Genomic DNA, 515110 nt, shown 5'->3' on the forward strand with positions numbered 1-515110 from the left:
CGCTGTGTGAAGATCAGCACCCCAATGTCCTTGTTGGGGTGTGCCTCATACACACTGAATATTTGTGTCCCCCTCAAAATCATATGTTGAAACTGAGTCTGGCCATATTAAACTAGATGCCTCTTGAATGTAGACTTCAGTATTTCCCTGCCACTAACTCTATCCCAATGTGATGGTACATGGACATAGGGATTTGGAAGTGATTAGGTCATGAGGGTAGAACCCTCATGAATGGGATTAGTGTCCTTCTAAAACAGACCCCAGTGAGATCCCTCTGCCTTTCTGCCATGGAAGGAAACTCCAGGAAATGGGCTGGCCCCAGATGCTGAATGGGCTGGTGCCTTTATTTTGGACTTCTTGCCAGAACTGTAAGAAATAAATCTCTGTTGTTTATAAGCCACCCAGTCTATAATATTCTATTATAGCAGCTCAAGTGAACTAAGAGAGGGCGAGTCTTTACCTGTCATTACTTCTTGAATAGCCTTGGCTAAGCTGGATTAGGCATCTCAGTTCTACTCTGCTCTGTTGTCCAGGCCCGTAGGATACGGAACAATTAGCCAAAGAAGTACAAATGCTGTCTGAGACAAAAGGACTGGCTGAACAGTGTAGACTCTCCACCCTATTTGCCCTGCACATCAAAGCAAGCTGTGTCTTCCCAAGTCCTCCAGAGAAGGACTGCCTGTCTCACAGAGGAAGGTGACCTTCCTAGTGGCCCAGAGCCTATAAGAAGCCCTGGCTCCAGGATACCATGCCTGGATAGCCCTAGCATGGAACTAAGTAAAGGCAACAGAGATCTCAAAAACCAAGACACCATCATGGTAGCAGGTTCAGGCCCTGATCTGCCTTTACTCCGCTGGCTGCCAATTTATTATCTTGGGGTACGGAGTGAATGGAGGGTAATTCTACCTGGTTGTGGTGCCGATGGCTCAGGTTCCTGTATCTTCAATGATTCAGATAGCTCCTCAAGATCTATTTGTCAAAAACATGTCTTCAAGAGGTTAGAGCTCAGTGGAGCTCTCAAAATACCTGGGGTCTCAGCAAAGTCAAATGAAAGTTGCCCTCGCATATTAAGCTCTATAGGCACCATGCTAATGTACTATATTAATTAATGGTTCACAGTTAATGTGCACAATTAATGTTTCAAGCATCATCCCAATTCGCAGTGTCCTAAAACAATGGCCATTCAATTAGGTGTCATAATTCTGTGGGTTAACTCATCTGGGTGCTCCACTGGCTCCATTCCGCCTGGGAATGGAGGCTGGCCTGGCTGGCGTATTGGGGCTGGGGCCCTGGCATGGACAGCTGGAAGGCTGGGCTGAGCTGGGATTCTGGGGTGGTGGGGCCTCTTTCTCTTCTCCATGCCTCTCCATGTAGCTTCTCCGTAATGGGCTTGCTAGTAGGCACCAGACCTCTTCCATGATGGCTCAGAGCTTCTCAAAGCGTAAAAGAGGAAGTCATCAGGTCTTCCTCTGGCCTAGAGCTAGAATTGCACAGCATCACTTCTGTTGCTTTCTGCTTCTAAGTGGGTCACTGAGGTGGAGTGGGAGGGACCACACAGGGCATGGGAAATGGGAAGGTGGTGCTCACCCAAGGAACTGAGGCACAGGCTGATGCAGTCACTGGAGTTCATATAGCTACTGCCATGATTCAAGATTCAAAGTCAGATCAGCCTAACTTCAAATCTACATTTTTGACTCCTATTAGACTGGTCATGAAGGAGGGGCAGATGCAAAACTGGTGTCAAGAAAGCTATAACAGCCACCAAGCACTACAGTTTCCCGGTGATGCTGGGTCAACTTTCTTTCTTTCTTTCTTTCTTTCTTTCTTTCTTTCTTTCTTTCTTTCTTTCTTTCTTTCTTTCTTTCAGATTTTATTCATTTATTCATGAGAGACACAGAAAGAGAGAGAGACAGAGAGAGAGAAAGAGAGAGAGAGGCAGAGACACAGGCAGAGGGAGAAGCAGGCCCGACATGGGACTTGATCCCAGGTCTCCAGAACCAGGCCCTGGACTGAAGACGGCACTAAACTGCTGAGCCACCCGGGCTGCCCTGGGTCAACTTTCAAAATAGATTTTAGTTCTGCTCAGAGAAACAAGAAAGACGCCCCCTACCTGAGACAGATGGCAAAATTTAACAGATGAAAACAGAGCTGCTGAACTCTTGTTTGGCTTCTATTCCATCAGGGCTCATGGTCTTCAAAGCACGAAGGCCAGAATCAATGCCACACAAAGGGAGGGTGCATTATGTATTAGACTTTGTGGGTCACGAGACGTGGGGTCTGCCCTGACTGGCTGCTGCCATGAGAGCGAGCCACATACACTCTCCACAATTATGTCCTCATCTCTGAGAGCAGATGATAAAAACAAGCACACAGGTTGTTCCGAAGGTTAAACATGATGTCGTGAGGATTAAGAGGTAACAGATGTAGCACTGTACTTTTAAGTTTTGTGGGAGGGATTAGGGGACTTTGAACAAATTATATTCCAGAGGATTAGAAAAGTATATAGAATACTTTTGGTGAATGTACCATTCACTGGTGAATGGTGAATGTACGATGGTGAATGTACGATGTGCTCAAAAGAATGTGGGAAACATCAGAAGTGCAAGGGGACTAAGGAGAAGCAACCATAGTCCTGAGCTCTGAGAAGCGGAAGCTATTTCCAGAAAATATAGGCCAGCACATTTGATTTTGATCCTGGACGAGGTTCTAGAAGAAACTTTTAAAAAACATAAATCAGGAGATCTCTGGGTGGCTCAACGGCTTAGCGCCTGCTTTTAGCATAGGGCATGATCCTGGAGTTCCGGGATCGAGTCCCACATGGGGCTCCCTGCATGGAGCCTGCTTCTCCCTCTGCCTGTGTCTCTGCCTCTCTCTCTGTGTGTCTCTCATGAATAAATAAAGAAAATCTTAAAAATAAAATCTTAAAAAAATAAAATTAAAGTTAAAAAAAATAAAAACATAAATCATGGGATGCTTGGTGGCTCAGTGGTTGAGCGTCTGCCTTTGGTTCAGGTCATGATCCCAGGGTCCTGGGATCCAGTCTCACATCCGGCTCCTGCAAGGAGCCTGCTCCTCCCTCTGCCTGTGTCTCTGCCTCTCTCTGTGTCTATCATGAATTAAAAACAAAACAGGGCAGCCCGGGTGGCTAGGTGGTTTAGCGCCACCTTCAGCCCAGGGCCTGACCCTAGAGACCCGGGATCGAGTCAAACGTCAGGCTCCCTGCATGGAGCCTGCTTCTCTCTCTGCCTCTCTCTCTCTGTATGTCTCTCATGAATAGATAAATAATAAAAGATATTTAAAAACAAAACAAAACAAAAACCCCAAAAAACAAAACAAAATCGTAAATCATGATATAGCCCTATAATGGAAAACTATGCAATCATTAAAAATTATGTTGCAAAAGCATATATTTTTTAAAGATTTTATTTACTTATTCATGAGAGAGAGAGAGGCAGAGACACAGGCAGAGGGAGAAGCAGGCTTCATGCAGGGAGCCCGATGTGGGACTCGATCCCAGGACTCCGGGATCACGTCCTGGGCTGAAGGTAGGGGCTAAACGGCTGAGCCACCCAGGGATCCCCCCTGCAAAAGCATATTTAATGACAAGGAAGAATAATCTCAGTACAGCAAGTTACAAACATGATGACAGAACAGTATGTATCTACAATTACCTCAGTTGGGTCGAGAAAGTTCTAAGTGCATCTCTGATGAACACCACCAAGGAGGTTCCCCATCCAGACTCTAGGAGCTCCTTCCACGGGCTCCTTTGCTGGCCCCCTCCTCATCTCCCTAACGTGACCACTTGGCTCACTCAGGGCCCAATCTGAGCCCTCTCTCTCCTCATCTTTCCCATGATTTCAAACACTGTCCAGATGCCAAGCACATCGTGCACATGGATACCCAGGCTTTTTTCTGCTTTCCAGGCTGGCACACCCAATTATTCTGCATCTCCACTTGGCTGTCTTTCAATATTCAAAAATGCTGGAGACAAAATGGAATTGTAAAGAAGTTCAAGTAACCCAAAGGAAGACCCAAAAAGAGTAACAGAAGAATAAGAAACTGGATCTCTCATACATTGCTGGTGGGAATGCAAAATGGTAGCCACAGTTACCGGTACCAAATGGCCAGTCTGGAAAATAGTTTAGCAGTTTCTCGTAAGACCAAACATGCACTTGCCTATGACCTTAGGCATTCATCCAGGAGACATTAAAATTTATGTTCACACCAAAATCTACATGTGAAGGTTCATAGCAGCTTAATTCAAAATAGCAAAATACTGGAAACAACTCAATGTTCTTTTTTGGGTGAATGGTTGAATAAACTCTGGTACATTTACATAGTGGAATATTCCTCCATAATAAGAAGGAATGAACTAGGGATATGCACAAGTTGGATGGACCATAAGGGTGTTATGCTTAGTAAAAAGAAGTCAATCTCATGGGGCGCCTGGGTGGCTTAGTTGATAAGCATCTGCCTTCAGCTTAGGTCATAATTCCAGGTTCCTAGGATGGAGCCCCACATCAGGCTTCCTGCTCAACAGGGAGTCGGCTTCCCCCCCCACCCCCACACACACACACATCCCACGCCCCCCTACACCTCTGTCCCTCCTCACTGCTCGTTCTCTTTCTCTTTCTCAAATAAATAAATAAAAATCTTTTAAAAAAAAGTCAATCTCCAAAGGTTGCATATCATTATACAACCTTCTCAAAGTAAAAGTACAGACATGGAGAAGAGATCAGTGGTTTCCAGGGCAAGGCATGAGGAGGGAGTGTAATACAAAAAGGCAGTTTAGGGGGGTTATTTTCTGATGACAGGACTGTTCTCCATCTTGATTGTGGTGGTGGACGTATGAGTTTGTTCTTGGGACAAAACTGCATAGAACTGCACACGAACCGACAGACACAAGCACAGATTTTGACACGGTGAGAACCGAATGTCTATAGTCCAATTATCAACCACGCAGCAGCATAGTTTCTATGTCCTAGAGCCATCAGGGATCCACCACAGGAAGATGCTTGGTGTGGAGTACACACAAGCTTTTGGGTACTATTCTTGCTACTTCCTATGAGTCTGTATTATTTCAATGTAAAAAGTTTAAAAAAATAAAAATATATCCTTAATAATTTTTTTCTAATTGTGAGAGTAATTCAAGATTGTATTACTCAGGAGTCATTTGGTTGCACTAATTCAAGATGACTTATGCTAAAAAGGGGAGAGTGTCACAAGACCATAGGGCTGAGAGTCAAGGGCATCTTAGGAAGGGGCTAGAACCGGGGTCTCTATGGACTTTGAGGTCGAGGGCCATCTCTTGTCCTATTTATTTCTTAAATTCCTCTTTCTTTGTTCACAGATATCTATCCGCTAAGATGGGGCAGCTTTCTCTGGTCCTGACTGAACATTCCAGGAAAGAGCATTTGGCTGGCCCAGCTCGTCTCTGGTCTCTACTCCAGACCAGTCAGTTGTCCACCCTTGTGGCTGGGCAGATGGTTCTCAGAGGAAATGAGGAGTCAGGAGTTCACTAGATGCCCCCAATGGTGACTATTCTTGAAAACCAGCAAATCACATGAGTGAACAACCCAAATGGGCCACAATCCCACAAACCTGTTGGCACCCACAACTTAGGCCACTTGGGAAAAGATTAAACATGAGTCCATTTTCAAGGATGTGGGCAGGATGTAGGGAAGCCCCCAAGATGGCACAGAACCCTGAAGTTGACAACAGCAAGGCCCCTTTCCTTCCGGGGCCTGAGGAGTTGCAGGCAGTGGTTTTCAGAACCTACAGAAGCCGAGATCCTTGGTAGGGACTGGAGACCAGCCAGACGAAGGACAACCAGCAGTGGGAGGGCAGGTGGAGCAGATTCCTGACCTCATTCTCCTCCCTCCATCCAAAGCCTTCCTCTGTTCAAGGCCAACCAGAAGCCAGAGGCCACACAGGTCAGCATCCAGGGCATGGGGCAGGTAGAGAAAGGTGGAAAGTGGATCTCAGGGTGGTGAACAGAAGATAGCTAACCTCTAGCAGGGTTTTGGTTTACAGATGATATCATGGGTATCAGAACCTAAATTCAGTTTTAAAGCCTCCTTTTTCACTGGGCTTCATATTGTGAACATTTTTCTTATGCTTCCAGAATCGGTATTTTATTTTTTTAAAGATTTTATATATTTATCTTCCTGTGGGGATCCCGATGCAGGACTCGATCCCAGGACCCCAAGATCATGACCTGAGCAAAGGCAAATGTTCAACTGCTGAGCCACTGAGGTGCCCCGAGAAATGGCATTTTAAATGGCCCATGAGCATCTTATTATCTGGCCATGGCAATGAGTTTCATTTGGCCTTTGGGCTGTTTCCAGTGCTTCACCCAGATGCCCATGGGTCTGGTTATGGGTCTGATGCCAAGTGCCATGTCATCACTCTGTGTATGGCTGGTTGCTGCCTGTCTATCTCTCTCCTCGCCCGTGACCTCCTTGGGTGCTTCATCTCTGAAGCACCAGCTCCGAGCACAAGAGTATTGCAAAAGAAAAGAAAGAAAGAAACAAAAGGAAAAAGAAAGAATGACAAGCCAGCCAAGTGAAGGCTGAGTACTGGTACGAGGTAAGGAATCCCTCTCATCTCTGGTGAACGCCAGGGATGCCAACGAATGTACCCTCGAGGGGAAATCAGTAGGACCAGTGTTGGGAAGACAGTGAGTTCTCATAGAATCGCAGGTATATCAGCTGTCCATGTTGGTGATAGTTGGGAATTGGGGAAAGGATGTTGGGTTTGGGCAGGGTGTGGTCATGAAGCCCGGGACTTAGAAGGAAGTGGAGGTTCCAACGACCCTCAGTAAGCAGTCAGGCTGTGTCGGGGACCATCTGGAATCAACGCAGGTGGAGTTGGGGAGTCCCAGGTTGGGGAGGAGGCAGCCGGCTACAGTTGGGCAAGGGTTGGGCTTTGAGCGCCCACACATGGGTGTGATTCTTGGCTCCTATACTTCCTGGGTTTTAACAGCAAGTCACATAATATCTCGGCATCTTCCAGTTCCTGCTGCAAGATGGGAACACTAGGGTCCTTAAGGGGGCCACCCAGGTTTCTAATCTTTGCAATCCTGTAAAGATTAATGTCTCCCCTTTCTCAGTAGCCACGATTACCAAAGATCTTGTCCACCCATCCATAGAGGGAGGAAAAAAGAGAGGAATGCATACCAAAAAAATTGTCGAGTTCTCACTCAAGGAAAGTCTAAGATTACCGTGGAGAGACACAAAAAGAATCACCAGAAGGAGACAGGTGTGCACTTGGGACTGAAGATGCCCCTTTGCCAAGACTAATACATCTGTCACATTCACCTCTAATTTCTACAAATACTTCATTGTTCACTGTTTAATAAATCCATGTCTTGGAAAAACCTGATTCACCTGGGGAAATCTTATCCAGGAAACTGTTTTTATATTGCAAGATTCATGATCAAGTAAAACAAGTGAAAGGGGCACCTGGGTGGCTCAGCTGGTTGAGCATCTGCTTTCGGCTCAGGCCATAATCCCAGGAGTCCTGCATCGGGCTCCCTGCTCAGTGGGGACCCTGCTTCTCCCTTTCCCTCTGCCTGCTGATCCCCTGCTTGTGCTCTTTGTCTCTGTGTCAAATAAATGAATAAAATCTTAAAAAAAAAAAAAGTGAAAATTTGTTTCCAGGGCCTCAGAAATTTTAAGCTGGCAGCAAATTCTCATTGGCTTTATTTTGAGAGGGCCACATTACCTAGGCCCCTTGTTCTGTTAACCCTTTCCCTCTGTTAATGTTTGGCTCCTTCATTCCTGACCCCATTTCCACCTCAAACCGCACTTTAGGCTTTTGGGTTAAGTCTCTTTCCAGTTGTTCCATTCTCCAGGTAAGCTGAGGGGCTTCCTGGGCCATCCCCCACTCCCCCCCCGCCACGCCCCCGGCACAGAACTCTGCCTTTGTGCGAGCTAGCAAGTCTGCCGACCTCTGTGCGGCCGCTGTCTGCCCAGTTGCTGGGCCTCCCACCCCCATGCAGGTAGGATTTACAAACGCCCCAAAACCTGGAGGTGGGAGAGAATACCGCTTCCCCAGAGACCCCTTTTCTCTGGCTTTTTGGTCCCTCGTTTCCTGGCACTGAATGTTGACTTTCTTACCTTTGCCTTTTATTTCCCGTCACTGAGGAGAAAAAAAAAATTAAATAAGCCAGATTTTTTTTCTTGCATTAGCACATTCCGGTTGGATTCCCACACTCTGCCTGGCCCCTTCCACTCGTATGGCCAAACACTAGACTCTCTCACAACCAAACACTGCCACTTCAGAAAGCTCAATTTCAAACACAACTTTTTTTTTTTTTTTTTAAGATTTATTTATTTGGGAAAGAGGAAGAGAGAGGATCCCTAGCAGACTTCTCCCTGAGCACGCAGTCTGATGCAGGGCTCGATCCCAGGACCCTAAGATCATGATCTGAGCCAAAATCAAGAGTTAGATGCACAATCGACTGCACCACCCAGGTGCCTCTCAAACACACCTTCCACCCTCATGGCTCACCTGCTCTGTGCTCCCGGGTCCATGGCTCTCCTCCCTAAATGGACTTCCAATCCACAGCCCTACATCTTTCCACCTGCCAGCATCCTCCTGGCTCCCACTCCTGCCTCATGAAGCCCACATCTCACTGTAACTGCTTCTTCAGGAACACCCTAAACCTCCCTTTCTCATTTTTCCCTCTGGCAGAACCCTAACTCTGGCCAAACCCAACCACCCCCTTGGCCTACATCTGCCCAAGTTGCTGCTCATCACTGGAGAGACCACAGGACACACTCCACCTGCGTTTATTCCAGATGGGCCCCGACACAGCCTGACTGCTTACTGAGGGTCGTTGGAGCCTCCACTTCCTTCTAAGTCCTGGGCTTCACGACCACACCCTGCCCAAACCCAACATCCTTTCCCCAATTCCCAACTGTCGCCAACATGGACAGCTGATATACCTGCGATTCTATGAGAACTCACTGTCTTCCCAACACTGGTCCTACTGATTTCCGCTCGAGGGTACCAAGAAACATTGCCCTCCCTGCTATTATATGACTGGCCCACCTCTGCTCCCATGTGAAGCCACTCCCTCCTCAAGCAAGGGAAACTCCATTCCCTAGAAGCTCAAGGACTTCACACTTCAGGTGGAACCACTTCTTTCCTGCATGGTCAGCTTGCCCCTGCTGCTAGGCTTTGGGGGACACCACCTGCATACCAGCATGCCGCCATTCCACACACATCTTTTTAACTGTTCCTGTCACCTACATCTGTGCTCCCTTCCAAGTTTCATAGAAAAAGATGTCTCTACTTACTGTTTTCATAGTTTCACTGTCCTCACTCTGTCTTCAGCCCAACATGCTGTTGCCCTACTGCTTCACGGAAGAGACTTTTTAAAGTTGCCCACTATTTCCACATGCCCAATGCCAAAATGTCAATCTGTCCTCCATCACCAAGCTAGTCAACCAGGTGAAATTAGTCAATCTCCATAACTACTAGCAGTGTGCCATGTTGTTGATACCTTCTTCACTAGAACGATGTCTCTCTAGATAGGAAATGTAGCTCGCACCCGTGTTCTCTCCTCTCTCGGTCTTCCCAATGCTGGGACCCCAAAGTTCTGTCCTCAACAGCCTTCTTACCCATCTAGACTCTTTCTCTAGGTAACTACACTGGGTAGAGCAGTGTCCCCACATGTCTACCTGGAACCTGGGATTGTGGCCTTATTTGGAAATAGAGTCTTTGCAAATGCAATCATGCTAAGGTGAAACCATACAGAAGTAGGCTGGGCCCAATCCAATGTCTGGGGTCTGCATAAGGAGAGGGAGATTGGGATGCAACCATGAGGAAGAATGCCATCTGGCGCCAATGGGAATTACCAATGGTAATGCAGCTAGCTATAAGCCAAAGAACGCCAGTGACACAAAAAATTGGCCAGAAGCTGGAAGAGGCCAGGAAGGATTCTGCAGTAGACCTTTCAGCAGAAGCATGGCCCTGCTGACAGCTCAATTTCAGACTTATGGTCTCTAGAATGGTAAGTGGCTTCTGTTGTCTGAAGCCATCCAGTTTGTGGCACTTTGGTACAGCAGCCCTAGGAAGTGAATACAGCAATCCTAGCCAGTTCCATGACTTCATCTACCATTTCTGCATGGATGGTTCTGAAATGTCTAACTCTAATACTAGCATGGGATCTGAGTCCCAAGAAGGGTTATCTATTTGCTGGGAGTCACCTCTTGAGTGACAAAAGGCATCTCAAAGGTAACATGGCAGAGACAGAACTATAGAATGCTTCCAGACATGCTCCCCACGTCTTCTCCCTACTAAATAAATGAAACCCATACAATTTCTCAGCCAAAACTTACTAACGTCTCTCATATCTTAGCTCTACCACCTTTAGCTAAACCTTAATCCTTAATGATTATTATTAATAATAATCCTTAGTAATTAATAACCCTTAGTCATAAATCTTTTTTTCTTAGTCATAAATCTTAATAAAGTTTATGAAAATAATAACCATCGCCTGAATATTAACCAACATCCTTGACGTGGACCATCATCCCTGACCTGGACCACCACCTCTGACCTGGACCATCATCCCTGGTCTGGACCATCACCTCTAACCTGGACCATCATCCCTCACCTGGACCATCTTCCCTGGCTTGGACCATCATCCCTCCCCTGGACCATCTCCTGTGTCCCAGCTACTGCTCTTATCCTGCATACATAGGGCACCCACAGCAGATGCTGGGGCAATTGATTTACAGAATTTTGCTGGACTCAATACTCTTACAGTAAAAGGCAAACTCTTGATGAAGGATGTCAGACCACGTACTGCTACTTCCTGCCTTTCCCACTATTACACTGTTTCTTGACAAGACAAAGCTGGTTCCAACGTTGGGGCCCGGGTATTTGGTCTTTATTCTGCTTTGAATGCTTCCCCCAGGTCATTGCCAGCTCCCTCCTCCTCATTGGTCAAGTGTCTTCAGAGAGGCTCTGCAGCTGAAGCAGCCACTCTGTGCCATGTTGCTGTTTTGTCTTCCTCATAGCCCCTGGCTGCATCTGAAATGGTCTTCTTTACTTACCTACTTACTTCCGTCACCCTCCCTCTACTGGAATGATGCTTCTTGAGGACAGAGACTGAGCCTTGTTCCTATGGCCTCTTTGCTCCCTTGACCAGGGCCTGAGCCCTGTTATATAGAAGGTTCTCAACACTTATTTGTTCACTGATGGACCAAGTCCATTATGAACACATACTATGGAACTGGACTTAGTCTCTGAACCTACTGTTCCATCTGAGGAACAACAAGGAAAAAATTCCACTTAAACACGGTTTTCCCTTGAACCATGACCATGACCTTCAAAAAAAAAAAAAGTGCTTCCTGGCCGCTGGACAGGAAGCGCCGAGCTCTAAACCCAGCCTCGTCTGACTTGAAACCTGGTCGCCGCCAAGATGCCGGTTTACCACTCTTCTCTCATGGACCCTGACACCAAACTCATTGGAAACATTGCATTGTTGCCTATCAGAAGTCATTTCAAAGGACCCGCCCCTAGAGAGACAAAAGATACAGATATTGTGGATGAAGCCATCTATTACTTCAAGGCCAATGTCTTCTTCAAAAACTATGAGATTAAGAATGAAGCTGATAGAATCTTGATATATATATATAACACTCTACATTTCTGAGTGTCTAAAGAAACTCCAAAAGTGTAATTCCAAAAGCCAAGGTGAAAAAGAAATATATACACTTGGAATCACTAATTTCCCCATTCCTGGAGAGCCTGGTTTTCCACTTAATGCAATTTATGCCAAACCTGCAAACAAACAGGAAGATGATGAGGGCCTACTTACAGCAGCTGAGACAAGAGACTGGACTGAGACTTTGTGAGAAAGTTTTTGACCCTCAGAACGATAAGCCAAGCAAGTGGTGGACTTGCTTTGTGAAGCGACAGTTCATGAACAAGAGTCTTTTAGGACCTGGACAGTGAAAGGAGCCTGGGCAGACACTCTCTACAGCTGTGGGTAGTGTTTTACAGCAAGATGTACACAGTTCTTTACCTTTATTTGATAAAGTTTTATACAGAAGAAAAAAGAGACCGTGTCTTCACTTGAAAAGTTCTTTATCAAGAATTTGGGTGGGGGAGGGAAGAATGGGTTGTTGAAGGGTGATTTGAAATTTTCTGCAGTATTAAGCTGGTGCTTAATAAGTAATAATAAAGAAATTTCTAACATTCCATGTCAAAAAAAAAAAAGTGCTTCCTCTGAGAGCCTCTGACACCAACAAGATAAAATCTAGGAACTGTATGCAGTCAAGGGCATCCTTGACACATCTGGTGGCCAGCTCTGCCCACACCACATGCAGCCCATCCCTTGCCCACAGCATTAGGGACGGATGACGAATGCCTTACCAAGGTTAATTCTCGCTCTGTGGATAGACTCTCTCTCCTGGGTCACTACTTAGAATTCACAGAGTGCTTAATGTTTACTCAGTGCTCTGTTCTATTTTACTGAAGGTAGAGCAAACATACATGTGTAGATAAAAATATTGCATCAGGAAACCCTGGATTTATTCCCAGGTTTGCTTCTGGCTTACATGGTTGCTATAAAGGTCATCTGATTTTTCGATGCACAGAGAGTAAAACTTGCCTTTGTTTTACTGCACAGGCAGGTTGTAAAATCAGGTGAGACTGTGAAATGTCTCAGGTACTTACAATAATAGGATGTACTGTTCATTCCCTGTAGCGTCTCACCAAAGATGTCACCACCACTACAACCACTTTATAGAAAACTATGGCGACCGTAATTTGATTTAAGCCTGGGGTGCCCATGGGCATGCCACTGGCAAGTGTGGGGCTTATTTTTGTGTTGACCAGGAAGGCTTTTGAGGGTAAATAGGGCCTGAGGAGTCCCTGACTCTGGCAATGCATTGTCAGCTGTCCACACTCAAGTACTGAGAGCTCGTCTTTAAGCACCCCTCTTCCTTAACAAGTCCTGTGTGCTTATGTTTCTGCACAAGTCCCCTTTGTCCCTTCCTTTTCATTTCATACCATTATTCTCTTGCTGCTACCTGGACCTCTGAGGCTGTCTCTTCAACAGATCCCCTAACTACCTTCTCTATATTCTGCTTGTTACCAGATCAGTAATCCCCAAATGTTGCTTGGCATGTCCTCTCTGCTCCAAAACTTTCTTTGGCTCCCCATGGCTTAAAGAGTAAAATCCACACTCCTTAGGGAGGACCATAATCTGGAAATAAGATTGTCTTCCCTACTATATCACTTCCCATTTCTCCCTCTTGGATACCCCTCTACCTTTTACACACCTGTGCTCCCTGTGTTACAGTTTTCCTGTCTTCTCGATGGCTCTCTTAAGCTCCACCTGGATGATACTGGTCCCATCTACACCTCAAGATCCAGCCAAGAGCAACCACCTCCCTTCTCAGCTCTGAAAATACCTGAGTCCCTACAGCTCCTTTTACACTCAGACAGGCGCTGCCTCCAGCTGTATGTGCACACACATGTGTGCGTCTATCTTTGTGCATGTGTGTGCACACGTGTTTTCTCTCTACTAAGACTAGAGCTCTTTAAAAGGAGATATGGTGCCTTGCACATGATTTCATCAATTCTAAGACACACCTCTTTGGGTACTATAACAACTCTGAAATTGGGATACACTTTAAGAATTGATATATATCATAGTTTTCAGGGTGTTTCTTGGAAGTACATAAAATAACGGTGTGCCATACAATCAACTGTATCTTAAGTTCAATAAAAGGAGATGCTTCTTTAGATTCCCTGCAGTTCTTAGAACAGGTCTTGCACAGAGAAGGTGATTTTTGAAAGTCTTATTATTGATGAATGGATGTGCCTTCAGATGACCAGAACTGAAGCAGCTTCTGGATGTGAGAGCCCACACCACAGACATAGTTCTATTCTCTTCCATTCTTCCTGAAGCAAAACCCAAAATGATTACTTGCTTAAATGGGAAAAAGGAAATGGGATGTTGGGGGTTGAATTATGTCCCCCCGAAAAAGATGTGAAGTTTCAACCCCTAGTATGTCAAATTGTGACTTTATTTGGAAATAGGGTCATTGTAGATGTAACTCGTTAAGATGAAGTTATCCTGGAGTAGGGTGGACCCCTGATCCCATCTCACTGGGGTCTGTATAGGAAGATGGCCCACGTGAAAACAGAGGCACACAGAGGGGACACCATGTGAGGACAGACCAGGGTGATGCATCTATGAGCCAAAGAATGCCAGAGATTGTCAGCAGAGCACAAGGAGCTGGAAAGAGGCAAGGAAAGATTTCTCTATAGGTTCAGAGAGATCATAGCCCAGCTGATATGCTGATTTTGGACCTCAAGACTTCACAACTATGAAATAATGCATTTCTGTTATTTTCAACCACCCAGTTCATGCTGTTTTGTTACAGCAGTCCTAGGAAACTAATACACAGAGGTACTGAAAAGCATAGGTTAATGCCTTAAAATACCTTCCTCCACAAATCATGAACAAACAAAATGACTCTAGAAGAGTCACTAGTGATTGATTAGAGGGAGACTTGATTTGGAGAGGTAAGGGATGAGTGAAAGAACAATAATGGATCAGGGAAGGAATAGAGACAGCTTTTGGGGACAGAAGAGGGGGTATAAGAGAGGTGGTGAGGCTGAAATGCTTAGGGTGGGGCTTGAATGCTTTGGGCCTTTAGGTTGGTTTAGGTAATGGGGAACCATTAAGTTTTAAAGCTGGGAACTGTTAGTAAAGAAGTTTTTTAAAAAATGTACTGGAAAAAATTAGAACTCTGAAATTTGGACCAGGTTCAAATTCTAGTTTCCCCACTTACTAATTGTATAACTTAAAGCAGATTAGTGGGATCCCTGGGTGGCTCAGCAGGTTAGCGCCTACCTTCGGCCCAGGGCATGATCCTGGAGTCCCGGGATCAAGTCCCACATCAGGCTCTCTGCATGGAGCCTGCTTCTCCCTCTGCCTGTGTCTCTGCCTCTCTCTCTGTGTGTCTCTCATGAATAAATAAATAAACTCTTTAAAAAAATAAAGCAGATTAGTTAACCTCCCTGAGAATTCATCCTTCTTGGGCCATAAAAAGAAGGTATCAGGAGAAATCTTAGGAGATGCACAGTAGGGGTTCACAGCATCGTCTCTGTCCTCCTGATTCCCCAAATAAAAATAACAACTAGATAGAAAAAAACAAAAACTCATGCACCACATGTACAAGATAATTAGCTGTGAAGACATCTCCATTAACTTCAAAATAAAAGCAAGTGGGACAAACCACTAAAGCCATGAGACCCACATAGTATTAGCATCTGTGGGAAGAACTCAGGGAAGTCACGGGGCATCTAACAGAACAACAGGTGGAAGCCAGAAGACCAATCTGCCGACAACGCATGAAACAAGGAGTGAAACAAGGAGATATATATATATATATATATATATATATATATATATATAGAGAGAGAGAGAGAGAGAGAGAGAGAGAGAGAAGGAGAGAGAGAGAGAGAGCATATGAGAGTCCTGCAGGAAAACCTCAAAGGCTGGATTAGTTCAATCTTATAAATGCTTGAAATGGCCTGCCAAAGTTCCCTGCCTGGTTGAGATCCCATACGATGAGACTGCTTGGAGTAAGATCAAGATTGAGGAGAATGAGGATAACAGAAGTGAAGAAAAGAGAACGTCGAGATAACTGAGAACCGAGCCAGTAAATGTCATCAAGCAAGCTGCTACATGAAAACAACAGAAGGATCTTTGTTAAGCTTGAAAAAAAAAAAAAAGCTATTAGAACGAAGCCTTCTTATAAAAGTTCAGGAAAACTAATTCATATAAAAATTAATAGCACAAAATATCAAGGTCAAATCTCATACAAAGTTACTATTTAGAAAAGGATGAAGAGAAGTAGAATGATATACAATCCACATAAACAATGAAAACATGCTGGAAAGACATGCTCAATGAACAGGGCAAAACTATAGTGGACCATGTTCATTTTCTATTGTGGCATAATGAATTATGAGCTTAGTAGCTGAAAAGATATTTATTATCTTGCAGTTTCCATGGGCCAGGAGTTCAAGCACAGGTTAGCCAGATCCCCTGCTTGGAGTCTCCTGAAGCAGAAATCAAGGTGTTAGCTGGGCTCTGATCTTACCTGAGGGTTGGGGTCCTGAATGCTTCCAAGCTCACTGGTGTTGGCTGGGTTCAATTCCTTGTGGTGGTAAGACTCAGACCCTCAGCTGCTAGAGGCCATCTATTGTCTCCACAACTTGAGGCAGCTTGCATTTTCAAGGCCAACAGGACAGTGTCCCTGCTGCTTTGAATTTCTCTGACTTTTCTCTCTCTGACCATTAGACTCTCATTTAAACAAGTCTCCTGATTAGGTCAGGCTCATCCAGGATGCTCTGCCTTGATTAACTTAAAACCAACTGATTAGGAATCTTAATTACAACTGAAAAATCCCCTGATGTTTGCCACAAAATGCAGGTTAATCATGGGAATGATATCCCTTATATTCACAAGTCTTGCCCATGACCAAGGGAAGGGGATTATACATGGATGTACAACCAGGTTGGCTGGACTCTTGGAGGCTACCTTAGAAGGTATTTCAGAAAAAGCTAAGAGACATGAAGAAAATGACACAAGATGAAAAAAAAAAAAACAGTCTAAGTCAAAATCAGAAAAATCTCAGAATTGTATTGACAGAAATAAAAAAGAATTAGGAATGGAAGGAACAAATCTTAGAAGTGAAAAATGAACTAGAAGGAACATAAGAACAAAGAAACACAGCAGACGTTGACAAGTACAAGGGAAGGGGAGAGAAAATGCCCAGAATCCAGCAAGGATAAGGAAAAAAGTAAATGGTAAATGTATTTAAGAGTGTAAAAATATTGAATAGACAAAGAATATTCAACACATGGGAACAGGAGTCCCTGATGTAGAAAACCGAAAGCAAGGGATCAGACCAGGTACAAACAACTATAACTCAAGAGAATGTTTCTCAAATTTCAAATATTTAAAACTACTTATTAAAAGAGAACACATTGTAACTTCTGGGAATATTTATCCATGAAGCTCAACCCAAAGCATATTCTAGGTAAAGTACAGGACTTAGGGAAAAAGAGAAAACATACTTCGAATATCCGGATAAAAAGAGAAAGTGGCTTGTAAAGAATATCATCGAGCTTTTCAACAGCAATGCTTCATGCCACAAGAGCAACATATTTGAGGGACTCAAGGAAAGATGGGAACCATGGATTTCAAAACAGTAAAATATTTTTCAATATAAAGAGCACACATTCTGGTGAGCATGAAGAACTCAGAAAATAAGTGTTCCCATGAGCTCCTCCAGAGGAATCCAGTAGAGAATGAACTTCAGAAAACTAAGTGTCTGCAAACATCAACACAAGGATGGCTGCTCAGCATTAAATATATAGTTACATGTAAAACTAAGAGATGGTTTAAAAGCAGAGATTATAGTACGTGATGACTATGTGGTCTGATGACATAAATCATAACAAAATAAATAAAATAAATCATAACAAAGGGAGAATGGGGATAGCATAGGCAAATAAGCTTGTTTTCAATCATAATTAATGTGCTAGGATTAGTACTGTTGCTCTGAAACTGTAGTATGTGCAATGTGGGATGAAGCAAGCTATGGGATATTTTATTTCTATCTTTCCCCATATCACTGAGAACTAAGAATCTCAGTGGGAAAGAAAGAAGAAACAGATGAAACAGTGGTTAAGTAAAAACCTTGTGTTCTCAATTTGAATTGAAAAACTATCTATGAACTCAAGATAGATAGTGGATAGATAGATATCTCCATAAATAGATAAATATGTAAAATTTAATAAGTATATGTATACATATATGAACAAAAGGTATATCACTTTGGTCGTAGTATGTAACAATTGGATGTACTATGGATAATCATTGCATTCTGGTTGGTCATTATTTCCACATTTTTGTTTCTCTCCCTATATATATTTATATTTTTATATGTATCCATAGCCTTTAGGTTATACTCTGAAAATATCATTCTCTATTGGGATGCGTGGGTGGCTCAGTTGGTCAAGCATCTGACTCTTGATTTTGGCTCAGGTCATGATCTCAAGATCGTGAAATTGAGCCCTGCCATGGGCTCCATGCTGAGCATGGAGCCTGCTTAAGATTCTCTCTCTCCCTCTGCCCCTTCCCCCTCATGCTCATGCTCTCTCTTTAAAAAAAAAATCATTCTCCATTGAAAGAAACCAGAGATCTAGGAGAGATAGCTGATTCTGGATTGGAGGTAGGAAATGTCCTAGAAAAGTCTAGAATATCTCGAGATACCAAATAGCAAAGAACTACCAAAGACTATTATGGCCATGTCCAAATGATTCAGGAGGTCCTGAATGGCCAAAGGTGGGACAATTTGAGACTCAATAAAGACAGAAATTTCAGTGGATTGAAATATGCTGAATATGTTTAAGTCTATAAATTTATGATGATATTTGAATAAAAACTAACTGATCACCTTCTGAGGATGATGGGCAACCAATTAATAATCTTGAAAACAGAGTAAACAAAAGCAATGGAAGGGAATTTACTGTTTTTCCTATATAAACAGCACCGTTGGACAACCAAATAGTAGACAAAGAGATGCATCACCTTGTAAGGTATTATAACTTATAAAAATTTTTAAACTGCAGAATTCAAATACCACCAGCTTGCAACTCCAAATGAATTAGTTAATGGAGGTGAGACCTGAACATCATTTGCTGCTAAATTGAAACAGAACAAAAACCATGTACTTCCTGAAAAAAGGGCAAGTCACTTACAGTGTTTGCCACAGGAAGGAATCTTAGCCTGACTAAGCTGCGGGATTCAGCTGCCAATTCACAGCACATCCAGAAGATGGAGGAAAATGTTCAACTGTGCCGTTAGTACATAGTTAGCAAAGTCCTGCCTTAGGAAACTTTGTGGGTCAAAGGCCAGAGTTCAACAGATACATTATAAGTAAAAGAAATGGATGGAGAATCCATTAGTTTTTGATTGCTGCTATAATGAATTATGATAAATATGGTGGCTTAAAACAACAGAAAGTTATTATTTCAGTGTTCAGGAGGTTAGAAGTCTAAAATGAGTTTTATGAGCAGGGCTGTATGCCCTCTGGAAGCTTAAAGTGAGAATCCGTTTCCTTCTCTTCCCACTTTCTGGAGCATTCCCCTCGCTCATGGCCTGTTGGTCTGCTAATGAGATGACTGGTGGGGGCTCCTGGAGATGGCTTCAGGATGACGATGGTCACCAGAAAGACCAAGGGTTGGAACTTCAGTCCCACCACCCCCTAGTCCCTCACCTCCAGGAACAAGGAGGGGCTGGAGAGTAAATCAATCACTAATGGCCAATGACTTAGTCCATCAGCCCTATATAATGAAACTTCCATAAACACCTTTAAGTAGGGAGATCTGGGAAGCTTCTGAGTTGGACGGTACATCAAGGGCATGCATGGAGAGGACTTGGGGGTTCTGTACACCAACACTCTCCACATATATCTTGCCCTATGCACCGCTTTCATTTGTATTAGGCTGCTCCTGTGTTGTATCCTTTATGACAAACTGCTCAGTGTATGTAGAGTGTTTTGCTGAGTTCTGTGAGCCATTCTAGAAAATATTTAACCCAAGGAGGGAGTTGTGGGAACTTTAGAGTGGGTTGGTCAGAAGAATGAGAGCAGCCTGGAACTTGTGCATGGTGTCTGAGGTGGGACTGAACCTTTGACCCATGTGGTCTGCACGAATTCTAAGCTGTTAATGTCAGAATTGAATTGAGTTGGGCAGCCTGGGTGGCTCAGCGGTTTAGCGCCGCCTTTGGCCCAGGGTGTGATCCTGGAGACCTGGGATCGAGTCCCACGTGGGGTTCCCAGCATGGAGCCTGTTTCTCCCTCTGCCTCTCTCTGTGTCTCTCATGAATAAATAAATTTTTAAAAATCTTTAAAAAAAAAGAAAACATTAAAAAAAAAAAGAATTGAATTGAGTTGGAGGACACCCACCCAGTATCTGGGGAATTAGAGAATTGGTTGGTGTCAAAAGATCCTATACATCTGGGGTCAGAGTGTTCTGTGGGTAGAAACAGATCACGCTATACACCTCATTTGAAAGACCTGGCTTTGGGTCTGCAGGCCAAGCATTCATTGCAAATATCAAGTCCCAGAATTAGGACGATGTGGCCATGCCCTCACAGGCCATGCTGGACATCCGAGGTCTCTCATGCAGGGTGCCTGCTCACTAGAACTTCTGGCTCAGGGGCCCAGAGCAAGAAGAATGTTCCCTCTTGTCAGCTGGCTCCCACAGGGAAGGGCAGGTAGAAAAAGCTGAGCTCATGGGTCAGGTAACCTACTTCCTTTGTAGGGAGCAAGAAGATGAGGCAAGAGGTCACTGTGCTGAAGAATCCCTCCTTGCGAAGCCCAGAGGACTAGGAAAGAAGTGAGGCCTCACTAACAAACCACCTACATCACAGGGCTAGTGTGATGATGAAATAAAATAACTTTGAAAGTGCTTCCAACTACCTAGAACAAGTTGACAGTAAATTTACATTATAAAATGTTATTTACAAGACAAGTGGTGGCTATATGTAGAATGGGCTTCTTTCTGCCCTGTTTCCCATGCTCTGTCTCACAAGTGTGGGAGGAAATGTCGAGAGTGAGCCAGGTCTAGCAAAAGCACACCCATCCTTGATTTCTTAGCATATGGGAGCGCCCATGGACAGCCCATCGTTCCATTAAGAACAATTTAAACATTAGACAGTCTGTAATGATCCTGAGAATAGATCTTACCCCTGGAACATCGCAAAATAAACCTGATCCCTTTTCCCTTGGGTAGGTGCCCAAGCAAGAGGCAGTTCTCAGATTTTCTCCTGTCCACCACCCTGCTCTTTCTGAAAGGGTGAAGTAACAATCAGATTTCTCAAAATGTGGAATATAAGCACCCTCGCTGGTGGGTGGTGTTGCTAGGCAGCAGAAGCAATGCCTGGTGCAGCCTGGCCTATGCATCTTCCTCCTCTTCCTCCCCTTCCTCCTCCTTCCTTCCGGCCCCTTTCTTCCTTTCCTCCTGCTACAGGGAATACTAATAATCGTAACTAGCAGTTTGGGTGTTTTCTATGTACCGGATACTGTTGTGTTTTATATGAATTAACTCATTTATTCCTCATCCCAGGCCTAGGAAGTAGACACTACTATTACCTCTGCTTTCTAAATGAGAACCCAGGAAACTTGCCCATGGTCATATGATTAAATGGTCAAGCTAAGATTCAAGCCCAAGCTCTGGAAGTTTGGCTCCAAAATATGTGTGTTTCAGCACCACTTTGATTGTACCTCTTGTCCTGGCACAATCAAGATTTAGGGCTGGGTCTTAGAGAGGTGACATGGAGGGCTTCGTGGCCTACTTTCATCAGAAGCCTAAATAACTCGGCTAAGGGAATGCTTGCTGAGGTCCAGCCCAGCTAACAAATTCTCCACACCTGATTAGATAACCGGTCAAGGCCACCATCAGAGGGTATTATTTTTCTTGATCTTGCCACTGTTCTTTGCATGTGAACATTCTGTGGGAACCTCCTGGGGAGTCGCTGACCAAGGTCTGGTGCAGAATCTGCTCCCCCTCTCCTCAGCCCTCACACCGCCACTGTATCTAACACAGACTGCCCTTTGGGATGTGAGGCCATCTGTCATATGCCCAATGCTTTCTCCCTCAGGCTAAACAGCTTCTGTTCCTTCAGATGTTCCTGGGAGTGGGGGGCAGTGGAGCAATGCCTCAGCACCTCTCAGCCCACCAGCCCAACCTGGGTCTCCGTGCAGCTCAAAAGCTGACCCTGCAAGCTCAAAATGGCTCCTGCATGACCTGCTCCTCTCTGGGCACAGGGCCTTCAACCTGGGCCTGCCTATTTTCTGTCCCTGGGGCCTTGTCAACACAGGCTCAGCTCGCAGGCACCGAAAGCAGCCCTCAACATGCAGTGACTGCAGTGCATGGACATGTGCTCCAGCCTCCCTTCCTTCAGGCAAATGGTTCTGGGAGGTTCTCTTTGCTTTTCAGAGGTTCCAGAAAAACCAGGTGTCCTTGGCAGTGACATTGATAACACACATTCATGTCAGTTTTTCTTCTTCTCCTGGGACTCCTTCCTGTCCTCTCAGGCCTGCTTCTTTTTTATTTATTAAAAGATTTTATTTATTCGAGAGAGAGAGAGCAAGCGAGAGAGAGAGAGAGAAAGAGAGAGACAGAGAGAGGGAGACAGGCCGAGGGAGAGAAGCAGGCTCTGTGCTAGGAGCCTGACTTGGGACTTGATCCCAGAACTCCGGGATCACACCCTGGGCTGAAGGCGGTGCTAAACCGCTGAGCCACCCGGGCTGCCCTCAGGCCTGCTTCTAAACATCAGGTCTCAGGGGCACCTGGGTAGCTCAGCAGTGGAGCGGCTGTCTTTGGCCCAGGGCGTGACCCCAGGGTCCTGGGATCGAGGGCCACATCAGACGCCCCGCAGGGAGCCTGCTTCTCCCTCTGTCTATGTCTCTCTGTCTGACTCTCTGTGTCTCATGAATTAACAAATAAAATCTTAAAAAAAAAAATCAGCAACACAACATCCTCATTTTTTTTTAAATAATTTTTATTTATTTATGATAGTCACAGAGAGAGAGAGAGAGAGGCAGAGACACAGGCAGAGGGAGGAGAAGCAGGCTCCATGCACCGGGAGCCCGATGTGGGATTCGATCCCGGGTCTCCAGGATCGCGCCCTGGGCCAAAGGCAGGCGCCAAACCGCTGCGCCACCCAGGGATCCCCACAACATCCTCATTCACCCACAAGGCATTAATGCCTAATGCCAGTGTTAGAATTCTTTAAAGGTTTGATTCCCGTTCCCACTATTACTCATCATTTTAACGATGACATGTGGTTCCCTTGTGGGGCCCATCAGGTGAACAGGGACCAGCCAGCAGCCAGGCTCCCATCCTCGGCTGAGGGACTGGAGCTCTTCTTCACCTTTCAGTTACTGTGTTGCTGGGGTCAGGAGGCACTGGGGGGCGGCAGGAAGAGCTAGGGACTGCCAAAAGCTGGTGACAATGACCTCACAGCAACCCAATACTGGGGAGTGGGAGACCAAAGTGGGGAAATGAGGCACCTGAAGAGGGTGTTATTTTTATTACAATTGTACACAAACAGTGCTTCAAGAGTCAAATCAGTTAAAAAGTCAAATAAAGACTCAAAAATTGGACAGACTTATTAAGAAAACAAAAAGCTACCTGTTCCCAACTTTCTCTAGAAAGTAACTATTGAAAATTGTTTTAAAATGGATTGTTGGGATCCCTGGGTGGCTCGGCGGTTTGGTGCCTGTCTTTGGCCCAGGGCGGGATCCTGGAGTCCCGGGATCGAGTCCCATGTCGGGCTCCCTGCGTGCTGCCTGCTTCTCCCTCTGCCTGTGTCTCTGCCTCTCTCTCTGTGTCTCTCATGAATAAATAAATAAAATCTTAAAAAAAAATAAAGTGTATTTTTGGTATTTGGCTCCGTATCACATATCCCTGTGGGCTTTTCAAGGTTAAGAGCCCCTACATTTGATAACCGATTTATTCGGCACGGTGGGATAGCCCATGATTGCTGAAAGGCGATTATCCGAATGATGACAGTTCATTACTTAACGCTTCCATAGCAGTTTTCCCTGGAGCAGATCTGACATGTTAGAGGCAATTTCCAGGGAATGTATTTTTTTAAGTTCTTCCTGAAAACGTTGCCTCTTCGCAGACGAATACTGCTACCTGCGGTAGTATTTGTCCTGAAAAAGCCCCTGTGAGACAGTCTTTGTAATCCTACAGCGAAGAAGGAGGGTGGCAGGGTGCATGGGGATAGAGACAATCCCCGCCAAGTGTTCAGTGTCCTCGAACACAGATGCTTCACACTGCAGGTGCAGGCTCGCTAAAATGCAGACCTTTCCAGGAGGTAGTCTGCTGTCCATGAAGAGCTGATAATAACTTTCCAGGGGTCCTTTCTGCAAATGACTTTTTTCCCCCTTACATTTAAGACAAGAAATACTTCATTCAAACCCATCAGAGAATCGGACAGCTTGGGTCTGTAACAGAGAGTCATGTTTTAAAACGCAGGCCAATACTTGTATAGGAGAGTATACGATGCTACATACAAATAAGCTGATCAGAGCATGTTTCAATATTTAAAACAGAAGTACTGTAAGGACAGTACCTTGTGACATTTTTAATTATAGTATTCCTCTCCTTCTTCTTCACCCTCTCCTTCAACAGAACCCACACCAACCTCCTCATAATCCTTCTCAAGGGAAGCCATGTCCTCATGGGCTGCAGAAAACTCTCCTTCCTTCGTGCCCCGACTCACATACCAGTGAACAAAGGTATGTGAACACTTGGCACACACAAACTTGTGGTCCAGGCGAGCCCAGGCCTTGGCAGTGGCTGTGGAGTTGCTTGGCATGCACATAGTTCACTGTACTTTGGCCAGGTCTCCACCAGGTACCTCAGTGGGAGAGAGGTAATTAATGCCAACTTGGAAGCCACTGGGGCACCAGTCCACAAATCGGATGGTACACTTGGTCTTGCTGGTGGCAGTGGCAGCAGTGACACAGCAACTTGGTTCAATAGGCAGTGAGTCATGTATTTGCCATGGCAAGGGTCCCATTTCACCCTCTCGTTGGCTGGCTCAAAGCACGCATCAGTGGTCTCTGCTACAGAAAGCTGCTCATGGTAAGCTTTCTCAGCAGAGATGGAGCATATGTGGCCAGAGGGAAGTGGATGCAAGTATAGGGCACCAGGTGGTCTGAAATCTTATCAGAACAGCATTCAGGGCTCCACCAAATGTGAGGGAAGCAATGGTGAAGGACACAATTTGACCTACCAACTTGCTCAGGTTGCGTAGGATGGGCGGTGTTTGATAGTGAGGTTTCTATGACAATGTCATACATGGCCTTGTTGTCTACCATGAAAGCACAATCAGAGTGCTCCAGCTTAGTGTGGGTAGTGAGGCTGGAGCTGTAGGGCTCAGCTACAGCTGTGGGAACCCAGGAGCTGTGTAAATGGAGAAGTCCAGCTTGGACTCCCTGCCATTATCGGCAGAGAGATGCCACACCAGCAGGGAGGTGAACCTGGAACCAGATCCCCCTCGAAAGCGTGGAAAATCAAGAAGCCCTGAAGACCTGTCTAGTAGCTCAGTTCAGTTTTCCAAATTCATTCCAAGACAAGGTCAATGATCTCCTTGTCAATGGTGTGGTGGCCTCGGACATAGTTACTGACAGCATCTTCCTTGCTTGTGATGAGCTGCTCAAGGTGGGAGAGCTGGTGGTGGGAGCCAGTGTAAACGTTAATGACCATGGGTTCTAGATCTACAAACACTGCCCCGGGCACATGCTCGCCAGCACTCATCTCACTGAAGATGAGTTCCCCCCCAGTGGTCTTATCACTTGGCCTCTGGCCAGGCTGGATGTCATGTTCCAGGCAACAGAGCTCCCAGCAGCCATTGCTTATCTGTACCCCAGCCCAGCCAATGTGGATGCAGATGCATTCTTACGTGGTCACTACTCTGCAGCTGCCCAGCAGACGGCGGAGAGGAAGGGGAGAGAGGTTGCTGCTCCTTTCAGCACGGCTCTCAGGTCGATGTAAGAGGGCCTCTCCGGAGATTACTTTTAACAGAAGACATGAGCAGGAGTTCCCATCAGGACGTCTAGTTCATCTTCCTGGGATCCAGAGGTTTCATGTTCTCACCTTCCTCCCCTCACCCCTTCCCATAACCTGCCTCAGAAGGAACCAGAGAAGCAGTGTTAACCTGCAGAAGTGGTTACTAGTAGTGGCTAGTGTAACAGGGACCACATTATTATCTAAAATCTATAAACAATTGTCCATAATTCAAAGCATCATGATCATCACCAGGGCTTTCCCTGACCTGCATGCTTCCTGCTACTACATCTTTTTTAGGTGACACTACGTGATATGCACAATCAGCTGAAGAAATTCTCTCATTACCACCCCACTAGACCATTAGTAGCTTTTCTCCTGCATTTATTTTTCTAGAGAAACTTTCAAATTACAGATCCCAAATTTTGAAATCCTCTGTGTGTTTGTGTGTGTGGTGGTGGTGGGAGCGGCGGCGGTGGTGGTAGATTTGATTCTTTTCACTGGCTGTGGTACTTGGGGAAGTAGCACTGGGTTCACTGCTTCAGGTCTATCCTTCTGGAAATGCACCTGCCTCTCCCTTCACGCCAGTCTTCTTCTAGCTGCCCACCCAGGTCTGCCGGGTCCCTGGTAAAGAAGCTGCACATTTATTTTTGTGAGCCACATCCTCCTTCCTTCGAATTTTCCAGCTGGTTATTGTTATCCTATAAGAAAAACATTACACTTTGAGTACTTATTTTCCAGCCAGCCACTTTATAGAATTAGCATACTAGTTCTAAGTGTTTTCCAGTCAATTCTAATTTGTTTTCTGGGTAGGTGATTATATCATCAAACAAATTCTTGTCTCCTTTTCAATATTTATAATTCTTGGTCCATTCAGAATTTAATGAGAATACCTCTCTTGTCCCGGTGATCTTGTTAGGTATTTCCTATTATGTTAAGGAAATAGCATTTGATTACTGTTTTACTATGGATTTTTTTTTCTTCTTCTGGAAAGAATGCTGGATTTTGTTCAGATATAGACTCTGTAGCCAGACGTCGGGGTCAGGTCCTGCTGAGTGGAATGTGGAATGCCATGTGTCAGGAAGACAAATCTGGTATCAGTGCGTACCCATATTTTAAATGTCCAGAAAACTTCAGTAGTTTACTGGGGCAATAGGACAGTATATTTGGAATCAGATTATTCCAGATAACCTAGGACTGCTCCCGGTGGGACCAACAGCATGGCGCCTCAATCACTTTTTGCTCTCCCATCTCCCCTGCGCAGCCTGCCCTGCCCTCATTGTAGGGACTACATGTCTCGGATCCCCATGAACTCCAGTCCCCACTCTGGGCCCTCCTAATGGAGGTGCTGGAAGAAAAGAAGTGGGGAACCAGAGGGGAACTGTTTCTCTGCCTTCTGGGTTGTCCCTGGAAGAAGCCACCATACATCCGTGGCTCCACTCCCACGATGCAGCCCTCCTTTGATGGCCAAGTGACAGATGACATTGGTTTGGGGGCTTTTGGCAGAACCTCCTGTCCTCCCTCCCCGTTGGAGGCCTGGCCCTAAGGGCGGCAGCAACAGGGCCAGCACCATGAGCTTGCCTGCCTGGAGTCCAGGTGAGGACTGCCTTGGGTTTGATGCTCCACATAAAATTCTGGCTGAAACAGGTGAAGTGGACCTAACAGATGGCCACCACAGTCATGCGTGGCTGCAGATGACACTCTGCCTTCCGGCCTGAGTCCCGCTGTAGGCCTGGGGCTTTCCTGTGCACACCTCTCTGCTGTGTGTGTGTATATGTGTGTGTGTGTGTGTGTGTGTGTGTGTGTGTGTGTGTGTGAACAGTCTTGAGTCCTAGCGCCATGATCTCTCCTTCCTAGATCTGCCTGGAGGGTTGAACCCATTCTTCTTACCACAGGCTCCACAAGGCTGTGCAGTTGGCCCAGTGCATGGGGGGCTTCCCACAGGCCTTCCAGCAAAGTGCTGGGAGTAGGGGGCGATGCCACCAGCTTCAGAGAGGGCAGATGGTCCATCCTCGCTAAAGGGTGTTAGATTCATGGTGACCAGTCCACTGGTCACCTAAATTCTTCCTATCTCAGCAGCCTAGCCACTATGTTGGGGGCAAAGCCAAGTCCAGCTTTTCTGTGGATCTCAGTTAATTATTCCAAGGTCCCTAACATGACCTCAGTCTCAGAGGCTTTTCCTTCTTTCCTTTTCCTGTTCAGCTGAAGGAAGAATAACCACTACACTGGTTAAGAGCTTGGGTTTGAATCCAGCTCTGCCATCTACTAACTATTTGGCCCTGAGCAAATTATTGAACCTCTCCGTGCCTTATTTCTATCATCTGTAAGATGGGATTAATAGCAGCACCAACCCTTCCGCAGCTTTAAATCTCTCCCTGACTCGTTGGCCCCCACTGGCCAAACTCCAAGTCTCTGGTGTGCAGCACCAGGATGCCCTCCCCATCTGCCCACCTCTGGTGTGTTTGGAGCTGACTGCTTTCGTGCCAGACACATTCACATGGCCAGCCTCACTGAGCTTTCAGCACTGCTTTGCAAGGCAGGTGGGCTGAGGTGAGGAGAGCCCAGCTAGACGATGAGGGAACCTGCCTATCATCCATGAGTGGCAGAGCCAGGGTCCGAGCAGTGTCTGTGAGTCACCGAAGTCCTTCCTCCCCAAGTGCTTCCACATTCCTTCATCTCCTTGCTTACACACTGTTTTTTCCTGGTGCATCTAGAAGATGATGAGTAAGTGAATTTGGCCAAGCCAAGTGGTGCAGATGTGAGGGGGTGAAGACAGGAGACAGGAGAGGGGAACCACAGAGGGGTGTAGGCGAAGCTGTGTGTTAGAGATTTCTGAGCAAGGGTGCAAATACGGCCCCGGGCCCTCCTGTTCCTGAAGGGGGAGCTGTGGCTTTCTCCTTGGGATCCTGGCATGACCTGTGGCTTCCACACACTTTGGGCTGAGGTGGAAAAGTGTGCACAGTGTGTCTGGCACCTGATACACTCAGGGAGACTGTCCACTTGGGCCTGACGATGCAGTTGTCACAGCAACACCCAATTGCACCCGCGTGACTGGCGACAGGAATGAGGTGCCCAATCCCTGACCACATATCAGCACAGCTTTCGTTTCTTCCTCCACAAAGAATTTCCTCCAAGACAGGTACAGCCACGGGAAACCACTTCTGCTGATGGGATTCATAACCCTCAACGTGAAGATTGTGTCTTCTTTTTTATTTTTTTTTAAGATTTTATTTATTTATTCATGAGAGAGACAGAGAGAGGCAGAGACACAGGCAGAGGCAGAAGCAGGCTCCCTGTGGGGAGCCCGATGCGGGACTCTATCCCAGGACCCCGGGATCACACCCTGAGCCAAAGGCAGGTGCTCAACTACTGAGCCACCCAGGTGGCTCCTGTGTCTTCTTGATTGGGGCCCTGGAAGAGGCACAAAGGATCTGCCATGGTGGGGGTGATGGGGGTGAGGATAGGGGGCCTCACGGCCCACTGCAGCACCCACACCTGCCAGGAGACTGCGACTCTGCCCCCCCCGGGCTCGGCTTTACATCCTGCCTCCTCACCCTACCTCTGGTGTGGCTTCCCCACGACTGTCCCTCACTCTGTGAGCAGAGCTCTGAAGAAATTGCTCCTAGGATTTCATGAGTCTTGTTGCTTATCCCAACTAATATTACTATCGTTCAATACTATCCTTCTTTCACGGTTCATCTCCAATCTTCTTCAAGAAGCCCTCCCAGCACCAAATACTAGTGATAACCTCTGTGGAACTGAACGAGGTCTTCTTCCTCCCTTTCACCATCCCCCACAGCTCCTGGGCTGCATCACATTCATTCATTCAACAAACACTATGACCATCTACTAAGCTCCAGGCACCATCCTGGATTACAGAGCCCTGAACAAAACAAACATCTCTAACCTCATGTGCAAGCAGACAGTCAACATAACATATAAGTAAATTGTGCATTAGGAGGTATCATGCATTAGGAGGTGACATGTGCCATAGACGTAAGCAAGCAAAGAGGGGAGATGCCAAGAAAGAGGATTTCAATTTTTAAAAGAGTGGTCTGGGGAGGACTCACCAAGGAGTGGCAATTGAGTGGGAATCTGGAGGGAAGGAAATGTTCTTTTCCAGCTATCTGGGAAAAAAAAATTCCAGGCAGAGGGAGTAGCCCATGCAAAGGCCCTGAGGTGAGAGGGAGTCTGGCATGTCAGAGCAACAGCTTGGAGAACAGCCAGCTGGTTGGCGTGGGGGCAAGGAGGAGATGAATGGAGAGTCCATCACGAAGGCCTTGTAGGTCACTGTGGGGACACGGGCTTTCCCAAGAGGGAAAGGTAGAGCTTTTGGAGGGATTTTGATAGAGGATCCTTCTAATTGTTTTGGGAAGAGACCGTGGGGGCAGGGTAGAGGTAGGAATCAGTTACCATGTGACAAATGATCCAGTTTGGAGCAGACTGGCATGGAGGAGGGGTGAGACGCAAAGGATCTGGAAACACTCTGACTCAGGACCACCTGGATTTGCTGATGGGTTGGAAGCAGGCATGAAAGAGGCGAGTAACCCAACACAACTCAGTTTTGGGCTTGAGTAACAGGAAGGCTGGCAAGGCCATGGTGGGGTGGGGTGGAAGGGCAGGACCCCAGTTTGGGGTATGTTCAGTTTGAGATGTCCACGAGACACCCACGTGGGGAGGCCAAGTGGGGGGTCTGGACACACGTGTCCAGCGTTTGGGAGAGGTCAGATCAGCGATCCGATCTTAGTAAATAGATGACTTATAAAGCTTGCAGGCTGAGTGAGCACAGCAAGGGAGGGGGGAGTGCACCCCGGGGAAGAGAACAGGTCCCAGCATGGAGACCTGGGCCACCAAGAGTAGATGGGGAGGAACCAGCAACAGCCAGTGAGGTCAATGGAGAGCCTGGGCCAGATGTCAGGGAGCCAGGGAAGTAAGTGCTTCAAGAAAGAGTGAGAGGCCGATTGGTCAGCGCTGCTGGAAGGTATGATGAGGACTGAGGACCCAGTGGGTCAGCAGTGAGGTGGCCCCAGCACTCTGGTGGTCTGGAGAGAAAAGGCTGGACAGTTATCGCAGGAGTTTGGGTGTAAGGGGGGTGGTAGGCGGAGAGGTGTGGGTGAGAAGGAGCGGGGCCCCAGGCAAGCTGGGTCTCAGAATCTTTAGGCACACTCCCCTCTTCTTTTTGTTTCCAAACTCACTCACCAGGTGATTACAATGTGTAGTCAAGAGGAAGAACCCGGGGTACCTGGGGGGCTCAGCTTGAGCATCTGCCTTTGGCTCAGGGTGTGATCCCGGGATCCTGGGATCGAGTCCTGCATCTGGTTCCCCACAGGGAACCTGCTTCTCCCTCTGCCTGTGTCTCTGCGTCTCTTTGGGTCTCTCATGAATGAATGAATGAATGAATGAATGAATGAATGAATAAATAAATAAATAAATAAATAAAATCTTTTAAAAAATAAAAAAAAAAAGGAAGAACCACTGCACGGGCCCAAGCAACATGGGTGGAGCAGGATAGAGAGTGCGTGATGGCGGGGCAGGGTGGGAGGGGGGGTGAGCAGAGGAGGGGCTTCTAGTGAAGACACAGTCAGGAGTCCTCTGTGGGAGTCCCAGTTGGTGAGGGCCGTGGGGGAGGGAGCCTGGCAAAGGTTCCCGAGAGGAGGGGAGAGTCTGGAGTGGTTGTGAGGGCAGTGGGAGAGGGAAGGGACCTCGGAGTTATCCTGTGGCCCCAGGTGGCACAGGGGTCCCTGTGGCGTGTAGCTCAGGGTGAAACCCCGGCCACCCCATCTCTGCAACTCCTTGGCTCTGGGCAGCTGCCTCGGGGGCCCTGCAAACCTTCTGGAAGTCCAGACTGTCCCGTCCTGGCTGAAGGTCTCTGCCCGTTGCTGCTGTGCCACTTGGCCACGTTTTGTGTCCTTGCATGTCCACTTCTGTGAAATAGTGACGCACCTTCCAAGGACATGTGAAAGGCCACAGGTGGCCTGAGAGCACCCAGTGCAACAGCCGGCATGGAACAAACGTTAGCTCGCTCAGGGCCTGGTGCATTCCAGCACCAGAGGCCCTCTCAGCTCTTCTCCGTGTGGCCGGGCCTGCACTTCCTCCTGGATGTCCTCCAGGGAGCATGGTCAGTCCTGGCCGCGTGGAAATGATGCAGTCAATAGATACCTTTGGCTGAACAATTAGCTACTTCCTGAGTGTTTGTCGGATAGAAGCTATGAGATCATCAAAACCAAGGAGGAGGCAAAAGCCAGGTTTTTGCAATGAGCAAACATCGGCTCGTTTCCCCAGCGTCTTTTCCTTGACATTCCTCCCCAGGTTACACTCTGATTCTGATCTTACCTGCAGAGTCATAAATAAAATGGGTGATTGGTACCTCCTCTACTTAGAAGAGAAACATCTGAGATCATGCACAGTAAGAGGCACCACGTAATAGAGCCACTACAATAAGGATAAGAAACATGACTGGACTACCAAGCTGGGGGTGGGGGGCGCTCCAGAGACCCCAGCACTGCAGACACCTGCATCCTGACCTCGGAAGCTCCTGAGGTTGGGTGAGAGTTGAGAACCGTCTGCCCTTCTGAAGACGGCACTGCTAATTTTGCAGGCATGTGTTTGTCTAGACGAACTGTGAATTTTTCCTGTGTGTTCTGGAAAATGACATGCTTCTTAGCTCTTTAAAACCCAACTTCCTCTGGGCTGGGTGGGAGGTGGCCGCTGGTTTCGCCACGCGCCGGCCCCCCCAAAGTCTCACTACTGGTGAAAAGGGCGTGTCTGTCCCTGGGCAGGTGAAGTGCAGCCCCCCGGGGAAGGGGCACCCAGTTAGCCACACACGGAAAGGCAGGAAGGCTGGGTGTCAGGGGCCCCGTCTGCAAACCTCCAGAACTGCCTGAAGTGGAGGGCTGTCCTCGTGAGGAGCCCCAGAGACCCCCTGGCTGTGTGAGGAGGCGACAGGGCTGCACAGGAAGGGGCCAGGCATCACTGCAGATTCTGTCATCAGAAGGATCACGAAGGACCCAGGCCCCCGAGGGCCGGGCCCCACATCCCGGTCCCACACTGCCAGCTGGGTGTCACTCCTGCCCATGGGTCTCTGGGATGTCCCTCCCAGCAGGCAAACTATGACGTCCTTGTGACCGAACCTGGGTCCTTCATTCCACAGACTTCTCTGACACACAGGACATGCAGTGACTAGGAGCATGCTCTGTTTAGAGAGGGCTTCACACTTTGCAAACTCCTCCTCCAAGCCTCAGACCAAAGGGCCGGGTGAGGCGGATGCCCGTTGTCTGGATGAGGAAACTGAGGCCGGCATGGTTGGCGGCACAGGGGTGGGAGGGGTGATGATCCAGAACCAGGCTCACTGGGAGGAGAGGCTGAGGCCGTGCATTAGCTTCTAGGGCCCAGCAGAGCGGGGGTGGGGGGGTGGGGGGGGGTGGGCTTCAGAGGGTCCCGTGATGAGGTTATTGCTGGGTGCTCAGCCCTCACACTGCAGGTCAGAATGAGTCCTCCGGGAGGCAGTGCGCAGCCATAGGCACCACCGACAGCACACCACGGGCTCCCTGCGAAGCCACTCTGCCAGATGACTCGATGTGTCACGAGATTGCGCTAATTCTCTGGCCTTGATTGGAGATGAGCCACTCTCTGCCTTAATTAAAATTAAAGCTTATGGGTGCTAAATGTGGCTGTCGCTAAATTCAAATCGTCTTTGATTTACATTTGGAATGGGTCCTCCTGTCCCCTTTCTTTGCATTAACTTTCACGTAGCAAGATCTGGAATATTCTTTTTTTCTTCTACTGAGAGCTATTAAAGGACCTGTGGAGTTTGAGGCGTGGGTGGGTTCAAATATGGGGCGTGGCCCAAATCCTCAACAGACTTTTTTGTTTATAGCATCTGCTGTGGTCCATGTGCCACTAGGGCTGCTTCAATCACAGAGAGTCAGGGTCCTAAAGACTGATCTTAACAGAGCTTCTGTGAACCCGGAGCCAGAAAATGGGCATGGTTGGGCCCCAGACAGGCCTGCCCCCATGTGATCTGGCCCCCTCTCCAGCAGGCCCTGCGGAGACCTGCTGTGTGTTCTTGGCTTGGAGGCCTGAGGGCAGACCCTACTTGATTCCAAAACCAATCGAATCAGTCTTGAAAAACACAACAGAAATAGCCTTTTAGCAAGCAATGGGAAGCAGCAGCTCCCTAACATCCTTTTATGGAGCAAGGTGAGAAATAAAAATAAATTAAGCAAGGCAGTTTATAATTAAGTGCTAAGGGGTGCAGCTCGGCCCACAGATGTGTTAAGAACACAGCTGGGCCCGCAGTGAGCCAGAGCCTGGGTGCCCCAAAGCAAATTTCAGTGCCCTGATGGGGACCACGGGAGCTGTGGTAAGTGGAGAAGGGTAGAGAAGGGGTGCTCCAGGCAGGAGAGGACACAGGACAAAGGGACGGAGGGACAGCTGAGAAAGGCGTGAATGTTAGTTTCCATGGTTGCTGTAACAAAATGTCACAGACTAGGGGGCTCACAACAGAAACTTATTCTCTTGCGGTTCTGGATGTTAGAAGTCTGAAATCAAGGTGTCAGCAAGGCCAACAGCAGAGTCCACGAGGCTTCCAGGGAGGATGTGCTCTGTACCTATCAGATTCTGGGTGCTGCTGGCATCCTTGGGGCTCCTTGCCTTCTAGATGCATCACTCCAACCAGGCTCCATCCTCAAGCGTCTGTGTCTGTGTCTCGTCTCTTCTCATAAGGACCCAGTCATCTGGATTAGAGGCCACCTTAATGACCTTAGTTAACCAGATGGCATCGGCAAAGACCTTATTTCCAGATAAGGTTGCCTTCGCAGGTGCCAGGCTTATTGCTTCAACATGTGTCTTTGGGGGCACAATTCAACCCACATAGCCTGCTTATGTGGCCACAGAGGCCAGCCTGCCCACCTCCTGGAGGAGATATTGCAGGTAGAACTGGGGAATGGGGTGGGGGGAGAGCTAAGGCAGGAGGGGGCTGATGTTGTGGCAGCCATGCAGGTGGCCACTTGGGTCTCCTCCCTGAGAACCCACTGCAGTGTTGGTGGCGTCAACAGTGGGAGGAGATGCAGCACAGAGGTCATGACCAGCCAGGGGAGAGTCCCAATGCAGCTCCTGGGGTTCTGGAGCAAGGCCATGCCAACTACAGCAGAGAACTACGCCCCTTTTTGAGAAACAGGTTCCTGATAGAGGGAACACTTGACGTTGGAGCACCAGCTGTCCATGCACCTGGAACTGTGCCCTGTGACCTAGGGCCTGTGGGACCCACCAAGTCACAAAGCTGAACAGACTAGCAGCAGTCCATGGCAAGAGGGAGATGGTGTATCTGGGATAGGGGCCGAGCAAAATCATAGGGCATTAAGACGCTGCATGAGTGGACTGCCACTTCACCTACTATGGTCCCACCAGCACCCCTTCCCCAGCTCACTTCTATGGCCACATGGGTAGTGAGGTGTCCTGTATGACCCACATAAGGAGCTGATAAAAAACAAAAAGAATCCAAGCTTGATTGACAGATGGCCATATTGGGGGAGGAACCGGAAAATGTTTAGCCACTGCATTACAGTCATGTTCTGGAACAACCCTGAATGACACAGGAGACAGCTTTTCCCAGAGGGCAGGGCTGTGAGCAGCACAGCTACTCATCCACATGTGTAGAAGGAGAACTAGACCAAGGTGCCTGGGCTGTGGCCAGTGGCCCAGCTAGCTGGCTAAGGGTCTGGAAGGAAAAGGACTGGAGGGTCAGGGACAGAAAGCTCTAGATAGAGGCACGTGGATGGACAGATGGGAGTGGGCACAAGGTGTAAAGATGTTTGAATCACACATTAGTGTCCACCAAAGAGTCTGCCATGCAAGAGGCACTAAACAGCCAAGTGTGCAAAATGACTCACTGGTTGATGGCAGCTGGCCTTGGTCACCAGCCACCCTGGGACTGGCACGTTGGGTATGTGGATGGAGCAGCCTGAGGGGCAGAGAAGGAGGCTATGCATGGGCCTAACAGCATGGACTCTCTCTGAACTTCCAACCAGTCAGCAACAATAATTCCAGTTGGTGCTATTCTTTGAGGGGACCATCTGCCTGGTCTCCCTTACATCTCGGAAGGGACAGCGGTTGATCCTACAAGGAGAGATACCTATTCCAAGTGTGGATCTGTCCTTCCTGCCCACAGAGAACTATGCTCAGCTATCACCACTGTCTGGGGGTTATGGGACACCTGGCCAGGAATGGATTCCACATGACACAGCACCCAACAGAGGGCTGGCTCACTTTACAGCTAAGAAGCTGCAGGGTGGGAGGGTGTGACTGTAGGAGGCACTGGCCCATCACACACGTCACACCATCCAGAAGCAGCCAGGCTTGCAGAGAGCCAGTAGAGTGCACTGAAGAAGTCCCTGAAGCTCGGAGGTGATGCTGTGCAGGGATGGGAAGGAATACCTTGCAGGAGCAGTGTGTGCTTTAAGTTGGAGAGCTCTCTGTGGCACTGTGTCTCCCGTGGGAAGAACACATGGATGCATGAACCATGGAGTCACTCCAATGACCTGCTGGCAGACTCTTTGCTTCCTGTCCCTGCAACTCCAGGCTCTGTAGAGCTAAAATCTGGGTCCCAAAAGGGGACACTGTCTTGCCAGGGGACACAGCCAGGGTCCTATTGAACGGCAGGCTGCAGCTGTCACCCGGATGCTTTTGGCTCCTCGTGGCCAGGGCCCAGTGTGTAAGGAAGTCACTCTCTTGGTGGGGTGAGTTGACCAAGATCAGCAGTTGGAGGTAGCGTGCTTTCATAGAAGGCATGGGGTTGGAAGACATGTTGACGCCAAGGGTCCACGTGGCTCCCCCTCATGCTGGCACGGTGTGACTGTAGATGCTGCCAGCCTGGCCCAAGATGGGTATGATTATAAAGGACTCAGAGCCCTCAGGACAAGATCTGGGTCACACTACCAGGTAGGCCATTTAGACTGGATACTGTGGGGGTGGGGGTGGGGGCAGAGTGGGCACCCATGTGGCCCCAAGACCGGCTGTAGCAATAGTGGCTTTCAGGTGTCAGACCTGGGCTCGGGTCAGAGACTCCCCCCACCTACTCCTGCTCGTTCCCCTCTATCTCCTGCACAGACATTACCCCCATTAAAGCTCTTACATGTCTAATTCTGTCTTGGCATTCACCTCCCCAAGGATCCCAGCTGACAAAGATATGCTGGCAAATGGGAGTCTCTGAAGTTACGGTTTCTTTGTTTAATGAGAGAGAGAGAGAGAGAGAGAGACGAACTGAGTGATCCCTGGGATGCTAGCAATTCAGCCCAAAACAGATCCAATTTTTCATTAATAAGGGTCAGCTGGAGCAAAATTCACTGGCCGGTGAGATGTCGACAGAGGCTACCATGTGGGAATTTCAATACTGCATCCTTTCTGTGCCTTGTCTATGCTGACGATTTGGCTTGGTGCTTGCACAAATATTCCATGGGAAGTCTATCGACTTTGGTACTTTTGCTTTTCTGCACCTCACAAACTGCCCTAAGTTCACAAAATATTTAAAAGGAGTTCCAATATATTTTAAGCAATAGGAAAATCAGAATAAATACTGTAGATCTTCCCAATGGGCTATTAGAAAGCTACTGTTTGTGTGCTGCTTCCTTGCTTTTTTTTTTTTTTTAAGATTTTATTTATTTGACAGAGAGAGAGAGAGCACACAAGCAGGGGAAGTGGCAGGCAGAGGGAGAGGGAGAAGCAGGCTTCTCGCCAAGCAGGGAGCTCGATGTGGGACCCCATCCCAGGACCCTGAGATCACAACCTGAGCCAAAGGCAGACACTTAACCAACTGAGCCACCCAGGCGCCCTTCTGTTCCTTTGCTCTTGATGAAAGCAGAACAATGGTACAATAGGAGACAGGGCATTTTCCGATCTCATGTAGCCCTAAGATTAGCCACTTTGTGAATCTGGATGTAAAAACACAAAGAGATACAAGGATTAAAAAAGAAATGAGGATGTGGTAAGAGTAAACGAAAAGGAAAGGGCTCTTTTACATCAGATCTTGGTAATTCTCTGAACCAGAAATCTGACCATGTAGCTCAACCCCACAGCCCTTCCCTTCCCGCTCAGCCCATCCTCCCAGCCCGGAGGTATCTGGTTACAGTGCCATGGGAGTTTAACCAGAAATAAGAAGGACGGGATTGTGCCTGTCCAAGTAAATGACCAACGTGCACTTGATGATGCTGGCCCTTGGCTTCTGTAATCACTGTTTTTTTCTTGCTCAGGTAACTTGGAAAATTTGCCAATGGAATTTGGTAATCCTAGTCATTAGCTTAAGCAGGCTTTCTTCAATCACAAAGGGCAAAGTTCCTTTCCTATGGGAGAAGATTTATGCACTCCAGTCCCATCAGAGATTCTCATCTGAGCCCCCAGGGCTCCGAGAATATCCAATGCTTGACCTGAGCCTCTGGAAAGGGCCACGGCACCGGCAAACACTGTGTGCAGCCAGGGAGCTGCCCACTCACACGGAGGGCGGGGCCTACGGCATCATGGAGCCTTCCCTTCCCACAGATCTTCTGAATGGGCTTGGGAGTAAACAGCCTGGTCCTGGACGTCCTTTGGGAGGCTGCTGGCCAGGAAGGTCAAGGCTACCTGACCACAGCAAAGAATGTGGCCAGGGTGGCCGAGGGGCAGAGGGGTCAGGCTGGAAGGGCCTGATAACAGGCACTCCTGTCAGCTATAAACTCTGCTATACAGCCTTCCTCTTTCTTGCTTCTCTTCTTCCTCCCTGGGTCCCTTCTTCTCCCCACCTGGTTCTAGAAAGAATAACAAAATTAAGTTAATTAAAAGTGAGAAGTTCCGGGATCCCTGGGTGGCGCAGCGGTTTGGTGCCTGCCTTTGGCCCAGGGCGCGATCCTGGAGACCCGGGATCGGATCCCACATCAGGCTCCCGGTGCATGGAGCCTGCTTCTCCCTCCGCCTGTGTCTCTGCCTCTCTCTCTCTCTCTCTGTGACTATCATAAATAAATAAAAATTAAAAAAAAAAAAGTGAGAAGTTCCTTAGTTAAGGCTCTTGTCTTGCAAGAGACAGAATTCCAACTCTACCTTTTTTTTTTTTTTTTTAAAGATTTTATTTATTTAGTCATGAGAGACACAGAGAGGCAAAAACACAGGTGAGGGAGAAGCAGGCTCCTGAGGAGAACGTACTGTAGGACTCGATCCCAGGACCCCAGGATCACACCCTGAGCCGAAGGCAGACGCTCAACCACTGAGCCACCCAAAAGATGGAAATGTTGTTGGCTCACGGGGAGAGGGAGAGGAGGAAGTGGTGTTAGGGGTGATGGGGGGCCAAGGCTTCCATGTCCCCCCTTCCTTAGTTCTTTTTGAGAGCTGTACTCTCAGGCTACTGTCCCTTGAGTGGGGGCAGCTCCAGATGGAAGCCTTCCAGCCTTTGGGTACAGAGGGAGAGAGCTTGGTCAGCTCCGGTTAGAATACCAGGGAAGGGCTCTGATTGGCCCCCAGGACCAACTCCCCATGTGAGGGAGGCTGTGACTGGCTGAGCTGGTGGGCAGGGACCAGAACACTGACTGGGAGTGGCAGCCCCTGCCAGCAGGGGAGGCAGGTTCCCCTAAAGAGGAAATAAAGCCATGAATGCACACCGTGTGTGTGTGTGTGTGTGTGTGTGTGTGTGTGTGTGTGTGTGTGTGTTACAGCCATCAGCTCTGATGCTCTGTGCACTGGCCACCTGTGAGAAGGATGTGAGGATTAGCTCCAGTGCCAACAAGGGAAACAGTAACCAAGAGTTCAGGAGAAAGACAGGAATTTCTCCCTGGAGATCTTAACACATGTCTTTTTTTAGGTTTCAACTATCAAATCCCCATGTTGGCCAGCCACATTCAGCCCTGGCCCTGATAGAATCAAGTCCTATCTCTTAGGGTTTCAGACACAGCTCTGGATGGAACAGTTCTAGGTAGAAAAACCCTCCTTCTTGGAACACGACCCCAAATAACTCTACTGCCCTCCTCTCTCTGGAGTCCAAGTCCAAAGCCCATCATACTTTGTAAACTTCCACGTGATCCCTCTTTCACTTTCATAAAAATCCTTCTTCCCACTTGGGCCTTAAGTGGTATCCCATTTCCAGGCCTCTGACTCATTCCCATTGTTCAATAATGTAAAAGTCATTCTAGAAAGACTTATAAAGTCAAACACCCTAAACTCATACAACATAATCTCTCTTCAGGGAAGGTTTGGTACAGATGTCATGTATGTAAAATGGAAACAGGAGGCAAGTTGGCATCCCCTGCCCCACATTTCCCTCCTGTTGGGACTCAGACAGGCCTTCAGCCCACACAGCTGGGAAGGCGACTCAGCTACCAGCTCCATGGGAAGCTCTCCTGGCTGGTGCTCCTGGGGGCCAAGCTATTCTCTGAGAGCATCCTCCACAGCCACACACATTCCGGTGGGTGACAGGCAGGCACCATGCCTGCGACTCTCTTAGCTAGAAAGATGGAGCAAAGTATGCTGCTGTTATGTCTCTGGTTCCTAAAATACTTTCCTGGAGAAGGATCAGAGGAAGGGTCGTTGCAGCAGGTCTCAAACTTCAACCCAGCAGGTGACATGGCCTACTCCAAACTGCCCGACCAGAGTGTGGGGAAGTAAGGAGCCCAGCACCTGAGGGCAATTCTGTGAGAAACCCAGCTCCATCTCTGAGGTGAAAGACAGCTCTTGGCTGCCCCTTGGACTGATGGCAACTTTGGAACAGCCTTCTAGGATATGAGCTCTCCTCTGGGGTGAATGTCACCTCTGAGTGCAGGGCTGGGTGGACTTCAGAGGGCCACAGGGCCTGTGCCCAGGAAATCACGGGCACTGTGATGTTCCAGAAGGATTCTGGAAAGCAGACAGCAAACATGCCACTGCTGTGTGCTCTGCTTTTGGGACTGACGTTGAGGAAGAGAAAGGAGCATCTTCCACGTGCAGGTGCTTACATGCTCCCAGGCATTCTCATCCCACATTTACCAAGTGGTTGTGCAACATCCTTGCAGATATACCACCAGAGAGTGACAGAGGCAAGTGTGAGCCCTGAGCCTGTGCCCCTCCCACCGCACTTCTCTGTATGTGACAGAAAATCTTAGTAGCCATAAACATAAATCAATAAAACAAACCATATAAAAAGGGGAAAATCCTGTATGCTAAAAAAAAAGGGCAAGATAAAAAAACTCAAAAGACAATTAGACCGGGAAGAAATGCTTGCAGTGCATGGCACTGACAGGGGCTAATTCTGTCAAGGTATAAAGAGCACCTGTAAGCAGGTGGGAGACAGACCTAGCACCCACAGGAGAAAGCACCGGCAACTAACTCACAGGAAGGTAACTGAACAGGAAGTGCAAATGCACAAAAGCTATTCTTCATTCAGAACAGGAAAATTAAACCATGAAAGTTTAGTTTCATGACACTATATTCACCTAACAAATCAGCAAATATCAAAAAGCTAGAAAAGCAACTCTGTTGGCAAGCCCAATGAGATGGGCCTGTGTGCCCACCCACCTAAGATGGACAGACTGGCTGCCTGTCCAGGTGGACAGTGCACATGAGCTTTTCTCCAACAATTCTGCATTGGAGCATGTGTACCCAGCATTCCAGGGCTGGAAACAACCTAAATTTTCAGCAGGAGGGGACTGCTTATATAAACAAATGCAATAAATAGCACATCATGATCAAATAAGTTATGGAGTGTTTCTACAATGGAATATCATGCCCATTTATCACTTCTTCCAGGAAGAAGGCAGCTCCCTGCAAACTGCTACACACACTCTCTGAGACCTATTGCTGAGTTAGCAGATGCACAGGGCATCCCTCCACTTGTGTGGGAAATGTCCCCCTGTGGCCCCTTACAGCTCTGCTTTCCCATCTGTCTCTCCTGTAGCCCCCATTCCATCCCCTCTATTAGGGGTGCCACTGATTCCCATTCTGAGGAGACTAGAACAGCTCCCTGTCCATGTCTCTGTGTACCCCTCCCTCCAATCAGGTGATGAGCCTCCTCTCGCCCAATGGACTGTCCTCCCTGAGAGCTGGCACACCTCACCCCTCTTGCCCACCTCAGCATTTTGCTCCCTTGGTTTTCCTTTTCTGCATCATGGATTCTCTCCCTGACCGGGACAGGGTCACGGCATCAGCACTCAAACATGCTAGAACATCCTGCTCCTTGAAAACCAACGTCTCCTAACCCACATTCCTCTCTCATCGCCCATCTCTGCTCCCTGTGCTGCAGAGCTCTGGGAGCTACCCATCCAGCATGAGCCACCTGCACGGCCCTGCCTCCTGTGAGTCCTCTGCATGACACCACTGCTCCCACTAGTCCTTGGCTCATCAAGGCAGCTGAGGCCAAATCCCACGGTCACCTCTGAGTCCTGTCTCTCACTCTGCACCTTCCTCGATGAGCTTCTGTCTCCTGGCTGCCAGATCCACTTTCTCTTGGTTCTCTTCATAATTCAAGGTTGCTCATCTCCCCAACTTGGAACTGGTAGAGGGGGGTTGAGGGGTGCAGTTCTGACCTCTTTGCTGTCTATGCTCATGCCTCCAAAGCTCTTCCCGCTTCTGGCCTGAAATGCCAGCTGGGCCGATGTCACCAGCCAGATGTCTCCCTGTTGCTAGAGGATCTTCCTTCCCTTAGGTCCCTACAGGCACCTCTGCCTTACTACAGCCCAGAGCAGACTGCCCATAGCCCTGAGCCTCTCCTCCTAGGAAACAGGATCATTCTAGCCTCTCAGGCCAAGACCTCAGACCATACATTACCCGTTCCCTTCTTTCAGACCCTATTCCCAATCTTTCAGCAAGTTCTGACATACATCCAGAAGTATGTATACTTCTCACCACCCTGCCTCTCCCCTCCTGTCCAAGCCATGATGTCTCGGTGGGATGACAGTGACAGCTCCTGACTGAGCTGCTAGTTCCTTCCTCTTACTCTACTTCACAGAGCCACCAGGCCAACCTTCAAAACGGAAGCTGGATCATGCCATTCTTCTGGCTGATGTTCCCCAATACCATCCCATCTCACTCACAAAAATCCCCACCTGTACTCCAGCCACGCCCCCTGCCACACTGCCCTCCTGACCTGTCCTAGAATCCTCCCCCAGAGCTGTCCACCTCCCTCATGCCCCCAGATTTCCAATCCAATGTCAAGAAGAACCCCCAGCCTCCCTCCTGCTCCCATACTCTGGGCTCCACCACTGCCTCCCTCTGGCCAAACCTGGCCGGACACCAAGTGGGATCAGTTGGCTAAAGATCCTGGGACTGCTTTTCTGGGCAACACAGAGCAGGGCGGGACACAGAACAGATCTAAGGGCAGAGGCAAATGACTCCCCCTGCCCCCTGGCAAAAGAGCAAATCTCTAGACAGGCTGAAAAACCAGTCTTTTAGGAGGGAGTGGTTAAAATGACACAATTCTCTAGCTATCTCCATTCTTGGAGAACAAATTGTCAGTTTCTTAAGGCTGCAAAGATCACAAAAGGACTTGGAACCAGCGATCCTACTAAGATATAGATTCTTCTTAAAGCTCTGGCCGAAGCAGCTGTGCTTGTATCCTAGCCACAAGACCAGATAGCTGGCCTCGATGCTGACCAGCATGGGCATGGAATCTCTTCGAGGGCTTCATATTTACAGCGAGCCCCACATGCCACCTCGTGCTTCATACAAGGTCCTCCTGGTTGCTCCGAGAAACTCTGCATCCATCTCCAGGAGATTCCAGGAACCTCTTCCATCATGTGTGAATAAGCTACAATGAAAGGAAAATGTTCTTTCAGGCTGGTCAAAGAACAATGAACTTTGTAATTATACTTTATATTTTCACCTAGAGGATAAAATGCTACAATGAGTGGGGAAAGAAAAAAAAAAAAAGAAAAGCAAGGTAAATCCTTTTGCACAATGATGCACTGGGGGTGTTGCAATGATTTGAAATGACCTTTTGCAAGCTCATGGGGGCACAGAGTTTCTCTCTCTCTCTCCATTCTCTCCTAGGACCTCATGCAACTCTTTGGAGCTTTATTTTATTTTATTTTATTTTATTTTATTTTATTTTATTTTATTTTATTTTATTTTTTTTATTTTATTTTTTATGATAGTCACACACACAGAGAGAGAAGCAGAGACACAGGCAGAGGGAGAAGCAGGCTCCACGCACTGGGAGCCCGACGTGGGATTCGATCCCGGGTCTCCAGGATCGCGCCCTGGGCCAAAGGCAGGCGCCAAACTGCTGCGCCACCCAGGGATCCCTGGAGCTATATTTAGGAACATTTTACAAAATACATTTCTGACCCGCTCTGCATAAGGAGGGTTGTCAAAGATCACTATATCCTTGACAGCCTCCCTGCACAGTCAGAGCCCTGGAACCGAGCATCTTGTAGGCTCTATCTGTGTACCAAATAGGCATTTATCAATTGTGATATAAAGTGCTAAGGTTCAAGGACAGGGATAGACACTGGCAAGTTTGTACATGGGTTTAACTCCAGGTATGCCAGGACCCTCCAGGAGGGACACAGCTTTCCCCAAGAGTCAGGAAGGAAACTGCATCTGCAGTGATGGGTGGATATCAGGAGGTCAAAGTCTATAACATACTTGAAAATCCAGGACACACAATGGATTTGGATCCACTCTCCAAACACTGCCCATCCCCAGGCACTGTAGATGTATTTTTTTTCTGGAGCCTTGTTAAAAAACCATAGCTAGCATTCTAGAGGCCAGCAGCTCTAGATGTCAGCTGCAAGTTACATGAATAAATGGTTAACAGTGGTGCCGATAAGCACTCCCTCGTGCAAGTTAATGTTCAAATCTGTACATGCAGTATATGCATTTTGGGGCTAGTGTAATCACCAAAGAAATTTTGCTTGCTTAGGAAATTATTATAATTAATTTGCATTATTTTATCATGCCCTAAACAGATACGTTGAGTGAGAGCAGAGGTCAGTCATGGCAGAGGTTCATGCCATATTCAGATTAACAGAGGAATTCCAAATTTCCCTGGGTTAATCTGTTCACGTCTAGCATGTTCAAAGCTCAGGAGGAAGTCGAGAACCAACATATACAGAGCTTTAGTGGAATTCTGCAGCCTAGGGAGCCCAAACCCACTCCCTGGCTGGGAGGAAATGCTGGACATTTCCAGGACAAAAGTCACATGGGAACTCTGTAACGCAGTTATGAAAGCAGCTATTGGCAGAACCAAAGACTTGATTCCCAACTAATGCTGTTTACGTGACTGCTACCCTTAGTAGAAGAAGGGGACATAATTGCTGGGATTACCTATTCTTTTATTTAGCAAACAGACGCCTCTCTACTACACAGTGCTGTGGGTCACACATACCCTGCTTGCTGAATCTGTCATTCTTCAGAACTGCTGAGTGTGTGTTTAGGCAAAGCCGGTCAAGACACCAGCCTATTCTCTAGAGAAAAAGAGTGAACAGCAAGTCTGTCCTTTGGGAGAATATTGCCACAGAGCTTACCTTTATCTTAATCCAAAGTACTTGTTGGATTGCATGGGCAGGATGACCTATGGTTAACCGGCATTACAGATGAAGTGCGATCTGAAACACAGATAAAGGGGGTAGCTTGTGTGGGTCCCCTGAAAAATCAAAAGGGACCCAGGAAAGGGCTATTGAGAGAGATGCTGCCCCAAAGCAGCCCTCCCCACTGCTCCTGCGTGCACCTCCACCACTACCCTTAGATTGATAACAGTAGCCTCACTTGTACCAGGGAGCAAAAGCTTTCACAAGGTTACATAATCAGTGCCCATGTTTAAAGGAAAATAAAAATTTGAATGTGACCCTTAGCCCTGGTTTTCATGATGGGATGACAACATCCTCTCCTCTTGGTCTCTAATGAGTTAGCAAAGCATTCACAGCGTCCTCAGCCCAGACCCTGTTCCATTTTTCCAAGAGGTGCTTTCTACCCAAAATGGAGTGACTGGTTTCCTAAATATACAGACCCACGCAGCTAAGATGTTGATGTCTGTCCAAGGTCACCCTGAAGGAGTTTCCTAAATAGTATTGCTAGCCTTGTACAAAGCTTTTAAAAGCGGAAGGGGCCATACTTTTTAGTTTCTTTCCGGAGGGCCCTGCAAATTAAAATCAATGGACAGAAGTTAAGTGGTATCTGACGGCTGGTCTCAGTTTCCCTCCTCTGTAAAATGTCTCTGACTGTTCTGGGGAATTTTAATAGAAAGAATTGTGGAACTACAATGACACAAACACAGGTGTGATGTGAAATGGGGTTAATAACGTCTCCTCATGTAGAGATACTAAAGCCTATAAAACGCCCCAGTGTTGGCACACAGTAGGTGCTGTATATGGGTACCTCTCGTTAGTACCAGCCTGGACAAATGATGCCCCAATGGAAACATCTTCAAGAAGCTCCCTTTCCCTTAGAAGCACTGTCCTAAATCATTGGTGGTGAAGAGATCTTTTGTTTGCTTGTTTTTAATTTTCAATTAATTGTGCAATGAGACTTCTGAAAAGTTAAATAAAAAAGGAATTACTGGAGGAATAAAATGAACAAATATGTACAATATATATAATCAAGACAAAATACAAGCCCCTTGTTAAAGAGGCCTCAGAAATCTTCAGAAGATTGTCTCGCAGAAGGGGGGAGGAAGTGACTGGTTCAGTGGCAGCACTCAGGGCAAATGGAGACTTCAAGGTGGTTCCCACAGCACCCCACAGTTCTGGCCAGCCTCTACCTCTCATCCTTCCATCAATTCGAAGGACAGGGCCACATCAGAGGGAGGCGGATGCAGCCCTGCCCTGGGTAGAAATTTAAGGGGGTGCCAAAACCCAGTCATTACGATAAGTAATATTTCAATGCAAATATTTTTTATAGGCAAGGCTATGCTGTGATCACAAGTAACTATCAAAATCTCAGTGACTTTACCCATCTCAATCAAGTCCAAAGCCAGTTGTCCAACCCTTTCTTCCTGGACACCGTCTGGAACACAAGGTCTCTAAGATCACGGCAACAGAGGAAAAGTGAGGGAGACATACCAACTCTTCACTGCCTGGCCCAGAAATAACACACACTTAATCTATTCACATTTCATCGGCCAGAATTAATTACAATTCTTAGCCTAACTGCCAGGGCACTGGAAAATGTAAAGGATCACATAGATATTTCGTGACCTAAGAGCCCCTGCTTTACTCAGATCCTGTGCACTGGCTTCACTACATATATATAGTGCATTACAAACATATATAAATTCATTAATAAACTTTATATTCAGGCACAAAGTTTATATAAATTATATATAAACCTTATATACAAGAACTTATTATATATATAATCTATATAAACTTCTATGTGTATAAACACTTTGTCTTATACCAAAAAAAGTCCGAATTTTTCATAAAGACAGGATCAGTAATGGTGTTGACCTTGGAAATATGAGAGCCAGGCAGAAGGCAAACTCAGTAATGCTTATCTTTATTTTAAATTTTGATATTGTGCTTTGAACAGATCGTATTGCGTTATCTTTGAGAAAGAAGTCATAGGTTAGTGCGTTCAGAAACAATCAGTAGCAAGGGTCAGTACATGGACACTGTTTCTTGGCATGCCACTTTTAGCTACTGGCTAAAATAACCATGTGTGCGGCAAGGTGGAGGGGAACATGGGTTTCAGAAGGCACCCCCAAAGCAAAAGAATTACAAAAAACTCAATTCTAAGACTCCACTGATTGGAAGATATATGATCAATTTAATATCTTCTCAAAAGGAAAAAAAAAAAAAGACTAGTATGCTTCTTTTTGGCACTGTCTATAAGAAACACCCAGATCTCAGAAATAGTCACATATGGAAAAACAACAACAACAAAGGCACTTAAAATGCAGGCAAGATGGTAAAACACTTTAATTTTGGATCCCTGGACACTGAAGTCTGTACTCCAACAAAATAAACAGAGAACAAATCGATTTTATTAATGATCGGATGTATTTACACCAAGCAACCAACAAAGTACCTATTATAAGAACTGCTAACCACTGCCCATCACCCAGGACAGGCCCCAGGCAAGGCATTTAGCCCCAGCAATGACACAATGACAGTGACCTGGTTCTGAATCCCTCCCTAGTGACTCTTCCTGACTTCCCTTCCTGTCAACTCCCTCCTTCCCACCTTCTCCATCTTTCCTTCCCAAATCAGTTCTAGTCAAACGGAGTGATTTCCACACCCTGGAAAATTATTATTACTGTGAGAGGGATTAAAAATGGGAAGCTAAAGAGATGAAGTTTAAGTGACACTTGGGGAGGAATTCTGAGCGGGTAAGGGTGGGTTCCCTCGGTTGCATAGGTAAAGAACCCCCCCCCCTCCTTTTCTGCTAACCAGTATTTCCAGCATTTAGGGAAATAAAGGGCCCTAAATGGGCAGTCTCATGTCCCCCCTCCCCCACCAGCCAGTCAGAAAAAGGTCAAAGTGTGAAATTCCACACCTTGCAGGGCCAGGTTGGCCACTTGATTTTGAACCCACACCCCCCCTCCCCCGCCCCGGGGCATTTCAAACTTATGTCAAGCAAGGAGTCCTCCAAGATTTTCCAGTCTGGCTTCATTCTGGCCTGAAGAGCAGGGGAGGAAAAGGAACCACCTAGACCGCAGGGGATTTCACGCCAGATGATGGAAGGAGGACTGGAAAGAGCACAGGAAAGATGGCTGGAACCACTGGCCGCTTTGGAACCAGCTGGCTGGCCGGCTGGGAGGCGCCACCAGAGGAGTGTCGTCTCCCCCTCCCCCGCCCCCCCCCCGAGGGCGGGCGAACCCCTCCCCCCCCCCCCCCCCGAGGAGGGGGCTCCTCAAGTCTCCGCACCGGGCAGGAGTTAAGGCCCGCTCTGATTTACCGCTTAGGAGGAGAGGCGGGACGACGTCAGCATTCGGGGCGCTCCGGGGACTTTCGGGGTCACTATGTCCTCAGAACCTAGGGCGGGAAAGGAGACGTCTGCACTGCGCATTCCCCCTGCTGCCGGCCGCCCGGAGGGAGCCGAGGTCGCAGCACCCTGGGGCGCTCGCAGGGGGACGCCACCCCCCAAGCCCCTCGGCAACGGGCCGCGCCCGAGCGGCCACGCGGCGGCACGTGGCGGCCTCGCCCGGGGCTGCCGGCCCTCTCCGCCCGCCGCCGCCGCCGCCCGGGACCTCCACGCTTCCCGCGGCGCCGGGTGGCGGGTGCTGCGCCGGCTCCAACCGCCCATCACTGCGCAGCTCTCGGCGAACCCGGGAGAAGCCGGGTGCCGGCGGGGGGCAGGCGGGACCGTGGAAAGCTGCTCTCCCCAGCTACACCGACCGCGCCCCGGGGCGCACTGGAGTCCGCACGCCAGGCGGAGCCGGACCCGGGGGCCGCGGGGGTCCCGGAAACAAGTGCGGGTCAGTGCGCGTCGCCCCGCCGGCCGGGGCTTCCGCCGCTGCGGGGGTGGCGGGGCAGGGCGCGGGCGCGTTTCAGGGGCGCTGGGACACGGGATGCATCAGACAGGCGCGCCCGGCGGGTCCCGCGCCGCCGCGGCCGCAGGGGAGGGAGGGGGGGAGGCGCCGCCCGCGGGGCCGGCGACCCGGGGGCGGCGGGGGGCGGGGGGCGGGCGGGCGGCGCGCGCCGTGCACTTCCTGTTCGGGGCACGCGGCCTCCGGGCGCTCCGCGCTCGCCGAGCCTGCGTCCGCGCCGCGCCGCCCCTGGCCGCCGGCTCCCGTCCCCGGGCCGCAGCGGGCGCGCCCTCCGCCCGCCGGGCCCCGCGAGCCCAGCCGCCGCCAGCCCTCGTGCGCGCAGCCGAGCCGGAGCCCAGTTGCCGGGGCGTTCGCGGGGACGCCTCCTCCCCCCCCCCCCCCCGCGCCCAGAAGGGGACGGGCCGAGTCCCAGGCTCCCGCTGGTTCACCCTGCGGCCGAGGATTCTCTTTGCACACAAACTGTCGGCTCGCGCCGGACTGTCCGCTGCGGCGCGGGCGCGGGGGGGCGTCTTCGCGGCCGCTGTCTCTACCTGCACCTGCCTTTCAGGTTACCGCTGGGAGCCTGCGGGCGGAGCCGAGAGCTGAGAGGGGGAAAATGTTGCTTCGCTTTGCAAAAGGAAGAAAACTTTGTCACCCAGCGGGAGACCTCTGCCTCGCGTAACCGGAGGGACAGCGGAGCCAGGACCGCCTTTGGCTTTGGTTCTGCCTCGCTGAGCCCGTGAGGAGCAAGGGGACACGTGAACTCGGCGCTCACGCCGCCCGCCATCCCTGCGGCGGCGGCGGCGGCGGCCGGAGGTACCTGCGCCACCTTCCCTCCCCGCGGAAGTCCCCACGCGGTGTCCTCGGGGGGGAGGACGGTCGCGGAGAGCGCGCGGCTCGGGGCCGGGCGCGGGGGCCGGGCGCGGAAGGAGAGGACGCGACTGCAGGACGAGGCACCCGGAATTAACTTCTGGTTAAAGTTATGGGAAGCGCGGCCATGGACACCAAGAAGAAAAAAGATGTTTCCAGCCCCGGCGGGAGCGGCGGGAAGAAAAACCCGAGCCAGAAGCGGCGTTCGCTGCGAGTGCACATCCCGGTGAGTGCGAGCAGCGCGGTCCCCGCTCCCGCCCCCGCGGCGCCGCCGTCCGCCCCGGCGCCGAAGCGGTTAAGGCGGGACGCCCCGCGCGCGCCAAGCGGGCCCCTCCTGTCACTTGGGGCGCTCGGGGCTGGGTGGCGGCGCGGGGTCGGGTGGGCCGCGGAGCCCGGGCTGCGTCTCCCTGCCCAGATGCGCGCGGCCGGGGCTCGGCGAGCGGCGGCGCCTGCGGCGGGGGCGCGGGCCGCGGGGCGCGGCTGGGGCGGGCTGGGCGTAGCCCCGAATCCCGCCCGGTGCGGGTGCTGGGGGCGGTGCGTAGTGTTGTTTTGTTGAAAAAGGACGGTGTGGACTGCGCTCCGGAGAGGTGGAGCCGCGCGCGGCTGCCGGGGACGCAGGGGAGGGGCGTGGGCGGGGCCAGCGCGCGGTGTGTGTGTGTAGCTGTGTGCGTGTGTGGCTACGTAGCTGCGCCCCCAAATGGGCCTTTCTCCTCTCGGATTCCTCTCCGAGTGTGCCTGCGCCCGGGGCCCGGGGCCCGGGGCCCGGGGCTGCTCTGACCACCCCCCCGCCCCCGGAAGCACATTCGGGCTTTTGGGGACTTGGGGTTCCCCCAAGCGTGCAGAGCTACAGCGAACTTCAGCCCCGGCCACGCCGGCAGCCCTGCCTGGACTTTGGTGGCATCGATCGGTCCGCGGCTACTTTGTCCGTCGCGAGGGAGCGCCGGGCGGGGTCGTGCGCCCACCCTGGGGTTTTCCAACCCGAGCAGCCGGTGGTGGCCTTCTCCGGCCTCCCGGCCTCCCGGCCTCCCTACGAGCAAGTCAGGTGGGAGGACGTGCGGCGCAGCCCTTACTTGGGCCCTAAGGAGACCCCCAACTGGGTCAAGCCCCTGGCCCCCACCACCACCCAGTGAATGTTTGTCCAAACAGGTACATGCAGATGCACACACACACACACACACATACACAAAGAGTAGAGGAATCCATGAAGAATGTGATTTTGTTTGTTCTCCAGCCTGGGCACGGGGTGGGAGTGCACAGTGGATCCCTCTCTCTGAAAGCTGCTGCAGACTGGACAAACTGGGCAGGACTGGGGTGGTGCTGCCTGCCTGTTCACTTCCCACTGCAGACCCCATTAGGTGCTTTGCTTCCGTGTTTATTGGTCGCAGCTCCTTTGCCTTCCATGTGTGCACACGTTTGGGTAAAGAAGGTCTCAGCCTGAAGATGAGGGGTTAGCCAGCCCTCCCTTTCACGGGGGGAGCTCAGGATGCAGGTAACCAGCTGCTGGGTGGCTACCAGGGTGGTGACCCAAATATGCAAGAATGAGCATTCTATTTTAGAATGAGTTGTTTTTGTTTACGTTGCTAAGATAATTAACATAACAGACATTTTTAAGCCATATTGTACATGAAAAATTAGGCATAATATACCAGGAACGCTGATCGCTTGAGCGAGCCCTTCACTTGGTTTCTCCCATTTGTCAGAGATAAGAATTTGCTTTGCCTACCTCATGGGGATGTCAAACTAAAATAAGTCATGGGAAAATTCTTGGAAATTTAAAGTATTATATATATGTATGGCTATCATGGTGACATCAGAGCAACTGGTTTTAGAAGGAGAGATCTAGAGAAAAGAAAGTGACACCGCCTGGTGGCAGGCCATATGGTACTGAGGTGGAGTGGCGAGGCCGGTTCCAGATGCCGCGTGGGGTGTGTGTGTGGGGCCCCTGCAGCAGTGGTGTTAGTGGTTAGTGTGAGACAAAATCCAGAACCCAGAAAAGGAGTAAGAGGCCATGCTGTGAGAGTAGAAAGGCCATAGTGTAGTTGGAATACACTGACCACCCCTCTTGCTGTTGGATGTGATTTTGGCTGCTTAAAACAAACTTCTGGCATGACCCATCCTTTACCGAAAGTGCTGTTCACTCAATTATCCCACAACATGTGTCTAGTACTCTGATTGGTAGTGAGATCTAGGGGTGCAAGGGAGTGGCTCTGCCTCCCTCCTCATAGGGTTTGTGTTTGCTGGTGGGACCAGGGAGTCTTCTCAGTGACCATCTAGTAATTGCCTGTTGCTGACTGTGTTGGGCTAGGCGAGAGCCTCTAGAGTTAGACTCTGGACTCTAGTTAGACTCTAGCTAGGTGAGAGACTGGCATTCAGACAAATGCTAGTACATGACCCAAGGGCATCAGATGACCAGTGCTTTTAGAGGGGAAAGTGGGTGAGATGACAGCAGACTGGCATGTTGGGAGAGACATCAGACCCAGAGGTGGTGGGCAGAGCAGAGACACATGTGAGAAGCCTGGGTTACTCCCATCAGGGAGCCAACCTGAACACCTCCATGAGTTGGGAGTTGGATGACTGCTTTCAGGTACAGCAAAGAGCCCAAGGGCCCCTTCCCCTACAAGAAACGGTTCAAGAATCAGGGTACGCAGAAATGGATGGAGGCCCAGGTCAAGGAGGACTCTGAAGTAAGGTTACCAAGTTTAGCAAATAAAAATACTTAATGATCAGTTAAATTAGGATTTCAGTTTTTAGTATATGGGTGTCTCATGCATCATTTGGGATAAACTTATACTATAAAATCATCCACTGTTACCTGAAATCCCAATTGAACTGGGTGTCCTGCGTCTTATCTGGCAGCTCTACCCAGAAGGCAGCCAGAGGGAGTGAGGACCTCCTCCTGAAGGCGCTGAGGAGCTGCCGTGGATGGGGTGGGGGGCCTGCCTCGCTCACCGGCTCACCCAGAGCCCATGGAGCCCTGCTGGACAGCTCCACTCCCTGCCACAGCTTGTCCCTCTGTTTCTCCAAGGACTCCTCTTGGATGGAGGCAGTTTCCTCAGCCCCAGTGCAGGCTGGGTGGGAGTGCAGGATTGGGACTTGGCTCAGTCCTTGGCTGAGGGATGTGGGTGGGAGGGCACCCCAGCCTTCCCATTCCCCAGGGGCCATGTGTTCCAGAGGAAGCCCCGGAGGGTCCCAGCAGTGTCCAGGTACAGTCATCCACACTGGTGGTCCATTCCTTAACGTACCCTTACTGGTTCATCTGGCTTTCCTGCCTTGCTTGCCCCAACTCCCTAGGATAAGGTGCTGAATCTGACTCACCGTCTCGCTGTCTTGGGGAGAATCCAAACTAAGAAATAGTTAAAGGTGATGAAAGCAACATCAGGAGACTTAGCCTGGGGGCAGCGCACAAAGTGGCTCCATGGAAAGAGGGCTGATGGCAAGGAGACCAACCCAAATGCCCTGCAGATATCCAGAGGTTAGGATTTGAGGGGCTAAGCATGGTACTGATGGAAGCAGACAAGTGAGCAGGAGGCATGAGACATTGGAAGGAAGAATGGGTGAGCTGGCATGCCTGATGGATGGGCAGGAAGCCACAGATTGAGTTAACCTTATGGCTTCAGGGTATTTGGTATAAGGAAATGAGGGAAGGGTGGGGAGTTCAGTCCCAGCCATGGTGAATTTGAGCTGAGCCCAGCAAATGAGGGGGAATTGTCCACTTCCTCAGTCATAGCACCAGTGACCCCTCACGTCCCAAGAACACCATGTCTGGGCTTCTGAGGAGTGGCTCCGGCAGTCCTGTGGGTGGCATCCAGTTCACTGGCATGTGTGGTCTCTAGTGTGTCCCATAAACAGTACTATGACCTTGGGTGTTGGGGTGTTGCATTATTGCAGACTTCCATCCCAGCCTGAGTGTCTCACCATCTTTACCCTCCTTGCTGCCAATAGCACCTGCTGTGCCCTGAGACACCAGCAAGGAGGAGTCCATTGTAGGGGAGGCACTTGGTCCTATGGGTTGTAGCAGGTAATGGGGACCTGGAATCACTAACTGCAGTAACTGATGAGTTGAATTTGATTGAAGGGAGAATGGCCATTGGGCCCTAATGGAGGATGGAGCAAGGCTTGGTGTTAGCCTCTTTCTTGGGTAGCTGGGATCACCTTTCTGGGAAAATGCTCTCCGGTCTTGTCAGGGAAAAGGGAAGATGGGAAGCAGGAGAGGAAGTGGACTCCTCTGGAGTTGCATGGGCCTTTAAAGGAACGGGATGGGCGCCATGTTTAGAGTCATGGTGGGTTGGCACCTTGTCCTGGTTCTCTCCTTGGAGGAGGACCCTGCAGGACTCTGTGAGGACACTGAGGCAGGCGCCCAACATTTTCCGCTGACAGAAGGAGCATGTCCCTGGGCTTCTTGGGAGTGGTGCTCCAGAAATCCTTCACAGTCACTGTAGACAAACTAAAAATAGAGCCAAGAGAAGCTGGCTGGTCACAGAAGGCTGTAGAGACACCACTTGGCTTGGACAGGCCTAGTACTAATGATGACTTTGCCTGTGAGGTCCCCAGGGGGAAGCCCTGCACTGGTGGAGGCCTGGTGCCCTCCACATTGGAGATGGGCCTCCATCCAACCAGATGCCCTCTGCCAAGGAACTCTGGAAAGGAGGGCACATGGGCTGGCTGCAGGTGGGAAGGGGAGCTGTCCTGTCCTGTGGGGCTGGAGGATTGAGTGCCAAGAGTGCTCACATCACCAAAACACCCTGGACCAGGCCTCAGCGAAAAGAAGGGGTGCTATGCAGTTTTGATCTTGGCCTTGACCTTGGTCAGTTTGTACCCCTTGGAGAACATTTGTTGGGTTACGGTTTCAAGCAGGCTTTTTCAAAGGGTGGTTCCTGCACCAGCTTCAGTACAAGTACCCAGTGTGTGTTTGAGATGTCAAATCCTATTAGCCCAGATCTACTGAATCAGGCTCTCTGAGGAGTGGGACCTAAGTTTTCCAGGTGACTCTTATGCTTAAAGTGGTTTATTTATTTTTTATTTTTTTATTTTTTTGCTTAAAGTGGTTTAAAAACAATTGGTTTCCAACTTCCCCAGTGTTAATACTGGTCTGTCTCTTCTGCCCCCATGAGTTATCCTTTATGTCTGTCTGTCTGCTTCGGTATTCATTCATCCATCTGTCTGTCCATCCTTCTCCTTGTGTATCTGCCTACCTATCTATCATGATCTACCATGTTCACTTTTCCAGTTGTCATTGACAAGAGATGTCCTTGGCTACTGACTCTTGAACAAACGTAGGATACTGCTGGCTTCCAAGTAAAGATGGGAGCCCACATCAGCCCCCAGCCAAGGCCACCCCGTGTGGCCTGTTAGGCCACACTGGAATGTTTCTTGATTCAGCCCTCTGGTGCATCTTGGGGGCCCTGAGTGTAGGCTCTCCTAGGGCCCAGGGTATCATATCAGGACCTTCAAGCTTCAAGTCAAGCTCCTTGGTGCTGGAACCCCCGGAATGGTCCTGTGGTTCCAGGGTTTGTAAATGAGGACTGGGCGTGCCTCCACAGCTCACAGGATGTAAATATGGCAGACCAGTGAGTAGGCTTCCCAAAATGTGGGCAGAGCATGTGGGCTGAGTGCCGGTAAAGCGCAGCCCTGCACTGAGCCTCTGGAGGGAATAGGCAGGAAGAGAATGGATAGAGAAGTCCCCTTGCTGGAAGGCTCTACCCTACAGAGTGTGCATGGACCTCCATGACCAGTTCCAGTGATCTACGCAGAGCATGCACAAAACTCAGGGATTTGCTGAATCACTGTTCTGTGCTTCAGGGTGTACCCTAGGGTTGGGCTGTACCCTTCTCTTGTCCTCTCGTTGGCCCCCAGATGGCCCAACTGAGAACAAGCACATTCCCCATCCCATGGTGAGGTGACATGGTGGACACGGAATATGTTCTTTATTCTAGCCTCGTCTCTGCCGCCCGGTTCTCACTCTGAGGGCCCAGTGGTGGAGGGGGTTCAAGACCCTTGTGCCAACAAGGCTCTGAATACTGCCTAGTGGCCTACTGACCACTGCTGACATCATGGATCATTATTTCACCAAAAGGACACCCCCAGTAATCCGGTAGCAAAGACAGAAGCAGCCACGATATAGTTTGTATGCTCAATAGTGCATCATTTCACATATCACATTAGGATTCTCGTTGCTTGATAAGTATCTCTCTCTGGCCTGGTTGTTTTGTTTTGTTTTGTTTTGTTTAGCTGCCCTCCTCCAATTCACCCCAGCAAAGCTGTATTCTGCTAATCTGCAACTGGGGATTGCACTTCTGGGTGTGCTAACCAGTCGATGGACTGGAGGAACGTGGGAGCAGTTTGTACCTGCCAGTGCCTTCTCGTCCACTCAGACATCATACCGTAACTTCTGACATGACTTATATCCTCTAAAAATATTCAGGCAAAGACATGTGCTCTTAAATGGTGCTGTTTCTTGACCATTTTACTTTTCTGGTTTTCCAGTTTTTATTTGTTCAGCTCACTGCCAAAGATTTGCTGTTTCTGGGCACCATTTTACTTTTATGGGGGCGACTGGGGCTGGTGAACAGGGCAGCGGGCACTCCTTAGAGCTGGGTTAGGATCCAGCACTCTTTTCCCTGTTCTCCTCCAGCCATCCTCCTTCTGACCCTGAACCATGAATATGATCGCACATGTGACACTGTGTCTCCTGCTTCTTTCAAGAGGATGGGCCAACCCATCTTGAAATGCCACGACATCAAACCAAGTGTCAAAAATTTGTCAAGTGTTTTAAAATGTAGGGCAAACAGAGGCCGATGAGATGCTGAGCAGGCAAGAGCTGAGGCAGCGTCCTTAATCTGCTTGGTTAGCTGACCCTGATCTTGCTTCAAGATGGGCAGGGGAGCCGCAGGAGAGTCAAGCTGTGTGTCCCTGAGGCTTAACCACTGGGAATCCTTAGACACCACACTGCATGGTGTATGTGAGAGGCAGAGGACGCAGTTGGGTCTTCGGGGTCCTGATTGCCCTCCAGGGGGCGGCTGTGTGGCCTGCAGTAGAATGGTTAATCCCAATCTCACTCTCTCTCTCTTCCACTACCTACTTTGAAAATAATTTGATCTCTATTCTTTTCCTTCCTGTTGACAGGAAACCCTTCTCTGCCAGCTCAGGGCTTGTCACAGACCAATCAGGTAGCATCCAGGCTTCGGGGCTTCTGCCAAGGGCCTCTGTGTTTTGATATATTCTGATCTGCAGCAAAGTTGTTGGTGAATGTACAAGAAAGACCAGTTTGCTCTTGGTAACCCCAGGGGTTCAGCCTTTTTTTCCGTGAGGCTGTGGGAAGCCCTGCAATTCTGTCACCCTCCCCACCCTCCTCCGGAGGGGGAGCACAGCGGGGACAGCTCAAGACCTCCATCTGTGCTGGGCAGGGGGGCGGGGTGCACACAGGAGGAAGGACACAACCAGGCCAGGACGAATTTTAGAAAGTGGGACACCTGCTTCTCTGTTTTGAAAGAAAAGGAGGACTGGGGAATTGCTGGGAATCATATTTACAGGCAGGGTTAAAGCTGACCCTGGGAAACCAGTCAACTCATTCCTGTCCGTTTTCCAGGTGATGTGGTGGCCCTGAGGGTACAAAGATGAACAGGGGTATGGGTTGAATTATGTCCCCAAAAAAGATACATAGAAGTCCAAACCACTGGTGCCTGTGAATGTGACTTTATTTGGGAATAGGGTCTCTGCAGAAGTAATGAGCCTAGTTTGGACAAAGCCATTAGCCTGGGCTCCGAATCCAGTATGACTGGTGGGTGCCATTGTAAGGAGAGAGGAATGTGGGTACAGACCCTGAGGGAAATACATGTGAGGACAGGGACAGAGCCTGGTGTGGTGCAGCCACAAACCAAGGCACACCTGGGGCCCCTGGGAGCAGGAAGAGGCAAGAGTGGATCCTCCCTCACTTTAGAGGATTTGGAGGGAGCAAAGCCCTGCAGACACCTTGATTTCAGACTTCTGCCCTCCGGAACTGAGAGAATCCAGTTGTGTTTTTTTAAATTTTTTTTAAAGATTTTATTTATTTATTCATAGAGAGGCAGAGTGAGAGAGAGAGAGAGAGAGAGAGAGAGGCAGAGACGCAGGCAGAGGGAAAAGCAGGCTCCATGCAGAGAGCCTGACGTGGGACTCGATCCCAGGACTCTAGGATCATGCCCTGGGCTGCAGGCGGCGCTAAACCGCTGCGCCACTGGGGCTGCCCCAGTTGTGTTGTTTTAAGCCACCTTGCTTGTGGCTCTGTGTTATGGTGGCCCCAGAGACCTAATACAGCAGGGTCCCTGCCTTCGAAGCACACTGGGACAATAGTCAACCAACTACCACTTGTGTTGTGGTGGGACCATGTGAGCAGGTGCTTCGAGGGGCCAGAACACCCCAGCACTGCCCAGAGAGAGTAGCCCAGGGCCCACAAACCTGTCTGGCTTTCTACCCTCCACCACTCATTGACTGCATTGCCCCAAGATCTGGGATCCCCTCCCCTCTCTGATGGCTCCTTTCCCGGGGTCCCCTCCCCTCTCTGATGGCTCCTCTACTGGAAATCCTAGCAGGTGGGTGGGCCTGGGCAAGGGCCTGAGAAAAGGCTGGGTGGCAGCTCCCGACCCTGCTTGTCGGGAGCACCTTCTCTTGCACCTAGAATGCAGAGCAAGGGGGAGGGTAGAGAATGGGAGCGGCCAGCCCAGCTCAGTCTGCTCAGCTTCCAGAACACTGGCCGCTCTCTGTCTGTTGGGCTAAGGTGGAAATGCCTGATTCCACCCTGCCTTGCAGTGTGGGCCGTGCACATGGCTTTTGGGTTATGGGCTTGAGCCATCATCACCTGGCCCCATTCTTATCTATAGCATTTGCTGTAAACAAACACCCCAGAGGTTCCTCCTCCAAATCCAGACATCACTCAGGGGGTGGTTTCATTCATAGTAGCTATGACTGATCAATATCATTGATTATCAGATACCGTCTGGGAGGACAAGGTTGTCATTAGATTTAGTTAATACTGATGGAGCACTGGCTATGTGGCAGGTGTGTACTTCTATATAAGCCATCTCTCTATCTCAAAAATAAGCCTGTAGATTATCATCACTCTTATAATCAGTGTTTCTAGCCTCACAATAGACAAAGGAGTGCAGTCTGTCTGTGGCTCACAACTGTTTTAGCCCAGCTTGCTTAGAAAACTCTCGGGATGTGTTTTAATCGGGTTTTGATGTCTCTTCTTGGCTCCACCCCATCCCCTGGCTTTTGATGCCCTGTGACCAGTCCAGGCAGTGTGGGGGCAGGAGGCGAGGACTGCTGGTGGGAGCAAGACACCACCCACATGATGGTGGTCTTCCAGAAACAAAACCCCTGGTCTGGCCAGCTGTCTTCCAGCAGTTTGCCCTTGGGGTTGACTAGGTCTCTGTACTCTTTACGTGGCTCCTAATTTTTTAGATGAAGGTTATTAAAAGCAATTCTCTATCCTTCTCATCTCAAAAATAAATAATCTGCCTTCTCTATTTTCATAGCTCTTATTATTTAGTCCTTTCTCAATTTTTTTTAATTAACAAAATCTTAGAATAAGCACTAAACCAAGAATTGGGAAATCTCGTGTTGGGTCTTTTGCCAAATAGCTGCAGAGCTTTTCTTACTAAGTTAGCAGACGCTTATTGAAGGCCTGTTGTGTGCCAGGCACCGTGCAAGGCTCGGAGAACCCTCCTGTGATGGGGCTGAGTCTATAGAGGAGCCTCGAACATCTGTCACCATATCAGTTCACCTTTGTTATCAAATATCAAAACACTCCAAAACATAGTGACTTAAAACAACACACATTTAGTATTTCTCAAATATATACAATATGTATAGTAATTAGTGTTATACATAACCAGTAGGTTGATTGTATTGTTACATAAATTCTTATTAAAATGTGGTTATGTATAAATGTAACCTATTAACGTGATACTAAATTGTAATGTGTAATAATATATTAATATCTTAAATAGGTTTATATGTTACATAATTAGTACCATTATTTAATAATGTTATATAATTAATACTTATTTTTTTTAAGATTTTATTTATTTATTCATGAGAGATGCAAAGACACAGGCAGAGGGAGAAGCAGGCTCCATGCAGGGAGCCCAACGCGGGACTCGATCCTGGGTCTCCAGGATCCCTGGGCTGAAGGCAGCACTAAACCGCTGAGCCACCCGGGCTGCCCAATACTTATTTTAATATAGTATATAGAAATATATATGTAACATATATGTATGCATAATTCTTTTTTAAAAAGATTTTATCTGTTTTAGAAAGAATGAAAGAAGGAGAGAGTGCCTAAGCCAGGGGAGGACAGAGGTAGAGGGATAAACAGACTCCTTGTGGAGCACGAAGCCCTACGTGGGGCTTGCTCTCATGACCCTGAGATCATGATCTTGAGCTGAATCCAAGAGTCGGTGGCTCAGTTGAGCTACTCAAGTGCCCTTGCATACGTCTTATATTCTGAGAATATAGGAGAGGATTGCAGGCTGGATCTCCATGGGGCTTCCTGTGGGGCCATGAGTGAGGCAGGAGCCATATAGCCTGGGTCCTTCCAAAGCTGGGCCATCCAACCTTCCACTTCCTCACCAGAGCCAGGCCAGCATCAGGGGTGCTGTGTGCTCCCGGGGAGAAGCCCGTGCCAGAAGAACAAAGAAGTTCCTTGTGTTGTCACTTTTCTCTTTTTTCGCTTGTTAAGTGTATTCTGAGATTCTGAAGTGAGTGTGGGGCACAGATAATAGAATATTCTCAGCTCGCTGATGGAAGGAAATGCTGGGCAACAGTACCAAACGGGTCTAAGGGAGTAACTCAGCCAGGTGACTTCTCTGCCAGGTGCCAGAGGAGGTGAGAGCTCACCGGGGACCCCTCAGAGTGAGGAGGTGGCCTGGAGGGGCAAAGGGACTTGCCAAAGGTCACGTGATTGGCCAGGGGCAAAGCAGGGATGACAACTTGGGTTTTCTCTGTGGGGAACATTGGGGCAGGCAGCATTCACCCCCGCAGGTGAGGGAAGGTTTCTGGAGAGCCAAGGTCCTGTCTATTCTCTGCCAGAGATACCTACACCTTGGGTTGAATCAAAATATAGGGGTTGCTGGGTGGCTCAGTCAGTGAAGCGTTTGCGTTTGGGTCAGGTCATGATCCCGGGGTCCTGGGATTGAGCCCTGCTGCATCAGGCTCCCTGCTCAGGGCATGGGGGTGGGGGGTGGGGTGGGAGTCTGCATCTCCCTCTGCCTCCCCCCTGCTCGTGCTCTTTCTCACTCGCTCTCTCTCAAATAAATAAATAAAAATCTTTTTAAAAAATGAATTCAAAGCAGCTCTGTTTTCAGTGGCTCAAAACCAAGGGCTGTGGGCGGCCGTGAGTGAGCATTTAGTCGTTTCAGAGCGAGGCCCTGGCTCCGGGCTCTGGAGCCAGTCCATTCTCTATCCATCTCCCGCCTTCTCTGGATGGGGCAACATCAGTTTTCAGGAAAGATTCAATACAAAGGGTAGGCTTGGCATGTAGACATAGAATTTACTACCATAATAAAATAATAATAAGCATAATACAACAACTTAAGGTCAAATGGACATATTTGGTTATATTCCTTGCTTCATGGTGAGCTCCCCTCAAATGATCTTTGTTACTGTCACCTAAAAATTATTCTTAGCTGGTGATTCTGTGCCTCTAGCTTTGGTCCATCAGTGGTAGGGGAAGGAAAGAAAACCCGCTGAGGCAGAGGGAGGAGCTGGACTGTGAAGCAGTCATAACAAAGACCTCCACTGACCTGCTCGAACATTCTGGAACTGGGATGGCCCTTCAGAGTTGCTTTGAATTCATTTAAAAAAAATATTTTTATTTATTTATTTGAGAGAGAGCAAGAGAGAAAGAGCATGAGCAGGGGGAGGCAGAGGGAGATGCAGACTAACACCCCTCCCCCCCGCCCCGTGCCTTGGCCTCCTTCAGACTGGGGCAGGGTGGCCAGACTCTTGTCTCCTTAATGAGACCACCTGCTCCTTGAGGTTGGCATGCATCTGCACCTTTCATCTCCTTGCCCCGGGAAACCACTTCCCACACGGCTGATTCTAAGATGATGATGGTGATCGTGAGGAAATGCAAAAGCCCAGCTAAGTGGGGGAGAAAAGAAAATAATAGATATTCTTTGAGAATCCAAATGCTTAGTCAACTCTGTGAACTAATTTTGAAAATCTGGATGAGTCCGTTCTCTTCAAGTCTTTTTTTTTTTTTTTTTTAAGATCTTATTCATGAGAGACACAGAGAGCGAGGCAGAGAAACAGGCGGAGGGAAAAGCAGGCTCCAGGGGGGGAGCCCGATATGGGACTTGATTCTAGGACCCTGGGATCATGACCTGAGCTGAAGGCAGACGCTCAGTCACTGAGCCACCCAAGCGTGGCTATGCAAATCTTATGAAAAAATATTTTTCAGGGAAACCATGTTTTGTCGGCTCAGTTAAAGAGCAATTTTTAGGAGTTGTTTTTTTCCCCCTTTGAGCAATTTTTAGGAGTTGTTTTCCCCCCCTTTTTTTTCCTCCTACCTAAGAAAGTTATTTGGGCTTTTGCTCAGGCTAATTGACTAGTAAGAGCATCATAAATATGCCAGGAGGTATTTTAGGTGGCATGATAATCCTTTGATTAGAAACCAGGCTGGCATTTAGACTGACAGAAGATGTGGAGCATAAACAGGGAGGGACAGGACGGTTGGTACAAGGCCAGGTGCCTCTGCCTCCCTGCCTTCACACTGGAGGAGGGGAGAGCATCCTCCCACTCGGGGGACAGACAGACAGGGACCTATCCGTCATTCGTGTGAAAGGCTCTAGAACACAATCTATGGTGGGAGCAGGGGGGCCGTGATGGTTTTCCTCTGCCCTATTAGAGGGTGACATGCAGGAGGGGTCAACCTTGCAGTGCTAGTGCCATCGTCTCTGGGGCAGTTTCCCGATATTTTCCGAGCCTCCAACTCCTCACCTGTTAAAGGTAGATCATCGTCCCCACCTCCCCAACGGGGCTTGGGGGGTACTGAAATGAGATACAAGGGGAGAAGCAGGGAGGTGGTGACCTAGGAATGTTGGTTTCCTCTCCTGTGGGTAAGGTCCCCCTAAGGATGTAGCCACCACCATCCCACTCCAGGTAAGATAATCTTCTTTTCATTGGAGGTGATTCTTAATGATACATTCAAATGGGAATTTGTTTTTACCCCTTGTAATGCTTTGGCTAAATACATGTGCATGTTTGTTTGGCAGATTTCCTTATTGGCAAGGAGATAGTCTAAAGGGCCAAGGCCCACTGTGAGCCCCCGGGGCTGTTTCTTCTCCCCTCCCCGCTGCCAGGAATGGACTAGAACACATTCCGAGAGTGAATGAAGGAGAGATGGCCACAGAGCCAGGGCAGGGGTGAGAGGAGCCAAGTGAAGTGTAGGCAGGGAGCAGAATGGGAGGGTCAGTGTGTTTTAGCAAATTCTCAGTTATCTTGGGCACAGAGAATGAAGGGGGGTGCCTTTTGCAGCCTCCTGGCTCCTTGAGCCTTTTGGGGGACCTGCTGGCAGTGCCTCTCCAGGCTGGGGGAGCCCTGTGGGCTGCTGACCACTAGTTTTATCTTAAGGGAGGGGTGAAGGATTTGATGGGGAGATAGAGCCTCAAAGGGACTGGAAGGTCCCCCCTCCCCCACCCAGGTCTAGAGGCCCCAATTTTGTGATACCTGTTGAATACAGGTATTCAGTGGCCTACTGTCCTTCCCATCCTTCAGTCCCATGAGGCAGGGCTAGGGGTCATGGTGGAAGGACCACATGGTGGAAGGGAGGCTACGACCCCAATCCCACATTCATCCACCAGCTTTGCTGACTTGGGTAAGTCCCATAACCAGAGATTTCCCTCCACTGCCACTGATGACTCCTGTCTAAGTGGGTCCAGGGCTCAGTGATTCATCACTCATTTCAGCACTGATCCTGGACAGAGATGTGCATGAGTCCCTAGTGTGCTGGCAAGCGGTCCTCACCTGGAACAGGCCGGTCCAGCGGGGCCAGTTGGGGCGGCCAGGCGGGTGCCCTCCTCCCATAGTTCTGAGAAGACCGACAGGGCCAGGTGGGAGGGGCCCAGAGTGATCCTGCTGACTTAATGGGAACTGTCTCTGTAAGGCACCCAGCTAGGGGGTGGCTGAGCAAGTGCGAGAGAGAAGCGTGTAGCATCATAAGCCACTCGGCTCTGACAAATCAGAGGGCAGCTCTGGGTGCTGGCACCAACTGCAGACCGACTTCTGGGCACAAGGCCTCAAGTGGGCAGGGACAGGAAGGCGGCAGCCCCGCAGCTGGGTGGCAAGTCACCCCTGGAAAGCCCTTCCCAGCAGCCCTTCCTAATCAAGCTTCCCTTAGCCCGGTGGATGAAATCCCGGGAAGGGCTGGGCCCCACCTGCCTCCTGGAGATCACAACGGGCCTCTGCCACCCTTGGCTTCTTTCTTTAGAGAATCACACATGTCTGAGGGGGGCTGTCTGGATCACCCCCTTGTCCAATAGAAGGCTGGGCTTCTGTTGAGAGGAGGGGAAGGTGGAGAAGATTGCCCCCTTGGTCACGCTGTGGCCTTCTGCCTTCCCAGCAGGTGCTGCTCAGGAATGGCCCAGTGGTCACCGTCCCCCAGGTTGGTGGTTCTGGGCAGTGCGGTGACACTGCCCACAGACCCTGCAGAAGCCTCAGGGGCTGCTTTTTCTGAGTCTGTACTGTGACAGACGGGAGAGGCACTGGCCTGAGTCCAGCCCCTGCTCAGAGGACTCTGGCTCTCCAGGTGGCTATGATCTGAGAGCTTTTGAAGACTCCCCTCGAGAGATGGAGGCCCTGGTGGCTGGAAGAAGGTCCCTTCTCCTCTGCATCTGGACCCTAGACGCATCGGTGGCATTTACGTTCTCTTGGTCTTTCTGGTCCCTGAAAACACCTGTGCATCATGCTTGGGTTCTTGGATTAGCAGACTCAGACCCGGGATTGAGTATGTGGATGTTTCTGGGAGCCTGAGGGGAGCAGGGAGCTGAGGGGTGCTGTAGTCTCACGAAGGCCTCCGTGGCCACTTCAGAGTTGTGCAGAGTTATAAGATCAGGGCTGCATCTGGGCCTGGGCACAGTGGCCTCCCAGCCTGGACACTCCTCACAAGGGGCGGGCAGCCAAGCGCCACCATCCTGCAGCTTTGCCAACAGCCGGGAGAGTAAGCCCTCCACTCCTGGGGAGGCGCATCCGGATGCTGGACTTTTCCTGGGACAGCTGAAAGAGCCAGACCTGCTACCGTGTCTCTTCTACCCCTTTCCCTTCTGGGTACAGGAAACAAAGGTCAGAGTTGTATCAAAGGTGGGAGGAACAGTCACGTCTGCCTTGCACTGTGCCATCTAGGTGGCATTTGGCTCAAATAACTCTCAAGGTCAGTCTCGAGAGAAAGGAAGAGAAACAGTGGCTAACAGAAATAGCTACTACTCATGAGCCGGCATGCCCGAGCATGTGTGTGCATTAGCTTACTTAAGCCAAGTGAGTCAGTGTCATTATTGTGCCCATTCTACAGGTGGGAAGATAGGTGCATAGAGGCCAAGCTGCCTCGTCCCTGAACCCTGTGCCGAACCACCACTGCGTCCTACAGCCCCAGGGTCTGGGTGGCAAAGTTCACTCTGAGGACACGTGCGGAAGGGATGAGAGTGACTGTGGACAAACGAGTGTGAAGGATGGAACCCCTGGGGCACAGCTTCTCGGAGGGAGGCGGACCCCCAGCTCCAAGCCTGCATGCCTCGGTGGTCTGCAGCAGGGAGCCAGCTGGCAAGAGAAGAAGCATTGTGAAGGCCACCCAGGACGGGCCCTGACTCACCTCCATGGCCTCCACCTCTGCCTCTCTTCGTCCTCAGCAAACACCCTTTACAGCAGTGACTGCTCCTTGGCTATTTGAGAATTGATGGGTCATGGGATTTTCCCTCATATTACTTTCCAGAATTTGCACTGGCTGGTGTCTTTGGGTCCAGGAAAGGGTGCCCTTGATATCAAAGCCGATGGATGTAGGTGGACACTCAGAACTCAGGCTGCAGTTGGGTGGTTTCTCTTTATCCCCAACTTTGCTTGATTTTCTCTCCTCCCTTGTGTTTCTCTTTAATTTTTTTTTTTCATTTTCATCTGTCTCCCTGCCCTGAATCTCTTCTCATCCTTTGTTTTGTTTCTTTAGAGCTAGGTTTCACTAGGCTTGAAAAACCTGCCTTCTGACCCAATTCTCTTCCTTTGGTCGCCACACCTGCAGAGAGGCACTGGCGAGCCAGGTTCCTGTGGGGACGCGGCCCCTGGTGCAGTGGGGTTTGTCTGCCTGTTCCTCTGACTGTCAGGTCACCTTCAAGTGAAATTGAGAGACACGTGTTGATGGGACACTCGGTAAGGGGCTCAGCACCTCGATGGCCTCTACCACGTATTCTGTCCCTTAACTCTTCATTAGCTCAGTCCAGTTTGTGTTCCTGCACACATTTCTTTCTTTTTTTTTTTTTAAGATTTTATTTATTTATTCATGACAGAGAGAGAGAGAGAGAGAGGCAGAGACACAGGCAGAGGGAGAAGCAGGCTCCATGCAGGGAGCCTGACGTGGGACTTGATCCTGGGTCTCCAGGATCATACCCTGGGCTGAAGGTGGCACTAAACCACTGGACCACCAGGGCTGCCCCCTGCATCCATTTCTACAGTTGGGGAAACTGAGTCGTGGGGAGACTGAGTGATTTGCCCACAAGACACAACTGGTGAGAGGCAAAGCCAACGTTGAAGCAGGTGTAGTTGCCTCCAGAATCTTTCCCTGTAAGATTTCTTCCCATTCCCCCTAAAGTCCTAGTGGGGGCAGGGGGTGTGTGGAAGGTTCTCGAAATGCCTGCCTGGGAGCTGCAAACATCACAGGATGGATGTTGCCTGTCACCTGTGTATTTCCCAAGGATTTGTTAGATTACGGGTCTTGTAAAGATTTCGACGAGATTTGGGCACCTCGGTTTCCCACCTACTGTGTCTGTACCTAGACGAGCCCCTAGGTACTGCTGAGTCTAAGCAGCTTCGTTTGTAAACCAGCAACAAGAATGTTAGATTCTTTGTTAGATTATGGGTCTTGTAAAGATTTGTTAGATTACGAGTCTTGTAAAGATTTTGACGAGATTTGGGCACCTCGGTTTCCCACCTACTGTGTCTGTACCTAGACGACCCCCTAGGTACTGCTGAGTCTAAGCAGCTTCGTTTGTAAACCAGCAACAAGAATGCCCACCTGAGGGCTGTTTTGAGAATAAAATGACCTCACCTGAATGCCCGGCATGCAGCAAACTTGAATGATTATAATTATTAAAGCATCTTCTTCATTCGTTGGCTGTGATGCTGAAGGAGCCCCAGGAGCAGATGTGCGGTCGGGCCCCACAGCTCCTGGTGCAGCGTCTCTCCACATCTGCCCTGCTTGCTTCTTCAGTGGCTGCTCTTGCTCCTTTTATATTGTGCTTTATCCTGCTGCATTGCAGCCTGCTTGGGTAATGAAGATAGGCTATAAATAAATATCATTGGCACTCGATAAATTCTTTTTCTTTTCTTTTTCTTTTTTTTGATAAATTCTAATTAAGCAAGCAAACAAACAAATCTCCATGGGGCCGTATGCCAGGTGGGGGTGTAGAGCTGGGCCTATTCCTCGCCCTTTTTATTTCTGCCCTCCTGTTTCTTCCTTCCTCCCACCTGCCCCACTTCCCTGTTGGCACATCCCACACGCACTGATCTTCCTGCTATCTCTTTGGATGATATAGTGTGGACCCTGGGATGTAGACAGTGGGGTGTGTGGACGTTGGGGTGTGGGCGCTTGGATGCATGGACCACAGGGCGGGGCGGGGTGTGTGGGGTAGGGGTGGTTGAGGGGGCGGGGCATGGGAGCGGTGTATGTGCAGCCTGTGTCCAGGCTCAGCCCAAGAAGAGCAGGGTCCCACAGCCATCTCAAGCTAGGCAGGGAGTCTGTCCCCCTCAGGAACTCTGTCGTTTCTTGCAGTGTGCCCCAGCACATCACTCGGCTCCATGGGCTCCCGTGGGCTCATCTCTCCCTCAGGTCAGTGGTTCGAGAATCAAAGGATATGGGACAGGAGAACAGGGGACTCTGATTCTTGACAGCCCCTGTGTCTGAGTGTAGGTGAAAATGCTCTTGTCCCCTGCCACCCAGCTGAGTCCAGGCTCAGTTGTACAAACTCCAATGGCGGTCGCCTAACCCCTGCAAACTTCATTCTGGAAGGTCTTTACGACCCTGTGAACCTTTGGGCTCAACAGGCCCAATTCCCCCTGCAGGAGTGGGGGCTGCATGGTTATGTCACACTGTTCTTCTGCTCAGGGGGGCCCAGTCTGCCTCCACGTGCCCAGGATGTGCGAGGGGACATACACAGGCGCTCAGGATGGGCTCACTTTGGGCAGGGGCTCCCCGGGCCCAAGCCTCACACGGCCCGGGGGGAGGTCAAGGACCATGCCACCCTCAGCCTGACAACCCGCAACACGGAAGCATGTACTCCTGGGCACTAGAGGGTCACACGCATGTGTGCCTGTGTGCATGTGTATGTTGTGCATTGAGAAAGAGATTGAGAGAGACACACATAGATCCAGACATATGGTTACAGACCAGGAGACACTGGTATACCGGGTTTGGTTTACTGGAATTTGCAAGTTGAATCAAGCTGCTTGGAGGTTCATTTTAATTTTATCTTTAGAAGAATAAACGACAGTGGCCAGAGGGACAGGAGGACTTTATGATCTGAGTTGGGCACAGCACGATGATGTCGTAGAATGAGAAGGGAGCTGGGGTAAAGATTTTGGCTTTGGTTTTGTGGTGGAAGATCTGAGTGTCCTCAGGCAGGTGCCTGTGACATGAGGGGGCCTGGATTCTGTCGTGGTTTAGGGCCCGGAAGCAATGCGACGGTTCTCAGGAAGAGCCTGGATTCAGAGGGGGAAGTCTTGGTTTGAGGCACATCCATCCCTGTCATCTTCGTGCCCCATTTCCTTGGCGGTGAAAAGCAGTTGATCATATTAGGCTAACCCAAATAAATTATCCCATATATGACCAAGTTTTTAACCTCAAGAATGATAATCTTAGAGTTTACCTAATATCTGGTTCATCCACCATATAAAATTGTTTAAATTGACATACAAAAAAGTATCCGAGAATCAGTTTTAAACAGCTAAGACTCAAAACTGCAAATTATTTTATTGCCAACCCTGGCATTTTGGTTTTCCACCCCCTCCCCCTCCCTTTGCTGAAACCCAGTGTTTATCTTCCTTTTTCTGGCCTCCTGCCTTGAGGCTGGGCTGCGGCCCGCGTGTCCCCCCTCCCCCCAGATGCAGGCCTGCGATTGGGGAGCCGCACGTGTTGGCCTTGTCACAGTCGTCACTGTCACCTATTTTTAAAAGGTTGTCATGTCATGGCTCGGAGGCAAGCTCTGAGAGGGATTCATGAAATCCTGCCCTAGGCTGGATTCCGGAAACACCCAGAATGCTCAGGAAGCGGTTGGAGGCAGCTGCCCCCTCCTCAGGGGGGAATTCTATGTAGGCCAGACCTAGAACAAATGGTCCAGATATCCCCTGCCTGCTTGGGGTGCCAGCCCAGGGTGGGTGTCTGCCTCCTGCTGGTGGATGCTGGCGGATGCTGGTGGATGCTGGTATGCTCAATCAGGACCACAAGAGGTGAAGAGGAAGACCTGGGGCCTGGCACTCTGGGGAGAGGAGTCAAACTCTGAGCTGCTTCTCTCCCTGCTTGCCCCCATGTTTCTGTGGGGTTGGGGTGCCTAAGCTGCTGGTGTTACTGTGGGAGCCCCGGAACTCGGGGGTGGAATCTGCAATCCTGGGGCAGATCCCTGTGTCTCACAAGCTGGCCTCTGTGGCCCTAATGCATCTCACAAGCGGTGGGGTGTGTCACGGGGCTTGGGGGTGTGAACACAGTGGGCTCTTACTCCCAGGAGGTTATACTCCTAGGGCTGCAGCCGCTCCTGTCCCCAGGGGCCAGTCCCCCACTGCTGTCTTTTTAGGCACTTATTCTAGTCTGCAGGCTTTGTGCAGGTGTCTGGGTTCTGAGGTGTCCATCCACTCATTATCACTATTTATTGGCAGTTTGCTTTGAGGCAGGTATTTCAGATGCAGAGGAGGGGAGAGGTGCAGGAGGGGGACAGGGCCTGGCTTCCCATGTTGGTCTGGCCCCACGTGGGGCTCACTGGAAGGCTTCTCTGTGCTGTGTCTGCTGCCCCTGCGCTCCAGCGGAGGGCCCAGGGGGACACGGCACAGCTCCAGGGCCCCTTCATGTCTACACCCCTGCAGAAGCCAAGGAATCTGAGCAGTGAGTGAGCTTCAGACGTGATAGGATTGAAGATGCACTAGTTCACAGAAGGTAATAATGCAGAGTAAGACATTTGGACGTGAGGTGTGGAGGAGGATCAATGAAAAGTAAGGCTTCTAGTGCTTCTCCGCCCCCCCCCCCCCGCCCCCCGCCCCACCTCCAGAAGCTCGTACCTCTGGTCCTCCTGGCACAAGGGGCCTCCCAGCCTCTGCAGCTGCCAGCCCCAGGAATGTGCCCCAGGCTGTTTCCTCCAGGGCTCCCCCGGGGTGTCAAGGGTTAATGGTTAATGGTTTGATAGTGATGATGAAACTGAAGCCTGTAATTTCTGCTGAACAGGGGAATACGGAAATTTCCACTTGTAGCAGGCTTTGGAGAGAAACATCTACATCAGAGAAAAACAACTCGCCCACAACTGAACTGTTTGTGATGCACATCCCAGAGCCCAGCCAGGGAGCGGGAGGCTGCCTTGCGGACTCAGAGTGTGTGTGTGTATGGGGGGGGGGGGGGGAGCAGTTTCCAGAAAAGGGGAAGCTAGCTTTGGCAAAAGCAGAAGCGACCTGTTTGCAGAGGCCCCAAATGTGCCAGCCTCAAACGGGGAAAACTTGTTTTTAGCCAAGTGCCCAAGCGCATTATGTCAGCAGGAAGACGCACTCCCGCTCCGGAAAGTTGTGGGTTTGGCTTTTCACAATTGATTGTCATAACCAAGCTGAACTCTGGCCTTTGCTGAGTGGTTTCCCCCTCCCTTTGCTCAGTATGTGTTTTGTGATATTTCCCTCCTAGGCCATTAAAAATCTGCTGGATGACGGTTGTCTCAGGAGGAAGAGTGTCAGTCATTTGTTTCTCAGAATAAGGCGTTGGGGCAGAGAGAAAAGAAGGCGTTTAGCACAAGTCCTGGCCATCAGGCTGGAGGCGCTGGGGCCCCCGGGCTGCAGCCCCACCTCTTCCTTGGCGTGGAAGCAGGTGGAGGTCATGGCCTCTGGAGGCCAAGAAACTGGCTCATGGAGGACTTCTGATTTGCTGTTGTCAGACTCAGGGTCCCATCAGATTATTGTCAGGCTCCATGAGAAGGGGTCAGAGTGCTTCCCTCTTCTCCTTGGCATCCAGTGCCCTCCTGTGCTTCACTGGCAGATAATCTGGGGAGGTGGGCAGCCAGTGCAGGCTGGGATGGGCTTTATTTCCTGGACACAGGACAGTGTGGGTGGGGTGAGTGGAAAGAGCTGGGGAAAACTAAAGGGTTTGGGAACCCAAGCACATGAGTTCAAATCCAGGCTCCACTGGCTGTGACGTTGGGCTGGTTCATCCCGAGAGGACAATTGCTACTCTGGCCCTCAGCTTCCCACCTGTAAGACAGAGGGAATATCCACCATGTCAGGTGATTGCAAGGCAGAGCACAGGACCAGTCCCTTTACATCTGAGATTCATTTCTTCCCTTTCTCAGTTGAAGTAATAATCGATGTGCTCTCTCTGGTCAGCTACTTTGCAATTTAAATAAACAGGCAAGTTGAATTTTCTTCCAGGAGAAACCTTCCGGCAGGGTGCCTTCCAATGAAATGGTCGAGAAACTCCCTGAGTCAGGGGACTGTCCCTGGTTTGTCTCAGACATGCCTGATTCACCTGCACTGTCCCAGGGTAATTGTTCAAAGTGCCCGGTATCGACAACAGTGGCTTATTTCTGTGCTCACCTCCTGCCTCATTCTGAGTCACTGAGCTGCCTGTGTTGGGGTCCCCTTGGCCTGTGGTGCCAGGAGTCTTGGCCTCACTGGCGCTCTTACCCGGGGCCTGTGTACTGGCCAGGGCCCAGGGTCCTGGGGCTGGGCACCCTGCAGCCCAGTGATGCCTCTTCTTGGGATAGCTGCACAGTCGTCTGGAAACCCATAGAGCACTGGGGTGTGAGCATGGAGGGATTCCCCAGATTGGTCACGCCCAGCAGTAGTAGGCGCTGTGCGCTGATCGTGTCCCCCCAAAAGATATATCGAGGTACCTGAGATTGTGGCTTTATTTGGAAATAGGGTCACTGCCGATGGAATTGGTTGTGATGCCAAAGCGGGCCCCTCATCCAGTAGGACCGTGTCCTTTTGAGCAGAGGAAGCACAACTACAGAGAGGATGAGGCAGAGACTGCCACCACCCGAGGCTGGAAGAGCCAAGGGAGGGTTGTCCCCTGCAGGTGTCAGAGGGCGCTCTGCTGACACCTGACTCAGGCCTTTCAGCCTCCAGGACTGGGAGAGAATATGTGTCTGTGGTTTGAGGCCCCCCTGCTGCATGTGGTGCTGTGTAGGGGCCGCCCAAGGATGAGAATACAGCAGGGTTTGTGTCTCTTCATCCCCTGTCTTTGGCTCTCCTGACCCTCTAGACAGAGACCCAGAGAAACTGAGGCAGGCAGTGCCTTGACCCGGGCTGCCCCACCCATCTTCTGGTCTCCTGAGATCAGTGGGACGCTAGCAGATGAGTTCAAGGAAACTGGAGTATTGCCAGCGCTGCCTGAGCCTCGAGGGTGGGAGAGTGCTCTGACCGCCAGAACTTTCTCCAAAGACGCTTCATCAGGAAATCCTTTCCCTAGGCAGCTTGCCTCTCAAGGCCTGAGAGCATGCCAAGGCGGCAGAGTGTGCCCGTGCTTGCTTCATGCCCTCAGCACAGCTAAACTATCCTGTTTCCACCAGGGATCACAAACAACTTCCTAAACAGTAATTAGTTTTTCTTCAGGAGCAGAAGCTATTGGGAAGAGCTCCGTGGAAGCAGGAAACTGGGCCCCGGGCCTGCCTAGGCCAGCTCTGGGCGGTTATGCCAGCCCCCGCCCCTTCTTCACCTGGGATGGGATGTGAAGGAGACACAAGATGATGTGTGCAAACTGAATTTGAGCTTAAAAGTTATTTGTTATCTTTAGTTTTGTTTTCTCATCTTGTGATGATCAAAAAATGTCCAAGGTTTCACCTGGTCGGTGCACAAAAGTCGTGTTCTGAAGCCTTGGCCTTTGCAGTTGGGCTTCACAGCCCGGGATGGGGGCTGGCGGGGGGCAGGTAGGGTGCACCCTTGCAGCACAGTCAAAGGGCCAGTGGGCAGCTGGTAAATGGTTAACGGCTGGCCTAGAAGAGCAGTCCAGATCTGTGGTGCTGGTTGATGGCCTGTGTGAGTGTCACCTGCCTGCAGGGGTTCCTGCTGGTGTGACGTGGGGGGGAAGGGAGGGTGCATACCACCTTTTCTCTTGACCTGGAACCCCAGAGGAAGGAAGCCTTGTGTCTAGAAGGAAAGCCACTTGCAAGACTTCCCATGCAGGGCAAGAGGGGGGATCTGCTGGGAGTGGAGAGAGGGCAGGGCCAGCCCATTCAGTTTACCACATTAGCTCATTGTCCCTTTGGAGGATCTGAGTCTTCAGAGGATGATAAGGCCCCTGGACAGGGATGGAGATGGGAAGGTACCAATCGAGGGGGTGTAGCCTGGGTAGAGTGTTCCACCAGAGTCTCAGGCTTTAAGGGCCTAAGAAAGAGTAGTTCCTGAACAGAGGCCAGCCAGGAAGTGCTGGGGGCCCACTGTCCCATGACGATGTGGCTTGAAAAAAGGACCAGAGCTGACAATGGAGAGAAAGTCACCTAAGACCAGCTCACCTAACTCACCTCTGCGCCCTGGCAGCCCCCTGCCCCTACCAGTTAACCACACATGACCCTTGGCTGAGGGGGGAATTACCCACAGGTCAGGGGCTCCCCTTGGTTGCTTTGCCAAGGAGGCATATTTCTGCCAGCCCCAGCCTGGCTGCACAGCGCAACTGCTGGTGTGCCCAGCGTGACACCAGGTAGCCAGAGGCCCCAGCCAAGGGGCACAGTCTTCCTGCAAGGTCCCGGCGGTTTCACAGGGAAATTCCGTAACCATCCCACCCGTTCTTCTCTCAGAGGCAGCCCCCTGCAGGCACAGGCTTTTCGCATTGTGACCTCTCCCCCACATTTTACACCCATGCCCGCTTTTACTATCAGAGCCTTGGTGATTTTGCAAGACAAAAATTTAATAAGCAGGTAGGGACTCACATTTGTGTCATTAAAGCACAAATTCCCTTGCAAAACAGCTGGGTCCTATTCCCAGTGGTGGGCTCTGGTGGACCTTCTCATCTATGACCATGTTTCACAGAACGGTCATGGAAACACCCGCGGACCAAACTTTGGAAATATGCAAATAGGGAAAATGTGTTAGTACATACTATTTCTTGAAACCTGTGGTGATTATAAAAGTAGGATTCATTTTTGCAAAGAAATTGGAAGAATAGGGATCCCTGGGTGGTGCAGTGGTTTGGCGCCTGCCTTTGGCCCAGGGCACGATCCTGGAGACCCGGGATCGAATCCCACATCAGGCTCCCGGTGCATGGAGCCTGCTTCTCCCTCTGCCTGTGTCTCTGCCTTTCTCTCTCTCTCTCTGTGACTATCATAAATAAATAAAAATTTTTAAAAAATTAAAAAAAAAAAGAAATTGGAAGAATGCTCACAGCTCCACACATGCAGATACATATATACACACACACACAGCTGCACACAGAAGTGCACGTATGTACATATACTCACACAGTTGCACACACATACACACATGCATGCAGCTACACACATACATACACACACACATGCAGATCCACGCACACATGTATTCACACCTCGGCAGAAATGCCATCTCCCTCTGATGTCCTAATTAATGACCCCTCAGGGAAACAGAGGCAGGATCATGGGACAGGTTAGTCCCAAACTGCATTCATTGAACCTGCACAATTTGATTTGTATCCTATCGAAGTATAATTTTTTAACTTAAATCTTTTTTTAAAGATTTGTTTATTTGAGAGAGAGAGGGGGATGAGCAGGAAGAGACAGAAAGGGAGGGAGGGAGGGAGGGAGAGACTCTGGAGCAGACTTCCCACTGAGTGGGGAGCTGGACGCAGGGTCCAATTTCATGACCCTGAGATCATGGCCTGAGCCAAAACCAAGAGTCACACCCTTATCCAGCTGAGCCATCCAGGCACCCCTCTTAAATATTCTTAAACATCCTAGGGGGCACCTGAGTGGCTCAGTGGTTGAGCGTCTGCCTTTGGCTCAGGTCATGATCCCAGGGTCCTGGGATCAAGTCCCACATTGGGCTTCTCACAGGGAGCCTGCTTCTCCCTCTGCTTATGTCTCTGTCTCTGTGTGTCTCTCATGAATAAATAAATAAAATCCTAAAAAAAAGATAGAGAAAGAAACATCCTAGGACCAGCAGAAATGGAAAGCCAGTGATGGCTCACCATAAACGGTGATAACAAACACGGAAGCATCAGAGTAGGTTATCTGTGAGGGAACTGTCACCACTGTGGCTTCACTGCTCCCTGCCTGCAGCTGGCTGGCTTTTCCGGAGACCCCTCATAGCCCTCTGCTGGGGTGACCTCCCATCTTTGCTCTGCTGGCCAGGCCCCCGGCTCGTGGGAGAACCTAGCCCCAGAACGAAGGCAGAGGGGCCCCGAGCAGCAGACTCCAGGGGTTGCTGGTGGTTCTGCGGAGCGGGTGAGTTGGGGAGCCCTACCACTGGGGAGCTGGAAGGCCTCTGACCCCCCAGCTGGATCCCTTGCCCTGTCACACCATTTTGGGTAAGGAGGGTGGGGAGGCAGGAAGAAACCTAAAAATGTCCCCACAACCCCTGTTCCTTTTATTTTTCCCTTACTTCTTGGTCACTGAACTTGCCTTTTCGTGAAACGATATGGATCCAGTTGTCCAAACAAATATTTCTCAGGCATCTGGCTGGTGCCAGGCACGGTCTGAGATGCTGGGCATATCAGTTAACAAAACTGTTGGAAACCCCTAAGTCAGGGGGCTTGCATTCCCATGTGGAATGGACACAATTGACCCCACATGCACACGTTACGTGTGCTGCTGCGAGTATGCTGCTCCGTGGTGAGGTTATGGTGTTTGCACCGAGGCCTACAGTAGAGATGATAAGAAGTAGGGCTTAACACTTCTGTAGTGCTTACGTCATGGCCGCCACTGTGGGAGGCTCTAGTCTGCTGTGTTTCATGTTTTAAAGACTCCTGGGGATGGCGCACTTAAAATAATTGTCTAATTTACGAGAGGTGTTGGAAAAAACTCCGCCCGATTAGGTACCCTCCCCTAGATGGAAGGGCCTCTTGCCTCGTCTAAGCCTGACCCTCTGTTAAATGGCTGGCCCTCCTCTGCCTCCTCTGGGAAGCCCACCGACCTCACAGAACCGCAGGAGCTAAAGGCTAGACTGGTGTCAGAGGTGAGGGACAGCCTAGTAGCATCTCCCCGTTTTACAGATGCGTAAGCTGAGGCCCAGAGGTCACCAGCAGACAGTGGCCCTGAGTGCCAGCCTCTGAGGGGAGCCACCTTGGCTTTCCCATGGCCCCGCCACACCCCTTTGCCTCCCCATCCTACAGGGTGTAGGGCTGGTGCTTGCCAAGCCCTTGGAAAAGGCTTGGTTTCTGTGCTTGCTTCCTCCCTGGCCTACCTCCGAACCCCGACCAAGAGTTGAGGTTCAGGATGAGGCCTTGGGATCTGAAGGCTGAGAAGCCAGTCTGTCTATGGCCAGATGTGGAGTCAAGGCCCCAGGTTGGAGATTTCTTGTGCTTACTGCTGCCCCCTTCATGGTCTGCTCTGGATGGCGCCTGTGAGCCTCCTGAGGCCTGAGTCTCATGTCTTCCCCTTGGGCTCCCTGGCCCAATGCTGAGGGCGGTAGTGCCTTAGGTCATAGCTCCTCAGCTGACAGATATGAAGAGGGTGGATTCCCATCTGCTCTTAATCAAAAAGAGCATTGGCTTTGGTCTGATGTTTGAATGGGGCCCAAATCTTCCTGACCTTGAGTCTGCTGATTTCTATGAATTTATCTTGTTAATTGTGTGGCAATAAGTGGTCTCCCGCTCCAGTCTAAGCTTCCTTGGGAGGCCTCACCCCAACGTGGATAGACGGGTCGTGTGATCTCAGATCCTGGAAGGAGAAGGACAAATCCATTCATTCTCTCTGGAAGCACACCAGTGAGATATTGCTTCAACTTTGCTCCAGAAATTTCTTTATTTTTGGTGACATAATTTATTAAACTTTTGGGAGAACAACAAGAGGGCAACACATGCGGAAAACCTAGCAACAGCCACAGCCGTGTCATAGTTCAGCCTGACCTGGGCGACTTTTCCAGGTCGCAGTTCTTCCACAGGGCAACCCATGGGCTGGGACGTGGTGTCTGATGTATGCAAGCTTCAGAACTTAACAAAATGACATATGGCTCTGCTTTTGGGTTCCATTTGTTTTCAGATGCCAGCTTTTCTTTTTTTAAAGATTTTATTTATTTATTCATGAGAGACACAGAGAGAGAGAGGCAGAGACGTAGGCAGAGGGAGAAGCAGGTTCCCTGTGGGGAGCCCGATGCGGGACTCCATCCCAGGACCCCGAGATCATGCCCTGAGTCAAAGGCAGATGCTCAACCACTGAGCCACCCAGGCATCCCTCAGATGCCAACTTTATGGTTTATTCTAGGTTCTAGACAGGTGGCCCATCCATTGTCCGTGTGTACCATGTGTGTGTGCACGGACCTGCATCAAAAGCTGTAGATTGGACACCTGCGTGGTTCATTTGGTGAAGCATCTGCCTAAGGCTCAGGTCATGATCTCAGGGTCCAGGGATTGAGTCCCATGTCCAAGAGTCTGGCTCCCTGCTCGGTGGGGAACCTCCTTCTCCTTCTTCTCCTTCTCCTTCTCCTTCTCCTTCTCCTTCTCCTTCTCCTTCTCCTTCTCCTTCTCCTTCTCCTTCTCCTTCTCCTTCTCCTCCTTCTCCTTCTCCTCCTTCTCCTTCTCCTTCTCCTTCTCCTTCTCCTCCTCCTCCTTCTCCTTCTCCTTCTTCTTCTGCCTCTCCCTGCTGCTCATGTGCTCCCTCTTTCTCTTTCTCTCTCTCAAATTAAAAAAAAAAATCTTAAAAAAAAAGCTGTAGGTGCAGCAGAGCATTGCACACATAAATTTACACACATGTATGTTGGCGTCCACACCTGTGTGTTTGCACAAATGTGGAAGCATCTCCTTGTATGTACTGGTATATTGGTATGGCTGGTATGTTGGCTCCTAAACCTGCATGGATGCAACCAGACTTGTCCATGTAGATGGAGCCAGGTCAACAGTGCTGTCCAGAATTGGACTTGAAGGGCATCCAATAGGTTACCTGTTCTCTGTCCAGAAGATGCACCTACACCTGAATTCTAAGATCGAGGAGTTGCATCAGAAGATTTGTACGTAGAGTGCTTGTAAGTGAGCTTTAGGGATGCATTAATGGCAGATGGAAGCTGCCCTCCCCTTCTCTCCCTCCAACCCCATGGCTGCGCTGTGCCACAGGCCTGGCCCCACAGCACCCCTCCTGGGCTGGGAGCCACACTCATAGCTCTGACCCCAAATCTCTAAGCCACATGTTCACTTGCACTTATTAGGCACTTTACGTTCTCTAACTTAATATTCGTATGTGACAGGTGAGGACCCGAAGCTCAGAGAAGGTAGGTGCCTGGCCACCACATGCCTCACTGGGGGGAAGCCCAGGCCCCCTTGAGCCACTCACCCTGCCCTGTTTTCCAGGATCCCTTGGGCTCGGGCAGCTTCCCAGGGCTCCTGAGAGTGTGCTCAGCCTGCGCTGCCCTGGCTTCCTGGACTGCACAGTGTCACAGGCTCTGCGCAGGGATGTTCCTGGAGTGCGAGCCACTCTCTGTGCCCAGTGACATTGCAGGTGTGACGGGCAGCTTGGGGCACGACACCTCGGAGGTCGGGGGCTGGGGGAGGGGGGGACGCCAATTGGGTCAGGACCAGGTCTCCCATCGCCTGCCTCCCTCAGTGGTCACCAAAGCACAAGGCAGCGTTTCTTCCACCCTTGTTCCCTCATTGAAGAATAAATGGTGCAGGTGAAGCATGTGGTAAACCGTAAAGCAGGACAGCGTCAGACATGAGAAGGTATGCCCAAAGCGTTTGGAATTGTAAACGCTGCTGTTCTTTTACATCATCGATGCCGAATACAACTTTGCTGAGTGAGGAAGAGCAGAAGTAACAGATTCATGGACCATAATTTTCCAGGTGCGAGAAGCTGAGGCCCAAAGAGCTGCTGCGGCAGGGAATTTGTGCTGCAGGCCACTCCTTAGCGGCAAACCTGCATGTGAATCCCAGTCCGATGACTCTGCTGTGCTGCACTGCTGGTCCCTCAACCATCATTTGGTGTCTCCTTTCTTGATCTTTTTTCTTTTCTTTCTTTTCTTTTCTTTTCTTTTCTTTTCTTTTCTTTTCTTTTCTTTTCTTTTCTTTTTCTTTTCTTTTCTTTTTCTTTCTTTCTTCCTTTGATCCATCCATCCTTCCTTCTTTCCTTCTGTCTGTCTGTCTGTCTTCTGGTCAGTCTCTGTAATTGACTCTGACTGAGAAAATTACTGCTATTTTGATTCTGGAAAAAACTGTTTTCCTATGCAGATTTTGGTCTGGTGAGCCCTGGGTGGTCGGGGTGGGGGGCATGTGAGCACACCATGTTCCACTCCCAGACGATTAGGAAATGGCCTGATTAATGTATCTGGCGGCTGCAAGTCTACAGACTTGGCCCTGGAAGAACCTGCTCTTTTTCATGTTGACCTTGCCTCCAATTAAGTCAAGTGGGACGTGTCCAGGAAACGTGCTTGCCTGAGACCAAGGTGACAGCCTGAGGCGGCTCAGGCTGAGTGCGCCGAAGGGACAGACGGGACAGACAGAGGCCAGCTGGCCCGAGCCTGGCCAAGTTGTGGTGTTGCCCAGGTCCAGGGTACATTGGGTCCACTGCAGCCCACGAAACCAGCCCAGCGCACTATACAGTTAGGAGTTGGCCTCCAGACTTCCTCCACTGGGTTCAGGTCTAGTGAGTCACCATTGTTGATTCTAGAAATGGAGGAGCCGCCTGGAAGGGGCAGAAAGGTGGACTTCAGGTTGTAGGATTTCCTGTTCCTTGTGCCCTCCTGCCTTGGCCCGTGCTTGTCCCTGGAGCCCCCAGCCTTCACGGAGACTCCCTTCCTGACGTTTACACCCGCCGTGCTCTCATCAAGGCCTATCCTAGGTCCTGTTTTGCCAGGAGCAGCTGCTGTGAACAACCCACAAACCATGTCTATTTGGTTGCAGGGAATGGGGCCCGAGGCTCCTGCAGAAGGAGGGTGGTCCTTCCTCCAAGGCAAGGTAGCTAGAAATAGTGCTTCATAGATCATTAGCACCTTCAAGGGAAGTGATAAAGGTATTTATGCTTAAAAGCTCATTGCCAGCAAGGTGGGCAGAGTGGCACTGAGCCTAAAACCTTCTAAAGTTTTCTCTTCCCCTCTTGACCCTGTGATTGCCTCCTTTCTCTGGACAGCTTCTGATCTTAATTCCGTATGGACTATTTCTGTATGATTATTAACCATTTTCCGCTTCTCTCATGACCCACGCTAAGCTTTGGGACGGCGGCGGGGAGCAGAAGATGTGGGGATGTCACCTTGTGGGGTCCCCTGTCCCAGAACCTTGTTGGTTTTCTCCCCTTTTTCTTCAATGATTACGGCTTCCTGCCCACTTCTCCTCTCCCTCCCCGTCACCCCTAGGTCAGTTCCAATCTGAAGTGAAGGCCATTTCCATCTTCGCCCCCAACTGTCTTCCCTGATAGAACCTTCAGTGGCCCCTGTCATGTTCAGAGTGCAAGTCCTCATCTTTCCAGTGACCCAAAGTCAGATGAATACGGCTTCACCACCTTTCTGACCCCATTGGTGACCTCAGCCACATGGGCCACGGCTCTGCCGTGGGCAGACCTGCCTCCTCCTGCCTCCTCCTGCCTCCTCCTGCCTTCTCCTGCCTCCTCTTGCCTCCTCTGGCCTCCTCTTGCCTCCTCTTGCCTCCAGGTCTTTGCACAAGCAGCTCTCTCTGCTGGAAACCTCTCCTGAAAGAATCCACATAGTAACGTAAGGAGAAGACCCAGTCCCTGACCTTAGGGAAAGACAGATCTTCTCAGTGCCTTTCCCATAATCACAGCCCATCTTCCCAGACACCATCCAGACCCCTTCCTCGTTCAGGCTTGTTTTGGTTTCCTGTTTCTTCCTTGCTTTCTGCATGACTAGGACTGACACAATGCATAGTCCTACTTCATTGTTTTCACCAGTCCAATGGGTGACAAATGGGTCTCAGTGTTGTGGCTATGCTGTTGTTTTGCTGGTTTTCACACTTTTTAAAACAGCTTTATTGAATATAATTGACAGAGCCACAATCTCCCCGTGTAAAGGGTACGATTCAGTGGTTCTTAGGATATTCGCAGATCTGTGCCACCATCACCGCAGTCAACCCGAGGATATTTTCACGCCCTCCCTGTCCCTCTCCCCGACCAAGCAACCACGACATGGCTCTCTGCTACAGATTTCCCCATTCTAGACATTCCTATAAATATAACCCGTATGATATATGGTCTTTGCTCCTGGCTTCATTCACTTAACCATAATGTATATAAAGTTTACCCATGTGGTAGATCCATCAGTAATTCATTCCTTTTTATGGCTTCACAATATTCCATGGTGTGAACACACCTTACTTCGTCTGTCTGTTCATCGGTTAGAGGACACCTGGGTAGCTTCTACCTTCACCTATTAGGAATAATGTAGCGTACATTATTTGTAATGTATTGTACAAGTGTCTACACTATTACTATTTGTAATAGTGCTAGTGTTAATAGTTTCCTGGAAGGTGCTAATGATCTATGAATAGTGTAGACATTCGTACAAGTGTCTGTGTAGATATGTGTTTTCATGTCTCTTGGGTTTATACCCAGGAACAGAATTGCCACTGGCCAGTGGCGTCACTCTGTGGTTAACTTTTGAGGAGCTGCTGGACAGTGGTCCACATGGCTCCCAACTTGGGCACGTCCTCACCAGCATGTGTTCCTGTGTGTATCTTTATTGTGGCTGTCCCAGTGGGAGCAATGTGCGCTGCCTTGTGGTTTTGAGCTGCGTTTCCCTGCGTTGTCTAGCATCTTTTCCTGGGCTTTTTGGCCATTTGTACATTGTCCTTTGGAGAGATGTCTGCACATATCTGGGTTGTCTTTTCACTATGGAGATGGAGAATTCTTTATATATTCTAGATGCAAATCTCTTATCAGATACATGACTTGAAAATGTTTTCTTCCATCCTGAAGGTTGTCCTTTCACTCTTCAGAAGCCCAATTTATCTGTTTCTGTTGCCTGTGCTTTTGCTGTCGTGTCCAAGAGAGCGCACAACGTGTTGGAGTGTACAGGGCACCCCCAGTGAGCACATGTATGGTCAGTGGCATGCCGACATCTCGTGAGCCTGAAGGCCCTAAGAGAGATGAGGAAGAGATGAGACAAGCTTATATGCTTCCCATCAGTTTGTATGTTTCCTAAATCTGCAGAAAATCCCTTTTTCCCTCTTACCTTTGCTTTACCAGACTTTCTATCACTGTCCTCTTTCTATCACTGTCATTTGTGTTTTTTTCAGGCACTATTCATTCTCTCTTTCCACAAATATTTGTCGAGCATGTACTGTTGTACATCAGGACCTGTACTAGGCCACATGAGTTGGGTATCAGCCCTGCTATCAAGGACAGCCCCACCCCCCACCTGTTCGGCTGGGATTTGCTGTCCATCCTGATACTGTCCTCTTCTCTGGAACCCTAGACAGCCACTCTGACCCTGGGGATCTGTCTCAAGGCTCCATGGGAAGGAGATGCAGGTCTTCCTCACAAAAGCGTGGAGACCCATGGATAAGGAATTGCATTCATTCCAAGGATCAGGGCTGGAGCTCCTCCTGGGCAGCAGGGGCCTGTTACTACTTGTTGAGTGAATAGGTGGTGGTGCCCATAGATTCACCCTCCGTTCTAAGTGGAACTTGAAACCCAGGCTCGTGTTGCCCTGGGTCACTGCTTCAGCATTTTTCTGGGCTGGATGAGCAGGGGAGCTACAGTGGTGTCAGGCAGGGTTCATTGCATCTGCTACGGGGCTGGCACGTGGCATAGGCTCCAAGTAGCATCGGGGAGAAGCAGCACCAGGATGAGTGCCCCGTGACCCCTGGGGACACCTCAGGGGTGTCCCAGTCTGGTGTTGGAAGCCATGCCAGAAAACGCTATGGTAATCCAGGTTTTACCCAAAACCAGCTCAAGAAATGTCTACGGGAATGTGTGTTAGGAAAAGCCATGCTTCTCCCCAGGAACTGGTCTATTCACTTCTTGCGTAAAATGGGCAACTATAACCCGTCGTGTTTTATTTTTCTTGGTTTTACTGCCGTGGTTCTCAAACGTGGCTGCATGTCAGGCTCACCTGAGGGGCATTTAAAACGCCCAAGTGCCCAGCTGTTCCCCAGGAGAATTTAATTAGAAACTGCGACCAGGTACCGGGCTTTGTGTTGTTTTTTTAAATTCCCCAGGTGATTTGTGTCTGAGGTTGAGAGCCAGTGGGACGCGGGCAGTTTAGAGCCAAACGTCTGACTTGACTTTGCTGTGTTCCCCCCCTCACCCCCCACTTTCTCTGTTTGTCTGGTTCCAGCTCCCCATCCTAAGCTATCTCTGATCCTCATTTCTGTTGGCTCATGGACAGTCGAGTGGCCTTTGGCTTAAACATGGCCTTTCTTTTTCTTTTCTTAAGATTGTATTTATTTATTCATGAGAGACACACAGAGAGAGGCAGAAACACAGGCAGAGGGAGAAGCAGGCTCCCTGCGGGGACCCTGGGATCATACCCTGAGGCAAAGGCAGGTGCTTAATCACTGAGCCACCCAGATACCCCTATATACATGGCCTTTTGTGGCTACAGTAGCTGCTGTAAATTGGCTCTACAGGGCTGGGAACACGCTGCTCGGTGAATGGGGGGAGTGAATGTAGTCATTAAAAAAGCAAGAGGCAGAATGGAATTGCAGTGGTGTGTTTTGTTTATCTCTAAAGCTACATTTTATGAAAAGTGGGTTTGTTCAGAGGAGGAAAAAGAGCTAAATGGAGAATGTGACAGGAATTCTGAATCCTTCTAGACATCCTCCATATACCCGGGGACGTGGGGACCCTCTTATTTAGGCTTAATTTCACTTTAAAACTTTTGTTTTCACTTATAGTAATTACTTTTTCCTGAGGAACACAGATCCCTGGCTCTCTTCTTATTCAATGATTAGCGCTAATTTTTACTAAATAAATGAAACAGAGAGGAAGGGAAAAGTGGGAGGGTTTCCTCCTTCACCAAAGGGCTGGAAGTCAGGAGAGGCAGAGAGGAAGCGGGCAGGGGTGTGGGAGGTCCGGCCAGTGGTGTGGACAGATGCACAGAGGTACACGTGGCCTCCGGGGTGGGGAAGTCTGAGGTGGGGCATAGGGAGGCAGCCTCTGTCCCTTGGGCAGACTGGCTGCCCGCATTCACCAGGGACTATAAGGATTTCTTGGAATGTGGGACTTTCTGTTTTAAAATCTGATGGGTCCTGGGCAAACCAAGACGTTCCGGTCACTGTAACTACTGGCCGAGGTTATAGCAGTTGCTTAGTTACTAATTTTTGTTTGGAGGCAATTGTGGGCAGGAAGGGGAAGTGAAGGAGTCCTGGGGTGGGGGCAGGAAGTTTGGCCTGGCAGGCAGTGGCATGGATTTGAAGCTCCAGGGTCTATACTCTGGGTATACCCTGACCTCACCCATTTGTCCTAATCCCTGGTTAAAGGGTGGGCCTGAGGAGAGCCCCCGAGAGAGAGATACGGCTGAGAACACAGGCTTTGGGCTTGTAGGCAAGAACACCTGTCTTGAATGTATTCTTAACCCCAAACCAGGACTTGCTTACAGGGCCGAGACTTAGCCTATCATCTGTGTGCCCTTGTCACTTGCGTGCCTGGTACACCATGAGGGTCTAGTATGTGTTTGTTGGATTAAACCCAGTCAAGAGAAAGCAGTGTTTGGTGTCTGGCTCTACATTAAGGGTTATGAGTATTTACAGAAAGATTGTCATCACATTATCTCAAGATATCATAAAGGACATAAAACATACAAAGTATTAAAAATTTGGGAGTAACATAAAGTGGATTTGTTAAATCGTGTTGTATTTGGGTTCAGAGCTGCCTTTCAGAGAGGCCCCTTCGATCCAGACTTGATTCAAATAGTGTAACGGGGGGAATAAGCCAGAATAAGCCAAAGAAACAACATTTGCAACTGCAGCAGGTCACACTGAGCTATGTAGGGAGCAAGAGAGGAGGCAGTGACGTGAGCATCAGTGAGCGATGCTGGGGTAACACATGACCCTAAATCTCAGTGGGGAGACATGACCGAGACTTATTCCTCTCCCAGTCTATGTGTCCATCATGGGCAGCTGTGGCCTGTTTGTTCCCGGGACTCCTTGCTGCAGAGGGTTAAGAGACGGTTTTGGAACACAGGGCAGCTTCCAAACCTTCCCTTGGGAGGTGGCCCATGGCCAGGTCTGACATTAGGGCTGGGGTGTGCAGGAGGGATGCCTGTAGGGAGGGAGGGGATAGCAGGAGACAGGCAGAAGGACACTGAGCAAGTATAGCCCTCGCTGGGGCCTTTGACCTGAGCCCATTACGAAGCTTCCAGCTGAGAAGCCTTCTAAGTCAGGGAATATTAGAAACATTCTGGAGTGAGGGCGACTGACTGCACTGTCCTTGAGCATCCAAAGTCCAAGTGATTGCTTCTTGGTCTACTTGATTCAAAACCTGATTCCTTCTTAAAGGGAGAGCACCCATTCCTGGCTTCGTAGCTCCCTTCTCAAAGGCACCTTTGATTTTGAGGACAAATGATGCCATGAACCACCATGCATATTTACTTGCCTCTACCACGAGGTGCTGGTTATTTTATTTTTTTCTTTTAAGGATTTTTAAAAGATTTTATTCGTGAGACACAGAGAGAAGCAGAGACATAGGCAGAAGGAGAAGCAGGCTCCCTGAGGGGAGCCTGATGTGGGACTCGATTCCAAACCCTGGAATCACAAACTGAGCCAAAGGCAGATGCTCAACCACAGAGCCACCCAGGTGCCCCCACAGGTTCTTAAATAGGGTGCATTTTGGTCCCCTGAAGTCCTGTTCTCAGCCACGGAAGTTCTGAGACAGTAGCTCTGCAGACAACTCTGGGCATCTGTGTTTTGATGAAACGGTGCCCCTGGGGCTTCTGATGGTCCCTCCAGGTTCCAAACATCAGACAAAGGATTTCACCAGGAGCTGACTTGACCTCCCTTCCAGCTCCCACTCACTGGAGTGGCTCTGGGCCTGCTTCTGGGCCCAGCCCTGGTGGAGGACCCCAGGATCAGGCTGAGGAAGCTTGAGCAGCAGCAGACTTAGGTGTCATTTGTTGCCTCCTCCCTCCCCAGTCTCTGACAGTTTGAGTTGTGAAGCTTCTGGGGCAGGTGAGGCCACTGAGAGTCTGACGGCCCCAGACTCCCATCTCCTCTGGTTCTGATCTCTGGTCAGACTGTATGTGGCAGAGGGCCCTGTGCCCACTGCTGTGCCCCGTACATGGTGAGTGCTCAAAAACCAAGGCAGGTCAATGTTACAGAGCTTTCCTGCAGCCGACCTGCCCTGTCTCTCCCACCTGTCACCACGGCTCCTGTCTTAGTCACTAAATCCAGTGATGGTGCTAGGAGCCCTCCCCTCCCCCCCACCGACCTGGGAGTTGGTCTTCTCTGCCTTGTCAGCAGGGCCGGTGGGGCTGTGGGGAGACGGTGAAGGTTCCCCATCACAGAGCTGGTGGCCAGCCCGCCACACACCAACTAGCATGCAGGTGATGAGCTGGCCACAGACCTGTGGACGGTGGTCAGGTTCCCTGACTGCTCACCGTGGCTCCTTCTGAGACCAGGCAGGGGATGAGAAGTCTGAAAACGAGAATGTCTTTAGAAGCTGATAGTGAGGAAGGGGCTGGAAGAGTCGAATCAGAACAGTAATTTGTGTGCAGAACCTGGCACTGGGCTACCCGACATAATTTTTTTTTTTTTTATTGGCTACTAGGAAGGCTTAGAGATTTGGGAAATTCCATGGGAGGGCCCACCAGGCCCTACCTGCCCAGTACCCCCAGGGCCATCTCTGCAGTAAATGACAACTTCCTTCAATAAAGTGGCAATGAGGCTTCAAGGCATGAGAAGGGAGCTAACAATGAATAAGACCAGGCCTGGCAGGCCCATATGAGCATTGTCACTGTACCCCTTCACCCCCAATGAAGCTGCAGCCTCCACAGATGGGGTTTGGGGTGGGGACTCTGGGCCCCACAGGGGAAGAAACATGGTCACGGAGCAAGAGAGTAGGGAGCAGATTCAAACTCTGATCCCCCAGCCAGCGGGTTTCCCCGGTAAGGTACGGACAGACTCCTGTTCAAATACCTGGGCTTATTCCGGTTAAGAAAGTGAGAAGCCATTCAAAAAGACCGCGTGATGAATGATTCCATTTGTAGGAAAAGTTGGAAACACACACAGAAAGTAGCTCAGTGGTTACTGAGGGCTGGGGAGCAGACAGGGAAATGGAAGTAACAGGCATGGGGCTTCTTTCTGGGGTGATGAAAATGTCCTAAAATTGGTTGTGGCCATGGCTGCACAGCCCTTTGAATATACCAAAAGCCATTTTATCAGGCACTTGAAATGGATGAACTTACTGCTTGTGAATTCTGTCTTAATAAAGCTGTTGAGAGGGACCCCTGGGTGGCGCAGCGGTTTGGCGCCTGCCTTTGGCCCGGGGCGCGATCCTGAAGACCCAGGATCGAATCCCACGTCGGGCTCCCGGTGCATGGAGCCTGCTTCTCCCTCTGCCTGTGTCTGTGTCTCTGCCTCTCTCTCTCTCTGTGTGTGTGTGACTATCATAAATAGATAAAAATAAAAAAATTAAAAAAAAATAAAGCTGTTGAGAAATGAAGGGGAAAAAAAGCAAGCGTCTTGGTTTCCAGGGGTGCATATAACAGAGCACCACAAACCGGGGGGCTTGGAGCCACAGAGATTGATCATGTCCCAGGTCTGGCGTGAAAAGTCTGAAATGCAGGTGTGGGCAGGCAGGGCTGTGCTCCCTCTGACAGCCCTTTGGGGGATCTGTCCCAGGCTTGTCTCCTCAGGTCCTAGTCACCAGTCTTCCCCGTGGCTCCTCCCTGTGTATATGTCTGTGTCTGTGTCCAAATTTCTGCCTATTTTTGTTTTTTAAGTTTTTATTTATTTGACATATAGCGAGAGTGCACAAGCAAGGAGAGTGGTAGAGGGAGAGAAGCAGGCTCTCCGAGGAGCAGGGAGCCTGATGCAGGGACTCGATCCCAGGACCCTGAGATCATGACCTGAGCAGAAGGCAGACGCTTAACCTGCTGGGCTACCCAGGCGCCCCCACACATTTCTGCATTTGTAAGGACATCAGTCATGTTGGAGCAGGGCCACCCTGGTGCCTTCAGTGTAACTTGATTGCCTCTGTAAAGACCCCCTTTGCAAATAAGGTCACGTTCAGAGGTGCTGGGCGTTAGGGCTCTGATGTCACTTTTGGTGGAGAGGACACGTTTCGACCCAGGAGAGTAAGGAAGGGTATAATGCATTCTGAGAGAGACTTCTTTTAAAATTGTTAATATGTTTGAAAAGTTCTAGCTCCAGTTTTTGTGTTCGTTTGATTTTCAGAAGAGTTCATTGAGATGGAATCCCTTTAGCAATGAACCTGGAGATGGGGGCCTTCCTGTTCTTCCATCTTTCATGGGGATGTCTGCAGGCAGGTGCTGTGCCGGGGCCACATCTGGCCACGTGGGGGCTACCTGCACCCCCACCTGCGTGCCCGGCTCAGGCCTTGGGCTCCTGCTTGTAGGTGACACGACACGAGGTCAGGGAGCAGGTTCTGCAGCTGAGGTGCAGAACCAGCTCTTGCTCTGGGCGAGGGAGGGGAAGGGGGTGGCGGGAGCTGAAAACCAGTTTCCCCTGAGGTGTCCTAAGGACACTTAGAGTTCCACAGTGGGGCCCTGTGCTTGGCAGAGGCTCAGCTTCCCCACGGCTGATAGATGCAGAAGGTTTGTTTTGTTTTTTTTAAATCAGGGCTGAAATTTTTCTGTTGTGGGTTCACTGTTCTTCACGCACCCAACAGCCATTTATGAGAAAAAAGGAAGCTGACTCTGCGGTGTGGTGGCTCTCCCTGTCCTAGGGCACCCCAGCACTAACTGGGGCCAGCTGGTCCCATCCCACTGGCCCACCCCCTGGTCCTCAGCTCAGAGCCTTCAACCCAAAGTGATGCTTCCTCCCTGAGCACACTGGACACCTATCTGTCGAGCTCATCACAGGAGCATGTTCTGGAGCTCCAGGCTTATTCCCGCAGTGGGACTCAAAAGCTTCTCCAGGGCAGGGCCTGTCGCTGGTTCCTGTTTGGCTCCAGTAGGGCTTGTACCGGGTAAGGCTTGCTGAACCCTGGTCAGTGGGTCTATTCAAGGCGGCGGCGGTGGCGGTATCCAAGCCCTCTACTGGCCCTTCTGCCGCTTCTTTTGCTAGAGACTTCCGTGGGATGTCCCCAGTTCTGCTCCAACCCCAGACCTGTCCCAGAGGTGGTTGCAAGTGTGTGTTTTCAGAGCTTTCTTTTGATTACCTTTTTCCCCTTCCTACTTTGTCCTGAGGTGCAGTCTTTGAGGCTCTGTCTCATCGTTGTGTGAGATGCCAGGTAGAGGGCTCCTTTTCACACCTGCATCGCATGTCATTACAATGGGCTGTACTGCTTCCCAGGCTGTTGGTTTCCATCAGTTCCCAGGTCCTGTTTACCCCCTTAAAACTCAGACCAGCACCCACACAGCCCACACTACATGCCAGGCTGTGTCTGTCTGTATTTAGAATACAGGTGTGTATATGCATGCACATGTGCGTGTGTCTCTCCATATATACATCACATACGGCAACCAGGTGGGGTACGTGTGGTTGTTATTAATCTCATTTTACAGAAGAGGAAATGGTGGTACAGAGAGATTCGGTGCTTGTCCAAGGTCACAGTGCTAGCAGACGGCAGGACTGGAATTGGAACCCACAGAACAGTAATGTCAGTTTAAAAGGATGAGTGAAGACTCTTCCCCATCAGAGTGCTCAGGAAGATGAGTCCAGCCTCAGAGAGGACATGCTTGGGGCCATGGTTAGAAAGGGCAATCTGGAGGGAAAAATTGCTTTATGCCCCAGTGTGATTTGTGTTGGTTTCAATTAAATTGGGAAGACTGGTGCGTGTTAGGCAGCAGCCTGGCTTTCGCCACCTGGGCCCAGAGCCTTCTGTTCAGTGGTGCCTTTGAGGCGCTTTTAGGTCACAGACGTTCAGAATTGGAGCACCTGCGTGATACAGCCAAGCTCAGCCCCTCAGCCAGCATTCAGCTGTGGGTGCGCTGAACCTGGCTCTGGGCTTAAAGGGGAGACCTGGTTGTTGTGAGCCTTCCATTGGCAGAATGTCCAGGGATCGAAGAGGGAGCCTCATAAATCCAGGGACTGTCCCACGCCTGTTTTTCTTACCCTGTTGCTGCTTACCTCTCAAACCCTCAGCCTTACTCTTTTCATGAAGCTCTTTTTCACGGAAGTCTTTTTTACAACTTTCTTCCAGTGCAGCCTCTCCTGGAAACTTCTGTGGAGGCTGCTGTCTGTACCACGTGAGGCACATCAGCCCTCAGCCTGGTGGTTCCTTGTGTCCATGATTCTCCTCCCAGCCAGGACTCAAGTTCCCGGGGTTGGAGGCCCCTGTGTTTCGTGTTCTGTAGTTGGGTGCCCCAGGAGTGTTCCTTGTTAGGAGATGGACCACCAAGAGGTAGAGCAAGACCCGGTGGGGGGGTGGGGAGCTGCAGGGGCTCTGACAGACTGAGGGGCCTGTATTGAGGCCCAAACCCATCCTGTTCTTGACTGCAAGAAAATGAAAGAGGGAAAGGAGGGCCTTTCTAAGGGCCATGCGATTTCTTTGCAAGGCAAGGACACTCGAGTCCCAGACGGTAGACACCCACTCCTGGGATCTGAGGAGCATTCTCCTTGGCCAGTCAATGGGCCTGGATGAGACCGAGACCGTGCAGTGGTGAAGACAGTGTGTGCTCTTCAGAGCTATAGGGTGGGCCTGGGAGTTAACATGATGGGCGCTGGAGGAGCTAGGGCAGGGGATACGGGAGAGGCTTTGCAGCCCCTGGGGCTGGGGTGGGCTCAGAGAGGAGCCTGGCAGAGGAGAGGTCCATGTGGGCTTCGGCAGGCAGATACCCGTGTGTGCATGTGTATTTGAGTGTGTGCGTGTGTGTGTGTCCTATTTACCCCCAATCCACCCCTACGCCCTCAGTGTGCATCACCGTTTTGGCTGCCAGCACAGATGGCAAGTCCTTCCTCTTCTACCATCTGTTCCCTGTACCTTCCACACCTAAGACTTGTTCAGACCGAGTCTGGAGAGGTCACCATGGGGCCACGTGAACAAGCCCAGCGAGCTTTCTGGCAGGCAGGGCTCAGCCCTTCCCTATCAGTTAGGGGGGTCAGGATCCTGGCCCCCTCCGCACCCAGCTCCTGGCCTGGGGCAGGTCACTTCCTGGTGGGCTGCCTGGGATTTAGAGCTGGTGTACTAGTCAGCGGAGCTGAGAGCTGCAGCTCTACAACGGGGGAGGCAGTGGGCTCCTACACACACATGCACACATGCACACATGCATAGTCTGCACACACACAACACTTCTGCAAGTGGGAGGCTCAGGACCTGCCCTGCGCTGGAGGCTGCGGGGAGTTGGAGGCCTGAGATGAGTGTCCACACCTGCAGCCCCATCAGGTAGTCTGAGTCTCTGAAGACCTTCGAGAGTCCAGAACTTGGTTGTGAAAGATGGAGAGTTAGTTACCCTTGGCAGGGTTGGGTTTGGTTTTAGCTCCCCTCCGTTGGAACCAGGGCAGGGGAGCTTGAGGGTTGTGTGCAAATGTGCATAGTTCAGAGCTGCTGGTTCTGTGTGGCTAGAGGGATCCTCCTGGGAGGGACCCCGGAAGCTCAGCTGGCAGACGTCCGGGTACTTTGTAAAGTGTGGCGGCCTCCAGCACTGGAAGTGAATGAGGCTGGGTATCCCCCCACCCCCCTCCAGCAGGTGGCATACCACCAGGAAAGGACTCTTATGCCAGAGTTTGCCAGACCCCCACAGACGATGTTAGGCCATAGGTACAACCTATTCCTGTAGCTCAAGGGAAGTCTTGCTGCTGCCTTGGGCCGTGGAAGGGGAGGGGTGGGGGTAGGGGGGAGAGGTGGGGGTAGGGGGGTGGGGATCTCTGGCGGGTTTATGCAGAGGTGCTACAGCCTGTGCCATCCCTTATGAGCCAGCCTGAGCCAGCACTTACTTACCTTGAACACTACGCACTCCTCCGAGGGAAAAGAGCTCAAACGTTTCTTGAGCTGATTCGCAAGTCTTCCAGTATAGACTTTAATAAGGATGTTGGACATGCTGAGTAGTCTTTGTCATCTTGATTCCCAGCTGGGATACTTCAGAAGCTATCAGACTGCCCCAACGTATTGCAGAGGGCTCATAGAGTCAGGAAGGCTGGCCTCAGGCTGTTTGTAGGAATGGGATTCCAGAGGGAAACACCATAGCCGTCGGCACCCCTGCGCGACCCAGGACATCTCAGACACTGTTTCCAGTGGACAGCTGAGCCAGCACCATGCTAACACCAGGCTGTGCCCCCCCTTCTGGGCCGAAATACAAGCACAGCCAGTACAGCCAGGAATCGGGCACTGGGCCCAGGGAACCCTTGGTTTCAGTGTCTCTGGCTTCCCTAGGCATAGATCTGGCAGCCGCAGGATCGCTGCCGGGAGTGCAGGGCCAGCAGTGCTGGCCACCAACAAAAGGAGAGCGATAAGGCTTTGCTGAGCAGCTGCTGTCGGTCTGCAGGATTCTGTGATTAGCGTGATACCCAGGCCTGGCACCGTGGCCAGTACGGATGTGGGGTTGTGGGTCCCTTTGCTGTTAGAGCTGTGGCTGTCATCAGGAGATGAGGTGGGCATGCAGCATTTGGTGTTTAGGCTCATGGCTGAAGATGGCATGGGATTTGGCAAAGGGTCTGTGCCGGATTCCTAGGATGCTCAGAAATCGAACCCAGGTCTGATACCCATGGCAGGCAGGCAGGGGCACCCTCCTTCCCCTGTGTGAGTGTGTTTTTAGTCTTCGGTGGCACTTGCACAGCTGAGGTAGTGTGGAGTTTTCCTTGCCATATTTCCCATGTTATTTGTAGTCTTTGAAGTCACTGCTGTGATTTCCTTACCCCGCAGTGCATGACTCCATCAGAGCACACGAGATAATCCCATTCCTGCACGTTGGGTGGCGTCAGAGCCTTCCCCACTGTTGCATGGCCCACCTCTGTGCCTAAACCTTCACTTGCCTTTTAGGACGGACCCCCTAAAAGGGAACCTTCCAACTTCAAGAGTGAGCATACCCTCTTATTTTTAATTACACGAGTAACAAACAATAGCCTGTGCTACAGAGAGACCAGAAGATACAGATAAGCAAAAATAAATAAGTAAATAAAAGGGAGTGGGTGTGAACCTGTTAAATGTGTGGAACACAGCCAGGCTCTAGAGGGGATGGACTTGTGATTAAATCCTGGTGGTGGAACTGATGTGTCTGTCATTTTGGCAACTCAGCCTCTCTGAGCTCCAGTTTCCTTGTTGATTAAAAAAAAAAAAAAAGTATTATTTTACCCATTTCCCTGTTGTGCAAGTTGAGACATTTGTAAATACCCAGCACTAAAAATATACTCAAGAAATCAATTCCAGGAGAGAGAGGCTGGGTAATAACTTACAGATGTTGGGAAAGCCTATTGAGAGTGATGGGGGACCCATGAGGACTGTGGGATACAAAACCAGGCATGCAAAACCAGGCAGAGTCAGTAGTGTGCAGGAATGGGGTGCTGAGGGGCCCATGAGGACCCTGGGCAACAGCTTTGTGCAAGCTGGAGCAGTTGGAAGATTGGGCAGCCGTGGCTCACTGCAGAATGTGGCTTTGTTCTGCAGGTAGCATGGAGCTAGTGTTCTGGTTTTTGTTTTATTTTGTTTTTGCTTGGTCATTTTTGGTCTGGTGAGGGTACAAGGGCAATACTCGGAAAGCAGTGTTTAGGAAGATTGATAAGTGAAGGGCAGGTGAGTCAGAGGGGATGTCCCACAGGCAGGAATATTCTCAAGGCCAAAGATGGAACCAACAGCAGCCTTAGGCTGTACAAATGTCCTCAGTCCACTGGGCCTCTCCTTCAGGAGAGCAGACCTCCACCCTCCACGGGGAATAGGTGGAAAAGCTGCAAGCCTGAAGAGGAAGCAGGGACGTAGGGTGCAGTGGAGGATTGGGGAGTGGGAATAGATGCAGGTGAAAGCAATAACTGTATTCGTGGTTGGTAGCTTGCAGGCTGGAGTGGGGTTGTTTATGCTCCTCAGTCTCTAACAGATAATGCCAGGTACCTGACACATGGAATCACTGGCAGTCAGAATTGCAGAAAGTCATTCACAGACTATAAGTCATTTGCAGGCGCTTGTCTCCAAGTGCAGCAGGCCTTTGAACGCTTTGGATGGCAAAGCCCATTTCTCTGGCATCTCCAGCATTCCAAGCAAAACTAATTAGCTTTTTTTCCCTCGGGTTTGTTTGTATACTTTGGAATAAAGCACAAAATAAAACAAGCCTAGCTAACCCAGCGAGGCTAGTCCCAGAACCAGCAGGAGAAAATATTGTGATTGGCTGGGTCTCTGGCCGACCCCTCGTACCACAGCCAGGGGGCTGGCTGCAGGGTGGTGGCGCTCCACTCATCCCTAAACGGCACCAGCTTCTTGCTAAGCTGTGAGTTTACACTAGCACAGCCCTCTGCTTCCAGAATTATCGTGTATGTCCCAAGTTGCTACTTGTTTTTGTCCAAAAGCTTGCTCGTCCATTATCCCAACAGCAGCCCTGGGAGATGTGCAGAGTGAGTGTTTTCCCTAAGAATATTTTCTCAGAAGAAGAAGACCTGAGGTTCAGAGAAATGGTTTGTATCTGAGCTGTTGTCACAAAATGTCTGTGTGTAGGTCTGAGAGGGCCCAGAGGTCCTTTAGGTAACACGTTGCTCAGTCTGCAGGCAAGAAAACAGGGTTCAGGTTCAGCATAACTGGTACCCGGAGAGATCCTGGCCCCATACCCATGCCTCTGATCCCTCGGGCCTCAGAATGGGTGTGTTATTTGGGTGAACAGTGACCAGCCTGTACCCTCTGGGCAGAAAGAAACCTTAAGAAAACCACAGACTTCCAACTCTATTAGGAGTTTCCCGAAGTCCCAAACTCTCAGTTGCCATTTTGTTCATGAGCCTTGGACGCCATGTGGCGTTCCTTTCTCCCCATGAAGCATCCTGCATACCTCCTCCACGGCTGTCCCACTCTACCCTTCACATTTGTCACCCTTTCCTGAACCACAGATCTGCCAGCTAAATCCTGTCATAGAATCAAAGAACAGATTCTTCCAGGAAGACTCCTCCTCCGCCTGAGTACCTGCTCACTGTCTTTTGAAGCAGTTTCTCCACTGCTGACAAGCTTAAGTCATTAGTAAGTTTTATTTAATAATGAGCATCGCAGGCTTCTGAAGTGAGGACACACATTTTCTCCCTTTATGAAGAAGATTTTAAAATATATTTTTAAGTAATCCCCCAACAGCGTAGGGCTCGAACTCACAATGTGGAGATCTAGAGTCACATGCTTTTAACCACTCCTCCGAGTGAGCCAGCCGAGTGCCTCTCCTGCTCATTTTCTCCTAATCTGTTTTCTTCCCAGCCAGCTTGCACACTCCCCAGGGAAGTGTGTGAAGGTAACCCAGGCTCTGTTTCAATCAGGTATGGGAAGACATAGAGACACCAAGATGACTGTTGCGAAGGAAGGCGTTTCCATCCTCACAGACCCCTAGAAATAGGAGGCTCAGCACACCAGGCGGGACCACGCAGAGAAGCCCCAGGCTGGGTCAGGAGGCGCAAGGTGTGCGAGGAAAATGTAGGCAAATGTAGGCAATTGTGGTTTGTGCTGGAAGGATCTGGTGAGGCAGGGCAAGTGGGTTTGGGATTGGCTGGTTGGCATCATTTCAGCAGGCTCTGGGTGCAGCGGTGCCCCTCGCTGTCTGGTGCTGCCCCGGGTGATTAATGCAGGGGGAGGAGGTCGGTCGGGCGTGCATGCGTGTCGGGGCTGTTTTGCATCTGAAAGTCTTGCTCCCAGGTGAGCTATTCACTCTCTCTAGGGAGGGGCTAACCCCAGGAGGGTGGTCCCACCTGGGGCTGCGGGGAGGCCACAGACGTCAGAGCCTCAGAATTACAGAAAACAAGACGCACTGGATACAGGCAGGGCCCATGGTGCCTTCCAGGTGTGGGCAGGGCGGAAGGGCTGTTGGGCAGGGCCGTGGCCAGAGAGCAGGATGCATTCCCGTTCCCAGGGCAGGGCTCCCTGGGGAGTCCGGGTGGCCGCAGCCACTGTGTCCTCTGAAGCCAGCCGGCCTCGGCCGGTGTAGATGGGGACGCGCAGGGGCCCTGCCGGCCTCAGGACCTCCGGCGATGATGCCACCGGCTGCTGCATCATCAGCCTCTCCTGCCTTCCTTAGCCTTGCCGCCTGTCTTTTTAAGAGCCCTGGCCCAGCCCCCCCCCCCCCCCCCCCCCGTGTAGTGGGACTTGCCTCCCCAGCAGCCCCGGGCACAGGTGGTAATGACAGCTGGCTGCAGTCCCGTCACTGAGGGGATCTGCCCGCGCTCTGCCTGCGTGTTGAGCAGCACAGCCCCTCTCGCCAACAAGACTGTCGCCGGCGCTGTCTCGGGCCAGCTCATGCTGTCTGCCGTCCGCTTGGTGCGCTGCTCTGGGGACTGGGAACACGCCCAGCCCCGGTCCCCATCTGTTGCAGACGAGCGGCGGTGGCGGCTCGGGGAGCGGCCGAGCCCTGGAACCCGCGGGTGCTGAGGGGGCTGGGCGACCCGACTCTCATGGGCCTCTGGAGCGGGCGGCAGGATCTGTCGGAGCCGGAGCGCTGCGCCTGCGGCCCCCGCAGCCTGTGGGCCCGCGCACCTGCAGTCGGCACCGCCACCGCGCCAGGACACCCCGGGACCCCCTGGGGCTGAGTAAGCCGACCCCTGAGCCGATCCCCGAGTGCGTGGTGATTGTGCGTTTCTGTGTGCGCCCCCCGCCCGTGCTTTGTCTCCTCTCTTTGCCAGACTGATGCTGAATCGTCGCTTTGTTCTGCGGGGGCCTCGTATTCAGTTGAACACCCCCAGGTGGAACTCAGCGTTCCTTCCCTACCTCCGGGCTCTGTGTTTTCTCCTTACCTAACTTTTCCTGGGGATTGAAAGAGGATAGTAGCGAAGGTGGTATGTGTGTGGGGGCGTGTTCCCTCTCCGTGTTGGCCCCTCCTCCCCCGCCGGGCCGCCCTGCCCGGGCGCTGGAGCTGCCCGCTCCTGAGTGCGGCTCTGCTCCGCGCCCCACCTTCCCACCTCGGAGACAAGTTCCCCGCTGAAATCTCAGCAGAGTTGGCATCCTCTGCCTTTCTTCTCCCACTTCCCGAGTCATCACTTATTATTCAATCTGTCCCCAAACAGAAAGGGTTGGGGATGGTGTGGGAACCCTAGGACCCCCCCCCCCATGTTGTCCTTTGCAGGGCTCTTGACCACACACCCCAGTCCACTGGTGTCCTGCCTGGCGAGGGCGAGCTCTAGGAGGCATACTTGTTGCTTTTACCTTATGGAGAAAATATTGAAGAAACAGAAACTGGGAGGGAGCAGGCAAGGAAGGGAAGGGGGAAGATGGAAGATGTGCTCACCCAGGACTGAGCCGAGGCTTGTCTGCTCTCTGGTCTGGAGGAGGCAGGTGGGGGCTGAGAACCCGGGTCCGCAGAGCTGCTGCTGGAAAGGACTGTCGCCCCTCAGCCTCCGCTAACACCCAGGCTTGCGGCTTGGAGCAGGCTGCTGAGTTTTTCTGGTTCCCCCAAAGCCCCCTCCCTAAGCCAGGGGCCACATTAGTCGTATGTGACCGAACTTCAGCTCAGAGTCTGAGATTGGTACTTGGGTCCTACCAATTGAGGCCAGGGGTTGGGCTGGGGGACCCGGCAGGGGCAGGGGCAGGTAAATAGAAGAATGCGGCTTGATTCTGTGCTTCTGGACTTAACACAGGAGAGAGAACAGAATTATTAGACAGTTTCAAGACTTGGGGAACAGTAGAGGATTGAGTATGGCATCATGGCAGGTGCCAAGCGTTGAAAACACTGGTGGGTCCAGGGGCAGCAGGGCGCAGGCTTACCTCCCTGAGTGTAGGGGAGACCCCAAAACATAAATGGAGGGCATCTCAGGTGCTGTCAGGTGTGGCTAGGGAAGAGAAATGCAGGGGTAGACAGGAGGGAAGTGAGCAGTCAACCCAGGAAGCTTCCTGAGGGAAGCGATGAACAGATTGCAGCAACAGTGCCTCATGGGCTTGGTTAGCCTCTCTGGCCAGGCTGGCTCACTTCCTGACCCCACAGGAGAGTGGCACAGCTTCACACCTCTCCTTTGCTTCTGCAGTTTGCACAGGAACTTGGCTGGAAAAATTTAAGGTGGGGGTTTTTGTTGGGTTTTGGGTTTTTTTTTTTTTTGTTGTCATCGTTTTGGCCCGACATGAGGTCTATGAGACAGGTGGAAGAGGACACTGAATGTAGCATTCATTCGGCAGAGGTCACTGAAAGCATCTGGCCTGCTTGCCTCACCTACAGAAGAGACACTCCATGCCCCTGAGGCCCAGCCTGGTCTTCATTGAGGCAGGTGTGGGGAAGAGGGAGGTGAGTAGAGAGGACAGCTATGTGGATGTCACCCCTTATCATGGACTCCAAAGCTCTGGTCCCCAGGCCAGTATTAAGTCAACTGTTTACTGAAACAAACTCTTGAGTGCTACGTGCCAGGCAGTGGCCATCCAAGATGAGCATGATGCTGGGTCTTGACCTCCTGGTCATTAGTTCTGGACAGCTGGGGATCCCTGAAAATGCACGTTCTGATTTTGCACCCTGATTTCAGCTCAGTGGTTAACAAATTAGGATCTTTCTTGGATTTTTCCCACCTCCTTACTGTTCTCTTTCAAACCATATATTTTTCTTCCTTGAAAAGTGTTGCAATCTGACCTCCCCAGGACACCCACACTGACAAGTCTTGACCCGTACCTTCCAGCAAACCCCCTTAGCACTCCCTCATACATGGCCTGTGGGCTAAGATGGTGGGTTCATGCTTATACTTTTTTGTTTTATGCATTATTTTGTATTAGGTTGTGTTCAGTTAGTTCTTGTAATGATACATTCGATTGATCATTCGATTGATCATTTCCTATGGTCAGTTAGGGCTTTCGTTTCTTAAAGGAATTTGTCTCCAAATCACCTGCTATTAGCTCTTCATGCTTTGGTAAGTGTTTATTGACTATGTATTAGGCACCAGGTGCCACAGATGGCATTTTCATGGACAGTAATGATGTCAGTTCTCATGACAATCCTGGACACGTCCCTCATTTTACACAGGAGGAAATTGAGGCTCTGTGAACTTCATCTATTTGCTAAGATTATGGAACCGGTATATGGCAAACTAGGGTTCGGATTGAGGCCCTCTGACTCCAAAGTTGCTGCCCCCACACCTCCTCCTCTGACTCCCCCTGACTCCTCCCCTGCTCCCTGTCTCCCTCCCTCAGACCACCCCCCAGCCTCCTCTCCAGTCCTCCCCTCCAGCCTCCTCCCCTCCCCCCCAAACCTCCCCTGAATCCCCCCCCCACCACCAGCCTCCTCCTTTGCCCCCTGTCTCCTCCCCTGACTCCCTAACTGGCCTCCTCCCTTACTCCCCCACCTCCTCCCCCCTCCTCCCCTGCCCCCTGGCTTCCTCCCCTGTCCCCCCCCCCACCTCTGCTGCCTCCTCCCCTGCACCCCACATTGCACTGTAGGAGCACATGGCAAACATCCAACAATGAAAATGTGTTTATTAGCCACCATCAGGTTGTGGTGACCAAGCAGGACTTACCAGCCAGTGTTTCAGTGAAGGCTCTAGGCTTCCCCAGCCCTGAGATGCTGAGGCCTTGCCTTTCTAATACCAGGGATGGCCAGCATGAATCCATGGATGTTCTGTGTTCTTGGGCATACCTTCCCTCTGCCTGGGCAAACTTCTTTTCCATGAGTGTGACTTAAGGCCGTAGAGCCCTAAAAGAGGTTAAGGACAGAGTACGGAGCTCTAACCTCAATGACTAAAATTTGGGGTTTTGAAAAGGGAGTAGTCATAAGCACCTGATGCTCGAGAACCTGGCGAAGTTGCCTCCTCAAACCCAGAGCCCCCTGGGCACTGGGCCTGGGAGTCAGACTTGACTTCAGGTCTGTGTCCTGCGCTCTACCAGCTGGGGACCATGGGCAAGTTATCTCACCTTTCCGAGCCTAATTTTTCTTCTGAAACTGGAGATAACCACAAGACCTCACAGGATTGGGGTGAGACCAGTTGATAAGGGCCAGCTCCCCACCTGTAATAGGTGCTCAATCAGCAGCAGCCTCCTGGTGGTGAGTGGTTGGTTGTGGAATGTGGGCGCCGAGCCCAGCAGAATTCCTCTCAAAGCAGGACCTTGAGGTGATCTGGCTTTCTGATAGAACTCTCTGGATCTCATCACTTTGATTATTCACCAGGGAGTCAAGGCCGGGGGGCTGGGGGTTCAGTTGGGCCCCTGTAGTTCCCATGCTGTCCCAGTGAGGCCAGTTCCCCACCTGTCTGAGCAGCTGGTCAGGCCCTCTCCGTCCCTCCTGCCCCACCTGCCCCACGTGGACATGGTCATCTACCATCTCGGCGTGGCTCCCCTGCCACCACCCTTTCCTGAAGGTCACAGTGGCATGTTTGCATCATCTTCCTCGGATCCTAAAACCCTTCCTTGATTTCCCTTAGCATCTTTCACCCTAAGATAGAGCACACGGAGGGGTAGGGAGAAAGTAGAAGAAAACAAAGTCAGACGTGGGTTCTTGTTTTGATTTTACTTTGCGAATGAGGTATGTGGTGGCATTTTATTGCTTCGTGTCTGCTTTTAAGGGAGTCTGCCATCTGCCTGGTAATAATGGTTTCATCTCGTTAGTCACCCGTGAGTTAGACTCACTGTGCAGATTCCAGTAAATAAGAGAACAGACACTTGGCGAGTCAGAGCAGAGCCAGCCCTGCCGCCTGCAGCTGCCCTACTGCCGTGTTGGGGGGCTGACCACACAATGCGGGGGGCTTCCAGGCAGCCCGAGGAGGGTGGAATGGAGAGCTGTGGAATTGGGGTTCCACATCCTCTCCGATGCTGGTCTACCTTTTATTTTTGGTTCTACCTTTCTATGGCTCAAGAGCCCCTAGGACAGGGTTTCGCTGCTTCTTGCAGAGAGAACCAGAGAATCAGGAGCTGAGGAGAGGTAAGACAAAGCATCAAGCCTCAGGAAGCTCTGTGGAGCTTTTCCTTTTCTCCTAACCCCAACAGCTCCTGTTGACCTTAAACACCGACGTTCTCCTTGCTTTCTGATCTCCATTGGCTGAGTCACATTCATAGTCACATTTTCATGGCTGGAAGTGAACTTGGAGCTGACACTTGTGTGGGCATTTGGGGTAGTGGAGATGGCCCAGGCAGAGGCTGTGCTGGGATGGCTTGTGTTCAGGAGGAGGTCGTGAGGAGACAGGCGGACAGTTTCCCTCACGTAGTGTAGGGACAGTGCACAGCCCACTCCCCCAACCAGGAGCAACAGAGTCTCCTGTCAACCATATGGGGTGTGGGACTCTCCAGAAGGAAGAAAAGGTGATGGAACACAAGGTACACAAAGACACTTTTCTGGAGAGTGTGCCTCTGCCCCTGCCCTCAGCTCTGGGAACCATTGAGGTAGAGGCCCTGGCGCTCCACATGAACCATGGCCATCTGATGCTTAAACCCTGCCCACCTCATGCTTCTTTTTTTTTTTTTTTAATTTTTTAAATTTATTTATGATAGTCACACACACACACACACACACACACACACACACACACACACACAGAGGCAGAGACAGGCAGAGGGAGAAGCAGGCTCCATGCACTGGGAGCCCGACGTGGGATTCGATCCCGGATCTCCAGGATCGCGCCCTGAGCCAAAGGCAGGCGCTAAACCGCTGCACCACCCATGGATCCCCCCACCTCATGCTTCTTATCAAAGCTCTGAGATGTGTGAAGACGTTTTTTAAAAAAATATTTTATTTATTTATTCATGAGAGAGAGAGAGAGAGAGAGAGAGAGAGAGAAAGAGGCAGAGACACAGGCAGAGGGAGAAGCAGGCTCCATGCAGGGAGCCTGATGTGGGACTTGATCCTGGGACTTCAGAATCATGCCCTGGGCCGAAGGCAGGCGCTAAAGTGCTGAGCCACCCAGGGATCCCTGTGTGAAGACATTTTTAAAAATATTTTCACCAGTAAGGATCAGAAGGGTGGGGGCACCTGGGTGGCTCAGGTGATTGAGTGTCTGACTCTTAATTTTGGCTCAGGTCATGATCTCAGGGTCATGAGATCGGGCCCCAAGTCTGGCTCTATGCTCAGCATGTTCTATGCTTGATAGTCTCTCTCTCTCTCTCTCTCTCTCTCTCTCTCTCTCTCTCTCTCCCTCCCTCCTTCCTTTTCTCTGCCCCTCCCCCTGCTTGCACACACTCTCTCTCAAAATAAATAAAATCTTTAAAAAAAAAAAAAAGATCAGAAAGGTGATTTCTGCTTATCCAAAGTGTCAAGTTAACTATAACTGTGATGATCCTTAAAGCGCCATCCCTGACACCTAAACCTGCCCTACCCAGCTTTGACAGAGAACAGGTATTTCTACAAAGGTGAATTTTCTGGATGACAGGATCTCCTCACCATAAAGAGTTTTTGACAGGCTCCGAAGACAGATGAGCTTTCCTATTTCAGAGTCAAGATGGAGCTGATAGGGAATCTGGATGTGTCCTTGGAGGGGTGTCTGCATTTTAGAGAGCAGGAATGATCTGCTGTTTAGGCCCAGCAGACAAAGATGACAGGGCAACTTCTAGCACCGAGATGCTGTGGGGAGGGCCTGGCACAGCACCCACACGGGCCCCTCAAACACATGGCTTCTGGCTTCTGACATGAGTGCTGAGGGCTTTTTGATGACACCGCTGCTGGTGCTGTACCAAGTTGGGGAGTCGGGGCTGGGTGGGGGGGCTGGACTGGGTAGAAATTCATCCTTTTGAACAGATTTTCCACTCAGTCTCCCAGAGCCCTCTGTCCCCTGGTGGGATTCGCCCTTCATGTTAGGCCCAGACCCAAGCCAGGCGCTGACCCAGAACGGGCCGGGCCTGGCTCAGAGCTCGCCGCAGGCATTGCCAGCATCTGTCACCACCCACTCACTCTGAGTCACCCCACACTTATCTGCTCGCATCACAGAGCCTTGAAATGCACTCACCAGTTGGTCTTCCAACACAAACCCTGGGGAACACTTGGAAAGAAGGGCGGGTCTTGGAGGAGGAGAGGAGGGATGTGCTCCATTTGGCCTGGGATGTGGGTAAGGGGCTCTGAGTGCCCCAGTCAGGACCTGGGGACACCTCTCTTCTGCCCTTGGGATAGTGTCAGGATGTCCCTTGGGCCTTGGTTAGCAGCCACCTGGCAGCTCTCCCCAGAAGGACTTGCTCCTTCTCCTGACTGCATAGAGAAAGGGCACTGGGCCATGCCGGCACATAAAAATTTGTTTTTCCTTTTTCACTTCTCTTCATTCTCAGATCTCTACCTGGTAGATGAGAACCATCTCCCCCCCCCCCCCCAACCCCCAACCCCGCCACACACATATACACACATACTCGCCCCTGCTGTCTCCTAAGTGGGGAGAAAAGATTTCTGCTGGTGGATGGGAGCCCCAAGTGGCCCTGGGGGCTTCTTAAAGTGTGTGTGCATTCTGGGATTCCACCCCAGTCTACTGAATGGGCTCCTCAGGGATTCTCAGCAGCATCTTCCATGCTCTGAGGACTGGCTTTGTACTTAGAATGGATTGAATTGGAGTCAGCATTTCCTGTCCTGCTCCTTTATGTAAAAAGAATATTCTAGGGGCACCTGGGTGGCTCAGTTGGTTAAGCATCTGACTCGATTTCAGCTCAGGTCATGATCTCCAGGCCTGGGATTGAGCCCCACATTGGGCTTTGCGCTCAGCAGGAAGTCTGCTTGTCCCTCTGCCCCCTCCCTGCTCATGCTCTCTCTCTCTCAAATAAATAAAATCTTTTTTTAAAAAAGAAAATTCTGCCTAGGGTCCAACTGAACACTGAGAATAACAATTTCCCCCCAAATCAGCTTTCTCTAGTTTAATTCATGGAGATAGAGAAGGAGATCATTGTGCAATTGAAAAAAAAAATCCAAAGAATATTATTCAATAATCCCAAATGCCTGGGGACTCTGGTTAACCCAGAGTTCTGAGAGCTACCAGCTATATCTTATTTAGAATGCTAACTGTTAAAAAAAAAAAAAATTAGAGTACTATAAAATGCACTTAACAATGAAACAAGACACATCACTCAGTCTCTAGTACATTTAAGGCCCCAGTAATGCCACTCTAACAAAATCTTGATGCCAGTGAGTAAGACGTCCGGTTGCGATAAGCTAGCTGTAATCAACCTTCTTCATCACGTTTAAATATTCACCATGTTCTTGCTTTTCGGGGATCCCTACACTTCCTACTTGGCTGGAGTTAATACAGGGGTGGTGGGGAATTGTGGCCTCAGCCCATGAGGGCCTCTGGGCATCCCCTTCCCCACCTCTGGGGCCTTCCTTTATGTCTAGGGTCCTCACCCCAGTGCTCCCCAAATTGGCCTTATCCAAGCACTTTTTCTGTCTGACCATCTCTACTCAACCAAAAATTTTTTTTTTTCCTAGGCCATCAGGGCTTTTTTCTGAGACTAGCTAATCCAGGAATCTACCAGTTCAGAGAAGGGGTTCATTTTGTGGGTTGTCTCTCATGGTTATCATTTAAATATTGCCTTGATCCAGATAAAGGCCTCAGGATAGGAAATTTTTTTTTTTAAGATTTATTCATGAGAGACAGAAAGAGAGAGAGAGAGAGGCAGAGACACAGGCAGAGGGAGAAGCAGAGACACAGGCAGGGGGAGAAGCAGGCTCCCCTTAGGGAGCCTCATGGGGGACTCGATCCTGGATTCCAGAATCATGCCCTGAGCCAAAGGCAGAGGCTCAATTGCTGAGCCACCTAGGCGTACCACAGGATAGGAAATTTAAGCACACATGTAGGATTGTGACACCTCACACTACTGGGGTTTTCACCCTTGGGAGAAATTGGGGTTTTGGCATCTGACACATCTCTCCTCCTATATCTGTAGCACCTGTGTGTCTGGACTGGGTTTTGGGAGGTGAAATGTCAGACTTTCAGATCCCAGGAAGGGGAAGAAAGGACAACTGTTCCCTATCTGATAAATGTAACAAGGTGCTTTGTCACCAGGAGGGTAATTGAAACCAAAGAATTTTGCTGAGAATAAAGTATAACCATCACCCACACTGCACAGCTGCTTCCTGAAAAGTCTACTCACATTGCATGAAAACGCACATTCAATATTCCGGGATTAATAATGTAGACACCTTCCCCGTGTTCTGTAGATGGTGCATTTTTCTTTTTTTTCTCCTACAGTATGGGGATGGGTGGTGGCTGGTGGGTCACTTCATGGTGGGGTTTATTGACCTATGGTTTACATACAATAAAATTCACCAATTTTAAGTGTGCAGCTAGACAGATTGGGCTAAATGTGTACAGGCATGTGACCACCACTTCACTCAGGACAGGGGTTATTTCTATCTCCCTATAGGTCCCATGGGGCTCCTCTGCAGTCCGTCTCCTCCCCCAAGCCCCATCCTGAGACTGAGGAGGGGCGTGGGTCTTCTCTCTGAATGCCCTGCATTCCACACGGTTCCAGACACAAACACAGGCAACCTGGCACATGTTTAAATGAATAAATACATAGTGGCTCCAACGTATTTCAAAAATCCTTCCAAGGCTCCTGTGGTTTCTCCCATTCATCCCATGTCTTGAAAGACTGTCTAATAAGCACTTGCTAACACGTAGTTTCTGTGTTCAGTCAGAGTCCAGCCCCCTGATCGGCTGTAGACCATCAGCATTACAGAGCCAATGAAATGAAAGCAGGTGGAAAGAGGGCCCGGCCATCCTCATTGCTGCATGGCCATCAGAGTGTGTGCGTTTCTTTTCCACCCCTTGAAAGACTGAAAACATGGCAGGAGCATCCCACCCTAGACCAGAGGCCCCCAACCCACATCAGCCCCGACTCCCTACCTTTCTCAGTAATAATAGTATCCTGTCCCTAATAATGGTTTTACTTGCCTGTAAAACCAGGAAAGTATCTTAAGGTAATAGGTAGCATTTTCCTATAATCTCTATGTTAGCTCATAAGTGTTATGTGTGTGCATATTTATATATGCCAGCTCATCATTTGATAGGAACTCCCATGATTCCCATTTTATGAATGAGCAAAACTGAGGCACTGGGAAATTAACTTTCACAGGATTGCATGGTTTTCTGGTCATCTGTTGCTGTATCCCAAGCCACTCAAAACTTGGAAATATGGATGCGGATCGTCACAGGTCCAGGGGTTGCCTGGCTCAGCCCAGCAGGGCCCGCCTGGTGTTGTGCTTATATTCTAGGCCGGATGGAGGCTGAGGCCGGAGCGCTCTCGATGTTTGTTCACCCTGTGACAGGTGCCTGGGCTGGTCGGCGGCTAGCTTGAGCTGCCCCGTGGCATGGTGGTCTCTGGGTAGTTGGATTTTTAATAGCTGGTTTCCCCCCATGAGATCCAGGGGGAAGTCACAAGGCCTCCAATCATGTGACCCTTCTGCTGCTTTTCTGTCGATCACAGCAGCCCAAAATCAAGGGAGGGAAGGATGGACTACCGTGCAGAACACACTGACTATGCCTGCAGCATCCCCCCACCCTGCCCCCAGCAGTCTGCTAACTTTGACCATGAGCTGTGGCTGGTTGGGTATACACACCATGAAACACGTTTCCTGGGGCACATGGGTGGATTGTATTCTGTTTTTGTTAATAACAACAATAAAGCCCGTTTGGACTGCATTGATGTCAGGACCTGCGTGTCCTACCTGCAGCTGGATAGAGACTGTCCCACATCATAGCAGCTCAGGTGCTTCCTCTGTGCTTGATGGCACAGCAAAGATGCAATTAAGCAAGTGAAAGGTAGGTGACACAGAGGCCATTTCTCACCCATCTGACAAAAATCTGAAGTTTAGCAGCATAATCTGTTGGTGAGCTCTGAGGGAGACAGACCCTCTCCTTTGCCATAGCGAGGGCAGAATGGCCCTGTACTAAGAGGAACATGTGGCAGTATTGTCCAGAAATCACCAACCCGTGGCCTTTTGAGCAGCTGTCAGACTTCTGGGGCTAACACATCCTAGAAGTAGGAAGAACGCACAATGTTCTCGTGACAGCCTTGTCCTAATGGCCAAAGATTGGACACTCGGACTGCCACAGGGGCTGGTGCAGCTAGAACATTCCATCCAAAGAAGCATGCCCCAGATACCAGAAATATCTCTGTGCTGATAGTGAGTGATGTCCTGGGTAAGCAAGCTGTGGGACAGAGTATGTGCATAGCAGGGATACCTAAGTATGAGAGAGACAGAAGGGACTTGGAGTGTGCAAGCGCATAAGGAAGCCCTAGTAGGATGTGCAACTAATAGTGGTTCCTTTGGGGGCACAACATGGATGGGGCCCAGGGTGGGACCCCAACTTTCCTTTCTTTTTTTTTCAAAAATTTTAAAAATATTTCATTTATTCATGAAAGACACACACACACACACACACACACACACACACACAGAGAAACAGACACAGGCAGAGGGAGAAGCAGGCTCCATCAGGGAGCCTGATGTGGGACTCCATCCTGGGTCTCCAGGATCACACCCTGGGCTGAAGGCGGCACTAAACCACTGAGCCACCTGGTCTGCCCCCAACTTTCCTATTATGCATCGTTTTGTTTTCACTTGCAAATCCCATGAATTTAGCTCTTATCCACCTGCATGCAAAAATTAGCTGGATAGCAAAGCCATTGCCCTCAGAGTACTCACAATCGCTATAGAGATAGCATTTACAAATAAATCATGGACAACGCTTGAGTATTTTAAATTCTTTTACTCAAAACTCTTAAAATTCTTAAGGGATAGCTGAAACTCTTGAAATGTGTGGTGTTTGAGATGGTGTCCAACTGGGCTCATTAGGAAGGGCATCACAATCTGTGGGGTTTGAGCCAGTTCTTGGATGAGTAGGTCCTCTTAGCAGTGGGTAAGAGAAGGAGGGAGGTCAGTCCAGACTGGGGTGTCCTGTCAGCTCGCAGGCCTGAGACCGTTGCGTGGGAGGGGAGGACGCTTGCTGGCCCTGACAAGGGGTCTTCGAGCTCCACTGTGGGAACTGCTGACTTAAAATTGTATTGAATCTCTACACAGTTTTCCAGAGTGGCTGTACCAGTTCACGCCAACCAACAGTGCAAGAGGGTTCCCCTTTCTCCACATCCTTGCCAACATTTGTTTCCTGTCTTGTTAATTTTCACCATTCTCATTGGTGTGAGGTGGTATCTTGTGGTTTTGATTTGTGTTTCCCTGATGGCAAGTGATGCGGAGCATTTTCTCATGTGCTTGTTGGCCATGTCTATGTCTTCCTCTGTGAAATTTCTGTTCATGCCTTTTGCCCATTTCATGACTGGATTGTTTGTTTCTTTGCTGTTGAGTTTAATAAGGTCTTTATAGATCTTGGGTCTTAGCCCTTTATCTGATAGGTCATTTGCAAATATCTTTTCCCATTCTCTAGGCTGTCTTTTAGTTTTTGTTGACTGCTTCTTTTGTTGTACAGAAGCTTTATATCTTGATTAAGTCCCAATAATTTATTTTTGCTTTTGTTTCCCTTGCCTTCATAGATGTATCTTGTAAGAAGTTGCTGTGGCCAAGTTCAAAAAGAGTGTTGCCTGTGTTCTCCTCTAGGATTTTGAGGGATTCTTGTCTCACATTTAGATCTTTCATCCATTTTGAGTTTATCTTTGTGTATGGTGCAAGAGAGTGGTCTAATTTCATTCTTCTGCATGTGGATGTCCAATTTTCCCAGCATCATTTATTGAAGAGACTGTCCTTTATCCAGTGGATAGTCTTTCCTGCTTTGTCGAATATTAGTTGACCATACGGTTGAGAGCGCATTTCTGGGCTCTCTATTCTGTTCCACTGATCTATGTGTCAGTTTTTGTGCCAGTACCACACTGTCTTGATGATCACAGCTTTGTAGTACAACTTGAAATCCGGCATTGTGATACCCCCAGCTCTGGTTTTCTTTTTCAATATTCTCCTGGCTATTCGGGTCTTTTCTGATTCCACACAAATCTTAAGACTGTTTGTTCCAACTCTCTGAAGAAAGTCCATGGTATTTTGATAGGAATTACATTGAATGTATAAAGGTTCCTCAAGGAGTTAAAAATAGAGCTACCCTACAACCCAGCAATTGCATTGCTGGAGATTTACCCTAAAGATACAGATGCAGTGAAAAGTCGAGATACCTGCACCCCAATATTTATAGCAGTAATGTCCACAATAGCCAAAATGTGGAAGGAGCCTTGGTGTCCATCGAGAGATGATGGATAAAGAAGATGTGGTCTATGTATACAATGGAATATTACTCAGCCATTAGAAATGACAAATACCCACCATTTGCTTCAATGTGGATGGAACTGGAGGTTATTATGCTGAGTGAAGTAAGTCAATCAGAGAAGGACAAACATTATATGGTTTCATTCATTCGGGGAATATAAAAAAATAGTGAAAGGGATTAAAGGGGAAAGGAGAGAAAATGAGTGGGAAATATCAGAAAGGAAGACAGAACATGAGAGACTCCTGACTGTGGGAAATGAACAAGGGGTAGTGGAAGGGGAGGTGGGCAGGGGGATGGGGTGACTGGGTGATGGGCACTGAGGGGGGCACTTGATGGGATGAGCACTGGGTGTTATACTATATGTTGGCAAATCGAACTCCAATAAAAAAAATATGCAAAAAAAAGAAAAGAAAAGAAAAAAGAAAAGGAAAAAGAAAATCAAGTGATTTTACAACTCCGGGCGGTGGGGGTGGGGGTGGGGGTAAGCTGGTTATCTGTATGATGTGTGATGATGATAGCTCCAAGGACTCATTTTTTTAAAATGAAACAACAACCTTGAAAAAAAATTGTATTCAATCAAAGTATGCTGAATTATAGACTGTCACTCTCAAGGAATTCTTGCTTCTTAAAAACTACCTTTAAAATCATTTGTGTGTGGGACCCGAGCCACATGTCCGCCAAAGATGGCTGTGCTCTAGTTAGTTGAGCAAAAGTTGGCGTGAGCCCCAGAGTGGCTGGAGGAGACGGGTGGAGGCACAAGTGTTGTGACAAGAGCATAAAGCTCCAGGTGGAAAATCACGAACAAGATGATACTGTTGAGGGAAACTTAATTTTCAGTGTCATCACCAGGAAAAATTAACCAAGTCCCAGAAGCAGAAAGGAATCTACTTGAACACGGATCTATATCTATGGAATTAACTCTGCCCTCTGTGGCCTAATGGCAAATAGTCTTTTTCAACCCATCTTCAGTGTGACACAGGCTCTTATAGGTGCGGTCTTATAATGATCCCAGTTTTGACTGCACACACATCTTACAGAATTTTTGTAGGTTTACCTTTGAGTCTAGGCGATTTGAGTTGTGAAATCTGTACCGTAACACAGGGTGGGTTGGTTGGTCTTGTTTTCGGTGGGCTATGCCCTGTATTCCTGGCTGTTGCTGGGCACGGTGGCCTAGCAGCCAGGTATGAGTCAGCCCTGCTAACCAGAGAACGGAAACAACTGACTAGATTAGCATTTCTAAGCCTGTCTTCTGAAAGATGTTGTTTCCCATTTTGCTCCAGACTGTGTTTGCAGCATACCTTGGATCTAGACAATATAAACTAATTATAAAGGCTCTTCTGTTACCTGAACCTGGCCTAGAAATTCCGTGACTGTTGAACAAATGTAGAGCCAAAAATAAAATGGTAATGCATAAAAAAAATCCTTTGCATGCAATAACATTCAAAGTTCTGGTGACAGTGTGTAGGCCGGTGGCACATGTCCTGGGTGTACTCAGTGCACCAGGCTAGGGATGTGGCGACCCTAAAGGTTTCAGCCAGGAAGGCTCCTGTTCGTTGTGATTTCATTCTCTAGGCCAGGGAAAGCTGGCCTGTGTGCTCTTCAATTCTGTCCATGAAACCACAAAAGTGGGGCCGTGTGCGCAGGAGGAAGGGCAGCAGGGAACGTCCCTGGAAGCTCTGGTTTCCCTCTCTGCCTATGGGGTTTCCCCTTCTTCTCTGTGGACCTCCCCAAGGATGTGCTGCTCCTGCAGATCATCCCCACGGTGGTCCTGGAAGGTCAGAGTCCACTCAGTTCTGGGCGCGAAGATCCGGAGTGGAAAGCTCAGTGCTTTGCACACAGAGGGAGGTGTCCCCCGGGGCCTCATATGTATAAAGGGCAGAGAATATGTGGTCCAGACGCTGCCCAGACACACTGGTGGTGATCACAAGTGAAAACAAGGGGCTGGCCTTGTTAAGGGACAGACAATCCCAAGGGATTCTCTGGCTTTAGGAATATCCCCACAGAACCCAGTCTAGCATCCTCTGTGCTTTTTCAGCAAGAGGTAAAGGTCCCAAAGCACTCCAGCAGGGAGTGGATGAGAAAGGCGGAGGACATGCTCAGGAACATGTTTCTTCCTAGCCCCATCCTGGGCACAGGGAGACAGGGTGGTCTGGGGACACGTGCTACGCACAGGGACATGTCAGTGACCGGGTCCTCCTAGGTAGGATATGATGACTTTTAACCTAGTTCTTAGGATGTGAGAAGCAGGCTTTTTTCCTTCCTTGAAAATGCAGAGCCTCAAACAACCCCTGTGTTTTGTACCTGACTCCCTGCAGTGGTAGCAGCTGATCTAGAAGTTTCTGCTGCTCTGGTGACTTTGGCCTCCTGTCCAGCATTTTTCTTCCCCCCTGTACTTATATAATGAGCCCCTCCAGAATGGAATGGGTTTGTTGGCAGCAAAAAAACAAACAAGAAACTTAGCAAATTCCTCGTTTGGCTTCGTTAGTACCATGCTTTGTGGCTTTGAGTCCCTGACCAGGGGCCATGTGTTTCTCTGTGTCCACTCAGTCTCCAGGCCGGTGCTGGGATTTGTCCACCCACTCCACACATTGTGCGGCTGCCTGGTGACTCCGGCTGGCACCTGTTTCCATCTGGAGCACGAAGGCCCGAGCCTCACCACTGGGTCCGATGTTGGCCAGCTTGACCTGACAGAGGGGACCTGGGCTCTCAGAACTTACTAGTGCTCTTGCTCCCTAACCCCACTGGTCACTGTATCCTCATGTATCTTTTCTGCTGGTCACTATATCTCCTCATGTATCTTTTCTGCCAGGAGCTTTAGACGAGATCCCCTCCGCTCAGGGCCCCGACTCTGGGCATGCACCTGCTCCCCTGAGTTCTGGAAGCCCTGAGGGCCATGGATGTCAGGTGAAGTGAGCACGCTCCAGCTCCTGTCCCCAGGTGGAGTGATGTGTGGGTCTCTCAGAGGAGCTGCAGGCAGGCCCCCTTAGCTAGACCGCAGGCTTCCTTCTGTCTCCTGATGCTAACAACAGAGGATGGATGCCGACCCTGGAGTGATGGGTGATTGGTTGGCCTGTGGTACTGAAGCCAGCCCTAGCCACTTGTTGCTATGCTTTTTTTTTTTTCTCATTAGTAGAGCTTTTTTGAGCAGTTCTAGATTTATAGAACAATTGTACGGAAAGTACAGAGAGTTCTCACACACCGCCTTCCTCTCCTTGCCAGTATCCCTTATTAACAGCTTGCACTATGAGGTATGTTTGTTACAATTGATGAGCTTTTATTAATACATTATTATTGTCATTAACCAAAGCCCATAGTTGACCCACCTCCCACGACAGTCTGTTTACTCCACTATCTACTGTTACAGTGTCAGAGCAACGGGCCCTAAAAATGCCTGTTTCCCCTTCTGCCACCCCATGGTGGCTCTGACTTACTGGTGTCTGGGGCCAGACCCCATGCCAGGTGGGGACGTACAGCCCAGGTATGTGGAAAGGCGTGCTCTCGTCACAGGGCTGGGAATAGGGATGGCCCAGAACAGAATTGGGGGGTTTGGGGGGTGCTTAGGGGATCTTTAGGGTTTGAGCCTGAACACCCTCTATCTCAAATGGGGGACTGAGGACGAGACACAGGAGGTGAGGTTCCAGTTGACACACTGGGTCGGGGCAGAAGTTTGTACCCAGGTCTATCATGGAAGGGGGCATAGACCCAGTTCAGCTGCTTTTTTAACAACAGGAACTAAGTAAACAGGACCAGAACGTAAATTGTAAAAAGAGCTAGTCATGTGGTCATTTTGGGTGTTATTAACTTACCCTGGGGACAACTCGGGCCCAGGATGGGGTCCCTGGGACCCTCTGATGTCACGAGCTCTGCATCTCGTTCTGCCTGAGAATTCTGGTCCTTTCCTGTGTGGAGCAGCGCGGTGTGAGCCTGATGTGGCCTCGGCAGGCCCTGCCCTGGATGGAAAGGGAAGTGTTGAGATGCCGTCCCCTGGCCCTCCGAGCTCCACTCACCCCCTGCGCCAGGCTCAGGTGGGCAGCGCCCAGAGCCCCTTTGTGCAGAGCACCCACCAGCCTTCAATCAGCAGGACATGGAGGTTTCTGTGGTTCCGGTAAGTCCTTGGTGCAGCTGCCCAGCCCGATGGCCGTGACACGGATGTGGAGGATTCCAGGAAGTAACAAATTCACACAGAGCCCAAGAATGACAGAGAAGGGCGTTTTGGAACCAGCGGGTTGGTCGCTGGAAGAAAGATGTGAAAATGCCAACACACTTCCCCTGGAGGATGGCCTCCTAGGCTGGTGACGACTGACATTTACTACGGGCCCACTCTGGGGGCTTATGCTGCACGGCGACTCTAAGATGGTCTTGCTGTCCTCTTATGTAATAGAAACATAAGCTAGAAAGTCAAAATCAGCTAAAAAGAGCAGAGTGTGACAGAATGATAATGTGGCTGGAAGTCACAATACTAGGATGTGGTTCATGATTGTGCCACGTGGCTTTGAGCAGCTCCATCAGATCTCTCTGGACACCCCACCTGGGCTAGAAGGGGATCCATCGACTTGAAGATTTCTGAGCTTTTCCAACTGTAATATGCTATGACTGCATCATTTCCCTGGGTTTAGGTGTCAGTAGAGCAGGGGCTCTGCAGCAGATCTGGCCCAGGTAGGTACAGGTGCTGACAGATACCTGGGGTAACCACCCACTGAGACCCCAAGGGCATAATTGCTCTTCTGGGTCCACTGGTGGTCAGGACCGCTGGGGTTGCCAGAAGCCAAGCTGCCCATGCTGGGTCAGAGCAGCAGTGCCTGCCAATCACAGGGCCAGGGCAGGCACACAGGTGGGGTTGGAGGAAAGGGAAGCAGGGAAGAAATCACCCTCCTCCCGCGACAGTAAAGATATGTGGTTCTCTCTCCGTCTGTTTACTCCATGCATATATCCGAGCGCAAAATACTAGAAGAGGTCAGAAGGCTCCAGCCAGGACAGAGGGAAATAGATGGTGTTCATGGTTCCCCACTCTCCTGACATCTGGAGGGACAGGGGGTCAGCCCCTCTGAAATTTAACTGCACTGCTTCAAAGATTATCCAGGGCACAACTGTGCAGGTCCTCTTGTCCATGGTGCAGTAAGACGCACGTTTTATTCTATGTCCGTTTGTGTGATCAAAACTTTTATGAAACAATGCAAGGCATCCTTATTTTGTTTAGGTTTATTCATTCATATTTTGATGGTTGTGTATAATCCACTAAGTTGATGTTATGATCTGCTGGTGGGTTTGGACTCTTCGTTTGAAAACTGTGGCCAGGTGCTTCTGGAGCAGCCAGTTCACCCAGGGATAAACAAATAAAAGCACCTTTCTTTATTATGCTTTAGTGCAGGGAGGCCTTTGAATTCCTTTTACGTCCTTGGTGTTTGCTGCTTGCTCTGAACACCTTGTACCATGCTGGCCCAGAGCAGGTGGGTGGCACAGCCAGTAGGCGTGGAGGAGGCATCCTTGGGCATCTGCGGAAAGTAGGAAGGAGCTTTTGATACATGGTGTTATAAATATGGATGTTTGATATTCTGGAATTTCTGAGCTGGCAACCTTTGTGGATATCGGCTCAGCCGCTGGGCCAAGCCCCAGAGCCTCGCTGGGGACGTGGTTGGGAACAGAAATGAGGTCTCTGAGCCTGACGCTTGCACAAGACCCTCCTGTAGACAGGAGGGTGTGTCTCAGGACCAGCCAGCAGCTCTGTGACCTTATAAAAATGTTCCCTGCGTGCCCAGTTTGGCTCTAATTTGCGGTGTCCCTCCTGCAGTTTGCCTTCCAGCACAGACCCAAACCATCTGGTTTTCCCTGTAGTGCCAGCACTGCCTGCAGGGTGCTAGGCCAGGAGGGGGTAGGTCTCGAGTCTGACACAGGGCCCTTTGGGTCTGTGGGACAGGGACCCAGCAGCACCTCCACTTTCCCTCGTTGTTGTTTTTCCTCGTGAAGGGAGCACAAAAGGGTGGGCGCCCCCGTGACTAGAGTCACCCAGCTGGCCAGGCAGTGCAGGGCACCCACAGAGGGTTCAATGCCACAGTGTTGGTCAGTGGTGTGGCATTTACTTGTGCATAATTAAACCCTCTTCAGAAACCCAGATTTGGTCTTTTCAAACCTCATCTCAAGATTTGTCTTAGCAAAAGAGTAAAATGTCAGAGCTGAAAACAGCCCTAGAAATGAAGGGCTATCCATCCTCTCCCAGATGGCTCACAGTTTCAATCTGTACTCACCCCTAGGAGGCCCGAGCAATCCAAGATATGCCCTGGGAGGTCATTGCCTTATCATAAGACCTTGGTGTTGACCATACTCTGAGCCGTCATAGTTCCCCAGTACCTCAGTACAAACGAGCCAGCGTATTAGCACCTTTGCCAGTATTGGTTTTGTTTCAGGGAAAGACAAATTCTCATTTGAGTCCTGCTGTGTGCCTGGCACTGTGGAGGAATGAGTCGCTCAAGTGACCCAGACAAGGTCCTCGCTGTCAACCGACTGCTGGTATCTGAGGGACAGGGGCCCGTAGACAAAATACAGCGTGAGCAGGTGCCTGGCGGGCATTTTCATGACACTCAGCCGGCCAGTGGCCTAAGAAGAGTGACTGTGTTCATGTCACAGGTGATGCCTGAGGGGATGACTGTGGGGCTTTCCTAAATCTGCTGCTCTTCGTGTGTGTGGCACAGGTTCTTCCTGGACAGTCAGAATGGGCCTATCGGGGTTGCTTCCTGTTTTTCACTCAACTCTGCTGGGATGGAAAACCTTTCCTATCTGTCTTCATCCTCTCGTCCAGGATCCTGGACTTCCTTTGGGGATTTCTGGTATCCCTTGGCAAAGTTAAGGCTCAGCTGTGTGTACAGAGACCCCCTCCCTGGGCCCCAGTCTCCTTCCTGGGGGTGGCCAAGAGTCTCTCCATAGCTGCCCCTGCTGCCTGGATCCTTATCTAGGGCTGGCCCCCCTCAATGACTCTCCAGGGAAACAAGAAGGAAGAGAGATATGTGTCCAATACATATTCTCTGTATACACATATTGACATTAACATTACATGTTATTAACTAATGTTTCATAATAATATGTTTATTATATGTCCTTAATATATGTATGTATGTTGTGTATCCTTAATATGGATTATTACAAGTTAATACAATAAGTGTACATAATATATAACTAATATAGAAACATATATAATATTCTATATATCCACACATGAAGGGGTTTGTTTTGAGGACTTAGCTACTGTGTGTGGGGGGCTGCCAAGCCCTAAATCCCCGGGGTAGGTGGGCAGGTAGAGGCGTAGGCAGGACCTGATGCCGAGGTCTTGGGGCAGGATTCCTTCTTCTTTTGAAACCCTCTTTTTCCTCCAAGGCCTTCATTTGATTGGGTGAAACCCACTCACTTTAGGGAGAATCATCTCCTTTATGTAAAGTCAGTGACCATAGATGCTTATCTCCAGGGACCTTCACAGCAGCATCTGGATTGGTGCTTGGCTGAGTCATTGGAGCTATGGCCTGGCCAAAGTGAGACAAGCCGTCACGGATTCTGTGATGGCACTTGGTTGGCAGAGCCCACAGCTCCCCCTTCTGTGACATCTCCCCCCTCTCATCCCCTGGCTTGGGCCAGAGATACCACCTGTGGAGATGTGGATTGTTCTGGACTGAGGAAGCAACCTGCTATCCGGGTCACACCTGTTGGTAGCCCAGGGGAGGTGGTTGCCCCAGACCTGAGCCTTGCCCCTCACCATCTCCGGGGCCTTCCCAGCCCTTGCCTGCCTCCTCCCTCCTGGGTTGGGAGAAGACAGCAAACAGGGTTGATTCTAGATTCTAATCCTCGACAGAAGTTTGCAGAGGCCAGATTCAACCTGGCCTGCAATGTGTGTACCTTTAAGGGGTTGCTCTGGGACCTGAGCAAGCAGGGGATGGGGAAGGGCCCCTGGGCATGCAGATTGGGGGTCTTCAGGCCTTCCAGAACACAGGTCCCTGGAGGCTGCATTGGAGCCACCGTCCCCTCTGCACAGTCCTCAGCTGTAAGGCCAGGAGTCCGTGGGGACCTTCATACTAGTCAAGCAAAGGCTGCCTACCTTAAAGCAGGGCGACGCCCAGCTACCTTTTGACAAGAAGAGAGCAAGAGCAGCTGGCCCTTGGTTATCCCTCTTTAGAACTGCTCACACAAGTTATCAATCACCCTGTCTTTCAGCATGAGGATGGGGTCAAGGTGGCTTTCTAATTATAAGGAGGAGCAGCTAGTGTCTTATTTATTATTTATTTATTTGTTTGTTTGTTTGTTTATTTATTTAAATAAGAGAGGAGGAGGCAGGCTCCCCATTGAGCAGGGAACCCAACGCAGGGCTTGATCCCAGAACCTTAACAGATGCTTAACCGATTGAGCCACCCTGGTACCTTGTCTTATTTTTTTTTAATTTAAGATTTTATTTATTTATTCATGAGAAACACAGAGAGAGAGGCAGAGACACAGGCAAAGGGAGACAAAGGCTCCCTGCAGGGAGCCCGATGCAGGACTCAATCCCAGGACCCTGGGATCATGACCTGAGCCAAAGGCAGACGCTCAGCAGTTGAGCCACCCAGGTATCTCTGCAGCTGGTATCTTTACAGAACGTTTGCAAATTGATTTCAGGCCTAGGTTGAGTGGGGCATAACAGACCACCCGGGCTTCCCAGGTTGTGACAGTTGACCTGGGACTTGGGACCGTGTTCTGGTGATGTCCCGTGTCCTCCAGTCGTGACTGCTGAAACCAGATATGTCCTTGGCCAATGGCCCTCACAAACCCCACACTGCACGGTACCTGCCATCCAGCCTCACTTTACAGATGGAACACCCACAGCTCCTGGAGGTGAAAACAATCCTCTGCACACGACAGCTGAGGGCGAGCGGAGGCTTCTTGGCCACCTCAGTGTGAGGGTGCTGTGAGAGAAGGCTTTGCTGTGTGCTGCTGATGTCGAGCTAGGGAAGCCACTGTGGGAGGTTGTGGGGGGGTGGGGAGTGGGAAGAGCAGCAGGACGAGGTACGTCCTTAGCGCTGGGGCAGGGCCAGGCGCCATACTTTGACCTTGTCCAGGGCCCAGGGCTCCTTCCTTTGGAGAAGGGCCAGCCCAGAGCCACAGCTGAAGTACTTTCCTTGGCACAGAGGCCCAGGGTGGTCAGTGGGGTAGCTCAAGCCGGCTGTGTGCCTCAGTCGGGACCCTCAGGTGGGGGGCACGGGGCTGGCAGGGTGGCAGCAGGAGTGAGAAATAGTGGTTTACTTTTCTCTTCTACATCAGGAAGTCTCTCAGACTGCAGTCAGAAACCACGAGTCCTCTGTGGAAAATAAAGAACTCTGGACCTTCTCCGAGAGTTAAGTTTAGGCTTTCCCTAATTTGGCCCCCGTCCCGCCCCTTTTGCCGAGTTCCAGCAATTCAGGGTTTGTTCCTTATTTTTCTGAGAGCAGTTATATAATGCAAATGTTTTTCAAAGGCTCCAATTGACCATGGTTCTGGCCACCACCCCCCACCTTGGTACCAAGAACTGCCTGTTGGGCGGTTTTGAGGGATTGCGCAAACCCGGTCCATCTGGAGACACCTTACTTGTGCCTTCCGCCTGAGCTTCTTGCCAAGGCCTCACTGCGAGGGATGGACCTCAAGCCACAGGACCTCAGGCTCCTGACGAGGCTGTCCCATGGAGTGATGGGGACAGGGACAGCCGGGGAGACCAGCGGGGCAGGGGTGTCCTGTGTGGGACCCAAGCAACTGTCTCCTGCTGATTTTGAGGACGCGTAGTCATAGCTTTCCAGGAAGCGTACTGAGCATCATGAGGATGCACCTGGCATTTGTGCCCATTACCCAGGTGCTTGAAATTGGGAGGACCTTAGAAACCCACTGAGTAACCAGAGGTCAGCTCTTAGGAAGCAGGTGAAGAGGTTCGTCAGGATAGAAAGAAGTGCAGCTGGGTCTTAACCAACTCATGGCTGAGGTACCTATAAGGGAGCACAGGACATGCCCCCAGCCCTCTAACCGGAGCAGCCCACATCGGGGAGACTCTGCCCCCAAACACTGAGCTTTGAAAGCAGTGGAGATGATTTGGCAGTCTGAGAGTAGAAAAAAATTATTTTTATGACTAATCATAGACAGTGAGAAGCTGCAGTTTATTTTCAAGCTAGCAGTCCTGCTCCAAAGTGCTCCCAGGGGAACACCTGGGTGGCTCAGTGGTTGAGCATCTGCCTTCAGCTCAGGGTGTGATCCTGGGGTCCTGGGATTGAGCCCTGCATTGTGCTTCCCTTGGGGAGCCTGCTTCTCCCTCTGTGTCTCTGCCTCTCTCTCTGTGTCTCTCATGGATAAATAAATTCTTAAAAAAATAAAATAAAGCATTCCCAGGATCCCAGGATGATGTTTAGTTCAGTGATAAACACCAAGACTGGGAGCTCAGAGGCCTCTTCTGGAATCTTCTAGTTATACCCTCTCACTTGACAGATGAAAAAGTGAACTCAACATACCTGAGACCGCCCCTGCCGCCCCCTCTCCCTGCAACTGCCCATTCCCGACAGTGAACAACAGAGTTGAGGCTGGAAGTCAGCCTCCTGGCTCCTTACTCCTGCTCAGGTGGTGTTCTCGAGTATGGAGGGATGCAGGACCCAGCTGTTCCCCTGACGGCGCCCACCATCAGCTGTCCCCAAGCCCGGGGTGGCTCCCAGTGTCAATGCTGCTCTGTGTACTCAGGTCTGCTCCGCAGGAGCGGAGAATGAAAACCATCCCAGATGTGTTCCTTCCGCAGTAGGAATCAGCCTGCTGGTAACTGCACTGGAATGTTCTATCATGACCCTGATATCTAAAACCCTTAGTCGGCCCTCAGGTGCAGGCTATGGGCCCCTGACATTGGCAGCCTTTCTGTTTGTCCTGTATTTGTGCTTTTGTCAGGCTTCTGCCCCGGGGCGTCCCAGCTGCATCAACAAAGGAGTTTTGTAAGATGAAGCATCAGATCAGGAATACTGAAGGGCCAGACCGCATCTGATCAATAACCACTTACCTCACACCTTCTCTCAAAGCTAAACCATGAGTAAGACAGCCTCCGTCCTTCAGGAGTTCACAGATCAGTTTGGGATAACTGCCAGAGGAGTGGGAGAGCTGCAAATAAGACCCCAAACCACACAGACTGTAAACCTGCCACAATGGGGAGTGGTGGCATTTGGTGGGGGTGGTTCTGCTATCAGGAAAATTACTTTTCATTTGGAGTAGGCCTCAAAGAGAAAGCATTGTAAGCTGTTTCGGGGAATGAATCACTGAACTGCACAAATCCTCACGCATCCTTGTCTTCCCCCTGAGGGTGTACTGTACCCACGATACCCATTTTGCAAGGAAGAGCTCTACATCTTCACAGCCTCTGATACCAAGTGTGGTTTTGGTTAATGGAGCTGAGCCATCCCAAGGAGGTGGTGGGACTTAACAGAAAGAGGTCTGAGCTGGGAGTAGGTGGTCCTGGCCTGCTTGCTGCTGTCTGGTTGTCCAGCTTGGCCAAGTGGTTTAGCCTCTCTGACTCTCAGCAGCTTTGGTTCTAGATTGGCATGGTTCTGCTTGTCCACCATACTGGTATGGGCTGCTTCAAGGACCAGGGGAAGATTTAATAAGGCACATTAATGGCAGATTAATGACAGCTCTGTTGCTGATATCTTTTTTGTGGTAGGATGTTGGCTTTTGCCTGAATTTCTGAAGAGGGTTAGGGATGGAAGGGTTGTTAAATGGGCTACTTGTAAGGTCCACTCACATCTCAGGAATTTTCTTAGGGCTTTTCTCTCTTATCCTTATGCTTTCCTGACAGGTGACTTTAGCGGCCCATATCCTGAAAATTAACTTTCCCCAAAGATTCTGATATACATCTCCAGAGCACATGGTCAAGGTCTAAAATAGAGTATGTGCAGCTGATGACAATCCCAGAGTCTCTTGGCAGCAACCAGGTCTTAAATGTCTCTTAGCGCCTCAACATTGGCCAGCAAAATGCCCACCCAGCGCCAGGACTGGCCTGGCTGGCAGACCAGAAAAGGAGGTTTCAGGGGTGGCAGGGAGAAGATAAATCAGTGAGGAAAGCACGGAGCTCTGCTGAGAGTTTAATATTTAGAAATCACATGAACAGGCCAGGCTCCAGGAGCCTTGGTCTTCTGGAATGAGCTAGGAGGCCAGGTCTCAATTATTCCACCAGCTAATAGCCTTGTGGCCATAGCTGCCATTAGAAATTTCCCCATACCTGGCCTCCAAGGTGTGCACTCTTTCTTGGTGAGCTCTGAGAGATGAGAGCCAAGATTAGAATCCTGGAATGTGGGGTGGAGAAGCCTTCCAGCAAAGCCCCGCCACTCATGCCAGGGGACTTCCCTGTAGGGATGCTCGACCAAGCAGGCATGCAGTGCTGGGAGGCAGGCCCACAGCCGTAGTTGGATGGCTTGGTGCTTTCATGAGCTCGCACTGGTCAGAAGGAGCTGCAGGGGACTGGCTGCAGCCCCTCTTCATGGTCACCCCGGGGCTCCAGGCCTCCTGCGATAGGAGCTGGACCAGCATCCCCATCTTTCCTCTTTCAAGGCTGTCTAACCTGAGTCATTTCACCGCTGGAGGCCTTGGTTGCTAGAGCATGATGGTTCTGTGAGGAACAAATGAGTATTTGTGAAAAGGCTGTCACGTGTGGAAACTGTTGTACTGCACCAATGTTCGAGGGTAATGGTTATTTGAAACCAGAGAAGAGTGTACTCATTAAAATAGGAGATAAGCACCCACACCTGGTTCCTCCTCACTTCCTGGTGAACTGCAGCCATGTGGGCCCCATTGGCACAGCCTGTACGGCCCCCCGCACTGGCTGGCCAGGGGAAGGGGTGCCGATTCGAACGCTTTGCGTGCCTGCTGCATGCCAGGCAAATGCAGGCAGACAACAGTAAGAGAAATAGGTCTCCCTCGCCCCTGATGAATTCAAAGTCTAGTTAGAGAAACAGACTGATAAAGGATCATAATAGGGCACGATAAGTCCGTCTACAGTTGTTTAATAAAGGTCCATCTTCAGTTGTGTGATAAAGCTTCGTCTAAAGATAAGAGAATAATGAATTCTGCCTGAGGGTGGGTCCCTGCCAGAGATAGTGTGTGAATTGGGCTTTGCCAGGCACAGAGAAGTTCACCTGTGAACCAGGATTGCTGGTTGGGGGAAATGCAGCAGAGCCCAGGAGGGCAAAGAGCTTGGAGCATCTGAAGGATTGGCAGCCAGCACTGGCCATTCATGCATGGCCTTGGGCCAGGCTGTGTCCTGGAGGGGGCTAAAGGAAAGCAGGGTCTGTTCTCCAGGGAGGGGTGGACGGTTGCCAAAGAGCAGGCCTTGAACTGAGGTGTGTGAGGACTGGAGATGGTGTCCTGTGTCCAAAGACACAACCGTGTTCACGAGAACCACAGCACCCACCGGGGGTGCAAAGCACATCAGAAATAAGACTGCAGAGGTCTCCATGGGGCCTGGTGGAAAGCTCCTGGCTATAGCTCCTCCCAACAGTCACCCAATAGGTAGCCATTGGCTCTCCACCTGGGCCATCAGCAGAATGATGGAGATGCCCATACCTCACAGTGGACTTATCAACTCCCTTCTGTGCTGGGGCCTAAGCTCCCCAGGTGCAACCGGGTCAGAGACCACTGACATAAACATGAGAGGAGGCCAAGTCTGGAATCTCACCAGCGTGTTCCAGTTGGCCAGGTATGGAAGCCATTGCCAGGTCCTCAGGGCATTAGGGGAGGGGCCGATGTAATAGAAGAAGACCCACACTTTTAGGGATTACCCTTCAAGCAGAGGTTTGGAGATGGCCTGAAAGTGACGAGTCTGAAAGTCTTGGGAGAACAATTAGGCAGCTTGAGAGAGCCGAGGGAAGAGGGACCTGGATCCTAGCAGCAGAGGGGTTGAGGGTGGGTGACAGAATGGGTTACAGGAAAGCATGGGTACACAGGGAGCTATAAAACATTGTTGATTGAAATTACAGAAGACACAAATAAGAGGAGAGATATCTCGTGTGTGTGGATTAGTAGATTCAATATTGTCAAGATGTCAATACTATCCAAAGTCATCTACAGATTCAGCACAATCCTTGTCAAAAATCTCAATGGCATCTTTTTCTTTTTTTTTTTCTTCTTTTTTTTTGGATAGAAAAATCTGTTTTAAATGGATTGTATGCAAATACCAGGAATCCTGAGTAGCCAAAACAAATTTTTTTGGGAAAAAAAGAACAAAGTAAGATGTTTCATGGTCCCTGATTTCAAAACTTATTACAAAGATATAGTAATTAAAACAATGGTGCTGGCATGAAGACAGACATATAGACCGCCCCCAAATAAACTCACATAATGTGGCGAGATGATTTTGTGACAAGAGTGCCAAGACCATTCAATGGGAAAAGACAATCTTTTCAGTGCATGGTGTTGGGAACATTGAAGATCAGCATGTGGAAGAATGAAGTTGGGCCCTAATTTTATACCACAGAGAAAAACTCAGAACAGGTCACAGACCTACATATAAGAGCAGAAACTAGAAAGTCTTAGAAGACAGCATGAGGGAAGAGCTTCATGACATTGGATTTGGCAATGAAGCCTTGATTATGACACCAAAAGCACCTGCAACAAAGTAGAAATAGATCACCTCAAAATTAATAGCTTCTGTGCATCAAAGGACACCATCAATAGAATGAAAGGCAACCTACAGAATGGGAGAAAATATTTGCAAATCATACATCTGATAGAAGGTTAGTGTCCAGAATATAGAAAGAACACCTACAATATCGACAGCAAACAGCGCAGTTGAAAAATCGTCAAAGGACTTCTTGAACAATTTTCCGAAGAAGATACACCAGTTGCCAAAAGCACCTGAACAGATGCTCAACATGACCAAGCATTAGGGAAATTCAGATCCAAACCACAATGAGACATCACCCGACACCTGTTAAGATGGTTAATATAAAAACAAAACTAAATCCAGACAGCAGCAAGGGTTGGTGAGGTTGTGGAGAAATCAGAATGCTCATTCACTGTTGGTGGGGATGCAAAGTGGGGCCCCTGCTATGGAGAACAGGCTGGCGGTTCCTCAGAAATATTAAAATTGAATTACTGTGTGATCCAGCAACCCCACTTCTGGGTGTTTACCCAAAAGAACTGCAAGTAGGATCTCAATGAGGTATTTATATATCTATTGTATTCAATAGAATACGCCGTTCGGGCTGCCATAACAGAGTATGCCAGGACTGGGTGGCTTTCTTTTTTCTCACAGTTCTGGAGGCTGGAAGTCCAAAATCAAGGGGTCGGCAGGGTTGTTGTCTTCTGAGACTCTCCCTGCCTCGTCGATGGCCATCTTCTGTCTGTGTCTCCACATGGCCTTTCATTTGTGTCTGTGTCCTAATCTCTTCTTACAAGGCCAATAGCCACACTGGGATCAGGGCCCACCCATATGACCTTATTTTAACTTAATTGCCACTTTCAAGACCCTATCTCCAAATACAGTCACATTCTGAGGTTCTGGCAGTTACAGCTTCAGTCTGTGCATTTGGGCAGTTGCGGGAAGACACAACACTTGTTCACAGACGGCAGCGTTATTCACAACAGCTGAAAGGTAGAAGCAACCCAGGTGTCGCCTGATGGTTGAATGGGTAAGCAAATTGTGGTACATCCATACAACGGAGTATTATTCACTTGTAAAAGGAAAGAAAGTCTGACATAGGCCACAATGTGGAGGAACATTGACATTAATGCTTAAGTAAAAATATTCCAGTCACAAAAAAGGCAAACACCCTGTGGTTCCACTCAGACAAAGTCCTGACCTTGTCATATCTGTAGAGATAGAAGGCAGGATGATGGGTGTCAGGCTCTGGGGGAAGGGGTGGGGGGTTGTCTCATGGGACAGAGTTTCTGTTTTGTAAAGTGAAAAAGTTCTGGAGGCAGACGGTGATGGTGGCACGGTGTGAGTGTACCTGACACCACTAAACTGTACTTAAAATGGCTAAAATGGTTAAGTTTTATGTTATGGGTATTTTACCACAATAAAAAAGGAAAAGAAGAAAGGTTAAGGACTCAGGCAAGTTCCCCTGGTAGACTTCCCAGTCTACCCTGGTGGGACTCCTCTCTGGGGTGTGGAGGGGGTCACCAGGTGAGACCAGGGGGAAGGAGGAGCAGAGCTGAGGCCCCTGTGTCACACAGCTCCACTGACCATTCCATACCAGCCACCAGCCAGGCACTCCTCCCCATGAGGCCCCCATCATCCTCTCACCAGGAAGATATGCTACTTGGACTGCTTCCTCCAGGGACCCATATTCTGTGCCACGAGATGAAGTCCTGCCCACCAGCTCTCCCAGGGTGCTGTGAAGGCTTGCCCTCCACTCCTGCTCTCCTGCTGGGGCGCCTTCCCTCCTGCCTCCAGTCCCACTTCTTCTCCTTGCTCCTTCCCCAGGGTGATGAGGGGCAGTCGCCTCAAGTTCTGAAAGGGAATGTGAGCGTGGTCAGGGTCTTTGAGGAAGCCAGCATGTTGTCACCCCTCCTTTTACTCCCCTTGCATCCACACCTCTCCCTGGTGGCCGAGGTTTATGGGGGACTCAAGATGGGGGTGTGGTATGTGCATGGAGCCAGTGCTGTCCCTGGATGAGGCTGGATGGGCACCTGAGGGCTGCTCCGTTGACCATGTGCTCTCTTTTCATCCTAGGACCTGAGTTCCTTTGCCATGCCACTCCTGGATGGAGACCTGGAGAGCTCAGAAAAGCATTCTTCCCGTAAGGTAGGGCCGCCTTTCTCATAGCTTCTCACAGCTCACCTGAGGTGCCATTGAGCAAGGTTCCCTCGGTGAGAACCCAGGACAAATGTCTACCCACCTCATCCTCTTGTGCTCCCACTTGCTCATCCACCTGTGTTCTCCCCTTATCCTCCTGTGCTCCCTCCTGCCCATCTACCTATGCTCCCCCCTCACCCTGTGTTCTCCCCTCATCCTCCTGTGTTCCCACCTCATCCTCCTGTGCTCCCACCTGCTCATCCACCTGTGTTCTCCCCTCATCTACCTGTGTTCTCCCCTCATCCTCCTGTGCTCCCACTTCATCCTCCTGTGCTCCCACCTTATCCTCTCGTACTCCCACCTGCCCATCCACCTGTGCTCCCACCTGCCCATCTGCCTATACTCCCACCTGCTCATCTGCTTGTGTTCTCCCCTCATCCCTCTGTGCTCCCACTTGTGCTCCCACTTGCACTCCCACCTGCTTACCAACTGGTGCACCCCTCACTTGGCCATGCCCCTTGTACCTGCGGGTGTCTAATTTGAGAGCCTCTTGGGCTTTGCTCCCTTCTCTCCTCCATCTGGGTTCAGCCATGGCCACCCAGGCTCCCCAGGGGAGGCAGAGGTAATGAGGAAGATCAACAATAAGCCAAGAGAAGAGGCTGAAAGGATGAGTAAATGGGAGGTTTGGAGACTGTGGCTTTCGGCTTGTCCCATCCTGGACAGGAGCTCCTTCTGCCCGCCCCCCGCCCCGTCCAATCCTTCCTCCCTTCTGGTCGCCAGCCACTTTTCCTTGCCTCTCCTTAGCTCACCACCTCCCCCCGCCACTGGTCGGCCTGTGGCTCAGCAAGGCTGGTGGCCGTGTCAGGGTCAGGCAGCCAGGGGCGTGGATCCCATGAGGACTGGTGGGCATGGCGAGAAAGGGGAGGTCAGGGCAGCCTGCAGTCAGGGGGGAGGGGGTGCAGAGAGAGGAGCGGCAGGTCCTGAGCCCCGGTGGGAGGTGGCATGGGGGGTGGCGAGCCCCCGGGTGCCCCGAACAGGGGATGCAGAACCACATGATCCCCTGGCTCTGGCTCCTGCAGCAGGGGCTGGGGCAGGCCTCCAGCGCAGGGAAAGCACTCTGAACTGCATACAGCGAAGGCCACACACTGGTTTGGGCCTGGGGGTTCCACTGGCCTCCACTCCCTGTCCTGAAGGAACGGGCGCCCTCATAAGCCGTCCTTGAGGCCTAGCCTGAAGGGACGCCCGGAGGACACCCTCAGGAAGGAGCCACAGAGCTCCACAGACCAGTGGGCAGGGTCTGCGCCTGCGGGGTGGGCTCCCCCTCCTCCTCCTTGTCCTCCCAGGCCGTCTGCTTCTGACGGTCTGACTCCGAGAAGCCCTTCCTTAAACCAAAAACCTAAGGTGGTGAACGTGGTAAAGACCCATGGTGAGGACCTGGACTCGTCCAGCCGCACAAGCCCCCACTTTGGGGGCTCCCAGAGGGTCTCAGAGCAAGGTCCCTGTCACAAATGCATGACTTCTGAGTGGAAGGGGACCACAGGCTTCCCTGCACCCCCCCCCCCCCCCCACCGTGCGTCCTTGGAACGCTGCGGGCCGTCAACACTGTGGGCCATTGGTGATGATGACATCTGGGAGGCAGGCCTCCCCTGCCTGTGTTCTCGCTGGAGAGGGGGGTGTGAACCCCCAAGGTGGCTGCGAGTGCTTCCAGAGGGTCTGGCTAATGGCACGGGAGACTGAGGGACCAGTCTTGGCTGGGAAGGTGTTTCTCCCCATCCTAGCCCCTGACACAGCCTGGAGCCCGGGCCTGGAGGGAGCCGTGCAGGGTGCAAGGGGACAGGAGGGAGCTGTGCCGGATGCAAGGGGATGGGACTGAGCCGTACAGGATGCGTACAGGATGCGTGGGGACAGGGCAGGGTTGCCTGGCATTCCCGCTCAGCCTGTTGCCCCGTGGCCTCCCTTTGCCTCCCTACTCCCAACCCCACCCCATCCCCAGGGGGCAGGTATTCCCTCCTCCATGTCCTTGAACCTTGGCCACCTTCCTTTCCATTAAACTCCAGCAACTTTGAATTATCTCTACATGAGGCTGGTCTTTTGAGAGGCAGAGCTAGGCTCCTCCCATGAAGAATTTCCACACTGCCTCTTCCCCTGCCAGGTTCCACCCCTTGATCTCCGGAATCCAGATCAAAACGTAAACACCCTCGTGAAGGGGGGTGTGGGTTAGGCTCCTGACAGCCAGTGCTTTCTGCCGATGTGATGTGGGTGGCCCAAGGGGGGGCATGGGCGGAGAAGCGTGGGAACAGTTGGATGCTTGGCAGCCGCCTCTGCATCTGAAGAGCCCAGGTGTTATTAGATGGATGGCTGCACCTGACTGGTGAGGATCCCCTTCCCGTGTGGTCCTCGCTGCTCCAGGCCACCCGCCTGGTGTTCTATAATACCAGTTCGTACCATCTCCCAGGCCCCCTCACTTTACCCCCATCTGAGCCCCCCCTGCACCCTGGGATGGCCGTTCTTTGTCACATACTGTTTCTCTGTGAGGAGCGTCTGGTCCCCTTGATGCTGCATAGTTGTGGTGTGCAGTTCCCAGGCCCGCATCTGGGGGAAGGTCCCTGCTGGGATCTCCCAATCGTTCGACACCATGGCAATCACTGTGGGTCAGCCAGTGTGGCCTCAGGGCTTCTGAGCACCAGGCAGCCTGGCCTTTGCCTCAGCTGCTCTCCCAGCAGATGACCCAACTGCCTGCCCCCCATTAGCTCCTGCACAGCCAGCATACACTTGGGGGCCACTGGGCCCTTTTGTGCATCCAAATGCAGGGAATGATCCAATAACATTTATCAGAGATTTGTTTTATTGCACAATTGCTCACAGGCTGAGCAGCTTCTCTTGGCACCAGGGTCTGCGTCACCCCCACCCAGTGGGCAGGGAGCAGGTGGTGGGTGTGCTTGGCCATCTTGTCTCCCCACTGCCCCGGAGGCTCAGGCTCTCATTGTCCCCCACCATGAGAAGGCTGGGCCAGGCTGTGTCCACCATAGTTTGGCCTTTTTGGGGAAAGGTCTGCTTTGTGTGGGTTCCTTCCTCAGTGCCTAACTCAGTTGGCTGGGAATCCTCAGACCAGAATGGAATCCCAGCAAATGAAGTTCAAAACAGCACTCAAGGGCCTCTGTGGTGGTGGCATTTGGTTGCATCTATCTGTGGCGGCCCGAGAAAATGGCTTTCTGTCTGTGCTTCCTGTTCTGTCTCCTTCTTGGGCTCTGGGTGCCCTCTGCCCATCAGCCTTTGCCCATCAGCCTCCACCCATCAGCCTGTCCAAGGCCCATCAGCTCTCAGGGTCGCCTTTTCTGACTCTGGGCCCCCATGGGACGCAGTGTTTTGCCCTTTCTTCATCTGCTTCATGCTCGTGGCAGCCATGTGGTGCCGTACCTGCATCAGGGTCCCTACCCTGCCCCAGACTTGAACGCCAGCACTTGCTCAGCACTTCTGCCTTCTCCCCACAGAGCTCCCAGCACCCTGCACAGCGTGGCCAACGTGGGGGTCACCTGCAGGGTTAGCCTCGCCAGTAGTTCCTAAACATGACTCTCCGCCTCTGTCCTCAGACTTGACCTTGACTCCATCTCACGTCCAACAGGCTGCTCCCCCTCCTGGCTATTTGTGCTACTCTTCTCTGGAGGGATAACAGTAGAAGAGTTCAGGCCATGGGCCCTGAGGTCCCCTGCCACCACCTACCGGTTCGGTGACCTTCACCCTGCCCCCAGCTGGCACCTCCTGGCTTCAGGCTAGTGGCGCACAGCAAGTGATGGTGAGAGGTTGCCAGATGGTCTGCCCTGAGCAGGTCTGACTGTGCCGTTCCCTTGCTAAAAGCCTCAAAGAAGAGTGAAGTTCTTATACCACGTGCTGTGTCCCTCCGAAACTCGGCCCTGCCTCTCTGATGTGCCATAAATATCAAGCAACTACCCATTCCAAATTCGTGACAAGGAGTGTGGATCAGATATGCGCAGGGTACTTCCTGTGTGCCAGGGATTGTGCCAGATGTTTCCCTGCTATGGACCCCAGCAGCTACATACCCCGTGAGCTGGCCTACGATCCCCACTGGATGCACGAGGACACTGAAGCTTAAGTCACTTGTCTACACTGCTGGAAACTGAGCTAGGATTCAAACTCCTGTCTCTGTGTCCAAACTCCTTGCTTGTACCACCCTGTTATAGGATCCTCCCCTCACTCGCACCCCCCATGTCCACAGGCATGTCTACCGCCCGGAGAGCTTCTCCTTGGGGTTCAGAAAAATCCCAAAAAGCCTGAGTCCTATAGGTAGGGGGTGGATAGTGGCAAGACCAAAACCTCTGAAGATGGGGATCAGAGGATTAAATGCTTTTCCTATTAAATGGGTAAAGAAAAGCTTATCCTTTCTATAGGGAAACTTGCTTGCGTTATGTAGCTGTTGCAATGCACTGTGCCTGGCTTGAAAACTCACTCACTGGAGGGCCCAGCAGGGAGCCAGCCTGTGCACCCCGCTATGGCCACCCTTCAGCAGAGGGGGTCTCCACAAGGGCACAGCCTCCTGTAAGGAGCTGCAAGCCCAGTTTGGGATGCCCTCTGGTGGTGGGAGAGCTCGCAGGGGCCCTGGGTCCCAGGAGGCTCCCTGTGTGGACAGAGGCCAGAGCAGCACAGATGCTGCCTCTGGGCGAGTATACTCACCTAGCTTAGTGCACCTGTGGCCACCTGCCGTGTGGCACCCAGGGTCTCAGTGTGCTGATGGTTTCCTGCCCAGCCTCCTCCCTGCCCCATGAGCCCTGTGGACAAGCCACAGTACTTCCCTACTGTGGGACCAGGTAGGCTCTGAGGTCCTTCTGGCTCCCTTGTGTCAAGTTTGCCACAGACCCAGCAGCAGCTGAATGTGCAGAGTGTGGTTCCCAAGCATCAGGGGTGGGCATGATGCCTGGTCTTACAGATAAGGAAACTGAGACACAACGAGACTAAGTAACTCAGGATGGCCCAGTGAAGGGTGAGCTGGGGTCACACCCATGCAGCAGGCTGCAGGTACCAGCCCCTGAGCCCACCAGCAGGGTGCATTTGATACTCCTCAAAGTCTGTGAGCTGTGTGCCTCGGCGGGAAGTTATGGACAGAATCCAGACATTTCTCAAACCATCAGGGTCAAGTCATCAATGAAGTGTGCCTCAGAGGTTTTTGGCCTTGTTCACTTTCTTCCTGAGCTCTGTCAGCAAACCCAGGCGTCCCAATGCCACAGCAGCTTGGAGGTGAAAAATTCATTCTTCCCAGCATCAGGCTGTCCTCCAGATGGAGCCCCAAGCCCGCCATGTTTCAGATCGAAGAGATACCAGTTTCTTCCTTCAATGAGGGCCAAGAGAACATCACGCCAGTGTAGTCAGACCTCGAGAAAGACAAATGTGAGGTTTTAGGACATAAAAGCCAGAAGACAGACCCACAGATAGGATAAAGGGGAAGGTGCATTGTCTTGAGCCATTTTGCTGCCTTTCCTGTCCTGCCCTTCTCTCCAGGAACCTATTCTAGAGAGCCAGATGTATGTCAGTAGACCTCTGGGTGGGGCCGACAAGCCTGTAGATGGGCCACCCTTGGGTCAGGTGCTTTCCTCCAGACCACGGGGTGGCCACCTATGTTTTTACAAGAGCTCAGGGCTGTTTCTGGTGCAGGGTGCCTGGGAGGAGCAGCCTGGTGATAGAGGACATTGGGAGCAACAGCTAGAGGAGGGAAAGATCCAGTTCAAGGCCGAGGTCTGTGTGCCTGTGCTCCGAGTGACCCATCCGTTTGTCTGTCTCTCCCCAGGTGGACAGCCCCTGCAGCTCGGGCAGCCCCTCCAAAGGGTTCTTCTCCAGAGGCCCCCAGCACCGGCCCTCCAGCCCCGTGTCTGCTCCTGTGAGGCCCAAGACCAGCCCTGGCTCTCCCAAAACCGTGTTCCCATTCTCCTACCAGGAGTCTCCACCCCGCTCCCCACGCCGCATGAGCTTCAGTGGGATCTTTCGCTCCTCCTCCAAAGAATCTTCCCCCAACTCCAACCCGTCTACCTCACCGGGGGGCATCAGGTTCTTCTCTCGCTCCAGAAAAAGTAAGACATTGATGCTATGGTTTCAGGTGGGTGCTGGGGTGCTGGGGGACCTCCCTAGAGCCAGTTTGCCACAGTGCCATTTGCAGGGTGCCCAGGCCAGCCAGGTCGCTGTCGGTGACTTGGTGTTGAGTAAATATGGCCTGTGTGTCCTCCAAGGACAGTTCTCTTTCCAGAACATTGTCAGTTTCCACCTATATCTTGCGTCCTACACTAAGCCATCGGTGTGGGGGTAACTGCAAACCTCCCAATACTCGCAGTGTGGCTTGTAAGGACAGCCACATGAGACCTTGGCCCATAGCCTACCCTGGAATCAGTAGCAGCAGCAAGCTAAGCTTTGGCACATACCCGGGGCCAGAGGGCCCAGACCTTGGTTCGCTCTGCCAGATGTGGCCCTCACTGCCTGTGACTTGGTTTTGCAGGGTTTGAATGTACCTGTTTCTAACAGATCCTGACTTTCCGTTTTGGGCACTGGGCAGCTGGGGTTGGTTTACTAGAGAAACAAGGAAAAGGAAGTGTGTGTTAACTGTGATCTAAGGATAAATCATATAAAATTCTCAGTTGAGCATGGTTGATCATATCTGGAAGTATAACAGGCAAGCCATAGAGTAGATGGAGTTTATTTTCTCCTTCCACGTGTCTTAGGGCATCTCCCCATGCCTTCTGTTTCTGTCTGGTGACGTAGAAAACTCCTACTTGGGGGATCCCTGGGTGGCGCAGCGGTTTGGCGCCTGCCTTTGGCCCAGGGCGCGATCCTGGAGACCCGGGATCGAATCCCACGTCGGGCTTCCGGTGCATGGAGCCTGCTTCTCCCTCTGCCTGTGTCTCTGCCTCTCTCTCTCTCTCTCTCTCTCTCTCTCTCTGTGTGACTATCATAAATAAATAAAAATTAAAAAAAAAAAAAAGAAAAGAAAACTCCTACTTGGTACTGCAGTGACTTGGAAAACAAACTTGCCTGGGGGATCAGAGGTTCCAGGTAGTCTTCCTTTCTTTCCAGATTGCATTTACACTCAGGACCTGCAGGTTAGAGTATCACCTGATCTGCATGGTCAGGGCCCGAGTATAAATCCAGCATCCATGACTTATGGAGACTGGGGGTGGGGTGGGGGGAGTATTGTTGACAGTACCTCTAAAGTCATCTCCACCAGTGACCAGACCTAAGCGTAAATGCACAAATGTCATATGACAGAGTGGCCCTCTAGCAGACATTACTGAGTGACATACAGTTGGGAACCATGTATACAAAGCCTAGGAGGATGGTGTGTGTCCTGGTGCTGATGTCCTAATGCTCTAGAGAGCATCCCCAGCTCCCTTGACAGAGATCCCAAAATTCTCAAATATCCCCTAAGAGGAGGGAATGTCAGACAGATCCACATCAGGGTGTCTCGTTTCTTCGTGGTGGCTCATGCCTGGGTTGGTTATAATAGAACTACGTTGTGTTAGCCTTCTGGGGCTGCCATAGCAACTGCGTGGTTTGAATAACAGAAATTTACACCCTTACGTTTCTGGAGGCCAGAAGTCTAAGATCAAGATAGTGCTCCTTCTGCAGGGTCTAGGGAAGAATCCCCATTCCATATCTTCCTCTTGGCTTCTGGTGTCGCCAGCAATCCTCAGTACCCCTTGGCTTATAGAAGCATCACTCCAATCCCTGTCTCTCCCTGTGTCATCACATGCCATCTTTCCTTCATGTATCTGTGCTCCTCTTCTTATAAGAGATAAATCTGGGATTAACAGCACGTCCTACTCTAGAATGAGCTCATCTCATCGTAATGAATCACATCTGCAATGTCCCTCTTTTCAAAAAGGTCAAATTCTGAGGCTCCTGGAAAGGCATGACTTTGGGGGACACTATCCAGGCCAGGACACAGGTTATATAGGAAAAGCCAAGATGTACAGTTCATACCGTGGGCTGGGGATGGAGAGGAGTTGTGGGTGTAAAATGGCCAGCCTGTGAAGACCAGGGTCGTTTCTGAAGGTAGAAAAGAGCAGTAAAGATATGGGATCTAGGAGGGTGGGGTGTTGGGTACTGAAGATGGACCAGTGTTTCAGCCCCCTGGGAAGCCCGAGCCCATGCTGCCTTTTTCTGTTTGGCATTTTAAAAGGTTCTTCAGTGTTCTTGGCCAGAAAGTACTGTTTCAAAGGTCTGTCTTCTAAGATGCTATGGAGTAGGCATAGCTTGTCAAGGCTCCTCTCTACCATCTGGCTAGGCAGCTGTAGACAGAGCTCAGGAAGGCTCTGATTGGCTGTGGCTGCACATGAAGACAAGCATTGATTAGATGGGGGTGGGTGCTTGGCTTCTCCACAGAAGCTCTCTGGGAGGGGATGTTCAGACCAGAGTTGGCCTGGTCCCAGGACAACTGACAGTGCTACTGCCCTTGAACCACTGAGCCTTGGCCCTTGGCTTTCTTCACATGGAAGCCAACCCTTCCAGCCCTGTCATTAATGAAGGGGAGGGTGCCCTGCTTCACTGGGAGGATCCTCTGGGAACCTTGCCACTTGGTCTTCAAGTGTGCTCGCAGGAGACTTGCTCAGGGGGGTATGCAGTCTGTTGCTTTTCCTCACACTTGAATCACTTCCTGGATATAGGTACCCAGACTCTGTCTTTCTCCCCAGTACTGATTTCATAAGATCAAGCCTGAGAGAAATGTCATTCATCAGTGTGCATGGAGAGTCTTTCTGAGGAACAGCCCACGAAACCCTCTGTGTCCATTGGAAGAGAATCACAAAGGGATTGTTCATTCCATGAGGCCCCTGGGAGACATTTCCTGTCCAGTCTTGGTACCAAGAATAGCTGAGCTTATGAGCACTTGGGTTGTTTTGTTTGTAATGGACACTGATCGTGTAACAGCTCTGTTGCCCACTGGAAGTCTCAGAGCTGCCTTTGTACAAGGGGCGTAGGGGGTGCATCTTCAGCCTCGTTTCTGAATCCAGTTTTGGTCCCCATCCTTGACTTTCATACCACTTTTTTTAAAATAAGGAAGACAACTTATTGGAAGGATTTTGGGGGTATTTATAGAATTCGGGGAAGAGCTGACTGCTCAGGACTCAGGAAGGGAAGGAACCGGGCTGGCTCTGTGGGCCTTGGCAGCAAGAATTCATGGATCTTTCCATGAGATCCAGAGAATTCCTAGTCTCTGCATCTCTCCACTTGCCATGCTCTCCACTTGTCATTATAGGCTATCTGATTAGCCCAGTTAGGGTCTCTGAACCAATCGGTTGTGGGGGGAGAAGGCAGATCCTGGAGCAAGAGCAGAATGACCAATGAGCCCCCTACTCCCCAGAATATGGTCAGGAGGTTTCCCAGAGAAGAGCCCAGCTGGCAACCCAATAGGCAGCTCTAACATTTTACTCTCCCAGTGCCTGGCATGCGTGGGCATGCGCAGCCTCCCTTTTTCCGAAGACACCTCATGTAATTCCATCCAGTCACCCTATGTACACTCATAAGTGTGCACACTGCTTCCTCAGCAGGAGGCAACCCTGTGTCATGTCCAGCCATCACAACTAAGGATGCTTTCCAAGTCCTGCATCTCAAAGCCATGCCCATTTTTCATCACATTCTGTCTGTAACCTGTCTTTCTATCATGTGACTTAGGGCCCATATTTCAGCAGCTCCCCAGGTGGCACCGACCTATACTCAAGCTTGATAAACACCGTTATCAATTATCAGGGACAAAGAAAGAAGACAGAAATTATGACAACACTCATCTTCAAGGGGGAAATAAATAAAGAAAAGGAGATAATTTAGTCCTGAGAACAAGAAAGGGATAGAGATGGGGGCTATAGTTCCACATGCCACATCTGGTCTTGGGACCAGTAATTTCCTAGGCTGGCTGGTGTTCCCAGGGAAGAGAACCAGATCTTTGTTCTAGAAGGATCTCACCTTGTGGAGGACCTGCTGGTCTGAAATGGCTCCCGTTTCCCACTCCCTCACATCTACTGGTCCAGCGGTATGTTGATTTGAGACACATCTTGGGGATTCTGGGTTTTTAATCATATTGCTTCCAGCCCTGCTATATAGTAGCAAACCTGTTTCTCTTCATAGCCAGGGTCTTAACCCCACCCAAAACAATAATCTACTTTTCTGCCTCTTCCTGTAATACGGTTGCTGGCAAACAACAACCCGGGGACAAAATGTAGCCTGCCACCTGGTTTTCTTTCTTTTTTTTTTTTTTTTTAAATTTTTTTTTTAATTTTTCTTTATTTATGATAGTCACAGAGAGAGAGAGAGAGGCAGAGACATAGGCAGAGGGAGAAGCAGGCTCCATGCACCGGGAGCCTGATGTGGGATTCGATCCCGGGTCTCCAGGATCGCGCCCTGGGCCAAAGACAAGCGCCAAACCGCTGCGCCACCCAGGGATCCCGCCACCTGGTTTTCTAAATAAAGATTCATTGAAACAGTCACACTGATTTGCTTCTTTGGACTGTGGCTGCTCTCATGTTGGCAACAGCAGGATTTGGCAGTTGCAGTGGAGATCTTATAGCCCACAAAGTCTGAAATGTTTGGACCTTGTCTAGTACCTCAGAAAGTCTGAAGTGGCCACGTGGGACCTTCAACTTTATGGTCCACTAATATTCGACAAAGGAGGAAAGACTATCCACTGGATAAAAGACAGTCTCTTCAATAAATGGTGCTGGGAAAATTGGACATCCACATGCAGAAGAATGAAACTAGACCACTCTCTTGCACCATACACAAAAATAAACTCAAGATGGATGAAAGATCTAAATTTTTTTTTTTAATTTATTTATGATAGTCACACAGAGAGAGAGAGAGAGAGAAGCAGAGACACAGGCAGAGGGAGAAGCAGGCTCCATGCACCGGGAGCCTGACGTGGGATTCGATCCCGGGTCTCCAGGATCGCGCCCTGGGCCAAAGGCAGGCGCCAAACCGCTGCGCCACCCAGGGATCCCTGGATGAAAGATCTAAGTGTGAGACAAGATTCCATCAAAATCCTAGAGGAGAACACAGGCAACACCCTTTTTGAATTTGGCCACAGTAACTTCTTGCAAGATTCATCCATGAAGGCAAGAGAAACAAAAGCAAAAATGAACTACTGGGATTTCATCAAGATAAGAAGCTTTTGCATAGCAAAAGATACCATCAACAAAACTCAAAGACAACCTACAGAATGGGAGAAGATATTTGCAAAGGACATATCAGATAAAGGGCTAGTTTCCAAGATCTGTAAAGACCTTATTAAACTCAACAGCAAAGAAACAAACAATCCAATCATGAAATGGGCGAAAGACATGAACAGAAATCTCACAGAGGAAGACATAGACATGGCCAACAAGCACATGAGGAAATGCTCCACATCACTTGCCATCAGGGAAATACAAATCAAAACCACAATGAGATACCACCTCACATCAGTGAGAATGGGGAAAATTAACAAAGCAGGAAACCACAAATGTTGGAGAGGATGTGGAGAAAGGGGAACCCTCTTGCACTTGGTGGGAATGTGAACTGGTACAGCCACTCTGGAAAACTGTGTGGAGGTTCCTCAAAGAGTTAAAAATAGACCTGCCCTATGACCCAGCAATTGCACTGCTGGGGATTTACCCCAAAGATACAGATGCAATGAAACGCCAGGACACCTACACCCCGATGATTATAGCAGCAATGTCCACAAGAGCCACACTGTGGAAGGAGCCTCGGTGTCCATCGAAAGATGAATGGATCAAGAAGATGTGGTTTATGTATACAATGGAATATTCCTCAGCCATTAGAAACGACAAATACCCACCATTTGCTTCGATGTGGATGGAACTGGAGGGTATTATGCTGAGTGAAATAAGTCAATCGGAGAAGGACAAACATTATATGGTCTCATTCATTTGGGGAATATAAAAAATAGTGAAAGGGAATAAAGAGGAAAGGAGAAAAAATGAGTGGGAAATATCAGAAAGGGAGACAGAACATGAGAGACTCCTAACTCTGGGAAACGAACTAGGGGTGGTGGAAGGGGAGGTGGGCAGGGGATGGGGGTGACTGGGTGATGGGCACGGAGGGGGGCACTTGATAGGATGAGCACTGGGTGTTATTCTATATGTTGGCAAATTGAGCACCAATAAAAAAAAAATTTATAAAAAAGATAAATAAAGTGGCCACGTGACAGTAGAAGCTTCCGAAATGGTGAATCTTTATCTTCGAGAAGATTTTTTTAGAACTGGATCTTGCCTTTGGAAATAAGGAAAGGAAAGCTCCAGTCACTATATTCATGAACTCAAATAATAAGATCAAAGTTTTTAAAAATGATCATAAAATAATTTTGCACAGTCAGCAAGGCTGGACCTCAAGAATGGCTTATGTCATGTCATTGAACTTCGTTTTCTTTTTTTTTTTTTTGAACTTCGTTTTCTAATCATCGTTAGTAATCATAAATATTATGCCTAACAATCATAAATAATTATAAATGCCCTTATTATGTGCATCCTAAGTGCATCATACATAACAATTGTTTTGATCCTCATACGAAGCTCTATAAAATTGTATTCTTACCATTTTTATCAAAATAAAAACTGAGCTACAGAGAGGGTAAGTCATGGTGCACAGGCCATACAGCTGGTAAGTGGTAGAACCAACATTTGAACTCAGATGGTCTAACTCCCGAATTTACTTTTAACCCAAATGTGAAAACTCTGCTTTGAAGGAGTATATTTGGGGAAATATATAAGCCAGTAGTAGGACAGCAACAGTCCATTCAGGAGAAAGGAAAAGAGAAGGGCTTCCTTGGAGATTCTTTACAGCAAAATCATTTCTATTATGAAACAAAACTTTATATGTTATTCAAATGTCCCCCAAAATGGAAAAAATATTTTATTTTATTTTTATTTTTTAGAAGATTTTATTTATTTATTCATGAGAGACACACAGAGAGAGGCAGAGACACAGGCAGAGGGAGAAGCAGACTCCATGCAGGGAGCCCAATGCAAGACTCGATCCTGATATTCTGGCATCACACCTTGAGCCAAAGGCAGACACTCAACCACTGAGCCACCCAGGCATCCTGGAAAAAAAAATTTAATCTTGGGGTGTCAGGCCTTTGTCAAGGGTGCAAAAAAATATGTTTCTAAATGTGTGGTAAACATTCACAGCTTTCTCATGGTTTCTGGAATTTTGTGTCTTGACTCTCAGTGTCAGGACATTAGTCTGGGTAGAAAAGAGCTGGAATGGTCTGTATGGGAAAAGGTAGGGAACGATCCAAGGGAGAAATGCTTACGTCATGGTGGGGGTCAGATGAGTGAAGGCAGACTCCAGGAGGAGGGTTTGAGCTGGGCTGGACATGGGAGCTTTGGCAGTGAGACCAGAGACAGGCCCAGTCACATGCTGGGTAGGACAGAGGAGAGAAAGGATACATCGAGAGGGGCACACCCCAGGCTCCCACCCTGCCTCTTAATGCCTCCTTTTTTGTTTTGTAAGATGTTATTTATTTATTCATGAGAGACACAGAAAGAGAGAGGCAGAAACACTGGCAGAGGGAGAAGCAGGCTCCCTGCAGGGAGCCCGATGCGGGACTCAATCCCAGGACCCTGGGACCACAACCTGAACCAAAGGCAGACGGTCAACCACTGAGCCACCCAGGGATCCCTAATGCCTTCTCTTTAGAAGGGCCTTCCCCTGGTGCCTGCACAAAATATAATCGTTCTCCACAATGAACATGAATTTACCGGTTCCCTTGGCTGCCTTTCCCAGCAGAACGTAAGCCCTCTGAGCAGAGGGGCTCTGTTTGGTCCCAGGCTCTTTCCTCAGCATCTAGAACAGCGTCTGGCACCTAGAGGGTGTCCAGCAGCCACCTGTACCTTTGTCCACCCTTAGGCCACCCACTGCTAGGCTCTCCAGCTCATGCCACTTCTGAATACTGGGTGTTGCCCGCGGGACCAAGAGATTTTCAGCAGCTGAAAGAAGCATGACTCTCTCAGAAATGATAAAGGAAAGACAATTGAAAATTGACCACATCGGGATAACCACTTCAAAAGCATAAAGAGGAACATAAGCGGATGTTCCCTCTCACCGAGGCAGGGAGCTCTGCCAGCGGAGAGGTTTCCGTCTGGCCTTCGCACAAAAGAGGGCTTGCCATTAAAACCAAATTCCTGACATTTCCTCAAGGCCCTCCAGCTGCGACAAATTGTCATGGACATCCGTCTATCCATCAGGCCTCACTCTCTGCCTCCTGAGAAGGTTGACACGTTGGACCCCATCCCTGCCTCAGTGGGGGAAGAAGCCGCCACCATCCCGCCAGCCTGCAGCTGCTTTCTTTGCTGCCAGCCCCAGCCTGTGGCTTCGCACAGGTGACCTTCCAACAAGCCCCGTTGATCACGTTTTATGTTCCTCATCTCAGGCTCCTCTAAGACCTGCACCTGCAGGGACCAGCACCATCCTACTTGGTCCTTCCACGGAGCTCATTCTTTTCCACCTCTTAGCAGCTGTAGCCACAGTGGGAAAGCTTCTCCCAAGCTCAGTGGGCCTGTGGTCTTTCTCCAGGATTCCTGTCCTCCACTGGTAAAAGGGCACACTTTCTCATGGAATTCATTTCAGCATAGGAATCGCTGGGGAGTCCTGAGGTCCATTCTCCAGACTGCAGCTGGAGTGTGGCCACTGGGCTGGCCCCGGGTACAGGGGGTGGCCTTCTAGCTCCCAGCCCCATGCCCAGGTGGATGGCTTCTACCTGGTCATGTCTGCAGACACAAGACTTCCTTTGTTTAGTTCCTGTGCCCCACAGGAGCCTCGAGCCAATCCCACCACCCTATTTCTAACTTACAGTTTCCAGGTATATTCTGTATCCCCTTGTAAAGCATTGAATCCTTTATGGAGCAAGGCAGGTTCTGAATTATGAGGACATAAACTTTCATTTTCTTGATGATGCTTTTGACACTGGGCAAGATTCGGTTGTGTGGGATCTATACCATGCTCCACTTGACTGAGAACTATAGAACTAAGTGGATTCTCTCACCCCGTGAACACTTTGATGTTAGTCATTACAACTTAACCCAGATCTCTCACCTCATCTGACATTTCTTTTTTGAAGCCCAATGTGGGGCTTGAACTCACGACCCTGAGATCAAGACCTGAGCTGAGATCAACAGTCAGATGCATAATCGACTGAGCGACCCAGGCTCCCCTCCCCTGACTTCTCGAGAAGAGTTCCCTTCTTTTCTTTGGACTCCCAAGATCTTATCTCCCAGGCTCCTTTCCAAACCTTCTGAGAGGAAAAAAGTGTGCATTTTGTTCAAAGGGAGATATTTCTCTGGGGAGCATTGACATTTCCATCAGAAACAAAGACCTTGTTTTGGCTTCATCCCAAAGAAAGATTTTTTGATTGTGAAGTTGAGGATCTGGAGCCCTAGTGGCTCAGCTCTAAACAACCATCAGCCTCTGGATAAATCAGGTCCTGGGTACTTCTACTGGGGAAGGGTCCTGGAAATGTGACAGGGCGGTTAGGCAGTTCACTTCCATACCCATATTGACCCGATTTGTTATGGTTATGGGTGACGGGGGAGAATGAGGCCTGATTGCCTTCCCCTGGACTCGCTGGGAAAATGGGACAGGGAAGAAGCCAGTCATCCTGAAACAGGAGAGCCTGTGTGCACACCCTGGACAATTTCTCTTTCCTTCAACAACAAGGAACACTGATCCTCACATTTGGGGAAGTCTTGAAAACTGCCTTCAGAATTGTAATCTGTTCTTAAGGATGTTTTTAGAGATGGGCAACCTTTGTCTTTTGAGGATGGATGTCTTTTCTCATAATGAAGGGATCTCTTTGGGCAAATAATCTTTTGGCTCAAAAGTTAGAATAAAGAGGGCAGCCCGATGGCTCAGTGGTTTAGCGCCGCCTGCAGCCCAGGGTGTGATCCTGGAGACTCGGGATTGAGTCCTGCATTAGGCTCCCTACATGGAGCCTGCTTCTCCCTTTGCCTGTGTCTGTGTCCCTCTCTTTCTCTCTGTGTCTCTTATGAATAAATAAATAAAATCATTTTTTAAAAAGTTAGGTTAAATATATGATAATAGAAATGCTAAAGCACAACCTCAACACTGCTTTTCTTATTAAATGTAAATGACTTGGGGTAGGGAGCACAGACTTACACTTGCAGCAGGACACCAGCTGGTTTCTCCACAGTGAATCCTTGACTCTCTGGTTCACGTGGCTCTTTTTTTTTTTTTAAGATTTTATTTATTTATTCATAGACACACAGAGAGAGGCAGAGACACAGGCAGAGGGAGAAGCAGGCTCCATGCAGGGAGCCCGATGTGGGACTCGATCCCGGGTCTCCAGGATCACACCCCAGGCTGCAGGCGGCGCCAAACCGCTGTACCAGGGCTGCCCGGTTCATGTGGCTCTTAACTCGCTTCTCTTTATCCTGTCCCACCTAGGGACTGTCCTTCTGATGTGATGTCACCATCCACAGTGTGAGGTTTGGGGATAAAGTTTTCTCTGCTTTCATTCCTAGTGATGGCAGAGCAGAAAACCCTCGAATAGAGGTTATTTTCAACGTGGATCCTTCTTTTTTTTTCTTTCCCTTTGAACCCCACTTAGGGACTCTAAGCAAAGTTAGGGCCAGTAAGAAGCTAGAGGACCCTGCCCATCTTGAAGAAGCTCCATGTTGACACCTGGCTGGTTAAATGCATTAAGTCACAACCAGCATGGAGGCATTGATGTTAATATGGTTTCTGTCCCTTTCCCTCACCCCTCAGTGGCTCTCTAACCTGACATGATATTCAATATCCCTACCAGCCCCAGATTACTGGGGACAGAATGAGGTTCTGGCCTTCGTACTGAAGATACCTTTGTCCTGGGGGTTACCTTTGGGGTATGTGCTGGATGGGGCAGTTGTTGGAGGTCCCAGGAGAGCCAGCGAGGTGTCTAAGGCCTAACTATTCACTGACACAGAAGCATTTTAATCTTTTCAACCGGGCTGGAGCATTGCTGGCCAGACACTGGCTCTCCTAACACATTCTACCAACTGTCCTGTTAGCATTGGGGTCTTGGAGAATCATCAGCTTTTTCTTTCCCCTCTGAATGGCTTTGGCTCAGAGACTAGTCTGTGGCCAGCAGAGTCTCTGTGCAGATACAGAGTGGGGACCCAGGCCCCTTCTCCCGGGACACCTGCTGCCAGGTGTTAGTTAACAGGCAGGTGGGCTACAGCCACTCTGACTTGACCTGCTGTCCTCCATCAGAGGAGACCTAGTTTGGAAGAAAGTCAAATGCAAACCAAGCGAGGGGTGAAAGTCCTGAGAGACCATTTCTGACACCTGGGAGGAGGAGGCAGCTTCCTGGAAAGTGAATTTTGTTATGGCCTCTTCCCACCATATACCACCCTCCCCATTTCCCACCTATTATGGTTTACTCCAGAATTTCTGCATGATCCCCAAGCCTCCAGTAAAAGGAGATGGTTTCTGATCAATGCTGTTGTTTGCCATGAGTGATGCTTGAACAGACTTGAGACCTATAGCCAGCTGCTTTCTCAATGTCATTCTGAGTTTGCGTGAGAATCAATAATGGCATCTTGTGATCTTTCTAGAAGCTGGGGGAAGGGGTTGAGTACTCTGTTTTGTGGACTATTGTGCTGCTATTCATGTGGTGGCATGGAGGAAGAAGCTGAAATGGAGTCTAAAAGTGTTGTTTTATTGTAGTTCCTGGAGGTACATTAGTAGCCTGCAGGCTCTGCACACAGCAGACACCCGAAACCACCATCGAGTGAATTGTCCATCTATGCTAATAAGCATTAGATCTAGTTGCAAAGGCCAGGGGCAGCATCAGGTTAGCAGGGCCTGTAATTCCTATGCACCAAGGGGTCATGTAGGAAATAAAGTCAAGTTACCAGGCAAGGACCAGTTGGAGAATCCGGTAGGATAAATAATCTATTTCAGACACTATTAGGTAGATTAGAAAACTATATGAGTTCATTTAATCCTTATAATAACTTTTGTGGGTTTACCCGTGTCCCTGCCAAAGAGATATGTTTAGGTCCAAACCCCCATATCTCTCTATTAAAAAAAAAAAAAAAGATTTTAATTATTTATTTATGAGAGACACAGAGAGAGAGACAGAGACATAGGCAGAGGGAGAAGTAGGTTCCATGCAGGGAGCTCGATGCGGAACTCAATCCCAGGACCCTGGGATCACAACCTGAGCCGAAGGAAGATGCTCAACTGCTGAGCCACCCAGGTGCCCCTGAGCTCCCGTATCTCTGAGTGTGTGACCTTTATTGAAATGAAGCCATGACAGATATAACTAGTTAAGATAAAGTCATACTAGAGTAGGCTGGGTGCCAAACCCAACATGATGAGTGTTTTATAAGAAGATGGGGATGTGAAGATGGGCACAGGGGGTGAAGCCATGTGACAAAAGCAGAGATTGGAGAGATGCGTATACCAGCCGAGGGATGCCAGGGGCTTGCTACCAGCAGCACTGGAAGCTGAGGAGGCAAGGAGCATCCCCCACAGCTTTCAGAGGGGTGGGACCCTGCTGACACCGTGATTCAGCCTTCTGGCCTGCAGACTGTAAGGTACTTAGTTACTGGGACCCTCCATGGGACAGCGAGGCCTCGAGGCATCTCACAGGGAGGAAATAGGTGTTCGTGTCAGGTGCGGCTCAGGATCTTTACATCACAAGGACACTTCCAGGGAGGGAAGTTGCCACGTGACTCAGGCGCCCCCACTCTGGGGAAGAAGAAGGCTGGTCTTGAGACCAGTTCCTCGTGGCCTCACCTCAAAATCACGGGTGATTTTCAAAAGCACAGTTTCAGTAGCTGGGCAAGGAAGGAGAGCGTGTTAATTGGCCAAGGGGTTGAGTAGGAGATGCCTTCTTTAAAGGCGTGTGGCTTGTATGGGAAGGGGGGCAGGGGGTGGCAGCCCCTGGTGCCCCCCCCCATATGCGAGCTCCTCTCCTTCACCCCACCCCTCCCTGCAGCAGGGTTGGGACTGCAGGAAGGGGTTTGTACCAAAGGGGGTGACAGGACAGGATGTTGCTTCTTTCCCATGTGCATCTACAAGGCTGGAGGCGAAGAAAACCATATGCCGAGGATGCAGGAGGCTGAGGATTCAAGAGGCCAAGGGCGCAGGAGGCTGAGGGTGCGGGAGGCTGAGGGTGCAGGAGGCATTCAGCCCAGATCTGGCTCCTCGGTGGCGAGGGCAGCCGGGGCCAGCAGCCTCCCTGCCTAGGAATGGCAACCTGAGCCAAAGAAACCCTTTCTATGTCAACCCCCTGAGAACCCGGAGCTCATTTCTTTCTGTGGCCAAGCTGAGCCTGTCCTGGCAAATAGAGATGGACTGGTAGCAAATGGGATGGGTTAGGGTTAAAGTTTTGGATTGGCCTGTTTACTCCAAGATAGGAGAGATGAGTACATTTACAAGCTGAGAGGCAAGGAGCCAATGAGGGGACTCCCAAAACACACGGGTGGGTTGTGATGGGGGCAAGGACATGAGTCCATCTCTGGTGTTGGTTCCTGTTCTCCAGTAGACTGCTGGGCTTTTGCTGTGGGGACACCTGTTTGCCCTCATGGCCCTGGCCAGGCCATCTGTCCCCCTGGAGCTACCATCACCCTGCTTCAGGCATCTGGGCCCGTCTGGGCTGCTCGGGGATTTGCACTGCTGGTGTGTGGATGTCCTCTTTGCACCATGAAGACACATTTTTGCACATTTGCACAGTTTTTTTTTTTTTTTGCATTTTGCATTTTGCACATTTCCTCACTGGCACAGGTGCCGGGCCTTTCCTGCTGCTGCCACAGCATTTAGCAGTGCACTCTTAGCAGACTCAAGTTCAGGTCTGCACACAGAGCCTGCATCTGCCTCATGGCACCCCTGCAAGGCAGCTGCTTATCCCTGCCACACGTGCCTCATTCAGGGTCACAAAGCTCAGTGGTGGCACCGGTGCACATAAGCTGGTCTGCCCAGAATGCAGCAGGTGCTAAGCACCCGTCCCTTTCCTGAGGACTCCAGGATTTTGCTCCTAAGATGAGCCAGCCGGCCCCTCTGATCTCACTGAATCAACTCTGCCTTTCAGTGGCAGCTTCTCTGTGGGGCCCTGAGGAGCTCTCATGTACGGTCGGTCTTTCCTCTGCCTGTTTGGGCCTTACATGCACATATGTCTCTTAGAGCATATGCACACATCTGTGCAAATACCGTCAGATAGTTAAGTCCCCTTCGTCCATTAGGCACATTCTTAGAAATGTTTTCCTGCCTGTTGCTGAGATCATCTCTGGCTGTGGAGACATGGACAGGTGGCCATGCTGCCCTTGGCTGCTCTGTGCAGCCCCTTTCTCTTATTTTTTCTGCCACCCGTCCCTTGCCCCTTCCTTCTCCAAAGTTCCAACTATGGTTTCCTCCTTAGTGGGTGTTGGCGGACTCTGAGAACCCATCTGACAGCTGCTCCCTCCATTTTTCACAACAGAGCCTGGTTTTACTCAGAGCCCAGCCCAGGGCAGGACTTATGATTGGTTTAATTCAGTTGGAATTATCCTTTCCTATTTGGGGAAGTGCCTGGCTTCAGGGTTGCTGGCCTTGAGGGGGACCTCAGGGACTTCTGTCTTGCCAACAAAATGTAAGGAGAACTCTGTGAGGGATCATAGGAAAGGCACCTCCCACAACAGAAGAGATACATGGGGACTGATACCCTGTCCTTACTTTGACTGTGGTGTGAGGATGTGGTTTCTAGAGCCATGGCCACCAGCTTGGGACCATGGCCAACGTGCAAGATGATGGAACAGGAAGGTGGGAATGTAATCCTCAGTGCGGTCTGCATCACTGAGCTCAGTGTTCTAGGTAATAGACATCCTTGTAGCCTAGTCTCTTTTAAGTTACATTTTTCTGTGATAATGTCGTTAAAGGGTCCTGGCTGATACACATCTCTTTGGTGACAGAGGTGAGATTCATCCCGATGGCAGCCAAGTAAAGCTGGGGGAGATAATCCAGAATATTCCAGATGGAGGGCTGAGGGGAGGAGAATTGGAGCACAGACAGCCTTTAATCCCCCCCCCCCAAAGAAAAACAGAGCAGGGGACAAGGGCCGATGGGGGTGGGTGCTGTTTCGGGTAGGGGGATGGGGGAAGGAGCAGTCCCATTAGGAGTCCATCACTGAGCCAGGGAAGGGCTGTGTAGACGTCTTGACAGGAGGGAATGCGCTGTGCAGGTTGGCGGAAGCCTCGCTCTATATGCCAGTTCCCAGCTTTATTTTTTTAAGATTTTTAAATATTTTTACTTATTTATTCATGAGAAACAGAGAGAGAAAGAGGCACAGACACAGGCAGAGGGAGAAGCAGGCTCCATGCAGGGAGCCCGACGTGGGACTCAATCCCAGGTCTCCAGGATCTTGCCCTGGGCTGAAGGCAGCGCTAAACTGCTGAGCTACCCGGGCTGCCCAGTTCCCAGCTTTATTATTATTTGTCTTCCCAGACTCACCCTCCAGGAAGTCAGTGAACGAGTGAGCTTATCAGGCAGACATCTGGCAAGGCCTGATGGTTTTGAGATCTGCCTTCTGGAAATTCACGTTTTCTATGTGCCACCCCCTTCCGCGATTTCCTTTAAAAAGAAAAATTTTCTTCCGTAAAGTTCCCACATAGTGTTGGGTGCCTGGAGGGGCTCTGAAGGGGTGGCCACATCACGTAGCGGAAGTCTCAGGCCAGCTGGTCCACCCGGGACCGCAGCCGAAAGAAGGCCGCCCCTGTTAAATCTCTCCCACATGCAAGACAAGAGGGGGTTAGCATGTGCCCTCTTTTTGCCTATATGTCCTGGATGCTTGTTTGAACCTGATTTTCCATAGGAAAACGTGGGGGTGAGAGCAGGTCTGGGTGCCATGAACAGTACCTCCACGCGCGGCTGGAGGGGTTTCTGGCTGTGTGGCCCAGTGACCACTAGGGGGCGATAGAGTCCCACGTCCCGAGCCGTGTGTCCCTGCAGGTTGGCCTGTGCCCAGAGACCAGAGGCGGACCCTCCTCCACCCTCCCCTCCTGCCTGGGTTTTCCAGCTCAGATTGTTCACCCTCAAACGTGCCCCTAAGAGGAGAAAGCAGATGTCACCGAGCAGACAGATTGAACTCACACCTGACCGGCCCGGCCAGGGTTTTTAAGGGGGCCTTCTGCCACTGACTGCTTGTGTTCCCTCGTATGTAATGGGAACCTTCCAGACACGGAGGATACAGCCAGGGACAAGGGAGTTCTGCTCTCATGGGGAGTACATTCCAGGGAGGAGAGTGGATGAAACCCATGTATTGTGCGTGCAGAAATGTCAGCTGGTACCGAAAAAAAAAAAAGATGGGTAAAGGGGTGAGGGTTGGAGGGTGCTGCACTGTGCCGGACTGAGGGATGTGGAAGCTCTGAGCGGGGTGGGAAGTGGGACGGAACCAGGGAGCTGGGCAGCCAAGGGGGGCGTGTGGGGCAGCTATGCATAGCAGGGGCAGGAGCAGTGCAAATGTCCTGAGCAGGTGTGACTGCTGGTTGGCATGGCTAGAATTGAGTCGGGAGGGAGAGGGCGGCGAGGTCAGGGAGGTGAGGAGGGCCTTGTGGGCCAGGGCAGGATCCCGGGACTTGGCTGAGTGAACTGGGAAGCTGTCAGTGTGTGTTACAGGGGAATGTCCTGCGCTCTGGAGGCGGGAGTCGGCCGCTGAGCGGGGAGCTTGGGGAGCAGCTGGGAGCCACCAGAATGGACCCGGACATCAGTTTAGGTGGCTTCCCGCCTCCTCTGAGGCCGCCACCTGCAGAAGGCCTTACCCGGCTATGCTTGCTGTGAGCAGTCTGCCAGGGCCCTGAAATATAACTGTTATTTTCAGCATCTGCGCCGTCTGTGTTCCCCTGCACTGTGCTGCTGTTACCTCCTGTCTTTGGGGAAAATCGTGTGTTTAATGTTTCACGTGCTCATGTCTTGCTTCCCCGTGCTCTGCAAGGTCCTCCCCAGGGCCACTTAGAGCCTTCACACGGCCTTGAGGCCTCCGACTGTTGCCCTCCCCGAGGAGAGCCTGGGGACCTGGCCTGCGGATGCACCTGGATGAGCAGGTGTGTCTGGAGGAGGGATGTAAAGCTGCCGTCACCTGCAGGGAAAGGGCTGGTCCTTATCACACAGTAACGGGGCAAAGTCATTTTGGGGGCCCCAGGGCTCCCTTCTCTGTCTTCTTCCTCTTGTGTGGGCTCCGGGCTCTGAGAGCTACAGTGCCTTTAACCTTTCCCTCCAGCCTTGGACTGAAATTGTCTTTGGGAAGGGTTTGACAAAGGTGTTCAAACTAAGATGTTCAGTATAGAAACTAAAGGTCACATATTTCGGGGGCAGTTGCCACCTGCAGCATATAACTGAGAGGGAATTTCTAACACCAAAACCATGCTTTTTAGGAAGCTGTTGTCTTCTCAGAACCCCACGATTGGGCAGTGGTGGCTCTTGGCGGCTAAGATAGGGTGGCATTTTGCCAGCGGTCCCCCCTCTCCCCTACTGAGCAAGAAATGGCACCTGTATGGGCAGCAGTTCACACCGAGTGACTGCTACTGGCGGAAGCGTTATTTTTGAAAATCATTGACCTGGACAGCCACCTACTGTGATTATATTGACGGCTACTCGAGGTCGTGACTCTTGGATCTGTAGGACGGGCAAAGAGGAGAAGGTGGAGGACAGACCTTGGCACCCAGGGAGTCTGCATCAGCCAGGTCGAAGGAACTTTCAGCCTGGGGCATGAAGATGAGGCCAGAAGCTTCACAGTGGGTTCAGAACGTCTTGGGCTGCGACCCCCAGCAAGGGAGATGTCTCAGGCTGTCATCCAGCACGTGCGTACATGAGACTGAAAACCGTTTCTCAAGGAACGGTATTGCCCCAGAACAGTATTGCCCCTGGCCCCTGCGTTCTAGTTTCACTTCGATGCTTGCCTGTTCTAGAAGCATGCCTTCTCTGGCCCACACAGCTGGTTTGGTGGTGGGGTGGGGCCGGGGCTGCACTTTGGAAGATACCACCATAGATGGTCATGACCCGCAGGACGGGTGTGGAATGCCTGCGAAGCAAGGCTGGCTGGGAGCTTCTAGAGCACAATCATTTGGGTGGAAGGAAGCTCTGGGGATTTGCCAGGGATGTGCAATGCTGGACGTTCCAAGTTCCAGGTTCTAAGATCGGCTCACCGCTGTGCCCAAGGTCGTGGGTACTTTCAACACCCAAAATCAATCAATTCTCTGTTCATACTTCAACTAAAACCCCAAAACCCCGCCACAGATGACTGTCGTCCTGGAGCAGGTTGGTTGCATCTGAGGGCTGTCAGGCCAGCTCCTTGTCCATGGGTCTGTATCAATGGATGCCAGGACAGCCTTTTGAAATTTGCACAGGCTTTCCAGAGAAGTTTGTTTAACTTGGAAAACTTCTGGTCCTTTCACACCATGTCTGTCTTGGATTATGGAGAGCTCCTCCTTTCTCTCCCAGCAACTCGAGTTTATTTTTCAAATAAAAGTTTGTTTTCCCGTGAAATGCCAGAGGTTCTGTGCTGGGTACAGAGGAATGAACTTTAATTTAGAACCTTGAGTCTCTGATTCACACGCCAAGGGCTCCCCGGTGCCGGGAACCTCCCTGCCTCAGCTCGCCCGGCCAGCCCCAGGCGGCCCATCAGCCCATGAGTGCCACCAGCCTGTCGCGCCTATGAGGGCCCACAGAGTGGCACGTGTCCCTCAGCCCTTGGGTCTGGAACTGGAGGCTGCTTTCTTCTCCTGTCCTCTTAAGGAATCTGTTCATGTGAAGTGCCAGTCGGGGTCCTACCGGTGCCAGCAAACTACCTGTGCGTTCCCAACAGCCAGGACCTCGGGGCTCTATGGTTATAAACGCGAGGGTGTTGTTGAGAAGCCAGGCTAGAGTCAGGGAGGCAAACCAGAGATCAGTAAAAAAGCCTTCCTGGGTAGATGAGGTGGAGGGAGGAGGGCAGCATGAGGCAAGGGCGTGCAGACATGGCCGGTGGAACTGGGCCCCGGAGCTGAGGTCAGTCTGCCTGGCTGTCACATTGGGAACCGGAGGGGATGCAGCCACGGCCAGAGATGCTTCCCAAGGCCTCTCTCTCTCACCCCAGCTGGAAGCCAGCTCACAAGGGAGCCTGGGCCACACAGCTGCAGGGGCAGCGCCTTGTGTGCCCAGCGGATGGAGCGGGGGACCTGCCAGCAGTGCAGGTGAGTGCCTGGGTGCTGTGCTCTGCACTTGGGTGCAACTGGCTGATACGTCCAGAGTCCAGGCGCAGTAACAAGAAGCCCAGAAGCTCTCAGCCACAGAAGCTGTGGCACCTCCATTGAAAGGAGTCAGCTCTAGGGTGTCCTGAGTATGTGGTCCAGCCCCCGCTTCCACGTAAGCAGATTCTCGAGTTTGCCGATGGTCTCAGGGCATCATTTGCAGGCCTGGTTTTGAACCTCGCTCTCAGAGCAGGTCCCAGGACCTGTGTGGCAGGTGCCCATGCTGCAGCAGCAAGAGGCCTGGGGTGGGGTGGGGGCTCAGCCAGCAATCTGCAACCTTTCCAAGATGCTGAAGGCACATGGCGAGCAGGGAAACTTGCCCCATGATGCGCCTTAAGGGACCCTAAAACTCTCCCTTCCCAGCCCTAGGATGGGCAGACACGGGCTTCTCCGCATCCTAACCCCAGCCAGATGTTGCTCACTTTTACCACATGCTCCCAATTCCAGCTGCCAGAGTGGATGGAATCCCTGCTTATGGCCTCTGGGCCCTGACTTTATTTTCTTTCACTCATTTTCTCCTCGTACACATTAGCTCGTCTTTTGGACTCATCATTGATGTGGCCCTCTTCCTTCCCGTGATGGACACAAGGACGTACCGAGAGGCTGAGCAGGACACAGCTGGGGCCCCTCCACAGGGTTAGGCAGGGTTGTCGTTGGGTGGAGGCTGGAAAGGCTGTTCCTGACACAGGTGGAGATACCAAGGACTGTCACTCCACTGCTCTGGGAACCCACTTCCGCCAGGGTCCTGACAGCCCTGGAGCAGCCCCTTGGCATATGTGGGTGATAGAATGTAAACTCAGCCATTAAATGGAGTGGTGCAAATGGAGGGTGAGTACTGGGCAGGGTCTTGAGGGGCCTCGGACCCTGTGAGGGGCTATTTGGCTGCTAGGGAGGCTGTGGAAGGAGAGAGTCTTTTCAAATCAGGGCCAGCACATGTTTCCTGGACAAGGCCTGATGGTAAATATTTTAGGCTTTGTGGGCCGCCTGGTGTCTCTTGAAGATACGCAGCCGTAGACATAATGTGAACTGCATTCCGATAAATCTTTATTTATAAAAGCAGATGGCCGGTGGGATTGCGTTCCCCTGTTTTAAGTCATAAATCTTATCATCCTTTTCAACTCCCCCACCCTCATTCCTCCCCCACCACACTCAAGTGGAAATCTGAAGTCTCACCACATCCCACACACCCTGGCCCTTGGCTGCCTGCCTGCCTGGCCCCTGACATTCCCCATCCAGGGATGCACACCATTCCCTTCAGGAATGAGGGATTCAGACCCCAAGCTGCTGGCTGTGCCCATGACAGGGAACACCCTGACACAGGGTCATGCCCCCTCCTGAGCTGGCCTGCACATGAGTGTGAAGGACTGGCCCCCTTGCCCCACTCAGGACAACTCTGGGGCATCATCTCCGCTCTGGAACTCTGCAGGGGCCTCGTTGGGTCTGCATTGCCCCTCACTTAGGTCTGTGGCCCAACCCTGCCTCCTTCCTTTCCTTGTCATGGGCGTTGATCCTGAAATACACTTCATACACGCCAGGCTCCATTTCTACTACCTCCTGGGGAACCTGCAGCACCTCTTCTTCCAGGCAGGCGCAGGGGTAGGCCTGTGCTTCAGCTCTCTGTCCTGGGGTCCCCGCTATCAGAGAGGCCGTTTGAGTGAATGAAGGTGGCGGGGAGGGAGGAGCAATGAACAAATGAATGGACCAGCCAGGCCTGAAGAATCAGTAGGCCCTGATTAGGGACCATGAGATGGGAGAAGGTGGTGGGGCTGGAGGGCTCTGAGCCAGAGCTGGGGTCCCCCCGCCCAGGGTAAGTAAGACTTTCCCTGAGTTGCCCGTGCTCCAGAGTGCTGTGCCCCGTCCTCTGACCTCCCCTGAGCTGCCCTGGCTCAGCCAAAGCCGGGCCAGGGCCCTGGGCTCACCCGCTGCTGCTGGAGCCTTCTGGATCGGGGCAGCTGGTGAGACTGAATCCTGGGGCCTGAGCCGACTTCAAAAAAACGTGACTCATCTCGCCTACCCGCAAAGAAAGGAAAAGTATGTGTGGCATCCAAGTTTCCTGAAAAGTTCAGCCAACACATCGCAGAGCTATGTGGCCTGGCACCCAGCGTGGGTCCCCTGGGAGAGCGCCCTCTGCTGGCTACCACGCAGGTGTCCCTGAAAGGTATCCTGGGCGCCAGCCGCCCAGCCGCTGGGTTGTTATTCTAAGGGGCGGTGTTGCTGTTTGGGAGAAGCCAAGGGAAATTTCCCAGTAGAATCTCCGTTCCCCCAGAGAACTGGTAGAGCTCTCCAGCGCTTTAAAAGCCTGCCTGGGTGATTGTGGGGCAGAGTGAAAGGAGATGCTAATGAACCTTGCATTCTTGCCCTGCTGCTTTATTTCTTAATTCCTTTTTAAAAATAACATTTTATTTGGCAATTTCACACACACAGAAAAAATTGCAAAAATAGTACAGAGAATTCTCATATACCCTCCAGCCTGATTCCCCACTGTGAACATTTTCACGCAATGGCTTATATCTCCCCCACCCCCACTACGTAAATATTTATGTGTGTTTATCTAAAATCTGAACCGTCAAAAATGAGTTGCAGGGCATAATGTCCTTGTACCCCTAATTGCTTCAGTGTATATTTTATAAAAACAGGAACATACTCCAAAGTAGAGTTTAATTATCAAAATCAAGAAATAGGGGCACCTGGCTGGCTCAGCGGTTGAGCATCTGCCTTTGGCTCAGGGCATGATCCCAGGGTCCTGGGATTGAGTCCCGCATCGGGCTCCCTGAAGGAAACCTGCTTCTCCTCTGCCTATGTCTCTGCTTCTCTCTCTGTGTCCCTCATAAATAAATAAATAAAATCGTTTTTTTTTAAAATCAAGAAATTGACATTAATCTGATCGTATTCACTGAACTACAGGCTTCATTCACTGTTCACGAGTTATCTCCATAGCATCATGTTTTGGAAGAGGAAGCCCCCAGTCGGGCACTGCATGTGATTCTCCTTTCTCCCAAGACTGTCAATCTGGAGCTACCTCAGTCTTGTCTCTCATGATCCCAACATTTTCCAAGACCACAGGCCAGTTACTGGGCAGACTTTGCTTCATTCAGGGTTTGTCTGATGCATCCTTACAATTAGATTCGGGTTTGCTGGTTGGGCAGCAGTGCCACAGGCCTGATGTCCTGTCCTCGTGTCGCAAGGGGAAGCACATGATGTCGCTCTGACCCACTACTAGTGATGCAGACCCACCCATCCCCTGGTTAAGGGAAGTAGCTACCATGGTGAGGTCCTAACAAAATTGCTGTTTTTCCCTTCGTAAGCAATAAATATTTCATGGGGAGCTGCTTTGGAATTACATGAAAATCTCTCATCAAACTTTCATTTGTGAGTTTTAGCATCAATTGATTAGTTTTGCCTGAGTTATTGCTATATATATATATTGATTAGTTGGGATTCTACTAAGGAAGGAAATTTCCTTTCCTACATATGTATGTATGTAGGTATGTCCTTTTATTCAATGGTTTGGTTTGTCATGATTATTATCTTGTTCTTGCTGGCAGGAGCCCCTTGGGCTGGTCCCTGTTTCCTGTGACTGTCCGCATTGTCATGTTAGGAGCACTGCCTTACTTTCTGGTAAAACAAAGTCTTCCGGTCTCATCTTGTCCTTTCCCTGCCCTGACCTGGAATCTCCAAAGAGCCCTTTCTACTTTTAGTGGCCAATATAATTTAGAAATAGGATCTAGGTGCTAAATGTACTCACAGCTGCTGGGGCATCACTGCTTCTAGGTCCTCTCAGCAGATACACTGAAATAGGCTTGCATCTAGGAGAGTAGCTGGATACAACAAAGAAGGTATGTCCACAGAGTAGACTGCTATGTGGCCTTAAAAAAACAGAGATGATATTTTTGAGCCAATATGGCAACAGACATGAATAGATGACTCTCAAGAAACATGGAAATGGCTCTTGGACTGTAGGTAAAAACACTTAAGCGTCAATAGAAAGCCTTTCCCTAAATCCGGATGGTAGGGGAATTCATGTATATTTTCCTCTATCATCTGCATGGTCTAATTTAGCTCTTTCTTTAAAGATTTTATTTATTCATTCATGAGAGACACTGGAAGAGAGGCAGAGACACAGGCAGAGGGAGGAGAAGCAGGCTTCATGCAAGGAGCCTGATGTGGGACTTGATCCCAGGAATCCAGAATCACGCCCAGAGGTAAAGGCAGACTACTCAACTGCTGAGCCACCCAGGCGTCCCTAATTTAACTCTTTTTTGTGTGGTAAAATACAACCTATCATTTACCATCTTAACTAGTTTATTTAATTTTATTTTGTAGGGGATGGGCAGAGGGAGACAGAGAATCCTAAGCAGATTCCCCACTGAGTGCAGAGCCTGATGTGGGGTTCGATCTCATGACCCTGAGATTGTGACCTGAGCCCAAACCAAGAGTCAGACACTCAACCGACTGAGCCATCCAGGTGCCTTGTCTTAACCATTTTAAAGTGTATAGTTCAGAGGCATTAAGTATGTTCACATGGCTGTGCATCCTTCACCACCGTCTACTTTCAGAACTTTTTCATCGCCCCAAATGGAAACCTTACACCCACTACTCCCAGTTCCCCTTCCTCCTCGTTCCTGGCAACACAGATCTATTTCCTGCCTCTTTTGATTTACCTCTTCTGGACACTTCATATAATAGAATCATACAAAATATAACCTTTCATGTCTGGCTGCTTTTACTCAGCGTGCCGTTTTGAAGATGTATCCACGTTGTAGTCGTAGCAGGTGCCAGGGTTCTGTTCTTTTTTATGCAAGAATACTAGCCCATTGTACAGACAGGCCACATGTTGTTTATCCGTCCATCTGTTGATGGACGTTTGGGTTGTGTCCACCTTTTGGCTACTGTGAATAATGCTGCTGTGAACCTCGATATTCACGTCTCTGAACACTTGTTTTCAGCTCTTTGGGGTGGATAGCTAGGCGTGGACTTTCTGGGTCCTGTGGCAACTGTGTGTTGAACTTGATGGGGAATGTCCACGCTGTCTTCCATAGCAGCTGTGGCATCATGCATTCCCCCCGACAACACCTGAGGCTTCCCGTCACTCCACCTCCCCAACACCTGCAACTTCCCACTTGTTGCTGTTGCCCTCCTGGTGGATGCAAGGTGCTATCTGAGTGTGGTTTTGAACCGGCCTTTCCTTGGGACATCCGGCGTTTTCCCATGCACTTAGGGCCCCTTGTATATCTTCTCTGGGCAAATGTCTATTCATTTTTCCATTGGATTGTCTTTTTGTTGCTGAATTATAGATGTTCCTTCTACATTCAGTTGCCAGACACTTAGCAAATGTGTGCTTCGTGGATTTCTTCTCCTTTTCTGTGGGCTGTTTTTTCTTCCTCTCCATCGTGTCCTTTGCTGTACAAAAACTTGTACTTTCCGGGCACTTGGGTGGCTTAGTGGTTGAGTGTCCGCCTTTGGTTCAGGTCATGATCCCAGAGTCCTGAGATCAAGTCCTATATCAAGCTCCCCACAGGGAGCCTGCTACTCTCTCTGCCTGTGTCTCTGCCTTTCTCTGTGTCCCCAATAAATAAATAAATAAAATGTTTTATTTTTTTATCTTTTTTTAAGATTTTATTTATTTATTCATAGACATAGAAAGAGGCAGAGACACAGGCAGAGGGAGAAGCAGGCTCCATGCAGGGAGCCCGATATGGGACTCGATCCCGGGTCTCCAGGATCACACACCAGGCTGCAGGCGGCACCAAACCGCTGCACCACCGGGGCTACCCCCAATAAATAAAATGTTTATAAAAAAAACTTACATTTTCAATGACAGCAAGATGTTGATGACCAAAAATACTTGAATGTATTGCTCCTTAGTACTTGGCCCGTCTGGGCGCTTAGACTTGTTGAAACGAAGGGGTGGGGTTGCCGGTGACCACAGCCCATTGAGTATGGAGACTCCAGGACAGGCTGATGGAGGAGAGGCCTGCCTCATTGTCACCACATCGTGACAGGCTGGCTCGGGGTCTGACTGCTCCCCTAAAGCCTCCAGGGAGGGAAGAGGAAGACAACAGATTCTCTGGAGCATTGTTTCTGAGTCTTACCCTCCAAACGTCAAGGAGTCCCTTGACTGCAGTGGGTCCAGTTTCTTTCCAGCCTTTCCCCTGGGTGGGGACATGTGAGGGGCACGCTGCCCTGGCTCTTGTGGCTCCTAGGTTTCTGGGAGGAGAACCCCCACCGTCCTCCTCACCCTCTGATCCAGCAGGAACCCTTCCTCCACCAGCCCCATGTCATCGCCTGAAGGGAGGAAGCTACATTCTCAAACATTTTTTTTTTCATTTGTTTTTATCAAAGTTCGATTTGCCAACATATAGTATAACACCCAGTTCTCATCCCATCAAGTGCCCTCCTCAGTGCCTGTCACTCAGTTACCCCAACCCCCCCACCGCCCACCTCCCCTTTGCACATTCTCCTCATTGGGGAAAGATGGGGGTAATGTTCCTGGCTAATCTTCCACCTCTGGGCCAGAGATAAGAGATAACAGCCAGATGGCATGCATGCCAGGAGGTGCTCTTTCTTCATGCTGCTGCTTACAGAAGGGTTGCCCAACATTTTTCTTTTCTTTTTTTTTTTTTTAGCTTTTTGTGGAAGCAATGTACTGAGAACGCACCTTGCTGATTTTCCTTGCTGTAGATACTGATCCCCAATTATGAGATTTTTTTTTGTTTGTGTTTTATTCTCTTTACATTTTCGTTTCAGTAAAGCAGCTCAGTCACATGATTGAAAAAAAGACCAAACAGTTCAGTGATGGATACTGAAAGGCAGTTAGTCCCCTGCCTGCTGTACCCAAACCCGAAAGGAATCTTTCAAAATTATGTACACATTCAACTATTTTGTGGCTTATCACTGTCCCAGCTTGTATGTTGTCTAATTACGATGGATGATGAATACTCAGCAAAGTCCCTGTCTGCCTTCCTTTTTAAAATTAATCAGCCTTTTCTTTTTATCACCCTCCACCCCAAGTACCCTTCTTAAACATTGGTTACTAATCTCCCCCTTGCAATTTTAGTAGAAGAGATGTAGCATATACTATGTATATACTATGTGTCTACCTGCACTTTATATGTGAAAAGAGTACGTGCACCTTTCCAAGAGCCATTTTCACTTCCTTAGGGGCAGTATCACCTCCTTTAGAGTAATGGAAAGTAAGTCGAGGTGAGACGGTGACGACGGTCACATCCGACCAGTTTGGGGTAAGGTCAATCTGTGTCAGCAGGCAGTCTGAATACTATTTTGATATCTTGGCAATATCAAGAAGTGAACCAGCCTAGGGACGTTATCCAGCCTACGTGCTGGGTATTTGAAACTTAAACCATTAAGCACCCAACAGGCATCTTTTTAAGTGTTAGATGCACTATACACTTTGCCATTTCCTTATTCAAAAGATATGAAACATAACATCACTCTTTACAGATGATTTAGGGCCCTGACCGGCTTGCCCCGTGATGTGCCCCGGCACCCCAGGCAGCCAGCACTGAGATGCAGGGACCCCATTATGTACTGTGAGGGCTTCTGCCCTCTGATCCTCCCTGTCTCTTTACTTGTGCCAGCTGCATGCTCTGCAGCCGTGTTCTTGCCTGAATAGCAGCCCCCATTGCAACATGGTGCTAAGAACTAATATTCTTTGTGCATGTGGTTAAAAAGAGTAAATCATTAGTAGCAAAGTCCCTAGGTTCCTCACTGAAGAAATAAAATGCTTGGGCTTTGAGTGTTTGGGCTGATGAGTGGGGTTTTGTCCAATTACTCGTGAGTCCTGGGTGGAGATTGGGAGCAGGACCAGCACATGGGCTGCTCCTAGCAGCTCCCTCCCCCGACGCCGAGCCCAGGCAGCCAGCCCTGGGTCTGGCCCAAGGAGGTGCCTTTCAGTAACTGAGGCTTTGCTGTGGTTTTCCCCACGGATGTCTTTGAGGCCCTTGGAGTCTGAGCCAGCAAGGCTCTTTCCGGGCTGCTTGAAGGTTGAGACGATGCTCTCTGTACAATGCTCTGTGGCTTTCAAGATACTTTTACAATTTTATCTCATTTGATCCCCTCAGAACTTCCAGGGAATGGGCTCAGGTGGTGCTATGATCTCTTTTATGAGAGGAAAATGGAAGAATAAACTAAATGGCTCAAAATCGCATCCTGATAAGTAAAGCCAATGTGGCTTTCAGGTGCTGTGTTGGACCTGAGAATTTAAAACCTTCCTGTTTATCGTCCTGTTTCATGGTATATGTCGCTGTTCAGAAGAAACAGATTAAAGGCAAACTTCAGCTCAGGTCTCATTTTAAACCAGTGGCTTCCAGATGTTAGAAGGAGAAAAGCAGCTAGGGCCTCCACGAGGAGCCCCGGATTCTGGAAACAGAAACCGTGCTTGGCTGCCCGGGAGGTGAAGGCTTAGGTGGCCACACTCTGGGGGAGTTGATGAGGTCTTGACCCCTGCCAAGGATTCTGCACATTCCTTTATCACTCAGGCCCTTCCAGGACATAACTCAGGGAGAGAACTAAATGGAAGATCCAGATGCTCGGCCTTTAGAATCTTTGGAATCTAGTTTGTGAAAGGCACCGCTCTACAGCTCCAGAGCCCAGGGTTCACCCTGGACCCTCTGAATGCTGGAGTTGGGAGCAGCTCTGGTCTCTGCCACCCGCAGAGCTCTTGGCCTGGCAGAGAGACCCCCAGGGACTATAAGGGCCATGACGACCCCCCCACACACACACTGGGGAGCCCCATAGGGTACATGATGTCCCCAGAAGATTTTATTTTATTTATTTTATTTTTTAAAGATTTTATTTATTTATTCATGAGAGACACACACACAGAGAGAGGCAGAGACACAGGCAGAGGGAGAAGCAAGCTCCATTCAGGGAGCCTGACGTGGGACCTGATCCCAGGTCTCCAGGATCATGCCCTGGGCTGAAGGCAGCGCTAAACCACTGAGCCACCCGGGCTGCCCAACCCCCTGGAAGATTTTAAGACCATCTAGGGATTCATACTTCTAGGTGCTACACTTGAGCATGCTAAAAATAGTTATTGCCATCGTTTCTCACTTTTCCTGAACACTTCTGTATTTTTAAAGATGATACCCCTATTGTCATGGGGCTTAGATGTCATTGGTGTGTGTTGAACTATTTACGCTGAGGTGGTTTGGTTTGTCTTTGCCAAGAAAATCACCCTCTTGTCACTCAAACTGGAGTCTCAAAACTCCAGCTCGTGGGGCAGCTGTGAGTGAGCTGTGCGCGTGCTGGAGTGACTTGCAAGTGTGGGCACAGGTGCCTGAGGCAGGGTGGGGGTGTGTCACTCTCCAGAGCCTCGGCTGCATAAACAGCTCAGGGAAGGGACACGGAAGCCCCATGAGGTGACACGGCAGTCTCACTCACAGTCAAGTGCCATGGTGACCTTTAGAACTTTCCATGAAATATGACACAGTATTTTGCAACCAGCAGGAGAGCATGAGCAACTATGTGCTAACGCGTGTGGCTGCCCCCACTCCGAGGGGCCCACTGCCCTCTTACATAATGGGATTCTGTTTGGCTCATAGACTTTCAGGGATCTGGGTGCTTTTCAGGTACTATCACATGGTCCTCAAAGGTCTCCGAATGAATTTTCAGTTGAAGTGTCTTTATTTACTCTTCGACATCCCCACAGAGAAGAGGCGACCCCAGATCCCAAAGGCCCAGGACGGGGGAACTGGACCCTGTGTCTGATGCCAGCCCTAACCCTGGCCTTCCGTGGGATCCTGGGAAAATCATTTTACTTCTCTGAGCCTCTCTTATTTCTTCAATTGAACAGCAAGGGTTGGCCTCCTACCTCCCCACGTGGCACTTTGGGAAAAGTCTCTACGCTCTGTTCAAGTGGAAGGCGTCCTTGACCCCAGGTGCAAGGGCATGTTTGAGGGGTGCGTCTGGGCCGTGAGAACCCATCCTGAGGGCACCAAGAGCCTTTAGTGAGTATGGTCTGCAGAGCCTAGGTGCTTCTCTCTCATCCTGGCTGCTTGTGACTATTTTGGTCAGTTGTTCACAGCTGCACATAACACAGTACACAAATCACTTCAATGATAAAGTTTTTGGCCTTAAAAATTTTTTTTAATATAACTAGAAATCCCCAGGAAGAGTGGGCATCAGAGTGGATTGCTCCTATGAATATTCCCTGGACTGCCCAACCTGAGCTCCTGAAGGAGATGGATGGGATTGTCCCAATGACCTGCGTGGCCCCATGGGGACCCCCTCACCAGTCAGGGCCCTCTGCTGCTGCGCACAGTTGTGTGTACAGGGATGGGATGACAAGGGGAGCTTGGCATCACCCATGCTGTCTACTGCAGAGAGGGGACACGTCCTGGTTGGGGCCACAACCAGAAGCCTGTAAACGGGACCAAGTTATTGGGGCCACGGAGGTCTTATATCTTTGCAGTCACCCCCAGGCTATGGGAACAAGGCCTCCTAGATCACCTGCATCTTGGTGATCACTAGGGTCGCCAGGAGGTGTCACACATCAGAAGTCCATGCACTTGCTAATGCTCGTAGTGTGGAGGGGCAGCAGGCTGCACAGGGAGTTTTCTGGCCCCTGGCCTGTCCTGCTGGCCTGTCTGCCCTCCCTTTGATGTCCCTTCTCCATCTCTTCTGTCTCCAGCAGTGCCACTCATTAGACAGTCCCCTCCACACTCTTGCTACTGAATGGTTTGCACCACCATTCACCTATGCACAGAGTCCCCTCTGGTAAAATGCACACATGAGGGTAAGGGCACCTGTCCCCCATTGTCACCCTGTGGCCCTGCCCTCTACCTTGCTCACCCCAAGGATTCTGCCTTCGGGGGAGTGCAGACCTTTGGTTGGCCAAGGGCAGGGGATCCATCACAACCGCCTCCCTTGGTTCCAGGGCCTTCTGTCAAGATCACCCCGGGTCAGGCTATGCTGCCCCCACGCTGACTGAGGAGCCCAGACAACAGCCTGCTTGTCTTCCCTGGCCTGCCTCCTGACTCATGAGCCACCTCTAAGAACTCACCCACCCAGTGCTGATTCTGGTTCTCCTAGCAAGTGAGGCTCCCACTACCAGGGAGTCGCAAGAGAAGAAAACACAAACACACAAAATAATGAAGCCAGCGCACAGTATGCCATGTCTGCAGGAAGTACTACTCTTCGGGGCTGTTTTATTTTTCTGGTTGTCAGGTGTGTAGCTTCATAGTCGAAAAACTACAGTTCCAACAACAAAAAACAAACAATGCAACCTGAATTACCCATAATTCCACCCCACCCCACCCCCCAACCTTGTAGAACCTCCGAGTGCTGATCAGGGAGGCCGTGTTCCCTCAGCCTGGGGCAAGTGCTAGGACAGAAGCCATCTCTTGCCCCAGTCACCTGGTCCTATTCCAGCCCCAACGAGTGACTTATAAAGTATGATCTAGAAAGACCTTTTTTTTTTTTTAATTTTTATTTATTTATGATAGTCACACACAGAGAGAGAGAGAGAGAGAGGCAGAGACACAGGCAGAGGGAGAAGCAGGCTCCATGCACCGGGAGCCCGACGTGGGATTCGATCCCGGGTCTCCAGGATCGCGCCCTGGGCCAAAGGCAGGCGCTAAACCACTGCGCCACCCAGGGATCCCTAGAAAGACCTTTAAAAATACATTTTAAAAGAAGTTCCAGGGACCCTTAGGTGGTTCAGTTGGTTAAGTTGTCTGCCTTAAGCTCAGGTCATGATCTCAGGGTCCTGGGATCAAGCCTACTTCTCCCTCTGCCTCTGGCCCTCTACCTTGCTCTCCGCTTGTACTCTCATGTTCTTTCTCATTCTCTAATACATAAATTTTTTTTTTTTTTTTAAAAAAGGTTGTTCCGTCTTGGTAGCCACTAGTTCCTTTTCTTCCAGCCCTTCCCTTAAAAAAAAAAAAAAAAGTTCCAAGTATGGAAAGCATTCCATCAGAACATATTCCTGCTGGCTGAATCAGAGCTATGTAAAGTGGTGTCGCTCCCGTTCGTTCGAGACCATCAGCTGGTGGAAACGGTGAAGAAGGGAGTGAGTGATCATCTCTTCTGGCCCCTCAGTCAATGTGTTGGAGGCAGGGTCCTTGGTGACTGAACCTCAGTGTGACCAGGTCCCCTCTGCCAGCATATCAGCATTCATCTCTCTGTGGCATAAGAAACATCCTCTCCAGTTGAAGATATTGTAGGCACGTGTGAGTCAAACAGGAGGACCCTAGGGGTGAGCGAGCTGATTGTTAAATTATCAGGAATCTTGCAAGACTGTGCGAGCCCCGCTGGTGCCTTGAAATAGGTCACTGTTGAGCGTCTACACCACGGAGTGTGGCTGACCACAAACCTGTCCTCCCCGCCTCCCAAAGATCTGCCCGCTTAGCATTTTCCAGAACACCACTGCCTGTATGTTTCTGAACTCAGGTGTCGCCAGCAGCCTTTTCCTCTGCTCTTGGGTAAAACTGACCCTGGGAAGAACATTTCGAGTGAGGTCAAAAGTCCATGTTGGTGTAGGTAGGGGGTCTCTTTGGGGATTGTGTCCGTGTCAAGCTGAAAGCTGCCCTTAACCTTCCATCTCAAGCTTTCCAGGATCTGTCCTGCAGGACAGGGAACTGTATGAGCCAAAAACTTTTTGCTGAATTAGACCAAGTCCACTATTTCTTTCCAGAATGTTCCGTTACCATCTCAGTAACAAACTAGTGGCCCTGGATGATCTGGGTGATACACTTACCTTCTCTCCGCTTTATGCTCCTCTACAAAGCACCAGATGCTCCTGTTGAGTGACTTCAGACAGTGTGGGGCCCTGAGCTGAGCACAGCAGTGAGTCCTGGCCACGCAGCACTGAGGAAACAGCAGAGCTTCCTGCTCCTCTACTCCGCAACCTGCATGCATCTATGGGGTTGGTGAGCAGGTTGGCCTTGTCTTTCCAGAGCACAGCAAGCTTCTCTGTCAAGTCAGGTGTCACAGACTCTCCACCTGCAGGGCTGGTCCGTATCTCAGGCTGGACTTTCAAACATGGTCCATCTTTCTTTCTCCTCTAAGCCCACCAGCCTGAAGATCAAAAAGTGCCAATGAGAATAGAGCAGCTTTCCAAAGCACCCCAGTCAGTCCCCAGGGGTCTTCTGCATCCCATAACATTCAGCCTAGGGCAATGCCCAGTCTCTTGCTGTGCTGGTGGTGAATTTTCCTTGGAATCATATAACGAAGATTCAAGTCTGTGTTCTCCCAACTGTTAGCTGTGTGATCCTGGTCAAGCTATCTCTCTGGCTCACTTTTTTTTTTTTTTAATATTTTATTTATTTGAGAGCGAGAGAGAAAGAGCATGAGCAGGGGAGGAGGCAGAGGGAGAGCGAGAAGCAGGCTCCCCGCTGAGCAGGGAGACTGATGTGGGGCTTGATCCCAGGACCCTGAGATCATGACCTGAGCTGAAGGCAGATGCTTAACCCATTGAGCCACCCAGGCACCCCCATTGTTCATCTTTAAATAAAATGGTATTAATGCCTGCCTCACAGGGTTTTGGGAAGATTGCAGTTAGATAACTGTGAGGTGACCAGCACTCCAACTGGCTTATGGTAGGCACTCAACAAACAGGATTATTATTTTAGTAATTAAAATATAGTTCTTAGAGGACAAGAATGTCTTTGAATTATTTGTAGCACTAATCTCCTCCATCAGTAACTGTCCTGTACATTTGGTGGAGGTTTAATAACTACTTGATGAGTGAGTGACCAGGAAACAAAGCACAGAGCCATCAGGCGCGCCAAAGTCATTGTTTATTTTCCATACAAATTTACACTCCTATTTAGTCACTAAGCTTTGAAATGTTCTCTCTCACTCCATTCTTTATCATATAGTACAAGAATATTATATTGGCTTAGACAAAAACTTTTCATCTTCCTTCTAATCAAGTATGCCTCTTTGTTACTGGAACACGTGTTCAGTAGCCTTTTCCTAAAGAAGTTCTGCTTTGCTTTTATTTTTTTAGGTGGATTTTTATTTATTTATTTTTTCTTTTTAAGTAGTCTCTATACCCAATGTGGGGCTCAAACTCATGACCCTGAGATCAAGAGTCACATGTTCTACCAACTGAGTCGTCAGGTGCTCCTGGTTTATTTTGTTTTATTTTTTTTTAACATTTTATTTATTCATGAGAGACACAAAGAGAGGCAGACATAGGCAGAGGGAGAAGCAGGATCCCTGTAGGGAGGGCCCTGGGATCCTACCCTGAGCCAAAGGCAAACACTCAACCACTGAGCCACCTAGGCGTCCCTGTTTTATTTTTATTTATTTTTTAAAAGATTTTATTTATCTATTCATGAGAGACGGAGAGAGGCAGACACAGGCAGAGGGAGAAGCAGGCTCCATGCAAGGAGCCTGATGTGGGACTCGATGCCGGGTCTCCAGGATCAGGCCCTGGGCTGAAGGCGGTGCTAAACCGCTGAGCCACCCGGGCTGCCCTTGTTTTATTTTTAAATCAGGAGAACATTTCACCTTCTGTTAGGAGCTGAATTGATAATATATTTTAAAAAAAAGAAAAAGAAAAGAAGAAAAGAAAGAAAAATCTCAGTGGTGGGAAAAGTCTACCTAAGCTGTTTTTTTCAGAGTTTAATCTCAGTAAGTATGGGCTACTATTTTTTTTTTAAGATTTTATTTATTTATTCTTGAGAGACAGAGAGAGAGAGAGGCAGAGAAGAGACACAGGCAGAGGGAGAAGCAGGCTCCCTGCAGGGAGCCCGATGTGGGACTCGATCCCAGGTCTCTAGGATCACGTCCTGGGCCGAAGGCAGGCATTAAACTGCCAATCCACCTGAGCTGGGCTACCATTTTTAACAAGAGATGATCCACTTGTACACTGGGGGTCCCAACTAGAGGTGGGTCTTGCAGCTTGTTCTGGGGGCTGTGCTGACCTGGCCTCTTTCCTTTCCTCAGGACCCTCTAACCCTCAAGGCCAACTCAAGCTCTCCCTTCCAAGGGTGGGGGGCACACAATTGCCCCTCCATCCATGTGTGTTGATGGCACTCATGGTCTATACTGGCCACTTGGGATTGATCACATTCTGCCTTTTTTATGCAGTTACTATTGCTTTACAGTTTATCCTTGTTATTTGCAAATTCCTTGAGGGCAAAACTATTTTGTTTGTTCATTCATGCATGCTTGCTACAAATATTTGATCACTGTTTCTGTCCATCAGTCCCAGCAGGAAAGAAAAGGCACACCGAACAGACATTAGAAGTTCAGACTTCTGGACTAGATGAAATCCTAATGTGATCAAGTCTTATCTTGATACACAGAAGTGGAAATTGAGGCCCAGAAATGAGAAGTAACTTTTTGAGATCAGAAAGCTAGTCAATAGCACATCCTGTAACTTCCCTTTAATCTAGTGAAGATATCAGAAAAAAAATTTTTTTTAATTTAAAAATTGGCTCAGGTTGTGATCCTAGGGTCCTGGGATTGAGTCCCACATCGGGCTCCCTGCAGGGAGCCTGCTTCTCCCTCTGCCTGTGTCTCTCATGAATAAATAATTAAATCTTAAAAATAAAATAAAAATTATTTTTAAAGTTTGGTTTATTATATTTTTAAAGTTTGGTTTATTAGTTGCAAAACACGTATGGGTTTTTTTGTTGTGTTTTATTAGATCAGGGTTTGGCTTAGGAGTGAAGATTAGAATTCTAGCCCTGGTTCCGCTGTTAGCTACAGGACCTTGGTTAAGTCCCAGCCCCTTCCTGAGCCTCAACTTCCCCATCTGTAATGGAAGAAGCCTGGATTAGATCCTTTCTAAAATTTCTAAAAACGCTGTCATTCTAGGGGTCCTGAATGGCTCAATCAGGTTAAATATCTGACTCCTGATCTCCTCTCAGGTCTTGAGCTCAGGGTGGTGAGTTCCAGCTCCATGTGGGGCTCCCTGCGAGTGTGGTGTCTACTAAATTAATAAATAAAAGCAAGCTCTGTCATTCTACAATTCTTAACAAGCCCAGGGCTCAAAGTGTGCATTTGCTGAAGAAACCTTCCGGGGAATTCCAGGGGTCCCCGTAGCCCCACCTCACAGGTGATCTCGCATCTCTCATCGCGAAGGAGCACGAGCTGAAATAATAGATTCCGTGATTTCCAGCCTGGGAACCCGTGGCTCCTCTACCAAGAAGCAGCTGGAGCCTCCTGACCCCGTGGAACCCTGGAACACATGAATCAAAATAGTTGTGTGATGTCATGTCATAATGGGAATGTGCTCCGGCCAATTGGTGCCAAGAATTGTCTGTCCAGGGCGGTTTCCTTTTACAGTCTTTTTAAAGAGACATCTGCAGATCTGCACATGACCGGCGGGCCGGGGCGCCGCTTGCCTATTTAGTCTTGCCTCCTTTTCTGATTTTAAGGAGGAAAAAGCCCTGGAGCGTCTGAGCACTCTGCTGACCTTAGCCACATAAACAAACCCGCGGCAGGTTGTGCCGCGCTTCCGGCGGTGTCTTGCCTACTTAAGGCCCGCGGGCTACTCCGGAGGCGTGCAGGGGAGGGCAGCTGAGCTCTCCCTCGGAGGAAGGACTGCGCTGGGCTTGCCCTGCAAGTCCCCAGGCTGCCGGCCCTGAGAGGGACCCACCTGTGTGGGCGTGAGGGCCCCTGGCGAGGGCCCCTGGATTCAAGGGCTCCTGTTGGCTGAGGCTGCCGGTGCCCCACACCTGCCGGCTGATGCTGCCCCTGCCCTGGCTCCCTGCCACCTGGTGCTGACGCGGGGCTCTGCGGGTCCTGGCATGGTCACCTGCCACTGCTCGTGGGGCCACAGCTACTCATGAAGCGCTTCGGCAGTCTCAGGGGGAACAAGAAGCACAAGGATCCAAACCGGAGCACTGAGAGGCGCCAGTCGGAGCCCCATGGCCTTTTTGGTAGGACCCTGCCCTTTGCCCGGTTCTCTGCTGGCCCTGGGCCAGAGGGGGGACGCCCCACAGTTTGTGTGTGTGTGCACAGCCTCCTAAGCAGGAGCTGTGTGCAGAACTAACTGCCAGGCGGTAGTTAGAGGACTCGGGTGACAAGGGTCTCCTTGTTGATGGTAATGCTTGCAGTGAACTGCCCAACGCTATTCTGAGACTGTCCCCTCTGTTTTACCACACCTGGCCCGATGGGGTTAGGGAACAATTGGATTGTCGTTCATTTAGGCAAAACCGGCAGCTTGGGAAAAAGAAAGAATGGGCTGGGACTATTTTGGCTGTTAAAGGTAAAATGTGTGTGGATAGAGAAGACTAGTGTTATGGGTCAAGGGGACAGACCTAGGCACTGTGGCTGAGTAATCAGACCGATCAAGGGTTAATGTGGGAGGGAAAAAGCACCAGCCTGATTTGTGTCCCCTGGGGGAGAAGTTTGCTTTGTGGTCTCCCTGGCTTCTGGGACCTGCCTCAGCTTCTCCACACACAGGGAGGGGAACCAGCGTGACCAGGACAGGTGGGGGAGCGTCTGCGATTCAGCACTTCCAGTGACCTGTGGATTTGGGGTAGGTTTTCCCTCTGGCTGGCTGGCTGGTGCGGCAGGTAGATGCCAAAGCTGTCTTAGCTCCCAGAAGCCTGGCTAAGACCTGCCCACTCAAAATTGGATGGCAGGCTTCTTCGTTTTAAGTTCCTGGTGGCTACTGCCTGTCTGCCGTGGGATGTTCCTGAGCAACAGGGCCACACGTACATCCCAGAGGTCGTGAAGATGGGGGAAGCTGAGCAGTGCCTTAAATTGTGTCTCTTGAGTGGAATGTGACATGGTGTCAAAAAAAAAAAAAACAGTCCTCATGCGTCGTAGTAGAGAAATGACTTTGGCAAAACATCTCAAACAGATGAATATAAAACTTGCTGACTTTGCTTGCTAATCCAGTTTAACCAGCTACTTCCAGAAAGCCTCTGGCGGCCCCAGTGGGAGGCTGGTGACCCTGGGGAGTGTGACCAAAGGACACAGCATCCCTGGAACCAGGGAGTTTTCAACCTTGTGAAGGATCAGGAGTAGTATGTGATAGGATGCTATGGTGAGGTTAGGTAGGAGCATGACGCATGCCCCTGCCCTGGAAAGGAATGGCAGATGTCTTGAATTTGAGTCATAGGTGTGGTTTGAAAAGAAGACTCTTTTTAAATAATAAAGTAATAAACACTCATTTACCTTGGAATTAAATCCAAACCCAATATTTAACTAAAAGTCTCATTTTGCTAATGGGGATGGGCAGACCCATTATTAAAAGCCTATTATTTGCCAGACTGTGATTTCTCCTCTTGCACTTAAAATTTGGCTGTCATCATATCTCTTATGCTTCGGAGATAAAAAAATAATATTTGAATGTCAATTAAGTTTTGTCAGTGCTCGCATGCAAATGCCAGCTCTGACTGGGGTCAGGAAAATCAGGGCTCCCTCCAGAACCTCCCTCAGGGGCTTGGGAAGCAGGCTGAGGCGCTGGAGGTGGCCGAAGCTCAGGCATCCAGGTCTGTGGCGTGTCCTGATTTTGTTAGTCTCCATGTGCAAGGAGCCAAGAGCAAAGCCTGATGGCAGGTGTCGGCCCCTCTGACAGTGCCAGGCAGGGAGATGCTGAATGAAAAAACAGCACAGTGTCCACTGGACATCCCCTGCCCTCCGTGCCTCGCTAACCCTCAGCCACCCCTCAGGACTCGGCTTAACCATCCCTCCCGTAAAGTCCAGTCACCTGTTCTGTGATCTCCTGGCTCCTCAGGGACAGGAACGTGTCCCCAAGGGGGCGCCCCATCTGTCATTCTGACCCTATCACACATTCTCGCTACAGAATTGCTGGTTATGGGAGGCACTGCTCCTGGTTGATAAGCAGGTATATTGCTTTGGGATTCTTGTTTTCTGAATTCCCTTTCAGCCGTCCTGATCCACTGTTTCAGACAGTTATTCCTGAAGCACAGAGTTTTAGAGGAAGTCTCTTGTGCCCCCAAGAAAGCTTCCATGAGGGTGATGACAATGTCCTGTGCTTGAGCTCCGTTTCCCTCAAATCAAGAGCACTCAGGTGGTCAGCTTGGGTCCTCGCCCTCCGGGACCATGCCTGCTGTCCCGGGAGCCATTCACCATGTCCTCAGCTACAGCTGAGGGTAGAGCTGTTCCTCCTGGAACAAGGCACACTCTGTCTCACTGGCTGGTTTTCCTGCAGTTCCTCAGGCTGAGACACATCATTGCTGCACCCATGTGCACACATACACCCGTGCACACACTCGCACATATCTGTCTCCACAGCCTCCTGATTGACCAGAGCAACCGAATCAGGCCATGGCTGGTCAGCAATCACAAAGTCCATTTGTATTTGCCTGGATGGCATTTTGCTTTGCAGGTGCTTGACTCTCCTTGGTATTTGGAACCTTCAAGACTTGTGATAAAACACCCTGAAAGTTCAGATTCATGAAAAGCTCATCGTTTTGGCCTCAGAGTTTAGTGTCTTCCCAGCTCCCCTGCAAAGTGAGTCAGGCACCTCAGGTTTTCATGCTCTGTGTGATGAGGAAGCGATGATTTTGACTTTCCAGCCTGTCTGGCCCACAGACATACAGATTATGTCGACAAAGAGCCTGTGGCAATAATAATAAAAATTGTAAAAGGAAGACTAGGAAGGATTATGCTAGACGAGATAGACGAGAATTGGCTGCAGTAACTTTACCCTCTGCAAGTAGAGGGGAGTAATTAAAAGATGTGTGTACTTGAAGTCTTAAGGGATCCCTTCTGGGGACCCCTCTGGAGATAGGAAGCCAAGGAGTGCATCCAGAAGCTGGCGCTCTGTCCCTGTGCTGCAGGGGTACCTCAGTGACCCTGAAGACCAGAACATCTGATGTGTCTTTGCTTTACAGAGAGCCTCCCCTTCCCATTAGTCTTCTTCGGGATCCATGTACAACCACTTCTGGAAAAAGTTCCAGAGTTCCTCATGCCCAGGTGCACTCATGCCCCCACACTGCCAGGCCCAGCTCTCTGCAAGTGGAGCTGCAGCGGGCATGGTACTTGGGGGGAGTGTCCCTGGCCCTTGGCCTTGAGCAGCGGGCCTGGCTGGAAAGTGGCGTCTGTGGTCTGTCCTGCCTCCCGCAGCCTGTCCCCCTCTGCTCCCTGCCCATCCCTCCGTGGCCTTCGTGCAATTGCGGTCACCTCGAAAGACATCAGTGTTCATTCAGTCTTTCGTTCAAACACACATCTTTACCTCTCTGTCATGGACGTTTTCAAGCATATAGAGAAGTAGGGAGAACAGTGTCACATTCCCATCCTCAGGTTCAGCTATGCTGGGTGCTCTGACAGTCCCACCAGTGTCTGGGGTGCAACAGTGAGCAAGACACCCACCACCCCTAGTGAGGCAGACCCCTGAGATGGTTTCTTAAATTGTGGTAAGGTAAGATTTCCCACCTTACCCACGTCTGAGTGCACAGTTCAGTGGCAGTAAGTACATTTACATTGTTGTGCAATTACCATCCCCATCCATCTCCAGAACTTTCCATCACACCCACCTGAAACTCTGCACCCATCAAACAGCCCCTCCCACCCCATCCTTCCCAGCCCCTGGCACCTGCCTTTCAACTTCCTGTCTCTATAAATTGAGTGCTCTAAGAACCTCACACAGGTGGAATCACATGGTACTTGTCCTTTGTCTGTGGCTTGTTCAACAGACAAGTGAGCCTTCATTTGCGATGCCAGGCGGTGGTGAGTGCAGTAGAGGAAGAGGCAGGATAAGGGGTCAGCTGGGTGGGCAGGAGGTCTCCTCGGCCCAGGCTTGAGAGACACGAGGAGGCAGGCCATGCTGACCCCTGTGTGCAGGTCCTTCCAGCCAGGTGGAAGCCTGGATGCTGAGGAGGGACACCTTGCTGTGTTCCAGGAGCAGCAAGAGGCCAGTGTATGGACAAAAGGAGGCAGACCCAAGTGCTCAGTGGGAGACCAGGTGGGAGGGTGAGCTCCGCGGCCAGGTTATTCACTGTCGTGTTGACATGCAGAGGACTTGAGGTCCTATCTGCTTGAGAGGGAGCCCCTGGAGGCCAAGGAGAGCCCTGATGGGCCCTGAGGGCTGGGCCTTCCCTACGGCCACCCGGGGACTGCAGCCCCCACCCTGCCTCTTTGTGGTTCCAGGCCCACCTGGAACCGCCCAGCCCTGGCTCTTATTCTCTTTGCCAAATTTGTGCTCGCTCAGAGGACTCCTGGAGATACATCATCTCATCTGCTGGGTGTTCGGGGTGTGTGTGTGTGGGGGGGGGTCCTTCAGAGTCTGTAGCAGTCAGGGATGGAGGCCTTTAGGATTACAGGAGGGCCTTTCATGGTGTTTCTGGAGCAGCACACAGTGTAGGAATGCCCATCTCAGCTAGAAATCAGGAGAGAGAGGCCTGGCTCGCTGGCCCCCTTCCATCCCACCCTGCGCCCCTGCTGGAGGAGCTCTTCATTCCTCTCCCTGACTCCCCTGGGCAGCCGTTAGCATGTACTGCTTGGCGGTCCCTGGACACGGGCCCCTGGTTGACAACAGGTGGAAGGCATGGCCCGGCTGAGGGCTTCCTGGGAAAATCTCAGTTAAGCACTTCCGAATTCATCCTCTCTGCAGGCTCCCTGGATCACTCAGCAGGGCAGGTGGTCACCACCCCTCAGGCTGGCGGGAGGCACAGAGGCCCGGGGTGTGCGTTCCCTTGGGCTGTGTGCTCTCCCGCTCTGTCCTTTGGCTCCCCATCTGTGTGGTGACCCCAGGGTCTCGGAGGAGGACTAGGGGAGACAGTGGTGGCTGGAACTGTCACTCTCCATGCCCCTTCCCTTCTCAGTCCCAGCAGGACAGAGGGGAGCATCCTGGCAGCAGGCTGAGTGACAACAGAGACAGGGAAATGGGTGCTCATGGGCTCCAAGAGGTTAGGTAGCGTGTAAGCAGTATGGATCTCAGAGCTGCTGTCCTCTGGGGAGCCCTGGTCTGACTCTGCACAAATGATGCTGGCACCACAGGTATCTGATAGGCAGTAAGATGAGATTGCAGGGCCAGCGGAGTACATAGAGAAGTAAGGGAGAAAGAACACTCAGGAAAAGGGGGGATTTAAACACAGTGAGTCTGGACAGTGGTAGAGAAGCGTCCTATGGCTCGGTGACTCGGCTTAGGGCTGGAATAACTGGCTGGGGTCAGACAAACCCTGATGCTCCATTATCCAGAACCTCCCAGAGGGACCTGGCCCATGGCGGGTCTTAGGGCCCAGGAGCCTGGGTAGCCGAAAGCATTGTGTGGGCTTCTTGCTTCTAGATGAAATCAAGAAGTTGGTACGTTTAAAGAGTGGGATGAAGTCTGTCTTCAAGTAATAGTTTGTCTTCAATGATTGAGAAGAAAAAACATACAAGGTCCAAATGCTCTCAAGCACCAGCCCTTGGATGTTCCTTGAGGGCCTACGTGGCTTCTTGTCCCACATGTCCCTGGTCCCAGGCCTTGGCCCTGTCCCGGCTGGCCTTCACAGGTATCCCATGACAGGGGTAGTGGTCCAGAGTGTAAGCCCCCAGGAGGGCGCGTGTGCCCTGCCAGCTAGGCCCCAGGTCACACCTATGCCTGGCCTGAAGAGTCCAGTGTGAACAGTGGCCCCAGAGCCATGCAATGACGGTGGGCCTGGAGAAATCCCTGGCTGTGAAAGCGGGTCCCCAGGTACCTGGTCTTGGGGCTCCAGAGCAAGAGCACTGCTGGGAAGGAGGGAGTAGAAGGCTCAAGGCAGGTTCAGAAGCCAGTTTGGGTCACTCAGATCACTGAAATGCTTGGCCGAGCCCCATGTTGGGTTGAAAGATGGAACACAAATCAGCTAATGCCAGGGATTTCATCAAGAACAGGAAACAAGTGGTGAAACTACTAGGACCCAGCCAAGACTGCGTTCCATCTCTCTATCACTTTTGTATCTATAAACCAGATCACCTACAGCCCCTTCCTCCTCAGAAACACAGCTTTGCTGGGAGACAAGGCTGGACCCAGCAGAGAACAGGACCCCCTGAGCTTCAGATGGCAGGCCTGGCACGTGCTGTCTCTATACTCAGTCCCTGGGGAAGGGAAGGCCTTGGGAAGCCCCTTCAGGACAGATGCACTTCCATCAAAAGTTTCTGGGAAATTTTGGTTAGTTGGAATGAACACGTATGTCCCTTGAAGCTTTTCTGTTGGCAGTTTACTGTGTATATACGTTGGGAAACCTTTTAATGTCTGCCAGTATGGAGCAAAGAAGGAAAAAGAGAAAGGCCTCCTGTAGATGATGGGGAGATGTATTCTCAAACGGAGGGTTTACGGGAGCCTTCATTGGGGTTTCCACAGGAAAGGCAAGGCCAGGCAGGGTTAGCGGCTTCAGAATTGGCTAATTTGAATATTTCCAGCAGGCTGTGGGGGTGTCAGGCTATCTCCGGTTGTTGGTCCCTGGCCCTGGGGTGGTTAGGCCGGGGGTTGGGAGGGGGTGCAAATCATGCCTTCTGAGTGTAAGAACCCGAGGAGAGGTACTGAGTAGGGGCTCTGGATTGGTCTGTTTGCCTATGGAAGGCATGCTCTGTGTAAGAATTGGTGGCCCTGGGAGGGGCAGCCTCTCTCCCATGGGTGAGGACTCAGATTTCAGAACAAGAACACAGAAAATCAGAAAATGTAGTTTGTATCTGATCACATTCCCATATTTCTGACTCCTCTTTACCTTTTACTTCCAAGTGTTTTCAACTCTGCAGGGGGACAGTCTGGCTTCCTTGAGAGCTGAGCCTCCAGCACCCAGGGTCCAGACACCCTGGCCTCCTGGGCCTTGCATACCCGGCTTCCCCTTAGGCTACTTCCCTCTGGGGGAGGGTTTCTGCCTTTCCTTTCAAGGACATGGTCTTTTGAGTATGGGGCACATGTCTGGTGCCTGTGGGCCAAGGTGAAGGGCTGTGTGTCCCCAGTGGGGTTTCTGTAGGCCGCAGAAAGTGCCATGTGAGCATCTGGGGGTGAGGGTGCAGGTGCCGCCATGAACCAACCACGTGCCTGGCAGGCAAGCGGGCAGATGGCAGGGATGCTTTGTGGCCGCCTGGTGTGGAGTCCGTGCCCTTATTTCTGTAAGAACGTGATGGGAAGGTGTGGCCTGGCCAGTACCTTCCTCAGGAGATGTGGAATAGACGGTCTGAGTCCAGTTTGCCTCCATCCTGAGGCCTCCCTGAGCCTCACTGCCCTGACTCCCACTGGGCACAGCTCCTCCACCTGGCCTGCGCCCTCACCTTGGTTCTCTGCCCCACCTTGGCCCCCTGCATGGGCATCACTGCCTCTTCTGGTGTCTGCATGTCCTGCTCCATCTCCGTTGTTCACTCTGTTGAGCTCCAGCCATAGCCTGTGGGATGTGGCTGCAGGTGACACAGTGGGGAAGCACATAGACTTTGAGAAAACACGTAACAATAGGTCCCAAAAGCGTAGGATGAAGGATGATAAACGTTAAAGGGTAAACTGAGATCTTGTCAAGGGTCCAGTGGGGGCTGGGGCCAGGGAGGGGAGGGTGGCTCTAGGCTGAGGTCACCAGCTGGGTGTCTAGTTACAGGGGAGGAATGGGAGGGGAGCCGCAAGGGGTCCAGGCCTGCTGTGTCAGAGGCCCTTAGCATGGCAGCCCAGAGCTCAGGGGAGTGACACAGGTGTCTCAGCGCTTGGAAGGTCATCCCGGGTGGCACCCACCCAGCACAGCGCCCCCTCATGCGAGCTGGGCCCCAACCTCCTGCTCCAGATGTTCCCGCTGAGATCCACGAAGCCTCACAGGAGGTGGGTCCCCGGGGCCACCCTAGAAAAAGCAGGTTTTCTCCCAAACAAGAAACAGTGGAGCTCTGCTGGAGGTTTCCACTGTGGGGCTCCGCATTGTTCAGGTGGCTCAAGGGTGCCGAATGCTCAGAGAACCGTGGCCCCCAGGGAGTATGCCCTCATTCCAGGCTGATAGAAAAGACGACACCAGGACTCACCAAACCCCTCAGGGGTGGAGACTGTGCCTCGTTCTCTGCCCCTGACAGAAATCCGATTGTTGCCCACATTTGTGACCCGCCCCCTCCTCAAGAACGGGACCTGGTTCTCAGTCTGTGGCGTGCACAAAGCTTGCAAGGACCCGTGACAGCGTTCTTAAGTGAGCTGCAAAGTGGAATGTTGTTTAGGCTTATGGGAAAGACTCGTAAAAGAGGGGAACAGTGGTTCCCCATTGCTCCCCTTTCCTTCCACCTGCCTTGAATGCAGGTGTGATGACTGGAGCTCTGGCAGCCATCTTGGACCCTAAGGTGACTGCTGAGGACAAAGATAAGGACTCAGGACAGTGGAATATAGAGACAGGAGTCGGGGTTACCATGGGGCTCTGGACGGCTTACCTGCCAGGCATCCTTTGTGTGAAAGGAGACTAAACCTCTCCATTGCTGAAGCCACTACAATTTCAGATTTTTCTGTAAAATAGGAGAACAAAATCTTCACAGATAGAACCTAATGTGGAACTTGATCTGTGCTGGACACTGAGTAGTTGCTGGAGGACCATGCAAGTGATCTGTGAGCTTCTCCCTACACATAGGTGTTGCTCCTCCAGAGGAGGAGGACACTGAGGCACAGTGGGAGGGGGTGGCCCAGCCTGGGAGGAGGGCCCTGTCTCTGAGGCATGCTACTGACCTTGGTTAAGCTCCATATTCCCTAGAGCTGTGTGTTCAGTATATGCAAGAAGACTCATTCTAAGAAAATGCTGATATTCTAAACTTACACTGAAAAAAATGAGACCCGTTGATGCTTTATATAAATAAGTCATTTTCTTGAAATTACTGTATCCCTTTCTGTGGATTTAAAATATGGCTTAGTGGGACATCTGAGTGGCTCAGTGGTTGAGCATCTGTTTTCGGCTCAGGGCGTGATCCCAGGATCCAGGATCGAGTCCCACATCGGGCTCCTTGCAGGGAGCCTGCTTCTCTCTCTGCCTCTGCCTCTCTCTGTTTACTGTGTGCCTCTCTCTGTTACTGTGTGTCTCTCATGAATAAATAAAATATTTTTTTAAAAAAATAGGAATTAATTTGAAAAGATTCCACCATGGAGAGAGATGGGTATGATGGGAGGCACACTGGCAGCTTTCAGACCAGCCCTTTAGGCCGCATGTTGAGCCTGAAAGTAGGCCATGCAGGCTGGACTCTGTACGAACCAGGTTTTGACACATTTCTTTTTTGATGTGTATCTGGTTGTACATGATTAGATAAGCCAGAAACCCCAAGGTAATCTGTCAGATAAATGTACGTATTATTATGTGTGTATATTAGCCGGGTGCTAAAAATGAGGTGAGGGATCCCTGGGTGGCACAGCGGTTTGGCGCCTGCCTTTGGCCCAGGGCGCGATCCTGGAGACCCGGGATCGAATCCCACGTCGGGCTCCCGGTGCATGGAGCCTGCTTCTCCCTCTGCCTATGTCTCTGCCTCTCTCTCTCTCTCTCTCTCTCTCTCTGACTATAATAAATAAAAAAAATAAAAAATAAAATAAAAATGAGGTGAGCATATGAGATGTGGCTCACGGCTGCCTGTGGTCTGGCTGGGCCTAAGGACACCTGCCTACAGGAGAGGCCCCAGGATGGGCGCTGCTGCTCAACGCTCTGGGGCTTGGGCAGAGTTGGGCTCTCTTTGCACTGGACCTGGGTGGTGAGGCTGAAGTGATGGAGACGGGGGGAAGGGGGGCAGTCAAAGAAAATTCTAGAAAGAAAATGGTGCCAGGTTTGACAGAACCTAGAATGCCAGGCTGGGGCTTCCAGAAGGGGTGTCAGCCAAGGAGGGTGTTAGAAGAGGGTCCAGAGGGAAGAGCCAGGGCCTCCACAGCAGCTTCCCTTGGCCTCCCCTGCCCCCCCCCCACCCAGGAGAGGGGCCTGCAGGTGTTTCCAGCCCCTGGGGCAGCCCCTACCTCACACCTCCTGCCACCTGCATTTGGGCCGCCCTGTTGCTCTGAGGTGGGCGTCTCTGGGCAGATGTCTCCCCGCACTGCCGTGTACAGGGCCCTGGTCGCCAGCCTTGAGGCACAAGTAGGAGACCATGCAGCAGCCAGCCAGGTCCAGGAGGGAGTCATGTGGTACAGTAGAGGGAGGCCAGTGTGAGAAGGAACTGGTGCTGGGACATAGCCAGGACCTTGAGTGCTGACCTGGGTGGTAGGGACATCACTGTGAGCTATTAGGGATGGTCTCACATGATTTTGCTCTACAATGTTTTATATCCAAGAACTCTGTAAGGCAGGTGGAGGGAATGGTGGAGGGGTGTTCCCATTTCACAGATGGGAGAACTGAGGCCAAGAGACATGTCAGGCACACACGGCAGTCTGTCAAGGGAGATGAGTGTCTCAGGCCTCTGCAGGCAGCGTTGGCCCCGCGATTCTGGGCACCCTTTTCATAGGGCTTCCCTCTACTGAATATTGTGCGAGGCAGGCCACCTGTACCCCCTTGGCTGCAGTAACACTCAAAGCCTCCCTTTCTCTGCCACATTCTTCACCCACACTCTGGCTGCTGCCCCAGGCAGTCTGTGAGCCATGGTGATGCTCCTGGGTGACTCCGCCTGGTCACAGTGCAGCCAAAGCTGATCAGAGGAGAAACAGAGGTGGCCATAGTCTCCAGATGACCTCAGAGCAGCTGTGGCCAGGACCTGAGTAATGGTCTTGGAGGGGACCCCAGGAAAACGAGCTGTGTCTCAGGCTGGCACCTGTGGGCCAGGAGCCCTCAAGGTGCGCCCAGCCTGGGGGTGATTGCCATTGCCTACCAAAGCCTGTCCAGGGTCCCCCTTCCCAGCTACACCAGCCTCCCTTCTCCTGCGTAGCCCCACAGCAGAGCTCCTGTGGCTGGTGGTAGATCACCTGGAATCACCCTGTCCTTAGGTCCAGGCCTGGCACTTCTGTCCCTGGACTAGTAACCAGACAGGGCTTGAGTCCACTGCTCTTAGAAGGTCCCAGCACCCACACACAAACCGACCTCCGGTACTGCTTCATTGATACTTGATTAACAATGCAACACTGACTTTTGAAACCTTGTCAATGTAGATTTTACTAAAGTGGAAGCCTACGGAAACATGTACGAATCCTATAGGTGGCAAATTTGCAGTTTGAACACGCTTGTGTAACTCAACACACAGATCGAGGACAGAGCCTCACGAGAGCACCCCAGAAGCCTCTCCCACACTCCCTCTGGGGCACTTCCCCTCCGAGACCAGCATGGTCTGGCGTGGAATGTTCTATCATGGGTCCAGACACGATTTGGTTTTCACCATCTGGCTGCTTTCCCTTGCTCGTTGTGAGATGTGGCCCGGCTGCTGCCATAAGCTACTGTTCACCCTCTTCACTCGCCAGAGGAGGCAGCTTTCAGACCAGCCCTTCGGGCCGCATGTTGAGCCTGAAAGTAGGCCATGCAGGCTGGACTCTGTACGAACCAGGTTTTGACACATTTCTTTTTTGTCCTCTGCACAGACGGTAACTCCTCCACCCACCTGCCTGGAGGGACATGGGCGGGTTCCGGTTTGGGGCTCTGACCCAGTCCCACCATGAGTGTTCTTGTACGTTTGCACACCTCTGTTGGACACGTGCAAGGACTGCTGGTCATAGCGCACACACATGGGGAGTCCCGGTTGATACCTCAGCTGTATGTGCAGCACCCCCCTCCCAGGCTAGTCTCTAAGCAGAGGCCATGTCTGCACTTTTTTTTTTTTTAAAGATTTTATTTATTTATTCATTAGAGACACAGAGAGAGAGGCAGGGACACAGACAGAGGGAGAAGCAGGTTCCACGCAGGGAGCCCCATGTGGGACTCGATCCCCAGACCCGAGATCACGCCCTGAGCTGAAGACAGACGCTCAACCACTGAGCCCCGCAGGCATCCCATGTCTGCACATCTCCACACCTCCTCACCTGGTGCCCTGTGCTCACCATCGACTCCTTCCGCCCATCATCTAGCTCTACGCAGACACAGGTGCTTTCCCTCACCTGGTGAATTGGGGCACAGCATCAGTCCCCCAGGGAAGCAGTGAAAGGCAGTGCCCGGCACCCCACGTCCTGCCTGGCTCCCCCGCCAGCAAGCACTCGGGCTCAGCCTCTTCACTGCACACTGTGAAGCACTGCAGGCGGGGTCCCTGGTGGATCCGGGAGGAGCCTCCCATCTCTAAAGCTGCGTGCTTCCTGGGGCTCAGCGTTTGGGATTTATTTATGACTGGGAACTGTAGCAGGACCTGGTTTGTAACCACCAGCTGTCGCTATAGCAACTTCTCACTTACAGCAGCCTCTATACTAAAAATAGATCACCTCATCCCTGGGATAGAAAAACCAAAGGAAATCAAGGTGGGGGAGGGCCCAGCCTGCTCAGCTGCGAGTCCCCAGACAGATTTCGAGGTGTGTCCGGTGTAGCTGTTCGGACCTTTTTACCCGCCCCCCTCCCCAGCCTAAAAGCAGAAAGGCCTGGGGTGGGATGGCCAGTCCCCTGCCAGCGTTCCCGGGGCCACAGGGGCACAGAAGCCTCCCCTGCTTAGACCTCATCTGTCTTCTACTTTATGCTCCAAATCACAGGATTTAATACTGAATTATTAACAGTCGTTCCGGGTGGGCCTTATTCTATTATTAATCTTAAATTTTAATTCTTCTGTGGGATTGTAAACATTTTTCAAGGTCAGGGACTTAATTATCAGGGTGATACAAGACCTGAAAATCCTATCCTCTATGAAAAGGAGTTGAAAGAGTTGGTAACGTTGGCAGGGGCAGGAGTGAGCTTAGCAAGGGGTAGGAAGAGCCTTCCAGTGGTTCAAGGGGTGGGATTACCTCGTTCTCATCCCGTAGGAAAACAGAACTCAGCTTCACAGGAGAGAAATATTCACTACCATTCCCCGCATGAAATATGTGCATTTTTAAAATGCATTTTGTTCTGTCTTAAAAATCTAAAAACTAGGGATGCCTGGGTGGCTCAAGTGGTTGAGCATCTGCCTTTGGCTCAAGGTGTGATCCCAGGGTCCTGAGATCGAGTCCTCCATCAGGCTCCCCATGGGGCCTGATCTCTGTGTCTCCCTCTGCCTCTCTCTCTGTGTTTCTCATGAATAAATAAAAAATCTTTTTTAAAAAATAAAGTCTTCTAAAAACAAAACAAAAACAAAAACTAAAATAAAATGTCAAATGTTCAAAAGCCTGAAAGAGTTCCCCGTAATCACAAGCATCTATGGGGCCCCAATATCTTTGTGGAAGGACAGTGTTCTGGAGGGGGCTGCTGCAGAAAGGGGGCGCCCACCTGGACAGGGCTGAGCTGAGCCCACCAGGGTGTGGCTGGCAACCCTCCGAAGGTGAGCACCCTGCCCGCACACAGTGGGTACTCAGCAACGCCAGTCACTACAACAAGGGCACGTTTTTAAACATTGGATGAACGATTTATGGAGACCTTCTCAAGGCCCTGGCTCTGAGATTCAGGTGAAATAGAGCATGGATATGGGTGACAGTGAGAAGTAAGTTTGAAATGGGAGTGGTTGGGCCAAGGTACTAGAAGTAGCCCTCTGGGTCCAGCTCAGAGGCAGGTGGGGGCACCTGGGCTGCTTGGATTTGGACCTTCCCAGGGACTCCCTTCTCTGAGTCACTGGAACTGACTGCCCATGAGCCACACATGGTAGCGACAAGTGATAACACCCCTCTTTATTTTTGTTTTGTTCTTGCATTTTTTTTTATATTGGGGTAAAAAAACAAACATGTAACCATGAAATATACCATTTATCTATTTTTAAGCTACAGGTCTGTGGCATTGATAACATTGGCGTTGCTGTGCAACCACCACCACCATCATCCCCAGAACTTTCTTCCTGCCCTTCTGAAACATAAACATCCATTCTCTGGCCCCTGACCTCTGGCACCACCCCCACCCCCCACCCCCATCCTGTCTCTGTGAATTTGACTGTTGTAGTAACTCATGTAAGTAGAGTCATGTGGCATTTGTCCCTTTGTGAGTAGCTTATGTCGCTTAGCACGGCATCCCCAGGGTTCATCCGTGTTGTGTGTGTCAGGATTTCCTTCCTTTGTTGGATGGCACAGTATTCCGTTGTATGTGGATACCAGTCAGCAAATGTGGTCATCTCTCCCCGCCAAGACTGCAAGCCCTGCAAGGCAGCAGTGGGCCTCGTCACTGGCAGCCTGGGACCAGACTTGTGCTGACTTCGTGTACAGTGAAATGAGCCCCGCTGCTGCCTGTGCACCCGTGGGTGGGAGAGCCTCCCGACACCCACTGGAGACCAGCTCGAGTTATCACTGGGTTATGGCGCCCCCACGGGAACCCGAGGGGCAGCCACCTGCAGTGTGATCTGAGGGATACAGTGACTGGCCCCAGGTCCCCAACATCCGACTTTGCAAAGGTGCAAGTTTCAGCTCAGGTGGCATGCATTTGGATCCTGGCATCATCTGCTGTTCCATTATCCTTCCCAGAGGCCTCTGTCTCTTCAAGCCCGTCCAAATTGGCATTTAGCTGCTGAACACCAATTAGCCAGTCACACAGAGCAAGGCACTGGGGATGGAAGAGGTTAGTGACTCTGGGTTAGGAGATGTGCAGGGGCTTAGGACACTGGCGTTGGCCTGGGGAGGTGGCCTGGGAGCATGGGGTCCTTAGGAAAAATGGTTGAGAAAGACCCAGGAAGCCTGGGGTAGGGGGTGTGGTTTGGGGAGCAGAGCAGTTGGGACATAGAGACAGGCCTGGCATTCATTGCAGGTGAGTGAGGACCAGACTGCCTTCTAAGGGTTCTTGCAGGTTTTCCGGACCTGGGAGACTCTGAGAAGAACAGCCCATGGGAGAGTCACCTCTTTCCATGAGTGCATTGCCTATAGGAGCAAGGCTGAGTGGCTCACTCAGTGGAGATGCTCACTCCTGGGCTTGCCAAGAGGTTGCAGAAGATCTCTGGGGGCAGGGAGCTGGTCAGAGGATTCAGAGGCTTTGGGGGAGGGGGAAGGGCTCTGCAGGTTGTTTGGTATGGCTGGCTAAAACATGGACCCAAAGGTGGCCAACACTAAATGGAGTTGAAATGCCAGGCCTGCCATGGGACACTCCAGAGGAAGGGGATCTAAAGGCTTCGGGACATTGGACTGTGAGAGTAAGACCTGCTCACCACCCTCCAGTCGCACCCCAAGGAGAATCCAGAGGACGCACTCCTCATCAAGATGGTGACAGATAATTTGTAAGGGGAGCCCCAGCATCTTGGCAAAGCAATATGGTCACTCCTCTCCAAGGGTCAGAAATTATAGTGGGAAGTGGTGCCACTGCCTTGGAAATCCTAAATGTAAGGAGGACAGTTAGATCCCAGGTATCAGGGGCCAAGTGGCACCACTTAATCACCAAAGGCAAGATGGGTTTGGTTACCGTTAGGGACAGCAGAGCAAAGCAGCAATGGGAAGAGCCTGCCTTACACAGAGTAGGGTGTCGGCTGCTTCATGGTGCTAGTCCCAGGAGTGAGATACAGGGAAGCCTGCTACATTCCTATCTGTATATGTGGGCATGTTCTAGGTCAAGTGAACGAAAGTCTAACTGGAATAATAGAAACAGTCGGTTCCCAGACCCGAGCCAGGGTAGACCCAGAACCCCTTGAATGAAGGGAAGTCCAGGGCCCCTGGAGGAAGGACCCCAGTACACAACCCAAAATATGTGCTGCCCCTCTTCCTCCTGGCCTGCCTGGGGGAATCATAAGCTTCATCAGGGTGGCTGTGCATTGGCCAAAGGAAATGATCCAATGCTTCAGAGGTGACCCGACCCTGACTCAGAATTGACGTCAACCCCAAGAGCCCCTGCATGTCTCAGCAGGTGCTTGGGGGAGAGAAGGAGCCAGTGACTCCAGCACAGAGCTTCTGTGGCTCCCCCTCAGTGGAGGGTGGAAGCCTTTCCTACCCACAGTCTTTGGCTTCCCTGTGTCTGCAGGCAGAGACCCGAGGGAGGAGGGGGAGGGCAGGATGTGGGGCTGGGGAGGCAGGCTCAGAAGTGGGGACCTGGTCAGAGGATTCAGAGGCTTTGGGGAAGGGAGGAATGTCTTTCCGTCACCACCTGGGGCCTGTGTCTTATCAGTTTGGGTGTGCTAGCAGCACATCCATAATAAGAAAGTGACGGCCCCCGAGCAGGGACTGGTGTTGAGCTGTTGGCTGACAGTGGGATGGCCACGGTGCTGGCCGAGAAGCCCGTGGAGGCCGGGCTGCTGTCTCCGTGGGTCCCACCAGAACCTCACTCTTTCAGGATGGAGGGAATTCTGTGTTCTCCCTGCCTGTTAACCACTTGCATTCCTTTATCACAGCAAAGCCCCCTTTCCAGGGAGAGATGAGCCACTAGGGAAGCAGGAGGTGCAAGGACTGAGAGAAGGTTCTTTCCCAGGGGTAGGTTTTAATGCTTGAGGGAGAAGGAAGCTGAGGGTGGGATGTCCTTGTGTCCAGAGGAGAAGCCATGACGCCAAGTGCACAGGGGCTAGTCGGCCTCTTCCTGCAGGGGCAGCTCCCCACGTGCCTGGCCAGAACTTTCTCACAACCGTGCTGCATCCTAGGCTCTTGCTCCGGATCCAATCCTCCCTGCCCCCTCAAGCCCGGGTGTCATCCCACATCCGGTCTGAGGCTCCCCCTGCCTGCCCTGCTCTCCCTTCTCACCCTTCCCCGGAAGCCAATACAGCTCTGCTGTGTGGAATCCCATCTTGGCGCCTGCGTCTTGCAGCATATCAAGGCTTGACTTCAGACCCAGGTTTTGCCAATGGGATGCTGTCTCGTCCTCCTTACTGTCACTCTTGGGCCTGTGCTTTGTTTCATCCCCACCGGAAACTGGAGGCCTGCCCCGCGTATCCTGCACTCCACCAGCTCCCCTGGGCAGCCCGCCCCCTTTCCTATGACACAGCTGGGGACCGCTGGGATATACTTCTGGAGGGGTCACCCTGGTCAATCTGTGTCTTAGGCTCCACACCCTCCCTGCTGGCTGGACTTGTTCTGCTCGAGTCCACTTAAGGGCCACTTGGAGCTCAGTCTGGCTCCTCCAGGCCTTTGAGCACTTGCCCCAGGATGGCCAGTTTCCCTGACAAACTGGGACTTGGGACAGACCTGGCAACTCATCCTGGTCCCAGCTGAGAGCTGCTGACTTGGGTTGGGGACTGCCATTCTGAGGTATGAAGAAGAGTGTTCTATCTTTTTTCTGTCCTTCCACAACATGAACATAGACACTACCCCAGCTGCTGGCAGTTGCTTGTGACCATGAGGAAAAGTAGCTGAAGCCCTGATAGACAGAGAGAAGACACACAGCCCCACCCTGGACTTTCTGGCCCAAGGCAGATATTGTTCAGGCCAGTTCGTATTAGACTTTGTTACTTAGAGCCCCAAAGCACCCTTCACAGGAGATTCTAACAGAACAACGCTATGAGAGAGGAGGAGGGGGCTGGCCTCCATCATATTTGGTGAGCAAGAGCCAGGGAATCCCCTTTGGAAATTCAGAAAAGTTAGTTCTGGACTCCATGGAAAGGGGTCCTATTCGGCCTAGCGTCAGAAAGCTTAGCCACAGGCCCAGAAATTAGTTGCAGCTAGTTTAAGTGGACCAAAAAAGAAAAAAAAAATTATCGTGGGATGCCAAGTACCAAGCTGAGTATTCTCAAGAAACGCCCAAAGTCACTCCCAGAGCAGGGGCAGCAGACTCCCAGGCCACACTGGGGGTGCCAGGCCCCAGGCATGCCAGGACTACTCTTGTCACGCAGTGCTCCCCATCTCTGCTCATATATTAAAGCCCCATCCCTCCATTGTGACTACATTCAGGGCATATAGGAGATGATTAAGGTAAAATGAGGTCATAAGGGTGGGGACCTAATCGGATAGGATTGGTGGCCTTCTAAAATGGGGAAGACGGAGACTCTCTACCATGGGAGGACATAGTGAGAAGGCAGCCATCTACGAGCCAGGAAGAGAGACCTCCACCAGAACTTGACCGTGCTGGCACCTTGATATTGGACTTGCCAGCCTCAAGACCTGGGAAAAGAAATTTCTGTTGTTGAGGGCATTCGGCGTGTCAGCATGTACTATTCTGTTATAGCAGCCTGAGCAGACTTATCCAGCCTCCATCTCCAGAAACCAGGAGATTCTGCTTTGCACCCGCTTCTGTGAAGTTTGGCTCAGGATGTCCATGGGCCAGTCTAGGTCTCCTGGAGGCATGCTACGACCACTGGGGGGCCTGGAAAAGTGAATCTCCCCACTACAGAGCCCCTCTCCCTGTCTCTAGAAACCAAGCATAGGGAAGATGTAAAAGATGCTGGGTGGGCAAACACCCTTCCAACATTGTACAGTAAATTTGAGGGAGGTCCCCAGCAAGGGTGAGACAAAGCTACCAAGAGACCTCTCCCACACAGTGACATTTCTTGGTGGGTCGCCAGGTCTCAGGATGGGTCATCACCTTTGTAGGCTCCAAAACCCATTCTCTTCAGCTCACCAAGAAGGCATCTATTTCTCAGCTCATAAAACCATCCAGGTCTAAAGCTTTCTCATCTCCGTGGCACGCATGATGGGCACACGTGGACCAGGGTGCATACACCAGTACCCTACCTGCCTAGCAATGTGGGGAGCCAGCCCAACAGCTGCTGAGTGACTTCTAGTGTGATCTCGGACAGTCTGGAGCCTGGCCACCCTTCCCTTGGCCCATGTGTGGAAAGGCGTTTGGAGCTTCCTGTTTTGTGCCCTTGGATGACCATCCTTCCACCATTCTCTTGGCTTAGAATTTCTCCAAAAAGTTTCTGCTTACTACATTAGAGTAAAATATTATTTCTGCCTCCCTGCAGGTGACCAGGTCACCTTGAGTGGAGTTATGGGTGTTCCCAAATTCTTGAGCCATGGAATCAGTCTCTTGGGTAACTCTCATCAATGGCTAATTACGTCCTCTTTATGTGTTTTTCAAAACTTAACTTTATAAGGGCAACCTTTTTCCTTCTTTTGTTTCCCCAAATTCTTATAGAGCAAGTTGCTGCTGCTCTCATTGCTGCCAGCACTCCTTCCCCTAAAAGGTTATGGAGGCTAAAGTTTTGATGCTGTCCCTTCCCCCGGCCCCCATGTGCCCTCAGCTGCCCCAGAGAGGTTTAAATCTTTGATCCAGCTGCCTGCTCAGGTCTACAAGTTTTCTGAAGTGCTCTGGGTTGTAGAAACTCTTTCCCTTAGAGGAATTCACACCAGGAACTGAGAATTGTATTAATCCCTGTTATTTGCAAAATAAATTTCTATGCAACCATGTTAAGCACGATTTTGTGTAAGCCTTGGTTTCCACGTCAACGTGGTGGGAAGTGTGTCCCCCATCTGTTACGCGCCTACTGTGTGTGGGGTGGGTTGAGCTCCATGCATGGCAAACGCTGCAGTAAGGTTTGTGATTGGATCCAGTCCTGGCTGGACAAGGTGGGCTTAGTCTGCCCGGCCCCCTACCCCTTTCGTGAAAGCCCTGAGTCACAGGGGCCTAGGAAGACGTGGCATTATTACTATTCCCTTGGTAACATGCTTGATATCTAATGGTAAGCTCTTCAACATGTATCCTTCTCTAGTCTCCTTGAGCTTTCTTCATAAAGAAAAGGGAGCTTCAGGTTCGATGCCATATCTGACCCCTGGGGGCCAATAGCAAGATATGAACTCCCTGGTTTGCCTATTGCTTTCTTCAGGTCTGTGACCCTAAACAGAAACACATAGGCTGGCTCTGCCTTGGTGCAAGGAGATTGCAGAGCTCATAGATTTGGACAAAGCCCCTGCACAGTCTCCATCCTGGGGCACCTGGATGTCTCAGCCAGTGAAACATCCAACTCTTGATTTTGGCTCCGGTCATGATCTCAGGGTCATGAGATCAAGCCCCACTGGCTATAGAGCCTACTTAGGGTTCTCCCTCTCTCTCTCTCTCTCTGCCCCCCCCACACACACACCCCTGCTTATACTCTCTCCTTCTCCCTCTCTTTAAAGAAAAAAAAAAAAAAACTCCAGGTGTACATTTTCCCCTGGGCTTAGAAACCAACCATGGCAAAGCAGGGCAACACTAACAGGTGTTTAATGGGCATTTGCTGTGTGCCAGGCACTTTTCCCATGCTGCTGTGTTTATTCCTCAGAACAACTGTATAATATCTACATTCAGATGGAGATGAGACTGAGAAAGTGTAAGACACTGTTGAAGTGAGCCAGTCAGTAAGTGGCAGGGCGGGGACCTGAGCCTGGGGAGCTCCTGGCCCCCAACCTTCCTCTGTAATGAACCCCTACACTCTTGGTCTGTGAGACTCCTTTGGAGGTATGTAGGGAAAAAGTATGAGTCTTGAACTTCACCCCTAAACTGACAGGTACTTGGTCTGGGATGGGGCCCAGGGATTTTTTAACGAGCCTTCTAAGTGGTTCCCTGGCAGGCGTCAGAGAGAGGACACTTATACAACTGTCCTCGTGAGTTCATAGTCAATGAAGCCGGGTGAGGGGAAGATGGGACTTCCTGATTCTGTTCTTTTATATGTGTTTAAATTTTTCCATGCTAAAAAGTAAAGCAAAGGCGCCGAGGAGTCCTTGAAGAAACAGCCAGGATTGTGATCAGGGGTATGTCGCACTGCTCTGGAATTAAAGAAGAGAGTCTGTCCTGGGGGCCACTGTGGAGGGTGGGGAGTCAGAGCAAAATATAACAAAGCCCCAAATTCCCTGCACTCCCAGAAGACAGTTTAGGGCATTCAGATTTGCACACCAGCGTATCTGATTTCGAAGATGTCAGGCTCTGAATTCTCTCTCCACTGACCCGCTGCCCTTCTGGGATTTTTGCCTTTGAGTCTCCCGTTCTCGGTGATCAACACGTTCTGTTATCCTGCCTTGATTTAATTATCTGGCCACAGAAAGGAGAAATTGGAAACGGCTTCACCTCCCAAGACAGATCAGTGCACCGGGGTGGGGAGTGTTTGTAGAGCGAGCAGAGGACACCCATGCCCGCTTGCACTCGGCTCCCCCGTGGCAGGACCACTTGTGACCAAACACACAGAGCACCCTGTAAGTAAGATTGGCTTTGGGCGCTGGCAAGCTGCTGAGAGTATCCCACAGCCAAATGAGTGGTATGGAAAATGTAAATGCGAGTGGCATGGATTTGCATGACTGGGACACTTCTCTGCTTGGGACTGCACATAAGCTTCCATGGAAGGTGATGATCAAGGTAGGAGAGATTTGTCATATCTTTCCTTGGCACATGGCCAGCCAGTGTCTGACCAGCAATGACCCCCTTTGGTGGTAACAGGAACCTAATTTCACCCTCCAGCTGGCAGCCCCAGGATGTCGTGGCCCCTGGTTGGCCCAGCAGGCAGCTCACACTCCGGCCCTAGGGTGCTGCCAGGTGGGCGCCAGCTGCTCGAGCCGAGGAGGGCAGTTTGTCTTGTCTGATCTGTGGGGATAGGGACTCTCTCTCTCTCTCACCCAGGGGACCAGAACGAAGGACCTTGTAGGGCTGTCCCTGTGGCTGCCATCTGCAGCTTTGTGGGGCCTGAGAGGAAGGTCAGTTCCAAGGAGAGAGGAGAGAGACCCCATGTGGCTGGCTCCGGGCCTCTGAGGCCCGGAGCCAGCCACGCAGAGGTCCAGGCTCTGGTACACAGGCCCCTTCTGTGCATTTATGACAGAGCCACAGAGCAGAGGGGGACACCAGGGGACATGTGAGGGTGGGGGTCACGAGCCACCTGGTCCTGTTACATCACGTGACAGGCAGGCTATGGGAGGAAGGCCGGCTCCCAGGTGTCCAGTCACACCCTGACACTGGATCCTCCTGGCTGCTCGTCACCTGAGAGGTGGCCCTGCCACCCAGGGAGTCCCAAGAGTGCTGCCAGCTCTGGGCCCCCTTGGGGAAGGTGGGGCTCCTGGTTGATGGCACCAAACCCAACCAGTGACACTCCCCCAACACTCAGCCTGCAGCCCGTGTTCACTGGGTGGCTGTGGGGCCCAGGCGAGGAAAAGTTTTCCAGAATGTAGACGAGAACTCGAGGTCTTGTGTCCACAGACAGGCCAGTAGTTCACTTGGAAATCTCATTTCTGCTGTAACCGCATGTCACCCTAACCAGCAGTCCTCGGCTTTTGTTTGCACATTTCTAGTGATGGGTGACTTGTTCATTTATTCACTCAACAGACATTTATTAGACATCCGCAGCTACTTCCCCTTCCTGGGCTTCAGTGTCATCAGATGGAAATGGTAATGCCCACCCCAAAGGTTTTGCAGAGGAAAAGAATAGACAAAGTGTTTAAATGTATTAACCCACTGAATAGGAATGCAAATATTTTCTGAAGTGCATACACTAAGTGCTGGCTAGTTCCTCATGTTTCTACTTCTCTTGGTTGTCCCTGGGGGCCCCCCACCTGTCACCATTCCTGCCCCTGGTACTCTGGGCAGCACTGCACAGGCGCCACTTGCTCAGAGGTACAGAAAGCCAAGCCCCTGGCTCCAGGAGCTCATTGCCGGTGGGAGGATGCCACAGAATTACACATTATTATATCTGTTTGTATATTAAGTCAGGTGGTGGTAAGTGGTGTAAAGGAATCGAAGTGGGTGGATGGAGTGTATGCGAGTGAGGGCTATGCCCTCTTGGAGGTTTTGGTGAACGATGCCTCCCCCTGAGCGTGAGCCTGGGTCAGGGTCAAGGCCAGGCACCTGGGGACCAGAGGGCAACAGGGGCAGAAGCCCAAGGGGGAAACATGGCTATGAGTCCAGGCCGAGGTTGGGGGCCTGCTGGGGGTGGAGGCGGTAGGAGGGGAGGCCCACAGGGGTGCTGGCCTGATCAATGACCTCCAGGTTTCTTCTGAGTGTGATGGGGCTGTCACACAGTTTAGAGCACAGGGGCGCCAGGAACTGGCTCCTGTTCTGAAGACTCATGCAGCTTCTGTGTGAAGAATGTGGATCAGGGTGCCTGGGTAGCTCTGTTAGTTAAGCACCCAATTCTCGGTTTCAGCTCAGGTCGTGATCTCAGGGTCTGGTGATCGAGTCCTGCATTGGGCTCCATGATCAGCTTGGAGTCTGCTTCTTCCTCTCCCTCTGCTCCCTGCCCCCAAATAAATAAAATCTGTAAAAAAGAAGATGGCCTGCCCAGGGGTGAGTGAGTCCCGGGAGCAAAGGAGGCTCCTATGTGTAGTGTGGGACAGGGATCTGAGATGGGAGGGGACTGAGGTGGTGCTTGGCAGTGGGGTGCAGCTGGGAGGGAAAGCCCAGGTGGGGATCAGGGGGTAGCAGGTGATTTAGACGTCTAGTTTGAGATGGCTCTTGTCATATCTCCACTTGCACATCTGAGGTCAGTGGAGAGGCCCGAAGTCTTCGGATGCTGCTCTCACTAGGGAATTGAGGTTAGAACATCATATAATTTCCATTCCCTGGCCTTGACTCAGCTTTCTCAGCTGCTCTTTGGGGCTCCAGTGTAAATATTTCTCCTCCTGAAAGACCCTCTGAAATGTGCAGGGGTCGTCAAGTCCCCCAGGATTGGGCATAGGTCACCTGCTGGGCACCCAATGAGCAGTGATGTGCCGTTGGCAGCTCCTGGGCGCTGGATTGACTCAGGGTGGCCCAAGACCACGCTGGCTGTCCCGGCGGCCACAGAATGTGGTTGGCTCACACTAGGATTATCTGCACAACCGGGGGCTTCCCATGGATGTAGTTATGAGCCGTCGCTGTCCTGTTCTCGGCCAGTTCAATTTCCATATAGAATTTGCCGTGGTGCCTGGACATTTCACCATTCTTGTGGCTGTTGCTAGCATTTACTGGATAACATTGGTGTAAAAGGGGGAAAATACGTTCTATGTGGACAGGGTTTTCTCAGTAACTGGGCGTCTTACCAGAGGTGCTCTGAGCTGGGGCCTGCAGGCTGCTAACTATGAGACCAGGAGCACCAAGCACCTAGCACCCCTGGCCCAGGTCCTTCACCTTGCTAACTCAGGACCTTAAAAACTGTTATTGCAAATGCACCGCCTTGCCAAAAGGGGTAAAGAATTAAAAACATTTATGCTCCTCAGTAGGTATTTGTATTCTCCATTTTGTGTTTCCTCCTTTCCTCGCTGGTAGGAAGGTTGCCGATAGAAGAGAATGGAGAAGCAACAGAATGCCTCATTGAACAGTTTTGGCTGAGGGCAAGCCCTGACACCAACAGTTCCTAGGATTCTGAGCTCGTTAATTCAGGCTCTTGGAGCCCAGCTAATAAAGAAGAAAAATAGTAATAACGTCCATCACACTTTTCCTTCAGGATATTGAACAGGAGCTGAGTATGTGGAGAGTTTCAGGACAAAAACAACTTGGCTTTGGAGGCAGACAGTCCAGGGTCCAGGTCCAGCCCTGTGACAGGTGGTGGCCAGCATCACATATGACAGCATGTCTGGGGTGCCTTGCTGAGGTCCATGGTCTGTAGGTTGTCCCTGCACACCTATACCCCACCCCTTTGGGGTTGGATGAGAGTTTACCAGCTAAATATCAACCCTGTTCCCTCTCGGGGTGCCTTGTGCCTTTGGACCAACTCTGCCCTTAGGGAGTTTTGCAGTGTGGATCTGTAGGGTCAACTGGCCCCGTTCAGAGCCCTCTGTCAACCCAGGTCTAGCTCACTGACTGGCCCGTTTGACTTGGCTCTCAGTCGGGCATTGGCTCCTTTCTGTGTCCTGTGTTTGCCACCATGGGGGAGCAGAGACCTCACCTGCTCCCCGCAGGTCAGCTCTATGAAAGGAGACTGTGGTGGGGGTGCTGGGCCCCTGGTGAGGTGCTATCTAGGCCCAAGACAGAGTTTGAGAAGTTTGAGACATGGGAATAGCGGCTAGCAACATGACCCAGCTATTACCCAGGTGCATAAGCTCATCCCTGACCTGGGATGAATAAACAACTTGTAGTCCCTCCCTGAGTCTCTCCCCCTGAAACAGAGAGAATGCAGGGCTCAGTAAGACTGGAGTTTCTGGAGCTACGAGCAAGGATGTCCCCCCTGTGTACATTCGGCTGCTACAGGCTGGCCCTTGGGGTGTGGGTCTGAGCGCTCTGTTCCTTCCGCCCCCTAGCCAGGCCGGCTGACTCCACCCAGGCTGGGAGGGCTAGGGAACCGCACAGTGGCCTCAGGGTCAGGTGTGAGGAGGAGAAGCAATTGCCAGAACATATTCTGGAGGCGGCCTGCGCTGAGCGTTTGCCTCTTGATCTGCTGTACCTGCCACAGTTAGCACTCTGGCCTGCAGACGGCCGAAGTTCGCATCCTTCTCCTGAAAGCATTCCTGGGAAGCAGATCAGGGAGATGGCAGCTAATGACTTTAGGAAACCGTAGTCTGCATGTCAAGGATGTGTCTTATCAGAGCAGATTGTGGCTGCTGCGCACCCTCTGACCTTCCACGATCCCCTGATCAGAGAGCTTGGTGTTTTCCCAGGACTCACTGGTCCCCTGGCACATCACTGTCCCCTGTGGGGAGGTGCTCCCACCCCTTCAGGACCCTCGTGTCATGCCCAGGGGAGAATAGGGAGTCTGACTGCTCAGAGATAGGGTGAGCTGGGGCCTGACGTCCGGTCCAGGGCCATGCACGGACTTTCCAGAACACCTCCTCCAGCTAGTCACTCCTGTCTACACCCGAGGCTTGAATTGTTGGTTGCTGCTGCTGGGCCAGGAGACAGGAGGTGCCAGTGACTAGGAGCCTGCACGCAGGAGCCAGACGGCATGGGTTGACTGCAGCTCTGACACCCACCAGCTGTGTGGGCCTAGCCAGTCACATGATCTCCCGTGCCTCAGTTTCCTCATCTGTAATGGGCCACAATGCCTCCCTCAAGGGGTGTTGTGAGGTTAAATCAGCTTTAATTTGTAAATCCCCCAAAACAAGGCCTGGTACAAATAACCACTTTATAAGAGAGCTGGGGAATACGCTTTCTCATCGACTTGTTGAAAGAACTGAAACATGCCCTTCAAGTTTTCCAATCTAATGGCATCTTTCTAGAATATACCCCATGCACCCCTGACTTTCCCAGGTGGCAAAATGCCGTGCTAACTATAATTAGCCTTCTTTCCTGACTCGGCACTGTCCCTGTGAATGGCAGGGCGTCCCACAGGCAGGCTCCCTGCAGTGCCTCTGGGCCCCTCTGGCTTTCTACTGCTCACATACTTTGGCTGAGACTCCAGCTCCAGAGGCCCAGGTGGCATTCTGCAGCAAGAGCCGATGGGCTGTGCAGGCTCCAAGGACCCTGCCGCATCAGGTGCCCCATGGCATCATAAGGCTGCTGTTCTGGGTGTGGTTACAGGACAGGGGTGGCCCAAGGCGTGACTGCTGGACAGACTGCAGGGTCACGGCCTATCCCGGGCAACCCCTGCTGATGGCACAGGTAATTTTCGGGGGTTTGTAGTTGTGCTCTGTTATGTCCCCAGGGTTGGCCAACACAGAGGATCAGCACTGAGCAGCGCCTGACTTGGCTTGGAGAAATGAGGTGTTTGAGAAATGGCTCCCCTTACCCAATCCAAACCCCTTAAGGCTGGTTTTCCCCAGGGTGAGGAGCCGCTGCTCTAGGTCACATTGAAGCTGTACAAACAGCTGGTTTGTAAGCTTTCTCTGCAAGGAAGGGAGCCATCTGTTTCCACCCTGCCTTACAGCGCACCAGGCAGGCTGTGATCCTGTACCCCAAGGAGCAGGACTCAGGAGACTCGGGCTCCAGGCTGGAAGTCCTACCCTCAACCACACTGGTCTCAGGGACGAGGTCATAAAGTGGCTGTGTGGTGTGTCAGGTGAAAAGGCAGTAGGTAAGGTGCTGCTGGCCAAGTAGGGCCACTTGGAGGCCTGCCCTGTCCCTGAGGCTCCCAAGGACAAGAGGCCAGCGGGAAAAAGCAGATTCTTGCCTCTTGCTTTCACTTAGGTTGGGGACCCCAGAGCCTGGGCAGGTGGGCAGAGAAATGGAAATTCACTAGAATCTTAGATGCTTGAAGCCAGGAGCTTAGGGCACTAATCTTTCGGACAAATAGAATTATTTTCTGTCCAGGGCCTCGTGAACACTGACCACATGCTCTCACACCCCTTCTTTTTTTTATTTTTTAATTTTTTTTATTGGAGTTCAATTTGCCAACATATAGCATAACACCCAGTGCTCATCCCACCAAGTGCCCCCCTCAGTGCCCATCACCCAGTCACCCCAACCCCCCACCCACCTCCTCTTCCACTACCCCTTGCTCATTTCCCAGAGTTAGGTCTCACACTCCTCTGTCTCAGACATGGCCACATCCCGTGTCCCCTTACATAAGAAAGCATATTGGGAGCTGGCCTGATAGGGACACGTGGCTTCCAGGTCTGGCTTCCAGATTGGCTGAGTGTAGCTGTCACCGACACCTTCCCTCAGCTTCTTCCTGGGCAGAGAGATCCTGCCTCACCCGATGAAAGCACAGCACAAAAAGCCGCTGAACAATCTTGTGCACTCATAGCATCTTATTAAATACCCAGACGCTACAGACACAGCCCCTCCTCTGTCTGTCTCCCTAAGGAGTGTCTGTCACAGGCAGTTCATCTCTAGCAGGAACTGTCCCCGATGGTCCCAAGGCCAGCTCTGTGTGATGGACGGCTGTTGGCAGCCAGGTGCTGGCCCTGTGCTCAGCCTGCTGGGGTTCCTCCTATGTGGGGTTTAGTGTGGTCTCCAACCAACTTTCCCAGCAGAATTAACCTCCAATTCGAGCGTGTGTGGGTGTGTGTTTTACAACCAGATGGAGGAAAGAGAACACAGGCAATAATCCTTTGTTTTCTTGGTATTGCTCACAAGGAAGTGGACTTTTCTCTTATCGGCAGGAATGAAAAGGAAACCTGACATCCTCAGCCAACTCAGATTCCAGAGGGGTTTCCAAAGCAGCTGATAGCAGAGCATATAATTGGTCGTGTACTCCAGACGCCAGTGCCTCTGTTCGAGGCAAGTACAGCCTGATTGCATTTGCATTTTATCAGAACATTGGGAAATTCTCATCAAGCTGCTATATGTCAGAAACATGGCTGGCGTTTGGCTAATAAATCCAGTGGCGTGCGTCTTGACCGTAGGTAGCATCCGATACCCCGTGGAACCTTCTGTGTTCTGTGTTTCCTGTGGCCAAGGCTGCCAGGGTCGGGTTGTTGAACGCTAGCATTCTGGGACCTGCTGTGTTCACTAAATCACTGGTCTGGGGCTTGGCCAGAAGCGTCCAAACTCTAGTCCCCCAGCCTTACTCCTGCTGTGGAATGCACTCTGCCTCCAAGCCTTGGCATTCCAAATACAGACGCCTCAGTATCTAGCTCACGGAGGGTGCGTGGGTTCCATCATATGAGGTACATAGGCCCAAGACATCATAGATTATGTTCCATGAATGCTCCAGCAGTGGGCCCCTCCCCTTCCTCTCCCGTGGCAGTCTTGTGCCAAACAAATACATCAAATAAAAGCAAGCAGCACCCCCAAAGACCGCATACGCGCCTCGTGGTCAGCGTGTATATACAATGTTTGGGTGGCAGCACTCTTCGGAGCCCTGACATGGAAACTGCTGTACCCAGATGCCCAGCAGCAGCAGAGAGGATAAACGCGCTGCAGTAAGCTCACAGCATGGAATGTTCTGCAGTAACGTGCATAAACAGTCTTGCGCTACGTGCAGCAAATATAATGACCCTCTCGCAAACAGCATGAGCAGGAGAAGCCTGGTGTGACAGAGTACAAACCAGTTCCATTTGCACAACCTACAAGAAAAGGCAAAGCCAGACATTAGAATCATACTCGTGGCTGTCCTGGGAGGTGGGTAAGGCCTCCTGGCAGGCTCCTGGCAGGAGTGGGCTGGGCATAGGACCGTCCTCCCTGCATCAGCTGATCCCACAGCTGTGCTCGCTTTGTGCAGATCATCAAGTTGTGCACTCCTGTTGGGTGCACTTTTCTGCACTATCCTCCGATAGAATATTTTTACAAACATAAGCCACCAGAAGGTGCTGGAGGAGGCCAGCTGAGTTCCCCTCATCAATCATACAGACCCAGGCACGCCCCCCCAGACCTCAGCTGAGCTAGGAGCACAGCTCCCACACTCCGCAGAACCCTCTGGCACCCAGAGACACAGACGTATTTGCCCATCAGGGAACTAAGTCAGAAACACGGTGGGAAAACAGCTAGGGGAGTTCTGCAAACAGATTTCCTTGCGTACAGCAGCTGCCATCTCTTTGGGGAGCAGTGTTGGTTCTGATGGAGAAGGGCCAATTTTTGAGTCTTTCTCCTTTGCCTCCAGCACTGACTAATGAGCAAGGCAACGACCTGTGATAGCATGAAAGAAACGTGAGCTGTTTTCGGGGGCAGATGTAAGAGCCTGGAAGGGGGACGGGGGCAGGTGGGTGTCTGGCCAGGCTTCCCCGTCCTCTGGCCAAGCTGGTGTGTGCTGGGCTGGAGAGATTGGCCAAAGAGAGGAAATGGGTCCAGGGAGAGGTGAGTGGAGAGGACACAGAGGAACAGGTGGAGGCATATTAGCAGTTCTGCATCAACTTTGTGGGCTTTCCTGCAGCCCTGGACTCGGGCCCGTCCCCCAGCTCTGGGCCTCCCCTCCCTCCTGTCAGCCAACACCCCCATCAACCTCGCTGTCCCGGGAGCCATGCCACCCAGGCCTTCACATCAATTCACGTGACAGTCATATTGTCCAGTAATTTGACATGGTGCCCTCTCCTGATAGTATTTTACCTTGGGATTCTTGGGCCTAAGATTGCTCCACCCTAAGGAATAAATTATTATCAGGTGAGTGTTACACTTCCAGGTTGGGTTTGTCTGTGCCCAGAGTGGATGTGGCATGCCCCTGCCAGGCTCATTAGCAGACGAAGAGAAAAGACAAAGCCACAGAAAAGATAAGGTGGCTAGGCAGATGGGAGCGTACCTGGCGAGGCTGCTGGAATGGGCTTGTCCTGTGGCCCTGGTTCTTGGGGCCAGTGTGGCCCCCACACCCTCACCACCTGCTGTCAGCATGGATGAAGAGCAGGCCTAAATGTCAAGATCTACTCTCTGATGTCAAGGAGGGGGGCCAGTAAGTGCCTCTGGTTTCCCCTGGACTGTGACAGGCCCCCTCCCTGTTGAAGCGCTGGGACTCAGGATATAGACAGTAGGAAGACCGGATTGGGCCAACCCAACCAAAGTTGACTTTTTCTGAAAATCCAACGGTCCGTCTTTGTTTCTTTCTCGTGAAGGTGTCCTGTGGAACAACACCATCCAACAGAACTTTCTGCAAAGATGAAAGTGTGTCCCGATCGGTGGTAGCCATTGGCACAGGTGGCCATGGAGTGGCAGGAATACGGACAGTGCACCTACGTTGGTTAGTTGCTAGGGCTGCTGTAACAAAGCACCACAGACTGGAGGTCTTTAAACAACAGAAATTCCCTCTTGAAGTTCTGGAGGCCAGAGGTCTTGAACTCAGGGTATCAGAGGTTGGCTGCTGCTAAAGGCTCCGAGGGAGAATCTGTCCCCAGCCTATCTGCTATCTCAGGGGGTTGTTGGCAATTGTTGGCTCACAGCTGCTTGCCCTCACCCCTACCTCCGTCCTCACATGGCCTTCTCACACATGTGTCCAGATTCCCCCCTTCTTGTAAGGACACCAATCATTTTGCACTTGGGCCACCTTAATGACCTAATTTCAACTTGATTGCATCTGTGGAGACCCTATTTCCAAATTAGGTCACACTCGCAGGTTTTCAGGGGGGATTGGGACTTCAACATATCCTTTTGGGGAACATGATTCAACCCTTAAAAGCAATGAGGAACTGAAAGTTCTATGTTATTTAATTTTCAATATTTACAGCCACGTGCGACTAGTGCTTTCTGCCTCCTGGTCAGCACAGCTGCAGCCCGTGGGGAGAGAATTTGGGTAATTCGGCATTTCTGCTGTGAGCCACCCTTAGCTCTGTGACTGCTCCAAGGCAGTGTCACCTGCTTGCTCCAGGGAGGCTTCTCCAGGCAGCAGCCCCTGAGGGCTGGGAGGGGACACGGGCAGCCCCTGAGAGATGGGGAGAAGAGGACTGGCCCTCTGATGGGCCCTTTGTGCATTTTGTGACCTCACCAACACAGCAAGGCCACTTCCAATTCTTTGTGGCCTTGTCTGCATGGAGCACCAGGGGATCCCGTAAGATCCCTGCTCAGATATCCCAAGGGGGTGCAACATGGGTTCTGCAGAGACGTTTGCTGTCTGCACGGACAGGACAAGAGCTAAGGATCATCTGGGGCTGGGTGCAAAGCCAGACTCTTCCTGAATGGAGGGAATGGGTGTAGAGAGCAGGGAACTTCCCCGTGGCCACGTAGGGCATGCCGTTGTCAGCCCTCTCCTGGGGGTGGGGCCGAGGAAGTCCCTACAATCCCCAACCTGGGGATGAGGATGCTTAGAGCACTTGGCTTTCACAGTATGGGTGCCCAGCCAGCTCACCACCAGGAACCTTATTAGAAATGCAGAGTCCTGGGGTCCACCTGACTACCAAACCCCAGGCTCTGGGGGTGTGGCCCAGAGGACTGCAAGTCCCACCAGCCCAGCAAGTGATGATGACCCTTGGATAAGCCTGAACCTCTGGCCCTGAGCCAGGCTGCACAAGTTACCAGAGGAGCTCGTTAAAGGCAGATTTGGGTTCTGTGGGTTGGGGCGGGGGGTCCTTGGAGTCTGCATGTCTGACAAGCTCCCAGTGATGCCAGGGTGCTGGTCCTCAGACTACACTCCCAATAGCTGGGGTCCAGAAGCCTAAGCTCCACAAGGGCTGGGCATCTTCTCTTGCACACCCAGAGGCAGGTGTATGATAGACGGCTTCCCTAGTCATTCAACTTAAAATATTTTGGTGCGAGAGAGAGGGCTGCCAAAACTCACCTCAAATCCCTTTATGGAGGAAGAAAACATTTCACGATGACTTATGAAATGGCCTATTTCCTTCTAAATATGAAGACGGAATCCATGCTGCTCAGAGCCGCAGTGCAGGATTTCACTGGGAATAGCTCATTAATCTTGGATGCAGCAAAACATTGGCCAGCGTGGAAGTCTCCTGTTCTTGCAGCTTGGGTGGACTAATTTGTGACAGTCTGGCACCAGCCTGCTTCCCCTCCGCCACCCTCTTACCCTCTTGCTTCCCTAACCCTTTCTCCCACAACTTATGTGATCTGAATCTTTCTCAAAGACCAGCCCCTTCCAAGGACAGTCCCTGCCCCCCCCAGCCCCCTGCCATGCCCACATCACTCAGCCCTGCTGTGTACCATGCTCCCTATCTTACGATACATTCACATGCTTATGAGCACCTTTTCCTTCCCCCCCCCCCCCCCACCAAGGAGTGGTGCATACTTAATCATATGCCTCTTTGCTTTGCGATTTAATGGGCTCCTACATTTCTTCCTGTCTCTGGGCCCGGTTCCATCACCCCGAGCACAAGATATGTGCCTGATGCCTTCTTTGCACATCTCCAAACACTTCACTCTACTGTTGGTGCCCAGGAAACACCCATCGCCTCCCTGATGAACTGATTCCTTCAAAGCAAGAATACTCCGAGAGGCCCCTTTGCCATTTCTTTATCAAAAATAAGCATCTGCAGCAGGAAGGGGGGTCCTCCTTATAGTGGCCTCCTTTATCTAAAGGTGGAGGAGAAGTGCTTCCCCATCCCAGCCCCAGGGAATCAGGGGGCAGGGGGCTGTCTCCCTGGCTCCTTTTACTCAGCAGGGGGCCAAGACAGAAAACCTGCTGGCACCCCATAGCCTCAGGTCAGCTGGGTGACATCTCCCCAAGGTCTCTTGGACCCAGCCAGCAGCAGCCTCACCCTGGGTCAGGGGAAGGGTAGCCTTTGAAGGGGATGCTCAGCTGGCACCAGGCAGGACCCCACCACACCCAGAAATACTGACAACAGCCTTGCCTTCGTGTGGTTCCTCCAGAGTCTCCTGCTGCAATGCAGGTTAGCTTTCCTGGCTATGAGCAAGGAGACAGCTGGTGTGCAGGGGAGGTGGGTGGAGGTCAGAGAAGGGCTTGCCTCTTGCATCCTTGGGGCGTTTAGGGACACCGCCCAGATTTTCTGGAAGGGCTGCTGACTTGCAGGTTATCTCCTTTACTCGCTGAAATTCTGCCAGCGACCGTTCAGGCTTGGCAGTGCGTACACTAGAGTGTGCCTGGAGCTCCTGCAGAGGTGGGTGTTCATGGGGATCCTCACTGCATCCCTGCCTGCCTCAGGGTGGCCAGAAGGCCAAGCTCCAGGGGTCTGGAGGCACTGTCTTCTTCCCAAGTGTGCAAGGGGTTGATGCCAATGTCCATCGCACTCACTCCCCCGCTCAGAATGTGGATCCCCTCAAAAGTGGCCTCAGAGACAAGGGCTCAGGGACAGGAGGTTGGTCTGGGTTTGTCTCAATTCTTTGGTGCCCTTGAACCTTGGTGTCAAGGAGGTGAGCAGGTGGAGAGCTGTGCCATTTCCCTGGTTCTGATGTTCTGATCCATCTAAGCTCTCTCTTCCCAGCACTTGCCTTGGGTCTGGTCCTCACGCAGCTGCCTCAGCCCCTGCCCACAGTGAGGTCAGGTCACCTGTCCTTTGAGGAACACATAATGACAGGCATCATTAGTCACCCAACTACCCAAGCCAGAAACCTGGGGCCCCTAGGGTTCCCTCCTCCCTTGGCCCCCACATCAGCAGGCCCTCTCCCTCCTGCACCCACTGCTCCCCTGCACCCACTGGCTCTGGTGCCAGTCAGGCTCCTCCTTCTCTACCAGGTTGCTTTTCCCTTAGAGAGAAGCCTCGTGGGCCCAGTCCATACACTGCACTCCCATGAGGCATGCTGGTGGGCCTGTCGGGCAATAGCTTGCTGCTCCCCCTGCTTGTGCTCTCCCTCTCTCTCTGTCAAATAAATGGATAATATCTAAAGAAAAAGAAAGAAAAGGAAAGAAAGAAAGAAGAAAGGAAGAAAAGAAAGAAAGAAAGAAAGAAAGAAAGAAAGAAAGAAAGAAAGAAAGAAAGAAAGAAAGAAAGAAGAGAAAAAGAAAAGGAAGGGAGGGGAGGGGAGGGGAAAGGAAAGACCTATGGCATTCCCACAGCCCTGGCAGGGGCTGGGCAGAAGACCCTGACATGAGGCCAACCCACTGGGAAACTGTAGCCACACTGGGCCCTTGTTCTGGCATCAAGCCCGTGCCCTCAGACCCTGGAGGAGCTAGGGTAGTCTGTGCACAGGGGCTCTCCCTCCTGTCAGATGAGCCCAGACTGTTCTTGCTCTGCTGAGTCTGGAGGATGCTGGGTCCACGGTTTCTACCTGGGACCAAAGCCCCCAAGTGGACCTAGAATGAGGCCCACTTGGCCTGCACCACAGCAAGCTCAGGGGCTCCTGGAGCCCAGAGCTCAACCAAAGGATTGAGACAAACCCGCGTCCATCTCACACACATGCTCGGGGCCCAGCGGTCAAGAAACAGGCACCAGCACAGCTGGACAGATATTCCAACCTAGAGGGACCACGGGGGCGAGCCCAGGGAATCTTCAGGACCAGGGGTGCCCTTCACAGTGGGCTAAGGGGGGAAGCTGGCACCCAGCCTGACGACTTCTTAGACCACTGTGAAAAGGACCAGTTTTGAGCACACTTTGGGAGCTAAGTTGACTTGCTAACCACTTGAGATATCCCATTCAAGAGTTAATCTTTTGGGCACCTGGGTGGCTCAGCAGTTGAGCATCTGCCTTGGGCTCAGGTCGTGATTCTGGGGTCCTGGGATGGAGTCCCACATCGGGCTCCCTGTAGGGAGCCTGCTTCTCCCTCTGCCTACATCTTTGCCTCTCTCTGTGTCTCTCATGAATAAATAAGTAAAATCTTTATTTAAAAAAAAAGTTTCTGTCTTTTCTTTCTTTTCTTTTCTTTTTTCTTTTCTTTTCTTTTCTTTTCTTTTTTCTTTTTTCTTTCTTCTTAAGAGAGACAGTGTGTGGGGAAGGGAAGGGGGAGGGAGAGAATCTTAAGCCCTGATAGGGAGGGCTCAATCCCAGGACCCTGAGACCATGATCTGAACCAAAATCAAGAGTTGGACATGTAGGGGTGCCTGGGTGGCTCAGTCAGTTAAGCCGACCTGCCTTCAGCTCAGGTCATGATCTCAAGGTCCCGTGTTGGGCTTCCTGCTCGGTGGAGAGCCTGCTTCTCCCTCCCCCTCTGCCTGCTGCTCCCCCTGCTTGTGCTCTCTCTCTCTCTCTCTCTGTCAAATAAATAAAATCTTTAAAAAAAAGGGGGGGGGGAGTCAGAGGCTTAACCATTGAGCCACCCAGGTAGGTGCCTCTCAAGAGTTCATTTTGATTTGTCCATTTCCCTGTTAGCTAAACTGAGGCTCAGGTTCCAAGTAAGCAGGTCTGGTTAGCGGTCAAGCCAGAGTTTGCTGCTGAAGTGCCTGCAAGATAAGTTGAGAGAGGACAGCGACCGTGTTTCCTACCAGTGCATTGGAAGCCCCTGGCACAGCACCCAGCTCCACCCTGGCCCTCAGGAGCCCCCAGGGAACTCAGGGAACCCACAGAATGACCTGTGGCAAACATCTGCTGCGAGGGAAGTGTCGTCTCCGGGGGGGCCCCTCCAAATAACTCACACTATGGCATTTGCGTCATCCTCCCAGGGAGAGGATAGGCATCTTCTCAAGTGGCTTCCTTGGGCAGAGGCCGAAGAGAACCCAGGGCCCAGGTGACCAGTGCTGTGGGATGGCCATCACGTCAGGGGAGCAGGCTGAGCCGTGACAGGGAAGATCAGGTGACTGGTGCTTCAGTTTACACAACACCCAGTCAACGGGCTGGGCCCAGCTGTGGGCTCTCTGCCCAGGGGACACACCCCCTCCCCTCCCTCCTCTAGTTATGTCACTGCCTCCCCAGGTGTCATGTAAATGTCACATTACCCTTGGCAGGGCTTCTCCAATCGCTCATCGGAAACTTGGCTGCAGGAGGGCAAGGAGCGCCTGCCATCTCCCTGGACTCCCTCCCACTGCAGGCCCGGTGACCCAGGCGGGGTCCTGTGACCATGGCCCAGCATCCCACACAGGCGCTCGGGGTCCAGAGGGCAAGAAGCAGGCACCAGCACAGCTGGACAGACATTCCAACCTAGAGGGACCACGGGGGTGAGCCCAGGGAATCTTCAGGAGCGGCCTGGGCATTGGCCCCCCCACTCCTTGTCCCGGGCCTTTCACGCCCCACAGCTGCACACCAGGAGGGTCTGTCATCTCTTGAGAGAAACAGTAATAGCTGAGAGGGAGTTTTAAAGGAAAGCAGTGCATGAGGGGCCCCCGGGTGGCTCAGTCAGTCAAGCGTCCAGCCCTTGGTTTCGGTCATGATCTCAGGGTCAGGAGATCGAGCCCCACATCGGGCTCCCTGCTCAGCATAGGGTCTACTTGAGAGTCACTCTCACCCTCGGCCCCCCCCCGTTCTTTCTCTCTCTCTCAATATAAATAAATCTTTAAAAAAAAAAAAGAAAGAAAGAGGAAAGAAAGAAAGAAAGAAGAAGAAAGAAAGAAAGAAAGAAAGAAAGAAAGAAAGAAAGAAAGAAAGAAAGAAAGAAAGAAGAAAGAAAGAAAAGAAAGAAAGAAGAAAGAAAGAGAAAGAAAGAAAGAAAAGAAAAGAAAAGAAAAAAGAAAGAAGGACGCTTGGGTGGCTCAGTGGTTGAGCATCTGCCTTTGGCTCAGGTCGTGATCCTGGGGTCCTGAGATAGCGTCTTGCATCGGGCTCCCCGCAGGGAGCCTGCTTCTCTTCTCCCTCTGTCTATGTCTCTGCCTTTCTCTGTGTATCTCTCATGAATAAATAAATAAAATCTTTAAAAAAATAAATTTAAAAAAGAAAACAAGCAGCACTATGTGGTCTAGCCATGTGGTAGAATTGCATCCAGGCCTTAAAAAGGAATAAATTCTGATGCGTGCTACCACGTGGATGAACCCTACGGACATTATACAGAGTAAAATCAGCCAGACACAGAAGAACAAATCCTGTGTGATTCTACATGCGTGAGGGCCCTGGAGTGGTCAGATCTTGGAGACAGAGAGAATAGAAGGAAGGGTCCAGAGGTGGGAGAAGAGGACGGGGATGAGTGTTTCATGGGGACAGAGTTTCAGTTTGGGAAGACAAAAAGTTCTGGAGATGGATGGTGCTGATGGTTGCACAGTAATGTGAGTGTACTCAATGCCACTTAATTGTTCACTTAAAAGTAGTTAAGATGGTAAATTTTATCTTCCTTGCACTTTATGATTAAAAAAAATTTAAGGGTGTTCTGATCAACAAATTAGCTTATTCGAAAAGTTTTACTAACATGTTTCTGAGATATTCATGACTATTCATATACATAGCATATAGGTTTTTAAAAAACAAAGCAAAACCCTCATCTTACCACAATGTTTTAAAACAGGGAAACCCCCCCCCCCCACAGTGATGCAATTGTACAGAACCCTCCTCAGGCCCTGGGGAGCCCGACAAAGACTCCCAGGGAGAGGGATGAGCCTGGGAAGGGAGGCTGGCATTATCACTGTGGTGCTGCTCTGGGCGACACTCAGCTGTGTCCGTTGATATAGGGCTGGGTGACCTGTCTGCCAGGGCCAGCCTCGGCCTGCTTCTCCCTGTGCACTCTCAGGGACTTTCTTCCCTTCCTCCCACCTGACCTTTGAATGCTCTTCATCTGCTCTACTTCCCAGGGGCCGGAAGAGCACAGGCTGGCAAGCTCAGGGGCTCCTGGAGCCCAGAGCTCACTTTTCCCCTGCTTAGCAGTGGTGCCCCCTACAGTCTCCCAAAACAATCTTCTGGCCAGAGGAAGGAGGGATTCTAGCTGCTGTTTTTAATTGAGCAGGTCTTGGGTCACATGCCAAGGCCCCATGTCAACTATAATGTTTAGAAGTCTGCATCCCACCCCTATCCCTGTGTGTGTGTCATGGTGCTACCTGTGTCTGCATCCCAGCCCTACCCAGGTCTGTATCCCAGCCCTACCCAGTCTGCATCACAGCCCTACCTGTGTGTATGTGTCATGGTCCTACCTGTGTCTGCATCACAGCCCTACCTGTGTTGCATCACTACCCTGCCTATGTCTGCATCGCTGTCCCACCTCGGTCTGCATCATGATCCCACCTGTGTGTGCATCCCACCCTTACCCAGGTCTGCATCATGGCCCTACCTGTGTGTGCATCACAGCCCCACTCGTGTCCCATATCTGCATCCCAGCCCTATCCAGGTCTGCATCACGGCCCCACCCGGTTCTACATCATAGCCCTATCCTATGTATCTCTCCTTCAGGTACCAGGGGAAATGATACATGGCCCCCCACTAGCCCAGGCTGCATAGACAGCCTCCCTCAAACTCATATTAGATCTTTTTTTTTTTACAGTCAGGTTTACTGACATATAGTTTACCTACAGTAAAATTCACCTTTTTTAGTGTACAACTCTATGAGTTTTCACAAACATATATAATTGTATAGTCACCACCACATCAAGATAGGGAACCCAAAAAATTCACTCGTGCCCCTTTATAATTTTTATAACCTATAATTTTTCTGTTCCCTGTAATTTTGCTTTTTCCCCTATAATTTCTATTTAAATGGTAAAATCTAGTGTAAGGTCTTCTTTTATTTAGCTAAATGCATTTGAGATTCATCCATGATGCTGCATATCTCAATGGTTCTTTCCTTTTTATTACTGAGGAATGTTACATTGTTTGGAGGCACCAGCTTGTCTATTAATTCACCAGTTGAAGGACTTCTTGTGTTGTTTCCAGCTTGGGGCCACTATGAATAAATCCACTATAAAACATTTGCATTCCAGTTTTGTATGAACATGAGTTTTTACTTCCTCCTCTAGTGGCATGGTGGGGCTGTAACATAAATGTGTATTAGCTTCGTAAGAAACTGTCCAACTCTTTGCCAAACCTGCTGCACCATTCTGAAGTCCCACCAGCAATGAATGAGAGTTCCTGCTGTTCCATATCCTTGCCAGCACTTTGTATTGTCTGTTTTAGAGAGAATTTTAGCTAGTCTCCTGGGTGTGCGGTGATATCTCATTGCTGTCATAATGCACATATCTCATGACTAATGATTAATGAATGACGCTGGGCATCTTTCAGCTTGCTTATTTGTCATCTGTGTGTCTTCTTGGCTGAAGTATCTGTTTTAATCTTTTGTTCATTCTTCTTCATTGAACCATTTGTTCTCTTATTATTGAGTCCGAAGAGTTCTTTATATATTCTGGATACAAATCCCTTTAATATGCATATTTTGCAAATATTTTCTCCCTGTCACTTATCTTTTTTCATTTTCCTAACAGTATCTTTTGAAGAGCTTAAGTTCTAAATTTTAATGAAATTCAGCTCATCTGTTATTCTTTTATGGACTGTGCTTATTGGGTGTCCAGGTGAACTAAGGTGTGCTGTGTAGGTCCTGTGAGGTGCATAAAGAGGAATAAGTTAACTCTAGAAACCAGTGATCTCAGGGTGCCTGGGTGGCTCTAGTTGGTTGAGCATTCAATTCTTGGTTTTGGCTCATATCATGATTTAAGGGTTGTGAGATCAAGCCCCACATTGGGCTCTACACCAAACAAGGAGCCTGCTTGACATTCTCTCTCTCCCTCTCCCTCTGCCTCTTCCCCACTCATGCACACTCTCTCCCTGAAAAAAAAAAAAAAAAACAATCAACAAACTAGTGATCTCTAGAAACTAGCTTTCCATAAGATGAACTTAGGCAACAATAGATGCTAAAGCTGTCGAGTGAATCAGAAGGAAATGAGGAAAACCCTGCTCCCCTAAGCACAGCATTCTGATATCATTTCTCCTACCCCAATTCTAGAAACCCAGGGAGGGGAGCCCAGAGAGAAAATTAGGTGGAGGCAGGGTAGACTAACTGGGTACAATAAATCTGGAGCTCCTGCCCCAGCCCTTCCTCACCTCACTCACCTTCCCCAGGACTGTACCTTCTCGGTGTCCTGTGGAGGGTAATTGTTATCCGGGCCAGCCTTCAGTAGCTTGGCCACGATGAACAGGGCATGAAGTGCTTCCGGTAAAAACAACATGGAGAGAGGGGAGGCTTCGTCCCCAGAGAGATTGATGGAGTAGGTAAGGTATTTGGAAGGGGTCGAGGGACCTTCCAAACCCAAACATCGTATAAATAGGAGGCTGGCTTCTTCTTCCCATAAAGCAAGCTTGGATAGTGGTGGTTAATGTCAATCAGACACTGGAGGGTGAGGCATTTGGGGCTCCCCAGAGCCATTCCCAGGTCCCTCCGGGTGACTCTTGACCTCTCTACTAGCGTGAGGAAGAATTCAGGTCTGAAGCCATCAGCTTTGACACTAGACTCCCAGAACTGCTGCTGCATTGTTGTATTGTTGTTTTTGTTGGGGACAGAGGCAAATCCCGGGCATAAGGTTCTAAGGACACAGTCAGGACGTGTGTTTTCAGCATGAGATGTTTGATCCCCTTCTCTCTGCAGCTTTCCTTCCTCCCCTCCTCCTCCTTCACGGGGAATTGACCCATTATTCCCTGGGAGCTCGGAACCAGGGGGCTCATAGTCCTGCACTTCATGAGGCGAATGAGGAGAGCTGAGTGCCCAGACCAGCACCACAGAAGCCAGCGCTGGTGGCAGAGGCAGCCTGGATAGCGTCCCGGCCCGAGGCCTCCCTGGCCTCGCTCACAGCAAGCCCGTCTCACTGGCACCTCACACCCAGAGCACCCGGCGTGTGGTGTCAGGTGATGTGTTGAGTCAGCAGACCCACAGGAGAGTCCTGGTCGGAGTCCCGAGGCAGCCGGCTGCAGCCAGCACCCCGGGGAGGGAATGCCCCCAGCTGGCCACCAGCCACCGCCTGGCCTGCCCGGAGACCCAGCGGGGACCGTCTCCCCGGCTCCCTGCCTCTACGTGCTCCCCCTGCCTTCCTGCACCTGGCGTCTGAGGTAGAGCTTTAGAAACTGTGCTCCTAGGGCCCACATGCCATCGTGCCTGGTAGAACAGTGTGTCTTGCACATCTGGAAATCACCCAAGATCTATCTCAGGGAGGGGACGGTTGCTCAGAGCACCTCCTAGATCACCCCTATCGCCTTGTCACTGGTATTGAGCCCCGAGCGCAGAGGCAGGGGAGGGGATCTGGGGGCACCCTCCAGGTAGAACAGCCCAGAAAACTCGCAGGTGGGGCATCAGGCACAGCTGGAAGGGTCACATGTTGCTAGCAGCCGGGGGGCCGCAGCCTGTGGGAGGGAGGAGCTCTCATCAGGGGTACGGACTAGGTCACATAGCCCAAATTGCAGAAAACATAGGGAAAACTCAAGGTACAGTTTCTGATTTTATTCATTTATTTGTGTGTGTGTGTGTGTGTGTGTGTGTGTGTGTGTGTGTGTATTTTACTGGAGTTCGATTTGCCAACATAGACCATAATACCCAGTGTTCATCCCGTCAAGTGCCCCCCTCAGTGCCCATCACCCAGTCACCCCATCCCTCCCCTTCCACTACCCCTTGTTCGTTTCCCAGAGTAGGAGTCTCTCATGTTTTGTCACCCTGTCTGATTTTTCCCCAGTTTCTGATTTTAAAAGTCTGCTTGGGAACTTTGGAATGCTGGGGTCCTAGGGAGGTGCACACTCTGGCTTCTCTCGGTTTGGTTATCAGCACTGATTCTCCACTCCATCTTTAGCCTCCAGGAGTGTCCCTCGGAGGAGACACAGCTCCTTATAGAAGCTGAAACGGTGGGAGTACAGCTTCCCTTTAGGAAATGGAACTATGAAGATATGTTGAGACCCCTTGGATTTCAAATTCTTCAAACCCGGCCTCTGGGGAGTTAGAACTGCCATGAGGTTATTTCAGAAAGAGAGACTGGGTTGTGTATCTGTGTTTCATTTACCAATTTCATCAGATTATTCCAGAGTCCTGGGACCCAAACACATTTGAGAATCTCTTCTCAGTCTCTGAGGAGGTTTCCTCAATAGCTAGAATAATAAACAGATGGGGTGAGTGACTAGGGATTTCAAGAGGAGCTGGAGACAGGGTCCATCCAGGGAGCCACGGAGCCACAGCGCATCCATGTTCCCGGCTCAGAGAGGAGGCCCCAGTCAGAACAGGAGTATTCCAGACACAAGCTCTCTTGGTAGAGATCTCTCTCCAAGAGGCATGTTTTTGAAGCCTGGGGGTCTTGACGCCCTCCCTGTAGCCCCATATCGGCAGAGTTCATTCTAAGTGTCCCCTCTGACGTCTTACATCATACCTGCATGTACTAGACAGGCTGGCTTTGCCAGGACAGTTTGCCAAAGGAAGCTGTTATGAGCAGGCATCTTGGACAAATGGAGGTTAGAAAGGCTTATCTGAACCTGCATAGAAAGCTCGTCCTGACCGGGGAGCATCGCTGACAGGGCAGGGCACTGGGTGGGGGGCTCCCACCCAGATATCTTCCAGCCCCACCTGTGGCCAGTGCCAGATAGCCTTTGCCCTGCCCCCCAGGCACCTGAGAGAGTAGGAAAGGCCTTGGATCTCTTACTGAATTAGTGTCCTTCCCTTGTGTTCTGGAGATGGCGGTCACCATACTGACCCAGGAAGGAACTTAGAGTCGCCTCATTTCCTCCTCTCACAAACCCAGTACTTCCTGGGCAGGGCTTCCCACTACCTGCTCCCCGCTGAACAGCCCACAGGAGGTGGGGGGTGATGGCTGGTGGACATGGGAGGAGGAGCCTGAGTGCAGCAGTGTGGACCGCAAGAGTGCCCTTTGCGTCCCACCCTCCTGCCTCTGACTCCAAGCACCTGCTGGTCTCCTCTGTGAACACATGCTCCTTCCTCTTACCTACATGGTCCCCTCCCCGAGCCATCATGGTTGTGAAGCCGGTGTCTGAAACCTTTCATAGCACCTGATGGAGGTGTTGTGCACAGACCCGGCTGTGCAAGGCCCGGCTTCTGACCTAGCTGTCACCCCTGGACTTGACACTTCATTCTCAGGGCCTGCACTTCCTCCACCGTAAAGTGTCATGGAATGTGTGTCTGTTATGGCCACTCACTGCCAATTCCCCCTGGCTATGATTCTTTTGGTGGGGGCTACCCTGATCCTGTCACATTCAGCTGAATTAGTCTCTGCGGTATCAAACACCTGTTGATTCTGTGATTCCACCAAGATTGTCATCAGAAGGGACCAGCATAGCTATTTCCCCTTCATTGATAATCTGTAGCAAGTTGCTTCTCAGAGTCTGTTTTGAAATGGATTATTCTAGAATCTCTTCTTATAAAGCAACTAAGGGCTTTGGATTGTTCTAGAGTCTCTCCCCCTTACAAAACAACTGGGGGCTTTTTTTTTCCTCCTCCTTTCCTCGAAGATTGCTTTTTAGCTTCAACATCAAAAGGCACATATGCTGGGACGCCTGGGTGGCTCAGTGGTTGAGTGTCTGTCTTTGGCTCAGGTCGTGATCCCAGGATCCTGGGATCAAGTCCCGCACTGCACTTCCCGCAGAGAGCCTGCTTCTCCCTCTGCCTGTGTCTCTGCCTCTCTCTCTGTGTCTCTCATGAATAAATAAATAAAATCTTAAAAAAAAAAAAAAGGTAATATGCTTTTGTGAAGTATCTAGGGTTACATTCTGGGTCCATGAAGCAGAATTCAGACCTTGAGATGAACATGAAGAGAGCACAGCTCTTCTAAAGGCCAGGGTAGGCACCAGAGGCTGGGACTACCCTATAGGGACTGATCTAAAGTTAGCCCCTGCCAAATTCCCATTTCCTTCTCTATCTCTGTCTTTCTTTTGTTTTCTTTTCTAGTTTACCTATGCAAATATTGATATGCTTAAGCCTGCTACCTAAGAAAACTAGGTCCAGAATGCTATTGGGTGTACAAAGCCCTGTAAAACAACAGTTTTTTCCTGGATTCCTTCTAGGAGAATAAGAACCTTAGGAAATCTCCTAAAAGAATCTTGTGGGGTTTTTTTAATAGAAAGAATTTTTCACCTACTGAATTATCATAATGCTTTGATTCCCAAATGACTCTAGACAGTCTCCAACATACTTTGAATAGTTTCAACTATTAAAGACTATAAAACAGATTCTTAAGAGTATAATAGCAAAACTTGCAGCCTAAAACCTTACTTCAAATTGACATATGGATTGAGAGTAAGCTCAAGTACAGCCAAAGCCAGAGCCATTGGCTTATGAAGATATCCAGACCAATCCTGAGACAATGGGTCTAGAAACTTTCCCCACAAAAGAGGGGCTCTGCTGGGGTGGGTGGGATGGGGAGGACCTCAGGAAAGAGTCTTTCAGAAAATGAGTGTGATTCTGGAGCATTTGGAGCAAGGGCTTGAAGCAGCCAGCTGAGAGGAAGGGCCCTGGAGAGAGCTGGCTGGAGGCTGCGTGAACTCGTGGTGACCAGGGATGAGGCATAATTCAGGTTCATCTGCACAAGACTGTGGTTGACTGCAGAGAGAGAGTGATTTTCCTTAGAGACCAGGCAGCGGGCTTGGGTCTCAGAAAGAAGAGAATTCACCCTCTCAAAGAAGAAAGCTGAGAGAGAGGACTGAGGCTCTGGTTCTACATGGTCGCAAGAATGGGAACTAGGTTTACTTTAGAAGCTTCCTACCTATAGAATGAAAAGTCTGCATTCAATTAATGGTTCAAAACCTGTCTGGCCACTGAACCACCTGGGGAGGGGTGCTTTAGAAAACCCAGATTTCCAGGCTCCACCTCAGACCCACTCGATCAGAATATTTAAGATCCGGGAACATGTATTCTTTGAGCTCCCATCTGATCCTAATGCCCAGCTTGGTTTGAGGACCTCGGGCAGTCAACCTCTCAACTTGTGATGCAGACATTTCTGCCCAGTGTTGGGCTAACTCGGTGAGGGTGGAGATCAGGGACTGCCAAGACGAAGGTTTTGAGCAAAACCTTCCCATGGGGAAATGGAGGCAGAAAGTTGGCCAAAGTTCAGTGGAAAAGATATGGGGACTCTTCAGGAATATTCTACACAGAGCCTCCAAGCAGGTGACTGGGCTGGGGCAAACCTAGACCACACACGTACCAGGGATGGTCGGCCAAACCCTCATCATGAGCAATAAGAATGGCTGCTTATGTTTGCACCCATTGCCGCCCCCAGCCTACTGAGGCCAGAGAAGTATGGTTTTATCCCACAAGTATTGTTGATGCCCCAATAAGTCCAGCTGCCACAAGACGTGATTACTTCCTTAGAACCTAGAAATCTACCATCAGGGTTCAGACCTCAAGGCCTAGGATTCACAAGGTCTCGGCTTTTAACCCACATTTCCTGATAATGAAGCTTCTTGTTTCTTTGGGCACAGAGCTACCACTGCCATTGGTGTCTCCCAAGCTCCCCGAGGCTCCTCGAGGGGGACACCCAGGGAGAAGAGATAGGAAGATTCCCTGTCCTTCCTGAGTTCCCGCCTCATGCAGGTCCCACCTCAGGCAGGTGCCACCTCTAGTAGGTCCCACCTTGGGTAGGTCCCACCTCGGGCAGGTCCTACCTCAGGTGGTTCAGGACATAAAATAAAGGGGATCACTTGGGGGGGGGGCAGTGCAGGGAGGAGCCAAAGATAACTAGACCAGAGGGAAAGCCAAGAGGCAAAAGGTTGAAAAGCCAAGAGGCAAAAGGTGGAGAAAAGCCATCCCAAGCAAAGCAAGTGGCAGACGGGCTTTTTCTCCTGCCACACCAGGCCTAGCACTGGCACACGAGTCATTCTGCTGGTATTTACGGGGCTTTTTGGCCCTTTGTGGCATGGCTCTTTAGCACCAGGGACTCCTGCCTCTCCCCACCTATGCCACCATGGCCCCCAACCTGTGACCCTTGAGCAAACCTCCCATACAGTTTAAATTGAATATTTGCTCTTCTCTTAGGACAGCAAGGACATTTAAGATCAGAAACAACTTGAATTTTCTCCTCTTTCTTGTTATTTCAGACCATATGCATGTGCTGCCCAAGGGCGGGGGGCAGGGGAAGCGCAGGCCATGTGCACTCCACACAGCCATCTGGTCTACCTGGTTTGTTTGTTTATTTATTTATTTATTTATTTATTTATTTATTTATTTATTTATTTTTTATTTTACCAGTGAAAGGTTTGAGTCGCTCAAGGGCTGTAGCTAGTTAGCAGTGAAACTAGGCCTAGAACTTGAAACTTCTGAATTCCAGGTGTCTACCTGCCATACCACATTGCAGACCTTCTGCAGACCTCTGCTCGCTGCCTTCCAGGGACACCCCTCTTCTCTCCCCTCCCCAGTCCCTCCAGACGCAGCTTATGCCAGTCTGGCCTGGCCTTGTGAAGTCACCAGCTCATGGCTCCCTGGTGTCTGGAGCCACTTGCCTGGTGTCTTGTGTGGCTGCCAGAAGCCGTTTTTGTTCGCTCACTGTGCCTATTCACTTGTCCTGGCTGCTGCCCCAGGAGAATCAAAGGCATTGTTCACTCTCCGAGGCTGACAGCAGTCCTAAACAAAGTCCTTAAGAAGCAGAAGAAGGAGGGAAAGCCTTCTCAGAAGAACAGAATGGGGGAAACCTGTCTGCTCTGGGTACTATTGCCACAGTCCAGTTGTGTCTAGGCCTTTCGGAAAGTCACCTTAGTTGGGGGCAGATTTGTTTTCTTTTCCAAAGTGCAGTCCCAGCCCTTCCCTGGTGTCCCTACAGAGCTTTCTCACCCCTTCTCTGAGCTCCTCCTGCGGCCATGGTACACACGCTTACCTCCCCAGGCTCACTGCGTGGTATGGCTACTTTGGGGTGGGGTGCTGTCTTTGTCTCACTTTCCCCAAACAGACTGAGGGGTGGGATTCATGGGATTCATCAGAGCATGGCCCCCTCCTCCACGCCTGCACATGCTCAGCCCCCGGCAGCTGGCTGAGCAGACCATGGTCTTCCTGAAAGATTGCAGTCTGGCACTTTGCCCTGTGATGAGGAAATAAATTGGTCTGGTTCAAAGTAATGGGGACTACAGCAGCACTGCCCCATTCTCCTCTTTACTGATGAATTGTGACACTGATATTCAAAGGAGGAAAAAACTTAGGGCTGTCACTCTTACCCACCTCACTTTCTTTCATAAGATATCCCCCCTTCTCGGGGTGCCTGGGTGGCTCAGTGATGGAGCGTCTGCCTTCAGCTCAGGGAGTAATCTCAGGTCCTGGGATCGAGTCCCGCATCGGGCTCCCCGCAGGAAGCCTGCTTCTCCCTCTGCCTGTGTCTCTGCCTCTCTCTCTGTGCCTCTCATGAATAAATAAATAAATAAAATCTTAAAAAAAAATCCCCCCTTTCCCTGGTAAAGCAGCATCAATGCAAAAAAAAGTCTCTCCACTGAGCACGTCTCCCCTCTTGCTGACTGGCAAGGAAGCCCACCCCATGAGAGGAAGCCCACAGAGCCCCAAGCCCACCCTCTCCTGTACCCCATTCCCTCTGCCCACCCTCAACTTCCTTTCTGCATCCTGTGCTTTCCAAGTTCTCCTGCCTGCTGGCCTGGGAAACCCCACTTTCTGGGAGAGTCATTCATACCCCCAAAATGTTGTTTTAAGTCTTTGTGCTCTCTCTCTCTTGGCAATACCCCTGTTTGATCCTGGCAAAGGGGTTTAGGATTTGGAGTCAGGATGCTGGTTACAGGGGTGCCCTCTGCCATTGTTTACTCACTAAAGAGACAAGCAGCTTCTCTGGTCACTGGTTTTACCCTCTATAATGTGGGAAGATAAAGCTGCCCCCCAGGGCGTGGCTTCAGGGGACAAATGGGGCGAGAGTGTGTAGGAGCACTTTGTAAACAGTGAGGCAATATGCAAAAAAGATGGTACTGTTGCAAGGCTCTACCCCCCTTAAAGATGGTATTGGTGAAAAGAGGGGCATATTTTTGGTCCTTGGAAGGTTCTTTCCCTTTACCTTATACTACACATATTGCCAATCCTCACATCATGCCCCACCCCCCTCAGTTGAGTCCAGAGCATCATCCTGTTTTCCCCAGAAAGACCCCCCTCCACTCTGGGAAGGGGGCAGAGAGGAGGCAGGAGGGCCAGGTGGGAAGATGGAAGCATCTTTGGAGCTTGGAAAGAGTTCACTGAAAGCAGCTTTCCTGGACATGTGGGGAATCATGCTGTTCCCCTAGAAGCCAGTTGTTCCCCCCAGCACACGGGAAGCCTGCTCATCTTCTCCTCGCCCCAGACAGTCCAGCAAGGTCGTGTCCAGGGCTGTGTGTGTCCTGCATCATCCTTCTCCCCTCAGTCAGGACCATCCCAGGACTCGCATGGGAATGGGCCACAGAGGATGAGCCACAGGAGAAGCAGAGCGTGTGCTTCAAGAGTTCTCTCGGGGGGCTTGGTCCTGTTCTCTTCAATTATTCACTTAGGAATGAACATTCTATACCCAAAGAGCTTACAAGGAGCTCCAGCAGCTGTGAATGTCCCTCACAGAACAGCAAATCCCGGAATGTTGTGAATGCGGCAGCCTGTCGTGGGGGGAGAGACAGACAGACAGACAGACAGACCAGGCCCTGCCCTCCAAGTGCCTCCATCCAGGTGGAGAGACAGGGCTCCTCAGAGCCGGGGTAGGGTGGCCGGGGTCAGGCCAAGAAGCGGGAGGCCCTCACAGATGGTGTTAGCCGGCCTCCTGGCTCAAAAGCAGAACAGCGGCTGAAGAAGGTAATTTTCTGAATTGATATAAAAGCTGCGGAACAGGAAAGGGCATACAATGACAGTTGTCCCTGGCGGTTCCTGTCTCCAGGTGGTTCCTCCACCTCCTTCCTGAGATGCTCTGGGCTACATATCTACATTCTTAAGCCCGTTTCTGAGACTATGAATGCTATCATCCCGTACACATGGCTCTGGGGGCTGCCTTTTCACTTCCCTCTGGGTCTCAGAGGTGAGAAGGAAGAGCAAGCTTGTTGTGCCCGTCAGGGAGCCAGGGCTGTCTGTGTGGCCACGCCATCACCGTCACGCTAGCTCCGTCCTGTCCATGAGTGTCATTGTTTGTTAGGATCACGACTGTGATTAATGACCCCACGCACTGGCCCTTTAGCAACTACACATCGCTGTCTATGGAAGGATATCCCAGAAGCAGATTGTTGGGTCAAGGAACGTATGCATTTGTAGTTTCGATCCGTGTGGCCAGAATGCCCCCACAAAGGTACATCCCCTGTCCCAGATTCTGAAAACTCTGTAGGTATTATTTGGGCCAGAGTCCGAGCTGAGTCTGGGGGTAGTCACAGGTGAGATGGAGGGGATGGTTTGGGTTGTGCCCTGTGTTTGGACAGACATGGATGCCTCAGCACCATGGGGTACTAGACATCACTGGAGGCTCCTCCTTCACATGGAGAACAAGACCCCCATGGGCTTTTCCCAAGGGGCTGTTAGAAGCTGCTCAGTGGTACAAGCTTTGAGTCCAGATGTGCCCCCTGCCCACCGATCCCACTCTGTTTCACCCACATGCTGGGTCTCCAGCACCCACCCTTGGACAGCACCCAGGTGGCCTCTGCATCCAATGTCGTGCCCAAGATTGCGAATCCGAGAAACCACCAAGGAGCCGACACTGATGCAAACACATGAGGGTTTATTTACAAGCTCGAGATTGGGTCCAAGTATACTCCATACAGCAGAGCAGGGACTTGGACCCCGAAGTGGGTTACAGCTGGGTTTTTTATGGGCTGGTCTAGGGGATTTTCAGAAGGGGTGGAGGGATTTTTTTTTTTTTCATTCCAATATGGGGGAAAGGGTGGGGGAGTTTCTTAAGATCTGATATGGGATTCTCTACTGAGGGCACTTCTGAGCTTTATTGTCTTTCCGATATGGGATTCCCTGCCTAGGACAATCTTCAGGTTTTCCTGTAAAGTTCAGCTCTTATTCCCAGGGTCCTAAGATGGCTATACTTGTGCTAATGCTAAACTTGAGGTGAAATGGCCTTAATTTTTCTCGGCCTCCACACCAGTGGTTGGGGTGAGCATTGGGAGCACAGAACATAAAACTCCCTGTTTGACTGTGATGTGAGAACTAGCCTGTCCTGGGCCACTCGGTGAGGAACCAGGCGAGTGGGCCAGCTGAGGACTCCTGCTGGAAGAACCACGGAAGGACGTGTCACCACCCCTGGGGGCCTGACCTCCACGGGGTGCCAGGCTCCACAAACAGAGTAGCACAAGAGCTTCCCTCTTCTCCCCAGCAGAGTCCTCTGAAGGGCCCAGGCACACCCCCACAGATCCTTGGCAGGCATCCTCATTCCTCACCCCTCTGTGGGCATCACTGGGGAGCACTGAAGCCATGACACAGAAGGACCCAGACTTGGGCCAGGGGGCTCCTCTGTCACCTTGCCTGCTGGACCACCCTTCCCCTCCCCACCTTTCCCCAAACAGCTGGAAAGCACCAGAGCTCCTGCTCTTGATCCTCCTTCTCCTTCCTCCCCCTTCCCCAAGCCCCACCTCAAAACAGGCTTTGCTTCTCAGGACGTTTAGGGGAAAACTTCTGTTTGTAAAAGAGTCTGGGACTTTCCTGTTGGAGGTCTTTGGTATATTAAGTTTTGAGACCTAGAAAACCACGGGTGATAGAGCCTTCTGTCTCCTGCTTTCACCTAGACCTGCCTCCCAGAGGTCAGCCCGGGGCCTGGAGCAGGGCTTCCCTCTTGGGATGGCTTCATGGGACAAGGGGTTTCCTAGAAGATGACCCTCCTTCCTTGATTGGTTCCTTCCAAAATTACCGCCAGGGAAATATGTACCCCCCCCCCCACACCAATCTCTCTCTCTGGACTCGGGGAAGGAGAAAAGATGCCAACAGAGCTTGAGCCTTACACCCTCCCATGCTCCCTTCTCTCACCTTGCCTGTTGGGTGGCGAGTATCTTCCAGGCACCTGCCCCTCTCACCAGGGCAGCAAGGGCTGCTTGTGGGGACCTAAGAGGCCAACCAGAACCCCTGCCGCAAAGACGGATGGTGGATTTTGTTGGGGACAGGAGACTTAATGTACTTTCACATTTGGTTTCAGTGTTAAATATCGTGTTGTTACCTGGTAATACGTTGTGTGGATGAAATGTGCTCACAAGTCCAGGGGAGGACTCTCAGGGCCATAGAGTCAAGAGAAAGGGGTTGGTTGAATTGACTCCCCAGAGGAGTCTCCTGGGGAGCATTCCCTTACTAGGGAGTGAAGATGGAAGCAGAGAAGGGGACACACATGTGTACAGGGACTGAGGACTGTGAGGAAAGGGGTCTGGGACAGAGTAGCAAGCAGAGGAGATCCAGGCTTGCAGCTCTGTAGGCTGACGTGTCTTTTTCTAGGTCAGAAGTAGCGAGTAGCAAGTAGCAAGTAGGTAGCCCTTGGTACTGACAATTTTGCTTTGACTTGCATGGTTTAAAAAATTTAAATAGCAAATTGAAAATAAAAATTTTACTTAATTAGCTATAAATGTGAGACACCAGACCCAAATCCGGTTTCTGCTTCTCTTGGAAAACAAATCAATATCCATCAACTTGACTATATGAGTTTGCTAGAGCTGCCATAACAAAGTACCTCACACTGGGTCGCATAAAACAGTGGAAGTTTATTCCCTCACAGTTAAGAGGCTGGAGGTCTGAAACCAGGGTGTCAGGTAGGCTGTCCTCTGTCTGAGACCCAGGAAAGCATCCTTCCTTACCACTAGCTTTTGATGGTCACCAGCTGCACCTGGCACTCCTTGACCTGTTGATGCATCATTTCAGTCTCTGGCTCCTGTGACCTGGCTTCTGCTCTGGGTGCATGTCTGTCTCTATGTCCTCTCCTCCTCTAAGGACGCTAGTCACGTTGGGTTAAGAGACAAGCCTACTCCAATGTGACCTCATTTAACATGATGATGTCTGCAAAGACCCTATTTCCAAATCTTCATGGGTGCCAGGGGTTAAGACTTCAATGTAGCTATTTGGGGAATGCAATGCATAGATAATAGATAGATAGATAGATAGATAGATAGATAGATAGATAGATAGATAGATAGATAATAGATAGATAGATAGATAGATAGATAGATAGATAGATATAGATATAGATAGATAAACTTGTCCCCAACATTTAAAATTTAATAATTCAGATTCCTGCCATTTGAGATGTTTGGTACTAAGCAATGGAAGGAGCACTCTTTGCCCTCCTCTACCTCAGCCAGACTTCTAACAGCACTTTCTGATTTCCTCCTCAGCTTCAGGTCTCTCATCCTCTCCATCGACACCCACCCAGGTGGCCAAGCAGCACACCTTTCCTCTCGAATCCTACAAGCATGAGCCTGAGCGACTGGAAAATCGCATCTATGCCTCCTCTTCCCCTCCGGACACAGGCCAGAGGTATTGCCCGTCCTCCTTCCAGAGCGCAGCCAGGCCTCCATCGGCATCGCCCACACACTATGCTTCCCCCAGAACCGTAAGTCTGGCCTTCTCCTGCGGGCCGGGCCTCCAGGCGTCAGGAGGGAGGGCAGAGTCTGAGGCCAAAGCCAAGGTCGTGCACCCCTGACACATTTGGTACATTTTATCATGAATCACAGGCTGAGAAAGAGATGTGGAGGGCGCAGGAAGCAAAGGGAAACTAAACAGAGACTGGGAATGTTGGAACCTGGCCAGGAAGTATTGGTTGCCTCAGCCTCTTTAAAAAGTCAGTCGTTAAAAGCTTTATTTGAATTTATCTTGATTGGATACTAGAGGAAAAAGAGGTAAAGCAAAAAGAGTTTTTAAATTGAAGTTTTATTTTAGACTTTTAAGATTCCACGTTTTGACACCATGTGCGTTAGGAAGCGCGCCCAAGGAGGTGAGGCTTCAGAGCAGAGTGGTGCAGGTAGCCAGGCATCTCCGCCCCTGCATAGGGGGAGGGTCCACGGGCACTTATGAAGGAAGCTGGCTGAGCCGCAGGGCTTGTGCGCTCAGCATAAGCACAGTGGGCCCGGAGCGTGGACATGCTCTCCGTCCGTGCCAGGCTCCTCTGAGTAACGTGCGAGCAGGGATAGAAGAACCATGTCCCTGAAGTCCATCTATGTGGTTGGAACTATTGGATTCAGTTGCTGTAGTCGTTCCCTGGGGCTGCTGGACCAAAGTGGCATGAAATGAGCAGGGGGTGGGGTGCTTACAAGAACCAGAAGCTGTTGCCTCATAGCTCCAGAGGCTGGAGATCTGAAGTCCTGGTTTGGGCAGGACTGTGCTCCCTGCAGAGTCTCTGGGGAGGAGGACCCTTCCTTGGCTCTTCCAGCTTCTGGGAGCCCTGGGTGTACCTTGGCTTGTGGTAGCATCACACCAGTCTCTGTCCTCACGTGGCTGTGGATCCTGTGTTTCTGGGTGTGTGGCCAGATTTTCCTCTTCTCATAATGATACCACTCATATCAGATTAGGACCCATCCTACTCCAATAGGACTTTGTCTTCACTTGATCACACCCACAAAGACCTCGCTTCCAAACAGGGTCACGTTCACAACCATCAGAGGCTGAGATTTCACCATAGCTTTTTGGAAGACAGTATCCAACCATAAGAGTCATTATCTTTGGAGGGAAAGATGTGTTTGTCATGCAGAGAACATGCCATCACCATTCTCCGTGCTCCCTTGGTGATTACTTTGTGAGATGTATGTTTTGCAGAGTGTTGTTTTAGATGCCAAGAGGTCAGATGCAAGCTCTTGTTTCTACCTTCTGGGGATTCCAGTCTTACTGGGAACAGAATAACATTCAGATGAAACAATTAAGTAAAAGCAGAAAGAAGGCTGGGTGGGGAGTGGAGAGTGAGCAGGTGGTCCACACTAGAGGAGTAGGGAAGGGAAACACTGGTCTGGTGAGGGCCGTGATGGCCCCGCTGCTGCAGTGCCCGGGGAGCTGAGCCTTGCATAAGTGGTAGGGTTTGAATGAAGGAAGAGGTGAAGGGAGAGCCTTCCAGAGAAGAAAACTAGCCATGACTTGGGTGGGAATGAGGTGACATGCAGCATGGAGAAGGAGGAGGGCCGCGGGCACCTCGGAGGGTCAGGAACCCAGCGTCAGACTAGGAAGTGGGCTGGAAACAGGATGGCAAGGAAGCAGAGGAAGAGTCCAGATGAGGAGCAGCTTGACCCTGGAGAGCTCTGGGCCTCGGAGGAGGGTCATCCGTGTTCTTGGATGGGAATGAGAAAAGATCTAGAAAGGCTCTCCTGTGCATCCAACAAGGGGAGACTTGGTTATAGAGATAATGGAACAAAAAGAATCCAAAAAGGGAATGGTGAGGCAACCCAGATTGTCAAAAGCAGGAAGCCACTACACCTCTAGGGCTAAAGGAGCAATGAGAGGCAGTGATGTGACTGGTGCCCACCCAATGGGAGTAGAAACCTGTGGTTCTGCCTGGCAGGAGTAGGAGCCACAGAGGAGAAGCAGCCACTGGCCAGAGATGCCTCCTCTGAGGCTGAGGGCTAGAAATCCTGGCATCTTTGCCTCTCCCTCCCTCCAGCCTTGTGCCAAACCTACCAGAGGCCTGTGGGCTAGGAAATCGGGGGCAGAAGGAGCCCGTGGGGACCATGAGCAGCGGGGAGGGCCAGCAGAGAGGCTTCTGAGGATAAAGGAGACATAAACGTCTCAAAATATTGGCTTTTTCTCATTGATTAGTGATACTGGATAGAATAACCCCATTCAGGAAGAGACACCGATTTGAAGAGAGAGCAGCTATTTGCGGTTTAGGTCACTGGAAGTGATGGTGACAGCCATAAGGGTTGTCTGTGATTGTAGAAGTTTTGTGCTTGCCTTACAGAATTTAAATAAGAGAGAATCCAGAGAGCACTCTCAGTCCAATGTCAATTTTTTCGTGTGCCATTGACTGGGGAAGTGGTGTTCTGAGCTGTGTAAGCTTCACACCACTAAGAAGCCCATGGCTGAGGCCAAGAAGCCTGAGTCCTTCCAGGATGTCTAAGGTGGTTCTGGGGCCAGCATGGAAGTGTCCTCAGCAGTATCCCATACTCAGCGATGGACACGCCACATGTCCTCGTCAGGGCCTGCAATTCCATGCCTACGGCCAGCATTTCAGCAACCATCCAGATGTCCTGAGTGGAGAATCAAGGTGTGGGTATTCCATACAATGGGATCTTTCCCAGCCTTAAAAAGGAAAGAAGTCCTGACACCTGCTACAGCATGGATGATCCTTGGGGACATTATGCTGAGTGATAAGCCAGTTGTACAAGCACAAATGCTGTGTGATTCCACATGTCCAAGGCCCCCAGAGTAGTCAGATTCACAGCCACAGAAAATAGAATGGTGGGCGCCAGGGGCTGGATGGGGAGGAATGGGGCATTGTCATTCAATGGGGAAGAGTTTCAGTTTGAAAAGATGAAAAAGTTCTGAAGATGATGGGTGATGCTTGCACAACAGGGTGAATGTACTGGATACCATTGAATCATACACTTCAAAATGGTTAAAATGGTAAAGTTTATATTACGTATATTTCACTCTAATTTTTTTAAAAGGTGACTCAGGCAAGACTACAGTGTTTATGTAGTGTGAGCTTCAGAAAGTCAGGGTGATCACCAGAGGCTCCCCACTTATGTTCTGAAATGATACGTTCACAATCAGAAGACACTGGCTCGCTGACATTAGACAGGCCTGATCCCCTGGGTAAGGTTTATCACCAGAGGCATCCAGGGGCCCTTGTCATGGGGCCCTGCAGCCATGACTGGGCTGGGTCCTGCTTAGCAACAGGGCTGGTGTTCATTTCAAATTCATACAAAATGTGCTTCTTTGTCATCAGGCTATGTTGATCCTCTTTAAGTTAGGTATTCAGTTCCTTAAGAGCTTGGCTGATTTCATGAATTTGGCTCCCAGCATAATCTTCATTGGAGAGATGTGATTGCTTAAAGACTTCTGTCAGCCTGAAAACATTCAGATATAATTTGTTTCTGCCCTTTGGAACAAAAAGAGACTTTCTATAAACATTGACTCTGAAGATCACTTTTATAAAATGTGTGTTCATGAATTTTATTCTAAAATTGGAATGAGGGTAGGGTAATTAGTTAGTCTGTGGTAGAAAGTATTTATTTTACCATTTATTTACTCAGCAAATACTTACTAAGCAACTGCTATGTGCCAGAAACTGTGTTTGGAAAGGGTGAGCAGGTGACAAATGTGTGAGGAAGGGACATGTTTGTCCTTTTCACGACTTGATTAACAGCACATTATATATTGGAGGGCTTCAAGAAATAGCTAATAACTGGTTGAACAAAGAAGGGAGATTCATCTATCTGGGGGATGCAGGTGGGTAAATAATTACAACAGAGTTTGCTAGAACCTGTGTAGTTATCATGGGAGAAAACACCCAGTCCAGTCTGAGTGAGTGGAAGAGCCAATCCCAGAGGAAGGAAGTGGACTTTTCTTCAGCTGAGAGCAATAATCAGCTTTGCATTTTAGGATGCTCTGTCTGGGTACATGTGGAAACTAGATTGGATTCAAGTAGGACAGGAATTCAGACATGACACAGCATGAAATTATCTCAGCCTGGTGGCAGCTAACAGTAGAACAAAGTGGACCAGTGTTAAGAAGTAAAGACCTATTCAAGAGGTTGAATTAAAGGAATTGGAATGCTCTGATTGAATGGTTGAGGGGGAAAGAGAAGAATCAAGGGTGATTTCAGAAGTCTTGCCTCAGGAAACTAGATGAATGGTAGTTGCACTCACTTGGATAGGGAACAAGGGAGGAAGAGGAGCAGGCTATGTATGTGTGCATGTGTGTGAGCACACATGGGGCATGTGTGTGTGCATATGTGTGTTCGGGTGGTGGTGGTATAAAAAGGTGCCCATGGAACATTTCAAGAGGAGGTATCCAAAGGGCAATTGGGTATGTGCATCTGGAGCTAGAAATTAAGACTGAAAATCATCAGAATAAATGGTAATTTATGCCATGATCGTAGATGAAATAATCCAGAAAAATATCTGGTAGGTGAGAAGAGAGCCAGAAAAACATGGACATTTCAGGCACAAACAAAAGAAAAGGATTCTGGATTGCCTTGAGATTAGGTTGGCAACACAGGCAAACACAGTACGACAGAGGCAAAAGGAATGTGCTTCATTGTATTTCACGCCTTTGGAGGGAGTTACCAGTGATGTCAAATACAACAAAATGGCCTGGAATGTAAGGCCTGAGGTCGGCACTGGTGACATTGGCAGGAATACAGTGGTCAAGTACAGAAGCCACGGAATGTGGGCTGAATGGTGAAGAGGTAAAGAAGCAGAGATCTCTAGTGTAGACAACTCAAGAATCCTGACGTGGAGGGGAGGAGATGGGGCAGCCACTGTTGGAATGGAAGTGATGGGAATTCCTATAAATGGGAATAAGTTGAAACTCTTTTTTTTTTTTAAGATTTTATTTACTTATTCATGAGAGACACACAGAGAGGCAGAGACACAGGCAGAGGGAGAAACAGGCTCCATGCAGGGAGCCCGATGCAGGACTCCAACCCAGGTCTCCAGGGATCACGAACTACTGAAGGCGGCACTAAACCGCTGAGCCACCCGGGCTGCCCTAAGTTGAAACTCTAATCGGGACAGGATTAATAAGGAGTAATCAGTAAAAGACCGAAGAGTAAAAGTGAGCCTTACGTTCTGCTCATCAAGGAAATGGGTGCAATTCCTTGGGTGGCAGGAGATTTTTGTCTCGGACAGTGGAAGAATCATGTTCCATGCATTGAAAAATTTGATGTCAAGGTATTCAAGTGATTGGTACTTTTCTGGTTCCCTTTCCATAACAGCCATTCCCGTGATCCTCCCCTTTCTCTTCTAGGGATTTCACTCTTGACCTATGTCTTGGGTCAGAGTCCCCAGAAACAGTCTGAGATGGGGTTTGGGGTGCAAGTTTGTTGCTTTATTACAGAGTGTTCAGAATAAACCTGTAGGTACAAGAGGAGAGAAGAAGGAAGGCGACTTTGTGGTTTGGGATGAGATGTAGCCTCAGCCGACAACAGGGGAGCTCTGGAGTGCAAACTGCACCAGAATTTTCCCTGTCTGGAGGCAAGGAGGCTGGGCTTTTGACCCTCACACCAAACAGCCATTAGCTATGGGATGCCCAGGTGGAGGGAAATGCTGGGATGGCATCCATCCCCCAAGGATGATCCTGTAAGAAGATTGCAGGTTTGAGCCATTCGCAGCAGCCCCTGAGCCAGTGATGGAACCCAAGGCATCTGTCATGGCTCAGGGTCTCTTCTTCTCTTCCTGGTTGATTCCTGTATCCAACAGGATTGGGTACCATGCCTGTTCTTCTATTGCCACATAACAAACTCCCCAAAACTTAAGACAGCAGCTGTTTATTCAGCTCACGATGCTGTGGGTCATCAATTTGGGTTGGGCATTCTTCTGGTCTTGGCTGTGCGTACTCACACGTCTTTGGTCACTTACCAGGTTACTTGGCCCAGAGCAGCCTCAGCTGGAATGTCTCACCTCCATTCCATGTGGTCTGTCCTCCCCTGGCAGGCTATCCCAGACTTGTTCTTATGACAGTGGCATGATTCCAAGAGGCATGGGAGTATATGCAAGTCTTATAGAGGCCTTGGCTTAGAACCGGTACACTAACTCCTACCCAAGATAGAATCTGTTTCCCCTCCCCTTGAAGCTAGGCTGGGTTTTTTTGCTTGCTTTGGCCAACAGAATGAAGCAGAAGTGACAAAGTCACATTGCAGAGAGCATGGAGACAGGAAGAGGTGAAGGGTGTGGGCCAATTTTGAGATCTACCTCACGTCTTATCACTTGATTTCAACAGCTGCGTCTGCAGCTGAACACAGCATACTGGAGTCTAGAGGTTCATTTATCTCTATATAAGGAGTCTAATTTAGATGTTAACTCTTCTGAGAGTAATTCCTTGAAAAAGTGGCTGCTACAGCTTGTGTTTCCTGAGAAGCAGATTCTAGACAGAAATTAATGTGCAGGATGTTCATGAGGAAGCACTCTGGGGATTGATGCCTGAGGGAGGAAATAAGGAGGGAGGAGGGTCTGTGGGAGAAGCCGTGATGCCGTGCTGTCTCCACAAGGTCCTCAACAGACCCTCAGGGAGCATGAAAGCTGGGGTGGTTCCCCAGACTTGTCCCAAGTTGGGGCAGAGGAGCCAGGCCTTTCTATCCTTGCATCAACCAGTCATTAGATGGCAGCTCTCCTGGAACAGGGTTAACCATGGGCAAGGTAACTCTCCTCAGCCAAGGGCAGTGCTGGCCAGAAGTTGAGGGCCATTGCTTGCCAGCTTCCCAGTAGCTGAGGGGCAAACCCTTCACTTCTGAAAGGGGATCTGAGTAGTACATCACAGCCTTTAAACATGGACTTATTCTCTATTTTATTTTTTCGATTTACAATCCCAAAATTCTGACAGGTGAAAGTAAAGAGTATCACATTTCTTCTTATGATGTATTTAACATGTAACTAAACTATGATATATTTAACATGTAACTAAATATTTCTTCTTATATATTTAATATGTAATATATTAACTAAATTTAACATATAAACTAAATAGGATATATTTAACATGTATTTAATATGAAGAAAAGGATTCAGCATGGTTGGTTGGGGATGAATGAAAAAAGGTCTTATTAGGCCCAAGGGAAGAGGAACTAAGGCCCCAGCGAACATCCACCACCAACTCCCCAGTAGCAGGCGTGAGCCACCACGGACATGAAACCTCCAGCCCCACTCAAGTCTTCAGGTGAGACTGCAGCCCCAGCTGATACCAGAGATCCAGGACTACCCATCTGAACTGCTTGTGAATCGCTGACTCACAGAAACCATAAGAAATATTGTCTTATTCTGCTATAGCTGCTATAACAAAATGCCACAAACTAGGGTGCTTAACAGAAATTCATTTCTCAAGGTGCCTGGGTGGTTCAGTTGGTTAAGGATCTGCTTTCAGCCATGTGGGGCTCCCTGCTCAGTGGGGAGTCTGCTTCTCCCTCCCCCTCTGCTGTTCTCCCTGCTGACATTTGCTCGCATTCTTTCTTTCTTTCTTATAAATAAATTAAAAGTCCTCAAAAAGAAAAAGGAAGAGGCACGCCTGGGTGGCTTAGTGCTTAAGCTCCTGCCTTCAGCCCAGGGCATGATCCTGGAGTCCTGGGATCGAGTCCCATGTCAGGCTCCCTGCATGGAAGAAAAAAAGGAAGAAAGAAATCATTTCTCACAGTTCTGGAGGCTAGAAGTCCAGGATCTGGACTTGGGTGCTGTACCCATTCTTCTGTTGCCACATAACAAACCTCACCAAAACTTATGATGGCAGCTGCTTATTTGGCTCACAGTTCTGTCACACTGGGGTCCAAGGGCTTCAGCCTATAAGTCTAGAGGTGGAGGGACACAATTCAGTCTATCACAGATAGTTACTATTATTCTCTTAAGCCACTGAGTTTTGGGTGATTGGTTACATATCAAAAGATAACTTATACTTGTTTTATCATGTATGTGGGGGAGATAATATATAATTAATTGAATTCAATAGATAATAAACTCACAAGGTTGGGGTTCTTTTAAACACTGACCAACTTACCACTGAATCAATCTCTGAGATCCCTGGTATTCCCAGTTATGAATATTTGGAAGGAAATCACCAACCAGTCTTTCAAGATCGTTATTTGGAATAATTACCTTTTTTATTTTTTAAGATAGGAAAGCACTTTAAAAGCCTAAAAATACTTTTTTAAAAAAATACTTTTTTTTTAAGATTTTATTTCTTTATTCATGAGAGATACAGAGAGAGGCAGAGACACAGGCAGAGGGAGAAGCAGGCTCCCTGCAGGGAGTCTGATGTGGGACTCAATCCCAGGACCCCAGGATCACACCTTGAGCCAAAGGTAGGTGCTCAACCGCTGAGCCACCCAGGTGTCCCCCAAAATCTAAAAATATGTCAAATCACTTGACATTAAGGAATAGATAAGATTTTAATAGGCACTGTTTTGTTTTTATATTCCTGTCTACCATTTTAAATATCAATTTACAAGCTAATTGGTGTTAAAATTATCTGCTCAGAAATGGCAAACTAACAGTTCCATAGTCTGTTACTCACAACAGATTAGATATTTTAAAAATAGTTTGGGAAAATTTCACATTGGGTCAAGGAGTAGGAGCACCAGAGAGAACCGATTCATAACAGGATTGGCTATCGTGAGAGTTGTTGCTTACACAAATGTTGCCAGTGTGTTGAAGAGGCAAGTGGAGAATATCTACTCTCCTAGCTGTCAAAAGAAGGTATTATAATTGGCATCCTTCCTGTGTCCCTGCCCTGGTAGAATCATGACTTGATGAGCAGAGGAAGGCAGAGCCCAAATAAGAGAGATGTACTTGGCTGAGAGCTTAGCCTGTTTTTCTGAGCACTGGCCTGGGTCTTTCGGATTCTTATTTATTCTGTTCCCCAGGGTAGCTGAGCTCCAGGAAAGGATGTTGCATCTTTTTATCCTCAATTTTTCTTTAATTCGTCATATGGCCTACCTCTGTCACCTCCCCAGGGGCCCATGAGGGAAATGACTCGTTCAACTGTTGTTTCATAAGATCCTGTCATGTGCCTGGCAGCATGTTAGGTACTGAGTGTTTGAGGACAGTGGAGATCATTTCTGCCTCAGGAGTCTCAGCAAGAGCAGGTCCCATGGAGCCGGAACCCGAGGCTAGAGCAGCTGAGGAGTGCCTCCACCTCCTCACCCAGGAGCCACAGCCTAACAGATGGGAGATATGCACTCGACATCATGATGACAGGGATACAAATGTAAATTTCCCACAGTGAGTTATTTTGATGTCTTGGTTGATAGAGCCAACCCCTCTGTTGGTGAAATCAACCATCATGACTGCAGCTACTTTAGGACTCATCTTGAACTTTTCCACCCAAAAGAAGCAACCTTGGATAAGGCAGTGGTTCAAATATTGGCATCACATGGCATTGGGATGCTCCCTGGAAGTTTTCAGGGTGATCTACAGATAGCACCTCTTCTTGGAGGTGGAAAATGTTGCAATTAGCTTTTCCTTCCCTGGGCTGCTATTGTCAAGGATGTCACCTAACTATGCAACAGGCCTTGACTAACTATATCTCTTGTTGAAGAAACCATCTTGATCACAGCTCTCTCTAAGCTCAGGGCAGAAGCTAGCCTTCCAGGGACCTCTAGGCAAGTGCATGGTGACAAAGGGTCGATGGAGGCATCTTTGTCATGAAATTTGGAGTAAAGAGGAGCCGTGAGGGAGCTGGGTAGGCAGAGGGCATTTCTCTCAAAGATGGGCATGGCCTGAGCATGTGAATGTGCTGATGGAAGGGGATGTACAGGTTCCCAAGGCTTCCACCTTCTCTACCCACCCCTCTATCCTCCAAAGATACAGGCTTTACAAGAGGATCAATGAGAGCATCTGAGTAAGCTTCCCAAAGCTGCATTGCTAGCCAACACAGAAGTCAAGTCTTAAACCAAGGAAGCTGATCTCCAAAGCCCATGTTCATGGTATGATTTCATACGGCCTCTAGAGAAGTCCAGGCTTCTCAGCCCACCCATCACACACGGACTCAGCATCTTAGCTCACATATGCCTAATTCAAGAGCTGGCCCTGGGGCCAAACCTGGCCCATCATCTCTTTCTGTACTTAAAGTTTTATTAATACAATAGCCACGCCCATTCATCTATGCATCATCTGTAGCTGCTTTCATGCTACAACAGCAGAGGTGAGTAGTTGCAACAGAGACCAGATGGCCGCAAAATACAAAATATTTATTATCTAGTCTTTTTTCAGGAAAAAAAAAAAAAAACTTGCCAGCTCCTGACTGATCTGTGCCAGAGTCTTCCGTTACTGCATCTCATTAATTAATAGGCCATCCCATGCAAAGTGCCAAGGTGAGACTTGTCCCCAGAAAGGCAAGAGGCCAGCAGTAGAGCCCTGCCCCACTAAAGCCCAGCAGTAGAGCCAGTTCCGTGGGAGAGCAGAAGGGAAGTTAGTCATAGGGCCTGCCCGCCAGAGTCCCAGCAATCAGACCGGCCATCAAGTTGGCGAACTGGCAGGTAATCCTAAAAAGTTAGGACTGAGGGACCTGCCTTCTCCTTATCCTCAGAGCGTTATAATGTCCTACAGTCTGCTACTGGACTGAATTGAGGAGATTTAAGGTAATATAAATTTAAGATGGAAGGACCCTTATTCATCGACCCTTCATCTCCTTGAGGGAGGAAAGGATGCAAATGCAAAAAGTCTTTGTTGCCTGCCTTGGCAGCGGGTTAGAGGAATGAGTTGGTTGGCTGTGAGGTTTTTTTTTTTTTTCCCAAAGATTTCATTTATTTATTTGAGAGAGAGAGAGCATAAGCTGGGGAGGAGTAGAGGGGGAGGGAGAGAGAGAATCTCTCAAGCAGACTCCACACTGATTGCAGAGTCTGACACAGGACTACATCTCATGACCTTGAAATCATGACCTGAGCCAAAATCAACTGAGCCACCCAGGCACCCCACAGCCCCGCATTTTAATAGAAGGATTACTCCAGTGGCAGGCAAGAGACTAGAGGAAGCCTCTGGAAGACTAAGCAAGCAGACCACTAAAGAAAGGACAACAGTTGTTCAGGAGACACAACAAAGGGCTGAATTAAGGCCAGAGGAGTGTAGACTAAAAGGTAGGGGTTAATTATGAAGGCATGTAGCAGATAAAATCAGCCAGCCTGGGTGAGACCCAGGTATGCAGTGTGTAGGAGGAGGGCTCGAGGTGATTCTTCTGTTTCTGGCATGAAAGGATGGATGGCAGTGTCCTTGAATTAGGAAGGGAAGTAGATCTCAGAATGAAAGTTAAGCTCCCTTTGGGTCACACTTTCTTTGATTCTTTTGGGACATCAAATAGAGGCCCCCAGGAGCCTGATATGTAAGTCTGGAGGGGAAAAGCAGTGGTTTGAAAAATGATTCTTTTTGTCCCATTTATGTATCATGCATTAAATCAAAGAAATCAAGACTGAACACCCTTACCTACGGAGCTACTGGTACAGTGAAGAAAGCAAGCATGATTTCATTCTAATGAGGGACACTTCTTGCCAATACAGTTGTATGAAAATGCATTTTGGGGGCCGAACGTTTGATGATGGAAAAATGACTGTATCTGCTCATACATTCTAGAAATTCTAGACGGGCTGGTGTCAATTTGCATTTAGATGGGAATTCCTTCAGCTCAGAACCAGGATTGTCCTCTGACAGCACTTGGAAAAGCATTAACTTTGGCCAGGTGAAGTGTCGTTGGTACAGCAGTGACACAGACCTTAATACCAGTATTAATAGTGTTGCTGAATGACTCCATAGAAATTAGCTGCTGAAATGGTGGAAAAGTTTAGAACAAGCCTCCTCCGGCCTCTCTCTGAAGCTCCAGTGCATAACCTGTTAATGAGTGACTACCTGAATTCCCTAGCGGTGCTTGACTTGCTCCTGGAGGCTGTGTGTTGAACACAATCTTCCCCGCTATTCCCGAGGCTTAGCACAGAACCCCAGAGCACCATTGCGTTGAGTCCTGAGTAAGAAGGAAATCTGCTCATCATGAGGCATTTCAGTAACAACTCTCTAAGGAGCTACACAGAGAAAATTCAGCATGATCCCTACATCTCGGCCAACGACCTCTTCCCACACTGTATCAAAAGCAGATTAAAAGCCCATTGCTTATCGTTATGTTCATTCACAAATTGGTAAGGCTATTCGATTATCTTGGTTTAGTCTGATTAGACCGTTCCATTGACCATCTTTGTGTTTAATTTGAAAAATGAGGTCCATCTGGAGAAGTATTTGATTATCTCTTTTAAAAATAGCGTTCCTCTGGGATGAGGGAGTCCTGGGGATTGCTGGCAGCACAATCATGTGTGTGTACTTAACACGACCGACCCATGTGCTTAAAAATGGTTAAGAATGTAAATTTTTTGTCATTTTCAAAATTAGAAATTTTTAAAATCGTAACACTCCTCTGATTATAAAAACGAAAAGCACAAAGAGAATAAAAACTTTGGGCAGTCCTGCCATGCCAAGACATTTAAATTGTTCCACGTTGTATGTTGTTTGGACTTTGTTGTACCCTTGTTTGCAACCATGGCTGTGGACATGTGACAAACATAAGGCAGTGGCAAGACTGCGCAGCAACCGAGCTTTCCACTCATGTTATAACCAGACCCCATCTTCAATGTACATAGTTGGGTCGTCAGGAGGATGTCATTTTTAAAGGTGTCCTCTTAAAAAATAAATAAATAAATAAATAAAAATAAAGGTGTCCTCTTCATAAAATTTGGTGGTCACACAATATCAAATATTACTTTATTCAAATTATGAAGCTGACCCTTGGGTCTAATCCCTAATTGAGACATTACAGATAGCCTGGAGGAGAGCATGTTTGACATACCAGAAGCCATTGGACAGAGATTGTCATGATATTTGGATAAAAGATAGTACAATTTCATGAGACTTACTCACTAGCGGTCAGATTCTTTTAAGAAACCGAGTATACAACATTTCGGGACCCGGAGGCCACAGAGGTTCTGGAGCTGTTTGCCTGCCAGATGAGGACTCAGCTGCCCTTTGGAGGAGTCGGGTGAGCAGATGAATGAAAGGAACATGTTTTCCCATTTTTAAGATCTGTCCTTGTTCCTGGACTTATTTCTGGACTTTCACTTTTATCAGGTCTAGCATTTGAGAATTGGTTTGGGAGGGGAGGGGATCCCCAAACACAAATTTATGTGCTCACCACCCATATTTGAAGATGCTAGAATTGGGATGTAATATCAAAATAGTTTATTCTTTTCCAGAATGTAAGAATGAATTGCAGAAATAATTTCCCATTAGCAATGTTTGAACACATCAAAAAACATACTTTTTCATCCAGGATTTTTCATTTTATTTCATTTTTCCTACTGTGCCTCCCAAGAGGTTGTATATAGCACTGCATGCTGAAATAATGAAAGAATTTCTCTTCAAAATAGAGACCTGGTGTTAGTGGCTCAAGAAAGAGTCTATGATCCTTCCTGCTCTTGGGACATGTATCCATAGATGGGTCTGTGTTATCGTTCTGCCTGCCCACTTATTCAGTCTTACAGTTGGTCAATTAAACATCTATTTCCCACTGGGCATAAACTGTAGGCGGTATTGAACTTATGCATTAGGTTTGCATGCGTCTACAGTGACTGTCAGGGGCCCCTAACTTTAAGATATCCGTGTGGTGGGAGAGGAAAGGCCATAAAGTCAACATAAAAACTCATCCACTGCCTTTTTATAAGATGGTAAAAGCAAGTATAAAGAGCTTTTAGAGGCAGTAGCTCCAAGGACTTAGAGCGTCGCCAGCATTTAGCTCATTGACCTGACTTAAATGGAAGGGGGTGTTCATACTCCCCTCAACAAAGTCAAATTGTTGTTGTTGTTTTTCTGAGAAATAGGTGGAGGCAGAAACTGAAGTAGAGCATGGAATACGTTGCCTGGTTAAAACAAACACAAGTAATAAAAGAAGGTCTATTCAAAACAAAAATATAAAGAGACTGCTTTTTAAGTAAGCCACCAAGACTGAATGTGAGATCAAGTTATATTTGCAAATGTATTTCTTTGAATAGTGAAGTGCACAGAATAAGGTCAGATTTTATTTCCATTCCAACAGCAAATGCAACAGGTGAGTTTGGATTGTGGTTGATTGTTGCGTCACCAGATCCCCCCAACACTTAGAGCGGGATCTTCTTGCAGATCAATATGGCACCAGAAATTCTGCAACCGTCAATAATACCTCAATTCTCTTCTGCAGTCTGAATTAAATTTTGAATTGACTCAGAAGACCATTCACCAGGAATTAGGAGATCCTGTGCCTTATTTCCAGTTTGGTTCTTACCACAAAGGGACAGCAGTTGAGATACTCTAAACCAACTCTGTAGTCATCTACACTAGAAATAACCTTCATGGAACGATTATAACACACTGTTCTAGATGCTTCATGATACTAGTTGCAGGTTAGTTAAGATCATCTTAGAACATGTTCCTCATTCGTGTGTTTGGAATAATCCTACTTCATAGTGTTTCTGCATGTGTTCTCTGCCCAGTATTCGATTAGATAAGGCTCATTTGGTGGCAAATAATATATGAAAGTGTCAGTTTCTTTTTTTTTAAAAGATTTTATTTATTTATTCGTAAGAATACACAGAGAGGAGAGAGAGAGGGGCAGAGACACAGGCAGAGGGAAAAGCAGGCTCCATGCAGGGAGCCTAACGTGGGACTCGATCCCAGGTCTCCAGGATCACGACCTGAGCCATAGATGGCGCTAAACCGCTGAGCCTCTGGGGCTGCCCCCGAAAGTGTCAGTTTCAATCTTAAAATGATCTTTGGTGGATTTGGAGAGTGCATAGGACAACAAGAGGTGCTCTGGGATCTGTGGAACAAATTTATCCACCATTCTTTGAATATAATATAGCTTATGATTCCTTCTTTAAAAATAGACATTCAGCACATTGGTTTCTTTTTCTTTTTTTTTAAGATTTTATTTATTTATTCATGAGAGACACAGAGAGAGAGGCAGAGACACAGGCAGAGGAAGAAGCAGACTCCCTGTGGGGAGCCCGATGCAGGACTGGATCCCAGGTGCCTCTCGGCATGTGGGTTTCTTACAGCAAATGTAAGTTCTTTGACTTCCTGGACTCACAGCATGATATGGTTCCTCTCTCCTGCCTGGTTTACAGATTATGAAATTAGGGACGCAGTCAAAACCCACTTGTTGATGCCTGTTAGCAGCCAGGCACACGCTATTCCAGGCAGGTCTCTCCCAGCTCCGGTAGTATTATCTCCATGGTTGCAGGTTAAGAATCAGGATGTAGAAAAATTAAGTAATCTGCTTGAGACTTTGCTACTAATGACAAGTAGAGACACAGTACACATGGAGACCTACCTTTGAGATCTGTGTTCTTTACCCATTACTACACAGCACTCCCCACATCAAGAGCAGACCCAGGGGCACCTGGGTGGCTCCATGGTTGAGCGTCTGCCTTTGGCTCAGGTTGTGATCCCAGGGTCCTGGGATAGAGTTCTGCATCCGGCTCTCTGCAGGGAGCCTGCTTCTCCCTCTGCCTGTGTCTCTGCCTCTCCCTGTCTCTCATGAATAAATAAATAAAATCTTAAAATAAATAAATAAAGAGCAGACCCAGCCTGAGCTGAGAACTGAACCGGGCACCCAGCACACCTTGGCCTGAGCCTCGGAGAGGGAAGGGCTGAACACCCAGCCAGCGTGTGGCAGAGCCAGGACTCAGCTGGCACCACCACAGGTGGGAAGACATGAGCTCTGAGGTCAAATACACCTTATTCCCAACCACACAATTTGCTTTCTTCATTTTCACTATGCTTTGGGCACCTGTTTTAACTCTGACATTAGTCTTAGAAATCTTAACTGAAAAAAGTAACACCTGAGGAATAATACCCTTTGGAGATTTTTGCCCATACTTGGCTTCTGGATTCCGTGATGTTACTTGCATCAAGGCACTCACCCGATATAACCAGGTCACCTCCCCTTCCTTTTTTTTTTTTTAAGTCTTTTTTCTTTTTATTTATTTATTTTATTTATTTTTTTAAGTAGCCTCCATGCCCAAATGGGGCTTGAAATCATGACCTTGAGATCAAGAGTCACACACTTTATGCACTGAGCCAGCCACGTGCCCCAAGTCACCTCCCCTTCCTAAGGCTGGAAACCACAATGAAAGAGAAAGCAGATGCTGGCTTGATTCACACATTCTCTCCAAGACATGGCATCCCTTTTCTTGATCCTTAGTCATGGATCCTAGCTTCCAAAGATCTATGCTTGGCCAAGTGTATTGCTGGACTTAGCTACTTGCATATGAACTAAGCTGTGGTTTTTTCCGCACAGTCGTGAGGCATATCTGGTATTGTCATCTGTTTTAAACTTTTAGTTATTTCCAGTTTCTCTTGACTCATCAGACAACACGTGGATTTCTCCGTGGCCATGATAAATAAGGATGTGCTTATCTTTTTTTTTTTAACTGATCCACAAAAATGAAGCACAATATGGTGCTACCCAGGCTTTCAGATGAGACTGGGTTTTTAGTCAGCATAGTTTATTCACTGATAAAAATCCCAGGGTTTAAAAAGGGGTATCACCCTTGGCCAGATTGCTCTTAATCAGATTTATAAAATTGGGTTTGTCTGTTACCATAATCACAGAGAACTAGGTGGCTGGATTTTCACCACATTTGGATCGTATGTTCGAGATGGTGTGACTTGAAGTCGAGGCTCTGTGGGGGTGTGATAATTTCTTGAGCTCTGGCTAAATGCTGGTGTGCAGCTAACTCACATATCTCTCGCAGCCAGTTCCATGGGCGTGTGTCCTGTGCAGTCGCCCTGTGCTTACAAGGACCACCTCCTGCTTTAGAGCTCTATCTGCTGTTATCGTGAAATTCTTCATTTTTGAGCAAGGGGCCCCTTGTTTTCATTTGGCTCTGGGCCTGGCAAATGTGCTAGAGATCCATACCGTGTTCGAGGGAGAGAGCCAGGATTAGGCCTCGACGCTTTGCTCCAGAGCCCACCCTCTCTGCCTGTACTGACCTGCCAGTCAGGGAGTAAGTTCTAGTCCAAGAGGAGCTTCCTTGCTGTGATGGCTGTGGGTTTCTCCTCCGTGGAGCTACTTTGCACATACTCTGTTCAAGGCAGTGCATGTTTGGGTGCAGCCATGGGGAGTGGTCACTGTAGACGGCTCATGACTCATAGGAGAGATTGGCTAGGGCCAAATGAGTCCTTTTAAAGGAGAAACTGGGGAGAGCAATGCCTGGTGGCCTGCTTGTGGGCCTGGTGCCTCCCAAACGGTGGTGCAAGACTGCCTGGAGACGGGCGCTCTCACTTCTCTTACTCTGGCGCCTTTACCAGTATAAGACTGTTGCTGTTCTTTTCTGAAGAATGCCCATTGAAACAACACAGAAGGAGAAACAGAAAAGTATAATTACCGGTTCCCATATTTTTGGAGTAATACTGATAAATCGGGCAACTCTCCCCAGGTGAAATGTGGGGATATTTCATTTTCATGAGTGAATTCCCAACAGCAGTATCATATCTGGGGCTCCTTGGGTGCTTCTCCTCCTCCTCCTCCCCTGTCCGTCTGTATTTCCTGCCTCCAGCACTCTCTCAGACATCAGATGGAGGACAGACTTTGGGAGAAATAAGGCAAGTCCCAGCAACCTGCCCCTTCATGCTACAGATGTCTCAAGTGGACTCCTTTTCCTTTGATGCTGGCTAACTGTTCTGCTTTGAAAATCTAAAATGCTTCATGCCTTTGAGTTTCCTCAGCTTCGGTACTGTGGGTGCAGCACTGTTCTCCTGGCTGCTTCCAGGCCTGTGTTGCCTCATTTCCCAAGAGCCTTCCAGCCAGCAGGCACGGGGACACTGTGACAAGTTGCTGGTGTTGGTTCCAGGAGGGGGAGGTGAGGGAAGGTCCTATGTTGCTGGGGATCATGAAGCTTTTTAAAAATAAATCTTGTAATTGGTTGTTAAAAAAAAAAAAAAAAAAAGAACCCTCAAACATTATTTAGGGCCACTATAGGAAAACAAGGCAAATTTTCAAGTTGCATTCTTTTTAGGAGAATTCTAAACTGAATAGAATACTGGGACTAAGCCACAGGTTTTAGAGCCTAGGCAATAAAAAGGTGCCGGCTAAGGCCTTCGATAAACAAGCATGTAACCTCAAGAAGCTTTGGAGCGATATTTATAGCCACACTGTGCTGCTTTTGTGATCCCGTCAACATTCCTTTATTGGCTTTCTTTTGCTTCCATAAAGACTTCATTGCTATATTTAAAAGCTTCTTTTGATGACTGCTTCTATTTTTAATTATTGCTCTTCTTGAAAAACTCACTTTCAAATGGAATGGGAGCATGGGGACTCTGCTTCGAAGGCACTGGTTATCTCTGAAGACGAGGGTGCCAATTTGTTTGAAAGTTAACATAGAGAAATCCCAGATACTTGCCCTCTCAAGAAGAGTACTTGCTCGTGGAAGATGGGTTCCGAAAATAGAGATTAAGTAACAGCCTCTACTCGGACTAATGAACTCCCCCTGCATCCCTGCTCAGCTCCCAAAATGGCAGCCTCCTTGGCAGCCAGGCTTTTCTCATGACCAACCAGCCACGCAGAGAGGGAGAATTTCTCTTTAGAGAAAAGATCTGCAGACCCTCAGACTTTCAGCTTGCCACTTACATCTCACCATGGTGAAGTTCCCCCGTCTCTGACTCCCACCTGCACATACAGACCTCCTAACCTAGCTTCTTAGGGCCTTCCTATTAAATATGTAGCCAAAGAAAACCAGGCATTTGAGGAATCCCTCTATTACGAGAGACAGAGACAAATACAAACAGAAAAAAAGAAAATCTGAGATAGCAAAAAAGGGAGCAGAGGATACTGCAGCCATGAAATAAGAACAGGAGGCTCTAAAAATTGAAAAGGAATATTCCAAGACCAAGAGTTCTGGGAAAGTAAAAGTATGCAAGCCAGATACACATATATATCGGGACGCTTGCATGGCTCAGTGGTTGAGCGTCTGCCTTTGGCTCAGGTCATGATCCCAGGGTCCTGGGATGGACTCCCGCATTGGGATCCCTGCAGAGAGCCTGCTTCTCCCTCTGCCTGTGTCTCTGCTTCTGTCTCTCATGAATAGATAATAAAATCTTAAAAAAAAAAAAAAACGATACAAGGATCCCTGGGTGGCGCAGTGGTTTAGCACCTGCCTTTGGCCCAGGGCGCAATCCTGGAGACCCGGGATCGAGTCCCACGTCAGGCTCCTGGTGCATGGAGCCTACTTCTCCCTCTGCCTGTATCTCTGCCTCTCTCTCTCTCTCTCTCTCTCTCTGTGTGACTATCATAAATTAAAAAAAAAAAAGATACACATTTATATCCACACACACATACCCATGCACTAGAAGAGAAAATTGAGCATTTTCGACTCAATTTTACCTCTCGACTTCTGACTTCTGGGAGGTAAACCCATCAGTCTGAGGTCTCTTAATTAACGTCTCCAAGGACCACCTGTGGATCACCTTAGGAGCCTGACTACCCCTCGAGAAAAGTTCTGGCTTTGGCAGAGTTTGGGGATCATTTCGTTATAGACACGTAGGAAACCTAACTCCCAGAAAACACTGAATCGCACAGAGAGGAAGGTCGATTACAGCACAGGATACAGCTTGGCCCTGGTGTGCACAGTATTTGCAGAGTCATGACAATGTTAAACCTTGAATGTTGACATAACACAGAAGGCAGGTAACTGTGTGGACAGTTGGGAATGGGAGTGGTGGGGGGCTGCCACTGAGTGGTCGCCTTGACCTTCTGCACAGGAAGTCAATTTGATGCTATGTAAGCTTGTTGTTGGGCACCACGAGTTAGCAGAGTCAACACCAAAGTAGCTGCAAATGCCTCGCCCTTAAACATACGTCCTTTGAAAAGTATTTCGGCAAAAAGCAAATGTCTTTTTTTTTTCCCCAACAAGCAAACTTCATAGTAGTTTGAAAAAAAAAAAAAAAAGATGCGTGACATGAGTGGGATAAAAAAGGATGGGACTTGTTGGTTCATAAAAGGCAATGTGGATTTGGATGGTAGCTGTCCTGGGCGCTGCTGTGACGATAAAGAGTTTCTCTTTCAACAATCAAAGTGACTGTGTCAATAAAAAAAATAAAAAGAAATGCCTACCTAACACAATCCAAGGCCATTAACTCCAGAGAAGAGGATGAAACAGGCATTTCCTTTCATTTTTATGAGTGTAGCAGTTGCGTCTGAGAGTTAGGTCTGGCTGCCATGCAGTCAGCTGTTCTTGAACGGATTGGTCTCAGAACCCTTTCCACTCAGTATTAGTGAGGACCCAGAGGGCTATTAGTTGCGTGGGTCTCATCTATTGACATTTACCATATTGAAAATTAAAACCAAGAAATTTTTAAACTATTAATTTCTCTGAAAGATCAATAATAAGCTCATGACATTACCATAGACATATTTTTATTCAAAAAAACTGGTATAGGGATCCCTGGGTGGCTCAGCGGTTTAGCGCCTGCCTTTGGCCCAGGGAGCGATCCTGGAGTCCGGGGATCAAGTCCCGTGTCGGCTCCCAGCATGGAGCCTGCTTCTCCTTCCTCCTGTGTCTCTGCCTCTCTCTCTCTGTGTCTATCATAAATAAATAAATAAATAAATAAATAAATAAATAAATAAATAAATAAATCTTTAAAAAAAAGAAAGAAAGAAAATAAACTGCTAAATTATTTAAAAAAAAAAAAACTGGTAGAGTGGTGTTGCTTTCCATTATTGCCAATCTTTTTAAGGCCTGGGTGAAAGAATAGTGGGACTCTCCTGTCTGCTCTGCATTCATTCTATTGCCATGTATCTGTTGTTTTGGATAAAGTACGTGAAGAAATTTCAGCCTCACACAATTTTCAGAAAATTGTGGCTAGCCGTCTTGACGAGTAGTAGTTTCTAAAAGGATAGTTGTTGTAATGTGGAATCTGAAGCCATATTAATGAATCTTCATGGCCTACTTAACAGAATGTATCCTATTACATTAAAATCTATCCATCTCTCCTGCACTGTGAGTGGTCCTCTAACACATGCCTGATTTTGTAATATCATGCATTGGTCATTTGGAAAATACTGGGTCGCTAACTAATGCAGGTCTTCCAAATGTCGACATACTTCATTACCCAGTATCCAGAAAGCAAAATCACCTGTACTAATACCACCACCAATCTCCTTCGCAGAGGTCTCAAAGTATTGGGAAGCTGTCGGGCTCATTATGGCAGACGCAGCCTTTCCAAAATTCTAACTTTTGCTTGAAAACTAAAATTGCATCATTGGCAACGAATGTGGTCAGTTGTTTGCCTTGAAGTGACAGGCTCCCTTTGTTCATTTTGGGGAAAATGTCTGCCAGATACCCGAGCCTGAAACCACAGTTTGTCAGTTTTGCGATGTCTCATTAAAAAGGCAGCTCAACCAGGCTCAGGCTTTTCCTCAAGAAGACTATCATATTGCAGCTTGCAATAGGAGTATTTTATGTGTCCTTCTTGTTTCTTCGCACAGAATGTTGAAAGGACACATATTGAAGGATTGATATTTAATAAAATGAATAAATTTTTTGGAAGAGAGGGGGCTGGTGAGGAGGGGCAGAGGGATAGGGAAGAGAGAGAATCTGAAGCAGGCTCCATGCCCAGCGTGTGGCTGGACACGGGGCTCGATTTCACCACCCTAAGATCATGACCTGGGCTGAAATCAAGAGGGGAACACTTAATGGACTGAGCCACCCGGGCGCCCCTAAAATGCGTACGTTTTACCGTGCCTTCAAGGATGCTCTTAAGTGAAGTTGGCTTATTTCCCCCACCATGGAATGTTCGTGTCATTTGCCACCAGTGCAGTGTAAGATGATGTTCTAGAGTTTTCCAGAGTGCAGACATCAATGGGGCACAGACAATGGTGGGGGGAAAAGCAGATATTGCCTAAGTGTTATCATGAGACATTTTGACCTTATAAACTCCCTGGAAAGGTTGCAGGCCGCCCGCCTCCCAGAGTCCTCTGGCCACGCTTTGAGAACCACCAGTATAACCTGGAGGTGTTCGCTACTACTGCAAGGCATTGCCACAATCCGTACATCTCTCAGAGTGCTATTGACAGAAACGAGGACTGAGATGGGATTTATGACCATATCCTTGTCCCCCTCTTTGGTCCTAATCTTAACACGCAAGCCATTCCCTGGAGGGAAAGGGTTCTTAGTCACCCACTTTTCAGCAGGAAAATAATAAGCCATTACCGGTTTTCTTTAAAATTGTTCAAAATAATAAAATAAAATAAAATAAAATAATAAAATAAAATAAAATAAAAAAATAAAATAAAATAAAATAAAATAATAAAATAATAAAATAAAATAAAAAATAAAATCAAAATAAAATAAAATAAAATAAAATAAATAAATTGTTCATGTTTGAGGGACGCCTGGATGGCTCACTGGTTGAACCTTTGGCTCAGGGCTTGATTCTGGAGTCCCGGGATTGAGTCCCACATCAGGCTTCCCACAGGGAGCCTGCTTCTCCCTCTGCCTGTGTCTCTGCCTCTCTCTCTCTCTCTGTCTCTCATGAATAAATAAATAAAATCTTTTTAAATTATTTTTTCATGTTTGAGAAAAAGTAGAAACACTAAATCATCTTTATTCTTTGCCGCTCCCATTTTGTGTGTATGTGTGTGCACATGCATGTTTCCTCCCAGATTCGTGGAGTACACACCCGAATATACCTTTAAAGAGTGCCTGCTAAAAAAAAATAAATATATAAAAAAATAAAGAGTGCCTGCTGACATGTCGAAAGAATTTGGTCCAGACTAACTTTTCACTCTATGACTTGTGCCTTAAAAATGAGTTGAGGGGATCCCTGGGTGGCTCAGTGGTTTGGTGCCTGCCTTTGGCCCAGGGCGCGATCCTGGAGTCCCGGGATCGAGTCCCGCGTTGGGCTCCCGGCATGGAGCCTACTTCTCCCTCTGCCTGTGTCTCTGCCTCTCTCTCTCTATGTCTATCATAAATAAATAAATCTTTTTAAAAAATGAGTTGAAATCATTTCTCCGGGGATCCCTGGGTGGCGCAGCGGTTTAGCGCCTGCCTTTGGCCCAGGGCACGATCCTGGAGACCCAGGATCGAATCCCACGTCGGGCTCCCGGTGCATGGAGCGTGCTTCTCCCTCTGCCTATGTCTCTGCCTCTCTCTCTCTCTCTCTCTGTGACTATCATAAATAAATAAAAATTAAAAAAAAGAAATCATTTCTCCTTCAGGCCCAACATAGTCCTTATAAATACTGGCTCCTGTATCTGTGGTGAAGGGGAACTTGATCGTGTTTAGTGACAAACAACCCTTCTTGTGACTCATGTCCCACACATATGACTAAATCTTTCAGCCCACAGGGCATCAGGAGTTATACACCATCTTCCTTTATCATCCACTTTATGACCAAAAGAAAAAAATAAGGAAAAAATCTTGACCATGACTCATGTGTATGTATATATAATTAGGACAGCTTTCTTGAAAACGATGATCACCCTCAATGCAACTTCATATTTCTATGACATTTCATTTTAAACCAAGCTACTCCTGACCCATTAAACTACTTCCATTACCCATGAATGGGTCACACTATGCAATTTTTAAACCACTGGTTCAGACTTGGCTTCTTACAGGATGGTTTCTCATATTCCACTTGGAATAGGTGTGCTCATGCTGCAGAGATGAGCGGCCGCTTCTTATCAAATGCAAGTGTCTTGTCTCGTTTAGCCTCTTGACTGCTCTTCTTGCTTCCTCAAGAGGACCCTGTCTCCTCATTGAAAGTCCCTTCCTTTGTCTATGTGGATACCAACCCTGGAGTTCTGGCTCTTGGTGGTGACTTCTCTTATTCTCTTAGGGCAGTTTTTGCAAAGTGTAGGATGAATACCTCTATGGCATGCAAGATGATTTTACTGGGTTTAAGGATGAACATTTTAGTAGCTACATATTTGTGTATATCAGGAAAAAATATATAAAACACCCATACCTATGATTTCCTAGAATTATTGCCTAAAGACTAATTTATTTCAAGTCAATTCTGAATAATTGTACAGGTTGCATGGAGGGAGATATGACAAAATGGTGCCTGACAAGTTTGGGAAGCAGAGCTGATGAATCCAGGCCCTGTCATTCCCCCCAACATGACACATACTGCCCACTCCTCTTCACTCGCACACTCACCACAACTGTAGTTACCTACCAAAGGTACTTCTTGGATAGACAATCAACATCTGAAATTTGGCAGGCTCCCCCAGCATTTTTCCATTCTCCTTACCTCAAATAGGCTCATCCTGTCAGTTTTTCCCCATATCCTAGTCTCTCATATTTATTTCCTGACCCATTGAAATGTCAAGCCCAAACCATTGTTTATCTCTCTGATACTTATCAGAGTAGCTTGCTTGATTTTTACGATCATTGGGAAAATGTCGTAAACAGACTTGCTGGTTCCAGACTCTCCCATATCCATCCCTCTCCTTCCTCTCTAGACTGGCAGTAAGATCTCTTGATATTTCCCAGTCCGAGGAAATTACTTTCACCCCTTGCATCCTACCACATGACATGTAATTCCATCCCCTTGGCTCCCAGGGGTCTCTACTGATCAGTCCTTAATTTCTCTCACTCTGCTCTCAGATGAAGGCCATTTGCCTGCTGTGTCCTACAAGTATCTTCACCTGTGGAGCTTTTCCTCTGCCATGACTACCACCTGAAGAGCTCTCCCTCCCTCAATCTGCCTCAATACAACTCCTAAAGGAAGCCTTACCTCTCATGTTCCTTAACATTTGTAAATGCTATGCTGTTGCTAGAGTTGGTTGTTGGTTTTGTTTTTGTTTTGTTTTCCTTAAACTTCTTTGTAATTTTTTAAGATTTTTTTTTAAAGAGAGAGAATGCACACACACAAGCTGGGGGAGGGGCAGAGGGAGAGAGAGAATCTCAAGCAGGCTCCCTGATGAGCTTGGAGCCCAATGTGAGGCTCAATCTCACAACCCCAAAATCATGACCTGAGGCAAAATCAAGAGTCAGACATTTAACTGACTTAGCCAAGACATCCCTGCTTTGTAAATTTTGACAGAAATACAGTTTTCACAATTAGGCTAAAACCACCCAGTCAGTATATCACTTCCTGAGGACAGGGCTTAGGTCTGATATAATTCCCAAATACCATGTGGGATGTTTTTGGCTGTAAAGTAACAGGAAACTCTGACTCAATGTGGCTTGAAGGACATCTGTCGCCTCATGTTACAGGTACAAAAGTAGGACAGGCCCCAGGCAGAATGATAGACAGGTCTGTTCAATGACATCACCAAGGAGCCAAGCTCTTTCTCAGCAGTGGCTTCAGCTGAAGGCTGGTCCTCAGTAACAGTCAGGGCCACGTGTTCCCGGTACAAGAACGGGGTGGGGTGGGGTTGTGTGTGCCTGCATAGCAGGGCACCAACTCTCTTCAACCAATAGTCCTTCCCTTTACTCTGGGACAGTAAGAAATATTGTCACCATCATGACTCATTTAAGGAAAGGGTGTATTCTGTGACAAAATTTGGAGCTTATTCTAGGAAACAAGGTGGCAGAAGGAGAATGGATGCTTTGTAGGCAGCCAGTAATATCCAGTACAATGTAGAACAATGTGCCACACTCTGAGGAGTACACGTTGTAATAAGGGCTATGCAACTGAGTCTAAAGGGGGGATATATGTGCATATATATAACATGCCCAATACACACATATATTCTTACTTATGTAATCCATAATTACATAAAATTCATACATAATTTATAATTACATATATAACATCATGGAGAGTATGAGAAATACTATCTTCTGAATCAAAGAATAAATAAAATGACACATTTAGATAAAAATCAGAGGGTAAAAAAAAAATCAGAGGGTACATTTAATACGTGAAACGTAAGAACATGTGGAATTATACAGTATCAGGGAACTACAACATAAACAACTAAAGGTAAGGGGCATGAGATGACATGACTACTTAGGTAGAAAATCCTAAGTAATCAACAAAATAGCCACTAGAACTTACAAGTAAACTTATCAAGGTCACAGGGTACAAAGCTAATATACAAAAATCAAAGATATCTTTATATGCTAGTGGCAAATAATTAGGAAATTAAATTTGAAAAATAATTTAATTTACAAAAGCATCCAAAAAAAACCCATAAGATACTAAGGAATAAATTTAGTAAAAGATATGTAGGGCCTCTACAGTGAAACCCACAGAAGATGGCTGAGAGAATTCAAAGACACAAAAGAACAGAAGGATACACCATGGTCCTGAATGGGAAGGCCTGACATTGTTAAGATGTGAGTTCTTCCCAAATTGACCAACAGATCAAACGCCCAACCAAAACTCCAGTAGGCTTCTCATTATTCTGAAGCTTATGTGGAAATACAGGGGGCTGAGAGGAGCCAAAGCAATGTTTTAAATGAAGAACAAAGCTGCAGAATGCTTACTACCTGATTTCAAGACTTACTGCAGACCTACAGTAATTAAGAAAGGGTAGTCATGACCGAAGTACAGATACAAATCATTGAACAGAATGGAGAGGCCAGAGATAGACACCTGATGTATGGTATGTTGATTTTGGTTTTTTAAAAGATTTTATTTACTTATTCATGAGAGACATAGAGAGAGAGGCAGAGACATAGGCAGAGGGAAAAGGAGGCTCCCTGTGGGGAGCCGAATGCAGGACTCAATCCCAGGACTTTGGGATCATGACCTGAGCTGAAAGCAGACACTCAACCACTAAGCCACCCAGGTGCCCTGTACATTAATTTTAGATAAAGATGCTGAATCAATCTTTTATTTTTGTTGGGGAAAATAAAGTCTTTTTAACAAGAAATTTGGAACAACTAGGTATCAGCATGGGGGGGAAAATGCACCTAAACTCTTACCATATATCATAATAAAAAAATTAAACCAAAATAGATCAGAGACCAACTGTAAAAGTCAAAATATAAGAATTGTAGAAGGAAACATTGAAGAAAATCTTCGCAGCCTTGGCAGGGCTGTGGGGGACAAAGATTTCTTAGGATACAAAATGCAGGAATCATAAAAGGATACATTGGATCTTATCAGAATTTTAAAATTTTGTTCAGAATGGGATAAAATGTTCTTAATACATGTATCTGACAAAAGGTCAGATCTGAAGGCTCCACTGGGGAAGGATCCGGGTCATGTAGTTGATGGCAGGATTCAGTTCCTTACAGACTGTTGGACAGAAGACCCCAGTTACCTGCCACATGGGCCTTTCCAGCATGGTAGTCTGCTTCGTCAAACCCAGCAAGGGAGAGTCTGGCAGTAAGACAGAAGTCACAATCTTATTATGTAGCCTAATCCTGGAAGTGACATCCCCTCACTTTTGCTTGTTCTGTTGGTGAGAAGCAAGTCATTAGGTCCGGCTTACACCCAAGTAGAGGGAATTACATGAGAACACGAGTCCCAGGAGGTGGGGCTCATCAGGCTCCATCTTAGAGTCTCCTGCCACATTCATATAACTCAATATGGATAAAAGAAATCCAGTCAAAAAGTGTGCAAAAGATTTGTACAGTCACTTCACTAAGGAAGATACATGAATGGCCAATAAACACATAAAAAGATACCATTACGGGACACCTGGATGGCTCAGCGGTTGAGCGTCTGCCTTTGGCTCAGGGCGTGATCCTGGAGTCCTAGGATCGAGTCCCGCATCGGGCTTCCTGCATGGAGCCTGCTTCTCCCTCTGCCTGTGTCTCTGCCTCTCTCTCTCTGTGTCTCTTGTGAATAAATAAAATCTTAAAAAAAAAAAAAAAAGATATCATTAGGCCTCGAAGAAATGTAAATTAAAACCACAGGAGAAACCATCACCCACCCACTAGAAAAAAAAAAAAAGGGAAGGAAGGAAGGAAAGAAAGAAAGATCATACCAAGTATTAATGACAATATGAAACAACCAGAGTTCTCATATGGTTAAAGGTAAAATGATACAACCAACATGCAAAACTGGCTATTTCTCGTGTTAAATGTGTACCTTCCATATGACCCAGTCATTCTACCCTTTGCTGTTTATCCAAGAGGAATGAAGTTGTGTCCATGCAAAGATTTGACCATATTTGTTTATAGCAGCTTTATTCACCACGGTCAAAAAATGGCAACATCACAAACTCCATCAACAGGTGAATGCTGGGCAGCCCAGGTGGCTCAGCGGTTTAGCGCACCTTCAGCCCAGGGCGTGATCCTAGAGACCTGGGATCGAGTCCTGTGTCGGGATCCCTGCCTGCATGGAGCTTGATTCTCCCTCTGCCTGTGTCTCTGCCTCTCTCTCTCTCTCTCTCTCTCATGAATAAATAAATAAAATCTTAAAAAAAAAAAACAGGTGAATGCAAAATGTGGCAAATCTGTGCACTGGGACACTGCTCAGCAGCAAATTGAGCAAAGTACTGTCATACTCAATCAGGTGAATGGATCTCAAAATCATTATGCTAAGTGAAATAATCCAGGTGCAAACAAGTGTTTACCGAATGCTTCCATGTATATAAAATTCTGGAAAATGTCTATGGCAGCAAAACCTAGACCACCGATGGCCTGAGATAGCAGGAGGAAGGAGGGATGAACCACAAAGGGGCCCAAGACAACGTTTGGGGTGATAAAAAATGTTTTGTATCTTGATTATATTGGTAGTTTTACGTTGACTCTTCACTCTGTACACTTGAAATGGATCCAGTTTATTGTAGGTAAATTATATCAGTTAAAAGATTTATAATTTGAGGTATGCAGATCCAGCCTCTGCATCTAGTTGTCTGGCTCTGTGTCCCCCGTTCACATTAATCCCTCTGATTAGCTATGTAACATAGTAAACAGTGAATAAAGATCATCAAATTCCCTGGAGCCAAGTGCAGAAGAGGTTACAGAAGTATTAACAGGCCCCTTTAATTCCAGCTTGATTATTGTACATCCTTGTGAGCACTTTATATAGAACAAAGCAGAAAAAAAAATGGAAGTAGTCTGTTAATCATTTTGTAACTTTTTTTTAAAGATTTTGTTTATTTATTCATGAGAGACACAGAGAGAGAGGCAGAGACACAGGCAGAGGGAGAAGCAGGCTCCCCGTGGGGAGCCCGATGTGGGACTCGATCCCAGGGCCCCAGGATCAGGACCTGAGCTAAAGGCAGATGCTCAACTGCTGAGTCACCCAGGCATCCCCATTTCTGTAACTTTTCACCAAATTCTGGCCTGTCTTTATAAATGAAGGGATTAAAAACACTGCAAAACTATTATCAGTGGTCTGTTCTGGAAAGTGCTAAGGAGTAGGCCAGTTGTAAGGGAAAGAGTAGAGAATGGTGACAAAGACGTCCTGTGACTTTAGAGCATTTTTTGTGTTACTTTATTATTTTTTTTAAAGATTTTATTTTTAAGGATTCTCCACACCCACATGGGACTCAGACTCACAACCCCCAAGATCAAGAGTTGCATGCTCTGCCGAATGAGCTAGCCACACACCCCATTTTTTGTTGCTTTATAATAGAAACACAGCACAAAGTTATTGGCTTGATGCATTAAGAATTGAAATGTTAGGGACACCTGGGTGGCTCAGTGGTTGAGCATCTGTCTTCAGCTTAGGGTGTGATCCTGGAGTCTGGGATTGAGTCCTACATCAGGCTCCCTGCAAGGAGCCCACTTCTCCCTCTGCCTATGTCTCTGCCTCTCTCTGTGTGTGTCTCTCATAAATAAATAAATAAAATCTTAAAAAAAAAAAAAAAAGAATTGAAAGTTTAATTGAACTTATTGAGCCATACGTACTTTTTTTTATTTGCAAAGTATTATGGGACCACAAGAATTATCAGGGGAATAGATATATTTAGCTCCCAGTAAGTCTTGTCAAGCACAACACTAATAAAATATTTTGGTTGGCAAAAAATAAAAACAAATTTGGGTTTACTGGTCTAAAAGCAAGAGAAATACAGATTTCAGACCCTGACTGCTAAGTTCCAAGAAGTGGAACCTGACGAGTAACAAACTAACCTTATGTATGTGTAGGGTTCCTACTTCTTATGGTTCATTTAAATTTATAAATATACCAGATATTTTTGTGACCCACCTACCAAATTTATAAATATACCAGATATTTTTGTGACCCACCTGCCATGGCATGCAGCGGATACTAAATATTTGCTCAATGTCTGTCTTCAAAATCTTAACATTGTCTACTTTTTGGAAGTTAGAAGATAGGTTAACAGAAAGAATACAGGCGGGGCACCTGGGAGGCTCAGTGGTTGAGAATCTGCCTTTGGCTCATGATCCCAGGGTCCTGGGATCAAGTCCCGCATTGGGCTTCCTATAGGGAGCCTACCTCTCCTTTTGCCTATGTCTCTGCCTCTCTCTCTCTGTGTCTCTCTTGAATAAATAAATAAAATCTTAAGAAAAAAAGAATGAATTCAGGCAAAAGGGACCTTTTTGGTTTAGTTCATTTTCTTCATCTCTTAATCATTTGAAACAGGTGTTCAGCAAACCTTAGCTACAGAAATTGGTTACCACTCTGAAAAAATATTGTGGAATTGGATGCTCTTTAAAGAAAATCATAAGTAAGTGTTAGGAAGTGTTATTTTATAGCATCTGAAGTTGTTATTTGGAAAAGCATCAAAATGAACACAACCCCCCCACACACAATATACTGATTGAAATTGATCAGAAGAATTAATAGTTATACTGTCAAATATCTTAAGTTTTTGAGTTTTTATCAAATTTCTACACCACTTAAAAAAAATTGTTTTCACTTAAGAGAAATTAAATCTATAGGGTGGGGACAAGAGCTGGCAAAGCTCCTCACTGATTTCCAAACCGGGTCGTGGAGTGCTGTGGACAAGTCTCTTCCTCAGAGGGAGTCTGTTAAAATAAAAATGTTTGCTGCCACCACTTCTTAGCACAGGCACTTTGTTTTTTCTTCTAAATGTCAGTTCCATTGCTCAAGGGAAAGCGGCTATAATCATTGGTAAATAAGAATGAGGTCCAGAAGAAACATGAGTAAATGGAATGAAGTCATCTCTGAACCCATTTACGCTACCAAAATCAATCATTTGCCTGCCATGTTTTTAATTGATTTGCTAAGACTGAACAATTAACTCAATTTTTTTTGGAACACCTACTATGTGCCAGGCACAGGCGATACAAAGATGACAGGTCAGTCTTCAGAGTTTATGGGATTTGGGGAAACAGCAAAGTAAATCCCAACCCTGAGTTAAGTGCCTCGTAGAAAGAAATATGTGGTTAAAAGAAGGTTAAGAGCATTTTTTGTGTTGCTTTATTAAAAAAAAAAATACAGTTCTCGAGGTGAGCTGTAGAAGAGGTCAGGAATCAGGAAAGGCCTTCTGGTAAAGGCTGAGCTCTTCCTCTTTAAGACTCATTCTTAAAGGAATGAGGAGAACTAGACAACTGTCAGAGGTAGGGAGAGAAGCCAGAACGGTCAAAGCCTTCCTTAGTGCATGGAGCAGGGACCTTGCATCAAGGCCTAAGCGAGGGGGATGCAGAGAAAATTGGCAAGATGAAGAAATGGAAGGATCAGACTCCTGCTCTGAGCTGAGGAGCTCACACAGCATTCCTAAAGTTCCCTAGAGCCACTGAATGGTTCTAAATGGGGGAGTAGCAAGATCAAGGCTGTGTTTTTAAAAGGTCACTCTGGCTCCAGCGTGAGATGAGAAGAGACAGTGGAAGCCCAACTGAGCATTACGATGGAGATGGAGACCAGTGGGGCAGCTTCCAAGGACAGGAAGTCAGGTGGAGAGGACTCAGGGCTATTTGAGTTGTCCGTAGAAGAGCAGGGAAGCAGTCCAGAGCTCAGGCTTGCTGTGAGCTTGTGACTGAGGCTTAGAAGTGGTCTGCACAGAGGAGGGGTCAGAGCTGGTCTCAGAGCCAACCGAGCAGCAGAACAGGCCGCTCCTGTCCTGGCACTGGCGGGTGCCCCATCCCACTCCTCTTCCACACAGAGGATCTTTGTTCAAAGAAGACAGCGGGGGTGGGGGGAGACGTCAGAGCTGCAGGTTTCCACATGCTAAATTATTCAGGAGCTACTTATCCAGTATTTAAGGTTGATTTATTTCTTGCAGTAGCTATTTAAGATAAAATAAAAAGTAAAGTGAACTCATGTCTGACCTCAGTGCATAAAAGAAAGCTTTTTTGGCAGTCATTTCATGAGTAAGTTTTCCTGTCCAAGAGTTGTTCAAAATACTGTATCTTGCCGCACCTAGGCACAGTTAGGTGAGGCACATCTTAATTTAGCATTTTTCACCAACCAGCAAGTCACACTGGTAATGGCTCCCTGGTTTTTAGGCATTCTGTCCATAAAGTTCAACTCCAGCCTCCTGCTCCGTCTCATCACACCGGAGTGCAGCCACCACTCAGACTGGCTGCAGAAGCCGATGGGAGTACAGATAGAAATGCTGTGCTGTGCACAGGCCCAGCTAGGAAAACCCAGCTCCTCTCTACTGTGATCTGCTGGTTTAGTTCTCGAAAGAGATGAGGTGGCCTCACACATGCGAGCCCCTTCTCTGCATGCAGAGCGTTGCCTGGACCCTTCCCTCTCCTGGCTTCTCCACCTCCCTGAAATAGCTCACACTGAGTCGGGCATTTAAGTCAGTTGAGATTTTAAGAAAATATCACCATGAAAGAGCAGCTGACAGCCACCAACTTTAAATTATTTGCACTAATCCATCGTTCATTTGACCCTGTCAACATGTATGTACGGGCCTGAAAAGTTCTGTAAACCCTCAAATTCCTGAAACTCACCTGGTGTAATACAGACAGGAGTTTAATCTGCGAGATGTCTTCCTAAATGAAAGCAAGCCATGGAAAGAAGCTCTGCCTCACTAACCTATAACACAGGAACTAACATATGATACCAAGTGGAGTGAAGCCTGAGAAACTCACATTAATTTGTTTTAATTTCCATGCTCTCCCAAACTCAGCAGTAACGGGTACAGGACTTTTTAGTCGGAGGGCCACATTTGCACACTCACAGCCTCCAGAAACACATCCTCCCATTTATAGCCCATTTCTGCCTCCCTCCCCCAAAAAAACCCAACTCCTCCAGATTACAGGTGAAATTGATGGTGTTCCCAATAAATGCTACAATTAGGGATTTGTTTTTACAATTGCACTAGAATTACTGCAAGAAATTAAAACAGACTTTTCAAAAATGAGGATGATTGACCCTTCCACTATGTACCCCTGTGCTTTTTTTTTTTTTCATTAAGCTTTTTATTTTGAGCTCACTACAGATTCACATACAGTTAGTTGTAAGAGATGTGCGTTCTCTACCTAGTTTCCCCCAATGGCAACATCTTGCAGAACTAGAGTGCAGGAGAAATTGAAACCCTCACACACATTGCTAGTGAAAATGTAAAAAGGTACAGCCACTGTGGAGAACAGTTTGGCAGTTTCTCAAAATGTTAAATATAGAGTTACCATATGACCCAGAAATTCCATTCCTGGGTCTATACCCAAGAGAAATGGAAACATATGTCTGCACAGATCCTTGTACTTGAATGTTTATAAGAGCAATATTCACAGTAGTCAAAAGGGGAAGAACACCTAGCTGTCCATCAGCTGACGAGTGGATAAGCAAAATGTGGTGTTTGCATACAATGGAATATTATTCAGCAATAAAAAGAAAGGAAGTGCTGATCCATGTTACGACGTGGATGAACCTTGACAACAGTATGCTGAGTGAAAGGAGCTAGAGATAAAAGACCACATATTATCCCATTTCTATGAAATGTCCAGAATAGGCAAATCTACAGAGACAGAAAATGGATTTAGTGGTTGCCTAGGGCTGGGAATAGGGGTCAAGGGAGCGATAGGTAGTGGCGGCTAGTGGGTGCAGGGGCTCTCTTTGGGATGATGAAATATTGCAAACACAGATGGTTACACAACTCTGTGAACATACTGAAGACATATGTTATGGTATGTAAATCCTATCTCAACAAAGATTTTTTTAAAGATTTATTTATTTATTTGAAAGAGAGCCCAAGAGGGAAGGGCAGGGAATCTCAGGTGTGGAGCCTGACTCGGAGCCCCATCTCTGGACCCTAAGATCAGGACCTGAGCTTAAATGAGTTGGAATGTTCAATTGACTAGGCCACTCAGGAGTCCTCAATATATATATTTTTTTCTAACCCAATTTGGGGGTGCCTGAGTGGTTAAGCATCTGCTTTTGGCTCAGGTCGTGATCCTGGGATCGAGCCCCATGTTGGGCTCCCTGCTCGGTGGTGAGTCTGCTTCTCCCTCTCCCTCTGCCCCTCTGCCCACTTGTGCTTTCTCTCTCTTTCAAATAAATAAATAATCTTTTTAAAAAAATAACCCCATTTGTTATCTCCTCCACACAATTAAATGAGCTTGGTTTGACTTATGGGAGGACAAATACAGTATATCACAAGCAGGATGTTGACACCGATTTATTTGATCAAGATGCAGAATGGTTCATCACCACAAGGATCCCTCATGCCCCCTTTTACAGCCACAGCTTCTACTGTCTCCAATCCCCACCCCAACCTCTGTTCCCACAAATCTGTTCTCCACTTCTCTAACCATATAAATGGAATAACACAGTATATGTACCTTTTGAGAATTGGCTTTTCTTTCAACCTAATTCCCTAGACATTCATGCAAGTGGTTGTATATACCAAGTCCATTCCTTTTTGTTGCTGAGTACTACTACTCTGTGGTTGGGATGTAACTTAGTCTGTTTAACCATTTGCCCACTGAACGACATCTGGTATTTCCAGTTTGGGCTATTGCAAATGAAACTTCTATGAACATGGTATATAGGTTTTCCATGAACACAAGTTTTCATTTCCCTGAGATTAATGCCCAAGACAGCAAATGATGCGTCATATGGCAACTGCATGTTTAGTTTCCTAAGACACTACCTAGTTGCTTTCCAGAGCAGTGGTGTGACTTTCCATCCCCACAGCAATGCAGAAGAAATCCTGTGTCTTGTCATCCTCACCAGCATTTGGTGTTGTCACTGTTTTTATTTTGGCCATTCTAATAGGTATGTGGTCACAGCTTACTGTGGCTTTATTTTGTACTTCCCTAATGGCTAATATTGTTGAACATCTTTTCATGTGCTTATTGCCATTCGTCTATCTTTTTCAGTGAAATGTCTCTTCATATCTTTTGTCCATATTCTGAATTCTAACTTTTATTTTTCTATTATTGAGTTTTGAAAGCTCTTTAGGCATACCAGGTACTAGCCATTTGTTGGCTGTATGGTTTTAGAAGTATTTTCTCCCACTCTGTCACTTGTCTTTTTATCCTCTTAACAGGATCTGCCACAGAGGGAACATTTTTTATTTTAATGAGGTCCAATTTATTAATTTTACCTTTTATGGATCATGCTTTTGATACCAAGTCTTACTCTTTGCCTCATAGATCCCAAATCCCAGATTGGGATCCAGCACCACTGTTTTTGCACCTTCCTCAAACACCATTTTGACATATTTCTGTGGGTCTATTTCTAGATTCTCTATTTGTTTCTATTGATTATTGTGTCTATCCCCCTGCCAGTACCACAACGACTTGATTACTCCCACTTCATTCTTCATTTTCAAGATTGTTTTAGCTCTTTTACAGCCTGTGCCTTTCTGTATAGATTTTAGAATAAACTCATCTTGTCTACACAGAATCTTGTTGGGATTTTGGTAGGAATCGCATTACAGGTAGAGAGATCAGCCTGGGGGAGAACTGACATCTTTACTATGTTGGATCTAACAAAAAATGAATATGGGGTGTCTCTCCATTCATTTAGGTCTTCTTTCATTTTATCCACACATTGTAATTTTCAGCATACAGATCTTGTACATGTTTTCTTAAGTGTGTACCTACATGTTTAATTTTCTTTGTAGTGATTATAAAATATGTATTGTTTTTAATATCACTTTTCACATGTTAGTATATTATAAGTGCAATTAATTTTTGTGTGTTGATCTTGTAGCCTGTGACCTTGCTGAACTCACTAGTTCTACTTCTGGTTGTTTTGGTTTGGGTTGGGTTTTTTTGTTTCGTTTTGTTTTGTTTTGCTTTGCTTTTGTTTTGTCTTTCAGTAGATTCCTTGGAAGTATCTATGAAGACAGCCATGTCATCTGCACAGAGAGATGATTTTATTTCATCCTTTGCAATTTGTATGCCTTTTTCTCTTTCTTACCTTCCTGTAGTGACTGGAACTTCCAGTACTATGTTGAATAAGAATGGTGTGAAAACAGGCATCGTTGCCTTTTTCCTGAACCTACAGGGAAAGCATTCAGGCTCTTGCTGTTAAGCAAGACATAGCTGTAGGGTTTTGTTGTTTTGTTTTACCACCAAAGGTCTTACAAAATTAGTTTTGTCCTCTCCCTGCCCCTCTCCCTTTTTAAGGAGAAGCTTAAGACTTAGGGATTGGCCCAACTGAGATGACTGAGCAAAAAGGAAATGCAAAGGAGATTTTAGTACTTCCTCTTCCAGGCCAGGCTTGCAAGAGTGATAAAACTAGCTTCCTTTCAAGGGGTGGGTCCGGAGGGGGGTGGGGTGGGGTGGGGTGGGGTGGGGTGGGGGCTTTACACCCCTAATCAGCGTTTGAGAACTAATCTCTGTCAGGGCCCTAGCAGTCTGCAGTGAGCAAAGGGCATCCCGTAAATGGGGCAGAAATTGGCCGTGGCCCAGGAGAGCCTCAGGGAGCCGGGCGCCTGTCCCCTCTCCTGCCCGCCCTCCCAGGCACCTCTGGCAGCCTCGCTGCCTGCCAACCTGAGCTGTCGATAGGAGAGTCTCAGATACCCAAGATCCAGGGTGACAGGAGTGGCCAGGGCCAGATTTAGATTTGTGCGAGCTTTTGGCAGTGTTTCACCCAAAGGAGAGACTGAGCTGTGAAGAAAGGAAGCCAATGAAGACTTCCGTGGCTGGGTAACGCTGATAGCAACAAAGTGCATCTGCACTACGTGTAACCCACGGAACGTTGTCTTCTTTCTTAAATAGGGGACGAGGAGGGCCGGCTTAACGTAAAAGCTAAAAAAGACAAGCGGTCACCTCCGCCACCACCACCCCCTCCCCCCCCCCCGCCCCGGAGCGCGGGGACCCGGCCCGCGGGGTCCCGCAGCCCCCCGCCCCCCGCCCCCGCGCGTCGCCCCGCCCACCGCCGCGCTCCCCTCTCGCCCCTCCCCCGGGCTGGCCTGACCACACCTGCGCAGGTTAGCCCCGCGGGGACGCGCCGGCCGCGGCGGCGGGGAAGGTGAGCGGACGGGCGCCGCGGCGTGGGAGGGCCGGGCGAGGACGGGAAACCGGCCTCCGCTAATGGCCGCCCGGCGACCGGGGCGGGAAGCAGGGCCGCGGCCGGAGGGGGGCGCCCCGGCCGCCGTGGCGCGGGCCGGCCGCGGGCTCCTCGGGGTCCCCTTCCCACGCTTCCTCCTCGCCGGTCCGTACCAAAGCCGCCGGGGGCCGGGGGGGGCGCGGACCGACCCACTCGGGGAGGGGCGGCAGGTTAGGCCGCGGCCCGCACCACCTGCGGCCCCCCGGGCGGGGGCGGCGGCGGGGGCGGGGCGGCGGGGGCGGGCCGGGCCGCACCGCCCTCCGGGTTCCGCTCCGTTCCCTGCCGGCGGGCGGGGCCGCGCCGCCCCGGCCCCTCCGCCCCAGGCCCCTCCCCGCGGCGGCCCCGCGCGGCCCCGCCCGCCCCCGCCGCCCCCGCCGCCCCCGCCGCCCGCACCCCCGCGCGCCCGCGCCCCGCGCGCCCCCGCCCGCGGCCCCGCCCGCACCCCCGCGCCCCCGCCCGCGCGGCCGGGACGAGCGCCGCCGAGCGCATGCTGATCCCTGTCCTCCTCCTCCTCAGGCGGCGCTGGCGGCGGCCCCGGGACCCGCGGAAGCCGGCATGCTGGAGAAATTCGAGTTGGAAGAAGAAGGTGAGTGCCCCCGCCGGAGCGCGCCCCGTGTCGCCGCCGAGGGCCCGGGGCGCGGGGGCCGCGGGGGCCGCGGGGTTCACGCCCGGAGGCTGAGCGGCCCCCGCTGCCGAGCGCGGCCGGGGATGCGGGCGCCGGGCCGGCTCGGGGGACGTGTGCGCGGGGCCCGCGGGGCCGCTCGGGGCGGGAGGGGCGGGAGGGGCGGGAGGGGAGCCCCGGCAGCCGGCCGCCCGCACCGAGGGGCGGCCCTTTTGTCCTCAGCAGCCCAAGTCGAGGCAGAGCAAGGTGTCATGCAGCCTGATTGTGTGATGCCGCCGCTCCCGGAGAGGTAACCCCGAATTGTGTTGACGGCCCCACCTCTAAATAACGCAGAGGGGTCCCTTATCTGGGTGTCCGAAAATACCACCGGCAGGGTGTGTCTGCTGGTTAACAGGGAAAGTTAAATAGGAAAACCAGAAGCGGCTTAGAGCCTCGGTGTGGAGTTCAGGTGACCCTGTCACTCCATCGTTTCTGTCGCCTCGTCTCCGTTCGGTTTTCCTTTCTCTTGCCCTGTGTTCTTCTTACTTGTCTGGATCCTGTTTGGAAGCTGTTAGATTGGGGGGGGGGGGGGGGGGCGAGCTTGTTCTCTGGCAAAATTAATATTTTAAAACGGAATACGATGAGCGATCACCTGGATCTTATTTTGAAACTGTTAAAATTGGAAGGAGATAAGCTTGTTTTTGGGCAAAATCCATATATAAGATGAAATAGGATGAGCGCAAAGCTGAAAAACAACTTCCTACAAGAGGCTTGACAATTTGAGGAATTTATTTTAAAAGAACTCCACACTGCCTGGCGCACTTGCGTTATTTACTTGGGGACTTCTCTTTTTCCAGAGTATTGATAGAATGAAGCTCCCGGAACAAAGAATTTGCCATGTGGATGCTGTGCCCTGTGCCAACTTTACTTTAATCCTTGCGTTCACTTACAGTCAGGCAATCACTTAAATATGCATACACAGCCAATATGAGAATGTTAACCAGACGGTATTAGGCCAGTACCTGCATTTATTTTGTTTTACATTTCCTGCAGCACTTCACAAACATGTTAGCTAGAAGATCATGCATGTGAAGTAATTATCATTAAAAGTCTGCATCTGTATTTATGATTAGCCACCAGTTACTGGTTACATTTCAGAATCTTACTGGGACTTAATTTGCATTTTATTCTACTGAAAAATAATCCGGTATCTTAAATCGAATCCACCCCATTACTCATCAGTTCCGTGTCGCAGGTCATGTTTTGACCACTCTCCACAGAGCAGTATGGTGTGCCTCCCTTTCCACTGAGACTTTGAATATCGGGGGATCTTCTTCTTCTCTGAGATCAGAAACGATGAGAATCTGTTGCATTTTAACTTTTTGCAGACTCACGTGGGGGCAGGAGGAAGGTGGAGGTCGGACTCGTGAGAGAGGCACCCACAATTATGGTTAAGCATGCAGTCCCAGCTTCGCATCTTAGCTGCATTCCTTATGTAGCCCTGTGACTTGGACAAGTTCCTGAACAACTCTTTGCCTCACTCTCCCTGTTTACAAGATGAAGCTAATACCAAGGTGTTTTGAAGATTAAATGAGATAATTTGTGTAGAGTGGTGTTTAGTACGGTGTATAAACCCTAAGTACTGTGGAAATCTTAGTTACTATTATTTTTTAAGTGCTCTTAACCTATTTTACTGAATTCATTGACTTTTTAAGGCTTTTATTGATGAACCTTAACAGAGATTGTTCTCAACATGGATTTGTTGAAGGGTTTTTGTTACTTGAGATTTATTGGTTTAATTATGTGGTGTTTCTCAAAGCAGATCCGCAAGCCTTGTTTCTTTTGCATTGTGTCTGTCAACGTAATGAACATGAAGTTTTAAACCTAAGCATCTAAGAAAGGGGATTTCCTGTTTTCTCTCATCTATTTTTATCTATATTGCTGTCATTACTTTAAAGTATGCGGAATCCCACAAATAACCATGTCAAACTTTTCTAGATTCTTAAGGAGGCAGAATGTTAAGCACTTGCTTGGAAGCCGTTAGCAGAGCTGGAAGAAATAGTGTTGGTGTGGTGTATAAAATGCTGCTTTGTTTCTTTTGAACTTTATATTGCTTATTCATCCATGGTATGGAAAAACTGAATATCCTGAATCTTAAAATTTATTTGGGAGTTAGGGGGGAGTCCTAACAGTTTAAGGCATTACACCTTTAAATATCCTGTGAACTGATGTGTTAGCAGCCTACATAATAGATAGCTGTTGAATAGATCCTCATTAAATCTTTAAATTTCCTTCTCATCCAGTTAATGTTGTAATGTGCACCTTGCGCTCTGGACACATTGCTTAGAGAGAGATACGTTTGGTATATGCAGACATAAAGGATGACTAATATTTTGGTTACCAAGTATTTTTCTATTTCCTAATCAATTATAATGGATACTATATTTGTTAGAAACAGTCTGGAGGCACTGGTGAAGTTGGAATCATCCCTTAAAACATCATTTGCTTCTGGAAAGGGAGAAAAAGCTGTACCACGACCCACCGTCCCTGGTCAGGGTCATCTGCCTGGGTTCTGACACCAACAGCCTGGGTTCTGCTGCCAATGCTTCTTACCCTTCCACTCTGACAGAGGAACCACTCCTTTAGGGGAAGATCTTTACCACCGTCTCCCACGTATATGTAGGATGAGTGTGTGCTTCTCTTTATCGGCAGCCTCACCACCTCCTCCCAGCCATACATGCCAGTGATCAGAGAGCTCTGTGTGCCAGAAGTCACTGGAGATCTTTTTTTTAAGAGGCAGATACTAATTCTGTGGGTTTGAGGTGGGACCTGAGGGTCTGTATTTCTGCCAAGCTACCAGGTGCTGCTGCTTCATAGACCCCTCCATGAATAACAAGGCTCTGGAACGGAGCAAACTTCTTCTGTAAAGGGCCACATGGTCTCTGTGTCACGACTACTCAGCTTGCCCGAGTAGCAGCGAGGCAGAAAGCCACTGAAGGCCACACTCAACCCAACAGGCGATGCTCCACTGAAACTTTATTTAAAAAACGGGCCAGATTTGGCTCCCAGGGGTAGTTTGCCAGACCCCTGCTCTGTATGCCTTGCGCGCCCGGTCATAGCACGGGCAAGACCTCCTTTTCCTCTGGCTCCATCCTACCAGTGATGCGGCCCAGCCCTACCAGATCCTACCCACTTTTTGAGGCCATCCCCAAATCCCTTCTATGCCTTTATCACGATTCATCTTACCGTTCTTCGTGCCTGAGATGGCTGGCACATGGCAAGTGCTCAGCAGTGTTGGGAATTGTGAGGACAGCATCTCCACACTTGGGGGAATGTTGCGAGGCCTCCGTGATTCCGTGGATGCACAGTGATGAGAACAGTGCCTCACCCATAGCAGCCACCATATGTGTTTGCTTTTCAAATTTTTTATTCATGTGTCCGTTAGATTTGTGTTTGTTTTTATCAGGATGAGCAGTCATGAACTTATTTAATGGCAGGACCAAGCACAAGTACCGCGTAGGGACCTGAACACCACCGTGAAGTAGATGCCTTCTGAAGTAGATGAGTTCCAGCCTTTCACTCACAATTAGTGAATCTGTAATTCTGGCACCACTTCAAGAATTTTACAGCCCCTTGGAGCTATCTGTGTTATCTCCCAGCTTCCCTCTTATCCCGTCAGCTGTCACGGACTCTTCACTTATTTCGGGTTTTTAGTGACTTGTTGTGGATGCCTCACCCCACTAAACTGGCTCGGCAGCTGGCTTCTCCCCTCTTCCCTCGCTGCCTGACTCCTCCCTGGTCCCAGACCATCCTTGCTGTCCTCAATGCCCTTCTTCACCTTCACAGCATTGTCCAAGGTGTAATTTTTCCAGAACTCACCTCCAACTCATTTTTCTAGCAAGGCTGGTCAACCGGGTCTACACTGATCAAAAATATATAAGAATTAAGGGCCTCCTTTTTTTTTTTTTTTTAGGAGGGAAAGTATTATTTTTCCAGTCAAGAATCTCAGAACTTTAGGCCTACTTTGGTAATGAAGGTGCTGCATCCTTAGGTAATCCACAGTCTCTTGGGTTTTTGCTTGCTGTGAGTTTTCTATCTAAAACAAGGCCTGACACTTGGTGAACTTGAACTTTTCCTTCTAATTAAAAAAATGTGGCCTAAAGCAACCAGCAGCCACTCTGTAAACTAACAGAACCAAAAATGCGTGCCCACCCAAACTCACTCATTCTTAACTGGGGAAGCAAAGTGAACAAAGACTGGTTTTTGTCAGGGGACAGAAGTTTTTGATATAACAGCTTTATAACAGGTTTGTGGCTCTTAATGGGCCACAGTCCATGAATGAATACACAATGTGTCTGTGGCTTTAAAGTTTCATGGGGGTGGGACAGTTAGGGGGAGAATGTATGAGAAGTTTCAGAGGTGGATTGGCTAGTGAAAAAAAGTTTGAGAAACACTGCTCCGACATCAGGAAGAATTATACATCTGTGTTTTGTGGTGACCTGTCAGACACCCCCTCATCACCTGGCCTTACGGCCACCCGCTCAATGAGGCTCAGCTGAGTCCACTGGGTTGGCTGCTGGCGCTCCTGTGAGGAGTGCTGACCTCTGGTGGTAGAGATGCTTGGGGAACCGCCTTGCACTCACCCCTTGGCTGCTCGCCCGTAATGATAAGATTATTGTAGATTATTGGAAGGCTCTGATGATCATTTGAACTCTGCCCTTTCCTACTGAGCTTACATATTCATCTTCAACAGGAGATTCTCTCTTAATAATAGTAGTAGTCACAATTTTATGAAACATTTACAATTAACATTTTTGTTCTGCAGCTAGCCCCATATTTAAAGACTTGCCGTATTTAATAGATTTGGGGTATTTGTTTTAATGTCTCTGAAGTCAGGCTATAGCTTGACGTTTAATGGTATATCTTAGATTTGATGAGACAAAGTAGTCATCTCGTAGGCTGGGGAGGTTTTATTACCTGAAATGGAAAGATCCACTACTTGAAATACAGAGGAGAGTCCAGAAGACCCAGGGACATTCGAAAGAGGGGCCTGCCTCCAGGCTTCACAAGTAACTGGAAAGTCATTATTCTGGCCCTCTCCATGATGGATGGATCTCCTTGACCTTCCCTCTCAAGACAGACTCTACCTGCTCCTGGGTGGTGCTCTGCTCTGACCCCACCACTCTGGGGACCACAGTACAGACCCTCGACCCATCCTGCAGCTCTGTGTGGGCAGCAGTCCCTGAAGATACTATGTAGCATCTCTGTAACTTTAAATGTCACCTGTGGGTTTTAAAGTGGGAAAACCTGATATAAATTTTGGGACTTTACTTAGAAAGAAGTGGAAGATTTTTTAATATCCCTTTTTTGTGGTTCTCCTAACCGAGATGTGTGTGAAGCATATCAAGCACTGTTGCAAGTGTTCACATTTATTGAATCTTCACATCAGCCTTGAGAGGTAAATATTTTTTATCATCCCTGTTTTATAGAGGAAGAAATGAAGACAGTAAGAGGTGCAGTAAATTACCTCGAGGACGTATCTGGGAAGGTGGAGAACCCAGTTTCAAACACATCCTGTGCCCTGAGCCTGTGTGTATAACCAGCACGAAATCATCTTGTATTTAGAAATCCTTTCCGTTCACCCACCTCCTATACAGTTACCAGCCCGTTTCCACTGAGGGGGTTGTCAGTGGCTGCATCATGCAGACTCTGGGGGGACACCTGTCACGGCTCTTCTTACTTTGAAGAGGTGACAGTCCGCAGAGCCGGCCTCTGCCCCCGTGCCCCACTCTGCACCCTCATGGACCCATATCTACGCAGTCCATTTTATCTCCCTGATGGCTCTTACTCTTCTTTCTTGAGCCCTGGACGTTGAAGTTGCTCATGGCCCTACCTGGGGCCTCCTCGCCCCCACATGTCACCGCCTCACTGGCTGCCATTGCCTTAGTGACCCCAGGGCCTGCTGCCCAGTGTTTTAATGCCGTGCACTTAGCACAATGTGTTGTGACTGGCAATGGCCAGATGCACACCCCAGCGTCTCCCCGAGGACCCGGTCACCTGCCTGACCGGCTGATGGCCCATGTGCTTCAGCCTCTAGCACCACCTCCTAATCGCCAGCCGGATTCAGTGAGTGGCAGCACATCTGCCCAACTGTGCTTGTGTTAACAAGCATGATGTTCTGGCTCGCTCGCCCTCTCACCGTTGCCACTGTCACTGGTCCCATTGCCCGAGGCCAGTGGTCCGAGTGCCGCTTCCACACAGGCTTACCCACTGCTGTTGGAGGGATTACATGACGCACATACTGATCTGTCGCTCCCGTGCTTGAAAGCCTTCGGTGACTCTCCCTCGCCTTTAGGCTGGGGTCCCAAATTTCCGGACCTGCTGTCTGCCCTCTCCTGGCGCCCTCCTCTGCCCCCCTGTTTGTGTCTCCCCCGCCTGTCCTCAGCCACCCTGCCTAGTTCCTCTGCCTAGTTCCTCGGCGCTGCTGGGCGTCTCCCGGGGCTGTGCTTCCTCTCCTCCTGGCCACCTGCTAGTTCCCTTCAGATCTCAGCCCAAGTGTCACTTCCCTGGGGAAGCCTTTCCCAAAGCCCCAGGCAGGACTTCCTATGTTCTCTCTTGATGGGGCTGTTAGGGAGTAATGCTAAGTGCATTGTGTTTGTCACTGACTTGTCCGCTCAGTGAGGATGGGCACTAAGAACTTATGTTTGCCATGGTTTCAAAGATGCTATGATGAATGAAGCTTCATTTTCAGTAAATATTTGCTCTGTGTGCAAACATATGTATACACGCCTGTGTGTGTGTGTATGTACACACACGTATATATATTTTGAAGGTTTTTAACTTTTACTCTGGCACCTAAGCTTAGCGTATTTCAAGTAGTTAGAGTTATTTCTTATAAAGAAACAAGGCATTTCTGTGAAAGACGAAACCCATTTGCTGGGTGAATGTGTATCAATCACAGAGCAGTTGCAGGTGGGGTGTGTGGGGAGGATGATGACTTGTGGGGGCCCTCCCAGGGGTGCAGAAACCCTCCCCCTGGACATGGAGGCAGAGCGCACAGCGGCTGAACGACTGCTGGACGGCAGAAGTGGGTGGAAATGGGGTGGCTCGCTTACGTAATCTGGTAACCGAGGAAAACATCTTCTAGATCTTTCTTTTGTGGCTGGGATTGCACTGGCAGTGATGTCAGGGAAAAAGCAGCCTAGCTTATCTCTGATAATCAAAGGACGGGGGAGTCCATTTGCTGGAGGAAACTAATTTGGGGACCTTTTGGTTAAATTTTTGTCACTTTTTAATCTGTTTCATGTGCCACTTCTGCCCCCCACTGTGAGCTATTTCCTGTGAATCTGAGTTTATGTAACTACCTGGTTCATGGTCGTATGTTGGTCATTTGTAACCAGCAGTAAGCTGCCACTGTCCTTAGTTTATAGATCACATGCTATGTTTTTCTATGAACTGTTTCATCATTCCATTACGGCCTCGTCTGGCACACACACATCCACATTGTCTCATGCTTCTTTACACCCTGTGTTTGGCGCTCACTTTTCGCACATACTTCTCTAGCTTTAGAGCACATGTATGGTGTACCCCCCGCCCCACCTTGAGTTGCATATGTAATCAGTGTCATAGTTGCCAAGAGCTTGGGTCAGAGCCAGCTTGAAGACCCGTTCCTTCCACCCAAAAGCTGCGGGACTTCAGGCAGGTTATTTCAAGCTGCAGTTTCTCCATCTATAACTGGGACATCTAGCAGCACCTAGCTAATAGGATTATATGAGGATTAAGTAACGCAAGTGTAGCATTGACTACCGCACCTGCTGAGCAGGACAGTCTCTGCAGGTACAGCCCTGTGATGAAGGTCCAAGAAGGACCGAAGAGGCAGCTGGGCAGGAATTTAAAGATTAAAGTCACCATTAGCATGTCACCTGGAGCCAGTGGTTCCTTCGGCCACACTTTTAGGACCCGTGACCTCAGACGTTTCCCCGAATGAGCACTGTGTGTGATCAGGTTGGCGTTTGTTTATGCCCATCCCTCACTCACCCTGCAAGAAAGATGGTGTTACCCCATTTTATGAATGAAGAAATGCAAGCTGAGGGCATTAATTAGTTTGCCTGAGGTCACCCAGAAAGTGGTAGCAGTTATAATCTAGGCTTGGTCTAGCTCTGCCCTGTTCTTCCTTCTATGCTCTGTACCTGGAGTCCCCATGGGAGGAGAGTGGCCCACCGCACCACAGGAAAGCCCCAGAAGCCAGTGAACCTATAGAGGGATCTTCTGTGAGTGCCTCATTCTGCAGATGATGTGCCATGTTGGAGGTAGCTGGGGGGATCCACTGTATTGCTAAACCCCGGAGATGTTTATGTTTTCATGGACAAATATCTCAGCACTGGCCAACTGGTAATGGGTCACTATGGGTTAGAACAGCATTGTGTCCGAATCTCAGACTGCAGCACGCTGCGGGGGCTCTGGTGAAGCTGCAGCTCACCTGATGAGATTGACTGAACTGGGCCGCCACACTTGTGACTCAAGATGATTTGCTAAATATATTCATTTATCTCTTTTCCCTTCTAAAATCCTACTGAAATGACAGCCGTCAATGAAATGGCATGCAAAAAGTCGTCCCGCTCAGCAAAACTCAAAGTGTGGTTCTTGGAAAAGACCCAGAAAGTGGGTCAAGTGATGAGTGAAAATGCAAAGCTTCTGAAATCAGAGGGGTCCTTAATTAAAAATGCAAAGATTGGGCAGCTCAGGTGGCTCAGCGGTTAAGCGCCGCCTTCTGCCCAGGGCCTTATCCTGGAGACCCAGGATCGAGTCCTGCCTCGGGCTCCCTGCATGGAGCCTGCTTCTTCCTTTGCCTGTGTCTCTGCCTCTCTCTCTGTGTGTCTCTCATGAATAAATAAATAAAATCTTTTAAAAAATAAAATGAAATAATATAAAATAAATAAAAAATTTAAAAATGCAAAGATTTAGGAAATAGCATTAAAAGAAACTTGAGTATACCAAACTGTATCAATAAATTTAAAACTCAATCATAAAAGAAATTTAAAATTAGTTGAATTGTACACTTTAAATAGGTGAATGGCATGGAATAATAACCAAGCTGTTTAAAAAAAAAAAAAGCAGGTAATGAAAAGTCCTCGGCTTCCTTCTGCCCTGCAAAAGAGGCCCGGTGTTCAGCCTGTCGATGGGTGTGTTCTGTAAAGCCTTCAAGGAACAGTTTGTGTGTAGGTTGTTTACACAATTTTAGAAAAAGATGATGGGTTCGCAGCTCATTCTGGAATGCTAGCTTGATCCTGACATCCAAACCAGAGGATGGCACACAAATTAGAAAACAAATGATTAAGTTGAAAACATGGGCAGAGCCCCTGCATCAACATCAGCAGAAGGACCCCCAGGTTGCACAGTGACCAACCTACATGCTGTTCTGGGAATGCAAGAAGACTGCAGTTTATTAAGAAATCATCAAGGAATTAACATCTGCAAGTTAAAGGAACGAGGGCCCTGGTCATCTCTGTAGATATCGAAATAGCAGTCGATCAAGGTCAACGTATATTTCTATAACAAAATCTTTAAGCCAAAGGAAGAAAAAAAACGTCTTTAAGTTGCTGGAAACCTACTTGCAGAAGCCCCTGGGCAGCTGTGAGGGGGTAGCTGGCACTGTCCCTGCCAGGGAGGCCCCACCCTGTGGACCAGGGGCCCAGGGGCTTGAGCCTCACCCTGCTTCAATGGCCTGTGTCCTAAGGGAACATTGGCTAGGGTGGACGCTTCAATCGTGTGGTCCCAGAATTCTACGCGAAGCTGTTTTAAAATGAATGGGAATCACATGTAATTGCAAGGTCACAGCTTTGTGACGTCCCTTAGGCATTTATTGCAGCCAGTTTTGAGCTGAGAAGATTGTGTGCCTTTACCTACCCACACTTCTTTGCTACTGAGTCTTTGATTGCCCTTCCTGGGAAAGCCAGTGCGCTTCCCTTTTGGTGGGTGGGGATTCTGTGCCAGAACACGCAAAACCAAATGTAAAAAGCATAGAGAGAAAAAAATCTAACACACTTCATTTATCTGGCTGCCTCTTAACAAAAACAAGATCCTAGTTCTTGGAAAACACCAATAAGTGGGTAAACCTTATACCTGTAGAATTATATTTAAGTATTGACTTTGTTAACATTCGTGCTTCTAAGCACTTTAGGAAAACTTCTGTGAGTTTGGGCTTTCCTGTGAAAAGTTCTATGTTCCCGTTTTTGCTTATTTCTTGCTCAACTGTTTTAAGTGGTTTTGTAAAAAATAAATAAATAAATAAAAGACATCATACGTATATAGAAAACGTGTTTCAAAATGTAAAGAATAAAAATATTTTTAAAAAACTAAATTGACGTTCATAGATCGTTCAATGAAATGTCTGTGTATTAAGTTAAAATTATGAGGATTGGAAATAAGGAGTAGGACAAAATTTTGGTTTCTGGGGTTTTAAGTGAAGTTTGAGGTGATGTGTGGATTTTGTTTTAAAATGTCTTCATCCTGGGGCGCCTGCGTGGTACAGTCTGTTAAACATCCAACGCTTGTTTTTGGCTCAAGTGGTGATCTTGGGGTCATAAGATCAAGCCCTACCTGGGGCTCTGCGCTCAGTGTGGAGTCTGCTTAAGATTCTCTCCCTCTCCTCTGTCCCTCCTGCTTGTGTGCTCTCGCTCTCTCTCTAAAATCAATCTCATTTTAAAAAATGCTTGCACACTCCGCTCTTTGAGACGTGAGTTGGGTCTGTTGCTCTGGCCTGTGATGACTTAAGAGCAGTGTTCAGTCGTGGTAAATGAAGGAGGCAACATGTGGGGTGGAGCCGGGTGTATGTTGCTGGCCATGGCCGAGCAGAGCCTCTTCTCAGTGGTGGCTAGACAGTAAGTGGCATGAGAAGCCGGCCCCCGAGGAGAGGCCACTGGTCCCTTTGAGGGTCCCACCCTTCCCTCGGTCCTAGAAGCCCCCAGTCCCCACAGTAATAAAGTCTGAACTGGCTGGCGGTTTTCGTTTGCCAGGGAGGATGCCCACAGCTGAGTTATGACAGCAGAGCAACAGAAGCAGTCAGTCTCCCGTACGGGCTTGAATTACGTCCCCCAACTTGAAATCAGTCAAGCAGTTTGCAGGGACACTGGCCCAGCACAGGCAGGATGAACCCTAGCAGGTGCTACAGTTGTGACACATGCTTCAGGAATCAGGAGGTCACTGGAACCAGCCCCTGCTCCTTTCTCTCCTGTCCCCACCAGTGAGCCATCTGCGAGCCACTCCCAGCCAGCCTTCCAGCACCTTCCACCTGCCACCTCATCCTGCCATTTTTTAGACTAATTATCAGTGACAGTCTGTCCTTGGTTTTCATACAGTGAAGGCTAGAAATACCAAAGATTCACACCGTCTTAGAATTCATTCTTTTACAAATTCTTCTAAATTAAAATTCTGTGTAAATAGATTATATAAAAAATGATTTATGACTTTAGTGATTATCTCTGAAATGTGAATTCATCAAGTTGTTTTGCTGTATTTTCAGGTTTTAATATATACAATAGTGTGAACATTTTAATGTCTTCTGCAGTGGTATTCAACTCCGTTATATTTTTTTGTCCAAGAGAATTCGGAAATAGTTTCAATATAAAATATGCTGGCAAACACTTTCAGAGCTTTAGATTAATGATGTTGTGCTTTAAAAAAAAAAATTACATGGGGCCATTACATAGATGTATTCTTTCTATGACCAAAAAAATGTCCATTTTCAATTCTTCAGTCTTACAAGGGTCTATAAACTTTCTTTACTGATCACTGAATCTAGACTCACCAGTATTTTAAACATGGGCCTCTGTTACAGTTTTTCTCTGGAAGGACAGACACACACAGTACAGGAATCCCGGACTCCTACTCGGCCCTCTGCATTTTCCTTACAAGCCTTTCGTTGACCTGCCTGCTACTCAGCAGGTGTGAGCTCGTGCCAGCACCTTCGAGGAGTGTGGGGGTTGGGAGCCTGGCCAGTGCCTCAGGAGGCTGTCATCTAAAAGGAAAGCAGACCCATAACTTTGGTGCAAGGCACACGATGACTCCGGACCTGAATTACTCCCGAAGCACGAGTGGCAATGCCAAAATGAGCAGTTACTTCTGACTTGAAGACCCCTCAGGAAACTGTCCGGGCCTTTGAACTCAGTTCAGAGGCTGCATCAGTTTTCCGAGGCCACCATCGCCAAGTCCCACAGACATGGGAGCTTCGAACAGCAAAACTGGATTCCAGGTGATGGTGGCAGTCCCCTCCTCTGAGGGGCGTCTGTGTGCCCTGCCTCTCTCTCTTAGCTTCTGGAGCCGCATCCCCGGCGGCGTCACTTAGCCTCTGCCTCGTCATGTCATCCCGTGGCCTCCTCCTCTCTCTGGGTCTCGTCTTCTCTGTGTCATAAGATCAGAGGTCTTTGGATTTAGGGCCCGGCCTAATCCAGCCTGATCTCATCCCAAGATCCTGTGATTACATCTGTAAAGACCCTTATTCCAAATAAAGTCTCCTTCTGACCTTCCAGCTGGGCACGTATTTTGGGGAGCCACTCTTCTGCTAAGAAAAGGCAGGTGAGGTTCCAGAAGCCGGTGGGGGACTGGAAAGTGCTCTCTTAGAAGAGGGAACAGCAGGAGCAGAGCAGAGGCGGAAACCCAGGGAGCACATTCCCAAAGTTGAACTTCCCAAACTTCAAAAACTCCTCTGAAAAGGAAGTCTCCATGCAATCTCAGAGTGGACGACTCGGGAGGCGGGTAGGAGAGGAGGCCAGGAGGGCAGGTGGGGTGTGGTCAGATCCTCTCTGAGGGAAATGCTGGCTTCCATGCATCCCCACCTAGGGTATAGGATTGTTCGCATTAAAACTTAGATGCTGCATTTTTCGGATTCTTTTGCTGACCTTCACAAATGAGACACTTCGGACATATACTTTCTACTTCCCAATAGTGCTTGTTAGCAGTTGTCTCAACCAGCGGTGGGTTCGCATGTTGTTGGAGGGGTGGTGAGATTTCACTGCCTGTGTCATGCTCTCTAATTATGCTTCTGTCCAGCGACATAAAACAAGAACAAGAATGGAACACTGATAATATCTTAACCTCAGTTACCCTTTGAATAGGGGGAGTCTGAACTTCTTGTGTTCTCAGGAATTTTAATAACACATTCCAAACAACCTGTTATTGTTGAATGGTTTTGGGGTTTGGTTTTTTTTTTCTTTTTTTGTTTTTAGCTTAACTCCACGTTATTATTTTCTATTTCATTGCATATCATTCTGCAGTTGTAATTTGAGACTTCATCATAGGGAAAATAATACAGATGGTGCCACATACAATCAGAAAGCCGATACTCAGTATAGGGAAGCCATGACAATTGATAATATTTCACTTTATTTTCCTAACTTAAAATACTAATACTTTTGTGATTGACGTTGTCTTCTTACTACAGTAATCATCTCTCTCCTTATTACAGACCAAAATAAATTTTATTATCATTTGTTTTATAGATTTAACATTTTGCTTTCTTTGGTCAAGTTTCTTACATTAAAAAAAAATGTTGTAGGTCCTCCTCAAACCCCACACCCCCAGTCCAGTTGTGAGGAGCATGTCAGACTTTCCAATCAACGGGCTCCTTCCCGAGTGCCTCCTGGGATTCCTCAAGACCATCAAGACAATTGGAACGTCTGGGAAACCGCCTCAGCCAAGGGGCGCCTGAGGAGCCAGGCTGAATGTTATGTGCCGTCCTGGATAAAAACTAAGGAATTCTGAATGACAAATGGACTTGTGTTAATAACTTGTTATTGTTTTCCTGGTTCGTGAGCTGTAGCAGAAGTACCATGCTAATGTAAGATGGTGGTGATAGATGTTACTCAAGACTGATGTGTGTTCAGGCAAGGACCTGAGAGAGGCCCCCTCACCCCAGCATCGCTGATTGAGGAAACTCTCCCAGAGGGGACCCCAGAGGGCCCAGCTCTCCACAGACTCCTGGCTGACATGGAGGCCCTGTGTCTGAGCAAGGAAGTCCTGGGGGGACCTACAGGAAGTCACAGCCAGGGCAGAAGGCTGTCAGAACTTGGAGTGTGCTCCCAGCCACGCACAGATCTGTCAGCCACTACAAGGGGACACCCTTGGGCTTCCTGACCCATCTTCACATAGTATTGGGTTGTAACTCAAAGTCTAAAATAAATATTGTAAATCCACACTGATACATTTAGATAATTCTAGGCAGAAGAATTTCAGATTATTTATGTAGGTGCTCTGCCCTCAACGAGGGGGAGCGTAATTCCTGACCCTTTAAGTATGGACTACACATGCTGACGTTTTTGCAAAAACTGCCACATGGAAGGAGGAGAAAGTCTCTCCACAGCAGAGAAACCTGACAGACACTGCCTGAGCCAGGTGACCCAGGTGGTAAGTCATGCTGACAGCACATTCTCTCGATATGGTGGGTTGAGATGGCACTTTACCTTGTGGCCTCCCTCCCAAAACACATGACCCCATGACTGAGATCATGAGAGAAGCATCATACAAATCCAAACTGACCAGCTTTGGGAGAACCCACACTGAAACCAGATGCAATAAAGAGTTACTGAGTTAATTAATGTAGCAGACGAGTGAAATCTTGGTCCTTCAGAGAAGTGATCGGCCCAGAAGGAGAAGAAGTAAAGCTACACAAATGGCCATGAATGAGCTATAAAGTGACAGCTGATGAGAAATACGGGTGGAGTCAGTAGTCTTCAGAGGAGGAAGTCATGAGATGTCCTTGCCTTTCTGACCCAGGGCTGGTTGTCCGCCCGTGTCCAGGGTGTCCACCTCATGTCTGCCTGTGTCTGCCCGTGTCCAGGGCTTCTGCCACGTGGCATATATCCAGGTGCCCTCATTCTCTGCCAGTGTGTGTGCTTGGAGGGCAGAGACCGTGCCTGTTGTGTTCACATTTCCGTGTCACCCCCAGGGACAGTGCCTGATAGAGCTAGCACTCCACAGGCCTCTGGCAGACGCATATGCGTGCATAAATGAAGCTGCCCAGTCTCTTGAAAGTGTTGGGGTTCTGGATATAGATTTAAATCCCACCTTAGTTCCTGAGCATATGACTTTAGGCCAGCTCCTTGGCGTCTCCTCACCTCAGTTTGCTCATATAAAGTGAAGAAGTTAAGGCATTCTCCTCCACGTTGTTACGTGAATTAAAGGAGGTATAAGGTATGAAATGCTTGGCCCAGAACGAACACTCATATTCACTTTTTTTGTGGATAATATGGCATTTGAGGCTGGGTTGAAATTGGACAAGAAAGCAAGGATGTTTAAGTTACAACAGAACGAACAAATACAAGAAAGCGAGATTAAATACAGTAGGAACTTCGCAGGGAGCTGTTTGTCTACATGTGGGAACAGGAGGCGGAGAGATGAGGAAGTTCATGGATGCCAGACCAACCCTGACTATTCCACGAGCAGGAGGGGAGATACTTGAGGAGGGAACGGGCGAGGTGGTGATTGGAACAGTAGGATTATGAATTCTAGAACCTGGAAGAATGGCCAGGATTGAAAATAAAGACATAGTTTGTCATGAAATTGGCAAGCCAGGTGGCACATACAGAGGGTTAACTGTAGCAGGACCTACAAAGAATAACGAGCCCCTTTCCATAGTTGGGAAAGTTGGTGAGCGTCATGCTATTTAATACTTACTTTGGTGATTACTAAATACAACAAAGTAATTTTTTCCCCAGATATTTCCCAGGTAATCTCCATCTTCCCAAAGTGTACAGATGGGTGTGGGCGAAGGGAAAGCTGTCCCTTGGAGGTAGTCTACTCTGTGCTCCACCTTGAAGCCACTTAGGAGTTAGGCCACCGCAGGTGGGTGTGGTGGGCGAGAACGTAGCTCTGGAATTAAGAGGCAACCAGGCTTAGATTCTGGTTCCACAGCTTCTCAGTCTCATCCTTGAGCTACAGTCTACTGCGGGAGGATTTCGTGGGGCCATGAAGAGATGGACCAAGTGTTGAAGATGGAGGAGACAGTAGTTGCAGGCCCCTTGGAAGAAGAGAACATAGCATGCAGCAGGGGACCAAGTGAAGACATTGGAGCTGGAGGCCACTGGGGTGCAGGCACTGGATAGGTGAGGTTAGGGCATTGGAGTGGCCACACCTTCAGGCTAGGGCTCATAGGCCACACCAGGAGCCTTTTTCGAAAGCCGTTCAACTGTTTCCAGCAGAGGCATTACATGATCAGATTTGCATCTGGCAAAAGCATTCTGGATGCAGTGTGGACAGCTTGGAAGCAGAAAGACCAGTTAGGAAGTTGGGGCAATCATTGGACCCAGGCCAGTGGCCCTGGAGGTAGGGAAGTGGGTGGATTAAAGAGAGATTTGTGTTAAACCCCGCAGCACCTCATGATAAACCTGTGAGGGCCAAGGAGACGATGTGACGAGGACGAAGCCTAGATTAAGCGTAGATTTCTATACCATCGGATGGATGGTGGTGCCACACAGTTCACTTATCAGTATGCTGGACCACCCTAGATCATTGCCAACTGCCCACTAACATTTACAGAGATTTAAATAACCCGTGTATTCACATGGTTACCGTTTTCAGTGCTTTGTCTCCTTGTGTGGATCCATTTTTCCATTGAGCATTTATGTAAATTACATATTTTATTATTTATAAATTATGTGTTTGTTTTTAACACAAACACATTCTTTTAGATCTGGGAGCTTTTTTGTCAATTCTTTGGTCTTTTCTATGTAAGAAAATCATATGGTCTGCCAGTAAAGACAGTTTTGCCACCTCCTTTTCCATCCATACACCTGTGTGTTTCCTTACTGTCTGGGCGAGGGCCTCCAGAGCCATGTGGAATAGAATCAGTCCGTGTGAGCACTCTTGCCTTCTCGCTCTCGCGAAGCCCGTCCCAGCATCCACTAAGTCTGCCGGCTTCTCGTACGCCCTCTCCAGCTGATGAGCAAGTCCTTGGTTGTTGCTGATATTTGCCTTTTTCTCTTTCCTTTTTAGCAGAAGACTCAGAGAGTGGTGTTTACATGCGCTTCATGAGGTCACACAAGTGTTATGACATCGTTCCCACAAGTTCAAAGCTTGTGGTCTTTGATACTACTTTACAAGTAAGTGTGCACAGTTTTCACGACCTGCTGGCATGCTGTCCAGGTGACACCAGCAGATGCTTGCTGAGCACTTTGCATATGTCAGGTGTCACGCTGAACTTTTGTCTGCATTCTCTACACCCCCACACCCCCCCACCCCCCCGTGGGAGGAATGTGCTGTCACTGTCCTCTTTCTCCAGAGAAGGAAACTCAGTTCTGGAGTCAAAGGACTTAAATCACAAAGTTAAGCCCACAAATTCTAGAATTTAGTAACTTAACCCACAGAGCTGGTGAGTAATGGGATCTGTCTTGGACATTAGAGCCTGAGCTGTATGTCTCCCTCAGTATATCCTGATCTTTTAGTTATTTAGTAGAATATATAATAAATTAATTTGAGATCGTATTGTTTAAAAAGAAAAAAATGACTAAGGTAGATGATCTGAGAAAGAACTGTATTGATCTCTTTTAGCAGAAAAAATTGAACCTGATCACTTTGGCATTAAACTTGTGCTTATTACAGCTCATTCTCTACCAATCATATATGGAAAGTCCTGAATGATATATTCACCATAACAGTCACGTTACATCCGATGTAATAAACATGTATATACACACAGGTATCTAGTGTCTCTGTACATAAATCTGTACAAAGGAGTAGCTTCACTTTTGCTCCCAAAAGCAGCCGCTGAGCCAGGAGTTCTTGGACAGTGGGTGCTTTTTTAGGGTGTGCCCCCGGGAGACCCCCTGCAGGGCCAGGGAGGACTCAGAAAGGCCCTGCCAGGGTAGAACTCAGGTGAAGGCCCACAGACCGTGGCCTCATCTGGCTTCTTGGCAGAACTGGGGTGGGGGCAGGTGCCATTCTGAGCTCACCCCAGCCTCTCAGTTCATCCTGGGAGATACATGCCCAGACTCAGCTGGCTCTGCCCCACGCTCCGGGGCCTGTCCTCACCTGTCCCCCAGCCTGGTCTGCTGTCCCTCCTGCAGCTACTCCTGTGGCCACTCAGAGGACACCTGGGCTCCCCAGGCCACTTTGCCTGCACTTGGTGTGTGCTACACAGGACTCTCGGGAACGTGAAAACAGCTTTGTTCTTGTTTAATTTTATTTTCCAGCTGTGGTGGGGTTTTTTGTTTTGTTTTTTTGTCATCATACAGAAATACAGCTGATTTCTGTAAATTGACCTTACATCCTATGACTTAGCTAAATTTACTTCAGACCAGGTAACCTTCAAGGTTTCTTCTAAACCCCTCGGATTCTCTGATTCTTTGACACAACAAGAAAGCATCCACTACAGTAATACATAGGGAACTTGACAGATAGTAACTTCAAGAAATACGGTCTTCACAACTGTAACCATAGATTTCAGCAGTAAAATAGCTAAAAATTCTCAATTCCCAAAGTAAAGAACTACTAGATCAACCCATCTCACCTTCGCTCCCATTCCCCCAAAGGCTTATCACTTTCTTAAGAGCCAGATCTCCTGACGCTAGGTTTCCCACCAATAGAAAAGTGATGGCTGGCAAGATCCATGTCTGCTTTCACTCCTACTCAGCTTTTCCCTTGCCATGGAATTGACTTCCTTCCGAATTTAAAATTTACCCGAAGTGCATGATACGTGAAAAATGTGATGTTTTGTGGGTTGTCGGAGGTCGCTGATCCAGTAATATCACTGCCTTAATTAAACAAGCTGTGCGTGCATCATCCCCTGGAAGTCCTGAATCCTGTGAGACTGTTGGCTTTGAAGGAACTAAACTTTGTTACCAGGGAAATAGGGGGCAAGGGTTATTGTGGGTAGAGCAAAGTTAAACATGCATTTGAAAGGTGTATTTTCTAGACGTAGACTGCAGTAGTCATTGATGCATCTCGAGAGTGAAGAAAGCAAGCAGAGAACACAGCATGGGGCTTCAGAGAACCAGAAACAGCCTACGTATCTCGAGATAGGTGAAATAAATCCCAGTTATAGGCATGTCATGGAATACGACTTCTTGCAGCCACTAAGAAGAACAGAAGAAATATTTGTCAAGAGTATGTTTTTAAATAAAAAAGCAAGTTGCAGAATCATACAAGTATTGTGACCACGTTATCCTGAGGGTACAAAGTGTCAGAGCCCTGACTTCTAGACGCACAGAAACCAAGAGGACTAGAAAAGACGTATGAGAAGAGGTGAATGAAAGACTCCCCAGATGAGAGGAAAGAACAGCCTTGGACGTAGCTTCAGCCTCCAGCTTCTGTCTTTGAGAGGCCAGCTCAGCCTCCTGTGCTTGGGTTCGGCAAAATTCCCATTTCTTTTTTTTTTTTTTTTTTTTTAAGATTTTATTTATTCATAAGAGACGCAGAGACAGAGACAGAGACACGGGCAGAGGGAGAAGCAGGCATGCAGGGAGCCCGATGTGGGACTCAATCCCGGGTCTCCAGGATCAGGCCCTGGGCTGAAGGCAGCGTTAAACCGCTGAGCCACCCGAGCTGCCCAAAATTCCCATTTCCTACTCAGATTAACCAAGCACCAGCCTCCATCTGTGTTCTGGCTGTCTCCCTGTCCTGACAGCGGAAACCAATTGTACCACCTGCAGTTCTGTCCACCTGGGGTCCTGTAGCCGCCCGTTTTCAGTGGGTACCACGGCTATGTCCCCACCTGGGGCCAGCCTGCCCTGAGCAGCATCTGTGAAGCCAGCCAGTTCTTTCCCCAGCAGCAGCCATCTGAAGGAGCACCCCTATAGGCATAGGAGGAACAAGAGGGGGCTCACAGGCCCCTGTGCAAGCCCTGTCCCTGAGCCACCGTTTCCACTAGCTGAGCCCTGGCTGCCACGCACACTCGGCAGTTTGCCCGACAGGCAGGGGACACCCGGGCACAGTGAGCACTCAGGCTGCAGAGTCACTCGGCATTTTGCAGTTGGTTCCAGCTCTACCAGGGCCCTATAGCCAGCCAGCAGTTGTTTCTCAGAAGGAAAGTATCTGCAAAAGAAGGTGTGGGTTTTTGCTGCTGTTGTTCTTAACCCTGGACATGTGCCATGGGCCTTCATAGAGGATCCCTGGTGTTGGTGTTGACTTTGAGGTGATAGGCCCATGTGGACAAGGAGCCTTCCCTCGCTCTGGTCACTCTGCTTATATAGACCATTCAGTGAATGTGTCAGAGTAGCCACTTTGTGGTACATGTTGCTTCCGAAAGACCTACCTAGTGATGGCTGGCTGGCAGGGTGTGTGCAGAGCAACAACTTGAATTCGCTGTTGCTAATGCTCACAGCCTCCCTTACCCTGGAAACTCCCCTTCTGATTTTCTTATATCTCACTGAGGCATCATCTGAAGTATCACTACTTCATGCCCATTGGATCCAGTCAGCACAGTGTCCTCAACGTAGCGGGCCCATGTGGCATGTGGAATGTCAAAATAAGCATCTCTGCAGATGCTCAAAGGCCGAGAGCAGGAAGGCAGCGTAGCCTCCAGGACATGGTGAGTGTCCTGTGGCAGGTCCAAGCAGACCGCTTCTGTGGATCTTCGTAAGTTGCCATGGAGAGAAAGTATGTATCCAGATGGTAGTGGCATGGCCCCCAATGTGCCACATCTGGGACAGTCACCGCAGTTGGTCACCATGCGATCAAGCTTACAGTAATGCACGTTTGGTCCAGAGATTTGGTCACAGGCCAGACAGGAAAGGTCTGGAGCCGAGAGACAGCAGCCTCCTAAGGGAATAGAGAGGGAGGGCGTGTCCCAGCCCTTCCAGAGAAGCCTGATAGTTGAGAGAAAGCTAGGATGTTGGTGCTTTCAGATTCTAAACGGTGACACCTCAGGAGTGAGGAGAGGCTCAAAAATAAACAAAACTTCCCAAGACTGAGGGGGTAGCATTAAGAATTACGTAGGCCTTCCCTCACAATGGCAAGATGACTTTTTTAGCAACACTCTACAAACTATTTTTACTAGAATGTTTATTCTAGAGTAGTTGTAGATTTCTAGAAAAGTTGTGAAGTGAGTGTGGATCTCCCAGGCACCCCACGCCCGGGTTCCCCCATTCCCGCCATCTGTCATCAGTGTGGCAAACACTGGTCACAATTCCCAAACCAATATTGACACGTAATTATCACCTAAAGCCTATAGTTCATTCAGATTTCCTGACTTTTTACCTGATTTTTCTGCCCGAGGATCCCACCTAGGTTATTCTATGACATTCGGTCATCACGTCTCTTAAGCTCTTCTTGGCTGTGGCAGTTTTTCAGACTTTCCTTATTTCTGTGGCCTTAACGGTTCTGAGGAGCATTGAGCAGGTGCTCTGTAGGATACCCCGCTGTTGGGATTTACCTGATGTTTTTCTCACCATCAGACTGGGATTATGGGTTTTAGAAGGAAGACCACAGAGATAAGGTGCCATTTCATCCCGTCACATCAAGGGTGTGTACTATTTGAGCGTCTCATCACTGTTGACCTTAACGTGGGTCACCTGGCTGAGGTGTCTTCGTCAGGTTTCTCCACTTCCATGCTGCTCTCATAGAAGGAAGTCACTGGGTGTGGGGCTGTGCTCCACCTCCTTGAGGGCACAGTGGCTACCTAAGTTAGTTGCCTCTGCAAAGGCATTGTGCCTTCTCTCCAGTTTATTTATTCAATCATTTATGTCAGTATACATTTGTGAATGTATGTATTCCATTCAGTTATGATCCATCACTAGTTTGTTGCTCAGACTATTTCAATCAATGTAATTTTTTTTAAAAAATGAAAGAGTAAATGAAGGTTGCTTATTTTAAAAGCAAGAAGAGGGGTGGGGTGCCTGGGTGACTCCGTCGGTTAAGCGACCTACTCTTGATTTTGTCTCAGGTCATGATCTCAGAGTCATGAGGTCAAGTCCCACTTTGGGCTCTGTGGTGCGTGAAGCCTGCCAAGATTCTCTCTCCCTCTCCCTGAGCCCTTCCCCACCTCTTCAAAAAGTAACTAAATAAAAATAAATAAAAGCAAGAAAGAATGAGACCAGGCCTGTTGCTCAGGCTTCATGCTGCAGGTGCCACTGATAAAGGGAAAGTAAAACTCTTTGGCTCTTTTTGTGCTTTTTTTTCCCTATCAAGGAAAGTGATCTTGAAAATGGAAAAAGTACAGTAAATGGTGATTAGAGGAAATTGAAGCCTGAGATGGGTGTAGAGATTACAGGAGGGTGCCTGTCTGCACTAAACCAGTTTGCTTTCTGACCCAGATGAATCACATTCTGGTGTAATAAAAGGACATAGAAAGCAGATTGCCAAGCTGTTAGTGATATCAGAGGAATTGTGAAAAGTGTTCTGTGCCCCAGGCTAGAGATGAAAGAAAAGATTGGGGTGGGGAGCCTGTGGGTGGGGAATGTGGTGCCAGTCCCAGGTAAGACGTGTGAATGAATTATTAGTAGAAGTAACAGAAGTAGTCATCTCCAGTCACCTCCAGTCATCTCCAGGAACCTGTCCTGAATCGGCAAGAAAGGTCACAGAGGTCAAGCCCGATTTCCTTTTTGGACAGTTCTATAGGTGAGGGAAAAGCAGGACAGGCACATCTGGGTGTCAGCTAGACAGCTGACAGAACCCAGCATGGTGTCCTGATGGATGAGATGCAGAACTGCCGGCTGTCAGCTCAGGGAGTGAATTAATGGCTCATCATGGACCTCAGAAGAATGTTGATTAGATCTCAGCCTGGAGCAGGGTTTCCAGTTGGCCTTGGATGCCTCTTGTGCACCATTTTAAAATCCTTTTGTGACTCTGGCTACCCCTCGCCTCACGTGGGTCCTGTGGGGGGCGGTGCCTCAGCCCTGCCGGCCAGCACCCCTCCAGCCTCCTTAGCCAACGGAGGATAGAAGCCAGCAGGTACACACCTCCACCTTGCATCCACAGGGTGGACTGTCCGCAGAAGATCCCCAGGGGAACCGAGTCATCTCATCATACCTGTGGCCCGTCAGCCACCCACCAGCCTGCTGGCTCACCCTGGCCTGTTTCCCGCCTGTCCCCCACAGCTGCTCCTGGGGTCACATTCCCACATTCCCAGGTAAAGGACGTGGGAGCCAGGCTCTGCTTTCTGGGGAACCCAAGACAAGCAACATAGGATTAACTCTGCTCATCAGCATTTGGGACAGTGACTTCAATACTGACTGCTGATGGCATCAACTCATTCACAGGTGGAATGACTGAGGATAAAATCCAGAAAGATTCTTCAACAAGCTAAATTATTCTCAGGACCAATGAATAAGTAGCTGGGATGCAGAACGAAGGACATGACAGCATATCAGTGTTCCAGAAAAGAATAAAGTGGGGGTGGGGCGGTGGGCAAAGCACTGTGAGGACGAACAGGCTGCAACCCTGCTCTCAGCAAACCCACGCTGACCTGGGAGGGCACCTGCTGACCCCACAGGCAGCGTGCAGCACGCTGGGGACCCGTGCGTGGGTTTTCAAAGGAGATCTGGGTGATTTCAAGGGTCAGGGTAGTACGAGAAAGCTTACAGTAAAGCACAGCAGCCTCTGTCACCGTTCCTCACACTCCTGCCACATGGCCCAGAAACAGCCAGTTCGGCTATGGAATCTAGACTGGAAGACTGGACTGCCATATGACCTCGGGGTGTGGACCCCAGGCACATTTTCCTTCCGGGTTGGCAACCAGCTGTTCCTGCTCCTTGTGTCGCCTCCTTTGTGCCCTCCTCTCTGGTGTTGCCAGGCTCTGGTGGCCGTGAAGTCTTTCCTGGCCTGCCGTCATTATTTTGACAGTTGTTAGTTTTAGTCACTGCCGAGCCTAGCGGAGACTAGTTATGTTTATGTTTCCCTTTGTGCACAATTCAGTATTACTCCTGGAGTTTAGAACTCTTATTTTGACCATCTATGCCTTTCAAAACCTTCCAAACTTCTTGATGGAATTTTCTGGGAGGTCAGACCTGTCGGACACGTTTTCAGGTCCATTTGGAGCCACTCCTTTGGGTCCGTGGTCTTTCTGCTCCCCAGCCTGCTCATCGCTGTCTCCTGAGGCCAGGGATACTACATCCCTCTCCTTCATTGCAGCCCCTGTCTTTTGAACACGTACTTTCTGCTTCCTTGATTTGTTCCCTCTTTTGCGGGGGAACAGATTTTCCTGTAGACTTTCCCTTGGGCTACCGTGACACACCAGCACAGCCTGGGGGGTGTAAGCAGCAGGGATTTACTTCACACAAGTGGGGAGGCTGTGAGCCCTGCATGGAGCGGTGGTCGGTTAGGGTCCCCAGGGAGGACTCCCTTCCTGGCTTGCAGATGGCTGTCTTCTCACTGTCCTCATAGCCCAGAGCTCTGCCACTAATCCCATCGTGGGTTCCCCACCCTCATGACCTCACCTAAACTGAATCGCTTCCAGAAGGCCCCACCTCCAGATGCCGTCACTATTGGGAGTGAGGGCTCCGGCATATGAATGAAGCCCTCATATGTCCCAGGGACAGATGCATGGCAGGTAATTGTGTGCAATTTTAAGTGTCTCAATGTCTCATACTCACTGTGTAGAGTGCTGTGTATAGAATTCCATAACGAAAATAATTTTTAGGGCAGCCCAGGTGGTTCAGCAGTTTAGCACTGCCTTCAGCCCGGGGCCTGATCCTGGAGACCCTGGATTGAGTCCCACGTCGGGCTCCCTGCTTGGAGCCTGCTTCTCCCTCTGCCTGTGTCTCTGCCTGCCTCTCGCTCTCTCTCTTCTCTCTCTCATGAATAAATAAAATCTTTTAAAAAATAATTTTTATTTAGAATTTTAAAGGCATCATTCCGTTGCTCTGGATGCAGGTATTAAAGAGAAATCGGTTGTGATTTTTTAAAATTATTCTCCAGCTTATTTAAGATTTTATTTATTCATGAAAGACAGAGAGAGGCAGAGACACAGGCAGAGGGAGAAGCAAGCTCCATGTAGGGACCCGACGTGGGGTCCAGGATCACACCCTGGGCTGAAGGCAACGCTAAACCGCTGAGCCACCTGGGCTGCCCTATTCTCCAGCTTTATAAGAGTTTTCCCTCTTATAAAATTTATAAAATTTGGGGATTTTCTCTTAAACCTGGTAATCCAGAATCTCATACTAATGTGCCTCATTGTGGCCTTTGTACTCCTCCTGCTGGTCACACCATATGCCTTTGGAACCCAGTGCCCACACCTGTTGGGTCTGTTCCTTGAGGCCCATCTCCAGTAATCATCCTCCTACTGTTTCCTCTCTCTGGGACTTACAGGAGTGGGTCTTGGGCTCCCTGAATTGACCCTTTAATATTCGTATCCTGTCTCTCTTTTTGCTTTTTTTTTTTTTGGGTAGGAGCTTGTTTGTTTGTTTTTAAAGATTTTATTTATTCATGAGACAGGGTGGGTGGGGGAGAGAAAGGCAGAGACACAGGCACGTGTGACTCTATCCCAGGTCTCCAGGATCAGGCCCTGGGCTGAAGGCGGCGCTAAACTGTTGAGCCACCGGGCTGCCCTCTCTGCCTTTTGGCTCTGCTTTGGGGAAGTTTTGTTTTGTTTTCTTATCCCTCCGGGTTATGGAACTATAGCCAGAGCTTGTGCAGCCTCCGCGTTCAGGGTCCTGTCAGGGGGCTGCTGAGTCTTGGCTGCCTGTTGGTAATCACGGGTGCGCACCAAGACCGCATGTGGACGCACCAGGGGGCTTCTTGGTAGGCCTCACTGATCTTTCTCATCGGTGGCGCCCAGGCATCTGTATCCGTACGCTGCAGTTACAGAGCAGTTTCTCCAGAAAATGGCCCTTTGGTGGTGGTGGCGGCCGGTGGCTGTGGCTCTTTCCTGATCTGAAACAGTCTCTTGTTTTTTTCTGGCCCTGGGACTTTAGGGTCCAGGGAGTGGTCTGGGCCCCCTGCCACCACCCCGCCCCTATGAGGCTTTGTCACTCATTAACCTCCCTGCATCTGCTTTCTCTCCCGCCGCCCTCCCCGTTCATCCCAGTTCCAGCTTCCATGGCCTGTAACTTGGGGCTGACTTTTCAAGGGGAAGAGTTGTCAGAAATGTTTTTACTATGCCATTTTTAAGCTGAAGGAGACACAAGGGAAACTGCCGAGGTAACAAGTCGAATGAGGTGTGGTGAGAGGAGGGAAGGCAGGGTCCACTCTGACCGCAGTGACGCGGAGAGGTTTGCTTATGGAGTTAGAAGGTAAAGGTCAGCTGAGTTTTAACAGGTAGAATTGAAGGTAAGTTCACTTGAAGGAGAAGGAATTTCATGACATCGAAGCACAAAAAACAAAACAAAAAAAAATCAACCAGTTTACCATGTCAGCGTGGAGGTCTTGGACCCCTCACCTTGGAAGCTGGACGCCCTCACGCAGCTCCCAAGGGACAAGAGAGATGCCTCGGGTAGTGTGAAATCCACTGGACAAGCTCTGGTATAAAAATCCAATAAGAAGCCAAATTAGGACAGTTTTAAAGAGCTTTAGCTGTCCGTCAGCATTAATTTTAAAAGCCCCACTTAATTACTGAAAATCGGGGTAAAACCATATAGAGAGCAGTGAAGCCTCAGAGAGGAACCTGATTCCCATTTTCTCGGAACACAAATGTTCTACTTGGTGTTAGGCGTTAGAATCTCTTAGAGCTTACTGTTGTAAAAAATCATTTCTACATCAAAATTGTATTTGCCATCTTTTACTTTCCTAATTATCACATTTGGTTGTTTGGAAATTATACGAAAAAGTAAATTTTAAAACTGATAACACTTTAGGCAAATTGCATACCAGTTGAAGTATTCACAGGTACTCGGCCCCCACGGGGAGAGCTCTGTCCTGCACGTTGGAACCCGATTGTGCCAGTCTTCTTTTTATCCTGTTTATTGGTTAATTGGTAACACCCTGTGCCTTCTGTAATTGTGAAGAATTTTCTGAGGAGAGTCTTAAATTGCACTTCAGCTCCACGCACGTGGTGTGAGAAAGCCAGGTGTCGGAAGGCTTGGTGATGCTGAGGGCAGCCGGCTCTGCTCAGGGCACCCTGGGTGGGTGTCGCCCACCTCGAAGTGTTGTCTTGGGTCTTTGGAGCACAGCACCGGGACTCCCTCCACCACGTATGGACCGGTCAACAGTGTCCGGGGGTGAAATGAAAACCGTGAGTCTTTCTCCATCGGCTTCTGGCCGGATCGCTCTAGGGTGCAAAATTAGAGCATTTGTTGTTTTCGGTTCTTGGTGTTGGCACTGTGCTGAATATCCTCACGTTCAAGCCCGGTTGGTCTGCGTCGTCACTTGTGAGGAAAACATTATCTGTTAGTCCTGTTTTGTAACTTAAATCGCGGAGGCTCAGAGAGGGTCAAGGCCCTGAGCCCACGGAAGCGTCTAGTTGGTCTGGCGACTCACCCATTGAAAAGAAGCGGGAGGTTTTTTACTTTCAAGTGTTTTCCTTCCTGTTCGTCGGTTTTACCTTCTCTTGCAGAGGTGATGGAGCTTTTCACGTTAAATTCTTAACATTCTCCTTGCCTTCACGTTAAATTCTTAACATTCTCCTTGCCTTAACATTCTGGTTTGAAGACGATTCAAAAAAATCCCAAAATGACTGTGGAGCTTGAGTCACAGGCTGCTCTTTGGGGAATTGTAGCTTCTCGAATCTTGCTCCTGTGGTGCACGCTGGGCTCTCAAACAGCGATCTGTATGTGCTATCCAGCTTCTATAGTTACTTCATCTTGGGCAGACTTGCAATGGGATGGGTTTTTGGCAGCTGTGGTCACTTAGGGTGCCATGGAGGATCTGTGTCTCTGCCTCTCTCATGAATAAATAAAATCATAAGTTAATTAAAATAAAATCTGTTTATCTGTGACTTCTCCCCCATATTCTTTTTATGATATCTTCTAGTATTACAATCAAGGCTTCCCGGAGTGTCATTCAGGTCGAAATAGCAGACCTTCCAAATGGGCCCACCATCCCTGGGTGCCACTTAGTTACATGAGCAACATAAATGTTTTTGTGATTCTTGATCTGAGAGGTGGTTCAAAAAATACTTGACGAGTTTACGGATGCCACTGAGTTGCTGTTTCTCTGCTGTGTCATCCGACTGGCCCTACATCTCTTCTCAGTCCAGTGCTGTTCATTCAGCTGACAGATGGAATCCCCGATGGTCTTATACCTCATCAAGACACGGTGCTGGCCTGGGCTGAGCCGAATATAGACAATAATTAAAGAGATTTCCTCACCTGCCCATTGTCCCTGGATTCACATGGGTCAACCAAGCATCTATGTAACTCCCGCCACACAAAGCCCAGATGTGTCATAATAAAGGCATAAACAGTTGCTGAATTATTAATCTTAGTTTGATGAGAAGCTCTGGGTTCCTGTAATTCTCTCATTTCTTTGTTCTTAAGTTAGCAGGGGTTTGGAATACAGGGGGAGAGAGAAGAACCTTTTTCTTTCTTGTTAAAAAGAAAACTATACCACACTAAAATTTTGTCAAAGAAACACTGTCACTGTCCCAGCTCCTTAATATAGTTTAATTTTTTGCTTCTCTTTGACCTTTTTCATTTAAAGACATTTTATATAATTATAATGTATAGTTTTATAGTCTGTGTTTCTTACTGCCATAAACCCTCTTTCTTTTACTTTAATACGGTGTTACAATTGGATACTTTTTTCCCGTTGGTAATCCAGTATTTAATATATTTTTTGTTGGGGGCATATATTTTTCCAATTTCAATCTTAGAGATAATGCCACATTGAACATCTTTGATTCCTACTCCTAAAATTTAGGATGACTACATGATTTGTGATTCTTGATACAAGCTGTGGCTCAGAAAATATCCTAATGATGTCCAATGCCACCAGTGGTTTTACCTGCATTAGATGCTATAACTGAACAATATTGGCCTATTTAGTAGCTCTAAATGATACTTTGACCTTGCTTTAGTCTTCATTTCTTCAGTTATTAATAAAGGTCAACATTCTTCCTGTGTCTGTTTGCTCTGGGTATTTAAAGAGTTATCTTGAGCACTGAGCTGCTGGTTTTTAACAACCACACCCCACACACACATACACCTGGCGCCCAGAGGAGGGGGGTTTGTAGCGGTGGCTCACAGAGACCCCTCACATGCAGGTAGCCTGAACAGAGCCTGGCCCATGACAGGCACATGCTGCATGTTTGTCTCCACATGATACAAAAGTGCACGTATGTTACATCTCTCAACCTCTTCTCAGCCTCCAGGACGTGAGAAAGGACACTTGCTTGTTTTGTTATTGAACATAGGAGAGACATATTATCATTTCAGCTTAGCTTGGTGTAACTTCAGCGTTTTCACATGAATAACCACACATAGGAGAAATTAAACTGAAGTGTAATTCTTTTATATGGTTTTAATTATATCCAGTCTATGTCTACAAAATCTAGAGATAAAAATCTTTGAAGTTAATTGTGTTGTTTCAGTTTCAAAAAATTTCCAGTCCTTATATGCCTTTATGTATAATACAAAAGCGGGCACCTGGGTGTCTCAGTTGGTTAAGTATCTGCCTTCGGCTCAGGTCATGTCATGATCCCAGGATCCTGGGGTCCAGCCCCACGTTGGGCTCCCTCCCCAGAGGGGAGCCTGCTTCTCCCTCTGCCCCTACCACCCGCCCCCCCCCACTTGTGATCTCTCACTCAAAGAAATAGATAAAATCCTATATATATATATATATATATATATATGTATATATACACACACACACACACACATATATATATATATATATATGTATGTATAAAATACAAAAGCATTTTTACCAGTGTTAGTAAATTCAGTTTAGCCTCTTAAACTAAAAAGCTCAAACATTGAAGATAATTGGTAAGATCTGGTTGGGTATTTTAGTTGAAGGTATTTTCCCCCTGGCATAATGGACTTTATGTTTTTGTTTCTGTTTGTCTTTAGGTGAAAAAGGCCTTCTTTGCCTTAGTAGCCAATGGTGTTCGAGCAGCACCGCTGTGGGAGAGTAAGAAACAAAGTTTTGTAGGTAAGCATCATGGGCCTGGGGAGGAATGTGAAATGGGAACCTGAAAGAAAGCCTAAGGTATCCTAATTGGTGCTGGTTTGGAATCCAGCCTTGAAAACATATTGCCAAGCTGAGGAACTTTATGGCTTTTACGTCCTGGGTAAGGTGGGGGTCACCAGGAAATTCAAAACACTTACATATTCCTACTGAGTTTCTTTTTCATATTTGTCCAGCTTCTTTTGATTCAGTACCCTTTTGGCTCCCTGAAGGAGCTTACATGCCTTTGCCAGTTCCCACAAGCATAGGGAACAGGGTGCGCAGGGGACCCTGTGCCCAGACACCTGACTTCGGGCCTCTTTTGCTCACGTGTCCGTGCCTGAAGACAATCCCCGCTTCTTTGGCAGACACCTTACTGATGGTGCAAATGAAGTGATGTACATGTGATGGATGCCTGTGGTAAATCATTGCTCTCCTATCAGAAATATCCTCAATTTCATCATTTCTCATCTCACAGATCATAGCAGACAGTGATGTTGTCTCTCCCAGGGTGCATCACATTATTTTGAAATTACCAATTTATGTCTGCCTCCCACTCTAGGTGACAGTTTCCTCAAGAACAAGTTTCTTATCTTCATCTTTGTAGTCCTGGTGTCTGGCACGTAGTAGGCACTTAATAAATAGGCGCTAAATAAATAAAGAACCAAGGTTTGTAGAGTGCTTTTCAGGAAACAATCCAGTGCCCCCAGAAGTGTCATGTGTCTAAAGCTTTTGGAATTCCCTTACCTTATTTTAAAGCATTTTAAATTATTTACATATAGCTGCAAGTCTTTTGTGATGTTTTATATTAGTAAGCTTTCTAACATTGAATTACCAGATACTATGGTTGATTCCTTTGTACTTAGTGTCAGGTTTAATTTCAGCGAAATTTATCTTAGTTTGTTGTAGATAATAAACAGGCTAATAGTCCTAAATAATATATAAGTAATATACTTTTAAAGTATATTTTAGAAGGTTTTCTGGAAACTATTCCAGGTTTGCTTATCATATGAAATTTTTCAGTTTTATATTTAACATATAATTCTTTGTTCCAGGAATGCTAACAATTACAGATTTCATAAATATACTACATAGATACTATAAATCACCCATGGTAAGTGCCAGAAACCCTATGTCACTCATTGGAGCTGTATATATTTCTGTATATGTGCAGAGGGGTGGCGGTGCTGGTAGTTGATTTTTACAAATATATATAATGTGCAGGGCACTTCGGTGTAAATCAGTCACTAAATTTATGATCTTTAGCAGCAGCCTGGGCTTGTTGCAGAATTGTGACTGCATGGACCCATGGGTGAAGGCAACCCCTCACACCACCCTGGCCCAGTGGCTGTTGACGGCCTCCCTCGAGATGAAAATACCACCAAGTTTATGACCCCAGGCCTGTCGATTTGCATGCAGCTTCATGCACTGACCCCCCCTAGATTTTTTTTTAAACAAGAACTATATGGACTCTATGGTTAAAGAAGTAAAACTTAAAATTGGAGAAATTCAGTTTTGATATTTTTCTGCCAGTTACAAAAGATTGCTGCTGGCTGACTTTAGTGGGAGAACTCTCTGGTCCAGCTATTTCATAAGAGCTTAGTTTGAGAACCATATACGGCCTTTTATCTAATGCTGTGATTTTTGTGATTTTACAACTTGTTTGAATTTTGGTTTTGGTTGGTTTGGGGAGTTGATTGCTTTTGTTTAGGGGTGGGAGGGTGTTATGTTTCTGCCTTTTTGGCAAGGATGGGCAAGGACAGAATTGTATATTTTGGGTATCTGAAAGGTAAGACATTTACCTTTTAATATTCTTTTTTACGTGTAATGGTTAATACTGCCCAATTATTAAATTTCTCCATAAAATAAGAAAATAAAACAGAACTCTTAGAATTAAATTTTACCAAAGATCTTGTAAGTATCCCATATTTATTTCATATGAGATATCTGATTTCTTAAATACTACCAAATGCAGGGGAGTATTGGTTTTCTTATAATAGTCATATGTCTGCTTTTGAACTAGCAAAATCAACACAAGTATGATTATTAACTGGATATATTTTGATAAAACGCAACTAAACCCCTACTAAAAATCTCAGCAAGGGGCACCTGGGTGGCTCAGTCCATTGAGCATTTGACTCTTGGTTTTGGCTCAGGTCCTGATCTCAGGGTCATGGGATCAAGCTCAGTAGGGAATCTGCTTGAGACTCTTTCCCTCTGCACACATGGTCTCTCTCTAAAACAAATCTTAAAAAAATAAAAATCTCAGCAGTAGTTAATTAAATGAAAATTTCTATAAAAGTAGTTGGCTAAAGATACAGCCCCAAGTTTTTCTTTTTTTCGTTAAGTTATAGTTGACATACAATATTATATTAGTTTCAGGTGTACAAAAATGAGTCAATATTTTTATATGTCACAAGCTGATTAGCACGATAGGTCTGGTTACCATCTGTCACCATACAAAGTTATTACAATTTTACTGGCTATATTCCCATGATTTATTTACGTTATAACTGGAAGTCTATACCTCTTAGTCCTCTTCACCTGTTTCTCTTGTCCTTCACCCCTCTGGCGACCACCAGTTGTTCTTTGCATCTATATTTCTGTTATTCACTTGTTCTTTAGATTCTACATGTAAGTGAAATTACATAATATTTGTCTTTCTCTGTTTGACTTATTTCACTTAGCATAATACTCTCTATGTCTATCCACATTGTTGCATTTAAATGGCAAGATTTCATTCTTGTTTTATGACTAATATTCCAGTGTTTGTGTGACATCTTCGTTCATCTAATCAATGGACACTTGCGTTGCTTCCATATCTTGGCTATTGTAAATCATGCTGCAGCGAGCATGGGGGTACAGATATCTTTTCAAATTAGTATTTGCAATTTTGTTTTGTTTTTCAAAAATACCCAGAATGAAATTGCTGGCTAGTATGATAGCTATATTTTTAATTTTTTGAGGAAAGTCTGTACCATTTCCCACAGTGGCTGCACCAATTTACATTCCCACAGCCATGCATGAGGGTCCCCTTTTCTCTACATTCTCACCAACACTTGTTCCTGGCATCTCCATGGAATTTTCTGGTGGTTTAGCAAGGACTTTCCGTTCTGTCTGGTCAAGATGCAACGTCTTTCAGTGTGAGTATTAGCCTGGCCTCGTGTCCTTCACCGGACACACCCAGCTTAGTATTCAGTCAAAAATTCAAGATCTCCGCACCGCCTTCTCTCGCTTTTCTAGATAGCTCCTCCTGTCTGGTTTTCTGCCCACAAATTCCACTTGGCTCCATCTCACCCAGACTTTGGTTTCTGTCTTTCTAACTCAGCGGGAGTGTTGTGCCCTGGCTGGGTCAGCTGCCCAGCCTGGGGAGAGATGTGGTGATTGGGGGGTTGGTTTGTTTGCTTGCCTTCTCCCTGGGAGTGGCAGTCCCGCCCTGCCTGTCGTCCAGGGTCTGAAGATAGTTGCACATATTTTTTCCCATTTTCTAGTTGTTTGCAGCTGGAGGCTACTGTAGTCCAGTCCCCTCCATCATAGCCAATTGAGCTCCATTGATACTACCCATACCTCTCTGCACTGAACTTTTCTGGTTGGAATGTGGAATTTCCATGTCGACTTTAGCTTAACACAATCTATTTGGAGTGAATACTGAACTTTTTACATAAAATATAGTTCTTTTTTTTTTTTTTTAAAGATTTTTTATTTATTTATTCATGAGAATACACAGAGAGGAGACAGAGAGAGAGAGGCAGAGACACAGGCAGAGGGAGAAGCAGGCTCCATGAAGGGAGCCTGACATGGGACTCGATCCTGGGTCTCCAGGATCATGCCCTGAGCTGTAGGCGGCGCTAAACCGCTGAGCCACCGGGGCTGCCCCATAAAATATAGTTCTATTTCATCTGCCCTTATTTTCATTTTAAACAAAACGAAGAGTAAAAAGAAAAGGCATCCATAGCTTTTTATGCCAAGGCTCTTGAAACCTCTCTCCCCACTGTCTGGTGCGCCCCCACTGGCGCTCAAGGTCCCAAGAACCCCTGTCCATGTCACACAGTCGCACAGGGATGAACCATCACAGCTCTTGTTCATCCGACAGTGTCATGATTTCATCTTTATGCCTGCAGAACACTTTTGCCGTTTTATGGAAACTGACTTAACAGTTGTTTTTAACACTTTGAAGATGTAATACTGTCTTTTGGCCTCCCAGTGCTTTGGATGAGAAGCGAATAGAAATTTTTATCCTTCCCTCCTCTGGATCGTACACCATTTCTTTCTGGTTCAAGAGCTGTCTCTTTCACTCTGGGTTTGATCACCAGAGGTCACATCTGGTTTCCCTTCTATGTGTCCTGCTTCAGGGATGCTGCATTTCCATGATGTTCTGAGTTGGTTTTTCACCTAACTTGGGAAGTTTCTGACTACTCTTTCTTCAAAGATTTTTTTCTTTTTTTTTTTAATTTTTTTTAAATTTAATTTTATTTATTTATGATAGGCACACAGTGAGAGAGAGAGAGAGAGGCAGAGACATAGGCAGAGGGAGAAGCAGGCTCCATGCACCGGGAGCCTGATGTGGGATTCGATCCCGAGTCTCCAGGATCGCGCCCTGGACCAAAGGCAGGCGCCAAACCGCTGCGCCACCCAGGGATCCCCAAAGATTTTTTTCTATCTCATTCTTTCTTTTCTGGGACTTGAGTCACATGTGCATCAGGCCACTTGACACCATCCCACCAGTCTCTGATAGCACATTCATCTTCAGGCTTTAGTGTTATTGATTCTGCACTTGCTAATTCTCCTTTGGGTGATCTCCAGGCTTATTTTCAACCTTATTCCTATTGAATTTTCAGTGAGATTGGGAACTTACACTTGAAAGATTTTGTAGGGCCTTTGTAAAGTTTTCTATGGTTGATTTTCCACAAAACGGAAATGAACTTTTTAAAATTCTTTATTTAAATTCAATTTAGTTAACATACACTGTACTATTAGTTTCGGGGTGGAATTTAGTGATACATCAGTTGCGTATAACACCCAATGCTCATTACCTCACATGCCCTCCTTCATGCCCACTCTCCTGCTCCCCCCTCCAGCGACCCTCAGTTTGTTCCCTAGAGTTAAGAATATGTTATGGTTTGCCTCACTTTGTCTTTATCTTAATTTTTCCCTCTATTCCCCTATATTCATCTGTTTTGTTTCTTAAATTCTACATATAAGTAAAATCATATAATACTTGTCTTTGACTTATTTCACTTAGCGTTATACTCTAGTTCTATCCACATCATTGCAAATGGCAAGATTTCATTATTTTTGATGGCTAATATTCCATTGTATATCTATACCACATCTTCTTTATCTATTCATCTGTCGACAGACATCTGGGCTCTTTCCATATTTTGGCTATTTTGGACATCGCTGCTCTAAACATTGGGGTGCACGTGCCTCTTTAAGTCACTATGTTTATATTCTTTGGGGTAAATACCTAGAAGTACAATTGCTAGATTGTAAGGCAGCTCTATTTTTAACTTTTTGAGGAACCTCCATACTGCTTTCCAGAGTGGCTGCACCAGTCTGCATTACCACCAACAGTGCACAAGTGCTCCCCTTTCTCTGCATCCTCGCCAACATCTGTCATTTCCTGACTTGTTAATTTTAGCCATTCTGACAGGTGTGAGGTGGTGTCTCATTGTGGTTTTGGTTTTTTGTTGTTTTTTTTTTTTAGAAGCTATGTTTTTCTTTTTTTAAAAAAGATTTTTTTTATTTATTCATGAAAGAGAGAGAGGCAGAGGCACAGGCAGAGGGAGAAGCAGGCTCCATGCAGGGAGCTGGACGTGGGACTTGATCCTGGGTCTCCAGGATCATGCCCTGAGCTGAAGGGGGCGCTAGACCGCTGAGCCACCCGGGCTGCCCTCATTGGGGTTTTGATTTGTGTTTCCCTAATATCAAGTGATGTGGAGCATTTTTTTCAAGTGTCTGTTGGCCATTTGTATGTCGTCTTTGGAAAAAATGTCTTCTGCCCATTTCTTGACTGAAGGTTTTGTTTTTTGGGTGTTAAGTTCTTTATTGATTTTTGGAAACTAGCCCGGTATCTGATAAGACATTTGCAAATATCTCCTCCCATTCTGTAGGTTGCCTTTTGGTTTTGTTGACTGTTTCCTTTGCTGTGCAGAAGCTTTTTATCTTGATGAAATCCCAGTCATTCATTCTTGCTTTTGTTTCCCTTGCCTCTGGAGATGTGTCTGGTAAGAAGTTGCCTGTGTTCTCTAGGATTTTGATGGATTCCTGTCTCACATATAGGTCTTTCATCCCTTTTGATTTATTTTTGTGTATGATGTAAGAAAGTGGTCCAATTTGATTCTTCTGCATGTGGCTGTCCCAATTTTCCTGACACCACTTGTTGAGGAGATTATCTTTTTTTTCCATTGGATATTCTTTCCTGCTTTGTCAAAGGACCATAGAGTTAAGGGTCCATTTCTGGTTCTCTATTCTGTTCCATTGATCTCTGTGTCTGTTTTTGTGCCAGTACCATACTGTCTTGATGATTACAGCTTTGTAATAGAGCTTGAAGCCTGGAATTGTGATGCCTCCAGCTTTAGGTTTTGGTTGGTTTTTTTTTTCCCCCCCACATTCCTTTGGCTATTCAGGGTCTTTTGTGGTTCCGTACAAATTTTAGGATTGTTTGTTCCAGCTCTGTAAAAAGTGTTGATGGTATTTTGATAGGGACTGCATTGAACATGTAGATTGCTTTGGGTAATATAGACATTTTAACAATATTTGTTCTTCATTCCATGAGCATGGAACATTTTTCCATTTTTGTGTGTGTCTTCCTCAATTTCTTTCACAAGTGTTCTGTAGTTTTCAGAGTACACAGATCCTTTACCTCTTTGGTTAGGTTTACTCCTAAATGGTTTATGGTTTTTGGTGCAATTGTAAATGGGATTGATTCATTGATTTCTCTTTCTTCTGCTTCATTGTTAGTGTATAGATTGCTAGATTTTGAGTTCTTTGAGGTGGGGACTGGGTCTTACTCATCTTTGTGTCATACAGACACCCCCTTCCCATCATCCCAGGGCCAAACACAGACGCTCATGTTAGTGGAATGGCATCCACCCTGGTGCCTGCAGCTCAAGGCCTGTGGGGCTGTGCAAGCAAAGAGCTGGGAAGCCTCTGTTCAGCTGAGTACTGCCATCATCTCAGAGCTTCCTAAGTGAGGTCCAGACCTAGAGGTGCTACCTGTAAACCGTGTCAAAAACCACATGCTTGAAGAACAAAACCTTGCCATTTGCAATGACATGGAAAGAGCTAGAGAGTATTATGCTAAGTGAAATAACTCAAATACCATATGATTTCACTTACATACAGAATTTAAGAAATAAAACAGATGAACATAAGGTAGTAGCAAATAGATGAACATAAGGTAGAAAAAAAAGAGAGCACACGCTCAAGAAAAACCATGAGACTCTTAACTCTAGAGAACAAACTGAGGGTTACCAGAGGGGAGGTTGGGGAGAGGGCTGGATGAGGGAGGGCATGAAGGAGGGCCCCTGTTGGGATGAGCACTGGGTGTTGTATATAAGTGATGAATCACTGAATTCTACTCCTGAAACCAGTGCTACATAGTATGTGAACTACCCGGAACTTGAAATAAAACAAACACCATCTTCCCTTATCCTCGGTGAGGCTTTCTTCTCCACTGTTCATATTCTTCCGTCACCTATCATCAAAGCCAGTGTGGTCTGGCAGCTGTTTAATTCATCTGTTTAATCTGTTAATTCATCTCTGAACCTTTTGTCCTTCCTTCCTGTGGCCCCTGTGCCCCCACCGCTCAGCATTATAGACCTCACTGACCACCTAGGACCCGGGTTTCCATCTGGCTCTGGTGCTGTGAAAGCCACCTTCTTTGAGCTTCACTGTCACCATTCTGCTGCTTGAACCCATCCCGGCTGGCCATTGGCCATTGCATGGTTGGGGCAGCATGCGGCTATGTCCCCATCCGTCCTGCTCTCTAGCCCTCTGTGTCTTCACTGTGGCTCGAACAGGAGCAAGTCTTTGCATTCCGTGCCTTTTAGTCGAGTTTTTCTGCTTTATGTAAAGCCCATCCATCACGCAGGGGCTGGCTGAAATGTGCTGCCTCTGTGTTTTCCGTGCCTGCCCTGTGTTCATCTCTGTGCGTCCCTGTGCACAGAGCCTTCTAGAGGATGGCTTCACACAGTTGCCTGTTGAACAGTGTGGCAGGATGTTTGTCAATAAATACTGTCGGGGTGCCTGGGGGGCTTAGTTGGTTGTCTGCCTTTGGCTCAGGTCATGATCTCAGGGTCCTGGGATTGAGCCCCACATCTGGCTCTCTGCTCGGGGAGGAGTCTGCTTCTCCATCTCCCTCTCACCCTCCCCCTGTTTGTGCGTTTTCTCTCTCTCTCTCTCTCTCTCTCAAATAAAACTTTTTTTAAGAAAAGAAATAAAAATATAGAGGACTGTAAATGTATTTTCTCTTCCTTATGGCTTTCTTAATCCTTTCTCTAGCTTACCTTTATCGTGACAATATAGTATATAACACAGCATACACAATATATGTTAATCGACCATTTATGTTATCAGGAAAGCTTCCAGTCAACAGTAGGCTCAGAGTAGTTAACTCTTGGGGAGTTACCCACATTACATGGGGATTTTTGACTGCACGAGGGTAAGCACCCTGAACCATGTTGTTCAAGGGTCAGCTGTACATACTCTTCTTTAGTTGTCACTGGCCTTTTTATATAGGACTGTCTTAATGTTATTGCCATCTGGATTTTAAGCTTTAAGAGGAGGCCAGGCTTTCTGATCACAGGCATCCCTGTTAGGCCCAACACAATGCTGACATGGGCATAATTTTTTGAAAGGCTGAGCTGGGTGGGGAAAGCTTCAGAGGGGCGAGGTGGAGAATCACAGTGTGGTGGGGACCACTCTTCTGATGAGTACTCTGTTTCCTGCTCTCTTGTGAGATGCTCACAGAAGCTGGCTTCAGAGGGCCTATTTAGCCAGTTGTTTAGGAAGGGAAACAGAGGGAGAGCTTAAATAATTTGGCCAAAAATAGCAACTAAGAAGTAATAAGGCTAGTGTTGATTTGAAACAAAGCTGAACAGCCCCAAAGTGACTTTTTCTTATACTGTGCCAATTAACCCTTTCTGCCTTGGGGAAATGGGTTGATACAGTCAGGCATAAATTGATCTAACAACTTAATTTTAGCATGATTTAACCATTTGTCCTTTTTAAACTAGAGATGCTGAAAATTTTCTGTATCCTTAAAAAAGAATGAATCTATGTCTCCATATGTGTTTTAAAACTTAAGTATAAAATAAATAAATAAATAAAAAATAAAACAAAACTCAAGTGTAGGGGTACCTGGGTGACTCAGTGGTTGAGCATCTTCCTTCAGCTCAGAGCGTGATCCCAGGGTCCTGAGATCAAGTCCCGCATCAGGCTACCCGCATGGAGCCTGCTTCTCCCTCTGCCTGTGTCTGTGCCTCTCTCTGTGTGTCTCTTATGAATAAATCAATATAATCATTAAAAAAATAAACTCGGGCAGCCCGGGTGGCTCAGCGGTTTAATGCCGCCTTCAGTCCAGGGCCTAATCCTGGAGACCTGGGATCGAATCCCACGTTGGGGTCCTTGCATGGAGCCTGCTTCTCCCTCTGCCTGTGTCTTTGCCTCTCTCTCTCTCTCTCTCTCTCTCTCATGAATAAATAAAATCTTTTCAAAAATAAAATAAAAATAATAAGTGTATCAGAAGTTTTTGTATTAGGTTAATTTTTTTTTAATTTAAAGATTTTTTAAAAAATTTTAAGGTCTTATTTATGTGACAGAAAAAAAGAGTGCACAAGCAGAGGGAGCAGGATAGAGAGGAGGTTCCCCACTGAGCAGGGAGCCCGATGCAGGGCTCAATCCCAGGACCCTGAGATCATGACCTGAGCTGAAGGCAGACGCTTTAACTGACTGAGCCACCCAGGTGCGCTGATTTTTTATTTTTTAACGTAATCTCTACACTCAGCATGAAGCTCGAACTTGCAACCCTAAGATCAAGAGTCGTACACTCCACTGACTGAGGCAGCCAGGCACCCTTAATTATGTTTTAAATTTAGAAATAATTTATCTTCAACGAAATGTAAAGCGTTTTATATTTCCAGTATTTCTGAATTATCTTTGTTTCCACCAGCTGAATTATGGAACTCTGCAGTAGTTATGAAGTAATTATTTTGTTATATATGTTAACATTTGTAAATAAGAATTTTTCTTATTTGCAGGTACAGATTTATGAATTAGAAGAACATAAGATTGAAACATGGAGGGGTAAGCACAATCGGGTGTTAAAAATCTTTTAATATCAGGGAAAAAATGTTCTGCTTAGCATGTAAAATGTTTTAACATCACAGATCCTTCTCTCCCTGCTTAATAAGCTATATTTAACACATTCGTTTCTATTTTAATCTCAATAGTGTACCATAGTATTGTAAATAACGATCCATTCTGTTTAATGGACATTTCTGGAGAACCTACAGCAAGTCCATATATGAGGCTGGGATGTAAGGATAGGGTCAACCTGCCTTGGGCCCCTGCCAAGCCACCGCTCACTTCTGAATGAGGACTTCCGGCCTGCACACACGTCTCTATATGGACCTTGAGGAGGGCTTATGTAGATGGCTCAGAGAAAAGCCTGGATAGAAACGGAAGGACTTGTAGACAGAAAAATGTTCATTAAGTATTGAAAATCCGCCTACAATGATAAGCAACCTTTATGACTAGCACCTGCAAAATCTGAACATCCATTAGAACTCTCTTAAGGGGCAAGGGGCTCTTTTAATTCCCTTTAACCTGTAAGTTCCATTGAGTGACAGATATGATTTATAAAAGCTTTATCAAGTCAAACCAAAGTCCAACAATACGAGACCCATATCTTAGCACGGCCTGTTATGAATATACAACTTAATACCAAGAGAGATACTTCTTATCAAACTCTACTGTATCAGTAATGTTAGACCAAGATTAAAGTTTATTTATAGTTTGATATTATATGGTATTCGGTAGTAATAATGTTAATGTCAAGATATTCTCTAGTGCTTTCTGTATAGAAACCTCAACAAGGCAAATTAATTACAGTGGATCTTTAGCAAGATAATTTGTAAAGACTACTGAGGTCCTCAGGATACAGATTTGAGCATTTGTTTGGTAAAATAAAACTTAGAACAAAAGTTTTAAGAGTGTTCTAACCTATGAAAATTAGTTTTAAAGGCTTTCGTGAGTGCTTAGTCTCTGGAGGGTGATAGTCCTTTGGTAGCCTTCTAGTGACCTCTGCTGGCACTGCCTTTTTTTTTTTTTTTTTTAAGATTTTATTTATTTATTCATGAGAGACACAGAGAGGCAGAGACACAGGCAGAGGGAGAAGCAGGCTCCATGCAGGGAGCCCGATGTGGGACTGGATCCCGTGTCTCCAGGATCACGCCCTGGTCCGAAGGCAGGCACTAAACCGCTGAGCCACCCAGGGATCCCCTGGCACTGCTTTTTACACCCAATTGCTTGTCTTTGTCATTTTTACATCTATTGTAATACTGTTTTGAAATACTTAACTTTTACACGATGGCAGCATCCTGAAAACAGTTAACAAGTTGTTTAAAATAATCCTAAGTATGATTTATACGGTAGCATTCAGTAAATTAGATTTGATTTTGGTTTTTAATTCTTCTAACAGTTATCTGTAAAATGAAGAGTATTTTAATATTCCTTATGTGTGTAATAATTACAGACAGCAAATGTGTTACTAATTGCATATTTTCTTTCTATAAAAACAGAGCTTTATTTACAAGAAACATTTAAGCCTTTAGTGAATATATCTCCAGACGCAAGGTAAACTTGTAAAGTTTTTCTCCTTTGAAAACATTCTTTCAGATTCTTGTTTCTGTGATCAATAGATTTTTTTTTTAATCTAGATAGGGGACAGCCTCCATAATTCCAGATATTAAATTCAGTAAATTTAGAGACAATAGCAATCAGCCATTGTTTGTCCCAGGGATCGATAACAGGCTGGGAAAGTGGTCATACTGCCACACAGACCATCGGGGGAACTTGTTAATAATATTGCCCATTGCTGGGTTTCCCCTGCCACATGGCCTCTGGAGGGTCATGCCCAGGAACGCACATTACAGCAGCTCCCCCAGGGGTTGACCGTCTGCCTCGGCTAGACGTTGGTCCAGAGGTAGTTGGGAGAACATGTGCCCCAGCATGCGACAGGTGACCCAGGCCTTCCAGAATGGCTCTGATACATTTCCACAGTGTATGAAAATATTCTCCAAACTCTAAGCACTAGTGAGCAAAAGTAGAATACTAAATTTTATTAGTTTATTTCCAAGTCCTAAAAAACAAAACAAAACAGATAAACCCACCACCCTGCTGGTTGGCAGCCCCAGGAGAGGCCAGAGCAGCCCATCTGCTCCTGAGGCGCCTAGGCCAAGCTCCCTGTCACCTGGGCCTCCCTTAGTGGCCCTAGGGGTTCAGCCCTGCCGTTTCTTAGACAGCAGTATTCAGTACTGTTGAAAACCACACTCTTAGAGATCTGTAGCTTGTGCTCATATCTGGAATTAACTCAGACTAGAAAATCAAAACATTTACTGAGATACCCAATTTAAAACTTTTCCAGAACACTGCTTTAAGTCCAGTCAACCTTTTGTTGCTCTGATGTGAAAATACTGAAAATGCTTCTAAAGCAGGGGTGGTCCAGAATTTTACATCTTTCTTTAAAGCCTCCTAACAACTTTGATGGCTTTTCCCACAGCCTCTTCGATGCTGTATACTCGTTGATCAAAAATAAAATCCACAGATTGCCAGTTATTGACCCTATCAGTGGGAATGCACTTTATATACTTACCCACAAAAGAATCCTCAAGTTCCTCCAGCTTTTTGTAAGTAGATTTTAGTGTTTCTAAAGACATAGCTGCATCTACTTTAACTAATTTACTTCAAGTAAATTGGCTCCTGTCACCCTCAGTAGGAGACGTTGTTAATTTTGGAATTGGGATTGTTAGGAGGTCTCCATTTCTCAGCTGCAGTTTCTCAACTTACTACTATTTAAATTGTACATCCTCCAAGTTGATTCCAATTAAAAAGCAATCACTTTTTGGGGCAAGTATCGAAATAATAAAAACACTTGGAATTCTCTACTTAAGTTAGAATATTTTATCACCTAAAATATGAGGGCAGTAAAGCAATATACAAGTCATTCTAATTAAGAAACTGCTATGTGAGATAAATTGAGCCAATATTTATAGCAAATTGCCTTAGGATGCTTTATTGGTTTCATGGTTTTGGAAACATTTGAAAAATACTGTCCCCGGGATTATCTTACTGTAAATTGCAGTGACAGAAAAACACAAAGCAAATACAATTTTGGCAAGAGAGTACCATGTTGGTCCAAATTCAGGCTTTATTATCTATAGGTTTTTCTCAACTGCATTTGGAATGAGATGTCTTCTTAATCATAATATTGACCGCTTTGGTCAATATTTAAAGAGGCTCGGAAGGACCAGAGTATTTACAAGAGGGCTTTAATTTTTTTCATTTAGATTATATGCAGTGAATTTGAGATTAGAAGTAGTTGGTTAGCTAGGACCAGTAGGAGGCATCATTCATGGTTCAGAAGAGATGACGTGAAGTCATTTTTTTTTTTTTTAAGATTTTATTTATTTTGTCTACGGCCATACCACCCTGAATACGCCCAATCTCATCTGATCTTGGAAGCTAAGCAGGGTCAGGCCTGGTTAGTACTTGGATGGGAGATTTTATTTATTTTAGAGAGAGAAGAGGAGAGAGAGAGAGACTTTTAAGCAGACTCCACGCTGAGTGCAGAGGCCACGAGGGGACTTGATCTCACAACCCTCAGATCATGACCTGAGTGGAAATCACGGGGTCAGATGCTTAACCTACTGAGCCACCCAGGAGCCCCGTGAAGTCAAAGAACTTAATAGATATTAAAAATCTACATCACATTAGCTTCCCCATATCCTTCCATTAAGGAAGTAAAAGAGCATTTCTAGTGTGATACAAAGGAGCCAATGCTCCTTCTCCTGGAGCCCTGCCTCATTTTTGCCAGACAGAAGCACAGAGGGTTCAGTAATAAGGAGAAATCCCTTGTCCATCAAGCCACTTCTACATTTTAGTAGTTTACATGTAAAACGAATTCTCTTCATGGTTAAATAAATGCCAAGAAAGAAGGTAGGAAATTTACCAAAACACGTAGTATAGAGATGGTGGGACAATTAGAGGCGTATGAAGATTGTGGCTCAGACGTCACCTCTGCTCACGGAGCCGCCTCAGCATCAAAGCTGAGTGGGACCCAGGGCGGGGCCTACATGTGTCAGGCTGTTAGCCCCTCTACTCCTCAGAGGAATCACTTTAAGATAACATTAATCATGAGAGCTATATACAAGCATTGATGACGTGTCAGCTACTGTCCTGAGCGCTTCACCAGACACAGCTAATCCACACCTCTGCCTCCCCAGGTAGGTATTTTTATTAATCCCATTTAATAGGTAGTGAAGTGACTTTTTGGGTCACCACTGGCAAATGGCAGAGCAGTTTCTGAGCGGCGGCCTCCCTCCCCACTGCAGCCTTGCCAGCAGGGAGGCCCTTGCCAGCAAGCCATGATGTAGCTCAGGCCCCAAGGGTTAAACCCACCCCATATCTCCCAGATGCCACGAGGTCCAGTCCAGCCCGTACTCATGGCCACGATGCCGCAGACCAGAAGTCCCCACAGGAGGCAGGCCTTGGGGATTTTCTCTTCCATGGAGAGTAGAGGAGGATGCCTCTGCAATACTGCCTTATATTTGGGCCAATATGGTAATTAAATCCTGCTCTTAGAATATTCCATTAGAGGTTTTCAGATTAAAATACAGAATTTTATATAAATTTCAGACCCTGATTTTTTTCTGAATTGAGATCATTTTCTGAGAAAAGTGGCCTTAGCCTTGGAGACATTTGACAGTTAGCCTAAGCGTGGAATGGAACAGGGGTTATCCTGCATCACGATGGGCTAGATGACCTAATAGGTCTTTCTTTTTTTCTCTAAATTTCTAGGATTCTCATGATTTGAATATTGATGAACTCTTTGACTTGAACATTTTGTTTCTTCTAATTGTTCATCTTTTCCTGATAATTATAAGGTACACCAGGAGGACGGAACCAACCATACCCTTTATACAAGGTGGATTTTTGAAACCGTAGACCTTATTTTGTTTTAGTCAAACGTGACCCTAGACTTCTCTCTTCTGACTTCTCCCTCCTCCTCTAAAACAGCCCATGAAAAGAAAAGTGAACTTTCAAAGGTTCTTTCAATTCTGTTCAGCTGGCTTGTTCCTTGCTCCTAGTAATCACAAGCTGAAGTCCTCCAGAGGAGAGTGCAGGAGTAGGGTGGGATGGGGTGAGGACTAACTTAGCCGCAGCACAGACTGCTCCCACCAAACGCTCTGGGTTTGGAACTGTAGGGGTTCTTCACAAATAGTATTTAGTGCTGACGGCAGGACATAAGAGTAAAGGATTCTTGGTGGCTATGGGTCTTAATTTCCAAAGAGACCTCTTCTTCCCTCTTCTTTCCACATTTTCAGTGAGTGAAAGAGAAGGGAACATCACAATGTGCGTGCTCTACAGTATTTTACTAAGTAGTTAAATATAAGTTTAGACCTATCAGCCGATTTGAACAAGAACTACAATTTTTATATGTAACATTTCCATGTTAATTCAGCCATCTGGGTAGATTGGTAGAGAACACTAACTTATAATGTGTTATACATAGTTTTTCGTCCAAGTGTGGACATGTGAACATTATAAAGGTCTGTCTGGGCTCTAGAGCACTTGTATTTATCTTCCTGTTTAGATGTCTGATATGCCAAAGCCTGCCTTCATGAAGCAGAACCTGGATGCCCTTGGAATTGGGACCTACCACAACATCGCCTTTATCCACCCAGACACTCCCATCATTAAAGCCTTGAACGTCTTTGTAGAAAGACGAGTGTCGGCCTTGCCTGTGGTGGATGAGTCAGGTAGGGGGTTTGGTCACACGAGGGCAACAGAGACCATGCTTTGTCTTCTGGGGGCAGACTTATTGTTAAGTGGTCAACTGATCAGATCGGGCGGGTGGTGGGCAGGGGTTGGGGATGGTAATTTAGATATGGCGGATCAAGTCAGCACCAAGGACATTCAGGTTAATGAGAACTCTAAACTGGCTTATCTTCACATTTTCCATTAGGATGTGATTTCATGTTTATTTAGACAAATTTGTTATTTAGCAAGGTTGTTAATTGCTAGTGTCTGGTTGAGATGGATTTTAAATGTTATTTTTTGTTTCCAGGATATTTTTCTAACATATGTTTTCATTTTTAGGAAAAGTTGTAGATATTTATTCCAAATTTGATGTAATTGTAAGTATTTTTAATTTTGTCACACTTGTCATCTAGAATGTATTTAAAACATAGCTTTTCTGGATGTGCGGATCAGATTCCATAGACTGCCCATACTCATTGTACTTAGCGTTCACTAGGCTTAGCAGTAAATAATATATTAGCATTATATAGTCATCTTTTCAGTTCATGTGTAGTTTATCCATCACTGCAGCATGTGTAAATATCTTAAATTGCCCTATTTCTGTGTATGAAATGTTAATTCTGCCAACAGGCAAGTGCTTGGTGCACACATGATTTCGGGAATCCCTTGCTAGTTAGATCCCATTGTTTGCTGATTGGGAAGCACTATTCTAAAGAAAGCAAAAGTATTGAGACTTAAAGTCCTGTTTTATATATATATATATATAAAATATATATTTTTATATATATAAAATTATTATATTTATATTATATATTATAATTATATATAATTAATATATAATATATATAATAATATATATTATAATTATAATTATATATATTTTATATATAAAATAAATATAAATATATATATTTAAAGTCCTGTTTTATATATATATAAAATATATATATATTTTATATATATATAAAATTATTATATTTATATTATATATATTATAATTATAATATATATAAGTAATATATAATATATAATAATATATTATAATTATAATTATATATATTTTATATATAAAATAAATATAAATATATATATTTTATAATATATATATGTATATATATATATATATTTTTTTTTAAAGATTTGATTTATTAGAGCACATGAATGAGCAGAGAGTGGCAGAGGGAGAGGGAGAAGCAGACTCCCCACTGAGCAGGGAGCTCAATCCCAGGACCCTGGGATCATAACCTGAGCTGAAGGTAGATCTTTAACCACCTGAGTCACCCAGGTGCCCCAAAAGTCCTACATTTTAATCCCTGTTGTAAATCTACTAGAGGTAGTGCTACATCTTTCCACTGGATGCTTGCTTTTCCTCATTCATTTTAAATGCACTTCCTTAGGGGCACCTGGGTGGCTCAGTTGGTTGAACGTTTGCCTTCGGCTCAGGTCACGATCCCAGGGTCCTGGATCGAGGCCTGTATCAAGCTCCCTGCTCAGCAAGGAGTCTGCTTCTCTCTCTGCCTGGCAGCTTCCCCTGTTTGTGTTCTGTCAAATAAATAAAATATTTTAAAAAAAATAAATGCACTTCCTTAGAGTTTTATGGTATTTCTAAGAAAGGGAACTGAAACTCTCATAGGCCCAACTGTGCTCATCATTTTTTGACCTAATGTTGGATCCCAGCAGTAAATATTTCTTTTCAGCCAGCTGTCTCAAACCCTTTTGTGTCATTTATTCTGCTTAACAATAACAGACATCAAAAAATAGGCTAACTGGAATCTGGTTGAGTAGGACCCTCTGAGGTTAAAGCCATGTGTATCTGGGGCCCGTCTGGCCTGCCCTTCCTCCATGATGCCTGATCCTGAGGAAACCCTGCTCCCTGGGCTCACAGGGAAAGCCCCTCGTTGCCGGCACCCTAGGGAGCTTCTTATCCTTTACAGATGTTAGTCCACCTCTCCAAAGACTTGATTCGCTCAGGCTATAGAGCCTTGGGTGGGGGAGGGAGGATTCTTCTGTAGGACATGTAGACACTATGTATCAAGGTTGCTCCACAACAAAGGTATACTTCATCCGTTGTAAGCTGTAGTTATTTTTTTTTTAATTTTTTATTTATTTATGATAGTCACAGAGAGAGAGAGAGGCAGAGACACAGGCGGAGGGAGAAGCAGGCTCCATGCGCCGGGAGCCTGATGTGGGATTCGATCCCGGGTCTCCAGGATCGCGCCCTGGGCCAAAGGCAGGCGCCAAACCGCTGTGCCACCCAGGGATCCACTAGTGGCATGTTCTAACCTGTATCTAAACTGACGTAAGATGAACATTAATGTTTTTAAAGATCAGGTCCCTTTAAACTTAACTGATTTTGGTTATTAATGGAAATGGAAATAAAAGGACATAATTCATTGTTACTTTATTACAGAACCTTGCTGCTGAAAAAACCTACAATAACCTAGATATCACAGTGACCCAGGCCCTCCAGCACCGTTCACAGTATTTCGAGGGTGTTGTGAAGTGCAGTAAGCTGGAAATCCTGGAGACCATCGTGGACAGAATAGTGCGGGCTGAGGTGAGGCAGCTGGCCACACTCCTCCCTTCCTCCCTCCCCCGCATCCCTGCCCCAGCCTCCACACCAGGTACTCACTGGCAGTGATGCTGCAGGACTGGGACTGGGAATCGCAGGAAAGCAGGTGAAGCAGCGGTGAGTCAGTCAGATATTGTGCCTTCCCTCTCCAGAACTAGCATGTCGCTTGACGCGTAGGCCTGGAAATGGTCCTTGAATTGAACTAATAAGTAAGACTTTCATGATTTAAAAATACATAAGTAGAAAAAAAAATACATAAGTAGGAAAACAAATGTCCCAAGAGCTTTGAGTTTCATTAGGGTATTTATGAATTTAAAGTTAAAAATGTGTGATTATATAGTTTTAACAAAGTGAATGATAAAATGCCTTGTGATCTTTTTAAGTTAATTTTCTCTGTCTCCTGATTTAAATAATAGTAGATGGTCTAATAACCACCTCCTGACCCTCAGCACTAAGGTGCCCTCGTACTGCATATAGGATTTGGGGATGTACTTTGGGTAACACAACTAACTCAGGATAACCATCCCCCCAAATCATTTCTTTCCTTTCCTATTAGACAGGGATAGGAATGTTTTCCTGTTTATCACACTCTAGGACTTGGAGGATGCAATCATGTTCTTTCTGGAACAATCCCCGAGTAGGCAGGATCTATTCATAATGGCACGTCTGCTCTGGTACTTTTTATTTATAAACATGAGAGTGCAGTCCAAGAAGAAAAGTCCCTAATAATTTCTTAGGCTCACAACGGGCGATCTTAACATGACATATGTAGGGGGTGGCATCAGAACACTCCGTTGCGGGAGCCATCAAACAGAAACACAGCCATGTTGTTGTCATTGAGTGTTGAAGACTTCCACCTTACCCTGTACTCACCTGAGGGGAGCCCCCTACCCCCCCTTACCACTGTCGTGGCTTTTGAAACCTATTTCACTAGCACCTCAATATGAACTCTTTCCTTTTTCTACTTGAATTTAATATCCAGCATTCTAGTTTTCCAAAGAGTTTTAATTGACTTAGGAATACATCTTAACTTTTTAGTAAGGTCCTTAGAATTATGTGCCTTTGGAAGATCATAGGTAATGATCCTAATTATTCATAAGGACAATAGACATCCATATAATGGAATCCCTACATAACAATGTAGAAGAGTTTTTGGTTGATACAGAAAAAACATTAGCAATGTATTAAGAGAAAAAGCCAATTACTGTATATAATATAATTCTATTCATTTACATGCATCTATATAAGTAAAAGAGTCTAGAAGGACCCACAGCACAGTAATAACAGTAGCCGTTTCTAGGTGGCAGAGTTCTGTCTCAGGGGGAGAACATGGAGAATGCAGTGCTCCTCAGGTCTCAGCTGTCTTGTTTGAGCATGTATTATTCTCAGGTAAAGGAAGTAATTAGCTTGTCCTTTCAGTTCATCTGGCAAGCAACAGAAACTTCTAAGGAAATGGGTCATTGAGGAAAATAAAGCTGTAATTCAACACTTTTCTCATTATGCCTCTTGACTTCTTTCCCCATTAAAATAATTTCTTCCACCCAATGACTCCTTGCTGGTGGACCAAGGCCAGTTTTAGCTTAAATACAGTTGTTGGGGAAAGGGTTTCCAGTATCAACGATGATTTGGTTTATTTATATGACATATCACACCAGCTTTTTGATACCCAAGAATATTTGCTAGTTTAGACTCAGCAACAAATGCCAAGAAAATATTTCTGGTCATCATTTCTGCCTGGTAGAATTAATTCTCCAGGTAAGTTGGCTGCCCCTTGACCTTCAAAAGAGTTATTTAATTAGCATTATTGAATGTTAACAGCAACAAAGTGTGTCACATATAGACTATAAAGCATTCTCTGACCTAAATATAAGCCGTTATTTTAATTTATGATTTATAAACTATATAATATAAATTAAAATAATAGTTAAATAATTGTGTTGTATCACAGGAATATTGAAGACCCTAAATTTTTGAGAGAAACTTAAAGTTTTTTTTTTTTTAAGATTTATTTATTTATTTATCATAGAGAGAGAGAGAGAGAGGCAGAGACACAGGAGGAGGGAGAAGCAGGCTCCATGCCGGGAGCCTGACGTGGGACTTGATCCCGGGACTCCAGGATTGCGCCCTAGGCCAAAGGCAGGCGCTAAACCGCTGAGCCACCCAGGGATCCCCAGAAACTTAAAGTTTATTTAAGTAATCTCTACTTTCAACATGGGGCCCAAACTCAGGACCAAGATGAAGAATCGCATGCTCTTCTGAGCCAGCCAGGCGCCCCTAGGGAATCTTTTATAAATGATGTTGTCATGAGCAAGATAACAAAGTAATTTTTTTTTTAACTCAAAGCAAGCTAGGACATGAAACAGCATCCCCAACACAGTATCAGAGATAAATCTAAAAACAGAATTTCCTTCTGTTTCCATCTCCTTCCTGTGCCCCCCATGGTGTGTGTTGGGGGGCGGGGGCTGGGCTGCCTCAGGCCTACTTGCTAAAGCTCAGAAAACAAGCTCCACGCCTGCTCCCTCCTTCTGTGTGCTAAGGATGCTTTTATTAGAGAAATACCTCACAATGCTGGCCATTCGTTTATAAAAGACCTCAGTAGAAAATAAGATGTGGGGCAACCCTGGTGGCTTAGCAGTTTAGCGCCACCTTCAGCACAGGGTGTGATCCTGGAGACCAGGGATGGAGTCCCACCTCGCTCCCTGTATGGAGCCTGCTCTCCTCTCTGCCTGCCTCTCTCCCCCTCCCTCCCTCCCTCTCTTCCTCCCTCCTCCTCTCTCCCTCCCTTCCTCCCCCTCACTCTCCTCCTCCCCCTCCTTCTCTCTGTGTTTCTCATGAGTAAATAAATAAAATCTTTAAAAAAGATGATGTATAAAAAAAGGAAAAAGAATCACGAAAACACTTTTTTTTAAAAAATGAGATGTGAATACAGTCTGTTTCACTTTGTTATAGTTCCTTTATCGTCTGACCTATAGGAACATATTAAAATATGAACCTCATGGAGAAAAGACTATAAAAAAAGGAAGAGCCATGACCTCTTCTGGATATCTTTCCCATGTAAATCCATATCTGATAGTTATTAGAAACTGAAATACTTTAAAAATTTTAAAGCTTATGTTTAAGAATATCATGGCTACTTAGTACTTCTTGTTTTGAGTTGTATCATTCATATATTCATATTCTGAAAGTTGAAAACAGCAGGACACAGCTGGCTAATTTTTCCTACAAGTAGTTAAAATCAGCATTGCATCTTGACTTTAGAGCCTAAGACTTTTCACGGTTCTGTACACTGGTAATGTCTCTTATTTGCAGGATGGTAATCCCCTGATATGGTATGTGAAAGACATTTTTGCTAATATCCATCTTAGAACCTTCTGTAAACTTTGACATGTGACCTGTTCTCTTGTTTGCAGGTCCATCGCCTGGTGGTAGTGAATGAAGCAGACAGCATTGTGGGTATTATCTCCCTGTCAGACATTCTGCAAGCCCTGATACTCACGCCTGCAGGTAGGTGTGCCGACTGCCGGCCCTCCCCTTAGGGTGCCCAATGGGCAGGGGGACAGGCAGGGTACCACTAGCAGCTGCTCCCCATTGCCCACATAAGATCTTGGCTTCATGTGCATTCCTCTGTAAACTGTGTTCATTTGCTGTATGGTTGTCCTTCGTAGCTCCACTGCTCTAGTTGGGTGACAGAGACAAGTTTATAGAACGTACCCTTGGGAGCCTCCGGATTCTGTGCCAGAGTCACCTTTTCCATGAAAAAGCTAAGACATCTCTAGTTTTGATTTTTAGGACTACTACCTGGAAAACCTAGGAGGGAAATTCATCAGATTCTAACTATTGAAACCATCATCTACCCTTTAAAAAAAAAACAAAAAAACTAGTGTTTTGAGTATATACAACAAAAGACCTAAACCCAAACTTTTTTCCATTAATACTGTATTGGAAATTACATTAACTACAAAACAGCATTGGTGGCTACTTTCATCATCTGCCAAACCAACCCTGGAGCATGCACTCAGGCCACAGTGGACAGGGGAGGACGGGGCTCCAGGAATGAGGGGCTGGCATCTCCTGTGTGCCGTGTTTAACAGTGACAGGTGGGCTGAAAGGTCCTAAAACCACCAGCCCTCTCTTTCTCCTCCCTGCTGGTCCCCTTTCCACCCCCATTAAGTACAAGCAGTCCAGCCTTGGGCCACACTGACCTGTGCCAAGATGTGCCAAGACCACAGACCAAGTTACTTCCAGAGTATACATCAAACACTAAAGTGTGCATGTACCAGAGAATTCTTCTTGAGTTTGGAAATCAAACTGGCCAAGACTAGGTTTCAGTCTATGCTCATCTTGAATCCCTGCCACCAGCAAGAAACATCACAGCCGCCACATGAGAGCACCAAGGATGTAAGTCCAGTAGCCCAGCAGCACCTGGAGGTTGTCCATGGAATCGGAAACTCTGGAGATGGGGCCGCATACAGTCCTTTTCAATCTCAGGTGGTAGGGAAACCGAAACTCAAAATAATCTTCATAATCATGAAATAGGGATAAAATGACTAAATGAATGTGAGGCTGTTGACAGCATTATCTGTAATAACCTAAAACTGGAAATAACTCAAACACCTCGCAGAAGCAGCAGATAGCCTTACAGTTGTTCTGTGGGTGCCCCACAGCATTGACCGTGAACCTCCATTGCTCTATTCGACCTCACACACATGATAGCGAGCAGAGGAGCAAGACCAGTCCAGGGAGTGTGATGACGCTCACAACTTACACAGCTCCTTCCTGCACAGGGGGAAAGGCCTCCTCAAGAGCAGACTCCTTGCAGGCACACATAACCTGGCACCTTCAGGAAAACACCCCTTTCCTGGGCAGCAGGCCACGGCCGAGGCACATGTTGGCCCAGCAGCATCAGGGTGAATGTCGGCCCTCCTCTGTCTTGGGGCCAAGATTCCTTATTTGCAAACTCGAGAGTAAACAAGTCAAGTTCTTTATCCTCTTTATGCCTACTGCCCCAGACCATAAGAATGAGAATGTTGGCTGGGACCCTTGGCTGGCTCAATCAGTGGAGCATCCGACTCTTGATCTCAGCTTTGTGAGTTCAAGCCCCACACTGGGTATAGAGATTACTTTAAAATAATTTTTTTTAAGTTTTTTCATTAGGGCACTGTGGTGGCTGGCTTAGTCCATGGGCATCTACCTTCGGCTTAAGTCATGATCGCAGGATCGTGGGATCGAGTCCTGCATTGGGCTCCCTGCTTTGCAGGAGTCTGCTTCTCCCTCTGCCCTTTCCCTCTGCTCATGACCTCCCTTCCTCTCTCAGATAATTAAATTTTTTAAAGTTTTTTAATTTAAAAAAATGAGAGAATGTTGGGCTGGATGCATTTACATTTCCATCCACATTTGATATTTTAAAAATTCCAAGTCCCTAATACTCCTCTGTGGGGAGGAACCCTGTTCCACAGCCGGAATTTGAAATGTGCGTTACCATAGAAATAATGTTCTAAAGATAGTTGAATTAGAATTCTCTACAACATAGTGTGTAGAACACTATTTGGGAATATGCTCTGTGTTCCTAATAACTGCGTTATGAGTGAACATTTGGAGCAGAACTCTCCCAGAACTCAGATCAGCTCCTTCAGACGTTCATACACGTGAGAGACGGTGCTGGGTAAGCATCAGGTGAGGAGTCCAGCCCAGTTCACCTGACTCCCTCATGCCCTCAGAGCTACCTGAGTGTGGGCAAGCTACTCACCTCATGTAGCCCCTGCCCATGCAGCTATGGAGAAAGCAGGCTGCCATAGGCCCTCATCCCTCCTGAGGTACTCTGAGATGAAACCAAAACCAGGCATGGAGCCGTTTGTGCACGACAAGGCACCGCACCCTTGGGGAGCTGCACTGCTGGGTGAGTGTTTACAGACTAATTGGTAAGAAGCACTTTTAGCACTTTTAGCACGAATAAAAGGTACCACCAGAGGTTATTCTTTTCCACAGCTGATGGCCACGGTCTTCCGTTAAGGATACTGAGTTGCTGTAATAAGAGTTTCTTTAGAAGTAGCTGCTGGAAGAACTTAGGCTGTCCAAACGAACCTAAGTATATGCACACATGTCACTAATGAGTACATAGTCTGATGGCAGGAGCTACTGCTTTTTTAGCTCCTTATTTTTATAGACCACTAATCTCTTTCAAAAATTTTCTTGTGCCTGAAGATAAAATAGAAGCTGCTGTGAGGAGAAATGTGGTAGCATTCCTACCAACCCGTTTGGAAATACGCCAGCCAGATATGAGTAGTTGTGAATGTGCAAATATCCATAAATATGTTTATTGCTTTTTTAAACATTTTTATGAGTATGTACAGGTGCACCTCAGAGATACTGTGGGTTTGGTTCCATTTGCAAGAAAGCGAATATTGCAATAAAGTGGGCCCAAGGAATTTTAAAACTAGAACCTACACGCCTTCATCGAAAGACACTTTATTGCTGAAACCCGCTGACCGCCATCTGAGCTTTCAGCGAGTCCTGATCTTTCTGCTGGTGGAGGGTCTTGGCGCCGCCGGGGGCTGACCCATCAGGGTGGTGGGCGCTGGAGGCCGGGCGGCTGTGTCTCGTTTTATTCCTTAAAACAAGCCAACCGTGCAGTTTGCCGCATCAATGGCTCTCCCGGCACGAACGGTTTCTCTGCAGCCGGCGGTGCTGCTCGGTGGCACTGCACCCCCCGGAGAGCCGCCTTCAGAACAGTCCGGCCTCGGGCCCGCGGGGCTCCACCAGCTAAGCTGCTGTCCTGTTCCCAATCCTTGGTTGTCGTTTCAACTGTCTTCACGGTGTGTCCACCAGGAAGAGGCCAACTCGGGAAACCACTTTCTTGGCTCGTCCCTGAGAAGCACCTGCTCGTCCGTTCACGTTTGGTGCTGAGCTCGCGGCCGTTCAGTCCCTCGGCTCCACTCCTCGTCTGGTTCTCTCGCTGTTTCTTCGTTGCTTTATTTCAAGAACACAGGCACAGTAGACTTAGCATCATCCTTAAGGACCCTGAGATTTTCAAAATGGTCACCGAGCACCAGCTTCAGCCTCGTCACCAGCTGCACTAGCCCCTCACGGGAGGGTCAGCCTGGCCTTGGAAGCCTTGGAGCCGGCACTGACCTCTCCTCTCCAGCTGTGAAAGTCCTAGCTGGCAGCTTCTTCCAGTAGAACCTGTTTCATCTACACTGAAAATGTGGTGTTCAGTGCAGCACCCTCATTGGTTATCTTAGCTAGGTCTTCTGGAAAACCTGCTGCTTCACATTGCACTTCTGTGTCGTGGAGGTGGCTGCTTTCCTTACACCTCCCTAACCAGCCTCCCAGCCTCAGACTTTCCTTCTGCAGCCTCCTCCCCTCTCAGCTGTCCTAGAACTGAAGGGAGTCAGGGCCTTGCTCTAGATTAGGCTTTGGCCTAAGGAACGTGTGTGATCTCCTGCTGTGATCTCCTGTCGGAACCACTGCCACTTTCTCCACACCAGCAGTAAGGCTGTTGCTCTTTCCTATCATTCATGTGTTCACTGGAGTAGCACTTTTTTTTTTTAAGTTGATTTAAGTAATCTTCTACACCCAGTGTGGGGCTCAAACTAATGACCCCAGGACCAAAGGTCGCTCTTCCTACTGAGCCAGCCAGGTGCCCCTGCAGTAGCACTTCTAATTTCCTTCAAGAATGTTTCCTTTAAAAAAAAAAAAAAAATGTTTCCTTTCATACAATTTGGCTCACTGTTTGGTAAAAGAGGCCTGGCTTTCCACATGGCTCACACCAAACTTAATCACTTCTAGCTTTTGATATAAACTAAAAGATGTGCAACTGACTGTTCTTTTCACTTGAACATTTAGGGGCCACTATAGGGTTGTTAACTGAGGGAGGCCCAGGGAAAGGGAGAGAGATGGGTAGCAGCTAGTCAGTGGAGCACTCAGAACACACACATTTATTAAGCTGCTCTCTTATATGTGTGTGGTTCGTGGTGACAACAAACAACCACAATAGTAACATCAGAGATCACTGAGGGGCAGCCTGGGTGGTTCAGTTGGTCAAGCTCAGGTCTTGATCTCATGGGTGGTGGGATCAGGTCCGGCGTCAGGTTCCTTTTTTTTTTTTTTTTTTTTAATTTTTATTTTATTTATTTATGATAGGCACACAGTGAGAGAAAGAGAGAGAGGCAGAGACATAGGCAGAGGGAGAAGCAGGCTCCATGCACCGGGAGCCCGACGTGGGATTCGATCCCGGGTCTCCAGGATCACGCCCTGGGCCAAAGGCAGGCGCTAAACCGCTGCGCCACCCAGGGATCCCCCGGCGTCAGGTTCCATGCTCAGCAAGGATTCTACTTGAAAGCTTCCCTCTGCCCCTCCGCTCTCTTCCCCTTGCCTCTTTCTCTCTCTCAAGATTCAAAAAAAAAAAAAAAAAAAAAAAAAAGTCACTGATTACTGTAACAGGTATAATAATGAAAAAGCTTGAAACGCTGTGAGAATTCCCAGAATGTGACAGAGGCACAGAACAAATGTTTCAGAAGTTGGGCTGCTGTGACTGCAGGTGGGGGTGAGGAGCTTGGAGCCACCTGCTCGTTTCCCATCCCCACCTCCAACACCTAGAACATTCTCCTAAGGCACTGCAGAACCCAGGGAAGACCACCAAGGAGGAGGCGGAGCACCACTCCTGCTGGGTGTAGGTCAGGCCCAGCTGCAACATATTTTTACGTTGCTTTGACACTTTCATTTCTCCATCTACCAACAGGTGCCAAACAGAAGGAGGCAGAAACAGAATGACCACTGTGAGTGGAGCAGCCCTTGGAGGAGAACTTAAACAGATTCGGGGTCACGCTTTGCCTCATGAACACGGACCGTGACAGAGACAGTAAAATGGCTAAGAATGTATATCAGGGTTTAGTGATGGGTATTTTTTCCAGTGATATTGAAACTGAGCATAAGAAACAGAGTTTATGTGTTTGAAGATTCAGGCTTGCGTTAAAGACTGTTTTCAGACGTTTGTCTGAACGATTTCAAATGCTGTATGTTATTAAAGTGCACTGTGTCCTGAAATTCTTATTACTTTTCATTTCAAAGAATTCACTGGTCTGTAACAGGTAATATGACATAAGGCGAGTGCATGGCCTATTCAGACCTAGTGCCTTATGTCAGAACACGCGATATGTCACCATTGCGGCCCGTGGCAGCTGGAGCCACACGGTGCTGGGGCGTGAGCGTCTTTGGACCTTTACCAAATCAGTTTGTTTCCATTAGATTTGTCGAACAGTTGTGATTTGGATATAAATAATTACTTTATAAAACTTTAACGACAGTTTTATGTTTAAGTGTCTGTTCTGAACTATAATATAAACAAAACTGCTTTACAACAGCTTTATTTATTTCTACTTTCATGCAGTTTTTTACACATTGTGGTGGGTAAGCTTCACCACACCCATCAATAAACCATTGGTTGTTATTTTTAAATGGCAAATTTCTCATTTAAGTTTGGATCTGGAAAGGACAGGACTTCTCAAATAGCCACTGTTAGGTTTTAAAGGGTGAAGTTTCTGAAAAGCACGTGTGGAGAGCTGTTCTGTGAGACTGAAACCAGGCAGCGGGTGTGAGGAAACAAAAGTGCCGGGAAGATGTCTATTTTTTTCTTGTGTATTGAAATGTAAAATCATAATGTTTGTATGATTGCTGATGCGATTGTTTTTGTAAATTTTATTGTGGCATATACAGTATTGTCATATGATTGAAAAGAAACGCAACGTTTCCTAATGTAAGTGCTCTGAAAATGTCGACACTGTATATATAGGAGTATAGTTTGATTTTTTTTTGTTTGTTTGGGGTTTTTTTTTTTTTTGGCAGATTGAAAAATTAAAATAAATCTTACTATCGACCATTTTGTTAAAGTTATTTAAAACACCATGTATTTCAACACACATTAATTAAAAACCTATATGCTGTTTCCCACTTAGATGTTTCTCCCCAAATGAAGGAAAATATGAATTCGCATTTTCCTGTTTCCATCATCAGAAAAGAAGAACCCTTAATGACTTGATTCATAAACCTTATCACTCTCCATTATTAAATAGAACATATTTAATTAAAAATCGATGTGCACATTTTCTTGTGCCCAGCCATCAACTTCTTTTATTTCCTACTAGGACAAATAGAGAGCATATGAGTCTGTTTCCCCAGAGAAACAACTATGGTTGTGACTCAGGTAATAGTTGGGAGAAAAGGAAAAAAGGCACAAAGCTACCAAACACAGTGTTGCAACTCAAAACATCTGTTTGCCATCCAGCCCGGGTCTGTGTAGCACACACGCGTGGGGAATACGCCGTGAGCAGGTGTATTCTGTATGTATGTGTTCAGAAAACAACTTGGGGCCATTTACAAAGCAATGTGTTAACCCTTTCTCCCTGCACACCTGCAAGCCTTCGGTGCATCAGCTTGAGTGGAATGGCCACTTCTCAGACAAAGGGCTGCTCTCTGGGAGGCTTTTCCAGCTAGCGATAAAAAACTGGGTTCTAGTGAGTGTCCTCTCGGTGAAACGTGGCACTTCAGCTAGATGCAGAAAGGATTCTACAGGAAAAGCTTCAGCTTGGGAGAAAGCACCTCACCGGCTGAGCCTGCAGCTCCCTTCTCTCCCAGGGCTCACAAGCAGGCGACCCTGGCCCAAGGGGCTCCCTGTGGCACCAGCTCTGCCCACCCCACTGGGGCCTTCACACTGTGGGGGAGCTCACCGCGCCCCAAGGCTCCTGAACCAATGAGTGACAAAAGCAAGAGCAGATCGTTCCACACATGGAGGGCATCCGTTGTTTTACGTCCCAAATCTCTAAGAAAATTTAACAGGCTTATTGACCCGATAACCCTTTTTGATTCTCCTGCAGAAATCCTTCCAGAGAGGGAAGCCCATACTGCAAGTCAGAGCAGTGTTTCCGACGCCTGCGTGTGCAGACACACTCCTCTTAAACCACTGGTTCACCAGGAGAGATTTGGGACCCTAGGGGACATGTGGCAAAGTGGAGACCTTTTTGGTTGTCACCACTAGAGGTGAGGAGATGGGTGTGCACTGGCCTCTGGTGGGTGGAGGCTACAGAGGATGCCCTCCCCCACCCCATGACATACAGTATCCAGCTCAATATGTAAGTAGTGAGGTTAGACACTTTGCCCTAAACAATTAGAATCTTCTGGGTATTTTGGTTACATTTGCTACTTCCTTACTGGATCCATCTGTCTTTGGGGAAAAAACATTCAGCAGGCAGCCTTTCTGGGAAGGGAGACAAAATAATCCACAGGTAGATTCCACAGGATTTACTTCCAAAGCTCTTTGATCAAAAAGAGAATTTTGCTTTGCATAATAGCACTCTCGGGAGAAAATTGCAACCCATGGGGAAATACTTGAAAAGTAAGTTTCACTGTCATTTTCATAAGGAAATCTAGAACAGGTTCCACATGTTTTTCACATAAAATTCCTGATAAAACTGGCATAGTTGTAAGTCTACGTAAGGAGCATGCTTAAGACACATTCATAGGAAACCCCTAAAATCCCCTCACATTGTGGATATAGCCCGATCTTACTTCTTGGACTTAACACACTACACAGAATGTACCTTAGATGCCGACCAGACCGAGGACATGGTACGATTATCACTTGGCTCTCAAAGATCCTGAAGATCCTTCCTATGGGGAGGTCGGAGAAAAGCCAGGTACCTACTTCCTTCTAGACACTTGCGTGCTGGCAACGCTGCGGACCCCCACCTCCAAGGGACTCGAAGATGCGAACCGGAAGGCTTGCAGAAACACTGCTCTGACCAAGAATGGGCTTCCCTCTCCCGAAATCCCACATCACAATCACCTGCTCTCTTTTGAGACCAGAGCCTAAGGGGCACCTGCTTCCGGTAGCTAGAGATGCAGGATTGGTCCCACGCATCACAGTCAGGAGCTCCTGGCCCCTCCCAGTGCTCCAGGCCAATGGGAGAGTCCCCACCACGACAGTTCCAGCACGCAGGAAACACCGCTACAGGTCACTGGTGCCCATTTGCCACAGGCCGAGAGCCACCTCCCATATGCCAGCCACCCTTCCTCCCACCCCAGGGACAAGTGCTCTGACCTCCTCCAGGCACAGAAGCTTTCCCTCCCAGCCCAGCGCACATGCCTGTGCCCGAAGGCCCAGGTTCCTCCCTTCCTTCATACCTCCTCCAAACTGTGTATTTGAGGCGCAGGAGACTGAAGAAATGGCCCAAAGCCAAGCCTTGGGCTGCTTGTGGCCACAGGCTCAGCTCTAAAGACCCAGTGGGACCTCCAACTGCCACCAGGCGGCCTGACGACCTGGAGGTCGGCATGGATCTGAGGACGGAGAGCTCCCCCTGCCCGTGGCACAGGCGCACCCGAGGCCCTCTCCAGTGTGGCAGCCCTCTGAATATGCTCCCTGGCCAACGAGGCCACCCGGGCTGTGGTGTCACCTCCCTTCTGGCCACAAGGCCTCCGCATGGCCTGGCCGGGGGGGATGGGGAGAGGGCCGCCCTCAGGAACCAGAACCTCTCTTCCTCTCATCTCCCTGCTTAGAAACCAGCAGGGGCCTCTCAGTGGGGACCAGGCCCCCGCCGCCCTCTCCACCCGCACGCCCCCCGGCCAGGCCTTGCCCACCTGCCCACCGGCCTGACTGGTCCCCACCTCCCTTCCCACCTGCAGATGTTCAGCTGCTCTCTCCAGGCCCGAGTCACACGCCGCGGCACCACGGAGGCCCCCAGGACTCCCAGGACTCTCCACGGCCCGTTCCACCCTGCTCCTTCCTGGACAGCGGACGGTGGCGCCGAGGGTCAAATGCATTTCTCAGCACTGCCGTGCACACCAGGAAACTGCTGGAAAATCCCCTTCCTGGCCTGGCCCTTCCCTGGGCACTGTTAAAGAGATGGACAAATGCGTGCGTGCGCGCGTCCTGTTACCTGTAAGGCTTCTCCCTGAGCGCTGGAGGGCCCCAAGTGTTAGTGGCTGGCGTTGTCCTCACCGTGTCCCTCAACTGGCTCCTACTCATCCGCACACTCTTACTCGGGCTCATCTCTGGGCCGGAGGGGTGCGTCGTGAACGTCTGTCCAATGTTTGATGATGAGTAGTTGGACAAGGCCAGGACATCAACGAAGATCGAAGATCGTGAGGCTGGTGACGTGCCCAATCACCCGAACCTGTTCCCCTAAGTGGCCAGGGGACCTGCTAAAGGTGAAGAGACGCCACAGAACACGGAGCGTCCTCCAGAAATTCAGGGGCGGCCGTCTCCACCTTAAGCCTTAATATTTGAGTTCTGACACAGGGATTCCAGAAGACAAGACAATGCTGAAGGCAGGCTCTGGAGGGCGAGCACCCTGCTCCTGTTCTAACGAGGGGCCGTGCACACCCATGGTCTCAAGGTCTCGGGGCGGGGGGGGGGGTGTGCGGCGGGGCTGCCCCAGGTGGTTGGGGTGCCAGGGGCTGCCAGGCAGAGCATGAACAGCACGAGGGACAAGCTCCCTCCCCTGGGGAGGAGAATGGAGAAAAAGCAACACCGGCTCCAGGGAGCTGGGAGTGGATAAGAGCAGAGCGACATGCACCAAGACAGCCCCTTACCCCCAGAGAAGGAGCAGAGGATCAGATGAGCTCATCCCTGAACTTCTTAAAATCCAGAAGCAGCCATTCCATGATATTTTGAGAATTCCCATGTACTGTCTGTTTTGCATCTTGTCTCCTTTATAACAGCTGAAATAATTTCCAGAAACTTCCAAAAAAAAAAAAAAAAAACAGTGCCATTTGAGGAACAGCCTTTGGGATAACTCCCAATCAGAAGTGGCAGGAGGGGGAATCCCTGGGTGGCTCAGCGGTTTAGCGCCTGCCTTTGGCCCAAGGCGCGAGCGATCCTGGAGTCCCAGGAGTCCCAGGATCGAGTCCTGCATCGGGCTCCCAGCGTGAAGCCTGCTTCTCCCTCCTCCTGTGTCTCTGCCTCTCTCTCTCTCTCTCTCTCTCTCTCTCTCTCTCTCTCTATGTCTATCATAAGTAAATAAATAAATACATCTTTATAAAAAAAAAAAAAGTGGCAGGAGGAAGGAGGGGGCAGGTGGGTGGTCCCTGGTCGGGAGATTGCCAGGAAACCAGCCTGGAATGGCAAAATCCCTGTTACTTCTCAGGACCCCATCAAAGAGAAGACTTGTCTATGTGGATCAATTGGAATTCAATATTAATTTATTTAGCAACTACTTTGCTGTGCACCAAGCATCTACCATGGGCCTTCTGGGCACTATCCATGGGGTCTGGGCCATGTCTGCCAACATGACAGACCTCTCCCCTCGGGAGCTTACACTCTAGTGTGCAAGCAGAAAAAAGTAGAGCAACATCACAGAATTTTAAGTTCCAGCTATTTCCTCTTCCCAGAACGGCCCCCCGGCCCCCACCCCAGACTTCAGCTCAGCCACCTCCCTCACCACCTTCAAATCTCGCTGAGATCTCACCTTCTGGATAAGGCCTATCTTGCCCACATTCTATTAATAATTACTAGCGCTACAAATAACAACAAAGCACAGGAAAAGAAGGGGGAAGGAGAAGCTATAAACTATTGAGTGCTTTTCCTGCCAGGCACTCTCCGGGGCCGGCACACGTGGTCTCAGATCCTCACACAGCATCTGAAGTAGTCGGTGTCGGCACAGAAGTGGAAACCTGGGGACGCCTGGGTGGCTCAGTGGTTGAGCATCTGCCTTTGGCTCAGGTTGTGATCCCAGGTTCCTGGGATCATCCCTCCGGGGAGTCTGCTTCTCCCTCTGCCTATGTCTCTGCCTATCTCTGTGTTTCTCTCATGAATAGATAAAATATTTTAGGGAAAAAAAAAAAGTGGTAACCTGGCCAAGCTGGTACCACTTGGAATTTGAGGACTTTGGGACTTGATAACAGGCCTCCTTCCAAAGCCCATGCTCTTAACCCCAGTTCTAAACAGCTACTGTGGGTTGAGTTGTGTTCCCAAAAAAGATTTGCTGAAGTCTTCACCCCCAGTGCCTGGGAACGTGGCCTTAACTGGAAACAGGGTCGCTGCAGATGTGATCAAGCTCAGTGAGGTCACACTGGAGTAGGGAGGGCCCTTCTCCAACAACTGTGTCCCTATAAGGAGAGGACACACCAGGAGAAGGCCCTGTGACAAGAGCAGACTGGTTGGTGTGACAAAGCTAGGTACTGAGGAGGTGCTTGAAATGTTCCATAATAAAAAGAGGTTTTAAAAACTTTACAAAACATTTTTTACAGAAGTAAGCCATTTGCTTTCTTTTTAAAAATAACTTTGTCTTAACATAGACACAAAATCAAAGTTCACGAAAGGAAGGGCGCCTGGGTGGCTCAGTTGGTTAAGCATCATGACTTTCGGCTCAGGTCATGATCTCAGGGTCCTGGAACCGAGTTCCACATCAGACTCCCCGCTCAGCAGACAGTCTGCTTCTCCCTCTGCCCCTCCCCCCGCTTGTGTGTGCTCTCTCAAATAAATAAATTAAATAAATAAATGAAAAATGAAATATACAAAAGGAAAGATACAACAGAAAATAAAAAGCAGACATGAGGTTTCTCAAATGGCGACAGAGGTTCATCTTCTGGTACCCTGAAACCATTTGCTAGAAATAGGGCACGCTACTATTATTAGCACATTGAAAGGAAAGTTGTCTTCAAAAGTAACCATATAATAGACTGCAAACATCTTAACACACTTAGTGATGAATAATTAAGATTTGTTCATTATACTTGTGCACCTGATGGTTCTATTTATCATACTATAAATTAGTTGACCCAAATGCTATTTTTTGAAATAAGCTTTTTTAAGAACTGTAAACAGTTTTTAAAAGAGAACAGTGTGTACTTTCTTCTATTATTTGCAAATTGCCTGGAGGAAGAGTGGTCCCCACCTCTGTTGGTGAAGCTGATAGTGTGAGCCAGTGGGGAGCACAGCCTGCAGCGCAGGGAAGTGACAGGTCGGCCTCCCCATAGAAGTGTCCTCCATCCTCCGCATCTTTGAACCCTCCTGTAGACTCGGTTTTCAGGAGACAGTCACTGAGTCAAGGAACACTGACCTGGGGGGCAGCCCTGCTCCCCCTAACCTCTCGCTCAGGTCCCTGTGAGGTACCAACCCCCCCAGGAGCCCCTCACCATCCATTCCTCCGGCTGCCCGGCCTCCTCATCCTGACTCCACTGTCCATGCCAGACACTACCAATCCCCACCCTTGTCCTCCAGGAAAGCGCCCCCACCCCCCGCCAGCCCCCACCCTGGGCACCTCTCCATCCTGCATGGCCCTGACTGATCCCTACCCTGACAACCCCCCAGGGCCTTGCCACCCCTCCCTATAGGGCCCTGGGGGGCCCCCAGCTGTCACTTCTTCATGTGTTTAGTCTTCCATCATCTACCATTAATTCATCTTCAAATTCTTTGCAAGAAACGCTAGTCTCCTCACCCTAAGTTCAAAATCATGAGGTAACCCATCTATTCCCATTTTCTTTTTTTTTTTTTTTAAGATTTATTTATTTATGATAGAGAGAGAGAGAGAGAGAGAGGCAGAGACACTGCTGAGCCACCCAGGGATCCCCTGTTCCCATTTTCTTAAAGGTATCACTCGTGAGCCTTGCTGTCCTCCTGTGTCCATCAGCACTAATGACTTCTAGACCTGCTGCCCGGCCACATGCTTGTCGATTTCATTCTTTCAAAAACCAGCATTTTACTTTGTTAATATTTGTTTTCTGTACCTTTCACTTCAGCTCTTTATTTTTCCTTCTTTCTGCTTTCCTTCAGTTTATTACTTTCTTCTCCTAACTTCTTAAATGGGTCATTAAGCTCAGCAATGTTCAGCCTTTTTTGTTGTTGTTGTTCTAATGTAAGCATTTAAGGTTAACTTTTTCCCTTTTATGGCATCCCATATACTTCCATTTGTAGCATTTTTACTGTCAGCTTAAACAGTTTCTAAATTTATTATTTCTTGTTGACCCATGAATTATGCAGAAGTATATCTCCTACCTTCCAAATGGATAGCGTTCTCTATGTTCTGTTATTGATTTCTAACTTGATTGCATTGTGGTCAGAGAATGTGGTCAATAGGAGTTCTTGGAAATGTGTTGATGCTTGCTTTATGACCCTCTACATGCTCAATATCCATAAATGGCTTATCCCCATCTGAAAGAATGTGTATCCCTTTTCATTTGTTGAGACCATCCATCCTTACTGATTGTTAAAGATGATTTCACCTGGGTCACCTGGGTGGCTCAGTGGTTGAGCATCTGCCTTTGGCTCAGGTAGTGATCCTGGGGTCCGGGGATCAAGTCCCCCAATGGGCTCTCTGCAGGAAGCTTGCTTCTCCCTCTGCCTCTATGTCTCTCATGAATAAATAAAATATTTAAAAATAAAAATAAGGGAAGCCAGGTGACTCAGCGGTTTAGTGCCTGCCTTCGGCCCAGGGTGTGATCCCAGAGAGTCCCATGTCGGGCTCCCTGCATGGAGCCTGCTTCTCCCTCTGCCTGTGTCTCTCTCTCTCTGTCTGTGTGTCTTTCATGAATAAATAAATAAAATCTTTAAAAAAGTAAATAAAAATAAATAAATAAAATAAAAATAAAATGATTTCACCAATCAACTACTAAAAGGTATTAAGGTATCTTATATGATTTCAATTTCTCTTTGCAATTCTGTCAAGTTTTGCCCAACATATTTTTGCATAAACAAATGTTACTGGTCATGTAAAAGTTTAGAACTGTAATATGTTCCCGGTGCACAAAACCTTTCATCATCATTTAGAGATTCTCTGTCCACAGAGAATCCACATAAAAACCTATTTTGGAAAAAAATTTAAAAAAATTTTTTTAAGATTTTATATATTTATTCATGACAGACACACAGAGAGAGGCAGAGACGCAGGCAGAGGGAGAAGCAGGCTCCATGCAGGGAGCCCAATGTGGGACTCGATCCTGGGACTCCAGGATCATGCCCTGGGCTAAACGCAGACACTAAACCACTGAGCCACCCAGGGATCCTCCGGAAAAAAATTAAAAATTTAAAAAATAAAACTATTTTGGGTCGGGCGATTTGAACGAGATGAAGGTGGGACCGAAGCCGGGCACAGGCAGTGGACACGGTCCTGCTGAGAGCCGAAGTCCATCACCAGTGATAACCTAAGTCAACATGACACGCTGGCCTGCATCAATGAATCTTTGCAGCTAAATCTGACAAAGATCGAACAGTTGTGCTCAGGGGCTGCCTATTGTCAGTTTATGAATATGCTTTTCCCTGGCTCCATTGCCTTGAAGAAAGTGAAAATTCCAGGCTAAACTAGAGCATGAACACATCCAGAATTTCACAATACTACAAGCAGGATTTAAGAGAATGGGTGTTGACAAAATAATTCCTGTGGACAAATTAGTAAAGGGAAAGTTTCAGGACAATTTTTAATTTGTTCAATGGTTCAAGAAGTTTTTTTGATGCAAGCTATAATGGAAAAGACTATGACACTGTAGCTGCCAGACAAAGTCAAGAAACTGCAGTGGGCAGCCCGGGTGGCTCAGCGGTTTAGTGCCACCTTCAGCCCAGGGCCTGACCTGGAGACCTGGGATCGAGTCCCGTGTCGGGCTCCCAGCATGGAGCCTGCTTCTCCCTCTGCCTGTGTCTCTGCCTCTCTCTCTCTCTCTCTCTCTCTCTCTCTCTCTCTCTGCCTCTCATGAATAAATAAATAAAATCTTAAAAAAAATAAAAATAAAAATAAAAATAAACTGCAGTGGCTCCCTCCCTTGTTGCTCCAGCTCTGAACAAACCAAAGAAACCTCTTGGCTCCTACAGTGCAGCTCCACAGAGGCCCACTGCAACCCCTAAGACTAGCCTGGGTATGGTGCAAAAGAAGCCTGGTGTGGGCAACGAGGACGACAAAGCAGCTGAATTGATGCAGCAGGTCAATGTATTGAAACTTTACCGTTGAAGACTTGGAGAAAGAGAGAGAGGTCTACTTTGGAAAGCTAAGAAACATTGAATTGATTTGCCAGGAGAATGAAGGGGAAAACAATCCTGTAGTGCAGAGGATCATGGATATTCTCTATGCCACAGATAAAGGCTTTGTGATACCTGATGAAGGGGGCCCCAGGAGGAACAAGAAAAGTATTAAAAGCCTGGACCAGCAGAGCAACATCTGAATTCTTCACTCCAAATCATGTGCTTAACTGTAAAATACCCCCTTTTATTATTCTTAGAGGACTCACGGGTTTCTTTTCATGAGCAAATAGTACCTCTTCTAAAAGTGCACTTTGCAGAAGTTCCACCCCTTTTCCAATGAGTTTGAGTTAGGAGCTTTTCCCCTGGAGCAGAGTAATATTAACATCTAGCTGGGTCACCTGGGGAACAGAGAGGCTGACCATGGGGCTCACCGTGTGGACGCTGGTAACACTGCTGGAGAAGGTGCTTTTATGTCATACACTGAGGTGGAGTCCTCAGTAGAGAAATGTAAAGACTGATTTGAATTTTAAGCTAATGTGAAATCTTGGCAGAGAATGAAGGCCTTAAGAGTATTTAAAATATGCTTCCGGGCAGCCCAGGTGGCTCAGCGGTTTAGCGCCGCCTTCAGCCCAGGGCAGGATCCTGGAGACCCCCAATCGAGTCCCACTTCAGGCTCCCTGCATGGAGTCTGCTTCTCCCTCTGCCTGTGTCTCTACCTCATTCTCTCTCTGTGTGTGTGTCTCTCACGAATAAATAAATAAAATCTTAAAAAAAAGAAAAAGAAAAACCTTTAAAACAATAAATAAGTGAAATATGCTTCCATGTTTCAAAATATAAAATATAACCATGATAGGAAAACAAATTTAAAAAAATTAAAACTATTTTGTTTTATGTCAATGAAGCTTCACAGAGTTTCTATTGGCTGGTATTTGGTTTATCCTTTTCCCAATTTTATTTTCAATTTTTCTGTATAATTTCATGAGTTCTTACAACCAGAGGGACTTAAAACCTGGAATTTTAAAAATCAGCAGGTTCTGCTCTGAGCCAGGAGGGCAAAAGGAAATGGAGTCCCCTCCCTTAAAGACAGAGCACAACAACAACCCAGGAGATACAGCAGAGAGGCAGTTTGAAAAACACCTGGGGCATACCAGAGGGAGAGTTTCCCTCCTCTCAGAGATCACTGGGGGGAACTCCTCCAGAAACAGAGGAGCTGGCTGGGCACCATTTCCATCCCCTATGCCCCTAACATAAACACATGGCTACCTGCAGGAACAAGCACAGCACCAACACTTGCTACCTTACTTGCTAATAGCACAGTCCTGGTCTACCTCCCCAGGCCATGCTATGGCAGATCTGCCCCAGGCCATGCTATGGCAGAACTACCTCAGTCCTGGCCTTAGGAGGCCAGACCCTATGAGGCCTGGCACTATGGGTCCCTCCCCCAGAAGACCAGTGACTGGCAAATCTTGCTAACACCACACCTTTCCCATCCCAGCTTGCTTTGCTGAGTCACCCCCTTCAACCAGGCTGGCCTCAGTTCCACTAGTGACAGGTACCCTCTTGCAGAGGACCTACACACAAACCTTGAAAACACTGTGCATCTCACCCCCACACATATTGCAGATCCATTCCCTCCAATATGCTCTTGGCCAAGGTCCCTCCAAAGCAGTAGCACAAGCCTGGCAGTGTGTAAGCAGCTCCAACAGAGACCAGCACGACTCCAAAAGAACTCCTGTCCCGGGGAGAGGGAAAGATAACCACACACACCAGTCAAACTGTGGGGGCCATACCCACCAAGGAAAGCTTCTCAGGGGCCAACACAGGGAAAGCATGGGGCATTTTGGTGGTATTGCATCTTGCAAACACCTGGTCTGACTTAACTCAAACCTCAGGTGGCCCCAGAGCAGCCCAATAACACCACAGGAACCAAACACTGCCCATAACAGGCAAGGTGAGCCACTGCAAATGACTAAACACAGCTCAAACACACAGCAGGGTGCATGCAACACACATAGGAGACACTCCTAAAGCACCAGGTCCTGGTGAATGTGAAACACTGCACTGTAGGGCACAACAGGTCTTGTCCAGAAGGCCATTACTTTCAAAAGCAAGAGACAGAGCAGCCTGGGTGGCTCAGCAGTTTAGCACTGCCTTTGGCCCAAGATGTGATCCTGGAGACTTGGGATCAAGTCCTATGTCAGGCTCTCTGTGTGGAGCCTGCTTCTCCCTCTGCCTGTGTCTTTGCCTCTCTCTCTGTGTGTGTCTCTCCTGAATAAATAAGTAAAATCTTAAAAAAAAAATAAAAACAAGAGACATAGCTGACTTTCCTAACACATAGAAACAGACACAGAGTTAGATAAAATGAAGAGACAGAGGAATATGTCCCAAAGAAAGAATATGTCCCACCTCAGTGTGACACTCAACAAAGAGAACCAATGAGAAATGAAGAACACAAGAAATAAATTTAAAATGAACTAGATGGGAATAAATAGTAGATGAGAGGAAGCAGAAGAACAAATCAATGACCTGGAGGACAGAGTAATGGAATGTAATCAAGCTGATCAGGTGAGAGAAAAAAAAGTTAAGCAAAATGAGAATAGACTTAGGGAACTCAGCAACACCATCAAGCATAATAGCATTCACATTATAGAAATCCCAGAAGGAAAAGACAGAGGAAAGGGAGCAGCAAAATTACTTGAGGAAATAATAGCTGAAAATTTCTCAAGTCTAAGGAAGGAAGCAGTATTCTAGATCCAAGGGGCAAAGAGATCCCCCAGCAAAATCAACCCAAGGTGGTCCACACCAAGACACATAGAAATTAAAGTGGCAAAAAATAGTGATAAAGAGAAATGTTTAAAAGCATCAAGACAGGGGAATCCCTGGGTGGCTCAGCGGTTTAGCACCTGCCTTCAGCCCAGAGCATGATCCTGGAGTCTCAGGATCAAGTCCCACACCAAGCTCCCTACATGGAGCCTGCTTCTCCTTCTGTCTGTGTCTCTGCCTCTCTCTCTCTCTCATTCTCTCTCTCTCATGAATAAATAAATTTTTAAAAGTCTTTTTTAAAAAAAATGATCAAGAGAAAAGAAAGCAGTTACATGCAAGGAAAATCCCATAAGGCTGTCAGCTGATTTCTCAGCAGAAACTTTTCAGGCCAGAAGAAAGCGGCATGCTATATTCAACATAATGAAAGACAAAATCTGCAGCCAAGAATACTCTATTCCAGCAAGGATGGAAGAAGGATAAAGAAGGAATAGGAGAGATAAGGAATTTCCCCAACAAACAAAAGTTAAAGAAATTCAGGACTACTGAACAAGCACTATAAGAAATGTTAAAGGGGACTCTCTGAGTGGAAAAGAAAGACCATAAGTATGAGTAAAGAAAATAGGAAACACAAAAGCAGTAAAATTATGTATATCTATAAAAATCAGGGATCCCTGGGTGGCGCAGCGGTTTGGCACCTGCCTTTGGCCCAGGGCATGATCCTGGAGACCCGGGATCGAATCCCACGTCGGGCTCTCAGTGCATGGAGCCTACTTCTCCCTCTGCCTGTGTCTCTGCCTCTCTCTCTCTCTCTCTCTCTCTCTCTCTCTGTGTGACTATCATAAATAAATAAAAATTTAAAAAAATCAGTCAAGGGACTCACTAAATAAAAGGATATAAACTATGCCACCATATACCTAATATATGGGGTTCATGCTTAAGCAACTATCAACTTAATATAGGCTACTATATGCAGATGTCATATACAAACCAAATCAAAAGCATGCAAAAAAATCAAAAGAAATCCAAGTATATCATTCAAGTATGCCAACCAATCATGAGGGGGAAATGCAAGGAAAGAAAGGAAGGGAAAAACTATTAAAACAACCATTAGACCAAAAACCACCACCACCACCACCACCATAAGTAACAAACTGGCAATAAATAATTATCTATCAGTAATTACTTTGAATGAAAATGAACTAAAACTCCAACCAAAAGGCATAAGGTGACAAAATGGATAAAACAAACAAACAAACAAACAAGGGGATCCCTGGGTGGCTCAGCGGTTTAGTGCCTGCCTCTGGCCCAGGGCATGATCCTGGAGTCCCAGGATTGAGTCCCATGTCGGGCTCCCTGCATGGAGCCTGCTTCTCCCTCTGCCTGTGTCTCTGCCTCTCTCTCTCTCTCTCTCTCTCTCTCTGTATGTATGTCTCTCATGAATATATAAATGAAATCTTAAAAAAAAAAAGTGAGGGGACAGAAAAGCATTTATCATGCAAAGAGATGTGAAAAGAAAGCCAGGGTAGCAATACTTATATTGATCAAAATAAATTTTAAAACAAACACCATAAGAAGAGACAAGGACACTATAGAATCATAAGGAGGATAATCAACAAAAAGAACAACTGTAAATATTTATGCACTCAACATGGGAGCACCAAATATATAAAGCAGTTACTAACAAACATAAGAAAGTAATCGATAGTAATACAATAATAGTATGACACTTTAACTCCTCACTTACATCAATGGACAAATCATCAAAATGGAAAATCAACAAGGAAACAGTTGCTTTGAGTGACACATTGGACCAGATGGATTTAACAGACATATTCAGAACATTCCATCCTAAAACAGCAGAACAGACATTCTTTCCAAGTGCACATCCAACATTCTCTGGAACAGACCAATATTAGGCCACAGAACAAATCCCAACAAATTCAAAGACTGAAGTCATATCATGCATCCTCTCTGACCACAGTGCTATGAAACTAGAAATTAACCACAAGAAAAAAACTGGAAAGAGCAGAAATACATGAAGGTTAATTAATATGTTACCAAACAATGAATGGGTCAACCAAGAAATCAAATAGGAAATTAAAAAATACATGAAGACATGAAAATAGGGGTGTCTGTGGCTTAGTCAGTTAAGTGTCTGACTTCAGCTCAAGTCATGATCCCACGGTCCTGGGATAGAGCCCCATGTCAGGCTTCTGCTTCTCCCTCTCCTGCTGTTGCAGCTCCCCCTGCTTATGCTAGTTCATTCTCTCTGTCTCTCTCTGTCAAATGAATGAATGAAAATCTTTAAAAAATAGACGTAAAACATAAAAATCCAAAATCTTTGGGATACAGCAAAAGCTGTTTTACGAGGAAAGTTTACAGCAACAGGCCTACCTCAAGGAGAAAAATTTCAAATAAACAACCTAAGCTTATACCCAAAGGAGCTAGAAAAAGTACAAATAAAACCCAAAACCAATAGAAGGAAGGAAGCAAAAATTAGATCAGAAATAAAATAGAAACTAAAAAAAAAAAAAAACCAGAATGATTAAGAAACCAGGAACTGATTTCTTTTTGCTTTTTTTTTTTAAAGATTTTATTTATTTATTCATGAGAGACAGAGAGAACGAGAGAGGCAGAGACACAGAGGGAGCAGTGGTTCATGCAGGGAGCCTGACGTGGGACTCGATCCCGAGTCTCCAGGATCATGCCCTGGGCTGAAGGTGGCGCTAAACCACTGAGCCACCCGGGCAGCCCAGGAACTGATTTCTGAAAAAAATCAACAATACTGATAAACCTTTAGCCAGACTCATAAAAAAGAGAGAAAGAGAAAGAACTCAAAATCAGAAATGAAAGAGGAGAAATAACAACCAACACCTCAGAAACACAAAAGATTGTAAGAGAATATTATGAAAAATTATATGCTAACAAATTGGACAACCTAGAACAAATGGATAAATTCCTAGAAACATGTGACCTCCAAAAACTGAATCAAGAAGACACAGAAAATTTGAACAGACCAATTATCAGCAATGAACTTGAATTAGTAATCAAAAAATTCCCCAAAAACAAGTATCCGGAACCAAGCAGCTTCACAGGTGAATTCTACGAAACATTTAAAGACGACCTAATACCTATTCTTCTCAAACTATTCCAAAAATAAAGATGAAGAAAAACTTCCAAATTCCTTCTGTAGGCCAGCATTACCCTGATACCAAAATCAGAGAAAGACACCATAAAAAAAGAGAACTATAGGCCAGTATCTCTGGTGAACATACATGCAAAAATCTTCAACAAAATAATACCAAATTGAATCCAACAATACATTTTTAAAAAATCATTCAGTACAATCAAGTGGGATTTATTCCCAGGATGCAAGGGTGGTTCAACATTTGCAAATTAATCAAAGTGATACATTATATCAATAAGAGAAAAGATAAAAACCATACAATAGTTTCAAGAGATACAGGAAAAGAACTTGACAAAGTATAACATCCATTCATGATAAAAACAAAGTAGGTTTAGAGGGAATATGCCTCCATATAGCAAAGGCCACATCTGAAAAACACACAGCCCACATCATACTCAATGGTGAAAAGCTGAGAGTTTTTCCTCTAAGGTCAGGAACAAGACAACGATGTCTACTCTCACCACTTTTATTCAATATAGACCTAAAGTCCTACTGTCCACAGCTATCAGTCAAGAAAAAAAGAATAAAAGACACCCAAATTGGTAAGGAAGAAGTAAAAATTTCATGATTTGCAGATGGCATGATATTCTATAGAAAACTTTAAAGACTCCACAAAAAAAACTACTAGAATTGATTAATGCTTCAGTAAGAACACAGCGTACAGAAATCTGTTGAATTTCTATATGTTAATAATGAAGCAAAAAATGAAGAAAGAGAAATGAAGAAAATAATCCCACTTATAATTGCACCCCCCAAAAAATAAAATACCTAGGAATAAACTTAACCAAGGAGGTGAAAGGCCTGTACTCTGAAAACTATAAAACACTGATGAAAGAAACTAAAGACAACACAAACAAATAGACATTCCATGCTCATGAATTGGAAGAACAAATATTGTTAAAATGTCCATTCTAGGGATACCTGGATGGCTCAGCAGTTGAGCGTCTGCCTTTGGCCCAGGGCACGATCCTGGAGTCCCAGGATCGAGTCCCATGTTGGGCTCCCTGCATGGAGCCTGCTTTTCCCTCTGCCTGTGTCTCTGCCTCTCTCTCTCTGTGTCTCTCATGAATAAATAAAATCTTTAAAAAGAAATGTTCATTCTACTCAAAGCAATCTACCAATTTAATGCAATCCTTATCAAAATACCAACAGCATTTTTCACAGAACTAGAACAACCCTAAAATTTCTATGGAGCCACAAAAGATTCCAAATAGCCAAAGCAATCTTAAAAAGGAAAACCAAAGCTGTAGGTATCAAAATTCTAGATTTCAAGTTATATTACAAAGCTGTAGTGATGAAAGCAGTATGGTTCTGGCACAAAAAAAGACATAGATCAATAGAATAGAAAACCCAGAAATAAACTCACAATTATATTTTCAATTAATCTTTGATAGAAGGGGAAAGAATTTGCAACAGGAAAATGTCTCTTCAACAAACAGTCTTGGGAGTACTGGACATTTATATGCAAGAGAATGAAATAAGACCACTTTCATACACTATACACAAAAATAAACTCAAAATGGACTAAGGACCTAAATGTGAGATCTGAAACCATAAAAATCCTAGAAGATGGCACAGGCAGTACTTTCTCTGATATTGGCCACAGCAACATCTTTCTAGATATGTCTCTAAAGCAAGAGAAACAAAAACAAACTATTAGAACTATATCAAAATAAAAAGCTTCTGCACTGGGATCCCTGGGTGGCTCAGCGGTTTAGCACCTGCCTTTGGCCCAGGGCATGATCCTGGAGTCCCGGGATCGAGTCCCACATCAGGCTCCCTGCATGGAGCCTGCTTCTCCATCTGCCTCTCTCTCTCTCTCTCTCATTCTCTCATGAATAAATAAATAAAATCTTAAAAAAAAAAAAAAGCTTCTGCACAGCATAGAAAACAAGCAACAAAACTAAAAGACAACCAACTGAATCGGAGAAGATATTTGCAAATGATGTATCTAATAAAGGGTTAGTATCTGAAATATTTACTATTTTTTAAAGATTTTATTTATTTATTCATGAGAGACAGAGAGAACGAGAGAGGCAGAGACACAGAGGGAGCAGTGGTTCATGCAGGGAGCCTGACGTGGGACTCGATCCCGAGTCTCCAGGATCATGCCCTGGGCTGAAGGTGGCGCTAAACCACTGAGCCACCCGGCAGCCCAGGAACTGATTTCTGAAAAAATCAACAATACTGATAAACCTTTAGCCAGACTCATAAAAAGAGAGAAAGAGAAAGAACTCAAAATCAGAATGAAAGAGGAGAAATAACAACCAACACCTCAGAAACACAAAAGATTGTAAGAGAATATTATGAAAAATTATATGCTAACAAATTGGACAACCTAGAACAAATGGATAAATTCCTAGAAACATGTGACCTCCAAAAACTGAATCAAGAAGACACAGAAATTTGAACAGACCAATTATCAGCAATGAACTTGAATTAGTAATCAAAAAATTCCCAAAAACAAGTATCCGGAACCAAGCAGCTTCACAGGTGAATTCTACGAAACATTTAAAGACGACCTAATACCTATTCTTCTCAAACTATTCCAAAAATAAAGATGAAGAAAAACTTCCAAATTCCTTCTGTAGGCCAGCATTACCCTGATACCAAAATCAGAGAAAGACACCATAAAAAAGAGAACTATAGGCCAGTATCTCTGGTGAACATACATGCAAAAATCTTCAACAAAATAATACCAAATTGAATCCAACAATACATTTTTAAAAAATCATTCAGTACAATCAAGTGGGATTTATTCCCAGGATGCAAGGGTGGTTCAACATTTGCAAATTAATCAAAGTGATACATTATATCAATAAGAGAAAAGATAAAAACCATACAATAGTTTCAAGAGATACAGGAAAAGAACTTGACAAAGTATAACATCCATTCATGATAAAAACAAAGTAGGTTTAGAGGGAATATGCCTCCATATAGCAAAGGCCACATCTGAAAAACACACAGCCCACATCATACTCAATGGTGAAAAGCTGAGAGTTTTTCCTCTAAGGTCAGGAACAAGACAACGATGTCTACTCTCACCACTTTTATTCAATATAGACCTAAAGTCCTACTGTCCACAGCTATCAGTCAAGAAAAAAAGAATAAAAGACACCCAAATTGGTAAGGAAGAAGTAAAAATTTCATGATTTGCAGATGGCATGATATTCTATAGAAAACTTTAAAGACTCCACAAAAAAAACTACTAGAATTGATTAATGCTTCAGTAAGAACACAGCGTACAGAAATCTGTTGAATTTCTATATGTTAATAATGAAGCAAAAAATGAAGAAAGAGAAATGAAGAAAATAATCCCACTTATAATTGCACCCCCCCAAAAATAAAATACCTAGGAATAAACTTAACCAAGGAGGTGAAAGGCCTGTACTCTGAAAACTATAAAACACTGATGAAAGAAACTAAAGACAACACAAACAAATAGACATTCCATGCTCATGAATTGGAAGAACAAATATTGTTAAAATGTCCATTCTAGGGATACCTGGATGGCTCAGCAGTTGAGCGTCTGCCTTTGGCCCAGGGCACGATCCTGGAGTCCCAGGATCGAGTCCCATGTTGGGCTCCCTGCATGGAGCCTGCTTTTCCCTCTGCCTGTGTCTCTGCCTCTCTCTCTCTGTGTCTCTCATGAATAAATAAAATCTTTAAAAAGAAATGTTCATTCTACTCAAAGCAATCTACCAATTTAATGCAATCCTTATCAAAATACCAACAGCATTTTTCACAGAACTAGAACAACCCTAAAATTTCTATGGAGCCACAAAAGATTCCAAATAGCCAAAGCAATCTTAAAAAGGAAAACCAAAGCTGTAGGTATCAAAATTCTAGATTTCAAGTTATATTACAAAGCTGTAGTGATGAAAGCAGTATGGTTCTGGCACAAAAAAAGACATAGATCAATAGAATAGAAAACCCAGAAATAAACTCACAATTATATTTTCAATTAATCTTTGATAGAAGGGGAAAGAATTTGCAACAGGAAAATGTCTCTTCAACAAACAGTCTTGGGAGTACTGGACATTTATATGCAAGAGAATGAAATAAGACCACTTTCATACACTATACACAAAAATAAACTCAAAATGGACTAAGGACCTAAATGTGAGATCTGAAACCATAAAAATCCTAGAAGATGGCACAGGCAGTACTTTCTCTGATATTGGCCACAGCAACATCTTTCTAGATATGTCTCTAAAGCAAGAGAAACAAAAACAAACTATTAGAACTATATCAAAATAAAAAGCTTCTGCACTGGGATCCCTGGGTGGCTCAGCGGTTTAGCACCTGCCTTTGGCCCAGGGCATGATCCTGGAGTCCCGGGATCGAGTCCCACATCAGGCTCCCTGCATGGAGCCTGCTTCTCCATCTGCCTCTCTCTCTCTCTCTCTCTCATTCTCTCATGAATAAATAAATAAAATCTTAAAAAAAAAAAAAGCTTCTGCACAGCATAGAAAACAAGCAACAAAACTAAAAGACAACCAACTGAATCGGAGAAGATATTTGCAAATGATGTATCTAATAAAGGGTTAGTATCTGAAATATTTACTATTTTTTAAAGATTTTATTTATTTATTCATGAGAGACACAGTGAGAGAGAGAGAGAGGCAGAGACACAGGTAGAGGGAGAAGCAGGCTCCATGCAGGGAGCCCAATGTGGGACTCTATCCCCGGTCTCCAGGATCACGCCCCAGGCTGAAGGTGGCACTAAACTGCTGGGCCACAGGGGCTGCCCGTATCTGAAATATTTAAAGAACTTATACAACTTAACACCAATAATAATAATAATAATAATAATAATAATAATAATCCCATTAAAAATGGGCAGAAGACATGATCAGACATTTCTCCAAAGAAGACATACAGATGACCAAGAGACACATGAATAGATGCTTAACATCAATCATCAGGGAAATGCAAATCAAAACTTCAATGGGCTATCACCTCACACCTGTCAGAATGACTAAAATACAAAACACAAGAAATAAGTGTCAGCAAGGATGTGGAGAAAGAGGAACACTCATGCACTGTTGGTGGGAACACAAACTGGTGCAGCCACTGTGGAAAACAGTATGGAGTTTTCTCAAAAAGTTAAAAATATAACTATCATATGATCCAGTAATCTCACTACTGGGTATTTACCCAAAGAATACAAAAACACTAAATCAAAAGGATATACGTACCCCTATGTTTATTGCAGCATTACTTACAATAGCAAAATTATGGAAGCAGCCCAAGTGTCCACTGATGGATGAACAGACAAGAAACATGTGGTATCTACAATGGAATATTCAGCTATAAAAAGAGTGAAATATTGCCATTTATAACAATGTGAGTGGAGCTAGAGAGTATAACACTAACTGAAATAAGTCAGAAAAATATAAATGCCATATGATTTCACTCACATGTGGAATGTAAGAAACAAAACAAATGAACAAAAAGAGACAAAATGAAAAGAGAGAGAGAGAGAGAAAGAGACTAACCAAAAAAACTTAACTATAGAGAATAAGAGGATGTTTACCAGAAGGGAGAGAGGAGGGGGGATAAGTGAAATAGGTGAAGGGGATTGGGAGGACACTTATTCTGGGGTACCTGAGTGGCTTAGTTGGTTGAGCTTCAGATTCTTGATTTTGACTCAGGTCATGATCTCAGAGCTGTGAGATTGAACTCCGTGTCAGACTCCATGCTGCACTCCATGCTTTAAGATTCTCTCTCTCGGGATCCCTGGGTGGCGCAGCGGTTTGGCGCCTGCCTTTGGCCCAGGGCGCGATCCTGGAGATCTGGGATCGAATCCCACGTCGGGCTCCCGGTGCATGGAGCCTGCTTCTCCCTCTGCCTCTCTCTCTCACTGTGTTCCTATCATAAATAAAAAAAAAAAAAAAGATTCTCTCTCTCCCTTCCCCTCTGCCTCTGCCACCCCCTTGTGCTCTCTTAAGAAAAAAAAAAGAAACTTATCTTGATGAGCACTAATATATAGAATTGTTGAATCACTATATTGTACATCTGAAACTAATTTAACAGTGTATATTAACTATACTGGAATTAACTTTTTTAATTAAAAGAATCAATACATTGAAAAAAGCTTTGTTAGGGACACTAGGGTGGCTCAGCACTTGAGCGTCTGCCTTTGGCTCAGGGCGTTGATTCCAAGATGCAGGATCGATTCCCCCACATAGGGCTCCTTGCAGGGAGCCTGCTTCTCCCTAGGCCTGTGTCTCTGCCTCTCTCTCTCTATCATGAATAAATAAATAAAATCTTTTTAAAAATAAAATAAAACAATAAAAAAACTTTAAATTGTTTCATGTATTTGGTGAAAGAGAAAAGTATGACTACATAACACTAGCACTAATTGGTCCAGCAGCTAGCATGTAATTCTATTCTTTGCTCTTTGGAATAGAAATTTTAAACATTTTGTTTTTTATTTTTTTAAATGTTTCAATACATTGAAAAAAGCTTTGTTAGGGACACTAGGGTGGCTCAGCACTTGAGCGTCTGCCTTTGGCTCAGGGCGTTGATTCCAAGATGCAGGATCGATTCCCCCACATAGGGCTCCTTGCAGGAGCCTGCTTCTCCCTCTGCCTGTGTCTCTGCCTCTCTTTCTCTCTCTCTGTGGGTCTCTCATGAATAAATAAATAAAAAAAAAAAAAAAAAAAAGAAACTTATCTTGATGAGCACTAATATATAGAATTGTTGAATCACTATATTGTACATCTGAAACTAATTTAACAGTGTATATTAACTATACTGGAATTAACTTTTTTAATTAAAAGAATCAATACATTGAAAAAAGCTTTGTTAGGGACACTAGGGTGGCTCAGCACTTGAGCGTCTGCCTTTGGCTCAGGGCGTTGATTCCAAGATGCAGGATCGATTCCCCCACATAGGGCTCCTTGCAGGGAGCCTGCTTCTCCCTCTGCCTGTGTCTCTGCCTCTCTTTCTAGACCCTTTCTAACTAAGACATAAACATTTAGAAGCCTAAATGAGAGTGCCAGTAGAGCATCATCTGAGGAAATCTGGATTAAATTGGCCATTTCTCAGAGATAATCTGAATTAAATTGGAAACTATCTGCCGATCTCATTTAGCATCACAATCTAACAATGTGGGAGGTCCGCTTTACCAGTTTATGAACTCACTCTGCTTCCAGAAGAAGTATTGTATTGGGTTCAAGTTACATCTAGCTAGCAGTTGCTAGAAATAACCTTTGCAAGGGGAGGTGCTGAGCTCTTCTGTAAGTGGGAGTGACAGCTTTCCTACTAGGGAAAGAGGAGCAGAGTGGGTCTTATACAGAACCCATACTGATGGTCCTCAACTTAATGACTTCTGGGCATGGGGGAAGTGTGGGGGGTGGGGTGGCATAGAGGTCCTAGAATAGGGTCTGCCAGCAGTAGAGGAACTTAGCCAGAGGCTCTATGAAGCAGAGCAGCCTTAGAACCACGTGGTGTCCCAAATCTGGGAAGGTTTGACTACAGGAGGAGAGTGAAGAGCATGAACACAGCAATTGCACCAAGAAGAGAATTAGCAGGGCAGCCCTGGTGGCTCAGCAGTTTGGCGTCGCCTTCAGCCCAGGGCGTGATCCTGGAGACCCGGGATCAAGTCCCATGTCGGGCTCCCTACATGGAGCCTGCTTCTCCCTCTGCCTGTGTCTCTGCCTCTCTTTCTCTCTCTCTGTGGGTCTCTCATGAATAAATAAATAAAAAATAAATAAATAAAAAAGATAGAAAGCACAAAATCACAGTGGTTAGCAATACAGGTGCTAATGTCAGACTCCTGGCATCTCAGCCTGCACTTGATGCAATCTATCAGGCTGACAGTCCTAAACCTGTTTTCTGTTTGTTAACTGAAGATACTAAATCATGCCTATCCTCATAGAGCTGGTATAAGGATTAGTTGAGATTAATGCATATAATGTGGTTGGAACCAAGTAAAAGCTCCATAAGTTATTATCATAGATCATGATACAGTCAGTCATGCCATGGAATACTACATAGAGTTACACTGGAGATGGGTGCATATTTGCCAAAGATACATAAATGGTATGGACAGTATTTCATTTTTTTAGCCTATAAGTATATGGACATGTGATTAGAAGAAATTCTAGAAACGCACTATGCCTAAGTGCTGATAGTAATCACCTCTGGATAATGGATTTTCAAGAGTTTCATTTATTTTCTTTTTTTTTTTTTTTAATTTTTAGAGAGAGTGCATGCACATGAGTGGTGGGGCAGAGGAAGAGAGAGAGAACACTAAGCAGGCTCCATGTCCAACGCAGAACCCAACATGAGGCTTGACCTCACAACCCTGAGATCATGACCTGAGCTGACATCATGCCCAGGTGCTTAACCAACTGAGCCACCCAGGCACCCCCAAGAGTTTCATTACTATTTCTTCTACCACGTTAATAAACAATAAGAAATCTGCAACCCAGAAGAGGGTCCTCATGCAACCATGCTGGTACCCTAATCTCAGACTTCCAGCCTCCAGAAATGCAAGATATAAATCTGTTTTTGTAAACCACAAAATCTGTTTTTGTTTTAGTTTTAGATTCTATCCATTTATGAGAGACACAGAGAGAGAGAGAGGCAGAGACACAGGCAGAGGGAGAAGCAGGCTCCATGCAGGGAGCCCGACGTGGGACTCAATCCCGGGACCCTAGGACCACGCCATACCCTGGGCCGGAGGCAGGCACTAAACCGCTGAGCCCACCTAGGTGTTCCACAAAATCTGTTTTGTAATCTTTTTTTTTTTTTTTTTGAGGATAGCTGACACACAACGCTACCTTCACTTCTGTTGTACTACTTAGTGATTTGACATCATCATGCTATGTTCACCGGGAGTGTGGTTACCATCTGTCTGGTTACATCACTATTACAATATCACAGCATATTCCTTTTGCTGTGCCTTTTATTCTGATGATCTATTCGTCCCATAACTGGAGGCTGTGTCTCCCTCTCCCTTGAATCCATTTTGCCCAACCTCCTATCCCCCTTTCTCCACCCCCCCCCATTAATTTGTTCTCTGAAAATATCATTCTGATTCTGTTTTAGTTTGTTTTTTTGTTTTCAGGCTCAATTTATGAGTGGAGTCATATAGCATGTGTCTTTCCCAGTCTGACTTATTTCACTTTGTATTACACCCTTTAAGTCCATCCATGTCATTTCAAATGGCATGATCTCATCCTTTGCTATTGTATGTAATGTTGCAATAAACAGAGGGATACATTTATCTTTCTGAGTTAGTGTTTTACTTTTCCTCAGGTAAATACCCAATAATGGAATGATTGGACCATATGACATTTCTATATTTAAGTTTTTGAGGAAATTCCATATTGTTTTCTGCAGTGGCTGTATCAGTGTACATTCTAATGGTGAGTAAGCTTGACTGCCTCTGCTCTTTACCCTACCTGCAGTGAAATTACTTAAGTGGAGAAAGAGGCTCATGAATAAAAAAAACCTGCAAAACTAAAATTATGAAATGTTGACTATTGTCATAGTCAACAATTCTTGTTTAATGGACATCTGCTTACACAATCCAAAATTTGAATATTAACTATCATAAATTCTAAGATATACCCTCCAGTTTTACAGATTTTAGTTATCCCACCCCCTAATATTTTTCTTGCCTTTAGTACTCACTGGCCTCTCATCTCTCCCCATGGATGTAATTCGGGCTAAATACTGACACTCATGGCCAACACTGTACCAAGCTCATTCAATGATGCCAAGAACCATTATAGGCAATAAAACTATTTCCTTTGGTGGTGCTTCCCCATATTGCATTTTTTCACAAATTAAAGGTTTGTGGCAACCCTGAATCAAGCAATTCTATAGGCACCATTTTTTTTAATTTTTTATTTATTTATGATAGTCACAGAGCGAGAGAGAGAGAGAGGCAGAGACACAGGCAGATGGAGAAGCAGGCTCCATGCACTGGGAGCCCGATGTGGGTTTTGATCCCGGGTCTCCAGGATTGCGCCCTGGGCCAAAGGCAGGCGCCAAACCGCTGCGCCACCCAGGGATCCCTATAGGCACCATTTTTCAACAGCCTTTGCCTACTCTGTGTCTCTGTGTCACCTTTCAATAATTCTCACAAAATTTCAAATTTCATTATTATTACATTTGCTACGATGATCAGTGATCTTTGATCACTTTGATTACTACTGTAATCGTATGGGGGTGCCACACATCACACCTCTATATGATGGCGAACTTAACAAACATTGTGTGTGTTCTCACTGTTCCACTGACTGGCCATTCCCCCATCTCTCCCTCTCCTCTGGCCTCCAGCACCCACCACCCTGATAGGTTAGCACCCAAAAGCACCAAGACCTTCCACCAGCAAAAAAAAAAAAAAAAAGACTACTCAAAGCTCAGATGGCAGTCAGCATGTTTTAGCAATAAAGCATCTTTTAATGAAGGCGTGTACATTGTCATTTTGCACATAATGCTGTTGCAAACCTCATAGACTGGGGCATTGTACATGCACTGGGAAACCAAAACACTCCTTTGACCCGCTTTATTGCAGTGTTAGCTTTACTGCAGTGGTCTGGAACCCAACCTACAACATCCCTGAGATGCACCTGTACTGACAACAGGTCAGTTACATAAGCTACGCCCTTGTTTGGCATCCTGGGTCCTGTGAAGAAGCTATAGGTTGGTGCCCTGGTGACATTTTGTTGAAAGGTGAGGCAGATAGAAACCTCAGCCCTGCACAGCTGGCATCTTGGAGCCTATGGCACAGTGCTAACTCTCCTACTCCGATTCAGCTGTCACCCCACAGACAGCAGCAAAACCCACTGTTTCTATCTTATCACGTCCTTCTCTGCTTTGTGTCTTCGCTGCTCATGGCTCCTGTCTCCCTGTGTGTCTTTCTGCTTCTACTGCTTTTAACGACCAACTTTTCATGGTTTACATTCAAACTCCAAGGGGATCAGACTGCCTGAGCCAATCACCATGCAATACAGATGACCCTTTAGGGCAAAATTTTGAGCAGGCCATAGATCAACTTATAAATTGGCTCACCTTGGGTCAGGTGGGCCAGAATTACAAAGTCCCATTGCACAGAACATGCCAACCCATGTAGGAAGAAACCCCCAGAAGAGTCCTATGAGCATGAGTAGCCATCCAAGATCTCCCCAGAGAATAGTTGTAATGAACCAGGGAACACCTGATCTGCTCAGTAGAGTTGAAAATAAAGCTATCCATACAGACAAAAGGTACTAGTGTAGCGACTTTTAATAGTAGCTGGTAAGTTATGATAAGCTTCTACATCTCACGAAACATGGAGATAAAGTTATACTCCAAATCAGAACAGGATATTTCAGTTTAGAATTTATGTATTGGTAAGCTAACTTCCAGAAGGTAACCCACTGTTCAACGAGGACACACAGTTTATTCCCCAAACTATGCAGTTTAAATATTTTTACCATTTAGTATATGACATACTGAATGACAAATTTTCTTGAACCATTGACAGTTGACTAATTTCATGCTTGCATTAATCTTAATTTTAATCCTTGTGGAAAGGAATTAACAGCCAAATTTTCTTATGCACAGTAAGTTCAAGCTGGCTTCTTTCTTGCAGTTTATCCAGGCATATCACCTTTTTTTTTTTTTAAACATCTAAGCCATTTTGCGTTTCCTGTTTGACCCTGACCTTGGTCATGCTGACATCCGACTAACAAAGGAGACCTATGAACCAAGCCTGACTTTGCCCAGTTCAGGAAAGATCCGTGTGCTGCACACTGAGATCAAACCTCTTTCTTCCCCCAGCAAAGAACTGCCTACAAGGGTTTTCATTGGTTCCTCTCCAGCTGGCTGTTCCTCTCTCCTCTTAACTAAAGCAGTTGATTTTCTTTTCTGCTGGGCTACTTCCTTCAAGGTCGAGCAGTAAGAGCCCTCCCAACTTTATTGGTTCTGAGACAGGGAACCCTTTTAGTTTAGGAAAGCATTTGATACTCCTTTCATGTTTGTGTTTTGGTTGAGTTGCTTTAATTTCAAAAGATTTATCTGGTTAATCTCTCCTCCATCAAAATCAAAGGAAAGGGCAGCCCGGGTGGCTCAGCGGTAGCGCCACCTTCACCCCAGGGCCTGATCCTGGAGACCCACGATGGAGTCCCACATGGGGCTCCCTGCATGGAGCTTGCTTCTCCCTCTTTCTGTGTCTCTGATTCTGTGTGTGTGTGTGTGTGTGTGTGTGTGTGTGTTTGTGTGTGTCTCATGAATAAATAAATAAAATCTTTTAAAAAAGAAAAATCAAAGGAAAGCTGGCCTCTCCTTGGAAATGAGATCTTTAACCAAAACCATATAGTAAGAACAAGAAGCAAGAAATGAACTACTATTATGAAAGAATTCAGGGAAAAGTCAATATCACAGCATAATTTGAAAATAAGACTAAGAGGAAACTTCATATTCAGTGTCCTATCATATGCTGTATGTCACATGGAGGACAGAATGAAGCATTTATTTAATCCAACCCCAGAAGAGAGAGAAGGTGAGGAGAAGGGACAAGATGACAAGCCAAGCCTTCCCCCAGAGTTAGATCACAGCAGGTCCGGGAGGCACACGAAGGTAGGATAGCTTATCTAAGGCTGTGTAGACTTCAGGAGGCAGAGCGGAATTCAAACCCAGGGTACTCATTCGAAATTGGAAGTCCTTCCCTTGGTGATAAGCATTTCTCCAGAAATGATGTACCAGTCAATGTTTCTTTTTGTAATGATTTAAGACACAAATATCTCTTGTTGAAATCTGAGCGTCTGATCCAATTGTACCTTGTCAAATAAATACCATACTTAATGGTGAAATTTGGGCTGCTTACACCCTAAATCAAGGAGAAGACAAGGACGTCTGCTCTCACCACTTCTCTTCAACATCATAGTGTAACGAGGCAAGAAAATTATATTGAAAACACCCAAAGTGAAATGTTACAAATAAAAACCACATAATTACCTATGAAGAAAAGCCTATGGACTCTATGAAAAATCTACTGAAACTAGTAAGTTTAGCAAAGTTTTAGGATAAGAGATCAATAATCAAAAATCATTGTATACTAGCAACAAGCAATCAAAAATTGAAAATGCTTTAACCTCATTTATAATAGTATCAAAACATGAAATACTCAGAGTAAATTTTATTTTTTTTCTTTTTTTAAAGATTTTATTATTATTTATCTTTTTCATGAGAGAGGGAGGGAGAGAGAGAAAGAGAGAGAGAGAGAGAGAGGCAGAGACACAGGCAGAGGGAGAAGCAGGCGCCATGCAGGGAGCCCAATGTGGGACTCGATCCCAGGACTCTGGGATCACGCCCTGAGCCAAAGGCGGCGCTAAACTGCTGAGCCACCTGGGCTGCCCCTCAGAGTAAATTTTATAAAACATATTTATAGCCTGTACATTGAAAAAGTACTAAATATTGCTGAGAAATTAACAAAGACCTAAATAAGCAGAGTGATGTCCCTTGCTATAATGGAAAAACTTAGATTTTCCCTTTCTGAGTAGGGGAAAACTCAGTTTTTCTCCACTGTGTTTCTCCCGCATGAGTCTCCTTTTCTGTTCACACAGAACACTTCACTTCTGACACTTCTGGTCACCAAAATGCATGAAATTTCTCCCCCCAAACCAACAAGCAATTCTTAATGGAGTGTCTTAAGAAGTCAACTCAATTCTGACACTATCTACCTGGAGAGAGCCTCAGGCTAAGGCCTCAGTCCCACAGGACTGCCCCTACCCTCACTTTAGATACCAATTGCAAATCCATGTTGTGGTGACCTGTGCTTCTGACTCACCAGCTATAAATCAGATATTCCCACAACCATCTCTTTGCGTTCAATTAATTTGCTTGAGCAGCTCACAGAACTCAGGGAAACACTTAGATTTACCAGTTTATTAAAGGATACTTAAAGGATGTAACCCTAACCCAATAGAAAAGGTGCACAGGGCAAGGTATGAGGGAGCGGTACCACTCTCCTAGCACCTCCACACATTCACCAATCCAGAAGCTCTCTGACCCAGTACTACCAGGATTTTATGAAGGCTTCCCCACGTTGGCATGATCAATTATTAACTCCATTTCCAGTGCCTTTCCCCTTCTGGAGAAGAGGGGTGGGTGGGGAGGGCTAAAAATACCAAGCTTCTAATCATGTATTGGTCTTTCTAGCAACCATCCTGCATCCAGGAGCCCACTCAGAGTCACCTCATTAGAACAAAAGATGCTCTTAACGTTTAGAAATTTACAAGGGTGGGACACCTGGATGGCTCAGCAGTGGAGCATCTGCCTTTGGCTCAGGGCTTGATCCTGGAGTCCCAGAATCAAGTCCCACGTTGGGCTCCCCCTGAGGAGCCTGCTTCTCCCTCCACCTATGTCTCTGCCTCTCTCTGTGTGAATAAATAAAATCTTTTTAAAAAAATTTTTTAATTAAAAAAAAAAAGAAATTTACAAGGGTTTTAGGAGGCCTACGCCATGGATGGAGTCCAAGACAAATATTAGAACAAGAGATGCTACTAATGTTCTTATCACTTAGTAAGTTACAAGGGTTATAGAAGTTCTGTGTCAGGAACCAGGGGCATACATTTTTATCTATTATTTCACACTTGTTCATGGGTGAGAAGACTCAATATTGCTAAAATGTAATTCTTCCCCAAGATGATTTATAGATTCAAAACAGTGCCAATCAAAATCTCAGCAGGATTTTTGTGGAAAGTGACAAGTAGATTCTAACATTCATATGACAATGCAAAGGACTAGATTAACACAATAACTTTGAGGGAGATTGGGTGGCTCAGTTGGTTAAGTATCTGCATTCCACTCAGGTCATGATCCCAGGGTGCTGGGATCGAACCCCATGTCAGGCTCCCTGTTCAGCAGGGTTTCTGCTTCTCCCTCTCCCTCCCCAGGGGAGCCTGCTGCTCCCCCTGCTTGTGCTCTCTGTGTCAAATAAAGAAATAAAAATATTTAGAAAAAAAACACACAACAACTTTGAAAAGGAGAACAAGGCTAGAGGGATAAAATGACCAGATTTCAAGATATATTATAAAGCTACAGTAATCAAGACAGTGTAGTGTTGATGTGAAGACAGGAAAATATATCAGTGGAACAAAAGAGTGTCCATAAGTAGCCTCACACATATGGGCAACTGAATTTTGACAAAGATACAAAGGCAATTCAATGGAGAAAGGGAAGTCTTTTCAACAAATGGTGCTAAACAATTGGCCATTCATGTGCAAAAAAAAAAAAAAAAAAAAAAAAAACTTTGCTTCATACATTTTGCCATATGCAAATATTAAGACTCAACACTTTTCGGAATCCAAAATTTTTATAATACATCATCCGTAATGTCCATTACAAAAGTCACTAGATGTGAAAACAGAATGACCTCTAATCAAGAGAAAAGTCACTCAATAAAAGCAGACCTATGAATGCTCCGGATGCTACAATTAGCTAAGATTTTAAGATAACAGTAAGTACATTAAACAATCTAGAGAAAACAAGGGTATTGTTGGGTAGAGAGAAGAGAATTTCAGGAGAAAAGGGAAACTATAAAAGAGAACCAAAGGGAAATCCTAGAAATGAAAAATGTTACCCAATTTAAAAAAAAATCACTAAATTCGGAAGGGGAAAAGTACAGAAAAACAGAGGCTCAACGACTGGCAGAAAGATATCAAAGTGTCTAATATATGTGAAACTGGAGTCTCAGAATAAAAGAACAGAGTATGGAACAGAAAAAATACTTGAAGAAATATTGACTGGGAAATTTTCCTAATCAGATCAAAAATAGTAACTCACAATTCTAAGAGGTTCAGTAAACTTTCCACAGCATAAAAGCAAAGAAAGTGACACACAAACATATCATAAACTCTGAACACCAAAAATAAAGAGAAAATTCTTTAAAATTTAACAGTCTTAAAAGCAGGTGTTACATAAAGGAAATAACAGGATAATCACTGGTTTCTCATTAGAAAAAAATGGAAACTGGAAGAAAATGGAACTTTAAAGTACTAAAACACACACACATATACACATACTGTTGACCTAAAATTCTAAATTCAGCAAAAAAAAAAAAAAAAAATGCTTCAAAATGAAAAGAAATAAAAGGACAGTATAAGGAAGATCTCTATGGTGATGGGACAACTCTGTATTTTGTATTTTGTTTTGTTTTGTTTTGGTTTGGTTTTTGTTTTCAGCTCTGTATTTTGACTGTGGTTCTGGTTACACAAATCTACACATAAAATAAAATTGAATAGAACTACACACACACAAGTACTTGTAAAACTGGTAAAATCCAAATGAGTTCTGTGGATTGTATCCATTTCTTGTTTTTAATATTGTAGTATATTTATGTAAGATGTTACCATTGGGGTATTGGTACACTGGATTGTCCTGTACTATCTTTAAAACTACCAGTTAATCTATCATTATTTCAAATAAAAAGTTAAAGAAATAAAACAAGTTTCAGATAAATAGATGCTGAGTGTGTTGCCTGGAAACTCCAGGAAATAATAAAGGAAATTCTTCAGGTAGAACGAAACTGGGACAAAGCATAACTCCCTCATTTGTGAGGGCTGCACACGGTAATTTCCTTTTAAAGCAAGTAGTGCAAAGGGAAGAAAAAAAAGTATAAAAATCTGACCAAAGGGAAGAAAAAAAAAGTATAAAAATCTGACAAACAATACCTTGGCCAGGTGATCAAGGTCAACATCAACAGAGATAAGACATGTTGATAGTATGCACACTTGATGTCATGTGATGAAAATGGCACTTGACCTCTGTGGTCTTCCTCCCAAACCCAAATTCCCAGTCTAAACCTAACAAAAATATCAGACAAATCCCAGTAGATATAATCTACAAAACACTTGACCAGCACTCCTCAAAACAGTCCAGGTCATCAAAAACAAGAAAAGTCTGAGAAACTATTACATCCAAAAGGAGCCTAAGGAGACATGATGAGTAAATGTTAGGTGGGATCCTGCAACAGAAAAAGGACATTAGGGGAAAACTAAAGAAATCTGAATAAAGTATGGACTTTAGTTACTCATAAAGTAGCAATATTGATTAATTTTAACTAATATACCACCCTGATGTAAGAGGTTAATAATGAAGGTACTCAGCACACGGCATAGGAGAACTCTCTATACTATCATTGCAATTTTCCTGCACATCTATAACTGTTCTGAAAAAATAATTTTTTTTAAAGATTTTGTTTGACAGAGAAGGAGAGAGAGCATACAAGTAGGGGGAGCTGCAGGCAGAGGGAGAGGGAGAAGCAGGCTCTCTGCTGAGCAGGGAGCCTGATACAAGACTCCATCCCAGGATCCTGGGATCTTGATTTGAGCCAAAGCCAGACACTTAACCGACTGAGCCACCTAGGTGCCCCAAAGAAAGTTGTTTGTTTTTGTTTTGTTTTGTTTTTGTTTTTGTTTTTGTTTTGCAACAAATTGCATTATATGGACTTTTTTTGGATTTGAATTTGAATTGATTATTAAAATTATGAATCATTAAAAGACACCAAATAGTCTGGATATCTGGTGATATTAACAAGTCCTTAACTGATTTTGTTTTAGGTGTAAAAATGGCATGTTTTATTTTCTAAAGAGAATCATCTTTCAGGGAAAATAGTGACATATTTATGAATGAATAGTATGATGTTGAGGATTTGCTTCAAAATGATCCACGGGTGGGTGGGAGAAGAAGCATATAGATGAAACAGGATTGTCCAGGATTCAGTAAATACTGAATAGGTAATAGGCTAGAGTGCATTATACCAATCTCTCTAGTTTTATATGTATGCTTGAAACTAAGAAAAAAAAATTGCAGAAAAACTTTATATAAAGTCTCCACAGTGTTTTGGATGCTTAGTTTTTAAATACCTTGCTGTTTAAGGGATACTCATTATATCATTAGCTAACAAGGTATAATTATACTTAGTCATCATTAATAATGTGGATGTGAATCTATATTTTATATGCTCCTCTCAGAATGTGATCTTATTTGGAATCAATTTTGATTTTTTTATTAAAAAAAAAGTTTTTGGTCATTTTCTTGAAAGATACGATTCGGTTACCAGTTTCACCTTTAGTGTAGCTGGCAGAGAGCTCACATGAGGGTGTCAGCTCTGCCATTTTTCAGAGTATACACTTATGTTACATTTTTATTCTTATCGCTAATTCATGGTTTCTTTGGAGGAAATCTCTTCAGATCTGTGACCATTCTGTGAGATTTAGTCTAGCAGAATTTAGGTAATATATTCCATAATTCCTCAAAACCAGATGCCTAAAAAGCAATACTTTACAATATTTGGGACACCCCAGCAAGGGCAACACTGCCAACTACTCCCTGTTGTGGATGTCCCACCAGGTTACCTCACATACCTGTCACAACATGCCACCGTCTGTCATACAGGCCATGAGGGTGGCCTGGTCAATCCATGTATTACATATCAGCAAAGCTCAATTATCATTCTTAAAATAGAAATGTTTAAAAAAAAATAGAAATTCTGGGTTTTTTCCTCCACACCAATGAAAGAAACTCCTTGGATCTCAACATGCTAGATAAAATCCCACACTGGGATGTCTTCCTATGGGAGGAAGAACCAACAGTGAACACGTTCCTCACACAATAATTATAACTTTGGGTGGCTTGTGAACACCGTGAGTAAATTCCACATCTAAAATACAGTTGTAGAGCTTATGTAATCCAAGCTTTACTGGCACAAGCCATCACCTGTTTTATTGCACAGAATTAGCCTCCCGGCTTGCCTCAAGCATCCCCCAGGTGCTGTCATACAGGCTCCTAGGAATAGGTGCTCTGCTCCAGCCATTTGTCTGGCCTGTACCAGGGATCCTCAGGAAATGTGCTCTGCTGAGCATGGCAGCCCTTGGCTGGCAAAAGCTCCTACTAGGTGCACTGGCTTCAGGGGTTAGGGAGATAGGCCAATTTCATTCATGGCCCAGCAGAAACTAGATCCAAACTTTTAATGAAACTTTATTGATGATTTGAGGATAATTGATGGATTTATTTTCCTTTTCTTTTTTTTGGGGGGGGGGTGATTTTTAAAAATATGTTTTCTAAGGCCACCGTGACCAAGTGCCACAAACTGGGCAGCTTAAAATAACAGAAATTTATTCTCTCACAGTTCTGAAGGCCAGATGTTCAAAATCAAGGTGTCAGCAGGGCTGGACTCTAAAGTCTCCAGGGAGGATCCTTCCCTGGCTCTTCCAGATTCTGGGAGCCTAGGGTATTCCTTGGCTTGTGGCAGCATCACACCAGTCTCTTTCCTCATGTAGCCATGTGCCCTGTGTCTGTGTGAGGGTCTCTTCTTGGGAGGACACCAGTCATATTGGAGTAGCATCTACTCCACTCCAAGAGGACCTCATCTTAAACTAATTATACCTCCAACAGCCCTATTTCCAAATAAGATCACATTCTGAGAGTGCTAGGATTTGAGCACACCTTTTTGAAGGACATGTTCAATCTTTAACAGTCGAGAACAATTTACAACTACTGCGTAGTCCCAAACCTGTCCTTAGAGTTCCTTACTGAGCCAACATCCTCCTTTACATGTGGCCTACCTCCAAGGACCTAAGAGGCTTACTCCACTTCCTCCTCAGGAGGCACTCCATGCAACTCCGCACCTCAGGGTCTGAGCCAGACCAACCATCCCTGATCCCCGGCAGCAGAGAGAAGAGGATCTTTTTCATCCCAGTGCAGGCAGGGGACCTGCTTTCCCTAGGATGGCCTCCTGCTAGGATACTGAGGACCGGCCTCTCAAGATTCTGAGAAAACCACGCTCGCATCCATAGGACCACACAATGCAATGACCTTGGCAAGTTTCTCCAAATCTGCCCTGTTTGATTTGAACAATACCCTATATGAGACACAACAGATCAGTCTGATTTGGCTTATGCCATGATTAAGATTATTTCTTTTCTAGTCTTCCTTGGTCAAATATTTAAAAGCAAAACAACAACAACAAAATGCCTTCACGTTCACTTGCACTTAGAGTCACTCTTTCATGTGTAACAAGGTAAAATAATTTCACAAACGTCCTTTTAGCAAAAACAAGCACAGCGGTTTTGCTCTTTGTCTAACCTAATGGTAGATAAAAATAAGTTTCGTATATTAACTCAGGGAATTTTTTTTAATGTGGAGGCTAGAAATAAGATGTCATTGAACTTGGAAACGCTCACAGAACATTAATAAATTTCCCACAATAATGAACAGTTCACACTCAAACAACTGCCACTAATTGCCCTACCCAGCAACCCCTGAGGTTTAGGCCAGGTTTAGCATGACCTCCTCACTCAAGGGATGGTGATAATTAGCTGAACACATCCTGTCCTCTCTCTGGAATTTAAGTGGAAGAGACAGAATTCTGAGATCCCAGGGAAATGGGATATAGTGGAAAGACACACAGAGGGAAGGCAGCATGCAGAGACCACAAGACAGAGCATTCCTGAATAAGCAGAACCTTGCAAAGGAGATACTGATTGGTGGCAGAAGTTCCAGCGCCTTCAACAGTTAACAAGTGATCTCAATCAGTAGAATCACTTTGAATTCAGAAGCAAACACATTTCTCCCCATCATGTTCCAGTAAGATCTGGCTGTGGTCAGTGACTTCTGTGTGAATTCACACTGTCAGTCTCAAATAATTTTAGGGAGCCTAAGTCATTTATTTCTTTCCTTTTTTTAATAGTTTATTTATTCATGAGAGACAGAGAGAGGCAGAGACACAGGCAGAGGGAGAAGCAGGCTGCATGCAGGGAGCCTGATGTGGGACTCGATCCTAGGACTCCAGGATCACGCCCTGGGCCAAAGGCAGACGCTCAACCACTGAGCCACCCAGGCATCCCGCCTAAGTCATTTCTTAAGCCAAACAAATTCTCCCCATTCTGGAATAATGGAATCTTCAAAATTCCTGGATCTGACTTTAATGGCTTTAAGACAATGGGAACATTTCTTTAAGGACTTTGTCCTTTACAACAGAGCTTCTCAGTGTGGACTCCTACTATTCCCAGGCTAGGGCAACAAACTCTGTGAGGCAACGCACGATAAGAAATACATTTTGCAATGGAACTTAGTATGCAAAACATACATACGTAACACATCTACAAATATATGTACACACACAACAGAACAATACAATATAATACCAATAGGAGCAATCCATTTTCTATTCTGTTCTTCTATTTAAGAAGATAGAAGGTAACACCCACGAAGCTGATTTCACAACCATCCAGGGAGTCTAGGAGCTTCAGTTCAAAATACTGTGGTAAGCAGCACCCAAGTTCACAGGATAAAAACGATACGTTTTCTGAGAGACTCTCATTTTAAGACCTGAAGTTTTTCAATATTTCAACTAAATACAGAGTAGAATGCAAAAACCATTAAGATAAAACACAGAATTCCACAGATATTTCTCCATTCCAGCTGGCTGTCTCGGGCTTCAATCTGTAGAGCCCCTAGGATGTGAACACACACTCTGCCTCTTAGGAGCGCCTCAGCAGGATGCTGGAAGGATTCTGCCCTGGGCCAGTGTTCCACCTCAACAAGGCATATTTAGGGGACAGTCACACCTCAGAATCTTCATCCCCGGGAATCCAATCCTGCCACTCCTCTGAGCTCCCCGGGAAAGGCAAAGGGCTGTAACCAGCAGGTGGTTGCCCCAACACTGTCAAACAGCCAGAGGACAGGAGAGGCCTTTCACAGGAGCAGCGGAAGTCTCTGCTTCTTTAGCAACCACCAGGGGCAAGAAGATGAAGTATGATGCAAGTTTGTCTGCCTGGCTGCAGAGGTCCCAAGCGCATCCTCATTTCTCAGACCTGGCTCCCGCCTTCATTTTCCGTGACCGAGGCCTCCAGCGCAAGCATCCCTTCCTCTCCTCCAGCATTCGTGCTCTTCACCAGCACCACGGGGGGGGGGGGGGGGGAATTCTGGGGTACTTACTGTGGGAAACACAGCAGCGTCCCCTTCCGGGAGAGGTGAGCCCAAACAGAAGGGCGAGCCCAGCAGACTTGAGTGTACCCCCTACACGCACCGACGCCCGCAAGGATGCTGCTGGAGCGTTCTCAGCTTGTGACGGCTGGTGTTTGCTACTGAATCAGCTGCGCAGGTGTTGACAGGTAAAGAGGTGTTGACTCGTGCTATTTATTCTCTGTGGGCTGTGCCAGGTTCACCTGTGGCAGGGCTGACCCCAGTACTGGGGAGGCACATTTTTAGTGAAATGTATGACATTTGGAATTGAACGCATTATTCCATCCTTCCCAGGGTCCTTCATTCAGGGATGATGCCTAGTAACCACCTACAACCTCAATCCCAGATTTTCTAACTCTAGACAGAGTGAAGGGATTAAAATATAAATAACAACTTTTTAAAATGCCACCAAAAACAGAGCAGCCAGCTCACCGCCCAGCCCGCAATAGCTACGTGCCTCGCGCCTTTTAAGGGCTCTGTAGGCGCGAGTCCGCCAACCGCTCAACCTCCCGCCAATCACTGCGCTCCCCACAACCTGCCCCGCCCCCTCCCTGCTCTAACCAATCACTGGGGAGTTAGCGTCTCCCCGCCCCTCCCTCCCACCCGCCCCCAACCCCTGAGACGTTGGAATACTTCAAACTTTGCTCGCGCTCAACCGCGAGGTCGCAGCCGGAATTTATTTTTAGCTCCGGGTGAGCGGCCCCGCCCTCGGCTCCGCCTCCTAGCCGCCCCCAATCGGAGACGGAGTTTCCGTCGCGTCATCGCGCGGGCGGGCGGGAGCTGCCCAATCAGCGCCAGGGGAGGACTGGCGTAATTAAACGGCGGCGGAAGAGGGTGGGAGGGTCATGACGCAGCGAGTTTCAGTCGTGACTTTTCCGGGGGCATCTTGGCGTCCCCTCTATTTCCCCTTAAAGTAAAACGTCGTCCGACGCACCCTCGTGCGTTCCGGGGGCGGGGGCGGCCGCCACGCCGGGGGGGGGTGGCGGGGGGCGGCGCTGACGCGAGCCGCGGCGGGGCCGGCGGCGGCGGTCACGTGGCCGTGTTTGGGGGCGGGGCCGCGCGGCGGTTCCGGGCGGTCGGGCGCGCGAGCGAGGAGCCCAGGCAGCCGCGCCTGCCCGCGCCCGCCCGCCCCGCCCCTGGATGCCGCTCTGCCCCGGCGCGGCCGCCGCCGATCGCAGCACAGGAGCCGCCGCCGCCGCCGCGGTTGATGTGGTTGGCCTGGGGCTGAGGAGGCCGCCAAGATGCCGCAGTCCAAGTCCCGGAAGATCGCGATCCTGGGCTACCGGTCTGTGGGTGAGTGGCGGGCGCCGCGCGGCCTCCGCCGCCACGACCCAGCCTCGCCTGGGCGCCGGGACGCGGCGGCCCGGCCAAGTTTGGGGTCGGCGTGGCCATGTGGCGGCCGCGCGTTTCGTAACCAGCCGCCCGCCGCCGCCACCTCCATTTTGAGCGGAGGCGGCGAGGCTGGGCCCGCGGGGCGGCGGCGGCGGCGGCGGCGGGGGGCGGCCCGGGCTCGGGAGGACGTGCCGGGGAGGCCGCGGGCGGGCGGAGAGGCGCGGGCCGGTGCGGGGCGGCGGAGGGCTCCGCTCCCGGCCACAGCCGCGGCCGGGAGCCATCGCACCTGTCCCCCCTCCACCTCCTCGCGGAGGGCTGGCGCGGTCTTGCCGGCGGCCTTTCCTCCCCCAGTTAAATAAAGTCCGGGGAATTTTAACAAAGGAAACGGCACCTTGGTGCTTTCCTGTCCGTGGCGAAGTGGAGCGTCTTAAAGAAAGCCGGGGACCCAAGGGACGTTTGGCTGCGGAGGGCAAGTTCGCTAGCGAGGAAACCCCCAGAGCCCCTCGATGCGGCCAGCGACCCAAGTAGGAAGGCGGAGAAAACGAGATTTCTTTCTCTCGGTGTCCTATTTTTCTTCAGGAAAAAATAAGGTCAGGCACTTGTAACCGGGCTGGTGAAGTGGTTCAGAAGTTTGCCGGGGTGTTCCCCCCCTTGAAGGCCGACGTGCGTTTGCAGCTGTTCCTGGCGGTCGCCTTCTCGCCGGACGGGGTGGTCCGCGGTGGGGCCGGGGCTGGCCCGGGCGCAGAAGACGAGTGAGGACACTGAATCGTTGAACTTAGCCGTGCTTCAGGGCGAGGCTTTATTGTCTTTGACAACCGGAAGCCCGGAGAAATTACGTTGATGTGTTCGTGTTGTTTTTAAGTAACTGTCTAAGAAAAAGGGGCGCTTGGTCGAGGGGGGCGGGGGGGGGGAGGCGAAGGTCTGGAGCCCGCGGCGGTTGCAGGAGGAGGCAGCAGTAACTGCCGTAGGAAAGCTTGTCACTGCCTGCTGCCCACTGGATGAACTCCCCACTCCGCTTTCTGCTCTGCTTCCTCACCCCCATTTTCCACCGCCGGTGCCAGGGTCTGTGCTCTTTGACCAAGATCAGCTACGGCATGCTTACTCATCCCTTTATCATCTCTCCCGTCAAAGTGCTGCCGGGTGGAGGGATCCTAAGAATGGGGGGGAATCAAAGGTGGGGACATGCTTGTGTAGAGGTAGGGGGTGCCCAGTCAGAGGGACAACTTGTGTGAGGCAGTCCCAAATCCTCGGTATATATGTGGGGGAAGAATGGGTGAGGGCCTGGGCAGCTGCAGCCCTGGAGTAACCATGCATCACATCCAGGCTTTAAGAAATCACCAGCAGTCCACTCTCCCAGTGCCCCTGTGGAATCGAACCTTGACTGGCGGCCTGAATCACCCAGCTCTTGCTTCTCTTTTCTCTTTATTTCCTTGGCATTTTGAAGAGTGGATCCAGGACATATACTGACTCTTGAGTGAGTTCCGATCACATATGTAGATACATAGTGTCCACACTAGTTGAGGATAGCCTTCTCCCAATGATTAAGTTTAAGATGACCTCTACCTGGGCTACCTGTTTTCAACTTGAGAGAATGTCCTAAAGATACTCCTTGAAATTCTCCAGATGGTAATTCTAGTCTTCCATAATAAGCGAGTCTAGTGTTTTATTGGGGTTTTCCTTATGTCCCATTGAGATCTGTTCTGTCTTCCATCTAATCCTCATCCTCCTGAAGACCCAGGTGGGACAGGCCACCCCTTAGCCTTCTCTTTACAAACATTTATTTTAAACTGCTTTTTGAAATACTGTGCTCACCTGGCCTCCAGTGGGATACACATTAAGTTCTGGTCCCTGTTTTTTGTGGCTTCGGTATGTCATAGTACTGTATGTAGCCTGCTTCAGGTGTCGCGATGATTAAAGTGAAAGGTATTTTGGAGAGGTTAAATTACTCCCAACCTTTGCCTTTGATTTTAAAGTTGTTTACCTTTGTCCTTTGTAAGGAACCAAGACACTTTGTGGTTTGTGGGTCTTTTGTTTTGCCAGCATCAAAAAAGGAAGTATTTCCCAGTTGCTATGTCCTAGGCACTCTTTAGAGCATTATCCAGTATTCAGACTTACAAGAATTTATGGACACGTTTGCTTGCATGTGGTGCTTATCCTAGAAAAGTTTGAGTATGTGTGTTTCTAGGTTGTGTTGTTTTGTGATGCTGGGCTATTCTGTCATATTGACTAAAGGTGAAGAGTGTGCGACTCTTGATCTCAGGATTGTGAGTTCTAGCCCCATGTTGGGTGTAGAGATTACTTAAAAAAATACATATTTTTTTAAGCGGTAGGAAAAGGCTCTGCTAGAAACCACACCTTTCTTAGAATGTTCTCTTGATTAAATATCTTATGGTGGTTTGGCTAGTGAGATACTTGTCATTGTGCCTTTGTCATGTCACAAACTTTAATAGTTTTCCTTCAGATAAAACTACTAAGTGCTATGATGTTTTACTTGGCTTTCAAATGTTGTATATTTTTAAAACATTGATAAAACTGCCACCGAGGAGTATAAAATTCTCAGGTAATTTGTACAAGCCTTTTTCCTGAAGTACTTTTCCTGTTATTTACAGCGTTAAGCTTTTAAGGACACGTCACCTATAACGCAGTCTGGCTTTCTGGAAATGCTTTGTATTAATTGTTTTCGTAGTGGCAAATGATCACACTCCCCTACGTCCATTGTTTCTAATACAAACAAGTAGTCCCATGATAGGAGGTAACTCACTTAATCAAGTTAAAAAAAATGTAGTGTCAGGTAGCAATCTTTAAATAAAATCTGGTACATCCTTTGCCAGAATCTTCTGCAGAGAGTTTTGATAATCTGGTTTACCATCAGACCATAATCAAAAGATTTTTTTGTCCTATAAAAGTCTCTGAGGTTAACAAAAGGGAGAGGAATGTAAAATTATAAAAGAGAAAATGAAACAACTGTGTGGTTTGGTAAAAGTTCAGAAGTAACTCAAATTATTACCTTGTCAAAATGTTTTAGTTAGTAAAGAAGATGCACCTTTTAGTTGGATACTTCATAGGGGAAAATGTCATTAGATTTGTTCCCAGTAAAATACAATCCAATTATATTCCGATTTAGTGTCTTTTTAAGTTACTCTGTCCTTTCCTGACACATCATTGAAAATGTTAAAGGTAAAGGTAAATGGTAAAACGCCATTTATGAAAATCTATTAGCATGTGAAGTTGTGTGTTCAGGCACTCAGTGTACCTTTGGGTAGGGAAGTCCTGTAGTGGCCACCTTCTGTTGAAGCTTGAAATTAACTTTTTTTTTGGGTGGTGGTGGCCATTTGTTTTATACAAGAGGATAGTCAGAGCTTACATTTGTGATTTTGAGGGCAGCCCCGGTGGCGCAGTGGTTTAGTACCGTCTGCAGCCCAGGGTGTGATCCTGGAGACCAGTGATCGAGTCCCACGTCGGGCTCCATGCATGGAGCCTGCTTGTGTCTCTGCCTCTCTCTCTGTCTCTCTCTCTCTCGAGTAAATAAAATCTTTAAAAAAAAAAAATTGTGATTATGATACTTCAGTGACGGATGTTATTTTGATGTCCAGGTGGGTTATGTCTATTCATAATAACCTTCGTCACCCCTAGATAAACCGTCTACCTATTGACATACTCTCCCACTCACCCCTTCTCCTGGCATCTACTAACCTGCTTTCTATTACTATGAATTGCCTATTCTGGACATTTCATAGAAATGAAATCATATATACGTGGTCTTTTGCGATGGGCATCTTTCATTTAATGGGAATATTTTCAAGGTTCATCCATGTCGTAGCATATACTAGTAATTCCCTTTCGTGGCCAAATAACATACCGTTATTTGAATATACCACATTTTATTTATACATTTGTCAATTGATGGACATGTGGTTGTTTCTGCGTTTTGGCTGTTATGAGTAATGCTATTATGACAATTCCTATACAAATTTTTGCGTAGAAATAGCTTTTCATTTCTCTTGGGTATATTCCTAGGAGTGGAATTACTGGGTCATATGGTGACTCTGTGTACCATTTATTTTTTTAAAGATTTTATTCATTTGAGAGACAGAGCACAAGCAGGGGGAGGGGCAGAGGAAGAGCGAAAGGGACAAGCCGACTCCCTGCTGAGTGGTGGGGCCCTGAGATCATGACCTGAGCAGAAGTCAGACAAAACACTTAACCAACTGAGCCACCCAGGTGCCCTTATGTGCAACATTTTGGGGAACTGCTAAAACTGTTCCACAGCAGCTGTGCCATTTTACATTCCCACCAACAATTGAACATTGGTTTCAGTTTCTTTACATTTTCATCAACACTTATAATTGTCTTTTTGATTTTAGCGGTGCTTATAGGTGTGAAGTGGTATCACATGAGATTTGCACCTAATTTCTTCCATCCTGTGGGGTTGTCTTTTCATGTACTTGATGATGTCCTTTGAAGCAAAATATTTCAATTTTGATAAAGTCCAGTTTATTTTTTCTTCGGTGACTTGTGCTTTTGGTGTCATGTGTAAAAAACCATTGCTTGATCCGAGGCCATGTAGATTTACTACTATGTTTTCTTCTAAGTGTTTTATAATTTTAACTTTTACACATTTGATATCAGAGTTAATTCTTGTATATGGTAGGGGATAGGGATACAACTTTAGTCTTTTGCATGTGGATGTCAAGTTGTCTTAACACATTTTATTAAAGACTATTCTTACTGAATTATCTTGACATCTTTGTGAAAAACCAAATGACCATAAATATGAGTTTATTTCTGGATTCTATTCCTTTCACCTATATGCCTATCCTTACACCAATATCACACTAGAGTCTTGATTGCTGTAATTTTGTAGTAAGCTTCAAAATAAGGAAGTGTCAGTCTTCATACTTCAGTCTTTCAAGGTGGTTTTGGCTATTATGAGTCCCTTGCATTACCATATGAATTTTAGGTCTAGCTTGTCAATTTCTGAGGGGGAAAATGCTAGGATTTTGATAGGATGCTTTATAGTTTTGCAATTACCTTTAAATATCTGATTTTAAAACCAGCTGAATTCTCATACTGCTTCTAAATTCATTCCATTGCAATATGTTATTTTAATGCAGTATATGAAAGAAATCCAGCCTTGCACAGATAACTAGTTGGAAAAGGGAGGAGTATTTTTTTAAGATTTTATTAATTTATTAGAGAAAGGGTGCATGAGCAGGAGGAGAAGCAGAGGGGGAGGGAAAAGCAGACTCCCTGCTGAGCACAGAGCCTGACATGGGGCTTGATCCCAGGATCCTGAGATCACCACCCACGGGAAGTTAGACGCTTAACCGGGAAGTTAGACGCTTAACCGTCTGAGCTACCCAGGCAGCCCAGGAATCTTTTAATAGCTTTTTCAGATAATTTTTTAAAAAGATTTTATTTATTCATGAGAGACAAAGAGAGAGTGAAGCAGAGAGAGAAGCAGGCTCCATGCAGGAAGCCTGATGTGGGACTCAATCCCTGGACTCTGGGATCATGCCCTGAGCCAAAGGTAGACATTCAACCATTGAGCCACCAGGTGTCCCTCAGATAATTTCTTATATTTTTTGATAATCACCGGAACTCCATAGGTGTTGGTGGTAGTTTCAACTCCATAGGTGGTTAGTTGTAGTATGCAACCTGAAATCATATGGAAGAATTTTTTCTACTCTGCTACGTTGAATTCCATTGCTTTATTTTGCACTTTGAGTAGATCTTCTACCTATGACTGATTTTTGTAATGTTGTGTCTTGGTTATTTCTAAAAGAATGATTTGCTATTCAGATCCTTCCACATTTTGATACATTTTGACATACAGGCTTTTTTTTTTTTTTTAAGACTTTATTTATTTACTCATGAGAGACACACAGAGAGAGGCAGAGAGAGGCAGAGGGGGAGAAGCAGGCTCCTCACAGGGAGCCCGACGTGGGACTGGATCCCAGGATCTCAGGATCACCGACCTGAGTCGAAGGCAGATGGTCAACCACAGAACCACCTAGGTGTCCCAAAACTTTTTTTTTTTTTTTAAGATTTATTTGAGAGAGAGTGCACATGTGCAAGCCAGAAGAGGGGTACCAGGAAAGAGAATCTCAGGCAGTCTCCCTGTAGATCCAGAGCTCTATCCCACAACCCCAAGATGGCCTGAGCCAAAACCAAGAGTCTGATGCTTACCCATCTGAACCACCCAGTCTTTCCAGCATAAAAACTTCTCAATCGTATTGTTTTTTGACATCACCATCAGTCTCCTTAGGAAAAAAAAAAAAATGTAAATATGAGTGATGCAGGATCCCTGGGTGGCACAGTGGTTTGGCACTGAATGACTATCGAGTCCCATGTCGGGCTCCCGGTGCATGGAGCCTGCTTCTCCCTCTGCCTGTGTCTCTGCCTCTCTCTCTCTCTCTCTCTCTCTCTCTCTCTGTGACTATCATAAATAAAAATTAAAAAAAAATATGAGTGATGCAAATTCCCCAAAATTCTAATTTCCTCCTGAGAGTTTGAATTTGATCGTTGGCACAGTGCTACTATTTTTACTTGAAGTGACAGTCTTCGTTTCTTTCACTTCAAGAAGATGCTTGCCAAATACTCTCTGTTTGAAATAATGATGGTTTGTCCATCATTCTTGTAGGTAAAAATGATGTTCTCTGATAGAGGGGACTATTTTCAGATCACTTCACAAACAGTTGCTTATGTGCTTTTCTTCAAGACAACCATCACACTTCAGCATGCTGCAGCAGTTTGTGTACGCATCCCATTTTGTCACACAATAGTAAAAAGACATACTTAAGAGTCAGGATAAAATTAATCATTGTTAACTGCTTCCTCAAGGACACTGTTAAGTGAAAATAGATTTTTTTTTTTTTTTTTTTTTTTTTTTTACTGTGGTTGTGTGGTCCTGAAGACTACAGTGCTTTCCACTACAGTTTGTAACCACTGTCTTGATGTGTGCTTAGGGTACCAGGCCAGGAGTGCTACATTGCTTTTGCACCATTAGTGCAAATAGGGACAGGGCTTGGAAAAGGCAGATAATATCTTGGTATTGTGATGGAAATAGTTTTGACCTCATGAGCCCCCTGAAAAGGTCTCAAGGGACCTCCTCCAGAGTTTCTCTGTCTACACCCTGAGAATCCTTGAACAATGGTATGTGGAACCTGGAGAGACTCTACTTGCCCTTGTGCAGAATTGAATCAAGAGTGGCTGCATCCTGGATGCTGCTCAAGGGACGTGGTTACAACAGTCTTAGAGGAGCCTTCCAGAAGAGGCTCTGTCCCCTGGTAGGAGAGGTATGGTGAGGAGGCAGGGTGACTAGCAGAGAACGTGGTGGGGGTAGGAAATGAAGTTGGAGGTGGTCAGGGGCCAGATGAAGCAGCACTTTGCAGGAGCTTCAAGACATGCCTTCCAGGGTAGTAAGCACTAAGGGTAAAGCCAGTTGCTTTGGCCTCTGATTGTGGCACAGTGTGGGGCGCATGTTGTCTTTTGACCTGGTAATGGCAAGGCTCCCAGAGATTAGTAAGAATTGCCAAGGATGGCAGCGTATCAGGACCTATTTGCTAATAACACGGTTTTCCAACACAAGCATCAGAATCGGGAGCACTGGGGTACTAAGTCCCGAGAGCCGTGTTGATCACAAAATGAGAAACAGCATCTCTGCTTGTGATCATGAAGTCAGAAATCCATACCACTTTTCTTACTTGAAGATCTAGAATAAGGGATCCCTGGGTGGCACAGCGGTTTGGCGCTTGCCTTTGGCCCAGGGCACAATCCTGGAGACCCGGGATCAAATTCCGCGAGGCTCCCTTCATGGAGCCTGCTTCTCCCTCTGCCTGTGTCTCTGCCCCTCTCTCTCTCTCTCTCTCTCTCTCTCTCTCTCTCTCTCTCTGTGTGTGACTATCATGAATAAATAAATAAAATCTTAAAAAAAAAAAAAAGATCTAGAATAAGACATGAACAGCTTTAAAACCGTCCTGAGTGGATTTGAATAAGTTAGAACTGAATTTGGACATGATATTGTGCAAGTTAAACCAATCTGAAATCTTTAGCGATCACCCTTGAGAGAACCTTTATTCTTAGTTATAGAACTTTATCATAAAGTACCTAAGTAAGCCTTAAGTAATAGAGTCTCCACAGTCTGTCTCTTAACCTCATAGTCACAGTGCAAACTGGTGGGGACCTCTATCATGAACTGCTGGCTTGAATTGGAAATGCAATTTAACATCTCAAACACAGAGGTCATGGAATACTATTTTAGTATTTTTTTTTATTTTTTTTTATTTTTTTTCTATTTTAGTATTTTAATATTCATAAATGTATATTGGGCATCTGGTAAAATAGAGTTCCATATAGGACATTGGAATTTGAAGTCTGAATTGAGATTTAGAACAGAAGAACTAGAAGCAGAAATCTGGCACTCTGTGGGCAGGTGAAAGCAGGGCCGTTTGAGGACCCTAATAAAGTTAACTCCCTTATGTCCTTGGTTGGTTGGAGTCCCCCTTACTTCCTGGTTCCCCCTCCCCTATTTCCTTTTCTGTTGGACTTACTTGGCTACAGAAAGACTCCTTAGGGACTTTTGAAACAGAAAGTGGTAGTTTAACAAGATATGTGATCCTGTTTCTTGCAAGATCAAAAGTTGAATGTTAGCTCTATGGTGTCACGGTAAATAATTTGTGCACGTGGAGATGAAAATACCGGCTCTCACAGTTAATGTAATTTTATGAAACGAAAATGCTTTTCTAAGGCTTGTATTAGATTTAAATGCATCAAGCCAATAGTTTGCTCATTTTCAAATCTTTTTTTTTTTTTTTTAAGATGTTATTTATTAGAAATAGAGCAGGAGCAGGAGGAGAGGGAGAAGCAGGCTCCCTACTAAGCAGGGAGCCCAATGCAGGGGCTCAATCCCAGGACCCTAAGATCATGACCTGAGCCAAAGGCAGATGCTTAACCAACTGAGCCACCCAGGCATACCTGCTTGTTTTCAAAGGTATTTTAAAGTATAGGTTCTTTTTATTCTTTTTTTTTTTTTTTTTTTTTTTTTTTTTTAAAGTATTCTAGTTTGAGGAAGTGGTATTATTATTTTTTTTTTTAAATTTTTATTTATTTATGATAGTCAGAGAGAGAGAGAGAGGCAGAGACACAGGCAGAGGGAGAAGCAGGCTCCATGCACCGGGAGCCCGACGTGGGGTTCGATCCTGGGTCTCCAGGATCGCGCCCTGGGCCAAAGGCAGGCGCCAAACCGCTGCGCCACCCAGGGATCCCGGTTCTTTTTATTCTTGTTCATAACTTGTGTAGGTGGCTGGGTCAAAAACCTAAGTGGCAAAATTCAACCACAGTGGCTAACATCAGTGGGAGGAGGACTCAAGATGACCTTGGCAAACTGGACACATAAGGTAAGGTGTGAGGCTCTGTGGCAGGAGGAGAAGTGGGATAACACTGGAATCTCTGGTCTGCCTGCCTGGCAAGAACTATATATCATAGGGTGAATCTCGCCACAGGCTAGTATGGCCTTGAGTGTGCCAGGGGCTGGAATACATGGACCAGAACATTACTGAGATGGCTACTGGAGGGAAGGATGATCAGAAATGTCAAGTCTTGGGATACCTGAGTGGCTCAGTCTAAGCACCCAATTCTTGGTTTCAGCTCAGGTCATGATCTCAGGGTCCTGGGATCGAGACCCACATCTGGCTTTGCTCAGCATAGAGTCCACCTCAGGATTCTCTTTCCCCACGTACATGCTTGCACACACACTCCTCCCCCCTCCCCAAATATATCTTTAAAAAAAAAAAGAAAGAAATGTGAAGTCTTATGCTTCTGTTTCAGAAATGGTTTCCTGAGTGTTACAGATTGAGGACCTGGGTTGATTTTCTGGGCTAAAATGTTAACCAACGCTCATTCTGAGCCACAAGTAGAGCAGTCTCTGCAGTGCTGGGTGTCACATGTTAAGGAGCATTGCCAACTTAGAGTAGTGATTCTTGGAGTTCATGAGCTTTCCCTGAAATCATGGGCATGTTTTCTGGGGAAAGAGTTGGCTTCCGTTAGCTCTCCAGAGGACTTCAGTTCCCCTAAAGATTGAGTTGCTTAAAATGCCTGGTTGAAGAGGACACTGTGTGGATTAAGTGTCATATTGTTCCAGTCAGTTCTTACTATATGCCAGATACTGTGTACATGGTCACCGAGGCAGAGGCATTCCTGATCCCTGCCCTCAGGGAGCTTCATCTAGTGATGGAGCCACAGGAGACAGTACGGCTACTAACAATAATGGTGGTGGTTTTTAAAGCATTAGTGCTATGGGGTGCCCTTAAACTCTGTGATGTAGTGATGATGATGGTGGTGATGGTGATGATGCCTGTTTAATAGGTGAGGAAACTGAGCCACAAAATTTAAGTGATTTGCCCAAGATCAAACATTTAGTAAGTAGCTGAACCAGGATCTGAATTTTCCAGAGCCAGTACTCTTAATTGGGCCACTATATGGGTTATTATTTAAAACAATTGGGATAAATGCTTTGAGAGAAGTAATGGAGGGGAGAGCTCCTGTAACTGTGGGTGGGCATAGAGAGTAATCCCTAAAGAACTGTCATTAAAGCTGGAGTTAGGGACACCTGGGTGCCTCAATGGTTCTCTTTGAGGAGCCTACTTCTCCCTCTGCCTCTCTCTGCCTCTGTGTCTCTCATGAATAAATAAATAAAATGTTTAAAAAATTAATTAATTAAAAAAAATTAAGCTGCAGTTAGCCAGGGCTGCCTGGGTGGCTCAGTCTGTTAGGTGTCTGCCTTCAGCTCAGGTCATGATCCTGGGATCCAGCCCCACGGCAGGTTCTCTGCTCAACTGGGAGTCTGCTTCTCCCCCTCCCTCTCCTCCTATTTGTGATATTTGTCTATCTCTCTCTCTCTGTCTGTCAAATGAATAAATAAAATCTAAAAAAAAAAAAGCTGGAGTTAACCAGGCAGAGGGTGGGGGTTTAGTGGGGCAGAGGAAGAAGGGCAGAGTTTTAGTCAAAAGGAATGACATAGGCAAAGCTCCCCAAAAGATGGGTGGGAGCTTGGTGCAGTGGCTGGATCTGGGAATGGTGAACGAGGCAGAGAAGAGTAAGATGGGAGTAAGCAAAGAGGTCACATGGGATTTATCTGTGTGCTGTCTATCAAGAACAGCCTCATAGGCCTTGGTCAAAGTTTCAGACTTTTCCCTAGAAACAGAAGAAGGTCACTGATGAGTTTTAAGCAACAGGTAAGGTGATCTTCTACACCAGGATTGACAAACGTTTTCTGTAAATATACATACTGTATACTCTATTGTTACAGTAAAGTGAGCCAGTGAAAGGCAAATGTTACTGAGAAAATCATAAGGAAGCACAAATACATTTATAATAGTGTGGTGTATTTATCAGGAAAAAAAAAATCTGCATGTAAGTGGACCTGCACAGTTCAAACCCATGTTCAAGAGTCAGCTGTGCTCCTGCCTTTTGTAGCACGCAAGCAGCTGGGGACAGTGCGTAAATGAAGGTAGCCGTGTGCTAGTAAAACCTTATTTACAGACACTGACATTTGAATTTCCTCTAATTTTTCACATTGTGAAGTATTACTTCAGTATTACTGATTTTTTTTTCAACCAGTTGAAAATGGAAAAAACATGTGTAGTTCATAGGCTGTACAAAAACAGACTGGCTGCATCGGGCCTCTGTTGTAGTTTGCTGATCCTCCTGTTCTGTCACCTCCAGGAGATCCCTCCCACGGCTCTCTGAGGTGGATGGGGCAGTCAGGGAGTGGAAGTGCCGAGCCCAGCCACATGCTGGAGTTCACCAGCCAGGGTGCCAGGGACTGGTCAGGTACAGGCAGGATGACATGACACAGTTGGGAAGTGATGAGGGGGGAATTTTCAAGACTGTGGTGTGGGAGAGGTTAAGAATAACTTTTGGGTGGTTTGCACGAGGCCCTTCATTGGGTAATGGTGCCATTGGCTAAAGGGAGAAAGGGAGACCAGGGCCAGAGGATGGGCCAGATTCATTTATGTACTTGCCAGATTTGCAATACTCACCTTGCTTTCTGGCTGCTGAGGCCCTGTTAGGGAACCTCAGAACCCGCATGGTTCCCATGGTCCTAGAGATAGGTGGCTGTGCCTGCATTTGGGACTCTGAAGGTATGCTGCTCCTGGGTCCTCAGGTCACCCAATACACCTTCATGCTGTGGGGCTGTTTCCCTACTGCCTTGGAAACAGGAGGTTGTAAGATGAACCTGGCCCCACACATTCCTGCTCTCTCCACCAGGCATGGGTGGTAAGGATTCGTGTCCATCTACAAGGGTGTTCCTTGCTTTGGGGGGATGGGGAGCTGGGCTTCATCTCAAGACTTTTTTTTTTTTTAAGATTTTATTTATTTATTCATGAGAGAGACAGAGAAAGAGAAAGGCAGAGGCACAGGCAGAGGGAGAAGCAGGCTCCATGCAGAAAGCCTGACGTGGGACTCGATCCCAGGTCTCCAGGATCAGGCCCTGGGCTGAAGGTGGCGCTAAACCGCTGAGCCATGTGGGCTGCCCCCCCCCCCAGCCTTTTTAAGTAGGCTCCACGCCCACTGTGGAGCCCAATGAGGGGCTTGAACTCATATACATGAGAACAAGACCTGAGCTGAGATCAAGAGGTGGGCTCTTAACTGACTGAGGCACTCAGGTGCCCCTAGACTTTTTCATTCTGCATAACTGCTACCAAAATGTGTGAATGTGTTTCTATAAAATAAAAATCTGACCATGTTTCTGGATGACTATTATCCTAAAAAACTGGACTGTACCCAAGATGGACATACCTTCCATTTCTCAAACTTCTGTGGAAGTCTTTTTGGTAGGCAGCTAAGTTTATACAAGTAGAATGTTCCTATACCCTTAAACCATAGTGTAGAGCATCATTATCCAACAGGAATAGAATGTAAGCTACATAGGGAATTTAAATTTTTTCCACTAACCACATTAAGCAAATAAAAAGAAAGTTGAAATAATTGAAGTAAATGTTTAATTTAGCCCCATATGTCCAAAATATTATTTCAATATATATTGAATATTTTTGATATTATTACTTCTTTTATGCCAAGCTTTCAAAATCTTGTGTAAGTATTACACTGTGTAGGACACATGTCAGGGCCAACCATGTTTCGGGCGTTCGCTGTACATGTCCAGCTGCTGGGAGGAAGAGCACAGGAAGAGCAAGGAAGAAATTAGTGATCATAAATGGATTGTTGTAGATTCTTGACCTTTTGAAGAAATAATTTTTAATAATTATTCATGCTAGGTCCCATTTCATTTCCTTAATTTTTTGTTATAACTAAGTTTTGATGAGTCTTGAACTTCATGTTCTTTAATACTTTAAAGATTGTGTTATAATTTGAGAATTTATCTCTTGTTTTCTCTCTTTTCCACCCTGAACCCCTGCCTTCTCCCCAGTTTTGGCCACATATATAGCAAAATTCATTCTTCATTGTTGCCAAACATTGAATTTCCTGCAGTTATCAGGTCTGCCCCCTGCCTTCCAGCTCGTCTGTGTCTCTGATCATCCCATGGAAACGGATCTCCTGTTTTAAAACTCTGCAGGGAGATAGTTCCATAGGCTTTTTGGCAGAATTTTGTTTCTCTTTTAGTTTAATAACCCTGACAGTTAATAAAGTTCTTCATTTCTGTAGCTCAGATCTTTATGTTTTAATATAAACTTACTCTTATATTCTCAGTGGCATACATCTGGTAGCATCATGCTTGGCAATAGTAGGCATCCAGGAAGTATTTGAATGAGTAATAATTTTATGAACCAATCTTGCTTGGTCATTCTATCTTGTCTTTGTTGTAATAATAATTGTACCTTCATTTTTTTCTCACCTAGCATCTATTTTTAAAAATTGGGAAGGGGGTGTGAGAAAGAATGAGATGATGTCAGCCCTGGTTAACTCACAGGAACAAATGAAGTAATTCATATGGAAATGTTTTACAGACTCTTAAGAGTGTCTGGCTTGTAGGTTCTAGTGAACAATTAAATTGTGGATTGTTTGCATCACATGCCTTCATCTGGCTGTGATGGAGATGTTGAGGGGATGGTGTATGCATCTTAGAATCATGGCGAACAGAATGCACAAGAACTCCTTACCCCCTTTAAAATTAGAATGGTGGGGATGCCTGGGTGGCTTAATGGGTCAGGCATCTGCCGCCTTTGGCTCAGGTCGTGATCCCTGGGTCCTGGGATTGAGCCCCTCGTTGGGGCTTCCCACTCAGTGGGGAATCTGCTTATCCTTTTCTCTCTCTCTCTCTCTCTCTCTCTCCCCCTCTCCCCCCTGTCTACCCCTCCCCCCTACTCATGCACTCTTGCACGTGGTCTCTCTCAAATAAATAAATGAAATCTTTAAGAATAATAAAATAAGATTAGAATGGTGAGGTAAGTGTATTTTTTTAAAAGGCTACCGTGGTGACCCTAAACTGGGTGCAGTAGTTAGTAAGCATATAACTAGCATTGCGTATCACATAAGAAGCACACTGTTGAACCTTCACACGCTTCATTGTTATTCTAGCCCTTGTAATAACGAGGATTATATGTTCAGGTTGCGGTCCATTTACAGCCCCAGGTGATTCTGCAGACTTGCTGCTGTTTGCAAACCAGGTGGTTTCATTGCTGTCCCTTCTATTGGTGATAACCAGAGAAACCCCTTCTTGGTACCCATGCCCTGTCCCTGGGACACTCTAAAATTGGCAGAATGCTGCAGAGATGACGACGTGCTGGTACCAGGCTTTACTTCTTAAGAAGTCAGTGGCTTCTGCTTTTGTGTTCTCTGGAGCTACATGTAACACACAAGGGCGCGCCAGGAGAGGAGGACATGTGGAAGTTGGAAGACCCCATGGTCCCAGTGGACGCTAGCCCCCAGCTACCAAGCAGTGACCGGTTACCAGGCAAGCAGAGGGCCCAGCTGAAACCAGCCTTGCTTGTGGAATTCGAGAACAGATTACATGGCTATTGGTATTAGCTACTAAGTTTTGGGGTGGTCTGTTGTGCAACAGTGGATACCCAAGCAGTTGGTAATTTACTGCTTTAAAGGGGTGTATTTTTATACTTACTGATTTCTTTATCATGTCATTTTAAAAAAAAATTTTTTTAAGTAATCTCCACACCCAATGTTGGGCTCAAGAGTTGCATGCTCCACCAACTGAGCTAGCTAGGGGCCCCTGTCCTGTTATTTTGAGGCGTTAGCTGGAATAGCGATTAGTAGATGTCATTTTCTTAGATTAGAGATTAATTTATTAGATGTAATTATTGAATGCACTTTTATCCCAAGCTGATTATTTTAGTCTTAAGAGCAGTTGATAATACTACTACTAATAGGGACATTTAATGAGGACTTAATACATACCAGTCTTCCACACATACTTTCATTTAAACCTCACAGTCATCTATAAGGTAGGTACTGTAATTATCTCTAGTTTACAGTCAAGGAAAACAGACTCAGGAAAACTGCGTGCAGTAACATAGCTAATCACCATCCTGTTCCACTTAGTGAAAAGTAGTATATGTCTTTCTCTCTTTTATACTTTTTTAAAAAATCAACTTTTATTGCTGTATAATTTACATATACTAGTGTATGAGGCATTTTAGTAGAAAGTTATATGAGTTTTGGTTAGATTTATTCACTGTGCAACCATTAGTCCAAAATACAAAACATTTCTGCCAGCCCAAAATATTCCCTCATACCCCATCCCCACTCCCAGGCAAGCATCGGGCTGCTTCCCATCGCCATAGATTAGCTTGCTTTCTTTCTTTCTTTCTTTCTTTCTTTCTTTCTTTCTTTCTTTCTTTCTTTTTTTTTTTAAGATTTTATTTATTCATGATAGACACAGAGAGAGACAGACAGACAGAGGCAGAGATACAAACAGAGGAAGAAGCAGGGTCCATGCAGGGAGCCTGATGTGGGACTAGATCCCAGGTCTCCAGAATCACATCCTGGGCTGAAGGCAGCACTAAACCGCTGAGCCACCGAGGCTGCCCTGGGTTAGCTTTCTTGTTCTAAAATTTCATATAAATAGAATCATACAGTAAATACTCTTTGCCTGGCTTCTTTCAAAAAGCATAATGTTTTTGAGAGTCGTCCGGTTGTCACATGTGTAAATAGTTTGTTTTTTTGTTGTTGTTGTTTTTTATTGCTGAGTAGTATTCCATCGTATGGATGTGGCATGATCTGGTTCTCCTATCACCTATCATTGTTCCAGTACTTAACTGCTAAGAATAAAACTGTGAGAAGCATTTGTTATGTCTCTGGACATGAGATCATTTTTCTTGGGTAGATACCTAGGCATGGCACTGCACAGGCCACATAGATGTTAAGTATGTAATTTTGTTGGAAACTACCAAACTGTTTCTGATAACGTTCGTACCATTTTACACTTCAGTGCTCGGTATCCTCGAACTTTTTAACTTCAGCCATGGCTAATGTGGGTAGGTCATGGTGTTATTTGAGTTGTCCCAGTGACTAATGATATTGAGCATCCTTTCCTTTACCTGCTGGTAATTCACAGATCTTTTGTAAAGTGTCTGTTCTAAATCTCTTGGCTCTTTTGTTGGGTTCCTTTTGAGTTATTTTGAATAACAGACACAGAAGGTAGCTCAGTGGGACTAGGGAGCACACAGGGAAGTGGAAGTGATGGACAAAAGGGTTGGGATTTCTTTTTGGAGTGATAAAAATGTTCTAAAATTGGTTGCAATGGTGATGGCACAGCTTTGTCAATATACTAAAGACTTAATTGAGCTTTTTAAGTGGTTAAATTATATAGTATATGAGTTCTGTCTTAATAAAGTTGTTTAAAAACGAAAGGAATTTCCTGGGGCGGCTGTAACAAAGCACCACAAATGGCAGGTGGGGGGTTAGAAGGACAGACCTTTACCATCTCACAACTGTGGGGTCAGAATTCTGAAATCCAGGTGTGCACAGGGTCCTGCTTCCTCTGAAGGTGAACTCAGGAGGGTCTGTTCCAGGCCTCTCTCCTTGGCCTGTACGTATTGAAATGTTTCAGAGGCACCATTAACTCAACCATAAGGAATGGAGTAAAGGAGTAGAGAAACTAAGAATGTGTTCACAGCTATTTCAGGAGGAGGATTTGGAGGAGACTGGGAAGGAATGGGATCCAGGACACAAGGGGCCAGAATAGCATGTGTGGGAAGAAGAGGTGGTCACGGCAGGTGACCTCTGAGGTTAGGCACCACCTCATACACATAGCTATGTCCCCTAGCTCTGGCTCATCTTAAATATTCTTTAAATATTTAGGATCTGAGCTGTTGGAAGGAGCTAGAAGATTTGGGGATATCCTAGAGGCTGGAAGAGAAAGGTGACTTAGGGTGATGAGTTAAATTTGAATTTGTTTCCTGAGGACTGTTCTTCTTAAGCATTAGTGTGTGACAAAATGGGGTGGAGCTGGTTAATATTCCCAGTAGGTTTGCTTGGGGCTCAAGAATGTGCATTTGTAGTAGGTTACCCTGGGTTGCTGCTGGGAACATATTTTCACTACTGCAGGAGGAAAGAGGGCTCCAGAGAGGATTCCTGAGGCCATAGGACAGGATGGTGGGGGACAGGGGGAGGCCGAAAGACAGTAGATGGAAAATAGTTGTTCACCAACGTGGTTGCAGAATTTTTCTGCAGCCGAGCTCAACAGGCACTCCAAAGGCAAATGATTTGATTAAGATCAGAGGGTTTTTCAAGGAGCCCAGAGAAAGGAAATTGAAGGTAGACAAGAGAGTAGAGGGCAGTGATTTATCTTGGCACTTAAAGTGATAGGCAAGGAAGTGAAACATGGTGGAGATTGGAGATTCAGGATTTGATCATTTAGAGTAGTATTTTTCTGACCTTTGTGACTGAGAAACCCTTTTTGCATTGTGACCCAGTCATAAATGTTTTTGTAACTGAAAGAAAAGTTTCCTAACTTTATTATTTGCAATCCACTACAGTGTTCTTTCTTTCAAAACAGTGCTGGTCATAGCTCAGTATAGTAATTTCACGACCTAGTGGGTTACAGCCCCTGGTGTGAAGGTACTGCTTCCAGAGATGTCCTGGATAGGAGTCAGAAAGTAAGGGCCCTGGGAGAGGTGCATCTGGGTGGCTCAGTCGGTTGAGTGCCTTCAGCTCAGGTCATGATCCCAGAGTCCTGGGATTGAGCCCCATGTTGGGCTCCCTGCTCAGAGGGGATATTGCTTCTCCCTCTCCTACTGCTCCTCTCTCTCTTCCTGTTCCTCCCCACCCCTTTTGCTCTGTCTCTCTCTCAAATAAATCTTTTTAAAAAGGAGGGGGCACTGGGAGAGTATACCGTCCTGCTTATGATTGGTATGTGGGAGGCGGAGTCATCTGGGAGGGGTCACCAGCCAGTGTTTTCAGGTATGCACGCGAGGTGGCAGGGAGATGATCATCAGTGGCAATACCAGTAAAGCTTTGAAGCTAGACTGTTAGCTTATATATGTGGACATGAGGGTCCCATAAGGTGATGTTGAGGATTTGAGGTGAAAAGGAAGGCAGACGTCAGAACGGATTGTGTCCCAGATACATTACATTGTTCCCAATGGACCCTTGTCCCAAATGACTTGACAGACAAGTTGATAGATTGAAAACTACTCCTTCCCATTATGGTCCCAATGAACAAGTACTGTGTCAGCTGTTACAAGAATGCTGGTTGGGGGGGGGGGGGGGGATGGGGGGGGGTAATATATAAAAGTCCTAGGTTTTCTTAGAATAATCATGAAAACTACTTCAAGATTAATCTGAAAGCTCTAAAATGTTTTACACACAGTGCCTGTTTTGCAGTAATCACAAGTATGAGAGATTAATCAACAACCTTGCAGGTATATCTTCTGTAGTGAAAATACTGGGTGAAGGAGCTTACTGGGCCATGTTACCCTTGGCAAGAAATACATAAATGCTGTGTTTATACCTGGTAAAAGTTTAGAATAAACTTATTAAAAATGATCTGTAGGATTTTTAAAGTTAGGATGGTTTTCAGCCTAGCTGCAGAGTATTTGGAAGTTAACTGTGGGACATTGGGATGTAGTTTTCACCTTCTTAGTACCATGTTACTGCCATAAAAGGAGTGATCCATGCCTCTCTTTGTGTTGATAACACACATCTGGGTATGCCCTCTGCCTTTCAGTTCATTTCAAATCACTCCTGTATTGTTTTCATTCAACCTTTCTCCAGAGAGTTGATCTGGAATTTGAGGTCCTCCTCGAGTTGTACAAATTTATGAGCCTATTGAGAAAGAGCACGGTTGTTGCTGAAGCACCTTCAGGAAATAACTAGTGTTTCCGAGTCTGAATTCGATCATGCAAAGGGCAAACTAAATGTGGGACGTTATAACGAGAGGAAAATGATCAAGTAAAGAACATCATTTGTACTTCACCAGTGCCTCTTGTAGCTGCACAAAAGCTCTAGCTAAGAGCCAAGCTGCTGCTTCAGAGGACCACAGTGATGTTCCTGAAAGCCAGAAATTGCTGGAACCAGTGCTGAAAACATCATGAGCAGTGGGATTTGTTTGGTAGGATGAATGTGAAAATTTCAACACTAGTTGTTTAGTAATTCTAGTTTTTAATGGAAACAGGAAAAAAAAAAAAAAAACCTCCCGCTGTGTCATGTCAGCGAATGTAGTCTTCCTGTCCTTTCTTAATTTAAATAATTAATGATCTCCCCTTGGGGGAGAGACCCAGGGAGGAGGGACCCAGGGGAGACTCAGCTTCTCTGCAGTCCTGCCTTTGCTAATGGATAGTCTCCTTCTCCTGGGACCAAGCTAGATTGAGAAAGCCAGTTTGCTCCCTAAAGACTAGGGTTTTAAATTCAGGTGTCCCAGTTACTCGTGAAGATGAGAGTTTGCTGTCAAGCTGCATTGTGGTTTGGGTTGGATACACTGTCTGCTTTGCCAGAATGATTGTGTTTTCAAAAAGTCAAATGTTAATTTAACCTGTCAAATAATTTCTGCCCTCCGTGATGCTCTTCGAGTTCCTTCAAGGAACTCTTCGATCTGTACCAGTAATTACTATTTTTTAAAAACTTAGTCCACTTGTTTATCTGAAACTCCACTGTTTTACATAATGTCATGCTCTTATTGAATGTAACTTTCCTATGTTTCCTGTGATGATTCCTGACGTCTTGTCGCCATCCTTTCACTCCCTTAGACCCACTTGGCACCGCTGCGGGCAGCTGTCCTGTCCTGTGTGTCCTGCCCTCCTCTTTTGGGGAGAGGTTGAGGGACTTATGTATACCACACTTAACCCCTTTCTTTCACTATTTTTAGTCCAGTTCTACTTTGGAAAAGGTGTAAAAATCCTTTTAATCCCTTGCAACTCTTGCCCATTAATCTTTAGAAAAAATTACCTTCTGCCTTCTTCCTTCCTTCTTTGCACTTATAAGGCAGAAGACCCCAATGACCTACAGAAGTATATCAAAAGCCCACCAGAGGGCCTAGAAGTTCTCTTCTGAAGCCCAAAAGAAGTTTCTTCTCTCTTTTTTCTTTCTAATTCAACTTCTTTTGCTTCAAGCGATAGCAGTCAGCGTAAATGAGAATTTTCTTACTTCTTTAAATGTTTCAGTTTTGCTAATAATTTAATAGAAGTTTTTTCTTTGCTATTTCATTACATAAAATAGTTTTGCTGTATTTTAAGCTAAATGCCCTTCTGAACTAGCTTAGGTAACGTGGTTTCTTAGGAACAGAATCCCTTTGAAATGTGTGGGCTTCTGGATTACCCCTGCATCCTGTATAGCACAGGCAGGCGTGAGGTTGGCTACCAAAATAAATATGGCAAACTATTTCTTTGTTCTTATTGAACTGTGTTTCCTTTCCACGTATATAAAATCGAGATCTAAAAAATAAATAAATAAATAAATAAATCGAGATCTTGTGTAATATCTGCAGTGAGAGTGCCTGAACCAAAACAGATGACTGTGAGAGTGACCATTAGGGAGTGAGTGCCACCCTAGGTAGGGTGGTCTTAGTGGAGGCTTCTCTGAAGAAGGGACATTTGATCCCCCGCCAAAATAAGGACAGAAATGAGTCATGTGTGCAGAGGTCTGTAGACATGGCTAGCACAAAGGGACAGAAGGGATGTGAGTGAAGCCTGGGAGGTCTTGGGGAAGAGAGCGGTGGCAGCAGAGAGGTTAGGGCAATAGGCAGAGGGAGGACCTGGTGTTGTGGACCTTGGTGAGGAGTTGGGAGTTTATTCTGATTGCAGTGAGGACTTGAAGCAGGGAGGTAACATTTAATTATCAAAAGCTCTTGTAGGCTGCTTTGTAGAGAATGATTTCAGGTTTTAATAATTCCAAAAACAGTGAACTGTATGTTTAACTGCTCATGAGGATTAAAATAGGCCTGCCAACTTGGGGTTTTCTAGGTGTGTCTCCACAGCTCCCACTCTTAAACCACTTTATTAATTCATTAAATTCTAAGAGTATGGGGTCTGCTTTTGTTGTGAAAACGTGACCACCTTTCAGCTACCCTCTGCATGGGTTGGAGGAAGGCAAGCACAGCCTATAAACCCCAGGAGCAGAAGGTTCCTGGTACAAACCTGTCTCCCTGAAGATCTTTAGAGATGGAAGTTCAGTGAGACGCAGCAAGCCTGTGGAGCATGTGTTTAAAATGAATAGTGCTGTGAGGGGGCGCCTGGCTGGCTCAGTCAGAAAAGTATGTGAATCTTCATCTCATCATGGTAGTAGATTCAAGCCCCACATTGGGTGCAGAGATCACTTAAAAAATAAAATCTTGAGGTGCCTGGGTGGTACAGTCAGCATCCAACTCATAGTTTCAGCTCAGGTCATGATCTCAGGGCCCCTCATCAGGCTCCACACTCAGTGGGGAGTCTGCTTAAAGAAAAATGTGCTCTGAGAATGTACGAAAGAAGAAAGCATTTAGGGTGAAGTTTGTGAAGGACCACTTTCATCATTCCCTGGGCTGTTCTTGGACTGTCTGTACAGAGTGCCACATTCTAAAGTCCTTCGATAGAAATTTTAGGTAACAGATAGACATGTGAGAACTTAGGGCTCTAGCTCTTGATTTCTTAGCACACAGGCTCAGAACGTGAAATCCAGAACGTTTCCTGATTGTCTTCTGTGTGCCAGACATCACTAGGCCTTTGACACTGAATGGTTGAGACAGGATTTCTACTTTTGAGTTTTTTAAATAAAGACTTCTGATACATATTCTCGGAATTCCTTCTTTAAAAGCCATACCTGGTAATGTTTCTAACAGCCACATATGAAAAGAGTCCAAAGAAATAAACTTTGTCTTACTAATATCCATATTAAAATTAATATCCACATTTCAGGGACGCCAGAGGATATTAGCTTAGCTTAAACCTTATTTCAGAGTTTGCCTTTGACAGAATATGTGATATGCTTATTGGTCAGTAATATTTGTTAATGTCACAAAAGTATTTAATTTATAATAGCTTAATTGCCTAAATTCCTCTCATATAAAGCAAATTCATGAAATTTATTTCCTTTTTGAAATTGTCCAAAAGTTAAAGGAATGTGTTCTGGGGCACCTGGGTGCCTCAGTCATTTGGGCGTCTACCTTCAGCTCAGATCATGATCCCAGGGGTCCTGGGATTGAGCTCCCTGCTCAGTAGGGAGGGAGTCTTCTTCTCCTCCCCCTGCTCGTGCTCTCTTTCTCACTCACTCTCTATCTCAAATAAATAAATAAATATCTTTTTAAAAAGTTCTGATCCTAATAGTTTCTATCTCTCCGTCTTGTTAGAGTGGGGTTTCTTTTTGTAAAATAGTGGAATTAAATTTTTTGCTACCTTAATATGCCAATACATACTGAGCCTTTGCTCTCTTTTATAGGGAAATCCTCATTGACGATTCAGTTTGTTGAAGGCCAATTTGTTGACTCCTACGACCCAACCATAGAAAACAGTAAGTATTGTTTTCAAGGGTTTATAAACTGTGAGAAGCCTGCATTCTTCACACAAACAGCCATTGTGTGTTCCTGGAGGCTTTGATTGCAGGAGTTATTGGGGTAAACCTGTAGATCTCCAACTGGGGTCCAAAAATCTTCCAAAAGTTTGATCCACTTCACACTAATTGGATTTTTATTCAGTGTCCAGATCCTGGCATCTGGAAATTGTTACTCAGTTTCCAGATGTGGGATCCAGTTAGAAATCCAGTCCTACAGTGAACCTCCTATTCCAGACTCTGCTTCAGGAAAACAAGAATAGAGAGCACAGTCTTATTTTTTCCCCCTTTTCTCAACAGTAGCCCTTTTTAAGGATTCCAAGCTGAAAAGAAAGGACGAAAACACTCCAGATCCTTTGTACCTTACTCTTACGGAATTGCTAGTCCTTCCCCCACTCCACCCCCAACCTTTCCAGTCCTGAAGACTTGAAAGAATGCTGTGGAGAAGTGTTCTGGGATGGAGAGAGCAGTTGCAATATGAAAACAAAGATGTCTCAAGTCTGTTGGCATTTCAGGTCATGTGCAGAAAAAAGCACCAAAGAACAGAACCAGCCACAACCTTTACCTTGTCCAGTTTCAATCTATGGTTTCAGAATCTTCCTGAAGGATTTTAGGACCATGAGAGTCTTGATTCTAGGATCACAGAAGAACACCTGAAGCCTTTGCCCAGGGAAGCTGGTTTGTTGGAAGCTGATCTTGTTTCAAACGATCTTAAAACCCTAAGTAGATCCTAGACCCAGTCTTCTCAGATTCTTGACACCTGGGACTTAACCCAGGATTTGTCACCAGGAACATAACACATTTAAACATGGGATTCTTCAAAACCTGATGGGCATATTAAACCTGAAGCTGACTTAACAGGTTCATAAAGTTCAACAAGATTTGTAGACCTCACTTGCCCAGAGCTTGCAAGAGAGACTTCAAAAGAGGTTTACAACATGGAGTTGACAAACTATGGACCATAGGCCAGAAAGACCCACTTTTTTGTACAGCGCACAAGCAAAGAATGGTGTTTATGTTTTTTTTAATAAAGTCAAAAGAAAAATATTTGTGACATGTGAAAGTTTCATGAAGTTCACATGTCAGTGTCCAGTAAGTTTTATTAGAACCCAGACATGTGCATTCATTTATTCATGTCGTTTCTGTGGCTGCTTTTGTTCTCCAATAGTGGACTTGAATCCTTGCAACAGGGACTGTTTGTCCCTTTACTGGAAGAGTTTGTCCACCTCTGACTTAAAACATGCAGCTCTCCTTCATGTCCCAGTGTGCTGGCGGCATGGAAAAAGCCTGTTCGTTGCTTACCCAACTCTGGGAAGACCTGGCTTTAAAAGTAACCTCTGCTGGTATCCGGGAAGGAGGAGTCCTGACTACATACACATCTTGTATTGATTTCTTTAGCTGTCACTGAAAGAATAGTATGGATGCTTTTAGTGAACTTGGTGAACAAGTTTGGTTATCCATTGGAATAAAACACAAAATTGTGGTCATGGCCTTTAATATTTGCTGTATGGAACTATTTAGAATTGTGTGTCGTTGAGATAAGACTCATTTGGGCATTTTACTCATAGAATAGTAGAATTTCGTTTTCTTGGTAAGCTATGCTCCTATAATATTGTGTCCTTGTGCCACTTAAAATTGAGGTGGAAGGAAAGCCTTGGTGTTGTATGTAAATAGATTTTCTTTATATGTAAGTAACAGATCCAGTGAACATCCAGCTTTCTTACCTTGATACTATCTCAGAAATTGAATGAGGTGCCCCTAGTTTGAAGGCTGTCAACATCATCTTTAATTTTTTTTCTATTTCCTTTCTAATACTTAGTGTTCAATAATACTTATTTTTTTCCTCTCAAAAGTGGATTAAAAATATTTATTAAAGTCTTTAGGCAGGAGCGCAAGTGAGTATCAGAGTATATGAATCACTTAAAAGTTCATGAGCTGTATGCAGACATCATTTTCTGTTTACCATGCTTCTGACCAGCTAACCCAGGCAGAAACCATTCCTCCACTCCATCGTCCACTGTTTGGTCAAAAACACTGTTCAGCGATAACAGGAAATGGAATGGTTATCATTCGCCTGTTGCTAACAAATGAATGGATGGTCTTAAGATTTTAAAAAGCACTACACTCTGGAAATCTGGAAATAATCTGGTAATTATTTATAATTTTTAACTTTTAACTCGACTTTATAACATAGAACAGGTGGTTCATAGCAAACGTTCAGTAGGAACACATCTCTGTGAAGCATCGCCACAAAGGCAAAGATTCTGGGACTGTGTCATCTTCTTTTAAAATGGGATACAGGAGAATAACATCAATAAAACCATATATTTTCTAGTTTGGGGAAATTTTTATACCAAAAATACTGCCTACACAAATGTGCTTTGTTATCTCCTGTATTGTTTTTTTGTTTGTGGTTTTGGTTTTTTTCCTTACCGTATTGTTAATCTAACAACTCAATACAAACAAAATTGGCTATGGTGAAATTTAACTAGTAGCAGTAGTTTATAAATTAAGGAATAGCAATTTACAACTTGTGCCTTCTCAAGGTGGTACTGTCGATGCTCTAATAAACCTCAGAAAATTGGAAAATTCTAATTAGGAGTTTTGCAGCATTATCAAGCATTCCATGGTGGGTGGGCTTCTCAGTAGGATATGAATTAGGAGTCCTCAATACGCTTGAGGAACACACATCGTATTTTATGAATTCCAAATTTTAGAAATCTATTACCTTGCTTATTTTAGTAAGCTTTACCAGTAAGTAGCTATTAGTCTGCTTAGAGCAATTTCAGGATTTTCAGTGGGAAATTGGATTAATTTCTCTAGTGATTGAAAAAGGGAGGGGGCGGGAGAGAGGGTTCAGTGAAAAGTGAGACGAGGAGAAAGCCAGCTCTCCGCTGCTTTGGGAGGTTCGACACAGAACATGCAGAAGAATTGGTTCCTAGTTTATAGAACTGACAGATCTCTTATTACACTTTTTTTCTATAGTAATAACAAGAGGAGGCAGTTTTCTGTGACAGATGGAAGGGCCTCGATTTCATTTTATGCTGTGCGTAGGAGGATTTACATCCTTTTTATGTGCAAGAATATACTAAAACATTGATTAATGATTTTCTCTTTCTTCTATCTTATGTACAATTACACATCCTCCCTTTTTACTCTGAGCTCATGGCCAATATTTCTCCGGTCTCCTTGACTGAACCTTCATCTTCTGGACCTGGCAATGTAGGGTGCCCCTGGGCTCCAACGTCAGGTTTAGGCTTTTTCTGTGCTTGCTCACCAGTGATCTTCCCCCTCTCTCCAGGAACCTGCTGGTATCACAGTACACACACGCACGCAAACACACACACGCTGCACCACCCTCCACCCAGGCTCTGGGCTGTTTTATTTAGTTGCCCTTGCTTGTCCTCTTGGGTGTGGTCTTCTTCATTCCCATCTTCCCCCATCCCCAGTGTTCCTCCTCCAGGCTGTCCTGAATTGGTAAATGGCAATTCATGCATCTCCTTCCTTGCTCAGGCCGAAGACCTTGGAGTCATCCTGCCTCTCCATTTTCTCACACCCTGCTTCCAGTTGGTCCAGTCAGAGATCATCTCGGCTCTACCTCTGAACTACACCCAGAATTCCACTGTGGCTCCCCGCTCCTCTCTGCCCCGCTGATGCAGACCTCTAAGGTCTTGTTCAGATCCCGAGCCTATATAGGCAGTACATTATGGGCTCCCACCAGTGTCTTTGTCCGCTCTTGTCCATTTCTATTATTTACAGCATAGCCACAGAGATCTCTTTCAAATATAAATCAGATCAGGCTTTTCCCCTACTCAAAACCCATCACATTTAGAATAAAAGTCTGAAGTCCTTACTATCTCCTACAAGGTCTGCCTCCTCTCCAACCTGATTACCTTCCCACCACTCTCTCAGCCTCTGCTGCACTAACTGCCTTGCTTTTCTGCCCTGGGATTTGCCACTCACTGTTTGACCTCCACCTGGATGCTCTTCTCCCAGAAAAGATGCCTGATGGTGTCTGTATCTGCCTCCCTTCCCCGGGCCGGGGCTGCAAGCTTACTGAGGTCAGCTGCAGTGTTTCAAGAGCACCCAGAACAGTGCTCCTGGTGATGATAGGTACTTAAGAAGTAGCTCTTGCATGAATGAATGATGTTGTCTTTCAGTGATGTTTTCATAGTATTTCTTTATGCTTCATAACCACAATTACTTCGTTCTAATTGAAGGTTACCTGTTTCTTACATAATTCTCACGAAGTCTAAAAGGCACATTTTGATCTTACCTGAGAAGGTGTCAGTGTCAGGATTTCACACAGGAATACCGTGACTGCCCCCTGGCTGACAGTGATCAAAAGCACAATCAATGCTAGGTGCATCCCAAGTTGAGGGAGGTTGCAGTGTGTAAAAAAAAATACAATAGAACTTTTTCTTAGAATTCAAACAGATTACATTGGGTACCCACTATCTTGAAATACTTGGATTCAGTTTTCATCTGATTTAATTATCCTTTAAAGTGGTTGTCACCGTCAAGGGCACAAGAATGAGAAAAAGTGTGGCACCCCTTTGGTGGTCTGGTCTGTAGTTGTACCCACCTGCTTCCTCACCCCTGCTTGCAGTAGGAGGGTACATGCTAGCACGAGCTTCTCTTGCCCTCCCCATGGAACTCAGCACTCAGATTAAGATCTCCTCTCCATCCCCCTCATCACTTGAAGTTTTCTCTCATAATATTCCTATATCTGTTTCTGCTTTTCCTTCTGGCCATGGGAGACCGTGGGCACCAGTAGGTCCTCTGCCAAACGTGTGAGAGAGAGATTCTCCCTCTCGGTTTTAGACCAATCGAGTGGCCAGCCAGGAGATTGGAGGACTCATGTCTGAGACAAGCGGCTGGGACCAGAAATGCAAAAGACATTGGTTCCGTTTTGCTCTCAGGGTTCCAGATGGTTACACTTTAATATTCTGTTACTATTAATAGTTCTTTCCTCTTTTTGTGTACATTTGTTTGAAGTCTGTCTTCTTAGAATTCTGAATTGACTTTTCCGGAAGTTATTTGAGTCTGGTTCCCCGCTCCCCTCCCCCAGTAGGGAAAAGAAATTGTCACATAATTGCTTGGATCTTTAAGCTAAGTGGGAATGATGGTTTCACACAGAACACCTGTTCTGTTGCTGTTTTATCCATCAATAAAATTGTTAAATTTTTTTATGTACTGAAAGTTCTTAACACTTTTTAGTTAATATTAGCTCTTTGTGCTCTTGACACCAGATTTCCTATAAATTAATGAAAAGGCTTGTGCTTTGGGTTCATTCTAGAGTTGAAACTTGATGTCATATATTTAGAGGAAGGCGTCACCACAGATACAACACTCTAGTGACTTTTATAGATGAGTTTTTGCCTAATTTCAGTTCCTTTGAAAAAGGGTCAAGGCGTACTGAACCTTGATTTTCATCAGTCAGCCAATATTTCTTAGTTAAATAATGGATGGGAGGAAGAATCTGTAAACTCAGGGTGATCTGTTCCATTTTGTTTAATAGGATCGTTGTATGAAATTATTAGGAACTATGCTAATTGGTCTTCAGTCTTCAAGCTTTAAATGATCTAAAGTCCACTTTTTAAACTAATATTTAATTCCCTTTTTCCCTGTAGCTTTCACAAAATTGATCACAGTCAATGGACAAGAATATCATCTTCAACTTGTCGACACAGCCGGGCAAGTAAGTCTCTGTCATGTCTCGCAATCTCCTGGCAGACCTGGCTCTGCCATCAATACTCCAGCACAACAGCCATGCCAAGGAAAACCCTCATGGTTTTTGTGTGACTGAATAGTAACAGGCTGTCTACTAAGACATTTATGGCAATTTTGCCAAATCATTAACTTCTACTTTAGAATTGTGTGAAATATACTCATATTTATTGTAGGATAGCATCCTTCTGTTTTCTAAACTTGCGTTCTACATCAGAATTATATTAGTGCTATTTCTCCCTTTCTAATATCTCATCAAGACAAAAGAAAGTATTTTCCAGGGGAAAGGCATGACAAAGGTATAGGAAAGAAATGAGCTGGTTTACAGATGGGCCACTTGATTACTAGATTAAGGAGTGTTGATTTGATTTATAGACAGTAGGTAATTGCCAAAGATTAAATAACACACACACACACACACACACACAGGTTAGTGTTAGTGTAGTGGGTATTTGAGGAATGGGTGACCAGGGGAATTGACTGGAAGCAGTGGTCTTTCAGAAAACTTGAGTACAAAGAAACACCTTAACCCTGATGGCTGAACTTCCCCATTCCCATGGCACCCAGTCCAGCTTTTACTAGGAACCGTCCTGTTGGGCTGAATCTGTTAAACAGTTGCTGGAATGTGGGGAGTGTAAAGAGGCTGGGAAGTCCTGCCTTGAATCTTACAATTGACAAAGGATCAGACTAGCAGGAGGGTGAGTATAGTGTAATCTGGTCTACCATGTAAAATGGAGGCTTTTCTTCTGGAACCTAAGGGGATTGAAATAGGACTAGAATAGTGTGGCCTGTCTTATGGGTTTGGGATGAACTCCCTCTTTTTTTTTTTTTTTTAAGATTGTATTTATTTATTCATGAGAGACACAGAGAGAGAAAGAGAGATAGGCAGAGGGAGAAGCAGGCTCCATGCAGGGAGCCTGACGTGGGACTCCATCCCAGGTTCCCAGGATCACGCCCTGGGCTGAAGGCAGCACTAAACTGCTGAGCCACCCGGGCTGCCCCTCCCTCTGCTTTATGTCTTGAAGTGAATGTAGAAGCAAAGTGTAGCCCCTTAGTGAAGCAAGAAAATAGCTGTATTGAGTGATTTGAACACTGAAGAAACCTTGGAGTTTTAATTCTGGAAACTTCAAAGAAAAAAAAAGATGTGTATATCATAGATACACCACATAACTCCCTCATTCACCCTACACATGCCCCCCTGGTGGTGGGTATAATAGGCTTTCATCATCAGACCTCATGGTGGTTGTCTTAGAGTAGAGCCATCCTAGGCTTTTACTCTGCAGGATGCCTGTCATCTGGTGACAGAAGGAGCTGTTCCTTTTGGAGCTTAAAGGAACAAGGGGAGCAATAGAAGTCTCCATAGGGGAGTAAGGATGTAGAGAACAAACTTAGAAGTTACTATAGAAGAGTGTCTGCTGTAAGACACTGTATTGGATTCTCAGAGTTTGTATCTTTTTTGGTTAAGGTGACTGTAATTTATTGCCTAAAATAAGAAACTTTTAAGAGTGAAGGGAGCTCTAGTAATAATTACGCTGGGACAGAAGGTGTTAAGTGATAATGTCCTGGGTGAAGAAATATGGCCACATGGTCCATAGTGGGCTTCTGACATTACCAAGATTTTGGTTTGCTTTTTATATCTTCCTTTTGAATTTTCATTAAGCTTCTGAAAAGTGGGGATGAGGATATAAACTGGCAAACCACTTTCATATAATATGACTGTAGAAATACATTTTGTAGTAGGCCAGAAGGAGAACCAGTATTTCATAGTCATTTGGAACCTGGGCTCTGCAGTCAAGCTGCCAGGGCTTGAATCCTGGTGTGGGGTTTTTTGTTGTTGTTGTTGTTGTTTTAAACCTGGTGACCTTGAGAAAATTCTGAACCTTTCTGTGCCTCAGATTCTTCATCTGTGAACTGGTGGTGAAGTAGTGCCTGCCTTCACAGGATTGTTCCATGATTTTGAGGAGATGTGTGAGCTTCAAGAGGATTTGGAAAAAAAAAAAAAAAAAAGGATTTGGTCCTTATTTGCAGATCTTTAATACTCCTAAGACCAGAGCAGTGCCTAGCATGGTGGCTCAGTTGCTTTTGACAAGACCCTGAATGAGAGTAGTGCCAGTGTCTCTTATACTTGGAGTAGAACTGTTCTTGAAACATTTGTCTGAGAGGAAATTTCTTTATGTGTACTCCTTATCAAAATAGAAGATACAGGGGCACCTGGATGGCTCAGTGGTTGAGCGTCTGCCTTTGGCCCAGGGCATGATCCCAGGGTCCTGGGATTGAGGTCCACATCAGGCTGGATGGGGAGGGGAGCCTGCTTCTCCCTCTGCCTATGTCTCTCTGCCTCTCTTTCTGTCTGTCATGAATAAATAAATAAAGTCTTAAAAAAAATAGAAGATACATTGCTTTGGGGTGGTGTTTTGCTCCAAAGCCCAAATGTACAAAGAATGACTCCAGAAAGATCAGAGATCTTGAGGAGTGAGTGTATGATGTGAGGGCAGGCAAGAGCAAGGTCCATCACTAGCTCTGCTCATCTTGCTCCTTTGGATTCTATTACTGCCAAATAAGAATATTTAGAGATTTTTTTGCACAGAATATATCTGAATTCAGCTCCCTTGAATAATTTGTTCCCATTGCAGCTAGTAGTTTTTTGAGGCTGCATTCAGTTGGGAAACCATGGTTATGTTCATATTCGTGATTTGAGGACATGCGCATTTCCTTTTGCCGTGGTTCTGTAGTCCCACATACACCTCGCTTGGTAGCACCTGGGTGAGATGGCACATTTACAGCTGCTCCAAGAGCTGTTTTGAAAATTGGGTTCCGGGCAGCCCTAGTGGCTCAGCGGTTTAGCACCGTCTTCGGCCCAGGGCGTGATCCTGGAGACCCGGGATCGAGTCCCATGTCGGGCTCCCTGCATGGAGCCTGCTTCTCCCTCTGCCTGTGTCTCTACCTCTCTCTGTGTCTTTCATGAATAAATAAATAAAGTCTTTAAAAAAAAATAAAAGGAAGAAAGAAAGAAAATTGGGTTCCAGTGGGCTGGGTCCCATCAGCAGTAGGGGGAGATGATGAAGGAAGGACAGATTTGGCACTGCCATCCGGAGCACATTTGTTTACTGGTGTCCACATTTTAGGAGTAAAACTAGCAACAGTGTAATGGCAGGTACTATTTACTTATAGTTTATATCGTAGTTGGTTTCATTGCCCATCAAGGGAAGATGATGAACATGGTGAAATACAAATTGAAGATTTTTAGTTTGCATGGAAGATTTTGTTTGGGCGTAATTTAAGTGGACTCAGTGACAAGGTGATTCAGTGGCAGTCATCTTTATAACGTCAGATCCTTTAAAAAAAAAAGTATTACTCAAGTTCTGTTGTTTCAAAACAGTAATATATATACATGTGACAGACATAAAACAGCACAAAAAGATAAAAACTTTGGTCTCTGCCACTCTGGCTGCATTACTTCACCCCTCCGAGAGCAGCCCCATCACTAGTTTCTAGCATGTGCTTCCCAGATGTTCTCAACATGAACATATAGGTGTAGGGTGTTTTTTTTTTTTTTTTTTTTTTCTTTTTTACAACAAGAAGAAACTATCTCCAGATCTCCATCTTGGAGGTGATTCCATAGCCATGCATATGGCTGCTGTCTCCTCCCCACGGCTGCATAGTATATTGTTGTTGGGATATAGCATGCAGGTGGTTTGCAGTCTTGCTGCTGCCAGCAGCACTGTGATCAGGGTCTCGTGTCAATATAGACCGTGAGTGTGCGTGTGCGCAAGAACACATTCTGGCGGCAGGATTGCTGCATTTTAGGCCCATGGTTTACATTCTCATTGGGAGGGAGCAAGTGCCCGATGCTTTGCAAGCTCATCAGCATCACATTTTATTAAATCTCTTCTTACTTGCCAATCTACTAGGTGAACAGAGTATCCCGGAAGAATTGTGATAACTATTTTTCTCCGCATGAAGGAGTTTGAGTGTATTTTCCTGTTGGAGGACATTTGTATTTCCTTTCCTGAGAATTATCCTGTCTGTGTGCTTTGCCCTTTCTTTCTTTCTTTTTTTTTTTTTACTTATGATAGTCACAGAGAGAGAGAGAGAGGCAGAGACACAGGCAGAGGGAGAAGCAGGCTCCATGCACCGGGAGCCCAATGTGGGATTCGATACTGGGTCTCCAGGATCGCGCCCTGGGCCAAAGGCAGGCACCAAACCTCTGCGCCACCCAGGGATCCCATTTTGCCCTTTCTTTCTCGGACGGATGGTCTTAGCTTCTTGGTTTGAGAGACCCCCTTATTGATGTGAAGAAAATCTGCATTTTATGTGATGTGAGCTGCAAGGTTTGGGTTTGTATTCAGTCTGTGGTTTTGTTTGAAAGGGGTTTAGCATGAAGAACATTCTCATTTTCACATCATTGAATTGATTAATCTCTTTTCACCTGATACTATTCTTAAAAAATACTCCCATCTGCTCTGCATATGGTTTCCGTTTTTAATCTTTAAATTTTTAATTCTTCTGGAATACATTTTTGCTCAAGTGGGATCTAGAGATCCAGCTTAGCCATTCATTCACCCCCTAGATGCTTCTGCTTTTGCTCCCTGGCCAGCTTTGTTGGAGGGTTACTTTTACCCTTACTGAGCTGAAACGCCAATACTAGCATTTACCTAATTCCCGGCTCTGTGGGTCTTCGTAGGTTTTTCAGTCCACTTCACTCATGAACTAGTAGATACTTCTTTTAATTTAAATAAGTAGCTTTATGGTTTCACCCAGCTGCGTCTACAATTGCTCTTTCTCAGAAAATATACTTTTTATCAGGATTCTTTACATTTATATGTTAATTTAGGATGGATCAGGGGAGACTTTGAAGAGCTGCACCGTCTTGCTGAGGACCATGACTCACTGTTCTGTTCACTCCATTTGATCTCTTGGGAGTATTTTAAGATTTTCCTCAGATGGATCGTACACTTTTCTTGAGTTTATTCCTAGGAATTTTTTCCTTTTTGGTTGCTCTAAGAGCTGGGGAAGCTTTCCCTGCATGATACTTTCTAACTAGCAGTGGTTTGCACCATGCCTCTGAAATATGATGACTCATTTCTTTACTTCCATGTCTTCTCTTCATGGAAAAGGTGATTTGAACTCGAGATCTACTGTAGCTCAGCTGGTGTGACTAAAATCATTTGGAATTTTGTTCTTAATCTGGGTAGAAAGACCTCTCATTCCATTAGCAAAAATGTGTTCTCAAAAGAACTCAACTTAATGAAACTAATAAGGAAACTGATAATGAAAACAAAGGTTTTATTTTGCATGTGTAGTAGTGAGCTCTAAGATGTAGAAATGCTACCTTCTGATGAATGATTATTACTGATATCAAAGAGCTGATAGTAATACTTAATTTCTCTTTGATTTTTATTTTTTAAAGACACTTTGCTATGGTAGATAGTAATAATTTGGGGCAGTAAATCAGGGCACTCATAAGCATTAGTTGTAACCATACTGTGGAATTGCAAAGTTAATAGAGACAGTTACTTAATATAATGATGATGTGACCTGATTGTTTAGAATAGTGCTTGGGGGATCCCTGGGTGGCGCAGCGGTTTGGCGCCTGCCTTTGGCCCAGGGCGCGATCCTGGAGACCCGGGATCGAATCCCACGTCAGGCTCCCGGTGCATGGAGCCTGCTTCTCCCTCTGCCTGTGTCTCTGCCTCTCTCTCTCTCTCTCTCTCTGTGACTATCATAAATTAAAAAAAAAAAAAAAAATAGAATAGTGCTTGGGCTACATGGTATGTTGACAATTATATTTCTTTTTTATTTTTATTTTTTTAAGATTTTATTTATTTATGAGACACAGAGAGAAGCAGAGACATAGGCAGAGGGAGAAACAAGCTCCCCAAGGAGATCTCCCTCCCTGCCCCCAGGATCACGCCCTGAGCTGAAGGCAGACCCTAAACCACTGAGCCACCCAGGAGTCCAACAATTATATTTCAAGGGAGAATAAAATGTTTCGTACCAGGCTGTGGCATGTTATAAGGAACCGCACTGATAGTATTCCTTTTGTATACTTCAATAATTCTGTATCTGAAGCCGAGTTTTGAGTTTCCTAAAGCTGCTTTATGAAACTGGGTACTGATGTGTTATGTAATGTGTACCTTTGTTTTTAATACCTAACGTTGCTCAATAAATAACTGATTTGATCCCCAGAAGTCTGGGTACACTGACTTTACCTTTTTGATTCTGTCGCCTCTTCTTGCGCTCTCAAGTGCTGGGGGTAACCCACTAGTGACCAATAGACTGGCCCTTGGGCCATTGTGACTCACTTGCAGAGAATGAGTTTGGTAAGGATATAACAATTTCAGATAGGAGAATACAGATTTATGGAAAAAAACAGAAGCACTGGTGAATTTTCCGTGAGATCTAAGGTTCTAGACTTAGAACCTTAAAAGAACTGCTATAGCTCTTCTCCTCCTGTAAGATCACAGGACCTGTTGTCTTGTCATTCCTTCCATCCTCTTTCACCAGGAATTGCAGAAATTATCAGCCCTCTCCCCAAAGGTCTTAGAATAGCCAGTCATTTTCACATGTTGGCTGAAAACAATTGTCAGCTCCAAACCAGCCTATACACTTAAGTCTTAAGTGTATAGGCTGTGTTTCTGGAAGAAAATGTAATCCACTTTTTGTTTACTTTGATCTCTTTGACCAGGTCATGTGTGAAGAACTTTGGGGTACAGATTGCTTGTTATGCTGCATGAAGAATTTTACTCAAATAGAATTATTTTTTCTCCCACAGGATGAATACTCCATCTTTCCTCAGACATACTCCATAGATATTAATGGTTATATTCTTGTGTATTCTGTTACATCAATCAAAAGGTAGGACTCCCTCTTCCTGCTTGCTTGAGTTTATTTGCTCCGCATGAAAGACACTCATTCTTTTTAAAGGACCGTGATGGAATTGGTTATAGTAACAATCTGACTTACCAAGCTAAATGTTTTTCATTATGTTGTCTTATGGAGCAAACAGGTTGTTAAGGGAAAAAAGATATCCCAGTAGATGCTCTCTTACACTGATTGAGTAAAAACTCTATTTCTTACCTCCAGCTGCCTAGATAAATAGTGATTTGACATGATCTGAGCTTTTCTGCTAATGGAAATGGGAATTACATAAATTGATTTGCTTTTTGTGTGTTTTTCACCATATTAATATGGAACACAGGCTGACTGCTAGGGCCCTCTAGGTAAAGAACATTCTACAAATGTCTATTCAGAGATTAAAATTTGTGTTTATATGGTTTGTCAACCAAGTGTTAGACTTTCCCATTTAATATTGCACCTATTTCATTTTGAATAGTCTTGGTAAGGTTACTCAGTGTCAGATACATACACATGTGAAAAATGATTTGTAGGAAAAAAATTAAGGAATTCTTTGTGTTCAGTTTTTTTTTTTTTCAGTTTATTTTATATTAAAATGGTAAGCCAGTGACATTATGTATTTTTCCCACGAGAAACATTATGTAAGAAACATTTAAAAACACCAACACTAAGATGGATGTCTGATTTCATGCTTCTCTTTTACAGTTTTGAAGTGATTAAAGTTATTCATGGCAAATTGTTGGACATGGTGGGGAAAGTGCAGTAAGTAGTAATAGTTTCTCTTTTGTTAGATATGCTCATTATACTTGTGTCTTCTGAACAATGAGATCTGGCACTGACTAGTTTCCTTTGGCTTTTTTGTCTTACATTACTAGAATACCTATTATGTTGGTTGGGAATAAGAAAGACCTACATATGGAAAGGTATGTAACTTCTGAATAATTACTGATTTATAAAATCAAGTCTGAAATGGTCTAGGCACTGCAGTATCTTTTGTAATTATTGTTCTCATGGTAAGACTATTCTTAGATGTAACATGTCCATGTTCAGAAATGTGGTGGTGATTGATTGTTGTACCCAAGCAGAAGCAAAACTGCAATATAAAACCTCACCCACCCTGACAAGTGTTTCCTCTAGAAAAGAGGGAGCAAATGTGGTAGGAAATTATCTTCTGCCATTTTGTGTAAAGTGGCCTAAAGAGATCACAGAGGCACTCATATATTCAACAAACAGTTTCTGAGTCCCGCGGTGAGGATTAGATACTTGAGCGGGAGCAAGGCCCTTGCTGCTGTGGAGTCCCCGCTGGAGAGGAGGATGCACAGCAGCATTGGGCCGAGGGCCCCTTCACAACTGTCTGGTCCTCAGGTGCTGACAACCCCCACTCCACACTATGAAACAGTCTGTGTCACAGTGTGCTGGAAGCACAGTTGTGTTCTCTGAGCTGAGGGCCTGCCGGAGCATGGGTAACGCCATAAGGCCACATCTGTCCCGTTCCCCAACCCAGCCCTTGTTAAAGTGCCCCTCTATGGTCCACGCTGGATGATGATAATGAGCAGAGAGCATTTTTCTGCTTTGCAAGGAAAAAAAATGATAAAAGTGGAGCCTGGTTCACTAATATTTACAGATGTTTTCCTAAAAAGAGAATACAGTCCTTTAATTAGAATTTTCTTTTTCCTCTAGGGTGATCAGTTATGAAGAAGGGAAAGCGTTAGCAGAGTCTTGGAACGCCGCCTTTTTGGAATCTTCTGCTAAAGAAAATCAGGTACATATTGTGTAGAACTCCTCTTGTGCTGCCTCTGTCAGCTCTGGGCCTGTGTCGCCTCAGGCAGCTGTGCCCCACCTGCTCCACCTCATCTGTGTCCTTCTGTCCCACCTCACCTATGTCCTTCCTTCCACCATCTCAGAGTTGGCCTTTGAGATGCCATCAAGATCCTGCTTACAATGGGATCTGGAATATTTATAGGATAAACAGAAGTTGGGAGTAAAGGAAATGCTGCTTTGTGAATGTATATTATTATTTTTGTTTTGTATTAAAGGCTGGCACAGAAATAAGTCCAGGCATAGAAAAGAAAGGAGAATGATCTTCCATCGCTTTGGCAATAGTTCTGTGCCGGCACCAAAGCCCCTTTTCTCTGTGGGATGAAACGGATGCCATATATATATTGTTTGTACCATTGAAACTATTAAGAACCATGTTGCAGGCATCTGTGCCCACGTCAGCCCTGCAGATGTTCCTGCAAGAGCACCCCCCGGGAAGGCTGTTGGCTTTATCTGTGGAGGCCTCACATGGCCAGCCTCCCCTCCTGCCTCTGTCTTCTCTCTCCTGTTTCTGCACTGCCACTAAACTCGTTAAAGCTGCGCATCAGGTGGCATCACCCTCTGCTAGGACTGTCAGTGGGTTGCCTGTTGTCTAGAGAACAGGCTCAAAGCCCTTAGCAACATGGAGGGTGGGTGACACTGGTGCTCATCCCGCCGCCTTCCCCACTGGGGGCACTGGCCGAGTGTGCCCTCCCCTCAGGCCACCTCCAGCCTCAGCTGTCCTCTCTCTGACTCACCACTTATATCCATGCAGTGCTTTACAGTCTTTAAAGTATTTTCCAAAAAAATAAATAAATAAAGTATTTTCCACATATTCTCTTGTTTGATCCTCAAATCAGAGTAGCTGGTGTTCGAGTGTGTGAGGAAACTGTTCAGTCAGGGTGACTGGTACCTTCTGGGTAAGGATGGAGGCCCACTCTCCCCACCTCAGCCACTTTTCCCCTGGCTCTCAAGGTCCTTTTCTCTCATCCTCTCATCCCCCTCAATTCATCGCAAAATCCAAGATATGTCATTTACCTCTATTCTCCATAATGTCCTGCATGGCAGATGCTATGGGCATGCCTGTCTGCCAGGTTCTCAGTCAACCCAGGTACCCCTTGGCAGTCACATCCCTTTGTCCCTGGGTTCAGATAATAATGAGGAATATTGGGCAGCCCCGGTGGCACAGCGATTTAGCACCACCTGCAGCCCAGGCCTGATCCTGGAGACCTGGGATCGAGTCCCATGTTGGGCTCCCTGCATGGAGCCTGCTTCTCCCTCTGCCTCTCTCTCTCTCTCTCTCTCTCTCTCTCACTCTGTATCTCTCCTGAGTAAATAAAATCTTTTAAAAATAATAATAATAATGAGGAATATTAAATCTGTGTGATTGGTTCCCATGTGCCAGGTCACAAGAGATTCATGTGACTCTGCTCAGCTTCTGAGTTCAGGTAGTAAGAATTCAGATACCAAGAGTTGAGAGAGTAAGAAATATCTTCATTTCCTAATGGAATTAAATCAAGCATTTATTGGGTGTCTAATCTGTCCTTAAGATCATTCAGTTGCACTGTCTCATTTTGAAAGTGTGTTTGAGATCCAAAGAGAGAAGTAAATGAGTTTTATATAAGATCACTCGGTTTATGCGGCATAAGAACTAGGACTGAAGTTTATATCTAACCTCTATTTGGTGCGCTGTCCTCTACACCATGTTTTCCGGTGGATGGGAAGGGAAGGCCTCGTGCATGACTGAAGCATAATAAAGCATTCTGGGGAAGGGTACAGACTGGATTACAGTCTGTGTGTTAACTTTGATTGGAATCTGGTTCTGAAAACCCTAGTATAAAAGACATTTTTGGTCTATTGGAGAGATTTTATTATGTTCTGCATATATTAGTAAAATAATGTTAATTTCCTTTGAGGAAGTGATAATATTGGAATCATGAAGAAAATATCTGTATTCTTAGGAAATGCAGACCAAAGTATTTAGGGGTCAAGTTTCATAATGTCTGTGACTTACTTTCAAATGGGGGTAGATGGGTGAATGGACTGGGAGAAGGCAAGCAGATACAGCAGAGAGGTTCACATTTGTTGACTGTAGATAGTGGCACTACATGATTATTGTACAGTTCCTTCCATTTTTGTATGTGCTTGGAATTTTGCATAATAAAGATCTGAAGGTGGTCAGAAGATACAACTTCCACTTAGAAGATCAGCAAGTCCTGGGATGTAATACACAATACTGTGTAGGTTTTGTTTGTATTTGAAAGTTGTTGAGAAAAAAAAAAAAAAGAAAAGAAAGTTGTTGAGAGAGTAGATCATGGAAGTTCTCACCAGGAGAAAAAAAGAATTGTAACCTTGTGGCAGTGGATATGAACTGGACTTACCTTGGTGCTCATTTCTCAGTATACACAAATACCAATCATTACATTGTACACTGCAAGCTAATACAATGTTACATGGAATTTACACTTCATTTTTTAAAATATTTTTCTTTCTTTTTTTTTAATATTTTATTTATTTATTCATGAGAGAAACAGAGAAAGAGAGGCTGTCTTTACAGGCAGAGGGAGAAGCAGGCTCCGTGCAGAGAGCCTGATGTGGGACTCCATCCCAGGACTCCAGGATCACACCCTGGGCAAAAGGCAGGCTCTAAACTGCTGAGCCACCCAGGGATCCCTAAAAATATTTTTCGAGGTGGAGAAGTATAGTTAAATGGCCCCAGCCATCTTGATTATTTTGCTGACTTCACTATCTCTCTGGTGAAGGTCTGGGGGTCCTGATGCAGTAATTTTATCGGATGCAGTCCTTAAATAGTCAGCGGCAGCAGAGTTGTGTCACTGTTCGTGTGACCCTTGCACAGAGCGCGCACCACTGTTCTGTGTTTGGCAGCTCCGCATCTTCCTGTCAGCAGCCCCAAATGCACTGACAGCTTGTAGGCCCTCCTCCGGTGGGATTAGGAGGCATTGCCTAGGAAGGCCCACCTCCTTGGGTTAATGTATCTTTTTGGCAGTTAATGTATCTTTTTGGCAACGACCTATGATGGTTTGCTAAAGGTGTGTGATTACACTACCGTGTCGTTTCAAGATACAGGCCTCCACTGTCTGGCTTATGCCATACTCCACTGTAGCTTCTGGTTTGTGATGTGGTTCTGGGTAGGTTTAGTCTTTCATCTTGGTGCTTCCTCTAGAAGGTGGCGTGGTTTTTTCTGAAAACCCAGATAAAACATGAATCATGCTGAGGGCTCAGAGTTAAAGGATTCCAGCTACTGTGATTCTTTTTGGTTTTGATATATTTAGCATATTGATCTGATATTAGCCAAACATGTCAAAGAAGACAAGGGTCCTGTATGGCCACCTCCCACATCTCAAGCCAGAGAATCTCATAGATGAGGTGATCTACTCGTCTGTTTGGCTCTCAGATCAGCAGGTACTTCATTAGACAGGAAGTGAATCCTTTACAACGAGAAGATCCTTGTACCCAAATCAGATAAATAGAGCAGCGACACGCAGTCCTTGGGACACTGACAGCCTGCTCAGTTATCTCAGAGGTGTGTCTAGATCGTCCTCACTCTGCCGCATGTCTTGTACTCCTGCCCACATGACCTTGGAATGTACTGAAGGGAATCAGGAAACCCTAAGCCTGGTGAGTCTCCCCCAACCCAAAGGGGAGAAACTAAGTAATTCAAATCCCTTACCTTAGAGGTGCCAGAATGCTTGCTACCGTTCGTATAGAGTAGGGAGAGAATTTGTGTAGTAAAGACACACATACACACCTCACACCAATAGTCATGTGATCTAAGACCAGTCTGTGTGAACTCAAATTTTTATTGATGATTTTTCAAGTATAACTTATTTATCATTTGTATTACTTACCCAAGCAGAGTTCAAGGGATTTTGTTAGCAGAGTGCTCAGTAGTAAAAAATGATCAAGTCCGTGAGAATCCTACACTCAATTATTGAACTATGGGATGTATTTGCAGTTCTGGTGGCTTCTTTCTTGTGGAGGCCTGCAGCTGTATTTTCACAGTGTGATGAAAGAGAATATACTCGGACAGAGTCATATCACATGGATTAACTAAGGAGAATTCTGAGATTTATCTAGAAAGCCAGATTCCAGGCACACTATATTTTCTTGGCAAGAGTTTGGTATGTGTTTTTCCAAACATTTTTCTGTGCATTTTTGTACAGTGAACTAAACAACGTATTTGTATAATCATGGGAAAGGGGGAAAACTTGCTGAAGCCAGTGGCTTTGATTAGACAAGAGGGGTGGGACCTGGGGCTGGATATAGTTAAATTAGGGGTGTCTTGTCCATGGCATCAGAGAAGGAGCCAGAGCCAGTGAGCCCAGACTGAAGGGGGTTAGCGTGGAGGATGGTGTATGTAGAGTCCTTTTATGAATGCTGTGTGTTTCCCCAGCGAACTGGAAAACAGTTACCAGCTGAATGTGAGAATGGGGCAGAGGCTTTAGAAATTCTGGGAGAAAGGCAAGGCATGAAACCTCCATCTGGGGAGTGACTAGACCAGGGAAGTGCAGGTGGGTGGTGCCGAGGGTCCCCTCTGGAGCCAAGGGCTCAGAGGTCAAGTGAGCTGAGCCACACTGGCTCTGTGGCTGCAGGTGCCAAGCAGGCAGATGGCCAGTAGAGAAGGGAGCTAAAGTATAGTGACAGCGGTCGTGGGCCGTGGGGTCAGGCCTGGCAGGGAGGACAGTGAGGAGAAGTGTCCTCAGACCAAGGAAGCTGTTCGCTGTGGAGCTGAGAATTGTGGAGTTTGGGGTATCAAAGTGGTGGGTGGGGGAATGAGAAGGGAGAGGAGGAAGATGGATATGGTGGATCCTTGACTTTGGGTGATGGAGAAGTGGCTGTGGGAACTGACAAGATCCAGGTGCCGCTCCTCAAAGCTTTTGGGAGCAGGGACATTTTTTTGACTCTCAATCAGGGTGTTCAGCCTAAGAGAGGATTCCCTGCCCCAAACACTACCTGACTCTGTGAGGGGCTCGTGGGCTTGCCCACAGGCTGAGGGGCTTTGATCGAGAGAGACCGGTCATTGAAGAGGAGGTCGGGGCTAAGTGTGATGCTGGAGACTGTGACACTGATCCAGGAGGAAGAGGGGACACGACTCGGGCCTCATGTGTGGCTTAAAGGTGGCTTCTCTCATTGCACGACTGCAGGAGAGTTTTAAGGGAGTGGGAGGCAGAGGTGTGGAAGGGCTAGTGAGGAGCAGAAAGATCCCTGGCCTGCTACAGATCCCATGGTTCCAGGGTGTGCAGGGGGGAAGCAGACCGACCCCCACGGCCCCCGCCTCGGGAAGGGGCTTCAGGGAAAGTTGTGTCACCATGGGAGTGAGGGGCGCTTGGACTGGGCTCTGAAACTCCAGAGGCACCGTGGCGGGGCAGGGGAGGACTTGCTGGGCTGCCACCGTGCCCGGTGGTGAAAACAGGTCGGAAATGTGTGATGTGAGGTTATTAGTTCTCGAGTCGGGTTGGGGTGTGAGGTGGGGCCTGGAGGGAGTCCGGGGCTCCTTCCATTCTGGAGCGTCACCCCTGCACCTCCACCTGTAGGGGGACGGTGGGCAGCGGGCCTTCCCCGGCCCTGCCAGCAGGAAAAGTATCCCCCGGGGTTCCGCTGTACAACCCATGTGTCTAGTTTTCTCTTTGATTTTCAGACGGCTGTTGATGTTTTTAGAAGGATAATTTTGGAGGCAGAAAAAATCGATGGGGCCGCTTCACAAGGAAAGTCTTCCTGCTCGGTGATGTAATCCTCCTGCAGAACCTGAGGACACGGGAGTCGGTCCAGCCTGAAGAAGCAGACTGCCCGTTATCCTTTAAGATAAACTCAGCTTCTTTTTCCTTCTGTTAACCTGAAAGATTTCATTTGGGTCAGAGCTTTTTCCTGCCCCACCCCCCTTCAGATTATGTTAAACTCTGACTCTGTCCAAATGAGTTCACTTCCATTTTCAAATTTTAAGCAATCATATTTTCAATTTATATATTGTATTTCTTAATAATATTATGACCAAGAATTTTATCGGCATTAATTTTTCAGTGTAGTTGTTTAAAATCATGTAATCATCAAAATGATACATACATAATTGTTACACTACTATTAACTAGGCTTCGATATATCAGTGTTTATTTCATTGTGTTAAATGTATACTTGTAAATAAAATAGCTGCAAACCTTAACCCCTTGTGCTTAGCGTGCCTTTCAAAGAAGAGAACCTTGTCCTCCTGAGGGAATCCCTTTGCCTGGGTGAGGGCTCATTCTGGAGGCAAATTCGGGCACCTGGGGCGCCCCTGGACGGCAGGGCCGTGGACGGTTGGGAAGAACACCGGACCAGGGTGCTTCTCGATGGGCCCCAGCTGGGGGGCCTTGGAGGACCTGGGAGGAATGTTATAGTCCCAGTGGTGACTGTTCTCCCCTCCACCCTGGGCGGAGGGCTTCGTGCCGTGCTTGGCAGCACTGAGCAGAGCTGTTGCCTTACCCTCCTGCTGACCCATAGGCTACATGGGGACAAGGAGAGGTTAAGAGTCACTTCCTATTTTCTCCTGTGTCTCGCTTCACGTCTACCGCAGACAGGATCTGATTCAGATCCCACAACACCGACTCACTTCGAGGGTGAGGAATGTTGCCAGTAAGCTGGGGGGTGGGGGGGCTCCAAGATCTTCCCTCAGACTCTGACCGCACCCTCCTGCCCCCCCAGGACCAGCCAGAAGGAGGAAGGGGGGTTTATTTGCACAGTGGCCTCCATGTCCTCTCTTAAGCCCCACTTGAGGTTGAAAGGTGCCCTCCCAGCTACGATGCAGAGCCAGTTCCAACAGAGAAGCAAACGTTACCATCGACTTTATTAATCAAATACATTCTCTCAAGTACTCAAAAGTGTTTTTGGCGACACAGTATTGTTACTTATTAACAAGGTTTATTCTTAGGCCTTGTGTTATATGCGGGCACTCTGTGCGGGACAGTGTTAACTCTGGATCCACTTCATCCAGTCAGCCTTTGTCATCTGAAAAGGACTTTCTGTGTTAGTAGGAACTCTGAGCAGCATGTTTGTGTGGGAAGCGAGTTCAGCACTCACCAAGCGAGCCTTTGAGGACTGGGCCCTGTGTGGCTCCCTTCCGTGGTGTACTTCACCTCAGCACTCAGATGTTTCCTGTTTTTTTTTTCCCCAAGTTTTTATTTAAGTGTCAGTTAACATATAGTGAGACTGGATTGTTTTTGTTTTTGTTTTTTAAGATTTTACTTATTTGAGAAAGAGCACAGAGCAGAGCAAGGGAGCCCAACGATCCCAGGATTCTTAGATCATGACCTGAGCTTGAAGGCAGACACTTAACCCACTGAACCACCCAGATGCCCCTGCCTTTTAAAGATTTTATGTATTTCTTTAAGTGACAGTGGGACTGTTCTGTGTCGTGAACACAGCAGGGAAATCTGCACCCTTGTAGAGCTTGCGTCCAACCTTGAGCCTTGGAGTTGAGGCAGGGCCAGGCCAGGCCTGCTCCCTAGCACATTGATCCTGTCCACGGACAGTTGATTGACTTACTGGATGGACGGGGCATGCTGGGAGTTCACAGTGTGGTACGGCAGCTCGAGACCAGTGATCTGGAGCTCCTTCCCTTGTGAGGGTAGGAGGTGGTTGGTTAGTACCTACTGTGTGTTGATGTTCTCGTTTGCTTCTCATCCCCTGTGAAGGAGGTGCTGTACTATCTATAGATGAGGAAACCATCTCAAAGGTGTTAGCATCTGGTTAATATCAGCGGCCACACCCCTGCTAATGTGATACCTGAGCTTGTGAAGAAATTCTGGCAACTTCTAGATTTGACTACATTTTTTGTTACTTAATACTATGTACAATCACTCACTTCTGGGCCTTTTTTTTTTTTTTTTTTAGGATTTTATTTATTTATTTGACAGAGACACACAAGTGTTGGGGAGTGGCAGAGAGAGAGGGTGAAGCAGACCCCCTGCTGAGCAGGGAGCCTGATGGGCCTGATCCCAGAAACCTGGGATCATGACCTGAGCTGAAGGTAGACCCTCAACTGGCTGAGCCACCCAGGCGCCCGAAGGCCTTTTTTTTTAATGTTTTAACATTTCTGAAATCAAGAGTGAGTGTTAATGATCCCTGAAAAAGCATCATGTTGTAAAAGAATGTTTTTCTTAGTGGTACATACTGTGGTCTTAGATTCATTGAAGTACAGTACGTGCACATACAAAACTAGGTACGTATTCAAAACTATTTTGTAGGGGCTCTTGGGTGGCTCAGTGAGTTAAGTGTCCAACTCTTGGTTTTGGCTCAGGTCATGATCTCAGGATCAGGAGATCGAGCCCTGAGTTGGGATCCACACTCAGCGGGGAGTTGGCTTGAGATTCTCTCCCTCCAGCTTTGCCTCCGTCCACTTGCTCTTGAACATGCTCTCTCTCTCTAAATAAAAAAATTTTAAGAGTGTTCTGCAGTTCACAATAAATACAAATGACAAAATGATGTTACAAATTCAAATTAAAGTGATGGAATTTTGCTCAAACTAGATTGTCCAGCCACTTATCCTCTCTAAACCCCCATGTCTCCCACTGACGGCACAGCGCTCTTGCCCAAACTGTTCATCATCTCCCTGTCACCACACCCGGTGAGTGCTTCTGGTTTCTTTATTGATTTTTCAGCAGCATTGCACACAGCATTGCGACTTCTCCGCAATCCCTCTCCCTGCTTCCGTGAAACCATGTTCTCCTGGGTCCTCTCCAGCGCACCATGGGCATGAATCTCCTTTGCTGTTTCCTTCTCTGCCCCACCTCAGTGGGCCCTTATGCTGCCTGCACCCACTTCCTTGGTTTCTCCAGTCACAGCTTTTACTACCACGTTCCTGAAGGCTTCAGAGTTCACAGCTCCCTCTCTGACCTCTGTGGGCTTTAATAATCGTGCCAAAATCCAAACTTCCAACACTTGAAGCCTAGCACTGTCGAGCTGGTGCTTAACTCAACAAGGCTGTGCTCTGGTCACTCTGACCTTGGTGATTCCCGGACAGAAAATTCTCCCTCAAGACCTCTGTGTTTGTCTTCCTCGGCTCAGAATGCCCTTCCCCAGACTTCCCACCCCCCAGGCCTGCACGTGAGTCTTTATCACACAGTACAGCCCATGTCATGATCCATCACTGCGGGTCTTTGTGCACACTACATGTTCGCAGACTAAATCTGCCTGCATGGAGGCAGTGGTGGATCTGCCCCTAGATCTGTCCCGGCGCCTGAAGCCCCAGCCCTGCCTGAGCATAGGGCCTGTTGAAAGATTTCCCAGGGCACCAGGTAACTTTGTCGTTTCTGTTATATATATATATTTTATTTTCTTAGTGATTGCCTCAGGAATTAGAATTAACATCTTAATTCCTAACAATCTAGTTTAGATTAATGCCAATTCCCATAGTGTATAGAAACTTGGGTCCTGGGGTTCCTGGGTGGCTCAGTCAGTGAAGCATCTGCCTTCAGCACAGGTCATGATCTCAGAGTCCTGGGATCCAGCCCTGCATTGGGCTCCCTGCTTAGTGGGGAGTCTACTTCTTCTCCCTCTGCCCTTCCCCCTGCTCGTTCTATCTCTCTGTTGTATAAAATGAACGGATTTGTTATTCCTTTATGAAGGCATATTTTAAATCAAATAGGAGAGGGGTGCCTGGCTGGCTCAGTGGCTGAGCGTCTGCCTTCGGCTCAGGGCGTGATCCCTGGATCCTGGGATCGAGTCCCACGTCGGGCTCCCTGCGTGGAGCCTGCTTCTCCCTCTGCCTGTGTCTCTGCCTCCCTCTGTGTCTCTCATGAATAAATAAAATCTTAAAAAATGATAATAATAAAATAGAAAAAACTACCAAAAAAATATATTTATCTGTCCTGTCTTGTGTACTCACCCATGTAGCAACATTTCCTTATGCTCTGTGGTTATCCAGTGACCTTTGTTCCAGCCTGAGACTCCCTGCAGTGTTTCTTGTGAGCAGGCCTGCCAGCCATGAATCCTCTGGGGGTTCTGTGGATCATCTTTCCAGGAAGGCCTTGCTGGGTGTGGAGTTCTAAGTGGAGAGTCTTTCTCCTTCCGCCCTTTTCAGGTTGAGGGTTTTCATGAGCAGGCACAGGCCAGTGTGTGTGCTCTTCTGGGCTCCCAGGAGCATGCTGCTGCCTTTTCAGAGCCCCCTTGGACACCTCCCTTTCCAACATTTTCTCGTTTCTTTCTTTCTTTCTTCTTTCTTTCTTTTCTTTCTTTCTTTCTTTCTTTCTTTCTTTCTCTTTCTTTCTTTTTCTTTCTTTCTTTCTTTCTTCTCTTTCTTTTTCTTTCTTCTCTTTCTTTTTCTTTCTTCTTTCTTTTCTTTCTTCTTCTTTCTTTTCTTCTTTCTTCTTCTTTCTTTCTTTCTTCTTTTTTTTTTTAAGGCTTTTTTGTTAGCCTGCTGTTCGCTCCAATGTCAAATAAATGGCTGCCAATTGTTTTTGACAGACACCTGAGAAAAAGCGGTCAGGTCAAAGACAAGCCTTGCAGGTGGGGTCTTCCAGGAAACTGCTGGATATGACAAATTAGTTTTCTGAAAGTAGGGCTTTGAAAGAGCTCCAACCCCATCTTGACCCTGCGGGGGCTGCTCCAGTGCTGGTTTCTCTCAATTGCAGCCGCTGGTTTTCAAGGCACCATGGAGTTTGGGAGGGGGGAGGCCTGGCAAGGGGGCAAGTGACAATGTCTCAAGGCTCACTTGTGCCGAGAATCAGTCGCTTTTCTTAAATGAACACTACCGGGTTGTTACAAGCCTTTAGTTCATTTCCAGAGTTCTGGAGAAGTCTATTTTTGGGGGGACAGTTTTTACCAGTGCTCTCACTGGGTTCTGAGAGGTCCTTGGAGCAGGGTTCCCAGTGACGGCCCCACAAGGATCCTCGCCAGTGGAACGGATGAGTAGATGAGCCCTTCTGTGGGGCCCCCTTCCAGACAGCTGTCTGCTGCGGTGTGGTTGAGATTGCCCACCGTCCACACAGGGCACAGGACAGCCTTTACTCGCTTCCCGAGCCCACCCGTCATGGGCTCATCACAAAGAAGGATGGTGCCTCAGCCACGGTCAGTGCAAACAGCCTCGGACTCAGAAGGCAGCAGAACCTGGCCATCGGGAAGTCATTCAGATGACCCAGAATGTGCCGCTGCCTCTTAGGTTATGGTGTAGAGGGAAGCAAGCTTTAACAATTCTCAGAGAAGCCTGGACTCCGGGAAAGCACCCCGGGCTGCAAGTGTGCGGTGCTCCCCAGCCCGAGCCCCACGGGTACTGCGAGCAGCGCCCCAGGCCTGCGTGCCTGCCCCGGGCCTCCGGCTGCCCTGGTGACTCCAGTGGACCGACACTGTTGTGCATAGTAATAGGGGCCGCCTTGAAGGCTGTACCAGCGGGAAACCAGGAGGCCTTCCAAAGCATTCCTCAGGAGATTCCAGAACCATTCCCTTTCTGCTCCCTGCCCCCCACAGGCAAAGTGTTACATTTAGCAGAAAAGTTTACATTAAGCTGAACTTCCATGTTACTGACCTTATTATCTTTTCTGTCCCTTTGATTTGCTGGTGGGGCGGCGGGGGTGGGGGTGGGAGGTCTGCTCTAGGTAACAGCTGACAAGTGGAGAGTGGACTTAGCATCCCTGTTTCCAGAGGGAGGACCTGAGGCCCTGAGATGGCCCCAACAATTAGCCCATTAGTTTGCACTACACCCCAATACCCACCGGGAGCCCCAGGTAAATGGAGCAGCACACTAAGACTCAGAACCGAGCATTCTGGTCCCAACTTAGCAGCTACTGTGTGTCTTTGGGCAACTCCCTTACACTCTGGTCTTGATTCCTTTAGCCATAATGTTTCCCTTTGCCAGGGACAGTTGTCATGCCACAACTATGAAAACCCTGGCTGTCCCCAAAGCCCTGACAGATGCAGTCACCATCCTGAGGATCGTGAGCTGCCCTCCGTGCCAGCTCCGGGCCTTTACCTGCTGCCAGCATCCCCCCATATCCAAAGCTCTGGAAGCTTCCACCACGTGTCGCCAGCAGCACCGGGAATTCCTGCAGGGTCGCACACCTAGGAAGGCAAGATGGAGAATCACCAGTTAGCTTGACAGGTAAGCCGAACCAAGTTCAAAAAAAAGATTCCATTCCAGCTGATCCGGTGCCAAGAATAAATCCATCGGTGGCTCAGTCAGTGAAGCGTCTACCTTCGGCTCAGGTCATGATCCTGGGGTCCTGGGATCGAGCCCCATGTCAGGCCCCCTGCTCAGCGGGAGCCTGCTTCTCCCTCTCCCCCTGCCTGCAGCTCCTCCTGCTTGTGCTCAAGCTCTCTCTCTCTCTGTCAAATAAATAAATTTAAAAAATCTTTTTTGGGGGACAGCCTGAGTGGCTCAGCGGTTTAGCGCCACCTTCGGCCCAGGGTGTGATCCTAGAGACCCGGGATCGAGTCCCATGTCGGGCTCCCTGTATGGAGCCTGCTTCTCCCTCTGCCTGTGCTTCTTCCTCTCTCTCTCTCTGTGTGTCTCTCATGAATAAATAAATAAAATCTTTTTTTTTTTTAAAGAAAAAGAACACATCCATCCACATCCATGTGCATAAAGGAAATGGAGGTGTGCCACTGAAGGTTACTGCCTAGACCCACAGAGCTCAGTCTCCGTCAGACCCTGTTGCGGTGCCGGGGACAGTGCCCCAATCTGCGGAGACACCTTGCTCCCGAGATTCTGAGTGGACACCTCCGTGGAGCCTCCAAGGAGCAGATCACATGCCCTAGACAGGCTCCAAAGGCCCCTCCGCCTTCCACACTCTTACGGCCCAGGAAGAGGCCTCGGCATACATCTCTAAGGCATGAGGTTTCTCAGGAAGTAGCAGAGGATTCTGGAAATGGCCTCAGCAGTCAGGCCCTTTCACCCAGTTCTTCCTGCTGCCCGAGAATGGCCCAGGCAGAGTTGTGCCACCAGATACAGCACGAAAACAAAACGACTGGCCCGGCTGCCTGCTCCCCCAGGGAGAGCGTCCTGCACGACTTATTGGCCTCCTAGTGTTTGGCTTGATCATTTTATTCCCTCTCCCAGCCCCCATCAGTCCAGATTAGCAGAGAATCCAAGTAAACCAACCCCGCAATCTCTGGCTTTCGTATGTGGCATGGCTGTGAGGTTGTCATGTCTGAACTTTACCCTAAAAGGCCGCCGCCGAGGGCCGGCCTGGCGCTGACAGCTGGAACAGCTGGAAAGGTTACATTCCGCAGCTCTGACGTGTGGATTTTTATGATCCCATAACAAATCCTTCTGAGGCACAACCTTTTCTGTGCCTGTAACCGGAGCATGACGTGAAGTTGCAAAATGTTCGGAGCAGTCTGAAGTCTGCCACCGGCTCCCCTGCGAAGACTTGGGGAGGCGGCTCCCCCTCCGGCCTGTGGTTCTCAAACTCAGGCCTGCCTCAGAGGCACCTGAGGGGCTGACTAAAACACCGGGGGGCCTCACCCCAGAGTTTCTGATTGTGAGGACCCAACTGGAGCCCGGGACACCCCCACTTCTAACGAGTATCCGGGGTGGCTGCTGGTGGTTCAAGGACCACATTTTGAGAACCACTGACTTAGGCCATGATACCTAGGAGTAGGAGGGGTTGCACAGACAGGAGACCCCTGCTGGCAGGATCTCAGAGTGTAGGGTTAGGTGACCAAACGCCCAGTCTCCCAGGGACTCAGGGGCTGCTCTAGATGGAACTGTGTCCTCCAAAAAGCCATATGCAAGTCCCAATCCTGGGTGCCTGGGAACGGAAATACAGTCGTCCCCATTCTTTTCTTTAAAAGAACGTCCCAACTTGACGTCATCAAGTTAAGGGAGGTCGTACTGGAGTAAGGTGGCTCCTAATCCAGTGGCTGGTGTCCCTATAAGAGGAAATCTTGATGCAGAGAACCAGGCCACGCAGAAAGGCCACATGGTGGTAGAGGTGGAGAAGGGACAGGAGCGGCCACAAGCCGAGGCACACCGGAGCCTCCAAGGAGGAACCAAGGCTGTCCACATCTGGATTTTGGCCTTCTGGCCTCTGGGACTGTGAGAGGATAACTGTCTGTTGTTTGCAAAGAGTTTGCAAAAGAGGGGATCCCTGGGTGGTGCAGCGGTTTGGCGTCTGCCTTTGGCCCAGGGAGCGATCCTGGAGACCTGGGATCGAATCCCACGTTGGGCTCCCGATGCGTGGAGCCTGCTTCTCCCTCTGCCTCTCTCTGCCTCTCTCTCTCTCTCTCTCTCTCTGTGTGTGTGACTATCGTAGATAAATAAAAATATTTTTTAAAAAAAGAGTTTGCAAAAGAGGAAACTGAAGGTTGGAGTTGGAACCTGCCGCCTACTCCGTGTGGGCCACGATGACCAGCAGGATTGGAGCAACATATTATTTCTCACCATCCGAAGGCTGGACGTTGCAGACCAAGGAGCATGCAGATTTGGTGTCTGGTGAGAGGCACTTCCCACTTTGTAGATGGCCGTCTTCTTGCTGTGACCTGGTGGAAGAGCCAGGGAGCTCTCTCCTAAGGGCACTCTGGTCCCATTCATCACAGCTCCACCCTCATGAGCCAAGCACCTCCCAGTACCGTCACCTTGTAGGTCAGCTTTCAACATGTGCTTGTAGGGGGACACAAACATCAGTGGATCGCACCTGACAGGAATCATCTAGCAAACCCCTGAGACCCATTTTCTAAGAGTTGACTGTGCTGCCCAGGTGATTCACATGCACATGAACGCATGAACGTGTGAATGGCCGTGCAACCAGGCCATAAGGGTCTGGGGGGCGGGGGTGTGTCTTAGTGGGGATTCGGATTCTGTCAGTCTGGGGTAGAGCCCTAGAATTTGCATTTCTGACAAGTGCAAGGTGCTGCTGATGACCTTGGGCTGGAGGCCACGCTGGCTGGGTTATACCTACCACCCCTCAGAAGGGAGCCTCTGGAGTAAATCAGGATTGTTCCCTGATGCCCGAGAACCCACATTCTCACCCTTGCTCTGCCTCCAGGGGGAATCATCCACGTTTCTGGATCCACCTTTGTTTTCCCATCTGCAAAATGAAGAAGCATTTGAACTGAATTGGTTGTTCCCAAATACTCATGTTTCTCGAGTTGGATTAAAGAATGTAAATTTCCCCAGAAATTCAGTGGGTTAAGCATCTCAGTGGGCTAAGCATCCCCCTTGGCTCAGGTCATGATCCCTGGCTCCTGGGATTGAGCTCCTGCTCAGTGGGGAGCCTGCTTCTCCTTCTCCCTCTGCCCCCTGGCCTGTGCTCTCTCTTTTTTCTCCTTTCTCTCTTTTTTTAAAGATTTTATTTATTTTTTCATGAGACACACACACACACACACACACACGAGAGAGAGAGAGAGAGAGAGAGACAGGAGAGAGAGAGAGAGAGAGAGAGAGAGAGACAGGAGAGAGAGAGAGAGAGAGAGGCAGAGACACAGGCAGAGGGAGAAGCAGGCTCCATGCAGGGAACCCAATGTGGGACCCCATCCTGGGACTCCAGGATTATGCCCTGGGCCGAAAGCAGGTGCTAAACCGCTGAGCTACCTAGGGATCCCACTCTCTCTCTATCTCAAAGAAATATATAAAATCTAAAAAAAGTAAAGTAAATTTCCCAATTTTTAGCCAAAAAATTTTTTTTCTATGTGAAGGCGGTTTTACCCCACAATTTTCCTTTAAGAGGTAGCGAGTGCAGCCAGCCACTCATCAATAAGATTGAACAAGTTATAGATGGCTTTTAAGTGCTATGTCCCTGTGTCAGGTGCCCCGCCCCCACCTGGTGGCTGCTGCCCTTGGGGGTGGTTGAGAGCTGTGGCGGGAGGGAGCCGGGAGTCGCCGGCAGGGTTCTCGCTGTTGCCCCCTAGAGTCTGAGAGAGGCATAAGTCTCCGCGCTGATTCTTCCCCATCTCCTGACCCTCCACGCACCTGCCAGGGGATGGGGTCCAAGGTCCGCCCTGTGCCTGGGCCCTGCGCCACAGTGCAGGATAGTGCCCCACGGCCACTCGTGATGCCTTCTGGGTTTTTCTGGCTTCGGGGTGGAGGGAGATCTGAAAGCAGGGCTGCTTCGGAAAGGGCGGGAACACCCTTGGGTGCCGCTCTGCCCTGGATTCTCCATGTCAACCATCTCAAGGAAGGAGGGAGGGGACAGAGATGGCTGAGTGTGCCCCTGGTCACCCCACTCACCCTGCTGGTGGGCTCATGTGGGGTTTCAGAGAGGTGTCCAGCCCAGGGGCACCTGGGTGGCTCAGTGGTTGAGCATCTGCATTTGGTTCAGGTCGTGATCCCGGGGTCCTGGGATCGAGTCCCCCATGGGGCTCTCTGCATGGAGGCTGCTTCTCCCTCTGCCTGTGTCTCTGCCTCTCTCTCTCTGTGTCATGAATAAATAATAAAATTTTTAAAAAGAGAGAGGTATCCTGCCCAAATTTACCCTCTGCCCTCCGCTAGACCCCCCTGGATTTGAATAGGAAGACCTAGGGCCAGTGGTCATCTTTTACCCACACTAGGGTGGAACTCCTGCTGCAGAGTTTTGATCCAAAGGCAAAACCCCTTTCCCGATGTGAACTCCACAAACTTCTCATCCTACTAGTGATGCTGCTATGGAAATCAGGACCCCGCCGGTATTAGCCAGCTGTGCCCATGTAACCTGCCCTCCTCCCTCCTGTTCTGCCTCAGCCCCCAGCTGACCGGGCTGGCCCTCCCCAGTTCTCAACCTCCATCAAGACTAAGACCATGTGAAAGGAGCACAGGCCCGAAGCCAGGCCGCAGGCCCCTGCCCTCCACCTAACACCCTCCCCAGCCCATAGCTATGTTTGCGGTTTGTGCCATGTCTCCTGCTATTTCAAACCACCACCACTGACCAGTGTCTGGGTTGCCCAAGATTGGTGCCATGCTACTCATTTCAAGTGACTCAAATTACATACAGACAGGGGCCCTAAAAATATATTTGCCTTGGTTTGGTCCAGGACTGAACTTGCTCATCTGTAACATGGAGTAACTACACAATTGTAGCGGGATGTATGTTTGTCATGAGTGGTCATTAATAAACAATGAAAATTGGGCAGCAAAAAAAAAAAAAAAATTGGGCAGCCCGGGTGGCTCAGCGGTTTAGTGCCACCTTTAGCCCAGGGCCTGATCCTGGAGACCCGGGATCGAGTCCCCCATCGGGCTCCCTGCATGGAGCCTGCTTCTCCCTGTCTCTGTGTGTGTGTGTGTCAAATAAATAAAATCTTTTTAAAAATAAACAATGAAAATTATCAAAAGAAAGAGAAAAGAAACAATTGCTGCCATGGCCCCCCACTGCTCACTCTCACTTGCTGTGTTCTGTTGGGGCAGGATTCCCAGATTAGGGGACCGAGGCTCAGGGCCAGGAGCCAATCCAAGGGCAGCATGGCTCGGGGAACAAACCTTCCTGTGTCACTGCAGGCCGGGGCTTGAGCAACCTCAGGACACCTGAGAGTCCTGCTCTGGGGGACAGGAGAGGATAACGCAGCTCTTCTCTCAGGTGACTTTAAAGATCTGCCCTTTAGCTGTGATGTTCTGGAGCTCCCCCACAATGTGTCTAGATGTGCTAGTTATTTTTATTTATCTTGTTCAGGATTCAGTATTCAGAGTGCTCTCTCAGAGTTCAGGATCGCCTTCAATGCTTGTGAGTTCAGAGCCACCACCTCCTCAAATAGGGCTTCTCTGCTGCTCTTTTTTCTTCCTACAGATTTGTTTTTAAAGATTTTATTTACTCATGAGAGACAGAGAGAGAGAGACAGAGACATAGGCAGAGGGAGAAGCAGGCTCCCTGCAGGGAACCCGGTGCGGGACTCGATTCCAGGACCCTGGGATCAAGACCTGAGCTGAAGGCAACTGCTCAACCGCTGAGCCACCCAGGTGTCCCTTATTTATTTGTTTGAGAGAGAGGTGGGGGGAGGGGCAGAGGGAGAGAGAATGGCAAGCCCACTCCACGATGAGCTGAGCTGGGAGCAGATCACATGACTCCTATCTTGACCTGAGCTGAAACTAATTTAAAGATTTTATTTGAGAGTGAGAGAACGAGCACGGGGAGGGGCAAATGGAGAGGGAGAAGCAGACTCCCCGCTGAGCAGGGAGCCGGATGTGGGACTTGATCCCAGGACCCTGAGATCATGACCTGGGTGGAAGGCAGAGGCTTCACCCACTGAGCCGCCCAGGCGCCCTGCCCTCTCTGTTGATCTCGATGGCGCTTTTCTGGAATGTCCTTTAGTATATGTTGGAGCGATCAGCCTTCCATCCATGTCACTTAAATGTGTTTTCTTTTTTTTTTTTAAAGAATCTTTTTTTTTTTAAGATTTTATTTATTTATCATGAGAGACACACAGAGAGAGAGAGAAAAAGAGGCAGAGACACAGGCAGAGGGAGAAGCAGGCTCCACGCAGGGAGCCCGATGTGGGACTCGATCCCGGGGCCCCAGGATCACACCCTGGGCTGCAGGCCAGCGCTAAACCGCTGCGCCACCGGGCTGCCCCTTAAATGTGTTTTCTTAATTCCTGATTTCCTATCGCTTGGATGGATTTCTGGAAGTGGGCATATTTGCAGCCTTTGAGTCATTGGATGAGGAGATGCTGAAGGAGCCAGGACTGAAAGGCGGGCAGGAACAGACAGGCTGGACAGACTGTAAAACGGCCAACTGCCAGGAGACGATACGAACGATCTCTTTGGGGACGAGGCCCCGGGCTTGGCATCCGAAGGGGAGCACCACCGCGGTCTGGCTCTGTGGCCTCAGGCCACTTACTTACCCGAGCCTCACGTGGCCTATCTACAAAGCGGGGGTGATCATAACACCCGATCGCCTAGGGAATTCGGTGGCATCAGACCTGTGCTAGCGGTCCCGGGCTGCGGAAACGCTGGGCGATGACGGTCCCTGCTGTTGAACGTCCAGATTCCACGCCCCGCCCCAGCGTTTGTCGGTGTCGTTATTGTAACCACCACTAGGGGTCAGGCGTCCGCGCCTCTCACCCATCGCGCAGTCCTGGGGGGTGGGAGAAGTCAGGCCCAGGAGATGTCTCCTAGAACCCAAACGCCGAGCTTTGGCACTCCCACCCTTTCCTTCCCCACCCCAATCCCATACTAGGCCCCTCTCCTGGGAGGCAGATGTGTCCTGTCTCCTAGAAGCAGACCTGGGACCCCCAGACGGTGGGGCTTGGCACTGGGCAAACCAGGGGAACCTTCCATCCCTTCCCCCAGGAGGTTCAGGGCCCTGCTGGTCCGCAGACTGGGTGGGACCTGCAGGGCCCTGTACAGATTCCCGCAAAAGGAGCTCCCTCCCTCCCTCCCTGTCCACCAGAGACCACTGTGTCCAGAGGGCTGAGGCTGTCCCCAGGCTGCCCAGCGCACTTTCTGGGCACCTGCTAACCCAGCCCCAGGCAAACATCCTGATGGCTAACACTCCACCATTGGTGTGCTTGGCGTCATTCATTTATATATTCATGTGGCCTTGACTGTGTCCACTGGAGTTGAGGTAAGCTCATGCTTCACCCAGCTATCTCATGCAGAGGTATGGCCCGCAGATGTGGTGGGATTGGTCCCTGGGGGCATTTGGACATTTGAGGGTGTTTCCATTTGTCAGAATGATAGAAGAGGACAGGCCTTTAATGAGCAGGGCCCAGGGATACTTGACATCTTGCAGAGAGCACTAAGGAACAGGCAATTTCACTCTAACACATTATATTCTTTGCTTTTTAATATACACTGAATTTTCCTAGTATGCAATGTACCAGATAAATAGATGGAAGATTTTAGTTTTTTCTTAAGATTTTATTTATTTGAGAGAGAGAGCATAATGAGCATAGGGGAAGGGCAGAGGGAAAAGCTGACTCCCTGATGAGCAGGGAGCCTGGCCCAACCCAACCTGAAAGACCAACCAACAGAGGGCTCAATCCCAGGATCCCAGGAACATGACCTGAGCCTAAGGCAGATTCTTCACGGACTGAGCCACCCAGGTGCGCTTTACTTACTTTTCTGAGGAATTTACCAAGAGTTATTCATTAATTATTTCAGAAACTGGGGTCACAAAAAAAGATAACAAATTGCAGAAGGAGAGATCCCTATACAATGTTAGCACACTGTAAAATGTATATTATTTCCAGGTATACAAATAGTAAAGGTATGAAAACAGTCAAAGAAATAATAAAAATCAGGATAGTGGATACTTCTGAAGAAGGAAGGCTTTTGATGACTTCTTTCCTTAAAAAAATTTGTTTTTTAAATTTCAGAGAGAGAGAGTGGGGGAGGGGCAGAGGGAGAGGGAGAGAAAAACTTTAGCAGACTCCTCGCTGAGCTTGGAGCCCGGCTCTACCCCATGACCCTGAGATCATGACCTGAACCAAAACCAAAACTCTGATGCTTAGGTGACTAAGCCACCCAGGGACCCCTGATAACTTCTTTCTTTAAAGAAAAAAAGTCGACCTGACAATAAAGGGGGAGCAAAATGTTAAGATTTGACAAAGCTGGGTAATCGGTGTGTTGTTATTATTCCTTCTGTTACTCTCTAGACTTTTCCATGCTCTAACTTACCCAAAAAGGGAAGAGAATTGACAAAAATCCAAGGCAGGAGGATGGAAGCAGGCAAGTGGACATTGGATCAGCACATGCTCTGTAGCTTTCCCACATTGAGCAGCTACTCGCAGCTTTTAAGTTGCACATTGTTGAGATTTTCTTAAAATCAAGACGGCATCCTCAGCCCTGCTCCTTCCACTGTCATCATTCTATTCTGAGCTCTTCCCCTAGCCTTTTGTCACCAGCTCACAGTGATATGTGGCTTAAGATCTCACCTATTTCAAGGTGCCTTTTAACAGTGCACTATTGAAGATGACTCACTCAAAGACCAGACTCTCCAGTGCTGAGATTTTGCCAGCCTTGCGTTTGCATGTGGAGAGAGCTATTTGGGGCAGAAATTCTTCTCGGGCACAAATATGTCATATGAACCATGGCAGACCTGACCTTCTTATAATGAAAATCCCGGGTGAGAGCTGAGACCTGGCACTGGGGTAGGGGAATGCAGGTTAAGGGTGGAGAAGTCTGATCCACCTGTTTGTTTTTACCAATTCTTTTCATGAGGCTTGTGGCTTGTCATTTTTCACATATGCTCTGCAGAAAACACCTGAAATCGGTGCCTGTGCTTTGAAGCTACCCGCATCACCTGGGTGCGTTGTCTGGGTGCATTGTCTCTGGCCCTGGTGCTGTAAGGGCAAATACCAATTAAACTATGGACTTAAGGTGATAATGATGTGTCAGTGTTTATTCACAGTTGTAACAAATAAACCACCCTGGTGGGGGATGCTGATGGTAGGGAGGCTGCAGCGGGCAGCAGCAGGCAGGGGGTATGTGGGAACTTTCTGTACTTTGAGCTCAATCTTGCTATCAACTTAAAATTGCTCTAGAAAAAAAAAGAGACTTCATTTTCCCAGTTATAGGGGAAGAGACTTCCCATCCCTCCTTTTTCTTCTAGAATTTCTTTCTTCGTTCTTGTCATATGTATGCACATCTTTTAATAGCTAAATAGCTGCTTGCCAGTCTGAAAACTCAGGAGTCTTTCCCCCAGAAGCTGGGAGTCACCTCTTTGCAAAGTAATCATCAAAGAAGATGCCACCCCATGGTCTCCTGGGAGGAGAGGGCTTAGCTCCAGCTGTCACCTTACTTTGAATTGCAAAACCAATCTCGCAGCACAAAGATACAAGAAAATCAGCAATTTCTCTCGAGAACACATGTAGTGAGTTGCATCTGCCTGACTATATAAAAGGCTGAGAATTCCCTGTCTTTGCAATCTCTTTAGCAGATGGCCTGTGATGCACATCACATTCAGGTTTAATGCTTATTCAATAATCCAATGGTTTTCTTCCGTTTCTACCTTAATGGGCAGGCTTTCTGGGGCGGGGGGGGGGGAGATTATGTTTTTAATTATATTTCCCCAACAGGGCTCGTGTTGGGAGGCAAACGCTAGAATAGGTGGTTTGGCCAGTGTGGATGCCTATAGGGGCAACAGCCCGCTGAGAGACCTATCCTTGGAGAGCCTCTCAGAACAGGGGCAAGGTCACCCCTGTGCCCCGAGAATTGCATGACCTCCTCTTCTGAGTCTGAAGTGTCTCATCTGTAACTTGGGAGGACCTGCTGCTTCTACCCTCCGTGAAGCACCCCAGGGTCACCCCTATGCAGAAGAGCTCTCTCTGCTTTGATCTCAGAGCTGGCCCCTAGCCCCAGCTAACCAGAGTCCTTGTTTTATGTACACACATCTCATGTCCCACCCCCCCAGTAATCTGGGGGCTGCATCTCGTGAACTCAGTGTTGACTCTGTTCACTTCACCATCTTTGAGCCTTTGTCGAGTGCCAAGACCTTCTATGCCCTGAGAAAGTCTCACCCTGGAAGGGGGCTGCCTGCTTTTGTAAACCCACTTTGTCGTCCAGGGTGGTCTGGGTGCAGAGCACTATGGACCACTAGCGTGGGCCTTGGAACAGACCAGGTAATACAGAAGGGGATCAAGGATGAGCACTGAGGGGATTCCTGGGTGGCTCAGCGGTTTAGTGCCTGCCTTCAACCCAGGGCATGGTCCTGGAGTCCTGGGATCAAGTCCCTCATCAGGCTCCCTGCATGGGGCCTGCTTCTCCCTCTGCCTGTGTCTCTGCCTCTCTCTATCTCTCATGAATAAATAAATAAAATCTTAAAAAAAAAAAAAAAAAAAGATGAGCACTGACTGGGGGTGGGGGCAGCATCCGGGGAGCAAGAACCTAGGAGGGAAGAGGAAGGTGAGGACAACCTGGCACCTGTGATTGGGTGCCTGGAGTGGAAGGTGGACTGGGGGGCACACTCCCCCCGCCCCAGCTGGGTTCCATCCTTGGACCAGAGAAAAACCTCAGTAAAACTTGAGCGCGGGGAACCGGGTGAGAAAGGGAGGGGACGGGAGGTCAGGGAATGCTTGGTGCCCGCGGAGGAGGGGGCAGCACTTTGCAGAAGCGGGGCGCTGGAGACGCCACGGACCGGTGTGTGCGCACGTGTGTGCACGTGTGCGTGTGTGTGTGTGTGTGTGTGTGTGTGCCCCTGACTCAGCAGGGACGGCGGGCGGGGGGCGGCCTGGCTGGGGCTCGCGGGGCCGCCGTGACCCCGCAGGCAGCCGACCGACCCCGGGCAGGGGCGGGGCGCACCGCGGGGCTCGCGGCGGCGCCGGCGGGCGGGGGTGCGGGGGTTCGGTCCTCGGACGGGGCGGGGCGGGCCCTCGCGGGCTTAGCGCAGTCGACAGCACTAACGCCCCGGCCAGCAAATCTTTTGTCCGGGGCGGCGCTGAGCCAGCAAGGCTGCCGCCCGCTATATAGGGGCGGGCCGCGGCGGGCAGGGCGCACCATGGCGCAGCGCTCGGGGAAGGTGAGTGGGGCCCCTCCCGGCCCCGCGGGACCGCAGCGGACGCCGCCCGCGCCGCCCCCACCCGCCGCCGCTCCGCGCACCCGGCCGGGCCGGACTGTAATCGAGGCGCCCTTCGCGTCCGACAAGCCTGGGCCAAACTGGCGTAACTCGCCCCCAGACTGGGCGGCGGGGCCCTGCCCTGGCTGAGGGCCTTGTGCTGTGGGAGGGGGCTGGGTCTCCGTCTCCCATCTCCCCCCCAGCCTCCAGCCCTGGCTCTGCGGAGGTTTGAGGGATCTTGCAGCCCGGTGGGTGACCAGTACTCCGGGACATCTCTGGGCCGTCGCCCGCACCTGCCTTGTCCACAAAGGCGGCAAATCGGATCCACCCATTCTCTGCCCCCTCCCCTCGCGGGTCTGATGCAGCCTTAGGTCTCCAGGGCCTAGGGTCAAGTTTAGCCGTGAGAACATTGCTCAGTCCGCACAGGCTCCGTTATGCTTCAGTAACAAACAACCCAAGAGCCAATCGTGCTCCCCGCGCCCCCACCGTCGCCGGGGGCGCCCCAGAGAGACAGGGAGAGCTGGGGAGTGACCCCCTGGCTCTCAAAGCTTCTGCCTAGGGGGCAGGAAGGGTAATCATCCGGGACAGGGCAGGAGATGACATCACTTACCAGCCCCCAGGCCACACGATTTGTACTTTGCCAGGGCCCATCTGGGAGCACAGTTCTTGAAACCCAAAAGAGTTATTGTGTGGCTGGAATTTCAGGCTCTGTGGCAGAAAATGAACGTCAGGGCCCATAGAGTTCATGTTGTTTAGTTTAGGGACAAGGAGAAGCTGTCTGTGCTACTTTGCCATAGGATGCTGTGTCTGAACTGACCGCTGAGTTGGTAACACTCCAGCTCTGACACATGCTGTCACCCAAAGGAGTGGCCCAGGAAACAAAGGGATGAGTTACGTTGAAAAAAAAAAAAACAAAACAAAACCCTTTTTAGCCATTAATCCCCGCACCAGGCCCTGACTGTGCTCCCTTACACATCCAGTCTCTCCTGCTGCAGGGCCCAGTCCCAGGAACCTGACTTTCTGAAAGTTCAGTGTTTGCTTACAATGGTGGGGTTGTGAGTGACATGCTCTCTCCTGAAAACATTTCCTTGGATCTTATGTTTTAACAACACAAAGTGAGTCTAAAAAAATGCAATGGGAATTTGAAAACAGCTGGTTTTCAAATGGGCCCAGGGACAAAGGGGGGAATTCTTATTCCCAGATATCTTTGGAAATTTGCTCAACTGTGAGCCCCTGGGGAGGGGAGGCCCAGGCCCTGGTCTGACCTCGACCCAACATCCAAGCGTTCCCCCCCCCCCATTAACGGTGTTGTGCACCTACTTTGCACAGCAGGCCTGGGAATTGGGGCTCAATCCAGGTGTTGGACTCCGGGAGTCTGCTCCCCAGACTGAAGAGAGAGAAGCCCCTGACCTCGAGCCCTCTGACCTGGCCTTTCTAGATCATCCTCTATGAGGGCAAGCACTTCACCGGGCGGAAGCTGGAGGTCTATGGGGACTGTGACAACTTCCAGGACCGAGGCTTCATGAATCGGGTGAACTCCATCCGCGTGGAGAGCGGCGCCTGGGTCTGTTTTGATCACCCCGACTTCCGGGGCCAGCAGTTTATCCTGGAGCACGGAGACTACCCTGACTTCCTCCGCTGGAATGGCCACAACGACCACATGGCCTCCTGCCGGCCCGTAGGAATGGTGAGTGGGGCTCGGGCTGGGGGCTTCCTGCCGGAGGGACCAAGGGTCCGTGCTGCTCAGACGTGGGACAGATCATCTGGGAACATGGCCCTCCCAACTTGAAGATCTGACAAGCCTGTGTGATGTTTGAGATGGAGAGATGCCCCCATGCAGACCCACCCACCACAGCCTCGTGTGTGGGATGGCATGGGGCTGAGCCGCAGAGCTCCTGGAAGTTTTCATACCTACATACTGATAGGCAGGTATCAGGGAACCGCCTTCCATTTCCGATCCCAACATATTGCTGAATTTTTCACTTAAAAGGCTGTTGGAAATATTTGAAGTTTGGATTTGCAACCAGACAGGGGAGAATTTAGCTGATTTGGGCCTGGTGTATCCACCCGGGCAGGTCATCTTGTGCTTTTCAAGAGACCTTGATGCTCTGACCGTAGAATGACTGAAGGAGGAAGCCTAGGTCACCAGCCCATCCTCAGAGTTTGGGGGCAGGTCTCTTGGAACCACACAAGTGGTTTTCATCTCACAGTGTGGCCGGATGTGTGCAGGGAGAGCATATGAGGGGCATCACTACCCATATGCAGGTTGAGGCCCGAGCATTCCCATTCCTTAGAATTTTCCCGTTACAAGTGCTAACTGAGCTGCTGGGAGGTCCAGGTGGTCATGTGGGAAATGGCTGACTCCTGAACCAGTGTCTCATCAGAGACTCAGCCCCATGTCCGTAGAAGAACATTTCCCTGGATGTGGGGGCCAGGCGGTACTAGTGAACATCTGAGGAGCCCCAGGGAAGGGGCCTCGTGTATATGGGCCCTTTCTCTTTTTTCTACATGAGTTACAAAACCAGCTGGGCTTTGGCATCTCAAATTGTAAGAATGCTTTCTTAGTATTTCCACCGGGCCATAGGCATTTGGAAAAAGGAATTGACATGGCTGGCTCTGGGTATTGCGTAATACTATTTATATGAAAAATATCCTAGGTATTTATCGAATGCTGTTCTTGTAAAAGCTATCCTTAGGGCCAGCTGGGATGCAGACCCAGCCCCTGTCGGCACCAGAGCCAGTTGGGAGCTGGCCCTCCTCTGTCTTTTGGAAATGCAGGGAATCTTATAGGGAGCTACACGTTGTCATCCCAGTGAGCCAGCAGGGATTTCAGCAAATGAGATCCCTGTTATTTGTTTTAGATTTTTGGCTTCATGTTTTAATAAAAGGTCCTATTACAGTTTGTAAAATATTATCATTTAAAGGCTTGCCCATGGCCTGTGGCCCCAGGGTGGGGATGAGGGACTGGTCCAGGGGCTCTGAAGCTTTTTAAAGTGAGAGACCCCTTTCATCCAACCAGATCACATGTGCCAGAACAAGCAGAGTGCTGTGTTGACGCTTGTGTTGGGGTGGTGGGCACTCACTGGCCCCCCTAGCACTGGAACTCCTTGGTGCCCAGAGCCCTGGGCAACTCTGTGTTCCTGGCCACCTGGGCCACCCGTGCTCTTTGCCTTCCTTCCTTCCTTTCTCCACTCCCACGGGGCATGCAGCATGGAGAGAACTACCGCCTGGAAATCTTCGAGGGCTGCAACTTTACTGGCCAGTGCCTGGAGTTTCAGGATGACTGCCCCTGCCTGCCAAGTCAGGGCTGGTCCAAGAACTGCGTCAATGCCATCAAGGTGTACGGGGATGGAGCGTAAGTAGAGGCCGCAAGGCCGCTGACCACAGCCCAGCCAGGTATGGGGAGGCTGCAGGGTGGGTCAGACCCCAGCAGGGGTACAGCCTGTCCCCTGCCTTGGAGGCCCATCCCCTGCCTCAGCTGCCTCCTATACCCCAGCCAAGCAAGGGGGTGGCTTCTTCATGGCTCAAGAAGGCGTGAGTGAGGAGCTGTGGGGCCCCGGAGGCTCCCCGGAGGGAGATGCCCTCCACAGTAGGCACAGAGGTAGGAGGGCACTTTGCAAACGACTGGTTCTCTGCAATTCACCTGATCTCATGGGTCTGATCTCTGTGGTCTGCTTGAACCAGGAGAAGCCTGCTCTGAGAAGGGTAGCCCTGCCCACCCTGCACATCCCCTACTTACTCATCAAGGTGGATCCCTGATTGGACCTCTCCTGCCAAGTGGGCAAACCCCCAGCACGCAGTCCTTCCAGGAGATGGACATCATGGTGGCTCACTTCTGGTGGACAGATTGTGGCCAGGGGGGTTTTGCCCAGGCACACAGGGGCTTGTCTGCCCTGCTGCAAGAGAGTCATTAGAACTCCGTGCTAGCCTGGCTTCTGTTGGCCCCTGCATACTCGGTTCCTGACATCAGCCAGGGGCAGCCTCTACTCCCATCATGCCCAGCGGCTGTTAGAAGCTTGATGACCCCTGGGCATGCTCCGGTTGGCCATGTCTTCATGGTGTCCCATTCATCTAGCCAGTGGGTAGTGTTATCCCCTCTTACAGAGGAGCACGCTGAGGTTCAGTTACCTTGCCCCGCTTGTGAGTGGCACAGCTGGGACTGCAGCCAGGTGTTGGCTTCACATCGGTGTCTGTTGTCAAGATCAGAGCCTCCCAAGACCTCAGCCCCATCCCACTGACAGAAGAGCCTCACTCAGTTTCCAGGAACATGGCTCGTGTCATGGCAGCTAAGGGGTCCAGTTGCTGCCTTTGTGTCTGAGGTTTGGGATGAGGAAACACCCCAAGAGGTTCAAGAGAGAGTGGTCCTGGGAGAGGCTGAATGAAGATAGTGACTGAGCCAGGGAAGACCTGGACCTTCTACCCATCGCCGGGGCAGCCTGATGGCTGCTGCATCCTGGGGCCTCTGACCCAGAACCCCAGGGGAACTCTGCTCCCTCTATGCTATCTCTGTCACTCAGGTTCCATCCAGGACTCATTGTGTCCTGCTGCCTTTCTCTGCCTCTCCGGAACCCCCTCTGCCCTAAGTTGATGGCATGCGGGGACGGATTTGGGGGGTTGAATTCCAGAACAATAGTTTGCCTGGAAAGCTGCAGGCCAAATTGTGTCTCAAGAGGCAGCAGTCACACCTTTGCATGGAAGGTGTCCTGAGACCTGAGCTGCCGCCCCATCTACCCACCCTGGGGGGCTCCTGGGGCATTTTGAGAAGAAAGATGGGAAGGTAGGAGCCAAGAGTTTGGACCACAGGGCAGGGGATCTCCTGTAGTTCTTGATTTCCCCAGGAAGAGAAGGAGATTCAGAGACTGCATGTGGCCAACCCCACACTTGGACCCAGGGCCCCACTCTCCCTCCAGAGTGCTCACCCTTTGTCTCCTGTGACTTTAAAGTTAAAAAGAAGAAATAAATAAAAAAGCCCTTGGCAAGGAGAAGCTACCCAGATGGCAATGGCCTGGAGCACCTGGTCTGGATGTGACCTCCTTCGAGGCCTTTCCTGGGGTCTGATGGGATCGCCCTGGAGGCTTTTGTGCCACATCACTCTCCCTACTTCCTGCCAAGGGCACAATTCTTCCTCTTTGTGGCAGGTCCCCAAAGTCACAGGGTCACAGCGGGAGGGAAGACTTGGAGGGAGGTTTACTGAGGAGGCCCAGTCAGTCCTCTCTTCTTCCTTTTGAGGACTCCTGCATATGCTCCCCGTGGCCTCAGGCCTGAGCCTCCCATGGGTGTTGGGGACAGGCAAGGCAGGGGAGGGCAGCAGTTTGGGCACAGTGGGGCCGGGGCGCAGGGAGGCTGGGGCTGGGGGAAGGCCCAATAAACCAGGTCGGCCCTGAGCTCCCCTGCAGCTCACATGCTGGGCCTCCCTCCACATTCCTGACCCCTGACACTTGTGCAGACTGTACCCGGCACCAGATGTGGCATCAGGATGGGGATGGAGGCCCACCGAGACAGGTGAGGGAGAGCTGGGGAAGCTGCCCTAAGCAGGCAGCTCAGTGCGCCCTGTGACCTCGGGCTGGATGGGCTCATAAATTCTGTGTCTCAGGGGAAGAAAGTTCCAACAGCAGAGTGCTTTGGTGCGGGAGAGCCAGAATGGTTACGGCCACTGCAAAGTCAGACTCAGAGCACCCCACAGCCTGATCCCAGCAACCAGATCTGGGTGTGTAGTCCCCCTTTGCTTCCTATGGTGGAAAAGCTGTTTTCTATCCCTGGTGAGACGAAGGGGAGCATCAGAGTGAGGGGAGAGGCCAGTCTGAGAACAGGCAGGTATGACAAGGGGGCTCGTCCAGGGTGCCCCCTGCAACTTCTGCCCCTCAGCTCGGCTCCAGATCCCACCCGGGTCAGGAAGTGTGGCAGGCCGGGTGGGAGGCCTTCTCTCCCTGCCAGGGAGGGAGGGGGGGAGGGAGTCCGTGGTCACCTGGCCTCCCTCTGACCTCAGGTGGGTGCTGTACGAGGAGCCCAACTACCGCGGCCGCATGTACCTGGTGGAGCGGGGTGACTTCCGCAGCTTCTCGGACTGGGAGGCCCACAGCGCCCGCATCCAGTCACTCCGCAGGGTGGTCAACTTCTTCTAGCCGGTCAGGACCAGGGCATGCAGGGGAAGAGGGCCAGTCACTCCAGACCCTCCTAGGGCTCATACCTAGGGAATAAAACATCATGAAAGTGGAGAGCTGAGCTGGCCTGAGTGATTTCCCTGCGCCTCCCTGACGGGGGACACCAGTGGGGCTCCCCAGGCCCTGGCCAGGAGGGTGACAGAGGGTGTTGTGAGGCAGCCAGTGGGGAACAAGAGAGCTGGAAGGGATCTCAGGGTCACAGAATGGAACCCTTTCCTTTGACACGTGAAAAGCTCATGCCCTGAATGGGAGCAAGCTTCCGGAGGAGCCAGGCGAGGGTCCAGGCACTTCCTCTCCCTGGCCCCGAGCCCTGGATCAGTCAGAGAGGATGGAAGAGAAGTGATGGGGGTGGGGGCAAGCCCCAGGGGGTCTGCCGCTGGGGCCTAGCTCCCTCTTGGCTGTGCCTCTCCCTGACTCAGCAGCTCAGGGCTGCCAGGCCATGTGGTCTGCTCCGCAGCCAAGAGCCCGACCCAGGGTTCATGAATCTGCCTCCCCGGCCGATCGTGGCCTTGGGGTTTACAGCGAAGGCCCCTCTGGAAGGATGGGCTGGACCTTAGGGACACATTGCCCCTTATATCCTGGCCTGGGGGCTTGGAAGATGCACAAACACGTGGCCTGAGAGGGAATGGAGGAGGAGACTTGGAAGGAGCTTCAGGGTGAAGGGAGTGTGGAGCATCACTTGGGCCCCCAGCCTGCTCACGGGGCCGGGCAGACCCAGGGGTCTGGCTCCTTTCGCCTCCCTGGGAGAATCTGTGGAACTCCTCTGTGGCCTGGGACCCCTCCAGGAGGCTGGGTCCACCCCGTTGGGGTGGGCTCGATGGAGAGGAGCCCTGCCCTGGCCTCTGCTCCCACTCCTGGAGCTGCTGGACACCAGAAGTGGCCCAGCTAACTGCGTCCCCATGCCTGAAGCTCCCCCGCCACCACCGCCAACACCACCAGAGTCCTGAACCACAGAGCAGCCTGGACTGACCCTGGCTGTTCAGGTGGAGGTGGAGATGTTCCTACTACACAGGTCCTCTCCTGGGGGCTGGGCTCCCAAGCACACAAGGGCACTGGACACTTGGACACATCCGTGGAGACAGGGACCCCAAAGATGTCTTCCCCACAGCACTCAGGCCAAGGCCCCTGGCTGGAAGAGGGGTCAGGGGCTGCGGCCGCATGTCTTGCTCCCAAGAGTTCTAACCATTGGCTCAAGCTCATGGTCCCGTGTTCCAGACCCCCACACTCTGTGATCCTGAGGTTCCTTGGCACCCCACAGTTTGCCTCTTGATTGGCCATGCAGGCTCCCATCCCCTCCTCACCATATACCTTGCTTGTTCTTTTCCAAGTAGGTGACAGGGATCCCAACTGGGAAGGACACCTTCAGGCTGGCCATTCCTTTTCTATGGAAAGGACTAGAACCCTGGAATTGAGCTGTGGACAGGCTGGGTGGTGGTAGGCATGGAAACCAGGGTTTAGGGTGGGAAGCAGGGTCCCTGAAAGATAACCAAAACTGCTGAGGGATCTGAGTGAAGAAGAGTGTGGGAGGCTGTCCTGGTGAACTGTGAGGGCACAGTTGCCCCACTTCTAGGTCCCACCCCTGCACCCCACATCCCCCACTGAGACAGAAGTGGGAAGGGTGAGTCATTACGTTCTCACCACATTCTCCCACAGTTCACCCTGGGGAATGCTTCCCACAATCTGGGTAGCAAAGGCATTGGGGCCCCGCGAGTCTGCTAGGGGACCCTTCTTAGCTGAAGAGTTACACCCCTGGGCGACCATCCACTTGCCCAGGACAGAGAGGGGGCTGCCATCCTGCCATCAGTATGTGTGCCTCGCACCCCAAACACCCCAGTCCACCTCCTGCAGCCAGAGAGGAGCCCCTGGAAACCCCTGTGGGATCGAGGGCTGCCCTTTCCATCTGGACCCTCCCTCCACGTGAAGGCTCAGTCATGACCTTGAAGAAACCACCACAAACCAACAGCAAACCAGTTCACATCTCTAAGCCCAGAACGAATCAACATTCAGATACACCGACCCCATGTCTGAGTTGGGAAGAGCATTTGTATGAAATCAGGCTCTTGTTTTTCACTTCTCGGCCAGTTTGTTTGGGGAGGTGGAACTTTCTGGTGTGGATTCAGCCAGCCTGACCTCTGCTGGTTTGGCCCTGCCCATGGCTAGGACCCTGTCCCTGCTCGGCTGGCCCCCTGATCCTCCATCCAGGTCTGGGACAGGAGGGCCAACAGTTCCAGCTGGCCCTAGGCTTCCAGGGTCCCACAGCCCTGTACCTCCTGACAGTGATGACAGCCATTGAGCATTTATGGAGCACTGACCAAAGGCCCTGTGCTGATGCCCTCAGTAACCTTACCGACTATGTACAGTAACCTCAAGATTGTGATACTCCGATCTTCACCCCTGCAAACGAGGAGACAGTTCAGGCAACTTGCCCAAGTTCACACATGGTCAGGATTCAAACCCTGGCTGACCTTGGCTCCCAACCAGCCCACTATACTCGCTCACATTTGCAATTGAGGTAGATTTTACAATAAAGTAAGTGTCACCCCACCCAGGAGCCATCACACGCTCAGAGCATCATCCCCTGCACCCCCTGTGACCAGAGAGAAAGGGGAGTGGGGAGTCCTTACCCTGGAGCCTGTGGAGAGAAGCAGGACCGGCCTTCTGTACCCCTGGTGTGAACTGGGGGCAAGCGTCCTAGGCAGTTTGGGCTGCCGTATCAAACACCACCACTGGGGCCTTGGACAACAGAAATTGACCTCCTCACCGTTCTGGAAGCTAAAAATCCAAGATCAAGAGGTCTGTGTGAGTCTGCATCCTAATCTCCACTTACAGGGACACCAGTTGCTTTGGACTAGGGTCTAGGTGAACAACCTCATTTTGACTTAATTGCACCTTCTAAGATCCTGTCTCCAAATACAGTCACCTTCTGAGGTTCCAAGGGGGACAATATATGAATTGGGGGGGGGGGTATACATTTCAGTCCATATCACAGATCAGACAGCTTCAGGCCTCAGTGTCCTGCTCTGTGAAATGGGTGCAAACCTGTCTGTTGTTCCAACTGTATACGGTCGTATACAGTTGGTCGTAGAAGCCAAGCAAGTGGCCCACGAGAAGGTGCCTCACAAATGTGGGTCCTTGGGTGTAGGTGAGGCGCTCAATGTCCCCCAGTATGTTGGGTTGCAGGGAAAAGTAAATGGGAGCCTTAAGAGCCAGCTCTGGGCCTGGTCCTGAGGGGATTCCACCTTGACTCCCTAAGATGTGACCTCAGACAGGTCCCTGGCCTGTGCCTCGATTTCCGCTGCTGGCCCATGGGGTTAGCAGCAGCACCCCCTCCTGGGGGGTGGTTATTGAGGAAGCCCTCCCTGGGGTCCGGGCAGCCTGTAGTGGGGGTGGGGCCCAGGGCAGGGGGCAGGCCTTACAGCCCTTCCAAGCATACTTTAGGTTCCTCCTGAACTTTTCCCCTTCCCCCAGTGCTGAGGAAAAGCAAAGTGGCACCTCATTAACTGGTGATTTAATGCTTCACCAAAAGGCCTGCGCCCCTGGGTGACCTCCCCTCACCCCAGCCCCCTGCTCCCTAATCTGTCAGCAAATCTGCTTTCTGTGTGAACGAAGAAAAACAAGATTCCCACCGACGTGCTTGTGGGCAGGCTTGTAATTTGTCTGAAGTTGGTCCAGGGGGTTGGTAGGCCCAGGGCCGGTGCCTTCTGAGGAGAGTCACACATGCTTCACATACTTGTGTCCCCACTCCTGCGGTTTGGGTCTGGGAAGCCGGGACTCTCTCAAAGCCATCCCTCCAGGCCTCAGCCTCAGCCCCTGCCCCCCAGGGATCCGCTGCCCCACAGGCCCAGTCAGACCACAGGAAAAACCTTTCCCTTTGAAGACGCAGATGTTCCGGCCTGCCTGTGGAGGGGCTGGGGAGGCTGGCCCCGGGGTGTCTGGAGGGACATCCACCCCCCCCTCCCCCACGGCCAGCCCCCACCGCAGGTGACCCAGCTGGAGGCATGCAGGCTTGCCCTGTTCTCTGCGGAAGGCCTCCTGTGTCTCTCTGCCTTTGCTCCACCAGCAGGACTCCCCTTGGGCCCCTACATACGTATCTTTGTTCCCCTCAAGAAACCATCTGAGGTTTCTCTATTTTTTTTAAGATTTTATGTATTTATTCGTGCGAGACACACAGAGAGGCAGAGACACAGGCAGAGGGAGAAGCAGGCTCCATGCAGGGAGCCCGATGCAGGACTTGATCCCAGGGTCCTGGGATCACACCCTGAACCAAAGGCAGACGCTCAGCCACTGAGCCACCCAGGTGCCTCATCATCTGGGTTTCCAATTAAAACCTGCAGGATGAGAGTCAGGGGCAAAACTTAGCTCCAGAGTTTGGGTTTGGGAAAACAGAGACGTTCTGGGGATGATGGTGGGGGTGCTGGCTGCACAGCCGTGGAAATGTCCTCCGGGCCGTGGAACCCTCCGCTGAGAAGCAATTCCAACGGGAAACTTTAGGGTCTGTTTGTTTTCCCGCGATAAAAACACAAGTCTAGCTCCTCGTTTGCTGGGGTGCTAAGGGCTGTCAGGAGGTCATTGGATATGAAAGGCGCTCCCCAGATCTGAGGGTACCCTGTGGGTGCCACCTGCCTGCACTGCCCCTGACCCAAAGAATCTGTCCCCTTGTCATCTCTCCTTTTAGGTTCCCCAGCGAACGCTGAGGGAATGGCAAGTGCACAAGGGACTGAATGCTCCTTCCCGAGGGTGGCTCAGGGCACCAGGGTGACACTGGGATGAACCCCAACTTCCCGAGCCCCAGGGCCTGCTCAGCTATACAGGGTTCTGGGGGCAGCCTGGCAAAACAGGAGAGGGTGACCTGCACCCCAGTCTGTGCCCCCTGACATGTAAAATGAGCATTTTTGTAAACAGGCTCTTGGCTTCCCTATTGCCTGCGGCTAAGGCCCTCTTTGGAATCAGTGATTGCAAACATCCGGGAAAAGTCCAGCTGACGCTGCTTCTTGGCTTGGGCTCCGCATGAAAAGGGACCAGGGGGTAAACTGAGTCCAGCCTCTTGCTCAGGGTGGGTCGGGGTGCAGGCCGAGCAGTCGGAGGTGAGCACTCTGCTCCTAGCCCCCGTGTGCCCAGTATCCCCCAGGACTGCACGCTCTGGGTGGAGGTCCGACCAGGAGCCACTGACCCTGAAGGAGGGTCCCCCTGTTCAACCTGAGTGGGTTTGGCCTTTGTGTCGGACTGCTCTCACTTGGGATCAAAGTTAGGGCAGTGGGCAGGAAGACCAAACCACACCCTCTCTCCACGCATCTTGCTGGGCCCCCAACATCCAGGGCAGGGAACCCGCCACTTGGGGCTGAGAAAGTTGTCTCCTGGGTCCCTTCCCCCTAGAGACTTTGGGAGGCTGCCCTGGGTGCCAGGCATGGAGAGTAGGGCAGGGTGACCACCTCTACCCTGGGCCCCGGGATTCCTGAACCACATGGGGAGAGAGAGCAGCAGGAACAGGCTCCCCCCAGGAAATGGGGCTGCTGGCCAGAAATCCTTTCCTGGGATTGGTCACAGTGAGGGGAGCCTCCAGAGACATCAGCAGCCCCCCCCACACACAAAGGGGGCCCTTACACATTGTGGGGGCTTCACACCAAAGCCAAGAGTGTCTATATTACTCAAAAAATAAGACAAAAAAATGTGAAGACATCTCTGGAATTTTGAAAAAGGTAGAAGAAACAAAGGTGAGGCCAGGACAAGGTTAGCGTCCGTGATCTTCCATGGGGCACAAAGTCCCACTTCTCTGCTAGAGCAGGCCTCCTGCCTGGGCCCGAAGCAAGCAGGGAAACAGCATCAGTGCCATGATGCAGACTCCAAAAGATAAAAAGAAACCAGTTTCCCGGGAGGAGCCCGGTCACTCCTGGGACTCAGGCCAAAGAGATTTCTTCATGGGTCCCCAGGCCCCAGGCTGCAAGCCACGAGCAGCATCCTCGACATATCCCTCTTGCAAAGACAATAACAAGTTCCTGAGGACTTCTGCTAATAATACCCCACAGGGCTCGGCTGATGGCACTGTGCCAAAGTAAACTTCCTGTGGGGCGAATATTTTCGCATCACTCATTTGCACAGAGACATTTAGCTGATTCTCACTGCATCTAGCTGAGCTGTTGAAGCAGGACCTGGCCGTCCTTAGTTAGCACGATATACTAATAACAGCAATGCAACTGATATTTATTGAGCAACTATTGTGCCCAAACCACTGTGCTAAACCACATTTACATGTAATGAGCTGGGTATGTTCTCTCTTTTATAGTTGAAAAAATAGGTTTAAACGATTATTATAACTTGCTAAAGTTGCACACTGTTACAAAAGACACAACGTGCCCCCAATCGCCTGACCCCAGAACCTGTACCTGACCCCCGCCGGTGGCCCCACAGCAGTAGCTTTCCCATTTCTTTTTTTTTTTTTTTAAGATTTTTATTTATTTATTCATGAGAGACAGAGAGAGAGAGAGAGGCAGAGACACAGGCAAAGGGAGAAGCAGGCTCCACGCAGGGAGCCCAACGTGGGACTCCATCCTGGGTCTCCAGGATCACGCCCTGGGCTGAAGGTGGCACTAAACCGCTGAGCCACCCAGGCTGCCCGGCTTTCCCATTTCTGACTAAACCTGTATGTGGGTCATGATATACAACTGAAACGGCTGAGTCCCAGAGCAGTATGCAGTTGGATATCAAAGAAAATATTATTATTATTTTTTTAATTTTTATTTATTTATGATAGTCACAGAGAGAGAGAGAGAGAGAGAGGCAGAGACACAGGCAGAGGGAGAAGCAGGCTCCATACGCTGGGAGCCTGATGTGGGATTCGATCCCGGGTCTCCAGGATCGCGCCCTGGGCCAAAGGCAGGTGCCAAACCGCTGCACCACCCAGGGATCCCCTCAAAGAAAATATTAAATATTGATATCCAACTGCAATGCTGGTCAGAGATCCACGAAATTATTGTCACAACCCCCAATGGGTCCTATTTCTCTGCTTTGAAAAACACTCATCAACAAAGACCTAAGCAGATGTGACATTGTAGATTAGCTAATCCCATCATAGTCCGGTCCCCTTGCCTGTTTTCACCAACACATCTGGGAAAGCCAGCTATTCTTTTCCCTACCTGTCTTCCGTGGACACAGCTTTGGGACACAGCCTTGAGAAAAAGTTCTGGACAATGAGATGAAAGCCAAAGATTGTTAAAAAGACTTCTAAGAAGCTGTTGCTGTCTTGATAAAGTCTCTGTCCCCTGGCTTCCTGCCTGGAATGGAGACGCAATGCCAGGAGCTCAGGCAGCCTTCTTGTAACCATGAAAGCAAAGCATAGAGAATCTGGCTCCAACCTCATTAAGCTGCTAACCCAAGGTCAACAGCCACCCTTCTTGTTATGTCAGAGAAATTAATCCCTATTTATTTTGCCAGTCTTAGTGTTTTTTTTAAGATTTATTTTTTTAAGTATTTATTTATTTAGAGAGAGCATGTGTAGTGGGGAGGAGCAAAGGGAGAGAGAGAGACCGAGAATCTCCAGCAGACTCTGAGCTGAGCAGGGACTCTGACACAGGGCTCTATCCCACAATCCTAAGATGATGACTTGAGCCGAAACCAAGAGTCAGATCCTTGACCAACTGAGCCACCCAGGCGTCCATGTCTTAGGTTTTCTATTACTTAGATCTGAAAGCATTCCTAACTGATGACAAACAAACAAGCAAACAGTTCCTAATATGGACCTAGTTCTGCGCTTTGCTATCTGGTGAACTATTAAGTACTTGTGGGGTGCCTGGGTGGCTCGATCAGTAGAGCTTGTGACTTTTTAAAAAGATATTATTTATTTATTTGACAGAGAGTAAGAGAGCACAAGCAGAGGGAGCAGCAGAGAGAGAGGGAGAAGCAGACTCTCCAATGAGCCAGGAGCCCAATGTGGGGCTTGATCCCAGAACCCTCGATCATGACTTGGCCCAAAGGTAGATGCTTAACACACTGAGCTACCCAGGTGCCCCTTCTTCCTAGTTTTTATTTTTATTTTATTTTTTACTTATGATAGTCACACACACACACACAGAGAGGCAGAGACACAGGCAGAGGGAGAAGCAGGCTCCATGCACTGGGAGCCCGACGTGGGATTCGATCCCGGGTCTCCAGGATCGCGCCCTGGGCCACAGGCAGGCGCCAAAGCACTGCGCCACCCAGGAATCCCTCTTCCTAGTTTTTAAAAGTTGGACCTTGGGTCATTTCCTGGGGTAAAGATGCAGGGGGAAGGTAAATAAATACTTAAACACTTTTTTAAATTTTATTTTTTAAAAAAAGATTTTATTTATTTATCCATGAGAGACACACAGAGAGAGGCAGAGACACAGGCAGAAGGAGAAGCAGGCTCCCCACTGAGCAGGGAGCCCCATGAGGAACTCGATCCCAGGATCCCAGGATCATGACCTGAGCCAAAGGCAGATGCTCAACCACTGAGCCACCCAGGTGCCCTAATTTTATTTTTTTAAAGAGTTTTTATTTATTTACTTGAGAGAGAAAGAGCACAAGCAGGGGGAGCAGCAGAGGGAGAAGCAGGCTTCCCAGTGAGCATGGGACCCAACATGGGGCTCCAACCCAGGACCCTGGGACCCTGACCTGAGCTGAAGGTGACCTCATGACCTCAACCGACTGAACCACCCAGGTGCCCCCTTAAACTTTTTTTTTAAGATTTTATTTATTTATTTGACTTCAGAGTTGTGAGTTCAAGCCCCACATTGGGCACAGAGATTACTAAAAAAAGAAAAAAAAAGTTATTCTCAGGATAATGAAATAAGACATGTAAAGCACTTGTAACACGTTCTAGCATATTCTAAGTGCTCAATAAATATTACTGTTATCATTCTGATCATCATCATCATACTCAGCAATAAAGATTAACAGAACACAAAGATAACTCTATACAGGCAGGGCTACCAAGGACTTAGGCCTCTCAGGAATAAAGGTTTGGGTCTCTATAATCTCACTTGGCAGACATGGACCCCAGAAGCTAGGGGACCAGCAACATGTCATAGGGACAGATGACACATGTCAGTTCTAGAAATGAAAATGGCAGCCTCTGCCCTGCATTTCTTGTTTGCTGTGTCACATACATCTTTAAAATGTTCCTCTTTTTGTAGGTAATATAGGGTTTTGGTGTCTGATTTCATTTATTTAGTCTGTAGGTTGTAGGATATTAAAAACAGTACGTAGCTGAGACGTGAACATACTCAGAGCTCTTGGACTCAGAGACCAGCTACCCTATCGCATCAATTCTGCATGTTGTAAGCCACGCTCTGTGAATTGTCATCTGTTGGGAACGGGACAGCATACGTCAGGTCCACACAGGGCAGTCCCTGTAAAACAGGGCATTTGGGGACCGTGACCATGGAAGGAGGGTGTTTGTGTGTGAGCGCTGGGCAGCCACAGGGGAGACTGCAGTAACTTGAGGAACCCCACTAGTATAGCCAATGCTGATGGGGCGGAGGTCACAGGGTCCTGCTGGTCCCAACCAAATTAAACCAAAGATCCCAGCATTTCCCTAGTTCTTTCCTTCAATTTGGATGTTCATCTCTTCCTTCACTTGATATCCTTCTGATAAATCCCTTTCTCTTGCCCAGATTCACTAACCTCAGTTTTTCTCACCACAATCAAAGAATCCTGGCTGACACCAGTTTGCTCCCCCATCTGCTCCCAGCAAAACAAAGGCAGGTGTAGAGTTCGTGGCTCAGCTGGTCCTGGCTTCCATTCGGAAACACACGAAATTCATGTAAAATACCCATAGTAGGATTAACAGCTCCAGTACGAATTAAACTTGGCTTCAGAATCCACACAGAGAACAAGCAAATGCATCATTTTGTGGGCAGCTAGAAATCTTCTGGAATGAGTGAAAGCAGATGCTGCTAAACCAGACTCCCTCGTTGTCCCTCCTAGTCACACACACACACACACGCATACACACGAACAGGCACGCACGCACACACACTCTAACCAGGATGCCTTGCTGGGTCAGATGAGAAAGCCACCAGCAAGAGGAGAGATGCCCGCAAGCAGCACGTCTGAGATCTCTGCAGGGAGCAGAGCTATGGGCTTGCTTGTCTCCATCCACAGAGAAATGTACTTAGCAAGGCACCCACAGATCCTCATCAAGATGTTCAGGGAAAGGCTACTCTTGCCTGGAGATTTCTCTCCAGGAAAATGCAGTGGGATTGGAGGGAAAGGAATTACAGGCCTTCTGTGTCTCCAGCACAGAGGGATGGGCCTGCTCCTTTCAAGCCACTGATATGCTTGCATTTGGTAGCCACACCATGCAGACGGGGTGCCTAGCAGTCCCTGAACCTCCCACTCACTGCAAGACTTGGTCTCTTTACCCTCTCTAGGCCTCATCGTCCTCCTCAGCAAAATCAAAAAGATAATATTTATCTTGAGAAGTTGTTATGGAATTTAGAAGTTATTACACAATGTGTAATCGTGCCTGCCTTATCACTGTCACTTGATTATAGTGGAATAATAGAAAAATTCTGATAGCGTAGGATTTTTTGTTTCGTGTTTGGGAAGGATAAAATATGCAGGAAAGATTTCTGCCAGCCTTGTAAATCGTTGCTTTCTGTTCTGATGCTCGTGGCGAATACAGAGACCTGGTTTTACCTCTTCACCGTAGGGCGCAGGCAAGATGCCGGTGAGAAGCGTGAATGGCGGGGTTAGTTTCAGGGAGTTATTTGCGAGAGGCGTTAGCAGAGTTGGCCTGAAACCGTAAACCAGACATGGTTGTTGCCTGTGCAGTGAAAGGTCAGGAGGCTTGGGAAGGTTTCTCTGTCCCAAACAGTCCTCCGTCTGCCTTGGAAAGGCTGAAATCTGGAACGAAGGGGGAAAAACATGCTTCCTTGCCTTTCCTTTTCTTTTTCTCAACGGCAAATGGTAGCTCAGCAATCCTACTTCACAAGCTGTATGGCATCCCCGTATTAGGTATGGAGGGACCCTGGACTGGGGGCAGCGAGAGTGAAAGGGATCAGACCAGGACCCTGAGAGAAGGAGCAACTGGGTACCCCTCCAGCAACGGCCAGAGAGTCTTCTGTCTCCTTTGGGTTGTCTTCGGAGCACCTGTACGGCCAACTGTCTTTATACCTGGATGTTGCCATGGTGCCTTGAAGTTGACAAGTCCTAAAATGAACTCATGGTCAGCCTGGAGGAGCATCTCTGAACACATGTCACCAGCCACCCACTCCAGAGTCTCAGCGTAGTGGAGACTCCCAGAATCCTCCCTTCCAGCACCCAATTCCTGAAGACTCTAGAATACTTCACCGATTGCTGTCTCACTCTCTCCTGCCAGATCAGGCCGGCTTCCGGCCTCCTTCCCGCCCACCTGTACAGCTCCAAATCCCACAGTAACACGCCCCCAACCCGGAACCCCTTCCCTGGTGCCCGCCCCTTGAGCTGAAGTGCAAGCCGGCTCACAAGGTTGGGGAAAGGGTGGGTTTCTCTGGTTAAGATGCTCGGAGAATAAATTGTCCAGTGACCTTGGGGACCCCCTTATGGGGCTTTCTTTCGGAGTCTGGACGTCGTGGGCCTGGACGTCGTGGTGGGCCTTTGGCAGAAGGTCTGGTCGCGATGAGAGCTTAGCTTTCCAAAGCTCCTCGCTCCCTCACTCCCGCCCCTCGGGAAACCCCGCTACCTCTAGGACCTGGAGGATCCGAGTTGGGGGGTGTCACCCCTCCCCGCCCCCCGCGAAGCAGGCACCGGAACCGCTCTAATGGGAACCAGCAGGCGTTCCGGGAGGGCTGCACCCCGCGGTGTGGGATTCCTGCGGAGACCTCAGGGGGCCGGCACCGGCGCTGGGGTGGGATGGGGTGGGATGGGGTGGGATGGGGTGGGAGTGGCTGCCGAAAGCTGTGGGGTCAGCGGTGCGGGCCCCACGCCCCCAGCACGAGAGGGCGGGACCCCGCGGCCGCTCCCTGGGGTGACCTGACCTTCCCGGGAAGTCCCTCCGCGCCGCTCTCCCCGGGCCCGCCCGCCGCCCCCCTCGCGGAGCTTCCCTAGAACTCGGGGTGTGCGTGTAGCTTCCCCGCGGGAGCGGACGCGGGGCGCTCTCCAAGGCGCCTGCCCGGCGGGTCCCTGGGGCTGGGGAGCCTGGCGGGGGCCGACCCGCCCGGTCGTGGCGCGCAGCCGCTGGCCCGAGGGAGCTCCCGGGCGTGCGCGTCTCACCCCACGGGACCCCGCGGCCACCTCCACGTCCCCGCACCGGGCAGCCGGGCAGTCGCACGTGGCCCGGTCCCCGGCGTCCCCGGGGCGGGCGCTGGGGCCGCGGCGGAGGAGGGTCGGGAGGGCGGGGGTGGGGGCGGGGGAAGGGGGCAGCTGGGTGGGGGCTGGGGCGCCGGCCGGAGGAGTGGGAGGGGACAGGTTGGGGGGTGGTCTCTGAGGAGGAGCCTGGCCGGACTGCATTGTTCCACCCTCGCCGCCCCGAGCGCACGGCGCCGGCCGGGGAGGGCGCGCGGGGCGCTCGCCTTCCCGGGCCCCCGCTCCCGCCGCCGCACCCCGCGGAGGCCCGAGCCTTCCAGCGCGCGGGAGACGCCCCCGCCCGGCCGTCCGGGCTCCGAGGGGGCCCGCCCAGGTGGGGAAGGGCGCGGCGCGGGGAAGGCGGGGAGGGGCGGCGGCGGGCGCGCTGGGGCCGGGACTCCCCGCTGCGGGAGGGAGCGGGGCCCCCGCCTCACCGCCGCCGCGCCCGTGCCCCCCCAGGCCCATGGCCGCGGGACGCAGCCGCCGGGAGCCGCGGCGCGGACGCCGGGGCGCCCCTCCCTAGCGGGGCGCATCTCGTGGTCTCCCGCCCGGCCGGCCGCATGGGGGGCGGAGGGTCGGCCCTGAGGGTCTGCGCCGACCACCGCGGCGGCATCAACTGGCTCAGCCTGAGCCCGGACGGGCAGCGCCTGCTGACGGGCAGCGAGGACGGCACGGCCCGGCTCTGGAGCACCGCGGACGGCCAGTGCTGCGCCCTCCTGCAAGGTACACCCTCCCGCTCCGCCCCCGCCGCCCAGAGCCAGAGCCAGAGCCAGAGCCCAGCCCCCGCTGCGCCGGGCCCCCGCCGGGGGTGCTCGCCCCGGCCCCGCCGACGACCCGCCGAGCCCCCCGGGGCCGCCGCGGGGTCTATCCTCAGCCGTCAGCCTAGGGCGGAAAATCCTCTCCATCCCCAAGGCCTTAGCAGACCACCGGGATCGCACCTCTGCGCCCTCCCCCGTCTCTCACTCCCCGCTGGCCTGTGGCCGCGCGTTTCCTCAAGGAGCCACTGTGGTGACCGCCAGGGCTTGGGAAGTGCCCGCGGACTGAGCACTTAAGACTGCCTTGGGCAGTCTTCACACTGCTGTTCTCCCACTCGTGCAGACAGGGAAACTGAGGCAGGAAGTAAGTGGCCTGGGATCACACAGACGGTGGGGAGGGGAAAGTTGGAATCTGAACGCCCCCTTCCCCATCTGACCACTCTGCTGCCCCTGCAGCCTCGTTTCTTCTACTGGAAGGGGTGCTGGAGAGGGATGGATCAAAGTTTCTCAAAAGGGGGTTGTTAAACCAATTTAACGCAGTTGGAAACATGATGCAGTGGCAGGAGGCACACATACAGGCGCACATATTGTTTTATAAAGGTTTCACAAATGCACACATATCGGTCTATATTTACGTACCTAGTTGCTGGAGGCAGATGTACTTCTTACCTTGCATCCCTGTCACATGTCTACACTGCAGGACTGTGAGGCCCCTCTCCAGCTCTGCCCCTGTTGTCGCCTGAACAGCAGATACAGCCCCTTGAATCCCAACACTCTCTTCACTGTGGTTATTTATCATTGCCTGTTCTTTTTCCACCATAATCAGCAAGTCCTGGGTGGCCTCCCCAGGGCCTTCCAAGTTCCTGTAGGCACAGAGAGTACAAATTAGCTTCACCGTTATACAAATCAGCTTCACTGTGGGCTGATACTATTGGCTTTATTTTATTAATTTTTAAAAGATTTTTAATGTATTTATTCATGAAAGAGAGGCAGAGACACAGGCAGAGGGAGAAGCAGGCTTCCTGCAGGGAGCCCCATGCAGGACTCCATCCCAGGACCCTGGGACCACATTTGAGTGGAAGGCAGGCGCTCAACCCTGAGCCATCCAGGAGTGCCTTGACCCTATTGGTTTTATTATTTTTTTTTTAATTTTTATTTATTTATGATAGTCACACACACACACACACACACACACACACACACAGAGACACAGGCAGGGGGAGAAGCAGGCTCCATGCACCGGGAGCCCGACGTGGGATTCGATCCCTGGTCTCCAGGATCCCGCCCTGGGCCAAAGGCAGGCGCCAAACCGCTGCGCCACCCAGGGATCCCGACCCTATTGGTTTTAAAAGCAGCTATGGTACATATTTCAAAGCCCAGAAGAGATGAATTTTGGCTTGCCTGTTATTTGGGGGTGAGGGTGGATAAGGCAGAGTCGGTTACAAACTAACACACATTCCTCCTGCCACCCCCAAAGTCACACAGATTGGCAGGCCCTGAACTGAGACCGGAAGTTCTAAGATCCATCCAGAATTTAAAATCCAGCTGTAGGGCAGCCTGGGTGGCTCAGTGGTTTGGCGCTGCCTTCGGCCCAGGGCATGATCCTGGAGACCCAGTATCGAGTCCCACATCAAGCTCCCTGCCTGGAGCCTGCTTCTCCCTCTGCCTGTGTCTCTGCCTCTCTCTCTCTCTCCCCCTCTCCCTCTCATGAATAAATAAATAAAATCTTTTTAAAAAATAAAAATTTTATTTATTTATTCATGAGAGACACACAGAGAGAGAGGCAGAGACACAGGCAGAGGGAGAAGCAGGCTCCAGGCAGGGAGCTTGATGTGGGACTCGATCCTGAGACCGCGGATCACGCCCTGAGCCAGGGGCAGGTGCTCAACCGCTGAGCCACTCAGGTGTCTCTGGACCGTAGGCTTCTAATAGCCCCGAGCTTCCCTCCTGCAGCAGCTCTGCTTTTTCAGTACTTGGAATTGGCTTTCAGATGCAGTTGGTGAGCTCCAAAGGAGAAAGTAGGCTTAACTGCTAATTATTCTGTAAAAGGAAGAATTGAATTGAATGTAATTATCCCCTTCCTCTCTTTTCTTCTTATCTGTTGGGTGCCTATTCATTTGGGGGCACTTCACTGGGTCAATGAGATAGGCAGCATGCCCCAAAATGGCAGTCCCTGTCCTGGTCTGTCCCCGTGTAGTAAGGGGCCCAGCCCAAAGGTTCCAACCCACTGTGGCTGTTCCACCAGCATCCTCGTCTTCCAACAGCATCTTCTAGCATGACGGGGGTGCTGTTTGTTTTTAATTCTGTGTGAACAAACTGCACACTCCTATTTACTGGAAGCCTGATGATGCCTGCCCTTCCGGATGACCCGTAACTTTGCCTCCGGGTAGCAGGAGGGGCCATCAAGAGCTTGGGCTCTGGAGCTGGGCTGCTTGGGCTCCAATCTCATCATTATTTAACTTCTCATGCCTTAGTTTCTTTATCTGTGAATGGGGGGACAATAAAATAGTCATCTAGCCTGATGAGGTTGTGAGGGAGCAGGAGCAAGCCAGCCAATAAATAGCTCCTGGCACATATTAGTGGCCACCATGGTCCTCCAGGCCCACAATCCACCAGCCTGGACTGAGTAAGAGCATCTCCTTGGCACTGCACCGGTCCGGCTCCAAAGCTCTTCCCCCTTTTGCTTCTCACAGCCGTGGTTATCCCCTTTGGAGGCTCCAAAGGGCTAGCCAGTCCTCCCGAGTTTACACAGGCAGAGCCATTCACACAGGCAGAGCAGCACTGGGGGGGGGGGGCTGCCCCCTCCCTCCTGCTCCAGAGCCCTTGCCCCTCTTGGCTACTGGCTTGACTGTCCTGGGTGCCTGTGTTAGATGCAAAGATACTGTCCCAGAGAATTTGCAGGTTGGATGGAGAGAATGATGGCTAAACTGAGGGACCATGTGCACTTGAACTTCAGATGAGCAGGAACTCTGTGAGCCCAGGTAGTCAGGGTTCACTCTTGGGCTAGGTGGGGCTGGAAGGGACTGGGGACAATTTTTAACTCTTAATAGAAAACATGTAGCATCAAATTTACCCTCTTAACCATTGTTTTTTAAGTGTACAGTTTCAAGATATTAAACATTTATGATGTACCACCATTACCACTATCGATCTCTAGAATTTTCCATCCTGTAAAACAAACTGAACCCCATTTCTCCCTCCACCAGCCCCTGGCGCCTACCATCCTGCTTCCTGCCTTTGTGAACCTGACTGCTCCAGGGACCTGGTACAAGTGGAATCATGCAGTGTTTGTCTTTCTGTCACTGGCTCATTTCACTTAGCACGATGTCCTCCACGTTCATCCCAGGTTGTAGCCTGTGTCAGGATTTCTTTCCTTCAGAAGGCTGAGCACTGTTTGGTTGCGTGCATTTTTTATGCCCACTCATCTGCCACTGGACACTGGGGTTGCTTCCACTTGACTGTGGTGAGAAATGCGACTCCGAGCTGGGGTGTGCAAACATCTCTTCCAGGCCCTGCTTGCAGATCCTTCGTGTAGATAGATACCCAGAGGTGGGCTTGCTGAATCATCTCCTGCATATTCCTGAAGGAGCATGTGGGGGCACAGGGAAGGCTCTCAGACATAAACACATCATTGTTAACTTTGTCCCAACCCAGGAGAAATTCCATCGAAAAGCAGTTTGTCTTAAGCATAGATGTGAAGGAAGCCCTGGAGGGTAATTCATCCTTCGGGCTCTTCGGACAGCACCGTCCGAGGGTGGTGAGCTCCTTGTGGGTGTGGAGTGAGGAGCCACAGGTGGAGGCAGGAGAGCAGGCGGGTTGAGGGTGTGGGCCGAGAGGAGCTGGGCTGGAAGGCCAGGCCCTGCGGTGGCACCATGACAGAGCATGAGCCTGCCCAGGCCGGGGGCTCGAGGCAGGTGGCCCGAGGCCGAGACTTAGATGGCTTCGTCAGACACCGTCTATTTCGACCACACCTTCTGTGCTCTGGACTCGTGACTGTCACTGCTCTGGCTTGCTGACAGGACACACGGAGGGGTGGCTCCATCAGGCAGGCCCTAGCAGGAAACAGAACGACACCCCCAAATAACAGCTCAAGGAGAGTTTAGTAAAGAGACGCTTGCAAAATGTGGGCATAGTACAGGGGAAGCGCTGTACTATGGGGCTGGTCCCTGCAGGGCTGTCCACACTCCTGGAGCTGAAGAAGCCAGGGTGGGGGCCTGCAGCCCCTGAGAGGGTGTGGAAAGGCCTTCCTCCGGGGAACTGGGCCGGCAGATCCTGACCTAAAGTCTCCTGCTGGGCTCCCAGCTGTCTGAACCCTGCCGGCAGTGAGGGGGGATCCAGGAGCTGCAGGGAGCAGGCTGCAGAAGAGGAGAGAGACCCCGAGGGGCAGACAGAAGACCTGCCAGGGCCAGCAGAGGCAAGGGAGGCCGCTCTCTCCAGGCCAAGTTGGAGGCATGAATGTTCCAGCTTGGCTGGGTGCCCACACCGGCCCACCTCTGCCACCGCAGACCCCGGGCAGCCCCTCCTGCGTGTGCACGGGGCCCTTCGACTCGGAACCCCCAGCGAGTCCGAGGGTGTGCGGCTGGGGAGGCAGGGAGAGCCGACTACCTTGGCAGAGAACCCTGAGCCTCAGCCTGTCCTTTTGAACATAATAACTGTATCTTATCTGCATTCTTTATCCCTTCAAAAATGTTTATTTTTAGTTTGGCTTTTTTCCTTATTCTATACAATTGCAGCGGCTCACGCCAGTGGCGTTGTGGTCCCTGGAGACGCAATGCCCCCCCCTTCTCCCTCCTGCCTTCCTCATCCCTCCCCGGGTGACCCTGTAGGCTGGGGGCAGTGGACCTTGTCAAATGGTCTGTGGGTTGCAGTCGGGGACACGCTCTGCAGCCTCTGCTGGCAGGGCTCTGAGCTGGGACTCCTTCGGTGTGGGTTTTCAGACGTGGAGTAGGAGCCTGGCTTGTCCCTGGGAGGGCCTTGACTGCTGCAGGGAGCCTCAGCCAGCCCACGGCCAGGCCCCCAGGAGGGCAGAGGGTCAGCCTGGCCTAGCTCCAGGGATGAGCTTTTTTTTTTTTTTTTAATAATTTTTTTTAAAGACTTTATTTTTTTATTCATGAGAGACACAGAGAGAGAGAGGCAGAGACACAGGCAGAGGGAGCAGTAGGCTCCATGCAGGGAGCCTGATGTGGGACTTGACCCCAGGACTCCAGGATCACACCCTGGGTCAAAGGCAGGCGCTAAGCCATTGAGCCACCCAGGGATCCCGAGCTTTTTATTTTTAACGTTGAAAAAATTATATTCATTATTGATTCTTTTCTTAAAGTCTTTGTTTATAGGTATTTATATATTTTTTAAAGATTGATTTATTTATTTGTTTGAGGAGGGGAGGGGCAGCGGGACAGGGAGAGAGAATCTCAAGCAGACTCTGCACTAATCAGAGCCCAGTGATCCCGAGATCACAACCTGAGCAGATACCAAGCCAGCCCCTTAACCAGCTGTGCCCTCCAGGCCCCCGCATAGGCATTTATATTTTTACTGTATATCCCTTTTTTTTTTCCTACTTCCATGGGTCATATAATTGGTCACCCAACTCATGATCTTCCACATCCTGGTTTAGTGGCCGTGGCTTCACTGAGTAGGGGTGCCATGGCTTACTCGCCACACAGTTTTCCAGTGCTTGTCTTGGCCTATAAACACTTGGCACTCTGCCTTCCTGCTGTCAGATGCTGTCGAAACCGGCCAGAATGGGGCTGATGCCCCTGCGGAAGCCTCTCCTGGTGTGGTTGGCGTCGGACCGCACAGGGTCCGAGGAGGACTGCGGGGTGCGTGTGCAGGGCGGGCTCGCCCACACCCAACTGCCCTCGGGGCGCCGGGCTGCCTTCCAGCCAGCCCGGGAAGCCAGGTGGCTCCTTAGACGGCGCTGAGCCCTCCCCGCAGCAGCTCTGGTTTCAGGGAAAGTTTGTTGACAATCTTCAAATATTTTATAAACATTTTGAGGTTGGCAAAAAGCTGGGCTGTGTTTTGCCAGACACATTTTGCCCTCGACTTTTAGACTGACGTGCATTTTAAGGAAACGTAATCTGCTTCGTCTTCAACTGTTTACTTCCTTCACACAAACGTTGTTTTCTTAGAGGCCTGGTACATGCTATCCAAGAAGACTGAAAACATGCCTTCCTTCCTTCCTTCTTCTTCTTTTTTTTTTTTAAATCTGTTTCTTAGAACCCAGGGAGTTGGGTTCTTCCAAGAGTAACTGAGCTAAATCGCTGGGGCCGAACAGAGCACATCAGCTTGAAACTGCCCAGAAGATTTTAAATCCTTGTCTGTCTGATACCAGACATCTAGACGGAATTTAGAAAATCAGTCGCAGTCTTTAACATAATTATTTCCCACACGTGTAAATATTTAAATTTATCAATTTCCTCATCCATGAAATGGATCTTAGGTGTAACATTCCTTTGATTCAATTGATTTTCCGACCCCTGGATTCTCTTCAAATATACTCAGCTTCAGTTTGCTATCAAGAGTTGTTACCCGGGGTTGCCTGGGTGGCTCAGTCAGTGAAGCATCTGCTTTCGGCTCAGATTGTGATCCCAGAGTCCCGGGATTGAGCCCTGCATTGGGTGCCCTGCTCAGCAGGGAGTCTGGTCCTCCCTCTGCCCCTCTCCTTGCTCATGCTTTCTCTCTCAAATAGATAAATAAAATCTTTGGAGAGAGAGAGAGAGAAAAAAAAAAAAGAGTTGATATCCAAGGTGTAAACATTTTTTTAAAATATATGAGTATAGGGGCACCTGGGTGGCTCAGTGGATGAGCATCTGCCTTTGGCTCAGGTCATGACCTTGGGGTCCTGGGATCGAATCCCACATCGGGCTCCCTGCATGGAGCCTGCTTCTCCCTCTGCCTATGTCTCTGCCTCTCCCTCTGTGTCTCTCATGGATAAATACATTTTAAAATATATATATATGAGTATATATAGGTATAGAAATAGATATAAGCATAGATAATCTTTGCATATAGGGGTATATGTCTAACCCATAAATTCTGATTTTATTTTTTTTTAAGATTTTATTTATTTATTCACAGAGACAGAGAGAAAGAGGGAGGCAGAGACACAGGCAGAGGGAGAAGAGGCATCATACAGAGAGCCTGACATGGGACTCGATCCAGGGTCTCCAGGATCACGCCCTGGGCTGCAGGAGGCGCTAAACCACCGGGGCTGCCCATAAATTCTGATTTTAGATTCTAAATAGATTTAGATTTTATCACGAGGGACGTTAAAGGATTTTGTTGTTTTTTAAGTAAACTGTATACCCAAGGTGAGGCTCCAACTCACAACCCCAAGATCAAGAGTCACATGCTGCACTGACTGAGCCAGGCAGGTGCCCCTGAGGTGGAGCCATCTTTACATGAAGGACAGGCCCTACTATGACTGGGGACCTGAGTGCTTCTGGGGCTGCTTCATAACCCTTGATCCCAAAGCCAAGCCGATAGTCAAAACATTGACCATCGCACTAACAAGGTGGTGGATGAGCAGGTGCGCATGTCTGAGATTCTGGGCTGATGGAGTGTGTGGCCTCCTCCTGTCCTGGACATCCACCCTCAGCTCTGTGCCTTACCCACCATTTCTCCCAAGCACCGAAATTCTGCCCCAAGGGCCCCCTCCTGTTTTGGTGGGTGCTATTTTCTTTCCCAGAATGCTCTTCTCTCCTCCCCACCCTTCCTGCTCTATAGCACCAGGGCTTCTCCTCTGCTGACCCCCGATGTGTCATGTTGGCTGACTCTCTCCTTCCAGGCTCAGGCTCATGCTCTCTGAAGGCAGGGAATGTTGTTGTTGTTGTTTTAAGATTTTATTTATTTATGCATGAGAGAGACAGAGAGAGAGGCAGAGACACAGGCAGAGGGAGAAGCAGACTCCCCACAGGGAGTCCGATGCGGGACTCAATCCCAGGACCACAGGGTCACGCCCTGAGCCCAAAGCAGATGCTCAACCACTCAGGCACCCAGGTGTCCCGGGAAAGTGTCTTAATCATCCCTGTTTCTAGATTAGTTTCCGGTGGCCGCTGTGACCAGCGATCTCACTGGGTGCCTTAAAGCAGAAGTTTATTCTGGCACAGTTCTGGAGGCCAGAAATCCAAAGTCAGTGTCAGTGGGCCCAAATCAAAGTGTTGGCAGGCCTGTACTCCCTCTGAAACCTGTGGAGGAGAACCAGCTGCCTCCTCAGGTTCTGGCAGTGGCTGGCGCTCCTTGGTTGTGGGCACATCATTCATCTCAGGGACACCTTCAGGTCATTGCCCTGTCTCCACAGCATCTTTTCTCTACATCCTCACATCTCCCTCTGCCCCTTCCTTCAGAGACTCTTGTGCTGCCATTCCTGGCCATCACCCAGGACACTCTCCCCATCTCAAAATCCTTAATGACATCTGCAAATATATCTTTTTTCCCTAGTGAAGTAACATTTCTAGTTTCCAAGAACTAGGACCTGATTCCTTTAGGACCAGTGTCCCTCCCCAAATGTAAGAACAGCCACCATCCAGCATTTCCTCCCATAGCTCCTGAGACTCCCAGATTGAAATCGTCCCCTCAAAGGGGTAGTGGGCCTGGACTCGTCTCAAACACTTCCCGCGCCGGCTTTCTTCCCTGCTGTGCCCTGGCACACTCACGCCTCCCCTTGTCCACAGGGCATGAGAGCTACGTGACCTTCTGCCAGCTGGAGGACGAAGCTGCCTTCACGTGCAGTGCTGACTGCACCATCAGGAAGTGGGACGTGCGGACCGGGCAGTGCCTACAGGTGTTCCGAGGACACACATCAATTGTGAACAGGTCAGGGTGGCTGGGGTAGGGGGCAGGGGACAGAGATGTAGGCCATGTGGCCCCTGCCCTGGGGGAACTTAGCTTCCGTGGGGAAGCACCTACATGTGGGTGCGTGTGGAGATCATGGGGAGCATAGCATGTAGCCCTGGAAGGCCCAGGATGCCAGCGTTTCCAGGCACAACAGGGGGCTGACTGCCCAGGGCTGCATGTGGGGGTTTGGGAGGCCTCAGTGGGGGAAGGGAGGCTTGTGCCTGGATGGCCCCCCGGGGTGCCCGGGTGTGCGCTGCCCACTGCTGGGCACAGGGAGAGGTGCTGGAGGCCACAGCTCCTACATTCCAAAGGAAGTGGTTTAATTGGTACCTGATGGTAGACCAGGGGCTTGTTTTGGAGCAAAACGGGGATTGTGCTGAAGATGGAGTCAAGAGTATTTTTAAATCTCTCCTTCCCGTGTTGTTGAAATCCCCACCTCCTCCTTCTCGAGGAGGTTTGAATTTTTCCTTTCTTTATTGAATTTGGGTCTGAGCTGAGCCATGAACATTCCTCTGCTGATCAGATCAATTTGACACTATTTATGTAACTTGTGGTGGCCGTCTTAAACTCCCGAGGGAGTGTCTGGGATAAGCAGGGGTCTGGGCACCTGCCCGCGGGCCCTCCAGGCCTCACTGACGGGGTTTGGGGGGTGCCTGGGGGTGCGCCGAGGCAGTCAGAAGAAGGCCAGGTGCAGGCGGGCGTTTGGAGGGGTCGGGGCCGGGTGGGTGGGGATGGGGAACTGTTCGCAGCCACGAGGGACACTGCCAGCATGAGCTCTGCGCAGGCCTGGGTCAAGTGGGAAGCGACTGGCGGGGTAGTTCAGTGCTCGGTGGGTGGCAGTGGGGGTGCCAGACCCACCACTGACTGGCTGGCAGTCCAGCTGCCTGCCGGAAGAGCCGCGTACCGGCAGGGCCGGAGCTGGGTCACGTCTCTCGGCAGAGAGGTGTCCCTGAGATGAATTGTGCTGGCTCAGGATGGCCATGAGTGGGCAAGGTCATCTGCCAGCCGCTGAGCGAGGCCCCTGCTTCCTGAGCCAGAGCAGGACGAGGGGGTCAGGGAGGACACATGTCCTGCTGGTCGTATCCCGACATCCTTCCTTGAGGTCAAAGAGTGTAGGTGCATGGGAGTCTCCTGTTACAAGGCTGGGGCAGGTGGGAGAGGCCACATCTCAGGTGACCGGCCTGCCCTCAGCTTGTACCTTGTATCCATCAGCTGCTCCTCAAAAGCAAAGCTGGACCTTTTTTTTTTTTGGTTTTATTTATTTATTTGGCAGAGAGAAAGCACAAGCAGGGGGAGCAGCAGGCAGAGGGAGACGGGGAAGCAGGCTCCTGCTGAGCAGGGAGCCCGATGTGGGGCTTGATCCCAGGACCCTAAGATCATGGCCTGAGCCGAAGGCAGATGCTTAACCCACTGAGCCGCCGAGGCGCCCGTCAAAGCTGGACGTTAAGGCTGGGAATGATGCTCTGCTGGGGTTATACTCTCCTGGGCACACCCACACCATAAACACACAGGTTCACACACATAAGCGCAGGTCCATGTGCACTCAGACACGAACGTACACACACACATTCACACACACCACTCTTGAAGGGCTGCTGCCCTAAACAGATAGTTCCGGGGTGATGCTCTGTATTACTTAGTAACTTTCCTGCATCACTAAGTAACTGTGCCCACGAATGTGCCACATCCCCGAGGTAAGGGGGGATTCACTTCCTCCTGTGTTTTCAGAGTCCAGCCAAGTGGGTGAGTTCTGGATGGGAGGCACCGACCATGCCTTCTCATGCCAGGCCAGAGCGGGTGGGATTCAGGCCCCCAGTACATCACCTGCGGTGCCACGTGGTGTCACAGTGTCACTTTCTCTTAGACATACGCACATCATGAAAACCATCCATCCTGGGTGTTGAGGAAGAAGTGAGTCAGGAACCGTGCATGTGCCGGGGGGTGGGCCTCCTTAATTACCTGTGGGAAGTGAGCACCGGCCGGGGCGGCGGCGTGGGCAGTGTGGGCGGGAGGGCCGCGTCTCCCCTCATCTGTGCCAGGCTCCAAGGCAGAGGGAACACAAGATGCCTCCGACGCTGAGGTGCGGGGTGTTGACTGCTCAGTCCCCACACTTGTGACACACGCCTGATCCAGCTGCCTCCCTCTGCCGCTCCCCTTTGCAGGCTCCTCTCGGCAGGGAGCTCTGGGGGTGCTCAAAGCTTCTTAATAAGGGTGTGTGAACCGAGCCTTTGACCTTATGCAAAGTTCTAGGCTGAAGACAAACGTGTATTTCTGGGGAGAGGTTCTTAGCATTCCTTAAACTGAATCTGAGAATCATAAATGTTTGCTGCTCCCGAGGCCTTCTGGGGTCCTGGGGGGCAGGGTGTGAACCGAAGTCTGCTCCTCCCACACGAAGTTCTCTGGGCTCACTGAACACACAGGCCACTGGGCAGAGGGACCCTGAGATGGCCTGCTGGGCATCCCTGCGTGGTCTGACCCCTGCCCTATCCCTCCTCCCACCAGGATCCTGGTCGCCAACAACCAGCTCTTCAGCAGCTCCTATGACCGCACAGCTCGAGCCTGGAGTGTGGACAAGGGCCAGGTGTCCCAGGAGTTCAGGGGCCACCGCAACTGCGTGCTGACCCTTGCCTACTCTGCTCCCTGGGACCTGCCTGGGGCTCCCTGTGCCGAGGAGGTTGGGGGGCTTCTGGTGACGGGCAGCACGGATGGCACGGCCAAGGTATGGCAGGTGGCCAGTGGCTGCTGCCACCAGACGCTGCGGGGCCACACGGGTGCCGTGCTCTGCCTTGTGCTGGACACGCCCAGTCACACGGCCTTCACTGGCAGCACCGACGCCACCATCCGTGCCTGGGACATCCTGAGTGGGGAGCAGCTGCGGGTGTTCAGGGAGCACCAGGGCTCCGTCATCTGTCTGGAGGTGAGCTCCGCCCAGCCCCTGCCTGTCTGCCGGCAAGGCCGCTGGGCCACCCGGTGTGCTAGTTAGCTAGAGCTGTGTAATAAGTACCACAGATGGGATGGCCTACACGATGGAGATGGATTGTCTCATCATGCTGGAGGCTGGAAGTCTAAGACCAAGGTGGTGGCTTGTAGCTGGACGTCTTCTCCCAGGGTCCTCACATGGTCTTCCCTCTGCATCCAAATGTCCTCTTCCTCTTCTTCCTCTTCCTCTTTCTCTTTTTTTCCTTCTCCTTCTTTTCTTCTCCTTCCTTCCTTCTTCCTCCCTCCTCCTTACTCCCTCCTTCTTCTTCCTTTCTTCTTTCTTCTAAGATTTTATTTATTTGAGAGAGAGAAAGAGACAGCAAGAGAGAGCACAAGTGTTGGGCAGAGGGAGAAGATTCTGCTCAGCAGGGAGCCTGGTGTGGGACTCAATCCCAGGACCCCAGTATCCTGATCTGAGCAGAAGGGAGACGTTTAACCGACTCTGCTATCCAGGTGCCCCTCAAATGTTTTCTTCTCCTTTTTTTAAAAAACATTTTATTTATCCATGAGAGACACACAGAGAGAGGCAGAGACGTAGGCAGAGAGAGAAACAGGCTCCCTGTGGGAATCCCAATGCAGGACTCGATCCCAGGACCTTGGGATCACGCCCTGAGCTGAAGGCAGACGCTCAACCACTGAACCACCCAGGTGCTCCTCAAATGTCCTCTTTTTTTTTTTTTTTAATTTTTATTTATTTATGATAGTCACACACACAGAGAGAGAGAGAGGCCGAGACATAGGCAGAGGGAGAAGCAGGCTCCATGCACCGGGAGCCCGACGTGGGATTCGATCCCAGGTCTCCAGGATCGCGCCCTGGGCCAAAGGCAGGCGCTAAACCGCTGCACCACCCAGGGATCCCCCAAATGTCCTCTTATAAGGACCACAGTCATATTGGATTAGGTTCTACCCTAATGACCTCACTGTAACTTAACTACCTCCTTAAAGACCCTGTCTCCATGTACAGTCCCATTCACAGATACAAGGGTTAAAGCTGTTGTCAACATAGGAATCTTGGTTTCTAAACGTGTTAGGTGAAGATTATATTTTTTTGAGGATTATATTTATTTAGAAACCCTGGTCCATAATTCCTAAATCCAAAAGCTCCAAAACATAAAGTGTATTTTTTAGATTTGGCACTAAAACTTGCTTGGCAGCAAAGCCTGGCCTGGACAGATAGGAGGCTGGTTGGAGTTCACTTTACCCCACTTCCTGGGAATATGCATTCCTTTGCTGTAGAAACATGAGCATGTTGCTAAAAATCCAAAAACTCCTGGAATATGTCTGGCCCCAAGATTTTGGATCAGGGATCATGAGTGTGACATCGTGCCCATCCCTGGTGGTTGTGAGGGCTTGATGAGCTAGCAGTGGACGTGGCCCAGAGCCGGGGGCATGGCTTGCTCTCGGAGCCTGTGAGCTTGTGCTCTTGTTGTTGGGCATCTAGCGGATGTGCTGCCGCTGCTTATATTTTCTCATTTTACACATGAGAAGATAGGATCAGAGAGGGTAAGCAACTTGTCCAAGGTCTCACAGCTGGTATGGGGCAGACACAGATAGGAACCCAGGACTGAACATGTAGCCGGCAGCTTATAAAGTTGTGACGGGGCCTGTACTTTGCTGGAGTGGGGGAGCCTCTCTTCTGGCTGTTTTACTCCAGAGGTGGGATGTCCAGGGCCCAGCTGTGCTCTGCAGCCTGGCCCTGCAGCTTCTCTCCTTCCCTGCCCAAGTGCATCTGCTGCTGTGAGTGGAGGGGGGAGAAGCCTGCACCCCAGGGGTCTCCACAGCAGAGCCCCAGGCCTGTCTGCCTCATCCTGCCATCTACTTGGAGGGGTCACATACAGGGAGATGGCCCTCGAGCCCGATCCCTCAGAACTGCAGGGCCTGTCCTTTGTGACATGCCCCCGTCAGGGTCTGTCTGCTTCCCCTTGTGCCTCGGGCCTCCTCTGGCCTCCCCAAGCTGCCCGGCTGTTCCCCGTGGATGTCCTCTCAGGAAAGCAGCCAAAGCGAACAGTGAGGTCTTAGGCAGCCAAGGACAACACGCTTGGAGCATTTCCTTGGCCTCTGGACTCATGATTTGTACTTTGAAGCTGTGCGGCTTGGTCACTTTTTTTTTTTTGCTTGGTCACTTTTAAACACAGTGTGACAGGCACCACATTGTTGGGACACGCTGCATGGGGAGCAGGAGGCATCATCCCTCTGCCACAGCAGCCATGGAAGCTCAGCGCTTCTGTTGCGTGCGCTGAGGGGTACAGGGTTGCAGAGGCTGCGTAGCCCAGGGTCCCACAGGGGCTTCCATCCCGCAGGCTACACATGCCAGCTCCCTTTATTTGAGGTCCGTGAGTCTTGTGGCTCCTGGAGGCCTGGGGCTTTGTCTGGAGTGACAGTCAATGGGGATGGTCAGGACACACTGGGGCCTGGGGTAGACGCGCTAGGGGCAGCAGGAGGAGAGATCCCAGGGTGGCTTGCCCACAAAGGAGTGGTGGGATTAGCATGGGGGTGCTTCTTTGGGCAGAGAAGACTTGTGAGAAACCCGAGGAGGATGGCATGTCCCCAGGGCTTTGGGGGACAGTAAGAAGCAGGGCAACATACCGGCTCTGGCCTCAGGCTGACAGGGCCAAGTGGGCTTGGGGAGATCCTCTGGCTTTCCTGCCCCTACCCTTGTTGATGGCCCAGGAACCAAGCTCTGGGAGTGTGATGCAGATAGCAAGAAGACCGAGTGATGGCCTGGACCCTGCCGGAGCCCCTTGGGCATGCAGGTACACGTCCACACCTGCTCTGTTCTAGGGCAGGGGCTACCAATAAGAGGGGCCAGAAGTCAGGCTGTGTTGGCTGGAGCCAGCTGTAAGCCTTCAGGACCTCAGGGCCGGGCCTGGGAGACCGCTGGCCATGTCTCTACGCCCCTTCTGTCTGTGGGGAACCACCCGCAGCCTCTCCTCCAGGAGGCCGGACGTGTTCCTCGAGATCCCATCACCTCTGCCATAGTGAACGGCCCAAAGCCAAGTCTGACCTGTGCTGTGGCTGGGGTGGAAATACAATCCGGACCAGTCAGAAGTCCTGTCCTCTGGGATTTAAACTGGAAAATTATCTGGGGAAACTGGATCAGCTGTGGGGACTGGAGTGGCAAGGAGCCCAGAGTGTAGCTGTAGCTGGGCAGGTGTGTGCTCAAGCTAAGAGGGCATGGGACACATGAGGGATGCCGGTGGCCAGCCTGTACTTGCTCCAGGCCTGCTGCCCGCTGCCCCAGGAGAAGGGCCTCCTCTTTCCTGAGCCTCCAAGGTCTGGCATGGACGGCTCTCTCTGGGGCTTACAGCCGCCCTCCTCACCCAACTTTTGGTTCTCCTCTGCATCACTGCTAACCAGAGCTGCTGGGTGGGGGCACTCTTGGCTACATGTGGTTTTGTCTAGAGGAATCTGCAGAATTATTTTAAAGGTCTCTGCACTTCCCTTGGGCTGGGACACTATCTTGGCAAGGGGTGCTCGTGTGAGGGGCCTCGCAAACCCCATCCCTTCTCTCCCAGGCCTCTTCTTTACCTCCTGCGACACCGAGCAGGGGTGTGTGAATGCCACTCTGGTCAGCTGGGGCAGGTGGGAAGTGGGGGAGCCTGTCTCCAGGGCTCCTCCCTCCCCACCAGGGCAGCCCTGGGAGCAGGAGCTTCAGGACCCGACAACAGCCACTGGGTGTCCAGCTCTGGTCCTAGCAAAGATCTACCTCAGACACACTGCAGCCACTCAGGTTACTTCTAGACCTTTCTTTTTCCTTATCTGCTCTTCTGCGGGAAAACGTTCAGAGTGAAAGCCTTGCCCTGGGAGCCTTTTTGTCAGCTGGGTCAATAGGAGAGAACACCAGGTGCGGCTTGGCCATAGCTACAGGTGGATTCACGTTAACCTTTCCAGGCACGGACTTTTCTTCAGTAGGGACTGCTAAAGAGAGACACCTGACAACAGTAACGGCCCCGGCGAACATTCTGTGGTCCTTGCCCTTAGCGTGTTGAGCGCCCTACAGGCCTTCTCTGTACCCCCCACGAGAAGGCACTGGCAGGATGCTCCTCTACCGGGGAAGCAGTGGAGGAGCAGAGTCAGTGACTCAGCCAAGGGCAAAGTGACAAGATCCCTGGGTGCTGGAGTGGCAGTGGGTGGTTCCCCACAGGCAGGGTCATTTCCTGCTCATCCACACTTTCCAGTGGGACCCACACATGCCCCTCCCCTAGGGGGCTCCGCGTCCCCTGCTGCTGCCCCAGTACGGAGGGGTCCGGCTCCCACCCTCCTTCCTCCTCCCCCAGCTCGTCAACCGGCACGTGTACTCGGGCAGCGCCGACAGGACGGTCAAGTGCTGGCTGGCAGACACGGGCGAGCGCGTGCGCACGTTTGCGGCCCACAGACACAGCGTGAGCGCCCTCAAATACCACGCAGGCACCTGTAAGTGACTCCTGTCCCCGTTGCCCCAACTTGTGCCCTCCATGCCTTGACCACACCCCCAAGTCCCCTGCACTCAGGGCCTCTCTGCTCTACTTCTTACTCAGCTGCTCCCTCCTGAGCCTCAGCGGCCATTCTGGGTGGTCAGCAGCCATGTCTCCCCTGGGCACCTGTAAAGAAGGCCCAAATAAGGGTGGGGGGATTCCTCTCCAGCTTCACCCAAGAACAAGCAGCAGCCTGAATGTTCAGAAGCCCTAAGGTGAAGGTCTCTAATTCTCGAAATGAGACTATGACACCACTTACTCCAGCTAGACTTGAGGGCCAGGTAGGTTTGGCTTCACCTGGCGTTAGATTTGACTATAAATAAGAGAAAGCCCAGATTAACTGTGCTTTAAATGAAATAGTGGTTTATTTTTCTCACATAGAATTTCAGAGGCTGGCAGTGTAGGTGGGAATGGATAGCTCCACAAAGTTATCAGGCACCCAGTTTCCTTTGATCATTTTGCTTTATCACTCTTAGCACATATCTTATATCTGTTAGGGGGCCTCATAGTTTAAGATAGCTGCTGGAACTCCAGCCATCATGTCAAGTTTTAGGCAGATAGGAAGATGACAGAAGGGCAAAAGGATGCATCTCTTAGCTGAGTGGGTCCCTTTAAAGATCTTTCTTGGAAGCCCTACCCACAGACCTGGCATATATCTCTTTGACCACTGTCTGCAAGAGAGACCGAATAATAAAATCTCTTATCTGGAGCTATTGCTGCCAGAATTAATGGGGTTGCTTCGGAAGAAAGAAGGGCAGAATGGCTTATTGGGTAGGCAATGAGCTGTCGGTCCCACAGGTGTCAAACTGACACATCTGAGCTTTGCTGGCTCTGTCCTGCAGACTTGGCACATGTTCACACCCCAGACACACCCAGTGATCCAGAAAGCACCCCCGCTACCTCCACACCTACATGGGAGCAAGGCTCCCAGGTTCCTGAAATCTCTTTCCCAGAACAATCCCCAGCATTATGTTCTATCATCAGACCCCCCTCTTCCCCGTTTTCACACACACACACACACACACACACACACACACACACACTGAGGGAGCAGATGGGTAGGGGGAGTCACAGCAGAAACTTGAAGTTGACTTCACAGCACAGGTGTTAGATGAAGATAGAATGTGGATCTCTGAAAATAGAGCCCGAGATACCCTTGAGATTTAGGTGTCTGACACGGGAAAATTATTTTTTCCTTCTTCCTGTGTCCAAGCCTATAAGTGTGATCACAGCTCTGCTCCCAAGTCAGGGCCTCTAAATTAAAAAGATTAAAGCCACCCAGAGCGCCTCCCCTTGGCAGCAGCTGGGATGGACCTTACCTGGTATTAAAGGAAATTGGTCCAGGGTCTTTGCCAACAGGCTGTAGGTGGCTCAGACTTAATTCCTGACCCTCTTCCCACCCACAGGACACCCAGCAGCCACGCTGGGTGGGGGGCAGGGGAAGCAGGAAAGGAACAGAAGAGACCCAGGAATGAAACTTCCCCTCTTAGCAGCAAGACTGAAATAGGCAGGTGAAACAGTAAGTGGGGATAAGGAAGAGATAGATCCCCGAGCCTAAGAATCCCCCATGGCTTGCTTGGGCTGCTGAGTGGGCATAGCAGATGCTGTGGGTACCACACGTGGGGCACTTCTTTCTGCTGAACCTAAGGTCCTCTGCCCTAGAGTGTTTTCCTGTGAGGAGCAGGTCAGAGGATGGCTAGGAGCTGACACCCACAAGAGAGGCCCTCAACCAATGACATGCACCCCCCCACCCCAGGGGCACAGCTCTGAGACCTGGTCTGCACCCTCTCCCAGGGGCCACCTGCAGCCACCTGAATGGGCATCCTTCTTTCTGTTTCTCTCCCCACTTAATGGAATGCCCTGCCAAATGAAGTGTTTGCACCCAAATCCCAGTGTCAGGGTCAGCTTCTGGGAGAACCCGGGCTAAGACAATATGGAAACAAGGGAGTTCTTCTGATCAGTGTTCTCATTGTGGTTCCTGACCAGCAGCATCCTCATCACCTGGAACTGGTTAGGCATGCAGGTTCTCAGGCCCCACCCCAGGCCTCCTGAGACAGAAACTCAGGTGGGCCCCGCAATCTGCCTTCACCAGCCCTCCAGGTGATTCGGGTGCTCCCTGGAGTCAGAACTCTTGGACTGAGTTCTCAAGTACGAAAAGGCCCCAGGACAGCCGAATTCCAGGGCCCTCCCCTGTGAGCTAGCCAACACAGTGTCTAGGCTCTGTTTGGAGGGCCAAGTTCATTACTGAGGAGGGAGAGGAACGACTTTCTGGGTGGTCCTTGCCCCAGTGGGCTGCTCAGATGATGGGGGGTGCGTGACCTTCCCCCCAAGGCAGGGGATTTAGAGCAGGGAAGCCAGGCAGTCCTGCAGAGCTGTTTGCAGAGCACGGGGAGGGTGTGGACCCCCCTCAGTTCCCGGGCTCGCGGTAGGAGAATGCAGGTGCCGCCTCCTTCCTTGCAAGGGGCTCCAGCTAGTCCGTAGCTGGGCCTTAGGACCTCCCCGCCTCCAGGTCGCCTCCGGGCCTGGGGCCCCCCAACCCCCCACCCCCGGCTTCCTGGGGAAGGCGGGGGCTCTCGGGCTGGAGGCCCAGCGGCGCCCTGTGTCCGCAGTGTTCACGGGCAGCGGGGACGCCCGCGCGCGCGCCTTCGACGCCCAGTCTGGAGCGCTGCAGAGGGTGTTCCGCGGCCACGCCTTCGTCATCAACTGCATCCAGGTAGGCGCTCCCGCCCGCTCCCGGACTCTGCCCCGGCGGGGAGAGGAAGGCCGCCCCCAGCACCCGAGCTCGCTGCCGCGGGAGGGCGGCCCGGGCGCCCCCGCCGCGCCGCCCACGCGCCGCCCCGCCCCGCCCCGCCCCGCAGGTGCACGAGCAGGTGCTCTACACGGCCTCGCACGATGGCGCGCTGCGCCTCTGGGACGTGCGCGGCCTCCCGTGCGCCCCGCCGCCGCGCCCCGCCGCCCCCGCGCGTAGCCGCTCCCGCCTGTTCAGCAACAAGGTGGGCTGCGCCGCCGCGCCCCTGCAGCCGGCCTGAGCCCCGGGACGCCGCCGCCCGCGCTCGCCCTCGGGGACCGCGCGCCCCCCCCCCCCCACCGAGCGAGCTCCCCCGCACTCGGGTCTGCACCTGGCGCCGCGGGACCCTCCCGACCCGGGGTCAGCGGCCCCTCACCCCCGAGCCTGGGGGCCCCAGGAGCCAAGCCTGCCCTGAGGGGAACCGGGGCGGGGGTGGATTTCCTCAAAAACCCTCGAGCCGCGATTGTCACTAGTTTGGCAGATTGTCCTGAGGACACGGGGAGGAACTGAAATACACGTCCTTCTAAGCGCTCTGACTGTGTCTTTTGTTCTGCCCACGCTCAGCTTCCTCCCGAGGGAGGAGGGGTTCCCGCGCCCGGGGGCCTCACCCCCGGGGGGCCTGCCCCTCCCCGGGGTGCAGGGGGGCTGCGGCCCTGTCACCCCCACCGCGGCACTCGCGTGGGGAGAGGCTCGGGAGCAAGGAACCGGCCCTGCGGCCTGTCCGGGTGGCTGCGGGGATCCGTGGGCCCTGCTGGGAGCCCCCGGGTCTGCATGAGTGGAGGAGGGCGCTGCCCTGCGGTCCGGGTGTGCAGGAGCCGGCCCGGGGGCGGGGTGGAGGCGCGGGACGTCCCGCAGGAGCCCCAGGGGCCAGGCCCCGAGGAGAGCCGCCCCCGGCTGCCCCATCACCTGAAGGGGGCGCTCTGGCAGCCCTGGCTGCTGGCGGTGCCCAGAAGCTGCTGGCCGCGCCTGCGGTGGAGCTCAGCGTCTCGCGGGCCCCGAGGCGGAGGAGCAGGCTGTCCACGGCGCTAATCCAAGAGCTGTTTCACCAGCAAGACGCGCTGTAGGGCCTGTGCTCCCGGGGCAGCCAGGTCCAGCCCTGACTGGTGGCTCCCTCTCCCTCAGGCCCACTGATAGGTACGGGATTGACACCTGGGGCAGTAGGAAGGGTCGGGTACCTCTGTGACGGTCCTCCAGGCCACGCCCCCAAGCCCCGGGAACCCGGGTGTCCGTCTCCCCAGGAAAACAGGCTTGCCGGTGACAACCACATGCAGCAGCATCGCTCTGCATTCTTTGGGTGGGACTCAAAACGCACAGGCCGAGCGCTGCTGGCTGTGGCGGGGGGTGGGGGGGGGTGGGGGGGGGCACTCACTACCTGGTGGCCCTCCGGGGTCATGCCGCCTGCCGAAGGGGCATCCTGGGAGCTGAGGTGCATTTCAGGGAGGGCAGGCAGAGGGCCCACCCTGAGCAGCCTGCTAGGATTTCCACGTTGCTGACAGGCAGGCAGCTGGAGTACCAGACGCTATTGCTGTTCACAGCCGATGTCACGTTCCTGCCCTGCAGCTTTTGCTCGTTTGTCACCCCAGATCCCCCATCTTATCCAACCACAACAGAGAATAAAACACACGGGCAACAATCCATCCAGGGAAGCAACCCCGGGTGCGGATCATAAAACAGGAGCTGCTGCAAGTTTGTTCTCCTGCCTGCCTCTCCTGGAGAGAGTAGGAAATGGAACTGTTATATTTATGGAGAATATATTTGGGTAATTTTCATTTCTATGCCGCACAAGCCCGTGTTAGCTGTTGAGGATGTAAAGACCAGATGACCAGGTATTCTTTGCTTTTGACAAATGCAGCTGGATAGGGGAGGAAGGACAGAAGTACTTACTGCCATATGGGCAGTTAACACGGACAGGGCATGAAGTGTCACCAAAGCCAAGAGCAGATGGAATTTCACAAGAGAAGGACCAGCATCACAGGTGAAGAGTGCAGACACCTGCATCCCACTACTGGAGTTGTCTGATGGCCTGGGTGTTAGGCCTCTTGGATCCAGACCCCCTGCCTGCCTTTCCGAGTGCTCTGTAGTTGGACTTGGCATCCTTCCCACCTCATTCTCTGCCCCAACCCACGGTCTGGTGGGCCTAGAGTGGCTGTGACCTCATGAATATGGCACACTCGGCCTGTCCTATGCCAACTATTGCCTCTTCATTGGTCTCAGGTCTAGAATGTTCTTTCTCTGACTCTCCAAGGAGAGCCCCTTGCAAGGTCCACCTCCCGACTCTTCCGGCCTCAGCACACTCCTGTTGACTTGGAGACATTTTCATTACAAATGTCCTCTGCTGCCTCTCTTGTCCTCCAGAGCTGGGAGTGGTACTTGGTCACTGCTTGTCTAGTTTTTACACACCAGTTGGAGGCAAAGCCAGGACCAGAACCTGTCTCCCAACTTGGGATGGGCAGCCCTCCTCACGAGGCGCATGGTCCCTAAGGTGAGAACTGGCCTCTCTGCATCTCTCTGAGAGCAGATGAAGCAATGTCAGAGTGCTGCTCGTGTGTCCCTGCTTTCCTAGCCTTTCTATGATCATTAAGAAAGTTTTTGGGAAGCTAGAAGCCAGGCCCAGCCCAAGGCCAGGACAGTAACTAGTTAGCCACAAGCTGCAATTTATGCCCAAAATCCAAGTAGGACACAGTCCAGGCAAGACCAAGAGACCCCCCACTCCCAATCACCTTGGTGGTCGGCCACTTCAACACCAACAGCACAAACCCCTGCCCCCTCCTGGCAGCCTCCTTCCTCCCCAACGGCTACAGACGTCGATGTGATTTCACAGAACTCCATGCAAGCAAGCATCTTGAATCTAAATGAAACTCTAGACCAGATATTTTCAACACTTAGAACAGTTTAGGAGTTTGAGCAACTTATTGCAAAGTTAGGCTGACAGTTTTTGAATATATTTTCCACCTTTTATTTCCATCTGTACCATCCATTTTAAAAGATGACAGAAAAGATTCCCACTAATTCAAACTGGACTGTTATTCAAGCTTTATGAAAATTATGAGTGAAAAAGTCAAAGCGTTTCAGCCACCCCTTGACGGCAGCAGTGTGTCTGCCCTGAGTCGCAGAAGCTTCCAGCGACTTCTGGAAGGGAAGAGTGTCAGGAACACACCTGGCACTTGATTCAGCACACTGTGGCTGCCAGTGGTGTCCTGGGGCTGGACCAGGTTTTCATTTAATACACATCTACGAAGGAATGCATGGCACAGGGAGGGTGGTTATTTGGGCCATTAAGAGGCTAACTATGCACCTTTAGAAATAGTCTTCTGGGACCCATGTATACCCAAAACCCCCCACAAATCCAGAGAACATAGATCTCAATCTCTGATAAGTATCTCAGCCAGCAGTGAGTTTAATGTGATAGCACAGCATCTGAAAATGCTAATTAAAAATTAGTTGCTTTGGTTAGCATTTAAAACCTTCCCATTTAATAAAAGATTTTCATAAAGAATTTTGAACATCTATAAATTCTCAACTTCAACCTTGAATTTCAAGTGCACATTTTACTAAACTAAGAGCATAGAAGACGGACTTTCAAGTCTGCCACGATTTGGTATGGCTACTACAGTCAATGCCTCCTCATCTTTAGTCTCCCAAAGCACTTGGAATGGCTGAAGATTTAAAATTCAGGGATGAGCCAGTGAGGCTGAAGCAGGAAGGCAGAGCTGCATCATGGGAGGCAGGAAGAGGTCAGCAGTGAGCTCAGAAGAGCAGGACAGCCAGGCAAAATGAAGAGCAGATGAATCTGGATGCTTCCCCTCCCCACCAGCAATTCCTGGAGACCGAGACCTTCCCCAGGGGCCACCCTATTCCCCAGAACGAATGTCCTTCCCATTTCTGGGTAAAAAGCCAAGCAGGGAAGACTGTGTTAGGGCTGTAGCCTCTGAAGGCAGCCAGGAAGAAGATCAAGCCAGAGGCAGCTCCTTTCCTGAGGTCAGTGTTAGGGACCAGCACCCCACCCACCTCTGCCCCAGCCCCCTCTGCCCTCACAGCAGCCCCAGATCCCTGCTCGTCCCTCCTGCAACCAAGTAGGAAGCACCCGTGCAGCAAAATCAGATCAAAAGAAGGAAAAAAAGAAGACCTGCATTCGACTTTTCATAATGATAGAATTTATAAGCAGAAACTCAGTATTTATTTCTGCTCATTATTGTTTTTCTTTGTTGCTGACTTTATATTTTCTACATAAGATAAGTACTCTGCAATAATAATTTCTTCATCTTCCAGCGTTGAGTCAAGATAATCTTCTTCATGTTCTGGAATATCTTCCAGTATTTCATTGACAGCTTCGGTTTCCATATCTTCATCTGTTGAGGCACTAGAGGTACCTATAACGGAGGAACGTGGTTATAGCGGAGGTGGGGAGACGAACGGACCCACATGAGCATCCAGAAGGCTCTCCCTGGCCACACAGCCTAAGCACAGAACAGCGCTGCAGTCCAGAAGGGCACACCTGCCCCGGCCCACTCCCACCTTGGTACTCAGAGGCCTCAGACCTACCTGCGGAGTCGGAAGGGGACGTGGATGGCGTTGATGAAGAGTCTTCCACCAAGAGCTGCAGGTCAGGAGGAAGAGTTCCTCCGTTGTGGGCGAGGGTCTGAGCTGCCAGCTGCACGTTTCCCCTGAACACTCTCAAGGCGGCATCAGCCACCACCGCATCGAAGCCCATGTACACCAGCTAGGGAGAGCCCAGGGGAAGAGGTGGCTACCCACAGGCCTCGGCGACACAGAGCTGACCCATGCCCAGCACTCCCATCCGCCCCCTTCCCTGGCAGGGACAGCCTCACAGGGAATATGTGTCCAAGGCCCCTGGTGTGCACACAGCACCAGGCCTTGTGTCACACTGCTCTTTAGCACCAGCGGGTACATGGGGCCACCCAGAAAGGATTGAGGAAGACTGAGCCAAATGTTCCAACCCCCAGGCCTCTCAGAATGGCAACAAGCTTGTGAGCCCACAGAGATGTGCTACAACGGTCACTAGGACCTGTAGGAAATCAGTCAGAAGGCCCTCAGTGTGCTAACAGGGGAGGGAAACGTGGACAGAGTCGCCACGGTGATGTCCTTATGGGTCACAGGCAGAGATGTGCTTGAAAGCAGAGGTAGCTGATGTGGAAAGTTCTCTATGCATACAAGAGAGGAAAAGTCTAAAGAACCTCCAGTTGCCTTCCAATTTCAACTCTGGAAGGAAATACTTCCTGCTTCACTTCTACCCACAGCAACTGCCGCATGCTCTGCTGGCCTCCTAGGGTGGGCCCGAGTCCTGCCTAGAGCCCTGTCCGCAAATCCATTCTTACTTACTTGGTCAATGTTTTCCTGGGAAGGACTTTCTTGCTGGTTGTTTGTTTCAGGATCTGAATCATTTAACCACCACATCTGAGGATTGCTGAGAAGAATCTGGAAACACAGGAATACCCTTTACTCAGCACTCACACCTGTGCATTTAGATGAAGCACCCCCTTGCTGCGAGGCACACTGGTCACAGGACACCCAACTAACAGTGTAGGATGCTGAGGGGGGGCCAGGCAAAGGGTGTGTAGGAAGCAGGGGAAAGGGACCATCCCCCCAGCCCAGGTATGGCTGGGGATGCTGGTGTTTAGACAGCTTCCTACCAAAGGTACCATGGGAGTTGAGGTCTGGAGGAGCAAGATTAGCCACACAAAAGATCCCCTCTGGGCAGCCCAGGGGTGGGGGTGGGGTGGGGTGGGGTGGGTGGCCTCAGCGGTTTAGCGCCGCCTTCAGCCCAGGGCGTGATCCTGGAGACACAGGATCATGTCCTGTATTGGGCTCCCTGCATGCAGCCTCCTTCTCCCTCTGCCTGTGTCTCTTCTCTCTCTCTCTCTGTGTCTCTGTCTCTCATGAATAAATAAATTAAATCTTTAAAAAAAAAAAGAAAAAAAAAGATCCCTGGGAAGTGGAAGGTACCAGAGCTCAGCCTCTGGGGCCACAGGTCAGGCAGGGCCATAAGCACAAAGGCTTCTTGGAGGTGCAGGGCAGCCCCGGGGTCATTTCTCTTTGGAGTGTCATGGGCTACATTTCAATTTAAAGTGTCAAGGAGAGGACAGAGTTCTTTTGACCCTTGATTTCCATATCACACAATACTTACTCTTAACCTTTAAAAACCCTTTTGAGGAGTGTCCCTTAATTACTTCCATACTGGTGGCACATCTCACTTGCTACTTGTGTAGTTAAATCTCCTGGGGGGGCCATGGGTCCTTCCATGTATTTAGAATGTCCTGCCTTTATATTTTTCCAACATAAGTCAAACTAGATACTCAAGTTCATTTATAAATGTATACACACACGCACACATACATTTACTTGTGGAAACTTCTGAGGAATGGACAGGAGGTCTTGAGAATTAAACGGCAAAGGCAGGGAATGCTCCTAGCTGCCTGCAGGGCCCAGTGTGAACTCCTCAGCAGGGCAAGTGAGGGGACACCTGCCCACCTGGCCCGCAGCTCCCACTCCCTTGGGCCTCCACCCTCATGTGGGTCCTGTGCCTGCCCGGAGAGGCACCCCCCTCTGCCTGGCCAGCCTGTGTGACCCTCCACAACTTAGCGGAACCCCTGCTCCCCGCATGCTGTGCTCCCACACAGTGGCCTTCCCTCCACTGTGTTCTGTCTCCCCAACACTCTGTGGGCTCCCTGAGGCCAACGTGTACTGACTGAATCAATAAAACAATATTAAAATTTTTTTTTAGCTAAAAGAAAACTATCCTAAGGCTTTAGTAACTCTTCTCTTCCTCCACATCTCTGCTAAACTCCTGGTGTTGCCATCAGAAACCTTCCACAAAGCTCTGCCCTGTGGGCTCTGCTATTGGGACCGAGAACGAGAGAACTGACCGTTGGATCCAAACCAGGACTAGGAGAAGGCCCTGGCAGGGGGACCCCACACACCACGAAAGGACATGGAGGGGAGCCCATGACCCACAAGCAGGGGCGCTCAGGGTGGGCTGCAGGGGAGGCGCTACCTTCAGGGCTTCGTCCAGGTTCCCACTGGCCTGATGCAGGGCCTGCTTGGCTGCGTGAGTAGAGTAGCCCATTCCTTTCAAGGAGTTTATGTTCTCCAGCCGGCGTCTTTTCTTCTCTTTTTCCTCTTTCCTTATTTGGGCCAATTCCTTTAGGAAAACAGTAAAGTCAGAGTTGGGGATTGAGGTTCTGCAGGAAGCCTTCTCAATCTATGCTCTGTAGGATTTCTGGGGTTGCCATGCAGAGTGGAAAACAAAAGAAGGGGGATGAACCTCTCAGCATGTCCCACATCAACAGCACCAAGGGCTGCAGGCTAGAGCAGAGGGCATGAAGAGGGCATAGCACTGCTGGGGGGCGGGGCAGTGGGAGCTGGAGAGCTCTGTCTGGGGGCAGAGGAGAGTGCCTCAGTTACCGCCTGCCCAGCCCCAGGGAGCTCATCGCTGCCAGGCTGAGACATGGATGGCCCCTCTTCCAGGAAGGGGGTAGAGGAGCTTTATCCATGGCTGGGGGGTGGGAAGGGGGGCTTTCTGGCCCCTGGTTAAGTCCTGGGATCTTGTTAAAATGTGGAGTCTGAATGGGGGGTGGGGGCAGTGTGCCGGGTGATACCAAAGATGCAGATGTATCCACCCCACTCCAGGTGCTCCTAGGGCCTATCAACCCATTTAAAACCTCCAGAACACTCAATGCCAGGAGACAAAGGCCATCTAATCCCATGACTCTTGACTCTGAGTCTCAGAAGTGCCTTCTGTTGCTGCCAAAGCCTGAGGGCTACAAAGAGTTCTAGCCTCTTCTCTCCCATCTCAGCCCCAATCAGGAGAGTTCAGAATTTGTTTTAGAAACAATTGTCATTCTAGGGGCACCTGGGTGGCTCAGTTAAGTGTCCAGCTCTTGATTTCGGCTCAGGTCATGATCTCAGGGTGGGGATATGGACGGAGCCCATGTTGGGCTCTGCCCTCAGTGGGGAGCCTGCTTCTCTCCGTCTGCCCCTCCCCTTGCACTCTCTAAAATAAATATTAAAAAAAAAAAACAAAAAAAAAAACCTACAGATTCTGCTGACCAAAAAAACAAAACAAGCTAAAACAAACTTGAAAACCACTAATTTAATCCAACCTCATCATTTTGCCAATGAGAAGACAGAAAATCTCTAAAGAAAGTTAAGTGGCCTGCTGGTTAAGGTCACGGCTGACTGCAGAGCTGGGCTGAGGGCTTTTGCACAATTCTAGAGATGGTGAGCCCTCAGCCAATACCAGGAAAATAGTGGAGAGAACGGCTTTTTCTTCTTCCTCTATCCCTCCTCTGTGGCTCAGCCCAAGCAACAAGTGCCACACATCTTGCACACAAGAGGGACAGAGCCTCATCTCTTGGGAAGAAAGGAGTCATCACGGTGCTGCCAAGAATTCCCACAGAGCCTGCAGGACTACAGACCAGTGACTGGCCAAAACATACCCACGGACGAAGGCATCCTTTGACTTTAATTTCCTGTTTCAAACTGGACAACCTACTGATGAGCAGCCTGCCCTGCTGATGGGGACGTGGCAGGGCCACTCCCTTCACCCCAACACCCACATCCTCCTGCTGATGCCTCTGACCTCTGCCCCAGGCAGCAGGCTTGGCCATCTAGAGCCTCAGAGCCCCACTGGCCAGGTGCCAGTGCCTCCTCTGGCACCCAGGGTCCCAACACCCGGCCTCCATGTCCCCACGCTGCCCTGTCCCCCCTGCTCCTCAACCACATGGGCCAGTGAAGGGATTGTGTAGCACCGGCGTTTTGACCTGTATTCTCACCTCCCTGCCGCATCAGCTGCCCCTACCTGCCCCACCCCCTGCCTCCGATTTTAGCTCTTCCATTTATATTCCAAGACACCTGCACAACATTCAAACACAGAGAAGGGTGCTGCCGGCCAGCAGATGCAGGATCTGCTTCATCTCACCCCGATCTGCCAGGAAGTCGGATCCTCAAAGTGCGGCTCCTTCAAGTACAAGGGTCTAGTTCACCTTCCTGTTAATCATGTGGACACACAGGAGAAAAGTAGTTTTCCTGATGTTTCCCTTTACACTAGAGACTGGAACAATAAAACGGACGGGGCAGAGGCTGGGGGTACCGCACTGAGCCGTGTGGTGGAGGCAGTAGTCAGGCCCGCTGGGAGGGTGGAGTGGGGGGAGGCTCGGGTGCTGGGGGTGCCGGGGTGAACGGGCTGTAGGACGGGGCTGGTGAGCTCGTCATGGGGAAGCAGCCTAGTAGGCTTCCGGCTGCTCCTTCTGCCTCATGGGAAACTAGACTCTGCTGAGAGCCACACTGTACAACAACACTTCTAGGAATCCGTGCCCCCTCGGCTGGCGGAGATGGAGATGGAAACGCCCACACCAAAAGCCTTGGGGGCTGCGAGGGCAGAACCTGGGAGCCATACCAGGCCGCCCTTTTGTCCACCCTCCTGGAGCTGCAGAGTGGACCCTGGGGAAGAGCTGTGGAGGGTTCTAGGGTCTTCTGTAACCCTCACCCTCGCCAGTGAGCAGCGCAGTGCTGCTCTGAGGTCTCTGATTGTCAGCCCCGGCCTCCGGCATAACGGGAAGACCCAGGTGACAACAGCCAACAGAGACAGAAGCCAGGTTCTCCACCTCAGGGTGACCCCACTGAACCAACTAACCAGAGACTTGTCCTGCTTCAGGGCACTTCACAGTGAAGCAGGTCCATAACTACCTCCCCAGTATTTAAGCCAAAGCAGCCTGGACCCACACCCACTGGGTGAAGAGTGAACAGCGCCCACCACCCACATGCGCTGCTGTTTTGTCCTTCGTTTTCTCCAAGGGCTGTGATTCAACTCTTTTTTAAATTTTTTTTGTGATTCAACTCTTAACACACACACACACACACACACACACACACACACAAGGGATGGGACTCCACTGTTCTTTAAGAACATTTATTTTTACTACTTATAAAAACTCACGAGAACACTATTCTCAGATAGGACATGGAGAGTGCGTGAGAAACCTGGTCTTCGTTCAAGTTTTACCACTGATCTGACCCACAACCCATTCATAAAACTGGGAATTATCTGCCCCAGTGGCCCTAACAGTGGCCCATGGGAAAACAAAGCCCCTTTTAAAATGCTTTCCAGAAATCTACCACGGTTAAAAAAGAGAGAGAGGAGACATGCACAGACAGGCTACTTGGATAATGGACTTCGGAGCTACTGCCACCACAGCAGGAAATAAAACTAAGGCAACTGCACTACCTGAAATTAATGCAATTAAAATAGACAAGTTTCTCCTGTTTCTTCCCAGTCTGAAGCATAAAGAGCTTCTTGTGATTAGAACTACTATGGAACAATCGTTTGCTTTTCTTTCATACACAGGAGCTATAGCATTTTGGAAATAGGCTTACTATTGCCTCAAGTTTCACACCTATGCAAAGGCCAAGACCCAGTGTCACCGAGACCAAGTTAAGGTACCTCTCTACGGTTGGTAATGTGGGCAGCCGCGTGGTCCACGTTCCCGTCACATGCCCTCAGGCCAAGCCGGGCCTCCTGGGCAGTAAATCCCAACTGCAACAAATTGTGAACTTTTGACGGATCAATGTAGAGCTCTTTAAAGAGTTGACGTGCCTACAGACAAGAAAAAAATACAAGAGTCATGCATGTAACCTTCACAACATTAAAGCTTAACACAAAGCTAAGGCCTGAAAAAAGGAAGCTTGTACCCAGTGTGAATTAGGGTGTGTCAGATTTTATTTTTTATTTTTTTATTTTTAATTTTTTTTGGTGTGTCAGATTTTAGATAAAAACTCTCAACCCTGCTTATTATCAACCAGCTTGAACAGAATAGACATGTGATGTATCATACTGAATAGAGGGAAACAGGCTGAGTATTATGGGCAGGGCTGGTATCCGCTATCTCCTCCGTTTTTGTCACCAAATACCCTGAATTTGAGCTGTGCACATGGCATTTCTCACCCTCTCCTGCAACCAGGTGTAGCTAGGTGGTTAAGTCCAGGCCAGTGGCCTGTAGTAGGAGTGACAGCCCCAACTTCTGGTCCTTCCAGAGGCAGCCCTGGACTCTCTCACACACACACTCACTCTCTCTCTCTCTCTCTTACACACACATACACACACACACACACACACACACATAAGCACACCCTCCCTCCCTCCCCCTCTGCTGGCTGGAAGAGGACTGACAGGAGCCACCATGGCTGCCACACACAGGCTGGCCAAGCTGCTCCACTGACCCACCTGCTCATCTCCATGCTGCTAGATGAGACATGGAGACTACAGCCAATTAAAGTCACTGTCTTTCTGAGGTTTCCTTATTACAGCAGCTCACACGCACCCTAGCAATACGAGTACGGCTATGGCCTGTATGATGCAGACGGCACAGAGGACAGAGGCAAGTTCCTCACCACACTGAGTTTATGAAATACTTGACATCTTGGGATGAAAAAAAAAGTAGGTGAAAATACTCCCTGGAGTATTCATTTCCTTACCTTGTTGAGATACTCACGAGCCTCTTCACCATTTCCACTGTGATAGTTTCGGATACCTTGAAGCAAGTAAAGTCTTAAAAACAATACCTTCTCTTTCCCACAGTTCCCCTAAAGTTATTGGGGGAAAAAAGTATAAAATTATTTCTAATTACAGATCTAGAATATTCACACTTGTAATTCCCTTCATCTCTACAGAGGCAAAAAAGTATGACTAAAATGTTTCTATCTTTAGTTATTGCTGAGGGCAAAAGTAAAGATCCCAGAGGACAATGACACCTCATGTCCCACAAGGAAGAATTGGTCAGAACACCTGTGTCCAGACACCCAAGACTGTAGTTCTTCTGGTCAGTAAGGAAGTACACAAAAACCCAAACTGGGATATTTTATACTCCCCTGAAATTTCCAAGCAGAATTCTGATGACTTGTGGAAATCACCTTACAAAAATCGTTATTCAAATCACAGCTCTTGAGCTGTGACTCACTGGTGTCAACTGTTACCATTCAAAATGTCTATTTTTTCTGCATTCAAATCTTCCATGAGATGCTACTGAACACGGTCACCAGCTCTCTTGGTCGAGGTGATCATCGACAGGGTTCTAGGACTGGAAGACTGTCCCTCCAGCTAAACACTGCACAGGCCAAAGTAATAGCCCAACTTGTAACACATTTCAAATTCCCATTAAAGGAGAGCTTCAAAAGAACCCCGTGGATACTACTGCCAAATCACCTTTTGGCAGCAGTCTAAATTTTGTAGCAGGAATAAACTCAGAGGGTAGAAATGGGCTCAATAATACATAAAACAAATTACAGTAACATACTTTTATGTTGACCAGCCTCTGGTGGTTTTCTCCATAGCAATTTTTAAAGCATTTCTGAGCCAAGTTTAATTTTTTTTCTGCATCATCAAGGCATTCCAGTTGTTCCAAGCAGAAGTAACACCACACTATATCCAGCTGGAGCACTGCATAGTTATCTACTGTATCCAGCAGTTCCCTGCAACACTCACTAGGGGAGCGGAAGGAAATGACATCACAGAAAAGTCACATTAAAAACCTTTTTGTGAATTACTGGAAGTCTTTTCCAGGTTCTGCTATATTTCCAAAGACTGGCTGCTATACAGCACAGACCCCAGTGCTTAAAAAGGTAGCTATATTTATAATCTGAATCCTCCTGATGGGGAAAAAAGCAGTTAGGGCTCACCACGAAGTGTGATACAACCACCACCCCACAGCCCCAGGCATAAACACACACATACCCGGGCTACCTGGGAAAGAGGTTCAGCAAGAAGTGGAAATTGAGGTCATGGTGTCAGAACCCTTCAGCAAACATGAAGAGACCGTGGTTTAAAGCAAAGGTTTCCAACGCTGACTGCAAACCTGAGGATTTTTTTCTTTTGTTTCTTACTGATGCTGAAGCCCCATCTACATCAAATCCTAACAGAAATCCCATGTCGGGCTCCCGGTGCATGGAGCCTGCTTCTCCCTCTGCCTATGTCTCTGCCTCTCTCTATCATAAATAAATAAAAAAATTAAAAAAAAAAAAAAGAAATCTCTGGAGGTAGGCCTTGGAGGTTGTATATCAAAAATCTCCCTGGGTGAGTCTAATGTACAGCCAAAGTTGAGAACAATGCTTTAAAGAGCCCCCCACCTCCAAAAAAAAAAATCACTACTTAACTATGAATGCCTCAACTGATGAAAACAAGGCATTCATGTCCAATCACAGTCAAGCTGGGAGGAAAAACAATCCAGAAAATGCCAGGCTTTAAATGCTTAGCTGATCTGGGGTCTCAGGTGCAGGCGAAATGCTACTCTGTAGCTGTACTCAGGTCCAAAGAAGAGGGAAATGTTGACAAAGATGGACATTGAGTTTATTTATTCTGATTTTAAAATGTGACTTTTAGAAATTCATAACACACATCTAGACCTCATGTCTGAACTTTCTTGTCACCAAAATGGGAAACGTCTGGAAGAAACTTGAAAGGTCTCGCCTGTTTGTTTTCGTGGGTATTCTATTAAAAATAAGACTGCTCTTATATAAAACTGCAAAATCTACATGCCCTCAAGCTTCCACCTTGCCTATCAATATCTGCTTGGAAGAAACAGAAAAACCAAAGGAATGAGATGGTGTCCTTTATAGTGTGATGTGGGAGCCTCCTGAGCGGAGCGTCAGTGCTCTGGGGTCTGCACAAGATGGTATACTGGGTGTATACCATCTAGTATAAGAAGTAAGAAAAACACCACAGTGAGGCCACTATAATCTGGTTCCTTCAAGCCAGTGATTGAAAAGACTTCTTCGTCGACCTTTCTGGGGGAAAAAAAAATTGGGGATATTTATCTGTTATCTGTTCTACTTTTCACCCACGGTTTCTACTCTTCATGAAAGTTCTGTGAGGTACACCCTGTACTTCATACACATGCACACACACACAGGCCCCTGCCTGAACTGCCTGCTCGGCCTGAGAACGTGCCTTTGAGGGAAGAGGAAAACCTCTGTGGGCTGTGCTCCGATCTTTCATTCGAGGTGACCCTACATTCTAGATTTCTGTTTCTGTGACAGATGATGATCCTGCCGTTCGTAAGAAAATGGGACATTTTGTCCCAGTTTTCACTGCCTTACATGGGTGTGCAGGCTCATTGTTGTTTAATGAGAAGGAAGAGCAAGGACAGAAAACACCTCATTTCAGATAAAAATAAAATCATGTGTGCAAGTTCATTCCAGAAGGGAGTACTGTGCAGCATTAAAACAACCCCAGGTCTCAGACTAACAAAGTACAGGTGATTCTTTTAGTTTCAGAAATAACACTTGCTATTCATTTAGAGGCCTATAAAGATACCACAAAATCGACAATTACAGTTAATGATTCTGCAACTATTAAGGCCTGTATTTGAACCTGATTATGTCACTCAGAAAGAAAACTAACTTTTAAGACCTTGTATAAAACTGTATCTTAGAGTATATTTTTATTAATACTGCTTTGGCTTATGGTTCTAGTAGCTTTCATACTCAATGGTGAGTTTTCAGGTTAAAAACACGATTTAAAATAAATGAGCAACGTTTATTTAAACAAAGCCTACTGAACCTACCTTTAGAAAAATTCAGTCCCACTTGGGGTAAAAGCAGTTATTTAACAGAAATTTATTCTCTTTGCCTTATGAGTTTTAAATTTTTATATAAAATAAAAGATGTCAATTTCAAAAAGGTAAGCTAAGCTTACATATCCCCAATTTTTTTTTTCCCCCAGAAAGGTCAATTAAGAAGTCTTTTCAATCACTGGCTTGAAGGAACCAGATTATAGTGGCCTCACTGTGATGTTTTTCTTACTTCTTATACTAGAGACTCGTTACAGTTATCTGGGGGTTTATAGTTTTCAACAAACTGCGAAAAAATTTTGGCCATTACTTCTTAAGATTCTTTTGTGGGGGTTGGGGGCTGGCTGTCTCCTTTTGCAGGGACTACAATTATTGATATATCAGGTCATCTGAAACTGCTTTACAACTAAATTGTGGGTGTTGTGTCCAATTTTTTAAAAATTTTCAGTCTTTTCAAAGGATTCCTGTTGGATCATTTCTATTGCCCCATCTTCACATGTACCCATCTTTCCTTCTGTGGTGTCCAATCTGCACTGTATCTCACCCCATGCTCTTCACCTCAGACACTGTATTTTTCATCTCTGCAATTCCAGTGTGGCTCTCTGGCGGATGTTCCATGTCTATTTAACATGGTCTATCCTTCCTCTACCTTCCCGAATATATGGAATGTGGCTACAGTAACTGTTTCAATGTCCTAGCCAATGAATTCTATCTTCTATGTCACTTCTGAGTCTGTTTCCATTGACTAGATTATTCTCTTTATTACAGCTGTAGTTCCCTGCCTCTTTGCACAATTGTCCGTTTTTAATTGATGACTGGATATTTCTGTATCTCTATAAATATTACTGTGCTTTGTCTGAGATGCAGTTATTTGAAAACAGTATGATCCTTTTAAGGCTTGCTTTGAAGCTTTGTTAGGTGGGACCACGGCAGCCCTTGGAAGTGAGTTTGCCCTACTGCTGAGGCAACACCCTTCTGAATTCTCTCTGTGATGTCTCATAGTTTCCCACTGTGGCTGGTGGGAGCACAAATTATTCTTGGCCTTCTGAACTCTGAAGATTGTTCTCTGCTCCTTTGGGCGGGCAGGGGTGGGGGTGGGGTGGGGGTTCCCCTGCCCTGGGTGGTTTCCTAATAGGCACTGATCATTACTCAAGGGAATACTCCAAGGACACCTTTTGAAGCTTTGTGACACATTCCTGCAGGCAGCTCTCTCCTCTCACACTTTGGCCTCCCTGGATTCCTAGCTCCATTTCTTCAACTTCAGGGAGACCAGGAGGCTCCACCTGGGTTTCTCGTCCCTGCGCTGCAGCCTACAGACTCTCTAGGTAGTGAGCTGAAAGTATTGCAGGGCTCCCCCAGATTGTTTCCCTACCCAAAACTGCAGTTTTCATACACTCTGCCCAAATTTCCAGTTGCTTCAGGTAATAGGGGACATCCAGTCCTTGTTACTCCATCTTGGCTGGAAGCAGAACTCCCACTGTGAGTTTTAAGCAGGGAAAGAAACTACTCTGGATCATACTGTCTACCATACCCCAAGACGTATCACAGAAAGTTCTGATGGAACTTCTAGCCTACCTGGAGGTAGGAAGGGGACAGAACAACTGAAGTGTCTTCCACCCACATCCCTGACCTGCACTAGAGTTGATCTCCTTTACTAAGAGGAAGAACTTACACTAAAACTATGCTGAAAGTCAGCCTGAATAAAGAGAGCTTCAGGAAAAAAAAATTCCCTACTGAGGCACTAACAATGATCATTAGGTTATTATGTGTACTACGTACTGTGAACTGAAGATAGTTATTTTTATTCGGGGGTTCCTGGGGACCTGAAAATTATTTCAAGGATTTGTCTGGGATAAAAAGATTGAGAAAGGTTCATAGGGACAAATCAAAATCAACTATGTCTTGGTGACTGCTGAGGCTGGATTAGAAACACACAGGAATTCACTGTACTAACCTTTACTTTTACATATATTTGAAATTTTATGTAATAAAAAATTACAAGCACCTATGGAAGGAAATGAGCAATGTATCTGAGTCTGAAGGACCTAAACTGCAGCCAGCACCAGGAACAGCCAAGGAGAAAGAAAGGAGCACAGAAGCTGAGACAAAGTAGCAGAGTTAGAAAACCTGAAAGGCACTGGGTCTTTGTTCTAGTTATTTTCAGATCTGCCCCTCCTCCCAGATATTTAAGAAATAAATCCCCCTTTTTGCTTAAGTTAGTTTAAATCTAGATTTTTCTCACTTAAAACTCAAGGGTGCCTGCTACTAATATGGCTGGCAAACCATAAACATTTGTATTTATCCTTGTGAAGTATGCAGTATATCCTGGGAATTCGTCAAAATGAAAAAGAAAACCCTAAAGTTGTTAACTTTTGATCATTTTTAGATATTAAGTCTATTTTTCAAATGTTTCTCTGCCAGGATTAGTTTCCCATCAAGAGGAATCAGGAGCCCTTGGGAAGCCACCAATGCCTGATCGGGGGCAGAAAACATCAGGATGAGTCTGGAACACCTCTGGATACTAGAGACCTCCAGGATCAGGTTGAAAGGATGCAGGACAGGACCCACTTATTGGCCAAAAATGATCAATTTAAGCACTGAGGTTTGAAACACATTTAAGGTGTTAAAATCCATGAGTTCATATTGATGCTTAAAAACAAAACAAAACAAGAAGGAAGAAGAAAGAAAACCTCACTGGTGATATCCTTTTTGGAAAATTCTAGGGAAGTACTTCCTTTATTCTGAAAACAAGAAAATAGGAAAGAACCAAGCATTTTATTCTTTCTGTACAAACTGTACCTCACCATAACCAAATAACTGACGAAGAATAATATACCTTTTCACAAGAATCCCAGCAATAAACACAGAAGGAATACTAAGGTATCACTATTTTGCAGTCCCTAAGGAAACAATGGATTTGGGGAATGATCATCAACAACCACGCCAAAAAAGGGGGAAAAGCTGCCAGGGACTGCACAATGGATGGTGCAGGCTGACAACACATCACAGGAAACAGACATAGCTCCTACATGAGGGTGACAAAAATAAGTGCATATGTTTATAAAATTCTTTACAGGGAAGAGACATTAGAAATCTGAAGGGATGAAATAATTTACAAACTGGTCTACACTGTAACTATTCTTTTCACATTAACCACTGTCTTGGGTGAAAACCTGAAGTCTGAAGTATCTAGGGCAGAGATAGTGCTGTGTGTAATCTGGGCTAATTTCCTGAAAACTGGTAACACCAAGTACAAAAGTGCCTACCAGAAATATTTGTCAGCATCCAGCAGACATGGCAAGGCTATTCCATATTCTTTTCTTTTCAGGAAAGCTCTGCCTTTCTCATGATATCCCATAGCTAACATAAGGGCCTAGAAAAAATACAGATTTTAAGAAACATCACTTTAAACTATAATAAACAAATTATATTAAAAGTATATTTAAATCTAAAGAAATCATGGGCAGCCCCGGTGGCCCAGTGGTTTAGCGCCACCTTCAGCCCAGGGCATGATCCTGGAGACCTGGAATCGAGTCCCAGGTCGGGCTCCCTGCATGGAGCCTGCTTCTCCCTCTGCCTGTGTTCTGTGTTTCTGCCTCTCTCTCTCTCTGTGTCTCTCATGAATAAATAAATAAAATCTTAAAAAAAAAAAATCTAAAGAAATCAAATAAAATGAAAAAAAAAAACAAGATCACAACTAAATATAAAAACTAAATTAAGAGAAATACAATCAAAAAAAAAAAAAAAAAAAGAAATACAATCAAAGTTTCATTTCATTTCAATGGTGAAATCAAGCACTCAGTGTAATGTGGCTGATAGGGTCATAACCAGCATGTGTCCATTTGTTTCCATCAGTTTTTTTTAGTATCTGCTGATTTAGCTCTATTACTAGTATTCAGTAAGACTGAACAAATCAAAAGTAGCCAGTAATGCCTGTTATCCTTTTGATAAAAAGCATTCATGGGCACCTGGGTGGCTCAATGGGTTATTTATCTGACTCTTGGTTTCAGCCCAGGTCATGATCTCAGGATCGTGAGATCAAGTCCCACAGCCAGCTCCATGCTGGAGCCTGCTTGGAATTCTCTCTCTCTGACCCTTGTGTTCATGCTTTCTCTGTCTTTCCTTAAAAAAAAAATTATTTTACTTTCTAGCTTTTTTTTTTTTTTTTTAAGATTTTATTTGACAGAGCACAAGCAGAGGGAGTGGCAGAGGGAAAGGGAGAAGCAGGCTCCCCACTGAGTAGGGAGCCCAATGTGGGGCTCGATCCCAGGACCCTGGATCATAACATGAGCTGAAGGCGGACACTTAACTGACTGGGCCACCCAAGCGCCCTTCACTTTCTAGTTTAAATCAAGTTTTTTTCTGAAGTATTTGTCAACTCCAGTATTCCTAAAACAATCTTTAAAAGGTAATCCATAGGCGCCTGGCTGGCTCAGTCACTAGAGAATACTATTCTTTTTTTTTTTTTTTTTTTTTTTTTAAGATTTTATTTATTTATGCATGAGAGACACAGGCAGAGGGAGAAGCAGGCTCCCTATAAGAAGCCCAATGTGGGACTCGATTCCAGGACTCTGGGATCACGCCCTGAGCCAAAGGCAGACGGTCAACCACTGAGCCACCCAGATGTCCCGAGAATGCTACTCTTGATCTCAAGGCTGTGAGTTCAAGCCCCATTTTGGGCACAAAGCTTACTTTAAAAAAAAAAAAAAGTCCAAAAATTTAAGTTCATTAATATTTAGACTTGAGGGTTTTTTTTAGACTTGAGTTTTTATATAATTCAGTTTGTAGGTTTTCTAGAACAATCTATATATCACTTTTTTCAAAGATTTTAAAAAAGTAATCTCAACACCCAACATGGGGCTCAAACTTACAACCCTGAGATCAAGAGTTGCATGCTCCACCGGCTGAGCGAGCCGGGTGGCCCTAGCTACCATCATTTAACATAAGAGAGCTGTGGGCAAATGATTACTAACATTAGTAATCAAGCATCAATCCACTGAGAGCTACCAAGTTTTCTTATTAAAATTCAACTTTAATCCCTCATTTTAAATGATATAAGTCATATAGTAAAGCCTACTCAGCCTTGTCCTTTATTTTTTTTTTATGTTTTTATTTATTTATTTATTTTTTAGCCTTGTCCTTTAAAGACAGAAAAATTAAAGCTGACCTGACCCACAGTCATCACAGCCCTTATTATTAGAAGCTACTAGACTCTAGGTCAGACACTCATCTCAGGGTCCCAGCTGTAGAATCCTGCTGTAAAGACCTCCTGGAGTGTGTTCAAAGATCACACCACCTCTCTCTCTGTGTGTGTCTATCATAGATAAATAAATTAATTAATTAAAAAAAAAAAAAAAAAAGATCACACCACTTCCTGCCTATTCCAAATGAGCAAACAGGGAAATGGGAAGGCAGGGAGTGATGGGAAGAAGCACCTGTCGGGCTTTTCTCAAAATACATGCCCCCTCTCTTCTCCTCTCCTCTCCAGCTCCCTAGTCTGCTCCAGCCCTTAAGAGGACATGGCCATCTGGTAAAACAAAAACAAAAACAAAAACGACCCCCACCAAAACCACCACTACCACAAAGAGACACTTACGTGAAAGGCAGCACATGGCCATCAGGCCATCAAGCCATTTTGTTCTACTGCACTGAAAATCACAAGGCGAGTCTGCTGTACGCAGGTGCTCCTCGCATGCTTACATCCTCTGTTTATAAGCTCTAATGGAAAACTGTTTCTAATCCTTTCTAACCGTCCAGGAAAACCACTTCTGTTCTGACAGCAAATCAAAGCACAAGCCATACGTTTCTCTAGTACGTACTTTTCTTTCCGAAGGAGGAATTCTGATAGATCTGCCCGTCTGGTTAGCTATGTCTAAATACGGTGTGGTTTCTGGATCCACCACCATCTCAGCTGCAACAGAACCAAAAGGAACTCCATGAATTTAACACTAAAAGGCAGTAATGGGACATCAGGAACATCAGCCGGTGCGGAGGAAAGTCCATGAGAACTGTGCCCCCTGTGCCCCATCCCCCGCCCCAGGTGCTGTGCCACCACCTTTAAACCCGAGGGAAACAGAGCCCAGAGTTCCGTGTACCTCTCTCCGCCAGTATCTCCAGGCCTCTCTTGGTCCTCTGAATTCTTCTCTCTTTTAGTTCAGCTTCATTTTGCTCTTCTTCTTCAAGCTGGAAGTTTTTCCTCACATCCTCTTCAGATTGTTTTAGTTCGAGCACCATAGCTTTGACATTGTGTGTTACTCCTTGTTCTTCAAGGGTTTTCCCTGTAAAAATCAAAAATGCTTGCCACAAAGAGAGCCATTAAATGAACCGGATCAGTCATTCTCTCTGTTAAATGGAACTCCTACACCTGCGTTAGTACTCATGAGCCCCCTGGCCACACACTTGGTAAGAACACACTGACATCTGGCTGTGTGATTCTGTTACTGTTAAGCAGGGGGTAAAATCAGCCAGTGGGGGCATCTGGGTGGCTTACTTGGTGAAGTGTCTGCCTTTGGCTCAGGCCATGATCTCAGGGACCTGGGATAGAGCCCTGCGTTGGGGTTACTGCTCGGTAGGGAGTCTGCTTTTCCCTCTGCCCCTACCCCTGACTGTACTCTGTTCCCCCTGCTTGTATTCCCTCATGCCTTCTCACTCTCAAATAAATAAAATATGGGGATCCCTGGGTGGCTCAGCAGTTTAACGCCTGCCTTTGGCCCGGGGCGTGATCCTGGAGTCCTGAGATCGAGTCCCACATCGGGCTCCTGGCATGGAGCCTGCTTCTCCCTCCTGTGTCTCTGCCTCTCTCTCTCTATAATAAATAAATAAATAAATATTTTACAAATCTAATATCTCCCAGTGAATTTTCCTACCCTCTCACTGGAGAAATAATAAACCCAGTTCATAGCAACAGATGAGAAGCCACAGTGCAGTGGGGTGTAACACAGCGGGGCAGTTAAAAGCAAAACTCTCGGGTTCTATCCCTTTTCAACTCTGTGGCCCTGAGTAAAGTGCTTACCTCCTAGGACCCAGTTTCCTTACGCATAAAATGTTAATAAAGATAGTGTCAGGGCAGCCCAGGTAGCTCAGCGGTTTAGCGCACCACCTTCAGCCCAGGGTGTGATCCTGGAGACCCGGGATCGAGTTCCCACATCAGGCTCCCAGCATGGAGCCTGCCACTCTCTCTGCCTGTGTCTCTGCCTCTCTCTCTCTCATGAATAAATAAATAAAACATTTTTTTTTAAAGTGTCAGATATCAATGAAACAGAATGAAAGCATATTAACAAACTCAAAAGCTAGTTCTATGAAAAATAACCAAATACATAAACCTAACAAAAATTAAGTTAAAGGAACAACCCCCAAGATGCAGAATAGACACAGATACATATAAATTTTTTTAAAATAATGAAATTTTACGAACTATATATATAAATTTGAATACTTTTCTGGAAAACTCCATTAGATTTTTTTTTTTAGAAACCTGACATTCTAACATTTATGTAGAAAATTAAAGATACACCAATAGCCAAGTCACACTGATAAAGAAGAGCCAAAAAAGGGACTCATCTTACTAGATTTTAAAACTACAACAAACCACAGTAATAAAAAAAAAAAAACTCTAGGGACACCTGGGTAGCTTAGTGGTTGAGCGTCTGCCTTTGGCTCACATCATGATCCTGTGGTCCTGGGATTGAGTCCCGTATTGGATTCCCCTGCTTCTCCTTCTGTCTATGTCTCTGCCTCTGTTTCTCATGAATAAATAAAATATTTAACATACAGCATGGTGACTAGAGTTAATTACTGTATCATATATTTCAATGTTGCTAAGAGTGTAGATTTTAAGAGTTTTCATCACAAGAATAAATTTTAACTATGTGAGTTGACATTATTGTGCTCATTCCACAACATATACAAACACTGAATCATTATGTTGTACACCTGAAACTAATATAATGTTATATGCCCATTATATCCCAATAGAAAAACTCTCTATGGTTCCGATGCAGGAATCAACCAACTGGTAAATGGAAAGAATGGGAAGTGCAGAAACAGAGCTCTAATAAAGGAAGCAACAAGTATCAGTGTGGAAAGGGCAGGTTTAGTGGGGGATATTAGAAGAACAAAGCTGGATCCTTAGCCTTTAAATATATAAAGGGGGACTCTGGAAAGATTATAGAGCTCATGCAGATGAGGCTAATACAAGAAGCTGTAGAAGCCTATCTGTGTGGCCCTGGGCTTGGGGAAAGAACTTATTAAAATACAAATGATAAGGTGGAAATAAATGGATCTGATAACAACAAAATCCAGGATTTCTGCCCAGTGAAGAATAGCACAAACAACTGTCTCAGAGAGAGAGGACAGTGAAAAGCTATCTATGACATGTGAAACAGATGATGGGAAATGGCTCATGGAGAAGGCAGGATAGGGCCGTGTGCAGGCTGCATTCCACCAAGCTAGGCTGTGAACCTCTCTAAGCCCTAAGAACCTACTGGAAACCAATCATAGTGCCTGCCTGAGCTGCTATGACAGCTAACCGGTCTCCTGAATCTGTTCATGCCTCCTTCAAGTCCGTTCTCCTACTGCACCCAAAGGGATCTTTAAAACCCAAATATATCACGTCATCCCCCAGCACCCATGGCTTCCAGCTTCTCTAAGGAGAAACACTAATACGGTACGAGTTCACAGAGCCCAGCAGCACTACTGACATTGTGGGACAAGTGAGTCTTTGTCCTGGGGCTGTTCTGCGCCCTGTGTGATGTTCAGCAGCATCCCTGGTCTTGACTAAGTGACAGGATCACAAGCCTCCATCCCCACCCACAACCAAGTCATGACAACCAAAAATGTCTCCAGACATTGCCAAATGTCCCCTGCGTGGCAAAATTGTCCCTGGTTAAGAATCACTACAATAACCTTTTCACTGTGGCCTCTGCCTGGCCCTCCAGCCTTAAAACGCACTAGCCTCCCCTCACTTTCTACACTTGGCCATACTGGACCTTTTCAATTACTCAAATTCACATCAGGGGCTCCAATATGAGGCTCTCTCAATTGGAATACGATCCACTGCCCTCACTTAGCTTTAGCGCTTCTGCCTTGGGGAGAACTTACAGGAACCCCCACTTCACTCTGAGCACACCTACACTTCCATTCTGTAACATTTCCTCAGACCTGTAAGGAGTGTCTTTTCTTCCCACAGCACAGAACACACAGTAAATACTGATTAGAAGAGTTTTCTGTTTCAGGTTTTTATTTTAATAAATTCTACAATAATCTGTTTTAGATTATCCATGCAGTAAAGCCCCTAGAAATTTGTGATTAGAAAAACAGTGAGAAAAAAGATGCAGAGTCATTCCATTAACTCGATATCAAATCTGCACTTCGGTATGACATACCTAGTTGAAGTTGTTTCTTGTTTATGACAATTTTGATATAATTTTCTTGAAATCCAAAGGTTTCAGCTATTCTGTAAAATAAACCAGTATAGGCTGCAGGTGATCAATTTGTTATTATCAAGTGGAGTTTAATCATGACAATTATTTTATACATTTCACTGAGAAATGCCCAGTACTTTGATTTACTATCTCACAAACATCACTTTCTGATAAAGCCAGCTTACTTAGATGGTTATTTGAAACTGTAAAAGAGACAATGTCCTTTTAAAACTATCTGCTTTACTATTTGTTTCCTCATAAAGTGGGGACCACTCATGGGGAATATCTTCTGAAGAGGAGGGCCCTCGCTGCATGTCAGGAGAAAATCCATTCTCTATACCTTCTGCGGTCTCCTTGGAGGAGCCCATAATAGAGGGTTGTTCCAAACAATCTTCTCCTCATGTGTGTTGAATGAATGTTGCTTCCTGAATCCATCCCTAACAGCCCTGATGTAGACCAAAGAAAATGAAAAAAATCAGCTTCAGAAATAAGGACTGGCTAGCCCTGGAGGGACTCAAAACACTTACCATTTAAAAATATAAAAGTAAATGACATAACCAACCAGGTCTCAAAAGCTAGAATGTCACTAGTATGTGACAGGTATTTTTCCTTTTTACAGATGGGCCAACAGCCTGAAATTGGCTAAAACACTTTGTTGAATGTCATAGCAACTTATTAATGCACTAAGAAATAAAATTCAAAGCTGATGATCCGGTGAATATCAGCCTATTTATATGATTCATTCATTGATTTGAACATGTTATCAAGTACCCGTTAGGTGTTAGGCACAGAGCTCCCACTGATCTCAAGTTCTACCAGGAAATGAAGCACGAGGTGCCAGTCCTGAGTTCTTGCTCTGCCCTTAACAGCCAGTGTGAGCCTGACCATACTGTGCAGCCTCAAAGCCTCAATTCTCCTCCCCTCTTACAGGACTGTCACAAAGGATCATATGAGCCAATGCAGGAGGGCTGAGAGCATCTGGGGCATGGTGTAGACAGATACTTACTTCGACCTCAGTTCTCTGCCAGTGATGTGCAATCGGGTCTCCAAAAGGTTTTTCCTATCCTGTTGAAAAAAAAGGCAAGTAAGAGAAACTATGGATGGAACTAGAGACCATTATGCTAAGCGAAATAAGTCATCAGAGAAAGACAAATACCATATCATCTCATTCATATGTGGAAATTAATAAACAAAACAGATGAACATAGGGAAAGGGAGGGAAAAATAAAATAAGGTAGAAACAGAGAGGGAGACAAACCACAAGATACTCTTAACCATAGGAAACAAACAGGGTTGCTGGAGAGGATGTGGGGTAGGGGGGCGGATGGGGTAATGGGTAACAAGCATGAAGGAGGGCACGTAATGGGATGAGCATGGGTGTTACATGCAACTGATGAGTCACTAAATTCTACCCCTGAAACTACTAAAACACTATATGCAAACTAAACTGAATATAAATAAAAAACTTAAAAAATATATACTTCAGTGTGACGCTTTTTGGTGCTACTGTCTATAAAATCAGGAAGGTTGAGACCAATGTCAAGGACTAAAATGATGCATGCCTGGCAGAAACGTGACTGAACATAATGTGACATGTGCTGACCCTGTGACCTAGAAGCCTCAAGGGAGTGGAAGTGTGCACCACAGGCAGGGCTTCAGCATCTGGTGGGAGGTAGGATGTTCAGAGGGGTTTGTGATGCGTCTTTGTTCAAGGGAACTGGCCTCTATGGCACAAGGACTCAGACCACCCAGCACTACAGTCAACCCCAGGGAACACATTTTCCCTTTCACTGTGCCCACTGAGCAGGGAGTGGCAGGGCATGATCTGGGCACCTCTTCATTCTCTACTGGCTGAGCTTATGAGGAAAAACTGGAATCACTAGGGAAGCCCATGAGACCATGCAAATCTGCTCAGATTCATACTCGCCAATCAGCTTTCTGAGTGGTGGTCTGGTTTCCCAGGTGCTGGATACTAACAAAGAGGAGGCCTGTATGGGTATACTGCCCTTTGAATTCAAGAACGGGCATCCTGAGATAAACATATATATATATATAATTTTCTTTTTCTCATAAAGCTCTTTTTCCTACAAATTTTTTAAAGCTTTAATGAGATAAAATTTACATTTCCTAAAGCTCATCGGTTTAAAGTCAGTAGTTTCCAGTACACTTACATAGTCATACAACTATTACCATGATCAAACTTCAGAACATTTTCATCATCTCCTTCAAAAAAAACACTGTATTTTGCACCCCCATTCTCTGCCTGTATCCTCCAGACCCCAGGCAATCACTAATCTAGTCCCTGTCTCTATGGATTTACTCATTCTAGATATTTCATATAAATGGAATTATACAACATGTGGCCTTTATGTCTGGCTTCTTCTTCTTCTTCTTTTTTTTTTTTTTTTAAGATTTTATTTATTCATGAGAGACACAGAGTCAGAGACATAGGCAGAGGGAGAAGTAGGCTCCTTGTAGGGAGCCCAATGTGGAACTTGATCCCCAGCCTGGGATCATAACCTGAGCTGAATAGATGCTCAACCACAGAGCCACCCAGGCGTCCCTGTGTCTGCCTTCTTTCATAATGTTTCTGAGGTTCAGCCATGTTGAAGATGTGTCAGCACTTCATTCCTCTTCATGGCTAAATAATATTCCACTGCATGGCTCTCATACACTCATATATCTGTTCACCCACTGATGGACAAATATTTGGGCTGTTTCCACCTTTGGGCTAGACAGAGCTAGACAGAGCTCTTTTGTGAGCAGAGCTGCTATAAACATTCACATGCAAGTTTCTGCACAGACACAGTTTTCATTTGTCTTGGAGTAAGCTGCTGGGTTCTGTGGTAGCTCTGACACACATATATAGTTTCATGTCTTCTGAAAACAATTAACACTGAGCAGTCCCTCAGAGGCCAGCAACTTTTGAGTATCCTGCCCCAGTACCACTTCTGGACTTGAACTATGCTGAGGACGTGGCTCTGACACGAGGTCGTGCCACTTGAGCACCGAGCTGATGGTCCTCTAGCCTCCACCAGCACAGAGAAAAGGGAAACGTCTTTACTGATGTGTCCTACTGCATGCAGTTTGGGGAAACCTGAAGTACTCCTTTAATTCTCCATTAGTTCTAAATGCTCAAACTCTAGAAAAAGTAAGCATGTGATGCATGGCTTTGTGACGTCTGGGAGGCCTAGGAGGGACAACCCTACCTTGTAAATGTTCCAGTTTAAGAATCCATAAAATTAACTTTGAAGTTGATAAATGCTCAGCACATGAAATAAAATAAGTTTAACTTTGGATTGCAGCTTAAAAAAAATTGTAACTTATCACTAAGTTAACAAAGCATCGCTACATGTACTTGTTTGGGAAAATTACTCACTTTTCTTAGCCGTGGAGGTAAAAATACCTCAATTGTAGCAATTCCTGTTGTTTTATAATTTTCATTTCCTGTGCCACGTTTGATTGCTTTGCAACGTATTTCTTCTATTATCTTTTCTACTTCATTTTCACAACATTCTAGCCTGTCAGAGTACTTCTTAGCAAGGTCCTGTGAAGCAAAATCAGAGAAGAGATCAATGTGGTGCAAACTCAGAAAAAATGGGGGCACAGAACAGACCAGCGCATCAAGGACTCTAAGGCAAAAAACTGCTGAGTGGTGGTCAGCCTATCAGAGGGAAATCCAGATAGGCTTGGCATCTTGAGAGATACAGAGGCTAGAAAGGATCCAGGGAAAAATAAAAACAAATAAGAGGTAGGAGAACAGACCCAACAGAAGAAGTGAAAGTAACTGAGATTATTGTAGGGGTAAAAGAAAGGAGGGCCATGACTTATGTCACTGTAATACATTATACATTTCTAAATAATTTAACAGAAAATTTTGAATCATTGGGACTGGTTGTAAAATAATTTGCTAGAATGACTCAGCAGAAGTCAAAAGAATACTATACTTACAATCGCAGTTTGTTATGAAGAATACAAATGAATATATAGGTGAAGAGGTACAGAGGTGGACTCTGGAAGGGCCCTGAGTGCAGGAGCTTCTATCCCTGAGGAGTAGGGGTATGCCACCCTCTCAGCACATGGTATACCCATGTGCCAATCTGGAAGCTCCTGGAAACCCATCATTTAAGGGCTTTTATGGGAGTTAGGGTTATTATTGTAGGCATGATGGATTACATCATTGGCCTCTGGTGATTAACTCAATCTCTATCCCTCACCCTTCCCTGAGGTTGGAAAGTGTGCTGAAATCTAATCTTTTTTTTTTTTTTTTTAAGATTCTATTTATTTGAGAGAGAGAGAGAGAGAGAGAGAGAGAGAGAGAGAGAATGAGCTGGGGGAGGGGCAGAGGGAGAAGCAGACTCCATTGAACAGAGAGCTCCATCTGGGGCTTGATCTTGGACCCTGAGATCATGACCTGAGCCAAAGGCAGATGCTTAACTGACTGAGCCACCCAGGCACCCCAAAAGTCTAATCTTCTGATTGAAGTTTGGTCTTTTTGGTCACCAGCCACAATCCTGAAGGTATTACCAAGAGCTGCCTCACTGGAACAAAAGATGCTCCTATTACCCTTAACACTGGGGATATCCCAAGGGTTTTAGGAGCTCTGTATCAGGCATCGAGGACAAAGACCAAATAGCTTTCCCTATTATGCCATATCTAACTCCTGAGCCTAGGGGTTATAACAAGCAAATTCAGAAAAAAGGTCACAAGATGGGTTGTAAAAACTAAAAAGTGAGGCCTATCAGGAATGGGGAAAGATAGGAAGAAAAACTCTTCCCTCCTAAGTGGACAATATGATGCCCCTGTGACAACCCGTAGTCCCTGAAAAACCTACATCAGTTATCTCAGGATATTTGGACTGAGAAAGCAGAGAAGTACATGCTATATTCCAACACAAAATATTTCTGTCAAAAATGATTAATGTTCTCCTGTTTGAGAAAGCAGGCAAACTTCAAGTTCTAGAAACCTCACGTAAAATAATGCCATTTCTGATGTTGCCATTAAAAATTGAGATTTAATTATTAGAAAAATGTATTCTGAACAAATGAACAGATAGCCACTGCATAAAAAAAAAGCTGAGGGAAGGGAGCAATTGTTTTATAGCAAACCCTGTTAGCAAGGAAAACTGAGCAGCAACCCAGCTGCTCCCCATGAACACGTAATACACGCCCTAGTGGCATCAATACTGTCACACCAGCAGGTCGAAATTAGTTCCAAAATACTAATTTTATCTAACACTGTGAAGGTATTAAAAATAGTATGTGCCCAGGAAATTAGAGAACATTCTCATATGAATACAATCTTATTAAACAAAAATAAGCTTGTCAATTCCCAGTAAAAGGTGGGTACCTGCTTATCACTAATACTTTTGGTTTTGCAAACAGTTTACATGGTTAAACCTGGAAATTTCTGGGACTTCAGAATCTTATTTACCAAGGAGACTTTTTTTTTTTTTTTCCAAGGAGACTTATAACACTGCTATTTATTTATGTCTTAAAGGAAAATACCTTCAATGCCAAACCGACTTCTTTATTTTCATCTGTATATGGAGGTTTCCAAAGTTGAATTCTGTCTTCCCTTAAGAACTGGGTCAGTTTTGCTTGAAGATATTTCTTTTGCGCCATTCTTGAAAACAAAACAGTACATGAACAATATCCCACCTACATTTCAAAGCATTTCATAATTTACCAAACACGTTGATGTGTTCAATGTGGTAAGAAGAGCTCCCCTCCACTCCTTCCTCTCCTGTTTAAATTACTTTTAGATTAGGTTTGTTTGTGTTTTTTTTAAGATTTTATTTATTCTTTCATGAAAGACACAGAAAGAGAGGCAGAGGGAGGAGAAGCAGGCTCCACGAAAGGAGCCCAATGCAGGATTCAATCCCTCCCAGAAATCTGGGATCACGCCCGAAGCCAAAGGCAAACCCTCAACTGCTGAGCCACCCAGGCATCCCTAGATTAGGTTTTAACTAGCTATAAACTTCTCTAAAATATACATTGTCTATAGGTATGTTAAAAGATAATATATACAATTACATATTATATGTTACATAAAATATACATTTCAAAGTTGCTAATATGTAGCAAGGTTTATTATACTTTTCTATTTCCTAAACTATTACTCTCTGATGTAAGAAAAAAGATCAAATGAAAGAAAGATGAATCCTTGAAGCTGCTTTCATAAACAATTCAACATAAATATATAAATTATCTTCTATTTGTATTTTGGTGAGTTTAACACAAAGACCAAGCACATTAGTATGATAAACATAAAAGCTAATGTGAACTCTGAAATACCAAAATTCTCTATAACTGAATTTTTTTAGTTAAAAAAGTTTTGCCAGAAAAAAATTTGTATACTTTCCAATAAGCACACAACAGCAGATCTATGTACACTATTCAATCTAACACTGGTTAGATGATCATTTTACAGCTGAAAACACCCAGGCCCCAGGTCTGTAAAAGGACTTGGCCAAAGTCACAAAAGTTCACAGTCATAGCTAGCATGGGGATGTCTGCCTACAACACTGGACTTTGCATTTTGTCCCGCAATCCTTTGTTGCTGGTCTCTCCTGTGTAGGTAACTAGTCTCTCCCAAAGAAGCTTCTGGCAGCAATGGAGTTGTCTACTCATCTCTCACCAGCATAGCAATTTGAAGGGGTGGGTAAGGCTGCTAGAGAGGTCAAACAGCCAAATCAGAGAAGCAGTAAGAAAAGTGAAAGAGTTATTAATTTCTGAATGATGAAGACAAGTTCTTTTTTTTTTTTTTTTAAATGAAGACAAGTTCTATTGAATAAAAAAATATATACAAGGCTAATATAACCTTGATAACTAACTTTTTCTTTTTCTATATAGGGCATGTAGTATTCCACACCACCAAAACTCAAATCACCTAATTTTTAAATCAAGTTTGTTAACTTCAGTGTATTCCATAAATAAATATTTTAAAAGAAAGTTCACACCTATTTTATATCAGTCTGAGGGGAGAAAGAGGGTAATTAGTACGGGAGGAGGAAAGGGAGTGAGGAACAAACACACCAACGAAGAGGTGCTTGCGCATCTCGGTGACCCACGTGAGAACCCTAGATCTTCAAGCACTCACAGAACAGCTGCTCACACAGAAAAACAGAAGTACTTAGCTTTTCAGGCACAAACGAATCACCCAACCACTACACCTAGTTCCCTACTCAAAAGTCCTCATGAATTCTGGATAAAATACCAACAGGGAGGGGTGATCATTTCAAGGGCAGCTTACGGAGGGAGGCAAGTTCTTTGTACCGCCTGATTAAAGGCCCAAAGGGAGTCACCAACGCAACGTGCGTCTCACACTCTGCGCACGGAGGGAATCAACAGATGGAGGTCTCTGTGCATGAGACTTAACGTTTAAAAAGGATTAACCTGATGTTTTGAAATTAGCAAAAACTTCAGTTACAGGCCACAGAATAAAAGAGGATACATACTTGAAACCAAACCAAAACCAAAAAAAAAAATTTAATAAACCAGTTTTGAATTTTAGAGGCAGAAAGTTTCAGTACGCGTGCCATACAACGTCTCACATTACAGCCACAAAAGCAGGGATGTCTGTCAATTCTTTCTCAACAAAACGAGGGGGAAGGGGAAGGATGCCCAGAAGTTCATTAATATTACTGCTCCAAACTGAAAGTGAAACATTAGAAACCACTCCTTTGACATTTTCACTTCCACTTCTGCAAAGAATCCATCTATGGTACCCAGAGCTTTTCAAATACACATGTACGCACGTATATTCAAAATACATTCCTTTTCCACCTAGGAGGAGTAATAAAAGATTCTTCAGTTAAAAACTAAGAGTAAGGGGAGATGCCAAATGCAGAAGCAGAGCAATGCAGGAATCAACCAGTTTGTCATTAATTAGCAGGAAAAAATCTAGCTCCGACTGCAAATAAATCTCAAATGACATGTGTGGAGGAGCGGTGTTGGGATTCAAGCTCTTCATCTAACGAGATTTACTTTAGCGTCTACGTACCTTCCTGCGTCTCCCCCAGAACAATTCCATGCAAACCCCCAGCCCCGGGCCCAGCCCAGCGCAGACCTAGGGCCGCGCGAACCGTCGGCGCGTCCCCGAGCCCCCGCCGGCCTCCGCGCCTCCGCCCGCCGCCCGCCGCCCCCCGCTGTGGCCGCGCCCACCCTGGGCGGGGGACGCCTCGGGGTCCTGCCGGGAAGCGGGGCGTCACACGGCGCCGCTGAGACCCCGGTCGGGGACGGCCGCCGAGCCCCCGCCTCCTCACCTGCGCCACCACCGCGCCCGCCGCTCCCCGCCGAGTGCCCGGATGCGGCAGCGGCTGCCGTTTGTTTTCATTCCGGGTGAGGCTGGCCCCGCCCCCGCCGCTGCGGCCGCCGCGCCACCCTCGCGCGGCCAGAAAGCGGGGTTGTGGGCGGGGCCAGAGGGCGGGGCGGGGCTAACGCGGGGGCGGGGCGGCCGGTGGTGGGCGGGGCCAAGACGGGGTGGGAGGGGAGGGGAGGGGCGGGGCCTGGGGGAGGCCTCTAGCCCCCGCCGAGGAGCCCGAGGCGGTGTCCGGTGTCCGGGCGGGACCGGGCGGGGCCGGGCGCGACCGCAGGCCCGGCCCAGTATGCTCGACTTGGGAGGAAATCGTACCTGGCTTCGTTTCTCCAAAAGCTTTGCAGGTCAGCGGACCTTGCAGGAAGAACCCTCTACCCCGGAGGGAGAGTTGTTCCCTCCAAAAGCTCGGGTTTTCCTCCCGCTCTCCACTGGGCCTCCACTCACGGTGAAATTAGGTTGCTTCACCCGGACTTCCTGGCTCCTGTCCCCCGACACCGGCCCTGATAACTGGGTCTCCGTCACACGACCGACCCCAAGGTCTATGGATATCCGTCCGCCTACTCCCAAAGCTCCCTGTCCCGCACCGTGGTAAAAACGGATAAAGCTGCCTGGGCTTTGTCCGTGTGTGTCTAGGTGAGAAAATAAGACAAGAGTGCATGAAAATTAAAGGCCACTTGTGAGATGCTCTGGGAACGTCAGCAGAACCCAGGTGGCTGAGCACAGGTTCTGGCAGAGCTTTGAGAAATGGATAGATGACCCTTTGGTAGATGGACCTCAAAATGGAAGAAGGCTACCTCAGATCTCTGCAAGTTTGCTCGTTTGAGGCTGCTGGCCGGCCCATCCTTTCTGACTCCCAGAACTGTTGTAGGGCCTGCTTTGGCATTGTGATGGGATGGGGCTTGAGAGCTTACTTAGGTCATGCTCGCAGGCAGCCAGCTCCAACAAATGCCAGGGGGGTACCTGGGCAAGCTACTTAGCTCTCTATCAACACGGATAATAAGACTATGCACCAGGGCATGGTGGCTAACCTCTTGTGCTGGGATCTGTCTATCCCTCTCACTACACCAGGACAACCGTCGGGATGCCATTAGCCCCAGCAGTACATTTTCAAAAATGGATGTTTTGGATCTAGAATAACAAACACCAGGGGGCCCTGGTGCGGACAATCTGAAAGGGCCTCTGCACATCCTCAGACATCCCCTGTCAGGAGACGTGAGGCAGGACCCCTCCTCCTGGTGCCCATCCATTCCCTGGTGGGAAGCCTTAGTTGGAATGTGCCATTAAATCCATTTTAAGGAGGAGAAACATGTTCCCAAAGGTTCTGTATATGCCCGTGTTCCTGCCCATTACAGAGAGGCCACTGCACACACTGTGCAGAGCAATTTCAGTCCCCTTTTTCTCATCTCTTGACTTGGAAGCATTGCCTGTGGGTCCACCAGTGCATGCTAAGCTGGCAGATTTCTGTGTCTATCCAAGTAAAGTCTTCTATCTCAAGAGACCTTCTTGGGGCACACAAATACTTAGAAAATCTTTGAAATTAAAGTTCTTTACATTGAGCCAAATCAGCTGCTTGGTCAAAAGACAAATGCAGAATGGGGGGAAATATTGGTAAGTCACATCAAAGACAAATCTCCTTGGTGTATAAAGAGCTTTTACAATTCAATAGGAAAAGGAACAAAATAGAAAACTGGGCAAAGATCTCTGTGAATACAGTTCCCCGAGGAGGAAATACAAATAGTCCATAAACACATGACAGATTACTTAACCCCTACTCAAAATGAGATTAATATAAATTAAAACTACACATGGGGTGCCTGGGTGGCTCAGTCAGTGAAGCATCCAACTCGATTTTGGCTCTGGTGTTGATCTCAGGGTTGTGAGATTGAGCCCTCTATCAGGTTCTGTGCTGGGCATGGAGCCTGCTTAAGAATCTTTCACCCTATCCCTCTGCCTCTCTCTTCCTCTCTAAAAACAAAACAAAACAAAACAAAAAAAACAAACTACAACAAGATACCACCTTATGCCTTTCATCAGATGGAAAAAATGTGACAGCTGGTGAAGGCAGGGCTGTGTGGAAATAGACACACTCTTTAGTTGCTCCAGGAAGGTGAAATTGGCACAACTCCGACAAGGGCAATATGGTAGTAACTGTCAGAATCAAAATACATATTATCTTGAACTAATAAATCAACTTTTATCATTCTTGCTGTATTGTAGTAACCTGCCTCCTTTCTGTTCTTTGTAATGCTGACATTTAATGGCTTCAACTGTAATTTCATAAGATGAAGAATTCTTTGTCTTTTTGTTTTTGTCGCCGTGGATTTCATAGTAACAAGGAATCAAGTAATTTCTGCTGGAGTTGAACCAGAAAAATCCTTAAACATCCTTTAGATGACAGTGAAATTTAATGCTGAATGTTATCAACTCTTGCTAGAAAAGTAACAGGAAGTTTCAGCATGTTGTTTGGCTTTATTTAGAATTGGTTTGATCAGAACAATATACATGTGTTGGTGAAGTTGTGCAGTAAACTTATTTTTTAGAGATGAGGAAGTTGATTTAAAAAGAAAACCAGCTCCTTCTTGATTTTTCTATTTATAAATGGGAATTTGGGGGAAGTGGTTATAAACTGGAATTTTCAGGGAATTTCAATGATGACTCACATTTTCAGTCTGGTAGATTTTCAATCAGTGATAACCTTATTTGGAGGCATGGTCATTTTATTTAGGATCCTAGCTGGATAAGAAGAACATGGAAGGACAGAGAAACCAAGCAGGTGGTGAGGGAGATTTGTTCCCACCCTGGTTGGGAATACATAATTTCAATCCCACTGGAGGATGATGGAAGCTGAAAGAAATTTTGAAAAAATCAGATGTAAGAGTTACTCTGATTTCCAGGAAATGTGGGTTGGAGGCTGGATTTCAGGTACGACCAGGAAGGGCTTGGCTGCTCACCTGACCCAAGTAGAATCCCTCTGAAAGCATGCAGTCCTCAAGTTCTGTGTCCTGGTTTCGAATCCCCAGCATGTTCTGCTCCCAGGTGTTTAACCCAGGTACCTCTGTTCATCTGTCTCCCAAGAGGTGGGTAGATGATGTTCCAACTCTCAAAAGAAAAGAAGTGACAAAAAAAAAAAAAAAAGAAAGAAAAGAAGTGATGGCAGAGATGATAAAGGAAATCAAACCATGGTATTAGTACTATTGAACTAAATTCAGAATAATCTATGTTTTGTCATTTAACCCATTTTCAGTGTTAAAAATAATTTGATATATAGTATTAGTTTTGTGATTTTAAGTCCAAGGGTGAATGGAAACTAAAATGAACATAGTGGCAAGAAAGTAGTAGTCATTGCTGTAGGCGTGTGGTTTGAGAAACTTCCATGGAATACTAAACTACTTTTTTTTTCTTTACTTGATTCCGGAAAATGATTAAAAATAACATAGCTTGCATGACAGTTAAAAAGGTAAAATCTTGGGCAGCCTGGGTGGTTCAGTGGTTTGGTGCCTGCCTTCAGCCTGGGGAGTGATCTTGGAGACTGGGGATCGAGTCCTGCGTTGGGCTCCCTGCATGGAGCCTGCTTCTCCCTCTGCTTGTGCCTCTGCCTCTCTCTGTCTCTCTCTCTCTGTCTCATGAATAAATAATTTTTTTTTTAAAAAAAAGGTAAAATCTTCTGCTCAGGTCATGATCTCAGAGTGGGGAGATCAAGCCCCACATCAGGCTCCATACTCGGTGGGGAGTTGGCTTGAGAGTCTCTCTTTCCCTCTGCCCCTCCCTCTGCTTGTGTGCTCTCTCTCTCACTAAAATAAATAATCTTTTTAAAAATATTTATTTACTTATTATATATATATATATATATATATATATATATATATAGAGAGAGAGAGAGAGAGAGAGAGAGAGAGAGGCAGAGAGAGAGGCAGAGACACAGGAGGAGGGAGAAGCAGGCTCCATGCTGGGAGATCCATATGGGACTCTATCCCGGGACTCCAGGATCGTGCCCTGGGCCAAAGGCAGGTGCCAAGCCGCTGAGCCACCCAGGGATCCCTAAAATAAATAAATCTTTAAAAAAAGAAAGAGAAAATGAGAAATCTCCACCATTTCTCTTTTACAAACATACATACATACACACACACACACACACACACACACACAACCAATTGCCTAAAACTTTGGGGAATTCAAATTCAACAGGTGATTTTTTTTTTTAAGAAAGATTCATTTATTTGAGGGGAAAGGACAGAGGGAGAGAGTCCTGAAGCAGACTCCCCACTGAGCACAGAGCCAACAGAGGGAGGGAGAAGGCTTAATTCCATGACCCTGAGATCATGACCTGAGCCAAAATCAAGAGTTGGTTGCTTACCTGATTGAGCCACCCAGGTGCTCCTTGGCTCCACTTTTGAGCAGGTTGTAACATTCGCTTTGTTCCCTTATGGGTGCAATAAAATCTTTGACACATGTTCATTTTTATATGAATAAATATAAAACTCACTGAATGTGAGTCTTGGTTTTACTTTTATTCTGAAACGTTAACACTTTTTATACCCTGGAAAAAGTTGGCCGCTGAGCCTCTAGACCTTGTGTCCATGGTCCAGATGAAAAGAGGGGAAGGGCAAAGAATGAAAAGCATGTGTCAACTAAATCTATCCATTTCCATTAGGAAAACAAGAGCTGATCCCAAAGCCCCACCCCTTAAACTTCTGACTTGACTAGAAAAAAATGTCATTAGAAAGTCAATAGATGGGGCACCTGGGTGGCTCAGTGGTTGAGCATCTACTTTTGGATCACGTGATTCCGAGGTCATAGGATCTAGTCGAGGTCATAGGATCTAGTCCTGCATCGGGCTCCTGGCAGGGAGCCTGCTTCTCCCTCTGCCTGTGTCTCTGCCTCTCTCTCTCTCTCTGTGTGTGTGTCTCTCATGAATAAATAAATAAAATCTTAAAAAAAACAAAGAAAGTCAATAGACTACGGGCGCCTGAGTGACTCAGTCAGTTAAGCATCTGCCTTCGCTCAGTCATGATCTCAGGGTCCTGGGATCAAGCCCTGTGTCAGGCTCTCTGCTCAGTGAGAAGTCTGCTTCTCCCTCTACCCCCTGCTCGTGCTCTCTCTCTCTCTCAAATAAATAAATAAATAAAATCTTTTTTTAAAAAAAAGAGTCAATAGACTAGAAAAAAAAAAAAGCCACTACTACTTGTGTGTCATTTTGGAGAATCACTGCTTACCCCCTTAAAAAAAAATTCCTAATCTACCAGGAAGGAAGAAGAGGGAAGCAGACATTGAATAGATCATCAGCAGTAGGTGGCTCCACCAAAAGACATTTAGGCAAAGCTTCAGTTTGATAATATCTACTTCTTGTTCCCTCCTTTCCCTTTCTTCACCTTCCAACCTCTACATCTCCAGTGCCCACTTCCTCACAAGTACTAAATTGTCACTCTGAGGGTACCTGGGTGGCTCAGTGGTTGAACATCTGCCTTTGGCTCAGGGCATGATACTGGGGTCCTGGGATCAAGTCCCACATTAGGCTCCCTACATGGAGCCTGCTTCTCCCTCCCTCTGTGTCTCTGCCCCTCTCTGTGTGTCTATCGTGAATAAATAAATAAAATCTTAAAAAAAAAATATCACGCTGCTCCAGCCTAAGTGATTCATCCTAATGTGCCCGATACTTGGTGTTAACCCAAAGGAGGGATGAAATAGCAGCCACAGAGCTTAATAAAGTATGAGATTGCTGTGATCAGGGATAGTCTTGCAATGGAGCCTGTTGGGAGGAGACAGGCAAGGAGAGGGCTCCCTACTCCATTGGCTGATGCCTATATTACCTGCACAGAGTCAGCGTGCACAGGAGTGTGGGGGAGGGGAAAACGGAGAGGGGCAGAGGGAGAAGCACAGTCCCTGCTGGGCAGGGAGCCCAATCCAGGGCTGGATCCCAACACCCTGGGATCATGACCTGAGCTGAAGGCAGACTCTTAACTGACTGAGCCACCCAAGCGCCCCTTATTATTTTTTTATTAAAAAATATTAAATAGAGGCACCTGGGTGGCTCAGTGGTTGAGCATCTGCCCTTGGCTCAGGTGATCCTGGGGTCCTGGGATCAAGTCCCGCATCAGGCTCCCTGCATGGAGCCTGCTTCTCCCTCTGCCTGTGTCTCTGCCTCTCTGTGTCTCTCATGAATAAATAAATAAAATGTTTTTAAAAATATATTAAATAATAAAATGAGAGAATAAATCTAAATCTCCTGATGTTTCATTACCTGAGCTATAACCATTATTAACATTTCCATGTAAAATTTTCCAGTATATTTTTCTTAATAAGAGCTTTTAAAACTTACATATATATATGTCCCATATATGCAATTTTTAATCATACTTTAAAAAATTAATATATCTGAAGAATTTTTATTATTTCACACCTTCATAAATATAACTTCAAGAACTACCTAATATCTCACCAAGTAGAAATACAATAGACCAGCCCATCATCTCCTATTGTTGGTCATTTGCATTTGTGTTAGAATACAGGCTTGCCTGCTGGAATAGACTCCAAATAATAAAGGGAAACTGAAATATTGCTTATCTAACAGCCCTGGGGGGTTCGGTGGTGAATGAAGGGAAACAGTCTCTCCATCTCATTGCCCTGCCATCTGCAGGGTGCTGCCCTCCTCTGCAGACAGCCTGCCCGTGGTGGCTCCTTAGCACAACCACGTGGATTCCAAGCCCAGGGAATGGAAAAGGGGAAGGGGGCGGGGAGCCCAGTCAGAAGTCAAGTGCTTCACACCTAACGTCTCCATTGGCCAGCATGTGGTCACATAATCGTACAAAGGAAAGGAAGGAAGGGTATACCCGGGTATACCCGGGTATACCCCTGTGGCCTAGGGCAAGGATTCCACTCTGAGGAGAGGAAGAGAAATAGGTATTGGCTGGGGAGGACTAGTCACAAGGTTGTTTCTAATGATTCATTATTTGTAATGGTGAAGGTCATCTCAGGTGTGAAGTTTCCTCGAAAGTGTGTTTTGAGGTGGTAGTTAGTTCTGTTTTGTCGTGATATTTCCCGTAGATGAATCGGTCGAAGGTACAAATCCTTGACTCCCTACACTACTGATAACTTTACCTCTTTACCTTTCAACAGATGTGATGTTACAATTTTTTTTCAATTTGCCTTTTTCAAGGGAGACGAAGGAAGGAGGCAGGAGGAGAGATGATGAAGGAAAAGGAGAGCTTGCTTTTTTTTTTTTGAGCTTGCATTCTTTTTTTTTTTTTTTGAGAGCTTGCATTCTTAACAACTAATGCTTACTGTTGTTTTTATTGCTCCATCGGTCCTTGTTTGCTTTTATTGTTTGCAGAACACATATGGATGAATTTGCACAATTTTTTAAAAAAGTATTTATTTATTCATGAGAGACACACAGAGAGAGGCAGAGACACAGGCAGAGGGAGAAGCAGGCTCCATGCAGGGAACCCGACGTGGGACTCGATCCCAGGACCCCAGGATCACGCCCTGAGCCAAAGGCAGGCGCTAAACTGCTGAGCCAACCAGGGATGCCCTCTATAAGACTTTTTTTTTTTTTTATAAGATTTCATTTATTTTGGAGAGAGAGAGAGAGAGCACGAGGGGGGAAGGGCAAAGGGAGAGGGAAAGAGAGAAGCTCAGACTCCCCACTGAGCACAGAGCCCCATGTAGGGTTGGATCCTATGACCCTGAGATCATGACCTGAGCCAAAACCAAGAGTTAGATACCCCACCAACTGAGCCCCCCCCTGCTCCCCTTGATTCTATACAATCTTATTTGCTATCTTAATGTGTGGAATTCCTGTCCCCCCAGTAAACTATCACCTCTTTGAGGGAAGATAGACTATATCTTAAATTTCTATTTCTTCCACCCGTGCCTAGCACAGTAGATGCTTAGGAAACATTATTGATATATAATGATTCCCTAGGAACATTTTTTTGGAAATTTCTATCCCCTGCCTCATAAATTTCAAGATGAATCTACTTCTGGTACATTATATGACTGCAGAAATATATACTACCTCTGCTAGCAACCACATATGCCCTTCCCATCATATGAAGAGAGTGGCAGACCAGAAGAGACCACCTCTCCTGGAGAGGACCTGACAAAAAGGGACTTTCCATTGGTTCAAAGAGACTGCAACCTGGGAGGAGAGCAAGGTGGGAGAGGCCCACCAAACTGAGAGAGGATCCTGGGAGATAATAGGCCCAGTGGTGTTCAAGAGGACAGAGATGGACATCCCAGGGAACACTGAATGACAGCCACAAACGTCTAGACTTCATATTCTAGGAGATCAGAAAGTTGATTTTGTTTTGTTTGCAAAAGAATGGCAGTGTAGAAGAGGCATAAGACTAATCTGATAACCACATGCAGGAAGGACTAGGAGGGGTCTGGACGTCACTGCCATGGTTCAGGTAGAAAGAGATACAGGCCTGGCTAAAGGTAGCTAATGGAGGGGTGCCTGGGTGGCTCAGGTGGTTAAGTGGCCAATTCTTGATTTTTTGGCTCAGGTCATGATCTCAGAGTCATGAGGTCCAGCCCTGCGTGGGGCTCCCCACTCAGGGGGTAGTCTGTTTGAAAATTCTTACAGCCACACCCCACTTGCTCATGCTCTCTCTCTCTCTCTCACTCTCAAAAAAGGGGGTAGTTAATGGAGAGAAAGAAATGGATGCAAATAAATGCTTATAATGGAAAGTAATTTACAGTGACTGATGATTACCTAGATGCAGAATGAAGGAATAGGTCAGTTTTACCTACCTGGAAATTTTGTTGCAGTGTGCTTTCACGTGTAGACAATGTAACCAAAGTCATGCCCTCAGGAGACATCCCTCAGAGGCTCTCTCATCCAGGCTTTAATCGGCATCTCAACATTGACCACTCTCTCAAAGGTGTTCTTTTTAAAAAAAAAAAAAAAAAAAGATTTTTTATTTATTTATTCATAGTGATGCAGAGAGAGAGAGAGAGGCAGAGACACAGGCAGAGGGAGAAGCAGGCTCCATGCAGGGAGCCTGACATGGGACCCCATCCCAGGTCTCCAGGATCACACCCTGGACTGAAGGCGGCGCTAAACCACTGCGCCACCGGGGCTGCCCTCGAAGGTGTTCTTAATGGGGATCCCGAGGTGGCTCAACGGTTTGGCTGTGATCCTGGAGACCCGAGATCGAGTCCCACATTGGGCTCCAGGTATGGGGCCTGCCTCTCTCTTTCATGAATGAATAAAATTTAAAAAGGTGTTCTTAATGGCAGAGCCCAAAATCAATTCGAAGCAGTAGACACAGGGGTGTATTTGGTCAGCAATATGTCTTACTTCAGCAGACTGGAAAATAAAAATAAAAACACCTTCATTCACCTCATTAAGAGATATTTCCAAAGAAAATTAACTTTCTATGTTTTTTTTTCTTTTCTTTTTTTATGATAGGCACACAGTGAGAGAGAGAGAGAGGCAGAGACACAGGCAGAGGGAGAAGCAGGCTCCATGCACTGGGAGCCCGATGTGGGATTCGATCCTGGGCCTCCAGGATCGCACCCTGGGTCAAAGGCAGGCGCTAAACCACTGTGCCACCCAGGGATCCCCTTAACTTTCTATGTTTAACAATACTTATCAAAATTTGAACATATTTCTGTTGATTTAATGAGCTTTAAATTTATTAAAATGGCAATAACTCTAACCAGAAGAAACTCTCACTATTTAGAGACTCATGATCATAAGATATAATATTTCCTTAAATTTTCATTTATATTCTTGTTGCTGAGAAGTATGATAGGGACAATCCATTAAAGACTTCCAAGAATTACGTATATTCTACTAAGATAAAATTACATGAGGGAAGAGAATGGAAAGGTAAGTTTATCAATAAAAAGGAATAATTAAAAGAGAACTTTATGTATTTTTAAATGGTGGGTATCAAATTGCTATGGTATTTAGATATCACTGAATATATAGCTGAGAGTCACATAATAGTTTTGTTTTTAAAAATATGTATAATTACACTAGATGAGGAATTACATCTCTTACAGCCATTTAAACTTGTAAGGAAGAATTTTAGGTGGAAAAGGAAATTTGTGAGGGTTAATTTTGGAAGACAGCACTTAACCAAACTTCAGAATCATCCTGAGTTTAGGGCTCCCTCTCCTGGTGAGATGCAGAATTTGTATTGGCTTACGAAGCTCAAGAAGATCTGAGTGCCAGGTTCTATAAGCCACACCCTTCCTGGTGTATTCTCTGGAACCATCTCTACAAAACTTGAGCCGGATAGGACTAGGACACCTGTTCATATTGTACCATTGTGTCTTATCTCCACCTTGGGTCCCCTCCCCACAAAAGCAGAGAGAGGTTTCACTCCCCCAGCCCAGAATCAGTCAGGAGAGAAAGAGCAGGACAGAATGGTCCCCTGTACACCTTACCAAGCAGGACCCTTGATGATCATTCATTAATCCGACATGTGTTTATTGAGTACATACTATGTGCAAGCATGATACTCCATGATCTACTGGTAGGCTGCCATCCACTAGTAGAATCTGCCCTCTATTTATTTATTTATTTATTTATTTATTTATTTATTTATTTGAGAGAGAGCACACATGAGTGGGTAGGAGGGGCAGAGAGAGAGGAAGGAGTAGGATCTCCACTGGGTAGGAAGCCCGATGCAGGGCTCCATTCTAGCACTCAGAGACTGTGACCAAAGGCAAAGGAAGATGCTTAACTGACTGAGCCGCTCAGGTGCCCCTACTTCTCTCTTTTAAAACGTTTAAAGAGGGGCACCCGGGTGGCTCAGTCTGCCAGGCGACTGACTCTTGATTTCCACTCAGGTCGTGATCTCAGGGTGGTGGGATCCAGCCCTGCATTGGGCTCAGTGCCTGTGTGGAGTCAGCTTTAAGACCCTTCTCCCTCCCCCTCTACCCCTCCCCCGGCCCCTCCCCCCACTCTCTAAAATAAATAAATCTTAGGGGAAAAAAAAAAGTTCTTAAATAAAAAAGGAATCCAGTGTTAAAAAGAAAACCATGAGCCCAAAATGGTGTCACTCACGTTAAGGCCCCAGGTCTGTAAAACCAAGACTTAATAACTAACCTGACTGCAGTTTCAACCCCCCAGAAAGGTAACCTTTAACCAGTCAACATGGGAATTTCCTGGTCAGCACTGGGATAACCCCCCCTCCATTCCCCTTGTCTTTGCCTAAAACAATGGGTTCTTTGCTGATAATTTCCTTTTTTCTACACCCTCTCTACCTTTTAAGACCTATCCTCTTCTGTAGCCCTTTGGCACTCTCACCTACTTGCTAGACAGGACACTGCCTGGTTCATAAATTGGTTAATACAGCGAACTAGATCTTTAAGTTTTACTCCATTGAATTTTTGTTATTAAACATCAGCAATAACAACCATAGGATATTACCGCTCAAAATAAAATGACCCACAAACATTTAAAAATATATTCAACCCCTCCCATCATTAAAGAAATGCAAATTAACCACCACGAAAGAAAAATCATTTGCTTGCTATTATGCTGGCATAGGTTTGAGAATATCCAAGGTTGACAAGGGTGGTGGGATCTGAGAAATACACATCTTCATACTTTGTTGACGAGTCTGTAAATGGGTACAACAATTTGAGGGAAAATGAAGAATATGAAATTTTTTTAAGTTTATACTTCTTGACGCATCAATTCCCCCTTTTAGACTATCCTTAGGACTTAGGCCCCAGCCTGCTGCTGTGATTATCAGGAATTTTGGAAGACTTTGATTCCCTGTCCCCAACCACTCTCATTTTTATTTTTCATTTTCATTTAAAAAAAAATTTTTTTAAGTAATCTCTGTACCCACCATGGGGCTTGAACTCCCAAACCTGAGATGAAGAGTCACATGCTGCATCGACTAAGCCAGCCAGGTGCCTCCACTCTTATTTTTAAAGAACAGATGTTCTTGGTGTTCTGCTCCCAACACATTTACCTGTGCCAAGAATGGAGAGAAGGACAGATGCCTGTCTCAGCCACCAGGGCCCAGGGGGTGGGTCAGGCAGCTCCACTCCTCACTCCATCTCTGCCCTCCTACCGCAACACCCACATGCACACAGGAAGGGTAGAAAGAGCTATGAGCTTGAAGCTGACACCCATGTGACCTTGCCCCTCAGGGTCCTGAGGATATGCCCCTTTATGGTCCTCATTTCCCCCCTGTACCCACCCAGGGTTGAGATTGGATGACCTCTCTGACTTCCCTCAACTTTCACCTTAGCTCTGCCCTCAAGGAGCTTATAATCTACTTGAGGAAACAGGGGATCTCTCTTAATTGATGCAATGAATGTTTATTGAATGCTGCTATGTGTGCAAGTTCGAATATATAAATAACATGATCTCCTCCCTCTAGAAGTTCACCATCCAAACGAGAGTCCAAAGTAGGAAGTGGTTGTTGCTGTGAAGGAGATGGAGGATTCTCTGCACATTCCAGGAAAAGAAGACACATTTGTGTAAGGCTAGAAATTTTAGTTAAATAAAAATAGACAGTGGCGTGGGCTAAATGCCCAATGAACACTCAGATAAAAAATTGCCTTTGACACAATAAGCAATATATATTTGGTCTCTGTCCCACTTCCTGGTATGTGACTTCCAAAACCTTGGAATCTCTGAAGTGACAAGTGTCTTCTTAAGTGTGAAGGAGGGGCTCCTGGGTGACTCAGTGGTTGAGTGTCTGCCTTCGGCTCAGGGCGTCATCCCGCGGTCCCGGGATTGCTTCTCCCTCTGCCTCTGTCTCTGCCTCTCTCTGTGTGTCTCTCATGAATAAATAAATAAAATCTTTAAAAAAAAAAAAAGTGTGAAGGAAATGGCTGAGGCTGGAGGCTCCAGGATAAATCGCAGGATGGAGGCTGGTTGCCAGGGGAACCAACCTCCCAATTAGAGGGTCGGTTTTTTTGCACCCCATGCCCACTTTCCAAGAGGGAGGAGAGAAGGTTGGAAATGGAGTTAATCATTCATATTGAGAAATCAATATTTCGATTATTGAAAATATTGAGAAATCAATAATTTCATCCACTGAGCCTATGACATGAGGCCTCTATTAAAAAAAAAGACAATAAATCCTAATTGAAGGGGTTCAGAGAGCCTGTGGGCTGCTGCTGACCATGTGGAGGTGCTGGGGAGGGGTTGGTGTGTGTGGAGAGGACACGGGAGCTCAGCGCCCCCCAGACTGGCCCCCAGTCATCCCTTCAGTTGAGCTTGTATCTCTTTTTCATAAACTGGTAGCCTAATAAGTAAACTTTTCCTGAGTTCTCTCTTTCTACCAAACTATCCAACCTGAGGAAGGGGTAGTAGGAACCTCTGATTGAAAGCCAGAAGCACAGGTGACAATGTTGACTTGAGATTGGAGTCTGCAGCGTGGTGGGTGCCCTCTTGCCCTTCACCTGTGGGAGGTGATGCTCTGGCCAGGTAGGTAGTGTCAGAGAGTTGGATTGAATTGTAGGACCCCCAGCTGGCATCACAGAGGATTGGAGAATTGCTTGGTGTGGAAAACCCACACATCTGGTTTCAGAAGTGCTGCGTGTAGACTATTCTCCCTTTAGGGCCACAGCCAGTTTATGAAGGCTTAGCCAAGTATCTGCTTAGCCGAAAGTAGTCAAAGAAATTTCACATGGAAGCCTAAGACCTGATATGGGTCTTGATGAGCAACGTTTATAAGAAGTTTGAAGGGAGGGGCGCCTGGGCGGCTCAGTCGGTGAAACATCTGCTTTCGGCTCAGGTCATGATCCCAGAGTCCTGGGATTGAGCCCTGCATCAGGTTCCCTGCTTAGTGGGAAGTCTGCTTCTCTCTCTGCCCCTCCCCCTGCTCGTGCTGTCTCTCAAATAAATAGATAATCTTTTTAAAAAGTTTGAAGGGGGCAGCCCCAGTGGCCCAGTGGTTTAGCGCCACCTTCAGCCCAGGGCGTGATCCTGGAGACCCGGGATGGAGTCCCACGTTGGGCTTCCTGCATGGAGCCTGCTTCTCCCTCCGTCTCTGCCTCTGTGTGTGTGTGTGTGATGAAAAAATAAATAAAATCTTTTTTAAAAAAGTTTGAAGGGAAGATCTCGCAGGGGCAGATACAGTTTGGGGGATTTAAATATTAAAAAAAGGGATCCCTGGGTGGCGCAGCGGTTTGGCGCCTGCCTTTGGCCCGGGGCGCGATCCTGAAGATCCGGGATCGGATCCCACGTCGGGCTCCCGGTGCATGGAGCCTGCTCCTCCCTCTGCCTCTCTCTCTCTGTGACTATCATAAATAAATTAAAAAAATAAATAAATATTAAAAAAATATTTTTATTCTTATAGTTTTGGGCCATAAGTGGTTTGGCTAACTCTTCAATTGACAAAATCTGATCAGAGAAATTGAGAAGCTAGTCTTTCCTCTAGCACGGTGGATACAAATTTAGTGATTTATCAATCTAGAAAAGTCTCCTTCATTCTGTGCCAGGTATCAGGTGCCTGCACGTCCGCTACTAACATCCCCTCGCTGCTGCTTTCTAGTTGGTCAGGAGAGGGCGCTGGAGGGCCGCTGAGGAGCCGGGCTCTCTTCCCGGTCCGGGCATGTGGCTCTTTTTTTTTTTTTTAAGATTTTATTTATTCATTTATTCATGAGAGACGCAGAGAGAAAGCCAGAGACACAGGCAGAGGGAGGAGCAGGCTCCATGCAGGGAGCCCCATGTGGGACTCGATCCTGCGACTCCAGGATCACGCCCTGCGCCAAAGGCATACGCTCAGCTGCTGAGCCTCCCAGGTGCCCAGGGGTGTGTGGCTCTTGGCAGGTTCGGGTAGCACGAAAGCATCCTTCCACACCTGGTCCCGCAAGCCAGGCCGCTCCTGCAGTGTGTGTGGCGCCTGCAGCACCCAGCTCCACTCTTCCCAGCAACCGGGATTTTCCCGTGACACCCCCTGGCAGCAGCTTCAGGGGCCCGGGGCGCATGAACAGCACCCCCTGGTTTTGTCCTGTGGCTTTGGGGCGGGTTCGAGGCAGAGCACCTCCCTAGGGATGGCCCCTGGCACCCCAAGGGGCAGATTTCCAGCAAGTGCGGCTGACCTGGCACCTCAGCGACTCCTCTGCAGTGCGGTGAGCCACACACTCTCCAGTAAGTTCTGGATCTCAGCCCTGCAGAGGGACCTCCTCATGGGTGCTCTGTCTCACCCAGGGTGATGGCTGCTGGCTGGGTCTCCTGAGCCTGTGTTAAGAATCCTTTTTACTTCTTTTTAGCCAATTCCTTAGTACCCCAAACCCCTGGGACTTTTTAGAACATTTTTTAACATTCGTATTTATTTATTTTTGCAAGAGAGAGCACACAAGAAGGAGGAGGGGCAGGCTCCCTCACTGAGCAGGGATCCCCATGCAGACTTGATCCCAAGCCACTGGGATCATGACCTGAGGTGAAGGCAGATACTTAACTGCTTAATCAACTGAACCACCCAGGAGTCCTTTTTAAAAGATTTTATTTATTTATTTGGGAGAGAGAGAGTGAGAGTGCAGGAGAGGGGGGAGAGTCAGAGGGAGAAGCAGACCCCCTCGCTAAGCGGGAAGTCTGAGGTCGGGCTCTATCCTGGGACCCCGGGATCATGACCTAAGTGGAAGGCACTTGAGCCACCCAGGCACCCTTCCAATCCCCTGTTAAAATTAATTCTTTATGTTAAACTTTCCTTGTTCAAATTGCTAGGTGGTTTCTGTCTCCTGATTGGACCCTGAGCAAAAGAACTTCACAATGCATTGCTGGTAATCATTATTATAAATGTTAAAGATACCCACATTTGAGGATATCTCTATCAAGTTTCACATATGAATTTGAAGGTTGCAGTGCATTTCAAGTTATTTTTTGCTCCGGGACTAATCTTAAACCCCTCTGAATTAATGACATGTATTAATCAGGGTGTCACAGACAGCCTCCTTGACTCGGTGCTGTGGGAGTTTTATCTTTCTTTGTCAATGTCAGCATTTCTTGTCAAATTAGCAAAGAAGTTATATCCTTTTCCAGTGTGTTCATATGATTCATTAACTGGATTATCAAACAATCCCCAAACCTTTTATAGCTTCTATTCAAACTTTATTCGTTCCTCTGAGTTAATTAGTGCTTTTTATGAGATCTGAAAATTTTTTGTTACAATTTGCTTTTCAATGTCAGAATCATTTATATTGATTCTGTGTCATTTTTTATAGCTTTTATTTCAGGTTCTACTAATTTTAAGTTGCCTTTAAAGATGGCAAAAGAAGGTAACCTTTGTATACATACAAAATCTAGGGTCTATAATTTCTCACTCATTTTATTAAAATGTTCCAGAACCATTTTTGAAATTAAAGTTAAAAGGCCATATTCCATTTTCATCAAAGATAGCATTCCCATCAAAAAAGGGAAGAAATGTACACTGCATTTAATGGTGTACTCTGCTGAAGGAGCGTAGAGAGAGCACATCCCAACATCATTTGCTACAGACAAGTCAAAACTTACTGTTCTCTCTGGGTTGCAGGACCAAACCTCCCATGGACTCAGTAATCCCCCAGCATCTAAAGTTCTTCATCTCTCTTAATGTCTCTATTCATAGATCTAGGGAAATCCTTTTATCAGGCAAAAATCTATCCTACTTGAGAAGCAGAAAATGCCAGAAGCTTACCATTGCAGTGTCCCTGGCAGCCGCAGGGCATAAACAGAGAAAATCTTCCTCCCGTTAGCACCCTCCCAGGCCCCAGTGGGAAGCCAGTGGCTGACCTGACATTCAGCCCCAAGTATAGCCACATGCACTTTCCCCAGGCAGCTGCAGGAGCGGTTCTGCCTGCCTGCAACAACAGGAGCTGGTGGAGGTAACACTATGTGATTTCCAAGGCAAGATCATACAAATGCCATGGACTTCTGCTGTGCTCTCCTGGGACGCTAGCCCAAACCAGCTTGTGTGGAGCGACCAGATGAAGAGGCCATGTGTAGGAGTTCTGGCTGACGGCCAGTCTCAGCTGTTAGACCTTATGTGAGCGAGGAAGCCTCCAGATGATTCCAGCCCTGGCTGCCAAGTCCCCCAGCCTTCCAGTCTTCCTGGCTGAGAAGTGGAGACTTTGCCTTGTCTGAGTTCCTAACCCCCCAGAACCCAGGAATGTACTAAAGTGATCATTTTCCATCATTAAGGCTTGATGGGGTTTATTTGGCAACAACCAGAGTGGAAGGGAACTTGCAGAGATGTGGGCAGGGTACAGGCAACACACTGCCCCAAGAGTAGCCACAACAGAACTGGGACCCTCCCCAGCCTGAAGGAGGAAAATCTATCTATCTATCTATCTATCTATCTATCTATCTATCTATCTATCTATCTATCATCTATGTAGGCTCCATGCCCAACATGGGACTTGAATTTGCAACCTTGAAATTGAGACTCTCATGCTCTAGGGCCAGAGCCAGCCAAGCGCCCTAAGAGGAAGATCTTGTTAGTGGAGCCCAGTGAGCTGGAGGTGGAGGGGGGGGCCTCTCTGAAAGAACAATGGTCCTCAGGCACCCAGATGAGTCTCCCTCTGAGCTCCTGCTGGGAGTCCAGCCTTCAGGGCCAGCCCCTGAATCACAGAGCAAGACCAGAAAGGATGGAGGATGAACCCAGGGGTGGGATGGGGACACTAGGGGGTGGAAATCCACCCTGCAGCGCGTGGAGTTGAGATGGGACCCATGTGAAATCCCCCATGGAGGACCGAGAAGAGGGACAGCAGGTGCCTCCCCTGGCAGGGCTTTACCAGTGCACGAGGGGTTGCACGTTTGTGGACAATCCTTGGAAAAGGCCCGTGGTGTGCAGAGCCCAGTGAGAACCCATTTTTGCCCCCCCCCCCCTTCTCTCAGAGCCTGGGCACAGCACTCACCGTGGATCTGTCAAGTCGCAGCCTCCAGATGGGAGTTGGAGGGCTTTCTGGCTGCTCTGATGGCGGCTGCACCCACACATCTTGGAAGGAGGTGCATGGAATACTAAAAAATTTAAGTGCTGCAATCAGGACTCTGAAAGTAATGGAGCTGGAATTATTGAGGGAAATTTACAAGTTAAATAACCTAAAAGGCTGCAGATGCAAATGACACTAAATTAGCAGGAACTTTGGGGGCACAAGAATGACTCGTCCTTTCTCAAAAGAAAGAAAGAAAGAAAGAAAGAAAGAAAGAAAGAAAGAAAGAAAGAAAGAAAGAAAGAGGTCAGAGAGCAAATGGCAAGCCAGGAAGGACAGGGAGCAAGCCCCATGATTACAAGGTGCCTAGCACTCCACACCCCAAAATGCCAGGAGCTCCCCAATTCTCATGATAACGAAAACTACCCTTGCACGTGGGCACGCCCTTGGGACCCGAGGCTGGGAAGCATGAGGCATGCATTTCACAGGTGGGAGCCTCGGTGGTGGCAGCTCTTGCCGGCACTGCTACATGACAGAGCTGGATGGACACCCAAGCCCTCCGGGCCCCGGGCCAGAGGCCCTCTCCCACCAGCTGCTGCTCCACCAGCCAGCGGCTTGTCTCGGGCCTCAGCTGAGCCAGTCCCTCTGTCCCTCTCCTGATGCCCTGGTGCTGGGGGTCCACCGGTGTGTGAGGCTGGCCTAGGGTTTCAGTCTCATGTGCACGGGGCCCAAGCCCCCAGTCTTGCTGATGCTACCCTCTGATGGCTGGGCTGGGACAGGGCCGTGGCAGGCTGGCAGACAGACACACCAGTCTGGCGGGCAGGAGGCAGAACCAGCTGATGCTTTGGGCATTGCTCCAGTTTCCCGGGGCCACCATAATGTGAGCCATGAACTTGCAGCCTAAACAACAGAGATACATTGTCTCCCATTTCTGGAGGCCAGAAGTCTGAGCTGCAGGTGCCAGCAAGGCTTGCTTCCCCTAAAGCTGCCCGGGGAGGGTGTGTCTCAGGGTTGTCTCCCAGCGTTCGGTGGTTCCTGAGCTCATACTAAGCAGAATGCCTATCTTCACGTGGTCTTCTCCCTGTCTTTCCCCCTTCCTGTGAGGTCACCTGTCATTGGATTGGGGGCCCACTCTATTGACCTCATCCTAACTTAATCATCCACAAAACCCCTTTTTTCAAATAAGGTCACATCCACAGGGCCTGGGGATGAGGACTTCAGGGTCTTTGGAGGGACACAATTCAACCCATAACAGGTGGCAACTCTACACAAGTGTATCAGGCAAGTTCTGTGTGAAAGGCACCATGCCAGCCTCTAAAGAGATGTGGCCCCTCCTTCAAGGAGCTGACCCCCGCCTCAGAGGGTAAGCACTGCCACGTCTTGCTCACCAGTAACCTTTATGCAAAACCGAGTGCCTGAGTCATTTCTCAACCAAATTCATATTTTATTTGGCTCCAGTTCCTTCTGGGATCTGGCTGCCTGCCAAATGCTGCTCTGGGGCTCTCTGGCAGGGAGGAGTCCTGAGGACCCTGACCTGGGGAATATGGGTAATGAACATGCAGAGCAGTAGGATATTGAAACGCATGCAGAATGGACATAATTGCCCTTGGCACTTACTTTCTCAATGTGAGTTTACATGCAGATCCTAAATCAAACAGCAAGCCCTCTGTGCTGGCCCCTCCTCCACCACCCACAGCTGGACACCCCATGATGTCCCCAGGACTCAGCAGCTGAATGTAGGCAACCTTCAGATGAAAGGCGGCCTCTCCTGATGTGAGCACAGGCAGGCGGGAAAGAGCCCTGGGCAGGGTTTCCAGAAATCTGGGTTCTAAACCCAGTTCTGTCTTTGAAGAACAGCATGACCTTGGGCAGATCCTGACCCCTGTCTGGCCTCTGCTCAGTGGCAAGGGGGCTCTCAGATCCCTCCCAGTGTCAAGATTTCAACTCTGTGACGAGGGCAGGAGGGTCGTGGGGGAATCCTTACAAGGTGATTCATAAGAGGCAGGACCTACTGCCCTTCGGTCCCCAGAAGTACCTTTACCTGCTTATCAGCCCTTAGCTGCCTGGGGCCTCTTTGGTGTGATTGGGTTCAGGCTGAACACAGCAAGGGCATTGTTTTCTCTGGGTGAAGTTTCAGATAAGGAGCAGGGCTCCAACACACTCAGATCAGGACTAGCCTCCACCGGGTCCCACCTCACCTTATCTTGATACGGCAGCCAGCCCAGCCTCCTGACCCTGGGTATGCTCCCACTCACACACACACCCCACTCCAGGGGTTCACTACAAGCTCACTGCTTCCCTCCTATGGAACATCTAGTCCTCCTCTCTGCCCACCCATCCCCTACAAACCGACTCAAGTTTCACCTCCTCCATGAAGCCTTCCTGGATTCAACTGTATGCAGCAAATCAGCATCAACCCTTCTTCATTTCAGTCATGGCACTCATTGCCTGGATTGTATTTTGAGGTCCAAATAATTTCTCTGCAACATTTAAATGCAGCTTCAAACATACAGACCAGGAGATGTCACCAGGCCGTGCCTTGCACTGGGTTTCTTGTCATTCATCGGGTTGAGTACTCCCTGGGGCTTTTCAATCTGTAGACTTATGATACTCAATTCTGGGAAATTTTTGCGTATTTTTACAAATTAACTTCCTTCCAATTATATTCTTTGTTCTTTACTTCCAAAACTTCAATTTGGCCATCTTGGATTTATTTTCTGATTTTATCTTCTCTCCTAAATTCCCAGAACTGGAAGTCACGAAATACATATCGAAAGGATACTCCAAATCCTTCTACAGTGTAAAATGAGACCCACTCAAAAGGACATCATCATGAGTTTTCAGGATACTAAGGGTAAAGGGAAGACTCTAAAAGCTTCCAAAATGGGGGGAAATACATTTAATAGGATGGACTGTGGATCAGAATGGCCTCAGACTTCTCATCAATAACTACTAAATGATAGCAATACCTTCAAAACTCCAAGGGAAAGCGACTCCAGCTAAGCCACTAAGCATTAGAGCAAAATAGACATGCTTAGATATGCAAGATGTCAAGCAGTCACCTCTCAAGCATCCTTTCTCAGGAAGATGCTGGAGGATATACTTCCTCAAAGTGGTAGAACAAAGCAAGAAACAAGATGAAAAGGGATCCAGGAAACGGGCTGGCACCCCAGAGGCAGGTGGAGGACATCTCCAGGATGCCTCCCCGGGCACCAGCGGGTATCAGCCAGCCCCTTTACATGGGAGCAGCCCAGAAGGCCCTGGGAAAGAGTTCTGCAGACACCCAAATTAATAGAGTATCTAACATATTTGAATCAATGCAACTTGTTAACTGGGAAGAAATTGGTAATAAGATAGTAACAAATATATAAAGAACTAAGCAAAAGAAAATGCAAGATGGTCATGAACTCCAGAGTAAATGAAAAGCGACGGCAGAAGGAAAAACAATCACGGCTCATCTGTGAGTAATAGTAGGTAACTAATCTGTTGACATAAATTCAGAAAATTGACCTAACCCCAAATAAGCCACAGCTGGGAGGAGGTGGGGACAGAAAGAGTAAGGCGTGACGCTGAAGGAGATCGGAAGTGTAGAGATGAGGGATGAAAAGTGAAGGAAAGGCACATTGTTATCATCTGCCCTCAGTTGGAAACGTCCGAAGTGGAAAAGCTAAAACTCTAGGTCTGTTCTCTAGCGATGTGGGGAATCAGCAAAGCTGAGAGCTCGCACTGTGGGGAACAGCAAGTGGGGAGGTGGGAAATGCTCTTGTCACCATGTGCCTTTAAACTGTGTCGTTCTGGTAAAATGACAGCAAGTGAGGCCCTGCCCAGTTGACTGCACGAGCGGAGTGCGGGCGCCGGGCCTCCTCGCCACCCCCAGCGGCCCCCTGGCAAGCGTGGAGCACGGAGCCCCACATCCCCGGGTCAGCCCCGCCATCCTCACCCCAGGGTTGCTGCTGCAGCCACCGGGCTCCGCCGGGCAGTGCGGAGTGCGAGGCAGAGGTGGGCCCCGGGAGGGCAAGGCTGGGCCGGGGTGCCGAAGGGCCTTCCGGGGGCCCGGGGGTCCGGGCGGCAGCAGGTGGGCCCGAGCGTCCCGCGTCGTGGGCTCGGCCTCGGGGTCCGGAGCGCCAGGTTTGCGGGGCGGGAGCCGGGTGGCCCGGGGAGCACCCGAGGCTGTCGGTCCCGCGACGGCAGCCAGGTGGCGCCAGAGCCCGCGCCAGCACGCAGCCTCCGCGCCGCCCGCCGGACGCCCGGGTGGAGCCCCGCGGGAGCCGCAGGTCTCCAGGTGCGCGCCTCCCGCCCCCACCTCGGCACCTCCGGGGAGATGGTCTGCGATGGAAAATTGCAAATACACACAGAAGCAGGCCGAGCAGTGCTACAAAAAGCTAATTCCGTTTCCCTGACCCCTCCACACGTGTCCCACCTCCCTGTTTGCAGATCTCAACCTGTCATCTCACCTGTAAATAGCTCGGTTGGTAACTCCGTAAAATAAGACCCCATACAAATCACAGTCGCAGTGTCATGACCACAAACGTTGACCACACGGGAGCCCTGGATCAGGAATGCAAGAAATGGGGAGAGGGCAGGAATCTTCAGGATCCAGCGGATACGTGCCGGGTGGTTTCCTGGGGGGAGAGGAAGCCCCCCACCGTGCCCACACTGGCCCGGTGCAGAGCTGAGGCGCTGGGCGGTGCGAGGAGGAGCCGGCTGGGGAGCCCTGGCCCTGCCCACACCTCCCCACCCAGGGTCCACTCTCTTCTGCCGTTTAGGACATTTTCAGCTCAGCTGGACAGTGAGGGGAGGTGGTTCCTTCTGGGGCTGTTCTGTCTCATCCTGTAAATTCAGTGTTATTCTTAAAGCTTAAAGATTAAGCAGATTTCTCTACTGAGCTGGTCCTGGGTGGCTGAAGAACTGACCAGCCCCACCCCAGACTCCCGCCTGGAGCCGATCCTCCCCTGGACCCTCAGCCACTCTGCGCCTTCCCTGTGTCCTTTTACATCTCCCCATTTTATGGCCAACCACTCCAAGGAAACAGGTGGGGTGACAGTGAACACACAGAGGCAGTTGTCAAGTGTTGTGTTTGTCCCTGATGTCGCCCAGAACATTGCATGGAGCTCAAAGGCAGGGCCAGGCATTGTAGATGCAGGTTGATGCCCAGCTTTGCCCGACAAGCCGGCTGACCTTGAGCAGGCTGACCTTGAGCAGGCTGCTTCACCTATCTGGTTGCAGGACAGAGACAGCAGCACCAGGAGTAGCTCTGAAACTTCAAGGGACAATCCTAAATGCTGAACTCAATGCCTGGCCTCTCCCAGATCCCCTTCTCAGACTGGCCACTCATTCTGGGCATCTTTTGGCTCACTCATCCATCCCTGTGGACAAATGTGTGTTGACTACCTACTGTGTGTTAGGTGCTGGGGATGCTTCAGTGAGCAAAACTGAGCTGATGCCTGCCTTCACCCAGCTGAGTTCGAGAAGACACCATCACAAGAAGACACACTCATCACAAGGGCCATGTGAGTTGTGAGCCAGCTGTGTGGGATATTCCAGCCTTTAGGAGGTGCAGGGCTTTCCCAAGTCAGATGGTCCCGCGAGTGGCTCCAAGGTGGGCCCACCTGACCTGTTCAGGCCAGCCAGGGGAACCCATGGGGTCTCTCCTAACCCCTCAGGCCCCATCTCAGGGGAAAGGGTAGTCCCTGCTGGTTCCTTGACCCTCTGCCCCACATACACTCCTTTCCCTGCTCTACTCCTCTCTTCCCTCTGTCTCATAACTGCTCCCTTCCTCCATCTCAGGTGGTAGGAAACAGCACCCTGGAGGCTTGAGGAGGCTCTTTGCAGCGCAGCCACTTGACACTGAGCAGAGGGCTCGGCTTCCCTTAGCAGGGTGGCCTCCTAGCCCACTCGCAGGACTCTTTCCCCACCCAAGGGGGCCCACTACGAAGTGTAGATGAGGAAACCAAGGCATTGGGAGGTGGATTCCTTTTCCTGTGGCTGTTGTAATGCATAACCACAAACTTAGTAGCTTAGAACAACAGAAATGTTTTCTCTCCAGAGTCTGACATCAAGGTGGCAGGGCCACTTCCTCCGGAGGCTCTAGTGGAGAAACTGGTCCGTGCCTCTTCCAGCTTGTTGTGGCTGCTGGCACTCCTTGGCTGGTGGCCACATCACTCCAATCTTTAAGACCAGCATCTTTAAATCCTTCTCAATTCTGCCTCCATGGCACCCTGTCCCCTGTGTGCATGTCAGGTCTCCCTCTGCCTCTCTCACATAGGACATTTGTGCTTTTGTTTAGGACCACCCAGAAAATCCAGACTAGTCCCTCCATTGTCAAGATTTGAATTTAATCACATCAGCAAAGACCCTTTTTCAAATGAGGTAACGTTTAGAGTTTACACTCATTAGGACCCGGTATCTTGGGAGCCATCATCAGCCCACTATGGGGAGATAAGTAACTGGCTCAATGTCACACAGCTGATTAGGTGGTAAAGTTGATATCTAAATCCCGGTCAGCCAGACTGAAAAACCCATGCTCTTAACACATCCTTATTCCCTTGTGGTCTGGAAGTTTCTATACAGGGGCCACAATCAGAACACTGTGCTCCATCCTCAGCTCTGGACTACGGATCTGAATGTGTACTGGTTGGTGAACCAGTCACAGGAATTGATGGATGCTGAGAAAACTTCCCTGCCATAAGACATTTCCTTGCCTGGCCTGTCCCAGCCCGAGTCAGTGATCCTGCTGGGAGCCCAGGATAACTATGAGAATGATTTGCAGAGCGATGGAGGCTGTTATTGCATACATTCACTTATTCCTTCACATTACAGGTGTTTATCATTACCGATCAGGAGTGCCAGGGTCAGGGGGTACCAGGGTGGCTCAGTCACTTAAAGGTATGCCTTTGACTCAGGTCATGATCCCGGGGTCCTGGGATAGAGCCCTGCATTGGGCTCCCTACTCAGCAGGAAGTCTGCTTCTCCCTCTCCCTCTGCTCCCACCCCCCACTCATGGTCTTGCTCACTCTTCCTCTCAAATAAATAAAATCTTAAAGAAAGGAGTCCAGGGTCAGGAAACATCCTAACTGACCCATGGGACAGGTCTGGGGAAACCACAGTGGAGTTTTGGGAGAGAGATGCATGAGGATACTGAGAACCCTGTCCCATCCTTCTCTTGTATCTTCAAAACCAGAACCAGAAAGGGGAAGCAATGTAGGATCAAATACCGAATTAATGAATCTATTGCTGATCATCAATTGCTGTTAATATCAGCAAAAGTGATACCAGACAGTGAGTGCCTGCTGATAGAACACAGCACTGCCTCACAGTAGTGCAACCAGCAAGATCCAGGCTGGGAGACACCTGACAGGGCAAATGACCCAGTTCCTTCATGAGCACGTGTGCACACACACAGGGTCAAGAAACCTATGGGGTGGAAGAGACTTAACAAACATATCAACCAATTTCAACACGTGACCTTTATTTGAATCCTGATTCAAACAAGCAAGATCTTTTTTTAGATTTTATTCATTTATTTGAGAGAGAGAGTACACACAAGTGTGGGGGGCAGGGCAGGGCAGAGGGAGAAGCTCACTTTCTGCTGAGCAGGGAGCCCCACCGGAGACTTCATCCCAGCACCCCGGGATCATGACCTGAGTCAAAGATGCTTAACCCACTGAGCCACGCAGGTGCCCAAACAAGATATTTTTAAAATGAAATTTGTAAGACAGATATTTAAACACCAAGTATTTGATAAAATGAGGAAAGCACTGTTAAATTTTTAGGTGTGATGATGGCATTAAGGTTTTATATTTTAAAAACTTATATTTTGGGATGCTTGGGTGGCTCAGCAGTTGAGTGTCTGCCTTTGGCTCAGGGCATGATCCTGGGGTCCTGGGATGGAGGACCACACTGGGCTCCCTTCAAGGAGCTTGCTTCTTCTTTTTTCTTTTTTTAAATTTTTTTAAAATTTTTTATTAGAGAGAGAGAGAAACTGGCAGAGGGAGAAGCAGGCTCCGTGCAGGGAGCCTGATGTGGGTCTCCATCCCAGGTCTCCAGGATAACGCCCTGGGCTGAAGGTGGCGCTAAACCGCTGGGCCACTCGGGCTGCCTGAGGAGCCTGCTTCTTCCTCTGCCTCCCTCTGTCTCTCATGAATAAATAAGTAAGTAAGTAAATAAATAAATAAATAAAATATTTTTAAAGACTTATATTTTTAACATTTATATGTTATTTATATTTGGATAATAAATATGTATTTCTATATTATGTATTAGATATATTTAAATATATTTATATTAAAATGTTTTAAAATTTTATTAAAATATGTCTATACTTCATGTTTTATATTTTTATATTACTTTAAAATATTAAACATATTTTGCATTTTTACAATTTTAATTTTTAAAACTTAAAATTTTATAAAATAGATGTTTAATGTTTTTCATAAAACCTTTACATATTTAATTTTAACAATTCTTATAAAAACAAACCTTTATCTTTTAGAGATACACACTGAAATATTTACAAATGAAATAATATGAAGTCAGGGATCTTTAAGTGAATACAAGGAATGGGCCCTGTAGCTGGCTCAGTCCGTAGAGTGTGTGACTCTGGATCTCCACTCTGGATCTTCGCTGGTGAGTTCGAGCCCCGTCTAGTGCATAGAGTTTACTTTGAAGAAAATACAAGGAAGGGGGAGTGGGGAGGAGCATCCATGAAACAACACCAGCAGTTGAAGCTGAGTGATGGCTGCAGGCGGGGGAGGGGGTGGGGTGGGGGGTTCATTAGACCAGCCAGTCTATTTGTGTATATGCTTATTTTTTTTGTTGTTACAAAAAAGGTAAAGGTTTTTTTTTTTTTAATTTTATGATAGTCACAGAGAGAGAGGCAGACTCCATGCACCAAGAGCCCAATGTGGGATTCAATCCCGGGTCTCCAGGATCGCGCCCTGGGCCAAAGGCAGGCGCCAAACCGCTGCGCCACCCAGGAATCCCAGGTAATGGTTTTTAAAGAAAAGACAAAAGCATAAGGTGCATTCGAAGGCCGTTTAAAGATGTTTCACGTTCAGTTCTTTTCCTCAAACTTATCCTGGTCCTACAGCTCAGGCCGCTGAGCCCCGGTCCTCTTCCCGCGGGGACCACTAGGGGTCGCGCCGTCCCCCCACCCCCCACACCAGCAATGCCTGCTGATGCCTGGCGGCAGGTGGAACTTGAATCCTGAGCCCAGACAGGCCGGGATCCACATCCACGTATTGAGGGAATTGCTTTAGACCGGAAGGGCAGGGAAGGTGAGAAAGTCCCTCATCACGATCCCCCCACTAGCACACTCCGCCTCATCCCTTCTCAGCTTCCCCTGGTGCCTTGCTGGTGGGATTCTTCCTGTTGAAGAGAAAGGAACGTCCCAATAGAGGCAGGACTTGCATTTCGCACCTCACTCTGCCTGTGTGGGCCAATGAGACTCCAGTGGGCTCCAGTCCCCTCCACAGGTGCCTTCTGAGGTTAGAAGTGAGGGCTTCCACGGATTCAACAGAAGTCTCCTAAAATTTTACAGAGTCCAGGCTCAGGTGGAAAGGTTGTGATGTCCTTGGAGCTGAGAGGGGGCCCGGCTCGTGGCCATACTGACAAGTCTCCTTGGACTTCCAGAACATGATGGTGAGAAATTAAACTGAAAGGATGTGTCTGGAGGCTTAACAGCAGTCATTTCGGCAATCAGCATGTGGGGGAGACAGAACTGGGGGGAGACAGAACAGGCAGAGAGCGTGGAGAATGCCCTGGGCTTAGGGAGGAGGATGGAGAGGCCTCCGTGTAGTCAGAGCAGATCCTGCAGCAGACCAGACACAGACCAGCCTGCTCAAAGCCAGAAGCTCATCCCTGACTGGATCAGGGTGCTTTGCCTGTTCTACCTGGCTGCCAGCAGAAAACTGACACGCAAAATCCACACACAACCTCTTTTTCAAATACAATGACCAGAATTCAATAAAAATTACCAGGCATGTGCTCCAAAAAAAATGAACAAAAGATCTAAACCAACACCTGACCAAACAGGATCTACAGATGGCAAGTAAGGACAAGCAAAGGTGCTCACCATCACTAAGAAAAATGAGTGCCAATTGAAATGAGGTAATGCTACTCACTCACTGAAATGGCCACAACAAAAACACTGTCAATATCAAGAGTTGGCAGAGACGTGGAGCCACTAGAAATGACACACTGCTGGCCACATAACTGCTGTGGAATACACCATGGTGAAAGTGGGACCCAGCCATTCCTCATTTAGGTATTTACCCAAGAGAAATAAAAACATATGTCCACAAAAGACTAACATACAAAAATGTTCATAGCTGTGTTTTTTTTAAAGATTTTATTTATTGGGATCTGTGGGTGGCGCAGCGGTTTGGCGCCTGCCTTTGGCCCAGGGCGCGATCCTGGAGACCCGGGATCGAATCCCACATCGGGCTCCCGGTGCATGGAGCCTGCTTCCCCCTCTGCCTGTGTCT

General features: G+C 48.1%; 5 protein-coding genes, 1 long non-coding RNA gene and 2 pseudogenes across 30 annotated transcripts; 6 read left to right on the forward strand and 2 right to left on the reverse strand.

Moving 5' to 3' along the window:
• The first annotated feature begins 11437 nt into the window (after window positions 1–11437).
• On the forward strand, window positions 11438–11973 carry LOC121488964 (annotated as a pseudogene).
• Window positions 11974–41035: 29062 nt separating this feature from the next.
• Window positions 41036–49731, reverse strand: LOC121490133. 5 transcript variants are annotated; one of them, XR_005987512.1, is made up of 6 exons: window positions 48752–48893; window positions 48460–48536; window positions 46513–48250; window positions 45940–46092; window positions 45090–45170; window positions 41036–43369 (listed from the first exon to the last, which is right to left on the reverse strand). It is a non-coding gene; the product is annotated as an uncharacterized LOC121490133 (long non-coding RNA). The 5 variants fall into 5 exon arrangements; XR_005987513.1 differs by lacking the exon at window positions 48752–48893 and adding an exon at window positions 49582–49731 and having other exon boundaries at window positions 45090–46092; XR_005987514.1 differs by lacking the exon at window positions 48752–48893 and adding an exon at window positions 49480–49604 and having other exon boundaries at window positions 45090–46092.
• Window positions 48453–317188, forward strand: PRKAG2 (protein kinase AMP-activated non-catalytic subunit gamma 2). 12 transcript variants are annotated; one of them, XM_041753788.1, is made up of 17 exons: window positions 48851–48979; window positions 49599–50126; window positions 126409–126480; window positions 132269–132548; window positions 220537–220754; window positions 258652–258721; window positions 275723–275829; window positions 288607–288688; window positions 289759–289817; window positions 298966–299011; window positions 300508–300562; window positions 301488–301614; window positions 304581–304746; window positions 305087–305124; window positions 307158–307304; window positions 310730–310823; window positions 316057–317188. In XM_041753788.1, exons 2-17 carry the CDS (start codon window positions 50013–50015, stop codon window positions 316086–316088), a joined length of 1707 nt encoding a protein of 568 aa, XP_041609722.1. In that variant the 5' UTR covers window positions 48851–48979; window positions 49599–50012; the 3' UTR covers window positions 316089–317188. The 12 variants fall into 12 exon arrangements, with proteins under 12 accessions (XP_041609719.1, XP_041609720.1, XP_041609721.1 ...); XM_041753785.1 differs by lacking the exon at window positions 49599–50126 and having other exon boundaries at window positions 48453–48979; XM_041753786.1 differs by lacking the exon at window positions 49599–50126 and having other exon boundaries at window positions 48453–48979; window positions 275726–275829.
• An 8183-nt stretch (window positions 317189–325371) lies between these two features.
• On the forward strand, window positions 325372–326456 carry LOC121488713 (annotated as a pseudogene).
• A 28725-nt stretch (window positions 326457–355181) lies between these two features.
• RHEB (Ras homolog, mTORC1 binding) lies at window positions 355182–399014 on the forward strand. Of its 2 annotated transcripts, none has more exons than XM_041752800.1 (8): window positions 355182–355474; window positions 378341–378412; window positions 384085–384152; window positions 390957–391039; window positions 391745–391801; window positions 391915–391962; window positions 392720–392801; window positions 398477–399014. In XM_041752800.1, the coding sequence occupies exons 1-8, from the start codon at window positions 355423–355425 to the stop codon at window positions 398486–398488; spliced, it is 474 nt and encodes a 157-aa protein (XP_041608734.1). In that variant the 5' UTR covers window positions 355182–355422; the 3' UTR covers window positions 398489–399014. The 2 variants fall into 2 exon arrangements, with proteins under 2 accessions (XP_041608734.1, XP_041608732.1); XM_041752798.1 differs by having other exon boundaries at window positions 355235–355474; window positions 398496–399014.
• Window positions 399015–404412: 5398 nt separating this feature from the next.
• Window positions 404413–422427, forward strand: CRYGN (crystallin gamma N). 5 transcript variants are annotated; one of them, XM_041752856.1, is made up of 4 exons: window positions 404413–404921; window positions 417659–417907; window positions 419421–419575; window positions 422207–422427. In XM_041752856.1, exons 2-4 carry the CDS (start codon window positions 417743–417745, stop codon window positions 422340–422342), a joined length of 456 nt encoding a protein of 151 aa, XP_041608790.1. In that variant the 5' UTR covers window positions 404413–404921; window positions 417659–417742; the 3' UTR covers window positions 422343–422427. The 5 variants fall into 5 exon arrangements, with proteins under 5 accessions (XP_041608790.1, XP_041608791.1, XP_041608788.1 ...); XM_041752857.1 differs by lacking the exon at window positions 404413–404921 and adding an exon at window positions 415550–415706; XM_041752854.1 differs by lacking the exon at window positions 404413–404921 and adding an exon at window positions 416061–416184.
• Window positions 422428–434460: 12033 nt separating this feature from the next.
• WDR86 (WD repeat domain 86) lies at window positions 434461–455002 on the forward strand. 5 transcript variants are annotated; one of them, XM_041753852.1, is made up of 8 exons: window positions 434461–435383; window positions 444088–444229; window positions 446753–447167; window positions 449900–449982; window positions 450745–450959; window positions 451507–451642; window positions 454293–454396; window positions 454542–455002. In XM_041753852.1, exons 1-8 carry the CDS (start codon window positions 435221–435223, stop codon window positions 454649–454651), a joined length of 1368 nt encoding a protein of 455 aa, XP_041609786.1. In that variant the 5' UTR covers window positions 434461–435220; the 3' UTR covers window positions 454652–455002. The 5 variants fall into 5 exon arrangements, with proteins under 5 accessions (XP_041609786.1, XP_041609787.1, XP_041609789.1 ...); XM_041753853.1 differs by lacking the exons at window positions 449900–449982; window positions 450745–450959 and having other exon boundaries at window positions 451435–451642; XM_041753855.1 differs by lacking the exons at window positions 449900–449982; window positions 450745–450959.
• A 2411-nt stretch (window positions 455003–457413) lies between these two features.
• Window positions 457414–486872, reverse strand: NUB1 (negative regulator of ubiquitin like proteins 1). The gene is made up of 15 exons (XM_041752961.1): window positions 486739–486872; window positions 483980–484097; window positions 481852–482019; window positions 479479–479537; window positions 478434–478504; window positions 475146–475328; window positions 474870–474961; window positions 472317–472423; window positions 466780–466966; window positions 465962–466069; window positions 464931–465083; window positions 461484–461630; window positions 459812–459907; window positions 459014–459191; window positions 457414–458841 (listed from the first exon to the last, which is right to left on the reverse strand). The coding sequence occupies exons 1-15, from the start codon at window positions 486807–486809 to the stop codon at window positions 458648–458650; spliced, it is 1932 nt and encodes a 643-aa protein (XP_041608895.1). The 5' UTR covers window positions 486810–486872; the 3' UTR covers window positions 457414–458647.
• Between the last annotated feature and the right edge of the window lie 28238 nt (window positions 486873–515110).

Source organism: Vulpes lagopus, chromosome 4 (assembly GCF_018345385.1).
Source record: "Vulpes lagopus strain Blue_001 chromosome 4, ASM1834538v1, whole genome shotgun sequence".
NCBI lineage: Eukaryota > Metazoa > Chordata > Mammalia > Carnivora > Canidae > Vulpes > Vulpes lagopus.

Bases quoted from the DNA above. Each gene is read 5' to 3' on its own strand.
- PRKAG2 (XM_041753785.1), top strand. From the start codon at position 48,524: ATGTCCTCAGAACCTAGGGCGGGAAAGGAGACGTCTGCACTGCGCATT. The intron at 48,980-126,408 runs GTCAGTGCGCGT...TTTTCATCCTAG, and splicing joins GGTCCCGGAAACAAGTGCGG to GACCTGAGTTCCTTTGCCAT. The intron at 288,689-289,758 runs GTAAGCATCATG...TCTTTGTTCCAG, and splicing joins TAAGAAACAAAGTTTTGTAG to GAATGCTAACAATTACAGAT.
- RHEB (XM_041752798.1), top strand. From the start codon at position 355,423: ATGCCGCAGTCCAAGTCCCGGAAGATCGCGATCCTGGGCTACCGGTCT. The intron at 378,413-384,084 runs GTAAGTATTGTT...TTTTCCCTGTAG, and splicing joins CGACCCAACCATAGAAAACA to CTTTCACAAAATTGATCACA. The intron at 391,963-392,719 runs GTATGTAACTTC...TTTTTCCTCTAG, and splicing joins AAAGACCTACATATGGAAAG to GGTGATCAGTTATGAAGAAG.
- CRYGN (XM_041752854.1), top strand. From the start codon at position 416,164: ATGGCGCAGCGCTCGGGGAAG. The intron at 417,908-419,420 runs GTGAGTGGGGCT...CCACTCCCACGG, and splicing joins CCTGCCGGCCCGTAGGAATG to GGCATGCAGCATGGAGAGAA. The intron at 419,576-422,206 runs GTAAGTAGAGGC...CTCTGACCTCAG, and splicing joins AAGGTGTACGGGGATGGAGC to GTGGGTGCTGTACGAGGAGC.
- WDR86 (XM_041753852.1), top strand. From the start codon at position 435,221: ATGGGGGGCGGAGGGTCGGCCCTGAGGGTCTGCGCCGACCACCGCGGC. The intron at 449,983-450,744 runs GTACACGTCCAC...CTTCTCTCCCAG, and splicing joins GGAGCCCCTTGGGCATGCAG to GCCTCTTCTTTACCTCCTGC. The intron at 451,643-454,292 runs GTAAGTGACTCC...CTGTGTCCGCAG, and splicing joins CAAATACCACGCAGGCACCT to TGTTCACGGGCAGCGGGGAC.
- NUB1 (XM_041752961.1), bottom strand. From the start codon at position 486,809: ATGAAAACAAACGGCAGCCGCTGCCGCATCCGGGCACTCGGCGGGGAG. The intron at 479,538-481,851 runs GTGAGTAATTTT...TTTTTTCAACAG, and splicing joins TACCTCCACGGCTAAGAAAA to GATAGGAAAAACCTTTTGGA. The intron at 475,329-478,433 runs GTATGTCATACC...TGATTTTTACAG, and splicing joins CAAGAAACAACTTCAACTAG to GGAAAACCCTTGAAGAACAA.